Source organism: Thermobia domestica, chromosome 1 (genome assembly GCF_964235325.1).
Source record: "Thermobia domestica chromosome 1, izTheDome1.hap1.1, whole genome shotgun sequence".
In the NCBI taxonomy this organism is placed as follows: Eukaryota; Metazoa; Arthropoda; class Insecta; order Zygentoma; family Lepismatidae; genus Thermobia; species Thermobia domestica.
This window is the reverse complement of record NC_137454.1, coordinates 169,972,379-170,502,663: the sequence shown is the minus strand read 5'-3', so window position 1 is coordinate 170,502,663 and position 530,285 is coordinate 169,972,379. Positions and strand designations below refer to the sequence as shown.

Genomic DNA, 530,285 nt, shown 5'->3' with positions numbered 1-530,285 from the left:
AATGGGTATATTTAGCTAGTATTATAATAAATCTAGACAAACCTCTACACATGTTAGCCAAGGTAGCAAACTTAGTCCAGTACTCTTTAAGATATAAATCTTAGAATTAATTAACAAACTCAAAACTCAACTAAATGAATTTGTTTATGCGAATGACATATTAAATCTACTCACAATCCTCTAATTTAAAAAATAGTATAACAATAATAAAGCTATATATCTACGGTGTACCAATAGTGGTTCGGATAAGACTAATTTTATGGCCTTTAGTAAGAAAAAAAGAAATACCAGCCATTAATATTAAAGTAGATAATAGAGTAATAAGGCAAAATACAACTATAAAATACTTAGGAATTATTTTAAATTGTCGATTAAAGTGGTCCGTGCATATTAACATCTTACGCATTAAAATCATGCAAATTATAAATATTATTAAAAGTTTGAGATACAAACAATGGCATGCAAACCCAGCATCACTATATAATGTCTACAATGTCTAAAATCTAAATTGTTATATGGTAGCATTTTTGTCTTCTGCTCCTCAAAAGCATATTAATGCCCTAGTAAAAATTCAGTGATTATCGGAAAATAATTTTCTTACAACCTTATAGTAGTACACGTAAGAAACGAACACCTTATCCTTTCACTTATAGTTTATGAATTAGCCGTAAAATTTTTATTATCACACTTCGCGGTTAGCATCGCTACAATCTGTTCTAGTTTAAACAAGCTAGATAGTGGAAAATAAGGGTCATGTAACAGAAAAAGATATTGGATCAACTATTCTAGATAATTTCCTTCAACAGGACTGACTATCCCTTAGGTGCATATATTTACCCAACACATCATCACTAACAAATACAAACTACCTGCTAACACCTCAATATTTGTAGAAGAAGCTTTCGCTATTAAGTAGGCCTTAGCACTGGTTTAAAAAAAAAAAAATCCATCATATATATATATATTTACGGTCTTTTTGAGTTTACTTAAACAGGGTGTCTACTAGTCTGGAAAATCCGGGAATTTTCTGTATATTCTGGAAATTTTTGGTAAAGTTAAGTTTATTTCATTGCTTTTATATTTTATCTGCACACTGTTTGGAAAATAACTTTTCGTTACAGCAGAAGTCATCATACAGAAGGATTTCTGAAAGGAGTTGGCAACCCTTTCGTCTGGAGCTCGTGGTTTCTGATCTTCACGTTAAAAAATGATCTTCATGTCCAGGAGTGTAGCTAGGCTATTGCAATTGGTGACTCCCAATGAAATTGTAAATAACACTTGTTCTGGTCTTGTTGATTTTAATGTAGTGATAAATTAAAGCCTAACTATGTTTGGTTAACTCTAATTTATAATATAATACGTACCTACATTAGTTAGATTTAAAATTTATATTCCATTTTCAGTGCAGTTTGACGTTTTGCGTGTCTTGTGATTTTTATTATTGTTTTGCAGGTAGTTTTTGTGAATATTTTTAGTTGCTTGCAACTTTTTAATAAGGTCAATTTTTCTAGCAAGTACTCATATTCTTATAGAAAACATGAATGTAATGGACAGAGCTCAGTGATTATTACCACACTTGAAGAAGTATGTCGATTCAGTTTCAGGTACTAATCGAGAACCATCTTGTGATAGCTACAAAATTGTTAAATCATGTCTGAAAGATTTTTTGCTTGGAGCTAAATTAGATTTCTTTAATATCGTTGCTGCAGACATTCAACCTTTTCTTACGGAATTTCAGTCAGACTCACCAGTAATCTTTTGTTTATGATGAAATACTTAAACTTCTGAAGTTCCTTATGATTAGACTTATTTGAAAATCCATTGTAATTGAAGCAGCAAGTTCTGAAGACCCGATGAAAGTTTGCCTAGAAGATGGCAGTAAGGATCTGTGTTCGGCCAAGCAAATTGATGTCGGATTTGCAGCACGTACAGCATTAAAATCAGAGAAGTTATCTGAACTGGATATCCTTCGTATTCGGAGGGATTGTTTGCATATTTCGACAGGTTTTTGTAAGAACAGTCTATGTAAATTGCCATTGAAATACAGACTTATTTGTGGTGCTACCTGTCTCTCTCCCGATTAAGTTTTAAACAGGAGAGACTTTGGGAGGAACAATAACCATGGCATTGGAAGTGCTTGTAGACAATCATCATTTGTCTGGCCCTGCTACTGATAAAGTACAACGACTCGATAGTGAAATTTGTACTCAAGACTCAGTTATCACAAGAATGAAGAATTTTGACTTGACTAAAGGATTGTTTAGATCACTTGTGATTCTTCATTCTTGACAACACAAATCCAGCAACTACTTTTCATCGTTCGCTAAGAAAATTTTAGTGTTATCACACGGGAGCGCTTCCGTTGAATGCAATTTCTCATTAAATAAGGAGTTTCTTGTGGATAATCTACACGAACATTCTTTAGTTTCTCAGAGAGTAGTACCTGACCCTGTCACGTTCCACGGAGGTGTTCAGGAAATGCCAATCTCAAAACAATTCATTTAGCAAGAAATGCAAATGCCAAATGGAAAGAGGCTCTTGGAAGGAAGCAGACAACTGAGGCAGAGAAAAATATTGCGAAAGAAAGAGAGCAACTGCAGAGTTGGAAGAACTGAAGGAGGAAAAACTCCTTGAGAAGGCAGCGAAAGAAATCAACGAAGTTGATGAACATATGAAAAATCTTAAGAGAAAATCCAGTAACGTGATCATAATTGAAAATCTCGTGTAGATTTTAGTATTCTAGATTATAAAAATATTCTGTATTTAGTATCCTACATAGAAATATTAAATATGGAATACTTTTATAATCTAGAATACTAAAATCCACAATGTTTGTCAGTATTTGTATCTCGCAACGATATTCTTGTTAGTATCCATATATCTGTGAGTATTATTGTGTATGTATTAGCCCTACTTTATGTCCTGGAATAATAATAATAAAAAAATAAAAAAATCTAATAGAAGTAAATCACTTGAATAGTCCAATATGTAACTGAGTGTAGCCTACCTCACAAATACGTGGTATGAAATATAAAATCTTTATACGCATTTTTGTGTATTACTATGTATGTTTTGTCATTCACACTTTTTGTATTTGATATATATTAGTTGTATTGAAACAAGGAGTGGAGAGAGGAGGATATAAGGGGAGATGGGAGGCCATCAAAAATACATTGTATTTAACAATATTGTTCTTGCTAGGAATAAATAGGTACTTATCCTGTATTTAAGTGTTGTTCATATTTTTATAACAGCTGTCGCAACTAAGAGAATATATTATAAAACTACAAGTGTTTAGAGAATAGTGGTTACTTAACCTCACTAAAATATAATCCGGAAAATTTTGTTTTGGTCTGGAAAAGTCAGGAAATTTTATTTGTCTGAAATAGTAGACACCCTGTTAAATCATTAGAATGAGGGAAACAAGTAACCTGGAACCTCATTAATATCAAATCTCACTTAGGACAAACACAGCAAATAAAATCACAAATTTTACACAACATATGCAACGAAAAAGTAAAAGAATCTTGTATCGATGGACAAAAATTAAAATTCCGTATCATAATTCCTACCCGCTTATATAAACTCAGATGGATGCATTATACTTAAACGCAGAGAAAATTATCGTCAAGGTCCTGGAAAATACTATTGGGATATAAGCGAACTTTCATCACCAAGCATCTTCTCTATATTTGTAAAATGGAACAGAAGAGATATCAGACAATGAATCCGACTCTTACTAAATACCGCCTTAACACCCACAAAGTTGCTTTTAATGAAAAGGTCTGATTCCCCTTTATGCGCATGGAACCTAGAAGATCGAACATCGTAATATATTCCAAATGTCACTTTATCCCATTTTTAGAGAATCTATGTTAAAATTATTTTCCTTACATTCCTCTTATTTCAGCTTTATCATAGCGAGCAATAACTTAGACATCTATAAAATTCTATTATTTCACTCAAAACACAACCACCTAAAATTTAAAAAAAAAAATGAACAAAAATGTATTACATTTGAAAAAGGATTTGGAATTTTTTGATTTGATTAGAGTTTAGCGTATATTTCTGCAGCGAAGCTATATGAGACGTGGACCTACAGTACATGCACTGAACCCGAGTCTCCCACGCCTACATTTGGAAAACGAAAAACTATACACTAAAAGGGAGAAGCATGTCCCATCTTGATTTCTTGATTTCGTGCATGTATTTGACGTAATGACAGTCACTAAGATAAATCAAATTAAGTATAATCTTAGTGATAATAGTAAATCAAATACCAGCAATCTCCTCTTTCATTAAGAAAACCAAATAGAAAATAAAATGTCTTTAAATAAACAAGGTGGATTAGGCTATTACCCACACCATACACTTCTCATAGAAGACTGAACTAAACTGAATTATGCTGTTTGTATATCATTATGTGAGACGGACTTACCTGTTACATTTGATATCGAGTATCTACACTGGTTATATGTACTATCATACAACCATTGTGTGTTTTCGAGTTCTGTTCATACAAGTATTAAAATATATTTTGACTGTCATGACTATTAGGATTATGGATGCAACTTTCATGGTAAGGTCATTGTAGTTTGTTTGGGATAACTGAAACCACTATATAATAAGGAAATATTTAATTCAACAATTAATAACACTTTCTAAACATTTATTTACATTGAATGTTAAAAATATACATGTAACTGAATGAACTAAACATTACAGATCTTATGGCAATTTTGGGACACATATAAGGAACGGTTATGTACACTCATGTCCAAAATTATTGTCGCATGTTTATAAATTTGTTCTTGTAGGAGTATAATTTGATAATGAATTCGCCCAGTATTTCTTATGTTACTCTGTGTATAATCAGTAAAGACATTACGAGGCAAATTTCATGTGAAAAGAGCAGTAAATAAGAACAATAACACGAAAATAAAACTTTCTTGTCCATTTAACAACATTTTGTTTTACTCATTCTAATTTTCGTATTTATAATTCTTTTCCTATGAGATTTACCACAAATATACATTTTCCGATTATACACATAGTATCAGTATTAAAAGTATCCTGCAAAATGATTATCAAATTATATTCTTACAAGAAGACAGTTATAGATATGCGACAATCATTTTGGACATGAGTGTACACACACAGTAAGGTTATTAGTTCATACCAGGCCGTTTTAAACTCTCCACATATTGCACAGTCTTGAAACAAAAACATGGCTATCAAACCGCATGAGTTGAATTTAACGGTATTATTTCGACCTTCCAAACCATACCGTATTTCCAACCCAAAGATTGTCACCGTAAAATGTTCCATTTTTTATTCACGTTGGAAATGTACACCAGAAAATAATATGTTGTTTGCTCTAAATGTAATGGAAAAACAGCTTCATATGTAGGACATTACTCTTCCACCCTTTTAAAGCTACAGAAAATGTTTTGTTAGAAAGTATTAAGTGATGCAGTTCTTTGATAACCAAGCCCTGACAGCTTTATTAAATGGTGGAATTTTCAACTTTCACAACAGATCAGAAGTTGATATATCATATAAATAAAATGTGATATTAATTTTGATTAGACTTCGGAATCTGCACAAGAAATAATTAAAAAAAAAAAAAAACTTTTGTTTCTCTTTTTCTGTGTTTCCCTTATAAAATGACAATGAAAGTGAGTTCTTTATATTCTAAAGTTTATATCTTCTTATGTACACTCATGTCCAAAATTATTGTCACATATCTATAACTGTCTTCTTGTAAGAATATAATTTGATAATGATTTTGCAGGGTACTTTTAATACTGATACTATTTGTATAATCCGGAAATGTATATTTGTGGTAAATTTCATACGAAAAGAATTATAAATACGAAAATTAGAATGAATAAAACAAAATGTTGCTAAATGGACAAGAAAGTTTTGTTTTCGTTTTATTGTTCTTATTTACTGCTTTTTTGACATGAAATTTGCCACATACATGTCTTTGCCGATTATACACATACTAACGTTATAAGAAATACCGGGCGAATTCGTTATCAAATTATATTCCTAGAACAACATATTTACAGACATGCGACAATAATTTTGGACATGAGTGTACATTCTATATATGATCAAAAATGACCAAACTCAGTTTCAAAAGCCCTTCTGCTGGTCTAGTGGTTAGCACGCCAGTCTTTGGTGTGCGGGATCCTGGTTTCGATTCACAGTGGAAGAGTTATTTGAACGCATTATAATGATTCGGATTCGAGGTCCACATCTCGTGTAACCTTGGTGCTGAAAAGGGATGATAAACCTGGACGAACAACAAAAAAATTTTAAAAAATCAACTTTCGATCTTAAAAGACACTCCTGTTTTGTTGTGCTGGAAACATCATCTGGAGCATCTAGAACCTAGTTACCATAGTACCAAATACTTTTATCAACTTAATTTTACTGAACTTTAAAAGAGGTGAGCGTGTAGCGTCTTATGTACGAAGTTTAAATGCTGACTCATATCCTTAACCCCACAGTGAATTCAAACATTATAACCTAATAACTATACAGGGTGGCCCAAAAGTAGATATACACCTCTGTACAGATCAAGCATAATATTCTAGTTTATGGGTTTATTTGCTTCGGCTCTTCTGAACTTAAGCTGTAAGTAAAAACATATTAAGAACAAAGAATAACGAAACTAAGTTTTCCTGATGGATAACAATAAGAAGTGATATAAAATGCAATGAGCTGATCAGCACGGTAGTGTATCCCTACTTTAAGCCACCCTGTATAACCAGAAAACAAGTCTATTATATATCTACTTATTGAACTATACAGCATATATTCATAAGAAAGGTGACTTCCCTTGTGCCTCAATCATGTTTCTTTCAAAGTACAGTCAAAAAGTGTGTGACCAATTATTTGCCAAGGAAATTTGTGCGGTCAATGACAATAATTTTTGAACTTGATTTCTTAAAATGAATCTTAACATCCCTTTTTCTATTTCTTCCTTATAATTTTATACTTCTGGTTCCTGAAGGGACAAAGTTGCACAGTTACTGCGAAGTTACGAACAATGAGTAATTCAAAAAGTGTATTTTTAAAGCCAGGAAGTCCATTCAAGTTCTGTTCATTACACTGATATCCGATGTTTGCATCACATGCACAAATCAAATTGATGCATTAGTTTCTTCCAGCTAGTTAGTTCGCAGAGAAGCTTTAGAGTGACCACCCTGCACGTCGTTGTATGCATGAAATAGTTGCAACCAGTTGGTAATTTTGTCAAGTGTATAAGAACCGAGTAATATCGCATCATACTGAGTCAAAGTTAGTTAGAAAATGAAGAGAATTATTTTATGATACTTGTTTAATCAGCGCAATTTTTCTATGAAAAGTGAATTTCGAAAGAAAGACAAGTGTGAAATGTGCGGCTCGTACACTCAATAGCGTTCTAAGTGTTGGATTTACCATTGAGTGAATATTGAAGTTACTCTAATGTGCAAGGTACATCTTGCGATATTGCTGAAATAAATTATAAATATCAAGTGGTTAATTAATGGTATTGGTTACTCAATATCATTATTTATGTTTAATTACAAGGTAGCTATCCAGGCCTGGAGGATATTTATTCATATACTGCATATTTATCTGTATATTGGTGTACGTCATATTTACTTTATGTTGTATTTTAATGTATACATATTAGAGAATTTCACACATACTTAAGGAAATTTAACGCGTTTTTTACATAATAATCTTTGCTCCCAAAGGCCTGAAAAAAAATCGTAAAGTTGGGGAATTATGCCAATTTAGCATATTTCAATGTCCAATATTTCCAATGGGCCTGAATAGAAAAATCTGAAATTTTGGGAATAGTTAGTCCTTTAGTATACCATAACACACAACAAAGCGCATTTTGTATTTTTGAGCAGAAGGGGGTCAAAGTACTAAGTAATGACGTCATACTCTAGGTGGTGTTTTGTTCATAAAATTTACTGGAAATTTGTCAGTGATCACAGCAAGTAAGTGTTCACTGACTTGAGAGTGTAGATCAAAGAAAAAGATAGCAGTCTCCTGCATGAGTTGACAGTTAAAGCAAGAATAAACATCACTGAGTATCATTGATATAGCAAGCAGCAAGAGCAAGAAATACTTACGAACTTTTTTGTCAAGGGTGCATTTTGACTTTCCTCGCCTTCTGCTGATAGCGGCATTCTTCACCAGTGCTGCTGTGGGTCTAATAAGACAGTGTTACAACTAGAGGAAAGAAACGAGCTTGAGAGCCTTGACTAGACTAAACATTCATACTACTTTATTTTACTTCACAACAAATTTCCAGTAGATTTTATGAACAAACAGCTCCTAGAGTATGACGTCATCACTTAATACTTTGACTCCCTTCTGCTCAAAAACACAAAACGCGCTTTGTTGTGTTATGGTATACTACAGGATTAACTACTCCCAAAATATCAGATGTTTTTATCCAGACCCATTGGAAATATCGGACAGTGAAATATGCTAAATTGGCATAAATCTCCAAATTTACGATTTTTTCAGGCCTTTGGGAGCAGATGGAGGTCTGTAAATTTTTGTGTATTAACTTATGACCCCGGACTACATGCACTCACAAATTCAGACCTCTACGTAAGTTGTTTTTTCTTTCCAAACATGTTTTCAATATCCAAAAAAGATTTTATGAACAAAACACCCTCTAGAGTATGACGTCCTTACTTAATACTTTGACCCCCTTCTGCTCAAAACACAAAACGCACTTTCTTGTGTGTTATGGTATACTAAAGGACTAACTATTCCCAAAATTTCAGATTTTTATATCCAGGCCCATTGGAGATATTGGGCAGTGAAATATGCTAAATTGGGATAATTCCCCAACTACGATTTTTCCCAGACCTTTGAGAGCAGCTACAGGTTTGTAAATTTCTGTATATTAACTTATGACCCCGGACTACATACACACAAATTCAGACCTCTACATCGGTTGTTTCCTCTTCCCAAACACGTTTTCAATGTTCAAAAATGTTGCTACTGTAGGCCATGATCTCACCCGCTTCAAATGGTTTTAGGCAAAAATGTTAAGAGATCAAAGTTTTACCTCTACACAAGTTACATCGGCCTAGCAATTTTCAATTTGCTACGACAAATACATGCTGAGATATTCAAAACAACGTAAACGCCTAAAATCGGAAAAACGCGAAATGGCTGCAGCCGTTGCGTCGCCATGGGATGTTAAAAATAATAATAATAATAATTAATTGTGGTTTTAAAGTACCCTGATATAGGATAAACATTCATGAAAAGATCGAGCGGCAATATTTCTTTCTCGATCATTTTGCATGGATTGAGCCTATGATCAAATTAAAATGAAAGAAATCATTTGCTAAGAAATAATGTATGATATTTCTTTGCTACAAAGGTACGACACGAGATATTTTGCTGTTATTTCTAATCTTCGTTGCTGGACCAGTGAGTGGCACAATATATACATGTTCCACTGGATAGCAGCCATCAACTTTTAAAAGACATTATCACGTGTAGGTATTTGATTCCCTTATCCACCAACATGAGCACCGGAAACCGTGAATAATAAGTCATTTTCTCTGCCTATTCGTACGCCGTAAAGAACGAAAGAAAGAAAGAAGGAAAAAAGATTTGGAGTTTGTGATGCTTAATAAATAAAAGTAAAGATCAAAATACAGCATATTAAAAGGTCGCCAAAAGTATGAATTGTGCTAAAATGATTAAAAAATCACATAAAAAGGAAAATTTATTTAATACACGTAATTACAATTCATTTAAGTCAGCTGCAGAAAGATTTTGCTTAATACATTTTTATACAGTTATTTCATGGAAATTGCTTCAATTTTTGAGATCTTTCGATAATTTCTTCAGCATATTAGTATGTTAACTTGATGTAAAGGAACCTCTTACAGAAAGGTTACAATAATAAGTTTTGGTTTCACAGTAATTTTCTATCTTTTTACATACATGATAATTGTTTATGCTTGTAGTTACTTTTAATGCTGTCTTATATATACGGTGCAATATATATATCACCCATTAACGATGGTAGTAGGCTAACTCAAGACGTGTTAATACAGTCCATGTTCTGGGTATGTTAAACGTAAAGTTTATAATTCTATTTTATTTCTTTTTCATTTCAGCTCATTTTTATTTACAAAGTTAGCATAAGTGTACCGATTACGTGGCGTGCCTTGGGTGCGTAGTAGTTGTTAAGAAGACTTTAAAAAAAGAAAAAAAGAAAAGTGAAATTATCAATCGGTGAATTACCAGTATTTTAATACATTATTTACTAGGGTTCCTGAACATTGTCTCATTTATGAAATAAAGTCTAACACAAACAGAATTCAGAACGAGCATCTCACCATGTTGCATTACGAAGTTTTGTGCCTAATTAGCGATATCTCCAACAGTCTTGAAGATTCAAGACAAGAAAGAAGACAGAAAATGTCATCTAATAAGCTTGTAATAAACAATGAATTATAGTTAACGACGGTAAAGGGTACTTCATACCAGGCAAAAAGAAGAGAAATACCAGGTGCAAGAACAACTGAGATTTTACAGGATGATTCGGGATAGATTAAAAAAACAAAAACTCATTCTCTATAAGGTATCAGTTTCCACACATTTTTCCGAGCTGCAACAGTGGCTTCAATGATGACTGGCTCCACTCATACGATGTAGAATATTCAGGGCAACAACGTACTGACATTGGCCCCACTCTTCTAGTTCAGCTCCAATTTCCAAGAAACTGAGGCTTGATTACTCCCGGAAGACAACTTCTTTCACAATTGTTCATGAAGAATACAGTGAGACGTGTTGGACAAAGAATGTCAGCAACCTACGTCATCATGCATCCATCAGTTTCTCAAGAGACACATGTGCAGAGAATTACTCAGGCTAGGGAATGGAAAAAAAGGGTACTGAAGACGTCTCCATGTCTGCCATACTTTGTAAATGTACGGATTATATACTGACAAGTCATAATGTTGTCAATAAATGTTATAATGAACAAAGAATGATACATCTGTTTTGAAAGGCGAGTGGAAAAAAAAAAAAAAAAAAAAAAAAAAAAAAAAAACTTGGACAGGAGTCCTTCCTTCAATTTCTAGTCGGGGAATTCCTTAATCGTCAACATTTCTGTTTGGGAGGTTTAAACTATCGGCATGTATATCATGCTTTCAAGACTGCATACGATATGAGCTGATTTAAAGCCTGCTACGAATTTACAGTCACTTTTATTCGAGTCAAGTCTTCATTATATGTCTTTAAAACAACAGTCTTCTGTTAATAAGTTGGGATTAAAAGAAGATGATTGTGCTGTTTAAAAATGGAAATAAACTGTTACGTCGCACAGGGTTTGTGCGTGATACAATACATTGTACTTTTATTAGGGAAATACACGTAACATTAAAAACATGCCAAATATGGTGATTATTTATTGTTTTCTGTGTTCCTTCCTCTATTGGTGAATGCAGTCTTGTCCCAAAACTTTGTTCTTAATAGAAGTCCTTTTCAAATTCCTGACAGGTCGTTTGTCAATCTTTCGCTCCGAGCTTCTTGGGTTTATATTTTATTCTAACACTGTCGTTCAAGCCTTCCTTGTTCCTAGCCAATTCTATGGCGTAAAATTGTATCCTAGTCACCAGAATACTGTTTTCCTCTGAATATTCACCACTGCAATCAATTCGCAGTAGAGTTCCAAAGCTGTAGTCTTCTACAACATCTTTGAATTTTTCACAAAATGGTCGCCATTTCTGAAATAATAGAAATGCAAGAAAAAAATATTACCTAATACGTAAAAAGCAATACATTATCTACAACAAGTATTACTTATGTTTATCTATTCGCAACTATTTTGCTCGGTTTACATAAGTGGGATTTGGCAGGAATTAAGAAAGAAGCTGTATTAAAGTACGAACATAAAATGTATGGTGGCATTGCTAAACACGTTTGGCATATAAGGAAGAGTCATATGTCTTGGCAATATTTCCACAATTCAAACAGCAGCGTATGCATACGCCGTGATAGATCGTAAATATAATGCCAAACTGGCCCAAGAGGTAGTGTGACAAGCGGACTATTTAGCACAGAGGCCGCCATTCCGTCAGTATCTTCAGTCAGCTTTTAATGGGAGCTACGATGAGTGCTCAACAACGTCTGGTAAGTGAACTGATACTGTATGATATATTAATGAAAGTAGGAAACAACCGATTTAAACTTATTTTACACACCACAACCCTTTGTAAGTGCGAATTTAAAAACTTAAAAAGAGTGATCTGACTGGACCGAGACTCAAACCCGGGACCTCCGGCATACCGTGCCGATGTGTTAACCACTACGCCACCCAGTCCGCTTCCCAGAACAGTCAAGTAATCTTTTACTTCTGCATTCGGTGCTCTCTACTCAGACCACTTGGCTTGTACCACAGCCGAGCTGCTGTGCTTAGGCAATTTAGTGTCCATATATTGAGAACACCTTTTGACTGTTGAGCTCCTTCCTGGCTAAGCGGTTAGCGTACGCGCCTTTGGCGTGGGAGACCCGGGTTCGATTTCCAGTGGGAGCTCATGTGGTTCGGATTCCACGTTAATCAGTAGGTCCACGTCTCATATAGCCTCGCTGCTGAACTGGACGTTAAACTCAAAATAAACTCAACCTTTTGACTGCTGTGATTTCATATATTAATTACAGGAAGAAACAACTGATTTAAACCTATTTTGTTTCTTTCATTAATATATGAAATCACAACCGTCAAAAGATGTTCTCAATATATGGACACTAAACTGCCTAAGCACAGCAGCTCGGCTGTGGTACAAGCCAAGTGGTCTGAGTAGAGAGCACTGAATGCAGAAGTAAAAGATTACTTGAATGTTCTGGGAAGCGGACTGGGTGGCGTAGTGGTTAGCGCATCGGCACGGTATGCCGAAGATCTCGGGTTTGAGTCCCGGTCCGGTCATATCACTTTTTCACTCTTTGTAAGTTATTAGTACTGTATGAGTTCGAACTTGGGCATAACACTGTGGCAGCAACCCAAAACATTTTTTATGCGAAAGCGGAAGGTGCAGTGAACCACAGCACAGCAACTCATTGGTTCTAGAAATTTTATGCAGGTTGTAAAAATGTCGAACATCAATCAAGGTCTGGCCATCTCATGGTAACACGATCTGGGGTCATACTATACGTCAACTGAGAAAAATCCACGCAACAGAAGATGACGACAATTGTCAAACGAACTTGGCATGTCTCAGTCCTTCACGAACCCGAGAAAACCATCAGGAGCTGCTCCATTGTGCTACATAAGCTGAATCCAGCTCAGCCTAAGAGGACAGTGGTTGTGTACCGACAACTGCTGCAAAATATGTATCACATGCAACGAAAAGCTGGTGCTTTTTCCGAAATTCAAATGTGCAAAAACAGTGGTTGAGCAAAGGCCAACTTTCAAAAATGATCGTCAAACAGGCTGTTTCGAGCATAAAATCATGTTCTGTGTGTGGTGGAACTAGAGGGGATAATTCTATTCGAGTTCGTCCCTAACGGTCGCAACATTAATGCTTATCTTTAAATTGAACAGATGGAGCGGATGTATCTGCACTACGTCAAAAATATTTTGCATTGTTGAACCAAAAGAGTGCCCTACTGCAACAAGATATCGCAAAACAACAGTCGGCTCGAAAGACGCAACGAAGAATGCAGGAACTTTATAGCATCCAATTGATACCACAACCGGCATTTAGTCCTGACCTTGCTCCTTCGGATTACTACCTGTTTCGGTACATGGTGCACTTCCTGAAAACAGGATGCTTTACCTACCTGCAGGAGATGGAAACAGCACTGATTGACTTGAGATACGTGATAACAGACCCACCAAACTTACTCCTACACACTCCACAAGTTCTGGGAATTATGAAGTGTCAATTTGCACTGGTGCACTGCGAACTTATGTCTACCAGCTGGAATATTCAGTTGATCTGCCGCACTTAAGCCAAATTCAATCGGCGCTTTGGAACAATGGAAATGAGGTTTTGGGAACGATGAGTCAAAATTCACACTTTTTCGCTCCGGTAGACTCTGTGAGTATCAGTTTTCCCGCGAGATTTCCTGGTGTTAGAATGTATTGTACCGATTACAAAAAATTATGATGGTGGAATTGTATTCTATTGTTTTCCTGATATAGTGTCAGTTCATTAGTTGTTGATTCTATTACAAAGACCTACTGTAACATTCAGGATAACGAAATACTGCATGTTATGTTACTTCCAAGACAAAATGCCGCGTGTCAAATTGCAGCGGTTACTATAAATTGTATATGGATAATCGTTAGCTGTCTAACTTGGCCCGCTCTAGCAAATACAAGACGACAATCGTCATATTACAGTAGCCATTAGGCAGTGATATCTGGACAATATATGAGTTGAATTAATTGGCCCGCTCTAATCAAAATAAAAGGCAAGGTGTTGCATGGATAAAGATGTTAGATGTCCGGATTAGCCCGTACCAGCTCTCAACCATATGGAACACCTGTGATTATGAACTGGCAAACTGAGTCAGGACCACGTTGATAGTTTACCTGATGTGTATTTACTAACTCGTTTTAGAGCTGTTTTAACTAGTATTTATGGAGTAATATTTTATTATTATTATCATCTGGTTTAACTATTGGCCCAAGTAGCTGAGATACTACACGAATAGAGAATTGTGAAAGGTTTATCTACAAAGTAGTTGTTCAGATAACGAAATGTGGTGGATTCACGAAGTGTGATATTGCTGGGCAACGGCGTACGCAAAGAGGGTTTTCAGATTTTAACCTCCTTTCTTTTAACAAAATATTATGAAACAATTAACATTAAACATATTAAGGTATATACAAAAAAAAAAAAATCTGAACGATATAGACAAGGTGCTTAAGCGCCTCGCAATAAAATTCTGCGCACGCTACTGTTGATAGGGCTTTCCGAGACTGTATCAGAATAAGTGGCAAATTATTTCTTAGTAAGTAGTGCATTAGCTGTATCTTACTACTATTAAGTTTTCTAGGCTACATATAAAACCTGTTTAAAAAAAAAAAAAAAAGCCACAGTATTAAAATTTCCTAAGTACGATTGCGAGAATAAAACCTTTTTAAAGAGACGTGAGTGGTCAAGTCATACAATGAATTTTCATCTGTAAATCCCAAGAAATTTTTAACTACGACCTACATGGCTAGTACTTTCATACAACGAATTACTCACCTACTTGTATTCCTATATTAATTGTTTTATCTAATATTTCGAATGTTGCATTTGGAAAAGGAATGAGTACTCCTCTTCAGTAACGGACACAGGCTTAAATCATATTATAGAAGTTCTTCGTAATGTTTCGTTGTACCAACACAGAGGACATTATGGTTTCCTTATTAATTACAATTCAATTATAAATTACACAACTAAACATGAGAAGAGTTTATTCTATAATATGACTGAAGTCTGTGTTCGTCCCTGAAGAGGAATGCCCGAATGTAGCATTCACAATACTGGATATAACAACTGATATAGAAACACAAGTAGGTATAATTTGTTGTATTATATTGTATTCCATACGTTTCATAAGTAATTATTTTCATACGCTCAAATAAGTACCTTTTTCGCCTCGTCACTCTTCAACTCCTCTTCATCAACCTTGTCTACTTTGAAGTCAGGAAACTCTTCTCTAAATGCACTATAGATGGCAGCGTCATGAGGTGTCAGTTTCAAGATCTTTGCATCCACAGAACACAATATCTTCAAAAATAAAATAAATAAATAAATAAATAAAAATAAAAAAAGAATAAAAACACTATAATGTTAAGTTATTTCCAAAGAAGCTTCATACATATTGAGTCCTATCTTTTTATCCATATAGGACAGTTTATTATGAATCTGAAATTAAAAATGGAAGAGAAAGCGAAACTCACTTCCATAATTGAAGAATTTACGAAACATAAATAAATGGACACAGCTTCTTGTAACATTTAACAGATGATGCTACAAATCTCTTAATATCAACCTGAAACAGATTACAATCCCACTATAATATGAACGAATCATGTGAACCATCCATTAAAAAAAAAAAAAAAGTTTTTTGTGACTGTGATATTTTCCTTGAAGTTTTCAATTCTTTTACGGATGACCTCCCAAAGGTTGTAATGGAAGAGATGTAGTCCACGACTTTTGCCTGAAAAAGCTGACGCGTAGAAAACACTTTCTATGCGCAATATTTCAATAACCAAACAGAGCACAAAAATTATCACATAACTTAATTACTCAATCCATTCTTTACGTGATTTATCACACACCATACACATCTCTGATAAATATGTACCTCGTGTAGCTTAGTCGTTAACGATATTTATATGGCAATAATTAAATTGTACACTCATATTCCTACGAATATAAAAATTCCATATAAGCTTTTATCTGAAAATACATAACTGAAAATCTGTTTGAGCAAAGGGAAATTTAAGATAGACTGAGTCCATGAAAATTTTACAGGGACATTTCTGGCGTTCCAGACCTCAAGTCATGAAAAATTAAAGATTACAAAAGAAATCATATTATACAACTTCTAAGACTGAGACTTCATTGAGACATGTTCCCGGCGACGCTTTACAAAATTCACTTGCGAGATACCCCGCTATGCTGTAATGAGACAACTGTCGATATGAATCACGTCATCTTTCAATGTAAATTAATTACGAAATTCAGGGCTCCCACCACATGCTAACCACAAGAATAAAGAAAAAAGGACCAATTCTTGAAGAAAGAAAGAAAAAAAAAATAAAAGGGACTACAATTTTTATTATTATTATTATTATTATTATTATTATTATTATTATTATTATTATTATTTTAAAGGGACTAAATACGGACCCGAAGTCATGAAAAAGTTAATTCTTGTTTAAATAAAATCCCCTACCGAAAGCCGGTTGGGCAGAATTCAACTTTCTCACAAAACTACTTATGGAAGATAAAGTTTGCTTGAATAGCGTATGGCCACTTTCATCACGTATCATATTACAAAATCATGTGGACATAATTGAAACTGCCTAAAAATATACATCAATGCAAAATAAGTGCATATTGCACAAAATAAAATATATGTACAGACAGACAATGTCTAAACAGAGTAAACACTGAACAATTATTGATTTGGATTGTTTTTTTTTTTTTTCAAAATAATTCGTAATAACAGTATGTTTCCTCTTTTTAAGCTTCTTATGAATATTGTCAACGTTTCTTCATATCGTTGGCTTCTTCTTTTGACTTCATGGCTCCTTAAATCATTGAATTTGCAAGTTCAGCCTCTTCCAATCGTTTTTCATCAGATCTTTCTTCAAACGCGTATTGGCTTATCAAGAAGTTTGTATGTGACAGAAGAATGCATTTCCATTTCACTTTTGGCTTCTTCCAGTTTACTACTCAAATTAATATCACCTTTCTCTTTTTTTACACATCTTGCTTTTTTCTTCTCTTCTGCTTCTATTTGCTCCAACTCTTCCTGTTTCTTTTGGGCCTCTTCCTTTACTTGCCTCTCCTTTTCAAGATGGTTCTGATATTCTGCGTAAGCTGTCCGTGCTAAGGCTGACAATCGTTTTGTAATAGTAACTAGTTCGAGTTTCTTGTTGTACTGCTTCAAAGCATCAGCAACTATCAATCTTGTATTTAAAGTTCTCAGTTTCATTGCTGTCTTGTCTTGTGTCATAGTTCTGCCTGAGAGCGAGAAACCATATTCGACGTCTGCACTGCCGCGTGACAGTGCCCGAAGTGCTTTTACAACATTGCTAATCATTGAATACTTGAGTTCACCAATCGCAGACTTCTTATGAATAAAGAAAGACCAGTACTTATCAATTCTACGCACTATGACAGATTTCATGTTCATCCTCCAATTGAATGTCTCCATTCATTAGTTACTGCATCCAGTTCAACCTTTATAGGCAAGGCTCCAACTACTTTACAGATGTTTGTTATAATTAGAATACGATCTCTTACCATTTCATACTAAGAAAAAGGACTTTAAGGACCAATTTCATGAAATAGGAACTTTTAAGGACCAAGTTAAAAAAAAAAAAAAATTATGGAGAAAAAATGATCGTTTGGGAGTCCTGGAAATTGATAACTTTTTTGGACCATATTACATAATATACCAGCATAGGGTCCTTAGTCAATAAAAATATATTAGCACTAAACAATGAAAAAATAAACAAAACTTAGTTATGTATTTGAAGTAATTTTATGAGGAAGGAAAAAATAAAAATAAAAAATAAAATAACATTACCAAAAGAAAGAAGTTTGTTTCTTGTTATATACACCCCTCCACCTGCACAAATTCAACACTGTGTACGCAGGTAAGAGAGAAGCTTTTCTTTACCTCTGGACAGAGAGATGACTCTGAATTTGGAAGTTTCGGAACTCTCGTGATAGCGAACTACCTTTAATAAATTTCTCGAGGCAGATTCAAATAATAATAATAATAATAATAATAATAATAATAATAATAATAATAATAATAATAATAATAATAATAATAATAATAATAATAATAATAATGACAACAGCAGCAGCAGCAGGCCGTTGGTGTGACCGTTGTGAAAGCTTGTCTACATCCACTAATAGAGATTTCTACATGTAAACTTTCAAGTTCAGTAGAATGCGAGGCTGTTGGTGGTGGTATCCACTACACGAAATGAAAACTTGTAAACATTTATTCTTGAAGTTGTCATAACTAATACATCTACCATGAATTGTGATCTCTTTTATTAATAATTTACATATAAACAGCACAAAGTTTCCTCCTTCGGAGCGGTCATCACACGATGAAAATCTCTTCCAAAGAGATAGTAGGAATTGCATCTTAAGATTTGTTGTGCGAGAATAAAGCTTGGAGCAACTCTTTTTCGAATATAAATGTACTCCAGCAACAAACAAGTAATGTAACTATCACCTCTACTGGCTAGTATTTAAATTACAAGAGACAGGATGCAGTTACCACTAGTTATCTATTGAAATTTACAATAATTATTTAGTACAGATTAGGAAGCTTTTGTTATATTTTTAATTCCAAATGACAGTTCCGCAGTGAAAAGCATGCAAATTATAATAACCTTTTTTTTTTTTTGACACTATTTTAGAAAATCCTGAACTCTTCTAACACCTCCTTAGATCTAACACTTCGACTTTTCCGGAACTGAACACGCTGAATAAGATGTCTTCATTCAACGGAAATTTTGACAGGAACCTCTCTACCTAGTCTCTAACATATCTTCTCAAAGAAGTGTACTGTGTTCCACTAGTGGAAGAAAAGGAGCTTTTATTATCTTCGTACCAAGATTATCACAAGGAGCTAACTATTATGCGACAGAAAATTGAAATCTTCGCACTTTTTTTTTTTTTTTTTTTTTTTTTTTTTGACCGTGTAATACATTTTAGTACAAAACCGGATATACAAGCGAAGTGGTAGGTTTATCTTGGAACCCTTGTGTAGCTTCCGATTTCTTCCACCGCACGGCACTGTCGTCAATTGCTAACGATAGCCGGAGTGCTCAGGACGTCCACGACACATGAACAGCGAAGTGTTATTCGTTTTCTGTGGTGCAAGGAACACACAACCACAGATATCCACAGAGAAATGGAGCCAGCGTATGGGGACAAGTATTTAGCAGCATGAGGTTTACAGTGGCAGTGGAGGAATGTTGAAAATGGACAAGAATATGTCCAGGACAATGAGCGATCGGGCCGACCTCGTTCCTCGCTCAAAAGCGGAAACCACTACGCGTGTTACCGAAATGGTGAAAGCGGATCTGAAGAAGATTGCCAGAGAGCTTGACATTTTCTATGGTAGTGTTTATGACATTGTCCACGATTCGTTAGGATACCGCAAGTATCATGTCGCTGGGTTCCTAAGTTCTTAGAGATTAGAAATTAAATTTCTGGGCTTTCGGCAGCTATGGCAATGCTAGTCCGTTACGTATGAGGGATGACGTCCCTCGGCGACCACACTGCTCGAGGAATTGGAGAAAGGAAGCGACCTGGAAACATACGAGATACCATCCCGGTATTTGCCTGGTGTGAATGAGAAAAACTTCACTCAGGATGACTGGTCTGAAAAAAACTGTTACTTTTTTGTAACGAGTATTCCTACTGGGAATCGAACCCGGGACCGCTCGCACCAAAGGCGAGAGCGTTAGCGACTACGCTACGCGGGGTTTCTAAGTTTCTTAATGACGTCAGAAAGAACAAGCAAATGGTCATGTGAGTGAACCATTTGAAGTGTTACGCCAAGGAGGCAAGTTTCCTGAATCTCATTGTCACTGTCATGAAACATGGACTGCATTACACTTGTGATTAAAAACAACAAAAGGATAGTGTGAAAATATCCCAGCTGAACAGTAACGAAGAAATTTCGAACAAGACCACTGACTCTTAAATCTGATGCTCACAGTGTTTTGGGATAATCGGAGACCCCTCCTACTGAATTTCCTGTAAGAGGTGAAATCATTAATGCAGAACGCAGCTATTGCATACTCTCCCATCTCCGTGCAGCCATTAGGAAAAAGCGTAAGGGTATTCGGTACTTTAACAGTGTGGTTTTCCTCCAAGACAACACAAAACCGCACGTGGTGAATAAAACAATAGCCAAACTTCACTCTTGGGGGTGGAAGATTATGGTGCATTCCTCTTACAGACCAGACCTTGCCCACAGTGACTACCAACTTCTTTTCATGTATTGAAGAAGTCCACGGAAGGAAAGAGGAGTCAGAAACCACACCGAAGCGTAGAAAGTTAATGGTTGTTGGTTTCATGATTAGCCGGTCGTCTTCTACGTAGCGAGTATCGAGTAATTGTGGTATGATGGGGTATATGCCTGAACACATGTAACACATCTTTGTTTATGGTTTGTAGTCTGAAAAAAAAAATCAGTAGGCGCAAAGACTTTTTGATTTTATCGTAAATGCTTTTAAATCTCATTCGTACGCGAAATGCTCAGCACAAAGACCAATTTTGTCACAATTTACAAGAAGCCAACAGACAGGTTAGAGTACAAAGAAAAGTAGACTTGTAAACATATTAAAAAAAAAAAGTATTATACATACGTTGAAATATATTTCAGCATGTTCATATGCCTTCATGGCCCACATAGCTTCAACGCGCGGCTGGAATGAGAAGAAAAACATTTATAAAGTTTCTCCTTATATATATATATACTACAGCTAAATATAATAAATGCACTACAAATTACGGCAATAAGTACAAATTATATCTGTAATAGAATTCCAAAAGTTAAGTCTCTTCCTTTTTTAAAAATTACCATCACTTTTTTTTTTTTTTTTTTTTTTTTTTTTTTTTTTTTTTTTTTTTTTTGTTCGCATTGTTTTACTAGCTCATGACATTGTCAAGACTGTGTAAGACTTGGACATACAGCTTAAGATGAATCGCAACACGTATTCTCTTACAGGAAACCGAATCAGGTTGTCCGCACTTAAAGTGAGACAACTTGCCACTGCAAAAGAGCATATTGGCTTAGTAGTACAGACTCATGCGAACGATCCTTGGTTAGATATGTTTCGATCCCGTAATGAATTTTTAATGAACATTGTAACTATGGGTTCTGTTATTTCTTTTCCGCTCTCTTTATCATCATCTCCGTATTCTTTAACTTATACAATAGAACCGCAGAACTCTGACGGTTTTATTTTCACTTAGTTACAAGGGAGTTCATATACGTAATATATCATGATATTATATTTTCTATTGACACATAAATATGTGTCGCAGATATGAAACACCAATCAATTATTCGAGTGAATCGAGTTTACGCAAAGTAAGTTAATTTTCACAATGAAGCTGTACGTTTAATTTTGCAAACAAAATAAGCCTACAACTGAAAACTATGCCATATTAGGAAAATACAACCACTACAAATATTTGTAAATTTTCCAGCGATTCACAAATTGGCTACAAAACTGTTAAACTTATTGATACAACATACACTGTTTTAAAGTTAGATATTTTACCTTACTGAACGGTATTTTTGTTAATTTATTTTATAAAGTGAAAGATAAATGCTACCGCATTGTGTCACTATAAATTTCAAAGTATTTTGTAACTAATATTGCGATATTTATTACGTTTAACGTATGTGCATTTGTCTGCCAACGCCCAAGCTGCACTGGAATACCACTTTTCATGAGATCAAAGAAGTCAAGCAATGCTAGGTCTGGTCAGAGGGAAGATGGGTGACCGTTTGTGCTCACCACATGGTGCTGGTATTGCGGCGTTAACCCAGGAGGACAACTGGAAAGCTACTTCAAAGAAAAACGTATGGTTCTTGATGTAGAAAGTCAGCATTAAAACCGGGGGGAGCAGTTGCTGACTATAACCATCCCAAAGACATGTGTGCCACAAGCTGGCTGGTACACCTTGTCTCAAAAAGGTTGAGCGCATTCCTTATTGGTGTTTTGAGGCAAAAATTTTCAAAGTCCAACTTCGGGTATCTTCGGGAAATAGTAGACCAGGTTCGAACCTCCAAGCCAGCCTTTGCAATCGGGAAAAAGTTTGCAGATGTGTTTTTCTTCTTTTAAATATAATAAGACTTGTTACCAAGTGTACAAAAAAAGCAACATTGATTGAAATACTTAATGACACAATATTTCGAAACTTTGTATTAATGTCAGCTCATGTTTGTTTGTCATTTAGCTCTCCATACGTAATGGAACATTTAGATATGTAAACGAACCTTTCCATATGTAAAAGAATGCTCAAAGTTAAGACATAAAACATAATTATCGCCTGAGTACTAAAATAATAGTCAAAGTAGAACAAAAACAGCGTTTCTAGTGGGTATGAATGTCATAATTTGCTTGAGAACCGTTATACATCGCTAAAAGTACCTTAGCAGAAATCCTTGTGTTAGCTCACTGGTAAGCTGTCGGGTTTCAAATCATAAGGTTGTGAGTTCGAATCCCATCTGGGTCAATGTTTTTTTAAAAATTATATTTTCCGCAATGCATGAAAAATTATATAAAATAATGACAATAAATACATCAGTTGTATATATATAACATAATCATTGCAGAATGTAGTAATTATTATGTTTAAAATATAACATCTGAAATAGGTAGGTGTTCACAGTAGGTCTGTATTATATATATGAGAATGTTAAATACAAGTTAAGAAACTCGTTCACTAGCAATAAATAAATCATGTAGTGTATTTATTTGCAGCTATTTGTCATATAGAGGGTAATTCTCGTCATAATACAGCATGTCATTTATGTTCTTGAAAACTTATTCGATGCATAAACCGAGGGTTTAAACAGAGAATCTGAAGTCGCAACGCTCGCAAGAAATTCATGAACCCCAAAGGTCACGTGAGCAGACTGGAATTGTCCTTATGAAGCACGCCACAGCAGAAAGTCTTTACATAGATTTTCAATTCAATTCCTGATATATGCTTTTGCAATGTGGAAGTGGTGATGCCTTTAGTCGCTCTCTCTCGCTCGGTCGCTCACTCTCTATTTATACAGAATATAAAAGTGGATGTATGTGTGTGTTTCAACATAATTCTGATATATCTAGCGCAATTATAACTATATTTCTTACAGTCTGGAAAAGAGTACTGTCGGGATACATATCAAAAATGCTAGAAACGGGTCGATATTAGTATCGAATCCATAGCTTCGTGGTCGCTTAGGTGAATAGTTATACTTTCAATTCAAGTCCAATTAAGCTCCCATTAGCACCCAGGGTGGTTACGTAGCGACATAAAAATATCGAAATCAACCGATATTAGAATCGAATCGTAAGTTTTCAGCGCCGCTTCAGCGCCGCAATTCACATTAGTCCACATTAGTCCACATTTCACATTAGTCCCACTGCCTAGAGGGCAATATATTTGCAGAGTGCAAAATTTAAAACTTGAATAATATTTTAATTTTTTCCGTATGAAAAAGTTAAAAATCAAGAGCAAATATACTATTTCATGAACAATCCTCTTTTACTGTTCTAATATGTATAATAATAGCGTAAGAAATCTAAAAATAATTCAGAACACGTTTCACATTTGTTATTTTTTGTTACGTAGTTCTAGCTGTTGCATGTAGTGAGTGGTATTTAAATGTAATAAATTCACTAACTAAGCATATTTGAATTAAGTTTTATTTTTAAGTTAGGGATGAAGGGGCGGAGAAATATGTAGTTATTGGGGGCGCCGAGAGCAAAAGTGCGTAGGGGCGCCGAGCTTTTAAATGCAACACTGGTCGCTAAATTAATTGGTAGAAATTTTAATGTCATTTAAGACCAAATTTAGTCCTAACGGTGGCAGTATCTGTTTGCTCTCCTAGGAGAAATGAAAGGGACTGACATCAAAATTATATATATATATATATATATATATATATATATATATATATATATATATATATATATATATATATAAGACCGACATTAGTGTCGAATCCATAATTTTCGAGGTGGATTAGATAAAGAGTGGCACTCCAGGTGCTTAATGATATAGAAAATTAGTTTTTCTTTCTTTTTTTACGTTGGTCTACTTTTCCTTGATTTGAGACTTTCAAATTTCATCCTATTTTCTACTGAAATGTGTCTGTAAGGCAACAAAGAAATAATTATATATGATAAATTTAAATTCATTTTAATTCGGAAGTTGAGAAACACTTTGCCATTATATATCGTAAAGGTCAGATCCACCAGTATTGTAACAGAGAGGTGCTTGAGCCATTGACGGTAGAAATTCAAACTCCGATAAGTGATAATTTCACAGTCTTGTTTTATTACAAGTGTAGCCTTTTTAGTCAACGGAGAAGAGGACGTGGATCATGGGTCAGAGTTGATGTCGATGGGTGTTGGTGGGTCGGAGTTGGTCGCAATGGTTCAGAGTGGTTCATAGTTGGTGGTGAGTCAGAGTGGATCACGATGGATGATGGGTCAGAGTGGGCCAATGGGTCATTTGGGTGGTGGGTGATACTGGATCATGGTGGTTCGTGGATCAAATTTTCATTGACCCACACCATCTCTGGTTAAAATTGTACTAAAGATAAGAGGCACCGAAGATGCATGTCGGCTATTATACTCAAATTTTGCACATAGATAGTACCCCACCAGAAAGCAATAAATCTGAAACGGTTCACAGTATCACCTCCTAGAACTCGAGATGTAGTGGTTTGTCTGATAGGCTAAATTAAGACGTCAATGATTTATCCATCAACAAGCAAGCTTTTTATGATCGTTTTCGTGGGGAAATCAGAAGAACACGTGCCTAGTAATCGTAATATTGATAGTTCGCGTCCACCCCGGGGTATTTGTTTTGTTTTTTTGACTCACCTAAATATAAACAAATCACACATATAGGCATTTTAACATATTTTGGGAGAGTAATTTTGTGGTTCGTTGTCGTTTCATCGCGTCTCTGCCGCTGGTAGTAATGTTTTCAAAATGGAACTGGGGCCACCGCGGATTGTCGCTGCGGGGCCACCAATTTTTGGCGAGAGGTCAATAGTTGACCATCTGTAGTACACCGACGCTTACAGCTTAGGGTAATGAACGATGTCTTTGCTTTGTAGACGTCATGACTACCGACGTCGGCAGTCAACTAGCTTTTAGTCGTGAAATGATATGAATATATATATTCAACTGATATATACAGCTGATGAATTGTAATGTAACTATTTTACATAATTTTCATGCATTGAGGAAAGTAGAATATCATAAAAGAATCTCACCTGAACGGGTATCGAACTCACGATTTAAACGCTCGGGGGTGTACCACTGAGCTAACATGACCGCTTTTCGGAAGCTGCTTCTGAAATATAACTGAGCTCATACGTAAATTATTTTTTTCGTATGGAAATCACAATGACGAAACGAAAGTGTGAATATATAGTTTCGAAATATTGTATCATTAAGTATTTCAATCAACTTTACTTTTTTTTCTACACTTAATACCATTTCAACATGTCTTATTATATTTAACAGAAGGAAAAACATACCTGTACATTTTTTCCCGATTGCTAAGGTTGGCTTGGAGGTTCGAACCAGCAGCTTTAGTTTACTGTTTTCAGAAGATACCCGAAGTTGGACTTCGAAAGTGTTCGTCTCAATACAGCTATCATCATATCGCTCAATCTGTTTGGTATATGGTATATGTTTTTATACGTGTAAAGTCAGTATAAAAATTCATTCTTTAAACAGCTTTTCGTATGTATTAATATTCCTTTATAAAAACTGTTTTTAATATTATTATTACGGCGCACCATTTTCAGATTTCTTTCGCGAGTCGTTGACCAAGTCGTTCCCCACAATAGGCGTGTCATGCAATCAACCAACCACACGTCAGGTACTAGCTTTTACCTATTGCTTCCTGCTCACAGCTCAGAACATTGGTAACTATGGATAGACGTACAGCAGTAATTACTTTATGGGAGTTGGAAGGCTATTCTGCAACTGCAGCTAGCAGGCGAGTAGGTGTCCCGGCCTCTAAGGAAGGCGATGGATTCGGAAATATGGTCCTACACGTCAAACTGGTAATTTACGATCTTCTGGTTGTCCGCATGTGTCAACCGAAGCAGAAGATGCGAGATTAGTAAACGAAGCCCGGTTAGACCCACTACGGACGTCTAGACAGCTAAGGGAAGCTTCTCTCTTTCCTGGTAGTAAGCATACAGCTCTGCGAAGGCTTCGTCATGTTGGGTTACGTGGCTGTGTTGCTGCCGTGAAGGAAAAACTCTCAGACGACCACAAAATTTGCCGTCTCGCGTTTGCACAGGCGAATGTGGGTCGCAATTGGGAAAACGTAGTTTTCTCAGATGAATCCATATTCACAACATCAAATGAGGGACGCCGTTTTGTGTATCGCCCGAAAGGCACCCGATATGACCCTGGATGTGTTGCTGCTTGAAATCGCAGTGGCCATGTATCTATTTCATGTTGGGGTTGGATTTTCAGGCGCGGAGCAGAACAGCTTCACAGAATTGAAGGACACCTGGACAGTGCTCAGTACTTAGATATTATGAGTAATATCATGGTGCCATCTGTACGAGTATTTCCGCCTGATGATGTAATTCAGTTCCAGCAAGACCAGTCGCCAATACATACTTCCCGTGTGGTTCAGGAATGGTTCGCAGGGCAGCCTGAGATTGATTTAATTGACTGGCCGCCTCGTGGAGCAGACCTCAATCTCACGGAAAATATGTGGGCAGAAGTGAAGCGTACTCTAAGGGATAGTTGGCCTGAGGCAGATCCACCAAGAACCCAGGATGACCTGTGGCATCTTGTTTCCGAAGCATAGCTGGAGGTAGGGGAAGGAGATAAATTTGTCACCCATTTAATAGATTCCATGCCCAGAAGAATGGGGCTTGTAATAAATTCAGAAGGGTATTGGACACAACATTAATGTCCCCGCCTTAACTCCCGAAAACAGTCATTTTCAGGGCCACCTAAACGCTTCTGAAAATATTTCTAGAAGTAAACCACTCCTTGAATCCGATTTCTGTGCAATTCTACTAACAAAAAAAAAAAAAAAAAAAAAAAAAAAAAAAAAATTCTGCAGGCTTTGAGCTCAAGACGACCTTATTAACAAGCCCGTACTCTACCAGTGAGCTAACATGAACACGCAAATCCAACCTGAAGAAACACGACTTTCAATTTCCGGTATTCCATGACACTGATGGTCATATACTTTGCAAATGTTGTATTCAACTTGGGATATTCCGCAACACATAAACAAAGCGAAAGAGAGAGAGAGAGAGAAATGAATATACAAAAGCATATTCAACGTATTCGAATGAGACTCTAAGTAACGATATTCCGTTCTAAAGAGAATTTATGTTTCTTCCCGTGACGTTAAGGGGATCGGGAAAAGTTATGTGTCTTGAAGCAGGATCCGACTTTGGATACTCTGTTTACACACTTTCTATATCCGTAGGAATATACTGTATTTCACGAATGTAAATGACATGCTGTATTGAGAATATTGAGAAGTTACATCTGTATAACAAATAGCTGCAAATAAATACACTACATGATTTATTTATTGCTAGTGAACGAGTTTCTTAACTTGTATTTAACATTCTCATATATATAATACAGACCTACTGTGAACACCTACCTATTTCAGATGTTATATTTTAAACATAATAATTACTACATTCTGCAATGATTATGCAACTGATGTATTTAATGTCATTATTTTATATAATTTTTCATGCATTGCGGAAAATATAATTTTTAAAAGAGCATTGACCCAGATGGGATTCGAACTCACAACCTTATAATTTGAAACCCGACAGCTTACCAGTGAGCTAACACAAGGACTTCTGCTAAGGTACTTTTAACGATGTATAACGGTTCTCAAGAAAATTGTGACATTCACACACAACTAACTACTACAAACGCTGTTTTTTTTCTACTTTGACTTTTATTTTAGTATTCAGGTGATAATTATATTCTATGTCTTAACTTTGAGCATTCTTTTACATATGGAAAGATTCGTTTACGTATCTAAATGTCCCATCACGTATGGAGAGCTAAATGACAAACAAACATGAGCTGACATTAATACAAAGTTTCGAAATATTGTATCATTAAATATTTCAATCAATGTTGCTTTTTTTGTACACTTGGTAACAAGTCTTATTATATTTAAAAGAAGAAAAACACATCTGCAAACTTTTTCCCGATTGCAAAGGCTGGCTTGGAGGTTCGAACCTGGTTTACTATTTCCCGAAGGTACCCGAAGTTGGACTTTGAAAATTTTTGCCTCAAAACACCAATAAAGAATGCGCTCAACCTTTTTGAGACAAGGTGTACATTGAGTTTCCTTAGCGCTATCGCACCAGAAGTTCTGTTTAGTGTTATAAGCAGTTGTGTAAACTAAATTTTTAGTGTTATTCTGGAATAAATAACAAAATAAATTGAACGAAGAACCAACCATTGCCCCATTAAATACATAACTGTTCTCTGACCAAAAGCACATAGTTATATTATCGTTGTAAATTTTATTTCAAAACCAAAACTATTACAATTAAAAAAAAAAAAATATTGGCGATAGTTACTTAAACTATGCTCTTGAATACATAGTGAACATAGGGACACGGTAAGATTTAGATTTATTCGCAATCCAGTTTTGAAAATCTCCCCTTGCAAAATTCATTTCAATATACTAAATTTTAATAATTACTTACTGATGCTAGGAGATGCATATTTATCTATTAAACCATAAAAAGAATTCTCGTGGTTGAAGCATCCGGTAACAGCAAATTCTTATTTTGAACTTCACAGCATTCCTCGCTCCAACCGTGGCGCACCATAAGAAAACTTGATGCTACATAAAGAACATGATGTATGAATTTGTCTACTTATCCATAAATTCTTATCACATACGAAGTACAATTTAAGTGTATAATTGTTTTAAAGGTAGTATATCTATGTATATCTTAGTGTTATCAGTTGTTCAGCATATGACAATTTGAGAACGTTAATTGAGAGTGAGTTCTTTTTCACCCAACAGAAGAAGAACATATCAAAAGGTCTAGGCTAGTATCACAAATGTTCGAAAGAAAGAAAAGTTAGTTGCTCTATCTCAATCGGTCCACAGGATGTTGAGAGAAATACATATAACGCGTTATTTACGTAGCAGTAAGTTATATTTTAGCACGGGGCAAAACACAACACGGAATACAATCTGCCTTGCTTTCCTGGAGAAGAACAAGCGGAGTGTTATGTCATACGAATAAGAAAGGAAGTTGCAGGTTAAACTGCCATGTATATGAAACGGTAATAAGACCGTTAATAATTGTACAGTAGTGAAACCTAGGCAATCACAAAAGTCTAGGAAAAGAAGATGGAAGTGGCGGAGATGAGAATGTTAAGACTGATGTGTAGTGTGACGAGGAAGAATAGAATAAGAAACGATAAATAAAAAAGCACTGTTAAGATTGGACCTCTTAGTAAAAAGTTTCAATAATGGGGCTAATGACGAAATAACTGGTTTAATGAGAATGTGGGAAGAAACGGGAGTACCCCAAGAAATCCACAGACACGATGATGTTCACCACAAACTTAATTGGCTGGGAATCAAACCAGGGACCCCACGAAGAAGTAAGTGCTCTACCAAATGATTGGACAATAGAAGACGCTCCGGGAATAGAGTAAAGGAAGAGAATTAAAGACGGGAACGCCGACCTCACATAAACATGGGAAGCAGCGGAGATGAAGGGCAAAGAATGCTCCGTAACTGTACAAAGAAATTTGCTTTCACCGGATGCTTCCGGCATCATAATTCCTTTTATAATTTAAATTCGCTTTCTCCTAGCTGAAAGTCTGAAAACATCCTATTAATCAACATACAGCATTTATCCTTTACCTTTTATAATACGTATATTTACAAATAAATACTTACATCATTACCAAATTCTTCCGCCGGACGAGACAGAAGACTGGCACCTGTTTGTAATCCACCAACATCCTGTAATTAAAAGAAAAAAATAAATAAGCATAAACTTTAACCAAAAGGGGAAAAACATGTAATACAAGTAGTAATTTGACAACTGAGGAGTTCGATGTAATGAGGGCGTAAGCGAGTTTACGCCCTTTTTGCATCAAACGCACTTGTGGTTTTTGCCATGCTTGTTTAGCCTCATGGTAACATTTCAATTCAATATCGGAATAAAATGCTGTATATTACATTGTTTTATGTAAGAAAAAACACTACTTAAATTTTCAACATCGCTTTTCTTCAACTGCATGTTTCAGACTTACGCCCTTACTGCATCAAACTCCTCAATTGAGCAATAGTGAGTATGATAAATATGCACTAGCGAATTCGGGAGAGTGGAGATAACTAAAACTTAAGCAGTACTGCAGGATAAAGTCTTCACTCGGTCATTAATAGTTTTTCACAGATGATGTATGCTTTGTTCAAAAATGTATACATACTATCCTGCTAACTTTGGGACGTTTCCTGGCACTATTCACGTCGCTGACTTCCTTTCTCCCTGCGAACAAACTCCGTGCGGGCCCTTCGCGCTGCATTCTCGTCCTGACTAGGTTAGATAGCATTCTTGCTTTTAGTGGCCATGTAGCACAAGTGGTAATAGTATACATGAGACCGCCCTTGTTTCCGGTGCTCCAGGATACTTCTTACTCGTGCATTACGTAGGGAAATGATGTTATTTCATGTGCAAGTGGTAACAGAACACATAGGAAACCCAGATCATCTTGTATTCACACTCCAATATAAAGTGTCAATACACCCTGATCTGCGTTTCTTCTGTGTTCTATTACCACTTCCACATGAAATACCATTTCCCTACGTAATGCAAGAGTAAGAAGTATCCTGCAGCGCAAGACATGCGATATGCGTTAAATCCCCCTCCCCCACACATACACACGCTCATAAAGTACAAGGGCACTACACATGCACATAGAAAGTACAAGGGCAAATGTGAGGAATAAAATTAAAAAGACAAAAAGGAGCAGAAGGAGCGCAAGACATGCGATATGCGTTAAATCCCCCCCCCCCACACACATACACACGCTCATAGATAAAGTACAAGGGCACTACACATGCACATATAAAGTCAAGGGCAAATGTGAGGAATGAAAGTAAAAAGACATAAGGAGCACAAAGCATCATATCGAATCACAATCAAATACTAGGAGGATATATTCGAGCTACTTCCAAGAGAAAGTTATGAAACCGCGTTTGTAGGGGATACTTTTTCTTCAAAAGAAAGGAAGCCACGTGTGCTACATTATCACGTATCCCTACCACATACCTAACAAATTACCAAATGCATGTTACTCGAACGTCCTCCTTTTTCGGGAACTCATCCAGCTTCATGTATTATTTATAATTACTCATGCTTCTTCTATAAAGTAGAATATTTTGCACATCGAACTACGTCTTCACCACTTCAGCTGCCATTCTTCTCCTATTTTCGATCGGCATTTTTATAAATGTTGCCAGGTTCATGTAAAAATGCCATCGCGCGTAGTCGGAACCTCCGCCTACAGCTGCAAGGACGTTATACGGCCCGCAAGAAAATTCCCGAAAATGCAAATTAGCAGTAAGTGAAAGTAAACAAGAAAAAAACATAAAAACGAACTTCCCGTTGCGTTCAGCTCACAAAAACCTCTACACAGTGACGCAAACCTGTACGGAAAAAGCCTCAACCTAATACGAAAAGAACGGATTGTTTGCACAAAAACCGCAAAGCAATCACGCTAGACCTGCTACTACTGCATACATCTCTCAAACATTTGCACATCACTAAACGCCTAGTGTCAATATAAGGCAGAAGAACAACAAACAGGTACGTTCTTTTTTATTTTCGTATCACTCGCGAAGTAAATGAAAGTGGGTTTGTTACCCCCTTTTTAAGTTCGTAGATACTCAATGAATAATCCCTAAAAGTATGAGCGTCCAGCTCCTTCTGGAACTGCTCCTGTCTTACGTATACTATATCCGCACAAGTTGGTGTTTTTTGCTCAATCGAATTTATAGCATACGTTCGAACGCATAATACCTATAAGGAGAAGTCCTCGTAAACTGACTCTGACCCATAAATGCAATTCCTACCGTTAAGAAACGATTTCTAAGACACTGTAAATGAATTAGTAATGAAGTAATTGCATATAATAAAATAATAAGTACTACATACTGATCACAAACTTCCGTTCCTCCAATGTATACATAGATGTTAATGAATTGCTGTTTCTTATTGTTGCAGGTGCCGATGTACGTCTAAATCATAGCTGATGAGTCCAGTTACACCATGGAGGAATGGATCGTAATGAGCAAGTGGGCTCACGAACGACCTTATACAGGAAAATCAATGAGGAATATTCAGCATGACTGCAATGTAAGGTTTCAGGAACATTCCTCTCCAAAACCAACAATTTTACGGTGGTAGAAAAAATCTTTGCAGTTGCAGCCGGCTGCGTCCCTTCGTAAGCGATTACAGGAATTGGGTGTTCCATACTCGACATTACAAAAACATATGAACAAGGAATTGAAGTTAAAGGCATTTAAACCTTCGTTTGTAAACGAATTGAGTGATAGTGACATGCAAAAACGTCAGCACGCTTGTGGGCGAATGCTCGATATCTTTACAACTCTTGCTTCAAAGGGAAAAGTGTTTTTCTCCGACGAGTGTGCAATATATCGCAGTGCAAAAGCAAGAAACGTTTATTTCTGGAGTAAAGAAAGCCCACATTTTTATGAAGAACTTGAACACGACCCACCACATGCCATGATCTGGGTCTGCAACTCTCTTGATAGGTCCATATTTCTTTGATGGTGCTGTCAATCTCATTGCGGATCTCACCATGTTACGTGATTGGTTCATTCCTTATCTGCAAAGTCGGAAACTGCTCGGTCTTGTATGATTCCAACAGGATGGAGCACCAGCCCATTATGCTACTGCCGTTAGAGAATATCTCAATGAGGTATTGCCTAATAAATGGATTGGACGTGGTTCTGTCTATTTGCCTGCATCTTTGGAGTCGCCACCCTGAAGTCCTGATCTATCATCTTGGGCCAACGCATTATGGGGATTCATAAAACAAAAGGTTGCTGCAACACGTTACGAGGCAGTTGTGACCTTATGGATGCTGTTCGACGTGCATTTACTGCCATCACGCTAGCAATGTTAAGGAGAATATCACACTGTACATGGAGAATCATACTCGGTTATGAAAACGATGGTGTACACACAAACACACTGAAATAAATAGTACAGAACAGTCACAATACCTCAAGGTTTTCCTTTCCCATGATCCAACATTAATACAATGCGACTATCTATGGATATGTGGACATGCGAGGAGTAACGGGAATAGCACAGTCATTTCTGAGAAGGTTCTAGAATGCTGGTGCGCACGTATAGGTGAAGGTCGATTAGTAGCCAGGTTTGTTCCTTTCTTTATCAAAGCTGGGGCCGCGGTGGCTCAGTGGTAGAGCGTTAACCTCTGGTGCATGGGGTCTCGGGTTCGATCCCAGCCCCCGCCAAGTGAACTTTGTGGTGGACAAACACCGTGTGCGTGGATTTTCTCGGGGTTCTCCCGTTTCCTCCCACTTTCTTCATTTCACAATTTCATTCATTACTCATCATTACCGTCTCCTTTAGCCTAACCGGCATAACTGTGGGACGTAAAACTCAAAGATTTCATTTCATTTCATTTCTTTTTCAAAGCTCACTTCCGGGCATTACATGAGCAGACGGTGCTACCAAATATTTTTTTTTTACAGATTTCTTATATTTCCAGGTTAGGTTAGTTTCTAAAATACACGTCCTGAGGGGCTCTAACCCGCCATCACTCGTTAACGCTCGCTCCGCATACTCTGTGAATTAAATATTAAACTTTGGTACAAAAAGGAATTAATTACGGTTTTAGCCAAGACAAGGCGAATGACCAACTTCGGAATAAATGCCTTCAGGTATATGTCCGCATCAGCATTCTAGAACTTTCCCTGCGTAGTATGCCTAAATTTGACCTGCACGTATTACATTTTTATTTTTTTAACCAACTATACGCTTTCATAATCTGAAATTGAAAAAAAAAATACATATAATAACCACTTACTACGTCTCCTGAAATATTGATCGCCATTTCTCAATACAAATCAGAGTACTCTATTATTTTAATTCACATTTAAATGTCTTGTCTTGTCTTATCCTCTATCGAGGAATTTTGGTTTTAAGGCAATTTTGTAAAAATTACTTCAGCATAGTTTATAATTCACTTACGAATACAATACGAAACACACGTGTTTCTTCTTCTTCTTCTTCTTCTTCTTCATCTTAAGAAAACATTATCATTCTTCTTTAGGTCACAACTTTCAAGCCATGTCGACCATATCACTGAAATCGTTGTTGTGTGTAAAGAAAAGTAAGAAAAATGAATGTCATCGACGAATCGATTGTTTGTTTAAGAACAGGGGGTATGTTTAGTACAAGGGGTCCAGAAGCACGTACAAAACACAAAATTTACAGGAGAAATGGGTGATGCAAGTTCTTAGACGTAACATAACATAACCAAATCTAACCTAACCTAACATAAACTAACGTAAGCAAACCTGAACTAACGTAATATTAGTAGAAATAAGCGAAATTCTATGATTTTTTGGAAAATTATGCGGGACTCCTACACTAATATAACGTAAACTAAACTAACCTAACGTAACCTAAACTAGCCTAACCTAACTTAAACTAACCAATCCTATCCTAAACTAACCGAATCTGAACAGAAATTACCAAAATTTGCAACATTTTTTAGAGAAAAGAGCTGGACCCCTTCTGCTAAACATAGGCCAAGAACAGAATGTCACAACTATAAAATGTTGATTAAATACTGATGTGTTGCGGGCAAGGGTAAAAGTAGATATACAAGATAGGGGGATGGTAGGTAGTAGCATGACATCGCGCCGTCCGTCTGCCTATCTTTACCGACTGTATTTTTTTAGAAACTGGGGGAACGCTGTACATATTTTTGGAGTTGGAGGTTCGGTGTTGCCCCGCATTCCTCGCACTTTTACCCCTGGTTGCTGGAGAAAGATGAATTGTTATAAATTACACGAAAAGGATTGCAAAAGTAAAAGAATTGTCAAATGCAGATGAAGACTTTGTTCTGTTCTGTTCTTGCTTTCTTGCCTCGGCTCCTAACATTTTGGGCACTTAAGTTTTGCATAGGTACGGTCAGGGCCGGATTTAGGGGGGTGCAAAGGTGCATGTGCACCTCCCCTTCGTTGTAACTATACACTATCTAAAATGAGAAGCTAGTAGCAGTGAAAATAGCAACACATTCTGAAACTTTCTACCATCATGTATCTGTTTGGGGCTTAAAAGAAAGCAAACCTTTGCAAAAGCAAGTTTAAGTTGATTTACTTGAAGCAAAATGATTCACCAAGCAAAACAATATCATATTTTTAAACAGGAAAGAAAACAGAAGGCAGGAGCAGAGAAGGACATTTTTGTCCTCCATTCCACTTGCTATCATCTTTACCCCCCTTTTTTTATATGTATCAGCGTTGTCCATGGTAAAGACTGAGGCTGTTACTACAGATGCCAAAACATTGATATTTATGCTCTATGACATGTCTTAAGCCAGTGCGATTAGCCCATAGTTCCGCATGAAAAATAGACATATGATCCGGGACTCTGTATCACAAATTGAGATGTGTGGATATATTTTGTAATATCCCATGTGATAATGTAAACAAACAATTCCACATGTCAGTGTTTACAAACACCACCACGTGGTTCAGCAAGAAGACGTCACACCAGATGGATCTACAACCAGTTGCAGAAGACGGCTTCTAGCCCCTCCCACGGAGCAGAAGACGACATCGGAGCAGCAGCGCCATCGCCACCCAAGAAACCCTATAAATTGGATGGACAAAGGCAATTCAGTACCAGTGTTCTGGTGACCCTACTCTAGTCTGCTTCTGGACTTTTGGAGTAACCTAACCCCAGGGCCTCTAGTTTGCTTCGGGACTACGTCTATCCTCTCTCCTTTCTTAGCCTGCTTGGGGCTCTGACTGGGAATCCCAACCTCAGCCGCTTAGCCTGTTTCTGGGCTCTGTTGGCCAACTAACCTACCCACTGCTTGCTCGGAGCTTTGGGTACTTAATACCACTCTGCCTAGCCTGCTTCGGGGCTCTGCAGAGATCCTGTCTGCGACCTTACGGTCAAAGACTACCTATAATTAACCTTTGATATTAGAGAGATTGATCTGTACAGTATTTTGTGAAAATACTTTTATAGAGAAATTTTATAAAAAATTGGTAGTGGGATATCGATTCCGGGCACTCTTTTTATTAACGCTCTACCTATACCTATATGGGACAAAGTTTTACATTGTTGAGTCTTTGATCGGCTCAGCATTGATATGAATACTCCCCTACCGGACAGTATTTTTATTAACTTGACAGTGAACTCTTTTTTAAGGTATGTGATTTTCTTAAGCGTACAATTAGTGCATGCCTCATACTAGAACAGGAAAAAACACTTTCCCGGAGGACGGTGCAAATATGGATCAGAGTTCGCGCCCTTCTTTGAATATACCGCACCTCACTAAATATTCGGGACACGTTACGGATAACCCCGATAGATTTTTTATGCTTTTCGACCATCTTGGGTTATTACATTCTTGGAGTGCTGAGAAAAAGGAAGAACTGTTACCGATGTATTTACAAGATATAGCGCTCTATTTAGTACTACAATTAAAGGCCCAGAACCAATTAGATTCACTTAATTTCGAACAAATAAAGGATAAATTAATTGACTTGAGTAGACCAAAAATACCGGCATATCGGGGGAATTTTAAATTTTTCAGGTCCAACAGGGCGAAAATGAGCCAATAGATGCGTATTTTCTTAGGAAACTGAGAATTATTTGGCAAGTTTTGCCACAAGCCACTGAAGAACAGAAAATAAATTATTTATCACTAGGGCTATAGAAAAACTTTTTATAAAAGATAGCGTTAGAAATATCTACAACTGTTCAGGCCTTACAAACACATTTACATAATTTGGAGAAAGCAAATGACCTAATGAAGAAGCGTGATTACATGGAGTTACAACAGGCAATATATTCACTCTGTGATCATAATTCACCAGTCAGCAATTTAAACTCATCAGCAATCGCTAGCACTTCCTTCCCTGTGTATCAACAACTGACTTATCCATTCTGTAACCCAACACCTAATTGGAATCACTACCAACATCCGACCCCAGTCTTTCCTACACCTTCAACACCACAGCTACAATGTGCATCACAAAATCAGTTACCTCGAAATCCCCCTCCCAAGCTACCAATCCAAATCCACCGCCACCCAAGGAACCCTATAAATTGGATGGACAAATGTAATTCAGTACCAGTTTTCTGGTGATCCTCCTCTAGTCTGCTTCTGGAATTTATTAGTATCCTAACCCCAAGGCCTCTAGTCTGCTTCGGGATTACACCTATCCTCTCTCCTGGTTTAGCCTGCTCGGGGCTCTGACTGGGAATCCCAACCTCAGCCGCTTAGCCTGCTTCTGGGCTCTGTTGACCAACTAACCTACCCACTGCTTGCTCGGAGCTTTGGGTACTTAATACCACTCTGCCTAGCCTGCTTCGGGGCTTTGCAGAGATCCTGTCTGCGGCCTTACGGTCAAAGACCACCTATAATTAACCTTTGATATTAGAGAGAATAATTTCTACAGTATTTTGTGAAAATACTTTTATAGAGAAATTTTATAATAAAATTTTAGTGGCAGATCGATTCCGGGCATTCTTTTTTATTAACGTTCTACCTATACCTATATGGGACAAAGTTTTAGAATTTATACCCGCTCCTGTATATTCCAAGCCTTCATGCGTTTGTTTAGAGCATCTGTATAGATTAGGATGCGGTAGGGATGATGTAGAGACATGTAGTGTTCCCATCTCGGTGCTACACTTTCGGAATTTAATAGATTTCTTCTTTTTTTGGTGCTGATCGGGGATTCCTGTTCTACAGATTGAAATGTAGTACGGTAAAGGCGAGGGTTCTGGTATATGACGTGGGTCCAACCTCGCAGGTTCACATATACATGATACAGCCAGGGAAGTCTCTGGCGGTTGTGTGGAGAACCGTTTCTTTTTTGCTTGTATAATAGTTCCAATTTAGGAATAACTGTGGAGGATGTAGAACCTAATAATCGCATGATGTAACGAGAAGCAATGTGTTCTGTTTGTACTGGGAAAGGAATTGTGCCTGCTGCTTCTAATAGAGGGTTGATTGACGCAGATTGAGACAACGAAAAAATTGTAAAGTGTGTCAGAGCTTGAAGACGAAGAGATAAATTACTAAGTCTAGCAGGAGATCGAGCAAAGAGATAACCTCCAAAGTAGAATATGGCTTCGATACATTGTTGTGATATTCTTAGAAGTGGTCCAATGTTCGTTTCCCATTTTTTTGTTGCTGACACTGCTTATGATATTGATGTATGGTTGGATCTTCACCTGAAGGGATGCTAGTTGTGGCTTTCAGGATGGGCGGGAGTCAAAAAGAATTTCCAAGTAAGAAAGCTGTGACTGATGGTCCAGTGCGTGATTGTTAATGTGAAGGCGAATATTTCCCAACTGTAGTTTCCTTGTGATAATGGTACATGTTTTTTTCAGTTGATGTGCATGCCATTTATCAAGTTCCATTGTTGGGTATATTTCAGGGCAGCTTCAAGTCTACTTTTGGCGTCAAATAATGAGGACCTATGTAGGTGATCATCAAACTAGCTAAGGATTCGTGCATGTAGTGGCAATGCAAGGTGGAATTCTAACGTAAATATTGAGTAACAGGATTCTTGGGGTAGTCCTTGAAAAGTAATGCGAAAATCTAATATTTTCCCTTGGTATTTGATACTAATACGTCAGTTCACTAGACAGTTATGGGTATATCTAATACATTAACACGGCAATCTAGCATTAGTGAGGTGATGCACCAATCTGTCTAGCACCATATGGTCGTAGGCTCTATCAAAGTCTAATTTGAGTGTCACAACATATTGTTGATGTTGAAATGCTTGCCAGATATCCAAGAGAAACGTAGAGAGCGTGTGGTGTGTAGCCTTGTATTTACGGGCTCCAGTGATTGTGGATGGAAAGATGTGGTATTCCGTGTTCCATTCCACTTTTCTTGAGATTATTATTTTCTAGAACCTTGCAAGGCAACGCAGAAGCGTAATATGTCTGTAGCCGTTAGCATGGCCCAGTAGTTTGTGAAGTTTCAATATAGCTGCTACCAAGTGATGTTTCCATCTCTGCGGGATGTGTCCGATAGACCAAACATATTGTGAGCCTTGTAGTAATAGTTGATGACTTATAGATGGGAGGTCATTGAGGTGGTGAAAGGTTATTTGTTCTGCGCCCGGGCTCGTGTGACATCCTGTTGATAAATAGGGGGGGCCGAGAATTTTTTTGGTGGGAATTTCGATTGGCCGGGTTGCAGAAAAGTTGCCTTGTGTTACTGGTAGTCAACACAGAAAATTTGGATTTTTGGTTAACCCCTTCCTTTGCCTCATGGGACTTAAATATTTTTATAGCTGCGGCTATGAAATCCGCACGGCACGACGAAGAAAATTGTGTTGCATAGCTATAGCCTTTGCTTCTTTTTACACTGAAGCATTCTGAGGCTGAGAACAAAACGGAAGAGAAAAGTGAGATGCAACATTGCCCCTATGTGGTTAAAATTATAATCATTTAGAAGAAAAACTGTATTTTTATGTTTCAATTCATGTTTTTCATATACTGTATAGCGTGAAAAATATGTTTTCAACCTTACATTGCTTCTTGTATCAAGTATATCGTGAACAATTAATTATAGATCCATTTATATTTTTAAAAAAATAATTAAGTGCTCTGATACCAAATAATTTTGAAATCGGCTGTGGAATAATAGAATATACAGTATACATTTATCTACAACATTGTACACGGCAATAATAATAATACGTAAAGCATTGTCTCATAAGAAGTTGAAAACATTGTAATTTTATACACAGTCCAGTAACGATCAGCAATACCTTTTGGACATTTCCCTAGGGCACCGATTTCTCTGTAACTTAAGGGGGGCCCATTCCGATGTGTGTTTGGTTGCAGAAGGCATATATAAAGATTTTAAGATAAATTGAAATCAAATTATGCCAATTCCACCGATTTAGCTTTGGGGGTTCCTGGCTCTCCGGCCCTCCAGAATCGGCGCCCTTGCATTTGCCAAACCGTTTCAGAAGGTTTGTGTCCGCCAGACCTTCTGAAGAAAAAGCCTGAACCAATTGTCATGTTCCGATGGTTGACGACTGCTTCTCGCATTCTCCGATTACATATTAGCACCGAAAATCCTGAAGATGCATTTCGTGGGTTACACATTATGTCACGAATGTAGTTTGCTTTGAAATAAAGCGAAATTCTTCTCTCACCAATCGGACGCGACACTTGTGCTACTCGCTCGATGATGTGCATCCATTATTCAAGAGGAATTAAGAAGAATAGTGTATACAGTAATTAGTTCCAACGTCTACTTTCCCCATCCTGGAAAACTTGTTGTTGGTAATGATCACCGACAGGAGCCAGGACATTCGAGTTTTAGGATGGAGAAGAATAAAGAAGTGTCGGTAGAGAAAGAGATTAAGTCTACGTAATTTCGTTGTTCCGAAAGTAAACTTAGACGTAAGTCAATATCATGAAATGATCGATTGTTCTCAACGGGCGTCACCGAGCCAACATTAACAAGAGAACTTTCTTCGAGCCGAAAATATTAGAACGACGGTTACAGCTTCTGAGGAAATTCGATGTTTTCCTTGCCATATGCAAGCGATGGAGAGGATGATAAAAGTCAGCAACGTCAGCACCAGTGTATGGAGCGGATCGAAGAGACGAACCGAAAAAATGAAAAAGTTTTACATTTGATATTCCTTCTTGAATCAACGAGCAAGAAACGGAAGTAAGTAGGTGGGCGGATGAAACTGTAATCGCCCGGGTGACGGGTCACTGTTCGGGCTTCCATTTATTTGTAACCGGCAGGAGTTGATGTCGCTGTTCGGGCGAACATTTATTTGTAACCACTCCGTTTAATCTGGTCGCTGTCCGTGGCTCGTGGTACTACCAATAAGTATCTTCCTGATACTTTAACTTACCTGGACAGGACGATAAAGAACCTCTCCAAGAAAAGGTTACAAACTGTTTCCAAATCGCTCGTCGGTCTCAATAATGAGATGAGCATTAGGCGCCGAGAGGTTCGGGTGTCTCGTCTCGAAAACCTCACGGACAATCAGACAGTCATCCAGACCATAACGCACACAAACATCACTCATACAAACAACGAAAACACACTGGATTAAATGACACTGTACATATTTATTGCAACAGCGCTTAAAGTTTCTGAATGTAAAAAGTATTATGTAAGTGTAACAAATGAAACATTATAAATGGACCTTGTAGATATGCAAAATATTGCAAGTATAATAATAATTACAAATACATATTATGTTGTATTGATATTTTTTACGTTATGCATATTGTGTTCCTTTAAAAACAAAGAAAGGTCCTGAAATGGTAAAAGCAATAAGAAAAAAATAAAAATTTCAAGTTATCCATGTTTAACCTGCTAAAAGGTTTAAGTGGTGAATTTTATAATCGTCATGTAAAATAATTGTTAAAGGAATATGAAATTAATCATTATAGTGTTCTTTCCCAAATCAAATGTCCTTTAGCAGAAAGGTTTATACGTATATTAAAAGAAAGTTTCTATCGTTATTTTACTGTGAAGAACACATATCGTTATATTCATGTTTTAGATCAAATTGTAAATAATTATAATCATTCGTATCATTCAAGTATTAAAATGACATCCTCACAAGTAAATGATTCCAATGAGAATCAAATATGAGTAATAATATACGGAAATACAATGAATAAAAAGAACTTAAATTGTAAATTTAGTCCGGGTGATTATGTTCATGTTAATAAGTATAAACATAAATTAGAAAAACGATATTTACTTAAATGGTCATAAGAAATATTTACTGTTGATAAATGTATGAAATGAAACCCTATCAGTTATAAATTAAAATATTGGAGTGGTGAAGAAATTAAAGGAATATTTTATGCACAAGGTTTACAAAAAGTAATAATAAATTCAAAGAAAACTTTTTAATTGAAAAAGAACTTAAGCGTAAAAATGGTTGAATGTATGTAAAATGGTTAGGAAATCCGTAAACCATGATTTCGTGAATTACATCAGATTCTATTCAGTCTCCAAAATGAATTCGAAGTTTACACACGACTTTCACGTTACTCTTCCTTCAAATGCAAGTAGTAAAATTTTTGATAATAATACGGCATTATTTGTAGTTAAATTAGCACAACCTATTGATTTAACTGCTGGAGAATGGGTGATGTATTACCACAAATTAATATTCCGTTCAGCTTTTATAATGTAGGGGAAAATGAAGAAATTATAGTAACTACTGTTATCGATAATAAACTTGAACGTCATCATGTAAAAATAACACCAGGATATTATTCACCTATTGAACCCATTCTGCATATGATTCCTGAGAAAGTTCATATGTTATAATATTTACAAAATAAACATTAAATTGTCATAAATTATTCTTTAAGTTTAAAAGGTCAACATATGAGTGTTATTTTACCAAGATTACAATACTTTTTTGGATTTATTCATGAAAATAGAAGAGAAATTTAAAATGTTGTATACACAAAAGTTAGAAATGTTGAGGAGTTAATATCAACACGTGGAAAATTTCCATATAATTTAGATTATAATATTCCAAAAATAATTAATGTATGCATTACTATTATAAAACAACAACAAAATATAGTACAGATAGTTCGAGAACTTAGTGTGTATAATGTAAAGCACGAACATTTAAATTTTTTGTTTCACACACCACATTATGTTAAAGTTGAAAAGAAATATTTTGATAGGATAGAAGTAAACTTAAAAGACCAACACGGGTTAAAATTACCATTTCGTTTTGGAAATTCGACCTTGACATTTCACTTTAAACGAAAATGATTTCTAAAAGTATCGGTGATAGTTTTTCATTACATTGTTTTCAAACTCTAGTGCAGATGTTTATCTTACAAATACATTTTATTGATCAATTAAAAATACTATACGGTTATCAGAATCCGATTGATACGTAGAGTTAAGTGAAGTACATGTTCCATTAACATGTTATATTGTTACCGAAGGTGAAAATGTTGTGGAAGAAATTTGCAAATGAAGACCTTATGAAAAGTAAACTTGTTATTGGATATTATCCATACATTAATCATTTATTAGAACAATTAAATAACGCATCAAGATTAATAAGATTTAGTTTTTGAAATATTGTACATGTTAAATGTGATGAAAGTGTAAAATCGGTTACATTCTCACCTACAATAGCTTTACAATTAGATTTTTCTGAAAAGATTCTTTTTGTACCTCGAGCATTCAAACAATCATACGTAGATATTGAATATCCACATTAAATTTTTCTTTATACGGATATTATACAATATCAATTTTTAGATGATACAAAAGCACTTTTATTATGTGTAACAGCAATTTTAGATATTAAATAAGGAAAAGTTCAAAGAATTACATTTCAAGGTATTCTTTATGTGTCGCTCGTAAAATTTTGTTTTAACATTATCGAATTACTATTAAAAGATCATGCAGGGTGAAATCTGTCATTTCGTTCTAGGACACCGACTGTAACCTTTCATTTTAAACGCTTTCCTGCATCTGTTAAATAATAATAATAATAATAATAAAGGTGAAATCAAAACACGTTTGTTATCAACGTGAACGTGGGTTACCATATTTTTCAGGACCTATATATTATAGAGGAAAAGGTACAGGCAGTTTCTCTAAAAGCTTATTTCGCTTTGCATCACCGTTTCTTAAACAAAGTGCAAAAACTGTAGGGCGTCAAGCATTACAAACAGGTATACAAGGTGCGCGTGACGTATTAAAAAATCGTATATTTAAAGAATCTGTTCGTGCGCATGTAAAGGAAGCTGGTGATAGTTCAAAGACAAAAGCTATTAATAAAGTCGGAGTGTTACTAACAGTAGGAAACGGTCACGGAAAAAGAAGGTTCCTGTGATTGTAAAGTTTCGACCTCCAGCAAAGCGTAAACATACAAAAGATATATGTTCATAATGACATTCATAATTTTCAATAGTTCCAAATGTTCTACCAACGAATTTGATTTCTTTTCTACACCAATGACACATCTGTTCTTACCAATGACACAAGCATCTATTGAAGAAAATACAGATGTTGAATATCGTCCTATTTCTACATCAACCTCAGAAGGACTTATTGAATTTGTTATTCCTGGAGAAACGGTAAATTTATTCATCCTGCATATCTCTACCTTTATATACGTTGTAAAATTACAAAACCTGATTTTACAAATTAAACTGCTGATAATAATAATGCATCCGTTAATAATTTCTTACATTCATTATTTAGTCCAATTGATATTTCGTTAAATGATAAATTAATTAGTTCTTCATCAGGATCTTATCCTTATGGTGCAAACATTGAAACATTATTAAAGTATTATTATGATGGTTCTCAAACACATTTAGCATGTGCTATGTGGCACAAAGATACTGTAAAGCATTTTAATAAATTAGATGATTCAACTGCTGATTTTGAAAACGTGCTGATAGGGTGAAAAATAGAAAACCTTTCGAAATGTACGAACGTCTTCCCAATAAAGTAAATTTCCGGGTAAAATTACACTGTAGTAAAGATATTTTTGCTTAATGTCTGCTAAAATACAAATTATAAAGTTGAGGAAGTAATTCTTCATGTAGGTCGCATTGATGTAGCTGTAGATTTAGCTGTAAGCAATTAAATACGCAAACGGTTTCGAAAACCAAGTTACCTCAGACAAGAGTAGAGACATGATATTATACTAAACCCGCACAAGGAAATTCTTACAAACTTGAAAATTTCTTTTTCGGTAATGTCCCTAAACGTTTTGTTATTGGTTTTTATTTCCAACGCAGCCTTCAATGGGAAATCACATCTTAATCCCTACGAATTTCAAAACTTTAACGTTAATAAACTGCAGTTACAAGTTGGGTCAAAATCATTTCCTCTCAATCCCCTCACACAGGATTTTAAAAGTGATTTATATATTCTAAGTTATATTATATATTATAATATATAATATATAATATATAATATATAATTATATAATATATAATATATATTATATATTCTAAGTTATATTTTGATTTCAGGTACCGGTGTATATTATCGAAATCATTCATATAGTAATACTCTTGATGAATATCCAAACGGTTATACTCTGTATGCTTTTATTCTGTCTCTAACTGGGATCTTAAGTGATAATACATGGGACGTCGTACATGATTCCCCTGTAAATGTAAAAGTAAAAAGGCAAACTTCAAGTAACGGTCGAACTCCTGTTGGACTTATTATTAATTTGGACAAATCTGATTCAAGTGGATCGAATTGGGTTGTATTGCACATTAATGAAAAACAACAAGGCAATTACTTTTATAGTTTTGCTATGGGCTTTCCTAAGGAAATAAAAAAACTTTTATCAAAAATACCTGAATACACTTTACAAATAGTAAACCGTATCAGCACGATGATTCCGATTATTCTGTGTTTCTGCGGTTTTTGTTTTACTCTTTTTGCATCATACTATTCGTACTTAGTCATTTGAAAAATGTTTAAGAATATTTAACAAGAAAAAATTGAAATAGAATGATGAAGTAGTTTATAAACATGTAAACATTTTTTTAAAAATTAAAACACAAATCATTTTTCTATATTTCTTATTTTATATTTATTTTTTATTTTTATTATCTGTACAATTTTTTATTTTAATATTTTTTTAAAATGAGATTCCTGCATTTTATTTAGAATTCTTAAGAAAAATAATTACAATCTCGATATTGCAGTAGTTGATGCTGTTGATCTTTCGTATTTAAACCAATAACTTAACTATTGTGCGTTACGATATGCACGTCGTTATTTCTTTAGAATCTTTTTGTGAAAAGAACAATATTCGTTAAATGTGTTTCTATATAATTCATTTATTAAAGGGCAATGTTTTTTTTGTAAATCAATGACAATATCTAATGCAAATATTCTCTGAATCCAAAGAAATTTCTCTAAACCTTTACAATAAAAGCTTGAATTGTTTACACATAATTCATATACAAGATTTCTTATGATGTGTGATACAGTATATCCAGTTCTTCTATTCCACTTTAAAAGGTGTAAATTCCATGTTAACCAATCAGTTTGTTTTTGGCAAACTAACGATAATAAATTATATTCTATTGGTGATTTTACCAAGCAATGGAAATTTACTATATCATCGCATGTGGTTACAAAATTCACGAGTGATAAACTCGTTATCAGACTTTTAAAACCTTTAATATCAATAATGTACTGATTTACACATTTTGAAATTTCATTTGCGTGCTAAATGAAAAAGGGTATAATTTGTCCAACAAATACTGTATTTTTTTAAGTCACAAGTTTTACGCATAAAACATATAAATGAGATTTCATTATGTTTTTCATGATTTCAATCATGAAGAATATTTAATTTGCATTCCTCCCATTCAATTGGATTATTACGTAAATACACATTATGTTTGTAATACACAACTCACATTATTGTGTTCACCAGTACATAACACACATGAAACACTAGTAGTATTCGAATATTTTTTCAAACAGAATGTGCGATTTCTGTCTGTCTTTTCTTAATAAAACTCCTACTAATTCCCGGTGATAGTCTATGTCGTTTAATAGTTGGACATATACTTCATAAATGTTTTTCTTGTTAATATTTCAGTAATGTGTGTGTATATTTGCTTACAAGTAAAAGGCTGGGACTTGCAATAATACCCCAAGCACGAGTTTCCAATGACTTTAGGGATACACATTTATAATCATGGGCATAATCATGACAACAACCCTCTCTACAGCCGTCACATATTAATGTATGTTTGAAATCCCATTTTTCAATAGCCTTCTTTATACATTCATGATTCACGTTTCGACCACTGCAACAACAGTCTAAACTACAAAATCTCGATGTTCGTGATAATACAGGCGGAGATGACGGTGGTGTTGGTGAAACTATTAGCTCTGATGATTCTAATTCATCAATATCAAATTCTTCATCTGACGATGATTCGTATCTCTGTTTCAGCATCAGATATTGCTTCTGTCTTAATATTCCAAGGTTCCTTTTTCTCAAAAGATTGCGTGATGTATCTATATATAAAATTTTCCTCTGTCCTTTATTTAAGTAATTTTCATACCGCATGGTAATCACATGTTCACAAGTAATATTCTATTAACACTACCCTTCATCACATGTCGCCGCCATTCTTCTTTTCAATTAGCGTTCAGCACCACGTAATGTTATACACCTAGCGTAAGGTCATTATCCTAAGTTTTAACAATAACAACTTTTACTCCAGCCCTTCCACGCAACCAGTTTTAAAGCGCTTGAAAACTCAGTTCCTTGAGTCCAGCAGAAACAGACGTTTTAACACAGCGCTCCGTAAAAGAACAAGTTCTTAATATGTTTACACTTAAACTTTTATTACTACGAATTATTTACATGATCGCAACTATGTTCCTTAAGAGCTTCCAAAAGAAAAAAACGAATAAATAACCAGTTTTCATTAATGAAAACGAAACTGTTAATAATACGAGTAATATTTTAAATATTACGAATAAATAAAAAGAAATGTCATGCATGAATAAGATTTTCCCAATTAATTTTAAAATACCTTCATTCTGATGGATCGAACTAAAATAATACGAAACAAATAAATAAAAACTTCCTTGTTCGAGACTAACTTTTCTTCTTCTATAGGGACGATTCTTTTTCTACAGGAGCAATAGGAATTTTTTATCTAAATCTTCTTCTTCTTCGTCTTCTACAATGGTAATACCGAACATTCATCTTTTTCCTCAGGGACTATACTTTTTTCTATAAGAGCAAAAGGAAATATTCTTCTTCTTCTTCTTCCTCAGGGGCAACAAGGGTCATTTTCCCTCTTCCACAGGGGCCATTCTTCTTCTTCTGCTTCTCCCTCCAATTTTTAACATGTATTATTATAGATAATACGAAAGAAACAAAAAATTACGTCATTCTGATTTTACGAATGCTGCCATATTGACCAAGAGTATTATTATTATAAATAAATAAAATCACGTGATACATGTATGGACGTTATTCACCTCAAAAGCAATTAGGAAAATCATTTGCATCATTCTCACCCACTTTCCCCAACTGCACATCATGTAACTACAAGTTAAAGCTGCAAATATACTACTCTGTCGGCTTTCTTTGTTGACGTCTTTCAACGTCATAACTACTTAGTATTGGGCTCCTTATCTACACCTACATTCTCTTATAATGAGAGAAATGAACTGAATTGAAAGGCAAAGAGTTAAACCCTCCTCTCTGGTCTAGTGGTTAGTAGATGTCCCTTTGGTGCACATGGTTCCAGGGTCAATTTCCAATGGGAAAGCACAAACATTCAATGCCATTTTTATTTATTTTCAGTAATCATCCGTCTCCGTTTTAAATGTAATAATAGCAGATGAGTCCTTTGCAGCGACCGACATAGTGATGTCAACCGGCGCGGCTCGAGCCCTGAGCCATCGGCTGAACTCGAGCTCCGGCTCGGTTCAACTAAGCCATCGGCTCGGTTCGACTCAGCTCAGGTGAGCCATCGGCACGAGCCGGCTCGGTTTCGATAAGCCACCCGTTGAGTTCAGCTCGCTTGCGATGAGCCATCGTATCGGTTCGGATCGGCTCAAGTGAGCCATCAGCTCGGTACGGCACAGCTCAGGTGAGTCATTGGCTCGAGCCGGCTCGGTTGGGTTGAGAAATCGTCTCGGCTGGGTTCGGCCCAAATGAGCCGAAGTCTCGAGCCGGCTCGGTTTCGTGAGCTGTTGGTTCAGCTTACTTCTCGGCTCGGCTCGGTGGTGACTGAGCCGTGAGCCGAGTCGCTAGAGCTGTTGACAACACTAGATTAAAGTTACTAACTACGTGCTACGAAGTGTTAAAACAAAAGCCCAATTTTCGAAGTTGGATTACTGAAGACAAACAAAATGTTGTATATTTGAGTTTGTAGTAACTGATTTGTTAATCAATCTCTTAAATCAGTGGGCACTAGTTGGATCTCTGTTGTAAATATCATTCAAGAAACTAATTAAATAATTGTAGAAATATGTGAAAGTTCGAGTACGCCTACAACTATTATTGTTAAGGTAGTGTAACAGCATCTATGTAGTTTTTTTTTTAAAGCCATCCTTTGTGTTTATCTGGACTTGTTTTGTTTTATTACTTTCATCTATTTATCAATAAGTGAAAAAATTTTTCTAAGAGAACTTGTATTTTTTCTTTGTTGTTAATCAGGATGATGCTGCGCCCAAACGGCTCGGCTCGAGCCCTGAGCTACTGGCTCAGCTCGAGCTCCGGCTCGAGTCGGTTCAGTTGCGATGAGCCATCGGCTCGGTTCGGCTCGGCTCAGGTGAGCCATTGGCTCGAGTCGGCTCGGTTGGGTTGAGAAATAGGCTCGCCTTGATTCGGCCCAAATGAGACGAGGGCTCGAGCCATCTCGGTTTGGTGAGCTGTTGGCTCGGCTCGGTGGTGACTAAGCCGTGAACCGAGCCGCTCGTGCCATTGACAACACTAGGCCGACATTTAAAAATCAAGAAATGAAAATATTTTCTTATTATAACTAATTTGGTTATAATCACTGTCACAGTACTCACAGAAAAAATAGTTGTCTTTCATTGTATGAAACATACATAAAGAGTAAAATTCCTTATTAATATGGAAGTTTTATGTCTTAAGACGTATATACCTAACTGTGCAGAATTTCTCTGCTCTAAATGTTTGAAACGCTCATGTAAAGGCGAATTATAAGAAAACTGACGAGAAACTATTCGATAGACACGAATTTATCTTACAAGTAAAATATTTTTTAACGTAAACCTTTTTTTTCGGAATGACTGTCTCTTTTTGAAATCGCAGAGCTCACATGGCCCTTTAAGAACAAAGGACCCTCCTTAGAAAAGTAAAATAAAAACAGTTACTCTGTTTCCCATTTCGAAAACTGCGTCCAGCATTTTTGGATAATCATCTGACCAAAATCTATATGGATTTTGTATGAGTGCTACTTGTTAACGCAAAGTATTCTCCATATGGACATGAGACCCACTCTCTCTTAATATAAATGTAGTGTGCTACTTCGAGGGCTTTTTCTGATGAATACGAGGACAATGACAGTGGTTGCCTCATCTATAGACAATTGTAAATCTATATCCCGTCTCTTGGAATCTGCTGATAAGTTTGGCCCCATCATTCTGGAAAATGGGCTCTCTATTGGGATGTAGCACATTGAACTCTGTAGGTACCACACAAAATCTACGATTTTCACACATCAGGATTATCTCTATACGTTTCTCAGTCCTCAGTGACATTGTTCCCTCAGAAACGTCTCCAAGGATGAAACAAGTCGTAATAAGTGAACGGTTAGTGATAGGACGAAACGGTCATAAGCATTTCACTGCTTTAAAGAAGCGCAGTTGAAAGATGGATTGCATTCCGACCTTAAAAACAATAAAGCGATATTTAAGATGGGTGTCACCAACATGCCTGATTGTTCGCTTATGTTTCTGAGATTGCCAAATCCCCCAAACATAATCTATGAGCAATGTGGTGGACGCCAACTCAACAATGGGGACCACGGTGGCTCAGTAGTAGAGCCTTTAAGTCTGGTGCGTGGGGTCCCTGGGTCAATCCCCGGCAAGGTAAGCTTGTGATGGACAACATCGTGTCCTTCGATTTTCTTATGATACTCCTGTTTACTCCCACATTATTATTTCACTAATGCTTCCATCATCATTTACTAAACTTAATCGTTAGTCTCCCTTAGCTTAAAGGCCAGATTCATGGGACGTTAAATTGAAAGATTTAACATCCTTTTTTTCTCTCAGCCCAACAGCCTTTTATGTGTTTGTATTGTCATCTGACTTTTGGTGCACCCTATGCAACTCATTTTCAATGTCGATGGTGAAAGCGTTAAAATTTGAAGATGATTTTGTCGGAAGTAGTTTGTTGAAAATCCATTCAACTTTGGTGGTCGATTAAATACTGATTGCTAATTTATATTTTATATTCAGAATGATTCATATTGGCCTCATTTGTCAGTTTAACGGTGATTTCCTCGAAAACACGTACATAAAAAGTTTAGCTTTTTGGATCTGATAATATGATCAGGGCTATCTAACAAGCTAATTGACCTCTCGGTATCTTATTGACCTCTCGTGAGGTTCTGTGTTAGATATTCTGCAATTCAGTAACAAATTGGTTCATGAGCCGTGTGCATTATAGCCGTTTCGGTAAATATGTTTTTCTGACAAAATCACTGGTCATAAGTCAAAATCATATCTTCGAGTTACGCTACTTCGCCCCTTCAGCAACGATATAATATAGATAGTGATCACCATTATCTATTATTGTGTTTTGACGAGTATAGAAAATAGAGCATTCATAGATGCATGTATTGATAATGAATACGGAATAGAGTCCAGGGCACTAGCGTTGCCACGAGACGAGACTTCAGGCTGTCTCGTCTCGTGTCGTGCAAAGCATGTCTCGTCTCGTGTCTCGTCTCGAAAAAATGTGCTCGTCCCATCTCGTGTTTTGTCTCGACAGGTTCTGTCCCGTCTCGTCTCGTTTTGTCTCGTCTTGTCGTAAAAAATATAGCAGCATACCATGGAAACGAAAGTAAAATGTAGCAGGCTGCACCATGCTAATCAAGATACAACTAACAAGTAGACCTCTCCAATTCGCCGTTGCGTTAGCAAAAGAAAACAACTACTGTCCTAATGTAGGGTTGAATATAAGACACTGACAAAAATTTTAGCTGCTAATGAGCACTAGAAATATGGGAAAAACAAAATAGAAACATGAATGTGGGAAAGACAAGTACAATATAATTTGATAGTTGCAAGACCGATATTTTTTCGAAATAGGTGGAGGAACAATAGTTATGACTTCAACTATGTAAATCAAGTTAGGAGGGATGTTTCTATGGCATTCCGGATCATGACCGCCATCTTGAAATCCGCCATATTGGATCGACGTCAACTTTTTCAAATAGAAAGAGGGCCATGTGAGGTATCAAACAACAATGATTTTTTCCACCCAATCTTATACACTAATTAGTTTGTCCATATCTAGAACGGTTTACAACTTACAGTTCTTTGAATGTTGAAAAATTCGTTATTTGTAGCAGATAACAGATAACTACAATGGCAATGAACATAGCTCCAGAGACAACATTCTTACAGAACAAAATCACGGCAATGCAAGAAATGAAAGTCCTCAGCATTCATAAACTGGTTCTGACCTCGCCACTTCGTGTGTGCGTTTATACATTCAAACTGAAACTATAAGCAATAGGGGCAGCACGATGAAGAGAATAGAAATATTGGTTGCCAATGGTATTTCTGGTCGTAGCAGCTACGGTATAAGGTAGGAGCTTACGTGCATCGTGTACCATTCTATAGCGACAAACTCTTTGTAAGGAGACAAGTGCAGGAAATATATTATTCTCACTGTCAGTTCTATCCGTGAACTTGGAAGTGTTTGAGAAATAGTTATTTCGTTTATTGCATTGTGCCTGTAATTCTGTAAGGTGCGTGCGTGTGTGTGTGTTAGGGAGAGTGTGTGCCGGGAACAAATATACACTGAAAAACGACACACCATGGCGTTAAATAAGGCAAACATTATCATGCACTGTACCTCTTGCAGCAGTTGCAGACATTACGGTTCAAGCACAAAGCAACAAATATTTCAGAACAGGAAAGAGTAATCGCAGATGACATAATTGGATTCCTAGCGGATGAAGAACTGGAATTCGAAATGGAATACACTCTGGATATTCTAGAGGAGGCACATCATGAGATAAACAATCAAGAAGCTAGTGTGGAAGCTATGTTCATTGTCACTATAGTTATCTGTTATCTGCTACAAATAACGAATTTTTCAACATTCAAAGAACTGTAAGTTGTAAACCGTTCTAGATATGGACAAAGTAATTAGTGTATGAGATTGGGTGGAAAAAATCATTGTTGTTTGATACCTCACATGGCCCTCTTTCTATTTGAAAAAGTTGACGTCGATCCAATATGGCGGATTTCAAGATGGCGGCCATGATGTGGAATGCCATAAAAACATCCCTCCTAATTCGATTTATATAGTTGAAGTCATAACTATTGTTCCTCCATCTATTTCGAAAAAATATCGGTCTTGCAACTATCAAACTATATTGTACTTGTCTTTCCCACATTCATGTTTCTGTTTCGCTTTCCCGTATTTCTAGTGCTCATTAGCAGCTAAAATTTTTGTCAATATCTTATATTCAACCCTACTCTAGGAGAGTAGTTGCTTCCTTTTGCTAACGCAACGGCGAAGTGGTGAGGTCTACTTGTAAGTTACAAGTGTTACCCAGAACACAGAAGACAAGAAATGTCACGGTACCTACACCGCGAAGCCACTCTAGTGTATGTGGTAGTCGGTTCGATCTCGGTTAGTGCTATGTGAGCTTTGTGATGGACAAACATTGAAGTGTGTGGGGACTCAGTGGTAGAGCGTTCACCTCTGGTGCTTGGGGTCTCGGGTTCGATCCCAGCCCCGCCAAGTGAACTTTGTGGTGGACAAAGACCGTGTGCGTGGGTTTTCTCGGGATTCTCCCGTTTCCTTCCACTTTCTTCATTCCACCATTTCATTCATTACTCATCATCGCGGTCTCCTTTAGCCAAACAGGCATAACCGTGGGACGTAAAACTCAAATATTTCATTTCATTTCATTTTTCGTGTTTTCTCGAAGTTGTCTTGTATCCTACCAGTTTCTTCATTCCACTAATTTTCCCATCATCATCCATTCGGCCAAAGTTGCCTAAAGGTCTTAAAAATAAATTCAAATAAGCTCACAAGGCAAGGACAAATAGTTTACAAGATAATATATCTCTGCTGTTAGTTGTCTGAGGCTTCTCGACCCTGGCTTTTTTTTTTAACATTCTGAAACATTGAAATTTGTTCCACCAGTTTCAATTAGTGCTCTCAAACGGGTCGGGTTACGAGTCGGGTCAGTCGGGTCAGCTCGGGTCGGGTTGTCGGGTCAGGCTACTCAGGTCGGGTTGTCGGGTCAGGTCAATCAGATTGGATCACGGTTCGGGTCATCGGGTCGGGTCAGTCAATTCGAGTCACGGGTCGGGTCGGGTCGGTCTTCAACCCGACTCGACCCGACCCGTTGAGACCACTAGTTTCAATACACGAATATACAGCAAATTGCTCATAGGTACGTCGAAGATGAAGACACTAATGTCAAATAATGTTTACACGACAAGCAAAGTTCGATGTAAAGGTGTCACCATCCCCGACACTATCGTATATTATCAGCCCACTTGCTTTATAGTGTCTGTATATATATATATATATATATATATATATATATATATATATATATAGAGAGAGAGAGAGAGAGAGAGAGAGAGAGAGAGAAATGGAAAGATATATAGATAAATAGAGATAGATATGTGTGTACACTTTTTATTTTATATATTCCAGCCTTTAGGTTTCATAGTATTAACCTATAACAATCCAAAAACTACTTTCCATTTTAGCATGTTTAGATTTGTTGCAATTATTTTTTTAAAAGCTCGGAACCAAATAATTTTATTGAGTAAGGGAAAGTATTTGATTGAAATTTTATATGTTACTGCACAGTAAGCTCCACTTAAAGTGCCATAGTAATGGGAGCTGAACGACACATCGGACGAAAGAATGCTTGGGGCCAGTCTTCACCTCCATGGTTCAAATCTGTTCCCATAACCGCGGGGTGTGTGCTACTATGTGGTGCTTGCCTCGTTTGTGTAACAAACTCATGACAGTACACCCAGATTAGCAAGTGGCTAAAAAAAAGTTGATTTTTGGTTGGCCATTTTGGATTAAAGTTTCTTATATTGTCGTGATCTATTCGCGATCATATAACGTACATCTTCATACCAAGCCGAGCGGTCTGCGGCGATAGACCATGGCTTGAAGGCCCCGGGTTGTGTCCTGGAAGGGTCATGTGTATGGATTTTAACAACATTTGTTTTTTCGTATTGTGTCAGGGGGGAAATCGTACGGGATAAAAGGATTTTAGTTTGAAAAAAATTGGAGAGAATATCCTCCCCAGGATACTTTCATGGGAGTAAAGAATTAATAAAAATATAGGATATACATTTTATAGCAGGTTTAAAAATATGGTTTGGGTATCCTATTTCTTTCCTGTTAATTATGTTCTCCAATGTTCGAATTTTGATCATTCTCATGATATTTTCTGCTTTCAACGGAGTTCCATGAATATTATACCAAATGTTCTTTAAACGTATCAAGTTCGAGAGGTTTTATATGCCTGTAAGAAAAAATTTCTGAAGATAATTCAGGTCCTAATGAATATTATTCACTAGGAAAGGGAAGTATTCCCCTCCTCTCAACATGGAAGCAGAAGGCAATTTCGTACTCTGGTCAGATCAAACATTTCCGCGTAACAAAACGAGGGTCCCCTTGTAAAACCTCTTCACCTAAAGTGTTATTGTTAGTATCATAAATTTGCTGAAAGCAAACAATTTGAAGGGTTCATCGATAATATCTTTGCTTTCTTTGTCCTTCGCTCGCCTTCCAAACGAAGAGGTGAATTTTACAACATGACTGCTGTATAATAAGCGAGCGATTGGTAAAATGGTAAAAGTCTGTTTTTATGTGTATGTATGTGTGTGTGAGAGAGAGAGAAAGAGAGAGAGAGAGAGAAGACAAAATTTTAGTTGCAAGATGACATACTTCAATTGCCGTTTTCGGTTCATATAGCAAAAATAATACCGCCACCAGAGAATAAAGACAAGTGTAGTCTGTTCTGTTCTCTTCCGCCATCTCAGCCAGAACTTTGAACTACAGCCTGTAGTGAGTGTATACCTTACCCAGTTTTCAAATTTAATAGATGGTGTGGTGGTGGTAGTTCGGTTTCTTGTCCTTGTAAAAATCTTCCCTGTCTTTGATTTTGTTTGTCATCATTCCAGCCAGAAATAAAAATAATGAGAATTCCTCAGTTTACAGCAAGGAGAACTGGGGACAAGACATTAAGGATGATATTCCTGGAAGCTCATGTATCACGATTGTTTCATTCAATAGACAGAGGACACTTTTCTATGAATGCTTTTCAACATGTTTTCTCACAAAGGGGATTTTCCTTTTGCAATCTATATGACCACTGGCAATTTCAATCTTGGCCATTCCCGCCAGCGTTTTCATTTTCGAGACACGAGACGAGACGACACATTTCACGAGACGTCCCGTCTCGTCTCATGTCTCGTCTCGTTTCTGAGACGGTACAAGTAGTCTGTCTCGTCTCGTGTCTCGTGTAAAAGGGTTCTGTCCCGTCTCGTGTCTCGTTTCGTTTACGAGACGAAACACGAGAAATGTCTCGTCTCATGGCAACACTACAGGGCACAGAAATTGTTTGTTGCCAGTTACACCATTGCCTCTAGGAAGTTTCTCTTTTTGACACAGAACTCTTGAAATTAATCTCAAAGATATACTAGTACTGACAAGGGAAGGTCCACAAGTTGTCGCTCAAATCTGGTTGCCACATAACGCATCTGATAGGGCATCAGGAGATAAGAAAATGAGCAAAATTTAAGATGCTATGAACCATAAGGTTACAATCTACGGGGCTTCAAAGTTTGAATATCCAAACAATTACATCATGGTATATACATTTTAAGTAAATATCTTGAAAACCGTTAAAGCAATCAAAAAGAAAGATGCACAATATAATGAGAACAAAATGCGGTATCGAAAATCACAACCAGTGTTGCCATAGCTAAAGCAGTGTTGCCCACTCAGCATGAAAATATTTTGTTTGAAATAGCAACATATACAAATGTGCACAGAGGGCGGTATTAGTGTTAAATTCATAGTTTTCGCGGTCGATGAGATTAATGGTGAAGCCCCGATCGCATTAAATTCCAAATTCACCCCATTCGACTGCGGGCTGGGGTCAACGGTTCGGAGGATAGGAGACATGTAAAAATAATCCAAACTTACCGATATTAGTGTCAAATCGATAGTTTTCGCGGTTTCTGAGATGAATGGTGATACTACCATAGGCGTTGACCTCCAACTACAGCCCCATCGGCTTGGGGTCAGAGGCTATTTTTTAAAATTCGAACCAGGGGGTTTCACTGCTGGGATATGTAAAAGTAGTAGAAAATGACCGATAGTTTTTTCTTTTGTTGTTCAGTTTGTTTACATAGATATTTTATCTTACCCATGCAAAAAAATAGGCATTTCAGCTAGGTTATATATAAGGCTAAAGATGATTGATTATAAAAATGCTGTTAATGATAAAATAACTAGTGAAATGAAAGTAATGGTAAAAACAAAATAGAAGAGTTTAGAAAAATCTGCGGTTATGATATTCATTAAATGCTCGCATGGCTTGGAATCAACGTATATTGAAATTTTAATAATTTATCTTACGCATAAACAAAGACCATGTTTCCATATAATTTGTGAATTAACTAACATTGAATCTAACAAAATTAAAGAAGCTTATGAGAAATTGGTTGATAATATCAATAATAAATATTTATAAACTACAGTTGGATTTTTCACATAGTTTAAAATGAAGAGATTTTGGAGATTCATCCATTAATATCGTTGTTTTGGAGACTATCACATTAAAAGTTGATTTTGAAAATTTTTCTTTTTCCCACTCCAATACATTCACTAATGATTTTTTTTCTTGAACATCCTTCTTCCTTGAAAGATCCTGTAGGCTCTGCAATTTCAAAAGGAGACAGTCAAGGAAAATTGTTTAGCACTAAAATAATAATAATAATAGTTTTCTTGGTGAGATCAATTATTGGGTCTATTAAATTGTAACTTAGTTTTGTTATAGTTCGCCATTATATAAACGTTTCCAACAATAAGAGTACACACTGTTAAAAATGGTTTCTTAAATTCGAGAAAAATTTCCTCGTAATTGAGAACATCCGTTTCTTATTTATGCACCGAGTAATACATTCTTAAAAGTGAGATTTCGATCTTCTTAAATTATTTTGAGAAATAATGACTCAAATGCGAGGAATTATATCTTATTATGAGGGTACAAATGCTTGCTCAAATTTGAGAAAAAATGTTTTTTTTTTTATTTCTTAAAATTGAGAAAGTAACATCTGAGGAAACGAGGCATACAATTCTAATTTTGAGAAACATGTTTCTTAAATAAATAAATAAATAAATAAGAGAGAGAGTTGTTTTTCTCAAAAGTGACAAACGGTGCACTGAAACAGGGTTTTCAAATACGAGAGGGAGAAGGGATTTGGTATAAAGAAGATATAAACACGCAAAAAAACAAACAAACAAACAAACAAACAAACTAGTGGTACATAGATAATATATATTAAATTAACATCTTCAGATATATTGTTTAAAATTTAACACATTTAAACCTTCATTTTAACGCAATGAGGTCAAATTAAAAAAAAAAATCTTTGAATTTTACGTCTCACAGTTGTGTCGGGTAGGTTAAATGAGACAATGAGGATGAGAATCAATGACATAGTGGAATGAAGAAAGTGGAAAGAAACGGGGGAACCCTGAGAAAACTCACGCACACTATGTTTATCTACCACAAAGGGAAGTCCACTTGCCGCAAGACAGGATCGAACCAAGGGCCTCAGGCACCAGAAGTGAACACTCTACCACTGAGCTACCGCGGACCTAACGTAAAATCGAGAACAAATACGTACAGTACTATATGGAGTATGCGAATTGACGGGAGAGATGCCAGGGATTTTCCCCCCTTTGAGAAAAATTTATTCCCTCTGTAGAAGAAAATTTTCATCCTTGTCAGGGATAAGTTTTCAAATTCTCTCTACATAGTATACGTGTGTGATGACTGTGTGCGAATATAGGTGAAATTCATCCCTCCCCCTGGGAAAAATATTCAATTCGCACACTGATTATATGCCACAAATAACCTGCAAACGTATGTCATTAAAACGATTACTGGTGAGGAAAAAGGACGCGCCAATCTATCCTAGGTGATCAGTACAAAGTACCTCTGAATTACAATTCCATAATAACAAATCACACCTTTTTAATATTGTTTCTAACTACACAGATGAGTTATGTGTTTTTTGTTTCCGTATATAAGCTATTTGGCATCTCATAACGAGTGGGAAAGTATGTAAAACATTGACATGCCTCCCCATTCAATTGTAATACTGTATATCATAGAAAACAACGTGCCCTAAGGGGCTCTATCTCGCCTTCACTTGTTATTGCTGCATTCGTTATTCTGTGAATTGAGCATTGAGCTTTGATACATGAAGGAGCCAACCTGACTACTAACCTATATGGGGGGGGGGGGGAGAGTCAGCGTTCTACACCCTAACGAATGCATTACAATATCACTTAATCTATAGTAGTGCAGTAGAGTACCGATTATCCGAGCTAATATGGACCGGATCTACCTCGGATAAGCAAAAACTCGGTTAACATGGCTGGATATATAGATAACTTTGTACAGTATTTATTATTGTTGTTCATTGATTTTTCTGTTTATTACATGATTTGTTATTACTGTATTTCTTACTTTATTGGACATACAGTACAGTACTTATAATTATACATACATTCATAAGGAATTAGCTATAACATAGTAAATGAAATGCGGCCTGATATTGATAGGTACATAAGTAAAACATAATAGAAATAAGGTACTGTTTATCATACACACATTTTTTAAAAGCCTTTCATAGTCTTCTACTTCATATTAAGCTGGCTCGTTTTTGGCCGCTATATTGCGCAGACGTCATAATGTCAGCTGGTGTCATGTCGTCTTGCTGTTCGATGTAGAGCAGTTTGATGTGAAACAGTTTTAAAGTTCTCTCGCTTAAGTATGGCAACGTCGCCGGCAGGGTCGTTATCTTTACGCGAGCTTTACTTTTGCTGAAACAAATATTTGCAGATTGCTTGTCATTTTGACCGGACTAGTTTTTTTTTTTAATTTGTGTTTATTTGTTTGGATTAAGCTCTGATAACACGGAACCTCGGTTAATCGAAACTCGGATAATTCGGACTCCACTGTATGTTTACAATTCTCCCAAACTTACGTTCGAAAGCTGATATATATGCTGCTCCTCACCGCTGTCACATGATGTGTATATATCTATACACCTCAGTCACATCACCGTACTGCGTACTTCGCACTTTGTTACAACTGAAATTGTTTATATCGTTTCCTGAATAGTAATTAAGCCCTAGTAATATTTCACCCTAGTAAAACATAGTAGATAATAATATTTCGGTAAGATTGTTACCGTTTTTTTTTAATCATCTATGATATTGCAAATCACACACTATCCCATTCTCATTTTTAAGAAATGAGAAAATCTCATAATGTGACGATGTGCAGATCTCTTTCTGTTTACTTAGCTCTTTTTATTCCACCATAAAGTAGAGATCTGCTCGCGCTATAAGTTAGCGGGTGTTACAAAAGTATTGTAATTAAATTACACCATGATTTTCATGGGAAAAGTGGATTAACCTAGGGGAAATGACAACATAAATTTTAAAATATTTACGTTTATTACATAACTAAATTTGAATTATACAACAACATTTAGTTGAATTATTCAACAAAGATGATCTGATATTTGCTAGTTCATTGATAATTAAGTACATTAATATAGATTGATCAACAGATTAGACATTCAAGTATTTAAGTTATTAGAGATGGAAGATGAAATACGAATATGCGACTTCAGTTCTTAATCTTGAAAGTTGTACGATACGCTGATAAATCATTTTATAGTACTGCATGACATCTCTTTACTTGAAATTAATATTGCAACAAGTGCTTGTACATACCTTGTATTAGAAGTCTTCTAACACTTTGCAACTTGGCGTCCCGAATTTCTGGATCTCGATGCTCCTAATCTCTGCGTCTCTGGGTGTCCGAATCCGAATCAATCATTGAGGCCTTGAGGTCAATTTTTATTATTTTACGAGGGACACCCAAACCTCATATCAGTCAGCATATCCCGTTCGTCAGATCCACAAATATGGAAACTAATTGCTCTTTTGCATTTTGATTGGCTATTAGCAAGGAACCGCACCCAGTATACATGGCGTGATTCAGTACACACGTGACTGTTACCGCCGGAAGATTTCAATGACAGGATTTCTAGACTTATCCACAGCTATCTATCTATGACTTATCCATAGATTCTTAAGTATTAACCAAATTTCCGCATTTAATGCGGGGTCACGTTGTCAAAATCGCGATGGTTTATCCTGTTAGTAACCAAGCATAACCTTCAACAAGTAAACATCCTACGAATTTTTGCGCAGTAAAACAACCACAGTCACCTTCGAGGTTTTGCGTATTTCCTTTCTCTGTTGCTAGCTTGTGACAAGCTAAAAGAGCAACTGTCTTGTAAAATGCACATTAAAGCAAAAATAGCCTTTTTCAATTCCTTCAATAAAGAGCAATGTAACCATATTTTTGAATCCAGCGTCACAATAAATGGGAACCTGAAAATTTGTCTTGAGCTCACAAATGAAACCACGTTTGATTTTTCTCAAGTATGAGTGAAAATTACTTATTTTGTTTTGAACATCCATTTTTCTCATTTCTGAGCAAGAAAATTCTTAAGGGTGCACCGTTAAAGACAAAACTTCCACATCAATTGTGAATTTTACAGCTGATGTATATTCCACACAATGGAAGAAACTTTTTTCTATTGTGACAGTGATTATTATAGTAAAATTAGTTATATTAATGAAAGTTGTGCATCTGTTGAGTTTTATGTATGGCTCGCTTGAAAGGCATCATCAGTGGCGGATCTAGAAGGTAAAAACTGGGGGCCTGCCAGAATCCAGTCTATGATAGGTATATCATGAGTTTACTATAAACTTTCAAAAAATATATAGTAGCTTAAATTAGTTTCAGTACTCAGAAACTGGGTGGCCTAGGCCCCCCGGGCCCGGGCTAGATGCGCCACTGGGCCTCATCTGCTTTTATTGCATTTAAGTCCAGAACATTATAAATTGAAATTGTGTCTGAGGTTTTAAATCGAAGTTGAGGAAACTATTCTCTCTTTTTGGGTAAATAACAATCTGTTGACTGGCAAAGTTTTGTTCACGAAACATAACATATCATTACGATCCGTTTATAAGTAGTATTTGTGTCATTGTTACTATTATGTGTGTGTGTCACTGTTAGGAGACGACGTGCAATGATAGACACAACCTACTTATTACTTAAACAGTGTACATATTTACATATACAATAAATAAATAGATAAATAAATAATGGAGTATGCTTAGCAGATGGGGTCCAGAAGCACGTTAAAAACACAAAATTTACAGGAGAAATGGATGATGCAAGTACTTTGATGTAATAACCAAATCTAACGTAACCAAATCTAACCTAACCTAACTAAACTAACCTAATATTAGTAGAAATAAGTGAAATTCTATCTTTATTTTTTAGAATTATGCTGGACCCCTACACTAACATAATATAACATAAACTAACCTAATCTAACCTAATATAAACAGAAATTACCAAAATTGTAACATTTTTTAGAAAATGGAGCTGGACCTCTTCTGCTAAACATAGGCCTAAATAATATATTCCAGCAGCATTACTGCTGTATCGCCGGACCAAATTGGAAATCGAAAAAAGTACCAAATGTACTGCATTCGGTTATATTTGGTTGGATTACATTACGGTACGTTATATTACGTTACTAGGCGTGTAGTTTTACTATACGGATTCATAATATAAGTAGTAGTAGTAGTAGTAGTAGTAGTAGTAGTAATAGTAGTAGTAGGAACGGGTTAGAAGCCCCGCAGGGTTTGTTGGATTCTGTTCTCGACATGAAATGGGCAAATTAAAGACTTGCCCAAATTGTTCTTGCCTTTTTACAATCTATGAATCTGTATAGTAAAACAAGTGTACCTCTCCGCTAAATAGTTCATCCGCCTCCACATACAGTGCCGCTTATAATATCAAAAACAACCAAAAAATACAACCATTTTCTTAACTTTTACTATTCCCCTTACCTGACTTTCAATCATTCTTCCTCACAAACTTAAATAAATTCTCCAATTGATCCTGTAAATTTCCTAAAATTGGTCCGGCGATACAGCCATTAGCCCATTCCAGCAGAAATCTATCAATAATTATCAGTGAGCATTTTAGTGCCACAAAATTCATTTTTATCTCGAAAACTACAAAGGAGAATTCACTCTCAAGCCCCTATTTTTTTTCTGTTCGATTTGATATCTGTCTCATCTTTGACAATATTACAGAAAACAGAAATTAAAATTGGAGTTATAACACCAAAACTAAATATCGCTACTACAGTTCGATTAAGCTGACTTTAGTTCCCACTAAAATTTACTACGATAATTGTTTCAAGAAATTAGACTATTTCTTGTTCCGTTAATATACTATATTTACTAGAGTATTGTCTATTGTCTTGAACAATATACCAGACTATTGTCTTTCACAAGAAAATTAACATTGACATCTATCTGCTGTAAATATTTAAAAAAAAAAAAAAAATCTATAAATAAAAATTATTCGTATTTCATTTTATTCTTCTTGAATTTTGTAAGTATACTCAAGCTACATAAAAATAATTCTTCTCGGAATGAATAAATAAATAAAATTAAATTAAATTAAACATACACATTATCGTTGCAAAGTTAATCATTATTTTGTCATATCTCATTAACTGTTGTATACTGTAATCTTACTAATGTTATATGTAATGAGCGTATATCTCCGTACCATTTTCTTTTTAGACTTAACTAGCAGCGTTCACCCCGCTTCGCTGCGGTCACCCCGGAACGCAATAAACTTTGTTACTTAGATAATTTTTACTTTTTCGCTTTCAAGTGATATGATAAAAACCATAGAAGATTGCAGTAAATGTTAACATTATATCGCCTGTCATTTATGTTAACCCGCCCCGCTTCGCTGCGGTCACCCCGGAACGCAATAAACTTTGTTACTTAGATAATTTTTACTTTTTCGCTTTCAAATTGCAGTAAATGTTAAAATTATAGCGCCTGTCATTTATGTTAACCCGCCGAGTCACATGGTCATGCGGGTTGCATATAAATACGTTTATTTTTACCTATGATGAACTAATAACAAAGGATTTGTACGTATGGACACTTGAATGGTCAATTATCTCAAGACACTGGTAATTAAAAATTAAAGTGATATGATAAAAACCATCTAGGGTCCAAATCCTAATAACCCCCCAAAAATGAAAGAAATTGGTTCAGCCGTATTAGCGTGATGAGTTCACAAAGGATTTGTGCGTTCTCTTTTATATATATAGATAAATTTAATTATATTCTCGATTTTCTCTAAATCTGTGCGTGAGAATTTACACTAACTCATATCATTTTATTGAGTATAAATGTGCTCTATCGAGATTGGTAAATATCTCATCTTTGCACACTTTTTCTCGTTATACGCTAATGATATTTTCTAGATTTCGTGTGTATTGATTACGTAATTCTTCTACGTAAATCACTGCAACGCACATAAAGTAAACTTGGAATGAGAATAACATGGATAAAGTATTGTCTTTGCCGCAGACCCGTCTGACACAGTAATTAATCATGTAAACGAACTAGCACATTAGCCATTTGTCCACAATCGATTTTGGGTGATAACAACTGAGACTGAGTGCAGTCCCAACTCTTGTATTATTCAATGTTTCAGTGTATGGACAACAGTATGTCTACGTTCAAACACATTCTCTTACGAATATTTCATGCTTAGAGTGCTCGGTGCTGTAAGAAAGGGCGTATTGTTGTCTCTAGCTCTCTTTATAACAGAATACACATCTCTTTCCTGAAAATACTGCTATGTATATACAGTAAAACTAAGAACAATTCTTAGCATTACAAAATGAATAAATACAGCACTATACTCTATTTAAAAAAGTCATTACTTACTCTTCGTAATTTAAAACTTAGGCCTACTTATCACGCTTTATTTATTCTATGTATTAAAATTGTATATAAGTATAATTTATAATACGGTATATAATCCTCTGAAATTACATATTTCTCGTTAGATCTATACCTCACAACAGCTCTTAACGGAACACTCGGCTTGTCCAAGTAGCTAGCGAGCGCGCTTTTGTTGCACAGGGACCCGGTTTCAATTCCTGGTGGGTTAGCATTGAGATTTGAATGCATTGTGGTGGTTCAGATTCCACTTTAAAATACAGATTTCCGTCTCATGAAGTTTCGGTACTCAAAGGAACTCTAAACTTCAAGCAACCATACTATTGAAGGGACAGATTATAGAGGAGTGTATTATTTTTGTGCTGCATGTCTGAAATTAGCAAAATGATGGGTGATATTTAGTAATTCAGCCACAATGAGTTCAATAGCGGCATCCATTTCTCCTAATCAACTAATGTTTCTTCATAATCATCATCACTATATACATATACCGTAAAGTATTATGAAATTGGCCATAAGGTTACTTTCAATAAATAAAAGTGACTTTTACTCTTGTAAAACAGTAAATATGCCAGAAACTCATCGGGGAGGGGGAAGGGAGCGCACATGCACTCATGCACATAACCATGCATATACAGGCTGTTAATGAACTATACCGGAAAACTGTAAGAGATCATTCCTCACATCAAAATAAGATAAAAAGTTTATATGGACTAATGGTGGAAAGTGCATAGTTTCAGAGCTAGGGCTGTCCAAAATCGCGAAAAAGACATATTTCAGCAGGCTTTATTTTGAATTGCAGAAACTGTGGATGATGGTAATTATCGGTGTAAAGGAAGCCACGCATACACAATCCAAAAGTGCATATTTCATCAATTTTCAATAAGTGAACAGGATATTTCTTTAAATGAAAATGAAATGAAATCTTAAAGTTTTGCGTCCCACAGTTATGCCGGTTAGGCTAAAGGAGACGGTGAAGATGAGAAATGTATGAAATGGTGGAATGAAGAAAGTGGGAGGAAACAGGAGAACCCCGAGAAAACACACGAGCACGATGTTTGTCCACCACAAAGTCCACATGGCGCGAGCTGGAATCGAACCAGGGACCCCATGTACCGGAGGTGAACGCTCTACCACTTAGCCACCGCACCCCCCAGGGTATTCCTTACAGGGTGTAATTCTCAGATATGCTCTCAATAGAATTTTCAGATATACCCTGATTTCAAGGAAGGTCCAAAGTAGGCAGGAGGTAAGCCTTGAGAACAATGGACATCCAGTGCTTCGGAAGGGAGTCGGAAGTGTTAAGAACTGACAGCTCCATGTTTTTGTGTGTGTGTGTGTGTGTGTGTGTGTTCGCAATAACGTGTGATGCGATGTATTTCGCCATGGTATAATTCACGTTTTCTGCGTTGCCGTGTCATGACAAAACGCTGTAATTTTGGCGGAGAAGTTTTGCGAAAATGAGCCGTAATGTTTTCATCAGAAAATGTGGTCTGTATCGTGTAGAACCAGTGTATCTTGACTTTGGAAACACGTGGTTACATGTAATGTTACGTAAATGCATGTTGTGTGATTAAATTTGGTGAAAATTGATTGGTTGACCATTATTGCCTAGTTACACTGGTTCTACACGATACAGATCACATTTTCGGATGAAAACTTTACGGCTCATTTTCGCAAAACTTCTCCGCTAAAGTTACAGCGTTTTGTCACGACACGGCAGTGCGTTTTCCCAGTACGTAAGACCGTGCTGCTGCTGATCCTTAACACTTCCGACGTTGCGCCAAATAATTTCGTGTTCACTGCTATCAAGGCTTATCATTTGCCTACTTTGGACCAATCATAAAGTCAGAACATATCTCGAAATTCGGTTGATGGCATGTCTGAGAATTTCACCCTGCAGGGAATACTCTGTGCACCAATTGAGCATTAATGAAATATGCATTTTTGGATTGCGTATGTGTGACTTCCTTTGCGCTGATAAGGACCACAATCCACAGTCTCTGGAATTCGAAGTAAGACCTCTTGAAATTTGGCTTTTTCGCGATTTTAGACAGATTTAGCTGTGAAACTATGCACTTTTCCCCACAGGTCCATATTAACTTTTTCTCTTATTTTGATGTAAGGAATCAGCCCTTACAATTTGTCGGTATAGTTCATTAACACCCTGTATATTAGGGTTTTCCTTATTTTTCAACTTCTGAGCTTTCTTGGAGACTCATCCCCTAAAATGATTCGATATTAGACCAAAGTAACCAGGAGAAAAGTTAGCTCAATTAAATAATATTAAATGGTACCCCAAGTTACCTCAAGTTTTGAATGCATTTAAAGTTACAATGTACGTATATCTTGTAAGGGATAACATATTCACTTATGTTAAAACTTATATATATATATATATATATATATATATATATATATATATATATATATATATATATATATATATATATATATATATACTTAAAATGTATAACCGTTGTAAATTCCCCTTGAAATACTGTGTAGCCCTCATATGTTGTTAATTTGAGAAACTATAAAAGATATCACGATTCCAATTTATAATAATTTTCAAATGTTAATAGTGTGTTCACAACCACATTTGAACTTGAAATTTGTATTTTATGATCAAAATAGCGAATAAGTCTAAATATATATATATATATATATATATATATATATATATATATATATATATATATATATATATATATATATATATATATATATATATATACATACATATTTAAATTTAAGTACATGCACTGCATTTTATTTCAGAATACAATGAGATCAAGACCATACACGTATTAGTTATACACTTCTTACAGAGGCGAAATTGTATTGATTTCCGTTCTTTATCAACCACTGAAACTATTAAAGAAACTAGGCCTAATTCGTTTTAAAACTTACAACTAGAAACAAACTCAAGACCTCATACATCAAAGATGCGTGCAGTGAATCAGTAAAGAATGTATACCTAAAGATATTTTTTTTTTCAGCAGACAAAAATAATCTACAGCTAACAAACGTTATGCAAATTAAAGTAATGATGGTATCATAAATTTGTTTTATTTGCTAAATATATGCTATCATCTTTAATAACCTTTAAACCTTTTAACCTTTTAAACATAATTTAAACCTTGCTAAACATAATCTATCGTCTTTAATAACCTTTAAACCTTTTAAACTTTTTTCCTAAATTTAATTATAGACTCCTGCTTAGGAAGCTATTGAACATATTTGTACGTCATTGTCTTTAGATTGAATTCAATTGATATCATTCACATTTGAATATACAAATACAACATTCAAAAATACGAATGTATATTTTGTATATATAAAAACAATCTGAATTAGCGGTAAATAAGAAACATTTTGAGTTGTTACATAATTTCCCTTTGGCGAACAAATGGAGCAATTAGTTTTTCTTTTATTTCAACAAACGTAATATTTTTATTTGGCACCATTCTGGTTAGTGAAGAACACCGAATAACGGATCTGCTTTTATGAAATGAGGTCTCTCACCTCTTCTAGCCTTAGTTCTACTTCGCCTTCTCCTAGTGGTGCTATCAACTCTGCTGGAGACAGGGTATGAAACCCTTGTGGAAGGTGAGAGGTCAAAAGAAGTGGACCTGGTTTTCCAGGTTGGGGTTGAGCGATAGGCCAACAACCTATCCTCGTAGAAAGAGCAATGTTCAGAAACCTAACAACAAACCTCGGAATTGGGCGAAAAACAAGGAACAACAGACAATGCGAAGTAGAAAGGACAACGACATTCGTTTGGCAACTTAGAATGTAAAATCAATACCTCAACCTAGTAAAATGCAGGAGATCGCAAATGAAATATAGAAATATAACATTGAAATACAAGCAGTCAGGAATTAAGATGGGCAGGTTACGGAAGAATCGATAAATCAAATTATACGCTTGTTTACAGTGGGGGAGAGAAAAGAGGAGCTAAGGGTACCGGACTTATAATTAGTAAAAGAAGCAGAAAATCGTTGCTAACGTTTACTCCAATAAACGAAAGGATATGCAAGGTTAGATTATAAAAGGAAATTTCAGAACATATCGATAGTTTCAGTGTACGTTCCCACAGAAGATGACGATGACAAAGAAAAATAATTTTACGAACAATTACAAACTGTTAGGGAAAGAATTAGCAAACATGATATCTCAATAATAGCAGGAGATCTCAACGCAAAAATCGGCAAAGAATCGCAAATACCTCATATCACTGGCAAGAGCTCACTTCATAATACAACTAGTAAGAATGGATGGAGACTCGTACAGTTCTGCGAAATAAACAAAATGAACATCCATAGTGCATTCTTCGAAAGAAAAAAAATACATAAAGGAACATGGAAATTACCGGACAATAATACTGTTAACTAAATTGATCATATAATAATAGACAATAGGCATGCAACTTCAACAATTGGCGTACGGATACTTCAAGAGGCAAACTGTGACAGCGACCAATTATTTGGTGAGAGCAATAATATGACAAAGATTAGGTAATATAGCAATGAGCAAAGGAAGAAAGAGAACTAAGTGGAACACTGATAAACTAAAAGAAAGTGGCAATAGAGAAACATACGAGAAAACCATGAACGAGAAACTTAAAAGCACTCAAAACACAGAAAATATTGATAAAATGTGGAACAGAGTGGAGAAATGCGTTGTAGATGTAGCAAAAGAAATACTCTGGGAAAAGAAATACGAAAAAAGAAAAGAGTGGTTCAATGAAGAATGCAAAGAAGCCATAAAGAAAAAGAACGAAGCTAGAAGGAAAATACTACAACAAGACACGATAATGCAGAAATATGAAGAGGAAAGTGAAGAAGCATCAAAAATGTGCAGAAGGAAAAAGAAGGAGTGGATGAAGAACAAAGTGAAAGAAATAGAGGAGGTGCAGGGTAGAACAACACACAAGGAAAACGTACAAAGCTATAAAGGAAAAAGCAAGTGGTTTTGCAGCAAGAATGCAGATGTGTAAAGACAAAAGGGGCAAGATAATAGAATCAAGAGAGATATGCATGGACAGATGGGTCGAATACTTTAGAAAACTACTGAATGTGGAGGGGCAAAAAGTCGTAGAAAACGAAGAACTCAGTGAAATCAGTGACATATAAAGAGCAATGCTAAGGAACCCACCAAGGAGGAAATAAAGAAAGCCACCAACATGCTGAAGAGAAACAAAGCACAGGATAAGACACAATAGTAAGTGCAATGATTAAAGCAGGAGGAGAAGAACTAAAAGTAAAATCTACATTCTAATTGGAGAAATCTAGAGAAAGGAGCAAATACCGGAAAAATGGGAATGCGGAGTTATCTACCCTATTCATACGAAAGGCGATAAGCTTAACTGTCACAATTATAGAGGGATCACCTTACTCAATACAGCATATGAAATAATCTCTAATGCACTCTTCTATAGAATTAAGAAAGTGGCTGAAGAAAAAATTGAAGAGTATCAGTCTGGATTCAGTCCTGGAAGAAATACAATAGACAAAATATTTGAGGCTTCTAGTATCAAAATCCGCCACATCCATTTCGCTTAGTTTCAAGTAATATCGCAAAACGTGCAGTGAAGCTCCATTTACATGCGTACAAAGTCTCATATTTGAACTAGTTTTTTTAAGGATGAGATATTAAGCTTTTAAACAAATTTTGATACTAGGCGCCTCATTTGCAATGACACATATCTTGGAAAAAATCCATGAGTACAATATTGACTTACATTTACTCTTCATAGATTACAGAAAGGCATTCGATAGTCTTACAGAAAGGCATTCGAAGTAACATTTACAAAGCTTTGAGTGGGATTGGCATATCAAGAAAGATGGTAAGACTAATAAAACTCACACTGGATAGAACAACAGCAAGGGTATTAATCGAAGAAGAAATGTTGACAAAATTTGGAATTAAAACAAGAGTAAGGCAAGGAGATGAGTTGTCTGCATTAATTTTCAACATAGTACTTCAGGACATTGTTGGACAAATAACAGAACAGGGTAATATTTTACATAAATTAGTGCAACTACTAGCATGTGCTGATGACATACTGATCATAGCCCGAACCGTACAAAGTCTAAAAGAAACTTTTGATCAATTGGATCAAGGAACTCCAAATTAATGAAGAAAAAACGAAATATATGAGAATTTCCCCTACAGAAAATACACCAATGAACATGAACTACAGATAAATAATTACAGTTTTGAGAGTGTCAAACACTTCAACTATTCAGGATACTTAATAACGAGTGACCATGATGTAATGAAGACTATAAGACACAGAATATAGACTGGCAACAAATATTATTGCAAATACGAAAAACTATTCAGAAGCAAGTTACTATTTAGGGAAACAAAAGTGAGAATGTATATATAAAACTCTAATAAGACCGGTGGTGACTTATGGGAGCGAAGCGTGGAAATTCACATGCAGATCTGCCAGGACAATTAAGAATGATGACACGTGTAGAGAAAGATGTGATCAAGAAATAGACCAGCTGATCAACAATGAAAACATAGTACGCACAGCAAAGTCTCACAGAATCAGGTGGATAGGGCATGCCATACGAAAGAACAATATGAGGATCCCAAAGCAGATGATCAACCAAAATATAATCGGAAGAAAGACAGCGAAGACCCAGAAGAAGATGGTTAGAAGACGTCGGGGAAGACCCACTAGCGGATCCAGAAGGATCGTTTGGAGGGGGCGGTTCACTTCCTGGAAAATGATCGTAGCCTTGAGGTGACCAGACTTTTAATTTTCAAGAATGGGATGCATAAGGTTTACACCCCCCGAGCTGGAAGGGGAGTGTAAACCTGGTTCCCAGATTCCATTTTGGGACCTGAATTTATATTATTATTATTATTATTATTATTATTATTATTATTATTATTATTATTATTATTATTATTATTATTATTATTATTATTATTATTATTATTATTAATCTACTACTACTACTACTACTACTACTAATAATAATAATAATAATAATAATAATATTAATGAAAGTATATTCTTTCTGCAAATTTAAATGAAATACGCACTTCCGTTTCGGAGGCATGGAGGTGTTACCGCGATATATCAGACGCGCTGTTTTGACAATACTTACACAAAAGAAAATACAGTATTGACAATGGCATTCATTTTAACGAAAGAGTGTACAATTTCCTCTAATCATTTATATTTTGAATAACAATTACGGGACAGCAATTGAGATAAAAGGCTTGGTCTACGTAAAAATAGGCAACTAAAGTATACATACATAAAGAATAATACAAACTGTCAACATATAACAAAACACATTATGATATTTCTACGTGCATTTCTTCGTAGCTTAAAAATTAATTGTAAAGTGATATTTTATAGTAGCCTATATGGCACACAGCGTTCCAAGTGCGCCAAAATATAGGGGAGCGATCTTTACATATTGCTTAAATTTCTCTTTATGTAAGGATATAATTCAGCAAATTAAAAACTGATATATATATATATATATATATATATATATATATATATATATATATATATATATATATATATATATATATATATATATATATATATATTCACACTTAATTCCAAGGATGTTTTTAATGGCTCCATGATTATTCTCCGTTGTAGGATTGCCCGAACATGAATTTCGTGGCTTTCCCCGAAATAAGAATTCTATGATATTTCCCTTAAAAGAACTGCCCTGCTCACTCAAGGGCACAGATCAATTGCAGAAGAATGAAATGGATACACTTTCTAATACATAATACTAATCATTACTGAATTTAAACCTTGTACTCTCCTTCTAACAGGAACACAGATTGACGGTTTGAAATTAAACTACAGCAGTAACATATAAAGAAATGAATTGCAAATATAAATCCTTATAAATTTAATACATTGCAGTACTCCTTAATCATATAAAACCCTACGAAGGTAAATGCACAATTTATTCAATAAAATACTGCAAATAATGTAATAACAAAAATATCAATACTAAACTTTCTCTTACACAAACTCGACAGAAATTTTCTCAGATCTAGCAGGAAATGTGTATAAATTTTACATGAATTAAAATATGAATTAAAATTATATAGAATCACGATATAATCCATTATAATGCATAAATAGAAAAAAAATAAAAAAAATAAAACACACTGAAAGATTAGCAAAGCCTACAATAAAATCAACGAAAGATCAAAAATGTATAACGAAAGTGATGTTTCCGTTCATTACCGCATAGATATACAAGCTATATTTCGTTTAACATACCGACTGGCGATATTATTTGACAATGCCGGATAATTGAAAAAAAAAGAAAATACAAATAATGAAACTTAATTTTGAAAAATTCTCACCTTTAAGCGAAATTACCAATAGAGAATAAAGAACGTATAACTTGTATTTCTTTCATCTCAGATATACACGTAATATGGACTCCGTTTGCCTAATAACTAACATGCTTGCCTCTGGTGCGCGTGGTCCCGGGTTTGATTCCCGGCGGGGTACAACTGAACGAAAAAAAATAGTTCGAATTGCACTATAATCAGTAGGTTCACGTCTCTTTAGCCGTCCAGAAACAATCGTGGGACGTTAAATAAATCAAATAGCATATGTAGAATATATAATTGTTTACTAAAAATATAATATATACACATTTTTTTTACTATTGTAGTTGTGCCCTTTTGTTTCAGTTCAAGATTTAAAAAAGATCTATTTCAAAAACTTTTTCGAGTTCGTTCATCTTTCTTGATTTTGTTTGCCATTCAGATACATGCAAGGAGTTCATACAGTCAGACTCACAACTTTCGGGGAATATCCACGAGTTGAAAATAATTACGGGTAAAAACTACGATGGGCGGAAACCACACAACGGCCTTAGTCACCTTGCAGTCCATTTCTGTGAAAGTTACAGCACAGGCTCAAATCTACGTCCTTTCTTGTTCCTAGAAAATCTGCCGATGACACGATCGTAATCTACGTTTATGTTTCGGTGCGTATATAGTAGTAAAGTATCAAAGTAACAAAACACATTGGAAGCGTGTCAAATTATTTTAAATGAGAAATCCAAGTACCAATCTCAAGTCCCTAACCTTAAGGGATTCGGAGAGATGCCACTTTATTAAAATAATTTTCTTCCCATGCCCCTTTCCTTTCTTCGCGTTTTCAAAAAATCCTTCCTTAGTAATACCCTACATCAGAAATCTTATCTATTGTCCGAATTTCAAGTTTCTAGCTTGAGCGGTTTGGCCTGTGCGAAGATCAGTTATTCACTCAGAACTTCGTCTTTTATATACGAATTTCGTACAATAATAGCTTGCGTTATTCCCCAAGAAAAGATAAAATGCCATTAAAAGTCACAATGAATCCCTGGTCCCTTCCTAATGCTTTCGTGTTGAAGCCAAAAGTCACGGCTCTCTTTGTTGTTCTAGTAGCTAGCGAACGTACATTTGATCTCCGATACATGAGGTTCTGTGGTTTGACTCTCGGTGAGTGAGCATCGAACGCACTACAGTGGTTCAAATCCAACTTTAAATTCTATTTCTGTAAATTATAATTTTGTAAAGCATCGCTTTTGACAAACGACTTAAATATATATCAATCAATAAACCAACCGAAAATTTTTAACTTAGATTCAGAGAGCTTTTCGGTAAGGAACGCTGAAGATTCTATATTGCTCTTTATTTAAGGTAAAGGTAATTGAAGCTTCGAGACCTGAATTCCATTTCGTATTCTTTTTCTAGGACAAAATTTTAAAATATACATTTTTGTTTCAAACAGTGAGCCGTCTTATCCTCCTTCCTCGTTCGTACAGCTGTTCGTACAACGATCGTTACTCTCAGAATTGTATTTCTGAATTCCATTCAGACCAACTCATAACACACATCATTCTCATTTAGTACGACCTAGACTGTCAGTAGTTCAACACTCTCTATTCTACAGGCTTCCTAAGTTATACAATGAAATATCACATACACCCGTTGATTTATTTAATTCTGAAACTACTAATCATATAACTCTGTACTACGACGTCGTTTTAATGAATAAATTCTAGTCAGGTATTGCCAACCTTTCTTGTTATTACTTGATGTTGCTATTTATTACTATTATTATTATTATTGTCTTATGTTTTCATCTCTTAGGTTTGTCAGATATTCCAGTGTAAATTGGCGTTCAGCTGTATCTGGAATTATGTTTGTAAATAAATCAATCTAATATAAATAACTCCTTTCGGGTATGTTGTACCGCCTCAAGGTAACAGGGAAAGAAGTATTCACAATTCAAACTGTGCTAGGCTTGTCACACAGATTGGATCGGCCAGGAAAAGACCATATTTGAATGTCCCAACAATAAATGCTGCTAGTAAAAAGAAAGATCTTTGGAGGGGGCGGTCGCCCCCTCCGCCCTCCCCTTGGATCCGCCAGTGGGAAGCCCCCCACAATGGGCTGTAGAAGAAGGAAAAGAAGAATACTGTTTATTTATTAGCTACTACGTATAAATTATAATTATTATTTATTTATTTTTCCTCCCTCCTTAAGTGATAATTTACAACTCTCTTAAGTGTGATTGACTGATTTATATTTGATACATTCTAAATCAAAGATTTATGAAAGAAATAGACTAATAAATTATTTGCCATTATAATCTTATCTTTCTCGAGAAAAGCGAATCTTTATCCAATTCAATAAGTAATTATTTATATAAGTATAAGGTCTTATCATATTCTTTATCGATAGAATTTGTTTTAAAAATCACTGATGATTACTGACAGATCTTCTTTCTCTGTTCGATAATCTATATTAAACAATTCTTAAGAAGAATGGTTTATCAAAATTCCCTTCTATTTATTATCTGTTTGTGTCTGGGTATCCGCCGAAAAAAAAAATCTCAAAGATTACTGGATGGTTCACCGTCATTTTTAGCCAGGGTGTAGAGGGCCAACAGTTAGGAATACACTTCGTTGATGGAGGTGATATTCAAACCGGAAGTGGTATAAATACCGGTTAACCATTTCCGGTTTTATCATCGATCAGTGTAGAGCAAAAACGGTAATACATACCGAGAAACTGTTAACTTCATCCTTAACTCTCTACTAAAATCAAAAGTGATGGAAATCCGTTATAATTTCCGCTTTCAATGTTGATCTACATATAAAGGAGAAATGTTATAAGAAATGGCAAGAAGCGTATTTTTTAAACGATTTAGCATTTTAAGAATAGGTATCATCTCTCTTAACCCCGTTTTCAAACCACAAGTACCGGAACGTTGATCGTTATAGATTAAAAACTGTAAAAGATAGAGAGAAGCTTTTCTTTCTGCGTTGAGTTGAGTTCAGTTGATTTTAGTTTAGCGTCCCTTTCAGCAGCGAGGCTATATGAGACGTAGACCTACTGATTAACGTGGAATCTGAACCTCATAAGCTGCGGCCGTTTTTTTCTGCGTCCCAAAAATCTGGTCCATCTCCATCCATTCTAACTGCTACCTTTTTATTTTATTGTTTGTAATTTTGAATTTTATGTCCCATGGTCCGGCCCTGGAGGCTAGAATAGGCGATGATAATGAATTGAATGGTGAATGGCAAATAACATCGATGTCCTGAACGGGATTCGAATTAGTGACAAACACATCTTCTAATGCCTTAAGAGGAATTAGAAGCGGGTAGAGTTATATTTTAAGAGCGACATGAGCCATAAACACTTTTTATTATAGTTCTCGGCTATATGTTAACTAGTTCGAAAAAAAAATGCCACAACAGTTCAACGAAAACAGACATATACACTAGTGCAGCTCTGTCGATATAAGTTTTATAGCCATATTAAAATGGTAAATTTATTATGATAAATTACAACTTGAATATGCCCATGAAGGTTCCTTTGGTACGGCTGCATTAGAATAGCTCTTTTCATTTAACTGCTGTTCCATTTCTAATAATAATAATAACAATAATAATAATAATAATAATAACACCAATAATAAAAATAATAATAATAAAATTCTTCATAGACCCGAGATATAGATATATAATGAAAAGAATTTACGGCCAATATTAAATAGAAGGTCTTAATCTATACCAGCTGTTCTCGCTCCTGCTCCCTCTTAAACCGATTCACCACGTCAATCGTGCTATATACCGGTACTTAATTCTAGTAATAACATGAATTCATAATGTCACATAAAATGAAATATTATATTCAGTATTATTATTTCACTTCAAAGTTTCTCCCGACCTCTTTTCTTTAGAAGATTAAATATTCTCTACTGCAATCTTTCTTCTCGTTAGATAAACAAACTAAGGAATAATTTTAAATAATATTCCATATCGGTACTTCATTATCCTGTTCTCGGCATGCTTCCTTTTACGTTTTCCTTATATTACAACTTCAATGGTGGGGGCACAGTGGCTCAATGGCAGAGCGCTGAGCTCTAGTGTGAGGGGTTTCCGGTTCGATCTCAGGCCATGCAAGTTTGTGATGGACAACATTGTGTCCGTGGGTTTTCTCTGAATTTCACCCGTTTCCTCCCACATACTCATTCCACCAAATCATTCACTTTCATTAATCATTCATTTATTTTAGCCCAAAGCATTAGACCGCTCAACTATAGTACACCGGTTACTGAACCACTGTTTCTCTTACCATAGAATAAAATAATAATAATAATAATAATAATAATAATAATAATAATAATAATAATAATAATAATAATAATAATAATAATAATAATAATAATAATAATAGTAATAATAATAATAATAATGGCAGGTCACTTGCAGCAACTGAGAAGCTTCCATGCTCCATGGTCTTCCACTATCCTCTTCATATTCACGTACGATTTTTCTGTTTCGATATCGTCTATCAATCGTAGACTTCTTCGCCCCCTCCCTCAATTTCCTGCCACCATATTCTCTAGCACCCTCCATGATAGAGTTCCTTCTTACAAGGGAACCTTCCGAAAATGATAGTTGCAGTGAAAGATGCGACCTATGCCAATTGAAAGAACTGTAACAGAGATGAGCATTCCCAAAAAATTAGCTGCCCATACCAATAGGCTCAAGAAATATAAGGGATCGAAGTTCGGGAAACAGCAAGGTTGGACAAGGGGGAAAAGTGCAAATTTCGCAAAAAAGAGGGACATGGCAAAATACAATGCTGACAAGTGATGTATAGAAAGAGACTTGCCACAACAGGGAACAAATGAAGGCCACCAGTGGGATTAACAGTGTTTCCAACTGCAATGAAAAGTACATGGTTTGCAAAGAGCACTATATGAAGTGACTGCAATATTCAGTGTCAACCTGTTATGTAGGACATAAGATATGACGTGTATAATCAGTGGTACAATCTAACAAATGAAAATAGAAAAACAGAAGTACGAAAAATACGGAAAAGATGGAGTTGGCCATAATGAGCCACATTTGATCATGAGCTGTGCATATTAGAATGAACAAAACAAGAAAGCACCAACTATGCAGGAAACCGACGTCGAAAAGAAAAACGAGTTCCAAAGTTGGCAACACTGGCCATGAAAATCCAGACAATTCTAATATAGTTAGGCCACTCGCTTCACAAAAGGAAAATTCCGGCAACAGGCATTAGCCTTCGCATCATTTGTGCATGCCCGTCAACATTGTACTTGCAATTGTTCGATGAGACAATGGTCCAAGCAGATGATACATTTGCAGTGAGCACAGCGGAATACTGCCAATCCGTCACACATGGTACAATGATCGCCTGTGAATGTCTCGAAACAGTACTCAAGAGGTGTCGGAACCTTTGGTGGTCTTTCTATCACATATCCACACCTGTAGAAAGCAAACATAATCAAAGGCTTGAATAAACATACCGTAAACTGGTAATGGGTTAAGGCCTGAAGTTTCAGAAAATTCTCGCGGGACCAAATGTTAAAGTGGGTATCTGATAACACAAGCTCTATAACGTAGCTCACAGTTCTTGTATGGTCTAAAAACATAAACATAAAGTGGTTGGATCAGGAGGGATTAGCTCAACTTTGAAATTCACTCCGGATGGTACATGCAAGAGCAAGTTGTTGTCTTTGTTCGCTGTCCAAAAACCAACAAGTTGCACAACATCAGTTAGGTTTCTTTCTGCCAAACTTGACCAAAACACGTTGGCATAAAACACGCTTAAATCAATCTTCCGCATGTTTGCGGTTGTGTTTGGGAAGGCCTTAATATTCGGAAGAGATGACAAAAAGTCTTTGGTCTTCTGGGGTAATGTTCCTTTGCCTTCTGCCACTTGCACATACATTGGTGACAAGAGAGTTCCATCAGCAGAGATGACAGGCATTATCATATACGAATGTGATGAAGACGTGATGACAAAAAGAAACCTAACTGATGCTGTGCAACTTGTTGATTCTTGGACAGCGAATAAAGACAACAACTTGCTCTCCGAGCATGTACCATCCGGAGTGAATTTCAAAGTTGAGCTGATCCCTCCTAGGTCAGATACAACCACTTGAACTTTATGTTTTTAGACCATACAAGAACTTTGTGTGCTACGTTACAGAGCTTGTGTTATCAGATACCCACTTTAACATTTGGTCCCGCGAGAATTTTCTGAAACTTCAGGCCTTAACCCATCACCAGTTTACGGCATGTTTATTCAAGCCTTTGATTATGTTTGCTTTCTACAGGTGTGGATATGTGATAGAAAGACCACCAAAGGTTCCGACACCTCTAGAGTACTGTTTCGAGACATTCACATTCGATCATTGTACCATGTGTGACGGATTGGCAGTATTCCGCTGTGCTCACTGCATATGTATCATCTGTTTGGACCATAGTCTCATCGAACAATTGCAAGTACAATGTTGACGAGCATGCACAAATGATGCGAAGGCTAATGCCTGTTGCCGGAATTTTCCTTTTGTGAAGCGAGTGGCCTAACTATATTAGAATTGTCTGGATTTTCATGGCCAGTGCTGCCAACTTTGGAACTCGTTTTTCTTTTCGACACTAGGTACGTCGGTTTCCTGCATAGTTGGTGCTTTCTTGTTTTGTTCATTCTAATATGCACAGCTCGTGATCAAATGTGGCACATTATGGCCAACTCCATCTTTTCCGTATTTTTAGTATTTCTGTTTTTCTATTTTCTTTTGTTAGAGTGTACCACTGATTATACACGTAATATCTTATGTTCTACATGACAGGTTGACACTGAATATTGCAGTCACTTCATATAGTGCTCTTTGCAAACCATGGTGGACAAACACCGTGTGCGTGGGTTTTCTCAGGGTTCTCCCGTTTCCTCCCACTTTCTTCATTCCACCATTTCATTCATTACTCATTATCACCGTCTCCTTTAGCCTAACCGGCATAACTGTGGGACGTAAAACTCAAAATTTCATTTCATTTTCATTTTTCTTTGCAAACCATGTACTTTTCATTGCAGTTGGAAACACTGTTAATCCCACTGGTGGCCTTCATTTGTTCCCTATTGTGGCAAGTCTCTTTCTATACATCACTTGTCAGCATTGTATTTTGCCATGTCCCCCTTTTTTGCGGAATTTGCACTTTTTCCCCCTTGTCCAACCTTGCTGTTTCCCGAACTTCCATCCCTTATATTTCTTGAACCTATTGGTATGGGCAGCTAATTTTTTGGGAATGATCATCTCTGTTACAGCTCTTTTAATTGGCATATGTCACATCTTTCACTGCAAGTATCATTTTCGGAAGGTTCCCTTGTTAGACAATGCTCCAACCAGTTTCTCTTCCTCTTGGCAATAATATCTGTAATATGAAGGGGTGGATCCCAAAAGAGCCTAAGTCATTTTTTGTCAATTTTGAGATATTGATTCTATTAAGTTCCATTTCAGCAACCCCGTACATTAAACTGGATTTCATGTCAAAACTCCATAAATCAAATTAATTGTAGGCAAAAGAAAACAGTGTTGTTTTCCAAAATGTCCTTAGTCAACAGTATTCTCTGAAGTTATTTTCTCACTCATGCCTAAAAACACTTATATAAGTCTTGCTATAGATGATAATTTCACCGTTATCTTACGAAAAGTAGGCAATTACAATTTTCTTTTATGTAATTACTTTTCTTTCACAGAAATAGAATGATGAAAACACACAAATTGAAAAATTGACTTTTTTGACAGGCTCGTTTGGAATTGATCTCTTCAAATTGTTCTTTTCTCCCCCATCATTTCAAACACTCTCTCATTCGTTTTCCTCTCCACCCAGGTAATTCTTTCCATCCTTTTATACACCCACATTTCGAAAACTTCTAACACTTAAAGGTCTACTACTTTCTCTCTTACACGAAAATTACATTTGAAAACTAAAAGTAGTTAATCAATAGATTTACAATGCTAAACTAACTGGTTCTCGTAATTCACTCCAGTCACAATACTTAAATTCAAGTTCACTAAAGAAGGGGACGATTCAGTCCACTTACTAAATAGATTTAATGTTAGAATATCATTTCTATACTGATTTTCCATCGCGACTTCCGTCAAATGTATGTTTTCCGATATTTTAATGCATTTGTTTATATTTGTCTTTTATAATTTAAATTAGACGATTTAATTGCAATTACTATTGTTATTATTAGCAATTATACTTTGATAAGTTCACATTAATTATTTTGTGATAGAATTATTTTGAACTTAATAGAATTATTTTGAACTTAATAGAATTATTTTGAACTTCTTTACAAGTATTTTCGTTGTCTATAGCCTCGTGAAACCTTTCCGTAGTTTCTTCAATTTCTTTATTTACTCGTTCATTTCACATGGACAGCTTCATTCTGCAGTAGCTCCATATTCTAGCTAATTTTTCCTCCAAGTTTATTTAAATGATCTTTAGAAATATTTGCTATTATTTTTTTTAGGTAATTATGCCCTTTCATGATTTTTTGATCGTAAATTATTTAATTTCTATTATTATTATTATTATTAGCACATAATATTTACTATATTTAATAAAATTAATATTTAATTTTATTATTATCATGTTAATAATTCTCATCAATGCTCTTTGACGTCGAAGTCAGCATTCATTTGCCAAATTCAGTATGCTCTGATCGTATATTATGGATATGCTAACTCTGAACCTCAGACTCATACATTTGAATAAACTTGTATCCCACAATATTATTAACATTTGACGGGAAAATGTCCAAATATTTTATACCTCTCTTTACTTCCCTTAGTATACCTGGTACACTAGTTGAAATGCCCTCCCCCCCCCTTTTTTTGCACTGGTAGAATAGGTTGATGGAAAATATTTGAACCTTTTCCTCGCTTAGGATACACATTTTAATGAAAGTGTAATTATAAAAACGAATAAAATGCTATATTTTTTGGGATAAATTTTGAATTTCTCTTAGGACAAGCTCATTAATCAATGTTACATGTTAGAAACCCTGAGGCAGGAACTATGTCTTAGGATTCATCTCAAATAATGGGTGAGCCTGGTGATGCGGTCACAAACAACAGCCAATGTCTATTCCAATGTATCAAATAAATAGAAATTGTATTTCCCCCTTAAAATCGGAATTCTGGAAAATTCGGGGTCACGTTTCCACTTACTGTATTTGTAATGAAGAGTTTATATGTAAAATTTCATCTTTCTAACTTAAGAGGCACATAAGATAGTCTATTTCTCGCATTAACTTTGAACTCCATACTCTTTTAGGATACGCCTTTTAATCAAAGTAGTGACTGAAACCTAGCTCGAGGTAGATTTTTACCTGTGTTCCAAAATTCATTTCAAAATTCTTGGCCATTTTCCGCCTTTCAATGCGGCGGAAAAACATAAAGAATAGTCCTTTCCACTTAAAATGTTTTTTTTTTCTTTTTTGAAATGCGACACATGTCCGCTCATTTTTAAAGAGTTTATATGCCGAATTTAATTTCCCAATTTCAGATATTTATGTGGTGCTCTATTCTGGGTAAAATATTTGAATTCCCTTTACTTCATTTAGCATACGCATTTAAAAAAAAAAAAATCCTTACTTGTTCATTGCCCTCGTAATAAAAGGAGTGTTCTGTCCAAAACTCACGTTTCTAAATATATTAATTTGACCTGAATTTTCAGTAAATCATTTTCACTCTTCTATATAGTTATACATATTGCCCCCTTTACCTTCCAGAAGAGGAATTTTTGAAAACGATGAGTTTCCCTTATTTTTAATTAAAAGTTTGATCTAGCCTTTTAATTTAATTTGATTTTTTACTAAAAGAATAGAAGTGAGTGAGGCCATGCTACTATTGATATTAATGTTTAATATGGAGAGTATACTTCTTTTGTCAGGAAGGTAAGGGATAAGGATGGATTTTTGGAAATACTCATCCTAAGGGGCGTAAAGGTGATTTCAAAATTTCCCCCAAAGAATGGTGTATCTCACGAATCACTAGCGTTAGAAAGATGAAACGGACACATGAAATCTTCATTCAAAATAAAGAAATACATGTTTCGGCGTTTTCGAAACTTCCGCTCCATAAGGGAGGAAAGAGGGATATTTAGAAAACACTCAAATTTCCCTTTGTCTAATCAGAAAGTGCCAAAAATTCACTTAAGTTGGAGATCTGAAATTCGGAATATGATATTTCAATTAAAAATAAAACAAAAAAAAAATGCATTTCAATGTTTCTGATAATTCATCTACAAACGGGAAAAAGAGGGCAATTTCTATTATATTGAAGTTTCCCTTTTTTTATTCACAAAGTGCCGAATGTGGAGATTTGGTTGAGTTAAAGATGGGAAATTTAGTAGGTTTCGAAAAATTGAAGACAACGATTTTCTTTTGTAAACCTACAAATTGGTATTGTAGGAGAACTATACCATCAGTTAAGATGAAACTGATATTATATCTTTACCTAGCTCTTCATTGTGACAGTAGCAAAGCACAGTATGGTTAATGAAAAATAGCCCAAAAGTACATTCATTCTTAATTTCTGTTTATCTTGCGTGTAAATATTGACCAAAAATGAGACATAGGCCTATCTCATTGCGTAGATTACACCAATCTGGAGAAAATGACGTGTTTGAGAATGAATTCCTAGGAGTAATTTTGAGAAAATCAGAAACGAACTTCTATAGCTTAAATAAAATATTCGTTTGATGTTAATAATGATTGACAGTTTTTATTCCGTTTTACTTTTTTGTATATGTAATAGTGTTGTTAACTAGCACTTTGTATCTATTCTTGCTTGTTTTAATAGCGGTGACACACACACACACACATTTAATATTGACACATATATCCTTCTAGCAGTTATACATATACTACTTGTAAAAGAAGGTGTGAAAAAAGTACAAAACTACATAGAGAAACAAAAGCCTACATCAACTGTAGCGAGAAGATATTTTTCGGGCTTATAGCAGTGGTGGCTTTAGCGGGTAGGCCAAATAGGCACAAGCCTACCCAAAAATGTTGAAAAAATATATAAACGCTAAGACATACAATAAAGAGTAAACATATTTTCCAGTATTTATATTAATGATACATAATTATTTAACAAATAGCATCAACTACCACTGTCAAAGTAATTACCTACCGTCAGTAATTAATCAAATATATATGTGTGTCCATAAGCGAGGGAGCAGGCCTATCCAAAATCAAAATTCTAAAGCCACCCCTGACTTATAGAATAACTGTGAAATGAACTAAACAAATGAATATGTACTTGAAGCTAACACAGTTTCTCTTCAATTCTGAGGCAATGTGAGAATTTCATCTACAGCTTAATGTAGGATAGGAACCACATGTTCTTCCGCAGTTAATCGAACCCTAGTGTTCCATTATAAAGGCTAGAACGGTGTCTTTTAGCCACCAAGGAGTTCCTAAGTGAAGAATATAAACGTAATAACATAATATAAAAGAGAACCCTGTCTTTTCTATTTAAGCGTAAGGACTGAACCGCATAAACAATACGCAACTGTTGCAAAAAAAAAAAAAAAAAAAAAACCTTAGTTTTGATACGCCTAGTAATGTAGATTATTTAAAATGTTGGTTCATCCACATGGAATGTGGTTAAAAATGACATATTGTGCTCTGAAATGACTAGAACAACTCGAAACTTTTTCTTTCTTTCTTTCTTTCTTTCTTTAAGGATCGACTTTGAAATTATGTTTGCGTGCAGTAGCAAGGGAGAATGGCGGATGAAAACGTTAAAATAAATGTCCAGTAGACATGCAAAATTACACAAGATAAATAAATGGAAGAACTTGAGTTAGTTTCCAAAACTAACACCCATAAAAAGCAAAGAAAGACAATATCCTCTGCATTTCGAATTAGGAGCTTTCGTCATTTCATGATTCTTTATGGAGAAGAAGAAAACGAGAATAGATGAGAAGCAATAAAAACCTAAATTTACTCCGTGCCTTGTCTTATCGATATATTGGATATTGGAGTCTCATCGTGACTAAAGTCTATTTGTTTCCTGAAGAACATCCTTTACTTAACTTGAGAAAATGAGGTTGTTTTTATTGAAAAGTCTTTTACTTCTTTCTCAAAATACTTTTTCTTCATCTGTCGCTTGAGTTCTCTCTCTCTCTCTCTCTCTCTCTCTCTTTCTTACTCGTTCGCCAATTATTCATTTTTATTCTTTTGTTTGTTTGATTTCCTCTCATCCGTAATGAGCTTCCCAGTGACATAGAGTTCATTTCTGAAAGTTCAGGGGGAACGAATTCGATCTGGATGGACTTTCAGCTGAACTAACATTCAGGATTTTCCCGTTTCGTTCGATTTTTACCAATGCAACACTGATAATTATTTTTGGTAATAATTTAAGTTAATTAATAATCTAGTGATAGAGCGGATCACAAACTTCGAGACACATATTCCGAATAAGTCTGATCCATAACCCGTGTCCCATATACAGTCAGACAAGTGACCCACCGTGGGCCTATTTATCAAAACTACTATAATACTAGTGTAAAATTTTTCTAAATCATATATTTTATACCATGAAATCATGAAAAATTAGAGGATAAGCATTAATATTTAGAAATAACTTATACTATTATTCTAGAATTTCTACTTTAAGACATTTTACGACTCGTGAAACACATGTTACAAGAGTTGTTGCATTGAGAAAGAGACCCCAGATTATGATCCAGTGACCCGTGAACCGGAAACAGCAAAACTTCGTCACACATGGAGGATATCTATGAGGCTGCTGAGTAGTTCTCTTTCTTTTCCCAGTAAATCTATTATTTTCTTTCCCTCTTGTTAGAGCTCCGTCGCGACTGTATGGTTAGCATAGGTGTCGTTGGCACGAGAGATTCGGTTCGATTTCCAATGGGACATCATTGTGATTGGAATTTCACGTTTAGCTGTAGGTCCACGTCTAATATAGCTTCGCTGCAGAACAGAAAGCTAAATTCTAATCAACCAAGTTTCCCTTTCTTTTTTGTGTACGTCAATGTGTATCAACATTGGACTGAAAGATAACTGCAAGATCTATCAGAGTATAAGCGAGTGAGAATCACAGCGAAGAAAATATATATGATTTTGTTATGAAAGATCATCAAATTTTAGTTGTGCAAGCCCGTAAAACTTGCGTAGAATATAATAGATTGCGCCGAGACCAAAGTGTTTCGTTAAATCTTTTTGTATAATCCGTGTTCAAAATCATTGAATTTTTCAATATGGAAGACGAATAAACATGAAATTAAATTTGAAATAGCCAAAACATTGTACCGTTGATTAAGAAATGTCACACCAGGAACAAAATAAGTGAATAATCGAGCTTCCGTTGTGGACATCATTGAAATAATGCTGCAGAGCAGATACTTCGGTTGCTTTCGGATCATCAGATCTGTCCGATTTACCGGGTCACAGAGTCATACGGGTGTGAGAAGCATTACTGAAGCCTAAGTGACCCGGAACTTAGGTGATCCGATAACCCGTGAAATCACTGTTATAATCATCCTTCTTGCTCTTAAAATGAGTTTTTTTCTTTTTCTTTCTTTTCTTTTCTTTTCTTTTCTTTCTTTTTTTGCTTCGTAGATTAGTCAGATGCATTATATAAAGTTCCTGATTGCCCCCGATTTTCGAAGACAGAGTCAAAATTTAATTCGTATCGTATTCCCCGAACCTTTAGAACTAGTTCATACTTTTCATAGTTGAACACTTACCAGTTTCAAAAGTGTTTACTAAATTAGCTAAATCATTGTTTAACTAATAAATCTATAATATCACAAAGAATAGTTAAAATAATGTGTAGTCCCATTATGATAAATGTTAACATGTGAAACTGCCAATGTCCTTATAAGACGATGAATATTTGAGTAGGCTAGAATCAAAACTCATATGTTCCAAAATGTTAAATTTTGGGAAATCGCAAAAAAACGCATATTCCGTTTTGCCCATCTATTCCTTTGGGGGACAATGCTTGTTTTGACGGAAATTAGGCTCACAAACTAATTTTTACTCTCAAAATGTATGAGTGAATACTAAAGTCTGTTCCAGGCAACCTGATAGGAAACTCCCCTACCTCCCACCGCTGTAGGAGGGGAAAGCAAGTCGTTGACCTTCACAGGGAGTTAAGCTTCTCTAATACACAGAATCGTATAAACTCTAAATTCGTACGTCAATTCGCTCGAACTTGATGTTGAGAAAGCACTGCTGTTTCTTTTAGGTATCAAGCCCGAGTAACAAAAACAATTACTGTTTTTAAGCTTTGTCTTGTTGAAAAGTATTGCATATTATTTATGTACTAAAGTTTACCCTTCTGTAAAACATTTTATTGGTGTAACAAATACCGAAAACATTAAAATCAATGAGTTTAATTTGCCCAATTTTGTATGAAAGTGGAAGTTGATCCCTAACACGAATACAAGAACGGGAACTGTGGGGTTTCGAAAATAAAATGTCGATAAAAATGTTTGGAGCAAAACAGGTGAATTAAAACGCTATACAAGCTTTTATTTCACAACAACTACAAGTCACCGAGTATTATAGAAATAGTGAAGTTAATACGTATAAAATAAGCATGACACGTTGCTTGTATGGGAAAAACACACCAAGTGATTAAGCCCTATTCAAAAATCCTAGGAAAAAGAGACTATTAGGTGCGCGAAAGAGAAGGCTTCCGGACAATGTAAGGCAGGATCTTTGAAGGATGGTTGATAACAAACATGGTAGCTTGACTTTTCGCAGCTTAAAATCTTATGGAAATGTTTGTTTTTGCTACGATGAGCCTTTGAGCTCTTTAAGCCAAAGCGTTCATTATTTTCGTATAATTGAACGAATTCATATTTGTCGTTACTCTTTCTTTCTTATACAATACTGAACTCTTGTTACAAAATTAGACTATCCTGCATGCCTGGGGCCGCGGTGGCTCAGTGGTAGAGCTTTCACCTGTGGTGCATGGGGTTCCTGGTTCGATCCTAATTCGCGCCAAGTGAACTTTATGGTGGACAAACACCACGTGCGTTGGTTTCCTCGGGGATCTTCTGTTTCCTCCCACTTTCTTCATTCCACATTTCTTTCATTTCTTACGATCACCGTCTCCTTTAGCCTAGCCGGCATAATCGTGGGACGTAGAACTTATAAAGACTTCAGTTTCGGTTTTCGATTTTATATTATGAAATTATTGTATTAATAAGTAAATACCCATTCAATTACCAACCCTGCCATCACTTGCTATTCCAACATTGTATCATAACCCTGACTGCCAAAGGAAGAAAAGTAAACAATACAACTGTTCAATAAAATTTTCATTATAACAATACGTATTACTTACCTCACTAATACAGGCAAATGTAACTGTTTCAAAATACGTAGTGTTATTATGAAATAAAGTTGTAATTATTTAGACATATTTGGGTACACTCTATATTTCCGTGTGCGGGGGCTTGGTGGAAGACGGAACACCAACATTCACCAGTACTTGAGCGTGGTAGGGGGAAAAACTTCTTCTTTTTCCTATCAGGTTACGTGAAACAGATTATAGTTCTAGTTTTATTCACGCATAAAATCTGAAATTTGTGAGTTTTGATTCTAATGCAAGAAACATGCGAGTTTTGATACTAAACATGAGTTAACTTCAAACTGTTTGGGTTCGAAAGCAAGACAATCTGTGTTAGAAATGAAGTAGAAGGTTCGACATTCATTCATGCTTTATTCTGAATAAAATAAACTGAAATTGTATTGTATGTTCATGTGAAACACGTGATGCTGAGAAAGTATACCGAGTTTAAACTACGTCGGAATTATCTCCTTCAACAGGCTAACATACCTCCTGAACGTCTTGGATGAATACTTCTGGTTTAGATCGGAGGTTCGCGTAAAACTGTAGGTCTGGCTGTTGCCTTCAATCCACACCAAAATGAGCTGCTATCACATTCTCCACATCCTTCAGCTTTTGCTCGGATAGATTGTTCTTCGGAGCTACTGTTTCAGGATTTTGTGTTGGCACACTTTTCTTCGCTTTCAGTACAGATTTATACATTCCTGTATCCATTTTTGGTATGCTGGTTCCTCTCTTGTGAAGAATTTTTGGCATAAGGTTCTTTTCTTTATGTAAACACGCTTGCTCTTGGAAATCTGAAAATGCCAAGCGCCAGGATTTTTCATAAGATCCGCTGCTAATCCCTTAAAGTCAAGCACCTTCACATCCTTCCCTACACGTTTTACTGTAGAAACTGTGAAATGATCTCATACACATCTTCTGGTTTTGTGATAACCTCAAATCGTTTCATCTTTTTTTTCTATAATCCCAAACACGCGATCTGGGGGAATGAAACTGTGTCCTGTTATTGGATAAAGTATTTCGATTTCCTTGATATGTGGTGGCGCTCGTCGTACAAACCAATAGTGGCACATGGCTACAAGTGCTGAATTTTTATTTTGTCTTGTACATCCATCAGATAACCTAATATGAACAAGTCTACGGAACTCAGAAAGTGAAATACACACGAGGAAACTAAATTTGAATCCTGATTGTACTCGTTTTCAGTCCAGCAATAAGACGTTGAAGTGGATTTACTGATCTCCGATTTACTGTGTCCCTGTACGATGTTAAAATTTAGTACATACACTTGACGACTATAATAAGTTTTCTGATCTGGTACTTGAGGTAAGGGAAGATTCTTCTGGCAATTGTACGAAAGAAGCAGTGTTTCTGGATACTCGTCCTTCAAATGTTCATAAAAGACTTGCTAACGAAGTCGATGAAGTGCATTTTCGTTCTGTAACGCCTCTTTCTTCTTGTCATCTTTCTCGTGTTCCAATCGTTCGTTGAACAAACATTTTTGGACGGCGTCTTAAAGCTAATGTTGTATCGCGTGTTGAATATATCACGGAAAAAGGCCAGCTTGACAGATGGGTTTTCTGGTTGTGATAAATAACACTCCTACAATTTTTTAAAACGTTCAAATGGCTTGTAAGATACACCCGTTTTACTTTACCACGACAATAATGAGATTCCACACATTGCAGTTTGTTTATAAAGTTCATGACATACTCTCTCTTCGGTTTGTAGATAGCTTTTTGTTTGAAACCTCCTTTCTCTTTTCGGTAATAAAGCCCGTAACATGAAATTCTTTTGTGATCCTGTTCACTCTGAAACGGGAAATTCCTAGAATACCCATGAAAGATTCCATACACATAGGTGTTCTCTCTCTATGCGTGTTCCTCACAAAGTACTTTGTCACTCTCAGCAACACATCTTTCGCAGTCACACCAAGTTTCTCCTTCCTAGTTCGACGCCGACTAACATTGCGTATTTCAACATTTTTCAGAATAAATTGATCCTGGTACATTTTCTCAGGCTTCTTATGGAATAGAGCATGAAAGTCTCTGATGTTGTTCATATTTAGTGTTCTACATCTGAAGGTCCCTTTTTGTGATTGCACTTCGGGTATTGGAGCAGATCTAAAGATCGGGTATTGGTACCTGTGAAACAGAGAAAACATTCTTGAGAACAATGAAATGTAGTCCAACAAGCATTGTTATCTTCTGCTTCATTTTTGACAGAGATCACCCAATCGTATTCAACTTATACACGGAGAAAAATGCATAATCCAGTCGGCATGTAAATGCTGTTTTTACCAGGTTACGCGCGTCACCACATTAAGTAATGTTGTTTCATCCGTAGTACGATCTACACCACCGTCCAGCGAAAATTTTGTATTGTGGGACCACCATTTTAAATCTAGAATTAACGCCATACGCATTCCGACGGTGGTAACTTATGTAATATAATGTTGTTACCACCTTTCTACGGCTGTCCCCTCTTGGTTCTTTCTAAATCTGTGACTCCCTACCTTACGAGAGTAATAGTCTTTAACACGAAATCAATCATGTGAATAAAATTATCCAATCACAGCGAGTCTAGTTCGACACCGAACTCCAGACTTGGCATGGTGTTCCCACCTGCTGTACTTTTATACATGAAATTACATTACTTAAGGAGCGCACCCGCGTAAATATGATGTATCCACACAGAAATCCTAGTCCTTTTTTTCTCAGTGTACGTAAGATAAGAATTTATACAAATGTAAGAGAACACTCCATCTCCCGTTTAATGATAATAAAGCTTAGTATACGTCCTTATCTTGTCTGCTTTTCTTTGTTCTTCTTCGAGGTCGAGGGATCACATTTCTGTTTTCTTGCCTGTTCACCAGGACTAACAAGCGATACAGCTACGTTCATGATACACGTTTTCATTCACAGACTGTCTTTATCTCTATTTTACACTGAGATGATTGTTATTCAGTAACTCTCCGCAAATCACAGTAGCAACAAAACAACACTGAACTGAATTACACAACAGCCCCCTTTCATACAAAGAGAAACATGGCGGCTGCGCACCACCAATGAAGCTCTCTTATTGGGTGACACGAATTCAGAATCAAAACTCTCATGATCCGGTGAAACATGTCACTTTTGACATGCACCACCAACTTTGCACTCGATTTTGAAACTGAATTTGTGTGTTTAAAGACGAACTGATTTCATATTTAAATTGCTCGCATTTAGTACTACAAGAATCCACTGTTATCACGATTTGTCATTTTTTGGAACTTGTGAGTTTTGATTCTAGCCTACTCATGATTTGAACCATTACTAAGATCAAACCAGCGGTTAGTGTTACTATACTTACCATCTAAATAAGAGATTAACTATTAAAATCTCTAGGTGCTGTTGGTGTAAGCTTAATAAACTAATGTTGAACTCATAATTTGTCTCTTAAGGGAGTAGATATCTGCTAAGATTTAAGATAATCTATACTGTTACTATCAAAAGGTACATAAATTTCTTCCCTTTTAAGGAAATCAAAACATCAAAACCCTTCCTAATTATGTTTGAATTGACAAACTTCCTTGCGTGCTGTCATAGATAATTCCTGTGTAATTTGCATCTCATCTCTCTGTATCTCTGCCAATATTGAATTTGTGCAAGTGAACAATAAATTCGTATTCCGTGGAGCAAAATGCCTCACCAAATTTCATCAGATATAGCCTAATATTTCAAAAGAAACATAACACAAAGGCTAGTCAATATCAGTAAAACCAACTAGTCAGTCTTTTCAAATGTAGCTTTTGGAGTAAGTAGTATATTGTTTTAACACCAAAATAAAACATGACAGACGTCTTTTAACTGCGTGCATGATCAAGTTCCTCCTGAAAAGTGGGCAAGACAAAGCTATGGTGTTCTCTTTTTTTAATTGGTTTGAATTAAAAATGATGAGACTTTCGTTAATTTTAGTGGTTCTTTCTATACTAAATGAGGTATTGCCAGGATTTGCCTCCATTAAAATAATATCTTATCTTCTCAGATGAACTGGTAATTCGTGATTCTTTTTGTTTGTTTGTTTGGGGTAAATTTGGAAAAAAACAAAAATTGAATTGCTTCGTTGATCACGATAAGCTAGGTTCTGCTGGTCCGGACCCCTCCCCCCTCCCCTGAAATTTTGACTTAGACCCCGTAAATTTAGTCTAATTTTGGGGTGATTTTATACATTTTAATATAATTTCTCACGTATTGAATTTGGATCCCCCAGTGGCGGATCCAGCCCGGGGCCGGGGAAACGTAGCTCCCCAGTTTTCCGAGTAACAAGAGTAACTTAAGCTATTATTAATATATTTTTGGAAGTTTATAGTAAACTCATTATATATCTACCATAGTCTGGGTTCTGGCTAGTCCTCCAGCTTTTACCTTCTAGATCCGCTACTGAATCCCCCAAAAGCTTTTGACCTTTCCCGAAATTAATTCCTGCGTACGTGATTGACTAACAAACGTCATCATTTCCGTCTCGCACATAGACAAAATTACAGGTATCGATTTGACAAATAGAACTTGCTTCTCTACACAATCTCGGTATTACCACTTCGGATTTTTTGTTGTTTGGACATCTGAAGAGGCATCTTCTAGCAAGAGTTTCACAATACCTTTATTTTTGATAGTCAAAGTATAACGTTAGTTTTTTGCTCATTATATATCGTATTCTTTTTGTAGATTACTTTCAGGCTTGCAAAAAAAAGTAATGGGAATGCACATATAAAAATGATGATAGCCTGCAGATGATAGCTGGGCTCCACTCATTTCTGGAATGATATCTAATGTTTGGCACTAGGGATGGAGCCGAGACGAGACCTCTATAAATCTCGGTCTAGTTCCAGCATGGCCGTCTTGCTCGTCTTGTTTCGTCTCGAATACATTATGTAAAATTAAAAACGTATGAGTAATATAATTTTTGCAACCTCCTATTTCCTCTTATTTTCTTCACTTTATTCTTTGATTACAATTACCATAGCATATGTGCCCTTTGTAGTTAAACGGATAATGTGATAGTCCAAGCGTAGATATTTGGTGAGCTTCAGCAAGACTATAATGAGTATAATTTTACATCCAAAGTTTCGCGTTTATTGTCCATTGCATCCGGGTTTCCATTTTCTTCAATACATTTCTATTATTATTATTAGAGTATGTTTATTGGGAGAAACAACGTCTTTCAGATGGCAAGCAGAAATTAATTTCTACAGGCGTCGATGATTCTAGGAATTTGATTGATTAAACTTTGTTTAGATGTTCAGTCATCATAGGCGTACTATTTTATGTGGAAAAATGTAGAATAAAAATGGATCTATTACGTAACAATAATTTTACTTTTCTTAATGCGTTAATTGACATCTCTTCTTCATTATTTAACAGATTATGGAGAATATTCACGTACTCAATAGTCTTTTCACTAGCGTAATCAGTAACAAGCGGATCAAATCTCCTCCCAAACCTAAATGATAATATGTATTCTGGAGTACGTACTGATTAAAGTAAATTACGGTTTAAAAAGGAGCCTCATTCATCAGCTTCTCCCTAAACCATGTCTCATTATTTACTTTTATACAGATTATGATTTTACCATGTTCTTAATAAATCACATTTTATTACTGTACTCCAATTCTATAATATTTTTGCCCTGGTTTTCTTTCATTAATTTTGGCTCCTCTTCAACAATAAATAGCATCCGAATTGTTACGATAGAACAACACTACAAATGTCATTAGGTGTAATATTTTGTTAAGTTTGAATTACTATATGTTTCATTCTTTGAGCATAAATATCCTGACATTGTTGCCTTCAGACTTGTGTTACTTATACACTTACATTTCTGCATTTTGAGCATTTTATTCGTGTGGGGTGCATATCATCATCTTGTGGTTCTCCTTCATCACGCAATAATTCAGCTTCTTTCTTCGCGATCTCCTATGATGGTTATTTCGCTCTAACATTTTAAAATTTGCTCTTGTATCAGTTTGTGCTATTCTTAGACTCATAATCTTCCACTGCAGCACTAATATAGAAAATGAGGTTTCTGGGCCACCAATATGTTTTTCCATTTTCTTTCTTTTTTTGTAATTTTCTTTATTTTAACAAAAAAGTTACCTAAAGTGAAGGCTAACTTAAATTTGAGGTTTTTAAGCGTCAATCACATATTATTGATCTATACTAGCAAGTTTTTAATATATGCTTCTGGTTTTCCGAGATATAAACCTCCTTTTTCTTCGTACTGGAGCCAGAGGTAAAGATAAAACAAAACTTAAAAACAAATGGAACCGGAACCAAACACTGAAATTGAAAGTGTCATAGGTGAGTATTGTTACCTAATAGAAATACTCAGTGAAACAGAAATAGGAAAAAACACATATTTTATTTTAAAAAAAAAGTCTAGAAAACGCTGAGAAATAATAAAAAAAATTAAAAATTCTCATTTGAAAATGTCTCTATTAGATCTCGCATCATGGAGCAGACCCTACTTATACATTAGTTTCATCTGTTTGGTTTCGAAAATAGAATAGTTCTTTCTTTTGGTAAATTGGATAATGGCTGAGTTTCAAGTAATTTGATTCAACGGAATTGATTTTTTTAAAAAAAAAATCCAAATGAGCACAGCATCACCATGCAACATTATGAAATAAAAAAAAAGTTTGCACAGTACTAGAAGATCATGACATTGATTTGATTTGACTTCCAGTTTAGCGCCATTTTCAACAGCGAGGCTATATGAAACGTGGACCTATAATCAAAACATGGGATCCAAACCAGATAAGTTCTCGCCGGGAACCGAATCCGGGTCTCCTACGCGAAGAGCGAGTACGCTAAATCATGACATTGTATACAAGAAAGGGGATTAGTATATATTCAAAAGTAGACTGAGGCATTAGAAAGAACGTGGGTATTATATGATCTGTGCTATTACTCAGTAAGAAATTATTACTTTTTGCTAACAGAAATACTATCATACTTGTATAAACATATTTCATATATTTTATGAAAAAAATATAACAAAATACATTACACATGAGTGTTTCTATATAAAACGATCCTTGTCCAATTTGTAAAAAACTTATTTCAAGATTTAATGTTATTAAACACAAAAACATGAGAGAAAATAGACGAAGCACTTCAAAACACAATAGTTTAATAAAGAAATATCAATATGAAATTGATCGAAGAAATATATCTTCAGCTGTAAATAAAAAGATTATACTATCCATATAGGAAATCAGCTTTAGATAGTAATTTATATTTATAATGAAAATTTAACATGTCACATATTTTTTAGTTGAAATTACACCAAGTTACTGATGATTTAAAATAACTACCATCAAAACCAGCATAAAGCAAATTTTAAATGATCAACAAGCTTTTAAAACCCCAAGAGTAGCGAAGTAATGAGGATTTTATGTTAGTTCAGGCAGTACATATATACAGAAGGAACTATTTTGAATGTTCGTAACCTACTTGTACATAACTTTGAAATAATTTTTTTTTTTCGATAAGTAAGAGCTTGCAACAAAAGATCTGGGATAGTTAGTACTTGAGACACCAGAATATAGATTGGATATTTTATGTAGCGACTTCCTTCCTTTAGTTGGAAATCGATTTATATATCTTCTGAATAAGTAAAATAACAATGAACTTGTTCTTAATACAAGAATCATGAGTATAATAAATGCTGCGTGAGGAGTATATTAGCTCGTCTTCAATCAGTTCCATGCAAGAATTATTCAAATCGTATCTAGAAATATTATGATTATTATGTAATGTGGTTTTCACTTATAGATATTAATTTTTTAGATATGTCTGTATTTGAAAATCAATATAGAAAACTATATTGAAACAAAACACCTATATTTGCTAATGTTTATGATTATGACAATAAAACATATCTTGTTTTCCACTTAGAACTAGAGATAACAAAATTGACTTCAATAACATAAATTATTAGTATTACTCTTTAAAGATTTGAAAATTTAATATGAATGTTCCGTACATTATCTGATATTGTAATTGCAAACTTCTCTTCACTAGTTAAGTAAAACTGCTTTTTGCATGTATGATGTAATGATGTAAATATTTGTCATAATTATTAAACGGTTACTGCATTTTCTGACGAACGTAAAGAAACATATAATTTTATGAAAATTATATGTGTACTTCATGGAAATTATATGTGTACATCAAAATGTTAAATCCTAGTGAAAATTATAAATTTAAAAATAAATATCCACATTACTAACTGCAGTTATGATTATCGCTGATTTTGAAGATTTTTGAAGCCAATCTTTACGTGTATGTCTGACAAAAGAGAATCGTACATATTACAAATACAACTACATGAGTTAAATAGTTTCAAATATCTCATTGTTTGGAGAGAAATTATTAGACGTTATATATAAATCAAGAATAATTGTTATATGGAGTTCAAAAGTTCTAAACTTATCTAGAAACGAACAAATTTTGCCAAATGTTATAATACTTTTAACGCTGGGTGGACTTCGAAAATTGGCAAGTACCAACCGGGAAATTGAACCCAGGACCACGCAGACGGACTACTGTATCCCTTGGTTTACCATATACCTAGGTAAATTACAAGTAGTCGCATAATCTCAAATCATGCAAGATCACGATTATAATTATATATATATTTCCGTTTGTGGTAGATTACCTGCTGCACAAATTGAGAAGCTTCTGTGTTACACGATTCTCCATCAACCTCTTTGTCTAGACGTTAGAATAATCCTCTTTGATATTAAGTGGATTATGGAACCATGAACTGCCTAGCGTCAATTTTCTCCCGCGGAGAATACACTTACTACCTGGTGTTATATGAGAGAACTCCACATCAAAAATAAAACACTTACCAAATCGCTTTTATGAGTAATTACGCTGAACACCAAACTATACTTCCTGCCATTACAGCCATGAGCATCTGTTGCTAGGTTCTTCGACATTTCGATACATCAAAAGACAGACCAATTGATATATTCAAATATATCCAACATACATACCTACATATACAAGGAACGTTCAGTATGTCTTGCACATATGATTATTAGTTGCAATATAATGATGAAATCTCATGTGAGCAAACTGTGGTACTTCGGCTACAAGACCATGACACTCAACGTAGCCTCCATCTGCTGTAACGCATCTCGTTCAACGTTTTTTACATGCCTTGAATGCATTTCGGTAAAATTCAAGTTGAATTTTACACCATTGTTTCACCCAATTAACGAGAGCCTTGTCACTGTAGAATGTTTTTCCTAGCAGACAACTAAACAGGAAGAAATACGAAGGGAACAGCATACGTACCATAGGATGCGATCTTATTACCTAAAATACCATACTGGCAGTAGCCCTTTAACGGTAATAATAGAATCAACGGAATATCGTGAAATTGTGGCCTACAAAACATATTCACTGATACATTTAATGGTATTAATTAATGCGCCTTTTTAAGCATCTGTCGATCTGTAAATACTACTTCTTATTTGAAACAAGGAGAAACATGATTCACGAGTTTCTTTAGTAATACTCTCGGCCAACCATGGAGGTCCATCTTTTATGGTCTTGGCACTGTAACTTCAGCGCTATCGCAATTTCGGTGATGATTGAAGGTTTTGAAGTCGCAATTCGACCGCGGATTTTGAGGCTACACAACTTTCATCGGAATGTGTTTGTAGAAAGAAGTCGTTCCAGATGCTGATGGAATTTTTTTTAGATAATTTTGCAGTATTAGCTCTACGTGACAGTGATTTCTGTCATCTAGTCTTAATCTTCATCCACTATTCTTCTTCTCTGGTGATACGTTGCTATAATTATGCAGGCTTATGTCATCATTCTTCAATATCATTACCATAGATATACATACAATATCATATTGGCAGTATTAGATACACTTCCTTCAGACAGACTCTGTTCTCTTTCAAAATTGGAGAGATCTTCCATTTTGCACTACCAATGTCTAACTTATCAAACACAGGAATCCGACTACATCGCTTAGCATACTACTACCAATCAACACAACACTGGTTCATTCACTTCTGGTATTACAAAGACTGGTTTGTCATCAAATATAAAATCAAACATCTTAATCGCACCGATCCAATACATTTCAAAATATTGCCCTTAAACCCACAAATCCAATGCTAATTGGAATTTTTTAATACCTTATTCTTGACTTATTTCAATTCTAATAAGAGTAATTCGTAAATTTTCACGTAAACACGCATCGTGTTTAATTAAAGTAAGATATTTTACGAAAGTTACTTTGAAATATATATTTACACTAAAGTTGTAGGTAGATTGACCATTTGGCTCCGGACATATCTTAATCACAAGATAAAGAGCTCATTAATAAACCTCAAGTAACGCACACTTCATGGTGATTGAAAATCAAGTACTTTATCAGCCCAAGCCCAATCTAGCCCGAATGTACCTAGGCACAGACCAGCTCGGGCCCGGAAATGTTTGGAGGTTTTTGGTCCGGCCCGGCCGCCGCTAAGCAACACCGATTGCAAATATTGCATTGTTTGTAATATTTTTTACTCCACCTCCATATACCCAGACTTCAACACTTGGCTTTATTCTAATTATCGTTTAACGGAAGTCAATGATTATTGAAGAACTGTAATTAATCGGCTCAAAGAAATAGTGGAACTGGGCCGTCAAAGTTTAGGCCGTTCAGGTCACTAGTTTGGACCCGAGTATACAGTAATTCTTAAGTGTTAAACATACGCTTTGTTTGAAAAAATAGGAGAAATTTTACGAAATTAATTGCTAAACATATTTGTTTTTTTTTTTTAATTGAAGGTAAATTCATCCTTGTTCTTAATCGATTTAACTCCAACCAGCGTGCATCCGCATCAAGTTCGCGAGCACATGCGAGATTCCCCCAAGGTGAACGTTTGGTGTGCAGTGAGCAAATTTGGAGTGATTGGACCCTTTTTTTGAAAAAAAGAAGACCGTCAGAGGAAAAAATTACCTTGCCATGCTCAGCACATTTATGGAGGAGAACGTACCACTTGTCATTCTCCAGCGAGAGTACTTTCAGGTCACTAGTTTGGACCCGAGAATAGGGGTAATTCTTAAATGCTGAACATACGCTTTGTTTGAAAAGTAGAAGAAATTTTACGAAATTAATTGCTAAACACACACATACACACACACTCACACACACACACACACACACACACACATATATATATATATATATATATATATATATATATATATATATATATATATATATATATATATATATATATATATTAAAAAATTGAAGTTAAATTCATCCTTGTTCTTAATTGATTTCAACTCCAACCAGCGAGGAGGTGTTTTGAAGACAGAAGTAAAATAAACTCTACATTGCATCAAATAGAATAATTTCTACAAAAGTTTAATGAAAAATCTGGTCATTTCTAGAACTGGGTCACTTAGTACGCTATATGTTTAGAGTACCGGTGTTCTTGTAAGTAAATATGTTGAATGTCGTACCTGAGAATTTCAAGTCATTCAATACCTAACGAGTATTGGCTCAAAAAGTAGAGCATTAGTTTTTTTCTTACATGCACTGTCTCATAGTAGAATCTGTAACGTTTTACATCATAGGTTATATGTAGCAGTGGCGGCGGTTGGACGTTAAAAGTGAGGGGGCAAGACATGATCTGAATATTTGTATATAATTGTTAGTTTTCCTGGTTGTTTCTAACATTTTGTTTGATGAAAGGTTGCATAACTAATAGGATACTATATTTTCAGTTAAAATCCCGTATATCGTACATAATAGTTTATTAAGTAAATTGAGAAGAACAATGCAAGTAGATACTATACTGTTTTGGTGTTCCGGATCATAGTGGATCGGCTGTTCTCGGAAAACAACAACGAAATGAGCCGAGGAAGCATGCTTCTTTCAGCCAGTGTATCCAAATACTCTTATATGTACGGAAATGGTAGTGTAGTCGAATTGCTGAGGGAGTTTCACACTTTCATCTTTGCTTTTTCATCGGCCACCATGAATCTTCGAATTTTCAATAAAACATTTGTCGGTGTAGGCAACGGCTGACAAGCTAGTACGCGTCGATTCGCCGTCTGTGAAATTTAATTATTATGTATTGACAATGCCCAAATGTACCGAATTGAACGGCAGTATATTTTTTTAAAAATGTAATCTTGCAATAAGGAAGTACAATTGTACGAATATCTATGAAATGTTGTTCTAATCCAAATGCACTTATCAACATACCCTCGTTATAGGATTAATTTATTGGGAAATGACACTTATACATTCACTGACATAATAATAATAATAATAATAATAATAATAATAATAATAATAATAATAAATAAAACATTGGTGGTTCAGCAGCCCTTAGGGGCATTTGTCTACCATTGAACTGATATATCACGTGGTGACCTACGGTGTCACGACTCCCTTCACTTTCTTGTACCCCTTATTCGACACATTAATTGCTTCCCTGTAGCCTCATCGCTAGAGCGCTCGCCTTGGGCGCGCGTGGTCGCGGATTCGTTTCCCGCAGTCACCTCAATAGTTGGGATTCAAAAACAGAAGTGGTTCGGATCCCAATTTAAACTCTGGGTCCCGTTTTTTCATAACTCCTAGCCCCTGGAAATGAAACTAAAAGATGAAGATTGACAGTCGGTCACTCTACCGACTGAGCTATATGGCAACCCATTATTATTATTATTATTATTATTATTATTATTATTATTATTATTATTATTATTATTATTATTATTATTATTATTATTATTATTATTATGTGACTTGAGAGCTTCTGGTTTTTAGGTAGCTTCTGATGGTCTCACAATTAACTCGCTTCACTCTCTAAATCTGGTTTATGCAGTGTGCGAACTAAGGGACATTGTACTGGGGGAGATACACTGTACTTCAAAGAAGATAACATGGGGACATCCAAAACTTATCATCCAGCACAACAAGGGGAGAAATCCTCCTGATCCACCCGTTAATTCGCACACTGGGTTTATGTGAGCAAACTTCGCTACTATTTCCTTCACGTATAGGCTTCGTATCTTTGGTGAAAAAGGTACCGAAACACTTCGCTTTGGTGCAAAAAATTAAATTGGTGTGGGTGTAACGTCCCTTTTTAGCAGCTCAGGCCATATCAGAGACAGGAGCACAGTGTTGCCCACCACAAACTCTCATGGCGAGGCCGGGAAGTGAACCCGGGACCCTTGAACCAGAGTGAGTACCACTGAGCTACCGTGCCCCCTCGCTTTGGTGCAGAAATCGGGCCTAATTAAAATATCAAATTCGAATAAATAAAGAGTACGTTTGTTATTAAGCACAAGCTCAGTAATTAACTTTCTATTAAACCTATACAATTGTAATCTTTCATCAGTTCTGAAATTTTTTCTTAACTTCCCCTATGATATTTTCTCAACACATCCATTATACCATAAGGCCATGATACCTTCTTCAATGATCAAGCTATCTTCATGTTTGACACTTATTTCACAATGTTCTCTTAGATCTTGTCGGAAAAATGATATTTTTGCGTATTTCTTGTGGAATGCGATTTGGCTTTCCTTTTTGGGTAGCCACCCCACCCCCACACACACTCATTAACAAACAGAAGGAGGTTATTTACCTGACAGCAAACTGTTTTGTTTTTAGGAGGTAGCAACACTTGCAGTGAAACTCGTGAGGGGTGTTGTGTTGCCAATTTTATACAAACAAACCCTTGGCTTTCTATTTTTCTTTTTGTTGTTATTTTGAAGTGTGGTGACATTTTGTTTGAGGTGCTGCTCTCGTTTCAACCATATTCCTCCTTTTTTTCTTGTGTTCTTTAAAAGATAATTCGTATGTAATTCACGTCATATACCTACGTAGATGAAAATCTGTGCATTATGTATTCTTTTTAGTGATGCGTGTGCGTGTGCGTGTGAGTGTTGTGTAAATAGGTAAATAGAATTTTAGTTATAGAATTAATAGTACTATTTTCTAAGTGGTATATTTACAAGGTTATTACCACATTTATATTTAAACGCTGCTTTTAGTTCTGGGCTAACTTGATATAATATCAAAATGGAAAATCACAACAGACTTGTTTCTCCCCAGTGTTATAAGAAACAGTCTAAACATATTTTGACAAGTGGCGAAAGACAACTTGTTCTTAACGTATATTCGTATTTTCGGGATGGACCCAACAACCGCATTTCAGTTTCCGAGGCAGTAAGACGTACACACGATGCGACTGGTATTGCATGCAATGTCGACTTTTTATGACATAAGACAGGAATTTATTAAAGGGGGTGGTAAACTACAAACACCGAGGAAAAAGCGTCCAAATGACACACGAAGAACCCGGCTACAAATTTATGACGACTTTACCAGAAAAGCTATCAGAAGACACGTTCATAGTTTTTTCAGAGAAAACGAACTACCCACTATTGCAAAAATTTGTGAACGATTAAATCAAGTTGGTGGACTTCCCAAAATCGAACCATGGACTTTGCGCAAGCTTCTGAAGGAGATGGGGTTTAAATTCATGAGACAAAAGAAGAACTCCTTGTTGATTGATAACAGAGACGATATTGTATCTTGGAGACACCGATATTTGAGGGCAATCAAGAAAGCCAGAGAAGACGGAAGGCCCATAATTTATACTGACGAGACATGGGCGAATTTGGGTCACACAAAATCCAAAAGATGGGTTGACACGACAATCAAATCAGCCTCTCAAGCGCAGCGCGAAGGACTTACTACAGGTCTAAAAGAACCACGGGGGAAGGGGGAAAGAATTATTCTGGTCCATGCAGGATCTGAAGATGGATTTGTGCCTGGAGCGCAGCTGTTGTTTCGGGGGAAGAAAAAGAGTGGGGATTACCATGGGGAAATGAACGCTGAAGTTTATGAAAAATATTTTAGAGAGCAGCTTTTACCGAACGTGCCCCCAAATTCAGTTTTGTTATTTGATATTGCAAGTTATCATTCACGCAAAGCTGAAAAAGTTCCTAGTAAAAGAAGCACCAAAAAGGAAATCCAGATTTGGTTAACAAACAAATCCATCTCTTGGGACCCTTCAATGACCAAAGTAGAGCTTCAACAAATTTTAGAAAAACACAAAGCAAAATAATGTGAAAAATTTGTATTAGATGAGATGGCTAAAGCTGCTGGACATGAAGTTGCACGTTTACCACCTTTTCACTGTGAGCTGAATCCCATAGAAATGGTTTGGGGTGCAGTGAAAGAACACATTGCCAGTGGAAACAAGCATTTTGGAGCGAATGAGGTGCTGCATCTCATGGAAGAAGGCATTAATAAAATAGGGGGGAGCAATGGAAAAACTGTGTTGAACACGTGAAAAGGTTAGAAAATTGCATGTGGGAGATTGAAGGATTAATTGATCATGATCATGACCCCGTTATCATCAACTTGGAAAGCGATAGTGACACCGATGAAAGTGACGATTTAGGTGTGGGTGTGTTGGAAGATTCTCACAGTGATAGTGACATTGAAATGGTAGATAGAAATGACGATGTAGTATATTATTCTGCTAATTCGAAAAGTAGTAGTGAAACGGACACTGCAGATGAAACTGATGAATTAGAAATAGGTACTTTGCGAAATCCCAGGGCCAATCAGGAAAGTAACAGCGACACGGACACTGCAGATGAAACGATTGAATTTGGAATGGGTGTTTTGCGAGATGCCTGAACTGGTGAGTACACTAATTTTACTTGCTTGCGTTATACTTAATTTTGAAGTTAGGTCTACTAAATTGCTCTCTGTCACCAATAACACCAATATTAAAAATAAAAGTAGACTGAGATCGGACCCTGTGGAACCCTGAGAGCATTATTATTATTATTATTATTATTATTATTATTATTATTATTATTATTATTATTATTATTATTATTATTATTTCATCAGTAGTTAGTTATGGTTACACTACGAGAAAAAATAGGGAGGGAAACTGCAATGAATGACCATGTGGCAACGTTGCACTCTATCGCTGGATGAGCGGGAAACACGATTCAGAAGGGTCGTACAGTGCAGCCGGGTATAGCCCTTTGTACTCTTAAACAACGAAAGTGTAAGAAGAGATTTGATTCCTTGCTCATGAACATCTTAAAATTCTGTCTGGAAAATTGTGTGATCAGATTATTTAATAAATTTGCAAAACGAATAAATAGAAAGGATAATATTAATCATAGTAATGAATAATGATGCTTGTTTTGCTAAAGTTATATTGAAACTGAGGATTAATGAAAAACGTAATATTTAATTCCACACATGCTATTAAATGTATGTTATTACTCTTAGAAAATGAAAGACAGTAAATACTACAAGCATATGCTACGACATTTAAAGAAATATTTGCTTTTGCAACTTCTTGAAATATGTTCGTTGCCATTAGGTGCAGATTTCACTTTCTTGGAACACATCAAAACACAACAATACTTACAATCCACACTTCAGTTATACAAAATAAACTTAAAACCTAGAATTATGTTCAATTTACTAAATTTTATTGCATATACACTCGTACATCCTTAAACACAACACTTCACTCGTATATTACACTACAAAACAATGGAAAAGGTAGAAGTTGTTTCTTATCACGCTCTTTTTAATCGATATTCCTTACTTTAGAAAGAAGAAAAGACATTTTAGGAACTGTCAATTTTTGCGCAATTAAAGAATAACTTGTGAAATAGGCCCTACTTTTTTGCATAATGTTCTTTCGATTAGCTTCAAAGCGGCTCACTAACATATCGAGCCCTTGTAAGAAGAAATGAAAGTATGCTGAAATTGTGCTCCAATAGGTTATTTTTGGGGGTTATTTTCTGTGGCGATTAAAACGCAATTACTGTAGCTTTCTTTACTCCACGGGAAGACAACCAATACGTATTCACGCAACAGCAAATATTATATGGCAGCATTTTTTTCCTATTAATCAGAAACACATACAAAATCGTTACATTTCCAAATGAAACTATATACATTAATTGGTTACTTAAAAAAAGTGCGGGGGCAACTGCCCCCCTTTGCCCCCCCTAATCGTCGCCCATGATATGTAGTAATGGGCTTTGGCTCTTGTTCTCCATTAATGTAGTTCTGATGTTTTTTTGATTCTCTTCGAAAACTTCAATGTGATACTGGCGAGCTAGTTTCTTGTTCACTAGTGAAATAAATTCATTTTTGTTTCTTGGGATAATGGCAGAGGTGTTCTTCACTTTATACTCAGGAATAACATATGCACACTTTCCATACTTTTGTATATGCAATCGGGAAAGAAAACCTTCAAAATCACGATCAAGTTATGGACTGGAACCATATCAACATCAGGAGATAAAATTTATTTCTTTTGGACAATCTTGTCGAGCTGTATTTCTTTAAAAATTTTGAGGATACGGAAATGCTTCTCTCCAGGATAACATTGATTTAGACCTTTTTGATAACAAGTTTTTTAACACTGTCTTATGATCTCTACAAGAAATTATATCAACATTTAAATTTCTAGGACTAGCAAGAAATTTAGGTGGATACCCTACAGGATATGAAAAGTGGAAACTAACTTTCTTCTTCACACGGGAAGGTCCCACAAGTTGGGGCTCAAATCTGATTGCCACATAGCACATCTGATAGAGCATGAAAATGAGCAAAATTTAAGGTGCTATGGACCAGAAGGATAGGAGCTACGGGGCTTCAAAATTTGAATATCCAAAAAATTATATCATAGAATTATGTATGTTTAAAGTAAATATCTGGAAAGCCGTTAAAGAAATCAAACCAAAAGTTGCACAATATAATGAGAACAAAATGCCCTATCGAAAACCACAGTGTTGCCATAGGTGAAGCAGTGTTGCTAACTATACATAAACATATTTAGTTTGAAATAGAACCATATACAAGTGTGCACAGATTTAAAATGCACTATTATCACTAAATATAACAGTGAAGTGTAGTGGTACAGTGTGGCACACTGTTGGAGCTACATGTGCTGAAAATGTACAATTGAGAAGTCTGATATGTGGCAACAGATGGTAATAAAGGAATCTGGGTCGCATACTATGAATTTAGTTCAAATGCATAACACCGATAGCATAACATAGCAAAATGTCAACAGTGTCACAAAATATTGATGCATTTGAAAAACGAAATTGAGTGATGCCATTTTTACGTTCATCGGTCAGCTCCGGAGCTATATAGGACGGGACCTATAGTGTAAAGTGGGATCCGAAACACTACGAAAGAGAAAGATAACAATGAAATGTAAGGTGGAAAGTACAACAAAAGTATGTCCGAGGCGGGATTGGAACCCCCGATCCCTAATATATCTGTTGTCTAGCACATGGCAATCCGGGCCGACTAAAACGAAATGATATAGTAATAAAATAATTGTATTTCCAATGTGAATATTCTAATATTACAGTGTTCAAACATAGTCATGTAGTATATAGTAGAGGAAGTAAAAGAATATGTCACTTAACACGAAAGACATAAATCAAGAAAATACTCTTCCAAATATTGATAAGATAATCTGGAGAACCAGTTTACAAAATTAGAAAACACGTGTTTCTTTCCTTGCATGTATCATTTTCTTTTCGCGAGTTGTCTGCTTATTCACCGGGGCGACGGAAGTATAATGCAAAACCCTTACTTTTTTCTAATGCATTCCTTTATTACCATCTGTCGCCACATATCAGACTTCCCTATTGAACATTTTCAGCACACGTAGTTCCAACAGTGTGCAACACTGTACCACTACACTTCACTGTTATGTTTAGTGATAATAGTGCATTTTAAATCTGTGCACACTTGTATATGGTTCTATTTCAAACTAAATATTTTTATGCTGAGTTGGCAGCACTGCTTCGCCTGTGGCAACACTATTTGTGGTTTTCGATAGGACATTTTGTTTTCATTATATGGTGCAACTTTTGGTTTGATTTCTTTAACGGTTTTCTAGATATTTACTTTAAGCGTAAATAATTCCATGATATAATTTTTTGGACATTGAAATTTTGAAGCCCCGTAGTTCCTACCCTTCTTTTCCATAGCACCTTAAATTTTGCTCATTTTCATTTCGCATTATGCTCTATCAGATGTGCTATGTGGCAATCAAATTTCACCGACAACTTGTGGGACCTTCCCGTGTCAGTAATGGATAACACTTTTTCAAATAGGTAATATAGCGAACAGCAAGATCAAATTCAATGTCTGAAGTGAATAGAGAGATGTTGGTCCATTGCAACTGGACGAAATCTTTCTTAACCAATGAGAGTGGTCCAAAGATGTGTTTGTTGCTAGACATACTTTTCTTGTAGATATGGAGTTCCAATCATCACTTACCACGAGAAAAAGATGTATTTTAAATTTATGAGCTGGACCATATTGTCCCTGCATATCATCAAAGCGTAAAGCGTTTATGTTGTTCTTTCGTCCATGAAATGCATTATTTATTGATTCTTCATGCTCGTAAGAGGTATCTTTATGAACTGAAAAGTCTGCTGCCTTTCAAACACTGACATCCGCACCTTTTTCTACTTTTAAGGGTTGAAAATCTCTCTTCCGTACGCTTTAGCATTGTCATGGTAGATGGTACCATAGTGCCAAGAACACTGGAAGATTTGTGGTTGAAATATGTATACAGCCTACTTCGAGGAAAGCAACACGTATCCAAACGGAAATTGAAGAATAGAATAGTAATAATCAAGTTGTATACTACCAAAACGAAGAGTATGAGAATAGATAGAGAAGCTACCATGGTAATAACCAAACAGAAAGAGGATAACCTGAAAAAGAAGATAAACTATAACAATAAATGAACATCAAAGCGGTAAGGTGGAGTAATTAAATTATTAACATTGAAGTATGTATTCTGCAACAACTGTGTTTTAAAATCGAAGTTTTAGAAGGTTTAATACATAGAAACGTTTTACGAACCAAGTAAAATAATATTGGCAACAATCGAAGATTTAATCCCTTATCTTTGTTTCGAGAATTAGTTTTAATGTAGGTTATTGATAATTCTCCAATGATCGTCTTCAAGGTTGTGAAGTTTTGTATGTTTCTTCCGTTTCATTTTCTTCTCTGAAGATTTCCAATTGTTCCACAGTTAAATCAACCTGTCCAATGGCAGGTAACCGTTTCATTATGATGTTTTGAATGTTGTATGAATATCATGAAATAAATATAGTTTCCTGATCAGTTGAAAACGTACTGAAGACACTGTATTATTTTTCAGCTGCACAATTGCTCCAAAGATAAAGTATGAAAAAATAAATTGAAGATGAATTGCAAATGATCATTTTCGCTCCTCAAAATGAAGGTTATTGTGTGAATAAATATAGTAGGATGTACGAGGTTTCTGATCAGGCGACATGACCTTCAGAAATATGTTAAAAGATTTAAAGCGTTAGGAAGAGAGGCTACTTCCAACCCAAACATGGAGAACATTCTTGATGAACATTTTATGTTGTTAGAAGAGTGATTTTTCGAACTGACAATTAAAGTTCGCAGGTTGACATTTGATGTAGCAGAAAGATATGGTTGGCGTTTCACACACGTTAATAGAGAGTACAGTTTTTTGTTTTGTTTTAATCCTTCCTACTATGTAAGAAATCTGTTTGTTTCGCAACATTAATTCTTGTTCTAAAAATATTGTTTTTTCCCATTACTAAATATTTCATTTAGGATATCAAGTCCAAATAGGCCATATTTGTTTCAGTGGCAATTTTTGTGTCACTACATTTACCACCAATAAACAAATAATTAAAGCATAACTTAATATCAGAATTCCTCAAAATAATCTTTAAAATGCCCCTCTGGCTTATACAGTGTCCTCTGTGTTTCAGTAAAAGACAGAAAACATCAACATCTTCGAGAAAAAATAAAAATCATTCAAGTATATCGCTACAGCACTGCGAGCAACCATCCTATACGTATCAACGCTAAAGTCGTGGAAGAGCATTGAGGTGAGGCAACACGTCTTAAATAGCAGGCAAGTTGACCGCTAAGTTCTGCGAAGCTCTTCAAGCTTTCTTCTCAATCTGCGGGGGGAGAAGTAGTTTTAGTGATCACCTAGCAAACATTTGAAACTATGACGCAAAAGCTATTAGCAGATGACGTAAAAGCTATTGCTAGGGATGCGCACAAGTCGAGTGGAGTCGAGATTTAAGCCTGTCTCAACCTGTCTCTAGAAAGTGTTGTCTGGACTCGTGTCTCGACTCGAAAATATGTTTCTGTCTTGTCTCGACAGTTTCTGTCTTGACTCGACTAGAATTCCAGACGAGACGTCTCGAAATTCGAGTCGAGACAAAATATACGGGTTAAAATATACGCACACATCAGCCAGAACATTATGACTACCTATCTAATTGTCAGTATGTCCACCTTTGGCACTGATAACAACGGCGACACGTCTTAGCATGTATGCAATGATTCTTGGTTGGTCGCTGGAGAAAGTTGGCATCACATGTGCACACAGAGGTCACCTAATTCTCGTAAATTCCGGAAAGGGAGGCAATGCGCTCTGACGTCACATTCAATCACATCGCAGATATTTTCGATTGAGTTCAGGTCTGGCGAGTTGAGGGGACAGCACATGATTGGAACTCGCCTCTGTGTTCCTCGAACCACTCCATCACACTTCTGGCTTTGTGACATGGTGCATTATCTTGTCGTAAATTGTCACTACCGTTGGGAAACATGGTCGTCACGAAGGGATGTACGAAGTCTGCAAGCAGTGTGCGATACGCCTCGGCCGTCATGGTGCTTTCCTCGAGCTCCACTAGACACATGGATGCTCACGTGAATGTTCCCCAGAGCATAATTAAGCAGCCGCCAGCTTGTCTGCATCCCGCAGTACAGGTGTCAAGGAGCTGTTTCCTTGGAACACGATAGATTCCCACCCTCCCATCGTCATGATTAAGAAGGTATCGGGATTCTTCAGACAACCCAACGTTGTGCCACTGCGCCTAGGCGCAGTGGTGATGGTCACGTGTTCATTTCACTTGTGGTTGTCGATGTTGTAGTGTTAACATTCGCACATGGATGGGTCGTCGGCTGCGGAGGCCCATTGTTAGGAATGTTCGATGCACTGTGTGTTCAGACACACTTTGCTTTGTCCAGTATTAAAGTATGATATTAGTTCCGCCACAGTTCGCTGCCTGTCCTGTTTCACCAGTCTGCCAAGCCTCGACGTTCGACGTTCGACACGAGGTGGGGAGCACCCAACCCCTCGACGTTTGGACGTCGTTATCCCTTGATTTCACCACTTGTTGAAGACACTCACCACAGCACTCCTCTTACACCCGACAAGTCCTGCAGTTTCGAAATTATCTTGCCGAATTCCCAGGCCATTACAACCTGCCCTCGGTCAAACTCAGATAGATCGCGCGCCTTCCCCATGCTATATACGTCCAGCACTTCACTAATTAACTGAACTGAGCTGAAAATTAAACCTTGATCTCACAAGATTAGCTATTAAGTTTAGGCGTTCTGTATCTTTCTAAAGTAATAAATGCTGGAATTTGTTTAAAGGCTGTTCCTGAGTGAATACTTTCTTCAAAATAATATTAAAAATTATAGAAAGATTTTCGAAACATTCGAGTCGAGTCGAGATTTTTACTAGCAATCTCGACTCAAAAATTCGAGCCAAGAAATAAGTTTGTCTCGACTTGTTTCGTATTTTACAAAGTGTGTCTCATTCTCGAATCTGGAATCGAATTCGAGTAGAGTCGAGTCGAGATTCGAGACATGTCTCGACTCGTGCGCATCCCCAGCTATTGCTGTTTTCATCACAATATTAATTGTCTTTATAGTGTTTTGTCATAAGCAGCAGTTAATTTTTTCCGTTATCTGTTTCCAAAAATGTGAATGAAAGAATATAATACTTAAATTGCTATATTTTATGTTTTCCATGTGCTGTTTTAATATTACATTGCTCTTTCTTGGATATTACCCTGTAAAATAGAACAGCTAAGATGCAGTGGAGCGAAACTAAACAAATGATTTCATAGATTTGTATTTAAGTTCTGTATCAATAACGAAGTTATGAAAGATAGGATGCAGTTCAAAGTGGAATGTGACTGCATTCGATCAGGGACTCGATGAACCAACAGTAAGCGCTCTGGCCAATAGACTGAGAAATAAAAGAAATATAGTAGTATTTGCGATTGTAAACTTGTGTTAATAATACAATGTGGTGGTAGAGCTCCTTTTCATTCGTATGTTCAAGTTTCGATGCGGAATTCAAGCGTTTCTGCGTCAGCGTATCTCTCCAAAACGTAACGTTAGTTATGCTATTCAGTAGATGAGAGGAGAGAAAAGTTTAGAGTATTCAAGGCTCATCCAGAGAGGATGTTAAAAGAGAACTGTCTCAAATATATATACATATATATACAGGGTGAGTCAAAAGTCCTTGGACACCTGCATAAGTTTGAAAATCGACGGGAAAAGTAAAAAGTGATGATGGAAACAGAGGTTTGATGAGGGGCCGCAACCTTTGGAGTGTATGTCATTCATGGCCGCCATCTTGAAATCCGCCATTTTGGATTCAAGTCAATTTTTTTAAATGGGAAGGGTGTGTATGACACATCAAATAACCCTAGCTTGAGCTCAGGAATTTAGTGGTGTAATTTGTTTTTTTATCTTGTACAGTTTAGAAGTTATTAATGTTCAAATGTGGGAAATTACCTTGATACAGGCCCGTAGCCAGCCCAAAAATTTAGGGGGGGGCCGGTAGACGTTAGGGGGGGCCCGACCCAATCATATTATACTTCATCACCATATTATAGTTCATTTGCAAGCCTACCGCGAAACTTTTAGGCGGCCAGCCAAAGTTTAGGGGGCCCCGGCCCCCCTAGCCCCCCCGTGGATACGGACCTGCCTTGATACTGAATGCTATAACACATGTTCTACGTGTTGTCCATCCCGTGCAATGCACAACTGTGTCGCCGCAAACACTCTGACTGCACACGGAGGAGAATGTCTCCTGAAATTTGGTCACAGGCTTGTTGGATGTGTTCCTCCAGGTGTCTCAAATCACTGATTGTCTTAGTATACACTATCTGCTTAAGATGTTCCCATAGATAAAAATCAAGGGGCGTTAAGTCAGGGGATCTGAGCGGCCACTCCACTTCCCTGTCAGTTGTTCATCCAACCATTCACGGACACCAAGTCCATAGTGTGGAGCGTCTCCATCGTGTTCATCGGGAAAATGCCGTCAGCGTTCAGTGTGGCAGGGAACACAAGGTCCGGCAGCAGCATCAGATACTGTGGTACAGTTAAGTTGTTGTAAATGAAAAATGTCCCAATGATGCGGGTGTCCCATATGCCACACCACACCATCACCTTCGCTGGACTATGTTCTCGACTCGGGTCAACCCAGTTCGGATTTGCGTCACACCAGTATCACAATTATGTCGATTAACCTCCCCGTTCAAAGTGAAATACGCCTCGTCGCTGAACAGTATGCCCTTGGCAAACGCAGGATCCAAACCAGTTCTTGTTGTTCAGTAGCCCACATGCAGAACTCCAACCGGCGATCAGGGTCATCCTCGTTCAGTTTATGTTGCATGTGCAGCTTGTAAGGATGCCACTGATTGGCGTGCAATATCCGGACAACAAAGGATTGGCTTATTGCACATGCTAGGGACACACGACGAGTACTTCGTTTAGGACTTTTCACAAACGACGCAACAACCGCCGTTGCAGTTTCCTCATTGGTGGCAGTCTTTGGTCGCCCACTACGTGTCCTATCTTGAACAGAGCCCGTCTCCCGGAATTTGATGATCACGTAAGCCACCGTGCTGTGCGATACCGGTTCTCTGTCTGGGTGCCGTCTGTTGTAGTCAGCTCTATTGTTCGGTAGCTGCGTTCCCCTGATATAAGGATGATTTCGAACTTCTGTTCACGTGTCAAACCTATTTTAGATCACCTGGAACAAAGAGAGAACTGGGTCAGTATCAAGGTAATTTCCCACATTTGAACATTAATAACTTCTAAACTGTACAAGATAGAAAAAACAAATTACACCACTAAATTCCTGAGCTCAAGCTAGTGTTATTTGATGTGTGATACACCCTCCTTCCCATTTAAAAAAAATGATTTGAATCCAAAATGGCGGATTTCAAGTTGGCGGCCATGGATGACATACACTCCAAAAGTTGCGGCCCCTCATCAAACCTCTGTTCCCATCATCACTTTTTATTTTCCCATCGATTTTCAAACTTATGCAGGTGTCCAAGGACTTTTGACTCACCCTGTATAACTTACACTGTATAAAACTGCATTCTAGGATAGTTTCAAGATGCTTGTTTTAAAATTCCTTCGATATTTATTTTCTCAGTTTTGCCTTATAAGTTTCAGATAAAACGCTTAATTTACAACTTACAGTAGGTAGATACATGTTAATTGCGAAGACAACGTTTATGTAATTATGTGTAATAAAATATCAAAATATGATATGTCGGCTAACGAGAATTGCTATCACATTGTAAACATTTTATCCTATTTAATAAGCTACGGCAAATACGTTCAGATTTTCAGAATAACCACTCTTCGTTTGATTTTGAAAATGGTCTATCCTAAGTTTCGTTACCAACTTACGGAACTAACTAATTAACTAACTCTATGGCCTATGGAACCCGGAGGTTCAATGCCGCGTTCACAAAAGCTCTCCACTGACTTCTATCTTTAGCTAATTGTGTCTAGTTTCTACTTTGTATTCCTAAAACTTAAGGAACTAGTTTCCTTAAATGGGGTGATGGCATTAATTTTATTTTTCTGTTCTGGTTAAAGTTTCCATTAAGATAAATATTTGCCACAAATGTTAATATAATTGGCTTCTTATTTCTCATCCACATCTCATTGTCAACTCTGTTTTAATAACATAAATTGCTTTGTGATGAGGAAAACAGAATTAATTTTTAAAATGAGATTCTCAAAAGTTAATGAGAGACGTTGATCAAACAAAAGGCAGTACATTTAATTTTAAACATTTCTTAGAAATAAAAATTCATACATAACAGAAGTCGGATGTTTTTGTTTAATAGTAATAAGCAAACTAGAAACAATGGTGACTTAGATGAGAAAACCTCCCTTTCTGAATGTAAGTTCCTTTAAACTAGTTTCCTGTTTTGCGGAAGAGGGACGACTATCCAAGTGTGTAATGAGATAGAGCTCTTCCAGAGAAGCAAATATATTCTTCGAGACGCTACAGCACTTTCAGAATATCTTTCCGAGAAGAAGCAGCCGCAAATCTTGTCTCACGGGCAACATTACTAGCAAAAATTCAAAAAGACCTAATACATCAGGGAATGATAAATTGTGGATAGAAATAAATAAAAAGAAAAGGAAGTAAAAGAGAATTGCGATATCACACATACACACACAGTATATATATATATATATATATATATATATATATATATATATATATATATATATATATATATATTGTAAGAGGGAGAAAGAAAATATATAAAACATGCAATATTACCAAAATATAGCTCGAAGAACGGTTTACAATAAAGTCACCAGTGGTGGTTTGTACTGCTCCCTTTTGTTCACGCAACAGTTTGATTGAGTTTGTAAACCCACGCTATCGATAGTGATCATTATGACAGTCGATAGGTGACACTTACTAACACCCTTTGAGTCGCCACTAGAAACATTGTTCTAGAAAAATATACTTCAATGCATCCAGATTTGTTGAATGAGTTGCCTTACACCAGAGAGCAGACATAAGAATGTACGGACCTTTGTGTATGAGGGGAGTTGGTTTAAAGGATTATGACATAAAACATGAACTTTCTATATACAAACATACTTAACTACTGAAAACAAGCAACTACTAGTTTCAAATTTTATGGTTTATATTTTGTTCCCAAAATAGTAAGGTCCAATAATGATCAATTACAATAACTAAAACATTTCTTGAGCTGACAAACGTATTTTAAACTATGTCATAATTTCATTATTTTCCATCATCATCACTAATCTTCAACTTTAGATGTTGGTCATGATCATAAATAGTTGGTTAGATTTCTTTCTTCGATGACTTTTCAGTTGTATGGACTTCAGTTAATTAGCTTACATGAATTATAAATTAGAATTGTGTTTTTTAGCTTTATATATATATATATATATATATATATATATATATATATATATATATATATATATATATATATATATATATATATATATATATATATATATATATATATATATATATATATATATAAACAATTATGTGTTATTTAGATTCCTAAATTATTTTATCATTTCACTTATTTATACATTCATTTCTTCGTACGTAGCTTCATTATTTATTTATAAATTAGTTATTATTTATTTATTATTTTCTTATCTTATTCTTCATATTTATTCGTTAACCTAACTTTTCATATTACTTATTTTTATTCACCGCTACAGATTACAATTACACAATTAGACTTGCACTTCCTTTCATGAAAATTCATAAAATCCATTTCCATTCCATCTGCGTCTGTAAAATGCCGTGTAGTTTGGCCCAAACTTAGATTCAAATGGTCTGTTCCCTATAATATGTAATGTTCCGCTATTGTACATCTACACCATCGCATTATAGGATATTCGGAAGAAGGGTAGTAAACATTCTGGGCCGCATCATATGATGTTAAAATTAAAATGTAAAAAAACTTTTTTCGAATCGTTATTAGAAAATAGTCGAATTGAGGAGATACGTGAAATGAAACCAATACGACTACTATCAAACCTATTTTTCCACCTTATGTTGATACTAAAAATAAACAGCTCTCTCAAAATTTAAATAAAAATATCTGGTATAGTGTTATAGATCGGTTTTCATCGAATATTGTTTTTCTCTACACAGATGCATCAAAAGTCGAACATAAACCTGTTGGTGTAGCAGTTTTTATTCCACAACTCAAAATTACTAATCCACTGAAACTTCCAGTTTCAACAATCATTTTCAAGGGCGAAGCCTTCGGTGTACGGCATGCATTATTACTAATACAACGTCATACTATCCAGCAAGCATGTATATGTACGGATTCTTGTAGTGCCTTCAAGGCACTTTCTTCTATTCATTGGAATGTCAAATCTACTTGGACTTTACTTAACATCAAATCTATGTATCGCAAATTACTAGGCATGGGCCATACAATAGAGTTCATTCACGTCCTCAGTCATATCAACATAAAATCAAATGAAATTGTTGATAACCTATCTAAAAAAAAGCAAGAGAGACAGGAATTATCGCCAATATCAAACTTCCCTCTTTAAATTTTAAATATTACATTGATCAGATGATTTCTAAGCAATCTGACATATGGAAAAACAAAAACCGAACAGGTCCTGGAACTTATTATTGGGAAATTAATCCCGTTCGCTCTACCACGTGGAATGACCTGCGTTCTTGATCTAGATCCAAAATTATTCTATATTATAGACTCAGGTTCAATACAGCAATCACACCTTACCTTTTGTACAAAATTCGCAAGAATACTTCACCTTTATGTTGGTGTAATGAACAAGTAGGCACTTTGGATCATCTTCTCTTTCACTGCTCTCTCTTATCTAAACATAGGACAATAGTTATGAAAGTTTTACATCAACGCTATAGCTACGGCCCATTCTCAATTAAACAACTTTTGACAATAAATGATTTAGATATTTTACACCACATTATTACCTTTCTTCAAGATAATGGTCTTGCACTCTGAAAAACTGTAGCATGCTTATCCGGAATCTAATAGTAAATATTATAATTTAGCATATATAAATTTTTAAGCATCTTTTCTTCCGGTGAAAAAAAAAATCGCTTAATTACACTTTACATAGACTTATATTCTTACAAACATAATAGCAGAATTTTATTACCAAACTGAACTGTTACTCAAACTCATTTTATCAATTTCACCGGAAAAGGCCTAAGAACACACCTTGCAACTAACAATCATAATTTTACATCGTTTTCTATATTAAGGACGTGGGTGAAACAGACTTAAGTCTGCACTCTTCAATTTTTAATTCCTACTGTTAGGTGAAGTGGAAGTGGATACGTGAAAATTAGAGTTTTGTGCTGAATAATTTAGATTAAATATGCAGCTCTAAATTAATCAAAGCCTCGGATCGACATGTACATTGCAAAGTCCAACTGTATCGTAATATTATGTTGCCTCTGGTACCGTATGCAGTTAAGAAGATATCTAGGTGAGAAACAATATTTTATGATTTTAATTTATGAGTATTTCGAATATCTGATGTTATCTTTTTAAACAGCTCGATGGAATCTAATGTTAAGTAATGTTGATGGAATTGAATTATTTTAATGTAATGAAAAGTATTCGACGATTATAAATGTATAATGAATATTAATGATAATAATACTTGAAATGTTTTAATGTAAAATATAATGTAGAAAAAGCTGTTCAAAAGTTAGAAAGAATTCGATTAAAATCAAGTAATCATATGTTATTTTGTCTGAAACTATACTGCGTGATCAGTATGATAAATCATGTGGCTTTATGCATAGATTGACTATCTATTTGCCAATTATCAGACGGTATGTATCAAATGGTGTAATCCTGTACTATACTGTTGGAGTTTCTCATCAGCACACCGAACCACCAAATTTCTTTTACAAGGAAAACACGTACCAGTGAGAGTAGGTGCATTTCAAATAGTCCAAAATAAAGTTGTATTAATGGTAATTTATAACATTTGAATTATAGTGGAAAAACTGGGAGTTTTAAATGTTGAGTTTTTTTTCCTTTCGTTGAAATGCAGATATTAGTTCTTCAACTTCTCATGATCATGCTGTTACAAGTGAATTATAGTGGCAATAGTTATTTCCCAGACTTTCCAAATATTTGATGTGAGTTAAATATATCTATGTAACAAATTGTTCGTCATGTCATTTTTTAATTATTTTTAAGTTATTATCCTGTATATACTATAAGAGTCTTTTAATAAGCATCCAATTTCCTGAAGTGATTATCATTTCAACTGTAATTGTGAATTTATAAAAGTTATTCAATAAATGTGTTATAAACTCTTTTGTTTTGTAATATTTCACAATAGATTATTAAATGATTTAGATTACCGATTTCTTTTCCGCACCAACAAATATTTGTATCTTTTTTCCTTATACAGAACAGTTTTCTTGGTGTTAATAGCACAATTTTCAATCTGGACCACATTCTTAATACTTCCCAATTGTTAACTTCCAAATTATCCGCTAAACTCCAGTAATGCTTGCCAGGACCTTCTCTATTTTTCTTTTTCCATTGGGTAATTAATATTTCTGTTTTATTTTTGATGATATATTTGAAATTATAGTAAGGAATTTGTATATTAGTTTTGATGCCTGTATTAGCTGCAGCTTTACTTAATTGGTAAACTAATTCATTAAATTCTATGTTTACATGTGCTTTTGTGTAAATTAAAATAGTATTGAAGTTATTAGATTGTAATGACTGATATAATTTTTTAATTAATAAAATATCCCAAGAAGTTTGAATAGTCCATCTCGTATTGTTCAGAGCTGTTATAACACTCAAAGCATCCGTACATATACAGGTATGTTTAAGATTGAGGGTTTTTTTTTTTTTTTTTTTTTTTTGTAAGTAAAAATGCTTGTCTTATGGCGAAGGCTTCGTTTCAAACACAGACATATTACAAGGTAGTTTGTATACAAAATTGTAAATGATGACTTTTTCCAATTAATATCCAATCCATTTTTAGAACTCCATTGATTTATATTTTGCATATTGTGTTGAATTTTCTCCACTCCAATTTTTAAATTTTCCACTATTTCGTATGTGATAAGGTCATCCGCATATAGATAGGTATTTGTTGTTTTATTCAACAAATTAATAAGATCTAACATGAAAAGGTTAAAAAGAGTTGGACTTAGTTTACTACCTTGTAGCAGACCAGTAGAAGTTCGTCTAGATTTTGAATAAGAATCGTTCAACTTAATATGTACGTGTCTATCATATAATAAATTGTAAATAAGTAATATGAACTGTTGAGAGATATGTAGTTTAAATAATTTGGAAATTAATATATTTAGATATATAGAGTCATAGACTTTTTGAAAGTCACCACTAATCAAAATGAGATATTTCTTTTGTTGGAAAGCTCTCCATATATATCAATAATTTAGGGGACCAATAGAATCAAGAGTCGAGCTATTTTTATGAAAACCTGTGATATTGTCTGGTAACAAGTGATTATACTCTATGTACCATTGTAAACGATTTAACATTAATTGTTCAAAAATTTTTAGACTACATGAGAGCAGAGCTATTGGTCTATAGTTTGTGGCAATATGACTTGGTTTATTAGGTTTAAGAATTGGTACGATGATCGATTTTTTCCATATTTCAGGTACATTGCCTGTTTTCCAAACTGAATTTAAGTAATTTAGGAATATTCTTTTCGCTTCTAAAGGTAAGTTTATGTAATGGACGTATTGAAATCCATCTACGCCTGGTGAGGTATTCTTCTTGATAGTTTTGAACACCACTTCTAATTCTTCTAATTTAGAAAGCTCATCCTTATTAAGTTCTTGCTTATTTTGTAAGTTAGCTATTATGAGATTATTTGAATTTACAAAATCAGGAGTTAACATAGTGTGAAATTGGTGTATACAATCGCTGTTTATTGAATTCCAAGAACTTGATGCAGATTTTATAGTTTTTTTAATAAGTTGAGAATGTAAAAATTTCCAAATTTTCATTCTAGGAGTTTGGAATGATAAATTGTCACAAAATTCTTTCCAGTGCTTTCGCTTAATTTTATTTAAGATAATTTTTTTTAGTGCCTTACTATTGATGTACAGTCTAAAGTCTTGAGGAGTTTTCGTACGAATAAATTGCAAAAAAGCCGCTTTTCTTTTATTAATTGCTTGTTGTGCTTCCCGGTTCCACCAAACAGGTTTAGCTTGTGGTGTAGACTGAAAGGAATTTTTCAGTTTATGGCTCTGTACCAATTCTGTGTGTTTTGATCTCGCTACAGCTTGCGTTAATATTTGGCTTAGTTTAGATAGAGAGCAATTAGAATTGTTAGATTTATTTAAGCTTTCTGAAATAAAATGTTGATACTTATTCCAATTAATTTCCTTATTAATTTTATTTATTTTGGATGTGAAGTCATTGCTAATTGAATTCAGATGAGGAGATACTTTATCTAAAAAAGGATGAGTGAGCGTTAAAATAGAACGATGGTCACTTCTTAATGGATCAAAGTAGACAGACCAATGTGTTAAAATGTAGTATTGAATTTTACAAATAGTTATGTCAGGAATGCTATTACCTTCTATAGTAATTCGAGTTGCAGTACCATCATTTAGACATAGATAAGGATATTCAGTTAGGGCTTGATTAAGTATTTTACCAGCAGTATTCCCTTTGGATGCTCCCCATACTGGAGATTGAGTGTTACAATCGCCCATTAAATAATGAATCTTATTATTTACTAAGTGGTGTAATATCAGGCGGTATATAAATGTTAACAAATTTAGTATTATTTATTTCAAAACCAGTTATTTGTATTTCATTATATGTATTACTTAATGCTAAATTGAGCGTACGAAAAGGAATATTCTTCTTGATACATGTAGCTAAACCACCATATCCATCATCCCTTAAATGTTCAACAATATTGTAATTATGTAATTTTAAAGAAAATTTAGGTTATGCCCAAATTTCCTGTAAAAGTAAGATGTCCGGAGGAAAGTATTTTATTAAATGTAGAATTGCATATTTTTTATTGTAAATACTCTGACAGTTCACCTGCAAAATTTTAAGACTTTGTTTATGCTCCATGTTTAAGTCGAAGAACCTAATTCGGCACGTGAATTAACTTGAATGTATTGAATTGAATAGCAGATAAAATTGCTGCGATAATTGTTCCATATGCTTAGTTGTTACGTTACCATTTAAGGACATTAGTATGCTACCTAGTAACTGTTTAGTAGCAAATATTGTTTCTGAGTTTGCTGAATCTATATCAGTTTTCTTTTTCGAATTTTCCGTAGATTTTTGAAAAATATGTTTACTTGTTTTTTGAATTGGATTATCTGTTGTGTGCAAAGATTGCTCTGAGGCTGAAGCATTGCATTGGTTTTGAACTACATACAACGGGAATTTTTCTTGGAAACGTGGGTTATTGTCGTTAGTAATACATTTCAGGTCGTACAATTGTTGTGGATTTTGGTCCATCATTGTATGTCTGTTTCTATAAGAAGTTACCACTGATACCAATTGTCCGCTCGTACTAGCTGAAGTAAAATCATAACCCTTGCGTTCAAAGTTTTACCCATTATTAACATTAAATTTACCATTATTTTCTTCAGTACTTTTCCTTCTTTTCCAGGGAGGTGTTTCTTGTTTAGTCAGCTTGGGTTTTTTCCTGTAGTTTGAAATGTTTACATTTGTATTTTTATTTTGTGATGTTTGTACGGTACCTCTGTTCTGAAAGTGACTGATCACATTCTCCGATGATTTAATAGTGCTATTACTTGAATTCCATTTCCTTGATTCTGAATTTAATTTACCAACTTGCATATTTGCTTCATTAAATGAAATATGTTCTGTAGCCATTATAGACCAAAAAGGGACAAAACGTCGTAACAACTCGAATATTTGCAAGAAATTTCCTTTATTTAAACTGCTGTCATCTTCATCTTTACCTTGGAAAGGCAATTCCTGTCGACCTAAATGGATCACAATCGCCATTGTACTGTACACTTTAAGCACTCACGAATTTATTCTCTACATCCGTGGTTTTGCAGATCCATGACACCTCCAGTTTCTTTGGACCTCTGAATACAGTCATCTATATGAATGTTTTGCTATGAATTGCTAGCAACTTCCTTAGCTTCTTCTGTATCAATGGTGTCCGAATGAATATTTTTCTCAGCAACAACATGCACCTAATCAGTTTCGCTGCAGATACTCACCAACTGGTTATCACTTTTTCCTTGTGTAATAAAATATCCAGATTTTATCTCTCCATATTTAACTTAATTTCAAGAACATATACCTAGCAAATTTAACACTGCGCAGGGGCCGCGGAGGCTCAGTGGTAGAGAGTTTACTCTTATGCATGGGTCCTATTTTTGATCCCAGCTCGCGCCAAGTGAACCTTGTGGTGGACAAACACCGTGTGGGGGTTTCCTTGGGGTTCTTCCGTTTCCTCCCACTTTCTTCATTCCACCATTTCATTCATTTCTCATCATTACCGTTTCCATTAGCCTAGCCTGCACAATCGTGGGACGTAAAACTTAAAGATTTCATTTCATTTACCACTGCGCACTCTACGTTCAGGAAGAAAATAGACTTTACCGCTCAGTCGCAGTGTTGCCAGCGCCAGCAGATAAGGGACTAAATAGTTTTCGTATTCCATCCTTCTCTGTTTTGCCAGAATCGTCATTAAAATATAATAAAAATAAGAAAGTAAATATACACTCAACACCTTCTCGTAAAACAATTAAAATATAAGGTACTTTGTTTCAAAACCCAACAATGGGAGGGTATACTCCTAACCTCTGAGTCGAATCGACCTTTCAGTTTTATCTTAGTCGGTTACAAAAAGTGCATTCACATAGATTTTTAGCTCTTAGTACCTTAAGGCGACTGTAAGGCTGGAATCACTAAGGACTGGAAGAACCTTGCAATGTTAACAAAGAAGACGCCCGGCCCCCAAAGTTATTAATCTTATATACTCTTACTACCGTTCACTTAACGTTTGAGAAATAGCCTATAAATGGATTTAAAAAGTAACCTTTTCTTAGAAGTATGAATAATTTCAATTTACTTTGGATATTTTTTTCAATTATTGCAGGATAAAAACAATTTGTAACATATAATTTTAAATAAATATTTGGGGGGGGGGCAAACCAAGGTTTGGGAAGGCCCGTGCCCCCTCCTTAGCTACGTCCCTGGACATAGCCATTCTATAAGACCTCTTACATAAGCATAATAGCATAATTAGTTTGGAAATCTAACAAATTAATAAGTTAATACGTTAAGACCTGACTGGTTGCACTTTCCTTGTGCAGTAAAACTGAAAAAGGATGTTGTGCAGTTATCATTATAATGTATTTGTTGTTTGAAATGTCAAATAGTGTACCTTTTATAGCTTAGCTACTGGAGCTATGATGTTATCTATATCTCAGTCAACGTCAAGGAAACTTCCGGACTGCGAGTTTTATCGCTTCCGTCAGCTGAAACAACAGCAATTTGCTTATAATCCTAGGTTTAAAAAATAGCAGTGAATACGTATAATCTTTCCAAACACTCCATATTCGTTCTGTAGCACAACGTTGTAAATCTTGGTCACTAACTGGATTGAGCAACAAACTCAATTAAAAATTAGAGTAATCATTATAATTGGGCAGTAACGAAAAGCAGAAATATCAAGCCATACACACCTTCTTCTATGGGGAATAAGAGAGGAATAAATACGTGTGCATATTGATATACGGTTATCTAAAAAAATAATCATTAGCCATAATTAGAAAGGTAAATCATTTTTCAATGTTCTTGATGCGCGCTGTCATAAATCAGTAGAGTAGTGCATTATGAGGTGCGTACAGATTTTATACTAACTACAGTGTTAAACAAAGTTTTATTAAGTTTGTGAATACCACAAAATGTTTCTTCTTTTCTTTACATTTATGTTTAATATAATTAAACATAATTCTTATAATAAAGTATTGTGGATAATGACGTGAAATATGGCGCGAGTTTGATGAAAATATGCGTAGAAGCACAGCATATACTACAATGTGACATTATATTCGTCAATACTCTGACAAGTGAGGGCAAATGCGTAGCACATAATCATAGAGGAGGGGGCGAGTAAGCAGCAGGCCTGTAGCCAGCCCAAAAATATAGGGGGGGCGGCTGAAGTTAGGGGGGCCCGATCCATCCATATTATAGTTCATCTCCATATTATAGTTCATTTGCCAGCCTACCGTGAAAAGTTTAGGGAAGCAGCCAAAATTTAGGCCCCCCTAGACCCCCCTGGATACGGGCCTGGTAAACACAAGTAGAAATTGTCATATAATTGAGGAAAACGGAGAAACAAGACGTCAGGGGAATTACATAGTAATAATACATAGTCAAGTAATCAATCACAAACTATAGGCAGTCTGTAGACGACACCGTGAAGCAGAAATGGAAGAAAGAGAGCTATGGAGGGGATTGTCCGTAGGGTCTAGACCTCCTTCCCTCGTAACGTCCGATGTGTATAGACTGTTGTATATTTGTAATATTTGTAGGCATTCATTTTCATATGCTTATGATGATGATAATGATGATGATGATGACATAAAAGTAAGACGACGATACACGCACCTGTGTGAGTGCACTGCAAAGTCCAATACACCACTATACATTGAAAGATCAGTTCAAGAATGTGGGTTCCGTTGCCCCCTTTCCTTTCTACTCTGCCCGGCTCGTATGTGTTCTTACCTTCTATGGAACTTTTCCCCTACGCTATACTCCACACTACCAACCCCCCTCCTCTGTTGTTACGTGTTACGCCTCTGCCCTCATTTGTCAAAGTATTGTCGAGTCGAATGGAATGTCACATTTTAGTATATGTTTAACTGGGCTTCTATGCATATTCATCAAACTCGCGCCATATTTCGTCTCATTATCCTCAACGTGTTGTGTTGGCAGTGCCCCCACTCTTACCCCCATAAGTAAGGAACGGTTGCGATCGAGGGTTTTTCCTTCTTATGTATTTTCGTTTCACTAACACAAATCGATTGGCCACACTCTCGTTCCACATTTCGTGGGACACCAGAAAATGTTCCCTTGTAAGACGAGGGATGTTTAAAACTTTAAAATTAATTACAAAGAATCGAACACACCAATACGATTCAGACATAGTTTTATAACATGTATACTGATAAGGATGTGCTTATTTCTTAGATTATCGAATGTATATAACTATTAATGACTGACCAACAATAATCTGTTAAAACAGCTGGACCCCACTTTTTTCATATATTTTTTCTACACCTTGGTACTCAATTTTGCTCAACATTGTTTCATTTCAGAGATAGCACACCTGGAGAAGGTAAGAACTTCAGATCTTGCTTCGTATTATTTGTGATGATCTGGAATGCAAACGAGAAACAAACACACAGAGAAAAGTTGGCTAATAAAGTGGGAGAAAACAAGGAAACTCGAGTAAATCCACGCATACGGTGTTTATCCACCACAAAACCCATTTGTTGCGAGCTTAGATCGAACCAAGGATCCCACGCATCAGAGCTAAATTGAGAAAGTAGGTAGAAGAAACAGGAGCAGACGAAAAAGTATGTTTTATTCATTGCTAAATAAAGAGTTAACAAGAATAATTAATGTTTCTTTTCAGGTGTTATGGTATACAAAGAACAAGTGTGCGAGAAACTGAAAATCTTTGGAATGAAATTGTGAAGAAGGTTGGAGAAAATTCGCTAGGTCTAACGGGAAACAAATGAGGAAACATTAGAAATAATATGGGAGAAATTAGCAATATAGATGTAAAAGAAAAAATTGTTTGAAAAGAAATTATATCCTAAAGGAGGCGATGAAGATGTAGATACGAAGAAAGAAACACGAGAGAAGAGAAAAGACTACAACAGAAATTATGAGGATATTAAAATCAAAAGGTAAACTGAATAACACTCTCAGTTTGTAGCTGTCAGTAGTGAAAACATATGTAAAAGAAAACAGAAAGGACTTGAATGAGAGTATAGATCTTCTAGATCAGTTCTAGATCTTGAAGAGGATAATAAAGTAAGTGAGAACCGTAACGAGTTTAAGATACTTAGTGACAAGCTTAAGAAACCGATATCCTAGATGTTAAGTAGGAAGACAACTGTGGTAGATACAGGACCGGCTCTCCATATGTGCAATACGTGCATTTGTACGGGCTGGCAAGTTTTCGGGAGCGGTAAAAACTGGCATAAAATATTCAAAATTGCAATATATGTCAAAAGAAGGATATGATCTCCATTTCGAGAAACATATGAATAGTTTCAAAGTAATAACTGAGAGATTAAAACATTTACCAAATCACATAGCTTATTTTCTTCTCAAAAATTGCTTCGGCATTCCAAAGCTAACGTACTTTTTAAGAACTGTTCCAACATGGAAAAGACCATCTAAAGTTTTTTTTGAAAAAGGCATTACAACTAATAATCAACTATTCCCTAAACGAAACCCAATGGACACAAGCAAGCCTTCCAGTCCGCCTAGGAGGTCTAAATATGCGAAAAGCATCGGACTTGAGCCTATCAGCAGTCATTTCCTCTTGCCATGGGGTGCGTCCACTTGTCTCCAATATTTTAAATAGTTCAGCTGACAACGTGGATATACATCACATGGATGAGGCTTTGGAAATTTGGAAGGGGATCTACAACAGTAAAATTCCTGAGACAAAAGAATTACAAAAAAGTTGAGATGCAATATTATTACAGGAAGTAATAGATAATGAAGTAATTCCTGAAAGTATAATTGACAGTGTGCGTATGAAAGCTTTACAAAAAAAAAAAAAAAAAAAAAGACCGGTGCTTGGTTGCAAGCCACGCCATCTAAAACAATTGTGTAGCTTTGCGTCTGGGGGTAAATATCTGACATACATTTACTTGTACATGCCAAAGCAGAATGGATGAAAAAGGATTACACGCACTAAGTTGTACTAAAAGTGGAGGAAGATTAGTACGCCATGGTGAATTGAACAACATAATGAAACGAACACTGGCGAGCATAGATTTTCCAAGCATTTTGGAACCACCAGGAATGTTTCGAGAAGATGGAAAGTGGCCAGATGGAATTACCCTAACTCCATGGAAAATGGGTCAACGGTTGATATGGGATGTCACATGCGTGGATACCTTTGCACCATCTTATTTGCCATCAACACAAAACGAAGCAGGTAGTGGAGCTGAAGTGGCCTGCAAGAGAAAACACTCCAAATATTCTAAACTGAAAGAAGAGCATCTTTTCGTTGCTTTTGCAACTGAAACTATGGGGGTTTTCAGCAAAGAAGTTCACAAATTTTTGAAAGAACTGGGTTCCAATTTGATTACTAAATCAGGCGGCGCCAGAAGCCAACAATTTTTAGTACAACGCATTAGCCTAGCTATACAAAGAGGCAATGCGATTAGTATCTTAAGCTCCTTCCCTTCACACAAGTTAGAAGAAATCTTTTATCTTAATTAAATATAAATTTTCCCTTATAAATTTTCAAAAATAGTTCATTTTAGCGGCTCATTCTTGAAAAATATTTGATGTATAGAATATCCATTATTTAACGGATTCATAAGATCATAATGCATAAATAGCTTATGTTTTTCATATCTGTAATTTCTTGCTCTGTATCTTCATAATATCATTGTGGCATTGGGGTTTTATATTTCCCATCTAAATGTACTAAAAGTCTTTCACCTGTACTCTAAAACTTTTTCTGTGATAAGAATATGAAGGTTACAATTGTTCAATAATATTAGTAATGTAATCAATTTTATTTTTTGTTACCATGTTAATTTTTATGCCTGAAAATAAGCAAAATTACTTTTGTAAAAAATTTTAATGTAAATTGCAATCATATTCCTATAGTTACGTACAATAAAATATTATTTAAAAGAAATATTGTATTTCTTGTTTGAACCAGTTTTCATGACGTTAATTAAATTTACTTATTCTTCTCTCTATTTTCATTTTACATCCATAAATCATGTTTATGTTGTATTAGTTTAAGGTTGTGTGGACAGTGTTCAAGCACATGGTTCGTGATTGTCAACTACATAATTTAAGCAAGAACTCAATTCTCGAACTGCAACGAACATGTGTTCCATTTAATGATTTATCACAGTTTGGATATGGAAAATAGTCATACCTCTATCATAAGTAAGTTTCTTATCGTTGAAGGTAAAAACAAGTCCTTTTTTAATTTCGGAGGAAAAACCAAGAAAGAAAAGGTTTATTATCCTACAAATAGTAATAAGAATACTATATTTTCTTTGCACTTAAAATTAATATAGTTTATTCAGACCTATTGTAACGGTGTTCGAGTCCTAGTTCGGGGGCGGAATTTGTAATGCTGGGGGAATCAAATTTATGACAAGATAAATTTGATTTCCAGTCTTAGTTGTGAAATTTTATTTGAATAATTACGTTAAAATTGTGTTCGGGTTCGCCAAATATTATTTATGAATATGCAAATTGTTTTTGCATATTTACTCGCCGCCCTGGTAAGTTATAACATGCCTAAAAAGCAGGAAACTGAAGATACGTGCGTTGATCCATGAAAGCCTGATTTACACCGCACGAGGCTCGATTTTTATAATCCTATTTTCCCCATACGGTACTCCAGAGTGCTAGGAAAATAGGTGCGTAGTTAATCAGAACAAATTTACAAAGAATATTCACTTGCTGCATGGCTGAAATAAAATCACTGTTGTAGTTTTATTGGGAAACAGCTGTACTGGCCGTCACTTCGCTAAGCAATAAAATTGTTGCATAAATTAATTTAATCATCAGACTAAAAGAATTTATGCAAATGTAGAATGGAAAAATTTACTATAAATACTAATAACTGTATCTGTGAGGGTCAGCTCAGCTAGGTTCCCAATTGTTTCGACATAATATACGAAAATTCTCTAATTGGCCTAGAATAGGTTGGGAAATCTGAATTGTTTTTGTAATGACAATTTAACAAAATTTAGGTAACAGTAATAAAATTTTAATTATCCAAACTTGCAATAAAAATTCAAATTGAACAACAATTAAAAAAAATGAAATGGCATGATCATTTTAAGTTGAAATAAATTGAGACAAAGTCACTAAAATAATAATAATAAAAAAAAAATGACATATGGAATACCTTGACTGAAGAATCTGAAGGATTCTTATTTTTGTTGTTGTTGTTGTCTAAAAATAAATCTTCGGCAATACTTTCAAATAACAAAAGTTTGAATTTAGTGAGAAGTTTACCTTTCTTTTATAACTGCTTATTATATAAATTGTTTCCACTTTTTAAAGATGAATATTCTAGATATTCCAAAAAAAATTAAATGTACATGGCATCATTGTTTCATCTTTCTGATATAACCTTTTGTGTGTGATTTATTTAGTCCAGAAGACAATATTTTATTCAGCAAGCACAGAAGGAGAAAGTAGGGAAATGCCTATGCTTGAGAAATAGATAGTTGACGAAGGTGGGAAAAATTAGATGATTTTGAATGCTAGCAAGACATGACTATTATTTAGATTAATTAAAGATGAAAAGATAGTGAAAGCTTTGATTTGAGCAGTGCACTGATTTGACTTTAACTGTCTACTTTAAATTGAAAATTCTCAACACATATGTATAGATCTAAGATAATAATAATATCCAATAATAAGAAAAATACATTGTAATATAAAAACAAACAATCATATATACTTGGACACATATACTAGATAGTCATATGATATATACACAATGATTACTAGAACACATATATAGATATCAGAGTTTATGCTTAACTTGGCCAATATTTCTTTCTAAATGTCGGTACCTTATATTTGTTTATTTTACTTTGCGCAATATTTTACTTCATAATTATGAAGATCTGTCTGTGCGGCGTTTGCGCAGACAGATATCTTTTTTTTAATGTTTAGTTGCTTATTTACGAGTTAATTTTGTCCTAATGATATTTTTCTTTATTTACATGCTCAGGGCAAGAATTATACTCTATGCCTTTCAATTTAGGTACACCCTGTCAATACAAATGAAAATACCTATATCTAGCAAACAGATTACACTCGTCTTCTAACTGACAATTACGAGCTTTCTGTTTATGTACTTGGTAAATAAAAAAATCTTTTGATAGAAATACATGAAAACATAAAGATCATTCATCCAATTAATACTTGAATAGTAATGCTTTTCTGACACATTAATCTCGTCGTGTAATAACCTAACTTTTTATACTGTCACAAAATTTTCTACAAATAATATCTTTAAATGAGCAAACAACACTAACATTTAGAATATAAGGAGATAATTTTCAGAATCTAACACTAATTAGCTGTGTGAATATAAATGGTTAAAATGACAGAAGTTAATCACAAATAAATTTTAAAATATCGATTTCAGTTATAGTTTCTTTAAAAAAAATAATAATAATAAAAGATAACTGTTCAGTCCGTCAAGGCCGGATTACCATGATTCAATTCTCGTCTTGATACATTGTTGAATTTGGCCAAGGTAAGAGGATGCGATCGCCCACGGTAATGTGGCAACAAATTCCAAATTGAAAATTTAATAAAAAGGTTTTGTCCTACCTTCCAGTGGATTCCCATTTGAAGCTTATTTTTCGATAGTCTCTACCACTTTTATTCACCACGAAATGACCACTTACAACACTCAAGTTCCTGTGTTCATGTGACTGCGGCATCCCGTTCGACTCCCGAGATGTGTATGGTCACCCGCCGATCTCTGACTCTCTCCTCCTTAGGCCTTTGGCTCTCTCTGGATGTTTAGGACGTCATCATCGAACTGAAGCATCCAAATTCCTCCTCATATCTAGGCGTCTCGGCGTCTCTTCATAGGTTGTCTCGGTCAAAATGATTATAGAAGTCCAATATTGGTGAATCCAACTGATACACTGATTAACAAATTATGTATCCGTAAACTGATTAACAAATAATGTATCCGTAAACTGATTAACAAATAATGTATCCGTATATATGTTGATCACAATTATCACAATTGGTCACAGTCACAAATCAAACTTTAGTTGCACTCTGTTATAAGTCGATATAAATGCAAAATAGATTATAGTTGGGAGAGCGTCCGGAATTTGATTTAACTGTATCAGTGTTTTTATGAGTGAACTCGTTGCGGCCTCACGAGTGTGTTAGCACTTCATTGTCTATAGTTGCTCAACACAATAAAAATAATTAATAAAGTGTGTGTGTGAGCTCTGTATACGTGTTGTCGGTGTCACTTCTCAAACTTAACTGCCCTTTCTTTTAGTATCTTGCAACCGTCTTTCTATTTTTTTTAAAAAAAGTAACGTATGTTCTCCCAATTCCAGTTTTAAAATTTTAAAATTTGCCAAAATAGGTTGTTGTTTGTGCGTTGTCCTTTCTTTCTTCCTAAAATGTTAAAATGTGCTAATGGACTTCTAGCTTGCAATATCGTGCCGGTGTGGTTCCTTCGGTTTTATCATGCGCTTGCGAATATACCTCTTTTCTACGATAGCTATTGTGAAGATTCTCTTTCTAGACAAACTGTCTAGCTTTACAATGGAACTTGAGTGTGTCTCCTGGCTGTGGGTGGTCGTGGTGAATAAAGACTTTTAAAGACTTCCGTTACTCAGGTGTCTCATTTACCGCTGAAAGGGTGGATACCGTTGGAAAGCGAATAAAAAAATACGCGTTTGAAGGAAAACAGAAATACAGATTCTTCATTTTAAAAGAAAAATGATGTTTCAATATATGCACTAAAGCATATACTAATAAATGATTTACTAATTAATTGGGTCACAGTAGCAACTGTCACACTATTGTAATCTCTATATGCAATTTTGTATAATGAGGAAATTTGTCCAGTTTGAAAAAATAGTTTTGTTCCGTTTGAACAAGTTTTACTGTATAAAAATTTAGGAAGAGTGAATAAAGTGATTATGTAAAACACGGGCGTCTCTGGCGGGGGACAGGAGGACGCGCCCCCCAAATATTTTGAGTACGAGATAAATGGATCAATGCTGAAAGTATTTAGATCTATATGGAAGAAGTGAAAACATAGGCAGAACAAATTAATATTATGTCTGTTCTTAAACATTAGGTTAATGTGATTAGAATGTCCGCTTGACGTGTGTCACTTTCAAAGAAGATTTTTTTTTTTTAAAAAAAAGTTACTTTTTTTTGGTTAGTCAAAGTAGTCTCGGCTGCTGGCACACAATTTTTTCATTGCTGAACCAGCAACAATTGGTTTCCATGACGAAGGGAGACTGGAGAAGGGAAGGAAAAGATGTATAGAAAGTTTATCTGCGAATTAAGAAGGAAAATCTACAAAGACAGGGAAATATACAATAGAAGCGAAGGTGACAAGAGGAATTTAAAAAGATAGAGAAATTTGAATAATATATGAGAGTAAATTTCATGCAAATACTGTAGAAGGGCAGCAAGGGACTATGACAATGTAGAATTGAGGAAGATAGAAAGAATACATTGAGGAGCCGGATGACAGCAAGAATAAACTGTACATTTTAGACATTAAAACGGAAAACGAAGTAAACGAGGATGGTTCAGTGGGCAAGTTCAAAAATATACAGCGAAATGAAGAACAAAAAGGTAGATAATATACCTTTTGAGTTTATTAGGAATGCAGAAGAAGAATGAAGACCAAAAATTCGAAATTCACAATCAAATCAAGTGTCATTGTAAGACTTCTTTCAGAAAGTTAAGATTTTGTTAGCTAAAAGAACGAAATATATGAGGACTTACACTGCTGCCAATGTATTTAAGAACATGCAAGGTACGTCTTGCGACCTTGCTAATATTAGATTCAAATATAAATGATATAATTTTAATATTGCTCTATTTAACAATTGTGTTTATTTATAAATTAGAAATCCAGGCCTGGAGTATATTAATTTATTGGTATATATCTATTCATTTAATTTATTATTATTAGTGTAAGGAAATATTTAATCAATTTATGTTGTATATTTATGTATATATATATTAGAGCATCATCCCCTATTATTTAAGAATTAACCATATTATTATTTACAGTTTAGCTAGTGCTATCGTTGCTTTTTCCATGCTAACTTTTTCTTTTAGAAGCCTGTCGAGGAGGCTAGCTGCGAAATCCATTGTATTTCAGTCTCCCTTACTGGGAATTTTCCATTTGAGAAGTTGGCGCTAAAAAACTTTCTAAAGAATTTTTTGTTGCTATTTTTTTTAACAGGTCAAAACGTATAAAAAGGCTGCCTCCCTTATCTTCGTTTCTGTGCGTTTTGAGGATTCCTGAATGTAGGATCTTGGCCAGCCAGTCCGCTGCACTGGAAGTGAATAGTGCAGTTTGGAGAGAGTCCCCTCTAGTTATTTACTGTATGTAGACAGAATAGTGATTCTACTACATTACAGATGCCCGCTTAAGCAATTGAGCTTTGGCCGTGAGATAGGATATACAAATGATAGGGAGTTAGGAAATAAGTTGTTAATTTAGATGCTTGATCCTACGCCTATAACAGAGGCTATTGGATCACTATTGCTTGTTTAGAATGGGAGTATTTAAGCTTCCTAACGGTCTATGGCGGAGGTGAGTGATGCACGTATAGACTCGAGGGTTTTGGTTCCGTCCTAGTGGTGGAGGAACATTTAATTTGAAATCCAAATGCGTTTGGGTTCAATCCCTTGTTTATGTAACTATATCATATTTAGGTGCTGTAAGAGTTTAAAGATTTTCTTACTGCAACTTTCATTTAGGAGAGTGTTAGAGTGAGTAACTAACCAAATTCCTTTATTTCCTTGAGTGTAAGGAAAAATTAGTTAGAGCCATGAATAAAGGCTGACATCCTATCCCTAATACCAACCTATCCTATATAATTATTTGCTTAAGCTAGATAGAATCCTTTTGTGGACTTAACTTGGAGTCCCAGAGACAGGTTTAGGCCAGACAGTGACCTTTGAGTCAAGGTCCCGTCTTTAAAAGCAAGGAGTACGGTCCAGGAGTAACTGAATTCTGTAAACCGTATTTTCCACAGATCCCTGCTATAATAGAGAGTAATTTGATTAATAAGGAAATTAGGATTTCTAGAGTTTAGATTAAAATACTTCCTTTCTCCATTAGTTATTGGGGAAGGGCAAGAAGGAAGATAGAGTGCATATAGGGCGGAGTGGCGTCCTGAGTTAAAGTTAGTAACCTACCTTTAAATTAGAGTATTCTATTTGTAAATAAACGATTAATCTCCTATCTAATTTCTCGAAATTTCATATAATATTCTTTGATATGAGCCAAAAACCCTAGACATTACGAGCAAGTACTTTGTAAGGACGTAGATAGGAAGTTATGAACATATATAGAGCTGTTAGTTGTTTTCACTAATTATACGGAATTGATATTCATATTAGGAAGAGAAATCGAATACGCGACAAAACGTACTAGCGACAAAACGTACCACCGACAAAACGTACCACTTACCCTGAGGGATGCTTGTGAAAGGTTTTCTAAAAACACTTCAAATAATGACAGGCGACAAAACGTACCACTTGCCTGGAGGGCTACTTGTGAAGAGTCTTCTAATTAGTCATCAAATAATGACAGGCGACAAAACGTACCACTTGATAGGACGGTATATAAGTATATACATACCAGCCAAAATAAAGTTAAAAGTTGAACAGATTGCTAGTGAGAAAAGCAGCTATGCAAGACCAAGACTAAGACTAAGACCATGCCTGCAAGATTCTCGCAACACCAAGACAATACCTGCAAGATTCTCGCCAGACCAAGACCAGCAAGAATCTTGCATATGCAATATTTGAATATTTGCTGATTTTCATCCCACTTTACCCAGGCTTTGGACCAGAGAGGGATAGGCATTATTAGAGGGACGCGGGCGCTTTCTCCCACAAGGGCCACCAGCATCTCAATGTCACAAATCAATTGCAGTTTTCTTTCAACAGTAAGTCAATAGTATTAAGAATTGACAATTAAAACCTGATATTCTTTCATCAGTATATTATTCTGAATTGTTCAAAATATTATATGAAGTTCAAGGAGAACGTATACTATATTACAAAATTAGCAGATGTTATAGTGTATTAGTTTTTGAAGCTACTGTATCTATCACTTTTGTATTCGAAATATTTATTAATAAATCTTTTTCAATAGACATCAACATAAATGTTTTCAAATGTTCCTGAGACATGGTACTCGTTATCCTATTTTTAATGTATTTCAGTTTATTTAAGTTTTGAAAAATTTCTTTTACATCTTACCTGAGTTACGGGCAAAGTCAATAAAAATTTGTATGCTGGAAACCTGGATAAGTATTACTGCTAAATTTACAATTCTGCAAAATTAAAAAGCAGCTCATTGGACAATTTTGCAACACGTTTTGCATTCGCTTTCCTTGTAAACAAATGTATTTTATCCTGCACCATCAGGACAGTAATTTTTTCTCCGTTGTGCTCGTCATCAAGACCGACTTTCAAGGATATCCACGTCCTTCAAAAGTCCAAGAGAATACATTTATAGTATCCTTGGGAACTTCTGGAAGTTCTGTTACTTGGTTGAAGTGGCTAGGGTCCAAATAATCCATAAAGTACATTGCTTCTTGAATCTTGAAGAAATACTCGAAACTACCATGTCCAATATTGTATTGAATGCTTCGATGCAATTCCTGGTCATTGGATAGAAGCAGCTTCATCTTCATATTTACAAGAATTTTTTTGTCCATCTCTGAAGGCGAATTGTCGACAGGTCAATAGAAAAAAAAAAAAAAAAGAAATCACGTTCTAAGTCTTCAAATTTGTTATTGGTCCATTCTGCAAAGCTTAATGCTACATTCTTAACGGATTCAAAATCATCTCTCTACTCTTTCACTTGGAACAGAGTAGTCTGCACCATCCGATAGGACTACACTAGCAGCACCCTCTATTTGCAGATAGGTTGACAGAGAGGTCGTCACTTGAAATATCTTAAGGAACATTTGTGCTGTCCGAGTTGTTTTGAACTTGAGAAGATCTTTTATATATCCTTCCGCTTTACACCTAGCCTTTGGTTTGATATTTTCTGTAGAAGCAATTTTCTTAATTATTATGGTCAACTCTATATACAAAGCACTTTCTGAGTTCGAAAAATGACCAAACTTTTTTTCTGAAAAACAGTGTGTTTTCTACCATGTTGTTTCCGCAATAACTGTAAGACGCCTTTGTTAACATTTGATCTTCTAAATGTCCATTCGCTGATAAGATTCACGCATAAATATTGCACAGTCATTCAGCAGAACAATGACACAGAATCAATGCAAGTTTTTGTCAGATCACATATGACATGATTGAGTATATGAGCATAACACCACACGTGTAACTGAGTTTCTTAGTGGTTAAGCAGTTAGCGTATGCGCCTTTGTCGTGGGAGACCTGGGTTCGATTCCTGGCAGGAATTCATGTGCTTCGGATTTCCCGTAAATCAGTATGTCCCGTCTCATATAGCCTCACTGCTAAAAGGGCCGTTAAACTCAAAATCAACTGAATCACAGTGTAGCTGGATCATAGGTGAATTGAAAAAATCCGAATATTGTCCTTCCATGTTACTTGAGCCATCGGTTGAATTTCCAATACACTTCTTAATATCAAGGTTCAACTTCTACAGAATTTCCTGCAGTAAACCGCAAGGACACTGGCCTGTGGTAGATATGCATTTTACAATGACAACAATACTTTGTTTAACAACCATTTTAAGAACATACCGTAAAACAACAGAGCACTGTCCTGAAACTACTATATCTTGAGCAGTGTCTAATAGAACAGAAAATATTGAAGCTTGAGAGACTTCTTTCGAAATATCTTCTCTGATAACTGTGTTGATAGCATTCAAAACAAAATTCACCGTGTTTAGTAAAAGTTATGCGACAACTATCCTGCTTACTTCCTCGTATATGACTCTTCTCGGTGACCTTATCTAAATTACTCTTAAGCGGAAGATCAAATTTGCTTAAGAAAGGAATAATACCCAAAAAGTTTCTATGATCTATAGCTGTGTCTTTCAGTTTATAGGCTGCTACATTTCCTCTGTAAATGAGCCCTCTTTTACCAATGAGTTTCTACACTTTGACAACTCGATACATTACCTGTCTGTTCTTGTCAACCTTATACTGCCGTTGTTTTACCTGTTCATGAGGAAGTAGTTTCTTAACATTATGTTCTCTTTTGTTAGGTATGTAAGCACCCACATTGGTCTAATGTATTTTGGAAGACTCGTGTTCTCTTACTCGCTGATAAACGTGTTTAATGTTACGTTTATCACGTACAGAACCTTTAAGAGAAGTTTGTTCGATCTGGAGAATAATCTGTGAACACGCTGAAAAAAAAAAAAAAGCTTGAAGTGGTACGTTTTGTCGCGGATTAAATATCCGAAATATTTTAATTAGTCCAAGACAGGTTGTAATTTATATAAGTGGTACGTTTTGTCGTGGAATAAATATCAGAAATGCTTTAATTAATCCATGACAGGTTGTCATTTATGACAGGTCGTCAAAAGTGGTACGTTTTGTCGCGAAAATTCAAGTGGTACGTTTTGTCGGGACACCGAGAAATCGAGTATACGGAAATACGGAAAATTCTAATTTTTTTTTCCTTCCAAACACTGAGTAGGAATTCACCAGTAGGAATGTCAAGGTGAAGGAATTACCTAAGAACGATATTGTATATAAACTTAATTTTTGTTTTCGGCAAGTAGTCTACCAGTGATGGAAAAAAAATATGATGAATTGTGTTGCTAAAGATCAGTGGCGTATTTACAATTTTGTTTCGGGGAGGGCTTTGTTAACTTTCGGGAGGTGGGCTTTGCCTAAAATGTTAAAATTCTGCAAGATATTTCATATACTTTACTATAGTAAGTAAGATATCGGGGAGGGCTTAAGCCCTGAAGCCCCCCCTAAATACGCCACTGCTAAAGATAGAAAGAGCGGATGCCATTAGTAAAGTAGGTTCCAGTTTACTCATAATTTTGACGTAACTTTAGTTGCGGTCTACTAGCATTCTAGTCTCCCCGTCCCCCCAATGTTAACATACCAGCGACGTCCATGATGTAAATCCTCATCACTAGAACGAGACTTCAAATCTACAAAAGACTGTGTTTTTATACAAATTATATTGTCTTGTTGTGTGGTTTGGGTAAGATCCCGCCATCTTGAAAGTGAGTTTTATGCTCATTTTAGACTTTTGTTGGTTATTCTGATATTCATGGACTGATGTCGTCAGGTACGATTATTCCAAATATTATCAAACAAAAGATACTCCATCAATTTTGTAAACTCCGTAAGAAGAGTGTGTAGTTTTCCAATGATACAGAGGTGTACAGAAGAAACCTGGAAAATTTAGACTCAAAATGTATTTCTACCATCACCCTCTTTACACCTGGTTGCTGCATATAGATAACATTCATCCATTTGTCTTAAACAGTCTTTTTTCTACGCGAACAGGATATATATGTTTCACTTCCCGTGAGATATTTTATTTGTAAATATGGCAATGCTCAAGTGTAAAAAGTCGTTTTAATAATTTAGACTATTCTCGTTTCACAGGAGACCCCACAGTATAATTAAGTTCTCTGTATCAACAAGAAGTTCTCTGTATTTACTCTATATATTTAATTAACTACTTTGTTTTACTCTATACCTTTAGTTAACACGAAATTTCAGGCATCAACTTTTCTGTTTGCACAGGTTTTCGCTTCCCCTCCGTTTTTGTTACTGAATATAATTTTCAGTGCTGATGAAATATTGGCTTTCACATCTCCCATTTTGGTGTTTACCTTATCTATTAACTACGTAAAATTAGTAGTAATTTTAACTTAATCTATTTGATACTTTCGTAAGCAGAATTCCCTTTTACAGTGACATTATGCAGTGTTCTCTCATGGTCGCTTTCCTTACTTGTAATTCATTATTAACGTTACGTTCTGTATTGTATACTTATTATGTACCTTCTGTTGGCAGTTATGTGATTCAGGGTGCACAAGTGTGCTTTTAGTGTAGAGTGTCAACATTATTATGTTTTGTATGTGTGGGTGCAAATGAATTCACCTGTAATTCACGTATGTGTTACATCTAATAAGTGCATGATGAAACTACAGTAGGTAATTGAAGCTCAGTATATTGTTTATTTTAGAGGAATATGTTATTATAATAGAGTTACAATTTAACTATAGAAGCACAATTAGGGCTGCAAACCTGTTGTTCTTTCAATCTCACTGGTGTATGGCAAAAGCGTGTTTGCTATGTTCATTATGAATGACGTTTGTTTGGAAGAATAAACTTTCAGTTTCATGTGCGGCTCATCGCTGTATAGAGAAATTGAAAAGAGAAAATGATTCACTATTTCACGCTTAAGTTACAGATATCTTAGATATTGGAAAATTATTTATCTGCGAAAGTATGTATGTAATTGCTGTGGCTCACTTACTGGTTCCTCGACCTTGTTTAATTGCCTCAAGAGCTAAAATTCGTTATTATTTTATATACATATGAGAAGAGGTTTACAATTCTCTTGAAAATTTTAAAGCAATTGATAACGTATCTACTGAAGATTACTGACAGTCAGGGATGCATAAAGGGGTTTTGGACTTTCCGAAATCCCGACTTTTCTGTAAATTTAGTTTAATTTCAAGGATATTATAAATTTTAATATAATTTATCCTGGTATTGAACTAGATTTTCTGTAAACCATTGGACTCCCCGAAATAAATTACTGTGTACCCCCCAGGTAACTAGCAACAAACTGACGGGAAATGTGAGAAAACTCGTCAAGTTGAATGTATGGTTGCAGAAACAAATAGATACGTTTAATACAAGACCATTGTTTACTATTAATTAAAGCATTTAGTGTATTTTAATACTTGCACGACATCATAAAGCGATTGAAACCATAATATGACGCATCGACGTGCTACAGTTTAATATTTGCAGCCACTTTCTATTTTACTTCAATGGACCTAAATAAAACCAAGAAGTAGCAAAGTTTTGTTAAAGTGTATGAATGGAGTATGTTTATGCATTAATCATACTGCACTGCATAAGAATTTCCTCCAAGATAGATACTATTGAAGTAACTTAAATATAATACTTAAGTTACTTCAATAGTATTTGTCTTGAAGGAAATTCTTCGTTGGCGTCAATCGTGCCAGAGATTCGTGACTATACGTGTTCCTTGTAGTCAGTTTCTCAAGTGAAACGATAATTTCTTAAATATAATCGTTACTTTTCCCAGTTCGCCAATATAATGACTATATGATATCCCGTACTATAAAATCACACATCATCAATCACTTACTATTTTAAAATAATACACAGTGGTTTTAGAAAACGTTAACTTTCATTATTTATATACTCTCTTAGCATCACAATCAATCAGCAACTACTGGTTGTCATAGCAACCGCGAAAAACGACGAATCTGGTGTTACAATAACAGCGGTAAAATATTATATATCTTCTTCGCCATTACAGTCTGTACACTTTTAAACAACACCTTTTGCCCGCAATAATTAAGATTACAAGAAAATGGAAGTGTTACAAATATACCATATCGTTGTATATATGGCTCCCGAACAGGACTTCTTAAATTGTCCACAATTAAAGAAAGAATCCTGGACCGATATTTCACATATACAATAGTTACATTACTTTTCGAATAACCCTCATATATATATATATATATATATATATATATATATATATATATATATATATATATATATATATATATATATATATTAACTTCATTTCATCTCAATACTATTTTTATATTTATTACATAACTCATTTTATTTTAATTCTATCAAATTATCGATAGAAAGGACATATTCAAAATATGACCAGTTTGTTAATTATTCAGGTCTTAAATATCCTCTTTAATTCAATGTCATTTATACTCGTTAACAATAAAGTTGGTCTAAGCTGAAATACAACATAACCTATTCCATTTATTCGGATATAGTTAGCATAACTTTGATAGATAATATTTGTATCGATGCATAGATGTAATTGCATAGAATTCAGAAGAAGTACGAATTACAAAGAAATTACAACAATATTCAAAGTGAAACAAAACAAAAACTAATAGAATATGTTTTGTCGGACGCCATAACTTTAGCTCAAGTTACATTTAAAAAAGATTCGATTAAGTTGCATTGAATAGCACAATCTTGAGTACAGTCCTGCGTGTTAGTTACTTCACTAATTCTTTGGTTTCTATTTGGAAATTTCTGTCACCTAGGTAATTATTACGAAATCTGGGATTACGTAGATAATTGGATCGACTATTTCCATTATTCTTAAAAGTTCTAGAATTACCATTTCTGTTCCTTCTAAAATTAGATTCGGTCATATTTCCATTACAATTAGGTTCAGTTATATTACCGGTACGAGAAAATCCAGAATTACCCTTTACATTATAATTACGATTTTCCTTAACATTAATATTGTGGATAGGTAAGTGATTGACTTGATTTCGATTAGAATTACTTTGCTACTTCGTCTGACTTTCAAAATTTTGAACTATTGCAAGTAAATGATTAAAATGAATACACAGGGATGATATTAAGATTTGCTGTAGCCTAAAAGGTAACAACATTCGTATTGATGCGATAACGCTTGATTCAGGTTGATAAGGATTGATCAATTTCAATTCATTATATACCGTGGTTACAAAATCAGTGAGATTTTTATCTACTTTAGGATTATGGTGTCTGTTTTTAATAAGCGCCTCCCGATTTGCCATCAAAAAGTCATTTTCAAAGTTGGTTAACAGAGTAATTTTGAAATCTGAGTAGGTACGTAAATTACTTCTAACAACGTTAAACCATGCTGAACAGGGTTGCAATAAAACATGTGGTAAAATTTTAAGAAAACTATGCTTACCTACGCCGATTAATTCACATTCTTGTTCAAATCTTTCTAAAAAATATATTGGCCGGGATATCCTCGGATCTATCACTGAACTTGGTCAACGACTTAATTTCACTAATTTTGAAATGTATACTAGAATATCTTATATTTTTAAATTTTACGTGATTATCAGTATTCTGTCGTAATCTTCTTTCCTGGTTCTCAGAATTGGAAGCTACATCCTCTTCTTCGGAATGACATTCTGGTGAAATATTGCCCTCTTCACGTAATCTGGTTCCGTCAGCATTTTGGGCTACACAAGTCATGTTGATGACTGGGTCAATGAATCTCTCTGCTGTCCCCAATCTTTCCTTGATGTTTTGCACTTCTTCTTGTAGCTTCATTATCTGGTTCTGATGATTATTAACTCGGGTTTCAACTGCTTCGACTGAACTTTGTGCTATGGCAAAACTGTGAATAATCTGTTCTATTCTACTATCGGTTAGTTCCAGTTTGGTATCAATTTGTTTGGATATTTGTTCGATCTTGGTATCTGAACGTTGTATCAATTGTTCCATCCAGGCATCCACTTGTTCCTTATTGTTATTCAACTGCTGGGTTACTTGTTCGATTTTAGCATCCAACTACTGCGTAACTTGTTCGTTGTTGAGATTCATCTTTGCAATTGTTACGTAATTTGTTCGTTGTTGAGATTCATCTGTTGCGTAACTTGTTCCATTTTAGCATTCAATTGTTGTCCTAACTGTCTTATCAGCTCGGTCATATTCATTGACGAATGGACATCTTCAATTCCACTACTGGTGCCTTAATCACCGTGAATATTCATTTTTGGATTGCGATATATCTTCCTTTGGATTGAGTATAGCCCGCTCCCCCCAGTGATTTTTAACGAATCATAGTGATTCTAACGATTCATACTAGTTCATAATGAATCGGAATCGCATGTTATAAAGATTTAAGATGTACATCTTGTGGTAAGGAAGTTTTAGTATAAGTAGTAGTAGTAGTAGCGGTAGTAGTAGTAGCAGTATCAGTAGTAGTAGTAGTTAGTAGCAATAGTAGTAGTAGTAGTGGTAGTTAGTAGCAATAGAAGTAGTAGTAGTAGGAACAGGTTAGAAGCCCCGCAGGGGTTGGTTGGGTTCTGTTCTCGATATAAGTAGTAATTGTGACTCTTCCAGTTCCGGTGACAAAGAACTGGGGGGAGCGGGCTATACACAAGCCCTTCCTTTTGTTTCTTAATAAAATATAATCCGTGATGATCAACAAATATGAGACTGTTTACTCAGAACTTCAAACTAATCTCAAACTCCTGGCAGGATAACACCATTTAAATATGCAACGATAATTTCTTAAATATAATCGTTATTTTACCCAGTTCGCCAATATAATAACTATATGATATCACATACTATAAAATCACACATCATCATCATCAATTACTTACTATTTTGAAATAATACACAGTGGTTTTAGACAACGTTAACTTTCATTATTTATGTTCTGTCTTAGTATCACAATCAATCAACAACTACTGGTTGTCATAGCAACCCCGAAAAACGACGAATCTGGTATTACAATAACAACGGTTAAATATTAACTGTGCACTTTTAAGCAACACCTTTTGCCTGGAATAATTAAGATTACAAGAAAATGGAAGTGTTACAAATATACCATACCGTTGTACAAGTTCATGAAATATATAATGCTGTGTATGAGGTGCCCAGGGTTTTTTCTGGTCACCAACCCTACAGTCAAGTACAGTTAATAAATTATTTTAAATAAAGACGCAGGACTACATTTTTATTCTTAAATGTAGTTCACAAACTACATGTGGGTGTATATAACAAAATACACCAGGTTTATTTTTCACCTACAGGATATTATACGAGATAATGTCAAAAAGTTTCGAGACTAGTTCTGTGACACGAAGAGCGGAAGGACTTCAGTGGATGACGACGAGAGACTAGGACGATCTTCAACGAGCGCAATACCCGAAAATGCCCGAAAATGTTGAACCGATTTGTGTATAAGGATCGTCGGAGAACAATCCTTAACATTGCTGCCATTGTCGACGTTATACGGAACAGTATAAGCAATCCTCATGTATGATTATAACATGTACAGTGTTGCTGTCGGGTTCTTTCCTAAGCTGCTGACCCAGAAGCAAAAGGAACACCGCGTCTAAATCTATCAAGAACTTTCTCAACTTACCGTGGATGACCCGTCCTTCACGTCGAGAATCATTAGGTCTACCGGTGACGAAACTTGCAAATAGAAGTTTTTCATTAAAAAAATATGAAAGCGTGGAGAACATTCTCCTCTTAAAAGTAGGTTAAGGTCAAATACAACCTCAATTGTACACTGTTTTTCTTATACACTGTTACATGGTGTGAGACTAGATCTGCTTTGTTTCCACAGAAGAAAGAGGCCTAATCTATATTATAACTGCTTGCGGACTTGCAGACAGTAGTATCCGTACTGAACGGCCATGGAGTTTCAAATGACACCATTTCAAAACCAGTGGAACAGTTCTCTATGCCCATATTCTCTATATATATTCTCTATATAAACCATATTCTCTATGCCCTGATGACGACATTGTCAATCTGAACACAGATAACCGAACATTTCATGAGATGGATGAAATATCAAATTTATTGTGAGAAAAATGCCAAGTGCAATTTACCTGTCCAAGAAGTATAATTCCAAGGAGTTTTACAATGTAGTCAAATTAGAACATTTCGAGGCTAAAAAAAAAAAAAAAAAAAAAATACCCTAAATGCTCTATATGATAACTTGTTAATCTACATAAAATAATATTCTTTCCATCTTGTTTAAAACGACAACAAAACTATTTTTTTATGCTCAGTCGTGGTGGAAATATCACTCTTTTATCAGTGGAGCTCCTCCTGAATTAGTCTACTTCATTGGCACGTTCGACTGCAAACTGTTGGATATAAAATTGAATTACTCGCTTAGTTTATTAGATACAGTAAGTTAAGAGGCACGGTCAAAAAGCATAATGCTCTAGGTCTATGTCAAGTCAAATTTTCGTATTCGTAATCATTTATGAGAAATAAGAAGTTGAAAATTGAATTTTAAAAAGTATTTTTTTTTCTGAATTTTAAAATTTAGACTATATATATCTCTAAATGTGTATTTTATGAAAAATTGCGTCTCTAAGTAAAATACTATCTTGTTTATATTCATTAAAATGACACCAAAGTTACTTCTATATGTTGAACCGCAACGAAGATATTATTTTATCTGGGTAGCTCTTTTGGCAGAGAAATTTCTGGAAATTTTTACTACATCACGAGACCCTTTTCTGAGCATTTTAATTTTAGTTTTAACTATTTCTATTCTCAGCCCCAAAAAGTGCTAATTTGCCAAAAGTGGTAGCATTTAAAAAAAAAAACAACTTTATTTACTTGCTTCACATTCTTATAGCTTAAAGATCGTGACTAAATCCTTATAGTTGTATTATACTGACAGTTTTACCTTTGCATGTAGGGAAGTTTATAATGCACAGTAATTCGTTTCATCCTGTAATTTTCACAGTTGAAATGCCCTTCTTCCTTGATGTTCGATTTCCTTTTCGTTGTTCATCTTGGGATATCTTGCTTCTAGTACTTTAACATTTACTTTCGCATCATTTTGTGTCACTCTTAGATTTCTTATCGTTCACTGTTAATTTTATGACTCGATTTAATTTACGACTGTATTTCTCAAGCAGATTTAACGGATCTTTATCGTATTTGACAGATATTTCACGAAGATAATCACGAAACAGTTTATAATTTTTACTCATTTGCTTACTTCTCCAGGGAGGTCTACTGGACATAGTCTGAAAGCCCCAGTGGATTAAAAAGGCATTATTTAACACTTGAAATTTGTAGTCTGCTAAAAACATCTCATACATCTGAAAAGAAAGAAAAGGATAAATATCAAATTCAAAGCAAGAAGATACGGTTATATACAAATTGCAGATGAAACGCTCGGAAACAAAGTGTTTCAAACAATTAAGTACTAACTGTTGCTGTGCATATTTGTTTATAGATTAATAATAAGTCTTGATGTAAGGTTATACGTATCAAGTGCAGAGGAAGAAGATATTGAAAGTCAGAGGAATTGAGTAAAGCAGGTTATGTGCAGAATGGACCATGTTAGAAGTTAGTGGCGGCTCTTGAGGAAAGTAACGTCGACAAGAAAATTAACCCTTTACTACAACAAGTTATGGGAAGAAAACTTTTATCTTTCTATGTATACAAGAGTTAAGACATTAGTTTTCTTCCCTCTGCTTGTAGCGATAGAAGTTTAACTTTTACCGATGTTATTTCCCATCAAAGACAGCCACTGAAAGAATTTAGATTGTCAGCGACACAAGAGTTGACGCTGTCTCGGCTTTGAAACTGTATCTGTTTGTATATTAAAAGAGCTTTGTTCAGTCAAGCAAAATTTTGTCTTTTTCCGTGTGCAATCCTGGAGAGAATTGGCACTTCTAACTTACATACATATCATTATGAATCATTACTTTTCTTTTTCGAGCAATATGTGCTTTTGAAAGAAATTATCTTATATACAACGTATTTCTGTAATTTTCCGAATTCTGTTTAGATTATCAGAAATCGCAAGGTACGAACACACTGTTATAATTAACCAATTTCGAAGTTAATAATTGTTTGGTTCCCGGTGGGAGCTCATGTGGTTCGGGACCCACGTTAAATGTAGACCCACCTCTAATATTCCCTAGGTACTGAACGGAACATTAACCTCCAAATTAATCCTCTACCAATTTTCTTTTCATTTCTAAATTCCATCATTTCTACAGGTAAAAATGAAAGTGTTTCGTTTGAGATTCCATCACGAGAAAACGACTGAACTGGTCGAAATAAATTTTTGAACACAGCACTTGGATTGACCAAGGCTTTTATCCTTACACTTTAATTCAAATGTATATTTTAGGGGGGCAGAGGAAGCAAAGAGTAGCAGCTGCAATGTTTAAAATTAATTTTTGAACACAATTAATATTTTAACCCAGCTGCATTTTTATCATATTATTTGGATTCGAATATGTATTCTAATGGGAAAAAGGTGTTAAATATTTTCTGTAAACCTATCCTTATCATGCAAAGGACGGTCCTACCCTTGAGTGAGCATGATGTCGAAATAATATGTGAGGTCGAGTGAGCGTGATGTCGAATGGATATACTGTATGAGCATGAGTTTGAGTACTCGTAATTCGAAACGATGTTCTGAGTGTGATGTCGAGTGAGTATGAGGTTGTGTGAGGTTAGACCAAAGTAGGCACCTTTGCCTAGATACAACGATTGCGATTGCAAGTTGCTTTTTTTTTTATCTTAACTTCGCTTATCTATGTAACTAAACTCATGGTCAATACAAGCTTTCAGTGACGTAGTTTCAGTAGCTCCAAATCACTAACTATAAGTAAATCCAAGTAGTGTTGAAACTGCACCATTATGAAAGAGTTTCCTACTACAGAATCTGACTTTTAACATTTACCCGGACATATTGAAATTATTTGTACTTTGAAGTAGCAAATAGTTCATATATACATAATGCATGTTCAAAAATACGCAATGATCTTAAGTTATAGAAACGAACAGAGGGCTGTAACATTTTCTGTAACAAGCAATGCGGTTTATTGATGCGCGCAAGCAAATAATTCCACATTTTAAAGATTAAAAGTATGTAGTTATGATTTCATCAAAGAACTACAATATGTCTGTGAAGTACAATAATATATATATATATATATATAAAGTAGATTGTTTTCTGCTGTACATGTGCAATATGGCGTTCTGTGCGAGGAAAATTCAGTCTGTTCACCTGCATGTTATTTTCGATTACATAGGTAGCAGTCCATTAAATAGCCAAGCAAGGCAATTTGTTGTAAGCGTATATCCATACTTACGATTTTAAGATCCCTGTAAGAGTGTGAGTGATGTTCTTAGCCTTACCGCTGATATGACGCGTCATGAGCGTTAAAAAACAATTCTTGAAAAAAGGGGAAGTGTCAACATTCGCAAACACAAGAGACGGGTTGAAAAATAAAGGTACACGATTGGAAGAATGAAGTATTACAAATCGTCATTTGTCAGAAAGTGCATAAATTTTGGTGCTTTGGAAAGCAACAAGGCTCCCACGATTAAAGAAATTACGGTTGAAATGAACAGTGATTCTGATTTACTTAAAACGACTTTTAAGCTTTAGAATACAATTTGTAGGCCCTATCGCCTCTTTCCACAAACTCCAATGTGAACGGCAGAAATAATATTAGTTCTTGCTCTTGAGCTTCCTTGGTTATGTGGTTAGCGTATACGCTTTTATTGTGGGAGACCAAACTTCGATTCCCTCTGGGAACCCATGTTAAGCTATAGGTCCACGCATAATTTACCCTTACTGCCGAAAGGAACTCAGATCTAACCAAGCAACTATGCATGTTTAAATAAACACATAGCAGAAGCACAAGGAACAGCACAATGTACTTTATTGAGTTCTAATTTTCTATTATAATTCGATTCTTTAAATTCCATTATTTACCACGAGGTTTCTCATAAATGTATTAAAGACAGAGGCTTTTATCGTACAATTGGCTGATCGCAACGCAACGTTAAAAAAAAAAAAAAAAAAAAAAACAGCAATTATAACTGCTATGCTTATTATCGCAAATTAAGATGCAATTGTTGCGTTGCTTTGACGAAAACTCTACTGAATACGGCCTATAGAAACAAAGAAGATATTTTTTCTTTTTCAAGATCTGCGATTTGTAAGCACTTTTGTTCTCTTCCGTTCTAATGGGGGCATGGTGTATCAGTAGTGGAGCGCTTATTTCTGATTGGGGTCAGAGAGTGTATAAATTTTGATGTAATGGAAGGAACAAGGATCCCATTTCACACACTGGCTGTCAACTGTACGCGCGGATAAATACAATACTTTCCTGCTGATTGTGAGTGGGCCAGTGCTTACGTCACTGCAAACTTAGGTCGGTAACGAGTTGATTAAGATAGTTAAAAACCAATACTATGGAGACAATTCCCTACAATATATACCTTTAACAGTATGTGTTGTAGGAAATCTACTAAGATTGTTGATTTCTCTCTTCCAGTATTCTTTTAGAAATTTGAAATATTGTACATCATACCTGCGTGTTCCTGGTCATTCCAAAACCAACGAATCTTTCGTCGAATGGTGGCACATCAGCTTTGGCTACATACACTGGTTCGTAGAAGAAGCTATAGTTTTTTACGTCATAGGCTACGTTCAGTAACGCACTTTGTTCCATCTTCTCCCATAAACCTAGATTTGACCGTTTTTGATTCTGTTGGAAAATTTGAATGTGAAATCGACGAGCAAGTTTCTTATTGACAAGTGAAATAAGTTCATTCTTGTTTTTCGGGATAATGGTAGAAGTGTTCTTTACTTCATATACAGGAACAACAAATGCACACTTTCTACACTCTTGTATATCCAAACGAGACAGGAAATCTTCTAGATCACGATCAAGATTATAAACTGGTACCATATCAACGTCGGAACATAAAATGTATTCAGTTTGACAGTTCCGCCGAGCAGTATTTCTTAAAAGATTTTGAGGATACGGAAAGGATTCTCTCCAAGATAACATTGATTTAGGCCTTTTGGATAACAAGTCCTTCAATATCGTCTTATGATTTTCACAAGAAACTTGATCTCCACTGAAATTTGTATGGTCAGGAAGAAATTTAGGTGGATACTGTACAGGATATGAAAAATGAAAACTCATTTTCTTCCTGAGAACTGGATTACACTGTCGTAAATAGTTAACATAACGCACAGCAAGATCAAATTCAATGTCTGGAGTGAAAAGAGAGACGGAAATTGGTCCACTCCAACTTGATGTAAGATTTCTCAACCAATGAGAGTGATCCAAAGACGTTTGCGTTGCTAAACATACTTTTCTGGTAGATATTGAACTCCAATCTTCACCAACCATAACAAAATTGTGTGTTTTAAATTTATAAGATGGATCATATTCTCCCTGCATCTCATCAAAATGTATACCATTTATACTTTTTTGTTCATAATAGACACTAACTGTCGATTCTTTAGGTGTGGAGGACATATCTTCGTACACTAATGAATTCATTTGCCTCTCAGACACAGATGCATGACGTAGAGAAGCATTATAACCGTACAACGTATAATTTGTATTCAGTAAAAGATTAACTGAGTCCAAGCGCGTCTTGAAGAAGTAAATAGTAAATATCAAGTAGAATATGACTAGCACCGCCAGGAAAATTCGAATGTGTAAAGAAACTACCATGGTCGCAGCCAACTGGAAAGGCCCAGCTAATCTGAAAAAAAAAAAAAAAAAATACAAATTAAGTCACATCAATGCTACGAGTATGTATCAAATAATTAGTAATCAGAAACAGAAATAACACTGAAAAATGAGTTATGTGACCATTGCATTAGAAAGCGAAGTTAAGCATAAAATAAATTGAATAACATGCAGAAAGAAGGTTTGTTGGTATATTTTGTCATCCTTTGTTTGCTCATATCTATCAAAGTCATTTTATGTATGGGGCCGCGGTGGCTCAGTGATAGAACTTTCGCCTCTGGTATATAGGGTCCGTTTCAAACCCTGCTCCCGCCAAGTGAACCTTGTGGTGGACAAACACCGTGTGCGTGGGTTTTCTCAGGGTTCTCCCGCTTCCTCCCACTTTCTTCATTCCATCATTTCATTCATTTCTCATGATCACCGTCTCCTTTAGCCTAACCGGCATAATCGTGGGACTTAAAACTCAAAGATTTCATTTTATGTATTTTTGAAGTATGTTAACTTCATACTTAAAGATTTTATACATTTTATTGTTTCTAAATTATGTGTAGTATATACACATCACTGTTAGGTTTATGTGCGTCATTGTTCGAAGTAGCGTATCACTGTATGAATATATACTCGTGCATCTCTGTTTGGAGTTGAGTTGAGTTGATTTTGAATTTAACGTCTCTTTCAGGAGTGAGGCTATATGAGACCGGACCTACTGATTAACGTGAAATACGAAGCACATGAACTCCGGCCGGGAATCGAAACCGGGTCTACCACGCCAAAGACGTGCACGCTAACCGTTTGGCCACGAAGGAGCCCATCTCTGTTTTTTGTAGTTTGCGTGTCACTTTTAAAGACTAAAAACAATAGATATGATCCGCTGGTTAGCAGTGATTTTTTTTCTTTTTTTCTTTCTTTTCTTTTCTTTTCTTTCTTTTTTTCTTTTCTTTTCTTTTCTTTCTTTTTTCTTTTTTCTTTTCTTTTTCTTTTTTTTTTTTACATATGTAGGACAATCAACCTATTCCAACAGAATGAAGACTATCAATTATTATTGGTAATGAACGACATAGCACATAAATTTTTGCACCATAAAAATTCGATCTTCCCGATTTTCTGAAAAGCTAAGTATGAGAGTTACATATTTTATATATAGATAGTGTAATGTGATAGTATAGAGTCAAACAAAATTAAAATTTAAAAGTTAATTATAATTTTAGACTATATCTCATTAACCATATTATGTACCGACATCTTACAAGTGTTATAATGAAAAGTTTGACGAGGCATCAGCATCAGTTTCATCTTTTATAGTTCAGTAGTTTTATCTTAATAAAATAGAGTCGTCACCATACAGAATTAATTTTAAGGTTTACTAAAAAAAAATCATTTTTGTCTATCTTTTCGCAACCTGTCCATCGAGACTTACACTGATCTATATAATGTTATTCAATTCAACGAGGTCTATCAATGGTGATATGTTTTGTATTCGAGCACTTTATTTTTTCGTTAAACACTAATAATATTGTACATTCTTTCCTGTTCTTGCATACTATTCATTTACAAATATTCCAAAAATTTAATTTGTTTACTAGCTTTTCGAAAACTTGCAAGTGATCAACAGCTTATTCAAATAACAGGAAAAAAACAATCATATTACTTCACTTTCCAGAATGTGCGCGAGGTACGATTTCGTTTCTTCTTATATAATACACGAAAAAGAAATTTCCAATTAGACACACATGAACAGTTATTTTTCTCGCTTTGCAATGTAAGGTGTTAGGTTCAGACCCTGTGGTCTCACATCCTGACTGACACATTTTTTAGTTTTTTTCTCAAGTTCCAACAAGCAAGTGTAGCGTAGTGCCTATATGAAAAAAAAAAAAATGGACCATGGTCTGCCGTACCTGTAACTCCATCTTCTCGCCTATCATCAAATTTCATGTAGGAATTAGGCGCGTGAAGTTGAATTTTTGTGTAATTTTTCTGCTGGAGCGTAGATTATGGGGAAATTAGATTTTGTTAAACTTAACATTTAGGAAGGTGGAAACGGGGTTTAAAATGTGTTCCCTTTGTACAAGATTTTTGAAACGTTTGGACTGGGAAAGCGACAGTTCATAAAAGATTCTTCTTATACTCTACACGAGAAGCATCTATTCATTTATGATGCACTGCGGGCGAAGTCAAAACAAAATTCATGTTTGGGAGCCATTCTTTTAGCCTTACACTGAGGCGATGGTTTGCTGAATGTGCGTAAGTCATATATTTTCGGATTGTTTCTCCTATTCTGCATATCCTGCTTCTTGTTTCAGACGTTTAGGCTAATTAGAGCATGAGCTAAGAAAATTCGAAAATATCTCTATAAAATCTGGATGAGTCTAGAAATGAACTCTACAACGGCATTATCTAGCAGAATGAGCTTAGTAAAAAAATGGATAAAGAAAATGTTTTTACAATAAAAGTCAAGTTTCAATTCAGTTATGTTATGATGGTCAACTACACTCTTTTTGTTAAGCATGGAGTTAAGAGAATGAACAAATCTTCAATTTTTTCTCATTCGTCACTTTGTTTATCACTGCTCCACATTAAATGGAGTTTTCAAAAAATCTTCCATGGGTAGATAGAATGATTAAAATGTTGTCCACTATTATTACTGTTATTAATAATAATAATAATAGTGTACAAATGTACATGTTTATTTTGAGATATTGTGCAGATGGCCCTAAAATTAATTTATCTGTGTGCAAAAGAGCAAACTCACTCCTTGACTCGTTCATCACTAGTAAACTGCTGGGCATAGGAGCATGAAATTTCGTTAAATGTTCTTGAACTTTAGGCTGTGTATGACACGGAGTTAGCGTAATTTCATTCCTAAGGGAAGAGGAAAGTAGTTGAACGAATTATCGCTGTTTAGCAGATTTCCGAAACTGTTGAACATAAGAACTTGAAATTTCATTTAAAATGCTCTTCTTGAAACGGGGCTATGGATAAGATAAAGTTTTTGCAAAATTCCATTTCTAAGTGAGAATGAGAAAGTGGGGTTGAATGAATTTTCTCCGTTCACCAGGTTTCAAAACTTCTCGGCGTAAGGACTTTAAATTTTGCACAAGTATTTCTTTCGAAACTAAGCTGTAAATAAGACAGCGTTCTGTGAAACTGATCATAAACAGGAAGGAAAGGAGAGTTGAAATAATTTTCACCGTTCACCAGATCTCAGAAAGTGCTGGACGAAGGAACTCAAACCATTGTAGTATAACGCTAGTCTGTGATGTTTCGGAATTGAGTAGACACGAGTGCACTGTCCTATTCTTGTTGTCGGTAACAAGAAAAGTAATTCTGAAAATCTCTAGTGCAAGCAATGTGTCTCTAGACATTAGGAAGCAGGTTGCAGAAAATTATACCAGGTGTCGGCAATGAAACAATAAATATTCATCTACTACACTGATTCCTTTATGTTCCTTCTATATTTTAAAGGATTACAGTATTAGGTATATTTTATGTATCTACTCTCTTTCTAATTACCAAATTTCACAGAAGTAAATCCCCACGTTAAGCGGGTTTGCACATCCAGGCTCTCAACTATGAAAACATTTACGATCACTCCAACCCCAATCATTTCACAGATTCAACCTGCTGTATATAAGTTATTAGAACGTAAAATTGAATGTAGTTTATACGAAAAAGACTTTTATGTATTGCAAGACCTGTAACGCCCAAATATTCACCACAAACTTATAGTCGTATCGACATAAACAAAAAAAAAAAAAAAGTATGGAGCAGGAAACCACTTTACACAAAAGTCTAAAGGAGCTCCGTGAAGACGTACGGACTGGTCGAGCGGTTTGGGTCAATAATCTATCAATCATCAGTTTATGTGTTCAAATCCTATAGGAAGTATTCGTTTTTTTTTCTTTCTTAAAAGTGTGTTCCTATTTTCATCAGAGGACTGAGAACGTTACTTTGAATAAATCTTTGGCAACTACTTTTCTCTCAAATTCGATTAGAAGGAAACTTTATATGAATTGCAAATCTAAAACCCACAGCTGAAAACAAAATACTAACCAGTAAGTATGTTCAATATTTCATTATTATCCTTTGATTTGTAATGAAAAACTAATTATAAGCATTGGTGATTTCAGGAGATTCTCCCCGGGTAATGGTCAATACATGAATGAGAGAAAACTGATAAAACATTATTAGTCCACTTTGAGCATGATCGAAGATATGGCCACGAAGGGGGAAATTTATGTCGACAGGGTCTCAAATTCTTCCACAGGTCATGCCCTGAAATCACCACTGTTTGAAAGGTTTCCTTAAGAAATACCTAGGTAGAATATTACATTTATTTCTCGCTCTACCTTTTGAAGTAACAAAATCATAATTTTAAACAGACTTATAATACGATAAGCATAAAGATTTATAAAACTAATGAAGTAAATATTATTGTGTAAGTTATCGATTTCTAATCGGATTAAAACTAGAATATTCGTTTGCATCGCACCTTAAAGTAAATCCTCTCTCTATATAATTCATACTGGAAAGCATGTTTAACTCCAATTACTTAATCAATATTTTTAATATGTTTTTATTGTAATATTTTTACTATTCAATGTCGTATACATTTCCCAAAGCAAAACCTCACAAATGTACAGTGGGTTAGTGAATATTATCAAATAAATTATCATTTAGTTTACGTAAATACTGCATCGCTTGATTTGAAACTTCGCACTTTAACTAATAATAATAATAATAATAATAATAATAATAATAATAATAATAATAATAATAATAATAAAATCATAGCCATATCTTACAAGAATTTCAGGCTTAATCAATAAATGAATTTAACGTGGTCTCTATTCGAAGTTCTATTTATTCGAATCCGATAGAAATACAAAGGAAAACTTCGAGAACAGGTAAAAGAAAAATGTTACTTTGGTGGGACTGGAACTAACCTTTAAGAGTTCCTTACAATTTACAGACAAATGCCTTAGACACTTTGTTTCTTTTCTTCAAGTTAACTGATTCACTGAACGTATCTGAGTAACTTGTCTCTATTTTCTATTCGGTTATACACGTTTTACAATCATTTCCTTTAAGCTCGAACGACAGGAACATGAATACAAAAAGATCTAGAACAATTAAAATTCCAAAGTTCCCCCACCGGGAATCGAACGCGGGACCCAGTACACCAACGGCAACAGCACAGTAGAACAGCGGTAAGAGCGAATGAAGAGTATTTTGTAGTGGCTGAAGTTTATACCTATTTCACCCTGATGTAATATGTCTATCACCGCGTCTATCACGCACCCCGATTTCGATGGGTTAAATTAAAGAAAAATAGTAATATGTTCCCTTTTTACTATTACTAAAGCGCTCTTTGATATTGGTCATTTTCGGTGATTTTTATATATCTCTCTCCCCTCTCCAAGTTGCGAGGCACGGCATGATAAAAATTATCCCAGGCCCGAATGTCATGTATGTTGAAAATTTCATCGAGATCGGTTGGGTGGTTCAAGAGTTAAGTTCTATTTATTTTTATATATTAATCTCCGCTTCCCCTCCCCCTAGATTGTACCGTTAATGCTTGCCCATATATCGTGCAAAGGACGGTGTGGCTCTCCATGAATTGCAGTGTGAAACCCTTCCTCGCTTACCGTATTTCCCCGATATCTGTCCCACCGCTTACCACATTTCCAGGTATCTGGATTACTTCTTGAAAAGAAATACGTTTCCTGATGATCGTATTGTGCAACGTGCGGTTGAGGAATTCTTAGCATGTAGATTCCAGACTTCTTTCGCCACGGAATTAAATCGTTGGCTTAACGACGTCCAAAGTGTGTGGTTACAGACGGTTAATATTTTAATTACCCAGGTATTGTATTTTTTTTTTTTTTTTTTTTTTTAGTATTTGGAAATGATGCATCTGAGGCGAACATTTCATTTGCACCAACCTAATATGTTGCTTTACGAATTTGAAATCTATCAAAATCCATTTCGTCAGTACCGCTCATGATGTCGGAGCAACAGGTGCACCCCTCCAATGCGCAATGCATAATTATAAAATTTCTTGCTCGCGAAGGAGTTACAGCGGCAGAAATTTGCCAGAAATTGACTGCACAGTTCGTTGATCAAACAGTCAAGGACGCGTGTGCCTGGCATAAAAAGTTCAAGGAAGGACGAGAACGTGAGGAAAATCACCAACACGATCGCCGTCCTCGGACCAGCATTACGGACGAAACCATTCGTGCGGTTAAAGGCATTATTGACGACGATAGACGAGTAACAGTATCAGAAAGTGCAGAACAAGTCGGAATCAGCTATGGGAGTTGTCAAGCAATCATCGAAAACGACAAACAGTTCCGTAAAGTGTGTTCTAGATGGGTCTATCACCTTTTAACCGAAAATCTGAAGTTGAGACGTTTGGAGGTCTGTCATAGGCTTAAAGCAAGGTTTGCGGAAAAAGGTGATGCATTTTTGAGTCGGATTGTCACCTGCGACGAAACATGGGTTCACCACTACACTCCTAAATCCAAACAAGCCAGTAAGGAGTGGCGGAGGAAAGGGGAAGCAGCACCAGTGAAAGCCAAGACTCGACTGTCCGCTGGCAAGGTTCTTTCAACCGTTTTTTTTTTTTCGATCGGCGAGGCATTTTGCTGATTGACTTTTTATATGAGCGACGCACAATAAATGCTGAATACTACTATGGGCTGTTGAACAAGGCGAGAGTTGCATATCGTCGCAAAAGACGAGACAAAGCGATTCGACAGATCGTCCTCCTGCACGACAATGCGTGGCCCCATACTGCAGCTCGAACTGTCTTGAAGCTACAGGAAATGCACTGGATTACACTTGAACATCCTCCTTACAGCTCGGACTTATCGCCCTGCGATTTACATTTGTTCGGACAGCTTAAACGGAGGGCAACGATTTGAAGATGACGAGAGTGTGGAAGAGTTCGTGCGTAACTGGCTGGTGACACGACCCTGTTGTTTTTACGATGAGGGAATCAAAAAGCTGCCCATACGCTGGGACAAAAGTATTTCCAAAGGAGGAAACGATGTGGAAAAATAAATTGTAAGTGCCTTGTGGTATTCAATAAGTGAATTTAAATAAAAAAATAAAATCCCGTTTATATTTGATCCTCCTTTGTATATACAGTGTATATATATATATATATATATATATATATATATATATATATATATATATATATATATATATATATATATATATATATATATATATATATATATATATATATAGATATAGATATAGATATATAGATATAGATAGATAGATAGATAGATAGATAGATAGATAGATAGATAGATAGATAGATAGATAGATAGATAGATAGATAGATAGATAGATAGATAGATATAGATATATATAACTTCTCATAGCTCTAAACATGAAGTTCCTTATCTTAATTAATGAAGTGCGCTTTGTTCAGTATTGTTTCTACTTTTATTATTTTTATTGGGAATTTGTTTGATATCTCAAATTCGGCGCCAGATCATACTTTAATATTCCTTGTAACCTAATATATTTTTTATCAATATGACTCCACATCTATTTGATAAAAAAAAATGAAATGAAATGTTTCAATTTAACGTCCCAGGCTAAGGGCTTAAAATTACATGTTTAATTATTTTTGTTTAGGAGTTTATATACCTACTTTCATATCTCCAATGCCACAATGAACATGTTCTTAATAAATAAAGGGTAATTTGGATATTATAGTAATGACCCCTTCATCTTTCCCTCTAAGGAGCGAAATTTACCAAAATGCTGAAATATGTGTTCTATTAATTGTATTTAAAGAGTTTATATACTGAATTTCACGTCTGTGACTTACGCAAATTTCCACATATGCTACTTTGTAAATAAATAAAGGGAATTTTCAATATTATTGAAATAATTTATCTTTCCCCCTTTGGAGTGTAATTTTCAAAACTGCTGAAACATGTATTCTAATATTTCTAGTTGAGTTTATAAGCCGAATTTCACACCCAGAACTTAAACAAATCATCAATTGAGTATTTTTCTTTTAAATAAGTAAATCACGATACTATAGAATTGATCTAGTTTTTTTTCCCTTTAAGATCTGAATTTTCGAAAATGCTGAAATATGTTTTTCCTTATTTGTATATGAGTTTACATATAATAAATTTCTCATCTCCAATTCTCCCCACATTCGGCATCTTGTGAAAAAATAAAAAGAAAATTTCAATATTATTGGAATTAGCCCTTCTCCTGCCCCGTCAGGAGTAGAATTTTCGGAAGTACAAGGAATCCTCTATTTCTTAATAAAGATTTTATAAACCGAATTTTCCATTTTAAGCTTAAGTAAATCTCATCATTCGTCACCTTGTGAATAAATAAAGAGAAATTTCCATATTAAAGAAATTAGCCTATTCTCCCGTAGGAACGACATTTGTGAAAAGAATGATAAACGGATTCCCTTAATTTTATTGGAGTTTATATATACCGAATCCTACATTTCCAACTTACGAGCATCCTCACATTACGCACTAGGTGAATAAATAAAAGAAAATTTCAATATCATTGAAATTGCCCTATTTTCCCCCTTAGAAAAGAAATTTTCAGAAACGCTGAAATATATGCTTCTTTATTTTTAACTAAAAGTATATATAGCGAACTTCAGATCTCCAGCTTAAGCGAATCCTCACATTCGGCACTTTCTGATCTACAAGCTGAAATGTGAGTATTTTATAGGTGTTCCTGTTTTCTCCCTTTGGAGTAGTATTTTAGAAAACACTTTAATACGTTTTCCCTTACTCTTATGAAAACCTCATATATTGAGTTTCATCTTTCTAACGCCAGGGATTTCTTCACTATTCATGGAGCGAATTTCTAACCTTCACTTTACCCCCTTAGAATGGGTATTTCCAAAAATTCTTCCTTATCCCTTACTTTCGTGGTGAAAGGATTAATCTCTCCAAATTTTACGTTAGTTTCTATAATAGTGTGGCATGGCCGATAATGAGTAATCTACATACTCCTTTAAATAATAGTATAGATAGCATTTCAATAAATAATTTATTGCATTCTGTTCTAGAGAAATTTATAACTTTTAATAAATGCGTCTGGTTGTGCGAGATTTAATCAATATGTTTAAGTAAAATAGCAACTTGAACATTATATAGGGAATCATGGAAGTTATGTCCAGAAATCTTTATAAAAGCTTTCTGGCCCAAAGAAAGAAAACATCTTTTTATAAATACCATCAGCTCGGAAACTATTATATAACGATAATTATGAGCTAAGAACGCCTATTTTATTAATGTTATATGCTAGTTATGCTCAGATGCTCAGGGGTTTATCACCAAATATATACAGGGTGTTTCAAAACAACACCGACAACGTTTGGGAGGTGATTGATTCCTGACACCATAAGACAAAAAGTATAGGCCAACTTGGGTGCAGAAATGCTTAATTTCGGAGCTATAGGCTGCCGAAAACTTGAAAAAAATTATCTTTAAAGGTCCATAGCTCCAAAACTATGGTTCCTACCGTAGTCGGGTCAAAACTTTACTAAGGAACTGGTATGTGATCTATCAAAAAATACATGCTTCAGAATCCTGCAGTACTTCCGCAACAGTTTTTTATAGAGGTAGTTAGTGAGTACTGCAAAATTGCGAAAAAGCCAAATTCCAAGAGGCCTTATTTCAAATTCGAGATACTGCGGATGGTGGCCCTTCTCAGCGTAAAGGAGGTCACGCATACATAATCCAAAAGTGCATAATTCATTAATGTTCAATGGGTATCCAGATTATTCTCTGCAGTGTGAAATTCTCAGACATGCCATCAACAGAATTTTGAGCTATGCTCTGACTTTATGATTGGTCCAAAACAGGCAAACGATAAGCCTTGATAGCGATGAATACTGAATCATTTGGTGCAATGTCGGAAGTGTTAAAGATCAGCAGCAGCACAGTCTCTCGTACTCGGGAAAACGCATGGTGCGATGTTTTCTTTCATGCTTATAAGTGAAGAAAACGTGAAATATACCGTGACGAAATATATATCATGACCTATTGACAATTGATAAAATATGCACAATTGGATTGTTTATTCGTGGCTTCCTTTACGCTGATAAGAACCACCATCCACAGTTTCTGGTGTTCGAAATAGGGCCTATTGAAATTTAGCTTTTTCGCGATTTTGGACAGCTCTAGCTCTGAAACTATGCACTTTTCGCCATAGGTCCATGTGAACCTTTTCTCTTATTTTGATGTGAAGAATCACCTCTTACAGATTGTCGGTATAGTTTATTAACACCCTGTATATATATATATGGTGATCAGAAAAATGGAAACACCTGTAGTTGGCAACACGTCAGATGTATGGGTTGGCAGTGGTGTCGTGGCGCCCGCAGCGCCGAACCGCTGGTGGTGGTGTGTTAGGTCGGTCTCCATACTACGTCAGGCGCAGTGGAACAGCAGTGTCCAGTGGCTGCACCAGACGGAGGTAGTGTAAAATGGCAGACCCCCCCAGATTTTCAAAGAGGGCGAATTGTTGGTGCGCGGTTATGTGAAGTGAGTGTGACGGCAGTGTCGAAGTGTGACGGCTACTGTGTTAGGTGTGTCGCGTGGGACAGTGTCGAAGGTGATGACGGGCTACACAACACACGGGAAAACCACATCGGGGAAACGTACAGTGGGCGGAAGAAAATCATGAGCGACAGGTCAAGCCGGGTATTAAAGCGCATTGTCACGCAGAACCGTCGTGCCACTGCGGAGCAAGTGACGGAGGAACTCAATCAGCACCTCCCCCACCCTGTTTCGACAATCACAGTCCGCCACGAATTACATGACATGAACTTACGGGGTCGTGTTGCACGGGTCAAACCGCTCATCAGGGACCATAACACTTTCGCACGCCGCAAATGGTGCTGCGACCATGCAACTTGGACCGTTGAGGACTGGAAACGTGTGATATGGTCGGATGAGTCATCCTTCACCCTATTCCCAACCACGGGCCGTGTTTATGTGTGGAGAACGCCCAAAGAAGCTTATGATCTGCAGTGTCTCCACCCAACTGTGAAACATGGCGGAGGCTCGGTGATGCTGTGGGCCGCAATATCATGGTTTTCATTGGGTTCTGTGGTCACACTTAGCGGACGAATCACTTCCAACGATTATGTCGCAATTTTAGGAGACCACTTACATCCTATGGTCCGGATGTTGTTCCCGGACAATGACGCCATCTTCCAGTATGATAATGCACCCATTCATGCCTCTATTCCACGTCGCCTCCATCCCACGTCGCATCAAGGCTGTTCTGAAGGCGAAAGGTGGCCCGACACCATATTAATCTGGTAAGTTGCAATTTCGTTTAGGTGTTTCCATTTTTCTGATCGCCATCTGTATATCTGCGATTAGGTGCGAACATTAGGAAGGCAAAAATGAAAAGAAGATTCATTAGTAAGGGAGCATATGATTGGTTAAAGATGTGGAGGAGCCATTCCCTCCATGTCCCCCTAATCGCTGCACTGTTTCTAATTACTCTTATCTAGATTTGGCCTGGGGCAACGAACGTGCAAACTGGAAGATAGAAGACTGGGGAAAAGGTCTGATGATTCAAGATTATTACCTCGATATTTGGATTGATGTGTATGTGTTAAGCAGAATACCCATGTATGGTGTCAAAAATACTGTACATGTCGGTGGTGGCGTAGGGCATGTTTACATGCCAAGTTCTAGGTTTTCTGGTAGTTGTATATGAGCGCTTAACAGGTATCCAGTATTGCGACTTCCTTAACAGACTAAGTACATCCCATAATGTGCATTTCTCTATAAGGTAACTCTATCTCCGAATACAATAATGCACCTCGGAACACGATATGTACAGGAATGATTCAAGGAACACGTTGCGGTCTTCCAACACGTTCCGTACATTTCTAACTTCTCAGGATCTCAATCCCAATAAGTACATCCCAGTCTTTCGATCCCTTCCCAACTGTCTCTTGCCATTGAAGGCTGGATTACATACAATTTGGTTGGGCATACTTACTTACGACTACCGATATTTCATTACATCCCTACCAAGTTGGATCGCTGTTGTATGGAAGAGAAAAAGAAGACTAAGGGTAAAACATCGCGTGATCGGTCGATGTGTATATAAAGATGTCTTGAAAAGAGCACAATGTTTAGACTGCGTCGTACTTAATGTGGCGTACTTAAAAAGGTAGGTTATATGCGTAATTCATATAGATTTCGGACTTAACGTACAGCAGACTTATAACTGAAAACGCATGTTTTATAATACTTTCCCAATAAGTGTTCCATCTATACGTACATTCCGTATGAAACAATATAGGCGGTCAGGATCTCACATACAAATGGACGTCGCATGTAATATAGGGAAAACTGTTAGATGTCAGACATTCTGCAACTGCATGATGTAACATCTAAGGGCAGTGTCTATGTAGCAAACGGATAACGTATGCTCCATACTGATTTCTGTAGTAAGCAAGAGGATTCCGTATATTTGTTCAATATACCGCTGTCCGGAGAACGGATTTTTCTCAGTACATGCTTTCTGTGTGCCATGTTCAGGTTCTTGGCTAGGTTAACTCAGAATTTTTGTCTTCGGTATGTTACCGATTAGTGAAATTGTTCTCACTTTAAAAAATAGTTCCCATTTCTATATAGTTTTGGCGTTGAAAAGTGGCTTAAATTTAGATAATTAATGAAGATTTCATTTCTCTTCCACTATCTCCGTTAAATATGAGAAGTTCAGAATACAAGGAAATCAACTCCAATTACCAAAGTAGTGGGAAAGTAAACATAAAAAAAAAAAACATTATGAGTGTTATTTAAAATTATCTTAACATTGTTCTATTAGCTCTGAGAGGAGCTTCCGACGTTGATATATATATGATTCCATGGGACATTAGTCATGGAGAGAAGACTGTTTATGACAGAGAGACGTGCTTCGTTCTTTTTCCGATGGTCTTTCTGAGTGTTCCTTAAGGCAGGATATAGCTTACCGTGGCCTGTAAGACCACAAAGTCTTTGGTGCAGATGCAGAAATAGGAAACTAGTTCTTTTCCCCATGGAATTCGTGGTAAATTGAGAATTAAAATTAAAGTTACAAGATATTCAGGAACTTAGTACTTATAACTATACTACACATATATTAACTTGCACACATCAATTAAAGTTCTTCGCACGCAAAAAGGCACTCTGACTACTTACGGCAGCGTTTCCCAACCGGTGTGCCGCGGCACAGTGGTGTGCCGCGAATGGGTCGCTGGTGTGCCGCGAGGAAATCGGAACAAAATTATTAATTCTATAGCAATCAAATTGCAAGACATACAGAAAAAGGTATATTTGTATTTCAAATTACTACTATGAATCTAAAATTTAAAGTTTCATACTGTGTTACTTTTCTGTAGAACATTTTTCTGTACATTTCTAATTTTGAAAAAAAAAGTATTTGTTATCATTGTTATGACCATTATTGCTTCTTTATTGTTGCAGACTATTTCGTAACTTGAAATTTTAAAATATTATTCAATCCTTCCGGCAAAGTAAACATGCATACGAATTACCTATATTTGTGTTTTAAAAGTAAAAGAGATTCGTTTGTTCGTTCGTTATTTAGTGATCCTCCTTCTTAATGAAAGGTCGGATACAGTTTTCGAAAAAAAAAATGTATTTTTAACAACTTGAGCCCTATATCTGATTGTAATTGTTTTCTATTTTTAAATTAAAATGAAAAATAAGCATAATGATTTACCACGGGGAAAAAACAGTGGTCTAGCTTTCTTCTCTGTGAGAAGGATGTCAGTAATCAGAAAAAAAAATACTACAGTATTTTATATTTTCAAATAATAATAATAATAATAATAATAATAATAATAATAATATGTGTGCCGCGAGAATTCAAGTTACCCTGAAGTGTGCCGCAAGTTGAAAAAGGTTGGGAAACGCTGACTTACGGTGACATGAATCCAGAAGAGCACATAAAATAGCATACGCATAAGGCATTTTGTCACGATTTGGCACCTCAGAAAACTGTATTTTATCGGATTGGAAAGCCATTTGTGGGGCTTTCGAAAACTTAATCAAACAAGTAGTAATGTCACAGTGGAGTATTTAGGATTTTATTTCGGGGGCTTTGGTATTATTGACGATTGCCGACTTGAATCAGAACTAAGACGGTCGAAAGTATGATAGGAGAAACGAAAAAAACAACCAAAAAAAGGAACAGAAGAATAGGATGGACGAAAGAAATAACGCGGTTCTTACATGGAATGAAATTTGACAAATACAGTATTATTTCTGAAAAAAGAGCATAAGAAAATGGAAAGTCAATGTAATTCTTAGAAATGATAAAAAGGATTATTGTTGTACGTAGAATGCGAAAAACTAATAAATTAATTTCCGAGAGGGAGAGAGGTTTGAGCCCGATATCCCCCTAAATACGCCACTCGTCACAGTGTAGACTATGTGATGGAGTTTGGTTTAAACTTTGATAAACCGAACTACTTAAAAAGCTAAATTTAACTAAGCGTAGGCTGAAATATAGTATTTTAACACAAATGAAGTATATTTTAAGATGAATAAATATTTCAGAATAGAAAATATTCAAGTCTTTAGATCTGGGACGTTCATCGTATGAAGAATTAAGTCTAATTACCAAAGCCGTTAAAAAAGGAGACATACAGTAAATGGAAAACTGAACACTGATTTTTGTATTAAAGAGTTATTTACAATATCTGGATGCGAATCTTTTAAACACTCTGGAAGGAATTTCAGATAGAGATCTTAAAGATGAAATATGTCCAAGATGACAAAAATGGACTTGATTCAGTTACGCACTGAACTCCACTATTTATCGAATAGAGAGTTTTTTAGTTTCATTTTAGCATGTATTAAACAGACATATTAGTATTTTGTATACTGAACATTATACTAGCCCGCTAATCTAAACAGCACTGCGGGTAATCGATCCATAAGTACTCTCATAGGAATACATGGAGAACTGAATTTTCATTGTTCATATCTTTGGATCAACTGGATGGATCACTTGCACTACCGAACTCAACTTCTAACTTTTTATTGTGTACTCCCTGGCCAAAATCGATGGTGATCCATCGAGTAATTCTTGATATTTTGTGACTCCTGGACACTGGCGTCTCTGGCATGTAAAATTTGGGGGGGGGGGGACATCAAAGAAAATGATTTAAATGGTACTACCTAGCCCAACCTGTTTATTAACTTCGATTTCATTTGTTACCTTTCTGCTTACCTCCACGGACCCCCTAAGGTACTATATCAAGAACTCGATTACAATCGTTTCACAGCCTGAATATTATATTCCAAATAAATATAATTATTATTTTTTATATGATATTCTGTCGTTAGTAAATAAATTAAATTAGAATAAAATATTGAATAGTTTGTACTTCAAAATATTCGGGGGGAACGCGTCCCCCTCGTCCCCCCCCCCGCCAGAGATGCCCGTGCTCCTGAATGGGCAAACGGACAGAGTAAACGTGTAAAGGAGTCGTTCATATAACCAAACTTTTTGATAAACTGATTTTCAAACTACCATTGTAAAACTACCAATTTCAAACTACCTTGATAAACTGATTATTTTATTTTATTTTATTTTATTTTATTTTATTTTATTTTTTTTTTTTTTTTAGGTTTAGATTTCTGGGCTTTCGGCATCTAAGGCCATTTAGCCCATCACGTTTTGAGGAATGACATCCCTCGGCGAGCACACTATCCGGGGAAAAGGAAGGAAGAAAGGACTGGGGAAGGAAGGAAGCAGCCTGGGACCTATAAGTTAGGTACCACCCCGGCATTTGCCTGGTGTAAATGAGGAAAACTCAGGAAAACCTCATTCAGGGTGGCTGGCCTGAAAAAGCGTTTAACACTTTTTCGACCGAGTGCCCCCACCGGAAATCGAACCCGGGACCGCTCGCACCGAAAGCGAGAGCGTCAGCCTTGATAAACTGAATTTCAAACTTTTTATTGCCTTCCATTGACAAAAATAATCTAAATTTTGTTGTAGATTTAAGAAATATAAAACAGACATTGTATAGTGATAAAGCTTGTTTTAATGCATAGCATAATCAGAAATAATACATGATAATAAAAATAAAAGTTCTTATCACAGATTGTCATTGGTAATAGATAGATAATATTTTGATAAAATTCATTCATATTTTTAAGCACACAAATTAGTAGAATTTTAACTTATTATTTTAAATGACGTGATCTCGACTTCTCGTAAATTAATATCATACTGTTACAAATATTTTTTTAAGAAAAATATTTTGCATATATTCTACAGTAGCATTAAGGACAATCTGGATGCCTAAAAATTTCCTCTTTATAATAATAACTATCTAAAATATTTATATAATAATTGTTGTTTATTGTTGACACCGATTTGGAATCCAAAAGTGTTCTCTGTGTGGTTTCTGTCCTAACATGAGGAAATATTTTCGATTGAATAGTTTGAGTCGTATATGAGTGTGCATGATGTCTTTGAGGTGAAAGTGGCGAAATCCGCATTAAAATTGGTTTTGTGGTTATTTTATTATAAGGAAATAAAAATAGGCCTAATGAACGTTAAAATTCCGTAATTTTAACAATGAAATCTTGTGCAACGGAAAAACGAAAAGTGCATTTTTATCAGTTACTATTCGTTAAAAGTGTATGTTTGAAATTTTCAGCAATAACAATGAGTGAAACAAAACAATTTTAATAACGTATAACCATAATATGGATACATCAAACATTTCAAACGATGTGCAATGTGCTCATTGTAATAAACATTTTCTTAGCCAAAGAGGCTTATCCATTCACACAGGGAAATGTCATCACGCGACACGCAAGAGTAAGGGCAGTAACGTGAAACTTCAACAGCCTACCAACTATATTTCGGATTTATTAACCTTAGATTTCAGTGACAATTCTTCTGAACTTTTAACCAAAATGAATGATCTTATGTCTCATTTGAAGGCTAATGTTCCAGTTCATCGTCGTGTCCCGCGCGGTGCTCGTTCATCGGTAGCTGATTCTCTATGTGATATTATTCGTAATATCAACAACACCAATAATGTTGATTCTTGGATCGACCTTTTAGTTTTCCCTTACGCAGTGCTTTGCATTCCACCGCGTTCTGAGAAAGTAAGTAATCTCACCACTTGGATGAAGCTAAGAGTCAGAAACTGGAGGGAACATCAGCGTGAAGTATTAACAAAGCAGCATCGAGGGACCAACGAACCTCGCAAACCACAAAAATCCGGTTCAATCAATAACAAAAGCATCGAACAAAAATTAGCAGATGGTGATATACGTGGCGCTATCAGACTACTGATATCCGATGACACTGTGGCTACGCCAGATACGTCAGTACTACATGCTCTCAGAGAAAAACATCCAGCCCACGTTCACTCATTCATCAATCCCGAACCACCTGAGGCTCGACTACAGTAACTAAAGTCTCTTCCATCGAATTATTAAAGGCTATAAAATCCTTCCCCTCTGGTTCGGCAGGCGGAATGGATAATCTCCGTCCCTCAATCTTAAAAGATCTACTTATAAATCAAGACTTTGATTCAAGGGAACGGTTAACCACATCCATTTGTGAATTTATGCACTTAATTATATCTGGGAAAGTGCCGACCATTTTACGACCAATTTTTTTTGGTGCTTCACTTATAGCACTGAAGAAGAAAAGCGGTGGAATTCGCCCAATAGCTGTTGGCAATGTTTGGAGACGCTTATCAGCAAAAATTATCTGCTTCCGGATACGAAATTCATTAATTAATATACTATCACCACACCAACTAGGGGTCTGTATACCATTCGGAGCAAAATCAGCCGTACATGCTGCCAGAATGTACTACTCATCTTCCCATACTGAAGTGAAAGCATTTTTGAAAATTGACTTCCGCAACGCCTTCAATGAACTCAACCGCGACTCAATGTTACAATCTGTTAAAACTAACTTTCCAACTTACTATCCATACATCTACCAATGCTACTCCAAACCAAGCAATCTTTTTATAAGGGATAACATAATTCACTCACAACGTGGAGTACAGCAAGGCGACCCACTTGGACCAGCACTGTTCGCCCTAACAATCCATCACATTATTAAGGATATTAACACAGATTTAAATATCTGGTACTTAGATGACGGTACCATAGCTGGAAATATCGACGTAGTACTACGCGCTTTTAATAAAATTCGTCTAGAAGCTTCTGCCAAATGTGAAGTGAGTTTTCTGAGCGCCAGAGCTGATGAAGTCCATGACCTTTATGAAAAGTTTAACGAAGTAGCACCTGGTATCAAACTCTTATCACCTACCAATGCGGAACTTTTAGGGGCTGCCATCTCTACCGAATCAAGGAGCAAAATTTTATTGGACAAGATATCAAAATTAGAATTCTTCTTTTCTCAATTATCAAAACTTTCTGCACACTCCGCTTATTATTTACTACGAGCTTCACTCTCACTTCCAAGATTACTGTATTTCCTCCGTTGCTCCCCTTCTTGGCAGGATGATAAATTACTTGACAAATTCGACCACACTCTTAGAACAGGACTGGAATCCATTCTAAACTGTTCTTTGAAAGACAGTTCATGGTTACAAGCTTCCTTACCAGTTGAGAATGGAGGCCTTGGGATTCGTCGAGCCATGGATATCGCCATACCTTCTTTCCTCGCATCATTCTATGGCTCACGAGAACTAATTGGATCTCTTCTTCAACAGGAGGTTGACTTAGACTCGATTCGAGATGTACAAGAATGCACCGATAAATGGACTAGTCTGGTTGGAATGGATCCCCCACCTATCGACAAAAGACATGTTCAGTCTGTTTGGGATGAACCTATAGTCAAGCTTCGTTTATCGTCACTCCTATCATCAACTAATAACCCAGATGACAAAGCCAGGCTGTTAGCCGTCTCTTCCTCCAAAAACGGAGCATGGCTTCAAGCCCTACCTTCTCACACACTCGGCCTACACCTTTCTAATGAGAGCTTTCGTATTGCTACAGCTCTGCGCTTAGGTGCTAATATTTGTGAGCCTCACTTTTGTCCTGCTTGCAACGCATATGTTGATAATAAAGGATTACATGGCCTTTCATGTAAAAAAAAGTGCGGGAAGACAATCTCGACATCATATTGTAAACGACATTATTTGTAGAGCCCTCGTTTCAGCGGGAGTTCCTTCAATAAAAGAACCAAATGGTTGTTGCCGCTCTGATGGTAAAAGGCCTGATGGCATGACCTTGGTACCGTGGAAAAATGGAAAAGCACTAGTCTGGGATTTCACATGTTCCGATACGTTTGCTCCTTCCAACTTACCCCATTCTTCAATTCAGGCAAGTCTCGTCGCCGCTCACAGAGAATCAGACAAAAGACTAAAATACTCAAACCTATTGGACAAATATTGGTTTGTAACAGTAGCAATAGAAACCAGTGGGTCTTGGGGTCACGAAGTATCTAATTTCATTAATGAAGTTGGTCATCGAATAGCAATCAAAACTGGTGACCCCCGAGCTACTGCGTTCCTTTTCCAACGTATCAGCATCGCCATCCAGCGCGGGAATGTGTCATCGATCTTAGGCACATTACCTCCTGGTAAAGAACTGGACGAGATTTTTCTTCTATAACACACAATAAGACGGAAGGAGACATATCCGAGAAGGCTGACAACCACTTTGACTATGTTCATGAAGAATGTTTTGAATCCAGTTTGGATAAATATACATTCTTGGAAGTCATGGCTAATACCGGTAAATTTGGGAGTGGTAGCAACATTATCTACAGATTTTACCTTGTTACTCAAAATCGTTAAAGACCCGAATGATATTGTTTATTTGTCCGATGTTTATTTTGGAACAAATATGACAGCTACAGATAATTATGTATTCTTAGATGTGCTTATAAGGAAGAAATCAAAAATTTAATGTTTATATTTTAAATTTATACAAGTAATGGACAATTTGTATTACATGTTTGTTGTAACTATCTAAAATCAATATAATTGAAAAGTAATAAAAAATATGTTCACATAGGGAAACACTTTTCTTATCCCATCTAAATCTATGCGAAGTAATTCTCTTTTGTTCGTCATTTTTATACAACCAATAAAGCAAGAAAATATTACCTCCGTTTCACATTGCGGAACTATTTTGGAAGCTGAATTCGTATATTAAAAAAAAAAGAATTGATGTAGCCTACATAAAACACTTTTTTTCTCGCTGTCTCTCATCGATGTTGCTTTGATACCTTCAGACACCTAGACAGATATTTCATTTTAGGTAATAGAAGAATGACGTTTTGGTGAGTTTCTTTTTCAACCTCACAAAATAATTTATTTTGTAATATCCTTATTAAATATTAACTTATTTTAAATAGAAACCGTTACTGTTGAAAATATAATAAAGTGTATTTCATCTCCTTTTCCTGGATGAGATAATAAGCATATTCCTATCCCTATTATATACAATATATTTTTGTTTTTTCGAAATACAGCGTCGCTTTGTTGCAATACTAAACGAAACATGTGTTGATGTTTCTAATCATTTGAAGTTCCGCCGTAAATTGTGTTAGCTCTCCAATTTTGCACCCAACCAAATTAGATTTCCATTTTGAATGCGCACAGCGTGGAATTCTTGTATGAGTACGCACAAAGACCTTACAATTCACAATCTCATCAACGATTCCCCATCTAGCAGGCATACGTTACCATTCCAATACTATCTCACTACACCAGACTACGAAATGAATTAGCAATGTTCAATTAAATTTATAATTTTGCGTGCAAAAATGTGTTACCAAACTCACTAAGATATTTTAATGAAATGGAGTTCTTTTACAAATAATGTGTCATTGTGAAATTTATCATTATTATCCATCTGAAGATGCATTCCTTGTGTACAGAACGACCCATACGGGAGGAAGCCTTGACAAATGTAAAAATAAAAATAATAAATAAATATGTAAAATTCCAGAATTTCTTTATTGAATTGTGATTTTTCCAAGTTTGAAATTCCCGACAACACAATCAAACCTTCCTTGAGAATAAATTAAATTAAAGAAACATGATGTAGCGACTTTCTAAACCCTCTTTCGTGGCAAGAATGAAGTTTAATTCGTTGATAATGCAGGAATTTAACGATTTTTCGATTCTTATTTGTCTATTTTCAGAAAAAAGAGTTAGTAAGATTCCAATAACCATTGGCTTTGGGAGCTTTCACAGAAAGTTGGGAGGGGGAGTCATTAAAATTAGTCTCTCGGGCTCGTGAAATTTATAGATGGCCCTGGTTGTGAAGACTCGCTACTGTTGCATTTACGTAGAGTTAGGAAGAGAGCAGGGAGTTGCAAGGGCAGACACAAGTGGCATTTTCCATTATCTGTCAGGGTTGCCAGACCAGAGAAACGATAAACATCAGTTGTGTTCTCGTGTTCTAATTTGTATTGTGTAAGATTGGGGAAATACGTAATTATTGTGATTTTAAGAGGAAAAATATATATAGAACGCCACTCCTAGTTTTCAAGGGCGCTCATGTTGTGGTTTCCAAGAAGGGGGGTGGCAAATATAAGCGAGGTTTCAAATATACTTTCAAATTTTGCTATAACTAATGTAAAAATTCTATTGGGCTTTCGATATTCACAAGTACGATTTCCTCTTGGAGGGGGGCAATTGCCTCACCTTGCCCCCCTGATGGGCGCCCTTGCGTAGTTTTTCAATCCGATACTACACAGTAGAAAAATTGTTGTGTTAATTCAATACAATGACTCTGTTACTCGAATTGTATTCAATTTTAACACATGCCTGGTGTTGCTGCAACTACCTCACATGAGTACTTGGAGTACGGAGTCATTTTAGTAACACATTATTTGTGTTGTTTGTGTACTGTTGCCAAGCAACCAAGTTTCCAAAATACAATCTTTCGTTAAACAAAAATAACTATTATGATGCATTGAGGGTGTGTGGCATCACTTATTTACACAACGTAGTTATAAATAACGATATATAGTCGGCGAGAAAGACGAAAATCGTAGACCTTAATGTTGCAATTTGGCAACCACGCTTCCTGAAGAGCAGCGGGACTTTTTTGTAATTATCACGTGCTTATACCCTTATAGATCTTGTAGTTATCTATCAGTCCAATGTTTTGACAACCACAGACCTACAGATCAAGAGACAAACACAATTACAGATTTAGTGAGAAGAGAGGGCAGAATTGTGTTAGAATTACATTTTAATATGAAATCAACTTTAATGAAAAATTAGTTTAACGTCCCACGTTTATGCTTTGTAGACTAATGGACACGGATGATTAATGAAAATAAACGTTGGAGGAAGTAAAATTTTAGTGATTTAAAAACAATATCTATATATAACAACAAACATTCTGTAAAATCTCCAGAGAAATATTCAAAAACCTGTTTTAAAAATGATTGATGTTGGGGCTTCCACCAAAAAATAGGCTATTGTAGGCATTATTAAATTTGATAAGTTGCTACGTTTACTGATAACGTTACTTTTTTCCCCTTAAATATATGCAAAGGAAATATGTTTCGACATAAAATTCGACATGTAGTGATAATGTAGTTAATTGTGTTGATTTATAAATAAACGGAAAACAGGGGTGGATCAGTGAGTCACTCTCTGGATCCTTTAGTCAGTTCGTAACAACAATATTATTTTCACGGAGCGTCAAACTTCTGCTGAGTTTTTAAAGGCTTAAAGTTCTTAACATATTTCAGATTCTGTTGAGAATCGAATTCAAGATATATATATATATATATATATATATATTTCAAAGTGAAGTGTGCCGTATCTGTTCAAGAAACTTGTGTTTCAGCATATAAGGAAAATAATTTTGCTAACTTTCAATATCTTGCACTTCATTGTAGTTTATTTTAGTATAAACCGTTGTTTAATTTATCACAGAATTATTCATTTATAATGTTTGTCACATTATCTTCAGCATTTTCAAATATAAATCTATTCACTTTTTCCACTCATTTATGTAACAAAATGTAATAGCATAGTGGCATTTTGAACTACGCTTTCTGTTTTGTATAGAACTAAATATGACTATTTTATTTCTAAAGAAAAATAATTTTACTTATATTTAGTTCCAGAAATGAAGATGATGGAAGCCAATATGCACAAAGGAACTGGAATCCATCTCGTTGTTTATGTAGTATAATTGAAAAGAACATAATTTAGTTTTCAGCTGTAAACCTATTCCTAGTTTTTATTAATAGGAAAATCTAGAACAATTTTTATACTTGTAAATTTCTACTTCATCCTCTTCATTTGACCAAAAGAACTGCATAATGTCAAATTACATTTCGAATTGTAGTCATATTTTGCCTATTTATTACCTGATCAAGGAGCGAAAACACAAAAGCAAGGCGCAAAAAAAAATAAATAAATAAATAAATAAATAAATAAATAAATAAAAAAATCGAACACTAGTCGTATGGGTGGGATTCCTGTATGGATTGAATGAGCCACGGAGCAATATATAGCAGAGCTCGGGTACTCTGCAAATATGTGGCTAATAGCTGTAAGTATCAAGTTGTAAATAAATGTAGTTTTATTTTCTTCTTTTTATTAAGATTTGTGATATTTCTATAGTGTCTTGTATGAATAGTAAAGAGAAAGATAATATATTTATCGATTTTGATAGGGGTTGAGCCTTTAAAAACTTTTAAAATAATTAATTAAATCACGAGGTGGTAGACAAATACGCGTTCCAAATTCATTGTCATATTAAGGGGAAAAAAGGTTACTATCCCGCGAGGAATATACATTTTCTATTGTGACAGATCGCACAGTGTAAATGTACTTTGGTAAGCCAAAAATAAATAAAAGCATTTAATTAGCTGTATGCGTAGACTTTTGCCTTAACTGATAACTATTTTCATACGCATTAAAATTCTGAGAGGAGAGGGAGTAACTGACAACTTCTGGAGGCCAAGATTACAATCCACCCCGGGTACGGATAAACCAAACTAAGCCGCCGATTCTTATGCTGAAATAAGACTTGACTTCAGTTTTAATATGACCTTCATTTTTCTGTTCAGCTTAATAATTCAATTTACTTCTGTATTATAATAATATTAATTCTTTTCAGTTAAACACAAAAGATAGTTATAACTCAATGCAATAGCTAAAGTAAATATTATAAATTTAAATACCTGAAGAAAATGCGGATCTTTCCACGTGGAGCTTTGTAGCTGTTATAAATTTTTAATCTTGCGAAAAACTTATCTTTGTAGTGACGTAATATCAGTATCTATTCACTTGAAAAGTTAAGAGAATGGTTGAAACTACCAAAAACTATTTATATTTGAAACTTTTAAAGCTGTATTTACTTTTCAAAAACGAATACCTTTATGTTTATACTTTTATTAGTACATTTGTAACCTAATTACAGAAGTAAATAGGCCTACTGAAGACGTATATAACACTTCTATACGGAATTGTTACCTTATGGAAACTATGAGAGATGCGAAGAACATGATAACAAATTGCAAGTTGTAATCTCGACTGATAATTTATTTCCATTTCCATATTTCTAATCTTGTAATCAACTTATATTGTCGTCCTACAATTTAAAGAGTGTAATGAGTACGTTTACTCAAATCTCAAGGAAACCCTGACCCTTTTGAAATAAAACCTAAATACGCTTTGATGTTCCTTTCATTTTTCAGTTCAGTTTCGCTCCATTTAGCCCCTTTTTGTCAGATGTGCTAGAATCATTTTACAGAGTAAAGGTCCAGCAACAATAAAGATACTAAATATAAAGTTCATGAAATGTATTCTCAGAGTTCAGCCAATGACCTTAATAAAAAAAAAATCGTTACTTTGAGTGCTTAAAAATTAATTTCAAGTGTCCATGATGACAGAGTGTGCGCTAACAAACTTCCTGTATCACATTGTAATGCTTCATTTTGGTTGTATTCAAGACTTAGGCGGTGTCCAAAAGTGCGAAGTGCACTCTTCGAGAATGCACACTCGAAGACTACAAACAGAGTACACACTAGATAATGTACACTTCATCAAATTAGCTTTCGATCCGCAGTTGGTCTCAGCGTTTCATTGTGGTAAACAACAGTGGCGGCTGGTACTATATGTTGCATGGTTGTGCAACCGGATATTTTTTTAATACTAAAGATATTTTTAAGTATTAAAGTAGTGTATCAGTAAAAAATAAACCTTGCTTTTGAGCGCAAAACAGTATTGATGCATTTCTTAAAAAAATAAATTTAAAAAAACTGAAAGAAAGAGAGTGATTTAGAGTAAAAGAGAGTACTCTAAATCAACCAATCAACTTCGGCGTCGTAGAAACTTATTTTTCGCCCCTTCAGTATTAGAAAACTGTGAATTACTTCGTTATCCATGACACGACTAACAATATTTTAGAATTATAAATCGGATCTGCTCCGGGTCTTAATACGCTATTTATGCTTTTTTTTTAATTAAAAAAATAACATATAGACCAATAGTTCTCAGCCTTATTACCATTCTCTTTCTGCTAGTTCTGGACGACAGCTTCTTCCTTACAGATAATAATAATGATAATAAAATGTTTTATAAATCATCTCAACGGTTATTCTCAAGGGTTATTCAATGTATCGGCGACACCTGGAGGGACGCGGTCCATTAATTGAGAATAACTGGACTAGAAGACGTACTTACGTTCCTAAACGAAGAAACATCTACAATTTCCACATTTTTACCCCCTTCTTATACATTGGTTTACCACCCATAATATTTACACGACAGATACATCTATCGAAATCATAGTTCTTCCTCTCAAGTAGGAACACGGTGGCTCAGTGACAGAGTACTCATAATTAGTGGATGGGATCCCTCGTTCGATCCAAATGTACGAAGGTTTACGGCGGACAATATCGTGTCCGTGGATTTTCTCGAGGCTCCGTTTCCTCCCTCACTCCCATTTCACTAATTCTTTCGTATCTGTCATTTGTCATCCGTTTCCATTAGCCTAAAACGCATAACCGTGAGATGTCAAGGACTTCGTTTCATTTCATTTCTTCCTCCAAAAATATATTATCTACTGAGACAGAATAGATCAATCAAACACATAGGGTCCTATCTCTCTTTATATCTCTGTTTTTTTCTCTCTTACTCTCCCTCTTTTTCGAAAAGTGTGTGTTCTAACTTGAATGATGTACGAGTATTGTGATTATTGTTCGTTGAAATATTTGGACTTGATTGTTGTATATTTTCCTTCATTCGAATTTTAATAAAATACCCCAGGAATTCTACAGTTTCTTTGATGATTAACCTTGTACCGCCCCTGCACCACATCCAATTATGCATTCACAAAATCTGGGCCTAAAAAAGGGAAAAAATAGGCATCCCGACTTCGATCCATCCGACATTTTGTTCTCGATTTTTTTTTTCATTTTTTTCCCGACAAATTTTAGGCTGGTTTATAGCGTCCAAGAGAAGTGTTTCCACACCCAGATTGGTCTTATCTTGTTGTCAGGAATAACTTTCCAGTCGTTGCCGGTATTATATTGAAATACCCTGTATATCAAACTCAGGAGGGGTGCAATTACTTATCCCTTTCCTCTTGATTGATACCCCTCGTATGACCACATAGTTACTAGACAACTAAGTGGCAACCTCACACTCGTAGAAGAAATAGCATTCTCTCCTCTCCAGGAACCAGGGGCGGATCCAGGACGGACTTCTGTGGGGGCAGTGGGTTGTAATACTGCTACTTAGAGTTACTTTTAAGAGCTCCAAACTCTGGGATGGGTTTTATTTGTATATAAAATAAGAAAGTTTCCTCTTCCTGAGGGGGGAGGCGATCTGGATCCGCCCCTACCAGGGACCATTTGCTAAATTGCGTGACGTCAAATGGATAAGTATGGATAAGCATTGGAATTGTATGTATACGAGTATTTACATCGCAATTGTAAGAGAAAAACGGAAAGAAAACTCCGGCAATTATTATTCAGTTACGAACAATTTTTTATTTGCTTGCAAATGCAGCCAGAAAACACATATACATGCAGTGTTAAAACTCTGATCTTCCATTTCATTTATATGCATCCCAGAAAATTATTATTATTCAGAGCGCAAAGCAAATGGGAAAATAAACCTCCGGAGGTGATACCTTCTAGTAAACAGAACGAACGAAAAAGATTTAATCAGAGTGGAAAAACTATTAGACAGAAAAGTTGGAAATGTTGGTGAGAATTTTAAAAAGCTACAATACAACTTCAAAACGGTAAGATGCATGCAATGTTTTTTTTTTCTCTCCTTTAAATGTTCGTTTAGTTTAGAACTAAAGGCACAGGAAGTGAGTTCTTATATACGGTAATTCTATTTATCTTATCAACAGTTTGTTTCTAGTCATTGACAAGAGGATGACAAGGGAATGAATAAGGAATCCCTTGCAACAATTATGAATACTCTGTTAATGAGCCACTGTGTAATTACTTCGGAGGAAGAAATATGATTTCAATAGGTGTATCGATCGAGTAAATATTATGGGTGATAAACCAATGTACAGGAAGTACTGATGCTAAAAATGTAAAAATCGCGGGACTTTCTTTATTTGGGAACGATCGTACGTCTTCTTAATCCAGTTCACAACGATAATATGTATGTGCTATAAAGTAGAATGGTCCGATACGTAAGATACCCTTTTTATTGAAAGACAGAGCTGTACATTTATGCTGTTAAATGTTGTGGCCATACTTGTATGTACATTTAGCCTGTTAAGATATAATAAGTGAGAACGCTATCTTAGAAGGATGTATATACAGCTTTGGAGTTACAGTTAATAAATTGTAAGTATTAAATAAATTCTGTGCCTTAACAGAAAAAAAATTAATTTCTTGAACCAATTATCGTAGAAAGTTTTGGTGTTAAATAAAGTAAGTTTAATTGAGCAGGGACAGCAATAAATTTTAAAATGTTTATTGCAAGTTATTTTCAATTGATGGAAAGCGTTACTCCAGGTATCGCCGACACATTGTCGGTGGGCATCCATTATTTGTAAGGAAAGTGTCGTACAGGACTAGCACAAAAGGGTCCATTTAGTTGTAATGTGACATCTTCAAATTTGAATTTTAAGCAGCTCAGAATTTTGTCCAATTTTTGTACATTTTTGTCCACCCAAGAAAAACATTTGTACCATTCAAATAAACGAGGGGGTGCCATTTCAAAATTTGGGACACTTCGATCACCTGTAGTGTGACATATTCAAATTCAAATTTTACCTAGCTCAGAATTTTGTCCAATTTTTGTCCATTTTTGTCCACCTGAGAAAAAAAATGTACTATTCAAATAAACGAGGGACAACCATTTCAAAATTTGAGACACTTCGATCAATTGTAGTGCAACATCTTGAAATTGGAATTTTAACTAGCTCAGAATTTTGTCCAATTTCTGTCCATTTCTGTACACCGAAAAAATATTTTGTACCATTCAAATGAACGAGGGAGAACCATTTCAAAGTTTGACCAAACCATTTAGTTGTAGTGCGACATCCTCAAATTCGAATTTTAACTAGCTCAGAATTTTTTCCAATTTTTGTCCATTTTTGTCCACCCAAGAAAATATTTTGTACCATTCAAATAAACGAAGGACGGCCATTTCAAAATTTGGCCAAACCATTTAGTTGTAGTGCGACGACCTCAAATTCGAATTTTAACTCGCACAGATTTTTGTCCACCACAGCAAAATTTTGTACCATTCAAATAAACAAAGGAGGGCCATTTCAAAATTTGACCAAACCATTTAGTTGTAGTGCGACATCCTCAAATTCGAATTTTAACTAGCTCAGAATTTTTTCCAATTTTTGTCCATTTTTGTCCACCCAAGAAAATATTTTGTAACATTTAAATAAACGAGGAAGGGCCATTTCATTATTTGGGACATTTCGATCACCTGTAGTGCAACATCTTCAAATTCGAATCTTACTTTTTAGAATTTTGTCCAATATTTGTTTATTTTGTCCACCCCACAAAACATTTTGTACCATTCAAATAAACGAGGGAGGGCCATTTAAAATTTGGAACACTTCGATCACCTCTAGTGCGACATCTCAAATTCGAATTTTAACTAGCTCAGAATTTTGTCCAATTTTTGTCAATTTTTGTCCGCCCAAGATTTTTTTTGTATTATTCAAATAAACTAGGGAGTTCCATTTCGAAATTTGGGACATTTCAGTCACGTGTAGTGCGGCATCTTCAAATTCGAATTTTAACTAGCTCAGAAATTTGGCCAATTTTTTTCATTTTTGTCCACCCAAGAAACAGTTTTGTACCATTTACATAAACGGGGGAGGGCCATTTCAAAATTTTGCCACTTGCATCACTTGTAGTGCGAATCTTCAAATTCTAATTTTCATTATTAAAAATTTAGTCTTCATTTTTGTACTACCATCTGTCAAGGCGGATGCACTTCCATGCACAGACACTGTTGCAGTTACTTGTCGCGTACCATTTATCGTGGGGTCTTGCCCTATTATTCTGCCCTTCGAATACACGTTTGTTTTGCCCGAGTCTTCTACACTTCGTCCCGTCCATATCATACACATATGTTTTTCGCAGTTACATCATTGGTTTTCCTTTTGCATTTTACTTCACATTGATATATCATACACCCCGCTTCTCATTTCAATACCTTACGCTATATCCAAGATGGCAGCTTTCAAGATGGCCGCCAAGTCAGTGTTATAGCATATCAAATATCTTGATATCCTGGTGCTGCCCATCCTTTCCGTTTCCGACATAAACGGGTATCTTGCGATGTTTACTTTATATCATATTGTCGCGTGGTGCGTTATGTTGCGGGGCATATCTCCGGTGTTTCTGGATGGGGCAGCTCTAATTTGGCATTTTTTCTTCTTTTCTATTATATGTTCTCTGGGCGAAGTTTGAGTCGGATCTGATCGTGCCTTGTTCTGTACGTTGCTTGTGAGCTAGTTAAAATTCGAATTTGAAGATGTCGCACTACAGGTGACCGAAGTGTCCCAAATTTTGAAATGTCCCTCCCTCGTTTATTATAACGATACTATTTTTTTTTCGTGGGTGGACGAAAATGGACAAAAATTGAACAAAATTCTGAGCTAGTTAAAATTCGAATTTGAAGACGAGGACTATAGGTAATCGAAGTGTCCTAAATTTTGGAATGGCCCTCCCTAGTTTATTTGAATGGTACAAAATTTTGCCTTGGGTGGACAAAAATGGACAAAATTTGAACAAAATTCTGAGGTGGTCAAAATTCGAATTTGAAGATGTCGTACTACAGGTGATCGAAGTGCCCCAAATTTTGAAATGGCTCTTCCTCGTTTATTGAATGGTATAATCTTTTTTCATGGGTGGACAAAAATGGACAAAAATTGGACAAAATTCTGACTACTTAAAATTCAAATTTGAAGATGTCGCACTAGAACTAAATGGACCCAGCAGAAAGAGAGTCGTAATAGCTGAGAACTATTGTTCTAGGGTAATTGTAAAAAAAAAAGTGTAAATTGCATGAATAGCATATAAAGACATCGACTAAATTCGATTTATAATTAAGTATTATAAGTGATATCATGGATAACGAGGCAATTCGTAGTTTATTAATGCTAGATGGGCTGTTAAATAGATTTCTAGGATAGGGAAGTTGATTGGTTGATTTAGAATTTAGGGACCCTTTCAACACAGAGACTGTTTGAGACATGGACCTACAGTTTAACATGGGATCCGAATCACATGATCTACTATCAGATCTCCCGCATGCTAACCATATAGACAAGAGAGAACTAACGATCCCGCATAGCCAGATGGCAGGATCATGTTGTAGGGATAGGCCGGACTGCGTCGAGAAATAGTATTATACAAGTAATTTCAACTCTTATCTGATATAGATCAGTTTTCCCCAGTCTGTGGACCTCCAGGCGTCGTGAGAGACTGAAAGGGAATCCAAGGAACGTTTTATTTTCATTGAAATTGAGTTTATTATAGCTGATTTGCTTTCAACCAACTGAGGAGAATACTTTAAAAAATGAAGGAATAGCTAAATTACTAACCTAGCTAAATTACTATGCATAACTCATTATATTAGATGAACACTGAGTTAATAATATTAGGCCTAACTGATATGTCCTTTTTTTTTTTTTTTTTTTTTTTTTTTAAAGAATACATCGATTAACTTCGAACTTATAACAGTATTATGTTGTCGTAAATGACCTATTTAGTGTTCCAAAATTGTGATTTATTAATTTATATGATATGTAAAATATACATTAGAATCCTTTTTTATTTCATGGAGGGCGGCTTAGAATGAACAGTAGCTACAAGGGGTCCGCGACGACCGAAATACTGGGAAATGCTGGTGCTGATGTAGACATTAATATATGAAGATATTTACTGGGCACATTTCGTAGTAGCATATATATAACATTACAACGTACATCATTTTAGAAGGTGTTTTAGGACGAGTTCTACAAGACCACCGTATCAACAATAGTGAATGATGGGCTACTTCATAGTCACAATAGTTATTTATTAATTTGTAAAACAATTAGAGGTAAAAAAAAATTAAATTCAAAAGAAATTGATATAGGAATTCACTGAAGGATTTTAAAAGTGATGACCCCCGTTTTTGATTATGGAGCGTTAGGAAGGGGGGGGGGACAGAAATGTTTTGCATATTGAGAAACATTGAAAAGGTGAAAATGTATTACTTGACCTACGTATATTACAATCTTGTGTCCCTGTTTCGCAGAGTCCTGTTTCGAAGAAACGGGTTCAAACTGGTTTTTCACGCTCAGCGTTGCCATGTTTCGAAGAACAGAAAAATAGTCCAATACTTGTGTTCCTGTTTCGCAGAATGAGAGATTTATACATAAGTTTGTGGAAATCCTGTACTGCACCAGAAGTACGCCAACATTTGTATTACATGTTGAGAAACTGATTCCATCGTAATCAATGTAATCACTTACGTAAATTGTACATAATAAACAAATTATTTCATAAACTAGTATATTGAGAAAGTCAAGATGGCAAGCATATCAGCACACCATAAAGTGAACGGGAATTTCTGTAAAGTGAAAGGAACGAAAAAATAGTCATGAATGGAACATTTAAAATTTGTCTTCATTTCGTAGTTATATACATTACAAGGACATTTTCCCCCACTTCCCTTCTGCTTATTGCAAAGTAAAAGTCAGTCTTTATACACACCCATGTTACGGCAAATCAAGAAAGAGGCTGAAGATTGTTGCTTCTAGTTTCGTGTGCAAAAATTTATGACTGATTATAAACAAGCGGCAATAAACACTAGAACGCAGCATTCCAGCAAGAGATATGACGCATTTCTTTGTTTCATTTTACCCAATCTATATGGAGAAAGGTATAAGATATTGGGTTGGCTCAACTTTACAAAGCTGATAATGATATGAGGAAATGGGTTAGAAGAGTGATGCGTCCGACATCCCAGAGGCACAGGACCTAGACTACAGGGAGTCCATAAAGTCCTGCAGGAAAGTAAAACTCTGTAACTTGGAAACCGTTACGTTTAAGTGTATAAATTTTTGAGGTTGGAAGAAGAGGAAGTTTAGTCTTGTTCTGGCCACAATGCTCAATGCTAGCCACAATGCTCGATGACGTTTGCGCTGGTAATCACGTGACTTAAGATGGCGTCTATTAAAGAAAAGGCACAATGTGTTTTGTGGTTTGCGGAATTAAAATCTTGTGTTTCAGTGCGGAGAAAGTTAAAAACAACATATGGGAAAACAAGTATCAAGAGTTGGTACGAGAAGTTCCAAGAAACGGGAAGTATGTCAGATTTACCACGCAGTGGAAGGCCAGGAACAAGTGACGATGTGATTCACACGTTGCAGGACAGTGTAGCCAGGAGTCCAATGAAGTCGCTTAAACGTAGGTCATTGGAACTGGGAATACCGAAGTCAACGTTGCACAAGATCGTACGCAAAAATTTGAAGGTCCGGCCATATAAGTTAAAATTTGTGCACAAGCTGATAAAGAAAGACTGTGACATGAGAATGGAATCTGTGAGTCAATGCTTACCCGCTTACAAGAAGATGGTGACCTTCTGTCTCGAATTTTGTTTTCAGATGAAGCCACATTTCATGTGTCGGGAAAAGTGAACAGGCACAACTGCCGAATTTGGGGGGTGGAAAATCCACGTGAATTCGAGGAGCACAAGTGGGGTAGTCCCAAAGTCAATGTGTGGTGTGCTATTTCAATGGACCACATTATCGGCCCTTTTTTCTTCGAAGAAGAGACGGTAGGTAACAATTATCTGAACATGCTACAGATATTCCTTTCGCCAGAACTTACTAGGTAAGGCATTCTTAATGAGGTCCACATGCAACAGGATGGGGCACCGCCGCACTATGCCCTTCAAGTGCGACAGTTTCTTAACCAAGAATTTAAAAAGAGATGAATTGGCCGAAGAGGACCCACACCTTGGCCTGCAAGATCACCAGATTTGACGCCTTGTGATTACTGGCTGTGGGGACACGTGAAGACCAAGGTGTGTTCGCAGAAGCCAGCTAATCTGCACGATCTCAAGAATAAAATAACTGATGTGATTTTGAATATTCCAGACGAGCACCGCCAACATGCAATTCTTGGCTTCCCAAAAAGATTGCAAGAGTGTTTGGACGTGAATGGTGCACAATGGAGGTTTGGCGATCAACCTTAACTAGCTGAAACAAAACTTTGAACCTTTCTGTAAGTACATCATCAAGTATTTGTTAATACATTACGTAGTTTCCAAGTTGTAGAGATTTACTTTCCTGCAGGACTTTATGGACTCCCTGTACTTGGGGAACATCTATGTTGATGAACTGAATGCAACCTTCCATCCGTAAATACAGATATACAGGGCATTTCAAAACAACACCGACAACGTGTGGGAGGTGATTCCTGACATCAAAATAAGACGAAAAGTATAGACCAACCTGGGTGCACAAATGCTTCCTTTCGGAGCTATATGCTGCCGAAAACTTGAAAAAATAACTTGAAAGATCCATAGTTCCAATACTATGGGACCTACCGTAGTTGGGTCAAGATTTTATTTAGAAACTAGTATGTTCTCCATCCAAATATCCATGTTTCAGAATCCTGTGATACTTCAGCAACAATTTTTATAGAGGTAGTTGGTGAGTACTTTAAATTATATGCCCGTAGCCAAAGTGCTACTATAAACTTATTGCGTGAGTACCTCAGGATTCTGAAACATGTATTTTTGGATAGCGCACATATTAGTTCCTAAGTGAAGACTTGACCCAATTAAGGTAGATCCCATAGTTTTGGAACTGTGGACCTTTAAAGTTCATTTTTTCATGTTTTCGGCAGCCCATAACTCCGAAAGGAAGCATTTGTGCACCCAGGTTTGTCTATACTTTTCGTCTTATCTTGGTGTCAGGAATCACCTCCCAAACGTTGTCGGTGTTGTTTTGAAACACCCTGTATTTGAAAGTTTAATTTTTATTGGATTGTTATTTGACACCTTACGTTGTAGTAATTATATTTTTTATTAATGTTTCAAGGCAATAGGAAACAACAAATTTCATAACAACATCGAAAAAAGCACGAACAATACCGAGGTTTAACATTTCAAGTTTAATAGGAAGTAGACTTAAATCATTCCTATATATACAGATTCATTCTACTTTTGAAGCAAGAACAGTCCGAGAACGCGGTTGCTGGAAGGAGGCAATTTAACTTCGCTGAGAAGATTGTGGAGACGTTTAGACAGTCATACTTGGGTTCTTATGAGTAGGTTTAGGTGTGGCGAGGTTGGCCTTATCCAGTACTTTAGTGCAGTATCTCATTGTATTTGAATTTCAATTCGATGAAGTTGCATCTGTATACTAAATCTACTAATTTTTATGCCATTATTCTTCAATGCAAATGATTATTTTTATTTATGTGTCGGAGTGTTTGTAATTTGTTCTTCTTGCAGCAAATCATGATTGCACTTCTGCGACAAGGCTGTATTGCGAGCCGCACCTCTAGATTTATGTTGGCGTTTTGTTCCTTTCGCCAAATATCTCTGATAATGAGGTGTTACTAAAACTTTTCATGCGATTCTGCGAAACAGGAATTGATAAACTTGGCAATGTTGCACACTGATATGGTATTCTGCGAAACAGGAAGTGACCGATTACAATATGTCCGAGGGCGTGAATCAATTTTACCGGGGCAAACGCTCGCCTTCCACTCCTCCCTCTAGAGGTGTCCCTGATTTTTAACTTTTACATAATCCAGAGAATCGGAAACACATTAAGGGCATAGAAAGTAGAAGAGCACCGCGAAGGAGCCATGGCTATGATAATTCAACTAGGAGAACTGCAAGAGTGAGAAGGAAAAGGACAACCAGAAAGAATAAAAGTGGTCATGGTAAAAGAGGATAATAGGAAGTTCAGTAGTGCATTCACCAATGTAAACACACCAAAGATAAATTCTACAATTTTAAAAAAGTAAGAAGAGAGGAATTAAAGTGCAAATTTGTTAAGTAGAAGATATAATTAATAATTACCCTTACAAAGGCTTCGAACTCCCACGCCAGGCCCACGCCTTATTTTCTCCTAAATGATAAGTCACAAATTCAATGGGTGCGTCGATCTGAAAGACAATTCTTCTTTCGAGTGTTATTCTCAACTAGATCGATGAAATATGTGTATTTCTCGTTTTGGAGTCTTCTCAGTTCTCTCCTGCACTCTCATTCCAAAAATACTTTCGCAATAATTAACTTTTTATTTATTATTTGTCTCCATTAGTCTAAATGGCATAACCATGAGACGTTGAGACTTCGTATTATTTCAATTCTTCTTCCGAGAGTTTATTCTCTACTGAGACAAAATATGTAGATCAATCAAACATGTGAACCTCTCTTTTCGAATTTTAACAATGTTCTAACCTGAATGATGTACTATGATTTTTGTTCGTTGAAATATTCAACTTGATTTTTGTTTTATTTTCCTCTTTCAACTTCTAATAATTCTCTAATTTTAATAATTCTTTCGGAAATTCTCCAGTTTCATTGAGGGTCACCTTTGTGCTGTCCCTGCACCACATCCAATTATGCTACGACTAAAAATAATAGGCATTACGTTTTTCTCGACTTCGATCTGTTCAACATTTTGTTCTTGACTTGTCTGTTTTCCATTTTTCCGACAAATTTTCGGCTGGTCATAGTGCCCAAAGAAAGCATTTCTACACCCAGATAGGTCAATACTTTTTTATCTCTTATCTTGCGTCAGGAATCACCAGCCAAACGTTATAGACGTTGTTTTGAAACACCATTTATACCCACGTGGCCAATACACACACACACACACACACATATATATATATATATATATATATATATATATATATATATATATATATATATATATATGTGTGTGTGTGTGTGTGTGTGTGTGTGTGGGTGTGTGGGTGTGTGTGTGTAGAGCATTTAGCTTTGGCCACGTAAATTTGTTGTGCATACAGACTGTGTGCGTGGGTTTCCTCATGGGACAGGGTAAACGTTTAAACTAATCAATAAAATTCGATGAAATTTTGTAACATGCAAATATTGACAGGGAAATATTGTTTGACATACCCTACAATACCCTCCGATTAACAATGTTGCCAACCTAACATAAACTTTCAATGGTTACTACGTTACGTTATTAAATATTTCAAATCTTCATATTAAACGAAAATTGACAATATCTCATATCAATCAGCGTTACATAATAAGGACACTATAACATCACATATTTCAAGTAAACATCCGAATTTTGGAGGACTCTACAACAGTAATAACCCAAGTAAAACAGATGTGTCAATGTATAATACATCGAAAGTACCTTACTGTCGAATACTGTGACCATGACATGAAGTATTTCTAATAGGTATTAACAAACTTACATGTGATTGAAAATTTTACTTTCTTAAAAAACTTTTATTTCGAAAATGTGCTTATTTAAGTATAGTTTACAATAAACGTACAGATTATAGTGCCGTTTACAGCAATTTTATATATAGTAATTAAGGGGAAGTGAACATAGTAAGCATGAAAATGAAAATATCTTACACAGAAATGGTAACACGGCTCATTGACAATTATATATGAATAGGACAGCCCTTCTGCATTCTGAAAATACAAGTATGGTTCATATCATGTCTCAAGTAACGTGCACAGAAAGAAATTAATCATACAAGATAAATTATTCACTTCATTCCACATGTGGGGGTGAAGTGAATATACGTATGAGGTGAAGTGGTGAGAAGAAGAGTCCTTGACATAATGTAAATAACAATATATATATATATATATAATGAGTACAACTAACGAAGAACACTCACACGATGTAAAGGTACATAAGTTTGTTGTAGAAATGCTTAAGAAGCAAATAGACATATCAACCCGAGATCGTGTCCAAAGTACCGTCTCGGGGCATTGAGTTAGTTGTCTGACCTTACAAGGAAGAACACAATATTTGAGTTCCCAATAGGACTTGAACCCAGGTTTCTCCTATACGAGACTGTGGTTTGGAGGACAGACAAGAAATAGATGCAAATATGTTCTTTGGTCCATATTGTATACATGGAATGATTAATTATATATGGAATGATTAATTATATATGGAATGATTAACAGGACTATTCACATCACCCCAAAATACGGTATTCACTTCACCCCATCTCGTCGTCTTTTTTCAAACCATGTTTTGTATCTTTATGTTCGCAATACATTGAGGCATATCTATATACGTACGTACATAATACTCGCCTTATGCTGCAGTGGAAGTAATGGGTACAACACAATTAGTTCAGGAAAGAATTGCCTTAGTTTCTTATTGTTCCATATTACAATAGCAACAAAAAAGACTACAAATCTACTCAACTTCCCTGCTGTCCGTGCTCGTATTTGCTCTGTACACTACTTCTTCGTAAGTCCCAGACTCAATACGGTACTGCACACACACACAGAGGCTTTGCAAGATCAGCGTCGATAATACTTTGTTGCCACATATCATTAACTTTAACTCTATTCACTTCACCCCTATGGTCACTTCCCTCCGAGTTACTCTATCAACCAGTTCCGAAGATAGATTAACAAGTTATTAAAATGTGAGAATCTGTTGTAATTACTACTAGGTACCAACATTTATTGCTGATGTGGTATAAGAGAAGATGAAAGCAACATTTTTTTCAAATCAATCTTCCAAACCTGCACCATTTTAAGCTCTGTGTCAGTCTTCACCCTTCAGCAGCAATGATTTGTATAATCAAGTGAAGAAAGGGAAAACAAGATAATTTCGAGAATGCGGATAAGAGTAGAAAATAACAAGCAGCATAATCATCATTTCTTGATAAAATTTATTTTCATAACATCTTATTTACATTGGATTCTAACCAACGTTTTATTTTCTGTTATTTCTTGTCAAATAATTTTAATAACAACGAGCAGTTTCTACATTCTTTTTTGTGAAATATTTAGAGAAAACTATATTAGATATGTGAACTACCTAGGTAGTTCTGCCAGAGGATGTTCAAGTACATTTTAGGAGAAGTTTCTAATTCAACTGTATAATAATGATGGTAGTTCACGGATTGTGTTTTAAAAAGCCTTCTATTATTCAGTCAGAAGGCTTCTATTAAAGTTTGCAACCTAACTAATCAATATATTTTAATTGCCATATTTGTTTCATTCTGCATATCTTTTGTGTTTCTCTCTTTATGTTCAATGTTTCTATCCTCTCTTTGCAGTTAAAAAAACTGAATAGTAAGATAGGATTAGCTTTATTGCGTGATTGTATTACATGGTTTGTAATTAACAGAAATTTATGTGGCCTATGTCACATACGGAAAATAACTATTTCTGTTAGTAAATTCATATGAGTTCTGTATTATTTTTTATTCGTTCTTTCTCTGTCAATACACGGCGCAATTATTGGAAAATCGAACTACGTGGGAAGGGAGCGTTTAATTGTGAACATATTGTAAATTAACTTTTATTTATTCAAACTACTCCCCTATTCCAATCATTCATTTTTTCACATTTTCACATCAGTTAGATGCCACAATTTCTCGAAATTAGAAAAAAAACAAAAGATTTTGCTTGAATATGGTTTTCACTTTTAAGGACAGTTATAATTCCTTATCACCATTAATATTGTGCAACTATTTGCAGGTCTCTTGACAAGTTCAGAGCAATTTATCTTCTACAGTATTCAAATACGTTTTCGGTGTTGGGAGAGGGAGCATAGTGACTCAGTGGTAAAGCGCTCATCTCTGGTGCTAGGGAATTCTAGTTCGATCCCCGGCCAAATGACTTTGTTGTGGACAATAGCGAGTTCGTGGATTTTCTCGAGATACTTCCGTCCTCCCACTTTCTTGTTTCACTAACTCTTTCATTATCATTTACATTCATTAATCATCTGTCTCTTTTAGCATATATGGCATAACCTGGCACTTTAAACTAGAGATTTCATTTCAACGAACTTTTGAGTCATGACTTAAGGGTTATTTGTTTCAATACTACCCGATAATCACGGTATTTTCTAAGCCTCCCGTATTTTTCTTTCGTCATATTATCTATTACCTCTCCCCACTAGCATACAGAGGAGAGCCATTTGGAGGGCGAGAATTGCCTTCTGGACGATTAATTTAGACTAGAAATACGGCTTTTATATCAACACAAATGAGGTACTGCAATATAAATTATAAAACACATTTTCGACACATAGTTGTTGTTCATCTTGTGATTCGCTACGGAGAACTTAACTATCAGCAAATGATCCAGGCCTACATGATTTGTTGGTAGTTATTATATATGATGATATAATAATTGTACCTAGGTAATGTGTTGCTAAATAGATAAGCTTAGAAAAAAGAGGTCGGCTTTGAGGGGAGGGTGCAAGTGAATCCGTCACTTTCTCTCCCAGGATATAATATTTGCTTCCTGACTATTTTCTATTTTAAATTATCATATTTCCTCCCTTGTTATTCTTACATACTTCTTCATTGGTTTCTCTCGCGACCTAGAAAATTTTCCACATTCTGTGCCAAACCAACCTTTTGATAGTTGCTAGCTGTTTGTTATTGTCTTTTCATAATATCTACATTTCTATTTCGTCCAATCTAATACTTCACACAAAACTTTTCATCAGGCTTTCTAGGGGTAAGGAAATACTTACATCGACTTTGGAGCTCGAGAATATAATTGAAACTTTGCTCCTAAGATTTCATTCTAAATTTTTTCATTTCAATTCATTCTAAACGTACCAAGATCTGATAACTAACCTCCATGTGGAAAGGGTGGTAACGGAAAATAAAAATTTCGGCAAATAGTATCAGTGTGTGCTCAAATTGATATCGCAAGCTGATCTTGAGGAATTTCACTTGTCCCGGGCCCCACTTGGACTAACGCTGTCTCTGACATGAACAGTTCTTGCCAAGTGAAATAGTGAACGTATTGTTTCCTAGCACTGTTATTCTGGTTTTCTAGAAAACAATATGTCACTTTTATTTTGAAGTAATTAACCAACTGCTTCACGATAAATATCGAAAAATCTGTATCCCATCGTCAATGAAAACCAAAATATTTCGCCTGAAATCCACACTAGAGATTAATTTGCTTAAGTTCTAAAAATTCCTTCTAATGACAAATAATTTATTGTGATGTTTTGGGAAGTTCCATTTTATTATTTCGGAAAGTCTGAAGGTTTTTGGAAAAGTAAATGAAAGAAAATATTTTTTTTTTTTACTTTTTTTCAACAACTACAACAACATCTATTTATTACAAATTGTTAGGTTTCCAACTAACGATTTATGGATTGATTAATTTGTACTACCAATACCTGATTGGTAATCAGAGAATGAGAGCAATAAAGTTAAATGGGAATCCGAAACCTCTGTCGAACTAGGAAACTCAGGTCTAGAGAGACTACTTGGAAGTTATTATTATTTCTGTTAGTCATTTAGTTACGTCCGACTTTGGTTCTGACTGTCTGGTTGTAAATCGGCCAGAGTAGTCTACTATACAGTATAGTATAAAATAGCATTTTGATAAATCGTCAACTATCGTTAACAGTTAATTACTAGTTTATTGTTTTTAATTATACAGATCTATTTAATTGTATGTTTGTGTGTGTGTATGCATGGCTCAATAGTCTTATCATCATACCAATTAAATTTAGTCGCTACACGGACTAAAATGGATATTGTCCCAAACTAGACTGGTCGGAATGCATGTTTCTCGATCTGCTTAATAACGCCTAGATTTTTTTTCTAGTAATCATTTCTACTATATCTTGAGGTTATCAAACCCTACTGAAATACTCACACTCAGCATATTGACCAGTGTTGCCAATTACGGACTCATAGTAATGCGCATTGTTTCAGTATACGAATTTTCTTCGTAAATGCTCTAAATAGTGAAGCAAAGTCATAATCGAAAAGAAGTATTGTGGATAAGAACCTCCTCGGCAAACTTTCAGTGGAATAAGGTGACGCACAATCCACTTTAGGTTGGTAATGGTAAACAATAGAGAAATGAGATTTTCTAGGCGCAAGCATTGGTCCTTTGGAAATTCACGAAATCCAAAATTATCGTTATGCAACTTGATGTTCCTTACATGTGACTTTGATATCTTAATTCCTAAGATTCACTGCAACTTGTTAAAGGATGAACAATATCGTTCTTTGGTGATGGTGGTTCCACGTTCAATAAAGTATATGTAAAACCTCCCTCCTTCTTCGTGATAGCAAAAGAACGTCGCTATCAATTTGTTGTGCGACCTCGCGTCTCGTGATTTCTTTCAACACAGAGATCCTGAATGCATCCATTCCATCAACTGTCTTAAGCTCTCAGGAAATAAATGAAACAGACAGGTTTCGTCACACGTGTTGATTTCATCAAAGCATTCTGGACAATACTTAAAGTAAATTTGCAGATAATCACATACTTTCTTCCTAATTTGCAACATCTCCATTGGCTCTATAGGAGAGGGCAATTGGCTCCCTTAGTCGTCATATATCGAGTGGTTTAGTTCCCTATGACACGTGATTTACCACAACTGCTGCACAGAATCACAGAAGTATTCATTGATATCGACCTAACAAATTGCAACGTATGCCACAAGAATTTCAATACAGGATTGGTATCTGTCAAGTTAGCAGGGCTGTCCATATTAAGTACTTGTCAGTAGTGATAGGTAAATTCCCGGGAAGATATTTTTCGGGAATATTCCCTGGGAATATTTCCGGGAAGATTCCCAAAATGGGAATTTTTCCGGGAATTTATATGTAATCACAAAGAAAATTGCATTCTATTACTATATTATGATCTCAAAGTTAAATTCGTTTTTTATCACAGTATATCTATTGCAGTTGTCTCCAGAGGATTCTTTAAAATGTATATTCTGAACGGTACTATGTTACTATATTAGTATTTTATTATATTTAGAGAGTACGCATAAATGTATATTTACTTACAATATGTTCTATGAAAGTAAATATGTGGAAAAAATGGTATAACAGTTTAAATTTATAAGTAAGTGGATTTTCTAAACTTAACTCTACTACTGATATCATAAACATATTAAATTTTTAAATGTTATAAACAAATTAAATTGGGTTACTGCCAGAAGATACATGTCTCACAAATTTATCAGCATTTGCGCATACATATTTATATTCACAAAATTTGCAAGAGACTGACATATTTATAATTTAGCACGTAACATTCCCACACACGACCTTTCTTCCTACCTATTTCTTGAAATTTCATGCGTTAATTCACATGTAAAAGAAGTCCAAGTACCTCTTCAGAAATTCGAGTCAGAGACGGGAAACAGACGGACGTCTATTAGTAACGATGTTTCGGGGTGTATTAATCGTACTTCATCTCTATTTCTACATAATTTCTGCATTACTTTACAAACTGGTTCCTTTTTATCAATTGTAAATTAGTACTTTGCTACTTTTTACTGCAAATGGAAATGGAACTAATAAATCATATGATTAGTTATATAAAGTACAGTCAACGAATTCTATTTTTTTAAACCCTTAACCGGTATGGTATGGATCAGATTGCTGTAGGACATATTTCTGGTTTAAAAAACATTTAAAATATTTTGTGTAATAATATCTTTTTCAATGTTTAGTACAGATTATAAAGAATGAGAAAATGTATTGTGGGTCTCGTTTATTACTCTGGGATTATAGAAAATTAATAAAATATCTCTGTCTTTCGGACCCGTACCACATCAGTTATGCGACACGAAATCACCATACCAGTTAAGGATTAACCTCCAAATTATTTAAAGCCTAGAAGTAAATCTAGAACTGGTTCCTTTTTATCATTTGTAAATTAGTACTTTGCTACTTTTTACTGCAATTGGAAATGGAACTAATAAATCTTATGATTAGTTATATAAAGTACAGTCAACGAATTTTATTTTTTTAAACCCTTAACCGGTATGGCATGGATCAGATTGCTGTAGGACATATTTCTGGTTTAAAAAACATTTAAAATATTTTGTGTAATAATATCTTTTTCAATGTTTAGTACAGATTATAAAGAATGAGAAAATGTATTGTGGGTCTCGTTTATTACTCTGGGATTATAGAAAATTAACAAAATATCTCTGTCTTTCGGACCCGTACCACATCAGTTATGCGACACGAAATCACCATACCAGTTAAGGATTAACCTCCAAATTATTTAAAGCTTAGAAGTAAATCATAATAAATGAAAATAAAGTAATTAGTCATATGGTTCTTATAATTTGAAAGATAAAATAAAGAAATGGAAAAAAATCCTTCCCGGGAATTTATAAGCCAGGGGAAAAAACCGGGAATATTCCCATTTTTTATTTTCCTTCCCACCGGGAATATTCCCACTGCCCATCACTACTTGTAAGGCATGTAATTATCCTGGAGAGATTCTGCAAATTTCTATACGAATAAATTTGATTGTATGTGTTATGGCTGTTTCAATACTATTGTCCGAAACTCCGGAGAGAATTATGAACAACTCTGTAGATATATAGTGTTTTGTTTTCGACTATGTAATGTCGTTTTGTTTCAGTTGAAGATTAAGAAAAAAACAAACACAAAACATTTTCGAGTTAGTTCATCTTGGGCCTCATTTTATAAGCCTTCGCATTTGCAGAGCGGAAGACAACGCAATTATAACTGTTATACCTATTACGTAAATTAAAACGCAAAGTATGCGTTGCATTCAAACAAACCTTTGCAGAATGAGCCATCTTTTTTTTAAAGATGCCTTCTTTTTTTTAAAAAAAAAAAAAAGTCCAAGTCGGACAAAGTGAAAGAGTTCGTCTTTAGACTATGACTCATTTCTTTGGGGAATACGCACAAGTAGAAGTTATTAGGGGAAGTCACGGTGCAAAGATCACGCAACAATCTACATTTGAGATACATTAATTGACGTGGAAGTAAATATCTGTATATTGAAGTCAGTTCCGGTCTGGCTAGGTCGGCTGCTCGGCAATCGCCGAGGGCCCGAGAGCCTTTGGGAGGGCCCGGACGCATAGGAAAATAAATATTTAAAACTTAAAAAATAACTTAATTATCAGATGTTTAGAATACAAAAACAGAATTAACTACTGATAATTTTAAAACACAACAACATAGTTTAATGTAATGCTTGAAAATCGGTTAAAAAACAACCAGTACCAGATTTACACATAACAAGCTATAGCCTAAGACGCCACTCTTGTAGGGGCCCCCAAAATATTAAAAAAGTAAGTTGGATATAATGACATTTTTTCCTATCTAACTTTAATTTTCAGTTCATAGTTCATAAGGTATCTTCTCTAATAACATTACCTAGATACAGTACCGAAAACTATTTATCTGTTATACTATTTCCCTTCGGACTTTATAGTTGCAGCATTTTCCTTTGTGACAGTTTTCATAGATTTATTGTTCCTTTCTTTTCGTATTTTTTACAGGTTTTCCTAAAATTCTCTAACATTAACATTGTATTAATTCCCGACAAAAACGAGTGAAATAGTTTACTAAACATTTTTTTTAATTCCAAGATATTTTCCTATGTGTGTTCTCTGCATGTATAACTTCCTTAAAACAGTCATTTAATCACTAGAAACAAGATTGAAGTGGTAGCTTAGTCTATTATTGGATGTTTACAGTGGGGTGAGGTCAGCGTTAGCTTGTCACCCTCGTACAGATTCTACTGTAAAGTGCCTCCAAGCAGAACATTTATTCGGGCTTGTGGAAGAACCCGCTTGCTTTTTAAGCAATTCATACAAGAAAATGATCATGAGGGAGAAATTTAGAAAGAAACATCATTCTGTGTGGGCAAAGCTACATCGATTAAAAAAAAAAAATAGGTACTACTAGGTGGTGGAGCAAACACAAAGCTCTATCATCCATAATAGATTTACATTATGATAAGTTGATTCTTCTAAATTCGTTACATTTTTGCCAGTATTATTAGATATGTCAACAGGCAATTTCGATTGCAAAACAAAATTTTCAGTGCGTTCCCTTTTAGGACAGTGGTGCAAATTCGAAAATTTGTTTCTAGCTGTAGTCATGCTAGACATGTTTTCAGTTACTTCTCCTGTGTCCAGCTTTCTCCAAAGCAAGTCTTTAGACTATGCAAAGACTTTAGACTATGGCAGTCGGTAGATGATTTATTAGACGAAATTAGAAGATAAAGAAGTGACAAAAATTTTAGAAGATAGCATGACAAATAAAAATCCCTGGTTAAAGACGTCAAAGCTTATTTTAGGAATGGGGGAAATTGATATAGAAGGTGATTTTCCAGAAAAAAGGATTCCCAAGGTGAAGAAAATGCCTTGTGAAAAAGTTTCTGACGAGGCTAGAAATTTGTCACATGACCAGAAACACAAAGCACTATACTTTAACGTTCTCGATTATACGAGTAAAAGTATAGAAGAACGGTTTGTATCCAACAAGACTCTACTGCTTGATTGTTCCTGGTTAGACTCAAAAAGGTACGAGGATATAGTTGCAATGGAGGTAGAAGATTTTCCAGATGATTGCTTGCAAACTGTTTCTCAATTAGCAAACATGAATAGAAGTGAGTTGTTGTTAGAACTGAAGCAGTTTGCAAGCCAGTATCGTAATTTGAGTGCAGATTTTAGTGACAAGTCTGAAGAACCAGAAGAGAAAGAAGTGTGTAAATTTGTGAGAATTACAAGTATTGATGGTGATGGTGATTCAGATGAAAGTGTGACATCTGAAGATAAAAAGAAAAAGTCTGAAACTCAATGTGGTACTAAAAGGAAATGTTTCAGATGTCTCTCATGTGCATTTCCTATTCTCTATGAACTATCGTCACAGTCTGGATTATTTAGTAATTTATATACTGTGTTTAAATATATAATGACCATTCCACCCAGGTGACTTGTGAACGAGTTTTTTTCCAAATTGAAAATTGTAAAAAACAGACTCAGATATTCTTTAAGCGAGAACTTACTATCTTCTTTAATGTTGATGAATATTGAGAGAGACTTGTTTATACCTGTAAATTTGGACAAAAATAAAGCCATTGATGAAATTGCGGTGACAAGCGAAGTTTTGAAAAGAAAATTAATGTATTGATATTTTCCTGATACTTTGTAATTCCTGTGTGTGTCTGAGTCATTTCCAATTTTACAATTATGTGCTTTACGATATTGTAACATTTATTAGTAGTAATCAATAATTTGCCTGTTTGTATTAATATAAATCTAGAATAAGCTTCAATTTGTTAGTGCATATCAATATTTTCGTCTTTTTACGGTTATGTGGTCATATAAATGTTATAATACACGTTAAATATTTTTCATTAGTTCTCATAGAATGAAAAATGTTTATAACTAGATGGGTTTCGCATAATTTTGCCATACCAACCCATTTCTCTTTATTTCACTTATAGCCTCATTACATCATATAGTACAATGCTGAACTGACGCCGAAACCTATATTATAATTTATATCTACGTTATATTGCTTAAGTATGTTTTACCTTGTCATTTATTGTAATTTAGATAGATTTAAAATACTTCGGAAACTTTTTTTGTCATAAACAAACCTTTAATCATTGTTGTAAGTACCGAAGATAAGCTGTGAAAAGTTTCTCGATCAGGGGCCCCACAACCAACTTTAGCCGAGGGCTCGTGATTGCTCCAGACCAGCACTGATTGAAGTTGGAAGCGTCATAGAAATTCACTTAGGGGAAAGGCTTGAACTAAAGATGATTCTAGGTTAGTTTTCTCCTTTTTTTTTTCTTTGTAATTACTGGCTACATTTTTAAATAACATAGGAACATTACGTAAAATAATTATTAGTAATAAATTTTACAGTCCAACAGTATTAATAATAAACATTTCTGTCTTTTGTGAAAATAATAAGTATGGCATCTTGTTATATTACATTTATTGGGAGTTGAGATGTTCATAAGCTATACAGATTTATTTTTCAATTATCTTTAAATCAGAAGTGTCCTGTAAATACAGGTAAAATTATTTATTTTGAAAGTAAGTAACAATTATGACATTACAAATGAAAATAAATTTTTATCCCATTTTATGTGTACACTGTATGTTCAATAAATAGCATACATGTTTTACTAGTTGTCAATTAGTTGAATTTCAAGTATATTTTTTAAGGTGCCAGACTTACGGCATGAATTAAGTCATAATAACATAGTTATTATATAATTTACCTGATATACTTAATATTAATTCTTAATCTATCCTCTTTTAAGTAGTTTACAGTTTTGTTACACACTTTAGAACTACAGAGGAAACAAGCTGACAACCCTAATCCTGCTCCATTGTTTAAGTGTTAGCCTTGCCATATTACGTAGATATAAATTGGTAATAATCAACCTTTTGGAAGAATACTTACAAGAGGTAAGATAATATTTTCAAATAATTAAAAATTCTCCTAAATAAACAGTGTTGCTGTTCATGAGATAGAATCAAGACATTTAAATGAAAAAAGGTACTCAAATGTCGGAAAATTACAAATGTATCTCTCGCATTTTTTTCTGTTTCTGAAATAAGCAAACGTGTAGGCCTATATGAAAATAAAATTTATATTAGAATATGTATCTATTTTACGGAAGAAATACACTTTTGTGCTAATTGGCCTACGGCAAAATAGGTTTGGGTCTTCTCACTTGTCGGCTGCTGAATTCAGATAAGTACCAATTTAAAAGAGATTTATTATTAAAGGTGAATTATTGAGTTCATGGCTTACCCCATATATGCATACACACACCTTATTTTATTAAATATATATTTGTTACTTATATGTCCGCAGCTAAGAATAGGTTAATCGATTCTGCTAGCTTCCTACATCTGATGGAATCAATACATCTTCCAGTTCGTATGATAGTAAAATGTCTCTGTATTTGTGATGAAACTGTAGCATGAGTATAATCATTCTACAGTAATATTTCTTTTCTATACTGCTGTAAGTACTTTTCTATACTGCTCAATGTAGTGCATCTGATGTGAGAAATGTTTACCGAAAGTAAAGCTGACACAGAAGCGTGTATTACTTGCCCGTACTCACTACCCCACTATTCTTCTTAAGAAGTCTCAATGAATCCTCATTGATTGAACAATATGTATATTAAATATGCTATTTTCTTTTCTCTGACATTTGAAGTACGATACATAAAATTATCTCGTCATTAATTTGTTTGTTGAAAATACAATTATTAGAGCTAGGGTTTTTAGGTGTTGCACCTTATTTTTGTGTTCTATTAAGCGCATAAATTAGTTTGTCTTGCAAAGAAATAAACACTCTTAAACGTGCTTTTGTTGGGCTTTCTTGTAGTTTTTTATTCAATGTATTCAAGCACTGTACCTTTTCTCAGTGCCATCACCCTTTTGCACTTTCTAAAACTTATTTGTCTCTTTATCAGCATTTTATTTCTATAATAATTAAAGATGGAACACAGTACGTGCGCGTTGAATAGGAACTAAAGGGGAATGGCAACATCTAACTCACCAATCACTACTATCACTAATCGATATTGTTGAGTGCTGAAACAAATTCCATTTTTTTTTAAATGTTCACTAGATGAAGTACTTGGTTAAAGGCTACATTGCTTATTTGTATCCATCTTAAGGCTATATGCAATTTATTAGATGCTATATAAATAATTCTTCAGATATAAAAATCCAAAGTACTAGCTGGTAAACAGGAGTTACAAGCTGCATTTATATTGCGCTCAGTTATTCATCCCTGACAATTATTATCACAACAATAGAGAAGCAGTATCCTGAGAAAGATGTACAATGGGCATTTTGATTAGTGTGAAGGAAGCTTTAGATAATATTAGAAAATAGAAGCTAGAACAGAGCTTAGCCAAACACACTGATGTTGAAGATGTATCACTGGCGGATCTAGGCCAGGGTCAGAGGGCCTAGGCTCCCCCGGTTTTTTGGATGGCAAAAATATTTAAGCTTTTATTTATATATTTTTTGAAAGTTTATAGTAAATTCATGATACACCTATCATAGTCAGGGCTTGCCCTCCCTCAGTCTTTACCTTCTAGATCCGCCACTGAGGATGCTGCAACAAACCAGAATTTAAATTACTGACTACAAACAAATATATATTTATCATTTGTATCTGTTGACGCTGAACACTCCTTTTCTACATACAAATATTTGTTTAGTGACCGGAGATGCTAGAAGAAAAAAACATTGAAATGTTAGTGTTATATGTTTCAACAGTTTTCTCAACTTATGACCCTGGAACATGCATTCTGTTCTGGAACATGTTTTGAGCAGGATATTTAATAAATGAACGAATTTTGAGTCCTGATATATATATGATGTAATTAGCCTTGATACTGTTTGTATGACTATTTGTATTTGAAATTTACACCTTTTTATCCAAAACTTTGTACAATTTTTTTGAAATTTTGCACGTTTTTAGGATAATTTAAACCAACTTCCATTAACAAAAATTTTACATCTAAAATTCCTACATCTAACAATGATATCCTAAACTTGTCACACCTGTACAGTATGATATGTCATATTATTATTATATTGTATTTTCCACATACATATAGTATGCTAACTGAGTATAGAACAGATGTATTGGTTTCATGTCACCTACGCTGTTTTAAACAGATTGCATTGTTTAAGACGTGATTTTTCCTTATCTTCCGAATAGAACTTCACCATTAGCCTATTATATTTCACTTCTTTTAGCATAGAAATTGAAATTCACACAAAATTGAAAGTCAATCAAGGTAACATAATGAACCATGACACGAAATTCTGCTTTGTGCATACAAGTATTCTCCCATCACTCATAATCTAAAAAGATTTTAGCAAGGAATTAAAGTCTTCGGAGGCATTTGCTATTCGTTCTCTGTTAGGAATCAAGATTCCTTTCCATCTTTTTCTAGATTAAACAGGACAGATTTTACATGATTGTTGAGAAACGCTATTTAACACAGCTAGGTAATTAGTTTCTCTTTGGCACTGTAAGCGCTTCAGCTTTCTCTCAACATTCGTTCATTAATATTCCACTTCCATCAAAGATTCTACTGTGAACCTAGTTTGAGGGTAATCTGCTATTTTAATATCATATTTTACAAATGTATAAAATACATTACACTAATTTGAAATTGTAGATTGCATTAAGATACTGTGATTTTATCACTAACATTCAATTTTACAGCCTTGTTGATTTAACTACTACCTAATACATTAGTTAATGCAGTTCGATCTAAGCTTCAACTTTTACAATGTAGTTAAATGCGCAAAAAAAAAAAAAAAAAAAAAAACTTCAAATAGATATGCTATTACCTTACTTTTTTATTTTTAGTGTTTTCTGTACCTTAATACAAAGTACGAATTGTACGCTTCATGATCCATCAAACAACTCATCCTGAATGTTGTTCTAAATACTTCAAAGTTAACATTGTTTTATTTAAAAACTCACAATGCACCCTGTATAATCTTTTAAGTATACACGCACATACTATTTATTACCTGCGATGTGCGTCCTGCTTTCTAATACAACACTCTTTTAACACTGCTTTTAAACCTCCAAGGCCGAAGTGGTCCTTTCAGCATTATTGTAACATACATTATCTTATTTTCATCTCACGAAATACATTATAAAATATAAAAAAGGACGTGTATTTTAAATTGTTCTTTATCCTAATTCATACCCGTCTATTCAAGATCTCGTGAAGATGAGCTATACTTGCTGTCTTTCTTTTATCCATTGTACTATTTTTTTTTAAAAAAAAATCTGTTTCTGTCATTGTTTATAATGTATTTCAAATTATTCAAGCATTCTATGTAATTATTTTCATTTACACACTTAAGTTTTATCAATTGTCAGTAAATAATTTCTATTATTTCAAATTCTGCGATATTTTTCTTTTCTCTGTCCTGATTGACTTCCACTATCTTCTTAGACCTCTTTAAAGCACATAGTTAATCGATTTTCGTTGTCATTATAGAATAACACATACCAAAGATTACTTCAGGACGTAACACCTATCTTCTCAGTTTTCATTTGTTGTACATTCGTTGAACACAAGCATCCTGACCTATGACTATGCCTCAGTCAAACTTGTGTTACGTCTACACTAATATTTTTGCATATAGAGTATTTCAATTGCATAACGCACACCAATTGATGTCATCTTGAGATCTTCTCTTTTATAATTTGAAGTTCAGCTTCTTTCTTCTTATTCTCCTTTGTTGTTTTATCTCGCTCTTGTATTTTCACATTTCCTCTCGCATCGTTCTTCGTGCCAATCTTCGATTGTTTGTCACTCACTGTTAAATTAATGAGACGCTTTAAAGTTTTAGTGTGTTTATGTAGCAAATCCAAAGGGTCTTTATCGTATTTCACTGAAATTTCGCGAAGATAATCTCGAAAGCGTTTATAGTTATTACTTATTTGTCTATTTCTCCAGGGAGGTCTACCGGCCACGGACTGGAAGCCCCAGTGTATCAAAAAGGCGTTATTTAACACTTGAAATTTGTAGTCCGCCAGGAACATTTCGTACACCTGAAAAGAAACGAAAGCATAAATATAATCTACAAAATACCTGTATCATTACACAATATCATATAACTTTAGGTAGTTTGGGGACGGTGCGCTATAGTGTGATCTAATTCCACTATCTTAATATGCAGTAACTTGAAACACCAACGTATCAGATGAACTGGTTAGACGTTTTCGAATTTAATAAAAGAAAAAAAGAAACATTGTTTAACATTTTTTATTTAACTGCTTCTGCACAAGGAGCATAGACGAAGGAGCTGTGATTTGGGGCACCGATATGTATCAAAATGCTCTTTACTGTGAAAAGCAAAAAGATACGTTGTCAGGTTAGTTCTGATTTTTATAAACAAAACAAAGAATTATGCATTGAAACTTGTTGAAATGAAACGAGAAAATACACTGGCGAATCAATTGACGCACTACTGAACTATTAAAATGTTCTATTATCAATACGTACAGTTTTTCGTATCACCTCAATAAATATTTGTTTATTTTATATAAGTTCGTAAGTTACTTGTATAAACTAAAATCTAGCCGAAATATGATTTCATTCATAGAAGTGCCATTTTCCTATACCGACTTTATTTTCTACTTTAATATCTAACGATGATATCATGTAGTTTTGACTCCCTCTTGTTAACTTACCGGAACTAAGCATAAGAAATTGTTCAAATTGAAGCATTTCAAATAGCTAACATATAATCTTCGAAAATACTGAATGTCTGATGAAGACAATAATATATTGCCGAAATTGTAACACAGACTAGTAACATGTACTTTCCTTTGATCAGGCTTTTATTTTTTATTTGAATGACACGTTTATTTCAAAGCTATAATAAAGTGATTGATACACAAATAAAAATAAACTGTATTACCCTGACGGAGCTAAACTTTCTCGCGTGCTTTCCTCCCCAAAACTCAAAGTAGCGTACTTTGTTTAAAAGATCAGTATTTTTTTAAATCTAAAACTCTAAACATTTAGGCGATCTCATTTAAAGTTCAGTGTATCAAAATATATATTATTTAAGTAGGCTGTATATCTGAAGGCTTCCAGAATTGTTGGGTGTATATATATACTGGTTGGATTAGTTTTGCCTTCGTTTCAACACTAAGCCTATATGAGATGTGGATTTACAGCTTAACGTAGGATACGGACCACATGAGTAGCCACCAGAAATCGAACCCGGGCTGTTATATGTATGTTTATGATTTGATCAGATTTTCATTTGATGGCTAGTTTTCTCATTGTGTACGTAATGCGTTATCATGCTTTATAAATAAATATATTTATTAAAAGACTTAAAAATAAAATATTTGAAATTATTTCGTAATCTATGTAAAATAGGATGGTCTTACATCATGCGATAAATTATCATAAAAGTATATTGATCTTACAAATCACATTAATAATCAGAACGGATAGAAATGAGTTAGAAAATTAATATTTCACTATCGAATAACAAAACAAGTTCAAAATGGAAGAAGCGGGGAAGAACTTTCCCTGATGTAACTTTAATTTTTTTTTTTTTTTTGCCACATCTGCCACATGATTGTGTTATTCGAAGTTATCAACTGCAATTGAGACAAAATATCTTACATTAATTTTATATTTCTCTTAAAAACTATCATTCGCGCATCATACTATTACTCATATATAAATATAAGATAATTACTTTATGCGTTTTCAGATTATTCAATATGTTCCTCTAACTCACAGTTCTCATTACCAATATCCACACTACATGATCAAGAAAGACAATTCGGCCTTTTCCGATTTTAATATCGCCAAATCTACATATTGTTTAGTTTATATTTATATTCTTATTTTCTAACGTAAAACACAGAACTCAGTACTCTAATACGATAAATCTGTCATTGACATCCGCAAGAAGTGATAGATTTCAGTGTAGTTTCCAACAACTGCAAATTCTTTGAAAAACTCAAAAATAATTTTTAAAAAGTGATCAACTTAAACCTAATGAAGAATATAAACAACGTAAAACGTGATCCAGGTAGAATTCACAAACTAGTATTAACTATAAGCCAGAAATTTGAGTACGCAATTGCAGACACCCAAATTCTTGGGCACCCAAATGTATACATTATACGAAATGTCTTGAAAACCTATTACTTCCGAGTACAAGAGAATAGAGGAAAATATGGTAATCATTAGAAAGTTGAATTTGAGATTTCAACGAATTTACACGTTTCATTGATCCTACATACTGAAAAAGTTATTTCTCGACATTTTCCATTCGTTCTCTTGGTTCATGTATGCTCTTGCCTAGAGTTACAACTGGTGCAAATCTTAAGTTTTTTATAACATTCTCCGTGTTTGTTTTCTTTTCGAATTTTATTTCTCAAAGATAAATAAAAATAAAGATAGTTATCTGAAAGGGAAAGTAAAATATTGTGATTTTCTCAAAACCAACTTTAACTTACGATTTCAAAATTGGGATTTTGTTTATTTTTCATGAATCAATATTTCATTATCAGCCTTAAAATATGCCTAGGTAGTATAATTTGCTTGTTTAACTAGAGAAAATCCAGAAGGACTAATTTTCTTTTGGGAGTGAGTGTTTTTAAGGACAAGGTTCTCAAAAATAACTCAAACAGTTTGTTCATATTTCTTAAACAAATGTTGTATGTATAGTATTGTATAAATAAAACTCTGTAGTATTGTATAATCCATTTTTCATTTTAAAAAATCACATGAGGTAGTTTATTTTTTGGGATGAAGTTTGGACGATTTTTTGGGTGATTTTATTTATATTTCTTAAATAAGCTTTTCATTAACAATTGTATAATATTGCATAATTCTTTAAACAAAATGTCAACACGGGGTAATATTTTCTTGAGGGTGAAATTTTCAAGACATTTTCTCAAAAGCGATTCAGACCAATTTGTTTATATTTCAAAAATAAATACTTCATTAAAATCCCACATATGGCATACAGATATATCTTTGCAAGAAAAAAATGTCACCAAGGGGTAGTTTACTCTTGGGAATGACGATTTTCTCAAAAACTGCTCAGTTGATTTTGTTCATATTTCATATATAAATACATCATTAACAACCCTATATTATGACTTAAATATGCCTCATTAAATAACCACAAGGACTAGTTTACTCATGGGGTATGAGTTCATTCTCGAAAATTGTTCAATTGCCTTTGCTCACATTACATAAATCTACAATACAGCATAAATAATTTCTCATTTTAAAAAATCCACAATGAATAGTTTACTCTTCGGGATGAATTCTCTTCCGGAAACACTCACAATTTCGTTCATATTTCGTAAATAAATGATTCCGTAATAACTGCAGTATGACATATTCAATTTAGAAAGAGAAAGCGAGAAAGTTTGGTGTAGTGGTCCTTACTTTTTATTAGTTCATGCAATATTTTTTTACAGATACTGCGTAGGTGATTTATTTTCTAAATTTTTTATGCTCTTCATTGATTTTGAGTTACTAGTGAAAATTAAAAAAAAAATAGAGCTGAACCTAGCAAAGAGCCTTAGAAGTGATGTATACAGACACCTACTTTTTTGACCCAGAGCTATTAGCTTAATAAGACAGATTTAAATATTAATTTCTTCTACTTAGTTCTGGAAAGTTAAATAAACATTGTCCAGTTAAATCCAATCTGAGCAAGTGTTGACGAACCCTAATTTAAGTTCTTAATACTGATAATGAGTTATAAAAACTATTATTTCACAAAAAGTTAAATTAAGCTAATAAATAGTCTGCCATACCTGAGTGTTCCTGGTCATTCCAAAACCAACGAATCTTTCATCGAATGGTGGCACATCAGCCTTGGCTACATACACTGGCTCGTAGAAGAAGCTGTAATTTTTTACATCGTAGGCTACGTCCAATAATGGACCTTGACCCTTCTTCTCCCATAAACCTAGATTTGACCGTTTTTGATTCTGGTCGAAAACTTGAATATGAAATCGACGAGCAAGTTTCTTTTTCACTAGTGAAATAAGTTCATTTTTATTTTTGGGGATAATGGTAGAAGTGTTCTTTATCTCATAAACAGGAATAACATACGCGCACTTTCTACACTCTTGTATGTCCAAGCGAGATAGAAAATCTTCTAGATCACGGTCCAGATTATAAACTGGCACCATATCAACATCGGGGCATAAAATATATTCAGTTGGACAATTCTGCCGAGCTGTATTTCTTAAAAGGTTTTGAGGATAAGCAAATGATTCTCTCCAAGATAACATTGATTTAGGCCTTTTGGATAACAAGTCCTTCAATATCGTCTTATGATCTTCACAAGATATTTGATCACTACTGTAATTTTTATGGTCAGGAAGAAATTTAGGTGGATACTGTACAGGATATGAAAAGTGGAAACTCATTTTCTTCCTCAGTACTGGGTAACACTCCCTCAAATAGGTAATGTAACGCACAGCAAGATCAAATTCAATGTCTGGAGTAAATAGAGAGACGGATATTGGTCCACTCCAACTTGACGAAAGGTTTCTTAACCAATGAGAGCGGTCCAAAGATGTTTGTGTTGCTAGACATGCTTTTCTTGTGGATATTGAGTTCCAATCATCAGCAACCACAACAAAAGGGTGTGTTTTAAATTTATGAGGTGGATCATATTGACCTTGCATCTCATCAAAGTGTAAAACATTTACATTGTTCTTTTGTTCATGAAAGACACTAATTGTTGATTCTTCAGATGTAGAGAATATATCTTGCTGTACTGACGAACTCTGTTGCCTCTCAGAGACAGATACACGCACCTTTTGTCTACTTTCAGAAATCGAAACACTCTTTTCCGTACGCACTACCATTGCCATGGTAGATGGTCCCATGGTACCAAGAACATCTGAACCATTGTAATTGAAATAGGCAACATCTGTATACTTCCTACTCTGAAGAGAGCTGCTTGTATTCAAATGGGTCTTGAAGATTAAAATGGTAAAGATGAAATTGAATGCCAACATCGCCAAAAACAGGCGAATACGTGGAGAAGCCACCATGGTCGCAGCCAAATGGAGAGGCTGGGACAACCTGTGAAAAGAAAGAAAGGACAAATTATAATCAATCTATATCAACAATATTGTAAAATAAATTAGTTAAAAATAATATCGACATTGAAATATTCCTTATGCTACTATTTGATTTGATTTAGAGTTTTGTGTCCTATTCAGAACGAGGCTATATGAGACGTGGTCTTAGATTTAAAGTGGTATCCGAGCCACATGAGCTACCACCTGAAATCGAAAACGAGTCTCCTAGTCCAAAGGCGTATACGCTAACGATATTGCCACAGGGAGTTTGCCTTATGCTACTGTTACACGAAAGAATCGATATTCAGAAATGTTTGCGTAGATAGAAATATTTTATGAAATAAGAGAAATAACTACGGAGACTTTCGGAGATATTTATTGACACTCTCTGATTGTTTAGACTTTTCAAGGTCACTTAATGTATTTTTAGAATGTTTGGCTTCAAGTTCGCAAGGCTTCTTATGTATTACAGCTTCTGAATTATTTCCCTTTCTATTGCTGCACGCTATCCAATGACAAAAATTCCAGAAATTTATTTTCTGAAGACTTCCAAACGCTCGACAGTTACGTCAAATAAGCGGAGAAGAAACGTTTTCTTTCCTTCACTTTCTAGAAAACATCCTCGTATTGATTTAATTCATTCTCATATACAACTAACAGCAAGGATATCGAACAAGAGTAGATCAACGGCTACCTTTCTTGCCTTGCAAATGAGCAGGGCTTGAATAGAGTTCTGTATAAAGTCTCAATCACTCTAACTGAGATTTCTCCTACGTTCTTCCTTAGTCCTAACCAGATGAGTAATGGAATAGTACATTTTAGTATAAGCTCGTCCTTTTCTCAATATTTCTTTCCATTTGTCAATACTAGCTATTACTACCTATAAAAGTGACTCCACACTTCTACCCAAAATTTTCGTTATTAAATAAAGACATAAGTTACATTTTAAAACAAACTAAAATAGCTAATTAAATTATGTTCAATATTGCACAATCTTTGTTCATTAGTCCATTGATTTGTATGAAGAATTATTTTCCTGTTTTCCTTGAAATTAACTAAAATTTTATTGCTTTTTTCTTCAAATCTACAGGGTGGCCAGGCCATAAAGCCCCGTTACCTCTTAATAAATACTAATGTAGGTTTTCCCGTTAACTCTTGATAAACGCTAGTGCAAGATTCCCGTTATCCCTTTATAAATGCTAATTGTAAGATTTTCCATTGTTTTAGATTGTGTGAATGATGACTAACACTTCCAGTTAGAGCATTGAAGAACGTGTTATTGCAAGTTGTTGGGTGCATGAGAGAAACCACACAGATAAGACACTAGCAGAAGTGCGTGCAGACTTTCGGACAAAGTTTCAACGAGATCCTTACCCGAAACAAACACTTTTATGATGGGAACAGAAACTATTTGCCACAGCAAGTACAAAGGATAAATAAAGAAGTGGCAGACCCTTTCACACGAGCAGAAACATGTCATTTCGTCGCCGCGTTCGTTGAGATCGCCACAGAAATCGACGCGTAAGTGATCAGTTGAACTGGGTACAAAACCGTTACGACACTACTACCGAACCGACAGAAGCTGTGAAACAAGCTTTTACTCAAGATAAACCTGAAATGCTCCGTAAAATGTCGCTCAGAACCTGGTTATCCTTTGTTATGAGAATGACGGTCGACAGACTGGTCTTTTGGACCACTTAATGTTTCCCATCCTAATAAAACTTCTCGAAAGCATTATTGTTCATGTCATTCAGTCAGGCCCGCAACTAGAGTTTCTGTCACCCGAGGCAAACACACAATTCGCCCCCCCCCCCCAAGGTTTAGTCGAAAAGTATCACTTATGGATTGCAACTGTAAATAACATTCTTAATGAAACCAGTTACATCGATTTTTAAGTACTTTAACCCTCCAATACGCGCGCGGGCTACCATCTTAGCCCAGCGTTTTTATTTTCCTTGCCGCAAAGTAATTCGAGATGATAACTCAAAGGGTGTCTGTGTACCTTTCTATCAACTATCATTCTGCGTGTTTAGGGTGTGGTCAAACGTAAAATCGAAAGGATCTCATTGTTATTCTGCTTGAAAGTTTCATGGGCTACATCTGTAGCCCGCGCGATTATTGATGTCACGGGTGTTCCAAAGCGTCAAAGTTTTTTTCATTATAGTTTGAGTGTTGATCAGATGGTCAATGAGTTTGCAAAATGCCAATTCTGATGAGAAATGTTTTTAAAACCAATATTTACGATCCAAAATCATTGAGAACATAACAATGCAACAATGAAAAGCTTATTTTTATTTCTGTAAATTTTTCGGTGTAATCCTTTGATGTGGAGAAAAGAAGAAAACTTTCCATCAACAATGAAGCACACAAGAACTCCACACTATATTGTTATGTGTACCTCTCGAACTTTAGCACTTTCTGTACCTTTTGGGTACCTTTCTGTATACTTTCTCTTTCTGTATATATGCACCTCTAAGGTGCACACAAGTGATAGAAACAACTGATTCGAGCAAAGCATCTCTCTTTACAGTGCATTAACTAGAAAGTTCATTAAATATGAAAGAAATTGCTTCATAAAATATTAATAAATAGATCAAGATATTTAGATTATTTAATGTATAGTAAATATTATACATTATACACGATTAATGTAAAAAAATGATTGAAATTAACAATAAAGCATAAGTTGGACTGATAGATAACAATTCAAAATGCCTCGAAAAGCTCTCAAGCAAAACTAATAGATAAACCTTCATACAGCCTTCACTCGCAAAATCTCTTGGTAGGCGTACAAGAAACAATTAAATACACTGAGGCGTGTAAATTATCTTTTCCGCCACAAAACTGCCCTCTAGTTTAAAAACATTACAGCAATTGCGTAACATTACAGGGGGCGCGTCTGAGCTAAACTCTTCAACCACCAGCAAGCAACAAGAATCGGGAACTTTTCGCCCCCGCCCCTATTGATAACAGCGTTTTAAACTTCAGAGCTGTTCTCAATGGAATTATACAAACAAACAGCTCCTTGTGTTAGGAAAAGGAAAGGGGGCGGATTCTCTGTGGTCGCCCAAGGGAACAAATGCATGCAATATTAGGTTTTTAATGTATGACATTACACCTATTTAGATGAGACTCTCTCTCTCTCTCTCGCTATATATATATATATATATATATATATATATATATATATATATATATATATATATTGCATGCTTTGATTTCTTTTAACCTCTAGAATAAGTTCCTCAAGGGAAAGGGTGCGATTTTTAAAACAATTGATATATCTTCTTTCCGGCGCCCCCTCCAACCACGCGCCCGGGGCACGTGCCCCCTCTGCCCCCCCTAGTTGCGGCCCTGCATTCAGTTCTTTCCGTGTAGTTATTTACGTATGTTTAATAGTTTACGTTAGATCTACTTATTTGCAGGAGTAATAGGACTTTGTGGCCACCCTGTATTTAGATGTTGCTTACTTCGTGAAAACTAAATATTGTTACATGTAAATTATTTTAAAAATTTAATAATGAATTTTAATTTAAGTATTATAACTAAATTTATACACGACACAAATTCATTTTGATAAAAAAGCAGACGACTTCTGTATACGACTCATTACATTCATGTATGTTCGTAATTATGTCAATTAATTATAGGATGATGTCGCATTACGTCAAATTATGAAACAATCTAAAAATAAGTTAGAATCACACAGAGCTTTCCGTAATATGTTTGTTCTCTTTGATTGCCTCGTTCCAACAGTCATGCAATTCCCAAATCTCAAACCATGTATTCATGACTAATCATGTTGAGAATTGGGAATCACATAATGTAATTCTTATTTATTCATGACAATTCTCTTGTTATTTCTGACTTTGTCTCTACACTCTTATGAAATATAGCAGACATTAGAGAGTTTATACAAGGGAACAATTCGTACAAGACAACAAACACAATGAATCTGAGTAACACAATACTTGATTAGCTCTCTTTGGTAACAAACCTTCAAAAACCTTGGGAATGAATCTGTTACACACAAGAGGATCATTATCACCTGCTGATATCCACAGTAATTAACTGTTAGTTTTGTGCATTATAGCGTGAGAAATTTCAAGACAGCTAAGTTACAGTGTCAATAATTAAATATACGCAGTAACCTTGGACGTAATACACCAAACACACCACTTGTTGTTGTTGTACCAATTCAACCTGATATTCTTTAAAACTAAAAGAATTTTCTCCACTTTTACTATATACTGTAGGTATGTTTCGTTTTCCACGCTGTCTACAGTTACATGGTGGGGAAAGTGGAACATCCAAGTTGTTTATGCTTTAAAAAGTATTTTCCTTTCCTTTATTATTTTTTTCTGAGTTTTCTGGAGGCCTTTGCATCAGATAATTATCACTTATGCTTACACAAGACACGTTTTAACTCTTCCAATTACAAGAAATTATATTTTATATATATGCATCCTTTAGTTTCTTTCTATTATTACTATTATTATACTTTCTGGAACTACCTCGGTAATATCATAATAACAAGATACAAAAATTTTCAAGCTGTAGACATAAAGCACCAAATACACTTCCAGTAGTATTTCAAACCAAAAAGAGATTTTTTTAAAAATCTTAATCTACTTTCGTCTGGAATTTGTTCAAATAGGAGTAGATATAGTTCTTTAAAATTAGCAGAATAAAATGGCTTACTAGTAAGAGTGGCAACTGTGTTGCAAAGGATTTCTTATTGGATTCCAGGCCACGTGAGTTTGTTTATTGCTTAGTTGGTGAATTTTGAGTTTAGTGTCTCATCAGTACTTAGGTTATATGAGACGTGAAACTGCTGTTTAATGCGATATCCAAACCTATAAGCTCCCACTGAAAGTCGATCCCGGATCTTCAGCGCCAAAGATGCATATGCTAACCATATAGCCACAAGGGATTTTGTAAGTTTGTTTGTGGTAGTGACGACCTTCCAATTTCATATTACAGATGTTTCTCCCATCTTCATTCACTTTTATTTATCAGTAGCCTTCTCTAGCCTAAATAGTTCGGCCAACGAAGGCCAAAACCCGCTGATTAGACAAGATAAACGTATAGTTTTGGAATTTGTCACAGTAATGGGGAATTTGCCCTAAACGACATATCAAAAGTCTCCGAGGGTGCGGCATCGGTGGGTGGTGCAGAGGATGTTTAAAGGTAGGTTTTTACTTTTTTCTGAAATGTTAAAAAAAACTATAGGGTCTAGCAAAAAAAAAATCAAGTACAAAATTAAATTAAATTAAATTTCTTACGAAAATAGTTCCACGCATTTTATTTTATTTTATTTTATTTTATTTTTATTTATTTATTTTTTTTGTAGGATCAAGAGTTTAGAAGATAGAGGGAGATAAAAAGAACATACTTAAAAAATTATTCTTGAAGCTAAAAGTGTTCAGATAATCCTCAGCAAAACAAAACTCCTGAATATTATATATATATATATATATATATATATATATATATATATATATATATATATATATATATATATATATATATATATATATACAAAATCTTTCTTCATGAAATTTTGAGTGCTACACATTCAAATTTCGAAGCAAAGCTGTGAGAATTAAAGGTAAAGAATTCCATTGGATATGTCAAAATTAACCCTGGGAATCCTAAGAGGAGGATCCCTCGAACCAACCTAGTAATATTTTGATATAAGTAAAAGTGAAGGAGTTAATTTTATTTCTTTAGCCGATAAGTGTACCTGCTGCATAAATTCATTTATTTCTTTTTTTCTATAGGAAGCTACAGTATACTTTGTTACCTACTATGATTCATGAAAAAAAAAAAAGAAAAGAAAAGAAAGATTCAGCTGACGCTAATAGTACAAAACGGTTGCCTGGTTAGTCAGTGTGGCAATATACATACTTTATTTAATTCGGAGACATGAGAGATAAGATTACTTTTGATATTCTGGCCAGATAGTAGTCTGATACGTAATTTATTTTACTATCGCCTTCAAATGAAATGGTTCTAGGTAATTCCAAGGAAGGAGGAAGACATCCTCGGACCCACTACCTATTTTCTAAGATACTTATGAATTATAGCTGTTGTTCTTTCTTTCTATCTATCTATATCTATCTATCTATCTATCTATCTATCTATATATATATATATATATATATATATATATATATATATATATATATATATATATATATATATATATATATATATATATATATAAAGAGAGGGAGAGAGAGAGAGAGAGAGAGAGAACAACTGACCGATAACATTTTGTTGAAATTTTTAAATGAAAACTATCAAAACTATTTTGTGAGTTCCAGGAGCGAGTTGTGATTCTTAGGATAATTGTAAATGCTCGCTGTAAGAAATCCAAATATTTCTTTACAGGTTACCGCAGCAGTAACTTTAGTAACGTGCCGATAACTTCAACATCTTTATAATATGCAAACCATAATTATGTGTTTGACGTTTCATTGACACAGTTGTGTAAGATGTAAACGCAAGTACTTTCATCACAACAATTAAGGTAAATTAAAAATACATTTAAGATGTACAGCCATCCTCAAATACTATTGCTTAATTCTTTTCTAATCTTTCTCTTCTCACAAGTACGTAATTCATAAAATAGTAAAAAGCATTAAAAAAAAAAATAAGCACATTCTGTTTGCCACTTGTATACGGTATGGTGTTAATGTCATACGAATAATTAATCATTTATTTTAATATAAGTATTCGATAATAATCAATCAGCTTAGTTTCCCCGAACAAATGGTTTCAAACCATTGTTAAAACAATAATTTTGTTAGAATTTTTGAACAGCTAATATTCGAATATGGAATCATCCATATGTTAATAACAGTAGTAGCCTATAAAGTATCTGAAAGATGATTACTCAAAACTTTCTGCTGTACATGTACAATCGAAAAAGTCACATATTTTCGCACAGCTAGCTTCTTGTCAGAAAATGTTAAACTCTCCGAATTACGAACATCACTCATTCACACAAATATATTGCTGGTAATACTAATCAATTTATTTTCATATTTTAGAAAAAATATTTATATTTATTTTCCATAGGATTTTTCACTATACGTACCACAACTAAACATGAAACAATCAAGTCAGACTGTGAAAGTGGCCCGCGTACTTTAAGTGTATTTTTAAAAATCAATGACATCTCTTCTGGGTAATTATAGACGGTGAAAGTCACGGGTGAGGTAAGAATTTTAGCCTTGGTTAGCATAGAGAAAGCAAGAATCATTAAAACTGGAATGAATTGCCTGAAGATTAGTAGTATTTTCATCAGAAAAAGGACATTTTATTATTGGCCTTCAGTAGTCTGTGTTCTCTCTCTACTGGTTCGCTGTTGTAATCATAATTGCACTGGAAATATGATTAACAAGTCCTTCATTAGGTCTCATCTACGCCACAGGAAAATGTGAAAACATTGACTGCAAATTCTTCAAGTATATTAACTTCTTTTTAACATAGTGCGTACACCAGATAATTTACAGACATAAAATAGCGAAATGAAATCAAATGAAATCTATAGTTTTACGTCCCTCGATTATGCCGGTTAGGCTAAAGGAGACGGTGATGATGAGAAATGATGAAATTGTGGAATGGAGAAAATGGGAGGAAACGGGAGAACCCCAGGAAAACCCACGAGCACGGTATTTGTCCACCACAAAGTCCACACGGCGCGAGCTGGGATCGAACCAGGGAGCCCAAGCACCGGAGGTGAACGCTCTACCACTGAGCCACCGCGCCCCTCAGACATAAAATAGCATACAAGATATAATAGCAATAGCAGATAATTGTAGGTTATATGCATCTTACGTTTCAATCATACAAACAAAACACACTGAACGCGATCGTCTTCACCTCTGGAGTAAGGGATTGTTGATTCGATCTTAGTTTGTGGTGGACATCATTATGTTCGTGGGTTTTCTCCAGGTTGTCCGTTTACTTCCACATTCTGAATTTAATTGGTCTTACATACTTATTCATTTGCAATCATAATTCGTTGATTTCAGCCTACAAGGCATAACCGCAGGACACTAAGCTGAATATTTAAGTCAATACTTGGTGGAGGCACTTGCTTCGGATAAGGACGGGCGCAAATTGACCAGATAAAAGACAGCCAAACCGAGGCAGAGGGAGGCAGGAGAGGATGAGGAAGAGAGAAAAGTCTAAGCGTCTCAGTCAAAATGTTGGAGAGACCCTTGTGAGGCACGTCCTAGAATGAATATGCAGTAGATTTTTTTTGTTACATCGCTCACAGTACTCTGTGCCTCTCATCTTCTGATCAATATACGGCCAGCCCAAAACTCAGAGTTACAGATTGGATCCCAGTATATTCCGTTTCGTATAGCCTCGGTTCTGCAAAAGGGCATTAAACTCGATTCAATCACGTAATTTCATTATGTTGTTTATTTTATTCATTTATTTATTTACTACAGAGTGCTGAAACGAAGATTTGAAGCACTGGTACAATCATGTTATACATTCTCTGTGTATATATATGTCAGTCAAATACAAGCTTCTGATGTTTGATAAGACTAACATGGTTGAGGAACTCTGAAATCATATATACATATATCTATTCGTTTTGTATCGAGTTCGATCTCTAGTAGAAGAATGTGTGGTTCAGATATCGTGCTAAACTGTATTTTTAACCTCCCACATATCTATGGTGTCAAAAACTAAATTTTAAGTAACTTTATTTTCGTACAGTACCAGCGAAATTAACGAAGCGAACTCGATCGCTAAACTGGCGTGCCTACTTGTTCGGAGAATAGGCCTACTGTCAGTTCATCAACACAATCAATTTTCTATCTTTGTCCTTATAAAATCCAACTAAACATCTGACTATAATTTTGTATAGTTGCTATTCACTATTTTTATTTGGAATTTTTACTCTTTTAAGTGTGCAATACACATACCACACACACACACACACACACACACACACACACACATATATATATATATATATATATATTAATATCAATATTTTTAGTTTCACACAACTCAGCGCGTATAATACAACGTTTGACTAGCATAGAAAAACCGATTGTTACTAGGATTGCTAGACGTCCTCTGTATAGAGGATTGTTCTGTATTTTGTAATCGTATTTTCTTGTAATATTAAGGTTATACCGAACGCACATTTGTCCTGTCTTTGCAATGTTAAGTGAATTCGAAGATGACGTGCAATGAAATGCCAAAATAACATACATATTTAATGCATGTTTAGAAATCTGCCCTTTTCCCCACAACGTGCATACAGTGGAGAAATATGGTAACCTTAGTCGTAGTTCAACTGATACAGCATCCGCCCAGCAAACGGGAGATTTGGAGTTCGAGTCATTATCAGTCTAGCGATCACTTTCTTGTCTATTGAAACAATTTTCAGACTCCAATATTGGATTTGGATACCAATGAAGACTGAATTTTCTAACTGTGATATAAATATGGAGAAATCAATGAAATTAGCAAATTTATTTCATTAAATACTGCGATTGAAACTATCGTAAGCAATATAATTTCATACAATTCGAATTATTATAGTTATTTCAACTATATATTATGTGTTTCATGATATGCTGTAAGTACATATATTCGTGGTTTTATGCATGTTACACGTAAGTGTCATTGAGGTCGAAAATGTGTCTGGACTTACAGTATTGAAAGATTTTCATATCGTTAACTGCTTATATACAGGGTAATATATAAACAATGATTACCAGCAGTAGCATATTGTTCAATGATGCCTTTGTAATCCTATCAAAAGTCAACATCTACCTATCATACAACATTAATGTCGTTTGTTTCCGCAAAACAATATCGTATTGAGAAAATATAAAGCCACTTCAAGCGCTATGAGTGAGGGAAAAGAGAACGATAGAAAGATTAGAGGCATTAGCTAGATGTGTCAGAATATCAACTTTTATGAATAATTGTTCAATTGCCAGTGATAACTCCACACAGTTCTTTGGCCACAGTGTTGTCGGATGCATGGTCCTGACTCAGTAACGTAACAATAACCATGGGATTGGCCTGTAAAAATAAATTTCACCTCCTCTAAAACCATAATAAAAACTTACAGTAACTAAATAAATTATGATTAAGTATGGCATTTTGCAGCAAACAAAAATACAAGTCAATGGATAAAACTCCAGTGACAACATTTCATTGTTACAAACTATTTCCTGAAGTAGATTACAAATCAGCAGAGAAAAATACTAACTAAAGATTGATCGCAAATATCTTAATTGGATTATTTGGAAAGAAATTTTTGTTTGCTTGGATTATGAACATAATTCTGAAAGCCCCACTTTGTGTTATTTGAGTGTTACTGAAGTTGATTTTGTCACTGACTTGTCTGCTATGCAATTAGGTGTTTACCATCTTGTTAAAGCAACATTCTTTTAAAATCTTTTAGAAAAAAATCTTTTTTCCAACCTCTCGTGTAAGCCCACGAAAATGGAGTTATGTTCCTCTGGTTCTCATACGACAAATACAAGCATTTTTGTATTGGAATCTCCTGATTTCATGCCTGGTATATATGACAGCACTGAGAAAAGAAAGCAGTATACACGCGGTCGAGAAAATATAGACTATGGACGATATTGGTCAATTATTTAGACAGTGAGAACTCTTAACGACTGCACCGATCTCAGCACAAAACTAAAAATATGGAATTGTTTGATATTTAATAATTTCTCTTATCTACTCATAATGAACACTTAAAACTTTTTTTTTTAGTATAAATACGGAATCTGCCTTTTCCATACTTTAGATACGGGCTCCTTGACACCATTTACGGCCTTCCTGAAATTTTGTGCCAAAATTTTCTTTTTAACCAGAAATATGTCATCTTTTCTATATTCTTCCAATAACTACTGGTTTACATTTCGTCTTTCAGTAAAATAAATGTAATAAATATGAAATACTGAAATAAGCTTATTACCTTGACACTGAATACTGCATTTTAGCCAGTCAATTTATGCAATATCATGGATCCACATGTGACAGTTTAACTCCTGAATTACACTGCTTGAGTTGTCTTCTGCATAGTTCGTGCAGAAAGTTGCATTCAACACGACCAGGTGACGCCCCTTTCGAGGTTGAAAATGATAATTTCAGTTTGGATGAACGACAAATCAGTGTTTATTTACTTTCTCTATTGGTGCAAACTATATACCATTAATATTACGTTTTAATTGTGCAAAATTTCAAAGCAAAATAATAAACAGGTTGGAATATAGTAAAATGTAACGCATGTTTAAAAACAAAGTCAGTTGCTTTCATAAGAAATTTTACTGTACGGTCCTTCGGAGGATGGTCCATTCTTGTCTTGCATACAGTTGTCGTATTTCGTGAGATTGGCAACGTTGCTTGGTCGAAAATTTTAAAGACAAATTGATCGACTTTAATGCTGTATCTGTAACATACCACATACGTATACAAATATATGTTATTCGTGTATGAACTATGTTATAACTTTCATTGAAGACTATACCATACATCCGAATTGATAATATTCAATATTTATTTATTTTATTTTATTTTATTTTATTTTACCATGGCGCAATTCACATTCCCTGCCAGTTTATTCGCATTCTCCATACAGGCCTTAGTTCTGCCCAGTTTCCTTTGAAATATTTCTATCATATTGTTTGACATACAAAGATGCAGTACACAGAGAAAATCCGTTCTACGGACAGCGGTATATTGTACAAATATACGGTATCTTCTTGCTTATTATAGAAATCAGTACAGAGCATATGTTATCCGTATGCTACATAGGCACTGCCCTTAGATGTTACATCATGCCATTGCAGGATGTCTGACATCTAACAGTTTTCCGCATATCACATGTATATACTTATGTTACCTTCGTCAGCTATATGCTATATACGTCCATTTGTATGTGAGATCCTGACCGCCTACATTGTTTCATACGGAAAGTACGTACAGATGGAATACTTATACAGAAAGTATTATATAACATGCGTTTTCAGTTATACATCTGCTGTACATTAAGTCCAAAAACTACAGGAATTACGCATATAACCTATCTTAAGTACGCCACCTACATTTTTTTTTTTTTTTGTCTCAATGTATAAATCTATTTTGTGAATACAGAATATCGCTAAATTTAAAGTTACTGTAAACAGGCGTAGAATGTTTATGTTCTTTAGTTCATAACCAAGTATACAATTACAAAACTTACAAAGCATTCTCTCTCCCATTTGAAACAATTCTTTCATAAGTTTCCTTGTTTTGATCATACGTTGTTGGAGAATTTTCGCATAATGCATAAATTGTATTAAAGCAATTCTTACAATCAAGAATGTAACAAATCATGCCAAGGGTTGAACTTGCTAGTCGACACCTACCCACAAATAGCCAAAGTTGGGTGGAGGGTGGTGTAGTTTAGTGTCTCTTTTCAGCACCGAGGCTACATAAAACGTATACCCACAGTTTAAGTTGGAATCCGAACCACCGGATGCGTTCAAATTTCAATCCTCTCCCACCAGGAATCGAACAAGGGACCATATGAACCAGAGGTGTGCTGTTAGCCATTAAACCTGAGGGAATAGCTTGATATAGGCTAATAGCAAAGGAATGAAGGCAATAGTGAAAAAAATTAATTGAGGTTTATGCCTATTCATCGGTGTAGTCTGCAAATATTCCTAGGAAGGCCCTATAACTTTTTCATCAAGGGCAGGCTTTTACAAACTAAAAAAAATGTATTGTTTTAGAAGACAAAATACTTAATAACTCACCCTACGTACTTTGCATATTAGAATTGCGCGAAACGTACCTTTATGAATAATTGGGATATGGATAAGCGACGTTAACGTCACCGTTACCCATAACGATGTTAACGGATAGACTCCATTAATGGATTCGACCAACATAACCGTTCTAGCTATCTATTTCAATAAACAGAATTCAAAAATCTGATTTAATTCAAGAGTTATTGTGTGAAGTAACGGACGGACGTATTAACATTACAATCTCATAATAAAATTAAAGTGAATTGGATATCGCACACTATAGTTGAGAATCTCAAATAGGTTATACTGATTTAATAAGTTAAATATTACATAATCTGTAACAGCTAATATAGATATAGCTGTTATTATTATTATTATTATTATTATTATTATTATTATTATTATTATTATTATTATTATTATTATTATTATTATTATTATTATTATTATTATTATTAAATATTCCTGATAATCTTAACTATTTAAAAAAGCTAGTACATATTTTCTTCTATTATCAACATAAAATTAATAGAATTTTAGACATAATTAATAATATTTTTATATCATATGCTCAAAACTTCTTTTTAAATTATAAATTAACTTGTGAAAGAACAGCTTGAGTAATAAAAGTTCTCACTCTTTAAGAAAAAAAAAAAAGATTGCGAAACACTCCCCTAGACGGTCCTAGTTTGGATTCCTTTAATCTGTTAGACGAGCCCTTTCCGTGATGTGGGGCCACAGTGGCGAGTGGTAAATCCTGTTTGGTGTACGTGGCCCCGGGTTCGATTTCCGGTGGGAGAGCCTTTGGAATTTTAACTGTCCTCGATGTTATTGTGTTCGTGACCCTGTTTTTAAAAAGAGAAAAGAGTTAATGGACAATAGCAAAACTGAAGTAAAAATAGTTGTCATTAGGAAAATTAACTTACTGAGGAACGTTCGATAAATCAGTTAACTTTAAAAAATAAAAGTGGTAGAGCATGGGTGGTAGACCCCTTTGGTGCATGGGGTCCTTGGTTCGATCCAAGTTCGGGCCAAGTGAACTTTGTGGTGTACAAACACCAAGCTTTGTAGTAGACAAATACCGTCAGGGGTGTAGCCAGCAGGTTTGTGTAGGGGGGGCCGTCGTTTTTGAGGGGGGGCCAGCTATAATGTACAAATCCAAAACAAAAATGTGTTGCTGCTAGTGTTTTTGAGTCCTGAAAGAAAGGAAAATTTTGGTTTCTTTCTGGAAAACTAAAATCACTATTCTAGCTTATTATTATTATTATTATTATTATTATTATTATTATTATTATTATTATTATTATTATTATTATTATTATTATTATTATTATTATTATTATTATTTTCTCCATAAATTATATTCAAGATAGTTTTTATTATGAGTTGAGTTTAGTTGATTTTGAGTTTAACGTCCCGTTCAGCAGAGAGGCTATATGAGACGTGGACCTACTGATTAACGTGGAATCCGAACCACATAAGCTCCCGCCGGGAATCGAACCCGTGTCTCTCATAGTTTTTATTATGTTTAATCAAGAACTACTGTTCGGGACCAAACGCTATACTTTTGTGCATAACTATAAAGGTAACCAAGAAAGATCTGTCACTTTTCGTGGAGGTCTGTGTTCGATTGGACCTCACACCGTGAGTTGAATGCGAGTGAAGATAAGGTGAAGGTCAGTTGTTGGTGTGGGTATATCCAACATACTACCTGGTTGTGGCAATTCAGATACACCGTGAACTTGCGTAAAGACAGAGGGAACATGGGACATCCACAGAGCGTCATAAGAGCATGTATGCTGAACGAGTTCAAATGGAGGTCAAACGCCGCTGTAGCGGGACAGAAGATATGCCAGGCCTTTGGTGAGAGTGTCGTGACGACGCGGACAGTGCAGCAATGGTTTAACAAGTTTAAGGACGATGACGAAATACCCGAAAACACCACGTGCCGGAAGACCAACACATGTACAAAGTGGAACTGGGACTACAATTCAGTGTGTGGAGAAACCATTCGGCAGCACATCCATCAACTTGGGAAGCACTACAAGTTGGGTCGATGGGTCTGACATGTTTTGACTCCGGGCCAGAACAGGGTATTTCTGGACAGGGTGTTGACATGTGATAAAAAGTGGGTCCTATACGAAGCTCCATAGCGCCGTCATCATTGGTTAGCATCCCATGAAGCGATTTCAAAACAGCCGAAACCAGCATTGTACCAGAAGAAGGTCCGTCTGTGTGTTTGGTGCATCATGCATCGGGAACTGCTACCAGCTGGTCAGAGTATCAATGCAACTGTGTAGTGTCAGCAGTCGAGCTGTGCTCAACAAAAGCTCAAAACTCTGGAGCCATCACTTCTGAATTGCAAATGGGTCCTCGTTTACGGAACAACGCTAAGTCCCACGTGGCTAGGATGACTCAGGACACCATTCTCCGCCTTGGATCGGAAACAATATTGCAACCACTATTTTCCCCGGGTATTGCACCGTCCGATTATAACCTGTTCCATTCTTTGGACAATCACCTTAGAGGACGCCAGTTCAAATCCCTAGTAAAAGTCCAAAATGCACTTGATACCTTCTTCGTAGGGATGCGCACGAGTCGAGACATGTCTCGAATCTCGACTCGACTCGACTCGAATTCGAGTCGAGATTCGAGTCGAGACACACTTTGTAAAATTCGAGACGAGTCGAGACAAACGTGTTTCTCGACTCGAATTTTCGAGTCGAGACACGAGTCGAGTCGAGACAGCTCATAAAAATCTCGACTCGACTCGAATGTCTCGAAAATTTTTCTAAAACTTTTAATATTATTATGAAGAAAATATTCATTCAGGAACAGCCTTGAAACCAATTCCAGCATTTATTACTTTAGAAAGGTACAGAACTCATACATTTAATAGTTAATCTTTCGAGATTAAGATTTAATTTTCTGCTCAATTCAGTTAATTAAAACTAGTAATTAATGTCGTGATATTTGATTGTACTTCAAATATAATAATAATAATAATAATAATAATAATAATAATAATAATAATAATAATAATAATAATAATAATAATAATAATAATAATAATAATAATAATAATTGATTATCTAGTTTGTATAAAACTATTATCCGTAGCCTATATCTAGTCTGTATAAGAACATTGCAATAAAGTGAACATCATAAATTCTCTTAATGAGCAATTGGCAGTCTATAGTAATTTAGCATAGTTATAACTATTGTGTTTTTATTTCCATGAACGCCATAGGGTTACATAACTTCTGGACAGGCACGCTACCCCCCTTTGTTGTAAATATACCTATCTAAAATGAGAAGCTAGCAGTGAAAATACCGCGACACTGGTGTGTCGTGAATGGGCCACTGGTGTACCGCGAGGATATCAAAACAAAATTATTAATTCTATAGCAATCAAATTGCAAAACGTAGGGGAAAATGAATATTTGTATTGCACATTACTATGAACCTCTACTATGAATCTACAATTTTAAGTTTCATGCCGTGTTACTTTTCTGTACATTTCTAATGTTGAAAAAGTATTTGTTATTGTTATGACCATTATTGCTTCTTTATCGTTACAGACTATTTCGTAACTTGAAAATTTAAAATATCATTCAATCCTTTCGATAAATTATTCACATTTGTGTTTTAAAAGTAAAATAGATTTATTTGTTCGTTCGTTATTTAATGATTTTCATTCTTAGTAAAAGGTTGGATACAGTTTTCGAAAGAGTAAGCGTATTTTTAATAACCTGAGTCCAACATTTCATTGCAGTTATTTTCTCCTTTTAAATTATAATGAAAAATAAGCATAGTGATTTACCACGAGGAAAACCCAGTGATCGAGCTTTCTTCTTTGTGCGAAGGAAATCAGTAATCAAAGAAAAAAATACCAGTGTGTTTTATATTTACAAATAATAATATCTATAAGTGTGCCGCGAGAATCCATGTTACACCCGTAGTGTGCTGCAAGTTGAAAAAGGTTGGGAAACGCTGGTTTAGAGGAAAGAATAATTGGTACACTCCCTCCTCCCAGCTCTCTCTCTGCTTAGTATATTTTCTTTATTTTATTGTCTCCGAAACACCATTCCAGACAAATGCTTTTCGGTAGAAAAGCTAGAAACAAACCATGCCGCTCTTGGACAAAGTGGACAACATGCGGTAGTCAGGTCAATGAACCTGCTTTGAAAATTTTCGTGCAATTTAGGTTACTGAGAGGGTGTAGTTTCTTCAACTATGCCGCCTTCTACTATGGCTCGTGCCATAAATAAATCATCGTTTGATCGTATGGGAAACACCGCTAGTTGTCCTTGCCTGACATCTGTTTCATACGTATTCATATTAGCCAGTGACAGCAATAAAGAGCGCGCATACCCTGGGGTGCGGGGGAGCATACTTGAGGGAGCCTCTACTAGGTACGCTTAGCAAGGCACCCTTTACTTGTCATTTATAATTTTAATGCATTTTGAAAGCGTTTCTACACAGCTTATAATTAATTCTAACAGTTTCACAGAATAAAACCAGTTGAGAATGTTCCATGAGCACTGCCAGAACGAACTTAAAAAGAATGGAGATATGGAGCGGGAAGGAAAACTGTCATTGTTCCTACCTCGCAAAAATTAGTAATTAGTAGAGACCGGATGTTTAGGCACTAAAAACCTGGAAAATAGGCAGGCAAATAGGCACTTAAAATTTAAAAAATAAGCAGTAAAATAGGCACTAAAAATTTAAAAAATAGGCAGTAAAATAGGCACTAAAATGTAACTCTAAATAATGAAGATAAATATTCAATATCATTAAAAAATAGATTCAAGTCATAGATAATGTTCAAAGAATATAGAAACATACTTGTTTGTTAAATAATATTTTCTTTTACTGTATACACAAAAACGAGGCATGTTATGCATTGCACATACTGGGTGAATCTGAAAGATGTGCACATACTTCGGGAGGTGATTCGTGACATGAAAAGAAGACAAAAAGTGCTGTTGCATGTTGTCGAATTCTGCGTCGTGTTCGAGTGACAGGTGTGCTAAATTGGAATCGAAATCGAATCCTGACAATTGGAACGGGACATAAAGATGCGCACATACTTCAAATGATGATTCGTAAAATTCAAGAGGACTTTTATCTTCTTTTCATGTCACGAATCGCCTCCCGAAGTATGTGAACATCTTTGTTCATCCTGTATATATATTGTAACGTACCACGAGCTTGTGTTTACAAACACATAATATAAGTAAATGTGTGTGTATTATGTTACGTAAATTATGTATTTTCCCAATGAAGGCTTATTTTGAAGAAAATGCATAGAATAGGCAATATTAGGCAATAAAGCAATTATTTAGGCAGTAAAGGTCAAAATAGGCAAAATAGGCAAAATAAAATTGGCTTAAATCGAAACTATAATCCCCCATATAAACTTTAAAACGTTATTTTTGATCATATCTTTAATATTAAAGAATAGGCATTTTGCCTAACATCCGGTCTCTAGTAATTAGTAAAATATTATCTCTCTATGACTTACAGTTCTCGAGATATGGCTGCTTAAATATCTAGAAATTTGAACTTTTTGGCCAGTATTTGGAGAACGGTGGCCAGTTGGCCAGTAGACATTTAATCAGTGGACACTGGTTATTATTTGGTATTAAAATGTTCACCACCCTCTTAGGTATTGATCAACACCAATATGATCTCTCTACAACTTACGGCTCCCAAGCTATTGCTCCTTAAATATCTAGAAATTGGCCATTTTTGGCCAACATCACGGGAACGGTAAGTCATAGAGAGATGATATTGGTGTTAATCAATACCTAAGAGAAAGATAAACAATTTGGTACCGATATTAATTAGTGGCCACTGGCCATTGGCCAAACCAGTGGCCAGTTGAACAGTGGCCACCGGTTACTATTTGGTACCAAAAAGTTTACCATCTTCTTAGGTATTGATCAACATCAATGTCATCTCTCTACAACTTATGGTGCCTGAGCTATGGCTCCTTAAATAGCTAGAAATTGGCCATGTTTTTGGCCAATATCACGGGAACGGTAAGTCATAGAGAGATGATATTGGTGTTAGTCAATACCTAAGAGGATGGTATGCATTTTAGTACCGATATTAATTGGTAACCACTATACAACTGGCCATTGGCCAAACTAGTGGCCAATTGGCCAGTGTTAATCGGTTACTATTTGGTACCAAAATGTTCACCATCCTCTTAGGTAATGAACAACATCAATGTCATCTCTCTGTGACTTATGGTTCCCGAGATATGGCTCCTTAAATCTCTGGAAGTCGGCTAATTTTTGGCCAATATCTTGGGAACGGTAAGAGTGACGCGAAAAATTTAATCACTTTTTCTGATAGTTTTTGAAGCTCTATCAAATACACGGTTCAAAATTGAAAAATCGCAAATAACAGACAGACGGACAGACAGACACACAGACATAAAGAATTCAGTATCGAACTTTTTAAGTTCGTTGATAATGAAGTAATAATTAAAATCAAATAATGAGGAATGACTGTGAACATGAATGTCAGGTTCCTCTTTGCGATTTTCCAAAGATTTTATTTTCCAGTGTAACACTTGAATATTATTATGTTAGTCTATAATGACATATTTTCGATATCGTGTATCTTAGACTAGAATTACAGTGTATTACAATAAATTATCGTATTTACCAGAAATATCTTCCAAGAAAATAATTCGAGATATAACAACTTGTTATTTGAAGAAGACAGTTGCTTACTGACAAGGGAGTGGCTCCACTGAGATCCGAACGAGACAATTGTGTTCGCATTGGATATGTTATAACTAGACGAATCCCGAAGTTATACGTGTCACCGGGCGGGATATCGTGAGTTACAACATATTCAACGAACTTAAAAAGTTCGTTACTGAATTCTCTATGTCTGTGTGTCTATCTGTCCGTCTGTCTGTTATTTGCAATTTTTTTCAATTTTGTACACTGCATTATATAGAGCATCAAAAACTATCAGACAAAATGATTAAATTTTTCGCGTCAATCTAACCGTTCGCAAGATAGTGGCCAAAAAATGACCGATTTACAGAAATTTAAGTAGCCATATATCGGGAACCGTAACTCATAGAGAGATCATATTGGTGTTGATCAATATCTAAAAGGATGGTAAACATTTTGGTACCAAATAGGAACCGGTAGTCACTGTCCAACTGGCCAGTAGTTTGGACAATGGCCAGTTGGCCAGTGGCCACAAATTAATATCAGGACAAAAATGTTTAACATTCTATTAGGGATTGATTACCACCAATATCATATCTCTATGGCTTACCGTTCCCGTGATATTGGCCAAAAACATGGCCAATTTCTAGATATTTAAAAAGCCATAAGTAGGAAATTACCTGCTAGAATATTTTGAACCGAGTCATTTGTTCGGAAACGATTGGGTAAATGGAAAACTCGGTGAACATGTATCCCATCATTTTCAAGGCCACACTTTTTTGGGGTAAAAACTTTTTACTAAAAAGTTTGCCCCAGGGTTCCCCGCAGGGCCCCAGACGGGATCCAACTAAAACGTTTCAAATGGCAAGGGGGGTTAAGTAGCACATCGTTTGAAATCTGTTGTAAAATGAAGGAAAATGGAGCAAGTCTCGACTCTCTACGACAACCCTGTGCAAAATGGCGGCGGGTCAAAATGAAAACAAAAACTTAATTGAAAAGTCCACGCCATCCGTATAAATCGAAAATGGTGAGACAAATGTAAAAACAAGAAAGGACGTGTGGCATTACGAGATCGAGCTAAAGAGAATTTCACAGTAAATATCAAGCTCAAGCTCGAATTAGTGAGAAACTTGACTAGTGTGATCCTCATTGAGATTAGCGAACGCGAGCTCCATTGAGGATAGAGAGCATGAGCCCGAGTGAGTCACGGTTGCAAAATTACCAATTTTACTTCTTTCTTTCTTTCTTTCTTTCTTTTCTTTTTTTTCCTACTCCAATGCGTAAGGTTTATGAACAACAGAAGTGCTTGCTAGAAAGACCTTAATTAGCATTGCTTGAATTATCCATAGACTAGGAACTGCTTAGATATCTAATGCAACTTACGTTCGCATTTTAACAATTCAGGTTGTAATTAAAACCTTGAATACTGAGCAGATGAGCACGCAGAATGTTTTGTTGGGGTGTATTTCTAATACACAATTAATTCTTCATAAACAAATACAACTCTATAGTATCTGAAGCGGCTTGAGTTGGATTGAATGAAAACGTGAACATGTATTCGAACTGCGCAATGTATTGTTAATTATCATGAACTGGAACAATTAGGAAAAAAAAATGGAAGAGCGACTGATGAGCACCAAACATCAAAATTTCAAAAGGCATGGTCAAAGCTCACCCCTCAAAGACCAGAAAAAAAGATTGCCCCATCAACTAACCGTTGTCTTGTCCAAGTCAGATGCTTCTTTTTATTGTGAAATTTCCTGCAAGTTAATCAGAATGTTGAAAATTTCCTACATTTTAAATTTATTTAGTATGTACTGATCAGTCAGAACATTATGACTACCAACCTACTATCGATATAATTTCCGTCCAGGCGATATCTGTGTCACCTGCCGACGAATGCCTGCTAGTCATTCACGCGTACGGTGCATGTAGTATCAGTGAGAGTGCTGGCCGTGTGTAGAATGGGGAAGGCGCGCGATCTGAGTTTGACCGAGGGCAGGTTGTAATGGCCCGCAGACTCGGCAGGAGAATTTCGGAAACTGCAGGACTTGTCGGATGTTCGAGGAGTGCTGTGGTGAGTGTCTTCAACAAGTCACGAAACCAAGGGAAAACGACGTCCAAACGTCGAGGTGTTGGGCGCTCCCACCTCATTACAGATGTCGGACGTCATAGGCTGGTCAGACTGGTAAAACAAGACAGGCAGCAAACTGTGGCAGAGCTAACATCATACTTTATTACTGGGCAAAGTACAAGTGCGTTTGAACACACAGTGCACCGAACACCCCTAACGATGGGCCTCCGAAGCCCATGTCCCATCTGTGTGCGAATGTTAACACCACGACATCGGCAACTACGACTGAAATGAACACATGACCATCGTCATTAAACCTTGGCACAGTGGCAGAGCGTTGCATTGTCTGATGAATCCCGATACCTTCTTCATCATGACGATGGGAGGGTGCGAATCCGTCGTGTTTCAAGAGAACAGTTCTTTGACACCTGTACTGCGGGACGGAGGCAAGCTGGCGGTGGCTTAATTATGCTCCGGAAAACATTCACGTGAGCATCCATGTGTCTAGTGAAGCTCGAGCAAGGCACCATGACGGTCAAGGCGTATCACACACTGCTTGCAGACGACGACCATGTTTCCCAACGGGAGTGGCATTTTTCGAAAAGATAATGCACCATATCACAAGACCAGGATTGTGATGGAGTGGTTCGAGGAACACAGAGGCAAGTTCCAAGTGATGTGCTGGCCGCCCAACTCACCTGATCTGACCTAATCGAACACAAATGGGATGTGATTGAACATGACTTCAGAGCGCATCGCCCCTCCCCGGAATTTACGGGAATTAGATGACCTGTGTGCAAGAGCGCCGATCCTGGGGGGCCGAGGGGGCTCCCCCAAAACTCAAAAACTCATTGTATTTATGAATATACAGTACTAGCAGCGTTCACCCCGCTTCGCTGGGGTCACCCCGGAACGCAATAAACCTTGTTAATTAGATAATTTTTACTTTTTCGCTTTCAAGTGATATGATAAAAACCATAGTAGATTGCAGTAAATGTTAACATTATATCGCCTGTCATTTATGTTAACCCGCCGAGTGACACGGTCATGCGGGTTGCATATAAATACGTTTATTTTTACCTATGATGAACTAACAAAAGATTTGTACGTTATGGACACTTGAATGGTCAATTATCTCAAGACACTGGTAATTAAAAATTAAAGTGATATGATAAAAACCATCTAGGGTCCAAATCCTAATAACCCCCCAAAAATGAAAGAAATTGGTTCAGCCGTATTAGCGTGATGAGGGAACAAAGGATTTGTGCGTTCTCTTTTATATATAAGACTAGCAGCGTTCACCCCGCTTCGCTGCGGTCACCCCGGAACGCAATAAACTTTGTTACTTAGATAATTTTTACTTTTTCGCTTTCAAATTGCAGTAAATGTTAAAATTATAGCGCCTGTCATTTATGTTAACCCGCCGAGTCACATGGTCATGCGGGTTGCATATAAATACGTTTATTTTTACCTATGATGAACTAATAACAAAGGATTTGTACGTATGGACATTTGAATGGTCAATTATCTCAAGACACTGGTAATTAAAAATTAAAGTGATATGATAAAAACCATCTAGGGTCCAAATCCTAATAACCCCCCAAAAATGAAAGAAATTGGTTCAGCCGTATTAGCGTGATGAGTTCACAAAGGATTTGTGCGTTCTCTTTTATATATATAGATTTGGCATAATTTGAATACAATTTGAATTAAAATCCTCATATATATGCCTTCTGCATCTGAATTCCCCCCCACATTTACAGAAAAATCGGCGCCCTTGCCTATGTGTACCAATCAACTCTCTCCAGTGACTTTCAAGGATCATTGCGTCCATGCCAAAACGCGTCGCCATTGTTATCCTTGCCAAAGTTGGACACACTGACAATAAGGTAGGTAGTCATAATATTCTGGCTGATGTGTGCGTATATTTTAACTCGTATATTTTGTCTCGACTCGAATTTCGAGACGTCTCGACTCGAATTCGAGTCGAGTCGAGACAGAGACTGTCGAGTCGAGACACGAGTCGAGACAGAAACATATTTTCGAGTCGAGACACGAGTCGAGACAACATTTTCTCGAGACGAGTCGAGACAGGCTTAAATCTCGACTCGACTCGACTCGAATGCATCCCTACTTCTTCGTTTCACGGCCCACCAAGTTCTACCGCGATGGATCGCATGGCCTCCTAGAACGTTTTCAGAAGGTCGTCGTGGGGACTATTTTTGATCTTCCAGGTTAGGTGACATATTGATGTTCGAAGGTGGTGGGTGAAAAAGCAACAAAACTTTTCTTAGTTACCTTTATATTTAAATTTAATACCTTGTATACAGAACCTATCTACACAAGATTGATTTTCTTTGAAATTTCACATAATTTCTTTACGGTTTCCTGACAAAAATATTTATTTATTATTCGTGACTTTAAAAAAAAACAATTATTTTATTACACTGAGTAGAAATAAAAGAGAGAGCGAATGAAATCCAAATTGAATAAAATTTCTCACAAAATTTTCCATCCTCTATGTCTTTTAAAACACTTGTTAAAGCATATAAAAATATATTGTACTTACAAATCAGTTTAGTACCTTTGTTTTATGGCTGTATTTATAGTACCTTGTTAAAATGTTTGTCTTCAAACTGTCAAATATAAATCTGTAAATTGTGTAATCTGCTGTCACAAAAAGTACCCTATTTTCCGATCGGTATAAGGAAGAGATACTTTACTATTTTTCCATCGGTATAAGGAAGAGATACTATACTATTTTTCGATCGGTATGGAAAAACAATATTTCTCCATACTATTTTACCGTAAATTATTAATTGTCAATAAACTTTGTTACTTTTAAATGAATGAAGCGAGATAATTTTACTATGATGTTTTAAAAGCTGGTCATTTGGGGGGGGGCAGGAAACCATTTGGGGTTCCTGGCCCCGACGGGCCCCCCTTGGCTACACCCCTGAATACCGTGTGCGTTTTTTGGCATTCTCCCGTTTCCTCCCACTTTCTACATTCCACCATTTAATTCATTCTCATCATCACCGTCTCCTTTAACCTAGCCGACATAGCCATGGGATGGGACGTAAAACTTAAATATTTCATTTTTATTTCTGTGACGCCTAAGTTCCTGGTTTTGTGCTAACGTACTTGAACGGAAAATTATCTTATTTACGTATTTTTATCTAACTAAAGGAATACACTGTACATTTATCACTAATTATTTTTTAAAAAATGATAAAATTTAACGTTACTGTATAAAACCATCGTTATATAGCGAGAATATAATAGATGAAATGAATATGAATGAGCTGTAAGACAATAAATTTATTAGAATGCAATAAAAGAAAAATGTTACTGGAAGTTTAAAACATTTTATTATGGGAGATAAACATTCCCTTATTTTAATTTACTTTTGTTTATGGGGACATGGTGGCTCAGTAGTGAAGCGCTTACCTCTGGTTCGTGGAGTCCTTCATTCGAGCTCTGGCCAAATAAGTTTATGGTCGACAACATAGTGTTCTTGGGTTTTCTTGGAGTATTCCCTTTTAATACTCCTAAATTTAGTCACTATAATATAATATTAATCTATTTAAACTCCTATATACTGCTATAAATAACAATCACACTATCATTCCACCAATTCTTCCATCATCATTCATTTCCTTCAGTCATCGTCTTTCCCTTAATCTAGTGGACTTAATCGGGGACGTTAAACTGAAGGTTTTCATTTCCATTTACTTTATTTATTTATTTTAATTTTGGAAGTCATGTCATAAAAATGTTAATTAAACGTATTTTCCTTTGCTTTTTTGAATAGAATAATAATCTCTAAATAACAGAAAGGAAAATTGAGGGGGTCAGCGCAACAGTGGTCTAACCCACATTTTTTTTTAAATGGAGAAAAATCAAATTAAAGTTAAACACATGTGCTTTTCGTACAATATACCAAAAGCAACCACAAGTGGTTGAATGTGTCATACATTGTACATATATATATATATATTGTACAAAAAACCACATGTGTTTAACTTGATTTTTCTCCATTTTTAAAAATGTGGGTTAGACCACTGTTGCGCTTACCTCCTCAATTACAAAAACATTTCAACGTTTTTAATGATTTCGTCAATAAACATTATATTTATTTATCGAAGATTTATATTTGAGAGTTAATTGTATATACAGTATAGTATGTATCTACTATCACTTCGATTTTTTTTTATCAGGATGTAAAATGAAATGAAATTTTTTGAGTTTTACGTCGTACGATTAGGCCGGCTAGGCTAAAGGAGACGGTGATGAAGAGAAATGAATGAGATGGTGGAATGAAGAAAGTGGGAGAACCCTGAGGATACCCACGCACACGGTGTTTGGGTCCACCACAAAGTTCACTTGGCGGGAGTTTTTATCAGGATGTATTGCAGACTACCTTGGTGAAAGAAGTAATTACACTATTTGTATCTGAAAATGATTTCCATAATTGAAGTTAGTTTGATTTTCCCTTATTACTGCACTTGGCAATGGCAGTTTTATATACTTCCTTATCATCAACTTAACGTTCAATTTACTTGATTAAATAAGTAGATAGCACATATTTAGTTATATGTACGTGCATGAGTGAACGAAGATACAGAATTCACATTACCTTAATGAAATTTATTGTCACACAACTGGTAATGCACGCAATACATTTCCTAGATCGACTTTCCTTATGACGATGCATTCCTTCCATTCGAGGTAACGTGTGAATGTTATTATTTATTTATTCAACTCTATTTTTTCAAGTAAAGTAATTAACTTAGAGTACCATCATGCAGTGGCGGCGATTGGACGTTAAAAGTGGAGGGGGCAAGACATGATCTGAATATTTGTATATCAATGTTAGTTTCCCTGGTTGTTTCTCACATTTTTTTTTGATGAAAGGTTGTATAATTAATAGGACACTCTCTTTTTCTGTTAAAATACCGTATATCGTATTTTATATTTTATTAAGTAAGTCGACAAGAGTAACGCAAGTAGCTACTAGCCCTTTGTACTCTTAAGCAACGAAAGTGCAAGAAAGATTTGATTTTTTGCGCATGAATATCTTAAAATTCTGTCTGGAAAATTGTGTGATCAGATTATTTAATAACAAATTTGCAGAACAAATAAATAGGAAGGATAATGTTAATCATAATAGTGAATAATGAGGCTTCTTTTGTAGAAGTTATATTGAAACTAGGGATTAATTAACAACTTATATTTTTAATTCGAGGTATGCTATTAAATGTATATTATTACTCTTAGAAAAGGAAAGACAGTAAATACTACAAGTATTACTACGACATTTAAAAAAATACGCAATCGCAATATTAATTGCTTTGAATTGCAATTAAAACACAATTTCTCTAGCTATCTTAACTCCACGGAAGACAAATAACCAATACGTACTTACGCAACGGCAAATATTATATAGCACCATTTTTTCTATGAACCAGTTATACATACCCCTTCTTGCTCCCCCCTAATCGCCGCCCTTGCCATCATGCACTGGTGGAAATTCACGTGTTTTAAACAACGTTCCATTTATGAAAATAAAGTCTGTTAAGTTCATACCCTTAAAAATTGGACGAATATAAAACATATCTTATTGCGGGTTGCGGTGACTCAGCGGTAGTGCGCTCAGCTTTGATGTGTGGGGTCCCTGGTTTGATCTCAACTCAAATCAAGTGGACTTCGTGTTGGACCTACACCGTGTGCATGAGTTGTCTCGGGGGTTTGCCGTTTTCTAACACTTTATTCATTCCACAATTGCCTTTATTTCTCATCATTACCGTCTCCTTTAGCCTAGCCGGCATAACCGTGGTAGGTAAAACTGAAAGATACTATTTCATATGTTTTATAGAGACTAGGATTTAAAATTACTTTTAATCTAATGTTATCTTGTGTAAGCTCCCATATCACCCTTCAGTACGACCTAGTTGTTATTCTAAAAACAACTCTCAGTAAACGAACAACTAAAAGCAATTGATTTCTAATGACATAAAGAGAAGACATGCTTCCCAAACTAAATAGACATTATAAATTCTTATTCTCTTTCAATCGAAAGATGTATTTATATACTCCTCGTCAACAAAAGCTCCCTGAAAGAGAGAAAACATTTTAAAAGATGTATAAATACGGGAGTTACAGCTCATTTAAGGCTATGGCTGGCCAGATGGCTTTGAGTGATGAATGGTTAGCCCACGGACTTCTCTACTACTACTGGCTTTCTAATTACGCACGGAAATACTAAAAGAAAACAGCGTTCATAGGAAATATTACCTCTAAACCATGAGTACGAAAACTTCTTTGCCTTATCAAACGGAAATTTAAATTTTGCTATCCATTTGTATATACAGTACATGCAAATTAATATATCGAGGAAATTTTAAATAACATATCCAGAAATACCACCTCCTAACGCACCAGTTTGTTAGTGTATATTTGTTCCAAATATTTGTTTTCACAGTCACTCCGAAGCTAAATGGTTAGTGATCCCTTTTTTTGTGTGTAGAAGACCGAAGATCGATCTCTGATGGGAACATATATTTCGAATTCACATCTCATACGCCTCAATGCTAAAAAGAACACGTTAAATTCAAATAAACAAGTAAGACTTTGTTTTCAAAGACCATCGTATTTCCTCTCTATATCACAATTTCCAAATTATAGCTATTTGTTACTTCACTAAAAATAATAATTCTACAGTATTATTAGCATTTAACAAAAGAAAAATTATCCAAAAATGAGACGTATACCAATCGATAGGTCATGCGTAATTTTAGAGAAAATAGAGAAAAAGTAATTTATAATAATAATAATAATAATAATAATAATAATAATAATAATAATAATAATAATAATAATAATAATAATAATAATGAACGGGAACCATGCAACGTATTAAGGTGGAACTTACGTTGAAATATGTCCTTATTAGGCTCTTTATTATGACGCTAGCTGAATGTCAGTACACACTATATGGCTAATGAGATATACCGTATTTTACGGCCTATAAGACGCACTTTTTTTCTTCGAAAAATTCCCTTCAAAATTCAAGTGCGTCTTATATTCGAAATTAATATAAAAATATCCAGTGTTTGATTTAAAATTTCCGCCAGTCTTAAAAATGGCCATATATTCTATGCCGCGAGAAACCTATCTCTATCTGGCAACATTGGATTCAACTGGCAGCAGCAGTGCACAGATGCGACGAACATGAATTGCGGAGATTCACAAGCTTGCTAACACTGTCTCCCTGCCGCCCCGCAATAAAAATGGTAAAACTGTTACGATATTTTTCTTTTTAAAAAAAATTGCTTACAAATTAAGGTGCGTCTAATAAACCGTAAAATACAGTAGGCTAAAAATATAATTAAGTCTTAAATTTTAATTTCTGTTTAACTAAAGTGTTCTCCAAATATAACACATAAGTCAATCGATAGTTCACATCGAGGTGAACAAAGTAACATGATTGTAGGGTAGATTCTCATGTGTAGTTTTTGTAAAAACGAGAAAAACTAACTTTTGTGATGTTTATAGGTATGTCATTCGTTGTAAAAAAAAAATGACAGTTTTTATTTTGCTGGAAAAATTTATTTATTTGTGTACTGTATATGCAGCAAAATACTGTTACCTGGCACATTGTCATTTCGTAACGGTGACGCACATATTCTTTATCATATACTTAATAGCGTTAATATACCGTATACACTATACTGTATATATTATACGTTATATCATATACCGTAGGGTTAATATACCGTATACCGTATACGGTAACGCACATAGTGTTTACCATATAATAGCTTTAGTATACCGTATACCATATACAGAGACTCACATACTGTTTACCATATACTTAAGTGGTTTGGAGTCCACGTTAATCAGTAGGTCCACGTCTCATATAGCTTCGCTGCTTAACGGGACGTTAAACTCAATCAACTCAACTCAACGTATATGCTGTACTATATGCATTATACGTTATGCCGTACATCGTAGAGTTAATATACCGTATGTGGTGATACAGATGTTGTTTACCATATACAGTACTTAATAGCGTTAATATACGGTTAATAATATTTCCACATACATAATAGCGTTAACACAGTGTCTTTAGCTATTGTAATTCTTTCTTTCTCTGCAGAACCAAATAATTGTTGACGATCTTAAATTAGTGCCTTGTTGTATACTGTACATGCGATTTTGTGAATGCATGAATCTATAGATGCGTTGTTATTGATTCCATATATCAATAGTAAAATATTATCTCTTTATAATGTACATAAACTACGTCGTTACTACCTTTCTCAACTTTATAGCTTACGCCATAAGTAACGCCTTTCCTTTTATTTTGAAAACATGCAACAGGACTGATTTAGTGTAATCAATGTCTTAACGTTGTCATTATGGTTGTTATTGTGCTTCTATAACAAACATGTTTCTCATGAGCATTTACGGAAAGAAACAAGACGCTTTACGAGGAACATAATGAAATTTAATGAAGTTCTATATTGACATTTGAAGTACATTAATGACACATCTGTTACATAACTTAAGTCAATAAAATGCATGCAATGATGAAAGAAATCAATATACTTTATCAAAGTGAATTTTATGAAAACAAAGAATGATACAAACGTACCTACACACTGTATCTTAGGGGAACAAATACTTCTCAAGAATCGAGAGGCTTTAAAGTATTTGAAAATGTTATGGGTTTCAAATAGAGAGTCCCATAAACGAATTTAGGTTTCAAATTTACTTTTAATGATTACGTACAGTTGTTCAATGCTAAACCTCTAACTGTTCCATCAATTCTCACACTACCTTTCAGTAGTTTTTGTAATCTCAAAATTGCATATTGACTATGTTTATTTGGAAAATACTAAATAACCATACGCATTTTCTGCTTTTTAACACAAATATACACACACAACTACAAATAATATGCTCAAATCAGGATATCCTAAAAGTCAAGAAGTGATTTCCTTGTGAGAATCCTTTCATACTACTGCAGACATAACACAACAGGAAATCAGCAATTTGGTTTGCATTTGAATGTAATACATAGGTTATTAAGAATAGAATCTACAATTACGACCTACTCCGGTACAATTGGCCGGCCTAAAACGTATAGTCATCTCGCATTGAATAGGCCTTTTTCATTACACTATCTTGTGCTCAAGAAAGCAGGATTTAAAAATTACAGAAGAAGTAATGATATTCGAGTAATATGCCTACTTAGGAAAAGACATGAAGAAGAAACAGCACGCGTAGGCTAGTAGTAAGCGTTTTACACCACAACAGCGAAATGCCGGGTTCGGATCTTATGACTATCTACCAACAACTATGTTTAAGGTTTTTCTTCAGTCTACCAGTTAAATGTTAAGATGGTATATAAAGTATACGACCTGTCCTACTTACTTCATTTTCCCTTCCCGTTGTTATTGCTGATTGCTAATGAATCCTTGCAACCCATATCCAGAAGTTCGTTAAATATATCAATATTCTAGGGCATCTTTAAACTGCACCATCCTGGCATAAGTAAGTAACAAATCAGTACAATCACACTCGGATTTTTAAAAATTGGTACTGGAATCAATTTCTTACGGAAAATGTATATAAAGACAAAGAATTAAACCTAATGATACGTTTATCTGCGTGAAATCAATACAATATGCATTGAAACATCAAGCATCAAAATATTTTTAATACGTTCGTTTTGCTCGAAATGTGTTACATAATAACATTTAATAAAGGAGAATTTCATTAGCGTATTTTTCTCACTTAATCAACGTGTTATTACGGCTGAAACAAAAATAAAATTCGCAATTTTATAAAGAAGAATGTATTACCGTTTCCAAATCTCCATTTCCTGCGCTTTATATCCTGTGTTAAACCAACAACGTGCTAGTTCAGCTTTCACGAGGGTGGATCAACGTTACAATTTGGTGTCCTCAAAGGTAATCAACTTGGCCACAGACACAAGAAATGAGCGCACTAACATTCCGTTACTACTCGGGAACTCGCAGGAGAATTAACGGCTCCGGAATGTGAGATCGTGACCTAATATTAGCAGAAAAGCACCTCGTAAACAAATGCTATTTCAGCCTCCTCACACCATATTCCACTCTTCTTTATTTATTTATTCAATTACGCGGATTGGATGGAGACAAATTAATAGATTATATACCTAAAATCAGACTCCTAAATCAGTGAGATATCTTCATGTATACATAAAAAATGTATAAATTAAAAATAGAATAACGAATTGCTGCGCATTAAAACGTACAGTGGAGAAAGATAAACAAAGCGAGAGAAAATAGCTAAACATTATTTGCACTCATAAACATTCGGGTCGAACCAAATGTTACGAAGAGTGCTGATTACCCTTTAACCTCCCAAACACACACCTTATCATATTTTCCAGAGTAATGGAGGAAACCAACACGAGAGAAACTAGTTCTCAGTATGTAGCTTTTACAACCTTCGAATATCCGTCCTACGCATTTTGGCTCCCACAGTAGTTTGTCTGTGTAATATAATTTAATATGAAGCATTAAAATGCATGAAGGTACCATCAAAATTAGAAGTCGAATATACCTAGGTAGATTATTCAGCTTCTGATACAAGGAAAATATTTTGAGTTGCTCATATATTTCATCTTGACACAGCTCAGAGAAATCTCCTTAATTTTATTTAAATCAACATGTTAGTACAATGTAAACTATGGTGTTGCAGCCTATTAAAAGATCTAAGCAACGAGGAACCACTTTCTGCGGGTTGATGCGAGGTACGCGTGTCTATTTTGAAATGAAATGAAATCTTCCAGTTTTACGTCCGACGGTTATGTTGTGTAGGCTAAAGGAGACGGTGATGATGAGAAATGAATGAAATGGTGGAATGAAGAAAGTGGGAAGAAATGGGAGAACCCCAAGGAAACCGACGAACACGGTGTTTATCCACTACAAAGTTCACTTGGCGTGAGCGGGGATCAAACCAGGGAACACTCTACCACTGAATCACCGCAGCCCTTGAGTTTCTATTTTGTTTAACATATGTCTCTTTCTGGAATATATTCACTCATTTATTAGCTCATGTGTTTGTATGTGTTTGCGGTACTTTATTTCTCGGTAACTACTGGTTGGATCTAAACCAAATTTGGTGGGCAAAAACCCCTTGACCAAATGAATGAAAAATGCTATATTTGGTGGCCGAATTCGGTCAGGGACAAGCTCGACTCGTCTTACATACGATATTTCGGTGGGCGAATAGTCCATTGACTAAGAAATAAAGACCGCTGTATTTGGTAGCCGGACTCGGTCAGGGACTGGCTCAGTTGGGCTCTGCTTGCCTTGTATGTGGTACTTTATTTCTCGCTGACTATTGGCCAGATCTAAACCAAATTTGGTGGGCAAAAAGCCTATGGCCAATTAAATAAAAATGCTATATTTGGTGACCAGGCTTGGATCGACAACACAGGATGTGTTTCACAGCTTTACACACCCGGAAGTTTCTGGGTTCGGTTGACCTCGGCTTGAGAATTTTATGAAACGAGAATCATGTTTAACATAAAAAGCATTTTATGTAACGCATAATAAATTATTAGCATTCTGAAAGATATTCATCATGTTGTTTCTTACTCTATCTCCAAGTACGATACTAATACAACTAATATATTGATATTCTTCTTAGTTACGAGTACTTCAAATTCACAGTGTTGAAACGTCAAAGGAAAATAGACATATTGCTCTATATACACAACTTTTTTCAAGAAAGCAGCCACTATGACTCAATGGTAAAATGCTAAATTCTTTTGCGAGAGGGACCCTGGTTCGATACCAGCTGTGATATGATGCACTGAATAATATGATGTCCATGGGTTTTCTATGTGTTATCCCGTTTGCTCTCACACTCTCAGTCCACTATTTATTATGTAATCGTCCATTTTCATTCCTCATTCGTGCCTGTTGGCCTAAAGAGCATAGTCGTGGGACGTTCGATCAGGAACATTTTGTAGATGATTTATCTGCTAACAGGATAAGTTTTTGCTTCTTTTCTGGCCATTTTAGAGTTATCACAAGGACACGAATGATCATAATCATCTTTCTTCAAAGCCATCTACCCTGTGGCCATTACCATCAACCAACAAGGTTTGGTCGTTCTACCTCGAATCGCCTTGAAGAAATCAATGTTATATATATATATATATATATATATATATATATATATATATATATATATATATATATATATATATATGGAATCGTTTCTCCATTACCATTTCTCAACGAAATTATCGATTATATCATTTTCCTTTATAGCCATCTTTCTTCACGATGACCACTACCAACATATAACGTTTTGCTACTCTGACTGAAATAGTTTTGAAAAAGAAAGAAAGAACTATGCGCATACGAGAAGTTTCGCTCGAACTGTTCAATTAAAAAGAATTTAAGCAAAAGGTGAGGAGAGGTTATTCTCGGAGATTTTCATTACATAACTGCATCCAATATTACAGCTATTTGTGAATAATTTAGGCCAAGTTCATTAACGGAGGTCAATCTATGTAGATCTTAACGAGTCATGGTAACTTTCGTCTGTTCGTTACTCCACACTATAAATCAATTCTGCTTCTTGCAAAAGATAACTACAACAATTATCTTGTTCCAGTTCGTTATTGAAGTCTGCCCATTATTATGTTAACGGGTAACGGTTACTTACGTTCATCCATTAGTCTTCAATGAACGTGAATTTTTGAATTTGATAGCTAGAGCGATTATCTGAATCAAATTCGTTAACGGAGTCAATCCGTTAATAGGTAACGGCGACCTTAACGGTAACTTTCAATATCCTATTTTATATTTATGAAACACAGGAAGTATAAGTTACGGATTTTGCCACTAGATGGCAGCAAATATTCTTCAATAGTTGACATCTACCGGACGAAATCGAAACTTCCAGTGTGTGGTTCTTTTTACTGTATATACACCTAAGTTTATTGTTAAAATTCTTTGGAAGCTAATGGAAAGAAATTAAAGCTAAATACATTCTACTAAGTAAAACTAAAGGGTATTCTATAACGGCAAACTTAATACTATGATCGACAAGGTTGCTTAAGTTATGTGGACGTCACATCGTCTTAATTGCGGTTACATCCGGCTTCCTGGCAGTGGCGGATCTAGAAGGTAAAAACTGGGGGGGGGGCAGCCAGTACCCAGACTATGATAGGTATATATAAACTTTCAAAAATATATAAATAATAGCTTAAATTATTTTGTCACGGAAAAAACTGGGTGGGCCTAGGCCCCCCGGCCTTTACCTAGATCCGCTACTGTTTCGTGGAATAAACTTTGCTGCCTAGTGCGAAATCCTGGAGTGATAGGTGAAGTCTCCTCATTTAGTGAGTTACTTAGGCTGAATAAAGTAACATTGTAAAATGAATGAATATAGAAATAACATATTTATCTGATTCCATGATAACCTTTAGCCATTAGTCGAGCAGACGGTTCTATCAAATGTTGACAGATTTCTTACATTTTCATGCTAGATTACGTTAGGTTTGTTACGACATTACTCGAACAGACGGATCTTTAAATTTTCAATTTGGTAGAACCAGAGACGGATTCAAGTTTGATGAGGCCGTAAGCTATTGAAGGTAATATGCTCTTTGTATGTCCAACTGTGCAACCAATCCATATACGACGTAGGTACTCTATATACAGAAATGAGCAAACGAGTGATATTTTAGGGAACAAGCTAACAGAAGGGAGCCCCATTACTTGCATCATAGGAGCCTACACAGCACAAATTACTCTTGCTGCTTATAGGTATTATTTCTTTTTTCTTTTTTTTTTATCTTCACTATATTTTGTAATTGTACATCCAGTTCTCTTTTCCTTTAATTTTTTGTGGCCCCCTTCTGCTAGCTTGTTTAGCTTCTACTCGAGTGAACCCAACCTTTCTAAATTAACCATGTACCCAAAAAGTATCTAGTATGTTCTATGGTTATCATTTCAGTACATTTTTTCTGTACTACGCGCCAATTTCTATGACATATGTTAGCCATATCCTTAATTCCACATAGTATAATACGCGTAATCACGGAAGTTCAATTTCAAATCTCTCTATAGACCTCGGGTGTAGAAGGTGATAACCCACATATCAGGAAAATTTTAGTTCTGTGAATGAACTGCAGATTGTCACCTTATAGGTACGTGCGTAAAATTCGCCAGTGGCATGACACTGTGCCCTTCCCTGCCATCTATATATGAAAATCAAAAATGTTTCACCTTGAACAGACGGGGAAGAGGCTTGTCGCCTTGTTCATTCACAGAACTAAAATTTTTGTGATGTGTGGGTTATCACCTTTTACAGTTGAGGTCTAGCTATGTCAAAGCATTCCAATGCGAAAACTTCTTCTTTCACATTCTTGTCTTTCTCCTACTATTACCTCAACTGTGATGATTTTGCACTGTGAAGTTGTCCCCTAGTTGCCCTACAATATTGAATTAACTCCCTGAATCAACTGCTCTTACCAAGACTCAAACCCACTACCACGCACAACAAAGCCACATACCCTAACCACATGGAAGTACGATAAAAATTGAATAAGTAAAACCATTTTAAACATGAAGCAGTTTTAATGTCCGTTTAAGAAAAAGAGCTAGAACTAATTATCGTCATTTTCCAAAGATAAAGACATTCTTGCCTTACATAGAAACATTACAATTCTGTTTAACTTAGAAACAGGGAGAGTCGCAAAATTTAATAATTGCTAGGTAAGCATCTTATCGTGCGCAAGGCCGCTGTTAAGATCAATATCATCTGCCCCGTCGTCGGAAGCTCATTCACATCTTTTCGTTTCCTTTACTTCTTCCTTTACAAGCAACTTTTTTGCATACAGACTGTTTCTTTCTCTCATTTTTTTCCTTTTTTTTTTAAAAAAAAACATAAAACTATGCACTTCCACATACATAATGAAAGGAAAATTAAATTGAAAAGTTTTAAAGGGAAGATACTGAATAATTTGAATATTTTCTAAACGGAATTCAAAGTATTAGCACATACACACACGCAACAGATCGAAGAGAATAGTAATGAAAAATCTGAAAGAAAAAGTTACTTAATTTACATTTTGTATTAATTATTATTCCTTCGCACTCACGGGTACAAGGGAACGAATTAAGTAAATGAGTTTGTTAATGTTTTAACTAATGCGAAATAGCAAAAATAGTTAAAGGAATTCTTTAAATTTAATAATAATAATAATAATAATAATAATAATAATAATAATAATAATAATAATAATAATAATAATAATAATAATAATAATAATAATAATAATAATAATAATAAGTTCAAAAATATTTCCCAGGCATTATTATAATTAGTTTATTGTTTACTAATTTAAGTTTAGCGTCACTTTTCAACACCGAGGCTAAGAGAAGCAAGAAAATTTTAGCTAATGCTCTCCCACCGGAATTCAATTTGTTTACTATTGAAGAAGTTATATGCAATTATCTGCTTCCTATTTATTATTATTATTATTATTATTATTATTATTATTATTATTATTATTATTTATAATAAAACTATCAAGCAAGTGCGTCGCAATGTCCTGGACGTTCAATAAAGTGTATTGTCAGTCACAAAAGGTTGAGAATCACATATTAAACCACAGACATTTGAATAATAATAATAATAATAATAATAATAATAATAATAATAATAATAATAATAATAATAATAATAATAATAATAATAATAATAATAATAATAAATCAGCATACAATTCAACCTGTTTCAATCAACAAAGACTTGGGTGTTATGATGGATTCTAAGTTACTATTTGATCATCATGTTTCTACCATGGTTTCCAAGGCTAGAAGGAATCTGGGACTCATCAAATGGGTTGCTAGAGATTTTAAAGACATTGCAACATGTAAAATCTTATATCGTGCATATGTTCGATCCCATTTGGAATTTGCTAGTTTAATCTGGAATCGCAATCTTACTAGTATCACTCAAGTTCTGGAGTCAGTCCAGATTTCTTTCTTGGCTTGGTTAAAATATAAATTTAAATTATACGATATGACTAATAGGGAGATTCTTGCTAAACTGGATTTACTAGTTCTTGAAGTTCGGCGAAATTTAAGGCAAATCAAATTTATTCATGATATAATACATGCTAGAGTTAATTTAATTCAATATTTATATATCAAAGTTCCCCTGTATAAGTCTAGGGTTTACCGTTCCATATTATATACTAATCAATTGGTTGGTTCTCCACTATTTACTAGTGTTGACAATATAAATTAAAAAAATCTCTTAAAATTGATTTCTTTGATCCGAATTTTACAATACTCAAAAAACAATATTTGGAATGTTTTATTTAATAAATATACAAAATTCACCATGGTTTGGTATATTGTCTATTGAATTTTCATTGTTTTTCTTTTACCTACATTGTTTATATTTGTCCATGTGTATTATTATAAATCTTTTTTCTAATTTGTTTATTTTTACTACGTTCAATATATTTAAGTTCTTAATAATACATCCTGTTTAATTTAATAGTTATTGAATCGAGGTTATGTTGTAATTTTATTTTATAATTTAGTTTGTATCAAACTTATGTGTAAAATTTTTATTTACTTTTTTTTTTTTTTTGTATTTGGTCGTGACGACTTGATGTATTTTTAATTTCTTTTGTTTTGTTTATGTTTTTCTCGTAATATTTTATTGTATATTATTGTATATATGACCATTTTGGCCTCAGCTATGGTCTTTATCATCTACAATAAATAAATAAATTTATTATTATTATTATTATTATTATTATTATTATTATTATTATTATTATTATTATTATTATAGTTTTTATAATGACTCTATATAACACTGAGCATCATTGCTACTGCTGGAGGTGTTGACTGGTACAGACAGTCTGTCTAGATTCTAACTATAAATTCTTCATGATTTTTACATTCTAAAATTTCGCGACACACCTTATGGAATTGTGTGACACATGTGTGTCGTGATCCGGCCCACTGTTCCGGCCCATCAGTTGAGAACCACTGAGCATATAACACCTTTGTTGCTGATGATTCCGTGTGGAATTTCCACTAAGGCTCGATGTTGACTTAAAAGAGTCGTGAAGAAAATAGGAGCTTATTCTTCCGATCCGCACCACAAACAATAGCGTATGGAGAATCGTTATGCAGGCAAACATATTTTAGTGGAATGGATTCACTGCATCTATTTTTCACTGCAAATGAGCGTAATATTTGGAACGGTTATTGTATAGTTGTTTGTTATTGTTGGTTTGCATCAACTAGCTTAGTTTCAATCCACAAGTTTTGAAATTTTACTTTGATTATCAATCCCTAATTGTAATTGCAGGTGATACAATTTTCTGGAAAAGTATATATTTAAAATACATGCAAGGCCGGATTTAGGGAGGGGTGCTAAGGTGCACGTACGCCCCTCTTCGTTGTAAATATACACTATCTAAAATGAGAAGCTAGCAGTGAAAATAGCAACACATTCCGAAACTTTCTGCCATCATGTTTCAATTTGGGGCTTAAAAGAAAGCAGAACTTTGCAAAAGCAACAGTTTAAGTTGATTTTCTGACGGTTGAAGGAAAGGGATTCACCAAGCAAAATAATGTAACATTCGTCAAGTAGGGACGAAAACAGAAGGCAGGAGGAGAGGACATTTTTGTCCTGCATTCAACTTGCGTTCCACTTTAAAATACTTTTCTCCATTCTCTCCATTCTATGCGTCAGTGTTGTCAGGGGTAAAGAATATTGTCACATGTCACTTTGAAGAGTTTCAGTATGATTGGTTATTTTGGTAGTTATAGGTATACCTCCCTCCCCTCAGACAATCCTGGATCCGGCCCTGAATACATGAATTCTTGATTTCACTAGATAAGCTACTCATACATTTTTTTTTTTTTTTTTTAATCCACGAACCTTGACTTTCTTGTAGTTGGGGATGTAGCAAGCAGTTGACAATTAGCTGCTCTGTGTGTTATGTTCATATGTCACGTAAGATTGCGCACTTTAGCAGTCTTTTCAACATAACACAGCCTCAGTAGTGTACACATAGAACATATTTAATATTATATGTATCATACTATAATGCTATAGCATGTGTGTGTGAGAGAGTGAATGTCCTTAATATGCATGTGAAGAATGGTTCACCCATTACTTTACAACATAGAATATATTCATAATTATATGATTTCATTTTCTGACTATAAACTTATATTGCCTTAAAATTTTGAATCAAATTTGAGTGGTAAAGAAGGCTTTTTACAGCCTTAACCTCGACATGTAAAATAATACAGGATGTATCAAAAGCCCCTTACCACCTTTTTAAAAATCTATACGGATGTAGTTTCAGTGAATGTGAGACGAATGATACTCATTAAGGTACATTTTTTGGGACTATGTCATGCCGCATTGTTTCCGCCATCATTAATTCGATTTTTTTTTATTGTGAATAGTAGATGGTAGTGTGATATATGACAATGGGCTAGAATGTTCTCACGACGTCAAATTTGCAATCAGATTTCATGTAGCTTAAGTTAGCCCACAACGACCAATCCGTGTCCCACGCAACTGTTAATCTAAGTAGTGATGCACTACGACGGAAGTGGGTTCAGTACTGCAGGAATGTTTCATCTCTGACATTATCCCTTTATTGCAACCGGAAGTACTAGACGTCAACTACCACTTCCGTTTTTACTATCAATCTTAACTTGCGTTACGTTACTTCCCAAGACTGGGTAACTGCAAGGGTTGCCAGAGCCCCGCAAAGTCAATATTTTCATATTTTTAATGGCTTTTTATGTCTGTTCTTTTCTCTACGAATACAGCGGGAATTTCAAGAATCTTACCTCGTTGGAGTCTATGTTCTATAAGCTTTCCAACGGTGTATAAACCATGACTCTGTGATAATTAGGGGGGTCACCAGAGCTCCAAACGTGAGAGTCTACCATTTTGTTAAAATCCCTGGTGGGCGTCTAAAGGTTACCTGTGCTGTTTTGCCGTAGACACTAATCATTGTTAGCTAACCATGTTGCAGATAGAGATGTATCTTGAAAACTGTTTAGTTAAAATATTTCATTTGCTCCTTGTAGGCTAGTCACTGCTCTTTTCTATGAATTGTATTGTATTTGTCAGAGTATATCTTCTAGCTTATGATGTGAGAACTGTTCATTATTATGGAAATGATACTGACGAAAAAATACTCAAGTTTTGAATTTGTGAATTTGGATCTTAGGATAGTGTATACTGTGTTTAACCTTCGTTATTCTTGGAAATTAAGAAATGTTCAAACATTTCACTTGAATTTCTGTAGTTATACGCACATTATGTGCAGAATTTCGTTCAGTAATTGCTGTTATAATAAGAATATAAGTCTGCTTATAATTTACTCCATGCACAAATCCTGCGGAGGATGGGTTGTTTGTTAGAAAATTAAATTGGCTTCTTCAATGTGATATTTTTAGTTGTTTTAAACATGTCCAACCACAATGGAAAAAAAAACACACGTTTAAAACAATTTGTTTAAAACGTTTAAAATAAACAATAAAACAACAACCGTCGTTTTAAACATGTTTTAAACACTTGTTTTAAACATTTTGTTTTAAATATATCAACCCTGTTGCTAGGTGCATTCGCACTAATTGTCAACAGTACAGTTTTGAGTCTGTCGTTCTGCCTGACGCGGCAGCAGCAGCTCGTGATGCACGATGCCCTTCCAATCTCACCAAACACACAGCACAACCTTTCTGAGCGTCCTGCAGGCTTTGCCAACGATTCTGAAGCTTTTCTTCTCTTCAATCATGATCTTTTTCACATCACTTACGTCGATAACTCGAAGCTATAGCTCTATACTTTTAGGTAACTGCCATTGTTGCTAATGTGTACTATAATTGTGTTTTACTTATGTCTAGTATTTTACTTTTACAGCTCATCTTATTTAATTGAAGGAAGTTTTACAACTTCGAGTTATAGAGTTGAATGAATAAAACTTCGAGTTATAGAGGTTATATAGTCACTTTTCATGAAAAACCTTGGCATCTGGAATTCTTGGTGTGGCCACCTTAATAACTCGAACCTTAATTACTAGAAAAATTCGATAACTTGAATTTTCATCTATTCTCTTCAGTTTCGAGTTATCGATGTCCCGCTGTATTAGTAAATAAATACGAATATTACACTTGCATTTTTTGCAAACAATTATTTCAAATTTTAGTCTATATTATTGGATTAATTGTCTTCGATATCCACGAAGATTGGCTTCCACCTCATCCATTTAAATATTCTACAAAACTTTCTAATACCGTAACATCTCTAGTTACCTTCTAATTTTTTTTTAAGGAGAGGAATGAAAGTCCTTTAGAGACAAAAATAGAAAAAAAAAATCTTGGTCTAGAACTCAAAGTTGACAACATTTTCATCAAGGTCAACAGCGATTTTTTTTTTTTTTTTTTACCTCTCTTCTAGAAAGAGCTACTTCTTAATAAGTATAATTATGAAAGTGATAATCACCAATTAAAAGGAGAGAAAAAACTTAAAAAATGACGTCAAATGTTTTGGCATTAACATTTTACTTTTTATTTTTAATTCAAGCCAAATCAACAACAAGTAGTGCTGTTTACAGAAATCTTGAGAGGGAGAGAATTCTCATAGATGTTAAGTATTTGTTGTGGGATTCCACTGTTTCGTCACCTGTGACCTTTTCCGTTGTCGTGCATGCACACAGAGATAGAAAGAGAGAATAATAATAATAATGATAAAAGGATATGACAAAGCTAATACTTAAAAGAAAAAAGGTGATGCGATATGGTCTCTGGAATTAAAGTGTATTTTCTTCGTTCGTGAGCAACGGAAGGAAGAAAAACAACGAACGGATATTCCTGCATGAAAAATACAATTCCTTCTTTTATTTCTGTAAAACTACGTGGCTCATGCGACGGCCATCTCAAATCACATCCATCTTGTTTTATCGTCATCCGTCATCTTGATGATTTTCCTGTCATTTTTTAAACGAGATTTTTGTCATTGGTAATGCGTGCTTTTATTCTTTTCTCCCCTGATTCCTAATAGTACAAGAAACTACTTTTTTTTAACTCTTTTGTCTACATAGGTTATCAACATGTCAATCTGAACAGTCTGCTTCTTTCGAGGCAAGGACAATCTAAGTTCCTCGTCGTCATCTTTTATAGTAGTTTTTTTTTTTTTTAATTCATAAACAAAATTATTTTCGTATAGTGTTTGGCTATTTAACGGTGATGAATACCTGCACCAACTTTTTCTTTTTTTTTTTTTTTTTAGCCCCTTGATTCATTTGGGAATTTTTGTTGTTGTTTTGTTTGAAATGAAGTGGAATTTCAATGGTTCAGTTTTACTCATTTACGTTTCAAATTGTTTAAATGTTCCTTACTTCATGAAAATTAACGGAAATACTTAAGGGGCGCAAGATGACTCAGAGGTTCACCTCTGATGCGTGGGGTCCCTGATTCGATCCCAGCTCGAGTCCACTTGGCTAGTGGTGGAATGTGCCAAGTGAGGCTTGTGGTGGACAGGCACTGTGTGCGTGGGTTTTCTAGAGGTTCTCCCACTTTCTTCATTCCACCATTTCATTCATTTCTCATCATCATTTCTGCTGTGTCAGGGCTTTAAACCTCAATGGCTCATTCCCTAATTAAGATAGGAATACGGTTTTTGTACAAATTCATTCTTGAAGGGTGCATATTTCCGCCGGTGTGCATTTTATGTATGTGGGGGTACCACGTGGTGGTGGGAGGAGGGTGTTTTTTTCAACAGTTTTTTGAGGGCCATTCCCTCTCTTCAGAGATAGATTCATAAAAATTGGTACGTGAAGCAATAAAGTAGGCCACTACATGTTAACATCATGTATTTTTACTTCTGGTTTATATGGCGGAGCATGGAGGGGGCAAAGTTAGCCAATTTTTGGAGTTCCAGATTTTTTATGTAAATTACATTTATTTTTACACCAAACATCAATAACTCAGACCCTAATTATGCTAGAAGATTATTTGGTACCAAAGTATTCCCAAGGGAAGAAGATTTCCGCCAGTATGCATTTTATGTATGTAGAGGGTGGCACGGCCGAGTGAGGGAGGGTGAAGTTCGTTTTTTAAATTTTTCAACAGATTTTGGGGGGCCATTCCTCCACTTTTGAGGTACATCCATAAAAATTGGTATGTGAAGCAATGAAGTAGTCCCCTACATGATAGTATCCTGTATATGAACTTGTTGCTTATAGAGGAAGGGGGGATCAAATTTGGCTAATTTACATTTATTTTCAGGACGGTTCCATATAAGACAAGATATATTTCACTGAAGTGGTCTAGAAGCATAATTCTTGTTCGTACACATGATGTGTGCAGCAAAAATGATTTGTATATGGACGTGGTACTATGGTGGGGGAGGGTAGAGAATGTCTAATTTAATGAATGTTTTTCTGCGCATATTTTTTATTTAAATATTTCCTACATAAAATGAATTCATTACGCAATGACTGCCATTTCTTATATTATTGTCACAGGTATGTGGCCTACACATTAGCATCATTCTGTCAGCGTAGGGTGGCTGCAAGGGTTGTCAGGGCCCCGCAAAGTCAAAATTTCATATTTTTAATGATTTTTTTATGTCTGTTCTTTTTTTCTACGAATACAGCGGTAGTTTCACGAATCTAATCTCGTTGGAACCTATGGTCTATAAGCTTTCCAACGGTGTATAAACCATAACTTTGTGATAATTGGGGGGGGGGGGTCACCAGAGCCCCAAACGTGAGAGTCTACCATTTTGTTAAAATCCCTGGCGGGCGTCTAAAAGTTAATTGTGTTGTTTATTCCAATCTCACCAAACACACAGCACAACCTTTCTGAGCGTCCTGTAGGCTTTGCCAACGACTCTGAAGCTTTTCTTCTCTTCAATCATGATCTTTTTTACATCACTGCTGTAGGCTATCCACTTTTTCTTCACTCGTTAGTAACCGCTTCAGAAATAGTCCGAATTCGTTACGTTTCAGTAGAGATTCGCAGATAGAAATCCGATCGAGTAAATGTTTCTGAGTCAGATCATGTGGTAGACAGTTTTCTTCGAATGATTTAACATTGTTTGGGGAGGGATCTTTCATTGGTGATACCATGACTGCTTACATCCCGATCTTGTTCGACTTTTGCCAGAATATCATGCAATTTTGCTGTGATTTGTCGCACAGCAACGAAAGCGACTGCTTGCCCATAAACAGCACAAATTTATTGAAGGACCTGCGCAGCATTTGCGCCATTATCGAAATAAATTTATAAAATGTAGCGCAGTTTTCAGAAAGTTCACTCATCTTCACACGGCGCAATACCTTAGGTTTGATTATAAGAATTGCAACACATTTTGCACTTTTACTAACTTCAATTTTGAGTATTCTATTGTCCTCATAAAATAACATTATATTATCCAGATTAAAGAAATAATTATTGTCTATAGATATAATGGAGAAAGCAGGCACAGACATTTCATCGTCAGCAAATAACAGTGAAAGTGAAAAAAATACCATACATAGAGATCACTTTACAAAGTAAATTAACTGTTATGTTTGGTACGAATTAAAAATTAAGAACTTACTCTAATATATTTGGAAAATTGAAATTAAGAGTTTTAAAGAAGTAGTTCATTAGTATTTAGCCTAATAGTTTCATGAGTATTTATCCTGGTAGTTTCATGGTTCAGAAGTATCAAAACTACCAACTTATCACATTTCTTATTTAAGCTAAATATGATTTGAAATACGAAACTAAAATGTCTCTTGGAAACCACATTTTGCTCCTATATCTTTATCCATTACCTATCATATTATTCCCTCTGTCTTATTTTAGACTAGCTGAATATACCCACTCTTCGCATGAGGGTTGTATTTGGAAGTCAACGAATGTAGAGTATCACCATTTATTTCAGCAACCGCGAAAACTATTGATTTGACACTAATATCGGTCATTTTGGGCTATTTTTATATGTCTCGGTATCCCCCACCCGGTTACCCCGAACCCGCAGCCGAATAGGATGAATTTGTAAGTTAATGCAATCAGAGTTTCACCATCGATCTCAGCGACAGTGAAAACTATAAATTCGACACTAATGTCGGTCATTTTCTACTACTTTTACATGTCCCGGTTAACGCGCCCCTGATACCCCCCTGATTCGAATTTTGAAAAACAAAAATGTTTTGCCTTGGTCTGGGGCCTGGACCAATGTAGCCAAGACCAAATTTTGGAACTCTCGGGTCCACTCGTCTGGTCCCCAGGCCGCACACAGACAGACAGACAAACACACAAACTCTTTATTTTATTTATATTAGATGTTACTGATTAATGTTAGTTTCAAATTGGCATATATCACAAAATTTATAAGATCAACTTATCTTTAAAAAGAAAACGGACTTCTTTTTCAACCATGTTCATATACTGTATTTGTTAGTATCATGAATTAATAAAGAATTTTGTATCCGGATCACCATATGCGTTAGTGAAAAAGGCAATAAAGAACTTTCTTAACCCTTTCAGACCTGGTGGTCACATTTGTGTACATTAAGTTTTAAGCTTAATATAATTACTCTGGAGGATTCTAAATGGCTGGGTTTTTATGTCAGAATTCTTTGAACTTTTCTAAATCACTTTCCACTATTTCTGTGGTGTTTTAATCTGTTGTCAGGAAGCAATGCACATTTCTTGTAGACTACTTGCAAAAGCTATCACAATGGACAAAGCTCACCCACGTAGGCTGTTTTATTCTTGGCGAAACAAGCTATTTGCAATAAATTCTCCTTTTGTTTTAGTGATGTATTTTGAGTTTCTAAACTATATAGATCAAAATGATGTGTTCGATTAATCCCATTTTTTATTTTACATACGTATTTCAACCCTAATGCACGCAAAATGTTTCGTCCATAATTCTCTAAATATGACATCCGCAAACGAATTGACGGTTGTATTTCATTTGTTAAGTCATAAAGAATAATAATTCAAAATAACAATAACACCGGAGAGTAAACAAAAAATCAGGTCTGAAAGGGTTAAATTTATCGATTCTTTCATGATCTAATAGTTTGAATGGAATATTTTGCATTGGATAAAATAGAAGAAAAGATTACATCAAATATTTCAAAATTGTCATGAAAAATACTGACCTTTAAATCTCGCACACATTGGTCTTTCAGAGAAACGTGAGTGACTAGTTATATTTTTCAAAACTAGATTGTGCATAGAAGCTTCAGTAAGTTATACTAAATTTACGTTCTTAAGCTCTCAAGACATCGCATGCTTTGTTTCAAGAAAATCAATTTATTTTATTTTTTATTTATTTTTTATATACCCTAAAGGAAAGAACCCTCAAAGATGATCTTAAAGCTGGAGTGAGTTTGCCTCTTTGCTCTTGAGTGATTTCAATTGAAAGCAGAAACCCCGTTGGGAAACCTGAGAAACAGTAGCCTATACGAAATGTTTCTTGAAAATTGGCTCTTGAGGAAAGTTGTGGGTAACATGCTTTCGTACGATAGAGTTATTTTATCCTCATCGTTTGACTAATTTCAACCCCAAACAACAGATATCAGAAATCCCAAGCAAGATATATATATATATATATATATATATATATATATATATATATATATATATATATATATATATATATATATATATATATATATATATATAATAGTTCATAAAATTATTTCATTTTTACGAAATACTTTAGGAATATTTTTTTAATCGAATGGGATGAGTTCATTCCTTCATTATTGACCGATTTCAAACCCAAAGAGAAGGGAATTATTGGGAAGCCTCAGAAAAAGTATTTCCCATATTACACCAAAATCGAATACTGTTTTTACGAAAGTTATTATTGAATTAAATAGGAGTCATTAAAATCATCATAGTATACTGATTTCAAGTAGTGGAGATTGCGGGAAGGATTCAAAGAATAGATTGTATCAAACTCAAATAAATTTTATTATAGTTATCATTCAACTTTTTTAAAAATTAGTTAGAGAATAATTCATTCCCAAATTCTTAACAGATTTTAATCGCAAGCAGCGAGGATAATTGGGAAATCCACATTGCATCAAGATCGAATAATTTCGGCAAAAGTTATCGGTGGATTGTTTTTTTTAAAAATACATCATTTAAAAATGTGGAAGTTAATTCCCTTAACTTCGCTTATGATTGATCAATTTCAATCACAACTAGTAGGAATTATTGGGAAAAGACCTTAAGAAGATTTATATTTTTGAAGATCAACATCAAATAATTTTTACGTAAGCTAAAATGACAAGAATTTTAGGAATGATCCTGAAAAATGGATCAAAAGATTGCGATCTTGGCCAATAATTAGTTTTTGGGTCAGGACCCCTAAATCGAGTTTTCGCATTTTTTTGGAATAAGCACATCATACTGAGTTATGTGATAGTTTGGGTTTGGCTACACTGTATGTAGTTCTCCAGATATAAGGCCTACAAGAAAATTTTTGACTGAAATATATTGGATCTTTTGAGCCAAAAAAATAAAATAAAATAAAATAAAATAAGTAGGCTATACTGTGCATTTATCACATAAGCTTAGACATTTTTTGCAAGCTACTGTACATTTTTTGCAAGCTTACAACATTGAGTAAAAATTTACTCATATTATGTATTAATGGATGTACACTCTCCATCACTCAGATTTATAGGTTAGAAACTATAAAGTAAGTAAGTATATTTGTATGTATGTATTATTTCTCATTGTATACATTATAACGAAGGACAAGAAGAAACACGTGAGAAAAGTCACAAAGTATGTTCATACTTTCCACTTCATTCCAGCTCATTTCACATTCAAACTGTAATACAGTCCTGAGTATCATAGTAGACTATTGTAGTAGTAAGATGTTTAGCTAAACGACCCGGCAAGTGAATGGCGTATCTTACATGATAACAGATCACGATTATGTTTGTCTTTGCGTGAGAGGTCATTCAATTGTTTTTCAATGAATCCTCAACACAGTTGAAGTTGTATGCAATCAAGGTCAATAACACAAGGCGTCCTTTGATGTGATGGATGGATGTGTGCATGATAAACATTCATAAAACTAATATAAAATACTGAAAGAAGAATTTTCTCGTACTGACGGATATAGCCAAAAATTATTTGTAATGCTTTGCAAAAATTCCACCTTTTATGTTCTTTCTCCGAAATTTTAAGCTGCATAATGTTGCAATTATGTTGTAAATTGCATCCGGAAAACATACACATGGTCGTGCTTATTCAAGAGAAGTACCGCTTACAGCTTATATGTTCCGCCATGTTATTCTCGCAATATTTCTTTCAATGAAACGAGTTGTCTTTTCTCATCAATTACAAATTATAACCTATACACAGCAAATAGAACTTATTAAATCTACATATTTCAAAAACTGGGAAAATGAAACATACTTGAATCAATGTTCTTAGATTTATCTATGTGACTAGAGTTTTGCGAATATATTGATGTCCTAGAAGGATATCGACACAGTACATTTACAGAATACAACAACAGGAATGCGCACAGGTGGATTATAGGACGCATGTTACGCCCATTGAAAACGGTACAATCAAACTAAGAATGGTAAATTTGGGAGGATGAAAATATATATTTGAAGGAAAAAATAGTAAATTTGGTCAGAAAAATGGTAAATTTCGGAGTGTTTTGCGCAATCCCTCGACGGGAAGGGGGGGGGACAATGTGCTTCCCTGCATAATAGTGTTATAAAATGTCATGTAACTGAAGAATGAAAGTTCAGTGTTAGTAATTTAATTACAATTTTCGCAAGTAGCTTTTGCCAGACGCGGAATAAACTACCTTGCAGTGGCGATCCCTCAGGGAAGTCACATTAGTAAAAATTACAACTTTGTCCGTACAAGCCAAGAGAAGGAAACTTACCTACTGTGCTAACTTTTTCTACGTGTACAGATGTATGTTATGTAAGGTTTCTCCCCTCAGCTTGTACAGATAAAATTGTAGAAGTCACTACTGTTCGTGATTATTTTATATGTTCTCGATTCTAGTCTTTTGTGTATATGTGCGGCTCGGGTGGACATAATGGTATGTCGTACCTTCTAACTTTCGAGTAAACTGGAAAAGAGATTGACCATTGCCATCCAATTCAATACAATGACATATACCAAACAGGTTTCTCCTGTCAGCTGCAGGTACATTTTCAAAATTAAACTACCTACATACTCTTCTGTGGTTCGATCACCACACACACACACCTAATAACTCAACTTTATCGGAAGTGGCGCTCAGCATTATATTGCTCTATACGCTCATATATATATATTATCATGTAACTTCAGGACATTTCCTCAAATTTGTAGCTTGACTGTAACTTCATGAGATATTAATAGACTAAATAAACAAATTTACAGATCTTAAAAATAAAAAAAAAAAAAACATTTATGTCATTTTTAAGTTTCTGGATAGGCCGAAAGCCCAGAAACAATGCATGTACTACATATTCTAATTTATATTCCTAAACTTCCAAGCAAGCATTAACTGCTTCACTTCAGGCAAATTAACGAAAATAAGTTACATATCGGTTAAATAAAACGAAATGTAAGTTTATTTTTAAACAATGCAATACAAATACTACACAGGTATACAGAAGTCAAACAGTCCATCAAATATCCAATACAAATTTTGACACACATACGTGTATCGTACCTTACCCTACACACTTCTTGTTCCAATGATACATTAATTTACGCAAACAACTTACAACTTACGTCCAGCTCCTTCTCCGTCTGGAGCTAAAATACATTAAATTGCTATTATATGTAAATCTTGTGCAGGACACATCCTTTACTAAATAGGGTCCCAGTACCGAAACAGACAGCGCTTCCAATTTCTGTAGGACCTCGGGAGGTAGTGTTTTATCCAGACATGTTAAGAGAAAATCCCCCAAAGTTCTAGAATTCCTCCCTGAAAATGTTTTCAAGATATAGATGTAGCATATAGGAGATGAATATACTCTCCTTCTAGATCTTTATATCCCCCTCCTCCCCGAAATCGAGAAGACTGGAGGATAAAACATTGTTGGGAAAACGTTCAGGTAGTATGTTTCGTTGTCACATATACAAGCAAATATCCAGGCGAAAACCTCCAAATCCTGGAGAGCCCAATCAAATTTTCGGACGCCCTGCCCTTCTCAATCTCCAGGATTGAGGCCCGTGATTTCAACCTCCTCACATTTTGATCCTCCCTGGACAAAATTTTCGAAAGAAAAACCTGTTCACATTAGGATATATATTATTGATTCTCTATTTTATTTCTTCATTTCGCGAACGTGTTTTCCCAACGCAAAATACATCATCATATCTTATTTTGCAAGGTCAGAAAATATAATGGCGTCCTTTGCTCGGTGCTTTTCTCATAAATGCAATTATTTTCTTTCACCTGTTCCAGTTTTATAAAACAGCTTTACGTTCTAAAATTTTAACATTAGCTATAAAAGTGTTGTAAGCGTAACCTTGCATGTTCTCCATGTGAAAATAAATTTAGTAAAAGTTTCATCTGGAGCAAACAGCAAACATTTTTGTCGCACTCTAAAGCAGCTTTTACGATCTATGTACGTAAAATGTTGACTCTTCTGTTCATAACGGTGAAGAGGGTCACGAAATATCGTCCGTCCTTGCACTCGGAAGTCATTCGATGTTACCTCTTCATATCAGTGTTGCCAGAAGAAGCAAGTGGATTAAGTAAAGAATGCTTAGGGTATGTGTAAATATGGTATGTGTTTGAAAGACTAAAGATAGTTCTTTGAAGCAATTTCTCAGCTATCTAAAACTGTGATACAGTATTATTTCTTATATGTATTTACATTAAAGTAATAATAATAATAATAATAATAATAATAATAATAATAATAATAATAATAATAATAATAATAATAATAATAATAATAATAATAATAAAGAGGATCACGCGATTTCATATAATTTCATTTGAAACAACCTACATTTCTTTGATATTACGCAGGTTGCATAGAAACTAGGGAATGATATAGGGTTTAAACCAGATATGGATAACAATCATTAACGTCACCGTTACCCATACAGATGTTAACGAATTGAATCCATAAACGACCCTGGCCGAGATAATCGCTCTGTCTGTTGCGAGAAACAAAATTCAAAACATTCGCTTTCGTTTAAGAGTTATCGTATGGAAGAATAGACGGACGGACGGAGTCTGCGTGATCCTAATAATAATAATAATATTTTCTTCAATAGAAATTTCTATTGCACAACCGTAGTTTGAAATAATAATAATAATAATAATCACGTATTTAATAATCACAGTGCTTGGAGGACTTGGCGAACGTTGCTATTTTTATATAGAAATCAGAGATGGAGTGGGTCAGTGGGTCAAGTGGGTCAAGTTTTCTGAGTGGGTCAGTGGGTCGTGGGTCAACAGCATGTGACCCACTGTGACCCACCACCCACCATGACCCACTGTGACCCACCACCCACCATGACCCACTGCGACCCACCACCCACCGTGACCCACTGCGACCCACCGACTCAGTATAATCTACCGACCCTCTCTGCTCACTGCATTGTAGACAGTATCTTCTGAAGACTGGTAAATTTGTCTGCGTTTTACTTTCAAGATCTTCATTTCCCTTCCTTTTCCACTTATTTCTGTCTACTTACCTGAGGTGAGTATATCTAACCGAGTGAAAAAAGAACTTCAGGCACTTTTGGATATTGATATTTTTAATAGTAATAATAGCAATAGGACTTACACTACAACTTGGCTTTCGAGACCTGTGAGTTTTTAGAGCTAACTACTGGAAAAAATACATTTTTGAATCTCTGTAATATATAAATTATTATATAAAAAATTGAATGTAACTATGTGTGCCTGATCATCACGGTCAAATTGCAAAGTCAAATGAAATTACTTTTGGTATATAGTTAGGCCTTAATCCAAATTGGGATGTTATATTGCTTTTATTATAATGCATAATATCCTAAGGAGGTAGTGAGTATCCGAATTTTTGCGAAAAAAAAAAATAGTATCTCGCAAGCCATTAAACTTACGGAGCTGAAATTCAGTGTATTAACTCTTTATTGAAAATAAACAGAATGTGTCCTAGCATTTTTTAAATTCTCCTTTATGTGGGGGAGGGCACTTTCTATATATGGAAATTGGTAGTGAGTTGGTTTGTAAAAATGATCGAAAACGATCGATGTTATTTAAGAAAAAAAATCAGAAACAAAAAATACAGTGCTTGGCTTCATATATCCATTGCCTTCTGCTATAATAATTGCTGAAGCTTATGTTTATTATATGGAGCGCTCAGAGCACAAGGCAATCAACCCATAAAGTTGTGAGAAAAATAGGCATAAAATTTGTACTGTGAGCTAAATTACACGGAAATTTGAAGTTTGGATTGTACGCATAATTGTATTGAAAATTTTACACTTTTTTCCCTTTACGTTGGTCTACTTACTTCGATTTGGAACTTTGAAATTTCATCCTTTTTTCCACTGAAAATTATTGATAATTCAACAAGGAAATAATTATACTGTGATAATTTAATTGAAGTTCATCGTAATTTGGCACATGGCAAACAGCAGTGTGATAATTGAAGTTGAAGAAGGAGGGAAATTTCCTTTCACCTCTGAACACTTTCCAGGAACCACGTTCTCTTTCGCTTTCTAGACGGGGGAGTGAACTTGGTAATGGTATCAAATCTTCATGTGTAATTACAAAAATTAAATTTATAAACAAATAAGAAATCATCAGTTTATCAGGCTTTAATTGATAATTTATTCACAAGATTCCCTATCAAAGGCGTGGTAGATGAAGTTTCTGTTTCTGTTCTACATGGGTCGACATTGCCAAGTGTCATAGTTGATATGGAAAAGATGTTGTATGGTGATAGAGAGATGATGCTTAAGTATTTCAAACCTGACCAAGAAAAATCGTTATCAGACTTAAGTCCAACAAGTAGATTGTCGATGAGAAGTTGCAGAAATCGGGTAGAAGTATTATCAATTTCCACGACAGAGTGCGAACGGGGATTCCCCCTTATGAATTTACAGATGACTGATATTAGAAATAGACTAAGTGCTCAAACATTGTCTAACTTGTTGCTCATCAATGTTAATGGCCCACCGCTACACATGCTCAAAGTAGACGAGCTAGTTATTTCTTGGCTGAAGGATGGACATCATTCCACTGCGGATGATTTACCGCCAAAAAGTTACCAACAGGAAATAAATCCGATTTCAGATTTGTTTTAAGGTGGAAAATTACAAGTTACGGAAAATGTAGACTTGTATTACTAATGGCTTATTTGTGTTATTCAACTTTGTACCTAATTTTTAGTAAGTCTCTTCTTTGCTTTAGGTAAACTACTTTGAATGAATATTCATAATAATTGCAATTATGCATATTTGTAACTTAAATTTAACGTGGTGTTTTAGTGATTATACAAATTACAATTATGAGCATACTTTATGGAAATGCTTTCACATAGGGTACCCGAGCACCTTTATACTCTATGAACAACTGATTTTTCAAGTCTTTTGTGAGAAAAATACTGTGAACTGAGAAACCATAACCTTTTCCATATTGTACAGGGGTATTTTCCTGCGAATAGAAGTTTGTTTTGGAATGCGTTCAGAAATTAACACTTGCAAGAATACTCTCTTAGTACAAGTATATTTTAGGCACACACTAATTTCCCCCACCTCGAATTGTTTCAATTTCCTCACTGACAAACACTTTACCATTTTATATCGTAAAGGTCAGATCCACCGTTATTGTAACAGTGGTGCTTGAGCGATTGACTAGAAATTCAAACTCCGATTAGTGACAATTTCACAGTCTTGTTTTATTACAAGTGTAAACTCTTTAGTCAGTTCAGAAGAGGCTCTGGATCGTATTCAGAGTTGATGATGGATTTTGGTGAGTCAGAGTAGGTCAAAGTGGATGACAGTGGTTCATGGTGGGTGGTTGGTCAGAGTGGGTCACGGTGGGTGGTGGGTCAGAGTGGGTCATCGTGGGTGGTGGGTCATGGTGGGTCATGGTGGGTCACCGTGGGTGGTGGGACACGGTGGGTGGTGGGTCACAGTGGGTCACGGTAAGTGGTGGATCGTGGGTCAGAGTGGGTCATGTGGGTGGTGGGTCAGTGGGTCGTGGGTCACGGTGGGTGGTGGGTCAGTGGGTCGTGGGTCAAGTTTTCATTGACCCACGCCAACTCTGATAGAAATACGAATTGTAAAAAACGTGGTGATATTACTGGTGACTGCACCGCTAAGAGATTGTTTTTATATTAGAAGCTCCAGTGGAAGACAGTGTTTTGCACAACGGAAAAAGGAAAAAGTGAGAATAGGTCTTTAACTGCTTGAAAATCCAAACAAGAATGGATTTTTATGTGAAAATAAGCAAAATGCTGCACTTTGTGATAAATTTAGAATTTCAGTTATAAATGATCCATTTAATCTTTACATTTTGAACCAATCATGAAGGCAATTTGTAAAAGCAAAGAAATTGGATGTAAGTATGATGAGGCACAGCAGGATAAAAAAAAACATTAATAACTAAATCAGGTTTCTAAATGAGTAGGTAAGGAAGGCCGGCAAGATTCTTTAGCATGGCAAGTTTCGAGGGTATTATTACTATTTACACATTTTATTTTTAAATTAAAAAGTAACGTTAATGCTAGTAATTGCGCATGTATTTTTTTTTTTAATTGTGTATGTTGAATTCAGACAGTCTATAACAACAGGTTTTATCCGCACTACTTGCTTTAAAAAGAAAACACAGAACAACATCGCATGATCAGTTACAACCAAGCATGCTTATTAAACAAACCTGAAGAAGTTGAAAAGATGCTGTCTCGTAATCGACGTGAATTTGAATTCTGTTGAAATTTCTACAACATTTCAAGAATAAAATAAGTTCATCCTCACAGTTACTTTCCATCTGTGATTTTCCTGATGATAGGAACAATAGCAATTTAAGTTTCAACTCTAGAAAAATTTATTTAGGAACGACTTTGGGAAAATCTAATAAAATTTTATTCTGCCTCTCTGAAGAAAGATCAGTCTTCCGAATATTGTTCAATTTATATTAAAAGGAAAACCTGAACTCAGCATTAAAATGTAACATGTATTTGAAGGCACTGTTTATTATCGATCCAATCGTCTATAATTAAAAAGGGTAAATCTTAAGAAACATGTTTCTTTAATGTTGTTCAGTTCCAGTCCCAGTTCAAACCTCTTCTAATCAGTGGCGTAGCTACTATGGCGCAAAAGGGGGCCCATCACCCGAGCCTCCTAATAGGTCGAATCAACATGCTTTTCAGTTTTGTATTAGTCGGCAATGTTCTTCCACCCTCCTCTTTTTCCGGTTATCTTTAGGAGGATTGACCTGTAAGTCAAGCACCACGAACAAAAAAGAGGGAAAGTCGGTTGGGTCGGCTTTTAAAGGCTATATATTTTCCTTCGGCGTGAAATACTGAATCAAACTTTAGAATTAACATCTATATCAAACTATTTGACATACTAAATTCACAGTTCCATTGTCGTTTCACATCTCTACGTGATACAGTATCCAAATTTTTCTTTTTGTTTTCTGCCAATATATACTAATTCATCTCACTGATGATGAAATTCTAAGAAGGGCTAAGATACTTCAAACAACTTACAGTTGTAATATTGGTTCGTCGTTTCCGAGGGAAGTAACTTGCTTCGTGAAACAGTTAAAATCTGAAATAAGTGTTCAGAATTTTGTATTTGACCTAGCAAGGCTTTTGATTGTGAAATATGTCGTTGGTGTCTAGGTTTTCAGAACTTATTACCGCGTTGTTGATTTTGACGCACCCTGTCTGTCAGTTCCGCGGAGAGGTCGTTCTCAAAATTAATTAAAAAAAAATATCTGAAAAACACAATGTTCTAAAATATATTAAGTAATCTAGCATTGATCTCAATAAATGCGGACGAAGCTGAAAAAATGAATGTACGGGAGTTAAAGGATTCTGCTGACAGGAAAGCAAGAAGGAAACAATTCAATTAATTCCTGTTACTTATATGTATAACAAAGTGTTTTCCATTTATGAATATTTAAGCCTAGTAGTTAGTTAGTTACATGCATTTAACTCATTATTCACAGATACAGGGAAATATGGTTATTTATTATGTTATCTATCATTCCACAAGAAATGTTGTTAAGGCGAGGGCCCTGGGTATTCTCTTGCGGGGGGGCATAAAACGTAGTTACGCCACTGCTTCTAATGAGAGGTTCGTGATGTAGCACATGCTTTTCCTTCTGTGCTGCTTCACTTTTTTTTTTTCGATAGGAAAAGGACAAATTGTGTTGAAAAGCATCGAAGATAAGATTTGAGGTTGAAGGTATTTTTATTCTTCATTTACATAAACAATAAAACTAATTCGTTAGCTATAAAAATACTACAAGAACAGGAAATGATCTAGGTATTTTGAAATAGTATATATATATATATAGCCGGAAGGACATTTCACACTGAAACCACTAAAACACTAATAGAACAAGGAAAGAAATTGATGGAAGTCAGCCAGGACATAGAGAAGATACCATCCGGATGTTCAGCTAGTGGCACTGAGATAAAGGTTGGAGAAATTCAGCTTGGTCAAATTCGAACCTGTGAACTCGCGAATACTGAGCGAGAAAGCATACTTCATGAATATTCATTATTGCATATTCTCAAACTAAAATACATAGAAGGATCACGGTTTGCATTTGGGATTTAAAAATGCAAAACGAAAAAGTAAATAAATAAAACAAACACAAACGTATATACGAGTAATGACCGAAAATATTAAAGCTACTACGAATACAAAATTAAACAGGCCTTTTCAGGACTTAAATCAGTGGCAGGCAACTTGGGAAGCACACCTACAGTATAGTAAAAGAGGGCGCAAACTACTGAATGAATGAAAAAGAAACTAAAATTTAGTGCATCCCCATTTGAAATAAAATCCAGGATCACATACAACACAAACGTGTATGGTACTAGACCAGTAAGAAGCACAGATTTTGCGAAATTTACACCAGAATGACAGTTGAATGTACAAACTTCCGAAATTGAGCTATTTAGGCTCGCCTATTACAATCTTCGTAGGTGTTAATACACAACAACTGCTATTTATGAAAGACATTAATTATGCTGTTTAGGTTTCTTGTTCATATAAATCCTATAGCAGCTTTTCACATTGTTAGATGTTTTGTGGTGTAAAATTACATCTAATAAGTGACAAACCTGTTAGCATCACATTACTGTTAAATTACAGTTATAAATATTTATGATTATTGACTGCTAATTTAGTATCAGTCATTATTATTTGAATGTAAAGCTATTTCCCCTTGTAACGAATTGTAATTGAAAACAATAGTAAAACAGAGCCCCACATTTACCGGTAACTTGCTTTAATTTTACTGAAAGCCTTACAGTAGGAGTAGAGAGTTAGTCTACGAGGCATAATACGGTTTCATTTCATTCCCTACAGCAGACTACAAACTACTTATTATACTTCCCTAGTAGCAAGAAAGCTTTCGGCCACTTGGCAGGTGTGCTGGACTTTTGGCTTTCTACGCTTGCACTTGAAACGCATGCTTTCATGCAATCTGCCTTTTGTTATACTTGCAAGCAATACTTTAGATCCTTTGCAGAGCGTCACAGCGTTACTGGCCGTGACTTAACTTGACTTGTAAAACGCTTGCGTCAAGCTTGAATGGAACACTAAATGCAAGGTTACCCCCAGCTTGCGGCATGCTTGCACGTTTTCCAATCAAGCTGGATTCAAGCTTGGCCAATTTGCAATTCAAGCTTACAGCAAGCGGTTTGCAAGTTGTCTCTGCTACTAGGGTTAAGTGTTACAGCAGGTAGCATTTTGACTTGCTTCAACCCTTCCATCCTTTTCCGCAAAAATGAAGCGATACAAAGCTTTCGAAGCTGAAAGGCTAACTTGTGCAAACAATTATAAGAATTAGTCGAGATTTGCGCCACATCATTCGTGGGACCAAAGTGAATGAACATGAACCTGGTAGGAGACCCAGATGGGAAGGTCATGTATCCAGGATGAAAGAAAGTAGGAATGCTTCCAAAGTTTTAACTGGAAATCCAATCGGCAAATGACCATTAGGAAGACCTAGGCGCAGATGGGAGGACAATATTAAAATGGATCTCACAGAAATAGGAATACAAAGTAGAAACTGGATCCAGTTGGCTAAGGATACAAGTTTGTGGAGAGCTTTTGTGAACGCGGCATTGGACCTTCGGGTTCCATATGCCATAGATATAGTTAGTTAATTCAAAATTGATTATTTTATGCAAAAATTTTTAAATTGTGCGCGAAGTAATCTTGTTTACTGTACTAGCTGTAGAACAGAATATAAGACAGTAAGTTATGAAGAAAACATGCCATTTTTTTCAGTCACCTCCTTTAAAAATGTCTGGCACTTCTGCTGTTTCCGCAGGGACACTTAGCTAAAAGCATTTCGTGCATGCAGATGAAAAATTTGTTTCTCTCGTTCCTTTTTCCTGTATAGAACAGGAGTTAGGAGAGAGCAAGAAACAACAAGATCCATGTGAAATACACATACTCCATTTTTTCCCGATGCTGAACAAAAGTAGAAATTATTTTCTTTCCGTTTCTTAACTTTCTCAACAACATTTCTGCAATTTTGGAAACTTGACGCTACAATCTATTCACTACGTAGTGCAGAGTTGCATCAACTGGTGTTCGAGCATCCAAGCTTATATTGTTTTACGACATGCGCGATTTTTGCATACATACTTAATATGGTAAATGTTTATTATTGATAATACCTTGTTGAAGGAGGGTGGAAGTTAAAACCCAGATAGTTTCTCTTATGTAGGCCAATGGCGTAGTATATTCAAAATGGTTTTCGTTTCAGGGTATAACGAAACTAACCATGACTGTTAATACATGATCACATAAAAAAGACCAAACAAACGGATTTATTATTATTTAGAAATTTTGAGGATACTAGAATTTTGAAAGTGCATATCCTAAATTGAACTTAGCAGCATATAGACAAATATAACGTTCAAAATATCTCAGATTTATTTTCAGATCTACACACCCCGCTCAAGAAAATCCTGAGTACAACCTACCCTATACACTAACATTAGGTTTGAATTTTAACTTTAATGTCTGATATTTTATTCAAGAAAGTACGAATTTCATGCCAAATTATATCTTTTCTGGCTTCGGATTGCAGCATTGTACTGCATTTCAATACAAAAACATTAGCGCGTGCATTTAAAACTTACGAAAAATGTATTGGGATATGTTCCGAATTTCAGAGAGAGAATTATAGTGGTGTCGCCAGATAATATTGCAGAAAGCGTAAGCTCCACTGGCACGCCTTTCCAGCTAGCAACAACGGGTTTTGCCTCAACTTTTATCTAGGTGTTGAAACCGGAATTGGTGAAAATCTACGTTTATTCGATTACAACATTGATCGCATAATGGATGAAATGGAAATAGCGACAAGCAGATTTTTGATATGGATTCAGTTTCAAAAACATGTTTCATGTCCGGTTTTATTATTATTTTTTTTTATTGCATCCAAAAATGATAAACAATCAAACACCACTTCTGGCTTTTAATGTGAATCTTTATAGAGCAAAAACAGTAAGAGATAGTAAGTTATGGCTTCCTCTATTTCAACCAATAGTTATAGACGTACTACTTCAAGTTGGACGTATTGAATTTAACGTAGTTTGAAAGTAAGTATACCGCAGTTTGGTTTACCAAAACTCCTTTATATATTTAACCTGTCTGTTCCTCCGTCCGTCCGGGAGACAAAATTCTCAAGAACTACTTGATGGATGACCATTAATTTTGGTCAGAATGTAGAAAGGTCAGAAGTTAGAATCTAGTTCGTTGATGAAGGCAACAGTGCTTCTTCCAGACATGTTTCCCCCCCCCAGAATGCCCCCGGACCAACAAAATACGTCTATAATATAATAATTATTATATTATAATAATTATATATAATGTATATATATATATATATATATATATATATATATTATAATAAATAGAATACTACCATGTGAAAATAATATGTGCCACTCTGAATACTAAGTGTGCCCTCGGAACATTTTTTTTTTTCTGAAAGATACACTGGAAGGCGATATTCCAACCGGAAGTGGTAGAAACCAATCACTTCCACTTTCTACATTTAGCCTGCCATTATAGAGCAAAAACTGTAACTGACAGTGAGAAATGGTTTCCTGTAACCGATTAACCGTCCCAAGTATACACTTCAGCTCTATCCTTCCAGCTCTCTACTAAAACTGGAAGTGATGAAAATCCACTATAACTTCCGATTTCAACTTTGATCTAAGAACGAATAGAGCAAAAACGGCAAGAGATATACTGAGAAGTGGTGTTTTGGAATCGATTTCTCGTTCTAAGGACAGGTACCACCTTTTCTTTTAACTAGGGATGGCCACATTTTTTCGAAAAATACTTTCTCGAAAAATGGATTTTTCGAAAACGAAAAACGAAAAACGAAAAATTTTTCGAAAAACGAAAAACGAAAAATTTTTCGAAAAACGAAAAACGAAAATTTTTCGAAAAACGAAAAACGAAAAATTTTTCGAAAAACGAAAAACGAAAAATTTTTCGAAAAAACGAAAAATTTTTCGAAAAAGCGAAAAACGAAAAAACGAAAAATGAAATTTCCGAAAATCGAAAAACAGATTTTTCGAAAAAGGCCATCCCTACTTTTAACCATATGCATTCAATCTCCACTCTAATCTCTTTACTAAAACGGAAAGTGGTAGAAAACTACTAGCACTTCCGGTTTCAATATTAATTGAAAAAATAACACGCGATATAAACCAAACTTCTTCATATAGTGTACACAAGCCATTGTTACTTGTTTTGTAATGTAGAAAACTGAAACATGTAGGCGAGGGTCTATATGAGTTCATAAAATTTCATCGTATATACAAAGAATTATGTTGCTATTTTCACGGCAGATTCCAATGTATTATCCAGGAACATATGCGCACTGAAGATCAAATTTCTTGCATGAACACCTAAGAGTTTCACAGTTTACATGCTAATTATAATTAATCATATCCCAGTTGTAACCAAGAGCAGATTCCTTATCCGTCATAATTGGAACAATATTCCTTTCACCATTCGTCATTCTCATTCCTGTGGCCGCATTCGGTTAAGTAAGACCTTTCCACTTCATTATTTGAAAGCAAGTTATTTGAAATATCAATGAGCAGCATTTCATTACAGAAGTAGAAAAGAGACATTCCGATCGAAGACAATCAGTTAATGTGCAAAGTTTGCTTTGTAACTACTTTCAATGTTAAAAGCTTAAATGGCTTTTCAAAAGACATAATTCTCTCTTTGCAACCCGACAGGTCTCCCAATACCAAAGAATCGAGATATTTTATTGCAACTCAGAGATTCGGAGATGTTATAAAGACCCGATTTAACAGATTTTATGCCCTTTACCAGTTATTAGAAAAAGTGATTGAGTTATGTGCAAGTGGCTGGATCAGAAGAACATGCAAATTAGGATCACTCTCAACTACGAAAATATCTTTGCGTGTTCTTTATGGCTGTTACAATAAGTGTATGCATCATTCTCAGAACACAGCAAATAAAATGCAGTTGCTATAAGTTCCAATTTTAAACCTTGAATTTATTTTTCTGTCTTCTTAATGTACACTTCTTGCTCCGTTGAAAGAATCATTTCTGGTGAAATACGAACATCAGAGACTGAGATGAGTGCTATTCTTCCTTGAAGGATCAGCGATGTAGATCAACAATAACAATGAATGGTCTTTTAAATTGTGTTTGAAAGTAGAAAATACACAAATAAAAATTAATATTGAAATAATCGCTGACTATTCATTTCAGTTAGAAAAGCAACTACCAATCATCAATTGCCTTCACAATAATTAGTTCGTTTGGTGATGGCTTAAATATTTCGCACAAAGTCCTAACGACGGAATCGTTATTTACTGATCGAAGTATCTTCTTATCTTCAAACAAAGTTAAGAGAACCAAAGAGCTCATACACCCTCCATTCCAAAAGAAACCGAACGTTTTAAAAAAACAAAAAAGCAATGTACATTTTGGAACAAATCATTTTTATTAATCAATGTATTCCCCTTCTGCATCGATACACATATTTGCACGCTCCAACAAGTTGTCAAACGACTTCTCCATGTCCTTTATTGGAATGGTCTTTAGAACGGCGGTCGTCGCCTTCTCAATGGCATCAATCGATGCGTGCCACTTTCCTTTCATCGCCAAATGCAGTTTCGGGAACAGATAGAAATCGCACGGAGCGAGATCTGGTGAATAGGGCGGATGATGCAACCGGATAATGTGATTTTTGACCAAAAATTCAGTTACGAGTCGCGAACGGTGTGATGGTGCACTATCGTCCAAAAGAGTCCAACTGCCGATTTCGCGATATTCGGGCCGAATACGACGAATTCTTGCCAGCAAACGCTTCATGACGCCCAAGTAAAACTCTCCAGTGACTGTCTGGCCGGGCTGAACAAATTCTTTGTGGATAATTCCTTTTGAATCGTAAAAACAAATCAGCATCACCTTAACTTTTGACTTCACCAAGCGACTTTTTTTTGGGTGTCTCTCATCCGGCGCTCTCCATTCAGCTCTTTGCCGCTTTGTTTCGGGCTCATATTCAAAACACCACGTCTCGTCACCAGTTACAATCGATTTCAAGAAGTGTCGATCCTGCCGAGTACTTTTAACGGTGTCTTTGCAATGCGCAATTTGATCAACTTTTTGGTCTTCGGTGAGTTTATGTGGTACAAACCGCGAATTAACCTTCTTAAGGCCCAAAACTTCGGTCAAAATGCGGTATGCGGTTGTTTGAGGAATGCCTAATTCCATTTCAATAACTTTCACCGACGATTTTTTGTTATGTTTGATGAATTCACGCACTTTTTCGATGTTTTCTTCCGATAATCCGGTTCTGGGACGGCCTGATCTTTCGTCATCATCTAGCGTCTCTCTACCCGATTTGAATCGCCTGAACCACTTGTAAACTTGCGTACGGGATAGACACTCATCACCATATGCATTTTGTAGCATTTGGTGCGTTTCACTAAAAGTTTTACTCAGTTTAACACAAAACTCAATTGCAGCTCGTTGTTTGAAACTCATTTTCCGACCGATGTACACAACACACTGACAGTTGAAACGCAATAACTTTGTTGCCGTGCATCCAAATGTCATGACATTTATACCAGTTGTCAATGAGGGACTACGCCATCTACCGGTAAAATATTACAACAGATGGCACTAGTGGTACTATTTGCTTTCAAAAGTTCGGTTTCTTTCGGAATGGAGGGTGTATTCCATGACGTCTTCGAAGTTCATACCTCGGTTCACGGCGATAACCGTTAGTCTCTGAAACGATTGATTGTTATCCACACTGAAAGAGTCTTTAACAACGTGAACAATTTTCCTCTAATCAATTTTGTTCTTTCCTTTTGTAACACTGAAAGTATCTGAAGAACTTCCATCCATCTTTAGAAGAATTCTTTTAGTCAGATTCTTAGCCTTATTAACGTTGATGAAATCAGAAGCTGTTACACCGTTTACTACCGTACATTAGTTAACTTTCTATCTATTCGAAATTACTAATAACATTCCGAGAAATCAATGTTTTTTATTCTATTAGAAGCGTTTCTTTTCTTGTGGTTCCTTGTCACGTCTTTATGTTGCTCACCTGTAGTATACGGTAGCCTTATGATATTTTTTCATTGAAGCACTTACTGATAGTACAAACGCATCATAGTATACCAAGATTCCAGAATTGCTTATCCCGCCTTACAACAAATTTGACTTCATACGACTCAAAGACCACATCAAGATGTTTATTTTCCATTGCCTTCATTTGCTGCAAATACATGTAAAAGAGGATTTAGCATAATCTTCAGCTGTAAGACATGACACTATTCTTGCTAGCCATTTCAAATGCAAACCAAAATCACTTATTTATTCAGCTAGCAAGAATTTCTTAGATTGAGAACTTTCCATACACTGGGAGTGAGAATATGCAATTTTACTATCCAGAATCAGACATCGGTTCCATTTTTCTACAAAGTTTTACTCTGCTCTGAAGAGAATATGATAAAGTAACACGTTCATTTGATGTACTTTTCTTCATTACTTCGTAAAGTTCTTCGATTTTTAAAAATTTGTTTTCATTAATGATGGCATACGTCTCACACACAGGCATCATATTCAAATCTAAGTCACCCACATGTATATTGTGAGTGCGAAAAGTCCTACCGATTGTTACTTTATCATTCAAAATGTGTCTTACATTCTCTGGATAAACTATTGTCAGAATTTCTTATTTTTGGATCAAAAGATCCAATATATTTCAGGCAAAAATTTTCTTGTAGGCCTTATATCTCGAGAACTACATATAGTGTAGCCAAACCAAAACTATCACTTAACTCAGTATGATCTGCTTATTCCGTAAAAAATACGAAAACTAGACTTAGGGGCCGTTCAAAAATTTTGTGGCCCCTGATTTTTTTTTTAAAAAAAATCAATATATTTCATTGAATCAAACATTTTCTTGTACGCCTTATATGTGGAGTGTAGCCAAACCAAAACTAACAATTTACTGAATATGATGTGCTTATTCAGTAAAAAATATGAAAACTCGAATTAGGCTCCGCTCAAAAATTTTGTGGCTCCTGATACAAAAGAAATTCAATATATTTCATTCAATCAAACATTTTCTTGAATGCCCCATATTTTGAGAACTACGTATACTGTAGCCAAATCAAAACTAACAATTTACTCAATATGATGTACTTATTCAGTAAAAAATATGAAAACTTGATTTAGGGGCCGTTCAAAAATTTTGAGGCTCCTGATCCTCAAAATTCAATATATTTCATTCAATCAAACATTTTCTTGTACGCCTCATATTTTGAGAACTATATATAGTGTAGTCAAACCGAAACTAGCCATTTACTCAGTATGATGTGCTTATTCCGTTACAAATACGAAAGCTCGATTTAGGGGCGGGCCGTTCAAAAATCCACAAAATTTAATATATTTCATTAAATCAAACATTTTCTTGTATGTCATATATTTTGAAAACTATATATAGCGTAGCCAATATGATGTGCTTATTCAGTAAAAAATACGAAAATTAGATTTAGGAGCCTTCAAAAATTTTGTGGTTCCTGATCCAAAAAATTCAATATATTTCATTGAATCAAACATTTTTTTGTACGTCCCATATTTTGAAAACTATATATATTGTAGCCAAACCCAAACTATCAGTTAACTCAGTATGATGTGCGTATTTCGTTAAAAAAAAAAAGAAAAAGAAAGAAAGAAAAGAAAAAAGAAAAAACCGAAACGAAAATTCGATTTAGGAGCCGTTTCAAACTTTTGTGGCCCCTGATCGAAAAACTAATTCTTTGACAAGATCGCAATATTTTGATGCATTTTTTTTATCATTCATAAAATTCTTGGCCAAGATCGCAATCTTTTGATCCATTCTTTGGGTCATTCCTAAAATTCTTGTTAATAAATAATTTCTATAATATCGTCCATGCAGCCATTCTTAAATGAGAACCTCCAAGTAAAAGTAACAGGTTTTAGAGAATCATCTGTGTTTATGATATTCTGACTCTTCTAAAATAATAAATAACTACCTCTATGGCCTATGGAACTCGAAGGTTCAATGTCGCGTTCACAAAAGCTCTCCATTGACTTCTATCCTTAGCCAACTGGATCCAGTTTCTACTTTTTATTCATATTCCTGCGAGATTCATCTTAATATTGTCCTTCCACCTGCGTCTAGATCTTCCTAAAGGACGTTTTCCGATTGGATTTCGAGTAAAAATTTTGAGTCTTCCTATCTTTTTCATTCTGGCTATGAACTTCCCATCTGAGTCTCAAAGTTTTCGCCATTCTCCATTCCCATTTTGCTTGGGGCCGAATATTCGTCTCCGGATTTTATTCTCAAATATTTTAAGCTGCTTTCATTCCTCAGAGTAAGTGACCATGTTTCTCAACCATTCAGCACAACGGACAATATTATAATTTTATATATTTTAAGCTTTACATTCTTCGACAGAATTCGCGACGACAAAAGTTTTTGAACTCAATAATTACACGAATTACCTGCTTTCAGTTGACATTTAATTTCTTCGTGGATATGGTTTTGATCTGTTAATATTGATCCTAAATATTTGAAACTATCCGAAAGTATTATTGTCGACAGTATTATTTGATATTTTGACACATCCATAATTTGCAGTATTACGATCCCGATGAACTTCTATGTATTTAGTTTTCTTTGCATTTACTTCTAAACCCATGTCTATGCAAATATTTAATGAGACCTCTACATTTCTTTCTACTCCTGTCAGATTTATCTTTCAATATAATGAGTAATCAAAATTGCTCTCTTGATCTTCCCACTAATCTAGTGATCTTGCTTTTTCGGTGTGCGTTGTCGCGGGTTCGATTCCCGGTGGAAGGATATTGAAATTTGAACCCATTACGGTGGTTTGGATTCCACCTTAAACTGTAAGATCTACTTCTCATATAGTTCGGTGTTGAAAAATCACGCTAAACTTATTTTTTTTAGAAACAACAATAGCTTTCTTATTAAAGAACTAACGCTCATGCGAGTGGAAAAAAAAAGTGTCCACGCTTGGATAAATTTCTAATTACACTTTTTATACTGATTTGAGGTTGCTGACTCCAATGGAACTTTTAAAAAAAGAATATGTCGGTCCGTGGAGTCACGAGAAAATATCTCAGAGTTGTGATGTTTATATTTAGTTATATCTGAACTTTGAGGTCACTTTTCTCGCGATCCCATGGACGTGTATGTTTCAAAATGAGTCCATTTAGTTCAGCACCCTCAAATTAGTATAAAAAGTGCAATTAAAAATTTATCCAAGCGTGGACACTTTTTACCAGTGACATGAACGTCATTTCTTTGAAAGCTTCTAAACTAACAAAAAGAAATTTTGAGTAAAATGAATGGTAAATCAATAGGATAACTGTCAATCATAGGAAAGAAAGATAACACCGACTTTTCTTGAATGTCTCTTTTCAGCATAAATGGATTGCATAGCACCTGACCACGTCGAACGAAGATTATGAACAAATACCACAACATGCATAATTCAGTGTCTACTTCACTCGTTCTGGTCGCGTCGTAGGGATCTGTGTTCAGGTAGGCCTTATCAGTTTGGACAGCCCGTAAAAAGTATTTCAGAAGAAAGTGAAATTGAAATATTTCAGTCTAACGTCCTACGATTATGTCTATTAGTCTAAGGGAGACAGATGATTTAGGGAAGTGGATGATGATGATGATGATGGAAGAATTGATGGAATGAGAATGTGGGCGGAAATGGAAATACATGCACGTAGCCAGAATTTCATTTTGGGGAGGGACAAAAACATAAAAATCTTTCGAAGTTTCTGGTTCAGGAACTTCTTTTATAGTCTATAAAAGTCTGCACGTTGCAACTGGAAAGCACACACACTTACTGAAAAAAAAAATATCTTCTCTAAACCACAATGAAAAGAGTTGCATATTACCAAAAGCGTTTCAGAGAGTGAAAAGCTCGTACCACCTGAAAACTACGCCCTCGTCTTATTTAAACTATCGACGCTACTAGCGCATGAAATTCGTTTTTAAATATAGATATACAGGGTGTTTCAAAACAACACCGGCAACGTTTGGGAAGTAGTTCTTGACACTAAAATAAGACAAAAAGTATAGACCAATCTGGGTGCACAAATGCTTCCTTTCGGAGTTATAGGCTGCCGAAAACATGAAAAAAATTAACTTTAAAGGTCCAAAGGTCCTATACAATGGGACCTACCTTAGTCGGATCAAGACTTCACTTAGGAACTAGTTTGTGCCCTATCCAAAAATCCATTTTCAGAATCCAGTGGTACTTCTGCAACAATTTTTATAGGAGTTTTGCTACGGGGATATAATTTGAAGTACTCACCTACTACCTCTATAAAAATTGTTACAGAAGTGCCGCAGGATTCTGAAACATGTTCATTTGGATAGGGCACATACTAGTTCCTAAGTGAAGCCTTGACCCGACTACGGTAGGTCCCATAGTTTTGGAGCTACGGATATTTAAAGTTCAGTTTTTCTTGTTTTCGGCAGCCTATAACTCCGAAACGAAGCATTTGTTCACCCAGGTTGGCCTATATTTTTTGTCTTATCTTGGTGTCGGGAATCATCTCCCAAATGTTGTCGGTGTTGTTGTGAAACACCCTGTATAAATAATAAGGAGTTCGTCTCTCGTTTAGTACAGCGCACCGCTTGTCACCCGAAAACACTTTCTGAACAAAGTCTGAACCTTCAATATTCAGTGTGAGTTCGTGATGTTGGATTTTATTATTTACTGTGTTTTTACTTCCAAGTATTAAATTTGGTAATAACTTAGGAGAGGGACTGCTTAGCAAAGCACTTCACGCTGAGATCGTCCTTGTACTCAGTTTTTAAAACTCAAATATGTACATATGTACCTACCGTTCAAAGTATTCAACATTAAGTACAACCTCATCTTTTACAGCTTTTAAAAGTTGAGTATAAGTGTCCTTCTCCTTAAGTATCATCATATCTAATATTTGGAAGTGAATAACTCAGTAACTAATAAAAATCAAAGTTCACTCACTCACATTCGACATTCAAGAATCAAACTTAAATACAGTATATAGGCCAGACAAAAAATTGTCGAACTATATATGTATTTCGTGATACTGCAAGAAATAAATAAATTGTGTTAGAGTAAAATTCTCATTTGCGCTGAATGGTGCTGAGTAGGTACAAGTTCTATCTTTATTTAACCGAAAATATTACAAATTCAGCATCATTGTAATCCTGAAACAAATTTGCTGTTTCTCTGATTCATATTGCTAGTCAAATTCCACCATAAACATCATCTTCTCTCGAACCATTAGCAAACATTAACTGTCTCAATTTCCCAACCATTGTCCTGTTTTGCAGAATTCACACTTTAGTCCGGATTTTGAATTTACTCGAGGAGTAAATGTTATCACTAGAGTATGAAACTTAAAGGAAGCAATTGGCAGACGGAAATAAATAAACATAAAGAATCAGAACATAAACGCATATATTTTGACATCATGAACAAAACTTACTGACTCTAGTGTCAGAAAACAAACCGCGCCAATTTAGCCTAATTACTGGTTGAATCTTTTGGAAAGCAATAGGATTATATATGTATGTGACGCAAATTTCTGAGGGAAATTCCCAGATTTCTGCTTACGTATTCTGCAAAATAACAAAACTCTTAGTTATATTTGAATGAAATGTATTATAGAATATCTTCAATCATTTTAAAGCTGTTGCAACCACAAGAACAGTGTTATCAGAGCGCTACTATTTAGTCAAAAATTAGTTTTAGAATTTTGAAATGTTTTACTTGTGTCGTCGCTTTCTTCTACACTTGTCAAGTGAGATTGCTACATATATTACATACTCGTATATTTTAAATATAAGGTCCAAAGCTTTAAAACGAGGCAGAACACTTTATCATGCGAAAATATTTTTTAAAATTTCCTTCCGACATAAGATTCCTGCCAGAAATTCAAAATGGTGGCATTTTCACACACATTCAAGTGGTGGATTTTAGATATGTTCCTCTCTATACTTAAGTGCATAATTTGACACTAAAATCGTTCGTGTTACAGTTAGTTCCAAATCAAGTCAATATTTGATCTTCATTGGCTCAACTATTTTTTATAATAATAAATAACATAAATACATCAAAATGTCATAAACAATATGCTCCAAGAGAATAAATAAATATCAATTATTTTTTGTAACGTACGACCTGCGCTACACAAAAAATTGTTTCTCTCAATTCGGAAACTACCCACGAGAATTTGCTTTTAAACGTATCATTTTGTTTAGCTCGATTAGATCTATCGATTATTATACAGGGTGACCCAAAAGTAGGTATACAGTCCCGTCTCGTATTTTATATCATTTCTTATTGTTATCAAACAGGTAGACCTAGTTTCTTTATTATTTGTTCTTAACGTCTTTTTACTTATAACTTAAGCCCGGAACAGTCGAAGCAAATAAATCCATAAACTAGAATATTGTGCTTGATCAATGCAGGAGTGTATACCTACTTTTGGGCCACTCTATATGTCTCTTCTTTCAGCAATATTACAGTTAAGCAAAAATATTAAATTTTTAATCATAATGTTAGGCTATCTCTTTATTATCCGTACTGTATACTATCATCTTGCTAGTGGTGGGTTGCAGATAAGCAAGAAAATTTTACTAGCCCAAGGAAAAAGCTACTAGCCAACATTCTAGTCTTTACTGTTTGAAATAAATAATAGTGATATCAAAAACTCGATCACACCGATGAACCACTCGCCATGGGCGAATGGTTATTTACATGCCTGTGCTAGTGTTATAATGAAAAGTTTGATGAGTACATATTTCAAGGCAGGGGCGGATCCAGGGCCGACTTCTGGGAGGGGCGGTGGGTTGTCGTACTGCTACTTTTAAGGGCTCCGAACTTTGGGATGGGTTTTATTTATATATATAAAATAAGAAAGTTTCCTCTTCTGGGGGGGCGATCGCCTTGATCGCCCCCCCCCCGGATCCGCCCCTGTTTCAAGGTCAGTTTCATTGTAGTAGGAGGTGTGGCCATCCTACAGCATAAAATTTTAGGTTTACAAAAAATTTCGATTTGCAAGAAAATTACGTATAAGGATTTACACTCACCCATATCAGTTTGTTTAGCATAATAAAATGTATTGATTAGAAGTGACAGCAACTGTCTCATTTTTTTCGTTATGAGCTAATGATGTTGTACAACTATTTAAACATGAAGCATATTCCTCGTTACACGAAATTAGAACTGAAAATAATGGTAATATATATATATATCCGCACAATATATCAATACAATTTTACTGAAATCCTTACAGTGGAAAGCTAGCAACTCTTCTTTCCTTTTACTGTATTATTTAATGCGTTTTTATTGTCATGATCATTTTCTTCCATTTCTCATCGTCTACAAGGCGTAACTGCGGAACGTCAAGGTTTCATTTCATTAATTCGTTATAATCCACATCAAATTTGAATTATAATGTTATTTCCTAATAGTTTATTCAAAGAAGTATGGATTTCAGTGCCAAACAAATATCTTCTAACTTCCTACATATTGCAGTATTGCATTGTGTTTCGACACAAAGATATTATCGCATGCAGAAACGCCCGCAGGAAGGGGGTCAAAAACCCACTATAGTATTAAACCATAGTATTTAATATAAATATACTAGCAGATTGCCCGTTCTTCGCATGGGAAGAATAGTTTCATTTTGGACATAATAGGGCTGAATTTGGATTTAAATGGGATCGGAAGTGTCACTGTTGGTCTTAGCGATCCCGCAAATTATGTAATCATCGATCATTTTCGATCATTTTTATATATTTCCCCCTCCCCCAAGTTGCAGGACTGAATTTGGATTTAAACGGCATCGGAAGTGTTACTGTTCATTTTAACGACCCCGAAAACTGTGGATTTGGCACCAATATCGGTCATTTTCGATCATTTTTAAAATCTTCCTCTCCCCCTCCCCTAAGTTGCACCGTCAAAGTGAAATGATAATTACCATCCCAGGCCCGAACCTCTTCTATGATGAAAATGTGATTGAGATCAGTCAGGTGATTCAAGATTTATGAAGTCACAAACATAGTTACTTCCAATTTTATAAAGACTATTAGATTAAGTACTATAATAAGTGAGAACAAATTAGTATGTTTCGACAGGTATTTCTAAGAACTTAAACACCTATCGAAAATCAGGGGGAACAACTGTTCGCCTTGCCTCGCTTTGCCGTGATCGCATGGATTTAATATATTTACGAAAAATTAATTCTAATATGTTCACAACTTAATTGAGAGATTGTGGTGTCGGCAGACAACATTAGAGACAGCTGAAGTTCCGACGAAAAGATGTAAATAACCTTTCTGGTTATCAAGAAGAAAGGTAATGTCTATATAATTAAACTAAGTACATACTCTACACATACAGGAGAATGTTCTTGTTATATTGTAGGGTCTAATGTCCGAAGTATTAACTATAATGAAAGACTTAACAACTTTACTACTTCTGAATTGATATCATAAAATTGCAGTTTGCTGACATTATCTTTTTAAACAAATCTTTGTTTAGCTGTGATAAAATTTATTATAAATATTATCACGTTTGTAGCAAGTAGGTAGTCACGGGGGCACAACTTCCTCTTGCGATCTACTTCAGTTCTTTGTTGGTATATAGACTATGATAAACTCAAATTAATCCCCACAAAATTTGTCTCGGTCCCAGTCTTTTAGTGTTCTTGCTACGGGTCTGACTAATATAAATATTATTATTGAAGATCATTAAAATTAAAATATCGGTTTGAAGTGAATCGGAAATAATGTTTCTCATTCACCAAACTTAGAAAAACTATAAATCATATCTTCTCATAAACAAATTCTTGAGACGCTACCGAGAGCTACATAAAAATCTATATTTTGTTATGCTTCACGGATGTAGTAGGGATCGATTCATGTAAAAAGCCACGTCGAACATGATTGCACAGTACATAATTCAAAAAGCAACAATAAAAAAGTAGAATTACACATAATAGGAAAACAATCTACTTACATCTTTTCCGTTACACATCTCATTCTGCAGAATATGAATGACACATTATTCACGGAGTGATGTCGATTCCTTGTGTTCCTTCAATTCTGATTACATCTGTATCCGTTGTTTCTTTCGGATTATTTCCTTCAGACTTTTTTCATAGTTGTACGAGTTTGAATAGAATGTATGACATATGTCACTTTATTCCTGTCCTGTCTCAAAACGTGATAAAATACATTGTGTTCTCTATAGCCTACTGTTGTAAGGCACGTTTCTCTGTTTCGCGAACAATGCATTTGCTTGCATTTCGCCAAAAGAAGTATTTAGTTGCTTGTGCAATATATCGCTTACTCCCACCGAGAAACAATCTCTCTATGTTCGTATTCGTATTATGTTATGTGTATGCTATGCTGACTTTATTTTTTTCGCGTTGTTAAACAACTACTACCAACATGAAAACGCGTTAAGTTTTTTCTTCAATTGTGATCGAACTCTAGCTAGAAAAATTATGAGTCATGTTTGTTGTGTTTGCATGTTTAGCTTCCCTATATAATCGTTCGATGATGCACTTTTATCGAGTAAAGAAGAAGTAGGGTTGTAACGTGAATGGTGTTAACATAATCATGCGCAGACTTCCGGATTAGGGAAAGTGGGGTAGGAAGAAGACGAAGGTCAAAGCCCTATAGAAACACTATTTCATGTCATATATACGTATATACAGGGTCTTCATAAAAGAATTACGAGATTCTAAATTACGAAATATTTCCCCCCCAATTTCACGAATTGAGACGAGAAAACCTTATTTTTCGTATCGTTCCGACTCGTAAGCAACATTATATGGAGTCGATTGTAGAGGTAGCTACAGGAAGGGGCATGACGTAACGCGCGTAACTGATACTTTAAGGATTCGGCAGGGGGGAAGGAAGCTCGTATTCACGTTACTGAATACAACTGTCAACCAATTACCAATTCAACGTTTGTATTTAAAAAAGTACTACTTACGGAGTTGTAGCTTATTGAAAAGAAAGGAACCGTTAACTAAGTTAAAGGTGCCTATAACCAGGTCTCGAAAAATCCTGGGCGTCGAGTAACAATGGCGACTAGAAATACGAGTCTGGCACCTGGAAAGGCCAAAATACGTAGACCTATGTTTCAAAACTGGATTTTGTTATTATAGCGACTAGCTTTGGAAACTGGTACCTAGGTCAGTCAACAGATGTGAGAAGTGTCAGAGACTATGGGGAGGTTGGACACCCTGAACTAATGGATGTAATGGTTTGTGGTTACAGATAAAACGAAACTATAGCATTGACAAACGGGCGACCGTATGGAGATATTTCTCCTTGTGAATGAGAGGGATAGACGCAGAGAAGTGACAGACAATTAATTAGTAACATATGACCAGAGCCGTAGCTAGAGATTTCGGCGCCCGGGGCGAAAAAGAATTCGGCGCCCCTCTACACTCACCTTACAAGCTTTTTATTTTTTAATTTTTTTTATTTATTTATTTTTTTATTTATTTATTTTTGTTTACAAGTAAGAGAAGCAGCTTTTGTTGTTATGCTAAATTTTTATCAAGCTTCTTGGACAGACCATTGCAACAGCCAAAAGCGATCATTATGTATCCTTTTAGAAATAAGAGCTGCTTTCAAGATGCTTATTTTGTACTTTCTGTTTAACTTGACAAAACTACTTTTGGTTGTATACAAATCCATTAGCAGAACAGTTATGGAAAGATCATGGAGACAATTCTCCTACGCCAGGGAAACCGTGTTAGACATTTAGCTGGTGGACGCGGGTAGTGGCGTTGGAAATATCCTGTTTCCCTGAGCATAGCAGCAATGTCAGAAATCGAGCCCAGGCCTGGAGGTCTCAGAAATGGCCAGGTTTTGGGCTCGGATATCTTTTATTCGAATGTTAAACACGGAGTTCTTGGACGCGGGTAATGGCGTTGGAAAGATCTCTGTCCCCTTAGCACATCTGTTATATCAGAAATGGAATCAGGCACTCAAGTCCCCTGAAGCTTTTGCCTTGGGTCCCTTCTATTCCCTATTAAACATGAAGTTGTTGGACGGAGTTAATAGCATTCGAAAGGTCTTGGTCCCTTGAGCATAGTGGTGATATCAGAAATCTAATCCGGATCCCGAATACATAAAGATAGGTCCTGAAATTTTGGGCTCGCGTTCATTCTATTCGACTAAAAAACTGTGGGATCCTTGGGCGCGGGTGGTGCCGATGGAAAGGTCTGGATTTCATTAGCACATTGGTGATGTCAGAAATGGAACCCGAAGCCCGAAAAATGAGGTTCCGAAATTTTGGATTCGGGTCAATTCTATTTGCCTATTAAACATGGAGTTGTTGAACGAGGGTAGTAGCGTTGGAAAGGTTTTGGTCCCTTGAACACAGTTGTGACGTCAGAAATCGGACCCTGGCCTCGAAGTCTCAGAAATGGGATCTAGAAGTTTTGGACCCAGGTCTCTTCTATTCCTCATTTAAACATGAAGTTGTTGGACATGGGTGGTGGCATTGGAAAGGTCCTAGACGTCTGGGTACAGTGTAACATCAGAAATCGGGCCCTGGTCTCAAAGCTTCAGAAGTGGGGTTCCCGAAATTTTGGATTCGGGTCCATTCTATTTGCCTATTAAACGTGGAGTTGTTGGACGAGAATGGATCTGAATTTTCTGAGTAGGAAAGGTCTGGATCTTCTGAGCATTGCAGTGATGTCAGAAACCGGGCATCGGGCCCTGAAGCCTCAGAAATGGGGTCCCGAAGTCTTTGGCTCGGGTTCCTTTTATTTGCCTATTAAACATGGAATTGTAGGATGAAAGTGATGGCGTTGGAAGTCTTTGTCCCTTGAACACAACGTTGATGAGAAATTGGTTACGGGCCCCAATTTTTTTATTTATGTCGTAAACCTTTTGTCTAATTTGATCTCAATACCTGATTGTGCAAGATAAAAGCATATTAATAGCTGAATTTTGTCTCTCGCAATCAAGTATTGAGATTGAGCCATTGCAAAAGTTTACAACACAACCCAAACTTCGGGACCCGTACCTAATTTCTGACATCACCGGACTGCTCAAGGTGCCAAGACCTTTCCAACGCCACCACCTGCCTCCAAAAACACATTGTTTAATAGCCGAATGTAAGAAACCCGAAAGCCATATTTCGGTACCTCATTTCCGGGACCTTGAATCCAGGGCCCAATTTCTGACATTACCTCTGACAGATGATCCGAACCTTTCCAACGCCATCACCCTCATACAACAATTCATGTTTAATAGGCGTATAGAAGGGGCTCATGCCCAAAACATCGGGACCTCATGGTGGGGGCCCGGTTCCTGACTACCACTGTGCTTAGTGGAACCGGATCTTTCCAACGTCACCATCTGCATGCAACAACTCCATGCTTAAATGAGAAATAGAGTGGACTCGAGCCCAACATTTCGGAACCTCATTTCTGGGGCTTTGAGGCCAGGGCCCAATTTCTGACATTACCGCTTTTGTTAATCGACCCCGACCTTTCAAACGCCAACACCCTACTACAACACCATGTTAAATAGGCAAATGAAAGAGACGCGAACCCAAACTTTTGGGACCTCATTTCTGGGGCCTCAGGTCCTGGAGCTTTCCAACACCACAATCTGTATCCAATAAGTTCATGCTTAAAAGAAAAATAGAATGAAGCCGTGCCCAAAACTTCGGGACCCCATTTTTCTGGAGCCTCACAGCTGGAGCCCGGTTTCTGATATCACCACTGTGCTCAGGAGACCCGGACTTTTCCAACGCCACCATCTGCATTTACTAACTCCATGTATAACACGGCTTCCCTATTGTAGGAGGATTTTAATGGAATTTTCTTCAGGCTCTTTACAACTAATTACACCGTTTCAAACTATCCATAAGAAATAAAATTTTAATACATTAGAAACTATGTTCTTTTAAAATGTTCAAAATGGGTGACAGCATTGATTTCCAGTAATAATTGTAAACTTTCGTAATTTTATTCTCTATTTGAATAGTATTTTAATTTCGAATCTTTTACAGTAAAAAATATTTTTGTGAAATGTAACGGAATACATACGGATATATAATGTGTGTATATTTTGTATGTATGTAGATAGGTAAAAATATCACACAACTAGATACATACGCAGAAAAAATACCATGGAGAAATGATTCCAATAAAAACATTGGAAGCAGTTCGTATGTCAATTGAATTTTTAAAAATCACTGGTAGTGATCAGTCTTTGGAAAAGACAAAATCGTTGGTTAAGTTCTGACCTCCAAGCCCCTATTTTACAACTTCTTCAAGTTCGAAAATATTATTATTCTTGTTTACTTTCATTTTTAATATTCTCGCGCAAACAACAGCTTGCATGTTCTCTTCACTCCTCTACTTTTCATACCTTCATTCTCACCATCGCGATTAACCCGATTGGGTAGAAAGGCGTGATTAACTGAGCAAATTCATCAACAGCAAAACACATTTCAGATTCTGACCGTTTGATTTTGAAAGTGCTCCTGTGTAATCTATAAGACATCTCTGCACCTTAATATCACATCGTCATTAACAAATCATATATGACAACTTTCTTTAATAAGTGAAAAACTTGTGACTATTATTGAAACGTTTGAGTTACGAGCGAAGCGAGCAAGAAAATTTTTAATAAATCCATTTCTTTGCTAACCGACAATATTGATTTAATAGGGCGCCAGAACTTTTATGGGGCGCCGCGTCGTTTATTCACTTTCAACACTTTTCCTTTCTTCTTGCTCGTTCGGCGCCCCCTTGTTACCAGCGCCCGGGGCGAGCGCCCCGCTGGCCCCCCTCTAGCTACGGCTCTGCATATGACACATACTTTTATTGCTACTACCCGAAGTTATTTGTTCTCAATAGGTTCCAAAAGGAAAGTACAACACACATAGTTTAGAATGAATATGTGCAAAACCAGATTGACACATGAAACACTAATTTTTCGTTTAAAATTCTAAAAGTAAAAACCTTAACGAATAAACGAATCTACTTCATTTCGAGGAAGGAAAGCAATACATGAAAAGAAATGTGAAACATTCGGCGCACTATGTTTTCTTCCTGTAGCAATCAAGTTGCTCGCATCCTCTGATAGACAATTTGGGATACTTCATTTTTGCTAACACGGAAAGTAACGAAATTACTTGATTCATTCATAGAAGACATCCAAGTAGATCAATAATTCATGCTGCAGTTGGAATTTTTTTAATCGCAAAGTAGAATGGGGGGGGGGAATCTCGTACGTAAGTAGAGACCACAATACTACAGTATCTGCCAAAATCCATACCACGAGTGTTTGCCAGGGTCCTACGAAAGTAGTGAGGCATACAAGCACCAACAGCCGCATTTCCTTTTATTCAATAATTTCACCGGTTTAGGTTTTACAAGCATCTGATTACTGTGGATTGCAGAAGAATATAAATTGCATTTGAAAATAATCTGAATATATAAAATACTAATAACTAACAAAAATACAGCAGAAAAAAAAACATCATTTAAAATGTTGCTAATTGTAGTGGTTATACTTTTTTTAATGTAACATTCCACGATTATACACTGAAAGGGGGCACGGTGGCTCAGTGGTAAAGCGTTTACCTCTGATGTGTGGGGTCCGTGGTTCCATTCCCGACCAAGTAAGTTTGTGGTGGACAACATCGTGCTCGTGGGTTTTCTCAGGTACTCCCGTTTCCTTCCACTTTCTTATTCTACCAATTCTTCCATCATTCACTTGCTTTAATCACCGTCTCCCTTAGCCTAACAGGCATAATTGTGGGACTTTAAACTCAAAGATTTCATTTAATTTCATTTCATTATGCACTGAGGCTAAGGAACACTATGATGTGATTAATCATAATGACGAAATTACGAAAGTGTGAGGAAAAGGGAAAACACCAAGAAAACCCACACATATGATGTTTGTCTTCCACAAATCCTACCTGGCAGGAGGTGGGATTAAACTAGGTAACCCCTGCAACAGAGATGAGTGTTCTAGTACTTAGCAACCTTGATCCCGGGTATTTTAGTACACTTCCATATGTCATATTTAAAGATTTCATTGAATATTTTGTAAATATTATGTCATTTACTATAGTTTGGACTCCAATCCAAAAAGGTAACTTTATAAATATTACTTTCTAAAACTTATTCATTACTATTATTAATATTATTAATAATAAGAATAAGAAGTATATTTAATAAGAAGAGAACAGAAAATCTTTTGATTGTATTACGTGCAAATGGGAAAGTACACAAATATTATTATTATTATTATTATTACTATTATTATTATTATTATTATTATTATTATTATTATTATTATTATTATTATTATTATTATTATTATTTAAATAACTGTTTCTAAGTCGTTGAAATATAATAAAACAATAACATTTTATAACATCAATTTATTGTTATTGCCAATTTTAGGAAAACGTGCTAAATAATCTTATAACAATTTCCCACTTTATAGGCTTTTAAAATTTTCTATGTGGTCCTTTTCCCTGTACCTTATTGTATTCTGTTGATTGCTTTCAGAGGAGGTTTCTGTAAAATCTACTTTCACCTTTTTTCCCCTTTTCCCTCAATTTTCAAAGTAACAGAAAACAAAGGATAGTAGAAAGATTTAATACTGTTGCATAAGGTACTCGATAATTGTTATTTATTCTTGGATTAGATAGAGTCTGCTATTCATCCTGGTGTAATTTGACCGCTAGGTGTATGGGTTCATGATTAACAGGCGGTCAAAATATGAAAGAAATAAACATGTTTTAAGCTTACTGTAAGTTAGTAGATTCTTTTGTAGCACTTTCTTAACTTTCTCGCTGATCGTCAAATTTTTAATATTATCGATTGCTTTTATTTTTTCCCTCGTACATCCTAAAAATTTGTAAGAAACCCGCGGATGCACAGACCCTCCTCCTAGCGAAATATGGAGAGGGATTGTCGAGGTGCTATGTACTAATTATATTGATTGCAGTAATCTTGTTTTTTTTTTTTTTTTTTAATTTCGTCCAGGTACACATTCAAGAGAATTCCCCTTCACCAAAATGACTACAAGCACTTCATCTGTGCCTAGTTAGCTATACTATCCAAGAACGAAGTTTCGTACGAAATGAACAAACACACACACCCTTGTGTAGGTAAAGGACCTATTCGTGACTTGCATTTGAAATAGCATCGAATTATCCCCTTGGAGCCTCTAAGGAAAGCCCTGGATAATTTTGTTCGACTTCAACAAAAGCAATTTTGGTGCAGCAATGATAACCACTGTTGGCAATCGGTGCCTTCAGAAAGCAGCTAAAAGGCTTATATAACGTAGCTAAAAAAAAAATGCTAAACTTATCTAAAATTATAGATAAATTTATGGCTAAGGAATTTAACAACAAAGTAAGCAAAATATTTCCTAATATTAGTGTACTAACTTAAAATATACCCTAATACTCTCCTTACTAGTCTCAAATCAAATACCTCATCATTCATACATAAAATATTTACTGAACTTTTTGATCCTTCATTGAGTAAAAGTACTAAAATCTTTATTTATTTTATACTATTTATTTATTTATTTTTATTTTTCTTACTGTAATGTTGACTATATTTTGTTGGCATTATTAATCGAACACAACACGAGAAGTGACCAAAATACAACCGAAACAAACCATACATCAATTAAATATGCTTTGAAATAAAAGAAAGTTTCCAGACTCTAGGTTTGTCGTGAGGTGTAGGCGCGAATTATAGGAGTTAGATGCTGAGGAGTTTTGAAAAATAAGCTTCGCCTCAATTTACTATATTTTTTTTTTTTAGCATAGATTTTGGTTGTAAAAGACATTTTAACTGTGTTTAAAGCATGCTCTTAAGATTAATGACTACAAATGGACAATTTTGGAGAAAGAATTGGCCAAATTTATAGCTAATAACCAAATCATATTTTATCTAGCTAATCAGCATATGAAACTCACTATATTTTGCCATAATTGAGTGAACACAGGAGCACATGAGCCTACCTGCCTCAAATCAAATTGTTATTTGCAATGAAGTCACTTTGTTTATAGTTTTATCATTATTGGACATGTGTGAAAGTATGATTGTTGACTGATACTACTTATACTATTCTATGAAATAGAAATGGTTTATGTTTATCCGTTAATGCATTTTACTGTATATACAGTTTATAACGTAAACATATTCGAATTTTTCGTTGCTTTTATTCCAATTAACAAATCAATCACTGAGGTCAGAGGAAAGAAATTACATTTTTTAATATATTCACAAAACTGCAAATATTTGTACATAATCTCGCAACATTTATGATATGACTAACATAAGTAGTCTATTTGAAAACTGAATTTTAACTCACATTGTATTCTCTATCTAACTTGTACTGTTATAAATTGTTCAAATAAATACTCAAATATTCGTTACTAAAATAGTTATTCTATCAATTGTTTGTTTTTTCGAATTACAAGGGCTGCTGGCTCCATGATATTGTGATTAAGTCTGGTGTGATGGTTTCATGATTCGATTCCATCCCATGTAAGTATGTGTTGATGGTTTCTTCCGGTGTAACATCCATATTTTTCAGTCTGCAGTTCAAGCAAATTGCAGGGCCCAAGATGTAGGTAAGAATCTCATATCGAGCACAAATAAATTATGAAACGCAAAAAGTTTGAATTGTTTTTATATTAGTGATCACGATAACCCACAATGCGACACCAATAGTATACATTTCTAAAAATGTAATAAAACATCATGGAAATATTTTGAATTCCAAGAATTAATTAGAAATAATAAACTTATTACTTTTCATAACGGCCTTGAGTGCGAGGATTGGGCAATGTTCCATTTGCCTCACCCATAGGATGGTCCTGGCCCGCAAAACATAACCATGGGATATTAAACAAAATACTTCATTTCATCTTGTAGTAGAAATTTCAGAGAAAATATGTATCATTAAAAAAAAAAAGTACATGCCATATGAGAAAATTTTAAAAAGTACAGCAGAACACAATGAATGAATGAATTAGTTAACTTATTAACAAGTATGATTAGCAACTCGAAAGCGAGAAATTCTTAGTCCGTGAAATGAAAGGCTGGAAATGCGAATTGATGCACTCCATCAAGCAGAAACTTTTACATATTTCATTCGGTTATTATGCAATGATTGGTGGAAGGGGAGAAATGGAATACAGAATGGCAGAGGAGGAATTCGTAAGGTCAGTTGAAGTAAATTCCTTTAAAAAAAATAACAAGAAAGAAAAAGGCAAATTCCAAAAATTAAAAAAAAAAAATCTAAATCCACTGAGCTAATATAGATGGAAATGGTAATATTGCTAATGAGGTCAGGAAGTGAGAGCGGCAGACACAGAGAATACATTAATAACCATCAATTTTGAACTGGAATCAGCGGATATGACAACTTTAATCACACACACAAGAGTTTGACTGCAGCGAACAGAACATCAATCGAAGTTTCATGCCTGAGTGTACGAGATCACATATGAATCAACACATATTTTTGTCAATATGTGTTTTAGATTCGGACCAATGACACATTAGTACACAGACTGTGTTTAATTCATGAAATATTGAGATAATAAAATATTCACCAAAAAGCATATAGCTTTACGTTACATTATGATAAATCACTGGCAGGAGTTGTGTTGTGGCATCTTTGTTAAATTACAATGATTCGAAACAGGAAGAATAAAGTTATGCTCCCTACAGATTTCCATAGTAAAAATAAGGATTCCATGTGTTTGTACAATAAACTGCTATTCGGATAACGGATTTTTCTCAGCGTTACATTGCTACTTGTTCTTATTGAGGACAGATTCATATCTTGAAATCATTGATGTGAAAATACAAAAACTATAACATTTTGTATATCCTAATTTCTGAAACTAAATGTTGATGAATGTAGTATAAAAGACATTTCTAGACACCCTGCTCCAAACAAAGGCAAACCTTGTGAAACGAGAAAAACTGATAGTCTTTCGTGGATTATTGTTACAGTAAATTTGTGGATATGCAATTGATGCAATTGTAGCGAATGCCTGTGGAGTATTGACGAAGTGTGGGCGGAGTGAAAAGAAATGACGTAAAAATAATCGGAAACGAGTGTTCTTAGTGTCGGAGAAGCACTTTTGTAGAGCAAAGAAAATAACATGAAATGTTCGAACACGCCTCTCTGCTGACACAGTTGAAACGCAAATGTTGATATCAAAAGTAGTGAAATCAAGCGTTTTGTACTAATTACGTATTGGTATAAAAAATTACGAATGGTTTGAAAAGATTTTTTAAAACCAAGTCTTTAACCCTCTACCGGCCATTGTGTATTTGAAGTCACAAACTACGTCATAACACTTGACGTGATATTAGTGGTGGATTTGCTGCGTTTCTTCGTAAATTCTTGAACGTACAGACTTCCTTTCAAGAGTCAGCACTTCTGCATTCATTTATTCCAAAATGATTATTTTTTAGTTTCTAGGGACAAAATTATATAGTATAAACACAAAAAGATTTTTTTTGGATGTTGTTAAATGATTCGGCAGGTAAAGGGTTAAAGTGAAAAAAATCGAGAATACTGTTTTTACATTCTCATGTACGTTGAAATGCAATTAAATATATTTTGTCTTTTATATCCAGTGCTTTCTACTATTAAGGGGACACGGGGGCTCAGTGGTAGAGCGCCTATCTCTGGTGAGTGAGGTCCCTGATTCGATTCCAGGCCAATAATTTTAAGTTGGACATCGTGTCCGTGGTTTTTTGGGGGGAGTACTCCGGTTGCTTCCCACATTCTCATTCCACCGATGTTTCAATCATCATTCGTTTGCCTTAATCATCCGTCTCAATGAGCCTAAAGGGCTAGTGATGAGCGCAAGAGTCTTGGTCTTGCAGTTTTTGCAAGAGTCTTGCATGCAAGACCAAAACCAAGACCAAGACCAAGACTTGCGCAAGAGTCTTACACAAGTACCGGCTCAGTGGTAGAGCGTTCACCTCTGGTGCTGAAGTCTCTGGTTTGATCCCAGCATACACCATGCGAGTTTTTTTGGTGGATAGAAACCTTGTGCGTAGGTTTTCTCGATGTTTTTCCGTTTCCTCCTACTTTCTTCATTCCACCATTTCATTCATTTTTCATCATTACCATCTCTCTTAGCCTTGGTGCATAATCGTGGCACGTAAAACTAGATATTACATCATTTCAAAACATATTGGTGCTGTTTTTCTTCTAAAACTAAAGAGAAATGTAGTGTTGAACATCGGTAATTCTGTATACCATAGGTGCCGACTACATGCGCATGGCTTTGGCTCTAAGGATCAAGTATCCGTCAGAATTTTTTAATGTGTGCTCAATAAATTAATATCGAAATAACATTTTCATGACATTGACAGAACTTACTGCATGTGACCGTAAGTTTGATTTCATGGGCTGGTGCTTATACGTTGAATAATTGTTCATCAATGTAACTTTTAGCCTCCTGGGGTATATGGCCCCCGAAGATTGAGCGATATAACATTATACAACAATAAATAATCCATATTCACAAGTGAGAGTGATTTTGTACAGTTATTTCAAATAACTTGGAGTTTGATGCTGTGTTTTTGTATTTGTATTTCTAATATAGGACAAAAGTATTTGTATAAATTGAGTTCACACAAAAGACATGGACAGTTGAGTCGTTTTCGGTTTTTACTCAAATTATACTAAAATAATAAGAGGTTTGATTACAATCATTATTATTTTAATTTCTCTCTCTCTTTTTTGGTTAATATTGCTAACATATTATCATCATCATCATAGCTATTCTGCCATTATTGGCAGGTCACTTGTTGCAACTCAGAAGCCTCGATATACGGTGGTCTTCAGCTAGTGTCTTCGTCTTGACGTAGCAATTTTCTGTTTTAATACCTTCCTCCAACTACAGTCTCCTTTGTCCCCTCCCTCTCTTTCCTTCCACCATATCCTCTAGCATGTCCCTCATAATAAAGTTCCTCCTCAGCCAATGTCCCAACCAGTTCCTTTTCCTGCTCTTAATTACATCTAAAATTCTTATTTTCTTCCCTACTGCTACAATTTCTAACACCTTCTCATTCGTTTTCCGTTCAACCCAGCTAATTCTCTCCTTTCTTCGAAAGCCTCAAACAATTTTTTCATTGCTTTTGCGTAATGTCCATGTTCTGTTCCATAGAGTACATATTGGAATCAGTAAAATAAAATCTCAATATTTAATTGAAAGTTTGTTCAATACAAAGATTAGCTAATCTTGGTTGAAAATTAAAAAAATATATACAGTATATATATATCTGACGCCTTTGGAGTGTAAAAATAATATAGCAATTCATGATATTTCAGTAATCTGTTCCGTTTTGATTTTCTTGCAAAACCAACTCCCCAACTTCGGAACCAGTGGAGTATTGAATCTGTTAAAATATATATATAAAGATTACGAAACGTTGTGATTTATCTTATAAGAAGTGAAGTGTGGGGACCCATTTGAAAAAGTAAAGGTTGTACACACCTTTATGTTGTACACTATCGTCATACTTACACGAAGGTAAACTATATTACATTTAAAAACATACATTGTATTTCCATTACTATTGGCGCATTGTAGAATTTATTATCCCTTATATCCAGAGTAAAATTTAGATACGAAAAGCATAAGATTTCTTAAAAGCAAGACTTGCAAGACTCTTGAAGCAAGACCAAGACCAAGACTGGGTGTGCAAGACCAAGACCAAATGTTCCAGTGCAAGACCAAGACCAAGACCACCCGGGCCTTGGTCTTGGTCTTGAATTTGCTCATCACTATAAAGGGCATAAACATGGGACGTTAAAGATTTCATTTTTTAAACTTTCTACTATTATAATTGATAAAACTTGTGTTCATACTATGCTAGCAGCTTATACGGACAGTGTTCTGATAATAGCAAATTAAGTAAGATTTGGCTACAAATCCTCGCAGCCAGGACCTCGCGGGCCACAATTTTGCCTGACCAAATCTTCACGGGCCATAATCTCGTCTAGCCAAAATCTCACGTGGCCAAAATCTCGCGGAACTAAACATACATACATAAACATACATAACATACATAAACATACTAAACATACATAAACATATAAAATATTATTATATTCATCATTATATACCAAGATCATCCAGAAGTTTTGAAGACTGTCATTTACGACCTGAAGAATGAAATAACATTTTCTAGTTTTACGTCCCATATCTCTGTATGTATGTTAGCCTAAAGAAACAGATGGTTAATGAAAATCAATAATTATGACAAGAATTAATGGATTGAAAACTGTAGAACCCTCAAAAAAGCCACAGGCATAATATTGTCCATCACAAACTAGCATGGCCTAGGATCAAACCAGGTACTCCTTGCACCTGAGGTGAGCGCTCTATCACTGAGCCACTGTGCCCCGCCTGAAGAATGAAGCAGCCCACTGTAAGCGACAACAGAACGTTACACAAGCCCCCCATGAATAGTCCTGGAACACTGCTTTGAAGTGCAGGAAAAATTAGCTTCAATGGATCCTGTATAGCGAAACTAACTCATCCAGAGGTCAAGGAGTTGGCATTCTGTAATACTCTAGATGGAAAGTGTTTCTTCATTAAAGGGGAGCGTTGGGGTTTCACTTACAACAAAACAAAACGGTGGTGCAATCAGATGGCACGCTAAATAGTAGTAGTATTTCATCTGCTTTCTTTAGGGTTCCAAGATTTTTCAAGCTGAAAATCCGGAACACTGTATGAAATTTACAACAGGACTCCCATATTTCTTGACTAATATGCCAACACATCATATGATAAATATTCATATAACATATTCATAATTATGCACTATATTTTTAGAGTAAGCATCTATTTAACAGTGAACTTTGAGTCTATTCTTCTCAGCGTCAAATGGGAATTTATAAGTGAAAAACTCCCTCTATCGAGGCATTTGAACCTGGTAGGATAAGACAAAAGCTGACAAGAAGTTCAGTTTCTTTACAACAGATATTTTCTTCCTTGAAGTAAATGTTTCACTACATCTGTCAGTTATGCTTTTGTTTAAGATGTTCCATTCTCTCTTTTGTTTTCACCTGCATACATTTTAATGGAACATTGTTATGAAGGAATAGTGTACGGGGAGAAAGTCGATGGAATCTGGCCCCACGAATTTTTCGCTTTAACAGCAACGTCAAAGACACACTTCTAGCTTTCTCAGGTTAAAAGTAGCATGTGTAGACCTAAAAATTAGAAAACAAAATTAGAAATTCCGAATTAGATACACCCTGGGGGTGCTAAGTGTTAAGAGAGCACTGGATAGGACACGGGAGGGTGGAATTTCGAAAAAACGTTTTGTTTTTATATCATTTCTCTCAATATAATTACATCACTTTTAACAATTAAGTAATGTTAGAATTTTCGGAGGTATACGCTCGATCATTTTCCAAATTAAAGCGTATACACAACCCCAAATATGCATGCTCTTCCTTAAACGTGAGGTGAGTATACGCTGGACTAAAAAGATAGGTCTACTAGGTTAGTATACGTTATACTCTTGTATACACGCCATTACATCCATGCCTTTAATGAACTCAAAATTTTAATATTTCCTGCTTTAAATATGACTACTATGATGGATGCAATGCTCCTAACCAATAGTAACGGAATTGAATGAAGAAAGAATGATCTTGATTCAACTTTCAGATATATTACTAAATCTGCTGACTCACTTATTACTATATTCCCAAACTTATAAGGAGCAGAGCCTCAAAATTTCGTAGAAATAAACTTCCTGTACTCTAGATCGCAGATAAAATGGGAGTTTGCGAGATTCAGCCCTTAAAAGAAGACAAGGTAGTGTTGCTGTTATTTTTCAGATCTCCAAACCTATTTGAACTGTAAAAGTTTGTAGAAATATTCCGCATGTATACCCAAGGCTGACGATAGGATGAAGTTTTACAAAACTTAACCACTAAAAGAGAAACGGAAGGAGAGTTTACGTTACTTCAGTGAAACTGGATTTCCCAACAAGATTTTGAAAACACAAAAAATTTTCATGCATTTTGGAATTATTTTTATAAACCTTATTCTTCTTGTATAAGGAACGGGCACTCTGTTAATTGTTTTATGATACGAAGGTCATTATGAACATACGGACTGTTCATCCTAAATCAAAATACTTTCATTATTTACCATACTCTATATGACGAATAATCTGTACTTTAGAGCCTTCTGAATTACAATTGTAACTACTCCAGTCCTTCATTTGATTTTTTTTTTAAATATATAAATTAATCTCAAGGACAGTGTGTATATCGTGTGCCAAGGCTCGAAAATTCCTGTGCGCCAAATCACTATGGCATGTGGAAACATGGGTCTAGTGCCTAGCTAATTTAAGGCCAAAGAATCTAGACCTATGTGTCAAACTAGACTTTTATTATTGTGGTATCTGATCTCCAGAACTGAAGTCTACGTTAGGAGAAAGTTTTTTTTTTTTTTTCATGCAATCTACAGAACTAATTCGATTTGGCCCAAGCTAGGCATGAAAGTAGACATTGGCTTGCATAGTAAGCTGTGAAATATAATGAGTGGGTCAGATTCAATTGGGCAGTTTTTGATCGTTAACCAATTAATTCAACAATACACGGAAAAATGAGGAAGTTCCTTTTGTTGTCAATAGATGGTACAGTAAGAGACACTTCTGGATGGTACACCCATATGGCAAAAGTGTACCATCCAGAAGTGCCCCTTACTGTACCATCATCATATGGTATGCTGGGAACGAGGACAATACTCTGCTTACTTAGTGCGGCGAGGACAATACTCTGCTTAACGAAAACAACAGGGTCGGAAGACAATTGTCTATCGAGCAGTGTGTAAATTGTGTACGTCTTTTTTCTGTTAACAACAATGTATCAGAAGTCCAGCGTATGATGTTGGAAAAGCTTGAACCGCTAGCAATCCATAGGGACACAATCGCTCGAATAAACAAGTAGTTTGATGAAATTGCCAGTGTTTTGAATCCCAAGCACCCTGGTCAACCGAGAACTCTGGGAACTGCAAAGACAGAAGCACGTGTTTCTGCAAAACAGGCATCATCTCCTCACAAATCGAAGTCTACCAGTCGTTTGTCTGCCCTGCTGGACATTTCGAGGACAAGTTTACGTAGAGTTTCGAGTGACATGAAGCTGACGCCACACCATCCACGGCTTATCCATATTCTTAACCAGGACGACTTCCACAGAAGAGTTGAATTTTGCAGAGTTTGTGCTGACCAAATTTGAGGAGAGCACTGACCTTATCCGGAATATTTTGTGGACTGAGGAAGAAAATTTTCACACGTCGAGATCGGTTAACAGACACAACTGCGTATTTTGGAGGCCAGAGAAGCCAAGTGTCACCATTAAACACGATTTCCAGTAACTGGGAGTGATGGTGTGGGGAAGCATGATGTACGAAGAACTGATTAACTGGAAGGTGGTGTCACAAGAGAAAGCTACCTACGGTTACTGAGGGAAACTGTCATCCCAGAACTTGATAGGTGACAGAATTTCGAAGAATTATGATGGCGGCAAGATGGAGCCCCACCACACTAAACTAAAATGTTTGGACGTTCTTGCAAGAAATTTCTCCCCAACGCTGGATTGGCCGTAGAGGGTCTGTGGAGTGGCCAGCCAGATCACCCGACATAACTTCATCTGACTTTTTTTCTTTGGGGTTACCTTAAAAACAAAGTATACACTAATCCTATTGACAGTGAGCAACATTTTGCGGAAGTAATTGTTCAGGATTTCAACAATGTTTCGGTGGGTATGCACAGGAAGGCATATGAAGATGTTCCTGTGCATCTGCAAGACTTAGAAAGTGCCCAGGTCAATCACTATGTTGAAAATCGATGACTTATATGTATGTGATTCCAGTTTTGTAATGTGATCTAACCAGCTTGTAACCACTTCTATAACCACTGGAATACGTTATACATTTTGCAATAAATAAATTAACATTATTCAAAACTGTCCGATTGGCTCTGCCCTACCCTGTATTTGTATTTACCATTATTATTACTGTGTAAATCTTTGGTTCCCAAGTTATTTCGAAAAAAGTTTCACTAATTCTATTGAGAACACGAATTAACGAGAAATATATGGAATAAATTTGTTAAATGTTAAATAAAATGCAATGTATACTTAACATGTTACAACAAGAATTTGTTACAATAACATCATTGGAGAGTGAACTTTCCTGCAATCGGGAAACAAAAACGACAAATGGAAGGCTAAAATTTAAAAATAAAAACTACGTACTATAACTATTTCTTAGTCACACACTTGATGAAAGAAAAGCAGATGGAATAAATTATGTACAGCTCCCAGCTAGAGAGTTTCATGTATAATTTGGCATTTCAGTGTGTGCCAGCCGGAAATAATTAATTTATAGTTATTATTCGAAGTTAAAACTTTGTCAGGTAACTTATTTTCTATACTTAAGATATATTCAATATACATTTCAATATATAAAGGAGAACAGGGTTCGATTTCCTTCCGGAGCTCATATGGTTCGGATTCCTCGTTAAGATGTAGGTCAACGTTTCACATAGCCCTGGTGTTGGAAGGGACGCTAAACTTAATCCAAACAAATTAACTCATTACTTTTAATGTAACCAGAATCGTACCAAGCGATAACAGAGGATTCGGCTTGCACAGTTCCAAAGCGTATAGGTGGGAGATCTTACGAAATCACGCATTGTTTGGATAAATGAAAAGGATATTATGTATAATCTTCTTTAAAAGAACCTGATCAAACAATTCTCTTAAAAAAAAAAAAAAAAAAAAAAAAAAAAAAAAAAAAAAAGCTCAGATAGTATGCGAATTATTATAATATTTTAGTTTGAAATAAAGATAAAAGTCTTGTTCAGAAAATCCTACTCACCCACCTCAGATAAGGCTTTTAAAGAAATGTTGGTAGCTAAGATTTATTAAAGTTTACTACATTTCTAAAGTTATGTAATTCTAGTTGCTACAGACTTAAATAATATAGGCCTAGTAATGTTGTTTACAAAATATTACTATCTGATATAACTTGCAAATGTCTGAACGAAATTGAATTACTATTGCGTCCTATTATAGATCATTCATTCATCTATAAGATATATATATATATAAAATCATTCAATCCTCTTAAAGTATACTGAATTGTCGATATAATGCTTCTAACTGTAAACAATTCATAACGAGGAACTGCATAATTTATACCGTTTACCTAACATTATTAGAGTCATAAAGTCTAGGACGCTCAAGTAGGCAGGTTATGTAAACAGATTGGAATAAAGGAACAATGCTTTCAAGATTTTTAACTGGAAACTCAATTGAAAAAAAAAAAAAAGAAGCTAGGAACACAGGCGGAGATAGGAGGACAATATTAAGATGCCGCAGAAATAGGGATAAAAAGTAGAAACTAGATTTGGTTGGCTAAGAAGAGCTTTTGTGAATGGGGCATTGAACCTTCAGGTTCCACAGGCCATAAAGTTATTAAAGCATTATAATGCGAAAAGGCAATATGTGCTCTAAACTATAAGTATTGATGAATATATATTTGCATCCAAGATAACATTTTTCTTTTCTTTGAGTATATTTGCTTGTATCTACAGCTAAAAAATTAAAAGTAACAGATTTTTTTTAAAAAATTTTCCTTTTCTTTCCTGGCCTTGGTACAAAGTAAAAAAAAAAAAAACTGATTATTCCCAAAATTCCCTACTTTCTTAGACCTTTTACAAACTACGCCTACCAGTAACAGGCATATTACCAGTCTCTACTGCATGTACTACCTCCTACCTTGGGATTCGATTTTAAACCTCTACAGAAGATGTCGCGAATGGATTTGAACTCCGTCGTAGGTTAACCTTTACCTACACATAGAGAAGCAGGAGCTAGAAAAGTAGAAATGGCAATGAATGTCTAAATACATGCAACTAACTGCATTAATTCTGTTTCCGTTTGAAATGAAAAATAACTTAAATATATTCATTCATTCATATATATATATAAGCTGCTTTCTAAATATTCTTATTTCATGCTGAGATTTCAACTTCTTCAGCTCGATGCTATTTTTTTTTTAATCCTTAGAAAGAAAATAATGTTTCTACAAAATCATTCGCGGAAATTCTTTCAAATAATGACCTTGACCTCATACTACTGAAACATTTGAAGCTTATTTAATTACAGAAATAATAATAATAATAATAATAATAATAATAATAATAATAATAATAATAATAATAATAATAATAATAATAATAATAATAATAATAATAATAATATGTCTCAAGCTGTGCGTCGCGCTACTTCATAATAATAAAGTCACATTAACAGATGTCACTATCTGCGCTATCACTTAAATTAACACAACGTTGTGCATAACTACATCTTAAGGGAATATCTTAAGGTTGGAACATGAAATTCCATATTTGGACTTCTCATTTTAAAATAAACAGACATCGTTTATTGATATTTGCCCTAGAAAATAAGAAAAAAGGCAGGAAGAAGGGTGGGCTTACAACTGTTATAATTAGATGGAGAATATCTCGAAATTCGTTAAGGTTAGAGACATGGAATTTTGACTTTTCATTTAAAATAATTAAAGACATGTTTCAGCATTTTTTTTTTTTTTAATGTTTACCTTAGAGGAGAAGAAAAATGTGTGGGATGTAATTATTAAAATAACATGGCCATATCTCGAAATCCCGTAAGAATAGACACATCTTAATAAAAGACGTGTTTAAGCATTTATTTAATATTTCCCTTACAGATAGAAGGAAAGAAATTGGCGGTAAGAAAATAGGGTGGAGGTTGCAGCTGTTATAATAGGATGGTCATATTTTGAAATCATTTAAGATTAGAGATATGAGAGGTGCAAAGCGCAAGCCGAGTAAGTGCGGGGGTCTGGAGGCGAAGTTCCCAGGTAGCCATAGGTTATATAGGTATATATATACGGTACCTTACAAGACAAGGGCACATCTTTTTACAATATTCAGTTCGGAAGTTTCTCATGATTTAATGAAGTAATTGAGACTTTTATCTAGTTTCCTCATGTAGAATCACCTCCTGAAGTTTGTTCTCAAAGTTCTGAAACACCCTGTATAAGCAGTAACAAAAGTTGCCTTGATATTACACTAGTTATGTATAATAGTTATTGTTTATCACCGTCTTACAATTTACCTATGTGAGATTGATACAATAAATGCAACATTAATTCAGTAATATTTTAACTTTCATCGATATTTCAACTACAAAATCAAAAGTATAAATTATTTGTAAATTATTTTTAACCCCTTTCTGCATGATTTTTTTCTTTTAGCGAACAATACCAGTATTGGAAATTCTCATATGGAAACTTGAAAAATGAATTAAAACTTGAATTTTAGATTTTTCACTTAATTCCGACGAGAAATAAGTAAGTGCCATATATGACACACTTACAACTCACAAAGAACATGCCAGATGACACCAAAATCTCTTAGGCCCTATTCATACACGTCAATATCTCACACAGCAGACGAAACAGTCATTTGGTGCCTTTGATAAATCACAAAAAAGCTAAAGTGAAAAAAGGGTATGTGCCATAATATGGCACGGCATGCGGTAAGAGGTTAATACATTTTTGCTTCATAGATTTCTTATATAAACCTTGATTTTGTGTTAGAGCATTACTGTAACCTCATTTCACAACTACCTGCCTATATAATGAGATGAGCAGATTCCTCGTATTGGCTAACATCCTGCTACTTGTCCGTTGTCCATAACTCCTGTTAATAATTCATGAGAAATGGGGTTGAAAAGTCTTTAAAACAAACACATCGTATTTCCAATTTTACCTAAAACGAAATCCATGTTCTGCTAAATACTTTAAGTGACTGTTGAACTGTTTCTCTTCTATGAGAGACGACTGAATTGGGAGCATACCTCTCATTAGCATTCCATAAATAATCAGTTTGTTTTCTCTTTTCATGCAGGAAATATAACTAAATATTTAAACATTGCCTGAGGTCTGTGATTTCAGTTCTTCGGTTCACTAAATAAATAATATTTGTATCTATGCTGGAAGAAGAAAAATGATATAGAAAATTAAAACCACAAATCTAAATTTCTAGGACTGACGAAGAATCAAAGCCAGCTAACTACACACATATGCTGTACATACACGCGGAATACGTAAGGGCAGATCTATTTTAATGAGATCTCTTGCGTCTAATTGGTTACTGTTTCCACGTTCTATGTGGGAGACCTAAATTTCTCCACTCGTTTCGATTCTTGTCTCGAACTGAACAACACTACTTTATCCAAGTGTTGGATCTCAAACACCGTTTTAGTGTTATGTGGTTGATAGTATTTCCGATGATAAATATGATTTAAATATTGTTGTATCGCCCTCTTCGTGGATGACGCATAATTTTTACATAAAATTAAGGGGGGAATCAGGGCATAAATTTTGTTCATAAATTTACAAAACGAGACGAGTAAAGCTTTCCGAGAATCGAAACGAGACGAGAAAGACGCAATCAAGAATCGACGACATAGGGAGTTCTACATAATGTTAACGAGACGAGAAGAGAAAACTCTATATCTCGTTTCATAGGCAACACTGCCTACATTTTAGGAATTAGCAATTAAATTTCTGGGCTTCAGTCATCTTATGGCCATTTTAGCCCGTCACGAAGGAGGAATAACGTCCTTCGGCGATCACACTATACGAGGAAAAGGAAGGGAGGAAGCGGCTTGGGACCTATATGTTAGGTATCATCCCGGCATTCGCCTGGTGTGAATTAGGAAAACCTCACTCAGGATGGCTGATCTGAAAAAGCTTTTACACTTTTTTTGACCTAATGTTCCCACCGGGTATCGCTCGCACCAAAGACGAGAGCGGTAGCGACTACGCTACCTGGGGTTACTACTACCAACATCTGATTCAGGTCTTGTGTTAAACTATAAATACAAGTCTCACATAGCTTCAGTGCAATAATGTATCTTGTATCATACTTGCATGACCGAAAACGATATGTTCCATATAAAGGATTTGTTACTGAAAAATTCAATACTCTATCGGAAGTCCCTCAAGGATCTAATCTAGGCCCTTTGTTGTTTCTTCTTGTTATTAATGATATTGCTGTGTATTAAAACTTCTCAAGTTATTTTTGCCAACGATCCCAAATTATACTCCAAAGTAAGTTCGATTCATGACTGCGTGAAACTTCAAGAGGATATACAGAGAATTCAGATATGGTGTGATAAGAATCAATTAGTCATGAATGTATCCAAATGTAAATCTGTATATTTCACAGGAAAAGAATATCCTATTAATTTTACCTTTACAATAAGTGGCACTTCCTTGTCTACCCTAAATACTATCAACGATCTAGGATTTACATTTGATAGCAAACTAATCTTTGCTCAACAACTTAACGAGTCGTGCATATAGAAACCTTGGTTTAATTTATAGGTAGAACAGGATTTCTATACAGAATCAACACTTATAAGGTTATATTTTTCGTATGTGTAGTCAAAATTAGAATACTGTTGTACTGTTTGGGTACCAAATGTCACTAAATACTCTGATGCAATAGAAAATATGCAGTAAAAACTTTTTAAAACTGTTTGCATACAAGTAAACCGGTTTCTACCCAAAGTATGTCCCCTACGAAGACTTAGTAAAGAATTTTAGTTTTCAAATATTAGAAAAAAGGAGATGTGTTTTTGATTTGTTGTTCTTACATAAATTATTAAACGGTAAAATTGATTGTCCAGACTTAGTTTCATAAATGTTATTACATGTCCCAACAGGTAAGATTAGAACAGGAAACACTGAAATATTCTATTGTACAAAAGCAAGAACTAACATATTACATAAGTCTCCTCTGTGGAAAATGAGTGCTTCATATAACGAAATGATTAGATTTCATGTAGTAGATGTATTTAGTATATCCGAAAACAAGTTCAAAACAATTGTCAGGCATAAATCTCTGCTTAATTAAACGACATATATATTTGTGTATCTATAATAATGTGTGTATAATAGTGTATGTTAGTTAATTATGTACACAATACTATAACTGGGCATCAAGCCTGTTGTGTTGTCCTTATGAAATAAACAAATAATCATGCTGAATACTTGTGCCAAGATTGTTTATAGGCCACTTATTTATGTGGGGAAATTATTTTTTCTATTTTCTTCGAAATGAATTTATATTATTTCCATGACGTGATTTTATATCTTCTTCGAGTCTAGTTAAACGTCGCTTTTGCTCTTTTTAGAATGAATTTGCATTACTTATAAATTTGTTATCACTTGAAATATATATATGATTATTAAGTAACCAAATTTAGTTTCCAAGAAGCAAAGGATATTTAAATAGATTGGAAGGAGAAATCAGTAAAATCAAACAATTAAAAATTCACGTCATTTGCAATAAAACAGAAAAAAAAAATTCACATAAATCAATGGACTAAAGAAACAAAGATCAGCACCGTTAAAGGAGACAATAAATTCTAAGCAATCAATGAAGTTCATTTTACACTGATTGAATATGGATTTATATAGGAGATTAACTTTAAAACGTAAGCGTAATCAGCACCTTACATCTGAAAAAATATCAGGCAAGGAAACAACAAGTTGGTAGATTCCGTGCCATTACCAGCGCCGTAACAGATTTTTTCTGGGGGGGGCATTAATACGCGTATTTGCGCCCCCTAGAAAAAGGCGTTTTTCTAATTCTTGGTCCCCTCTTTCTATTTTTCTCTTACTCTTTCAGCCTGTGGGCCCTCCCGCACGGCAAGGTCTGTGGGGCCGTTAGTTACGCCCCTGGGCCAGTCCTATGCATGACAAATTAATTAAGGGAACAATATTGACAAACCTCAAAGTCATACGAATAAATATTATTTCTAGGGCCCTTAACAGTAGACATTTTTTACTGAAATGGGCCCACAACTTAATTTTATTTTATTTACTTTTTGTGTGCTGTTTTGTTTATGTGTTGTAGTGAATTTGTTTGATACTTCATTTATAATTTCATGTTCGTATCGTATCGTGTATGGCCAGTTGTCTTAAAATGGACCTCCCTCGAATGGCAAGCAGCTTTCCTGGGGGCAGTTGCCCCCTGCTCCCCATTAGTTACGGCCCTGTGCATTACATCACAACTGATATCATTTACGTCTTCCTTTGGCATCCGTAGCAAAGCAACAGCAGTTTGATGCTGTAATGTGACAACATCTCAGTTCAAAATACAAATACCAAGTACTATTAACTGCAGACATTGCCATCAGACACATTAATGTTGTTTGAGAAAACATACGAACCATGTCAAGGTAAATGAAAAGATTATAAATCCGTTGAGTAGCACAGGTGTTACAGAAAATACAGAAATCGTTACCAACGCGACGAAGCAGCTGAATACGACTTGGTTGCAGGGAAATTTTCAACGACTCATGAACAAAGGCAAAAGGGTTAATTGCCAAAGGGAGCTTACTCTGACGGAAAAATATTTGTAGTATTACACATTTTCCGAGATTTCTTTCAAGTGGTCTCGTATTTAAACTCACTACAGATTTTAGCTACTAAGTTGAAGTTGGGCTTTTGAATCATTTAATATGTTTTGGAGTTACGATTTTCGATTAGCAAGAACTTACAATAAAGTTCAGTAAAAAGAAAAATACATTATGATCTAGAAAAAAATATTTAATAAAAATTGTCATAACCAACGATTTCAGTTTTGATGTCATTTAGTACTTACGATATTAAACAATTTTAATTCTATTAAAATTGATGTTATTATAATTTCTCAACTCAAAAGGTAATTTGAAATATTTTACGCTGTTTAGTTTCTTTTTGATTACTTAGTCTGAAAGATGCATTAACTAAATGAGAGCGGTCCAGTCAGAAATTTACATTTAATCATATATTCAGAATTGCGTGATATTTTCCCTTCATTAGGGACACGCAAGGGGTAAGCACCGGAAACTATTGTTATGAAACTGTACATTTTATAAATCAGAATAATCACACAATTTTAACATGTACGCATAGAGACCGCACGCATAGTTATGAACCAAAATGGACTTACGCACCCAATGTAATATTTAATCAATAACTTCCTTGAATGATTTCACGAAATATACTTCAGCTTTTCTTGATGTAGAGATAATAGAGCTCTAAACTGCATTCCAATTGATTAATCCGTTTGAAAAGTATTCACAAAAGAACCTGTAGGATGTGCATGTTCAGATTGAGAAAACTCAAACAGAAGCTGAAATAGTTCCAGTAAGTTACAAACTAATTCAGAAATACGCTTTTGAAATCGAAAGTCGGGGTAAAACTTCTAAAAATCCCATTGAAGTTTCGCTACTGCGTGTTTGACCAATAAATAAATTTTTCATGGCCACATCATCATCATAGCCCACCACTGTCAATCCACTGCAGGATGAAGATCTTTCCAATTCTTCTCCGAATCATCATGTTGAGCAACTCTTATACAGACTATTTCGGAATGCTTCTTGATTTTGTCAGTCCATCTTGTATGAGGACGTTTCCTAGGTTGTTTCTTGTGTCCTGGTATCTACTCAAGAACTGCTTTTGTTCATCGATCCTATTTTTTTTCCTTCAATACATCCAGCCCACTGCAACTTCGATGCCTTTATTTTCATGACAGCATCCATATGACTCTTTTTCTATCTTCGCGGATGATGCCAACATACAATTGCTGTTCATTTTACTTCTGAACTGATATTGTAAAGAGTTAAAAACGACTTATCACCTATTTGTCTTTGTCCCCCTCAAAGTATCTTACTGTTGCATCTACACACCGATTCCGACGTTGTTATCATCGCTGAAAATAATCCTTGAACGCTTGTTGTGAAATGTGCCTGAGTTCCCTCGTCGTGTTATCCTGAATGTCTTGGATGGTACCATATTGTTCTTCCTCTAAGGTGGATTTCAGTGTAGGTAACAAGAAAAAGTAACACGGAGATAGATCTGACCAGTAGGGAGAATGATGAAAGATGGGGATGTTTTAAACCAAGAAGCCGAACACCATTCCTGAAGGTGATGAGGTGATGTGGAGCACTTCAGGTGCGAACACCACTGTTCAGATGACAACTTCTCAGGCCTTTACGATGAACGGAGTCGCGAGTCCATAGTGACACAGTTGTGTAGATCTCATGAGTTTCTTCGTAGTCAATGTTCTAATCAGTTTCTCCTGCTCTTCTTAATAATGTCTAAAATTGTTCTTTTCTCCCCAACCATTTCTAACACCCTCTCATTCGTTTTCCGCTCGATCCAGCTAATCCAGTCAATTCTTCTCCACACCCACATTTCGAAACTTGAAAGCTTCTAGTCGTTTTTCATAATTTTTGCGTAATGCCCATGTTTCTGAACCATACAGAACAATACTCCACACGAACCATTTTATGAGTCTTTCTCTCAACTCTTTATTCAAGGTCCCAGAAAATAATATTTTCTTCCTCTTAAAGGCTTATTTCGACATTCCTATCCTTGCTTTTATTTCACGTTCACATTTCATATCACTACTAATAATACTGCCCAAGTATCGGAAACTAGTCACCTGTCTCTCCATCTACTTCTATATTTGACAATGATCCCTTTGTTCCAATCTCCATGGCTTTTGTCTTTCTAAGATTATATTTTCATTAGATATTCTTCACAGCCCAACTTCAAGTTTTCTAATATCTAATTAATTTTCTCTTCAGATTCCGCAACAAGCGCCATATCATCTGCAAACTGTATGCACCTAATCATTCTACCTCCTGCTAAAATGCCGTCTTCATTTTTAGACTTTTTTTTTCACTATCTCTTCTAGATGTTTCAAAAGTAAACTATTCAAAATAGAAAGCGGCTATATTATGAGTAAAAAATTGTGATTTAAGCTCAAATCACCTTAGAATGGCATAACTATCATTCAGAACTGCAAAATCCAGTTAAACATTATAAAAATTGAAAATATAGCAGAAAAGAAAATTCCTATTGCTGAAAAATAAGCAAGCAGAGAAGTGAGAGTTCATTCTTTCATTCATTCATTCACACATCAACATCAAAGTTCTTTCAATATTACAGTCGCTGCAGTTTGGCCAAATCGACTATTACCTATTTTTTGTCCCGAAGTAAAATTATATTAAATTACGTTGCACTAAATATTCTTTAATAATGGCATAAGTCGCAGCGAAAATGGCGCGGGTATAACTCCGCACTGAATAACAAATTGTTACAAGAAAATCTTATTTTTCCAAAGAATTAATTCTACCTATTTTTGACATATGTACTGAAGATTTGGACAATAACAAGTTCACACATTCCTACTCTACAAAGAAGGGTAAAGAGGTCTTTGTTAGGAATATCCCGCAAACATAAGAAAATAAAATATAATTAACTTATATTTGCCTAACTGCTTTTATTTACCACATGTGTTAATAAATAGTGTAAAAATATAAGTTTGAATGCAATTGTATGACTCTTTATACAACTCCTTCCGTTTCGTCTCATATTAACTTCCTCTTCCCTTCCTAAACAATGTACCTAGTGGCGTATTTACGGGGTGGCTATCGGGCTCAATTCCCCCAAAATAAATTTTATATATGCAAAATTTCATTAAAATTTGTCGCCATACTAAAGGAAAAACCTAAGTGCTTATTCACGTGTTGCGCATACCCCCCTTCCCTCCGAAACAAAATCCTAAATACGTCACTGAATGTGCCTATTAGGGATACTATCGAGACACGACCTAACACAGTCTCGGTTGATAAGTAGAGGCCTCATTCTTTGTCTCGTCTCGAGTTGATAATCAACGTACGGTCTCGTCTCAATCAACGTATACTTGTCTCGATCTCGAGGTTCAAGTCTCAAATTAAATATGTGAAATTAAAAATCGATAAGTCATGTCATACTACAGCACAACATTTTATATATATATATATATATATATATATATATATATATATATATATATAAGTTCATTTTTGACTATAGCACTATTGTAGGCCGAATACTCCTTAGTATCTAAGTTGCCAACGGTCGTACTTTCTGTGCATGTGTTCCCAGGTTCAATCCTCATTAGTTATGGATGAAACCCAAATAATGATTCAGATCCCAGTAGATAGATTTTATAGTTTATCTTTAGTATCGAAAAGGGACATTAAACTTGAATTACTGAACTCCAGTGCTTTACATTGCTTCATGGTCTACTAGTTACAGCATGCCCCTTAGGAGTATAGTGTCCCGACTTCGATTCCCGGTAAGAGAGCATCGTCTCGAAATACAAGTGTCTGTCTCGGTCTCGTCTCGATTTTTAAAAGCCTGTCTCTAACTCCGTCTCGCTACCATACCTACTACATATAAATTACTTCAGTTTCCAGATTCCAGAGCTACATAGCTTCCCTTATCTAAATCCTATCTACACAACTGATTAGAAATATAAAGTGTGTGTTGGTAGCCATATTATTTTGAGCTAATATTGAAAGTCTTATAGTAACGGAACGACCTCAATCCTTCGCCGAGTCCATCCAAATGACTATATTGTCGAGAGATGAGTAAAAGTTGTTCCAGCAAATGCATCAACAGCAATAAATAAAAGAAAGTAGTATTTTGATGTCAAAACAAAATCTCAAGGTCATGTGATTACCGTAGAAGATCAGATTGCATGCACGAAAGATTCATGCACATTAGAGAGAAGAATTAAATACTGGAATTTTTAGCAGCAACGGAGAAAACGACCGACAATAGACAGACAGAAAATCGGAAATGATACAGTGCACTGCATCTACTATTGAAAGAGAAACAACGCGGTGTTATAAATCTCTTGTTTTGCTGTCAAGGTACAGAATTTAAAAAAAGAAAGAAAGAAAAGAAAAGAAAAGAAAAGAAAAGAAAAGAAAAGAAAAGAAAAAAGAAAAAACTCGAGGAGAGTTCTATCACTGCAAATACAAAACAGAAATAACACATAAATTAGGAACAGTAAATGATAAAAGTTGTTCTGGAGTTAATACATAATAACACGCCATTATTATTGTTATTATTATTATTATTATTCTGCACAACGTTACTTTCCGCACACTGAGACGCTCCGCAGCTAATATCTTGATCTTGAAGAGTGGGGTCTCTTGAGGAAGGTCACATCAGTATTATTATTATTATTATTATTATTATTATTATTATTATTATTATTATTATTATTATTATTATTATTATTATTATTTCGCTACAAGCTTAAGGGGAGAAACTATCCTCACGTACTAATTCCTTTCCTTAGCATGTAGCGGCTTTAAGTTGCACCTCAAGAGCCACCGCTGGTCTTAAGGTAGAGTTATCTGCCTTAATATCTCCATTAGTTTTACTCTTATCTTGCGCTTTTTCTTCCAGCATACAATCTATCGTTTCCGCCAGAACGATTTGCTTCTCAAGCAACATCAGAATTACTTTGTTCCTCTTTTCAGTTACCTCCAATACTCTCTTTTCTCACCTATTATTCGTAGTACCTCCTCATTACTCCTCCAATAAGCGTTTTCCATTCTTCTTTATCAACACATTTCAAAAGCATTTATTTGTTTATTTGTCGCTTTTACGAAATTTTCATGTTTCTAGTCTGTACAGTGATGAATCTTCTTATAACTCCTCGTTCGTTTTTATTATTTACGTATTTATTTACTAAAATTAAGTTTTGAAAGACACGATGAACGGAGTCATGTATCGGCCATAAATCCAATATGCACATTTAAACTTATATGTAAAATATTATCAATTGCAGTAAATGATTTTTTTTTTTTTAATTAAGATTTTGTTAAACGTTCTCCTTGTAGAAATACTTGTCATAATAGTGTATAATGGAACGTGACAAAATTAAATGTATTGTATTTAGTTAAGTCACTATTGGTATATCGTATGTGTAATAAAAATCGAACAAAAGTCTAATAAAGTTTTGATTTCAATTAAACATGCTCATATATTTAATGAATGATTTATTTAGATTCGAGATTATCATATCATGAGTATCATATTAAATTCCATTATTTCCCATTTCATGTTTCTGTTAAGATTTTTAATAATAATAATAATAATAATAATAATAATAATAATAATAATAATAATAATAATAATAATAATAATAATAATAATAATAATAATAATAATAATAAATCTGAAAACAAAAATAGTATAATAACAGCACGTTCATTGTACTATCTACCATCTACCAAGCAGTTTCATATTTACTTTATCAGACACAGTACAGAATAACTTTAAACCAGGAAACATAATCGAATTTTTAGTCAGGAAAGAGCGAAATCAAATACACAAAATACAAAATAAATACAGCCGTACAATATATCTAAAATATCTAATTTCACATTTTTGTAAAAAAAAAAATGCTGAAGATAATTTTATTATCTCTTTTCCAGGATTCTATATATTTGCTGAGAGACTTCGTTCTACAAATCTTGAGCACTAAATCAACGGATCTATACCGCAGCTTTGATGTGTACGTTACAACTCAAAAGTAAACAAACGTAAATAGAAAGATGAGAACATCGTTGTTGCAGCATAGATAGAAGTTGAAGCGAAACCATGATGTAGTTTGGAAAATAATTATAGAACGAAACTCGACTAGAATAGTAAACTAGGCTATGACGTAGATAAACGGTGTGTTTGTGGATTTTATGGAGCATGGTCGAGCGTTCTAATAAACACTAGGATATCACAAGATTTGCATGTTGTGTATTTGAATTCCGCTAAAGGAATGGATGTTGGTATTATTAATTTGTTATTTCAGCATTCATTTTATTATTTTGCATCGTCTCCTTTATATTAGCCTTACTGGCAAAACGTAGGACATCCAACTCAAATATACACAGTGTGTTCTAAAACAACACCGACAAGTTTGGGAGGTGATTCCTGACACCAAGATGAGACAAAAAGTATCGACCAACCTGGATGCACAAATGCTTCCTTTCGGAGCTATAGGCTGCCGAAAACGAAAAAACAAACTTTAAAGGTCCATAGCTCCTAAAAAACTATGGGACTTACAATAGTCGGGTCAAGACTTCACTTAGGAACTAATATGTACCCTATCCAAATATCCGTGTTTCAGAACCCTAAGGTACTCACACAACATTTTTTATAGAGGAGTTTGGCTACGGGCATATAATCTGAAGTACTCACCAACCACCTCTATAAAAATTGTTGTGGAACTGCTGCACGATTCTGAAACATGGATATTTGGATTGGGTACATACTAGTTCCTAAGTGGTATTGGACCGACTACGGTATATCCCATAGTTTTGGAACTATAGACCTTTAAAAATAGTTTTTTCGTGTTTTCGGCAGCCTATAACTCCAAAAGGAAGCATTTGTGCACCCAGATTGGTCTGTACTTTTTGTCTTGTCTTGGTGTCAGAAATCATTTCCCAAACGTTGTCGGTGTTGTTTTGAAACACCTTGTGGATCGACCAAATTGTGGATGAGAGGGGTTGAGTGTCGAATCCATAGTTTTCGAGGTCGCTGACCATGAATAATGACACACCCGATGTTCAAGTTAAGCCCCCATCGGCATGGGGGTGTGAAAAGATGAAAGTAATATGCCTCAATTCGACATTATCTTTGGTTTGTGACTGCATCATGAGAAAACATTTGATCAGTTTGAAATGAATTTTGGAACATAGCACCTAACTCAAGCTGGATTCTTATCACATTTCTTTGAAGGGTAATCCTAAGTGGTTAGGAAAGTTCGAACATATATGAAAAAAAAAAACTCATGTACTCTTATCATTACACTTCCACTTCCACTGAAATGCATATATTAAGGGTGATGGGTTTAAATATTTTTTCCATAAATCTATCCTCCTCGTGCAAAGAATGAGTATTTCAACTTACGCGTACGGGTCATTCCATGTCAAATCACCTAGAGCACTGTGCTTCAATGTCTCAGATTCTCTTCAAAATTTTTTTCATACATTAATACCAATAAAATTATGCTAAATGAATTTATTCCGATTTGTTGGATGAGAAATGGGCCGGGGAGAAATTTTTGAAATATGTGAATTTTGCTTCAATTTTACTTTTTGGCACTCAGTATCCTGGAATTAAATTACCATAACTTCCTTATTTTTGAAGTTATTGGGATCATCCAGGTGTCAAATGAAAGCTTAATTTTTATTCTTTCAGTAAATAAATCCTAAGTAACCTTGCAAAATGTTACACTGTTAAACATTAATGAGCATACAAAGCAAATTTTAGGGTTTTTACAAATTGTGCAATTGCTCAAAAGTTACAACTATGAAACTTTTGAAACTTTTTTGTACATTCATCTTAATACGTACATTGTATGGTTAAAAAATAAAGAGGGTATTTTTTTTTTTTGTATTTTTGCAATTATTACTTTTTATATACGGAAATATACAGTTTTAAGTTTTGTTACAAATTGTGTCATTCCTCGTAAGTTGCAACTATGAAACTTTTGAAACTTTTTAAATAGAATCATCTTAGCACATACATGATATGGTTGAAAAATAAAAAGTGTGCTTTTGGTATTTTTGTAACTATTATTTTTGTACATCAGAGTGCAATTCATGAATCGCTCTGTGCCTTCTATATTCTACTGGCCAGAAAATGAAGACTTTTGTTGGATACTTTTTGAAAATATCATCTGGGAAGTTCCTGTTCCATCTCTTACAAGCCGACCAACCCGGACTTACGCAACTGAAAGCAAGATTAAAAGAAGACATCATATCATCAATGAAAAGAATGAGCTGTGAAATTTAGGACACAACATTTTGTATGTAAATCTATGTAATTCTAAGAAGTATTACTGGTATGTATGTTTATTGTTTTCATCTATGTACATTAGTCTATTATTTCTTATTTCTGTTGACAGAGTTTGTAATAATCACTCAGCCTCTTACATTGCTAGGCCTATATATTCCATTCACAAAACCGCAAGATTATTACAAAAAAAAGGTATAACTTTTTGTTATTTAATCATACCTAGGAAATGCAAACTAATTCTATAAAAAGTTACAAAACTTTGATAGTTGTAAGCGATGGTACAATTGGGAAAAAGGTTGAAAGTCATTGCTAAAGTACAAAAATGTAATAATATGGTAATACCAAAACTACACATTATACCAGTTCTATTTTCAAGCATACCTAATATTTACTAAGATGATTATCTGAAAAAGTTTTAGTGTGTGACAGTTATCACTTCAGAGTAGGGATGGCCAAAATTTTCCGAAATCGGAAATTTTACTTTCCGGAGTTTTTCCGAATTCTGAAACGTTTTCGATTTTACTTTCCAGAATTCGGAAAGTAAAACTTCCAGAATTAGCCATCACTACTTCAGGGGAAAGGCATAATCTGATAATAACAGTAAATCTGTATATTTCTGTACATTTAAAACACAAATAATAATAATAATTGCAAAAATACCAAAAACACGCTTTTTATTTTTTAACCATATCATGTATGTGCTAAAATGATTCTATAAAAAGAGGCTTCAAGTGTCATAGTTGTAACTTATGAGCAATGACACAATTTATAACAAAACTTAAAACTGTATATTTCCGTACATGAAAAATACCAAAAAATAATAATTACAAATATACCAAAAGCACATTTTTTATTTTTTAACCGTATCATTTATGTGCTAAGATAATTCAACTTAAAAAGTTTCATAGTTGTAACTTACGAGCAATGAAACAATTTCTAACAAAACTTAAACCTGTATATTTCCATACATGTAAAATACCAAAACAATAATAATTACAAAAATACCTAAAGCATCCTTTTTATTTTTTAACCATATCATGTATGTGCTAAGATAATTCTACTTAAAAAGTTTCAAAAGTTTCATAGTTGTAACTTATGAGCAATGACACAATTTGTAACAAAACTTAAAACTGTATATTTCCGTACATAAAATGTAATAATTGCAAAAATACAAAAAACACCCTCTTTACTTTTTAGCCATACCATGTACGTATTAAGATGAATGTACAAAAAAGTTTCAAAAGTTTCATAGTAGGAACTTTTGAGCAATGGCACAATTTGTAAAAATCCTAAAATTTGCTTTGTATGCCCATTAATGTTAGACAGTGTAACATTTTGCAAGGTTACTTAAGATCTACTGAAAGAGCAAAAATTAAGCTTCCATTTGACACCTGGATGATCCCAATAACTTCAAAAATAAGGAAGTTATGGTAACTTAGTTCCAGAATGCTGAGTGCCGGAAAGTGAAATTGAAGCAAAATTCACATTTTTCAAAAATTTCTCCCCGGTCCCCCATTTCTCATCCCAAAATCGGGAAAATTTATTTAGCACAATTTCATTGGTATTAATGTATGAAAAAATTTTGAAAAGAATCTGAGACATCGAAGCATGGTCATGTTTTAAAATTAGGTGATTTGATACATTGATATTTACATGGATATTTACACTGGTCTCACTTTATAATTCATTATTATTATTATTATTATTATTATTATTATTATTATTATTATTATTATTATTATTATTATTATTATTATTATTATTATCCAGTAAGCGTAAACCAACTTCTACAGAACTCCATATGACACAAATTTGTAAATTTATACAATATATAAATACAGTACAGTACTGTAGCGCAACGTGTAGAGAAACTTAGAAAACGGTTGATAAAGATACCAAAGGTACTTGTATTGCAGATGTCTGGGAAAATTCTTGAAAAAAAAGTCTTGACATATATAACTTCAAAGTCCTATTAGTGTAAAACAGCAACTAAAACTAATTTAACACAGTCAATCCACCTTTTGGTTTCAGTTGTTTCTTATGTACATTTTTTTATCAATCAACAAAAATATACCTCACATTTATTTACTCTATATTTTGATTAAGTAGTTCATTTGGAGTTTAACGTAGTATATTTTCATCACCATGGCTATATGGGAGGTGAGCCTACAGCATAAGTAGAATCCGGCAGATTTCCACCGGAAATCGAATCCCGATCTTCCAGGCTCCTACATTAGTTACCGGTACCCAAAAGACACGAAGAAGCTGGGAAGACACGTTCATGGAAGCTGGGTGAGGAAAGAGGTTCAGAAAATTTAGAAATAGAGAAGTCCCATATTAGGTAATCTATTCAACCATTAATCAAATATAGACCTCTTCGCTGGTCTAGTGGTTAGCGCGCTTGTTGTTCCTCAAAATCTCTTGGCTTTGATTGCTAGCGGGAAAGCATCGAACTCACCACACTGGTCCATATTCCACTTTAAACTGTAAATTTCATTCTATACATCCTTACTGCTGACAAAGAATGTAAATAATCTAATCAATCACTCATATATATAATTGTAAAAATAAACCAGTGTCGGCTCTTAAGGGAGGTTACATTGGTAAATATTTAAATCTTATTGCTAAAATCTAAAGGAAGAAAGCTATCCTAATAAACTAATTCTTGTATACATCTTTCTGAAACTCTAAGAAGCTTTCCACCCTTAACTTGTAGCAATAAAATTTATTTATTTATTTTACGGACATGACTTCCCTCAAGAGCCACCACTAAATAGTGACCATCATCGTTCTTGTCATTTTATTGGTATTTTTCGAAAGTTCACATAGAACCGTATGAAAATAAACCTAGGCTAAGAACAATTAACGCCCATGTACGAATCGCAACCTATAAGCGTGTTATCGACTTTCTCACTATATGACTACTGTCAAGGGTAATAATAATAATAATAATAATAATAATAATAATAATAATAATAATAATAATAATAATAATAATAATAAGCTTCAAACAAAACTTTACTAACTAGATTATATCCAGAACTTCGGATATTTTTTCTTTGGAAAGCATAAGGAAAAGATAGTACGTCGAACGATGATTGACAAACAAAGACAGAGAAAATACGAGAAAAAAGACAGAAAATTTAGTTTTCTGTTTCTCGTATATGTGAATATCTTTCGCGTTTAGCTGAGCCGACTGACGTCAGTATCATATATTAACGTGATGCCCAATGCTTAATAAATATGAAAAAAGAGTTTTCGTCTCTCGGAAACAAGATTTGATATTTGCAAGTAGAATAAGCTCTAGAAAAGGAAGTCGGTAAAATATAACGACTTATAGTGGGAAAAAGAGGCAAGAATGTGAGTTCTTGAAGATTTCAGAATGAATATAAAAGTTCCCATTTCCAAAATATTTCAATTCCTTATCAATCAACAAGAACGAGTATGAAATCAAATTGGACTCACTCCGTTTCCTACTCTTACCAACAGAAAATGAAATAAAATCTTTAAGCTTTACGTCTTATGGTTGCCGGCCAGGCTAAAGGAAACGGTGATGATGAGAAATAATGAAATGGTGGAATGAAGAACGTGGAAGGAAACGGGAGAACACCGAGAAAAGCCACGCACACGGTGTTTGTCCACCACAAAGTTCACTTGGCGGAGCTGGGATCGAACCAAGGACACTACGTACTAGAGGTGAACGCTCTACCACTGAGTCACCGACTCTTACCAACAGAATAAAACTCCTGTAGTTGCGAGATTGGAGTAAGATAGGTTAGTGTGTACGAGATTGTTTGTGTAACAGAATAGGAACAGGTTATCGTTGACTAAGGAAAACCAGGGTAAAAGAAGGGGAACGATTGTTCATTGGTAAGTCGCTCATCTCTGATACTAATTGACTTCGTTTTCTTTTGCGTAAATGATTAGCATATATGCCTTCGGCATGGAAGACCCGTGTTTCATTACAGGGGCGCAGCTCATGTGGTTTGGATCAATCTCAGTTCTGATAGGGACGCTAAATTCTAAACTAATTAAGCTAAGTGCCTCTGGTTCATTTCTAGATAATGTGATTATGTGATTATACAGCATTGTATCCATGAGCTTCCTTGCTTCTCCCCACTTTCTTACTACGTTAATTCTTCCACCATCACTGGTCTCCCTTGATCATTCGTTTCTTTCCCTCTATAAGGTATAACAGTTTTATTTCATTTCAGAATAAAAAGGTAATATTGATATCTTTAAATTTACAGTGTTTTGCATAAACAGGATAAAAATATAATTCACCTCCACTGTGTTACAAATGAGAATGTATAAAACATAATATATCATTTAACACGAGAATAGTTTATCCTCATTTTGCTATCTAATAAAATTAATTACATTGTTGTTGAGGTTTAGTGTCCCTTTTGAGCACCGAGACTACGTGAGACATGGACTCACAGTTTAAGATAGAATCCGAACCACCGTAATGCGTTCAATTTTCAATCCTCTCCCAGAGGGAATCAGAGACAAACTATGCTAGTTGTCGACTGGGGGGACAATTCGCCTTAGTGTCCCCTGACCAACCAAACCAAAACGCTCCCCCAAATATTTGTCGAATTTGTCGAGTCCCGGGCCACAAGCCCCGTTTGCCCCTTTTAGTTACGTGACTGGAGGGAATGGAACCCGGGACTCCATGCAGCAAAGGTGCGCTTACTATAACCATTGAAACAGCGGAGGCTCAAATTACTTAGAGAGGTCAGAAAATTATTGACAGTCAAGTAAAGAAAAGTGTTTAAGTATGATGCTTAATCCAGGATGCTGAAAGGAAAAGTTGAAGTTAAAAAAAAAAAAAAATCAGTAAGAATAGATAAGAAATGAACAAATTCTCGTCTTCAAATTTAACTTTTAAACTTGTATACATTTCATACCTTTCTACTAGCGAAAACAATAAGAGCGACTTGAATAATAATCACAAAATACTTGATAGACTCCAAAAATTCTTCAATGTCCATCATATATGAATAAGATTAAGGTAAAAACAAAACATTTAGCGAAAAGGAAATTAAATTAGCGTCCACCAATTTACTTGGATGAAAAACATTATGATTCATGGAAATTAATAATTAAATGAAAAGAAATTTCTTTTAGAAATCTGTGTAACTATGATTAGCTTGTATGGCTATTGTGTACATGGTTGCTGGTTCGATTTTCGACGGCCGTAGAATTTTAGATGACCTAGCATTGTGAAGCACTTGGGAGTTACTTGAATTAGAAGTAATCTCCTTTGGTCTGGAAAACCGAAAATAGAGACGATGGGGACCTATGTGCAAACCACACATTTCAATTTTAAAAAAAATGTTCTTTGGTTGTCCATAATCCTTCATAAGCTGTGATACCAAGGTGTTTATTTAATAGAGATCAAAATAACAGTTCCTATCCCAAATCATAAATACAAATAATAATTAAATTAAACACACTAACCTTGTGAGAGAAACACCATTGAACTGATTCTTTCCCTCTTTATTTTTTATGGAGCCATGGTTACTGTTTTTTCCTCATTGCCGATAATAATAACAATATAAAATATGTAAACAAAAAAAAGCACGCACGCTCCAAGTCGCGTCAAGCACTCTGAGCCACGAGTAGCAATCGACTGATATACGGTCTCCCCGAGCCCCACACAAGCAGGCAAAACTCGTGCGGCTTCCGATGCGACCACATTCCCCAAAGAGCGCGCGGTAGCAGCATTGCATGGGAAGGAACTGCGGAAGGGAGCAAGAAGCACCGGCGGATCTGACGTCACGCGCGAGAGGCAGAGACAGGAAGAGTCAGGAAAACGAAATAAAGCAACAGAAACGGCAGTGAGCCAGTGTGGTAGTGGAAATGATTCTCTATCTCTTCTCTCCCTCTCCTGGTGCCCCAGTTTCTTTTCTTCATCTTTTACTTTCAGTGGCCCCGTTAGTACGTGTGGCGGCCTTTCCGATGGTCGTTGGGTCGACCGAGTGGATTGGATTGAAGAGAAAGATGTCCTCCACCTCTAGAAAACTTGATAAAAAGAAACAAATGGAGTCAATGTGAAAGCGGAGAAAGGTTCGGTCGCCGGAAGAAAGTGGATAGCTTAGTCACTGTCAATTTCAATCAAGAATTGGCCAAGCATCTCGGATCTCAAACTTATTGATTGAAGCTTTCGTGTGCGATCCTTTCATTTCACACTTTGAGGTTTTTCTTTTTCTTTCTCTTTTGTTGTCCTTTGTTGTTGGGCGTTCAGCGAAGCCTGATTTTGTTACATAAAAGGTCATGCATTCTGTATACAAGCACACAACAAGTAACAAAGCTTTTCTTCAAGATTTTCTTTTTCTTTAAAGAAATGAAATGGGACTTTGCTCTTTCATAGAAATTGCGCCCTACCGATAAAAGAAGTTTTCCCAATAACTTCGACTAGAAAAAAAAAAAAGCAATACTTTTCTTATTATTTTAGTTCTATAGCCACAATAGCTGATACTCTGGAGTAAATGTCAGAGGGAATGCGGGGTCGCCCTTCCCCCAATTCCAAAAGTATCTACGGTACCCCTCCACTTCCTAAAAATTATAATGAGCAGATAGACACGGGGGGACGGTGTGACGTCATGCGTCTCCCTACCTTTTCAGATTCACTTTTACCCCTGCTCATACTGATAAAAGGACAGTAGTTTAGTTTCTTTCTTAAAATGAAATGAATTTTCTACTTTTACGTCCCATTATTATGTTCTTTAGGCTAAAGGTGATGGCCCTCCCCGCTGGCTTAGTGACTAGTACGTGTGCCGTTGGTGGACGTGGTCCGAGGTTCGATTTCCGGTGGGGGATCATAAAAAGATAATTTCACAATTATTCACTTTTATTAACCATCCGTCTCCTTTTGCGAAAAAGGTTCCTAATCGTTGGGCGTTAAACAAGAAAGGTAACAAATAAGGAGACAGGTGAATGATTATGAAATAGCTGGGGAAATGATAGTATATGAGAAAACGGGACAGACAACTTCGAAAAAAAAAAAAAAAGACTACGGATATGAATTTGTCCAGCACAAATTCACTAGGCCTGGGATCAAACCAGCGACCCCCACCCCTTGTACGAGAAGTGAGCTCTCATTCTTTCTTACTATTGTTTCACCAATTATATTTCATTAAGCGTGCATGCATGAGTTAGTACATTGTAAATTTAGTATTATAAGTGGATTCGAAACCGTGCTACCATCTCTCTGATTGACGATTTTCCAGGATTTTTAGGTAAAGTGAAGGAGTTTCGCTATAATAGATCTAAGGTCTAAGACGATCGTTGCATTTACTTTATTTAAACAAAAAGAAAATACTTTTCAACAGAAAAGAAAAAAATGTATAGATACATGAAAGATTATAACGAAAATTACACCCCAGGCCCATTGCAGTAAACGATTTTTTAAACATTTCTGACCAGAGTATATACACTTGTTTATTAAAAACTAAAGTACAGTGTATATACTCTGGTCAGAGGTGTTTAATTAAACCAACACTGTAATTTAGTTTTTAATAAACAAGTGTATATACTCTGATCAGAAGTGTTTATTATTTCTTTAGTGAGTTCCAGAGTCGGGATGGATAGAGTTGCAAACGATTTTTCTTTTCTAGTGGTCAACTGAAAGTCCGCACTTTACAGATTATCCTTAGTTGCAACTGTGTTGAAAACTAGGATTTGAATGTTTGATAGCACAATATCGACAAGTACTACGTTTTCAATATTTCAGTTAGTAGCAACAAACTCCTACTCAATAGGACCATTTAGGGGGCGAGATTACGAGTAGAAGGACTTGGCCCCCTAGTCTCTTCTGCTGCTCCGCCAACGTTCTCGCAGGACTAGTGGCTCCAGGATAGTGCGGACGGTTGTTACTCTATGTTTTCTAACCAGATATCACCCTCCTCCCATAATTTTGAACCAACATGAAAACAAAAATGACACTTACTACTAATTCCCTATCCCTTTTCTTTCGTAGATCATTGACTGTGACTTACCTAACCCTGTTGTGACTGGTATCACTAACCAAAGAACTATGTCATAAGTTTAGTTCTATTTAAAGTACATCTAGACTACTACTATATAAATTTCCACTTTCTCACTTGTAACTTTCCTTTATGTGCTACAAATGGTTCTCAAAACAATGGAAACACTTATAGTAGTTCGCAAGACGCAATAACGTATGTGAGGTGGTAATACTGACGATGCATGTACAGTGCCTGGTTGTTGTTGTGTGGTCTCCTATAGTGTCAAGTTAGATAGAATGGTGGTGTGAAGCAGGGAGACGGTTGTGGTGCAAAATGAAGGACTTCTCTGAGTTTCAAAGAAGTCAAAATGTGGTTCCCACGGTTACTTGAAGGAAGTATAAGGTCAATGTGTTAGATGTGTTACGAGGAACAGTGCTCAAGGTAATGAATTACAGAGCTCATGGCTAAACAACATCGCTGATGACTAATGCAGGTACTAAACAGAGAGAAGCTTCAGCAACAAGGGTAACCTAACATTGAAGAGGGTTGTCACCCAGGACTGTAGAGCGAAGGCAGCAAAAGTGATTGCAGAACTCAATCAATACTTGGAACAATTTATTGTGAGAATCATAACATCCGCAATCTAGGCGCAGTTTCCGAAGCACTCATCACTGCCAACAACACATGAATGCGAAGAAAGTGGTGCCAAGAACATGCAAAATGGATCATCGATGACTTCAAATGCGTGGTGTGATCCAGAGAGTTCTCATTCACCATACTTCCGTGTTTATATATGGCAGACACACAACAAAGTTAGGCTGCAAATTGTCTCCTTCTTACCGTGAAACATGGCGAGGCACTGTGATTCTGTGGGCCGCAATTTCCTGGTAATCCATAGATCCTATGATTACGCTCATAGGACGCATTTGTCAGTGATTTTGTGGATATTTTAGGGAACATGTCCAGATGTCTCCAGACAATGACGAAATTTTCCAAAATGAAAATGCACCAATTTACACTGCTGGAGTTGTTGAGGCTTAATTTTATGAGCATCAGGATAAACATTTTTTCCTTCCTTGGCTCTCCCAGACCTAAACATTATTAAACATTTGTAGGCAGTTCTGGAACACAGATTCCGGAGCAGATATTCTTCCCTATTCTCGCCGACGGAACTGATTTGCACCGCATGAAAAATTGTACAATATTTCTCTTAAAACTGTTAATGACTTATATGCCTCAATTCCACAACGAATCAGAGCTGTTCTCAGACTAACGTCAGTCCCATGCAGTATTAAACAGGAAAGTTGTTTTTTCTTAAAGTGTTTCCATTATTTTGATAACCATCTGTATTGCTTGTATCAGTAAAAAACGTGTAGCTTGTTTAAATTGCCTTTTATTATTATTATTATTATTATTATTATTATTATTATTATTATTATTATTATTATTATTATTATTATTATTATTATTATTAGGCTATATTATTATACAACTTTATATTCCTTTTTCTTGAAAATGACGGAGGAGAAATCTTTCGCAATTCTATGAAAACTTTTTTTTCTTTACAAATTCAGATTATTTACGTGTATGTAATATATCATCTACCTAGTCATTCCAAATTTAATCTGAGACAAGTTTTTTTTTAAAAAACTTATCTTCTGAATTAAATTTTTCAACATCGCATCTTTTTATCTAAAACTCTTGTGCTCTTTTCATTAAATATTTATGAGTGTGCCTTGTGGTTGTTCTAAATAGAGAACGGCGATTACAAAATATATATTTATGAGATGGGTTGATGGAGAATGTTCAGTTACAAAATTCAAATAGTTGGTGAAAACTCTACTTCATAAATACTCCTACAATTACTCCCCTCCCCTCTCCCCAAAAAAGAAGAAAAAAGAAAACATAAAGGAAAGTTTTCGACACGTTTAACTTTTTAAGAGGTTTATTTACATGTGTTTGTAGCCAGTATTCTGCCTTCTGTGAAGGGCGAAATGCAGTTGAGGAAGTCTTAAAAATAAATGGCGAAAACCATAACGCTCAGAATAAACCGTTATGTGTAAGCTTTCTCCGATCGTCACGTTCTATTGCAGGGCACATTCTATCTAATGCATTATTTAGTATTGGACACACACACACACACACACATACCTAAAAAAAAAAAAATGGCTTTCAAGGGAACAACCTTTCAAACACACAATTTTAAAAATATCTTCCCCTTCTGTACATTTTTTGCCCGTAAGTGCAAACTGCACTTTGTATAAAGGCTTTCTCGGAACTTCTCTACATCATTTGCAATGCATTGTCAAACAGGGTCAGACACATTAGTCTAAGATAACTAATGAGCCTTTTAAACTTATTCAACACAGCTGCTTCCTCATTGATGGATACATTTCTTAGAATAGAACAACTATAATCATGTTAATTCTTTTCTAAATACAATAAAAATATATCTATTATTAAGATAAAATCAACGTATTTTCAGTAAGAAAAATCAAGCGGTAACATTATAATTGAAAAGAAAATGTTCATTTTCGTCCGCCATTTGACTCTTTAAAAAAAAAATCAATCACAAAGATGTCTAGTAGATAGATAGATAAAGGATGGTCGAAAAAATCCAGAATCCAGAGATTTTATTATATGAAGCTGATTTTTTAATTTCCAGGTTTCTGAGAAAATCCAGGTTTCGGAAATAATGGCGGAATTTGGAGAAAATTTGGATTGTGTTGCGGAAAATATCGGGTTTCGGAACTATTCCGATTTTATCAACAATTCGCATACAAAATCATAAAATTACCGTTCAATGTAGCTGGGAGAAAGGTAACTCAAGAACACTATGAACAGATCAACGAAGGAATTTTAGACCAACTATATTGCCAATGGCACTGCCACGTCTCGATCCAATACGAGTTTGCTTTTATAAATTTCAGGGATTTTCGGAAATTCTTATTGGAGGTTCAGCCAAATGACTGTGTTAAGTCTGGTTAAAAGTTGGATACTCTATAATTTGGTAAAATTTGTTCCAGTTTGTTCACTATGTTCCATCCTTTGTTCTCGTTTGTTTAAGGAGAGATCAAAACAAGATGGGGTTAACTTCACCTTGGTCCCCCACAGTCAAAATTAAAAAAAAAAAAAAACTATCAATATTTAGGTCAAAATTTGTTCACTATGTTCTATAATTTGTTTACACTTGTGTAAGCAGAGAGAGACGAAAATGTCACAGAATCAATCCAAACCAGTACCAATATAATTAGGTCACACTTTGTTACGATCTGTTCACCATCAATTACGGAGACAGAAACCAAATCAAAACAAGGTGGTGGGACCAACTTCATAGATGTATACTCAATGTCATAGAATCAATTCATTCCACCACCAATAATTATTAATAGCTCACAATTTGTTCCAATTCGTTAAATATGTCCCAAGGAGTGCCATATTATGCTGTAGTTAAATCACTCCAGATATCCCTTATTGAGGTTGGAGACATTGCTTGAACTTTGGTTGGAGGCATTGTCAAGAACAACCACTTTGAACACTTTCTGTGAACTGCACATTCCACAGAACTGCACGTTCCATACTTACGAAGCGCCATACAAAAGATAACAGAATATAACACTATTGAAAGTGTATAGTTAAATAATAGCAAAAAGAAAATAGATTAAGGACTAATGATGAATCACTGCCTATCCTCCGCGCCAGTCTAGTCGCTAGCGCATGTCCTTGTGGTACAGAGTCCCGTGTTCGATTTCTGTTGGAACAGCCTTGAAATTAGTTTATTCTACCAGAAACTGAAAAACAATGTTGTACAGACCGCGGCAAAAAAAACCTGTAACATGAGCATGTAAGTTTATTGTGAAACAACAAAGTCTTTTGCTCCAAAATAAGTGTGCAAGGGAGGACGCCGAGGTTTCTCCTAGCGTGATTCGTGCCACTTAGACGTTGTGTTGATTCCCTGCGCTGTTAGGCGTAGTTTTACATGCTCATGTTGCAGGTTTTTTTGCTGCGGACTGTACCATGGACAGAATTTATGGACTTGAATCCATTTGCAACCATATGTAAGTACTATTTGGGACAGCATTCTAACCAAGCATAGCTTTTTTTTTTTCTTTTCAATAAGGCATTCTACACAATCTTTAATGTCCAATAAAATACAACTGGATCAGATGTTCTCTGAACACAGAAAATAATAAAACTGCACATATTGCTATATGTAGTGGTTTCTAAGCAAATATAGTATATGTTGGAACAAAGCTTTGAAGAGTATTGCCATTGTAGAAACCTATAAATGGTGATACATTTGATTTCCAAGTCGGTTTTCATGTAAATTAACAATAGTGAAAATAATATTTCTTTTTAATTGCGTTTGAATTGAATTATGACATTAATGAAAAAAATGAAATTAATTCTTTCAGCAAAAAATAACGAGATGAGAATTCTTTTGATGCGAAGAATAACGAGAATAACACAAAACCATGTTAATATTTGTTTTTAATAGTTCTTTCTACGTAATTCCAGTTTAAATAGGTTTGACAGAATACAGTAAACTGTTTGTAGTTCTCTTTGTTCTTATGATTATAGATTTAGAAATAACTTGCTATTCGAGAATAATTTATGAACCGATGAGTTTTTACAATATATATATATTACCTTTATTTCTCTATAGTGCCTTTGCATCTATGAATGAACAATTACTAGTATAAATATGATATAGTACGAGGTTGAAACAAAGCTCATTGTACGTTACGGTTCTTTCAATGTTAGGTCATGTTAATTGTAGTTGATAGTATGCTAAATGTTAGCAATTTTCTAGCGCGTTTCAATTGTTTTATTCGAAGTTAATATGCTGGTGTAACACCTCATTACATTTCTCCTGGAGAGTGGGTAATGACCTCTAAAATATGTTTTTACGACAGCCTGAAGTGTATTCAATAGAACAGGGGTGTCCAAAGGGTAGGTGACAAGTCATGAGCCCGCGGTGGTTTACGTCATACTGTATATTTTGATCACTGTTACTGTTTTATGATTGTCTTTAGCGGATTACTCAACAGATTAGTAGGCAGTATGTTTGTGATTTTTGAAATGAAAAGTAGCCCTCAATATTAAAAGAGCATATTTTGAGTAATCTGTCTTTAAGCATCAAATGTTCATTAAAAAAAAAATCCTCATATTAGTAGGAAGTCGAACAAGGAAGGGCTTTGCAGAAACCACCACTGTACAGGAGTGCAAGGATGCCGATCCTGGAGGGTCAAGGGGCCCGTGCTCCGCTCCTCAGTATCTGGATATCTTTATTGGATCTTTGGTTGGATATCTAACAGATCTAACATACCTAAACATACCCACCACCACCAGAGATATACAGAAATCGGCGTCGTTGCAGGAATGCAGCTAGAGTTTTGTTTTTGAGGGGAAGAGCACCCCCTCCAAAAAAAAAAAAGAGCTATTCGCATCAATTAGCAAGCGCTTCATATAATTTGTACATCTGCTTTTTCGTAATTTGTGAAATGAAAATTAGTATTACAATATGAAAGTTTACTATAAATTACAACTGTAGTAAGCACAATTATAAAATATAGAAAATGAGGACAATTTAATTTAATGTAATATTATTATTATTATTATTATTATTATTATTATTATTATTATTATTATTATTATTATTATTATTATTATTATTATTATTATTATTATTATTATTATTATGTATATTTTATTATTTTGTATCCATGATAAAGTACTGAATATTCTGTCTCAGAAATTCAGAATACAGCACAATAAATCATCATGTCGCTGCACTAGCAAAAGTTGATCGTTTTCATCCGCAATTTGATTATACCTGGAATATAATAAAAAGAGCAATAATGACTCTAAGAAGAATATATATTAATACCATTAATTATAAATTTTAAAAGGCTGACTTCTCTCAGGTATATTACGAAATAAAAGCAATATATGAAATTAAGTATCATTCAAACAAAATTAAGTACCGACGAAATGACAAGAAACTTATAATGATAAAATCTGTGGCTCGGGTCTAAAAGGACCAATGTCACTTTTTGGCAGAAATGAGATGTTCGTCAAATTTTAACTAATATAAATGGATATTTTCTTGTGCAAGAAGAGCAAATGTTAATATGAGTGGTATATATTCCAAAGTATTTCGTGTTGACATTTGCTCTTCTTGTACAAGAAAACATCCATTTATAGATGTTAAAATTGAAGAGTATCTCATTTTTGCCAAAAAGTGACATTGGTCCTTTTAGACCCAAGCCGCAGAAATACATGTAGTGTTTGACGCTCACATTCCTAAGAAATTGTATAATAACACAAAATATAAGGATCCGTTGATGAGCAGAAGATTTAGTGAGTTCAATATTATTATATATGAACTTAAGTCATTGTTTTATAATAATAATAATAATAATAATAATAATAATAATAATAATAATAATAATAATAATAATAATAATAATAATAATAATAATAATAATAATAATAATAATAATAATAATAATAAGGTATTCCGAGTTGAGAAAGATTGTTTAAAAAATATCTTGAGTAGAGATGCAAGGGCTCGGAAAAAAACCGGCTTTTTTGGAAAAAAACTCGGTTTTTTCTGCTTTGCTTTTTTGCTTGGGAAATTTTGGGCTTTTTTCAAAATACTGCTTTAAATTGATAAAACAGACTTTGTATCGCTTCTCTATAACACAAAAAATCATTTAATTAGTGGTTGATGCTGATAATAATATAAAACATCGAAAATAAACTATGAATTTCGAAAAAATATTTCAAACAATTTTTCTTCAACATATTTACATTATGAATTCCACAGGATTAACCAATGTATATAATAAGAATTTTTTAACCTCCTATATACAAAAGTAAGCAGAGTTGGCAAGAACCGTGGTTGTTTTTGAAAATGCCAAAAACCCGTTTTTTGGGGGATGTTTAAACCAGGCTTTTTTGGTTTAAACCAGGCTTTTTTGACTTAGATTTTTTGCTTTATGTATTTATATTACATATTCACAGAAATAAGTTTGTTTCGCCTTGATGTTATTATGCAACAGCGGGGTTATGCCGGAAGAACTCCCATAAGCTTAAAGAAGTGCGGTCAGTAAATTTCTTAAGTTGAGAATCTCCCGCCCTAGCCATTGGGAAAATCCCGTCATTGCTTGAAATGTAAGACAATAATGGGAAAATCCTGTTATTGCTTTGCATGTAAAATTTAAAGGTCAACGTACCATAATCAGTACGCTAAAACTGAGGTCTAAATTACAAATTTAGTACCGGTACGTAGATATCATTGAAAGTCCAATCCAAGCTAATGTTGGAAGCTACGTAGGCAATCGATAAATTTTGCCAATTTCTATCAATATATTTAAGCAATATTGGCTTCTTTATAAAACAACAGGCATTTAGGCATGCAGAAATATACAATTTGGTTTGTTTCGTATATTTTGGCTTAACATCCTTACGAAATACCGAGGTTATCAAGGAGAAGACTTTCGCTTAAACTGACATCCGAACCGCTACTTGGGTTACGCATGAAAGAAGGTTTGTGGTTCGACCGAGAATTGAACATGGGACACCTTGATTAAAAGGTGAAAGGGAAATAAAACTATTGCAGGTGGTTTGATATCTGGAAACGTCACCATGAAGTTCACACGATTCGCATTTTTCATTCTTTTTATTTTTGTGGTTTAAACCAGTTATTAAAAAAAAAAGTTGGTGTAAACCAGCCAACCCTAAAAGTAAACACTTCTTTTTAAAGAATACACAAATAACTAGCAAAATAGTATGTAGTATTTTTACTTCAAAATATTCCATACCCTCTTTTTGAAACAAAATAAAATTAAAATAAAACATAAGAGAAATACTTAGATTTATATGATACACTTAAAGGCTGCACATCTAGAGCTTTTGGTTCTGTATATTCTTGAAATTCTACAGTTAAGTTTTATAGAACCACCATCACAGTTTACCCAATCCTCAAGTTTTCTGAATTTTTAACAAGAGGGATTCAACATATCATTACGGAACCCCACCCCCCCCAAAAAAAAGACTACGGAATATATTTAAGTTAAGCTAAATACAACTCACAACAAACATGACTGAGTGATTAGCTTTTGCGCTTCTATCGGGAAGTCCGGGATTCAACTAGCATTCGACCATTCTGACAAAGCTTTTCTTCATTCCATCTGTGAATGTAGAAATAGTGCGTGTACTGTGAGTTGGGCGACTTCCTTTTTTATTGTTTTTAAATCGTTATTATTACTAATTACCAGCAGTGACGGTTTTGCGAAGGTTAGGGGGGCGGTCTTTCGGACTGAAGCCCGTTCCCCAAAGTTACGGAATGTCTGCAACAAACGAAATATCTATTATTTATGCCTTTACTCATAAACTTTAAGCTCCCGTCAAATAAAAATTACGAATGTTTAAAAAAACTAAACATTAGTAAGAAACCCTTCCCAAAATACTTTTCTAAATCCGCCACTGATTCTCAGTATAAAATGATTTTTAAGGTTGTATCCGGAAGATTATTGCTAAACATATAAACGAAACGAAATATTAGTTATGCCTGTACTCATAAACTTCAAGCACTTCCCAAATAAAATTAGGACTTTTTAGGAAACGAAACAATCAGAAAAAACCCTTCTAAAGTACTTTTCTAAATCCGCTACTGATTATTTGTATAAATTGGTATTCAAGGTTGTGTCCGGAAAATTATTGTTAAATCACTTCACAGCTACAGTATAACAGAAATGTGGAAGTACGGTTTGACGGATATATTGAAAAACGTACGCTTTGACGGATAAATAGAAAAACGGGCAAGTTTAACTTTTGCGCTAGAAGCTAGAGTACTAAAAGCTCTTAGAAATGAAACACGGATGACAGACTAGAAAAGAAAAAAGATGTCGATAACTCAAAAGTTAAAATAAAGTTAAATAGCCTCTAAAATTACCCTCAAATACTACATTCTTGATGTTAGCTTTAATTCGTAAAACATGTGCTCCATCCATCTTGATGGTGAATTTCAGAGCGAAATATCACATTCAGGTCATGAAATTCTTATCTAACTATAGAATATACTATAAGAAAGCTATTTAGATAGAAAAATCATGAAGTTGAAAAAAGCCAAAATTTCCAAAATTCTCGTTTTTTTTCCAAAAAAGCCGGCTTTTTATGTGAAAAAAACCATCGATTCAAAAAAGCCGGCTTTTTTGCATCTCTAATCTAGGCAAGAAATTTATATTTTTCAACTTTGGAGAAGAGTATTACTAAGGACAATATATATTTCTGGAGAACGTTTAAAAACTTGAGTAACAAACAAATTCCAAACGGATAAAATATGTTGATGTATCAGTGACTGAGACAATTGACATTGCAGAATCTTTCAAAGAGTTTTATATAGAGAGTAACTTGGGTAAACATGCCCCACTTTTTCATTATTACCAATTTCTACTCCTGCAATTGAGGTGAGGTTGTAGAATTTATGATTATTTAGAAGGTTGATGTCTTGTTTGCAATATCTCCGAAGACAATTTTATTTAAGTAAATTTGAGAACTTAAAATAAACCATTTACAAAAACCTTCAAGTGAGGCATCTTTGGCATGCATGTTGAGGAAAGATGCCCCAGTTTCACAATTTTTTTTTAAAGCGTGTTCATAAACATCATGGAAACATGCAATTACGCTTTCGTACCACTAATATTACTAACTTCAATTTCTACTAACTGTCTACTATAAAGAAAATTTTCAAAAAAATGGCAAATATTCTTCATGTATATTTTCCAAATCCGTTTGTAAACAATGAATAAAAATAAAAGAGAAAAAAGAATTGTGGGCCTTACACACTATTATCATTTATTCATTTTTCCAAACTTGAATTCTTGCGACCACAACTAATGCAGTGACATGCAGTGAACCTATAGTTTAAATCCAAACCACCGTAATCGTTCAAATTTTCCAAGGCGTTCACACCAGGAATCGAACTCAGGATTTCGTGCACCAAAAATACACGTACTAGCTACTAGACGAGAGCGGAGGATGGCTTTCTCTTCATATCTAAAAACCTGCTCCCTAAAAAAGTAATGCATTCCTAATAAAAACTTTTTGCTACAACACTGGTACACCTATGATGATATTTGATGAATTAGTGCAAATGCTCCTCGTTTTGCAATGAAAGAATAGTTGATTCATCCAGAGTTTTGCCTTTTCACAATAATTCAACCAAATAAAGAAAGTTGTGCCAAATCAAGTGTGTCACAGGACCCCTCCTCCAAGGATATTTTTTTTTAGTATTTTGAACAACCCTCATACATATTCAGCTCGCGAAAATAGCTTGATTCAGCTTGCTAGCCAACTAGTGTCATATACATTATGTGGAGTTTGTTCAGTCCAGTATTGATCACATAAGGAGCGAAAAGAAAGAAAAGTTTATAAATAGAATGTTACACCATTGAAAGCAGCAACCCTGTCAGGATACCAAGCCCTTGCTTCAAACGGGAATTGCCCATTTGCTTTTGAGTGAACAATTAATTACAGGTTATTGGTGAACAATTAATGTTTCATATTCAAATCAAACATCGTTTAAAACATAAAAAACGTACAAATTCTTGCAACACGTCATAAACTGGTTGTCCCGAACAGAAATCTTAAACCTTTTACTGGGCATCTTTGCTTCGATTTCACTGGGGCTACTTTCCCAATTTTGAAGCAAAGACGCCCCAGTCGATCACGTAACATACTCATGGACAGAAACACAACAAAGACATTAGCGTTTGTAAAAGACTGAAGTTCTTAAACAATTATGTTTTATTCTTGTACTTCTATTTAACTACCGTCAAGAGCATTACTACGTTTCATTCTCTAAAAATAGACACTGAAATAAGAGTAACTTAGCTTTGTGAACAGACCTGAAGAAAAACAGCTTCTTTCTCCGATGCAACTTCCACATATATTTACTCAAGATTGTGTACCCTTTCCGTGCATTGCAAGTGCTGTGACCACCACGAGTCACAGGCCTTGAGCAAGTCGAGTAGGGGCGTCTTCACTCAGTGTGGCATCTTTACCCAAGATACTATATATATATATATATATATATATATATATATATATATATATATATATATATATATATATATATATAGAATAAAAGGGGGAAATTGGGAGGTATGTTTTTGTCAACATTTTTTTTATTCACAGGTTATAGGTGTTTTTCTAGTTTTTAAGAACTGATTGTATGTCGAAGATTCTTCTGCACCTACTGTGGTAGTGATAAGCTTACGGCATTTTTATTTTTGATGCTGCAACATTTTTATTTTTGTGGTGTGATTTCCAGGGTGCAAAATGATTAAAGCAATTACCGATGCACATAAACCCGTGGGAGTGATTGGGTGTAAATGAAGAAAACTTTAAGCTTTCATTAGGTGTATATAACTTGTTGAGTTAAATTGAGTGATTTTGAGTTTAACGTCCCTTTCAGCAGCGAGGCTATATGAGACTTTATTCCACTTAAAAACTAATAGTTTTATGTGGCATAGAAAAAAAATATACCTTTGTTTACGCAAAATAAGGAGTAATTTATTTCTAAATTTCAAAAATATTAGAAAGCCTTTTCAAGCCTTCCAGTTATTGTTTATAGCACAGTATATTGACCTGTAAACTCAATCAATATATCACATACGTAGAAGACTATAAGTAGTCAAAGCTTTGGACGAAAACGTAAAAAAATAGAGAAATCAATAGAATAGGCCCTGATATTCAAACAAACATAGGAAAAGGTAATAAGACTAACCCTAAATAACTATAAACTATTACAATAGAACATGTGTTGAAACTCTGGATCGATAGACAGGTCCTATTTACAGCATCAGCACTATTGGCATACGCAACGGCCAGTGGAGGCTTAAGTTGAACAAAATAGCCTTCGGTGCGAGCGGTCCCGGGTTCGATTCCTGGTGGTGGCACTCGGTCGAAAAAGTGTAAAAAGCTTTTCAGGTCAGCCATCCTGAATGAGGTTTTCCCGGGTTTTCCTCATTCATACCAGGTAAATGCCGGGGTAGTACCTAACTTACAGGTCCCAGACCGCTTCTTTCCCTTTCCGGATAGTGTACTCGCCGAGGGACGTCATCTCTCAAATGTGTCGGGCTAAATGACCTTAAATGCCGAAAGCGCAGAAATCTAAATCCTGAATCCTAAAAATAGCTTTAATAAGCAGAACGCACTATGAAACGAAAGTGTACACCACAAAAGACAAAGATAACACAGCATTTAAATAAGTTATATGCAAAAATGTTCGCTTAACCTTTTCCGGATCCTGGCTTTTTGGGCTATTTTTTAGACTTTCAGTCAAGCAGCTACTGTATCGTCACTATTTATCCTAGGATCATGGTTCATACCTCATTCTCTTCGGAATAGAGCTGGCTTTCGAATGGTACCACTTGCATGCTCATATCATATACCAGAAGCGGGAAAAAATGTCAAAGTGAAAATTTCGGAGGGAAAATTTTTTTTCTCGAAATTTGGCCTCCCCCCTGGACCCCCCCTGTGTGATCGTAGCCATCTAAAAAAATCTGATAAATAGTACTTGGTATACTGAATGTGTGTGCCAAATTTCAAGTTTCTATCTTGAATAGTAAGGGCGAGAGAATTTTTCCCACAATGCCCCAAAGTACCATAAAACATTATGATCTCAGGGAAAAAAATTCTAAGACATCCCTAATTACCCTAGGACTATAATCCGCCAATCATTCTCTTCAGAATAGAACTGTCTTTCAGGCGGTACCATTCACATGTCTCCATCATGCATCTAAGGCGGGAAATTCCTGAGAAAAGGGATTTTTTGGTGCAAATTTTCCCTTTTTTCAACTTTTGCCCCTCTGGATCCCCCTGTTATTACGCAGAAATCGGAAAAAAACTTCTGGTAAATACTACTCGGTGGACTGAATGTTTGTGCAAAATTTCAATCTTCTACGTGAAAAAATAGGCCCACCAGAAAAAATTTCCCTACCATGCCCCACTTTTACCCTATACAGAAGTATATTTGGATAAAAATTCCCTGAGACATCCCTAATTATCCTAGGATAATAATTCGACCGTCGTTCTCTTCAGAATGGAGCTGCCTTTCAGACGGTATGACTCACGTGGTCCTATCATGTATGTAAGGCGGGAAAATGACGAAAAACGGGATTTTTGGGGTAAAAAATCCCTGTTTTTACCCCTTTGCCCCTCTGGTTCCCCCCCCCCCTGTTTTAGCACTGACATCGGAACAAAAAATCTGGTACATACTACTCCGTGGACTGAATGTTTGTGCAAAATTTCAATCTTCTACGTAGAAAAATAAGTCCGTCAAAAAATATTGAACATACGCTTAGAAAATGAGAAAAGAAATTTTTTACTTATGACGTCATCACCTCCTATGTCTGGACGCAGGACGGTTTGAAACCATACGTAATGTCTTCTGCAAGGCCTCTGGACTTGGAAAACAAAAAAACAACAAAAAAAAACCGGACGAAAAAGCTCAAATAGAAGAGAAATAACGCAATGTACCATGAAAAGTGCATATGGTACAAATTGTACCATAGGATCCCGAAGGGGTTAAGGCATTCCAACCATTTACCCCCACATCATGCGCCCAATTACCCCGTGGGAGTAATTGGGAGGTATGAATTTGAACAAAATTTTAACTGCCTCACAGTGAGGATTCAAGATTGCTGCTCTTCACGGTATTATCCTTATGATATTATTAAGCAACAGTAAAAAATCTGGCTCAAAACATTAATATATGAGCGATTTATTGTGACTCAAACCAAAACACACACGTAAGTTATATATGTGTGACTCTTATATATATCTTTTAATTTAGGTTATTGATGGATATTAATTTAGGGTATTGAAGGTTATTAATTTAGGCTATATGAGGTTATGAAATTGAGGAAATTTAATAGCAGCTTACAGAAGTCAATTCGTATTCCAAACATCATGGAAAGTTATGCAATTCAAACAATTAGAAAAGTTAAAGAAAATACTACACTGGATCCAATAATATTCCGTGTTACATAATTAAAGCTTGTTGTAATGATGTAGCAACAAATTTATCGAACATTCTTAATATTTCATTAAAAACAGAAGTTTTCCTTCGAACAGAAGTTTAAAGTACGTATATGTTGTATCGGTTTAGAAATCAGGTGATCGTGAAAACATTAACAACTATAGAGCTGTAAGTTTAGTGAATGTGTTTACTAAAATTTTTTGAATTAATTATACATGAACATTTATATTTTAATGTGAAAAATATTTTAACTGAAGTACAACATGTATTCTACAAAGGCACATCGATTGTAACTAATCTTATTCAGTTTCATACATTGTATTAAAAAGCAATTTACGGGTTGACGTTATAGACGTATATCCATATGGCAAAGGTTTTCGACTCCTTCATCGTAAATTACTTCTTAATAAGTTACCAAATATTGAATTATCTTTAGCATATATTACATGGTTTGAAAGCTGCCCGTCAAATAGAACTTTTAAGGTTAAAATTGGCCATGCATCATCTAGTGAAGGTCAAGTAGGAAAGGGAATATCCCAAGCTTCTCCCTTAGGATCTCTTGTTTTCTCCTTATTATTATAAATGATTTAACCGAAAAAAATCAAATATTCAAAAATATTACCGTAAGCAGATGACATAAAACTTTAGAATAGTTAACATCGAATACGATAATTATTTATTACAAGAAGATTTAGATAAGTAATAAATAACTAGTACAAAAGTAATTTATCATAAATCAACTGTGAAGAAACTAAACATTTACGAACAAGATTCAATATTTTGTTAGTACATATACAATACATAGAATTACAGTAAACAAGGAAAAACAAATGAAAGATTTTAAGTATTTTAAGACAGGCAAATGAAATTTGACAGTCATATAAATAATATGGTACAAGGAGTAAGAAAAGTTATAAGATTTATATTAAACCAATGGCCTGATTTTAAAGATGGTAGTTTATATGTTTATTTATACAAGACACTAGTTAAACCTAAACTAGAGTTTGGTTCAGTCATCTGGAACAGTATCTGAAACATGCTAATAAACAAAATAGGAGCTGTTCAGAAATGTGTTGTCACACTACTTTGTTACAAAATGAAAACATAATTATTACTTTCATGATTATGAATATTGGCTCAACTATTGGGGACTACAAACTCTGTTCGAGACAAGAAAATTCATCGACAAATCATTTATTCAAATGGTGTTAGAAAGTAAGAAGTGTAGCAAATATTGTCTAAAATAATATAGGTATAAGAGTATTAAATTATAGAATGTGGAATCATCAATTATCCTCCCGTTAAATTCGAAACCTGAGATACTAAATGATTTAAGCGATCATAATCATATACAGTATTTTAGAAACCTTATAAAGTATCTGTCACATCGAATAACAAATAAATTAAATTTATGACAAGAATTATTTCAGCCCTCCTCGCTAGTTTTTCTTTAAGTTTAACGTCCTGCGTTTAAGTATTGAGGCTAAGGATGACAGTGTAAATGATATGAATGAATGTGATGGAATAAAAAAAAATGCAAGGAAACGAGGGGAATCTCGAGAAAATCCACGCACACAGTCCACTACAAAGCTCATTTGGCGGAAGTTGGGATCGAACCAAGAACCCCAAACACCAGAGCTAAGTCCTCTACCATTGAGTCACTACGCTTTCTTATACGGTGGCTAGTTCGTATGTCTTTAGTGCTCGGGTCTTGGGTTCGATTCCCGTTGATAAAATCTTGAAAAATGAAGGCATTATTGTGGTTCGGGTTCCACCTTTTAAACTTTAGGTCTTCGTCTCATATGTCCTCGGTGCTAAAAAGGAACACTAAACTTCAAGCATTCAATCTTTTCGTTATTTTAAAAATAACAGGAAAATGACGAAAAGTACCGTAGGCATAACATTGTCTTATGAAGTTAAGAATGATCGATCTCCTAATGCATTATCACATTAGTACTTCACAGACGAAAAAACAAAGAAGTGAATAAAAGCAGAACAGCTTTGAAAGTAGCAGAACAGCTTTAATAAAAATAAATAAATAAATAATAATAATAAATTTGAAGTTTCCAGACGCATCTTACAAATATGTTCCCGTCAAGATATACTGTTGACTTCCCACCGTAATAAAAAATATATTGAGAAAGCGAACACCAAAAAAATATTGTTTTGACTTTCACAGTGAAATGGATCTCACAATTGAAACATCCAAAAACACAATGTAGTATTTGTCGTTATTCTTTGATGAGAGAAAGAAACACTTATACAAGTTGATATTCTCTTTTATTCTATTACGGCTTTATGTATTGTGCCGTGAAACTACACACCCTTCTGGTATTTATTATATATAAAGATTAACAAACATGTTTCTCATGGGAGTACAGTACTAGTATGTCAAAATTAAAAGTAGCGTAACTTTTAAAAAGATTTTTCTTTTAAAAAAATACAGTTGAAATTTCATAAAGTAGTCTATAGCGTATCATATTGCCAGAAAAATGTTTTGCGAAATGTCCACTCCAAACACTAGAGTATCCATAAGGATCGTTTGGGGGGAGGGGGTGGTTCGCTTCCTGGAAGATGAGCGTAGCCTCGAGGTGACCAGAATTTTACTTTGCAAAATTCGGACGCATATGAATGTGGGACTACACCTGATTCCCAGATTCCATATTGAGACCCGAATTTGTATTTCTTTTTTTAATGAAAGCATATTCTTTCTGTAGATTTAAATTAAATACGCACTTTCATTTCGGAGACATGGCGGTGTCAAAATTCACTAGTCACCGCAATATATCAGATGCGCTGTCTTGCACAGTACTTGCACAAAAGAAAATACTGTATTGACGATGGCATTCATTTTAACGAAAAAGTGTACAATTTGCTCTAATCATTTATATTTTGAATAACAATTGCGGGACAGCAGTTGAAAAAAACCGACAGATTCGGTGTACGTAAAAATAAATAACAAAAGTATACATGCATAAAGAATAATACAAAATGTCAACAAATAACAAAATGCATTATGATATTTCTGTATATATTTCTTGGTAGCTTAAAACAATACAATAATTAATTATAAAGTGATGCTTAATAGTATATGGCACACAGTGTTCCAAATGGGCCAAAATACAGGGAGCAATCTTTACATATTGCTTCTATTTCTGTTTATATCAGATATAATGCAGCAAATTGAAAATTGAAAAGAAAAAATATAATATTGAAACTGAACTCCAAGGATGTTTAGTGGCTCCGTGATTATTCCCCGTTGTGGTGATTGCCCGAACACGAATTTCGTGGTTTTCCCCCGGCCCCCGGAATAAATGTTATGGTTTTTGCCTTAAAAGAACTATGGCCTGCGCATTCAAGGGCACAGATCAAGTACAGGAGAATTAAATGGATACACTTTCTAATACATAATACTAATTATTGCTACATTTAAGCATTGTACTGTACTACTAACAAGAACCCAGAGAGACGATTTGAAGTAAACCTACAGCATTAACATACAAAGAAATGAATTGTGAGGATAAATCCTAATAAATATAATCTATTGCAATACTCCTTAACCATATAAATCACTACGAAGGTAAATGCACACAATTTATTCAGTAAAATACTGCAAATAATGTAATAGCAAAAATATCAATACTAAACTTTCTCTTACACAAACTCAACAGAAATTTTGTCGAATCTAGCACGAAATGTGTATAAATGTTACATGAATTAAAATTTTATAGAATCACAATATAAGCTATTATATTGTATAACTAATAAAAAAAAAAAACTCTGAAACATTAGCAAAGTCTATAACAAAATGAACGAAAGATCAGAAATGTAACACCAAAGTGATGTTTCCATTCATTACAGCACACAAACTAGATTTCCTAAAACATACCGACTGGCGATATTATTTGACATTATCAGATATTTTTTTTAATGCAAATTAAAATTTAATTTTGAAAAAAAATTATCACCTTTAAACGAAATTACAATAGAGAATAAAGTACGTATAACTTGTTTATCTTTCATCTCAGATATAATATGGACCCCGTTTTTTCTAATGGCTAACACGCTTCCCTTTGGTGCGCGTGATCCTGGATTCGATTCCCGGTCGGGGTACAGTTGAACGGAAACATGTGGTTCGGATTTCACTATAAGCAGTAGGTCCACATCTCCTTTAATCGTTCTGGCACAAACGTGGGGCGTTAAACAAACAAATATCATGTGTATAATATATAATTGTTTATTAAAAATATAATATAGCCTATATACCGGTACACATCTTTTACGATTATGGTTGTGCTCTTTTGTTTCAGTTAAAGATTTTTAAAAAGTAATTTCAAAAACTCTTTTGAGTTCGCTCATCTTTCTTGATTTTGTTTGCGATTCAGATACACCCAAGGAGTTTAACTTAGGCTCATGACTTTTGTGGAGTATCCACGAGTTGAAAACAATTACAAGCAAACACCACGACGGGCGGAAACCATACAACGGCCTTAGTCAACTTGCAGTTCATCTCTGTGAAAGTTACAGCACAGACTCAAATCTACGCCCTGTCTTGTTCCTGGCAAATCTGTCGATGACACGATCGTAATCTATGTTTGTCTCGTTTCGTATATAGTAGTGCCAGGTCACTAAGTCAATCTGCACCCATCCGGGACCGTAGCCATGTCTTCAACCTTTTTAGTGTTGAAATGTTCTTCCGGCTGATGCTTTGTATAGGGTATTTTGTACGAATACACCTCTTTTGCAGTGGTATAATTATGTAAAAAAAAAAAAAAAAAAAAAAAAAAAAAAGACCAGACTAGCAATACGAGGTTGAAAATTGGCTCTATTAGGTAATTTCTTAAATGCAGTTGTTAGAAACATAATATAATTATAGCTATGCTTACAACAACAATAAAATTATATTATAATAGCCTTCGATTAGGTAGAGCTTCGTTCCCAGTCCCCCAATTTGCACTGCATACGGCCTTACACAGTATAGCAAATGCTCCTACGTGCTACCGTGGCACAATTTTTGCGTTCTTCCTCCTGCGTATCTCTTTCATATAGCATTGGATTGAGCTAAAACTCTGTCACGAAATTCAAACACCTCGTAAGGCATTTTAGTGAACCACCTCCACATCTTTTCCTTCCCTTCTACGTTAAGTAGCAGAAAACGCTCAAATATATGTTTAATTATTTTAAATGAAAAATTAAACTACAAACTTTCATGTCTCTAACCGTAAAGGATCCCTAGATATGAACATCTTATAATAATAATAATAATAATAATAATAATAATAATAATAATAATAATAATAATAATAATAATAATAATAATAATAATAATAATAATAATAATAATAATAATTCCGTTCCTTTTCTTTCCTTCTAGGTAAAATATCAAAAACGCTTAAATACGTATTGAATTATTTTGAGTGAGAACTCCATACACCAAATTTCATGTTTCTAACCTTTCAAAAATTCTTAGATATTGATATCTTATTTTAATAATTGCAATCCCCGTCCCCTTTTCTTCCCCTCCCTTTTTCCCCATTTTACTAAAGTATCAAAAAAACATTGAAACGTGTGTCAAACTATTTAAAATGAGAAATCCAAATACCAAATTTCAAGTCTTCATCCTTAAGGGATTCGGAGAGATTGCCACCCCTTCCCTTCTTCGAATTTCCAAGAAATCCTTCCTAAGTGATTCCGTACGCCAGAAATCTTATCTACTGTACGAATTCCAAGTTTCTAACTTGAGCGGTTTGGCCTGTGCGGTCAGTTATTCACTCAGGACTTCGTCTTTTATATAACAGCTTGTGTTACATTCCGAAGAAAAGATAAAATGCCATTAAAAGTCACAATAAATACTTGGTCCCTTTCTAATGTTTCCGTGTTTGAACCCCAAAAGTCACGGCTCTGTTTATTGATCTAGTAGCATGTATCGTTGATGCATGAGGTTCTGTGATTTGATTCCCGGTGAATGAGCATAGAACACACTATAGTGGTTCAGATCCAACTTTAAACTCTAGTTCTCGTTCTGTAAAGCATCGCATTTGACAAACGACGTAAATACATATCAATCAATCAACCAACCGATGTTTTAAATTTGCTTTAGGGTTCAGATATCGACGATTCAGATAATGATAGAGATTTTATGGATGATCACTCCAATAACTCTAGCAGTGAAGATAGCGAAGGCAGTGTTGCAAGAGTCGAAAATGGTAAACAATAAACTGTACTCGTTATCTATTCTAAAGAATTGAATTATCTACACAAAGTTATTTGGGCAATCACAAGTTTGTTTATTTAGAAGATGCCGCACTATATATAATTGAAGTGGCCACATTTTGAAATGGCCCTCTGTCGTTTATTTGGATTGTACAAAATGTTTTCATGGTTGAACAAAATTCTGAGGTAGTTAAAATTCAAATTTGAACGTGTCGCTCTACAACTAAATGGACCCTCCTCTGATTGGACAAATAACTTCGTGTATGTAATTCAGTTTTTTAGAACAGATAACGAGTACAACAATTTATTGCATGCCATTTTCGCCTGTTGCAACACCGCCATCGCTATCTTCACTGCTAGAGTTACTGGAGTCATTATCCATAAAATCTGTATACTTATCTGGATCGTCGATATCTGAACCCTAAAGCAAATCTAAAACATCTTCTGTGGTTAGCTCTCCTAAGAATGAAAAGAACGAAACCATTGACTATATGCTTGCAATATTTGTTACAACTATGATTAGCACAAATATTAGAAATTATTATAATTGCAAATTTTCCTATCTATGTAGACCTTATATAAAATTGAAAATCACTATGTTTGTGACTAAATCTTCTGAACCGTCCGACCGATCTCGATTAAATTTGTAACATGAATGAGGTTCAAGGCTGGGCTGGTTTTAGGCTATTCACTATGATGATAGAACTGAGAGGATGGGGATGGGGTATAAAAAAATAAAACTTAAAAACTCCTGAACCACTCGACCGATCTTGATCAAATTTTCAAGGTAGAGGAGGTTTAGGCCTGGAATCGTTCTTATGATTTAAATTTGACGGAGCAACGTAGGGGAGGAGAAGGAGGGGGAAATATATAAAATCAATTTATATAACATGAAAGTGACTATTTTTGAAACTTAATAACTCTTGAATCACTTAATAACTTTTCAACATACATGAGTTTAGGGGTAGGGATTACTTTAAGCTATTCACTTTGACGATGCAACGTAGGGGTAAGAAAGGAGGAGATAAATTTAAAAATGATGAAAAATGAAAGATATTATTGTTGAATCCATAGTTTTCGGGGTCGAAGAGAAACAGTAACACTTCTGATGGTGTTTCGATCCAAGTTCAGCCCTGCTAGTTGGGGAAGGGGGAATACAACGTAGGGGAGGGGGATAAACATTTAAAAATGATCGAAAATGATTAATATTAGTGTCGAATCCATAGTTTCTGATGCCGTGCGTCGCAGCACTGAGGAGGGGGAGGGAGAGCTATACATAATAATCATCGAAAATGACCAATATTAGTGTCTAATCCATAGTTTTCGGGACCATTCAGATGAACAGTGATATTTCCGATCCGGTTTAAATTCAAAATCAGTCTAGCCACTTGGGGGATGGATATATATATATATATATATATATATATATATATATATATATATATATATATATATATATATATATATATATATATATATGGCCGGATTTAGGGAGTTCAAAGGTGCACGTGCACCCCACCTCCGTTGTAAATATACACTACCTAAAGTGAGAAGCTAGCAGTGAGTTTTGCAAAATCAAAAATTTAAGTCAATTTTCTGAAGATTGAATGAAAAGAATTCATCGAGAGCAGACACTCAGCATTTCCAAAGGAATTCCTCATTCACATCACAGATGCATAAAGACATTTGAAAAAACTCAAATTTAATTCAAATGTACTGACAGTTATTAGTGCACCCCCCTCAGAGAATCCTGGATCCGGCCCTGTATATATATATAAATGATCGAAAGTGGCCGCTATCAGTGTCGAATTTTTAGTTTTCTGGGTCGCTTAGATGAACAATGATACTTTCGATTCCGTTTAAATTCAAATTGAAGTCCGCAACTTGGGGAAGGGGGAGGAAGAGATATTATACAATGATCGAAAATGACCGATATTAGTGCTGAATTCACATTTTTGGGGTATCTGAGATGAACGGTGACATTTCCGATGCCATAGCCCACAACATGGGTATATATATATAAATATGGTCTAAAATGACCGATATTAGTGTTGAATGTATAGTTCTTGGGATCGCCGAGATGAACAGTGACACTTCCGATACTGTTTAAGGTTAGTGTAAAGCGACAAGTTTTGCTGATAGATGTCACTACAATCTTCGTACAACTCCCATGTATTTTTTACTTTTCACGAAAATTTATAATTTATCTTACAAATTTCATACTAGAGACTTCAAATTTTTAGAAAAGGAACTTCATAACCAATGAAAGGGAACAATCCGTGTCGATTTTTTATTTAGAATTTTCTTTATTGTTGAAACAGATCCATTGTTAAAGATTTAGATAACCATTTCAACAATCATGCCATTTCAACAATGAAGAAAATTCTAAATAAAAAATCGGTACGGATTATTGCCTTCGATAGATTATAAAATTCCTTTTCTAAAAATTTGAAATCTCTAGGTTGAAATTTGTAAGAGAAATCATGAATTTTCGTGAAAGGTAAAAAATACATGGGATAGATACGAAGACTGTAGTACCATCTATCGGCAAAACTTCTCCCTTTAAACCAACCTTAAATCCAAATTCATCCCTGCATCTTGGGGAAGGGAAAGGGAAATACATAAAACTGATCAAAAATAACCCATTATAGTGTCGAATCCATAGTTTCCGGGGTCACTGAGATGACCGATGAACGGTGACCGGTGACACTGTGCCCCGCAACATGGAATACGAGGAGGGGAGATAAATAATAATGATCAAAAATGTCCGATATTAGTGTCTGATCCGTAGTTTTTAGGGTCGCTGAGATGAAGAGTGACACTTCCGATCCCGTTTAAAACAAAATTCAGCCCCGCAACTTGGGAGAGGGGGAGATAGTAAAATGATCGAAAATGACCAATATTAGTGTCGAATTCATGGTTTTCGGGATCGCCGAGATGATCAATGATCTTTCCGATGCCGTTTAAATCGATACCATTAAAAACGAAAACAGCATATTTCAAGGGTACTAAACAAATTAGAAACGTAGTTGTGCATTTAAATTTTCATTTCAACCCAGCGAAATGGGTAATATATGCTAGTGCTTACTAATAATGAAAATGAAATATTGCTATCGTTAAAAATAGATATTTTACTTCTTTCAATGCATTTATATCATGTTTCGTTTCTAACATGTATAATTTTGGAGAAAACAAACCTTAAAAAGTATACGAAAGAATATAGAGAAACAATTATCTCATATAAAACCAGTGTACACTCCGCATCAAAAAAATGCGACAGCTAACGCCGTGCAGTTAGGCCACCCAATATACACCTTTTTATCCCATGGGCCATAACCGTATCAGGTAAAGAGACCTCTCTCTCTCCTCCTTTCTCCTCTCCATACTAAAATTAGCTAACAACATGAGCGCAATTCTAATTTCAAACTATACATGTATTAGTTTCGATAAAATGAAATAACAAAACGAAGACGAAAGAAGTCAAAGTTCAAAGTTGATGTAGGGAGAAACTGAAACACACACAAAGAAAAGTTGAAACCAATGGATGTGTATTATACAGAGATTCAAAAATGAAGCAGAGAGAGAGAAAAAAAGAAGAAGAAAAAAGAAAAGGAGAACAGATAAAACTATGGAATTCAAACGTAGTTAGAAAAGAACCTAACAATATAAAGTTCCGTTTCCAGAAATCCAACAGTAATATAGAAATAACGTTCGTTTTCACATATTTTTTCAGAACTATTCGAATATATAGGGAATGATTCAAACATTCATTATGTCTCTTTCATAATGGATAGCATACTCAATTTCCAGCAGAACTGTATAACTCCGAGATACATCTAGGATAATGTCAAAAGCTTAACACACATGCTTTGTTTCCGCGTGGTTCGATTGCAAATTCGGTACTGTTCATTGGACGTACTGATTTAAAAACACATTCTAATATATCCAGTTGATAACGTTGGTCATATCCTTCATTCCAGTCTACTAATGCAAACTGAACAAAAACAAAAAAAAAAAAAAAAACGAAAAGAAAAGAAAAAGGAAGAAAGAAAGAGAAAATTGAAGAATGCTATTTTACTGCTAAATTTCTATCAGAAATACCCTATATTAAAAGTCCAAACTGTATCGTAATGAAAAGTTACATATGTTGGAGAGTAAAAGTTTGAAAATGAAATGAAATCTTTGAGTTTTACGTCCCACGGTTATGCCGGTTAGGCTAAAGGAGACGGTGATGATGAGAAATGAATGAAATGGTGGAATGAAGAAAGTGGGAGGAAACGGGAGAACCCCGAGAAAACCCACGCCCACGGTGTTTGTCCACCACAAATTTCACTTGGCGGGGGCTGGGATCGAACCCGGAACCCCAAGCACCAGAGGTGAACGCTCTACCACTGAGCCACCGCGGCCCCTGAGCAAAAGTTTATGTTTTGCTTAGATGTAGCATGTTTCAAATTTCAACGTGAATAAAACACATTGAATTGTAGGATGGAAATAAATTTTGTGTCGAACTAGTATAAACAAAATTCTGTTTTCAAATAACCAAAGAGGTTACCATTTTCTACTTTTTTCCAAAGATTTATCCGTTCAGAACATCCAGCATTGATTTCATCTCTTCCGGATATAACGTAATTTACACAGATAAAATGAACACGTTAATAGTTCAAATGTATCATCGTGTCAGTCGGATGATGTAGAGCACCACTGGGTCGAAGATTCAAATCCGTAGTGACCCGGTAATTCGACTAAGACTCGATAACCCAGAGGATAAAAAAAAGATTTTACTTATTTCCGTGCGTTTAAACAGTATTTCTGTCAGAGATGACCAGGACTGGAAATGTTATCCCCAGAGCACGAAAAACACGACGCCGAAGTTCCCAGTTAATTAGATTCTCCAGACCAGGTATATCGAGCTCTTGCTTAGTTTTAACTTTGGAATATGAAGTGCATGTGTGCGTGAAAGATAGCGGGGGAAGAAGTGAAAGATGCAAAGACAAGATAGGAAAACGTCAATAAAGAGAGAGACGGAGGGGGACAATATAAATATGAAACATACTTATCATCGCAGTTTATGATGTAGAACGTACACACTGTTTACTCAAGTTATCGCCAGTGATGCTTTGTACGTTCTCCATCAGAAGATAAATCTCTGTTTGCAGTCATTATTTTATGCGAAAAAATCATTCTACCTGACTTGGAATCGAACCAAGATTTCCCAATTGGAAGTCTAGCACGCTACCACTACACCACCGATTACTTTAGCCAAACTTTGTTTAACAAATGGAGTAGTGTTTCTTTCTGAGAACGATAACACGAAAAGTGTATACTGCACATCAATGATGTCTTTGGAATGTCCTGGTAATTCCCTTGCCCTTTCACAACCTACATTCTTAAACCGTCTCTATCATGATACAGGTGTTTGCGTCCACATTCTTACGTATTGCTTGTCCAGTATGATAAGTCGATTCCTCACAATCATTTTGTAAAAAGTTAACTTTGACGTGAACAGGATTTGAACCTATGTTAGATAGCTGTATTATTCATAAGGCCATTACGTTACCCCTACACTATTTTTTTTAACTGACTCACCTTTACCTAAACTACATATTACTTAATTTTACTTGTTTACTCGACTTTTTTCCAATCACCTAGAACGACAGGGACATGAACACAAACACCGAGGACAGCTAAAATCACAAAGGTTCTTCCACCGGGAATTGAACCCGGGATCCCGTGCACCAAAGGCACACGTGCTAGCCACTAAACTAGCGGGAGGGCAACAATATTGATGGGAATCGAACCCCGGGCTCCTGCTCTCTAATCCCACGTGCTTCTACTACACTACTGAATTCCTTAAACACTATCGGGCCACCTGAAATTACATGCCAAATATTACTTAGTTTAGCCCTGATTTTTGGAACGAAACGGCTTCTTTCTGTAACGTTATTTGCACCAAAGTGCACAACGAAATTCATTTATTCGACGGCCTAGAGAGAAACTAGTGTCCACTAATAAAAAATATACAATCCAGGAAAAAATAGAGAAATAAAACATATTTTGCAGTAAATTCGTCGCGCCAGCATCGAGGTTTCGACGTGACACTTTAGTTTATGAAATTCAATCAGAAACATCCTCATCATCAAGGTCGTTGATCCTGGAGGGTCGGGGGGCCCGGGCCGCCAAAGCTCATGTGGGCCTCATGTATTTTTATTAATATGTATTTTTGTATGTATTTTTATTGTTATATGTATTGTTGTATGTATTTTTTATGAATGGACCCCCCAAAGTTACAGAGAAATCGAAGCCGTTGCTCATCATCGGAAACATTTTTAATGCGAAGAGAAACGTTGAACAATCGATGACCAGGCTTAACAAACTCATGGTTGTAGCCACAAGAGAAGTACCAAACAACGGTGGCCACGCGAGAACAACATCCTACTGTACGTGCTCCAGACTCGCTCCAAGATAGAAACAACTAGCTTGATCAATGAGTTTAATACGATACGGAGTTATGTCTGTGACCACTATAAAGTGTTAGCTTCACACTTTATACAAATACCCTCGAGACGTTAAGAGTGATCTCGCAGCTGCAGCTTGATACTGGCGTCATCTTGTGCCATCCCACACCTTTGGAATGCGATATCGCAGGAACGGTGCACCTGACCACTCTGGTTCCTTTACAGGCGTGTTCTACGTATCGGGAGCTATGATTGCATTCAAGTTCGGGGAAATTCATGTGGAGATGAAATTGGGGCTCCAGGCTAATGCTTTGTTAGCCGCACTCTTTTATGAAATTCCATAAGGATTTACCCAGAATATTTTCTAACTTTGACGGGAACAATGTGTGCTTACAGTTTACTTGTGTATCATCTGATATGGCATGTTCAGTATTATTATTATCAAAAATAATAGTAATGTAAATAGTTCAACTGAATGCTAAACTGACGCTTTTCTAATGCGTTTTCTCCGGAGTGGTGTTAGCCCTAAATAATGTTTGTATCACTTTCGTGTTCTCCTCAAAAGGTAAAAAAAAAATAAAATAAAATAAAAATTAAAAAAATAAAAAGAGAGAGAGAGAGAGAGATTAAGAAACTCAATTAGGGCAGAATCAAAGGATATTATCTATTTTATCGTAAGCACAGCTAGACATAATAGAATTCCGAAATTTATTTACTGTATTTAAGTACTATATTTGTTTCAGTAAATTTTCTTTTAAAGTTTTGACCAATGATCAATACTTGCAGCATTTCAACAGCAGAAAGTTGTTTACATATTGTCCAACAAACATTAGCAAATTATTTTAGCGTATGAGAAATATAATTAAAGCATTCATTTAAGAAAATAAGGTTTTGCACGTATAGACAAATAGTAAATACAGTATACCGAAGGTAAATACTATTATTGTAATTGAATCCAAACACAGAAAATTACCTATAATTTCTCTTCTACGTAGACAACGTTTCGTACACCAATATGTACGTTGAAATAACATTACGTACTCTCTATTATTACTCTGTTATTATTATTATTATTATTATTATTATTATTATTATTATTATTATTATTATTATTATTATTATTATTATTATTATTATTATTATTATTATTATCGATCTGCTGTTTACACAATTGACTACAAGCACTATCCTTATAAGGAACTTGTAGACACTCTCTCTATTTCAGAAGTTCCAAATCACTTCAAAGTTGCGAATTTATTTTATTTTTAAAGCAAGGTACGCACCCCACACCTTTAATTTTTGGTTTCTGCGTACTAGTAATAGTTAAGCGGTACTTAGCAATATTAATAATTAAATTACTAACCTTTATTTGAGTTATAATTTTACAACATATAGTAGAGTCTACATACATACAGGGAGTCCATGGTATTATTTATATATTTTATAAATTATAAGATATAAATATGGTCACAGACCATCTAAATTTGTTTCATGGGTCCCCTAGGGGTCCACTGGACCGATTAAGAAAGACTACTCTGTTCTTATTTATGTCATGTGGAAACCCACTTAAAATTCTTTCTAACGGAACCAATGATAAATCTATATTTCAATTTTATTTATTAAATTTTAATGTTAAAAAAGGTTTTGAAACCATAGTAAAAGACTATTTGTGCCATATTTATTAATTCTTAACATATAAAAGATAAAAATCTACGAAATAGCACTATATGAGACCTAAATCTTAAAAGATCAAATTAATTTGGATATGAAATGAAACAAATTTTGGAGTGCTGGGATCATCATAAACATAGAATAAACTAACTAACTAACTCTATGGCCTATGGAGCCCGGAGGTTCAATGCCGCGTTCACAAAAACTCTCCATTGACTTCTATCCTTAGCCAACTGGATCCAGTTTTAACTTTGTAATCCTATTTCTATGAGATCCATCTCAATGCTTTCCCATGTGCGCCTAGGTCTTCCTAATTGTCGTTTTCCGATTAGATTTCCAGTTAAAACTTTGAAAGCGTTCCTACTTTCTTCCATTCTGGGCACATGACCTGTCCACCTGGGCCTCCTAGACCTGATGACCCTAACAATGTTTGGTGAACGGTATAAATTTTGCAGTTCCTCGTTATGAAGTTTCCGTCATTCTCCATTCCCGTCCCTCTTGGGTCCGAATATTCGTCTTAGGATTTTGTTCTCAAATACTTTCAGAATAAGCTAGTTAGTAAAACAAAATGGAGAGAAATAGAATACAAAGACAGATCAACTACAATCTTGTTCAACAAAATCTGAGCATCCACATTCTTCGAACAACATTGTACCTTTATTCATACTTAAAATTAAACCATTTAAGTTGAAGTATTAAATTTTCTACATATGGCTAAGACAATGTAACCTTTTAAAGAGCGGTGGGTGCCAGATATTTTTGAACAAGACTGTACGTGGTATTTGTCTGTTATATTATTCAAGTGACACTTTCTGGAATTAAACTACGAATTCTCGACACTATAGACGCTCTATCGCCGAGTCACTGGTAGATCTAAATTTGCTTTACAACGATTCATATTTGCATTTATATTGAGTGTTATCCAAAAATGTGAAGAAAGAAAAAAAGGATGAAAACTGATTTGATTTAGTCCTTGAATTATGCTTACAGCAAATGCAGAAATACAGCAATTTTCCTTCGAAGAGAAATTTATCGTCTGAGAAAAGTGCTGATCTTAAACTTAGGCAATACTAAAATATTTACTTCTTCTTCCATTCTTTTTTTTAAAGTAGTGATCATTTGAATAAAATATCACAGTTTACTGTTGGTGCGATAAGCGTATTTTAACGGATTTGCCGAAGAGTACTGTCAAAAACGTTAGTACAAGCTGAACACTCCGTTATCATTCACGAAATCAATGACTGATGCCCTTATGCTGTCACGCGAAATCGTTTTTAAATACATTTCTGTAACAGCATACTTTCCAAAAATATTGGCTGACTAAAGCAGTTACATAACTAACTTTTTTCATTCAGATTTTTCTTTTGAGAATCAAGTGGCATTGGTGAATTTATGTTATTTCATTTTAAGTTACTGCTTATGATTGTTTCGATCACGAAGATACAATAAGAACCGAGAATAAAGAAATGTGATAATCAATAAAACGGTAAAATAGCAAGTATATTAGGCTTGTTCTTCATTTTCTTCTTACACACATTTCGTAGGTTCTAAGCAGACATCACACCAATAAGTTATTATTATCGAAAACAGGAAAAAGAAAGTACAGTATATTTCATAGTTCCAAAGAGTATTTTTGTGGTATAAGATTTGAATTGGAATAATGCCCAAAAACATAGTTAAGAATAACTCTAACTTTACCTCAGTATTTGTCAACCTGTTGAAGTCAGGGACCGTTTTTATGTTCTTGCTACAATATAAAATACTTATATGACCTTCCAAAATAGAAACAAAATATACAGATTTAGGCCTACTTTTATAGTAGAATATACGTATGAAAGGACTGAACCAATAGAGGACGAGAAAAGTCGGAAAGTCACCGGAACTATGGTATATATTGGAACGATGGAACAAGACAACACTTTTAATCAACTTACAATTAGAATATTTGTACGCCATTTGTTTCAGTCCGCGGTGGCTCCGTGGTAGAGCGCTCACTTCTGATGCGTGGGTTTTCTGATTTTATCCCAGCTTCCTTCAAGTGGGACGTTGAACGAAAAAGAAAACACTTGTTTTATAGACTCTAGACTCTGTTATTGTCGCAAGCATCTGCGGATTGATTCTTTGTGTATATCTACTGTTGCCAGTGGCGTACTAACGATTTTGTTTCGGGGGGCTTTGCTAACTTTCGGGAAGGGCTTTACCTGAATATGTAAAAATTCTGCAAGATATTTCATATACTTTACTATAGTAAGTAAGATTTCGGGGGGCTTAAGCCCGGAAGCTCCCCTAAATACGACACTGACTGTTGCAATCTAATTCTGAAACTAAATATTTGTCCTTTTGTCTTACCATGCGAAGAACTGACACTATGTTCATTGTTTATAGCAGTAGGGGTCAAAGGACGGCCCTCGAGAATATTCCATCCAGCCCGCAAATAATAAAGAAAGTGGTCCATGGCAGAATGGTAACTGGCTATAATGACACACCTGAATCGATACTTTTCTTTCAACTATAAAAATATTTCCCTTAACCTGTTGGTTATCAAACCTATTTTGCAATGTAAGGCCGTTGGTACCGAACTGACTTTTATTTATAGAAAAATGTAGATATAATACAGTTAGTTTCGGATATTATTTGACATAAACTTAATTGACGCACACACATGAAACAAGAATCAGGATAGACGCACAATAGAACACAGACCCACAGAACAAATTCCTAAATTATTATGTTTGTTTTCGTTTATGCACTTATTTGTAATTTGCCTGATCTCTAAATATGGCTCATTAGGATCACGCAAGTGGCACTTATAACATTGAAATATTAGTACGACGTTCGTTACTAAACACAATAACTCGTAAATTAAATCGAAGCTTTGAATTCTAATTTTCGCAATAGATAGCTACAGCCATTATCTCAGCTGAATTCGTTAATCATCTTGGGTAACGACGACTTTAATAGTAACTGTATCATATCTCATTTTCTACTATTGAAACAAAGGTGATAGAAGTTACATATAGCGGTGTAGAAAGGCACACTGAGAAAAGTTCGCATTTGGCGTACGTATTGCATGTTACATTTGTAAATCCTGTAGTTTTTGGACTTAACGTACAACAAACGTATAACTGAAAACGCATGTTTTATAATATTTTCTGTATAAGTGTTCCATTTATACGTACTTTCCGTATGAAACAATATAGACGGTCAGGATCTCACATACACATGGACGTATATAGCATAAAGCTGACGAAGATAACATACACATACTGTATGTATGTAATATAAGAAAAACTGTTAGATATCAGACATCCTGCAACGGCATGATGTAACATCTAAGGGCAGTGCCTATGTAGCATACGAATAACGTACGCTCCGTACTGATTTCTGTAGTAAGCAAGAGGATTCCGTATATTTGTATAATATACCGCTGTCCGGATAACGGATTTTTCTTAGTGCAGTAAGCATCCTTTACTAGTTGCATCTACCGGACGAAATTAAAACTTGTAGTGCGTGATCCTTTTTACTGTCTACCAGGGTTTACATTGTCCAGATCCGTAATGCATTACAAATTGAGAATCACTGCTTTAGCAAATCGTTAGACATAGAGTGCCGACAAATCCCAAAGGCTCGCCTCTTTATTATTCATGCAAGTCGCCGAGCCTCGGGGTCTTGCACCGTAGGATGTCTGGGTTTGCCTCTGGTTTAAACAGATTTGAAACAAATCAATAAATTCAGAAACAAAATTTGCATTCCTTTTGAAAAAAAATATATATATGTTCCCAAGTAAATTGTTCAGTTAAAAAAATCGAGATGGCACAGGTGAGAAACAACTTTAATATGCCGGACAAGCATTGGAGTACACAAACTTTCTTCAGCGAGATGTTTCAAACACCCAACTGCACATCGCTGATGTTTTAAAAATAAGGTTAGCAATAATATGTATTGTTCTAAATTTGGAACAGAAACCCTTCTTGCCCTGTTCATATTCTAATTTATTTATTTATTTTTTTTAATTATTTTTGTTCATATCTTGTAGAAGCAAAATAAACAAATTAGTAATCTCTTTCCCTTGTGTATGCAACAGCTACCAAATATATATTTTGTATAATGAAAAAGAAAGAAATTTAACATCAATGGTTTATTATTTGATCAAAACATAGAATACTATTTTATTTAAGTTTTCTGCAGAAAAAAAGTGGATACAGTATTTTGTGACTGAGAAGGATAAGAGTCTATAATTTCAAATTATAAGAGATTGTTGGGGCAACACAAGAGAAAAAGATTTACCTGGAAATCCTCAATAGATGACCGAAGATAGATAGATTATGTTATGATTCAGGACGGTATAGGAATAGCTTGAAGAACGCGAAGACATTACCTGGGGCCGAGATTTTCTCTTATCATACCTTGTGCTGGCCGAAGTGGATATTCAACTGAAAAATGTAGGCAGAAGAAAAGTAGGCAACAAGATGTTGCATACTGAAAAGTTGAAAAACGAGGACACTAAGAAATCTTTTAGTTGAGAAATTCGAAGAAAAGCACTCAAACGAGAAAGGGATGGATGCGGGTAGTAACAGACGGTGGAAGCATATTAAGCTTGGTATACAGCAGGCTGAGAAGAAGTAGTGGGTTACCACGAACATAAAACGGCTAAGAAACCATGGGTTGCAGAACAGATGCTGAAGAATGTTGATTTGATTTGATTTTTAGTTTAGCATCCCTTTCAGCAGCAAGGCTATATGAGATGTTGGCCTTTAACTTAACGCGGAATCCGAACCACACGAGCGTCAACCCAGGATTGCCAGTTGTTGCAGAAAATGAGGAAAAGAAAGATGTAGAAACAGGTTGATACAGAAGAGGGCAGAGAGATATACAGAAAGTTAAACAACGACGTAAGAAGGGAAACAGACAAAACCAGGGAAAGTTTTACAAAAAAAAAAAAAAAAAAAAAAAAAAACAATGGGAGGACATAGAAGAATTAGAAAGAGTGAGAAATATGAGGAAATGTACAAGGAGGTGAAATCTATGGAATTTCAAAGGAAACAAAGGGGTATTGCAATGGCAGTAGAAAATAAGAATGGGAAGGCATTCAGCGATAGAAGTGAAATCTTAGGAAGATGGAAAGAATATATTGAGGACTTATATGAGGGATAGACCGTGGGGCCTAGATGTTGAAGTAGAAGACAAAGTACGCGAGGATGATAAAGGAGTATTACATATGGTAACTACGTCTTGAAAATCATGTCAGTGAGGTGTGCACCATGATTATTCAAGCAGATCTCTGCACGTCGCCTCACAGCACTCACAGCTCGTTGAACCATGTCAAACGGGGTTTGGTGGATTGCATGTTGAATGGATTCACGCAAATCCTGTAATGTTGCAGGTTTTGTTGCATACACTTGTTGTTTCAAGTAACCCCACAGGAATAAGTCACATGTCGATAGGTCGGGCGAGAGTGCAGGCCAAGGAACATTGCCACATCAAGAGATAACCCGTCCTGGAAGCATCCTCCCAAGAATGTTGATCGATGCGATTGCTCTGTGTGACGTGGCCCTGTCCTGTTGGAACCACATATGTCTAAGGCACGCCGTCGCAGTTCTGGGAGTAAAAAGTTTTCGAGCATGTCCACATATCGAGCACGTGACAGTTATAGTGTTACCATCCTCGTCGTTGAAAAAGTATAGTCCAATAATCCCATCAAAATAAGCACCACACCTACTGTTATTTTAGGGCTATGAAGGGGCACTTCTGGGTGCCCAATAACGGAAATTCTGCTTATTTACACACCCATCAATGTGAAAATAAGCCTCGTCGGACATGATTAACCTCTGTAGAAAGTTTGGGTTCTCATTACTCATTTGCAACAGTGTATTATCTATCGGGTTACGTTTTCTATGTTCATTTTATATCGTCTAACTATTTCTGCCGCACCCTTTACAAGAATAGAACTTTACCAGATCTAATCGCCTACAAAACTTTTTTTCGGCTCAGGAGAATTTTCCAGGAGGGGTGAAAATGTATTCACATTTTGGATCTTTTCTAAGAATACCTGATCTGTATGCAACCAACATTAAGTTTTGGTGCTGCGGGCTTACGTAACAACAGAGAATAAACACCCGAGTAGTGGAATGGTTAGGGAATTTTTTTTTCTTCCTCTCATTCATAGAGGTTTTGAGTTAAGACCAGGCAACGACGGATGCTTACTCTTTTTATCTAGGATCTCAATTAAGACTCCTCAACGACGGGTGCTTACATCTAATTTTAAACAAGAAGTCCTCATGTCAAATTTCGTATCTCTAACCTGAGGAGATTTCGAGATATGGACATGTTATTATAATAATTCCAATCCCCGCTCCACTTTCCCTTCCCATTTCTCTACTCTTCTAGGTCAAACATCGGAAAAAGCTGGATTACGAGTCTAGTGGAAATATCAAATTTCATGTCTCTAATCTTAAGAGATTCCGACATATGGGCCTTTTAATAATTGTCACCCCATTTTAATCCTCTCCCCGTTGCATTTCCAAGAATACTTCCTTAGTGGCACCTTACATTACATATGCTATGCACTGTCCAAACTCCAAATTTCTAGGTTAAGTAGTTTGGCCTGGCGTTGATCAGTCAGTCTTCTTTTGTTTAGAGAGATAATATAAGGCGAAAGGACAATAAAATTAGTGATTTTTATTTCAGAAGCATCGACGTCCGCAAGAGAGGAAGAAGTCAAATTACCTTTGGGCCCTCCCATGGTTTAAAGAGAACCAATAATCTGAATTGTTTCCGAGCGTGAGCAATATTTTCTAAATTTACTTCTTCAATATTTTCTTTATCTCATTACGTTTCCAACGTCTGTTGTAAAAATACCCGTTATATGATACTGGGTACTAAGTAAAATCCAAAAGCATTTGTCTTCTTGCTGAAACTACCAGGATAGTACCAAAAGTCAGGCCGTGGAAGCCTTGTTCAACGTCCTTTCTTTTCACATATCCAGAATTGACTTTATTTTCCAAGAAAAATTTTTAAAAAATAAGAAGAAGAAATTTTCTTCCTCCTGCGAAAAATCGAATAGATGTCCATGTTCAGAAGATTTAGATTTCATGTCGTCCGCTAATTTTCAATAAATGGGCATTTTATAATTTTCAAAAAAAAAAAAAAAAAAGTCACCCATAAAATTTATTTTATATTAAATTTTTAATGGACATTTCAAATCTTTATTTAATACATCGCATTGTCTAGTTCTGTTGGAATAATATTATGATTGAAACTCAATTCCCATTCTATTGGGAAATAACTTAGTACCTACTGTTGTCAAATGCATTTCCACGCATTCAATTTCTCAACTTGCAATTTCAATTCCTCTAATCACTGATTTCAAAGTAGTTTTCTGTTATTTATAAAACTGTATGCGATCTTCAGCAACTCTCCACAAGAGCAGAGTGAGAGAATAACCAGGTAACTAAGCTGTGACTATCTCAAAATCTACAACTCAACCATGTGATGATTATCAACATTGAAGAAAAAACAAACCCCACGTTTCCTGTTGCGAATCTAATGAAAAAAAGAAAGAAAGAAATAATAAACAAAAACTACAGCGACCATAGCTTCAGCAGGATGCGGTACTTTACTTGAATTGATTCTGAAACGAATTGTGGGCATATAGTTCTCCGTATGGTAACTAACCGCGTAATGGTTTCCATGAAATCTAACGGAAGTAGAAAAGCAGAAGAGAGCTTTTTTTTTTTTTTGTTTAGACACATTTTCTTTTTTAAAAAAAAAAGAATAGAAAAGAAACGTAGTAATGAATCAACTATTTCCATCGTTGTGTTGATTCCGAATTAGAATCAAGGCCAGAGCAATCCATTGCTGATTTACTACGAAGACGCAGGAAGAGACGAAGGTCACATGCAAGGATTGTCTTTTTGTGTGTGACAAAAAAAGCTTTAAGAAAGTAAAATATTTTCTATACTAGTTCTACATTCGTCGCCAATGGCAAAACTACTTGTATTACGTTGACTTCAAGTACGTTTTTTTTTTTAAAAAAAAAAAAACTTTCATGCACCTGCAGTCTTTAATGATAAGTTAATTTACTTCGCAAATTGTGTCTTATACATTTAAATACTGGATCAAGAACAAAAAGGTTATGGAGATAATTCTTTAGAAATCCAAATATTAGAATAAATTAAGTTTCGCTTCTTAATTTCTATGCTTCATTCGATTTCTTTTCTTTCTTTCTTTCTTTCTTTCTTTTTTTTTTTTTTTTAAGTTTCATAAGGGACGCAATTGCTGAAGCTCATCCAATCTTGACTAAACTTGCCAAGGTGGTACGACTTGAACTTAATATTGATGTAAGATGTACAGTTCTTTGGTTCCCGTGTTATGGGTCATGAAAATTTGGGGGTTTGAGCTCAGTTAAATTTTCGAGAAAAAACTAATTGTTGTTTAAAACAAAAATACATGGAACAAATCTGCTATTGCAAGTTAATTTGATGCATAGAAAAGTAAGCGATGAGACGATTAACTATGTTGAAAAGGTAGGGTGTTCTTGTAATAAAGATGTGTTTATATCATCAATGAAGGACATCATTCTTCCGCAATAGAGATATTTACTAGTGACGAATGTGCTGGGTGTAAACAGGAAGTCACAGTAAATTCATAATTTGCCTTTTTACAATGTTCAAACTAACAGGGAAAAGAGGGAGGAAAATACCAGTCTAAGCTTTGTAGCGGAGGCGATGTAAGTAGTTGGAAAATACTAAGAAATAAAGTGAGCATTGATTATCACTAGGGTCGGGATTTTTATGTACTAGAAAAAAAATATTTTTTACGTGCTAAAAATAAAAAAAAAATATTTGCTAAAATGAAAAAATATTTGCTAATAATGAAAAAGTATTTAACAAAAATAACAAGGAAAAGTATGGGAAAATGTTCAACATGGGAAAAATAAATACTGACCCACCAATAGCTCCTATTCATCAGATGTCAAAATTCCATAGGCATTGCAGTGAATAACTAACGTCTTTTTCCAAATTGTTCATCGCAAAGCTATGCCTATTGTCACGGTATAATGCCTTATACTGAGAAAAGGAACGTTCTACATCACACGATGTTAACCTCATGTATTTGAAAAGGGGCATATCACGAATATTCACACCATCAACTTCACTTGTGTTTTGACCTTCCAATACTTCAGATATTTTACATAGGGTTTTTCTCAAACAAATCCTTAAATTTTTTTCTTACAACTTTAGCTTTCGAAGCTGAAAGACCAGCTTTCTTTCAACGCACTGCACTTCCTTAAACCGAAGTACTAATAAATCTTCTGTAGTTTCTAGTTTCTTTATAGTGTAAGTCAAGAAACCGAAATTGGCAGATATGAAAGCCAAGTCACATTTCATGCCACTGTCACTTGCTAAATTTTGAACAATTTCATCGTCCCGGTTTAGTTTAGTTACTACAGATACAAATACTTCGAGGTGTTGGAAGAAGTGAAAGATCGAGATTTGTTTCTTTAAAGTTAAATTCTAGTTGGCGATTTTACGGAAAAAAAAATCTCATTTGACACTGTATCTGTACCACTTTAGGATAAAAGGTTCCGATTTTTTTTTTTCACACAATCGATGTAGGTCATGTACGACGCATATCACGTGAATCATATTAGGATAGCATACAGAAAGAGCTTCACCAGCTTTCCTCATATAAGGAGCACCATCAATCAGAAAAAAGCAAAGCATTATCATATTTAAAACCATTCGTCCACAAAATGTGCAAAGATTCATTGAAAGTCTGGAAATTGTTACATGATTCGTAACTGGAATTTCTTTAAAGGCTAGCAAGAAATGTCATTTGGAATTATATCATTTTTCAGTACACCTATATAACATTTTCTACTTTTCTAACACTAACAGAATCACTAGTTTCATCAAGTGCTCACCTATTTTTTTTTTTCGTTTTCACATACAGACCTAATGTGTATTAATGTTTATTGATATCCCTTAAATAGTTTTTCCGAAGCGTTGACTCATCTAGAGAACTTAAGTTTGTATATTTGGTAAGAACTAGAGATGCAAGGGCTCGGGAAAAAACCGGCTTTTTTGGAAAAAAAAAAACTCGGTTTTTTCTGCTTCGCTTTTTTGCTTGGGAAATTTTGGGCTTTTTTTCAAAATTCTGCTTTAAATTGATAAAGCAGACTTTGTTTCGCTTCTCTATAACACAAAAAGTCATTTAATTAGTGGTTGATGCCGATAATAATATAAAACCTCGAAAATAAACCATGAATTTCGAAAAGATATTTCAAACAATTTTACTTCAACATATTTACATTATGAATTCCTAAGGATTAACCCATGTATATAATAAAATTTTTTTAACCTCCTATATACAAAAGTAAGCAGAGTTGACAAGAAACATGGTTGCTTTTGAGAATGCCTAAAACCCGTTTTTTGGGGGAGTTTAAACCAGGTTTTTTGGGGTTTAAACCAGGTTTTTTTGACTTAGATATTTTGCTTTATGTATTTATATTACATATTCACAGAAATAAGTTTGTTTCGCCTTGGTGTTATTATGCAACAACGGGGTTATGCTGGAAGAGGTCCCATAAGCTTAAACAAGTCCGGTCAGTAAATTTCTTAAATTGAGAAACTCCAGACCTAGCCATCGGGAAAATCCCGTCATTACTTTAAATGTAAAACAATAACGGGAAAATCCTGTTATTGCTTTGCATGTAAAATTTAAAGGTCAACGTATCATAATCAGTACGCTAAAACTGAGGTATTAAATTACAAATTTAGTATGTAGATATTGAAAGTCCAATCCAAGCTGATGTTGGAAGCTACGTAGGGAATCGATAAATTTTTCCAATTTCTATCAATATATTTAAGCAACCTTGGCTTCTTTATAAAACAACAGGCATTCAGGCATGCAGAAATATATAATTTGATTTCGTTTCGTATGTTTAGGCTTAACATCCTTACGTAATACCAAGGTTATCAAGGAGAAGACTTTCGCTTAAAGTGACATCCGAACCGCTACTTTGTTGTAGTTCGACTGAGGGTTGTGGTACAACAAAGAAGGGTTGTGGTTCGACCGAGAATTGAACATGGGACACCTTGATTAAAATGTGAAAAGGAAATAAAACTAATGCAGATGGTCTGATATGTGGAAACGTCACCATGAAGTTCACACGATTCGCATTTTTCTTTCTTTTTAATTTTTTGGTTTAAACCATTTATTAAAAAAAACAGCTGGTGTAAACGAGCCAACCCTAAAAGTAAACACTTCTTTTTTAAAAAAAATATACAAATAACTAGCAAAATTGTATGTAATATTTTTACTTCAAAGTATTCCATGTCCTCTTTATGAAACAAAATATTAAAATAAACATAAGAGAAATACTTAGATTTATGTGATACACTTAAAGGCTGCACATCTAGAACTTTTGGTTATGTATATTCTTGAAGTTCTACAGTTTTTTATAACCACCATCACGATTTACCCAATCCTCAAGTTTTCAGAATTCTTAACAAGAGGGATTCAACATGTCATTACGCCCCCTCCCCCCAAAAGGACTACGGAATATATTTAAGTTAAGCTAAATACAACTGCACAACAAACATGACTGAGTGGTTAGCTTTTGCGCTTCTATCGGGAAGTCCGGGATTCAACCCAGCATTCGATCATTCTAACAAAGCTTTTCTTCATTCCATCTGTGAATATAGAAATAGTGCGTGTACTGTTGGCCGACTTCCTTTCTTATTGTTTTTAAATCGTTATTGTTACTAATTACCAGCAGTGACGGTTTTGGGAAGGTCAGGGGGTCGGTCTTTCTGACTGAAGCCTGTTCCTCAAAGTTGCGGAATGTCTAAAACAAACGAAATATCTATTAGTTATGCCTTTACTCATAAACTTTAAGCTCCTGCCAAATAAAAATTACGAATGTAAACTAAACATTAGTAAGAAAAACTCTTCCCAAAATACTTTTCTAAATTCGGCACTGATTCTCATGTAAAATGATCTTCAAGGTTGTATCCGGAAGATTATCGCTAAATATATAAACGAAACGAAATACTGTAATAGTTATGCCTGTACTTATAAATTTCAAGTTCCTCCCAAATAAAATTAGGACTTTTTAGAAAACGAAACAATCTGAGAAAACCCTCCCAAAGTACTTTTCTAAATCCGCTACTGATTATTTGTATAAATTGGTATTCAATATTGTATCCGGAAAATTATTGCTAAATCATTGCACTATTACAATATAACAGAAATGTGGAAGTACGGTTTGACGGACATATTGAAAAACGTACGCTTTGACGGATATATAGAAAAACGTAAGTTTAACTTTTGTGCTAGAAACTAGAGTACTAAGCTCTTAGAAATGAAACACGGATGACAAACAAAAATGATCTAGAGAAGAAAAAATCGATAACTCAAAAGTTTAAAATAAAGTTAAATAGCCTGTAAAATTCCCCTCAAATACTACATTCTTCATGTTAGCTTTAATTCGTAAAACATGTGCTCCATCCATCTTGATGGTGAATTTCAGACCGAAATATGGCATTTAGGTTATGGAATTCTTATCTAACTATAGAATATACTATAAGAAAGCTATTTAGATAGAAAAATCACGAAAATGAAAAAAGCCAAAATTTCCAAAATTCTCGTTTTTTTCCCAAAAAAAAGCCGGCTTTTTATGTGAAAAAAAACATCGATTCAAAGTTTTATCTTCTGTGCTATTTTTTTTTTAATTGCAGTACGTAGTTTTCTAAACGTTCACGCACACTGAATTTCACTTTGGGCATCGTTAATTCACGGATCCAAAAATGTGAACTTCTCCACTGTACGACAATGACTCAATTAATAAGAGTCCCACAGCTTGGTTCTGTATAATATAAAGCACTGGCGTGAAATATGTAGGCTGAAACGAAATAATGTTACAAAGAAAAGAGACGTTTGGCACCAAAAAGCTTCAGGTAAAAGAGCAACAATTATAGTAGAAGAAACAAACGAGAAAAAATGGCCTAACCCGGAAATAATTGCAACACAAATGCTTTTTTTGTCTATCACTTCCAAATAGCGTTGCTAATAATATATTCAAAATCCGCTTTCGTAATGCTTGGGGAAAGTCCGCCATCTTGGATTCAATATGGCGGCCACACCGAGACATCGACTCACACTTAAATGACAATATCTACTCACAGACTTAAGCTGAAAACTTCGTTCCTGCGCCATTTTCAAGATAATAGCATACCTTAAGGGATGCAAGTTTGCATGCCTCTATGTACCACCGCCATATTGAAAAATGGCGGCGATTATTAAAAATATAGTTTCTTTTTAAATTGGCAATAATGTTTTATTGGCAGATAACTCAGAAACTAACAGAGATATGCAGAAATTTCTTGAAATAAACGTAAAAGCTCATGATCTTAGCTTTCCAACGAGGGTACTTATGTTCGTTTATCTTACAAAGTAACGGAGCTAGTCGAATTTATGTGGCACTGGGTGTGCGATTTTCGATAATATGACTTTTTTCTCAGGTTCCTGCTAGAAGCTAAGTAGACGCAGTATACGGATTGACCAGTAAATAATTGCAACACAAATAATTTTTGAACCAGGATGTGTATCAAGGTGTATTTAACTACATATTAAAAATCTTCTACTCACCTCCTTGGGGAAAGTCCTCCGAAATTTCGTTGAAATATGACTTCTGAGATTTCGTTCAGATGTCGCTACACATCGCAATAATCCATCATTGAAATGAAAGAAGATGTGAAAAATTGCTCAAAATTACGATATTTCTTCAGTCCTTGTTATGGTTAACGCTACATGTCTATTTGAAAGGCAAGAATTAAAACAGTGTAGCAACCTCTTCACTGAAAAAAATGTCCTCGTCTTTACAAAGTTTACACCGTTTTCCACATTATCACAAGTTTCTTCCAGGCAATTGTCACTAATTTATATTAGTAATAGATCACGTTTCTGGCATGAATACTTCATGTCTCTATTGTTTTCATGTATGTGTATATATAATGGATAACAATTAAAACAGTGTAGCTATCTAATCATTAAAATGAATGATCATCTTCATAAAATTCTAGAATTTCTGTACACATTGCACAAGATGACTAAACCATTGCTGCCTGTGGTTTAGTCATCTTCCCTACAGTCCGTACATGGTCCCTAGTGACTATTTCCTCTTCCGAGACCTGAAGAAACGCATGCGGGGACAATGTTTTTCGTCGGACAACGAGGTCCAACAGACTGTTTCCAAGTTGTTTGCAGGCCGTGGCAAAGACTATTTTTTCTCTGGAATTTCTTCGCTGCCCACTAAGTGGCGACAGTGCATAGACCTCCACAGGAACTACATTCATAAACAGTAATGACCAGGTGAGCCTATGTGCATTGTTCCCTGACTAGTAGATAACTTATTGGACACTCCTCGTATATAGTATATCTACAGGGTGAGCACAGAAACAGTTCCAGGTTTCAAATTAGTGTAAATTTAATATGCGAAGGAATATTTTGCTGAAATTTTGAACAGTGATTCATAAACTGAAAAAGTTTTTGTAGCAATAATTGAAATCACAAACACTCGATGTGCGCGCCACCTGTAACGCGGGAAATATCGAGGCGGTAATCTAGCTCCAACCACACGTTGTGAAGCATATCCGAAGTGATGGAGTTGACAGCATCACTGATGCGTTCTTGGAGATCGTTCAGAGTTGCAGGTAGTGGAGGTGAATACACTTTGTCCTTCACAAATTCCCACAGAAAGAAGTCACAAACAGTGAGGTCAGGTGATCTTGGAGGCTGTTTGCAAAGAACTTGATCATTGACTCCAGAGCGCCCTATCCATCGGCTTGGGAGGTTCTCGTTTAGAAACCTGCGTACAGCACGATGCCAGTGTGGCGGCGCTCCATCTTGTTGTAGAACGAAGTCATCTATCTCTGCATTACTAAGTTGCGGAATCAACCAGTTACGTAGCAATGCTAAGGCAATATTCAATGTAACTTTACCTGTAATTGTTTGTTCCTAAAAGAAGAACGGACCGTGCACCCGACGCTGTGATACAGCACAAAAAACATTGATTTTCGGTGAGTCACATTCCACATTTACAGTTGCATGAGAATTCTGGGTTCTCCATATCCTTACACTATGTCTATTCACCTTTCCACTTAAGTGAAATGTCGCCCCATCGCTGAAAATGATCTTCGTCAGAAAGTTTTCGTCGTTCTCCATGAAATTTTGCAGAATCTAACAGAACTCACGGCGCTTTACCTTGTCTTGTGGACCATCTGCAGACGGTACGGTTAATACCGCAAACGCTCGCGTAAGATCTTGCTTACTGTTGTTTGTGGCATCTGCAACTCTCTGCTAGCTTTACGTGTAGACTTCTGTGGGCTGTGTACGAAGGCTGCTCTTATGCGCTCCACAGTTTCCTCGGAGACTGGATGTCGCCCTGAATGTCCTTTTCTTTGATCACAAATGCACCCCGTCTCAATAAACGTTCTATGTTACTTCACAATGGATTTGTGTGTGGGTGGATCAGCATTAAATTGTCGTTTGAAATCACGCTGCACTCTCACAAAACTGCTTGTTTTTGCACATTGTAAAACGCACCAGCTTCGTTGCTGTGGGGTGAACGCCATTTTCGATGTTACTGTCCTCTAGCTGCCCTGGTCAGATCTAGGATTCTGAAAAGATAGATGGGAAAATACTTTGAGTTTACTGAGCTCTGTACAAAATTTCATGTAAATATTCAATTAAATATTAATTATATGGCACTTTAAAATCAGGTACTGTTTCTGTGCTCACCCTGTATTATAGTAATAATGATAAGTTAATAACATGTCAAAGTCATACAAGGTACATAAAATATAATCTTCAATAATGATGATTTCTGATGATTTCCTCGTTAATAGGTCTATGAGTCCATGATCTAGACTTGAAGTAAAGTTGGGGCCACTTTGGGAAAAAAAACCTGCATTAACTATCTTCTGTAGTATAATCATATGTGAAGCTTTTTAAATAAGCCACAAAAAATGCTAGCAGATTATCGATTTTCGAGAAAAATAAAGATTAATTTTTAATCGTTATGATCTAACGATTATCAATTAAGAATTAAATTTTGTAAAATGTAATTGAATAAATTAAAAATTAAGATATTTTTAATTGGTTAGTTTCATCTTTAATTTTTTTTAATGACCTAAATATAAGCCTGTCAAAATGTTTAAAAAAAAAACTTTATTCATATAACGTTAGTTTTACTATAGTGAAGCATGTAGCTAGGAAAAAAGGAATTTTTGTGTTTATGTTTTGAATATCGCCTTCACATCTACCAATACAATTACCTGGAACTTCATAACCGGTACGTATATTATTATTATTATTATTATTATTATTATTGAACGTTATAAACTGCGACGCAATCCTCTCTTTCTTATCGAGGGCCAAAGAAGGTTCAGTCCTGATATTGATTGTTTAATTTCATAATTCTTTTTAAGTGAATTATTAGACCACTTGAGAAAGTCCAAATTATGATAGCATATTTTGTTTTATTTTCCATTAATTTGAAAAATGTAAAAAAAAAAAAAAAAAAAAGAGCTAAACAACGAATGTACTGCAAATTTATATTAATGTCTTCTTATTCAACCGCGGTGACTCAGTGGTAGAGCGTTCACCTCTGGTGCATGTGGTTCCTGGTTCGATCCCAGCTCGCGCCAAGTGAACTTTGTGGTGGACAAGTACCGTTTGCGTGGGTTTCCTCGAGGTTCTCGCGTTTCCTCCCACTTTTTTCATTCCACCATTTCATTCATTTCTCATCATCATCGTCTCCTTTAGCATAGCCGGCATAAACGTGGGATGTAAAAGTAAAGATTTCATTTCATTTTTGTCTTCTTATTCAAGCTAGGCCTACTTTCGCTAGTATTATCATAACGCAGATATGCAGCAACCATTGTTTGTTCACGGAAAAATGTTTTCCAATCCACACCAACTTGTTTCATTCGATCTCCTGTGTTCCTTCTCTATACAGAACACTCATATTGTGTTATATAAAGAGGATATGGAGACTCAGTGGCGCCTATGTGGTGCAGTCGAGTGGTTTCAGGGGTTAAACTGACGATTGTGAGGCCAAACCTAGTATTTTAAACTACCCTTGAGATTTCTGTGTTCGTGTCCACATCGTGTTGGAAACGAAATATATAATTTAAGATATCAAGGTTATGCCCTACAGGCTAAAGGAGATCGATAATTATTGAAAGTGAATATGTGGGAAGAAACAGAAGAATCCCGAGAAAACTCACAGATGCAATGTTAGCAACCACAAACTCCCGTGGTCGAGGATCGAGGAGCCGCGGTGACTCAGTGGTAAAGCGTTCACTTCTGGTGCATGGGGTTCTTGGTTTGATTCCAGCTCGCGCCAATCGAACTTTGTGGTGGACAAACACCGTACGTGTGGGTTTTCTCGGGTTTCTCCTGTTTCCTTCCACTTTCTTTATTCCACCATTTCATTCATTTCTCATCATTACCGTCTTCGAACGTAAACTTAAAGATTTTATTTCATTTTCGGAGATCGAACCAAGACCCCTTGCACCAGAGGTCTACTACAGAACAATCTACCATCGAACCATCGTGCACTAATCCTTCGTAGTGGATTAAGTAGAAAAGTTAAAAAAAAAACTACTTAGAAGCCCATAGAGACCAGTGTTTCAGTTAGGGGCGAATTTTAAAAAATAGTGGTAGAGCGTTCACCTCTGCTTCGATTCCTGGATATATGAGTTTGTGCTGGAATCATAATATCCACGGGTTTTCTCGAGACTCTCTCGTTTAATCTCACATTCTCACTTTAGCAATCTCTTTCATAATCATTCGAAAACCAAACTACATGGCGTAACAGGCCTTTTTTTTTCAGAGCCTGAGCCGTTCCAACGCCATCTGTTAGCGACCAGCTGAACTACAACCAGCCTAGCAACGAACATGTGGTCAGTGTGCTACGTCGCCCCTGACTTTAACCTAGTGGCCGTCACGTTCTTTTATTCACGTGACTCCTCAGTTTGCCTCACGGCGAAACTGGGTGGACGGCGAAAATTGGGAAGCACCAGCCAGGAATCGAACCCGGGACCACATGCCACCCGTCGGCATGAGTCGAACGCTCTAACCACTAGACTACCTTTTCCCCTTAATAATCATTCACTTTTATTAATAAATAGCCTGTGTCCTTTAGCCATCATAACATGCAAAACTGAAGCTTCACAGATGGGCTGAACTGAAGTTTCTTTGTAGTCAGAATGGTTACATTTAAGTTTAGCGTCCCGTTAAGCAACAAAGCTATATGAGACGTGCACCTACAGCTTAACTTCGAAACCCGTACCACATGAGACCCCACCGGGAACCGAGCCCGGATCTCCTACACTAAAGGCGCGTACGCTATCCACATAGTCAAGAAGAGCTCAACTTTTGTTATAGATGGTGTAATCATAAAATAAATGAAAGGCGCTCTCAAAGACGGAAAGGTTTTATGCTCTGATTTTGAGTTATATGCAAGTTGGAAAGCAGGTTAAGAGGACTATAATGAGTATTGTTCTTTATTCGCATAGAATAAGGGGTAAAATTTAGTAAGAGTGCGGTTGGAGAATCAAAGATTTTGCAAAGAACCTACGTATATAATCAGTCAGATTTTTTTCTTTTTTCCTCCTTTTTGTACCTCGCAGGAGAATGAGGTGGAAAAAAAAAAAGTAATAAACTTATCTGCTCTGCCTCACTGCATCTGGCGTTTCAGCCAGAAAGCATCACGATGACACGGTTCATTGAGTTTATTCCATTTCTTTCACAATAGCCTCTCTCTCTCTCTCTTCTCTGTTTCTCTATCCAATTTATATTCGCTGCCATTGTGGTAGAAATGGAATTTCCTTCAACCTGAAGGCCGTACATCTCTGACGCAAAACTTGGTCTACGTTTCTGTTTCCACAATAGCAAATTCAATTAAAGCCACGAAAACATTAACAGGAAGTTATTTCTTATTAAGAAGCGAAACAAGAAATGATAAATTATTCACACACTTTAGTTACACACATTACTTAATAGATTGCAAGAAGTTTGTTTATTTCTTAGTCTTTCTTTTTATCATCTTTAGCTGCCATAATAGCGAAACATTAATTAATCCTTTTGAATATATCAAGAAAGATTATAAAGAGTTTCAACGAATATTCTTGTTTATTTAATGTCATACAGTATCTTCTACAGTATACTCGCATGTGGCTATATTTCTTTTCATTTTATTATATGTGAACAGAAGTTTAATTTACTTAAGGGTGCTGAAGGAACTTGTTAGCATATAGTTCCGAGTTCGATCTCACGGTAGGGGCAGAGTAATTTGATTTGCATATTAAACTGTAGGTCCACGTCTTACACAGTTTCTGTGTTGATAAAAATGTTAAACTAACATCCTAAAAGTACAAAATATCCTGTCTAAATGTCCAAGGCAATATTTTTCAAACTGTGGTCTTCATGAATTGCTTTTTCCGTCCTCTTAGATTGAATATTTTTAGTAAAAACATGTTTAAAAAGTAATAAAAATAAAATTCAAGTGAACTCTGTATCATACACTATATCTGAGCATTTCAAACAGAATTAGATCATACCAGGTCCTCTCAACCTATCATGACCCCCCCTCCTTTTATGACATCATCTTGCTAGTGACCCTATAGATAATTTACACTTCGTAATAAGCTTTTTTGATTATTGCTGCTTATCGTTTATTACAGGCTCAGATTGACGGCCATCCCGGGAAATCACACCAAACTCAAGCTTTATTTTGAATTGTTTTTCAGTCTGCAGTTTCTTAGCAGTTTCATTCCTTCTTTATTTCAGTTGTTTTAAAACAATTCTTTATATTGTTTACAGGGGCGGATCCAGGATATGATCAAGGGAGGGGCTAAACCATATTTTGCCGTTTTATCCAGTGTAAAGCACGATTGAAGCCCATTTTATCCAGTGTATACCTGAGCGTCAAGGGGGGGCTATAGCCCCTATAGCCCCCCCTTAGATCCGCCACTGATTGTTTATATTCATTGCTGTATTTGAAAATAAGCATGGAAATAAAAAATATGTCTATCAAAATAAAAGGGTCAAAATAAACTTTAAAAATAGTCTTTATGCTGCTAGATCCGAATTCCGTTTATCTTTACCCCTCCCTTCGTGACTCTTAGGAGTCCCGATTCTAGGTTAGAGATCCCAGATTATACAATTTAATAAGGCAACGATTGTGGATATTCTATTAGCTGTAGGTGTATTATTATAATAAGCCTTTAATAATTAAAAAAGAAAAGCTGACATGTACGGTTCTTCTATTAATATCAATATAATGTTAAAAAATACTAATTATTACTACTTTAATAATAAAAATAAGATTATAAGTATTCGAGTATATATTTTTAAGAAAATGGTAGATTTGATTTCAAACTGGACAAGAGTAGGTCGGTAGAACATTCTGACTAATAGAAATGGTCCCAGTTAAAAAAAAAAAGAAAAAGAAAAAAGAGAGTTTGAGAAATGGTAGTCGAAGGAATCTCATTTACGACAAACAAATATATTTTGTAGAATTGAAAACAGGTATTCGCTTAAGAGGAATTTTGAAATACTAACCGTTAAGTAAAGACGAACATTAGATAACATGCTGATATTATATAAAATACTTAATAATTATTAACTAAGCTGTTAGAAACGTCTTTCGAGCTTTTCAAAGAAATGTACCGACTAGAAAAACACAATCGTTTATCAAAACATCATTTATATATTTACCCTACCTGTTCGTATGTGTGTCCTTCCGTCCGAGAGACAAAAAAAAATCTAAAAAACTACTCATTGGATCACTATCAATTTTGCGTAGAGGATCAAATGATAGGAATAAAGTTTGTTGATGGATAGTGCTATTCAAACCGGAAGCAGTAGAAATCAATCATTTGCGGTTTTGACATTAACCACTAGAGCAAAAACGGCAATAGATAACGATGCGGTTTCCTGCAAAGAATGTATTTCATGTTCACTTTAAACTCTTTACTAAAACTGGAAGTAATATAAATCCTCTACAACTTCCGGTTTTAATATTGATCTACACAGGTCAAAAAACGGTAAGAAATAGGAAAAAGCTGCTTTTTGTAATCGATTTAGCGTTCTAAGAATATGTACCACCACTTCTCTTAACAATCTATTCATACCAGAAATGGCAAACATCAACCATTTCTGGTCTTATGGTTGATCAGTATAGAGTAAAAACAGCGAGAAGCAGTTTCGTCCAACCGATTAAGCGTCCCAAGAATACACTCGATGTCTATCCAAAACCAGAAGTAATAGCAATCCACTACAACTTCCGGTTTCAGTATTGAGAAAATATCACACCATATAAAGTAAACTCTTTCTCGTGATGTACAGGTGAAACTGCTACTTGTTTTATTGTATATACAAAAGCACGGGCAAAGATGTTTTGTAAGTCATGAATGATGAGTACAAGCTACAATAAATTCACAAAACGGACGATTAAGAGCATTAATACAAAATTTACCATTTTTCTTTTGCTTGGTTTTCATAAGTGAAAGAAGATAATCAAATGCAACTTACCACAATTATAGATAAGTTATTCTATAACAGAAAATATGAACCTAAAGAATTTTCAGTGTTGTCATCCATAGAAATTACAGTATTACCAGAATAACAATTTCCCCAAAAATTAAAAAAATGAAATGAAATCTTTGAGTTTTACGTCCCGCGGTTATGCCGGTTAGGCTAAAGGAGACGGTGATGATGAGTAATGAATGAAATGGTGGAATGAAGAAAGTGGGAGGAAACGGGAGAACCCCAAGAAAACCCACGCACACGGTGTTTGTCCACCACAAAGTTCACTTGGCGGAGGCTGGGATCGAACCCGGGACCCCAAGCACCAGAGGTGAACGCTCTACCATTGAGCCCCAAAATTTAAGTTAAGGCAGCGACTAGAGGAACAAACTCAACTGCATTTGATAACCTATCATGTTGTTTTGGTATCGTATGAACTACTTTGTAAATAACATTATTATTTAATTTTAATAACTTTATATAAAACTATTTTGTTTATTAAAAACTAAATACAACTATTATTTAAAAAGCAGTTCACAAGATACCAAAATAACATGATACGTAATCAAATGCAATTTACTGTCACTGGTCACTGCCTTAACTTAGATTTCTGAGAAATCGTTAATCTGTTAACAATGTAATTTCTATGGATGACAACACTGAAAATTCTTCAGGTTCATATTTTCTGTTGTAGAATAACTTTATGTATGATTGTGGTAAGTTTCATTTCATTATCTCCTTTTACTTATGAAAAACAAGCAAAAGAAAAATGGTAAGTTTTGTATTATTTTTATTATGTCAGGCTCTTAATATCGATATTTATACTGAGTGCCTTACAAGATTTAAAAGTGATATATTATATAGGGAAATTACAAACTAAACCAACATTTTTATTTTTAAGAGCTGTAAATTGAAGACCTGAATTGCATAACATTCCAAGTCCACTCTTTTTCTTCGCATTTTGCGTTTTTTTTTTTTTTTTTTTTAAATGTTAGCATCTATGTTTTAAGGGCTATTCACTTGCATAATACGTAAATCCAAATCAAAACTTTAAAAAAAAAAATACAAAATAATGTCAGTTAATCAGAATAGCATACCAAGTGTAATCTTTTTGTCTTTCTTCTAAAATCACAAAAGTACTCCGGTGGACGGGATGTTCTGCAATTCAGGTCTTGTAGAAAGAGCACATTAGCTAACTTTAAGGAACTATTAATGACTCTAATGTTGCTTCCATTACAAAGAGGTTACTGTTTTATTTCTGTGCGTACTGTATCAGGAAAGGTGAGTATTATATTTTATTACAACGCTGTTGTGTTTTTCATTTCACTAAATTAAATAATACAGTATTAGAAGCGAGGAAATGTCCAAAGATAAGACATATACCAGTTGATAGACCTTGTAACCCTGAACAAAATGATATATGTGAGCGTAAAAGCTCATGCATAGCTATCGAGAAGATAGAGAGAAACCAATCAATTTGTAAACCTAAAATTGATACAGTACGAAAAATACGTCACTTGTTAAAATGAAACTAAATACTGAATATACTCGATCATTAAGCTTTTCATTATGACAGTACATGATATGGTTAATAAAGTATACCCTAAAATTATCATTAACTTTTAATTTCTCTGTAACTAAAATACTATCAAAATATAAGACATAAGCAGGGTCGGATCCAGGATTTTCTGGGATGGGGGGGGGGTGCACCGAGACCAAAATAACCAATCACACTGAAACTCTTCAAAATGACATGTAACAATATTCTTTACCTCTGATAACGCTGATACCGGTACACTCATGTCCAAAATTATTGTCGCATGTCTATAAATATGTTGTTGTAGGAATATAATTTGATAACGAATTCGCCAGGTATTTCTTACAATGTTAGTATCTGCATAATTGGCAAAGACATGTATGTGGCAAATTTCATGTCAAAAGAGTAGTAAATAAGAACAATGAAACGAAAATAAAACTTTCTTGTCCATTTAGCAACATTACGTTTAACTCAATCTAATTTTCGTATTTATAATTATTTTCCTATGAAATTTATCACAAATATCCTGCAAAATCATTATCAAATTATATTCTTACAAGAAGACATAGATATGCGACAATCATTTTGGACATGAGTGTACATAGAACGGAGTAAAGTACTTTTTAAAGAGGGTGTTATGCACCCCCCCCAAAAAAAAATCTCTTCTCCTGCCTTCTGTTTTTTCCGTACTTGATAAATGTTATATTATTTTGCTTATTATTAAACAGGATTATAATTCGTAACTACGTAAAAACGTACCGTTAACTCAGCTTTGTGAAATGCATATAAACTTCCATATTGTAATTTTTTTGCCTACTTATTATTAAACGTGTTCATCTCCTACTTCATCTCATATTTATTTTCAGGGCAGATGTGGGCAGTTTCTCTTGTTATATGCCAAGAATCGATCCTCATGACTGACACCAAGACTTCCCAACCTACAATTCTTTTTTATAGACTCGATGAGTAGGATATTCATAGTGTTGACGTTACTCAAATTGTAAGATGCTTGTAGGAAATGTCACTTTATAAAAATATGATAGAAGAGAAAGATGATATATATGATGCTTATGTGTGTGTGGTACAAAACATCCGAACAACAAGTCATCAATCTGGGTGTAGAGTAGCGTTCTTCTCAGCAGGATGACAATATTGATTATTATGTGCCAATTACACGCACATAAAACAGGGTGTGAAATCTTCTCTTAATGGCGAATTAGTTTTAACAAGGAGGTGTCTTTCGAAATATAATTTTTAAGACCACACATATAGATATCTGTTTGTGTGCTTTTCAGGATATTAAACTTTGAATATTTAAGACGTTAACGTCTTTAAAAGAGGGCAATTTCCTACATAAATGAAAAGTATCATTGCGGTACTAGGTCACATCTACGTTGATTTTTAACAAAAAAATTGACAGGTCAAGAGTTCTCCTACTATCAAGGTTACAGAAACAACGGGAAACTGTTCATTTACCTATTTCTTTATGTATGATTCGATTCCATGTAAATTTTATTACAATGATTCTGTGACCGTACAATGAAGACATAATTTTCTTCATAGTAAGGCAACAGGAATTATTATGCCATTAGCTGCTTAAAAAAAAAAAAAATCTAATCTAACAAATGTTCTTTCTCCTACTTAAACCCTAGTGTTTTTCTTTTCTTTTTTCTTTCTTTTTTTTAAAGGTTAGAAATAAATGTTTTGTTTTACTTGAGAGCTACAATAGAAATAAATTCCTGTGATCATTTTTTAAAAAAATGACATTTCAACAGATTTCTGATATTTCATGGTTTCTACATGCTGAAGAAATTATTTATGGATGTCTGTTCGTCTGCTCGCCTGGATATGTGCACAGAGTTAGAATGTATTGATAGAGATTCATTCTCCAAAGATAATTTCCGAAAAAGAAAATTCTACAATTTTATTAGCGTTGATCGAAAAGATCCAAAAATGAAATGAAAAAATGAAATCTTTAAGTTTAACGTCCCACGGTTATGCCCATGGGCGGCGATTAGAGGGGGCAAAGGGGGGCAGTTGCCCCCCACTTTTTTGAAGCAACCCATTAATGTATATACCGTAGTTTCATGTGGAAATATAAAGTTTATGTATGTATTACTGTTTCATAAGATAAATGGTACTATGTAACATTTGCCGTTGCGTGAGTACGTATTGATTGCCTTCCCGTTAAAATAAGAAAGCTACAGGAATTGCGTTTTAAGTGCGACGGAAAATAACCCAAAAATTAACCTATTGGAGCACAACAATTCCAGCATATTTTCAATCCAGAGGTATAGAAGCCAAACCTGCTAAATCCATTTTCAGTTTTGTCAGAAAACGAAGAAGTGATGTCCTTATGTTTCAGAATTGTTTAACAATTTTCTTGTTTAGAGGCCCCTACTTAATACAAATGAGTGAAATCAACCATAAAAAAAAAAAAAAAGTTTAACAATTCTGAAAACATGAGGGCGCCACTTTTTCTTCGTTCCCAGACAAAATTCAAAAATGGATTTAGCAGGTTTTGCTTCTATACCCCCTTCTTACAAGGGCTCGATATGTTAGCCAGCCGCTTTGAAACTAATTGAGAGAATATTTAAAAAAAAAAAAGTATTTCACAAGTTATTCTTTAATTGCACAAAAATTGACAATTCGTAAAATGTCTTCTCTTCTTTCTAAAGTAAGGAATATTGATTAAAAAGAGCGTAATAAGAAACAACTTCTACCTTTTCCATTGTTTTGTAATGTAATATACGAGTGAAGTGGTGTGTGTTTAGGGGTGTAACTGTATATACAATTAAATTTAGTGAATTCAACATAATTCTACGTTTTAGGATTATTTTGTATAGCTGGAGTGTAGAGTGATTCTAAGTATTGTTGTCTTTTGATGTGTTCCAGGAAAGTGAAAACTGCACCTAGTGGCAACGAACATATTTTGGGAAATATTGCTTTAAATGTCGTAGCATATGCTTGTAGTATTCACTGTCTTTCATTTTCTAAGAGTAATAACATGCATTTGATAGCACGTGTGGAATTAAAAATTAAGTTGTTCAATCATCCCCAGTTTCAGTATAGCATCTACAAAACAAGACTCCTTCAATTTATTTGGTTTTCAAATTATTAAATAATCTGATTACACAATTTTCCAGACAGAATTTTAAGATGTTCATGAGCAAGGAATCAAATCCCTTCTTACATTTTCGTTATTTCAGAGTACAAAGGTCTAGTACTTGGCGTTGGTTTTGTCAATTTACTTAATAAAATATGAAATACGATACAGTATTTTAACTTAAAAATATAGTATCCTATTAGTTATACAACCTTTCGTGAAACAAAGTGTTAGAAACAACCAGGAAAACTGAGATTGATGTACAAATATTCAGATCATATCTTGCCCCCCCCCCTCACTTTTAACGTCCAATCGCCTCCACTGGTTATGCCGGTTAGGCTAAAGGAGACGGTGATAATGATAAATGAGTGAAATGGTGGAATGGAGAAAGTGGGAGGAAACGGGAGAACCTCGAGAAAACCCACGAGCACGGTGTTTGTCCACCACAAAGTCCACACGGCGCGAGGTGGGATCGAACCAGGGACCCCAAGCGCCGGAGGTGAACGCTCTACCACTGAGCCACCGCGCCACCAAAATGAAATGAAATTAAATGTTTCAGTTTAACGTTCCACAACTCTACCCTTTAGGTTAAGGGACACATTTTTTCAAAAGCTAACAATTTTTCTTTTGCCCGTTTTTCGGCAAAAGAAAAGAGATAATGAAATGTAACTTACCACAGTAATAGACGATGTTATTCTACACCCGAAAATTTGAATCTGACGAATGTTCAGTGTTTCCATCCATAGAAATTACAGTGTGACCAGAATTTGAATTACCCAAAAATCTAGGTTAAGGCAGCGACTAGAAAAATGAACTCAATAGTAATTGATGACTTATCATGCTGTCTTTGCTCCTTGTTAACTACTTTTTAAATATTTGTATTTAATTTATAATAATTTATTTATTTTGTAAAAACCTATGTAAGTTACTACAACATAAATACAAATATTATTTAAAAAGTAGTTAACAAGGAACAAAGACAGCATGATAAGTCATCAATTATTATTGACTTCATTTTTCTAGTCGTTGCCCTAATCTAGATTTTTGGGTAATTCAAATTCTAATCACACTGTTTCTATGGATGAAAACACTGAACATTCTTCAGATTCCAATTTGCTGGCGTAGAATAACATTGTCTATTACTGTGGTAAGTTACATTTCATTATCTCTTTTCAGTTACGAAAAACGGACAAAAGAAAAATTGTTAGCTTTTGAAAAATTTTTAGTAGTCTGCCTCCTTAAGGCAAGTGAATAATGGTTGGAATAATTATAGTGGATTAAGAATGTGGGAGGAAACAGGAGTATCGCGAGAAAACGCACGGATACGATGTTGTCCACCACAAACTTACTTTGGCGGGGATCGAACCAGAGATTCCACGCACCACAGCTAAACGCTCTATCACTGAGCCATTGTGCCCCCCCCCAAAAAAAAAATTTCAAAGATGAGATAAATGTCATTAGATATATCTCATTGAGGTTAACAAAGTAATATGCATCAGTGTAAATCCTTATGTGTAGGTTTGGAGAAAATGAATATATATATATATATATATATATATATATATATATATATATATATATATATATATATATATATATATATATATATATATATAAATTGAAGCTATACGATAATCATACCAATTATTAAGATAAGGCTGATTCTGAACTACTGTATGTCATCATTAAGCTTTCCCTCACTACATTAGTTAGATGGTAGTACACAATATAGCTCTTGAGGCATAACCGAAAATTATAATTAACACTAACATTTTAATTTTCGTTTAACTATAACATTGTACAAAGATGAGACATGTATCAATCAATTTATGTATCACGTCGAACTGAACAAAATGACAAGATTTGAGATCAAATTTTGATGCGTACTTATCGAGGAAATCGAGAAACTCGATTTTGATGGCGCTGAACACTATGTCGTTCGTTGCCAATACTAAGTTTTTATTCTGTTGGATCAGATTATTTTCGTTTAAATGTATCTCTTGTTGTCTGTCTTCTCTTAACAGTGACACACAGAGTCCTAACACTGACGCCATTTAATTCTAATTAATTGATCGAATAAGTATTTCAATAATCATTATGTTCGTATATTAGAGTATTATAATTTTTTTAATTACTCCGTTAGTAGTGCTGCATGACTTGTGCAACGAAATTTTCTTTGCTAATGACAATTTTAGTCACGTGGAGACTTGCGCGCAAGGGAGCTATGGACTAAAAAGTATTTTTTTTTTTAAAGTTATTCTATAATATACAACTATGTATTTTTTTTTTTAATTTTTACCAAAGTTCTTTTACAGTTACTCCGAAACATCCTTTCACAAACATATAGTAGGAAACCTAATAGGACTGTGTACCCAAATTATTTTGTTGCCACGCTTCAAAGAAGTAGGGAACGCTTGTTATTCTACCAATCAATAGATTCTGTCTTCCGTGTGTTGCATACTGTGGAGACTACAACGTGACTAGGGAATTTCTTGGGTTTCCTTTCTCGCATTTGGTGCTCTTCTGTTATCTCCGGTCAGAGAAGAACTTCTAATACTTGAACTAAATGCAATGTAATTGATGAAAATGCTTCTTTTCTTCTTTCTTTCTTTCTTTCTTTCTTTCTTTCTTTGCTTCTTAGTTTAAAAGTTATTGAACTTCCTTGCTGCGGAATGGTTACCGTTCGTAGTGGATATAGAAGTTGGATTCCCAATGGAATAGATATGTATATATATATATAATCAAGATTCCATGCTGAACTACTTACACGTATGTAGTTTCGACAGAAATGGTTATTTTGCAATTAAGGCTCACTCGGGCTCAGGCTCACTATCATCAATGAGGCTCGTGCTCAATAACCTCAATGAAGATCAAGATAGCTTAGGTTCGCATTCGCTCGAGTTTAGACTTGTTATCCTTAATAAGACTCGTTCTGGACTCAATTCTGCGCTATTTAACCTTATTGAACTCGCGCTGACTAAGGGCCCATATTCGCTATTCTCAATGGGGCTTGCATTCGCTCGTGGTTGCTCTCACTAACCATATTAGGCTCGAGATCGCTGTCAATTTACACATACTTAGATGTTAAGCCCTGAGATATTGAGCTCAAGGTCGACTGAGTCCAAGAGCAGGACTCCCGATTATGGGTATTTCTGACTGTCGGTGCTGAAAAGGACTGTTGATCCTAAATAAATAAATAAACAAACCAGAAGCAACAGTTACTGCGAAAATTACAAGGGAAGAATTGAATGATGAAATAGTTGTTCAATATTATCTGCGTGTTGACCTAGGTATTTGATTTGTTCATATGGTCATTCGTCATTTTTTCAATATTTCATTCTTGGTCCTTCACATCCGTTTCTCCTTCAACTTTTTCTTCCAGTACATAGTAATTCACTCTGAATTTCAAAGTATTGCTATCCCCAAGCTTTCTGCTCTTGTACCAAAAAAAAAAAAAAAAAAAGCACAATGCGAATGAAGTACTGCATTTTACAAGTTAGCGACATTTCTTAGCGTCAGGTAGGAGGCAGCGCAGCTAGCGACAACTATTAACCTGACATTGGCATATTTGAAATTAGCGTAACTGACAAACGGAGATATTTTGCTTTTATAAAATATGGATTAAGAATATGTAAATATTTCCCCCTAGATGTTTATGCAACTCGTAACTCTTAAATACTTTGAAGTTTGATTATAATGTTACTCATAGAATGAAGTGTCTTGCTTTTATAGTAAGGATTACAGTAACCTCTATGCCAATATAAGTAATACGTTCCGTGAACTTTTAAGGTACCTGAAATTTATATACTCTAAATACTCTAGCTGAATACTCTAAATACTCTAAATACTCTCAAAGAAATACTCTAACTGAGGAATATGTCGTAGACTCTGGTGTGCCTCAGGGATCGAACTTAGGACCTCTATTATTTATATTATTTGTTAATGATTTACCACCTGTAATAACATCATCCCACAAACTATTGTTTGCTGACGATTTAAAAATCTATCGTAGTATCTCCACGGAGTTAGACGCTATTTCTTTGCAAAGCGACATAAATTCTATTTTCCAATGGTGTGAATCAAACAAATTGCGGTTAAATATTTAAAAATGTAAAGTAGTATCATACACCAGGAAAATGAGCTATGTCCGCAATGTGTATACTATTAATCAAACACCAATTGAAAGAGTGGATTATATAACTGATCTTGGAGTCACTCTGCAGTCAAAGCTATCATTTGATATTCATGTCAACAGAGTAGTTGGTGAGGCCTTTAGGAACCTTGGCTTTGTGATGAGATTAGGAAGTTATTTTTCTAACACCGATGCCCTCAAAACATTATACATTGCCTATGTAAGGTCTAAGGTGGAATATGCAGCGATAATATGGGGTTCTGATAGTAAGAAATATACAAGTAAAATCGAAAACATTCAAAATAAATTTGTGCGCTTTTTAACATATAAAGAAACAAGGATATATCCGAAATTTGAGAAGTATGAAGATCTTCGAAGCAAATATTCATTACAATCACTTGAAAGCAGGAGGACTCACTTCATTTTATCTTTCTTACATAAAATAATTCATAGTACAGTAGATTCAGAATATTTACTATCAGAAATCAAACTTCACGTCCCACATAGAGCAACCAGACCCCATAATAGCATATTCCATCTCTCAGCGCAAAGGACTAATGCATTGGATGTATCGCCTGTCGTAAAAATGTGTTTATTGTATAATAAGATGTCAGAAAAGCACCCAGAGGTAGACACTTTTAGCTATAGACAGAATTTTACTCTACATAAATAAGGTGTAGATCATGTTATATGTATTTTAAAGTATTTTGCTATCGTATTATTTTGTTATCATATGTGTATTTTAAATTTATTATCATGATGGAAAAGTGTAATTAGGCATCCGCCTGTTGTTTTCTGAAATAAATAAATAAATAAATATAACATTTTTCTCTAATATATATATATATATATATTTAGAGAAAAATATGTATATTGTACGTATGTCGTTGTATGCTGCAATGAATTCCAAAGACGCAAAGGCTGATACATGTTCATATGCGCTAGTAATGATACTTTCCGAGACTAGAAATTGTCTCATTGTCGCATGTTAACCAAATCGACGGTTACTATAAATGGGATATTCTTTTGCCTACTTGGCCAAAATGAAGAATTTTATTTTCTCTTCTAATACGTCTAGTTATTCTAGTTTTTATCCATACTGCAAAACTACAAGTCAGCGAAGCATGTATTTTAAGTTTTGAGGTAAATTCAACCCTTATCTACGCGAACGAATTTCAAACTCTAGTTATGGGGTTTAATCTGAAGGCTCAAATAAAGTGTCATGCTTCACGAAAATAGCATATTTTTCTATTACGAAAGTTACCATCAAACGTTATTTTATTTTTCAAATATTGAAAAATATTTCAAACATTGATATTGTCCAAATAATTTCACAATCAAAATGTTCGAACCCGATTATTAGAATAATTGTTCGAAAAAATAATACAAGTTCATATATTCAAACGAGTTTTAAGGCCATATTCGAGCCGTTCTTGTTCGAATAATAAGCAAGTTTTCGCGTAATTGAAGTTTGGGCATGTTAAATTCACCTTCTTGTTTGTTTGTGTTTAGCATCCCTTTAAAGTACCGAGGCTATATGAGACATGAATCTGCATTTTAAAGTGGAATTCCATCCACCGTTATGCGTTCAAATTTCAATGTTCTCCATTAGGAATCGAACCCATGACTATGTGCACAAAATGTGCACGCGCTAGTCAACAGCGTTGATTTCTGTGTAACTTTTGTGTGTAGAGCCCTATGTAGGGGAGGAGACGTTTAGGTATGTGTGTTTCGTTGTTAGATATCCAAGGAATGATTGAAGCAAATATACAGGGTAGCCCAAAAATAGGTACACAGTCCCATACTGGCTGGTTCATGCTATTTTTATATAATTTACTTATTGTTATCCATACAGGTAGTGACTCAGTTTCTTTGTTATTTCTTCTTTTCTCTTTTCACTCATACTTCACGCTTGGAACAGAACTTATTATCTTAACAAACTAAAATGTCAAACTTGATCAATGCATGACTGTATAGCTACTTTTGGGCCACTCGGTATATGCGCGCATGACTAGCCATTATAACAGGTTAATTCATCTTAACTGGTTATGAGGGTTAATTCATCTTCTTGTTGTTGACCGAGTTCAATCTGAAGTAATAAAATTTATAATGTTTCTGAAGAAATTGTGAAACAGATAGCACATATATACAGTGTGTTTCAAAACAACACCGACAACGTTTGAGATGTGATTCCTGACACCAAGATAAGGCGAAAAGTATATACCAACCTGGGTGCACAAATACTTCCTTTCGGAGTTATAGGTTACCGAAGACATGGAAAAAATAACTTTTAAGGCCCATACCTCCAAAACTATGGAACCTACCATAGTTGGGTCAAGACCTCACTTAGGAACTAATATGTGCTCTATCCAAAAATACATGTTTCAGAATCCTAAGATGCTCACGCAACAATTTTTACAGAGACAGTTTGGCTACGGACATATAATTTGAAGTACTCACCAACTACCTCTATAAAATTGTTGCGGAGGTACCGCAGAATTCTGGAACATGGATATTTGGATAGGGAACATATTAGTTCCTAAGTGAAGTCTTGATCCGACTACGGAAAGTCCCATAGTTTTCGAGCTATGGACCTTTAAACTTCTTTTTTTCATGTTTTCGGCAGCCTATAACTCCGAAAGAAAGCATTTGTGCACCCAGGTTGGTTTATACTTTTCGCCTTATCTTGGTGTCAGGAATCACCTCAAAAACGTTGTCGGTGTTGTTTTGAAACACCCTGTATAGAATAAACCTCCACATGAGGATTCACTTGACGTTTCGTCTCTGTAGTTGCAGTACTCTATTAAATTTAAGAATTCAACGAATGATGTCGAACTTTTAGTCAAATTAAAATCTATGTTTGTTCAAGCCTTACTATGAACATGTGATCTGAGAGTAGTAAAACAGGAAAACTCCTGGAGAATTTGCTACAGATGTTTATTTTATCTTCAGCACCAGCCATGGCGGCTAGCAGCTTGGGGAAGGGGAGCAGTTCTCCCCTTTTTGGATTTTCGAATGGTGTTCAGTTCGTGGAAATACATACCGAAACATGCTAATTTGCTCTCATATTTACTTAATTAAATTCTATAATAGTATAGTACTGTAGTGAATATGAATATGTCCATAAAAAATTGTTGTTTTGTATGATGTGTTACGTGCACACATGCATTAAAGTGTGCATGTGTGTGTGTGTGTGTGTGTGTGTGTGTGTGTACGCGGCTGTGCTAATGCGTCGGACTTTCGATCCTCCTGGAATCGATCTTTGGCGACCCCCTTGGAAAAGATCTTGTGGCCACTTTCCCTCTGACAAGGGTTTGGTTTTTTGGAACTATAATAAGACAGATTGCCTTCAATATCAGAAAAAAATAATTGTTATGTCCAAGTGACAATCTGAATAATGAAACCATAACTATTTAATTCTTGTATATGTACGGTACGTGGTATTTCTAATCCCAACTCCCATTCTTTCTCTTCTATTAACCTTTTAATCTCCAGTCTTCCACATAGTTTTTTCAATCATAGGGTAAAGAAATTGGCCATTCTACTGCTGCTCTTCTGATTTAATGGCTTCACCTAACTACATTAGAATTAATACGCTAGAACCATTGGCGTAACCAGTGTTTTATTTCAGGAGGGACCAAGACTACCAAGCGATAATGATTTTTTTTTTCTTGGGAATTTCACCAAAATTTGTCTGCAGCTCTGCTGTATTAGTCCAGGTGCCAATACAGAAAACCTTTATTTGTGGTATGGCAAAGGTTTTATGATTGATTTTGATAGTTTATTATGGCAAACTTAAATATTTACGATTGCAATAATATGGCGGATCAAATATGCATATTGTAAATATAAAGCGATTTCAGTAAACAAGGTGTAATTTTCTATGTTTTTAGGGACGAGAATTAAAAATGAAGTCTATTCAGTGTTAAAATGTAACTTTATTTTCCAAATATTTCTTAAATGCTTCTTTTCAATGAATAATTTTACGGTAGTCACGTAACAGTAAAGGAAAGTTGAAATTTATAACTTGAATAGGCTATTATTCTATTCTTCTATCATATCAGCAGTAATTTTAACATGTCCTGAACAATAACTAATTACTCCTTGATCACTAAATCATCTTTACGATCATTCATCCTTTCTTGTTCTCCCAAAGTATGCGGATTACAACAATTATTTCTTGAGTGTACGCAGTGACAAAGAATGCTGATATACTTGACCTACAGTAGCATCTGATTGTTAAGCAGGGTTTATTTGACCAACAGGAACATTTCGTCATGTCCAAATGTCTTGGGGAGCTATAGCAGTGCTCAGTGGCGTAGCACACTTTTGCGCCCCCTTCCCCCCGCAAAGTATAGAGAAGGGGCCCTAGTTGTAAAGCCGATAGAAATAAGATTGAAGTTCTACTTCTTTAAATCTTTATTCATCGCAAGACTTCGGGGCCCCCTATACCTCGGGGCCCCCCGCACTGCGGGGGTTGCGGGGGCAGCTGCTACGCCACTGGCAGTGCTTTTTGGAATGGAAATGGGAATCAGCTGCTTGTCTTCTTCGTTTTCAAACCATCCAAAACAAACGGGGTCTGATAAAGTCGCGTCACTTACTGACAGCTACAAACTTACTTGAAATTAAGCCCGTTTAACATTTTTTACAAAATTTTCAGTTGATGGAATAGATGAGAAGGCTGTGCATGGAGAGGAATGAAGCTGTGCCTGGCTAGTTTTTCTCGCAAACAAAACTATTCTGCGTTCTGCCACGTATTATTATTATTATTATTATTATTATTATTATTATTATTATTATTATTAAAGATTTATGAATCCATGCTGCATCTGAAATTGCAGAGATAGTAAAGAAAATACACATGAGCTAGGCTTGACATACGTCCGGTCAGTGCAGTGAAGCCGTTCTGCTCAGAGCTTGTAACGTGCATAGCGTAATGCTTTTTACCTATAATAACAATGTCTTGGGGGTCCCACATGGAGCTAAATATATAATGCTGTCATAGAAAAAAAAAAAAAGGACTTCACATATGCTAGTTAATTATATACTATATCTAGCTCCATGTTCGTCCAGTAGCAAAACGATAGGGAATTTACGTCTGCTACGCTGCATGCAGTTACTCCTGTGCATATTTAACTCCATGACTTTGGCCCAATCCAAAAAAGGAAGAAGAGGAGGGGGCATTTGTTGTTTGTGTTCAGTGTTCTGCTGATGGCTGTGATAATGTGAAAGTCATGCTGCTACAGTAGTTAAGATTTGTGTTGTATTTTCATGTGTCTGTACATTTTATATGCAAGAATGCCAAAAAGATCGTGTAAGTTTTCCGAGAGCTTGCAAAGTGAATTCCCTTTTCTAAAGAAGGTGCGTGCAACAGATGATAAAGTTAAATGTGAAAAGTGTGGATTGGAATTTTTTGTAAGTCATGGTGGTCGTTCTGACATAACCGCCCATAGGCAAAAAGACACAAAGATAATTTATTATCTGCTGCTGGGTCCTCACAATTAACTTTTTTTTTTTTTTTCAAGAGTAGCAATTCTGTGGGCAATGAATTGAACATAAACGCAAAAGAAGCCACCTTTGCGTATCATACGGCAAACCATAGTCTGAGTTTTAACTCAAATGCATGTTCTTGAAAGTTAATTTCAGTTTTCTGAACCTAAATTTTCCTTAGGAAAAACAAAATGTGAAGCAGTTGTGGTAAATGGAATAGCACCTATGGCAATGGAGGAGCTACATGAAGATTTGAAGAAAGCAAGCTTTGTTGCACTAAGTATGGATGCTTCAAACAGGAAAGAAATTTTTAAAAATGAGTATTACTGAACGGTATTTCAAACACGAATTTGGGATCCAGGTTAAGCTGTTGGATTTTAAATCCGTTGCAGGTGAAAATGCAGCGATATTGTTAAATCATCCTCTCTCAGTCATCAGGAAAATAACTGAAATACAAAATAGTTGGGTTTTGTGACGACAATTGCAATACAACTTTGAGGGAGTGAAGAGAGGAGGAAGAAATAACGTATTCACTCTTATCAAGAACAAGCTTGCTAGATCCATTAATGGTATTGGTTGCAGTGCCCATATTGTACATAATTCTATTCAAACAGCTGTTGATGTCCTTCCTATTGAATTGGAAGCATTATTAGTTAAAATTTATAAACACTTTCATATCTACACTATACATGTGGCACAGCTGAAAGAGTTCTGTGAATATGCTGAAATAGAATATCGTAAGGTTTTGCAGCATGGAAATACAAGATTTCTTTCACTGATGCTAGCAAATGAAATAATTTTGAAAATTTTTGAAGGGTTGAAAGAGTATTTTTAACTCACAAGAAATGTGTCCAGCTCTAATAACAAACTTTTTTGACCATGAACGAGGTGAGCTGTACCTATGATTTGTTCACGGCCAACTATCTTGATTTAACGAAACTGTTTTAGACATGGAGAGAGACACATCAAGTGCCATTGATGTTGTTGAAAGAAAATTTGGAAGAAAGAAGAAACTGTAATTTTGTTCCTGTTGGTGCAAAAAATCTTTTGAAAAAATGCAAGAAAAAGTCAGCTAGATTATATCACCATACAAAATGACTCCAAGGCATTCTATGATCGGTGTATATCTTACATAGAACTTTGGGAGAACAGTTTTGGTGATGTCAATGACTTTGCTTGGATAAACAAAAATATTATCTGTTGGGATAATATAGAAAAAAGCGCGGAAAAGATGAACAAAAATGTTGGTAAAGCTATAATAAATATAGATGAACTTGTCGTTACTAAAAAAAAAGAAAAAAATGGACTTCTAAAGTGGGAACCTGAGAAAAAGAAGAGAAAGAAAACGACAGAAAGTTATCGAGTGAAGAAAAATGGATGCATCTCTTCAGCTATGCTAGGCAAAATGATATCCCAATGTGCAGTCTTCAGCTGATAGTTGAGTACATCTTTTGCCTTCACGGAACATCAGCTCCAGTAGAGAGAGCTTTCTCGTTGATGAATAACGCTTGGGCAGATGACAGAAATTTAATGCATGAGTCAACAGTACGTGCACTTATGCTGTGTAAAGTAAACTTTGAACTGACTTGCAGTAGATTTTATAACAAAATAAAAACAAAAAAATGACATATTGAGAAAGGTACAGTTAAGTAAAAATATGAGTGGTTTTAAAAATATATCTTAATAGTACTGCTTTATTGCATGTCTATAGCCAACAGACAGATAGTCTGCTGAAAGCTTGCTTGAATTTGGCCAAATGGCTGGCAAGCTCTTTGGAATTAGCTTTAATTGGAGATCAGATTATATAGACCTACCTATTACTGTAATAGAAAAAACAAGTAACAATGTAATAAACATTATAGTGTATTTTAATCCCCCTCTTTTAGTGTCCCAGTTAATAACAAAAAATTATGTCAAGCCTACCGAAGCGAGTAGTACTTCTACTAAAAGAATGTTTAAAGGAAGCGAAACAGCACCATAGAAATTAGTTAAAACTAATTATTCTGCTACTAAGGAAAGATCAGAAAATATTAACAGGAAAGAAACATACATATTGTAAGCACTTCTTCCGTGTACATAAACCACTAACCTAAAGATTAGTTGATGTAATTGCCCTTGCGTTATGAGATTATTCTTAAATCATGTTTAATGTCAGAAAGTTAAAAGGAAGTTGTATGAAGTTCTTGTGAAAAATATAGTAAGTTAGGTCGAAACACGAGTTAATGAGCAATATACATGCTCAAAAAACAATCATATTATAAGACATGTTCACACAACACTGAAATTAATAAAGCCGTTACCTTCGTTGCTTCTTAGTGCATAATGATATGTGAAAGAAGATACAGATTATATCATGATAAATGGGATATACAACATTAAAAGTGCCGTATTAGGTATAGAGAACATGTGAAAGCAAAATGAAAACATATGCACGTACTGTGCATTGTGAAGTCAGGTAGATTTGAGGACACGATGGCTTAGTGATAGCACTCGTCTCTGGTGCGAAGGATCCCTGGTTCGATCCCGGGTTATGTGCGTTTATGGTGGACAATATCCGCAGGTTTTCTCGGAATTCTCAGTTTCTCATTTCATTTAATTTTTCACCAATCCTTCATTTTTGTTAATAATTCGTCTCCTCTAGCCTACATTCATAACTAAGGGATGTAAAACTGAAAGATTTCATTTCTTTTCATAAGCAGAAAATTTCTCCCTTTAATGGTATTTAAAAGATCACATCTCATTGCAGGATGATGGCTCTTTATAAAAAAATAGAGTGGATTGTAAATCAGTCAGGACGAAATTTACCAAATAACTACACGATAGTAAGCAAGAGAGCTCGTTCGTGTCTAAGCAGTTAGCGTACGCGCCTTTGTCGTGGGAGACCCGGGTTCGATTCCCGGCGGGAGCTCATGTGCTTCGGATTCCACGTTAATTGGTAGGTCCGCGTCTCACATGCCTCGCTACTGAATGGGACGTTAAATTCAACTCAATAAACGACAGTAACGAAGAAATTCCTATAGGTCTGTTTGTACTCTATTGTTAGTAATGATAAAATTATTGATACCGTTCCATCTCATAAATATGTGCTAATTATTGACCGCATTCATTATGCGTCATTACCAGTAGCACTAGAATATCAACATCTATGTGTGTAGCCCAACATATTGCAGAGCCAGATCGTTTCATGTTTAGTACCGGATGGGAAAAATAAAGAGTAAGAGGGATGGGAATTAATTTAAACAATGCACGAAGGCCAAGCAAAGATAAGTCTCCTTTCAGTTAACACCTTTATTTTACAACTCCTATATTTTTGTATTCACAGAAAATAAACTGTCGTTGACAAAGAAAATTGTTATACAGTGTAGTACAATTTTATGCTAATAAGTAAATCGACGAATTATTTTCAAAACCAAGGCGACAGTACTGTACCACTTCACACTCCACCACTTTCGAATTTTTATAGAAGCATTACCCTGTTCCGTTCAGCTACTATTATTTATGCTATATCGATAAAAAAAAAAAAAAAAAAAAGTTGAAAAAGATGTAAACAAGTTATTGTCATTTTTTAAAATTTGAAAGCTATCTTATGGGCTTTCGGTTACTATCAAGAAGGAATATAATATTGATTAATTAGCTTTCGTCTCTTATTAGACTGACTGGCATTATGCTCAGTTGTGACTAATAAACCCTTTTGATTTTGATGATAGCTTATGTAGATACAAACTCACAAGAAAGTAATTATAAATTTTGCAACAAGAAGATAAAAGAAGGAACGTTAAACGAATTTACTAGTTGGTAAAATATAATCATGATGAAATATGAATTTAAGTGAAGAGTAATATTGTATTTGCAGCTGTAGTAATGTGTTATAATGTTGTCGTACTCGCATGTGTAATAACGTTACGGGTGTGAGCAAATAATAGGTGCCAGACGAAACGAAGTAACCCTACTTCAACTACTCCGGTCTCATGTCGAATATTTCCTAGTAATACCTAAATTGCAGAATCTCAACTTCATCTTTGTAAGCAAATACTGTCCGCTATCCTGTGCGGATTTCCTTTACAGGATATCATGTATTATCAATTAATTATTTGGCGCGTTAAGCAGACAACAGAATAAGTCCTCTTTTGGTCATTTTGTTTGGATATCTAACACGTCAAAGCTTAACCCTTTTAAATTCTGGCCTTTTTTTTTTTTTTTTTTTTTTTGCGTTTTTCTTGAGTCTCAGATAAGCAGACAGTATCATCCCTATTTACCCTAGAATCATGGTTCATAGTTTTTTTTTTTTTTTTTTTGAGAATGGAACAGCCTTTCAAGCAGTACCACTTACATGTCCCTATGTTGTACCGGAGGGGAAATATTTGAGGGAAATCGGGATTTTTGGGATTTAAAAAAAAAAGATGTTTGGGGCCCTCTGGCCCCCCCCCAAAAAATACTACTTAGTGTACTAAACAACTGTACCAAATTTTGTTCTCATACGTTGAATAGTAAGGGAGGGAAAACTTTTTTAACTCTGTAGGAAAACATCAAAAGTGCACCCAAAATAGGCCTAAAAAAACAAAATGTAACATTAAATTTCTTGACACGTCCCTTTTTACCCTAGGATCATGGTTTATAGCTCGTTCTCTTCAGAATAGAGCTGCCTTTCCAAAAGTACTATTCAAATGTCTCTATAATGCAGCTAAAAAAAATGTGGTAAATACTAGGGTATACACGGAATGTTTGTACAAAATTTCAATTTTCTACCTGCAAAACTAAGCCCGCCAAAAAATAATGAACTTAGGTGTAACAAAAAAATATATTTTCCCCTTATGACCTCATTCCCCGATATGCAAAAACCCCACGAAACACGTTCTACAATGCTTCTATGCTTCAGAAAACAAAAAAATCCAAGGTAAAAAGCTTTATTAGTTCATTTTTAGCCCCAAAAGAAGACACTGCTCCATGGGAACTACAGTTCCCATAAAGTTTAAAAGTATTAAAAGATTCATGTCCAAATATTGTAAATAACTCATGATGGAAACAAACAAACAAAAAACGTTTCAATATATTTAAGGGTACTGTACAAACTTTCTCTCTCTTTTTCTCACACCTTTGGTAGGGTAATTGAACTTCATTTCTTTGTGTTTTGAACACTCTCATTCGTATTTCTTACCGTCTTAATATGCTACAGGATTAGTGATGGGCAAATTCTCGGGAAGATATTTTTCGGGAATATTCCCCAAAATGGGGATATTCCGGGAATTTATGTACAAACGCAATGAAAATTGTATATTGTATTGTAATCTATATATATAAAAGAGAACGCACAAATCCTTTGTTCCCTCATCACGCTAATACGGCTGAACCAATTTCTTTCATTTTTGGGGGGTTATTAGGATTTGGACCCTAGATGGTTTTTATCATATCACTTTAATTTTTAATTACCAGTGTCTTGAGATAATTGACCATTCAAGTGTCCATAACGTACAAATCCTTTGTTAGTTCATCATAGGTAAAAATAAACGTATTTATATGCAACCCGCATGACCGTGTCACTCGGCGGGTTAACATAAATGACAGGCGATATAATGTTAACATTTACTGCAATCTACTATGGTTTTTATCATATCACTTGAAAGCGAAAAAGTAAAAATTATCTAAGTAACAAAGTTTATTGCGTTCCGGGGTGACCGCAGCGAAGCGGGGCGGGTTAACATAAATGACAGGCGATATAATGTTAACATTTACTGCAATCTTCTATGGTTTTTATCATATCACTTGAAAGCGAAAAAGTAAAAATTATCTAAGTAACAAAGTTTATTGCGTTCCGGGGTGACCGCAGCGAAGCGGGGTGAACGCTGCTAGTATTACTATATTATGATTTCAAACTTAAATTCATTTTTTTCATCACAGTATGCTCATTACTGTTCTCTCCAAAAGATTATTTTTAAAATGTATATTTTGAACTATTATGTTATTTTGTTAATATTTTATTATATTTAGAGAGTACGCGTAAATGTATATTTAATTTCAATATGTTTTATGCGAGTAAATATCTTGCAAAAAAAAGGAAGAAAAACATTTAGCATTGGAAGTCCACGTACTTTTACACCGCTAAACGGTTTAAATATACATGTAAGTGGATTTTCTAACCTTGACTCTACTATTGATATTACAAACATATTCAATTTTTTAAATGTTATAAACAAATTAGGTTGGGTAACTGCCAGAAAACGCATGTCTCACCATTTTATTAATATTTGCGCATACATATATATATCCAAAATATTTGCAAGATACTGACTTATTTCTAGTCTTGCACGTAACACTGCCACGCAAGACCTTTCTTCCTACACATTTCTCGAATTTCATGCGTTAATTCACATGTAACAGAAGTCTGAGTACCTATTCAGAAATTTGAGTCAGAGACAGCAGACAGACCGACGTCTATTACTAACGATGGATCGGGGTGTACTGATAGTATGTCATCTCTATTCCTACAGAATTTCTACATTACTTAACAAACTTGTTTCTTTTTATCATTTGTAAATTAGTACTTTGCTACTTTCTAGTACAAATGGAAATGGAACTTAAAAATCATATTAAGTAGTTATATAAAGTAATTAACGAATTTTAATTTTTTAACCTCCAAATTATTTAAAACTTAGGAGTAAATGATAATAAATTAAAATAAAATAATTAGTAAGATGGTTGTTATAATTTCGAAAATAAAATAAATGGAAATAAATTCCCTCTCGGGAATTTATATGCCAAGGGAAGAAATCGGAATATTCCCACTTTTTATTTTCCTTCCCACTTGGAATATTCCCACTACTCATTACTACTCATCACAGTATATAACAAAAATATCGTTAAATTGACTTTGTATTTTATTTCAGCAGCGATAGTATATACATAAAATATAGACTAAAATTTAATTTTGAACCATAACCACATACTTTCCCGTCGGAATTCGAAATCATGGACTCCAGCACTAAAAGTAAGAACACTAACCATTTAGCCAATTAAATATTTTTGAAGGACGTAGTTTCTCAGATTTTGATAGGCTGAGACAAACTCAACATTCAAAGTTTTATTTTATTTTATTTTATTTTATTTAAAGTTTCTTCCCCGAAGTAGGACTATTTGATTTTGAACTGAATGTGAGATCTATTTGCTACAAGAATTTGCACATTGCTTGCCAATTCATTAAGATACCTAAACGCTAGTGAGACAGTATGTACAAGTGTTTAACCAAATGAAAGTTGATATCAATATTATGAGTAGTGCTCTCAACGGGTCGGGTCGGGTCGGGTTGAAGACCGACCCGACCCGACCCGTGACCCGAATTGACTGACCCGACCCGATGACCCGACCCGACCCGACTGACCCGAACCGTGATCCGATCTGATTGACCTGACCCGATAACCCGACCCGAGCTGACCCGGTTGACCCGACCCGACAACCCGACCCGAATAACCCGACCCGACAACCCGACCCGAGCTGACCCGATTGACCCGACCCGACAACCCGACCCGAGCTGACCCGACAACCCGACCCGACAACCCGACCCGAGTTGACCCGACCCGACAACCCGACCCGAGTTGACCCGACTGACCCGACCCGACAACCCGACCCGACTGACCCGACCCGACAACCCGACCCGAGTTGACCCGACCCGACCCGATCCGAGTCGGGTCGGGTCACGGGTCGGGTCGGGTCAACCCGACCCGTTTGAGAGCACTATGATCACGACACTGGGTGAACGCCAAAATGCACTCACATTGGGAAACTAGTTTTAAAAGCATAATTTTAGAAAATAAAGCATAAAGCATAATTTAAAATATATAGCACAATTCTTGGAAAATTCTCTTTAACTGAAAGTTTAACATACTGTGTTAATATTTTTAAAGCCAATATTTACAATGCAAAATCATTGAGAACATAACAATGCAACAATGAAAATCTTATTTTCATTTCTGTAAACTTTTCGGTGAAATCCTTTGATGTGGAGAAAAGAAAAAATTTTTCTGCCAACAATGAATAGTATGCAAGAACTCCATACTATATTGTTACAGTGACGACGCCAGCTTTAAGTTCTTAGGGGGGCAAAGGAGGAGCAGATACATTTTCGGGAGGGGGGCTATTTGCCATACCAAAAATGACATATTTATTACGTTTGACTTATTTTACATTACATTGTGTATTTCGTTGCTGTTTTTATGTTAGATCTATATGATTATAAATTAAACTTATTTCAAATAAAATTTGTAACTAACAAATAAGTAACGTCTGAACATGAAATATTTTTCAATGAAAATTTTGAAGCCTAAACATAAATTGAATTACTTTCGCGTATGCTACAAGTAACACATTCGTCTATATGCTACGTCTCTCTCTCTCTCTCTCTCTCTCTCTCTCTCTCTCTCTCTATATATATATATATATATATATATATATATATATATATATATATATATATATATATATATATATATATATATATATATATAGCCAGGGAGAGAATTTACGAGGAGCTGCTGAAAATGTCGTAGTCCAATCCAGAAGGAGTGTAGGTACTAGGTAGAAAAATGAAATCGTAGTTTAGAAAAACATATCTCTGTATATACAAATATAAAGTTTCATATTAATAATGACATTCTTATTGTTTCTCAGGCCTCTGAAGTGATTATGTGTGCCCAAACAGATAATTTCACGAACATCCAGATCCTTACTGTTATAACATTTTTGTTCCACCAAGGAAAGTCACCGAAGTAAATTAATTAGGAAATCAGTGAAACACCACGGGACTCTCCTCCGTTATATATGGTGGTGAAGAAGTAAGTGGCTTATTATAAACGTAGCAATTTCTCATCAAATTATGCTTTACATCCAGGATGATTAAAAGCAATGACTCTTCCTGGAATCATGGATGCGATTTGTGACATTATTCTTGAAAATTGCAGCATTTCAGCCAATGGTGGATATAGCCCGGGGCCGGAGGGCCTAGGCCACCCCAGTTTTTGTGTGACAAAAATAATTTAAGCTATTATTTATATAGTTTTTAAAGTGTATAGTAAACTCACGATATATTTATTATAGTCTGAGGTCTGCACCCCGCTTTCTCAGTTTTTACCTTCTCAGCAAAACTTGTGTCAGAGATTCTGGGCATTTCTTTGGAACTCGTCGGTAGCATAATTCAGAATGGCTTGGGTATGCGCAAGTTCTAGGCATAATGGGTTCCCAAAATATATGTCAGGAGAATAAAAGGGTAACGGCATTAAGAGAAGTCTTCTCCCAGTTTGACCGTAATGCTGATCAATTTCGCTGACGAATAGTAACCATAGATGAAATATGGTTGTACCACTATGATCCTGAATCGGAACAACAGTCAATGGAGTAATAGCACTCATTTCTCCATCGCCCCAAAAAGTTCAAGACACAGAAGTAGGTTGAGAAACTGTTTGGAACATTCTTCTGGTATAAGTATGGAGTGGTAGACTACCTCCTCAATGGTCAGATATTTAATCCAGAATCTATACATTACTTACAAAACTGAAAGAAAAATTCAAAGTTCAACGCTGCGGAAAATGAAAAGAAAGGAATTCTGTTCCTTCAGGAGAATACACCTGTCCATCAAGCCCCTGCGAACATAACTGACATTGCATAATCTAGGATTTCAATGTCTAGATCATCATTCTTATTCCGCAGATTTAGCTCCGTCTAACTATTACGTGTACTTATTTCTCAAACTTAAATAACACTTGAAAGACGCCATTTTAGATCTGATAGGGGTAGTGCTACGAACAGTGCTGCGAGGAAATCTAGATTTTTTTAAACTTTTCTGCAAAAGCTGGAGCACTGTACAAGGTAGTATATTGACTCTCGGGGGAAGAGAAGAAGAAGTAAAACTTCACCAATCCACGTGCATTCCTGGGTTGGGCTACGAATTTTTCAGCAGTTCCTAGTCAATATGGTAGACGTCACGTCAGTACTTTGAAACAAAATAAGTAAAGGAGCACTAGTATAAACCAATTACTAACTAAAGATCAGCACTCTGACAATACATTTTATTGGGAATCAATTTCTTCCATAACTTTATTATTATCATTTGCAGGAAGGGAAAACACAACTCTTTTTATCTCCTTCAAAAAATTAAGCCCTGGTAGTTGCAAACTAAGCTGTTATAAGCACATCCTCTGAATATTGGAAGCCGAGAATAATGTTTCAGAAAAAAGAAGTTTTAAATAAAACAAAATATGAAACTGAAAACTTCAAACCTGGATAAATACAAACAAGTTACGTAACTGATTTTACCTTTCTTTTGTTTCCAATCGAAGCTGATCCAATGAGAAGAAAACAAGTCGACCAAATCTACTATTGTTCGCTAGGCACAATTATTAAAAATCATAAGAAAGAAGTATAACTAAAATTTACCTCAAAAGGGGCTAAATTAGAAAACAGAAATATGCGTGCATACCCAGACGCTCAAAGAAGAAAGCTTGAGGATTAATCTGCCACATAGTAAATTCATGGAAAGTAGACTACAATTTGTCAATGAGATTGGTTATGATACTGATATAAAATACTACGTGAAGAATGTTTAAAGATTGTACGAGTCTGGAGGGGCAGTCTAAGTGGCAGTCAGGGGGGCAAAAGTAGCTACTATGGGGGCGCTCGCCCCCCTTGCCCCCTTCTGGCGTCGTCACTGTATTGTTATGTTTACTTTTTGAACTTAAGCACTTTCTGTACTTTTTGGTGGCATCTTTTACTTTCCCTTTCTGTATATATGTACCTGTAAGGCGCACACAAATGATAGAAAAAATTTATTCGAGCAAAGCACATCTCTTTACAATGAATTAAGTAGAAAGTTCATTAAATATGAGAGAAACTAGTTGCAAAAAAATATCAATAAATAGATCAAGATATTTAGAATATTTAATGTATAATAAATATACATTATACACGATTAATGTAAAATAATCATTGAAATTAACAATAAAGCATAATTTAAAAAAAGCATAATTAAACAAGAAATAAAGCATAATGTGGGTTGCTCTAACAATTAAGTTGTATGAAGACGAGAAGAAAACGAAAGCTGGTTCCTTAACGAATTTCGTTGATCTTCTTTGTGTCTACAAAAACGCATTCCTAGAAACCTACAAGCTAGGTGTCATCTGTGATTATATCAGTTTCTAGTGCTACATGTGAAAGATCATTCTCTTCTTTGAAAAGATTAAAGACTTGTATACGCAATTCAATGACTCATGATAGGTTGAAAAACTTAGTGTTACTTTATTTTGAGAAGAAAATTGCTAAATCGTTAGGTCTTTAACAAGTTGTGGATATGTTTGCTGCTGCCCACACGAATAGAAAGATCCTCTTCAAGTAGAGGCATGAACCTATAAGTTATTTTCTTTACCTGTAAAAGTGTATTTGCTTCCACTTAAGTCAACCAGCTACACATATTTTAAACGCCATGATTAAATAACTATTTACTTATATTAGAAATCAATTGCATTAATGAATCCTAGTTGTTTGAGGTACTAAATTCTTATATTTTCACTGTTTTTCAAAGAGTAAAATCATGAACAATAAAGATGGAAACATTCACCTTAAATACACACACACACACACACACACACATATATATATATATATATATATATATATATATATATATATATATATATATATATATATATATATATATATATATATATATATATATATATATATTGGAGATGTCCCCCTCAAAATCCTCTTGGGCCCTTCATTGCCCCCCCCTGAAAAAAACTCTAGCTACGCTACTGGACACCATGCACCAGAGATGAATTCTCTACCACTGAGCCACCGCGGCCCTGCTTGGGCTTGGTCATCCATATCCAATATCTCTTTTGGCGTTGCTTAAACAACTTCTAGTTTTCTTCTAAATCCAGACTCCATATTGGCGTAGATATTAATATTACAGTCGATTGGTAAAATCAATCTTCCACATTTAAAAATTAAAGTACACACAAGTAGAAAAATAAGCATTTATCATAAAAACACTAGCTGCAAGTGTTCAAAATAGATTTATGGCTTCTATAAAATCAATTGAAAATTGCTATTTTTAATTAGGCAGCTAGTGAAAAACAGCAGCTTTCGACTCCAGCCGAGTTTAAACTCAACCTAAACTCAGTTGACCAAAGTGAACTGACCCGACTAACCCGACCCGACAACCCGACCCGATAACCCGACCCGACAACCCGACCCGATAACCCGACCCGACAACCCGACCCGATAACCCGACCCGACAACCCGACCCGACCTGACCCGATTGACCCGACCCGACAACCCGACCCGAATAACCCGACCCGACAACCCGACCCGACCTGACCCGATTGACCCGACCCGACAACCCGACCCGAATAACCCGACCCGACAACCCGACCCGAGCTGACCCGATTGACCCGACCCGACAACCCGACCCGAATAACCCGACCCGACAACCCGACCCGAGCTGACCCGACTGACCCGACCCGACAACCCGACCCGAGTAGCCTGACCCGACAACCCGACCCGAACTGACCCGACTGACCCGACCCGATAACCCGACCCGATAACCCGACCCGAGTTGACCTGACCCGACCCGACCCGTAACCCGACCCGAGCTGACCCGTTTGAGAGCACTAATTATGAGGTATGTACTATTGCTTTCCCTGCCTGTTCTACATGTAAGCTCTCTTACTAGCATTTGTTACAAATAAAAATCCTTGGCTGTAAAAAAATGCAAGTCAGGTATTTCTAACACACCATGAAACTAGAACATATCCTCCCCTGTCTTTAACATAACAATGCCTTAGCTGACAAGGAAGTGCATAGATGAGAATCTTCAAGTGAACAGTCTTACAAAGAGAAACACATACATTTATGTTAAGTTTGCAACATAAATTCATGAAAGATTGTTTCTGAAAACAAAGAACTAAATTTCAACATGAACAAACACTCTGCTGAACAAGAAATATTTCTTGTAGCTGAATTTTAATCATCATCTCAGTTTTAAGTCAGTAGGGTTCCCAGATCTCTGGGCGCTGCCCGGAGTGCCCTGGTTCGAAATATATTTGTAATCAGTAACGATATTAGGGGAAGGGGCAAGGCAGCGCCACCAGATCAGATCCGTAGCCAGGATTATTTCATTGGGGGCACGCCTACTTGCTGGGGACGTGCTAAAAATTATATTCATATATAATATGTAGGGTGTTTCAAAACAACACCGACAATGTTTGGGAGGTGATTCCTGACATCAAGATAAGACAAAAACTATAGATCAACCTGGGTGCACAAGTGCTTCATTTCGGAGTTATTATATATGCATTTTACTGTTTTGCGTGGGCGTTAAATAAAAAATATAAACAAGTTTGTATGTAAGAAACATATGTTCTCATCCTACAGATTGCCTAACATGATAGCTGGTTTAGAATATGTTCATATGGATTTTTTTTTTCGAATCCCTAATATCGACAAGAAACGGAGAGTTGGCATTACATAGCCTACAAAGTGAACCTTCAGTTTTATAGGCAAAAATACAATAACTTAATTCACATCTATATATTAATAGCGGTGTCTGTGAACAAAAAAAACTTTAGATCCAAATTGAAAGTGATCATGTTTGTGACTCTTAATCTCTTGAACCACCCGACCGATCTCGATCAAATTTTTGACATAGATGCAGTTCTGGTCTGGGAGTGTTTTTAGCTATTCACTTTGACGGTAGAAATTAGGGGGGGGGATTATTTAAAAAATAAAACTCTTTAACCAAACGACCAATCTCGATTAAATTTTCAACATAGATCAAGTTCGAACCTGGGAAGTTTTTTTCTTATTACATTTGTATTTCATTTTGATGATAGAACTTAGGGGAGGGGAGGGGAAGAGGGTAAATATATGAAAATAAATAAAATTTAATAACTCTTGAACCATTCGACCGATCTCGATCAAACTTTCAACATAGATAAGATTCAGACCTGGGATGTTTTCATTTTACTTTGACGGTACAATGTCAAGGAGGGGAAGGGGACATATGTAAAAAAAAACAAAAAAAAATAGAAATAGAAGTGGTTGTCTTTGAGACTTCAGGGCTATATGCCTCAAATTTTTAGGAGATAGTAGGTACCTCAATAGAAGAATATTGAAATCAAAATAAAATTTGTAGGTCACCCCTGAACTGAGGTGAGGGATACCGACTTCAGAAATTTCAAGTGTGTAACGTTCCATTTTAAAAAATCTCCCATAGGAAATATATTGTAAATAAAATCGAATATTGTGGAAAAATAAATAAAAACTAAAAAAAAATATAAAATAGATTTGCGGTTATAGGATGGAAAGATATTTAAATTTTTTAAAAAATAATTTTTAAAATCGGTTGAACACTTTAGAAGGAATAGTGCTTACAAGAACCTCAAAATGGATGACCTTTATAAGAGAGTGACCAACTTCTGAGTAGTGTCACCCTATAACAATTTTTAAAATTTCGTGACATTTCTTTTCACTGTAAATTTCTTTCTCGTTTTTGCTTTTGAGTGTCCTGCGCTTGCGTAGGACGTTTGCACGGGTTTGCTATTAAGCGTTAATTTCCTAACTTATATTGCAGACAAATGCTAGCCGAGTCAAGTTCATTCTCTCATTTTTTTAGAGTTTGTAAACCGAATACTTGCCATTTCAATGAAAAACAAGACGAAGTAATAAAAGTACACTTGTGGATGAACATTATGAAATAATTATGTAGATGTGTCATTTATGAATTACTTACCAGAACTTGCAACAACTGAGAAGAGAAAAGAAGTACTGCTCAAATGACCTGTTTTTGCTGGTTATCTAATTTCCAAAATAATAAGCTGAGGTCTTGCATTTAGAAAGACTATTGAAGCGTTTTAATTCCATTATACAGGGTGAGTCAAAAGTCCTTGGACACCTGCATAAGTTTGAAAATTGACGGGAAAAGTAAAAAGTGACGATGGAACAGAGGTTTGATGAGGGGCCGCAACCTTTGGAGTGTATATCATTCATGGCTGCCATCTTGAAATTCGCCTTTTTGGATTCAAGTCAATTTTTTTAATAGGAAGGGGGTGTATGACATCAAATAACACTAGTTTGAACCCAGGAATTTAGTGGGGTAATTTGTTTTTTTCTATCTTGTACAGTTTAAAAGTTATTAGTGTTTAAAGGTGAGAAATTACCTTAATACTGACCCAGTTCTCTCTTTGTTCCAGGTGATCTAAAATGGATCTGACACGTGAACAGAAGATTGAAATCATCCTTATATCAGGGGAACGCAGCTACCGAACAATAGCAGCTGACTACAACAGACGGAACCCAGACAGAGAACCGGTATCGCACAGCACGGTGGCTCACGTGATCACCAAATTCCGAGAGACAGGCTCTGTTCAAGATAGGGCACGTAGTGGGCGACCAAAGACTGCCACCAATGAGGAAACTGCAACGGCGGTTGTTGCGTCGTTTGTGAAAAGTCCTAAACGAAGTACCCGTCGTGTGTCCCTAGCATGTGCAATAAGCCAATCCTCCGTTGGATGACCCTGATCGCCGGTTGGAGTTTTGCATGTGGGCTACTGAACAACACGAACTGGATCCTGCGTTTGCCAAGGACATACTGCTCAGCGACATGGCGTATTTCACTTTGAACGAGGAGGTTAATCGACATAATTGTCGATACTGGTGTGACGGAAATCCGAACTGGGTTGACCCGAGTAGAGAAGCTAGTCCAGCGAAGGTGATGGTGTGGTGTGGCATATGGGACACCCGCATCGTTGGGACAACACCTTAGCTGCACCACAGTATCTGATGCTGCTGCAGGACCACGTGTTCCCTGCCACACTGAACGCTGATGGCATTTTCCCATCTTATTTTCAGCACGATGGAGTCCCTCCACACTATGGACTTGGTGTCCGTGAATGGTTAGATGAACAACTGCCAGGAAAGTGGATTGGTCGCCGTGGTCCCGTGGAGTGCCCGCCCAAATCCCCTGACTTAACGCCCCTTGATTTTTATCTATGGGGACATCTTAAGCAGATAGTGTATGCTGAGACAATCCGTGATTTGAGACACCTGGAGGAACGCATCCAACAAACCTGCGACCAAATTTGAGGAGGCATTCTCCTCCGTGTGCAGTGAGAGTGGTTGCGGCGTCTAAAGTTGTGCATTGCACGGGATGGACAACACGTAGAACATGTGTTGTAGCATTCAGTATCAAGGTAATTTCCCACCTTTGAACATTAATAACTTCTAAATTGAACAAGATAGAAAAAAATTACACCACCCCCTTTCCATTTAAAAAATTGACTTGAATCCAAAATGGCGGATTTCAAGATGGCGGCCATGAATGACATACACTCCAAAAGTTGCGGCCCCTCATCAAACCTCTGTTCCCATCATCACTTTTTACTTTTCCTGTCGATTTTCAAACTTATGCAGGTGTCCAAGGACTTTTGAGTCACCCTGTATTATAAAATGTCGAAGTGCATATTGTTTCTTTGTTGTCAGTCTCAAGCAATACAGTCCATAACCCATAACGCGTTGGTAGGTGTTAGTGAGAACGAAAGAGGAATCTAAAGAGAAACGTAGCATTTTCTAGGAAATAATTGTCGCAACTTTATGTGATAATGAAAAAAGAAACGTTTTCTCTTGGAACCTGTATTATTTTAACCTGTTTAACCCTGGATTATTTTGATACCTGAAGAAATACAGTTCACGGTTGATCACAATGTGACACTATCACACTAATCACCAGTCGTTCGTTCAGAAAGTGTTCCGGGGGGGCACTGCTGGTACTATTCTATTTATTATTATATTATAGATGTATTATTTTGGTCTCCTCCGGGGGGGACACTCAGAGCTCCGGGGGTCAGTGCCACCAAAAAAACACTGCTAGTCTCACACTTCAAGAATGTATGAAGCATACACCATAACCATTTCAGAACAAGATGCATACGGGTCAATCCATGCAAAGTGATCGAGAAAAAAGAAAAATTGCCGCTCGACCTTTTCAAAAAATCTAATTTTTTCATGAATGTTTATCCTATATCAGGGTACTTCAAAACCACAATTAATTTTTTTTTTTTTACAACATCCCATGGCGACGCAACGGCTGCCGCCATTTTGCGTTTTTTTCGATTTTAGGCGTTTACGTTGTTTTGAATATCTCAGCATGTTGCTGGACGTCTCCAACTCGTGCAGAGCAAAACTTTGATCTCGTAACATTGTTGCCTAAAACCATTTGAAGGGGGTGAAATCAGGGCCTACAGTAGCAACATTTTTGGACATTGAAAACATGTTTGGGAAGAGGAAACAACTGTTGTGGAGGTCTGAATTTGTGTATGCATGTAGTCCGAGGACAAGTTAATATACAAAAATTTACAAACCTATAGCTGCTCCCCAACGTCTGAAAAAAATCGTAAAGTTGGGGAATTATGCCAATTTAGCATATTTCACTGTCCAATATTTCCAATGGGTTTATATAGAAAAATCTGAAATTTTGAGAATAGTTTGTCCTCTAGTATACCATAACACACAACAAAGCGCGTTTTGTGTTTTTGAGCAGAAGGGGGTCAAAGTATTATGTAACGACGTCATATCTATGAGGTGTTTTGTTCATAAAATCTTTTCTGGAATTGAAAACATGTTTGGGAAGAAAAAACAACTTACGTAGAGGTCTGGATTTGTGAGTGCATGTAGTCCGGGGCAGAGTTGGTGTGGGTCAATGAAAACTTGACTCACCACCCACCATGACCCACTCTGACCCACCACCCACCATGACCCACCACCCACCGTGACCCACCACACACCATGAACCACTCTCATCCACTGTGACCTACTCTGACTCACCAAAATCCATCGTCATCAACTCTAAATACGTTCCACGGCCTCTTCTGTACTGATTAAACGAGTTTACACTTGTAATAAAACAAGACTGTGAAATTGTCACTAATCGGAGTGTTAATTTCTAATCGGAGTCAGTCGCTCAAGCACCATTCTGTTACAATAACGATGGGTCTGACGTTTACAATATCAAATGGTAAAGTGTTTGTCAGTGAGGAAATTGAAGCACTTCGAGGTGGGGGGAAATAAGTGTGTGCCTAAAATATACTTGTACTAAGAGAGTATTTTTGCAAGTGTTAATTTCTGAACGCATTCCAAAAGAAACTACTATTCGCAAGAAAATACCCCTGTACAATATGGAAAAGGTTATTGTTTCTCAGTTCACAGTATTTTTTTCTCACAAAAGACTTGAAAAATCAGTTTTTCATAGTGTATAAAGGTGCTCGGGTACCCTATGTGAGAGCATCTCCATAAAGTATGCTCATAATTGTAATTTGTGTAATCACTAAAACGCCACGTTAAATTTTAGTTACAAATATGCATAATTACAATTATTATGAATATTTATTCAAAGTAGTTTACCTAAAGCAAAGAAAAGACACTAAAAATTAGTACAAAGTTGAATAACACAAATAAGCCATTAGTAATAAAAGTATACATTTTCCATAACTCGTAATTTGCCATCTTAAAACAAATCTGAAATCGGGTTTATTTCCTGTTGGCCTCCAGAACTTTTTCGTGGTAAATCATCCGCAGCGGAATGATGTCCATCCTTCAGCCAAGAAATAACTAGCTCGTCTACTTTGAGCTTGTCTAGCAGTGGGCCATTAACATTGATGAACAACAAGTTAGACAATGTTTGAGCACTTAGTCTATTTCTAATATCAGTCATCTGTAAATTCATAAGAGGAAATCCCCGTTCGCACTCTGTCGTGGAAATTGATAATACTTCTACCCGATTTCTGCAACTCCTCATCGACAATCTGCTTGCAAGACTTAAGAACATTAGGAATATTTCATTAAAATGTATTATTTAAAAAAAAGTATTGAATATAGAGGATAGGGATGCGCACGAGACAAGATTTACGGCTGTCTCGTCTCGAAAATGTGCTGTAAAAGTGATGTCTTGACTCGAAAAATGTATATTTCTCTATTGGAAGAGCCGTGTCTCGACTCGAATTTTGTCAGGAAAATCCTGTCTCGACTCGTCTCGTGCGCATCCCTAATAGAGGAGGAGTTTTCAAATTTTCTTCCGGGAGGGGCGAAATTTCTAGGTCCGGTACTGATATAACCGTAACATTGTCATCTTAGTAGAGTGTTTCTGACGTTTGAGAACTCCAGGCATCGGCAATGCACTTTTGTTCTCCATATTGAATCCGTCATATTGCATTTTCCACTTTTACCATTGGATTCGTACTCCGCGACCACGAAAACCCCTACCTACCCGCTTTCAGTTCATAGCAGTGTTCTGCATTTTGTTCGCCATTTTGAATTTTACACTCTTGACATCAGATTCATACATAGCAACGTCGAATACTTCAATATACTCCATTTCAGATCCATAGCTTTTTTTTTTTTTTTTTTTTTTTTTGTAATTTGTGTCAGCCATGTTGGATCCGCAATTTTCACTTCTAAACATTTGATGTCAGATTCATATTTAGCTACCTTTTAAACCTATATATACCACGTCTCAAAACAATTACATCATGGCTTCCTATTTTGTCCACGTTTTCTGGTGTTTCGGAGCGTGCCTTGTTCTGATCTTCAAATGGTAGCCACGCTCCCTACAGGATCTATTCAAGTGAGATATTTCACATGTGTGGTGTGCTCGCTGTCTCCTTTCCAACGATATATAACATATGCAGATCCCCGCGTACCACTTCTAGTACTTCCCTTGTCAGTCTGACTTTTCATAAGAAATTATATAACATTGAGTTGTTAATGAAATAACGAAAAAATCGGCTAAACAATTTTTGAAAGAATGATCATGAAATAATTTACTGCAAGAGTGAATCACCACTTGTTGACTTCTTTGGGGGAAATCAATCCTTTTAGTTGAGAGGTTGCTCTTCGTATATAATATGGATGTAATTGAACTTAAACAATAAGATCTAGGAAACTATTTTGTCGTTTTCACCATTGTGTGGTTTCAGTGAGTGCAATAAAAAATTTTGTGCGCCTACACTTTCTTTAAATTTTGTGTTTAGTCTGTTGTCAAGTTTTAGCAACTATAGTTCAAGACAAGATAGCATAGAACGCTTTTAAGTAACATTCGAATTCGCAGTAAAACGCTCATCAAAGGCGGATTTAGCCCGGGGCCAGGAGGACCTAGCCCCAGTAACAAAAATAATTTAAGCTATTATTTATATATTTTTGTAAGTTTATAGTGTTGGCCTTTTATTCCTTATTGGACAAGTCTAGGATAACATTGATAGTCGTGAGTTATATCTATATGCAACATTTATTTTCTCCGACAGTTTCTAACTGAAATGTTAATTATAATTTTTTTTTTTTTTTTTTTTTTTTTGCATCTAATCCAAATGTCTTGTGATTAGGGTATAATACGTATAGCTACCCTACCTGTAAATATCTACAACTTATTAATTGCTAACTCGTCTTCATGTCTAACTGTAACTGGGGAAAGGAATGATTCATTTGTTTATTCCTAGTTCCTGTTAATGAGGTGCGTAAACGGATTTCAAATTAAAATAGGGTTGCCAGACGTCTCGGTTTTCAATGAAAAAACTGTCCCGAAAAAGACTTTTGGAATGCGTATTTGTCCCAGTTTTCGTTCTTCAGATTGAAAAAAATCAACCCACAAGAACTAGTATGTCTCACCTAAAAGAAAAAAAAAGTAGGTAGTATTTCTGACTCAAATGAAGACGCAACAAAGAAAAAAGTCTCTCTTCAATTATAAATGGAAGAGTGTGTCGTAATTGGCGCAATATTTAGGATCTGCTAAACACAAAAAATCGGAATTCGGAATAAGGGACATCAGGTAGTTCTCCTTATGTTACCTTTTCACATTCTTTATACATCCTTTGTGGGGCTTCATTTGTGTTAATTGTATATACGATGAACTGGAAAATTCTGAGTACTCACCTGGAAAGACAGGTAATTAATTGATTCTGACCAAACGAATAGGAACCGTGATGTTATATATAGCCTGAGATTGGTGTCCCGGGTTTTCACTTACAAAATCTGCAAACCTAAATTAAAATAATTTGCGTAAACTCATGATATACTTATCACAGTCTGGGTTTTGACTGGTCCCCCTCAGGCCGGTAGCCAGCCCAAAAATGTAGGAGGGGCCCGGCTGAAGTTAGGGGGGGCGATCCAACCATACTATAGTTTATCATCTTATTATATTTCATTTCAAGCCTACCTTAAAAATTTTAGGGGAGACCAGCGAAATTTTGGGGGGCGCCCCCCCTAGACCCCCTGGATACGGGCCTGGTCCCCCTAACTATTGCCTTCTAGATCCGCCACAGCTACTTCTCTTAAATATTTTCAAAGTAGTAAGCTATATTTGGAACTACTTCACATGTGTGCACAATGATGATAAATAAATAAAACATTAAAAAAAAAAGCGTAACTCCCCGACACTGCAATCCACGAATACCTATAGCTGACCTTGTTGGCTTCCAATTTGCGTTGACCATTTTATTGAATGGCTTACATACCAGTTTTTTTTTCTTTTTAATTACTTAAGTTCCTGAAGAATTTGCTGTCAACAATGAATATTTTTTATACACAGTATATAAAATAGTAAATAATCTATTATAGCGAGTGTGAACTAGGTCAGACTGGCAATGAACGACGTACTTTTTAATGCCATAAAAATTAATATTTTTCTCGAATTTCTCGAAAACTACGCATGATAATTTATCCTCAAGCATTTCACTTATTAACCTTAATACGATATCTTATTATCTTGAGATTATATTAGTATAGTTAAAAATTAAATTTTAAGAGTTATTAACAATTTTTGGGTTATATCTAATTAACATTGTTAGTGTTATATTGAAAAGCTTGATAATTCAATTGTATATTGTAGTATAAGTTCCATCTTAATAGATGCGCCGTTATCGTACAACATCAATATTTATGATTAGCAAAATGACCTGCCACCAAGTACGGAAATTCAACATCGCCATATCTACGGAAGACTAGTGCACACTATTACCAAACGTTTCAATGTATTGTTAATAACTGTATAACACTTACCTTCTACGTATATCCGAATATAAATTCACCATGGCAATCTCAAAATAATAAATATCCACTTCACTAATAGCGATTATAATAATTAATTAACAAATAAATAAAGCACTATCAAAGCCAGCTTCCAAACAAAACCGCTCTGTTTCTTACACAACAAGGATGGTAATGTTCATTGTGTACAGGAAAAGGATAAAAAAAACAGAAGAAAAAAACACTTCCTGACTGCTGATAGATCTCTTTTTAGGAGACAATAGGAAACGCTGAAGTTTTTATCTACAATACAGACAGCATGTAGTTCTTCAAGCATATGTATATTCTCACATAAATTCTATATTCGTATATGTTATAAATTGGAACGCTCAACGTCATATAATATTAACATAATTCCTATCATAAATTACCGAAGAAGACGAAGTAATGAACAGCTAGGAAGATTAGTAAGCAGAGGTTCAATCGAAATATCTGTTTTATTGTGGGAATGGTTCATAGATGTTATTTCAGGGTGTGGCGAATAAACCCACTCACACATCTCTCATTGTAACAGTTTATCTTATCAACCCTTGAGACTGGAGTGGGTTGGGTTTACATTTATTAAGCTATACACCTATATGCAAGTATGCTTCCAGTTAGGACAACAGTTATTCAAACACTATATAATTTCCGAGAAATAAAAAAAAAAACTGCACAAGCGACCATCAAAATCGTATCCATCATTTAATGAGGCTAATTGACAAGGAGAATTTAATATACCGGGTGTATCAAAAGTCCGGGTCATTAGGTCAATTCCGTTATGAGTAAAGATACGAAAAAATGGACAGAGAGGAAAGTTGTTGGAAATACGTGATCTTTCAACCTAAACTGGTAGCATTTTTCCAATCGCACCAGCCGTTTGAGTTCCACGCCAATTAAGACGCCCTTGTTAAATGGAAAAGCAATGTTGCCAATTCAGCAGACTGTTCCCTTGGACCTTCACCATACTAACAATACAGCATTGTTAGTATGAGGAAATAGATTTACAGTGTTCTAGGTCCCTTCACACAACAATGTGTACTTCCCCTAAGCAATTTTGAAGTGTCTTACGTTCCGTTTGAATAGCCTAATGAAGTTGAAATCTTCTTTAACATTTAATAGTGTGTGACTTACCAACGACGGGTACGATTGCAAAAAATCCACTATTTAAGATTGAAAATAACCTCTTTTCAACAGCTTTATTCTCTTTCCATTTTCTCGAGTAGGCCCATGGACAGTGACGACGCCAGTTTTAATTTCTTCGGGGGGGGGGGGTATAGACAAGCACAGAAGCAGAGGCATTTCGTGGAATCAGCTATTCTTTTGTTTACCTAAAATTATGTTTCAAAAAGAATATAAGTATTTCGAATGCATATATTTATTGAACTTTAAGACATACGAATATGAAATTTTACACACATATTTGTGAACCTCTCAAGTTCAAATTACAGTTCAAAGTTCAAATTACAGATGTTCAATATGTCCTCCATCAACGACACGAACAATATCACATCGATACTCAAATTCCTCCTATACTCGGACAAGCATGTCTTGCGTCACTGATGTTACGGCAGTACGAATCCGGTTCTTCAACTCTTCCAGGTTCTGTGGGAGTGGTGGAACATAAATGTCTTTAACGAAACCCCACAGGAAGAAGTCACAGGTGTCAAATCCGGTGACCGTGGAGGCCAGCTGAGTCATGCATAAGTCGCCAGCTCCTTGACGACCAATCCAACGGTTCCGTAGAGTTTCATTCAGATATTCACGCACTTGGCGACTCCACTGAAGGGGTGCCCCGTCTTGTTGAAAAATGAAGTTGTCTTCATGCAGCCTCGGAAACAACCAGTTTTGTAATATAGCGAGATACTGCTGACTGTTAACCGTGTTTCCATTAAAGAAGAATAGACCTAAACAGATGATCGGCATATCGCACAAAACACATTGACTTTGGGCGAATCTCGTACATGTTCAATGACTGCATGCGGGTTCTGCAGACCCCAAATTCGAACATTTTGCTTGTTTACCTGACCACTAACACGGAAAGTCGCTTCATCACTGAACACGATGAGTTGTGCAAAAGTGTTATCATTGTCAATAGCATCCAGAATCTCCTTACAAAATGCCACACGTTTGCGTTTGTCATCAGGACGCAGAACTTGTAACAGCTGTAACTTGTACGGCTTCATAGCCAACCGACGTCTCAAAACATGCCAAATTGTTGTTGTCGGCACTTGTAACTCGCGACTGGCACGACGAGTTGATTTTGAAGGAAAGCAGTTTCATTTTGAAGGACTACGTTGGAAAGCAGTTTAAATTCGTGCGACATTTTCTTCAGAAACACGAGAGCGGCCAGGACTTTTTCCTTTACATACACATCCTGTATCTACAAACTATCTTTACCATCTGCGAATGTTCCACTTATTCGGAGGATCAATTTGGTACCTCAACCTGAAACGTCTTTGCACTGCAATCACGGAATTGCACTTCGCAAACTCGAGAACACAAAATGATTTCTGCTGCGGAGTAGCCATTTTAAACATATGACGGTTACCAAGCAAAACAGAAGACAACTGACATCTAGCGGCTATTATTATAAACTAGATTATGTATTCTTTAATCCAATAGCCGAGCCGAGGCGCAGCGATCGATAGTTTGGACAAAATAAATCTTGGTAATACATATATTCTTTTTTAAAACAGGGTGTATATATATACAGGCGCGGATCCAAGAGGGGAGCTATAGCCCACCCCCTGACGCACAGGTATATACTGGATAAAATGGGCTCTTCAATCCTGTTTTATACTGGATAAAGCGGCAAACAATGGTTTAACCCCTCCCTTGATCATATCCTGGATCCGCCGCTATATATATAGGGTGTTTTACAGTAGCGTAGCCAGGATGTGTGTTTGGGGGGGGGGCAAGTGCTGTTATAGGCACATATAGAAAAATTACAAACAAAAAATATATAAACATAAAAATATATAAAAAATTACAAACATCAAAGTACCAAAGTACATTGTCGGACCTCTTTGGGGGGCGGCCCCTCCGGGCCCCCGTTCGATACGCCACTGGTGTTTTAAAAATGGCGCCCACGGACCACAGAGCATTATTCTACAAGTCAAAATAAAGCAAACAATATATATATTTGTATACCTTTCGAGTCCTCGTCTGGAGACGCAAATTGCACTATGTGGCAACGTCGCAAATAAAGAACCATAGATTAGATCTACCAATGTGTCAATTAGTTATATGAATTCTTTCCAGATGGCAGCTAAAGTCGATATTGATTGACACTAGCATCACTTAGTGTAGCAATCAATTCAATTGCTTATTGTATTCGTACAGCAATGCTAATGGCTCCAAGTTAATCTGCGACGTTGCCACATTGTGAAATTTTGATTCGCCATAGCAGCTGAAGGAGGCCCCGGAGGGCATTTCATCATATAACATTTTCGCTTTATTTTGACCTGTAGAATAGTACTCTGTGGCCCGTGGGCGCCATTTTTAGAATACCCGACACACACACACACACGCACACACACACACACACACACACACACACACACACACACATATATATATATATATATATATATATATATATATATATATATATATATATATATATATATATATATATAAGTGACTATGTGACTTAATCTCTTGAATCACCCAACCGATCTCGATCAAATTTTCAACATAAATGAGGATCGGGGTCCAGCCTGGGATGGTTTTTATCATTTCACTTTGACGGTGCAACTTAGGGGAGGGGAAGATACATAAAAATGATCGAAAATGACCGCTATTAGAGTCGAATCCATAGTTTTCGGGATCGCTGAGACGAACAGTGACATTTCCGATGCCGTTTAAGTCCAAATTCAGTACTCCTAAACGGGGTTGGTGACATGTAAAAATAATAGAAAATGACATATATTAGTGTCAAATTCATAATTTTTGGGGTCTCTAAGCAAGGGCGCCGATTTCTCTGTGAATTTGGGGGGCGCATTCAGATGCAAAAAGCATATATAAGGATTTTAAAACAAATTGCATTCAAATTAAGCCAAATATTGTAAATTTACAAATACAGTCAGGGGGCCCACATGAGCTTTGGGGGGCTCGGGCCCCCTCGGGATCGGCGCCCTTGTCTCTAAGTTGATAGATGACAGTTTTAGTGTCAAATTAAACGTACTCTCCCCGTACGAAGTACGGATGGGCACGAATCGCGCTAAAACTCGACTCGCATTCGAGTCAAAGGTAATTTTTCTCGAGCCGAGTCACTGTTTTTGAGGTCGAGTTTCCAGTTGAGTGGAGTTGGATAAATGGCCTCTCATTCAGCTCGTTTTAGAATATTGGCGTGATTAGATTGGAAAGCGAAAGCCATGAGAAATGTAAGCAGTAATTTATTTATTTATTTATTTGCATATGCATATATGCGTATTGCTCATATGCATATATCCATGATTCTCACCTGTTAGAATCTTATGTCTTTTGAAGCACCACCATTGTATTTATTGAGCATTTGTGTGCACCAATCTACATGAGCTTATTTTTGAGTTTTTGTCAAATTATATGGTATCCAACGAGAACAAACCTTTCTCACAGCTAAATGATCATGCAATATATATGCTGGTGGAACTACTGCCTATAGTTGCCTCAATCTCACGGTATGTCACATGACAATCTTGCAGTATTAGGTTTTGCACAGCATCAATGTTTTCTTGAATAACAACTGATTTTGGACGTTCTTCGCGAATTTCGTCAGTGAGCGAATGGCGGCTACGAGTAAAATCATTACACCAGCGTTTCACAGTGGCAAGAGATGGGGCTTCATCACCAAATGTGGAAGTAAGTTGATCGATGCACTCTTGTCTTGATAATCCACGTCGAAAATCGTAATAAATCATCGTATGAAAATTTTCACGCGTTAATTCCATTTTCCTGTTGTCACGCAATCTTCAAGTCAACGTCAACAACACAAAAAAAGCTATTGACAAAACATTTGAAGTACACAATATCAACAATGTCAAACATTTCTATGCAAACAAAAAATAGCGCCTAACTAGTGTTGCTAAGACTCAAAATATAAATAGTGGCCCTCGTATTAAACTTCTGAGGAAAAAACTAGTTTTTATGTAAATAAGTCGTTCGTTGCCAATCTGATGCAGTTGGTTGGTTTTATTCTGCTCGAATAGATTATTTATTTTTTTACGTACTAGCTGAAATTACGCCCCCAACCTGCTTGACGGTGAGGGTTGAAGTTGGACTTGAACGAAGACCGGTGTTCTACTGTGCATCGTAACGACCGACAAAACTATGAATCTGACACTAATATTGGTCACTTTGACATGTTATTTTTCACGCCTTTCCAACATCTCATGACGATGCGGTTAAAGTTAAACTTGAACGGCGTCGAGATGATCCCAAGAGCGTCATGGGTATTCATTTTAGTGATCTCGAGAATTAAAATTTGACACTGATATCGGTCATTTCGGTCATATGTTATTTTCCACGCCCACTAATATTCATTGAGCATTACCATTCATCTCAGTGATTCCGGAAACTATGAATTTGATAGTAATGTCTGGCGTCCCAGGTTTATCATCTCTCTTTATGCATAAATTTGGGCCCCCATATAAGTTCCCCCTCGAGCTGAAATTGGAAAAAAGGGTTTCGCACAGAATTAGATCCGGTGAGGATCTATTCACTGTTTAACGTGGGTTCCTGTAACCAAAAGGGTTTCGCACAGAATTAGATCCGGTGAGGATCTATTCACCGTTTAACGTGGGTTCCTGTCACCACGGCATAGCATAACCTCGGGATGCGAATCTTGTAGGTCTTTAGATATAGAGCTTAGTTTCAAATATATTGAATAACCAGTCGCGGACAATAGACAACAAAGAGTGGTCTTCCAGCTTAGGGGGTTGGCGTGAGGCTAACAATCTCATCCTGTAAAATAAGACACTTATTTAGAAAGATTTACAGAAGTCTCGAACCAGGACTGATAGCTTAGCACCTCAGCAAAATAAAATGGACATGATATTTGAAACATGGAATATGAGAAGTCTTTATAGAGTAGGCGCGTTAAAATTCTGAACAAGTGAGTTAAAGGAATATAGAATGGTCCTAATAGGAGTTCAGGAAGTTAGATGGAAAGGAAAGGGAGTAGTGAAGCCCAGAAATTTTACGGTTTTTTTTTACGGGAAAGAAAATAAAAATCACCAACTAGGAACATGGTTTTTCGTTCACACTCCCTCGTTAATGATAAACTTTCTTTTATTGCCCTTAATTGCTGTTAAACTGGATCTAGAACATGCATATGATTCAATCATTCTCGATAAACTCATCACTCACATGGCACACTTCCAAATTTCTTCACTTTTTCTCCACTTACTCATAACCGGTTGGTACAGCGTCGCATCTGCATCAAATACAACAACAGTTATTCTCCTTACCGTTCAGCATTATTCCTCAAGGATCTAGTCTCTGTCCAACATTATTTAATATATACACACTCTCTCTCCACCAACGACTTAGGAAAATGGTTCCTGATGACATGTTGCTATAAGTCAAAACCAATAACCTAGTAGAACGGCAACGCATCCTGCACGACGCTCTCCTAGAACTTCATTCCTGAACCTCTAAAAACGGCATGTCAGTCAATTGGACGAAATCTTCTTGCACACTCTTCACCCGGAAACATATTCAATCTCTAATCCATCTCACGGTAAATATCACCCAGTTACAGGTTACACCTATCTTGCAATATCTTGGATTCCATCTCGACTCCAAACTAAATTGGAAACATCATCTTAAAACACTCAAAGCCCAACCATACTTCAAGTTGATGTCCTGAATGAGCCACAAGGTTGGGGAACAGACATACCCTCCCTCCAACAAGTCTGTATTCAATGTGTGGATGCAAAACTTTACTATGGCGAAATTTTGTTCTCTCCGGTACCTAAACGGATCAGCGAACATCACATCTGTCTTCAAGCCACACCACTACGAATTATATTTCAACAACCAAAGAAGGCATCTTCTTCAGCACTCTTAGAAAAAGCTGGAATAATTCCTTTCCCAGTGAAAACATATTTTGTGGCCAAAAAAATCCTTCTTCAACGCATATGCTGCACCTCCTCTCTATTATAACCGAAATTACAACTCTTGTACAATAACAATCTCCATACCAGACGCCCATATCATAAACAGTTACCTTTGCTTTATCGAGCATTTGTTAGTATTCATAGTTGGCTAAATCAATTATATCGAGGACCGAAACTACTATGTTGTACCGCGCAATATGCAACTCTTATGCACACCTCCACCCTTGAGCAACCAATAGTCTCCTTCAAACGTCTTCGCTCCACTTAGCCTCAGATATTGCCCCATCTCTGGGAACACCACATCCAATCTTATCACTCAAATACTACTTTTATCTACGTGGATGCTTACGAAAAACAGTATACTGAACACGTATCTGTGGTTGGAGCAGGAATATCTCTGGGATTGCCTGCGCTCAACTACGCTGAAACTCACAGATCCGTCAAGAAACTTGGGCAATTCGCACGGGATTGAAAGGCGCCTACAACGAAAACTAAGTCTTAGTTCTCTACAAAGAATATGTAGAACCCCATGGACGCCTGCAAATACATGGCTACACATTAATATTCATCAACAGCTTTGAACACTAGTCAACAATAATCAAGTTGTTATGCTAATTTGTACGCCTTCCCACTGCGACATCCCAGGGAACGAAGTCACTTATATCCTTGGCACATATGCAACCCAACATGGCACGTCTATTGATCTCCGTCTTCCAGAATCCGCCTTGTCCAAGCTGTAGCTACAGAAACGGCAAACCGAATGGTGCACCTACCAACAACAACGATCAGGACCTGGGATTTATTACTAAATAGACCCTCTTCTCACCACGAGGAAATGGGAAGCTTCTCATAATTGAACAAGAAAACATCATTGTTTATAGTCTCGTCTCCGTTTTCATACTGCTCACACTCCTATCCAGCAATATAAACAACAGCAGCGTCCCTCTCGTTTGTGTTATTGTGGAGAAGGTTCTATAGAGCACTTGACCTTTCTGTACTCTTTAACGCCTGGTTATTGTCTGATACTCAACGCATTCATTTATTTTGTTTATTTCACTAATTCAGTAGCAGCAGCCTCCTTACTAGCTAACACAAACCACCTCGTTCTTTATCATGTTATAATATTACATAGTGAACAACTACGATTTATAATGTGGTCAGTGTACAACAGTGTACTGCTCTCTTTATTCATAGCAGCATGTGGTATATAGTCAGGGTGCGAATTACCGGGGGGATTTCCCTTCTCAATCACATTTTTTCCCCCCAAAGAAATCAACTGAAGTATCCCCACCGGGGATGCTGGCTTCCCCCCCCCAAACCATGCTTAGTATAACGGCAAATTTCACTGATTTTTGTCATTTCTTGTAAGTTTAATCTGCTAGCCGTATTTCGAAATGACTGTTGTAAACTATTCTCTTTTGCTCATTTTTAATTTCCCCACTATTTTCACCGTTGCTTAGTTGAACTATATTATTATGACTACAGTTGTTACTTGCAACGGTATTCTCATACCCTTCAGTTCGTCGTCGTTCGTGAATGTGCATGTACTAATTGCGCGTAACGAAGTAGCATATGGATTTATAAATGCTCTTAGCGTTTGGCCAAGAAGTAAACAAATAGCTTCTTCCATCATACTCGGGCATGTCATACCCTTCCTCTATATTTGTACCGATTATCGTCTTGTTTTAATTTTTGTTATATTTCATTTTAGTTTGCAAGTTTTCATAATATTTGTAATATCAAATAAATAGAATAAGTGGACTTATTAGAACATAAGTAGACTATTATTCCCTGAACATCACTGCCTTTTGCAGTTTACGGAAATGAACTTTTGAAACTGTACTCAAAATCTGAGTTACATATTCTCTCGTGGCTATATGTTAACGTACATGCTGACGATACTTTCGTAGTGAGCAGACACGTTAGTGAAGCGCATAAGATTTGTTTCAGCATTTGTTAGTACGACTGATTCTCCGTGTCATTCATTGTCAGTGTCTGTATAAGCACTTCAACTGGAGCGGGCTTTTTAAAGTTAACCCTTCACTTTCCATCTTTCTTTTCACTGTACAGCTTGCTGTTCACGCCAATAATACTGTCTGGAAAACTTCAATGTAATGTCTATACTTCATTTGATAACCTAGCACATAGTGAATCAACTCAGCTGTAACCTAACACTAAAGTATTTGGTCTAGGAATTAATTCGTGCGGTTGGTACGCACACATTGAAGCTGTAGTACAAACACAAAATACTTAAATACCTTAAGAAAAATATTGTCCATCGCTAGCCACCACTTTCGCCCATCTGTCAGGCAATGTACGGATTCCGTGGCGAAAGAAGTCCTCATCCTTGGAAGCGATCCAGTCAGAGACCCATGTTTCGATATCTTCTGAAGAAGTAAACCGCTGTCCAATCAAATCGTTGTTAATGCAATCGAACAAGTAGTAGTCCGAAGGAGCAACGTCTGGTGAATACGGCGGGTGGGGTAAAACTTCCCATCCGACATTTTCTAAATAGGTTTTGACCGGTTTTGCGACATGTGGGCGAGCGTTATCATGTTGAACAATAAGTTTATCATGTCTGTTCTCCCATTCTGGTCGTGTTCTGGCCAGAGCTTGCTTCAAACGCATTAATTGTCGTCGATAACGTTCTCCATTCATAGTTTCACCCGGTTGCAGCAGCTCATAGTACACCACACCTTTCATATCCCACCATATGCACAGCATAACCTTTGCACAGTGAATATCTCGTTTTGGTTGTGATGGACCTGGTTCACCTGGTTTCACCAAGGCCTTTTTTCGTTTAGGGTTCTCGTAATGGATCCACTTCTCATCACCCGTAATAATTCGATGCAGAAACTCCTTTCTGCTCTGTCGTTGAAGCAGCAATTCGCAAATGGTTTTTCGTCTTTCAACGTTTCTGTCTTTCAATTCATGTGGAACCCAATGTGACATCTTTTGAATCATTCCCATGGTTTTCAAGCGTTTGGAGACTGTTGTTTGATCAACGCCTAATGCTGCTGCAAGTTGTTCCTGCGTTTGACACGAATCCTGCTCGAGCAATGCTGTCAATTCTTCGTCTTGAAATTTTTTTGGCTGTCCAGCTCGCTCTTGGTCTGCCAAGCCGAAATCACCACTTCTAAACCGTGCAAACCACTTCTGACACGTTCGCTCAGCTAGAGCATGGTCACCATACACTTCCACCAAAATACGATGACTTTCAGTCGCACTTTTCTGCATGTTAAAGTAATGCAGCAGGACACCCCGCAAAAACACTTTATCAGGCACAAATTGCGCCATGTTCACTTAACTACAAACTGGTGTTGTTGACGCTTTAATCCACTGCCCTATACTACGAACGATACGCGATGACAGGGGCTTGCAACACATGTGTGGATACACGGAACTGTGGGACGCTCCGTTCGTTGCGCCATCTCTTGTCCACCCGCACGAATTAATTCCTAGACCAAATAATTATAAGTGTTTATTTCCTTAGCTCATGGAATCGATATTTGAAAAATAAAAACATGGAGGGCACAGCATTACCAAGAAGTAGAAGCGCAAGCTCGAAATTTGAATTGACTTTCGATTTGACCTTGATGCACGAAATCGGGATCCAACAACAATCCGTTTTTCGTATGATAGGCTAATACGTAGATATTTTTAAAAGTAAATCTGGTTTAACCAGGGGTGCCCACAAGGGGGACTATGACGCAAACAGCGTCATTGAAATATTTGGGGGGGTTAAAAATCTATATAAATATGTTTGAGGGGGTGTAAAAATTAAATCGAAAAGATTTTTTTTTTCATGGAAGAACACCTACGGATAGACAATTTAGGGAGGGTGCGAAATGGACATGAGAGGGGTGGGCACCACTGGGTTTAACTGATAATTTTAGTGGTTTTTGCAACACTGAAGCAGGTTTTCTTTCGCAAGGCTGTGTGTAATAACGCAAAATGGAAGATTTCAATTTGAGCGGAAAAATTAACATATGCTTGTAATCATGGCTATCACTCGGGCCGAATTATTAAGTAAATACAATATTTAAACACGTTCAGAAAGGTTAGGTGTGTTGTACGCATGTCAAACAATATATACATAGTTATTATCGGTATATTTGTTGAAGTAATAAATCAATTATTTATTACAGATGTCATATCATATTTATGTGTGTTTGTATGGAGAGGGTAAGGCATTTTTTCTCATTTTGAATTATTGCACCTTCAGACTCTACTTCAAGTTGGCCTAATTTTATTCCCCCAATATAAATTGTCTAATTCGCACACTGTATTTAGTGTCTCCATCATAGTTAATGCTCATTTAAAGTTATTGATTCTATTGTGTGTTCTCATTAAGTTTTCGGAATCATCCTGGACGATACTTCTTTATAGATCCTCATTTTACCCGATTGGATTGTTCAATGGACTTTTTCCTGGAGCATCAAAACCAGTGGCGTAGGGAAGGGGGGCCCAGAGGGGCCGCCCCCCCCCCCAAAGAGGTCCGACAATGTACTTTGATGTTTGTAATTTTTTATATATTTTTATGTTTATATATTTTTTTGTTTGTAATTTTTCTATGTGTACCTATAACAGCATTTGCCCCCCCCCCCCAAACACACATCCTGGCTACGCTACTGATCAAAACACATAGACAGACACATAGATAGAGAGAGACCTGATTCTCGCGGGAGACGAGAGCAGTCGGCAGTACATTTTCGAAGGATTGTTTTCTAAGCTACTCTCACATACAAGATAATGTTAAGGAAAAAATAAAATATTTTATTAATTCACTTTACAATTTATAACACCTGAAGTATATTAACCTTTTTTGTCAAGAGTTTAGGGAACAAATAAATACTCTTTACCTACATTGTAAAATTGAAATATAACTGAAAGAAATCATACGAAGCTACATAAAATTTGTAAGTCTTACATTTGTAGTTCAAATAAATAATTATAAAATGCCAATAAGTAGAGAATAATCAATTGTCAAGTCATGTAGGGTGGGTTTAAGGCGGAGAAAGTTCATGGGGAACTTAGTAAATTCGATCCCACCAGACTTGCGCAACTTTGTGCATATTTCAGTGTTTCCTCGTGAATGTATGGTTTGAAAACACTTCGCCGACATAGTATACCAGGGTTTGATTTCACTGTGTTATTCAGACTCTACATTAAACAGTAGGTCCACGTTTTAGTGCTTTAAGTGAATGATTGAATTAAATCTCATTTGCTTAAAAAATAAATAAATAAAAAATAAATGTACTGTATGCTTTGAATTTCAATGCATCATGAAAATATAATCGTCTTCCTATTTTACAACTTAATAAATGTTATAAAAATACCAGAAATTGGTATATATGAAATTATTTAAACCAAACGGATCCTTCTTTGTCTTTTGGATGCATACCACTGAAGAGTATGGATTAAACATTCTTCGCTTGGAACATATCATCCTTCAAAATATATCCTAGTGCAGTGATTCACTGATGAATCTCCGAGTCGATTCCTTAGTGGTGTAATTTTTCGATTCATTGTGCTGAAAGATCTTGCAACGGTAACAGTTGACACAGTTATTATTTTGACGCATGCGCTTTTTAGTGCACCATTATCTAGAGTTGAACTCAAAATATATGTTCACACTTTTTGCCAAGAATTTGAAGGATTTTTCATCTGTTTGTAATGATCTGCATTTGTTATCAATAAATTGATAAAAGATTTCTGACTCTTTCATCAGTTGAATACGATATAAAAAGCTTAAACCTTCTAATTCAGCTATTGGTAAATTTTCTATTCTATTTATTGAACTCTTGCGGGTATTACATCATTAGAGTTGCGACTATAGAGTCATGTCGACTTTATTATTGATATTGTTCTTGAATGGACGTTTCCACTGATTTTATTATTATTATTGTGCTATAAAATATTGTAGAGCTAGCTGATTATGTAAAACACTTCTTTCTGCCCATGCGTTGATTCGCGTCTGTTACTCATGCGCTTAAAACAATGATCGCCATCTGTCAGTTCAGGAAAAACTATCTGCGCTACTCAGTAGGAAAACGACTTACTGTTAGAGAGGGACATGATGTATTCTTCAAATGTCTACGACGTTGCTAATAAAACGAAGAATAAAAAAAAGTAACAGAACATGAGGCGTTTGTCTATTTTTATAATCAATTATTTGAATATACTCGAATATCTACGGACAAGGTTATAGTGTATATTAACTTGCAAGATTATATAGCAAAACATCTAACATATATTACTAAAGTATTACTCAGTAATTAACGCACTGAATTTACTAAACCACTTAAATATGAAACTAGTATTACTTTCCTTAGTAGTACAACACAATGAATACCTACGCACATGAGTACTCATTCAAGTTCTTTTAAAAGCTGTAGTATAACCTACATTTATAAGCACATGAAGGCTGTTGTGATAGTATTTTTATTTAGTAACTTTACGTGAATGGACATTGTTTGGAGCCTGAGTTAATACATTAATTGAATTCCTCATATTTGGGTCATCAACCGATCTTACGAAGCGATTTTGATTCATACCTAAGAAAATTTAACGAAATAAAAGTATGGTGATTTGATAGTAGAGTGCTAATTTCTGGAATGCAAGTTGGTAATTCACCGTAGTTTCGGCAAGGAATGTGTTCTGGGGAAAACTCAAGGAAATTTACCCTAAACTAATTATTACCTGTGCACTAAGTTTAAACGCCTGTAGTTCTTGAGTGTGTTTTCATTCTAACTGAATAGCAATCACTTATTTATCATACTTTTTAAACTATATTAATTGATTCGAACACAGATATTCTAACACCAGTTCATTACATTTTTCTTCTTAAAGCACTATGGAAAAAAAATATTAATTCTGTTTCAAAATTTCAGAAATTTATTTGTTTGTATTAAAAAATGCTATGCTCTGCGAACATCGAAATCAAAATTATTTGGAATCTCTCACTGGAATCTCTAAGAAATCCTAATAGAAACCTCAAAATTGTGCAGTATCTATTAACATTCTAGGGATTCACAAATAAGAAACTGAACATTTGAAATATATTTATTTACAGATAATTAATGGTTTAACTTGGATTGCATTCTACATCTCCATCTTTTGAGGCTTTCTGCTTTCTTATTTCATCAAGCACGGCCTTCTCGAGATTCAGTACTTCTGGAGGCTTCTTATACTAGAAGTGAAGAAACAAGTTTTGATAAGTTACAATATTAAATAACATTACTTAAATTATTACACTAAGTTTACTTATATTACTAAAAACATCGATAAATATATAACAGAGAAATCTGGCACTTGACTGGCAGGGACCCCGAGCCCTTATCAGCAGGGATTTGATAAATCAGTCAAAAAAAAAAAAAAAAGTTTCGTTGGTTGTTTAATTGATGGAGCAACTGTTCAGTAGGCAAAGATTAGGGTTCGTGTCCTTACTAGTTAAGCGGCAAGGCTTTACTATTATACCATAGTTGTTGTTGTAGCATCTGTATCTAATAGTGTATTACATAAACATTATCTACAATTAGTGATATGAGGTGGAAAATTTTCCATTTCAGAAAATTTTCCCCTATATTTTACCGGAAAATTCTTTGTTCTAAGCAAATATTAGTAATCAAGTAATAATTCCTCATTAATCATAACTTTGATTGACTTCATGAAGAGAAATCTTACAAAGTGGAGCTATAAATTTTCATGACTCAGAAAATTCCGGTGCTATGTAGGAACAAGAGAATTTTTCGTGAATCGAAAAATTTTCTGTCGTGTATGGGAAAATGATAATTTTTTCTACTATAGGTAGGAAAATTTTCATCATTTTGAAGCAAAAAGCAAAACAACTTTTTATGAATCGGAAAGTTTTATTTTTCTGTAGAAACAAGTGAAAGGAATTCTCATGGATCGGAAAATGTTCATTATTCTGTAGAAGCAAGTGGAAAAAATTTTCATAACCCGGGCAATTTTGAATATTATGTATAGTGATGTTAGGTGGAAAATTTTCCATTATATTTAACTACACATTGTTATAAAATTGAATTCCTGTAGAGGAAAATTAGACAGGAACAAAATTTTTTTCTAATTAGCTTTCGGGAACTGGAAAATTTTCTAATATTTTGAATTTGCAAGAAAAACTTACATAGTATTTCTCTCTCTCTCTCTCTCTCTCTCTCTCTCTGTGTGTGTGTGTGTGTGTGTGTAAAGTGCAGAGAACATAAATCCAGTCGTAGAGTACAAATATTCCACCCCATTGTTTAAAATGTAACAAGAAAGTTAAAAAAAAATCTGTGAATTTATCAGTAATTTCAAAAGAGAAAATTCCACTATTTCTTTACATATACGCCTGCCTATGTAATGAAATAACTACATAAAAGTTCCAGTTCCTTATGAAGATTATTTTTGTAACAGAAAATAAGAAGAAATGCTTTGATTTTATTGTGTTTAAAGCTATGAGAAAACTTCGTCTTATGCGTATTAAATTAACGAAATATGATTTTGTAAGATTAAAGGTGAATTTTGAGGGAAGAATACATTGAAATTTTTGCAGAAATAAAGAATCGTTAGATGTTTGCTTCATGAAACATTTTTCAGACAATATTTATTACAAATAAATTTTAAGGCTAAACAACGATGTAGGAAAAAGTGGAGTATGTTTTCATGAAACGGAAAATTTACATCACTGTCTACAATACACTTTTGGCACTGACAGATAAACAGCAAATAATTCTTCATCATAGCATCCCTGAATTTTTTTTTCGCAAAAGAAATACAATTAGGAAATCACCTTATGCGTGGAGTTTTCTGTTTCCTTCTACTTTTTCCTTGGTTCGACCCCCGGCCATATAAGTTTGTGATAGGCAATATCGTGTCTATGGGTTTCCTCGGGTACTCTCGTTTTCTCCATATTCTCATTCCACCAAATTCTTCCTTATCATTCACTGCCTTCATTATTGTCTCCTTTAGCCTAAAGGGCATAATCATGGCACGTTAAACCGAAAAATGTAATTTTATTTATTTTTTCCTCCCACTTCGTTTATTCCTCTATTTCGTTCATTATTTATTTATTAAGTTTTAAGTGACGCTGTTAAGGCTCTTTGCCTTGTCTTACTCTTAACAATTTGGCACACATGAAAGAATAGCAAAATGTATTAAAGTTAAAATGTACAAAATACTCGTACATAGAAAGAACGTTATAATAATAATAATAATAATAATAATAATAATAATAATAATAATAATAATAATTATTATTATTATTATTATTATTATTATTATTATTATTATTATTATTATTATTTGAAAAAAAGAGAGAAATCTTAAAAATATAAAAGAAAACCTACAGAAGAGTACTGGTAATCTGCGTCAAGATAATGTTTTGATTTCCTTTTAGATAGGAAAATAGTTGGTGGGATTTTAATTGTATCAGGAGTTGAATTCCGTAGTCGTATAATGCCTACTATAAAAGATTTCGAATAAAATTTATTTTTTGCGGTGAAATGTTAATAGACTCACGGGGGAACGTGTCTGTATAAAGTGAGAGACTTCTAAGACTTGAAACTGATACAAGTATTCAGGTTGACCACCCTTAAGAACTTTGTATAGCACAAATAAACTCCGGTAAGAATAAAAAGTTGCCAGATTAAGCCACTGTAATTGTTTCCTGTAAGGAATTGCATGATGATATAGCTTCAGGTTAAATAAAAATCTATGAGCTGTCTTGTAATCTTTAGTAAAGCTGAGACAATATTAGTGAGTAAATTAGTATAATTTTTGTCTTGGGGAAGCATTTTTTAAGGCTCTGTAACGAATGTACGGCTAAATATATCTTTATGTACATTTTTCTTATACGAGTAGCGTACTATAATGATTTACACTTTCTTTTCTCGTTCCAAGTGCAATGGACCACTGAAGTTGGGAAGGCAGTCACAGGTATCTAGGACCTTCATCCAGCAATTAGGAGCGTCTGGCAACGGGAATGACAGCAGCATCTTGCGCAGGCTATTTCTTGAATCCATGAGTGTTACTAACGGACAACATGGAAAGTGATTATGGAAGATAGCGTTGGACGTCGTGGTTCCTGTGGAAAGAGGGCGTGGCCGCTGAAGAATCCACAGGCGATTTGTGACAGTGTGTGGAGAACATGTACCGTCACGGAAACCACTGTACAACTGGGTAGAAGGTTGGAAACTGTGTAGCACCTCGACGAAAAAAGTAGTAGTTCTTGAAGGCAAGTAACAGTGACAACACAGCCATCCTTGTCGTGGTAGAGAGGAACATTCAACAGAAAAAATATATTACAGGGTGGCGCACGAAATGATCCACCATTCTCTTTAAACTTTATTCACAATCAGAACAGAAAGAAATGCATGTCACAAGAAAGAGTGTACTGTGGAGAAATGTTCTAATTAAAAACATGTTCAATGTGGGCGACATTGTTGATATGAACTGCATTTAATCGAACACTGAGGTTATTCACTACTCGACGACACATGTTTTCATCAATTTCACTGCAAGCCTGAACAAGAAGTCGTCTGAGTACCAAATTGTTGGGATTTTCGGAAAAATATTTTCCTTCAAATACCTCCACAGAAAGTAATCACATGGGTTAAGATCAGGACTATGAGGTGGCCAAGATTGTCCAGCATGAAACCGGTCTGGAAACCGATCAGAAATAACGCGGATGTGAAAAATTTCGTGTAAAAAATCCAAGACAAAATTCACAGTCTGCGGTTTGGCTCCATCTTGCATGAACCACTGTGTGTTGGTGGGCAAAGCAGTAGCAAGCAACTGCGGGACAAAGTTATTCCGAGCATAGTCAAGTACCGCTCACTGTTTACTGTTTCTTCGAAGACGAATGGCCCAATCAGTCCATGGCTGGAAGTTGCAACCCACACTGTAATCCTGGGAGTGTGGTGTTGTTTTTGATGAATCAACCGTGGATTTTCATTGGCCACAAACGTACATTTTGTTTGCTGACCACTCCGTCCAAATGGAAATGCGCCACGTCAGAAAACCAAACGTTGTGAAGGACTTGTTGCTTGCCCTCTGCCCATTGCGCGAACACTAATCTCTGCTGCTTGTGATCATTTGTGAGTCGTTGAACAACGGTCATCTTGTATGGATAAAAATGGAGTCTACTCTTCAGAATTCGTTGAACCGAACGTCTTGATATGCCAAGTTACACTGCTGCCTCTGTCGGGACTCTTCCCGGGACTCCTTTGCATTGTAACTCTAACAGCTTCAATATTCTGAGGCGAACACACAGACTTCTGTCGAGGACGCTTCGGCTCCAATATTGTTCCTTCCCTCTGACAGTTTTCATACAGTCTGTGGATGGTTTTGTTGGAGGGAGCCCATCGGGTATTAAACCTCTCTCGAAACCGTCTTTGAGAAACAAGAACACTTCTTGATTCATGGAACAAAAGCACGATTGTTGAGCGCTGCTCTGTGGTCAGTCTGCTTTTGTCAGCCATCTTGAAAACTAGCCCTCTAGCGGCAGCAGGGTGAGTTAGGTGTCAATTTCTTCTTCAACTTTTTCTCCAAACTGTACTGCTACTGCTGTAAAAGTGTACAATGCGATTTCCTATTTCCCTAAAACGATAAAAGAAAAACAAATGGTGGATCATTTCGTGCGCCACCCTGTACATTCTCTGAATGGAGGCTGCCACAGGACTAGCTAGGAACACCCTGTAGCACATCGTGAACAACTACTTCAGTTGGGGAAGGTAAGTGCAAGATGGGTTCCAAAACTCTTATCTGCAGAGCAAAAACAATGTCATGTGGACGTGTACAGTGATGCCATCATCATGGTTCCTAAGATTTCATGTCTCGACTTGTGGACTGGTGATGAGATCTGGCTCCATTACCATAAGCCGACGACGAAGCACCAATCAATGCAGTGGAAACATCACGACAGTCCACCTCCAAAGGAATTTCGAACAACACCTTTAGCTGGGAAGCGTATGGCTACAGTATTCTGGGACACGAAAGGCATTATCCTAATCAAGTGGCTGGAAAGTAGAACGACAATTAACAGTGCAGGGTATGTGGAGACCATCAGATTCTTACGTCGTGCCATTCAAAGGAAGCGGCCAGGAAAATGAGCCGAAGAAGTGCTTCTCCAACATGATAACGCACGTCCTCACACCATCCGGGAAACCCTGCTCCCATTAATTAACTAGAGTTTACAGTGCTGCCACACTCCCTACTCTCCAGACTTTGCTCCCAACGATTAACATCTGTTCGGGGTAACGAAAAAACCTCTGAGTGGTCGTCGGTTTCCAGATACTCATGAACTTGAACAAGTTCTCCAAACATGGATACGTGGGGCTCAAAACAATTGGTTGCAGGAGAATCTATTGAAGCTGACACTGCTGGAAAAAGTGCGTAAAGATAGAGAGAAGGTTATTTCAGTTGATATGTAACCTATATGAATATGTCGGAAAAAATAAAACGGTAAATCATTATAGTACGCCCCTCGTATGATATGACCAGCTAAGATTGTGTTAATAACGATTCCCAGATTGCAAGGGGTACGCCTAAAATTGAAGTTCGTAATAACGCTTCATCAATGTTATTTAGCATTGATCTCGCACCTATAATAATTTCATTTTGTTTGGATTTATTTTGAAGTCATTTCCAATGCACCACCGTCAAATGTTATTTAAATTGTCATTTAATTTTTCAATCGATTCATTCAACTTAGCCGCTGAAGATGCGTGATAGCATTGTAAATCATCAGTATACAAGTGGTAATTCACACTTTTCATTTTCATTAGTGACGTCATTAGGGCATAATGAGAAAAGAAGGGGGCCAACACGCTTCCTTGAGGTACGCCACTTGTTTTATTTTTAACCAATGAGATCTCTCATTTGGAGTAACAGTACACTGTCTCCTTCCTACTAAGTATGATATCATTCACCAAACTGGTGATTCTGAAAATGATAGTAGCATTTTAATTTTAGTAATAAAATATCATGATCAATTGTTTAAATGCTTTGCTGGTCTAACAACACCAAACTAGTTAGTTTTTCCTTATCCATGGCATCTCTTACATCATCTGTTATTTTACTAATGCATTCGTTATACTATAATTAAGGAAACCGAATTCAAGATTGTTTAGAAAATAGTGAGTCATCAGAAATTTTGAATTTGTTACTTTACAATGATTTCTGGTATCTTAAACAAATCAGGGGATGGGGTATATTAATTGAACGAAACTTGTCTTCTGTTGAAGTCGAAGATTTGGGCAAAGAATGTATAAATGTCTTTCACGAAACAAAAAAAAGCGAGAAATTTATAATTTCAGCTAGTATGTTTAAGACATAAGAAAGAATGCTTCAAATCAATATTACTGGAATATCATCTGCTCCAGTAGCATTCGATTTTATGTTGTTAATGCTCCAGTTACTTCTGTTATTGTTACGACAGACACACTAAATAGATCACTGGACACTCCTTGTTTTGACACGTTTTGTATATTTTTTTCTTGTTTACTGGTCATTGGCTTAACATTAGATGCCGCTCATCAAGAGAAGTGCTGAAATATTCGACATGCATGTTTACTGAATGGTTAATTCCCAGCATTTTCAAATTGCTCTGTAACTTACTTGGTTCAACTTAATATTCAACAGATCTCTAAAAACGTAAATTTGGCATTCCTAATAGCCTGAGTAACGAGGTTTCGTAATTTTATATATATATATATATATACATATATATATATATATATATATATATATATATATATATATATATATATATATATATATATATATATATATATATATATATATATATATATCAAACGCCCCACTCCTGTTTGCATGATCGGAAAGCTGAGTCTCTTTCGGCTATTAAAGAAATTATTTCTGGCGTAATCCAAGGATTTGACAGTCTACGGATATGTATTCGTTTCAATGGAGCACATTTATTGTATAGGACTACCACGAATGCAGTGAACAGAGATACTTTGTGATTAATTGTATCAAGATTACGAATACAATGCCATGGAAATGAGGCTGCATCCGAGAGTAGCGCAGCAGCAATACTTTTTACGTATTTCCTTAATGTTATGTTTGGTCTATATTTGAGCACTTTTACAGAATATGTTAATTAAATTAAATAATGTCGAGACAAGTGAGGATCCGTGGCTTTCCAAAATTTATGACTTTTGTTAAGTTTGATGTTATCAAATCTAATAAGGTTGAAGAAGTATCAGTGTGGTATATAACAGTGAGTGGATAAATATTTAAATTCATTAATGTCATATCTTTGAATTTTTGTGATTCCATTTTTGACGACAGTAAATTTTGATTAAAGTCTCAAAAAAAAACTACATGTACGCAATTTGGGAGAAACCTTGAAACTGTGCCTTCAAAATCCCCCCCTCCAAAAAAAAAAAAAAAATGGGTGGCCAGTACGCTACTGATATTAGAATTGGTTGATTATTTACACGGTGAGTCGTAAGAATTACAATATTTACACAATTTCGATTTGCAACTGTAGATAAACTTAGCATTTTTTGCGGGTTCTGTAAATAGCAGTATACCAAAAGCAGATAGATGAATTATAGTAAAGTTATCACATGCAAAATCATATTGTTTAGTTCACTACGTATTTGCTTTTTGAAGATGTTACAGAAAAACTCTAAAATCAGCGGTAGTTTAATTTCTCTGTACTAAAGACCCTTAAACAGCAGGCGGGTATATGGCCGTGACCGACCATAAGTACAAGGTCAAACTGGCTTAAACTGACCCTAGAGGTGTAGCAAGCGGACTATTTAACACGGAGGCCGCAATTCCGTCAGTTATTTTCAGTGAGCCATCAGTAGCAGTGACGATGAATACTCAATGACATCTGATACGTGAACTGTTACTATATGAGCTCGAACTGTGTGAACTCGGGCATAACGGTGCAGCAGCAGACTAAAACACTTGTCATGAGAAAGGAACGTACAGTAAACCACAACACAGCAACTTGGTTCCAGAAACTTCGTGCAGGTTATAAAATTGTTGAAGATCAGCCAATGTCCGGTCGCTCCAGTATAACAGATTCTGAGTTCATACGACATGCCATTGAAGGAAATCCATTCACAAGCGCAAGAGGATTCACATATTATCTCGGTATGTCCCAGTCCACTGTAGTGCGTCACCTTTACGAACTCGGGAAAACCATCAGGAGTTGCGACATTATGCCACATGAGTTGACCCCAACTCAGACCCAGAGGAGAGCATATGTGTGCCGACAACTGCTGCAAAGTCTGTTGATGTGCGTTTCCTGAAAGAAATTATCACATGCGAAGAAAAAAAGTTGTTCTTCTGAAATGCGAATGTGAAATCCGAAATAGTGGCTGAGGAAGAGTCAATTTGCAGAACCGGTCGTCAAACAGGGTCATTTCAAGCATACAGACGCTGTATGTATGGTGGAACTACGAGGATTAATTCACTTCTGAGTTCGTTCTTTACGGTTGTACCATCAATGCCGATCTTTGTTCCAAACAGTTGAAATCGATGTATGCTGTACTACGCCGAAAATATTCTGCGTTAGAGAACTGAAAACGCGCCATGTTGCAACAGGATAATGCGAAAACACACTCACCTCAAATAACGCAACAAAAATGCAGGAATCTCATTAAATCGAACTGAATCCACACCTGAGTCTCCTGATGGCGCCCTTTCGAATTACTACCTGTTCCGATTCATGGCACACTTCCTGAAATCACGATACTTCACCAACCAGCAGGAGGTGAAAACAGCAGTTTCTGATTTTTTGTATCTAAGGACAAGACATGACATCGACGTGGAATCGAGGAACTGGCAGAAAGGTGGCTGTAGACAGTCCAACAAGAACCTACTTTGAATACTAACCTACTTTGATTGTACTGTAATAAATACAGGTATATTCTGTACCAGAATATTGCAACACTTATGACTTTGCCTTGTATCTTGACTTCCAGGGTAATATATTCGATACTCTAAATATTTGCTTAGTGACTGATCTAAGATACTGCCTCGAATATTGTTCCTTAAATATATTGCTATCCTACCCCTCTGATGCCAGTTCTATCGCATCCATACAATTTATAAGCTTTGATGTCAACAACTGAAATAGCCAACGATGGCTTTAGCCATGTTTCAGAAAGAAGAATTCCATAGAGATTCAGCAAAGAGAAAATAGCTTGAAGTTCCAGGAAGTGGGCAACAAATTAAATGTACCAATTGGACTGACTGTGGGTGACAAAACAAAGCATTCCTTAGCACGGTATAGCTAAGGATAATGAATTATATGCAGAGCGAGAGGGGGAGTTACAAGAAAGGGAGGTTACAACCAGAAGGCGACAAGTTTTTCTACGAAGGATGGTAGCTAGAAGTGTCCTCTTCTCTCCTATCCGTTTTTAAACGTCTTCGTTTGTTATTCTTTCTTTCCATTTTATCTTCTCCATCTTCCTCCAATACCACATTTCGAAGCTCTCTAAGTATTTCTTCTCTAACTTCTGTAATGTTCAAGTCTCTGAACCATAAAGTCCAATGCTCCATATATAGCAGTTGACGAATTCCTTCTTTAGTCTAATATTAAGACTGTTAATTAAGAGTGACCTTTCCTTGATGAATCCTTCTCTGGCTATGGCAATTCTCGACCTGATCTCTTTGGTGCAGTACGCGTCTTTCGTCAAAATACTTCCCAGATATTTGAAATAGTAAGCCTCTTCAAATACTCTTTGTTCTACTCTGGCGCATTTACACGGGATATTCTCATGACTTTCGATTTTTCGATGTGGATTTCCATTTCATATAGTTTCCCAGTGTCAGCTATTTTGTCAATTATCTTTTGTAGTCCTTTTTCGGTTCTAGCTATAATAACCATATCATCTGCATACTTGATCTTGTTGATGATCTGCCCTCCAATCTTGAAATCCCTAATTTTTATTAATACTTCCTTCATTAACCATTCACTGTAAATGTTGAATAATTGAGGCGACATACTACATTCTTGTCTGATTCCTCTTCCAGTCTCCACACTGTTGGTTCCTCTTTCTTTCAAGCGCATCTTGACTCATCCTATGTATAAGTTTCGAATGAGCCGTCTCCAGTTGACACCAATTTCTTTAAGCATTAGCAAAAGTTTCGTCCAATTGACCCTGTCGAAAGATTTTTGCCAATCTATGAAGTACAAACACAACTCTTCCTTTACTACGGAACTCGTTCTGATATAATTCCCATCAACCCAATAGCATCTATGGTGCCTTTTCCTTTCCGGAATCCGAACTGATCTTCGTCCAATATCTCTTCTATCTTATTTTCCAACCGTCTGTTCAGTATGCGCGCAATTATCTTTCCAGTGTGGGAAATAAGGCTAATAGTTCTGTGATCGCTGCATTTCTTTGCTTCATTTTTCTTGGGTAATGCTATCATTGTAACATCAAGAAAATCCTTTGTCCATTCTCCATTCAGGAAGATCTTGTTAATAAATGAAGTCAGTACTTTCACTGCATTATCTCCTAATCCCTTAAGCAAATCTGCTGGTATGTCATCATCTCCAGTGGCCTTCCTCCTGGGCATGTCCTTGATGGCTTGTACTACTTCACTTTTCAATATACTGGGTCCTTTTTCTTCATCATCTACCTCTTCCTCTGCTTCGATCTCAATATCTTTTTGCGACGGTTCTTCTGGTCATACAGATCTTTTATGTACTCTTCCCAAACTAACAATTCTTTGATGGTCAGTAACCACACGGCCTTGTTGATCTTCGATTTCAAATGTGCGTATGCACTTGTTAGCTTTTCCTACTCATTCTTGTGCTTTCTGATACATCAGATCATATCTGCCGCGCCGTTGAAGTTCCATTATTTCTTCATATATTTGTTCCATGTACTTTTCTTTAGCTTTGTCCGTCTCTCTCCTCAATTCATCATTCAGCCTTCTGTATACTTTCATGTCCGTGCTTTTTGTCCTTCTGTGTTCTTCCATCTTCTTAAGCATCGCTTCAGTTACCCACGGTTTTCTCGGTGCTTTTTCCATTTTGCCAATGTTGTTGTGGAGTGTGTCAAGTAGAATCTGTTTAACTTTTCCCCAACTATTTTCTACATTGTCTACCATATCGCCAATCACACAGAATTTTTCCTTAATCTCTGCTTTCACATCATTGTCCATACTTCTTAGTCACTCTAAGTTCCATTCTCGATTCCTTCTCCCATTTTTCTTGATTGTCTTTAACCAGGTTTGTACTTCCGCCACTAGAAGGTTGTGATACGAATCGATATCCGCTCCCGTAGTGTTGTACGTCTCGTACACTATTCCTGAAACGCCGCTTTGCAAGAATGTAATCGATTTGGTACCGTTTCTTATCTCCTGGACTCTTCCATGTGTTTTTCTTGTCTTAAACGACGTGTTCGTCACTACCATATCATGTTCCCTACAGAAGTCGATAAGCATTTGGGCCCGTTCGTTTCTTCTACCTAGTCCAAATGGTCCCACCACCTTATTCGTGGCTCCTTTTCCTACTACGCTGTTAAAGTCTCCCATTACTATGGCGTTAACCTTATCTCACGTAACCTTATCACGCCGAAAATCATAACTACAATACCTCTTCACTTTCGATTTTTTTTCTTTCTTTCTTTTGCCATGTACACCCTTGGATCCACTGCATCAAATCAACTTGCATTTGTTACTTCTTTTCCTTTTTGGCACAGTCAGGTTTTGTGAATAGTCTAAGTATTTAAGCATTGTCACATTTCTAAGATAAGAAATGAAAATAATGAATTAAAGCACGTTAACAATGAAATACAATCATGCTCTTAATACATGATAACAAAGCACCTTCATTACTATTTATTAGCTATTAGTTTCGCACATTTGGGTATTCACAAATTTCATTTTCAGCAATGAATACTATCGCGAAAATAAACTAAATTTCCACGCCAGACAGCGAGCAGAGAACAGCTAATTCCCGAGAAAAATAAAATCTTGTCTCAAAACATCATTTCGGTGGCTTTACAATTTCGAAGACGCCTTACAGATATCGACAGGCGAAAACGCGTTGCTTAAAATTTATACTTCACATTAAATTATTAGTCTAACGACGCACACACGAGATGAATGGTAATTACTGAGTTAACGTAAGAACGAAAGAAATGTGAATAGGGGAAGAAACGGAAGAACCTCGAGAAAGCACGCTCACTTAGTGTTTATTTACCATGAACCCATGTCTCGCACTAATGATTTGAGCGCAGGAACTTTAGCGCAAAAAGTGAACGCCTTATTTAATACGCCACCGAATATGTGTTTAAGGCAGCATCAACATACAAAAATATTTTAAACCCGCGTAACATCTGAAGCATGATCGATACCTTGGAACACTTCTGTTTATTCAATGTGCACATGAAATGAACCGTCACCAGGAAAGAACTTGTTTGTTTCCTTGGTTCCAAAACCCTTGGGTTTTGAAGAAAAAGAAAATAGAGCACACAGAACCCATTTAGATTTTTTTTTTTACCCATAGTAAAGATATGAATATGTCGACATTAAAACAGGAACCATCATTACTTCCAAAGCATACTCGAAACAAATGAATATTTTACGATTGTTTAAATCGCGAATTCTAACGATCTCTTTTTCTTTTCTCTCATTTCACTGCGAATTGGTACATAAAGAAATCCAGTCTTTGTTATGTATTTTTAGAGAGGGGTGCTAGCAGGGATCCTCCATGTTGGCATTGAAAAGAGGCATATAAAATTTTGGCTTAAAGAATGATTAAAGAGGGAGAGTGTAAAACTTTATTTGAACTCATGTACCATAAATATTGTTCGAAAACTGTCACATCATTTTTAATGTCAGAATTATTTTAAAACGTGAATAATGAATATATATATACATATTTAACTTATAAACGTATCATCATTCATAAGTTACAAATATGTAACTATTGATGGAGAACAATTAAGTATATACTACAAATCTATAACAATTAATATTATATTATAAGCACAAAGTTTGTTATTTGTAGATGTTTTCCATATTCAAGGATTCCAGTATACACGCTGATGTGTAACTTTATCAGCAATTTTCGTAAACTCATTAGATTTTCGAAGTAAATCTCTTTGCGAATAAAAATACATTACAATGAAAAAGCATACAGGAGCTCAAATACGTAAACAAGGAAAACTTCGATAAAATCGAAACTAATGAGAACGAGAAAGAAAAAAACTTGGAATTATCCATGAGTTGAATTGCACCATTGCATCGTTTATCCAAATGCATTTTCTGGATTAGGATTAGGAATTATATTTCTGGGCTTTCGGCATCTATGTACATGTCAGCCCATCATGTATGAGAGATGACGTCTCTCGGCGATCACACTATCCGAGGAAAGGGAAGGAAGAAAGCAGCCTGGGAACTATATATTAGGTACTATCTCGGCATTCGCCTGCTGTGAATGAGAAAATACAGGAAAACCTCACTTGGGATGGCTGGTCTGAAAAACCTTTTACTCGTTTTCGACCGAGTGTCCCCCCCGGGGACATTTTATGGACGATTCACTAATATGACATTCCACTGTATAAGCAAAAAACAAAAGATAATGCGCAGAGCTGCAAAACGTAAGTTTGTTGCACATCATTAATGGAAAAAACAGATAAATTTCTACGTTTGAAGATGCCATTTAAATATCAAGCACTAAATTACATCTGAAATCGTCTTAAAATTTCCCTTTTTAAAATGTTTTATAAATTTCATTCTTAGCAAATCAAAATTCCCTGACCTTTTTCCTGTTTTCTCAAATTCCATGACATTTTCCAGATTTATCACCACTATAGTTATAGTACTACAGTTAATTGGGGGAAATTAGTGAGCATGTTCCAATACTCTAATGTCTTTTATTACATTACATTCATCAAACTTCTACCTAACATACCTTACAGTGGTTTTACCTACTAGCATACCTAACATACCATAAATTAGTATAGTAGTCTATTAATACTTACCGTAATAATAAGAGTATTGTATTTATGTGTAAATTCTATTCTGTCTTGTTCTACTGGAACTTCCACTCGCTCTAAATCTGGTACTGGAATCTTCTTGTAATATTTTTTGTTTGTGGTCTTTACAACAATACAATTTTCTTTTGGACTGGCACTGACTGAGTATGTGCTCAAAGGATACGGCAAGTTTCTTATTCTCCATTCAAACTGAGTTTTCGTAACTCTCATTGATACTACAGGCTAAGAGAAAATATACATTGGTTACTAAATCATACCCAATTTGACCAAAAAGTATACCTACACATTGATATAATAATAATAATAATAAATTAAAAGATTAAAAGAAAATAGATAGTTAACGAATAAATATAAACAACCATGCAAATATATGCATAAAGCATCCTGTAACGTAAAAAAAAAAAAAAAAAAATGCATACTAAGTTGTTTCTACTCACGAACTTATAAGGGAAAGTCGTGGCTAAAGGTTAAGAAAGAAAGAAAGTACAGCGACTTTGTACGAATTTGAGGGGAAATAAAACCTCTTGCACTCTACAATGAAGGATTCAACTAGTAATGATTTTCCTCTGTAGCGTATTAAAAATATATAACGATGTTTTTGATTTACGAAATATCGTTTACTCCGTAGTTTCCGCGAAACTGGGTAAACTACACATTCTTCTTCATGACCTAAATTATTGCATTTGAGAACCAACATTATAATTAACCAAGTAAACCAGTAGGGATACTTCAGTTGGATTTTTGGAGTGCCATTAAAATGTGATTGAGAGGAGAAATCCTCCAGTAATTTGCACCATATGCAATTGAATTGAAAATAATATTTATTTACCAATTTGACAATTTAAAAAATTACTGCGCCAGGCTAAAATACAAGCTTTTTCCGAGTTCTTACATGCCCCGCAAATGGTACAAACTAAGTTTTAAGTTAACAATGCAACGGAGGTTTTTTGAAAATATGAAAGCAATTCCACCTTGCTCAAGAGGTTAATTATTGTATTGAAGTGCACATTGACTTGATGGAAGCAGACAGGCGCACCCAAAATTTTTTGATAGAGAGTCCAACATCGTATAATTGAGGAGATTGGGCCGGATAGATCCACGTTAGTGAGGCCCATGTTGCACACAAAACACAAATATATTATTTAAAAAGAAATACGAAGTTATTTTGGGAGGAGCGATTCTGACCGGCGGACCTTCCACGTGGGTAAGTTCCTGGAGGGAGATACGACCCTTGATATGCTATTGTCCATAAATTATCTTAATGTTTCAAAAGTCGTATAAATCCAGTTAGTATTGTCGCAAAGTATCACACAATACGTAAAATAGATTAGTATTTCTGACCGTCATTTGTCAATTATGTTAATAGTTTTTTCACATCTTCGATGTTCATAATTATTGAAGTACTAATATTCATATATTAAAATGTCACGTTATAACTGTTTTATAAAGTTGATAAAGTCTTCCTAACCCATGTTTTAGTATTTTCCAACTTGTTCCTCAGTTTTCCACAAGGTCCTTCTACTTTCTTAGATAGTCAATTACTACTATAATTATACTTTAATTGTACTAATATTGATTGTTAAAGAGATTATTTATGTTAAGATTAGATGAGAAGACAAAGTAAAAATAGTAAAAACAGCGGTACACTGCATAAACACAACCTTTACACCATTTTGTAATCTCTAACCTCCGAAACAGAGTTCTATCAATAACTTATTGCCATAGAAGAATAAAATATAGGTTAGTTAAAAAACGTAGATCGCAAAATGCCGCTATTGTTGATAGAAAAGCAAAAGTCCTAACTTTCTACTCTCGTTCTATTTCATGAAGACTTGCCGCATGCTTGCCCAACCAGAGTTCTCTTTCCAATGTGTTAGATCTCATTAAACACTAAGTGCCAGAGCAGCAACTTGCCACATGTAAAATCTGCCACATGCTTTGTATGTTTTGTTCCATTTATTAACATGGTACGATATGACGGACTGGTAATCTCCAAGCATTTAACCGTGCCATGTGTGATCGCGCTAACTCAAACACGGAACAAAATGAGGTCCTTCATATATTTTTACTCTGTCCGTGTGTCCGTTCGCTCGGCAGACGAATAAATAAATAAATAAATAAATAAAACCTTGGGGGGGGGATCACCATCAAATCTGATAAGGATGTAGCGGATCAAAAGTTAGGAACCCAGTTAGTTTTTAGAGGTGGTATTCAAACTGGAAGTAGTAGAAATTAACCACTTACTACTTTTTACGTTGATCACTTTAGAGCATAAATGGTAATAGATGGCGAGAATCGGTTTTCTGCGATCGATTAAGCATTCAAAGAGAATATAATCTATGAGTATTATAATCTCGCTACTACAACAATCACTTACGGTTTTAACGTTGATCCTTATAGAGTAAAAACGATAATAGATAGGGAAGAGCGATTTTCTGCAATCAACTAAATGTTTCAAGAACACATTCCATCTGTATTCTAAACTCTATTCTAAACCAGTTTTTACGTTGATCGGCATGTAATAAGAACTGTAACAGAACGCGAAGTGTATTTTGTAATTAATTAAAAGTTCCAAGAATAGATTCCATCTCCATATTAATCTATATATTAAATTGGACGAGATAGGAATCTACTGCCACTTCCAGTTTCAATAATAATTAAGAACGTATTACGGCATACAAATCACATCTTTCAAGTGGCGTACAAGCGACATTGCTACTTGTTGCCTTTGCATCCTTAATGTACAGTCTTACTTTAAAAAATCTTGGTCACTCATCTGCTTTAGAAAGTTATATTCTGGCAACCGTACGAGGGAAATTGTAATATATTTGCTCTAATGAAAATCTCAATTGGCGAAAGAAAATTCACATTTGTTTGATTTAATTCCAAATGTGGGTTAGAGTACAGGAATTTTCAAGGAGGTGCATGGCCAGGATTTTTTTTGAATAGGATTGTACATAACAAAAACATACATACACGTACATATGTGACCCTGCGTTCCAACGTGGCGGTCAACTGGCGTCTTTTTTAGTTTTTTTCCTGTTCTTTTCCCACCACGTCTTTCCCTTCCTATCTCATAACCGCTTTAACGAATGCACTCAATGTACTTTTTCAGTGTGTGTGTGATTTTTGTTATTGTTGTTGTTGTTGTAGTAGAGTAACGAGATTACTAAACATAAAATATCAATATCTTTAAAAATGAAATGAACCTCTCACCTTTGCAATCAATTATAACTGGATAGAAAAATGAGGTTCTTTTCATTTTTCATTATGTAACCCTTAATATCTTAAAGTAAATATCAACATATATATAGTTACATTACTGCTATTTTCCTGAATGCCAACTGTATCCAGGACATTGAGTGGAATCTCTGGGTCTCCGACTTCAATTTCCCATGAACTCTCTTTACCAATGGCAGATTTTCTCTTCCACGCTCTCCTCTGAAGAACTTCTGTTTGCATACTATAATCCTCTACCATTTCCTGGCCATCAGGAAAACGATAGTGAATTTTTCGTAATCCTGAAAACAGTAATATCTGAGAAGTTAATTATGTCAACATAAAATTAAACTAAACCTGTAGTGCTTAATGTTGCGGCTAATAATTGCGACTATTTTCTATTGTAATCTATTGTGAAACCTTTAGCAAGGACGACTTAGGAACATTTATGCGTTAGAAAGGCTAAATAAATAAGTACGGACAAATCCTACCTTTGAATAATTTACCTTCTGAAATAATTTCACTTCAAGATAAAATCCAAGTAATAGTTAAACTCTTATATTTCTTTAATTCGGATCTTGGAAACAAATATAGAATAATATATAGATCTATTAGTTATTTTTATTAGAAAAGCTATTTATAATGGCAAACTACTCACTATTATATTTCCTCTACCTGGATCCTTAATGCGGTGAGTGATTCGTTATTTTTTTTTCAATATGTGATCGATGATTTATGTAAAATGTGAATGTTATTCATGTTACGCTTTGTGCTGAAATAAATGATTAAATGGGTATGAAATGGGTGATCTTTTATTCCTAAAACTTTTATGTGTTATCTAATACCAGTTCTGATATTGCCTTTGTCATGCTTATTGAAACTGCCCCAAGCCTTATTACTGTAATATATATATATATATATATATATATATATATATATATGATCCCTCTAGAGACAACCTATTCTATAGAAGAGAATTGTATTTCTGAACAAATAGCTTTATACGCGGAAATAAGCAAGTCACTTCTCGCCTATGCTAAAGCTCTTATTTGGACTTCCTCATTTTCACCTTTTTTAAAATTATAGTTCGAATCCGAACCTTTAGACTAATTGCTATTTGTGATGTTCTACTTAATTCTCATTCGAACTTTTCCAGTCACCACTTTGACTGGTTCCTAATAGCCTAAACAGCCCTCACTCGGACTTTTCCGGTCATCATTTCGACTGGTCGCTAACAATTTCATTAAATCATCACTTGATTTTTCTATCAGGAGCCCTATCAACAGGTTAAAGTATTTTGAGTAGCCATCACTTTTGACTTATACCAATCAAAAGCTCAAAAGAGTTGAAAGAGTTGCATCCTGAGACCTGTTTTGAGGTCTGACTAAACAGGGCGCAACTGTCCTTTTTATACTTGCCTGGAAAGCAGCTCAGAACCAACAGAAAACCTGTCAGTGACTTAAACACCTTCAAGCGGAAACAAAATTTATTAGTGAAACAAAATAAACAGCTCTCTACGCGGAACAAGATCTTTTACTTGTGATTCATATTTTATTTACAAAAATATCTAGCCCTAACTATTATTTTCCAAGAAGAATATACTCACTATTGTTATAACAAAGTTCATTCTTATTTAATCCTTTACCTTTTCTCTTTTGGACAATTGCCCATTAAAGCGTACATTGTATGTAACACCATGGTTCAATCGATGTTCTGTGTAATAGCCCGGATTTCCGTGGCGTCACAAGTCTTATATTTTGGGCCTTGAATGCTATAATATATACATTTTAGTGTACTGTCAATGTTTCTGTAGGCATAGATAGGCATAAATATTTAATTCAAAACATAATGTTTCATTTATTCGATTTATCTACAAGTTGATACTTTATTTCTGTTTCTCCTTTAGCCTAACCGGCATAACCGTGGGACGTAAAACTCAACTTTATTTCTGTTTCTGATCCATGCACTGTATATTTTTTTATATACTGTGACTGTGGATTTTGAGGAAGAATTTACGATTATGTATATCTATAGTTAATTATCATTACCTACAGAACATTCCAATATGGCAAGTTTTAAACGTTTTTGACTGGCATGAAATCAATCCACGTCTTTATAAATGGATTTTTCTTCTTCTCTTGTTCAAACAATTTAAATCACATGTAAGTTTTAAAACGAAACCTAATGGAAATCTACTGAAAGTGATACGTTTGTACATCTCTTTAATTAAATATTATTCAACCGTGGATTTAATTTATGAAAACTTGGAAAATATTAGTTAGTAAGAATTTGTTTAATTTCAGCTCAATTATCATGTTTCCTATGTAATTCTAAGAAACTATTCCTCTCATGTAGCCTTAATTTTCTGTGTTTGATGATAACTTAATCGAAATTGATGTCAGGTATGTTGTAATTCTTTCCTAGTATTTAAAAAAAAGGTCACTCGTCTAGGCTTTGTTAAACCGAACAATTGATAAATATAAATTTCGTAGTATGGTCCACGATACTACGTACGTCCTTACTGTAAGATTAGTCTTATCCTCCTCCTCCTCCAACCAAACTTAAGCTTTGTCTTAAAGGAAAAGCTTTCGGTTGTAGGATGTAAGTTTACGTTATTTCTTAAATACTAAGATTGGAATAGGGTTAACAAATCATTTATTTATTTATTTTAAAAAAGGTTGATTCAAAGAAATTGCAGTTGTGTGAAAAGGTATCTATAGAGCTCCTTCACTTCGGTGCCCTATTCCTTAACGTCCGTTAGGCATCACTTAGTACAACAGACCTCTGTCAAATTCCTTTAGTATGAACTTCAATATTTATCACTCTGAAACACTTTCAACAGACGTCTACTCTCATCAAGAAATTCTTACTACAATTATTCGTCTTTAAAATAAATAAATAATCTTAATATTTAAGGTCAGCACTCAGCCGAAAGACAATCAGATGTATCCCTGGCTAATTTGCTTAACCAGAAATTCACATCATAGTATCTTGGTCACCACTCTGACCGGAAGGAAATCATTCATTCCTTACTTCCAGGCTCAATAAGGCTAGTTCCTGATAACATAACAGAAGAAAAGGAAAAAGTCTACAGCAACCACTCAGGTACCAGAGAAATAATTTCTTCTCTGTCTTCGATCATCACTCTGATCGATCCCTCAATAAGATAGACAGTTGAAGAAGAAAGTAAAATCTCCGAATTCTGTCATTTTGCCATAACCAACGTCTCTATTTCTGAGTTGCAATTAAAATTAAAATGCTCTTGTAAGAAACTATGGTTGAACGCAGCGTAGTTCTCAAACATTTGTGGAATTTAAACCACTTTGAAGTAAAACTTTCGGAAGGACTTCTTCTAATATGTCTTTTTCTGATATCTTTTTCTGTTTTGCTACGTCTTTTTCTGAATCTAAAAATTCAAATAAGCGTCCATTTTGCCGCCCATAAACTTGGCGTACGCAATTTAATATCTATCATACTTTGTGCCTTTTCACAATTACAATGTGTTTCACTTTCACTCGCCTCATTGTTTGCGTTTCTCAACCTCCTGATTTCTTCTAATAAAATACATTAGATTGTCTCTGTACGCTGCTCTAATTCTAGAGCGGTTTTAAGCTCTTCCTAGCATATTTTATTTGACATGTTTTCTCTCTTAACCATTCCTGATGTTAACAACATAAACTTAATAAAGTTTTCTGACTTTCAATGTATCATGGCGATGATCTTCTGTGTTCAGTGAATAAGCCCCCAGATTTGTTGGTTCTTTCCTTCTATATGGTGTTGTTATGACGATTTTTTTTATTATTTATATATTTACAAATGTTTCAGATACAGACCAATGTCCATTTCACACTGAAACAATGTATACAAGAAATAATAAAAAAGAAAGAAAAAATTACAAAATAAAAATAAATTACAAAAATATATTTATATAATATATATAATATTCTAATATATAATATTCTATATAATATATAGAATATATTATATAATATATTTATACATATTTATATATACATAGAATATGAACCACATTTACAGTAACTTTAACTTGTTTTTAAAATGATTTCCAGAGTCAAAACTATCAACATCTGACAATAAACTATTATACAGTGATGCCAGCCTGAAGTATAAGGAACATTGTATATTTGATAATCTTGTATATGAAGTAATGTATGACTGTGAGCAAGGCGAGAAGGTACGTGAAAATTGAGACCGGAGACCAACAATTCGGAGTTAATTTTTCCATTGATAATTTTATGAAGAAACAGCAAATCCGTCACCATACATCGAATAAGTGGAGTCTGAATATTGAATTTGTTTAGGAGCTCTGTTTTATTAGGACTACACACTAAAAGAACTCTTCGTTTGACAATGGCAAGAAAAAAGTTAAGAACAGAATCAAAACGGGATAAGTTTGAAGCACAGGCCATATTCCATATCGGTGAGCAATACTCTATTTTAGGAGATACAAAAGCTTTGAAGAAAATACTGAGTGATTTGAGACTCCGAATTTCAGTAAATCTGCAAAGCATACCTAATATTCTCATAGCACTCTTAACAGTAAATGTGATGTGATCAGCAAATGTAAGTTTCTCATCAAACAATACTCCGAGATCTTAATGTGCAGCGACTCTTTCGATAAGACTGTTATTAATACAATATTTGTGATAAATTTTATTTTTCTTCAAAGAAATACTAAGAGTACAATATTTTTGAGGATTTAGTTTTAAATTCCAAGTCGTACACCAGTCCGTAAGTTTAGTAAGAATTTGTTGAAGTAGTAGGGCATCATCTATGGTAGAAATTTTATGGAAAATTTTACAATCATCAGCAAAGAGAAGAATGTTCGTAAATGGTAAAGACAGGAAGAAAGGGAGAACATCCATGTAAAGAAGAAATAGCAGTGGTCCTAGAACACTACCCTGGGGAACTCCAGAGAGAACTGGGACAAATTTGGATGAAGCATGTTGCATAACAACACGTTGCATACGATTAGTAAAATAATCCTTTAGTAAAGACAGGAATTTGCCATGAAGATTAAATCTGTTGGATAGCTTGTAAAGAAGCATATGGGTGTCAATTTTGTCGAAAGCTTTGGAGAAATCTAAGTACATTACATCCAGTTGAGAGGTTTCTGAATACAGTTTATAGCATAAGAAATTCTGATAGGTTGGTGAGGCATGATTTCTCTTGCAGGAAGCCATGCTGTGCAATGTTCAAATAAGGGGCTGTGAACTTGTAAAGTCTGTCCTTAATGATTTTCTCGCGAAGAACTGACAACGGAGAGAGAAGAGAAATGGGTCTATAGGAACATATATCAGTTTTAGTGCTAGATTTATAGATTGGAATAATGTTAGCCTGTTTCCAAAGTTAGGGAAAAAGAGCCTTCTCTAAAACATCTATTAAATAAATAAATAAAAGCCACGGGACAAGCAATTGACGCGGCTGTATTGTGAAGGAAGATTGTACAAATATTGTCGGGTCCAAGAGCACGATGGTCATATAGAGGTGACAAGAGTGACTTGACTTCAGCGGGCGTAGTAGAAATCAAGGATAGGGAATGCGAACATACAGCTTCAAGAGCAGGAAGAGGATTTGGTACCGTCTGGGTGGAGAAATTCCTGCAAAAACAGTCATTGAATGATTCAGATCTGTGTTCTCCAGGAACAGTGCTCCCAGCATAGTTGACGTTCATGAGTATACTAATTTTATTTCTCCTTGAATTAATGAGAGACCAGAAGCTGTTAGGTCTCGAACAAAACGAAGTCGCAACGTGGAGACGTAACTATTGTATATTTTTTTTCTAAGTAGGAACTTGGCATATCGACGACTTTGCGAGAAACTATTGTAAGTAAACTGGTTGGGATGTTGTTTCCAGAGTGACCACGCGAGCTTCTTGTTTTTCAGAGCACACCGAATCTCAGCATCAAGGTGGGGCCGCGGTGGCTCAGTGGTAGAGCGTTCACCTCTGGTGCATGAGGTCCTGGGTTCAAACTCTGCTCCCGCCAAGTGAACTTTGTGGTGGATAAACACCGTGTGCGTGGGTTTCCTTGGGGTTATCCCGTTTCCTCCCACTTTCTTCATACCACCATTTCATTAATTTCTCATCATCACCGTCTCCTTTAGCCTAGCCGGCATAAGTGTGGGACGTAAAACTCAAACATTTCATTGCATTTTTTTTTTTTTTTCATTTTTCAAACCAAGAAGGAAACTTAGATGTGTTTTGTGGTTTTTGAGGAACAAAGTCTTCGACAGCAGCTACAAAGGTATCAGTAAGGAGCGCTGTAGCATCATCGATGGTATCATTTTCCAACAAACACCATGGAAAAAGATCTAAGGCACGGCAGATATCACCCCAAGGTGCCTTCTTTTATAGTCTATTAACATGTTTCGCAGGACTAGAATTTCTGTTAGAAGTTGGTATATTAGGAAAAATATAATATCCAATGAATCATGGTCAGCAGAAAAAAAAAAGTTCATATGTGGAGTTATGTCAATCTAGGTTACTATCCCCGCGTGTATCGAACATATTATATTGACGTAAGGACAGACCATGAATAAATGTATCCAAAAACCAGTCATCATTTCCATACTTACCAACCCCCATATCAGGTGATACGCAATCAATGGACAAATTAAATTCACCCATTAAAACCACATCACCTAGAGAGAGGGCTGCTAATACAGAATCTCTGCAAGCTTCTAAGATGGTTAAGGGTGAGTTTTTGTGTGGCCTATAGTAAGAACCAAGGTACTACACTTTCTTACTTTTAGCAACATTAACTTGAAACCAATAATAATAATAATAATAATAATAATAATAATAATAATAATAATAATAATAATAATAATAATAATAATAATAATAATAATAATAATAATGACGAAGAAGAAGAAGAAGATGATGATGTTGTTGTTGTTGTTGTTTAAATATTTCAATGTTTATTCGGCAGCAAACAGCATACAGCCACAAGTGCGCCAAAAGAAAAAAGGAAAAACAGCGCCTACAATACTAATTACATCATGAGATTACACATAGGGTTATACATCTTAATTATATATATAAAACTACATGAACTGACGTAAATTAAAGGAATAATTCCGGTTGACGTGGAAAGTTGAAATTCGGTATGATTGTAGCTTTCCGAGACTAACCGACAGGAAAATTGCCAAAAGTAAATATTTTTAATTTTTAGGGGGTCTAAAGGATGGATGAAGATTTTCCCCATGTTATTTAAATGAGTGTTTTTTTGGAACTATAATCTCATGTTTTAGGTACTTGAAATTCGAATAACTTGAAATTCGATATGCTTGTACGTTTTCGTTAGCGTTAACTAAGTAAATAAGTAAACATAAAAATTTCCATCTTTAGAGTGGTTTTATGGGGAAATGAAAAATCTTTCCCATGTTATTTATATGAGACACATTTTACACCCCCAAATTATTGGGCACTTCCTGTAAGGCTACAATGATTATATTTGACATGATTGTAGCTTTTCGGGACTAACCGACAGAAAAATTGACAAAAGTGAATATTTTTAATTTTTAGGGGGTATAAAGGGGAAATGAAGAAATTCCCCATGTTATTTAAATGGGCCTTTTTTTTTTTAAGCTATAATCTATTTTAGGTACTTGGAATTCGGTATGCTAATACGTTTTCGTTAGCGTTAACTAAGTAAATCGCTAAACATGAAGATTTCCAACTGTAGAGTGATTTTATGGGGAACTGAAAACTCTTTCCCATGTTATTTATATGGGACATCTTCTACGCCCCAAAATGTTTAGGCATTTTCGGCAGGATTAGAATGATGAAATTTTGCATGTTTGTAGCCTTCCGGGACTAACCTACAGAAAATTGCCAAAAGTGAATATTTTTAGTTTTTAAGGGGGTCTAAAGGGAGGATAAAGAAGTTCCCATGTAATTTAAATGGGCGTTTTCTTGGGATATAAAATCTTATCTTCTAGATAGTTGAAATAGGAAAAGGAACTTGAAATTCGGCAGAATTGTGGTTGTAAGAGGTGCGAGGTTGTAGGCCGAGCAACGGCGCGGGTGTGGGAGCGAAGTTCCCAGCTGGGCAAATTCAGGAAATATGAAGAGCAAATGCAAGAAATTCAGTGTCAATGCAAAGGCTGACACATAAGAGATGCGAGGCCGTAGGGTGAGCAAAAGTGGGGGTCGGGGGGCGGAGCCCCCAGTTAGCCAAAGGCTAGTTGTAATATAAAGATACAAAATGAAGCAAAAATATTAAAAATAGAAAAAAGAATAACAATATACAAATAAGAAAACAGATAATTACTGGATATGAAGTTGAAGGTTAAAAAAAAAAAAAAGACAAATGAGTGTTCCATAACACACATAAAAAACAAAACTCGGGAAGTAATACTTCACAAAAATGACCTACTGAAATACCAAAAAAATAAGAAACAAACATGTGTATCTATTCAGAATTAAAAAAGAATCCTACAATTTGATTAAAAAAATACAATATATATAAAAAAAACAAATCCATACAGTATTTAGTGAAAATACAAAACAAAATGAAGACAATCAGTAGTTGCAAACCTAAAAATACTGAGAAATGTCATACTTTATTTAAAAAATTAAAAAAATAATTTACGCACCTTCTTGAAACTCTTATAAAACAAATCAAGTACAGGGTAAAAGTTATTGGCTGTTTCTATACTTCTATATATTGAAGAAATAATAAGATATTTACTAATAAACGGAACAAAACTCCTAATGTTTCTGTGAGGATTTTTTATAGAGAAAAAAATCTCCAGAACAAAATCTCCATGCAGAATCATATGAAAGAATTTCAAGTCAAAGAACCGACGCATGTCAGACAGAAGGGTATGATTAAGATCCGCCCTTATGTCTGACAAGCTCGCCCCTTCTATTTCTTTAAATTTCCATTTTAACCAGGCTAGGAATGAATTTGAACTGATTCAATCGAGAAACTAAAATATTTTGCTTCACTATTCCAAATTACCATACAATATTCAAAATGAGACCTAACATTGCACATATAGAGCATTTTGAAAGTGTTAATATTAGTAAAGTTTCAACATAACCATTTCAGCATTGTTAAATTCCTTCTAGCTTTGGAGACTGCAACCTGAAGATTTTTCTGAAAAAGCAATTTTTCATCTAATATTAACCCTAAATCTCTAACATGCTTAACGAATTGGATATGTTGATTTCCTATCCTGTATTTGTAAATTAAAGGTTAAATTTCCTCGAAAACGTTATTCCTTGCGTTTTATTAAATTTCAGGGGTAGGGAATTCTGTTCGGACCACTTCACTATGATATCTATATTTTTTTTTGCAAGGTATCTTGATTTTGTTTGGAATTATTTGACTGGAAAATTTTAATATCATCGGCATATAACAGATATTTACAAGTTAAATCAACACAAATATCATTAATATTAGCAAAAACAATAGAGGACCAAGATTAGAACCCTGGGATACCCCGGAGGTATTACTATGAATGACAGACAGTTTTCCTTTATATTTTACCTCAAATTTCCTTTTATTTAAATATGAAGTCAACCAATTAAAATACAGTTAGGCAAATTATATCTTTTCAATTTTTAATCAATAAATGATGTGGTAATTTAAGAAATGCCTTAGGAAAGTCCAAGTAAATAGCGTCAATTTGACCACTAGCCCAAATAATTGGAAGCATATAATGCATAAGACTTGCTAACTTAATTATTACAGTTTTACCAGCCATAAATCCATGCTGGTTTATATTAATTTCATCCTTTACTTTATTATAAACAGATTTATAGATTATTTTCTCAAAGATTTTCGGAATTACCTTCATTACAGAGATTGGTCGAAAATCAATAATAGACTTTCCATTAGTTTTAAGTATGGGTGTAATATAAACAATTTTCCATACATCAGGATAACTACAAGTGGATAAACTCCAATTAGACAAAGAAGACAATATTGGTGCAATTATTTCACCTATTCCCTTAATAATGAAAGCTGGAATACCGTCTATCCCACTAGACGATTTAATCTTTAAAGTTCTGATATTTTCCAATACATGTTGAGTAGTAATTTCTGGGGGTTTAACTTGACCAAATTCTATAGATAAAATTTGATTTTTAGTAGCACTAATCGAGAAGGTTTGAAAGACCGATGAAAAATAGTTAGCAAACTTTTCAGCCAACATATTGCCATCAGTCAACAAAACATCATTGTCAATAATACCAGATATTACCTTATTTTTTGAACCATTTACATATTTCCAAAATTTTTCAGGAGCAGTTGTAAGATCATTTTCTATTTCACTAAAATAAATTTGCCTGTCCACATTTAATTGAGTTTTGAAAGTTCTTCTACAATTAGAAAAGACTATGTAATCATTTTCACATTGATAATAATAATAATAATAATAATAATAATAATAATAATAATAATAATAATAATAATAATAATAATAAGAAGAAGAAGAAGAAGAAGAAGAAGAAGTTCACTCGTCTTGAGATGAGCTTTGTTACACTGAGCAATCAACAAATACAAATTTCGTAATACAGTTCACCTTACTACGTCCTTATCGTACGATTCGTTTTATCCTCCCCTCCTATAACCAAAGTTCAGTCCTGTCTTAAAATAAAAAACTTTTTCCTGTGGAATATAAGTTTAAGTTCCTTCTCAATTAAATATCTCAAATTCGAAATAGGGATACCATAAATCTTTATTTATAAAATAAATAAAAAAAAAAGTTTATTTGATGAAATTCCACTTGTGTTAACAAGTATCTAGAGCTCTTTCACTTCGGAGGCATATCCCTTAATGTCTGTTAGGCATCACTTAGTCTAACAGTTACCCTATCAAGCCTTTTAGTCTCAATCAGTTTCGACAGACGCCTACTCTCATCGGGATAGCCTGACTCTAAAGGGAAGCACTCAGCCCAAAGACGGTTGTTCTTTCTCTAAAGACCGTGTGCGTGGGTTTTCTCGGGGTTCTCCCGTTCCCTCCCACTTTCTTCATTCCACCATTTCATTCATTACTCATCATCACCGTCTCCTTTAGCCTAACCGGCATAACCGTGGGACGTAAAACTCAAAGATTTCATTTCATTTCATTTTTTTCTCTAAAGAGAGGACTGCCATTCTCGCTTCTCTGGCCTATCGCTTTTGCTCTCATTTGAATAGAAAATTTTTTAAACATCTAATCCGTTAGCAGCAGAAAAAAAGTAAAAGAAATTTTAGTTAAGTATACACAGATACATACATGAAAATATAAATCTAAATGTAATTTAATCCAGGAATATAATTTACGGGTATATGAATAAATAAACATATAAATATGTCTGACCAGACCTCTTACTACACACATTTAAATATTTATAACACCAATTCACTAGTATCTACACAATTTATTTTTAAAAAATCAATAAAGGCGAAACTCATCCTTACAAGTAAATAATTTTATTGCACTGACTGTGAGGTTAATAATCGCAATGTAATATCAGGGGTACAAAATCAAAACTACTGTTATGTTTACATATTTTGATGGTTACGTTGTACGCAACAGATAATAAAAGTCACAACTAGCTTAATACAGAATTAAAATCAAGGACTTGTGATAAATAATATAATTACAAATAATAATGATTAATGACAATGAATTTATGAGTAATGATAATAAAATGATTTAACAGAAATGAAATAATGTAACAATGAATAATAGAATGATTGTTTGTAACGAAATACAAAACTAAGAATTAATATGTGCTCGAGAGTTGATTATTATTTAATCCGAATCTTTTATGCTACTATTTCTGAAATAATAATTACGTGACTCTAAATTCGATGGGATCGAGAAGCATTTTTGATATGTATTAGGTTGTCACCGCTTCGTAACGTTTCTAGCTATTCACGTATGTTCTGAGAAATCATCAGTGACTGCAAATTCCAAACGAATTTCTTGACAATTGTATAAATCTTTGAGAGCTAATTTATTTCAAATGTTAAGTTATACAATAGTCGAAAGAAAACTCAACCATTTCAGGCCTATTTACGAATTTAGTCTAGCACAAAAAGAAGTAACAATTATATTTACATAAGTCATTGAGCATATTCGAAACGTTTTACACGTATACACTATATTGATAAACATTACAAGGAAGTAGGTCACATATTTTTGGAATATCCGACTCCAAATAATAAACACCAGACTTTCCATTAAGCAGCAAGTACAACATCGCTACTCGATTCTGACTGTTAATGTACTTATTATTAACTTCGCAATCACTCTCGAATATACGTTATAGAATGCAGGTCGCGCACGATGAATATATCTATCAAGAAAGAAGAAAAGTAAAACAGAGATTACGAGGATTTAAGCTATATAACCAGAAACTTTTGCAACCCTATTAACTGTTACAAAGTCGAAGTTGGGTTATACAATAACAATCTCAATTGTGCTTGTTTCGCACAACGAATTCTCTTCTGCATTACCATGCATTTTCACAGTATGCCTTACTGTTGCAGCAGCACCATATGAAATTTTCATCCTTCGCGCGTCATTTATAATAAACCGCATTAAAATTGGACAATTTCTACAGATGTTATGACCAAATAACATCCAACCATTAAAAAAAAAAATCCACGCATATTATAGTTTCTATTTACTTTAACACCCCACATTATGCACCTAGGTAAACGAGACGATGATGATGAGACGGATCAGGGAACTACGCAGGAGCGGTTCCTGATGGTCTGACACTCCTTTCGAAATCACGACTCTCCTTTAAATTTAGTCTAATTGTAAGGAGATTTTACAAGTTTTAATATAAATTATCCTCATACTGAATTTGAACATCCCCAAAGATTTTGGACCTCCTGTGTACATACAGGTCGATGATAATGGTAGAAGGTAGTGAGAGGAAACGGAAGAACCTAAGAAATCCCACGCACAAAGTGTTTGTCGACCACTTGGCGCGGGCTGGGACCAAACCAGGGTGTCTACTATTTCAGAATAAATAAAACTCCCTGACCTTTCCAGGTTTTCCAGACCAAAACAGAAAATTTTCCATAGACTATATTTTAGTGAAGTTAAGTAACCGCTATTCTCTAAACACTTGTTTTATAATGTCTTTTCCCTTAGTTGCAACAGCTGTTATAAAAATATGAACAACGGTTAAATAAGTACCTGTTTATTCCTTGAAAAAACAATATTGTTTAAGGGGGTGTCTACCCATCATCAGAGGCTTCAGAATCTCCATAAGGTAACATGTAAAATTTAATTCGTAAATATCTTACAAAATACTGCACTTAGAAACTTGCAATTTTCTATACGGATACCAAAGAGCAATACAAAGGAGGTGGTTATCTCAATTTTAAAGAACTTAGATTAATTGTAATAATTACTTCCGTAATTAGGTAATCACTATTGCAGGTAAAGGATCAAAATACCACTTTCATACTTCACAAATTACTACAGGTGACATTCTTTGAAGAACACATGCTGGGGAAGGATGCATTGTGGCAATTTGAACAGCGAAACTCATGTCTATCCCTCCATTTTCATAATCATTTACGCCTTGAGCAGTTTCCCTTACCACTCCCCGCCCCAGACGGCAACTACCTGAATTTGCCTTTTCGATGGAAACTGGAGTGACTCAAGTGTCAACAAAATACTTGGTAGAACAAAGATAATGATCTTTGAAACCTCAGTATCGAACATATGTTTCCGATTGCTTTTCTACATCTTTTTTTTTTCTTTTCTTTTTTTTTTTTTCTTGAAACGGATGGATTCTTCTTCCAAGCAGTAGCTTTCACTTCTCTGCCACTCAAAACTATACAACGAAGAAAAGTCTAAATGTTTCTTATTTACCTACCTTTTGTTTTCTGGAAGGATAGGTTTCATTTCATTTTATATTATTTATCATAGAAAACAGACAGTGCGACGTTTCTGTGGTTAGAATGGATTAATTGTATGCAGGGGTGGCAAAAACCAAGTTTTCCTTGTTTGGTTTTTGAATATCTAGTATTTGGTTTACCTACTCCTTTATATATTTACCATACTCGTATAAAAAAAAAGAAAAGAAAAAGTAAAAGAAAAAACTAAAGAACTGCTTGATGGATCATCACCAAATTTGGTCAAAATATAGTCAAGAGTAAGGAATTTTATTTGTCATTAAAACCACCTACCCAAACCGGAAGTGATTTAAATAAACCATTTCTGGTTTGACCTTTGATCACCATAGATCGAAAACGGCAATATGTAGTGAGATCCGGTTTTCTGCTTCGTAAGAATATATTTAATCTCTATTATTAACTCTACTACAACCTACAATGGTTCAAATCAACTATAATTTCTGTTTTCAATAAATATTGATCTATATATAGCAAAAACGGTAAAAAACAGATGAAAACTGTTTCTTCCAATCGAGCAGCTCTCAAGCGTCTCAGGTGTACCTTTCATCTCCTTTTGTGATCTTCAATTGAAAGCTCGGTTTCAATAGTGATCTCCATAGAACAGGAATGAAGCGGGTTTTTGCTTTCTATTCAGCTTTCTAAAAATAATTACTATATTCTGTCTTCCAAAAGATGTGGAAATCAACTACTTCCGATTTTAACTTTGATGGCTATAGAATAAAAACTGTAATAGATAAGAAGCGGTTTTCTGCAATTAATTAGGCGTCCCAAGAATATATTTCGTCTCTAGTCTAATCTATCTAGTAAAACCGGAAGTAGTAGAAATCTACTACAATTTCCAGTTTCAATATTAATTGTGAAAATATCGTACCACAGACACCAAACTCCTTTGCGTGTTATACACTTGGCACTGCTACTTGTTTTTGAACCATTTTCTTTATCTTTGGATAATCGTGGCCTCTATTTTTTAAATAATAAAATAAGTCAAACTCGAGGTCATATGTAAACTAGTTTTACAAATAATTTACCAGTAGAGCACAAATTTTTACTAGTCTGCCCATTCATTACTGTTCGAGATTGAATAAGCCAAACCGAGTAGCGTGTCTGAACAAAGGAGTGAGTTAGGGAAACTAATACATAAGATTATTTGCATGAATAAAACCTACTTTAGATTTGTAATAAGGGATAAGAAATTTTAAACATCTGAGAGGTTATTTGGTTCACACAGTTACAGTTAAGAAATTGATAAGAGAATAAGATAGATTGGGCTAGAGCCTAAGTTGGGATAAAGCGGGAAGTATAAAACACATTTTTGTAATGAAAGTCTTGATTCTGAGCGAAAACAGCTAGTTGACCTTTGACCACGAGTTAGACCGGTTTGCGGTCACTTCTTAAGATTGAGACCGAGATCAGTCGAATTAGCATCCTCAAGTTGCAGTTATTCATTTTTTTTTTTTTTTTTTTTTTTTTAAAGAAGGGGCCATGGCTACAAAACTTTTAATTTATTTAGATTACATATGGATAGAAATAAGTTTTTTCTAGCCCGTTCTTATGTAACAGGGGGGTTATGAAGCACGGGACCTACAGTTTAAAGTGGGTTACAAACCATTACTCGGTTTGAATCGGAGAGAAATTGTCCTCTAGCTGGGCTCAAACCTGGGACCCCTGCCTGATTACAAAAGTGACAATTCTACAGACTCATCCACGGAGAACACCTGATAAAGATATATTGTACTGATCTTGCATGTACTGTACTTGTGAATATTTTAAGAATCACTTTACAAGAAGAGAAAAAAAAAACAAAAAAAACTGCACAAGTGAAATCAGTACAAAGTACAGAAGATATACATTTTTCCTCCAAGTTAGTTCACAGAGTCAAAAATTTAGCGACCTAATTTAATTTGCATATAAATATAAGAAGTGAATAAAGATATGAATCAATTGAGTTCACTCTGGTTCTGAACCATTTATATTATTTTATTGGTTTAAATCAATTGTTTGTTTAACATACACATACAAATTCTATGAACTTCAATAGGAAAATAATTTTGGATCTTTGGATAATTTTAGCACCAGTCGAGCTAAAACTCGACTTGACTCGAAACTCGAGTCAAGTTTAGAGTCGAGTCAAAGGTAATTTTCTCGACTGGAGTTCCGAGCCGAGTCACTGTTTTTGACGTCGAGTTTGATAAATGGCTCGCTCGTTCAGCTCGTTTTGAAATAATGGTCTGATTAGACTGGAAAGCGAAAGCCATGAGAAATGTAAGCAGTAGTGTGGAATACTTTTAGTGTTGCTCACGACAAGGAACACTACTCGCATCTCGTCTCGTCTCGATAACGAGACGACAATAATATTTATTTTTTATAACGAGGCAGCCTCTAGTGTCATGAGCATCAATATAAGTATATACTGTAGCTCTTACTATCAAAGCTGAGATCTGCAAGTTCGAATTTTTGAGCTCAAGCAGAAGCCCAACCCGAGTGGTGATGTCAATCGGCTCGGTACTCGGTTCAACTGAGCGAGCAACTCGAGTCGGCTTGTTTCAGATGAGCCATCGGCTCGGCCCAATTGAGCCAACGGCTTGAGCCAACTCGGTTGAGACGAGCCGTCGACTGGCACAATTGAGCTTTTGGCCCGAGCTTGCTCGGTTGGGACGAGCCACCGACTCGGCTCAGATGAGTCACCAACTCAGCTGAGATGAGCCATCGATGAGTCTCAGCTCCGTTGAAACGAGTTCATCGCCTCGGTTCGACTCGGCTCAACTGAGCCGATTGCTCGAGTTGGCTCGGTTGGATGAGCTGTTGGCTTGGCTCACTTCTCGGTTCGGCTCGATAGTGAATGAGCTATGAACCAAGCCGCTCGAGCCACTGACAACCCTAGACCCGAGCCGAGCAGTTTTGAACATGTTTGACCGGTGCCCTATAACTTTTAACAACTTTTGGCTCGAGCCTAAATACTTGCTTCTCCGGAACTCAAACCCAGATCCTCGTGAACAATGTCCTTGCCTCCTGAAGACTTCTCGGCGACCGAGATCGGAAGTCAACTAGTTTTTAGTATACAGGTACACCCCGCCTACTTTCTTGGTTATACATGATGTTATAATAATAATAATAATAATAATAATAATAATAATAATAATAATAATAATAATAATAATAATAATAATAATAATAATAATAATATAAAATAATAATAATAATAATAATAATAATAATAATAATAATAATAATAATAATAATAATATAAGTAGTAGTAGTATCATTGACCTATTATCTATGTTGGATACTTAAAAATAGTAATTGAAACTACACACAACTCGACTCGACTCGAAACTCGACCTGAATTCGAGTCGAGTTGGAGGAAATTTTTCGAGCCGAGCTCAAAAATGTCTGCTTCAAGTCGAGTCGAGTTTCAAAGAAAACTCACTCGTATCCATCCCTACAATGGAATAGGTATAAAGTTCGTGACCCGAGGTCTCGCTATGTATGTTCACAGGGTGTTCGAAAACCACATCAAATTACTTAAGGAAATTCATCCTTACACGAGAACATAAAATGAAAGTTACGGGTCACCGTACTAAAAACATTCTCGCTTAAATTTCTTAGGTTAAATCATATTATGTTGCTGTCAAATACAACAAAACTTTAAGGCGTTTTCGGAAAACTCCAAAATATTGCTCGAGTTGTTGCTTTCTTGTACCGTTACGACCAATTTTCTGTGGACAATATATCTGAAATAACGCAACTGTGCACCAAGGTTGGTCTATAGGCTTTTTCATGTTTTCGTCCGAGGATTCACATCCCGAAGTTATTTCCTGACACCATGTGTATATATTATATTTGCTTATTTTCGAGTAACAAGATCTAGAAATGTTCGAGGCCCTAGTCCCACTTATATTTATTACCATAATGAAAACTTTAAAAAATCGTTCACGTAGTCTAAATTATAGTGGCATTACTATGTCCGTTCTTCATTAGCTTGGTTGGTTTGGTGGGTTTAGAGTTTAGTGTCCCTTTCTGTACCGATGTTATAAGGGACGTGAGCCTTCAGTGGAATCCGAGTCCTTAGTGATCTGTTGATATTTCAAGGCTCTTCCGCCGGGTATCGAACCCGAGATCTGTGATCCAAAGGTGCGCGAGCTGGCCACTAGACAGACGAACGGGAAGGGTTATTGTATTTTTTAGAATGTTACCTATGTATGTTTATTCACGGGAAAGTTGGTTCATCGGGTTCAATCCATCGTTTCAATCTGTAGAATTTAGCTTGAAGTAAAGTTGATTTTTTTTATTACATCCAGAAAAATATGTGTTGAATAGCTAATGTTGCCAGAAAATAGAAGTAACTACCTGTCACGAATTTCAAATCCCAGTTACTAGAGGGAATTCTGTAGTTTGTATCCATGCAAACGTCTCATACAAACTTAGTGCTGCAAAGGAAAGCTAAATTTCAACCATGATCTGTATCAAATTGTTGATCCTCCTCTTCAAAGTATATACTCTCCCCTATTTTCTACTGTTGAGGCAGTGTTATTACAAAGAGTTGGAACGTACTAATATGAAAGTAGTGGTTAGCAATAATTATCTAACTAGAGTTACTAGTAATGAAGAAATTGGCGTTCTCTACCTGATCTTTGTTTTCGCAGTATACATCATACAGCATGAAATCGCAAGAAGCAAATATTTCAAATTGTCTTGGAAGCAAATATTCTTTCTTTGTAACATTTACAGAAACTTATCCGCTCTGCAGAAACGGAGGAAAGAAATGGGATGAGGGTGGCACCCCGCGGTGTTCTACCACACCCATTGGAAAAGGACTTAAGAGGGGGAGGGAAATACCTGCCTGTCAGCAGGACATCTGTTCGCGAAGATCACATTGGAACACACAACCTTCAATATATAGTCCATTACAATGTTACTTTAAAAAGTTCATTACTCTTGATCTACGTCATTAAGCGTGAAATTGAAACAATCATTTCATTTCTATTGCTTTTCTGTATTCATATGAAAAATTTTAAGTTGTTACGTACCATATTTCGTTAGATATTCATGAAATAAAGTTTACATGTTATCTTATGGGGACTGAGAAACCAGTGGCAAAAGGTATAACATCCCCTTAAATACACGACTTTTTGATGGCCTCCCATCTCTCCTTATAGCCATCCATCTTCGCGCTTATTTTTTTCCAATACAAAAAGTGTGAATGACAAAACATACAGGTATATAATAATACACAAAAATGCGTACGTATAAAGTTTTTACATTTCATATCACGTACTTGTGAGGTAAACGCAGTTACATAAACTGGACTATTCAAGTGATTTACTTCTATTAGACTTTTTATTATTCCAGGACATGAAGTAGGGCTAATACATACACGATAAGACACACAATGGATACTAACTAAATGTGTTGCGAGATACAAATACTGGCAAACATTGTGGATGGATTTTAGTATTCTACATTATAAAAGTATTTTATTTTTAGTATTTCTATGTAGAATACTAAATACAGGATATTTTATAATCTATATTTCTATACTAAATATAGAATATTTTTATAATTAAAAAGTTACAAGCATACCAAAAATATTCACAGAAATTACCTGCAAAATAATAATAAATATTACAAAAGACATGCAGAACACCAAACTGCGCTGAAAATGAAATAGGAGTTTTAAATCTAATGTAGGTACGCATGATATTATAAATTAGAGTTAACCATACATAGTTAGGCTCTAACTTATCGCTACATTAAAATCAACAAGATCAGAAGAAGTGACCTTTAGGACTTTATTGGGAGTCATCAGTTGCAATAGCCTAGCTACATCCGTGGACATGAGCCTTCGGCGTGGAAGACCCGGGTTATATTCCCGGCGGGATATCATCTGGCTCGGATTCAGCAGGCCTCGTCTCATATAGCCTCGCTACTAAAAGGGACGCTAAACTAAAATCAACTCAACTCAACCCCTGGACATGAGGATAATTTTTTAACGTGGAGATCAGAATCCACGAGCTCCAGATGCAAGGGTTGCCAACTCCTTTCAGAAGTCCTTCATTGAATGATGACTTCTGCTGTAGAAAGAAGCTGTTTTCCAAACATTATGCACATAAAATGCAAAAGCAATTAAATAAAACTAACTTTATCAAACATTTCCAGAATACACACAAAATTCCCTGACTTTTCCAGGTTTTCCAGACTAGTAGACCCTGCAAGCCAAGGACACCACACACCTCAAATGAAAGCTCTCTTCAGCTACCATGTAGGCATATTATAGTGCAACGGAAATCAATGAAGTGGTCACTGACGTCGTTAAGTCTCTACAAACGGAATATATATTCCTTAATCGGGAGCAAAATTATATTTATTCTGACAGAAGCGTAGTATTGCAGAAAATTAAAATTATTTCTTTCCAGTTTAAAAGTAAGTGGTGGTATGTTGTTACCGCTTTCTGAGAATCTTAAAAGAGACGAACTTTTACGCGTAAAACTTAAATTGTATCTTTAAATGAGATACGCTGATGTAATTCACATTATCAGGTTTTTAGATTCAGTGTAGGCAGTTAATTTCGCAGCTTGTATTTGCAATCGTATTCGGGTGCAATGAAGGGACGGCCTTATATAGGAATGGGCATTTATTCCGTACTTAACCGTCCGCCTGGTTCTTGACAAAAAGAGTAGAATACATTAAATTAATTTATTCGAGAGATAATTTCCGAAGTTGGTCGTCCTCCTGGTTTTCGACAAAAAACTTAAAGTTACCCCAGACATAAATGAGCATGCTCAAAAAATGTTCCTTTCGTTGCTGCCTCCCGCCAGTTACAACTTTCACCATGCGACTTACCGTTACATTAAAAAGTATAACTTTTTCCACTTGCAATTTCGTGTTGGATTAATTAATCTATGTCTTTCACACAGTTTCAAAAGATTTTCCTCATTATCACCGTATAGTTTCACAAACTGTATTACTGTTAGCTCACGTGCAGGGTGTGTCACGTCTGTGAACACCATGTTCAGAATAATACTCGTTACTTTTTCTACAATAAAACCATACGGTAATCTTGCACCAAGTTGTCTCCCCGTTTATCAAATAGTTCCATGTGTATAGACTTAAACAATAAAATAAAAAAAATAAATAAATAAACGCAACTTCCGCTCTCTTTTCATATTATAAAGAACACAAAGCATTTCTTCCGGTAATTTCAAAATTTTGATAGAAATGGACGACCAACTTTGGAATTGACGTGCAGGTGTAGTTTTGGCGTACCACACTTTAGAAGGTATAGAGTTAAAATTCAATACTCCAATTTTGCATGAAAAGACATGTTTATAAGGAACAAATTTCATTAGACGACAGAATTAAATGTAAAGCGATACAGATGTATTTTGTGTTTACAAGTGTAGAGTTCAGGGTTGGCAAAAACCATGTTTTTTTTTTTTTTTTTTAAAGGTTATTTTGGTTTAAGCCCGTTTTTTTGGGGTTTTAAATAATTTGTTCATGCATTTATATCACATATGGACAGAAATAAGTTTGTTTCGCCTTGGTGTTATTATGCAACAACCAAGTTATGTTGGAAGGGTCACATAACGATTAAAGCAAAATCCAACCGCTTCTCGGCTTACATCCGAGGGAAATTGTCCTTCATTGGACTCGAAACCGGGACTAATTGGCGTGAACTGTGATACGTCTCGCGACTCACTCACGAAGGACTCCTGATAAAAATACGTTGTACTGATCTTTACATACTTGTTAATATAATTGTCAAGAGTAATTTCAGAAGGACAAAAAGATAAATAGTTGAACAAGTGAAACCATTATACAGACTTACATATGGACAATTTCAAAATACTGCAAAGTACAGAAGAACTAATTTAGTCCAAGTTAGTTCACTACGACTTTTATTAGTCCAAGTTAAAGAAATACAATGACTTAATTTGCGTATCAGTACGAAAAGTGAATGAAGATACGAATTATTTGAGTTCATTTCGACCCATTTATACATAAATAGATACCAAAGATACTTCTGATCTCAATAAATGCCTCTCGTGCGGTTTGTATGCCCCCCCAAAGTACGGCATTTCGATGTATTTTATCAATAGTAAACATTATTAGAACGAAACAATATTTAGAATTTTTCTTTGATTGCAACTGCATAATAATAATGATAAACTATAAAAAAATCACATAAGAAACATTCATAAACTTATACAAAAAATAAAAGTTGCTTTTGTAGTAATTTGAGTAATGAATTGGGAATTTAGGTCTGAATATAATACGAATAATATACAGGAGTGAAACGTGATAATCCACAAATGTGTGTCCATCAAGATTTTACGAACACTTACACTTTTAAGAACATTTTTCGCTTTTTGGTTTAAACCAGCCAACCCTGGTAGAGTTACAAGTGTAAAATCATTACAAGTGCTTTAGGACGGATAAAATAAGCGAGTGCATATGAAAGATGGAGCTAATAGATGCTATTTTCTATCGGCGGCATATTTCTCCACAGTGTACAGATAGAACCTACGCTGTTTTATGTTTAGAAGTGGAGCGTTACTATCTAGTATGAAACTATGACAAGTGCTATTGAAACTCGTATTATTGCCAAAAAGAACTTCTTTCCACGTAACTTGCATGCATACAAACCATCGCTGAGGTGCCTGCTTCATTCGGACGCACCCCTCTCTACAGCGCGAGCCCAGCAGTTTTGCCCTGCGTTGATTCGGTTTGATGGTATTCGTGCTTTATAATGGGCACCTAGCACAGGTTGATTTATGTGTTTTGTACTGTAGTTATTATGCTAAACATCCGAAAGCCGTATTTATTCGCAAATCGTAAGAGAATTGTAATTTTTCAGCAATAACTTCTGGTGACCCTCCTTGAACTTTATCTATAACAAGTGAGATATTTTCATGTCGCCCAGCAGAAACATTTTAGGGGACAATAAGAAGGAAATCAATGAAAGGATTTCAATTTTTAAATAATTCTTAACGGGCTGGTGCGCCACAAGTAAACACGTATGGGATTTAACCCTACACTTTGAATTTTTAACTTTTTATTTTCTTGCTATCTGCAGGAACTTAAGCAATATTGTGTCGGAGAGTAAACCCAGAAATAGGAAACCTAACCTAACCTGCGCACTAACATCTTCGATCTACTCTACGGTAATAAGCCCTCTTCCTTTTTGAAGTAACAGATTTTACCTGTACATATTTTTAAAAATGTCTCAGAATTCTTAACCCACGCCATCAATTTCGTTAAATTTCTACTCCACACTATTATTGGACAATGTTTAGCAGAAGAGGTCCATATATTTCTTCTAAAAACTGTTATAATTTTGGTAGTTCAAGCTACTTTAGGTTAGGTTAGGTTACTTTATGTTAGATTAGGATTGAGTATAGCCCGCTCCCCCCAGTGATTTTTAACGAATCATAGTGATTTAACGATTCATATTAGTTCATAATAAATCGGAATCGCATCTTATAAAGAAAAAATCATTATTGAATTGTTTTGTTTTATTTTTAATTCGAAATAAGTCAATTACTATAATGATTTATGAATGCGGTAATACATTTCTAGTTAGGAAATGCGGCAGTCATTTATTTTTTCGTGTTAATTTATTTATCGATTGTCACATTTTAAATAAACAAAATGGATATTGTAGAGTTAAAGAAGGCTTTTGAGTTAAAACAAATCAAAAATTATAATTTGTTCACATTATCGACGCAAATTCTACAAGATGAATGCACAACATATAGATTTTGTGCATCAACTAGATTACTTAAATTTGAAAAGGTATGTAAAAGCTGGGGAAGGTTCTAGAACACAGGTCCCCCTATATAGGTTAATAGCTAGATTGTTTTTTTCTGTACCAAATTTAATATTTAATTCAGATAGTATTGCCGAGCGAGCGTCGACGAGTGAAGGCGGGTTAGAGCCGCAGGGCACGTTGTTTTCTGTCTTTACTACAGTTAAGTGGGAAGGGGGACCTGTGTTCTAGAACCTTGCCTAAAAGCTGTCAAAACGAATTAAATTTAAAAGCTCACAAGGAGACGAGTGGAAGATTTACAATACATTTAATTTGTTATCATCGTTCGTGTTCATATTATAAGAAAATGGTATCTATTAGAAGAAATTCTTTTTTTGGAGTACATCTAAATCTTGAAATAAGGTAGGTGTTATTACTTGCATATTGCTATATAGCACAAATCCATAGATATGATAATATTACTCAAGAATGTTCGTTTCTAGATAAATTATCGCATAATACTGTTAGTGACTGGCTCACATTTTGTAGAGAAGTACGCTTGGAAATTATTGTGCGACACTCGTCTAAAGTAATTGGTGGAGAAGGGTACACTGCTGAGATAGATGAAGGTTTGTTTGGTCGTAGAAAATACAACGTCGGCAGAATGAGATAGCAAACCTGGATTGTAGGTGGAATCTGTCGAGAAACAGATGAAATTTTTCTGTGTGTATGTCCCAATAATAGCCGAAATGCGATTAACTTTGTCGATATTATATCAAGACACGTAAACAAAACATCGACAGTTATTACCGATTGCTGGAAGGGATACAGCTCCCTCAGTAAAGAAGGTTGGCAACATCTCACAGTTAATCATTCAATGAACTTTGTAGATCCTAGCACAGGAGCGTACACACAAAATATAGAGAATTTATGGTTTCAGCTAAAAAGAAGTCTTCTCTCTACTTACAAAAGCGACAATCTCATGTTGCATTTCAGCTGTTATTTGTGAAGGAGAAAATTTTGCAAACATATGGGAGTTCGTGATCAGTTTTTGCTTTTCCTGCAACATGCCGGAGAGATTTATTCTGAGAATGATCAACTACTGGAAGATTTTTTGTCAGATAAAGTTTCTTGTACGGTACCTTATTTAATGCATATGTGATGTTTATGAAAAAATTTGCATGCAAAATTTTTGTTTCATTTCTTCATAGAATAAATTAATGAAAGTATTAGTATTTGAGTTAAATATCGTTAGGTTAGGTAATTCTTTATTTGATCATTTTAGATATAGCAATAGCTATTAGCTTAAAGTAAGTTTACGGTTAGGTAATGCTTTCTTTGATCACATTAGAAGTAGTTAATTAGTTTTCGTAAAATTTGCTAAAACGATCTCAAAAATGCACTCATTGCACTTTTCAGTAAGTTTAGCTCATAGGTATTATTATACAGTAAAACATGTGAACTTGGCCACCTCTCTAAGTTGGCCACCTGCTTATCTTGGCCTGGTTCGTCTTGAACCTGCATTTTCTCATATGACATTTATTACTTATTACTCTGTAAGTTGGCCACCTGTCTATCTTGGAAGTTGCCTACATTGAAGCAATGTTTACCCTATGATGATACTAATAAATTTACCTGCGTGTCTTGTCCACGCAAAATACCGGTTTTTTAATTAATGCTTTCGTATTCCTATACGAGAGGCAGATGTTCTGTATTAGTGACTGGAGACAAGAAGCATGAATTCTCACGATTTGTTCTTGGAGGTCAATGGCCAGAACACTACCCTGATAAAGGGGTGGTGAAGGATGATGTAAATAAGAAAAAGCATGTACAGGAATTCAGGAAATGACTGTACGTATTTGTTTACCCTGTCTGTTTTGGTGAAACTATTGGCTATATCGGCTCTTTTCATCAGTGGGGAGCTTTAGTAATTCTGGAAAATTCTCAAGGTTAAAGCTAACCATGTCAATTGTCAACTATTGGCACCTGACGGCTTGTTAAAAGGTATCGGTGGTTTTCCATAACATTCTTCTCAAAAGATCTTTCGCTCCGAGGAAAACACTTGTAGCTCATTAACAAGAGTTAGTTAACTATAAAATTAGAATGTGCATACATGCCAAAAAGAATAAAAGAAATAGGTTTAGAAAGAACCACCATGAATAAGTGTATAACAAATGATTTGCTATTTTTTCGAAAGGTTTCTACAAAAAATATTTGTCCCTGTCAAAAAATAAAATAAAATAAAATAAATAAAATAAAATAAAATAATAAAAAAAATAAACTGCATATAAATTGTTCAATTTATAATTTTGCTATTATGTAGGGGATATAAATATCAATATTTTACAATATACACATGCAAAAGCAATGCTTTGTAATGTCCTTAGGACTCATAATTTCTACTATATTAATGACGAACCTATAAGGGAATTAGCATGTTTAGATAATATTATCACCAATGAAAAAAAGAAAAGCGTATCATGTGGCACTGTACAGCCTTTACTGTCTGACCATGAAGGAGCATGGCATTTGTTTCCAGTGAAATCACAAAAGACTCGAAACTACTGCGTTACCAAGAAAATTAGATTATTAGGTGAGACTAATGTAAAAAATCTAAGGTCTAGGTTAAGAGAAACTGACTGGAATAAACTTCTTGTAGAAAGTAGCGACATCACAGAAGCCTTTAAAAACTTCCTGGGTACATTAAAAGGATATTTAAATGAGTGCTGTCCAGAAAAGACAAAAAAAGATTACTGTTTGTTTAAATAAACCTACTAAGAGAACTCCAAAGTGGTATACGCGAGAGCTTGAAACATATAGGAATAGAGTAATTACTGTATACGACATACCTAAAACGACAAGATCAACAAGAGATCAAGAAAAGTTTAAAGCTGCTAAAAGAATGTACAGAAAAGAAATCAAGGCTGCAAAGATTGCAGCAAATGACAAATTGATTAATAATTCAAAAAATAAATGCTCTGCAGCTTGGTCAATAATAAACAAAGAAATTGGAAACAATGTTACAAAAGATAGAATATCTATACCTCCAAGTGAATTTAATAAATATTTTATAAATATTATGAGTAACTTTGAGCTTAATGGCGATTCCACGGAAAATACAGGTAACAAAATAGATTTTAGTAGTATGCTACCATTACAATATAAAAACAAAATTAGGTCTCACTTTCAGTGGAACTTCGTAAATGCCAGAACTGTTTACTCAGTTGTCAATAAATTGAAAGTGTCCAGTAGCGAAGACTGGTATGGACTTTCTAATAACTTATTAAAAAAAATATTAATAATAGAATCCCTGGTTTACCTACTAAATTGGATGCTCTTTGAGGGAATTTTTCCAGATTGCCTAAAATATACTATAACTGTACCAGTACATACGAAGGATGATAAAAATGAGGTTAAAAACTATCGTCCAATCTCTTTAGTACCGATAGTTTCGAAAGTTTTTGAACAATGCATCAAAGATCAACTATCAATCTTCTTTGAAGAGAATGAGCTTTTTCATTCCTCGCAATTTGGATTTAGAAAAAGTCGTTCCACAGTTAAAGCTGTTGAAAATATAGTATCACAAGTATTAAACTGTTTTGAAAATAATATGAATGTTTGTGCAACAGTATTAGATTTAACTAAAGCTTTCGATACAGTGTCACATGATATACTTCTTTCAAAACTGCATTATTATGGGGTTAGAGAAAAAGAACTGTCTCTGATTAAATCTTATCTTAGTAACAGAAAACAGGCTGTTTGCGTTGGTCATTCAACTTCAGAATTTTTGAATGTAACAACTGGTGTAAAACAGGGAAGTGTCCTGGGACCATTTCTTTTTCTAGTTTACGTTATTGATTTTCCAAGTTTTCTTCCTTTTAACAGTATTTTGTATGCTGATGATACAACTGTCTTAACCATGGATAAAAATTTTAAAAAATTTCAAACTAAAAACACTCAAATGTTAGAAACGTGTTCAGTACGGCTAAATTGTAATAGGCTGCTATTAAATGAATCAAAGACGGATGTTTTGTATTTTCATCCTAATAACAACATAAATGATTTGAATGACTGTCATTCTGCAAAATTGTTAGGAATCCACTTGGATCCAAAGTTAAACTGGAACATACATACTGAAAATCTATGTAGAAGACTATCTAGAGTTTTATATTTATTACGTAAACTAAAAACTGTTGTTAGTAAAAAAATACTTCAGTCAGCATATTATGCTTTCTTTCATTCTCTATTGTTCTACGGTATATTATTATGGGGTAATTCAAGTGGTGCTCAAACCGTCTTTAAATGGCAAAAAAGGCAATAAGAGTGTTAAAGGGACCACGTTATAATGACTCTTGCAGACCTTTCTTTAAAGAGATGCAAATCATGGCAGTGCCCTCAATGTATATCTATAGCTGTCTCATGTATATTAAAGAAAACTTTGAAAATATCAGTAACCGAAATAAAATTCATTGCTATAACATAAGATACGGAGACGACCTCGATACATCATATTTCAGGTTAAGTAAAACACAAAAGAATTATAAATACACTGCGATGAAGATGTATAATCTTCTACCTACAGAAATTCGTGGTATGTGTAATAGAAACTTTGAGAAACACTGTAAATCTTGGCTCATTGAAACAGCTGTGTATAGCGTTTTAGAATTTGAGAAAAAATTAAAAAAGAAAAAATGACTAGTTATGTACCTATATATGCAATGTACCGGTATATATTTTGTATACTCTCTTGACGTTGTGTATTGCAACAAATGTTTTTTAACGACAATAAAAATATTATATTCTATTATTTTCAATCTGAATAACTCAGTGTGCTACAATATCGATTTCAATAAACTGCATTCAGTTTCTATTTTATGGATGTGTTAATGTGTTTTCAATACGAATAATTCAGTATACTAGACTAGTACATATATTAATCATACTGTATTAATTTATTCTAGTACTGTATATTGTTATGATTACTTTATATACTTATTTAAAAGTAGCTCTTGTGCTATTGCTCATTAAAATATTACAATCAAATATTACTAGAAATTCTATTCTAAAAATTCAACAACCACACTTATTTTCTGTAAGTTGGCCACTTTTCAATGGAACCGATGGTGGCCAACATAAGCAGGTTTCACTGTATAGGTAGGTATATTAAAAATGAAATTCTCTTTACAGTTCACTTGTTACCGGACCTGGAATAGTCACAGGTCGGAACAGGCACTGTATACCAATTCATTGTGAATTCGACAAAAATCACAGTGAAATGGTATATAGTACCTGTTCCGACCTGTGACTCTTCCAGTTCCGGTGACAAATAACTGGGGGGAGCTGGCTATACACAAGCCTTAGATCATATTAGTGTAGAAGTCCGGTATAATTTTCGAAAAAAATGACAGAATTTTGCTTATTAGCACGGCCAACAAGAGATGGTCTCTGACGTTTCTTACCACATGAGGTGGGACATTGCAGCCCCTACTTTGATACCAGTGTTACCAACCACGATCACTCTGTCTTATACCATTAATTAAATTGCCACTACAGTTGCACCGAAAAAAAAAAAACCTTGAGACGCGAGTAGTGGCAATGTCACTGCGAGCTGTCAGAGACGTTCTCTTGCTGGACGCACTTTTTTTTTTTTTTTTTTTAGTTCAGATTAGTTTAAGTTAGTTCAGTTTAGTTTATGTTAGATTTGGTTAGGTTAATTAGTTTAGGTTAGATTTGATTAGGTTATGTTAGGTTTAAGTACTTGCATCTTTCATTTCTCCCATAAATTTTGTATTTTTGACGTGCTTCTGGACCCCGTTTGCTAAACATTTATTAGATGGGAATTGTTTAACTTCCACTTTTTAAGTACAAAATACATATTAATAATATATTTAAATATTATGAACTGTGTAGGTGAAAAGAGAAACAATTTTACAATAAACACTTCTGCTAGTTAGTAAGTAAAAATATTGCATTACCATCTTGCACCAAACAAGTTTTTTCAGCTTCTTTTAACCTCTCTAGCCATCCTTTAGTCGCCATCTTGTAAACAGTTGTTTGCTTGCTGCTGGTTGGCATGGTAACGAACAGAAGAAAAGACAAATGAGTAGCGTTATTAAACACTATTTTCAATTTTCCTTTTGGTATAGAAACTATTTATTTTGTCGAAAATACACATAAAATAATTTTTGTTTCATAGACACTATCAGGCATAAGTTTTCCTTTTACACAACAGCTCAAATTTAATAATAATTGCGCATCTCATTGCACAACTGTTCATATGTTTCACAGAAAATAACAAGAAAAAACAAATGAAGCAGGAAAGTGAAGTGTGGAATTCACGTATATGTGATCTGTGACGTAAATAAGTAACATTTATTATGTTGAGATATATCTAATTCATATAAAATCTGTGATTCAGGAAACTTCCGTGTATATAAGAAGTCTCAATATGTAGCAGATTGTTGAGTGTAGTTTTGTATGAAGCTATTGATACTCTTAATTAAATGGTGAAGATTACGAACACTAATGGAGCGAAAGGAGAAAAAGGTAAATTAATATTGTTGGAAACTTTATTCATAATTTGTAATAGATAACAGGAATCTGATTAAATTTCGCGTGCAAATTGACTGTAAGGATCCATGCATATGTTAATGAAATATTACTTCATTTACTGTGCGTCCACTTTTTGTACCTTCAGCAATCCTTCACTCTAAGAGATCTTGTGCAAAGACACAACCAACCTGTGCTAGATGGCTATTAAAAACCAGAATGCTATCTGACACAGGGCAGCAGCGTATCAGTGGGCCCGAGCGGTAGCCAGGAGGTGCGTCCGTAGAAGCAGGCGCATCAGCGATGGTGAGCATACGCGTAAACGAAAAATGTGGAAAACGCATGCTTTCACGATGCAAACATATGTGATTGGTCTCTTCATTTACAGTTGCACTTGGAATGAAAAAAATAAAAAAATAAAAACTCCTACTATTCTGCACATCTCTATATCTTAGCACTCTTTCTTGATGACGATTTGTAACAACTTCGGAAATTTGTAAAAACTTTACAAACACTTCAATGATTCAGCTTCTTTACTCACCTTCCTTCACTTTGTACGCTGTGATTAATTGCTATATGTAGAAGAATGTGTGCAATATGTTACATTTCGATTTCTGTTTATGTATGTACAAATCCGTGTCGGACGTAAGAACACCCGTTCATAGATTATTCATATACTGGTTATTACAATATTATTACTAATTTATTCTGAAAATTTTAGAAATTGTGCACCCGTCACTACTTGTATTATGGCCAAATACGTGTATAACAAGTTCGACTTTCCTCACAGGTAAGCAGTGGCGTGCCGTGACTTTTCTCACAGGGGACTAGGTTCGAAGAGAATGTGTGCTGTAGAGTGGAGGTCCTGAGTAGTATTGTTGACACCAAATAACACAATTTATATGTTTCTGTAAACGCTTCTTCTACCAAGCCTCTTTCTGTCAAGAAATGGATAATTTCAGTCATAGTTTTATTTGAAAAATCTAAGAGTCTGTAAACCTATATTAATTCACTCCGCAAATTGTTAAAATTAAAAAGAAAACTCCCGTAGATTGATTTAAGGGTCAAAAACAAGCAATCAGGAAATCGAGATTTCAAGCACTGAAAATTCTTTAAATCTAACAACTCAAGAAATTGTAACTCACTGAGATCTTGAAATCACAGTATCAATAATGTCATTGAAGATCCGCACATATTTAATTTCTGAATCTGTTGAGTCATCTACTTTACGTCTTTTATTAGAAGGTTCCCGTTGTCATCCAATTCTACTTTTCTATAAGTCTTCAAAATCATTTCTTGCATTTCTAAGTTGAGATACCATCTTTTGTACTTTTTGGATGCAATATTTCACATCCAAGGTTTTACTTTAAAGAATGTTGAATAGTATATCCGTGCGGAGAAATGCAAAATCAAAATCCTTCAATGATAACTCACACATTGTTTCTTTTTTTCTTTTTTGTAGTCATGAAAGCTTCGGTGTCGCAATTATCTGAATCTTCTACAATGTTCTCAGAACACCGTAAGAGTTCTATTTGATTTACACTTACTGCATTCACAATTTTGAAATTGTAATTCCATCTTATAGTGGCAACCGTTGGAAATCGCTTAGTTACTTCTGATTCAGCAAGCGCGTTACAGCGTTTCGATGAATATGAAAAGAAATTTAGAATGCCATTTATTCTAAAAAATATTTTACATTCCTTGATGTGATTAACATACTGTGGAACAACGAGATTGAGTCTGTGATGATAGCAGTGTATGGTGAGTGCGCTCAAACACTTTTTCACAAAAGATTGTAAACCGTTCAAATGTCCAGAAAATGTGGCAGCTCCATCCATAGCCTAGTGCTACAAGCTTTTGCTTACAATTAAAATGAGAGAGAATTTGGAAAGCATGCTCACTTAGAGCAGTCGCAGTGCAATCACTAGTAACATCTGCAAACCAAATGTCTTTCATGAATTGCCGTCTTTCACGTATCGATTGAATGTTGAGCAGGGTTGGCTGGTTTAAACCAAGGGGGTTTAAACCATGGTTTAAACCAGCTGGTTTTTTTCAAAAAAACCAACTGGTTTAAACCAAAAAACAAAAAATGTTCGCAAAAGTGTAAGTGTTTGTAAAATCTTGATGAACACACATTTGTGGGTTATCACGTTTCACTTCCGTATATTATTCGTATTATATTCAGACCTAAATTCCCCATTCATTACTCAAAAAGATTATACTACAAAAGCAACTTTTTTTTAAAAAAAAAAAAAAAGTTTATAAATGTTTATTTTGTGATTTTTTGTAGTTGTTATTATTGTTATGTAATTGCAATCGAAGAAAAATTCTAAATATTGTTTCGTTTCAATGTTTACTATTGATAAAATACATCGAAAATGCCGTACTTTTTGTGTGTGTGGAGGGGGGGGGGGATCATACAGACCCCACGAGAGGCATTTAGTGAAATAAGTATCTTTGGTATCTATTTATGTATAAATGAGTCTGAGCCAAAGTGGACTCAAATAATTCGTATCTTTATTCACTTTTCTTATTGATATGCAGATTAAGTCGGTGTATTTCTTTAATTTGGACCAATAAAAGTCGTTGTTAACTAACTTGAACTAAATTAGTTCTTCTGTACTCCATAGTACTTTGAAATTGTTCGTATGTAATTCTGTGTAATGGTTTCACTTGTGCAAATGTTTATCTTTTTGTCCTTCTGAAATTACTCTTGACAGTTATATTAAAAAGCATGTAAAAATCAGTACAACGTATTTTTATCAGAATTCCTTCGTGAGTGAGTCGGCAGACGTATCGCATTTGTGGCCAATGAGTCCTGGTTCCGAGTTCAAATGGAGGACAATTTCTCTCGGATGTAACTCGAGCTTATTCCGCTTTAAGCTTATGTGACCCCTTCCAGCATAACCCAGTTGTTGCATAATAACATCAAGGCGAAACAAACTTATTTCTGTCCATATATGATATGAATATATAGAGCAAATTATTTAAACCATAAAAACCTGGTTTAAACCAAAAAAACCTGGTTTAAACCAAAAAAACGGTTTTTTTGTTTTTTTTAATAAAAACCATGGTTTTTGCCAACCCTGATGTTGAGAGATCTTTGCAATGTCCGTAGTTTTGTCCAACATTATTGCTGTAAGAAGTGTATTGTTTATTTCTGACTTAATTTTATCCAGAGTTACTCACCAAACACATTTAATAATATAATTCTGAATTCTGTTTGACGTTCCTTTAAACATTCCCATGCTGTGAAGATGACAAGTCAACATGGGCGCCCGAACGAGAGGGTAGGGTGGGGCCCGGACCTTCCTCTGGCTCACGAAAATGTATACGTAATATAGCAAACCACGTATATTAAATACCAGAAATACCAGACGCAACATAGCAACCATGGAGATGGGACCCTCCCTAGAAAATTTTCTTCAGGCGCCCCTGCAAGTCCTTTTAGTGTCGTACTTAGAAAGTAACTGAATTACTTCAATATAATTTCCCTAATTGACAGAATCTTCCTGTTTGTTATGACTTCTAAATGATAGCTCTTGCTTAGCCATAAAACAAGAGGAATAAATCAATCGGTTCATTAGTTCTCGGTTTGAATCATGTTACCTTATGCTCAGCATAATGTAACATGGCCCGATGCTTTTGAGCACCTTGTATGTTGGTAGAAAATTTTAAAATTTATTTAGAATGTTAATAGTAACTTTTATTTTATAGTAGAGCAAACCGTAGGTTGAGAATTTTGCGCAATTTTGTAAAACAAAACTTTTCAATAGATGTTAGATGAAGATTACATGATTATTAATTATCTTATATATATTTTACGCATTTATCCATGAATATATCATTATTTTAGACAAATAAGTGTATATTTCGGCTTTTTCAATGGTTTTCAGTTCATTTCTATTCATATTTCGGCGTAGGGAATCTTCACAAGAAAGCTAAAAATTTTATTTCGTAAAATCTTCTTCAAAATTCCAAATTAATAAAGTCAGCCATAATTTCTTCTTGGTGCATCTCTTTGTTTCGAAGAAAAATTATCTGATTGGCTAATACACAATCACAGCTGCGGCTGAGATTTCGGTTCTCTTTGATCTTCACTCAGAAGCCTATCATCCTATGATTACGTCATCATTATCTTCCAATTGGGGATCATCTTCTCGTAACTCTTTGTCTTACGGCGTCAGCCATTTCAAGAGTCAGACGTGCAGTGTTTAGCGTCTGCGAAAAAGTGGAATAAATTTGTAATCACGTGAAAATTGTGTCAAATTCTTCGTTTTGGCGAATATTGGAAGAGATAACTGTACAACATTTGGTGTTTCAACAAATTGTTAATCCGGAAATAAGACAATTGTGAAGTAATTTCGCATAACATAACGGATACTAGCCTGTAGCTATCCAGTGGTATGGAATGAGCTCCTTAGCAAATTTTGCGTTCTCGGTCAACCAGAGAACCTAAGAGAAGAAAGAGGAGACGGTGGAAGAGAGAGAAAGAATATTGAGTAGTGGTGCAGACCCGAGGAAGAAGAAGTCAAGCCACACTCGATGGCTTTTCTGGAAAGGTGCTGAAGGAGTTTCCAAAAAAAAAAAAACTATTTTTGAGACCACGTATCACGAGTTTCCCAGGAACCTCGGGTGGAAGTTATCAGGAATTTTCTTTTGTTGTTTAACATATCCGTTTAATCTCGGTGTAAGAAGAGGATGTCAAGTAAGTAAGGAACAGTGAAAGTGAAACTCAGGTATTTGGCTTCAAAATTTTCCTTGTTCTGGCAAACTATCATGAGTGAATATATTTTCTGGTGTTTGTGTAATTCTCGTAATATGAAGCACTAAATTCGTAAAGTTTCCCTCAACGCCGCACGCATGTGGGTTCAGGCAATGTGACATCGTGTTTTTATTCGATGGGGGGGAAGAAAGCTAGAATCTCAGCACAGAGCGATTGTCGTAATCTCAAGAAAATGTGTGTACCACACACACATTTTCCCCAGTGATGAAAGATGTTTTAGATTCCCCAAAAATCTAGAAATTATTTATTTCGGTAATTCTGCTCAAAATTCAACCTTTATTTATTTTGGCATGTTTTCTTTGGTTGACGTAGAATGATTGTGAATGTTAAATATGTAAACAAGTGTCAGTTTCACGGCTATTTGTCTAGTGCGAGGGTACATGCATCTTGCGTACCGATAATCGAAAACGTTCATCAATAGGTTAAACCTACGTACTATTTTAGAAATCTGATACCCATCAAGTTAGAAATGCAATGTTGATAATTACTAGTAAATATTTTCCTTCTTTTTAAGAAATTGAATATATTCTGAACGACACTAATGCAAAACTAACCACTGCGTCTTCGGCAGAAATGTGTTAGCGAAAATAAAATATAAATGCAAGTTAAGTATGGTGCTTTAGGAAATGTATGTGTGATTTTTTTTTTTTAAATATATATACTTGTTTAGGTTAAGTTAGTTTAGTTAGATTAGGGCTTTAGATTTAAGTATGTCGATTTTTTATATGCATGTCTTGCCTGTGCTAGATTGTCATGTGGGTCCGAGCTGACAAGAGGTCGCGAAGAGCGTAAATCCTCTACGCCGGCCACGAAATCGATGCACAGAAGAGTGTAAGCACCAAGGAATATATGTAAACAAAAGGTAAATTAAGCTAACCACAATCTGTAGGCAGTGAATTTATTATTTTCAGTAGTGTTTTGTATTTTTATTGTACTCTTTTGTTTGTTTTGCGTGTCGATACCATGGAAATGCTCTAGAAGGCAAAAATATTCAATGAATATCAAGGAATATGAATATTTCGAGAATATAAACAAAAGTAAATAATGTTTTTGGCTTTGAAAGTATAGAAATCGATTTTATTAAGTTTTATTCAGATGGGTATGTCAGTGCAATGTAAATATTTTCCTGTTAACGAATATTTTGTGCTACATTCATGAATATTTTGAAAGAAAATAAAACATACTAGCCGTGAATGCATCTTTCCTTTCGAATACGAAATTTGATTAGCTTGTAATTTTGAGAAATAGTAGAAATACGTAATCGATGTTTTTGGTATGCATGCGAAGCATGATAAAAACAAGAGCAGTATGTACAGAATAAGTTTACTGGGGAAATGAAATAGCTGTGAAATTCAGGGAAGAGACTTTCCTTAGTGTGACCGAGTTGAAAACAACCGAATCTGTAGAAATTTCTCATTTTATCAGTTTCGATTGTAATCAAAATCTCAGTTTGGATTTTTTTTTTTTTATTACAAAATTCTGTTTCAAAAGATTTTTTTTTTTAAATTCAGATAGGACTTTCACAAACAACATCAAGATCTTCTTTGTGCTCAGTGCCAGCTCCACTCGGGGGACGGTGTCCTGTGTCTGTAGTCGTGGTTCACAACCTATTTCCGGATGGGATGTGAATGATGAACTGCAGGCCTGGATATCGGGCTGCGGGTTGAGATGGAACAGAGTTTGGAAGCTTTATATCTCGGGCCAAATTTGAGTTCTATTTTCCGTAGATGATCGGCTTGGTGAGTGTATCGGTGACTGCTGATGACGAGCCCATACGGGCCCAGTAGGTTCGGTGTCACTAGTCAGTGATGCATTCAGCATAGCATGTAATCTCAAGGAAAGGGAACATCATACAAAGATACATAACATATCATCATTATTATTATTATTTTTTATTTTTATTTAAAGTAAAAATGGCGACCCTTATCCAGGATTTCTGTTGTTTCAATCCTACGCGAGCGCTAAGGAAAACAAACAATCACAGCAGAGTATTTGTAATGGGGATAATTACGACAATCGCTACATTGAATGAAACATGGTCACTTCTGAATCTATATGTGCGTGATGTTGTGGGAAACAATCTTCAATGAAAGTGGAAATGTCTGTGGGTAGCAGATCAAGTAACGAATCTCGTCATCCGAGTGAATATATATGCTGTTCAGACGAAATTGCTGGGTTTAGTGTTTATTGTGACAGCTGTTTCAGATGGGTACATGCCCAATGTTATGGTTTGTCCGAGGAACAAGTACAGGAGTTAGACAAAAGTAGTGAGCCGTGGCTATGTAAGCCCTGCCTGGCGAAACAGGCGACAGTGTTGCCACTGCCGAAATCTTCAGAAACTGAAAGTGATGAAGGCGAACGTGGAACGCGTGGTAGTCCGAACAATTCTGAGAAAGAGGAAGGAAGTCGAGGAAACGTAGCTTCCGGTTCAAATGTGCAACTAACGGACTTCGCGGCCATGATGGAACGCTTCAGTCAAACTCTAACATTAACGCTGAATGAAAAGTTCGAAAAGGTCGATAGTAAATTCCAGGCGATGAATGAGAAATTCGATAATGTAAAATTTGAATTGTTACAAACGATAAATGAAAAAGTAGCCCATGTGAACGAAGACGTAGAGGCGGTTAGGTCGGAAGTTCGCGACTTATATACCTCTGTTGGGAATTATCAGAATAAAATAGACGCGCGGGTAGATGCCGTTGAGGAAGGTCTCCGGTTATCGGTTGAAGCGCAGAATCGACGATGTGACGACTTGACAAAGGAGTTCTCACATCTCGAACTCAGTACCCAAAGGTCGTGTCAGGCACTTGAAGCCAGGATTAAGACGTTGGAGGGAAAAACAAACCAAAGAAAAGATAAACGGTGTGGTCGTAAGCGAGCGCGAGACTTTGTTGTCGGTGATGGAATCGAGTCTGACGGGACCGAGTCAGACATCCAAGTGGATGTACCGGTCTCTTCAGTTGGGGAGACTCGTACTATTCCCACGGTGACTGTCTCTGTCTGTCAGCCGACCAACATTCACGGCACAAATGTCTTTCCCTTTGAATTATCTTCACGTACGTTGAATTTAAACAAGTCACATATGTCCGGTGTTGAGACAATAGGTAGTCAGGCGTTGTCCAGGAGGTCGAATCCATTGTTAGTTTCGCCTCAGGTGTCAGGATTTTCTAATCCTAGTTGTCGGTTGAACCATGTGGTGTCCTCTAGTAGTGTAGCAGACATGACTCCTTCGTGTGCTGGAGTTCAGGAGGGAATATGTGGTCACGCGGTGGTATCAATGCCAGACAACTTAATTTCTGGACAAAATTACCAACACTATTCCATTTTCGGTCAAAATCAATTGGGAGCAAAGAGCCCCGTGGTTGGCCACAATTCTCCCGTGAACCCCAGTAGAAGCGAGGAAGGCATTGGTAAGCGAACTCTAAATTTAAGACTCTCTGAATTAAATCACTTACCTACATTTTCTGGTGAATATGGTTTGGCTAGAACATTTCTAGAAAATTTGGAACAAACTTTCAAGGTAATTTCGGCATCTGAACACGAACGTCTAACCTTGGTACCTTGTTGCTTAACAGCTGGGGCCAAGACATGGTTCCAGACTGTATGTCAAGACATAAATAGTTACGCGGATTTTGTGCGCCTGTTCCGAGAACACTATTTTTCGGCGAGAATGGAAAGGTTGCAAAAGAAGTTCATTCAGGGAATGAAATACGATCGAGCAAAGTACAGCCGATTAACGGACTTTGCGTGGAAAATAGTGGCAGAATATTATGCTGTGGCACAACACCCGGATGAAAGTGAACTGATAGAGATAGTTTTGGATTGCTTACCAGCTGGTGACGCCAAGTTGTTGAGAGCTGTTGAGCCAAAGAACATTCAACACCTTATGGTGAAAATAGCTGAAATAGAGGGACATCCAGAGCCTAGTGAACCGGTCACGGACAAGAAGTTTAGACGCTTTCAGGTACGTCAGGCGAAAGTCGTCAAAAAGACAGAAAAGTCAGGGAAACAAACCACCAAAGATACTTCGTCTCAGACGGAGGAAGACGAAAGCAAGAGGAAGGAAGGAAATTCCAATGGCAAAGGAGATGACCGATTTTCCGGAAACCGGGGACGAAGAAGGAACTTCCAGTCTCGAAGACCATGGCCCAATCAAGGAAGACCGAATTGGGTAAGAGAGAGTAATGGAAATCGGAATGCTCCGTATGGGTACAACCAACGCTACTATCCAGCAGCGATGAGTTATGGGTATCCGCGGGGTACATCTCAGACATGCGCGCCAAACGCGATGACCTCAGCAGGAGCGCAAGCCTATCCGGGATACGCGCCGAATTTACTTCCTGGAGGGGGAGTGGCGGCTCCCACGTCCACTTCTTCCCCAGGAGTGAACATGGCGATGTCCACTGGATGGCCTCCGCAATACACGTCATTCGTACCGACGATGGCTCAGCCACCAGAAACGAACGGGAATAGTTTGGGAAATGCATATCGCAGCCCTCATTAGGGGAGAGTGTGGACTGCGATGTGGATTCCTCGACTCCCCAGAAAGAACAAGATCGGTTAGCGAGTAGTCAAAATTCCAATTTGGTAACAACCTCGTTCGATTTTGATACTAACCTTCTAAATTCGAAATTCAATGTTTTGGCAGATTCCGAAAATCGGGAAACAAAATTGGGCACGCCTCTGTTCTCGATTCGTTTCGTGATCGACGAGAAGGAGTGTGACTCCAGTGCGGGAAAAGGTATCCTTTTAACTTATCCTTCGCCCACGTTAAGTTGTTCAGTTGGAAGTTTAACTCTAGTTTGCGTTCTGGATTCTGGAGCGGATACGAATTTGTTGTCTGGAGACGTTTGGAGGAGGATCAAGGAGATTTATCCGTCAGATAAACTTCGTCCAAAATCCAACATTTCATTACGAGGTTTCGCAGGAGACGAATCTTTTCAAGTCAAGGGTTTTCAGATTCTAAATTTCACAATTCAAGATTACGTTTTCGAGGTTCCAGTATATGTGATTCAGAAATTGAAAACAGATTGCATTCTAGGTTTCCCCTTTTTCATTCGTTATAATGTTCTTCTAAATTGTAAGACGAAAGAAGTCTCTCTTGAGACTGATTCTGGTCAGACCATCTCCATCAACATGGAAAAGCAGCATTGTTGTCGAGTCACAGTTGCGGAAGTATCATCAGATGAAGAGGAAGACTCTTTGTACCAACCAGCTATTTCGAAAGAAGACATTCAAAATTTTGTTTCGCAGAGAACTGATTTGGATTCGGATTCTAGGAATCGTTTATTTTCTTTGTTGATCAGGTTTCGTTGTCTTTTTACAGAGAATCCCAGAGTCGTGAAGGTTGAACCGTATAGAATACAGCTTTCAGACGACGTTCCCGTGGTAGGAAAGTTGTATCCTGTACCTGTTCACCTCCAGAAAGAATTCGAGCAAGTGCTGGACAAATGGTTGAAACTCGGAATCATCATAGAAGGTCCTTCACCTTACAGATGTCCGGTACATATTGTGCGTAAGGCGTCTGGAGAGCTAAGGCCTGTAGTCGATTTGCGTGGTATCAATGAGCGTGTGATTGCACCAAAGATTCAAGTCGAACCGATCTCTGATCTAATCGCACGAGTCAGTGGTGCAACCATTTTTACCTCATTGGACTGTACGCAGTCCTATCACAGTGTCCCGATCCATCCGGACTCTTACAAATACGTCAGTTTCATTTACAAAGGTCGTCAGTATCAAATGACACGTCTAACCATGGGTTTGAAATCATCTCCAGCAGTTTTCCAATCAATCATGCATACTTTTTTCGGCTTAGAACCTTTCAAAAACTTTCTCATTGTGTACCTCGATGACGTCCTTTGTTTTTCATCATCTATTGACGAACACTTTCAGCATTTGGAAAAGGTCTTTGAAACTCTTCGTTCGGCAAATCTTTCGCTCTATTTTCAAAAGTGTAATTTCCTTCAATCACAAATTCCTTTTCTTGGCCACATAATTTCAGGATCTTCAGTCAAAATTAATCCCAAAAGTAACGAGGCCATCCGTCACTTTCCTCTGCCGCGAACTAAGAAAGCTTTACGAAGATTTCTTGGTCTCGTGGGATGGCGAAAGCGACATTTTCCTGACTTTGCGGGGTTAACAGCTCCATTTTATGATCTTCTGAAAAAGGACCGAAAGATTGAATACTCTCCGGAGTTACTGGAAAAATTCGATCAGTTGAGAGAACTTTTAAGTAGTCCTCCCGCACTTGCTCAACCGGACTTCAATCTTGATTTTCATTTGTACAGCGATGCATCTGCGGAGTCGTTGGCCGGCTATGTGGCGCAATATCCCCCGGGACAGGATGATCCGGAGGTTATTGCGTATGCGAGTCGGCGAATAAAACCGCATGAGGCCTCGTTGTCAGTGTTCCAGTTGGAATTAGCTGCAGTTCTTTTCCTCTGCGAAAAATTTTCGTACTTCATATTAGGTCGTCGGACTACGGTCCACTGTGACAATGCTGCAGTCACATATGCTTTCAGTTTAAAGAACCTAGATACTCGAACAACTCGTCTTCTGCTTAAACTGCAACGCTTTGATCTTCAGTTCATTCACATAAAAGGTACGGACAATGAAATTGCAGACCTGTTGAGTCGCTATCCTCCAGAGATTCCTCAGGCAGAAGAGGATCATTTTGTAAATTTCTTGACCGCGGAGGACACGGACTTCTTGAATGTCACGGAACTGAAGCGAGAACAGCGGAAAGATCCGTATTGTAGAAAATTACATGCCATTTGGAAGGGTGGTCAAAACAATACTAGGGTACGTGTGGAGAATAATTTAGTTTACGTCAGAAATTCTCAAAATTCTGTTTGGTTGCTGGTCATTCCTTCCAGCTCAGTGAAAAATATTGTTTCGGCAATTCACAACAAAGGCCATTTTGGAGTGAAGCGATGTTTGTCGTTCGCTAAGGCCATGTTCCATTGGAGAGGTATGCGTGAGACTTTTACAAAGTATGTCCAAGAGTGCCTTCTTTGTGCACGAACCAAGTACTCCTACAGGGTGATTAGAAAGGAGCCCTGTCATGTTGAGGCGTCTTCTTCTTTTGAGAAACAATGCCTCGACCTGGTCGGGCCTCTTCCTAAGAGCCAGGGATATAAATATATCTTGTCCATCCTGGACGTCTACAGTCGTTTTGTGTGTTTCTTCCCTCTTCGGACGGCACACACAAGAGAGATTGTGGCGGTCCTTGAAAAGAGATATTATTATCAGCTACCATACCCGAAGTATTTGGTGAGTGACCAAGGTCCGCAGTTCTTGTCGCGCTTCTGGAAAGAGTTTTGTCAAAAACACCGGATAAAACATATACTTACCACGCCATACCATCCGGCTTCACATGGCATTATCGAACGCAGACATCGTGACCTTCATCGCATTCTCCGCCTGTATTGCAGTGACAACCAGTCCAAATGGAGTAAATTTCTAAAAGCAGCCCAGGATTTGTGTAATCACTCTTGGTGTGATGCTCTCGGATGTACTCCAGCGGAGCGTTTCTTAACGTATTCAGCATCCAAGAGCTTCAAAGAAAACTTCATTTGGCCCAAAGAGACGGTGCAGGTAAATGAAGACAAGAAATTTGTAGTTTCTGTTCCGGCAGCAGAACCGAAGAAGGAGAGAAAGCTGCGGAAACAGCAAGACATCGTCACAGAAGGTTCTTTGGTGATGGTGAAAACTCATCATATATCGTCAATACCCAAAAAGGTATTTGCAAAATTTATGCACACATACGTCGGACCTTACCAAGTGGTATCTCTATCTCGAAATTCAGCGAGATTGCAGACTCTGCAGGGAGAAAATATAGGAGTTCAGAGTTTTGACAATCTGAAACTGTTTCGCTGTTCAGAAGAGAAAAGAAAGGAACTATTAGAAGGATAAAAAAAAAAAAAAAAAAAAAAAACTTAGTTTATAGGTTAAGGTTAGGTTAGGTTTGATTAGAATGTATAGTTGTAATTAGAATTGAGAAAAAAAAAAAAAAAAAAAGATGTTTTATCTTGTATAGTCTCTAGTAATTTAGTAGTAACAAAAAAAAAAAAAAAAAAAAAAAACAACTTAAGAAGAACTCATAAGTTCAGATTTTTTTTTTTTTTTCTCCGAAGCTCCCGGAGGATGTTACCTTATGCTCAGCATAATGTAACATGGCCCGATGCTTTTGAGCACCTTGTATGTTGGTAGAAAATTTTAAAATTTATTTAGAATGTTAATAGTAACTTTTATTTTATAGTAGAGCAAACCGTAGGTTGAGAATTTTGCGCAATTTTGTAAAACAAAACTTTTCAATAGATGTTAGATGAAGATTACATGATTATTAATTATCTTATATATATTTTACGCATTTATCCATGAATATATCATTATTTTAGACAAATAAGTGTATATTTCGGCTTTTTCAATGGTTTTCAGTTCATTTCTATTCATATTTCGGCGTAGGGAATCTTCACAAGAAAGCTAAAAATTTTATTTCGTAAAATCTTCTTCAAAATTCCAAATTAATAAAGTCAGCCATAATTTCTTCTTGGTGCATCTCTTTGTTTCGAAGAAAAATTATCTGATTGGCTAATACACAATCACAGCTGCGGCTGAGATTTCGGTTCTCTTTGATCTTCACTCAGAAGCCTATCATCCTATGATTACGTCATCATTATCTTCCAATTGGGGATCATCTTCTCGTAACTCTTTGTCTTACGGCGTCAGCCATTTCAAGAGTCAGACGTGCAGTGTTTAGCGTCTGCGAAAAAGTGGAATAAATTTGTAATCACGTGAAAATTGTGTCAAATTCTTCGTTTTGGCGAATATTGGAAGAGATAACTGTACGACATTTGGTGTTTCAACAAATTGTTAATCCGGAAATAAGACAATTGTGAAGTAATTTCGCATAACATAACGGATACTAGCCTGTAGCTATCCAGTGGTATGGAATGAGCTCCTTAGCAAATTTTGCGTTCTCGGTCAACCAGAGAACCTAAGAGAAGAAAGAGGAGACGGTGGAAGAGAGAGAAAGAATATTGAGTAGTGGTGCAGACCCGAGGAAGAAGAAGTCAAGCCACACTCGATGGCTTTTCTGGAAAGGTGCTGAAGGAGTTTCCAAAAAAAAAAAACTATTTTTGAGACCACGTATCACGAGTTTCCCAGGAACCTCGGGTGGAAGTTATCAGGAATTTTCTTTTGTTGTTTAACATATCCGTTTAATCTCGGTGTAAGAAGAGGATGTCAAGTAAGTAAGGAACAGTGAAAGTGAAACTCAGGTATTTGGCTTCAAAATTTTCCTTGTTCTGGCAAACTATCATGAGTGAATATATTTTCTGGTGTTTGTGTAATTCTCGTAATATGAAGCACTAAATTCGTAAAGTTTCCCTCAACGCCGCACGCATGTGGGTTCAGGCAATGTGACATCGTGTTTTTATTCGATGGGGGGGAAGAAAGCTAGAATCTCAGCACAGAGCGATTGTCGTAATCTCAAGAAAATGTGTGTACCACACACACATTTTCCCCAGTGATGAAAGATGTTTTAGATTCCCCAAAAATCTAGAAATTATTTATTTCGGTAATTCTGCTCAAAATTCAACCTTTATTTATTTTGGCATGTTTTCTTTGGTTGACGTAGAATGATTGTGAATGTTAAATATGTAAACAAGTGTCAGTTTCACGGCTATTTGTCTAGTGCGAGGGTACATGCATCTTGCGTACCGATAATCGAAAACGTTCATCAATAGGTTAAACCTACGTACTATTTTAGAAATCTGATACCCATCAAGTTAGAAATGCAATGTTGATAATTACTAGTAAATATTTTCCTTCTTTTTAAGAAATTGAATATATTCTGAACGACACTAATGCAAAACTAACCACTGCGTCTTCGGCAGAAATGTGTTAGCGAAAATAAAATATAAATGCAAGTTAAGTATGGTGCTTTAGGAAATGTATGTGTGATTTTTTTTTTTTTAAATATATATACTTGTTTAGGTTAAGTTAGTTTAGTTAGATTAGGGCTTTAGATTTAAGTATGTCGATTTTTTATATGCATGTCTTGCCTGTGCTAGATTGTCATGTGGGTCCGAGCTGACAAGAGGTCGCGAAGAGCGTAAATCCTCTACGCCGGCCACGAAATCGATGCACAGAAGAGTGTAAGCACCAAGGAATATATGTAAACAAAAGGTAAATTAAGCTAACCACAATCTGTAGGCAGTGAATTTATTATTTTCAGTAGTGTTTTGTATTTTTATTGTACTCTTTTGTTTGTTTTGCGTGTCGATACCATGGAAATGCTCTAGAAGGCAAAAATATTCAATGAATATCAAGGAATATGAATATTTCGAGAATATAAACAAAAGTAAATAATGTTTTTGGCTTTGAAAGTATAGAAATCGATTTTATTAAGTTTTATTCAGATGGGTATGTCAGTGCAATGTAAATATTTTCCTGTTAACGAATATTTTGTGCTACATTCATGAATATTTTGAAAGAAAATAAAACATACTAGCCGTGAATGCATCTTTCCTTTCGAATACGAAATTTGATTAGCTTGTAATTTTGAGAAATAGTAGAAATACGTAATCGATGTTTTTGGTATGCATGCGAAGCATGATAAAAACAAGAGCAGTATGTACAGAATAAGTTTACTGGGGAAATGAAATAGCTGTGAAATTCAGGGAAGAGACTTTCCTTAGTGTGACCGAGTTGAAAACAACCGAATCTGTAGAAATTTCTCATTTTATCAGTTTCGATTGTAATCAAAATCTCAGTTTGGATTTTTTTTTTTTTATTACAAAATTCTGTTTCAAAAGATTTTTTTTTTTAAATTCAGATAGGACTTTCACAAACAACATCAAGATCTTCTTTGTGCTCAGTGCCAGCTCCACTCGGGGGACGGTGTCCTGTGTCTGTAGTCGTGGTTCACAACCTATTTCCGGATGGGATGTGAATGATGAACTGCAGGCCTGGATATCGGGCTGCGGGTTGAGATGGAACAGAGTTTGGAAGCTTTATATCTCGGGCCAAATTTGAGTTCTATTTTCCGTAGATGATCGGCTTGGTGAGTGTATCGGTGACTGCTGATGACGAGCCCATACGGGCCCAGTAGGTTCGGTGTCACTAGTCAGTGATGCATTCAGCATAGCATGTAATCTCAAGGAAAGGGAACATCATACAAAGATACATAACATATCATCATTATTATTATTATTTTTTATTTTTATTTAAAGTAAAAATCAACTTCTGCATTGCTTGCTCAATTAAAAATCAATTCTGGTTTCCCGAAAGTTTTCAATTTAGTTATTGTGGACAGGTGTGAATAACATTTTTCTTGGCGCAACTTGGGTTTGTGAAAATTGTTCATGTCACAAAAGCCATCATTATTCCACACGTCCTTTTCTATGTGGAACATAGTACTAGGCCAGCAATACATTTGTTTCTTGTCTTACATGCAGTTAACTATTTTGAAGATGCAAAATAATCCGTTTTGATATAATGTAGATAATCTTTAATTTTTGTCTAAATGGAAATGCTTGGAGTTGTTCTACTACTGGTTATTATTTGTTGCATTTCTTGAAAATTAAGGAATTCAATGGTCCCCTACTGTCCCCTATACCAATTGAAGTAATATCACTCCGTACACTGATGAGGATCTTGGCTAGAAGATCGAAACGTCACGTGTAAATGTGTTTTTATATTAAATAAGTGCAGTCTTGTTCAGCAGTGTGTTTATTTTTCTGATTTTCTTTGCAAGACGTATGACTATGTGTGTCTATATTTTCAAAAATACTTTCCGTGAATAGTGTGCTTCCTGACTCGGCGCCGCCGAGGGACGTTATCCCTCATACGTTGACAGGTTTCAGATCATAGGTGCCAGTACCAACAGTAAATATGTAAATACATCACTAAAACTATTAGTATTATTTCTTACATTTCACGGTAACAAAAGTATTCAGTAAAATTTGGTTTTCCAACAACAGTTCAGTCATTTGTTGCTACCCTTCAAATAAGCATTCTGTAGAATCAACACCAGCAATAACGTAAAAATTCTTGTCAAAATTTAGAAGCTTGATGCTCGGAGCTCCCAAGACTACGTAACGCTTACTATTTTAACTGCTGAATTCAAACTTCAGTATTAATGGAAGTTTCGATGTACAGCAAAGCAAGCTGCATTTTCAAGGAAAACCCGTCGTGAAAGAAGTGTTCGGGAAATTCCCGCAATTGAACCCATAAGGCATCGGAAGTGAATACTTCAACAATAAAACTATTTATTTTATACTGGAAGAAATTTAATTTCATTTATTACATTTTGAAACATTTACTTTAATAAAATATGAATTATAGGCCTATCTTTGTTAATTGTTTTAAATTAACCTCTTAACTTAAAACCACAAATTATTACTTTTTTTTTTCCTAAAATTATGATCACGAATATATTCGTGGAAAGAAAAAAGATCTGAACATAAATTTAATCGGCGATTCCTTACGTTCGCCATACGCAGCTGAGTATATGGGTGTCCGCTATGTGGGTAAGAGCAAGGGCACCGATTTCTCTGTAAATTTTGGAGGGGGGAACTCAGACGCAGAAGGTGTATATATGAGGATGTTAAGGCAAATTGTAAAATTAATTTTGTTCTTACGCCATGACTTAAAGGTAGAATGTTTCTAAAACTAATTTCATAGCTATTGAAACTCGTTTACTTTGCTTTTAATATATTAAAATAAATCATGTATTTTTTTTGTATGGCTGCAAATTGAACTTCAGAAATGTTAATTGTTAAGATACCATTGTCGGTAAGCTTTAAGTATGTCTCTATCATGACTTAGTATCTGATACTGTGTGCTCATAATTAACAGAAATAATCAGTCTAGTAATTGAGGGTAATGTACATTAATACTTTTTATGGAGAGGGAGGAGGTCGTATCCAGTTTTTATGTACAGTGATTTTGTTTGTTAAAAGTGTGACGTCACTTTTCTGACCGATGTTATGTTAAAAGAGACTTCCTAAAGTAGTATCTGAATCTGTGTGTATCCATCAGAAATCGATCGAGAGCCAGGCAGATGGAAAGACTACTCATGGTAGTTATCCAGAAGTTAACTGGTTTTGCACGATTTTAATCTTTAATTTAGTCATTGATCTAAGTGAACTTTTTTTGCAGCCTTTTCCACCTACCGGAGATTATATTCCTTTGACTACTGAAAAGGAGAGGCGTAAACCAAAACATGTTATTTTGGAAAAGAAGAAGACTGAGAAACCAAAACCAAAACCATCTCTGAAAGGTATGCATATCCGCATAAAAGTAGATTTTAAGGAATAAACAATCAAGGTGTACTTATTTAAAGAAAGTAATTGACACATTTTGCAAATATATTTTAAATGTAATAAGTGATACATTTCCTGGGGGTGATTTACCTGATGAAAAAAGCAACAAAGTAAGTGACTGAAATTGTTTAGAAAAAAAAAAAAAAAAAAACCTTATAGGTAAACCTAAAATGTTAAAATCAAGGTATAATTAATACTATAATTGCAGAGAGTGCGTATACAAGATGTAATATATATGGTTATTTTTGTCTTTCTTTTCTGTTCACATGCATATTTCCCTAATGGGAGTACATTGAACGAGAGAGCTGATTACAAGTAATTGGTGTGGACACTTTCAAGTTAACTTTTCACAAGATTTGCTCAATTCAAGTAATTGGTGCAGTTAAATTATTTTCTCTCTTTTGATTAAACTAACAACCTAGATACTTTTTTTTTTTTTTTTTTTTTTTTTTTTTTTTATGGTTTGTGTGAACCTACTGAAAACTGTCCTGAAACCACATTTGTGTAACAGAACACGGATGTCGTTAATAGAGGACCTTATTCTTCAAGTTCCTTCTATTATTTTTGGAGCTAATTTTCAGCCACCTGTGTGGCGTTCGTCAGCTTTGTCTCAACAAAAATTGAAGGAGAAAGTTGGTAATTTGAAATGGGCTAGCTAGTTCATTCAACTGTTTTGGGGGAAAATAAATAATAGGTAGAACGTTCATTAACTAGGTAAAACTTCATTAACACACATATATTTGTATCAAAATAGAAAAATTTATTAACTTCATCTAATTTGCGTATCTTTAAAATCTTGCATACAGGTATATTTCCATGTGTTATTGTTCTTATTCCTTAAATTTGATATTTTCTATTGAACAAAGATAACGAACTTACACATTTTCACTGTATTTTTTCTTGATTGATCGAATAATATTTGAGGAAACTTCCACGTCAATTCAAGGGGGAGGGGAATTGTACCATCATCATCTCCAATTTTGTTCAGTTCGGAAGATTTGACATAGGATCTTAGCTGGAAATTATGGAACGAAACACAGAAATTGGATTTTAAATTGACTTATTTCAATATTCCTCTGAAACAGCTTCATTGAATATCATTCACATTGAAGCAATCATTTATTTGCTTAGTATCATTTTCACTAATAGCATGTAACCGTGTAGATATTCGGTTAGGTGTAGGTGCACTGACAACTCGTGTGACATCGCTGATATTCGCAAGAAGAAGAAGAAGAAGAAGAAGAAGAAAAGAAGATTATTATTATTATTATTATTATTATTATTATTATTATTATTATTATTATTATTATTATTATTATTTTAAATGCTCTTGGGGAAATCCGTGTCCTGTTGAAAGTCCGAATGGAAGCATGAACAGAACTTCACGTAATTCATGATATATTGATATTATTTCTGCTACTCACGTGTATCTTGTCGTGGATTCAGAAAGATACGGTATATCATGTTATAATTTAAGATATTTTGGTGGTTTATGTATTGTATTCTCATCTGGGTTAACAGTTGAAAGATTGAAAAGAACCTTGAATTTTAAGTGATTTTTTTAAAAATAATAATAATAATTTAAAAATATTTTTTTTTCAAAATTGTTGGATATAGGTGCAAAAGAAACATTTAGAGTCGAAGAAGACAAAGATGAGGCCAGGAGACAGAGGTTCCATTTCCTATCGATGACTGCATACGATCGCCATAAAAGGTTGATTAATGAATATCTTCTAAACAGGAAAGGAGCCACAGGTTTATTAAAACGAGACACGTACGTAAAGGTATCACATATTATAATAATGTATATTATATATTCTGATCAACTTTGTAGTTAATAAGTAGAATACATTGTAGAGTAGTTGCTCTAATTCTCCTCATAAATATGGTAATTATAGCAGGCTAGTAGGAAGCAATATCCGAATGCAGGTAAGGTATTAAAAGCTTACGCGTTCTGTACATTTCTAGTTTGTATGAATAAAGTGTAAAGCATCGTTAGATTTCCCGATTTCGTTTTTCATTTTATAACTAATCTCGATATTGAAATTTCCATATAACGATGTTATTTACTTGTAAAAATAAATAATAAAAAAACTATAGTGTAGATAGCGAATTGATAAAAAAAACTATAGTGTAGATAGCGAATTGTTTTTTCTTCTACCCATTCGACTTTTTCTTGTTATGATTTGCAAATCTGGTAATTCTGTACAATAGATACCCTTTAAGATTCATGTTGATATATGTGTAACGACATGGAGTTTGTACGTTGTGAAAATATTAAACTGTGAATATTCTATATAGCCGGACGATTAAAACGTTTATTTTACTTGTTTAATCTTGAGTTTAATTTGTGGTGAAACGAGATCTCAGGTAGCCTACAGGGATAATCGCGGGATTTTAACTTATAACAGATAAACTTTTCAGTATGTGTATAGCATTCTGCAAGCAGTTAAAATTGCAGTGTGTCTAATCATGAATTAATCCATAACTCTCTTTCAGATCACGTGACAAACGAGACATTGATGTGATACGAGAAAACATTTGTTTTCTTTGGGATGAGGACGATGTCCCAGATACATGGGAGGCCAGATTGGCGAAGAAGTACTACGACAAGTTGTTTAAGGAATATTGCATTTGTGATTTGAGTAGATATAAAGAAAACAAGGTAAAATGTTGTTTCCTTTTAAACTAATATTATAAGGATCTTGTCATTGATAAATCTATAAATAGTATAAGTGTTTCACTTACCCTTTTAATAATTTCATTAAAACTGCGTGTACATGATAAATATTGATGAAAGTATATACATCAGACAAAAAATTCCCCAAGGCTAATTTTAAAACTGAGTTTGTAAGTGCTTTTTAATTATGTTTTAGAAACTCACTTGATATTGATGAGATTAACCTATTATTTTTAAAATAAATTTTAACTGGATACTTACGAACTCGTAAAGAATTTGTTAGAAAATAATATAATAATAATTAATAATACATATTTTATAACTGATTGATTGTTCATTGTATTGTATTTTATTTGTCTCAAATAGCCCAGTATTTACTACTACCAACCAGGCCCGTGCTGAGGTACTAATGAGGGCGGTGGAAACCTCTTTACTAGAAAAAAATCTTTTTAGTTCCTGTAATAACATTTGTGTCAAATAAAAAGAAGCTAAATATATCAACAACTTAATATAGTTCTATGGCCTATGGACACAGGAGGTTCAGTGCCGCGTTTACAATTGCTCTTCATTGATTTCTGTCCTTTGCCAACTGAACCCAGTTTCTACTTTATATTCTAATCTTTGCGAGAACCATTTTAATATTATCCTCCCATCTGCACTTCGGTCTTCCTAATGGTCGTTTTCCTATTTGGATTTCCAGTTAGAACTTTGTAAGCGTTCCTAATTTCTTCCATTTTGGCTACATGACCTGCCCATTTGAGCCTCCTAGACATTCGCCATTCCCCATTCCCGTTCCTCTTGAAGACTGAATATTGTTCTAAGGATCTTGTTTTCAAATACTTTCAGTCTGGGATTTTCCTTCAGAGTCAGTAATCACGTTTCGCAACCATACAGCGCAACAGGCATGATTATCGTTTTGTCTTTTAAGCTGCAAATTCCTCAACAGAATTCGCGACAACAAAAGATTTTTAACTGGATAAAAACATGAAATCTCTGCTTTCAGTTGACATCAAATTTCGTAGTGATTATGGTTTTAATCTGTTAATAATGATCCTAGATATTTGAAAATATCCACTTTGTCGAAAGTAAATATTATTTGGTATTTTAACGCATCCATAAAATGCAGTATTATGATCCCGACAAACTTCCATGTACTTAGTTTTCTCTGCATTTACTTCTAAGCCCACATCCCTGCAAGCGTTAATAAAGATTTCTGCATTCCTTTCTATTGTTCTATCACCCCTATTAAATTTACATCATCAGCATACGACATAACCTGGTAAATACAATTCAGCTCTAGGACCTGATTGCTGTCTTTGATTTTCCTTATAGTGTTCTCCAGAACAAAGTTAAATAATAATGACGACAACGCATCTCCTTGTTTCAGGCTATTCTCAACGTGAAAGCTCGTGAACAAGAATTTCTTTACTCGAACCTTACTTTGGGATTCATTTAAACATATCTTAATCTACCTTTTTCGGTATTGCAAATTCTGTAAGCATGTTGCACAATGTTTCCCTCCTACCCGAGTCTAAAGTCAATAATTGATGTGCCAGCATATTGTATTCCCATTTCTTTTCAAGTATTAGTTGAATGGTAAATATCTTGTCGATAGTTGATCGATTTTACCGAAATCCGCTCTGATAATTTTCAATAATTTCATCTGCGTATGGAGTCAATCTTGCTAATAGAATGTTGATTGGATGTTGACAGAAAAGAAATGCCTCAATTATTATTACAGTCAATTTTGTTGCTTTTCCTCTGAACTGAAAAAAATGATTGATTCTTTTCACTCTTGCAATAATTCCTCCTTGTTCCAGATAAGGAGAATAAATTTGTGTATCTTGCTCTACAACTTTTCCCCTCCAGCTAAAATTACTTTCGTCTAGATCCAGAGATGTGTGTTTTTTTAATTTTTTAATAGTGATTTCTATTTCTATCTGGTTAGGTTCTGAAATATACGGTTATGCTGTATGTATTTCACTTTCTCCACGAACATTAGTTTTTGGGTATGTGTTAAGCAAATCGTCAAAGAAATTTTTCCATCTATTTACGATGCTATCCTGATCAGTGAGAACTGTTCTGTGAGTGAGAACTCTTTCTTAAATATATAAGCACGAGGTTGATAGCCTTTCTTAAGTTCGTTGATGCATTAATACACATACCGAATGCTTTTGTTTTTACTACTATCTTCAAGTTAATTAATTTTAGCTTTCAAAAATCCCGTTTCTTTGCTCTAAAAGTTTTGGAAGTTTTCTGCCAGGTGACAATGAAATTTTATGTAGTTATTTCGTTCGGGTTTTGTAGTCAACGCTGTTCAGCTCAATTCCTAAACGAAAAGCTCAGTTCCTAGTTGGTAATTTTTAATTCGTTCCCCGTAAAAGAACGTAAAATTTCCCGGACTTGACTCTTCCATTTCTTTCTCATCTAACTTCCTGATATCCCACGAGATTAATCCTCTATTTCTAAACTCATTAGTTACAAATTTTAACGCGCCTGCCCTATAGAGACTTCTTATATTCTATGTTCCAAATCTCATGTCGATTTTACTTTGCTGAGTTCGTGCCAAGTTTTTTTTTTTTTTTTTTTCCTGAATGAGGTAGTTAGCTCCCCACTAAATCCCCAAGCTGGAGGATCACCCCTTGTCGTCTGTCCGCGACTGCTTATTCAGTATAGTATATTCGCAGTTAACGTCTATGTCTAGAGGCCTTCTCCTCGATCCACAACCTGAGGACGCGCCATGCCGTAGCGACAGGAAGACTAGATTTCATGGAAATTAATATAGCTATATTTTGAGAAGTACAATAGGTACTGATTATCCGAACACTGCTTTAAAACACACAGGACCAATCAATATGCTCGGATATATGGATGCATATTAAGACCGTGAAAGCTTCGATACCGTAAAAATCGTAAATTAGAGACTAGTGTCAGTGTAGTATTTTATGAATGCATCGTACGTTTGACTATCCGAACTATTCTTGATGTATCACATTGTTTCGTTTTATAGCTACATAACTTTATAATATTTTTGTAAGTGATTATACTTTTTACCTGTTCTCTGCCAATAGCAACTGTATGAATTTATAATACAAAACTGAAATACAGAAGAATAAAATAAAAGAAATATAATGTGATATTTCGCAGGGCATCTTATGTAAAGGGCGCCTTTTGTCCTTCACAGGTTCTTTATTAACAGTCACTATTTGAATTCATTATACAAAGTTGGTATACACCATAACTAAAACCACTTATCTATAATGTGATGTTTCTTAGGGCGCCTAATGTAAAGGGCGCACTGTACCTTTCACGGGTTCTTTACCAACAGTAACAACTGTATGTATTTATTGTACAGAACTGTGGTATACAGAAGAGTGAATAAAATCGTTCATCTTTGATGTGGTTTCGCAAGGACGCCTAATGTAAAGGGCGCACTGCACCTTTCACGGGTCCTTTACCAAGATAATATACATACTATATACCCGCGGTTGACTTTTGATGACTCTTAATGATAAACTTGCATTATGCCGCGATTCAAATAGTTAATATATATAGTTATTCTAAGGCCATCGTAACCTGAGCTCTGACAGATCTAACATCATGTAAGTTGACGACAGTGTTGCGAACTGTCATAGCAAGAAGAATCAAAGCGACTACTTGAGGATGATGGAGCTGGGGCGCCCATTTGCTGTACGTGATTTCTAAATTGCTCCCCAAAATATCCTGTCTCTGATCTTGCTCTGAAAACGAAAAAAATGCCATAATATCTGAGTTAAATAGCGTTGTTCGAAATCGACTGCGCCAATGTTAAAACTATTAGAAAATATACACACGACTATTACTGAATTATTCTATACCTTTATTCTTAATCTGTAACAACCGCAACTCTGTTAATTATCTTCATAATATTCCACATACATCTAGATTTCACTCAATCCATTCGAATCTATTTCCATTATATAAACTAAGTGTTTACACAATTTATTCTCTAGCAACCAATTCATATGCATGTGTCATTACCTCAAACACTTAACAGCCTGTAGCCTCATTCCACACCTACCAACAGATAGATAGATAGATAGATAGATAGATCTATATCTATATATATAGATATATATATATTGATATATAGATATATATATTAGAGTAAGGCCGCGCTAAGAAGAGCTCTGACAACTCTCACGTGCGATCAAGCGCGGTTGCCACATTTATCTTCTGTAAAATACAATATAACAAGGGGCAAATTTTATGGAAAAAGAATCACCTATGTATTACAACAAAAATATTATTTAACATTATGTCTGACGAAAGTATTAGACAAAAGAAAGAAACAAATTAGTATTGCGTTAAGATAGTTTACAAAATCGGAAAGAAAACAACCAACACATAGGGCCTTATGCAGAGTCGTTTAGACGTATGATTAGCGACTGCCTGAGTACTGCATGAAAACATGTTAGTCGAACTCTAGTATGACATCGAGCTTCGTGGCTAAGCGGTTAGCATACGCCTTTCGCATGGGAGACCCAGGTTCGATTCCGACGGGAGCACATGTGGTTCGGATTCCACGTTAATCAGTAGGTCCACGTCTCACATAACCTCGCTGCTGAAAGAGACGTTAAACTGTAAATCAACTCAACTCTTTAGTATGACACAAAACACGGGTCAGAACGACTCTGCGTAAGACCCATATTGTTATATCTTTTTTTTTTTTTTTTTTTTTTTTTTAAATTGAAAACTACTTACGTTAGAGAATGGCTTTTAATTATAGACAATTTAATTCCGTTTACTGTAGAAATCCTACGCTTTTTTTCCTAGGGTGGATAAAGTTTCCATCGGTTCAGCGAGGTCTTTTGGGTACTTCTCTTTTGTGATTATTTTCACAGTTGTAGGGCTAATATATAAAGCTGAATCTACTCTTTCAATCACTTTATTCAATGGCAATAAAGAACCGTCGTTACGTTCTTTTTGGAAATATTCTCTAAGATTAAACACAAATTCCCGTGCCTGACTTGTCAAGGGCACCCCCTTTCCGCACTTCTTACGCACTTCAGGCATTGTGTTCATAAACATGAACACACAAATACTCATGCTAAATTTATATTTTAGGTCTATGTGAATAATACGAATACAAACTATGTTCTACTGATGAATAAAAATAACAAGGATTACACCACAATATTCACACCAATGCACTGAGATGATAGCACAAAAAATCAAAACAACCTGACAACACAAAAACTTTCACAGTAATGTGTAGGTATAAAGGTGACAACACTGTTCTTTTACCATGGAAACAACCTAGTGTTTCCAAATGTGTTTTTGTGGGTCTAAACCTATCGTCCCCTTCACATATTGGTGAAAAAATGTCCTACGAAAATACAAACATAGCTGGATCATGTTCATTACTTTCCAACTACTCAATTTCTAAATCAGTCCTTGTGAAAAGCTCATTATAACAGTCTCTGTAATATATAGACTACGTACATTTTTTTCGATGTCAACAAATTTCCTACAAAGACCATTAGAAATTCTACTAATTTCAGCCTGACATTCCAAATCACGGTTCATTGCCCTTGAACTTTAGAAGAACCGTACAGACACGCTACCCTCTTCGCTTTCAATTCCACGAAAACCTACTCCCTGCGGCGACAGGGAGGTGGACCGGTTGTTGTTCCATGTAACCCCACTTCTATTTACGTAGCAAACTTGTCAAAAGGACAGAGTTCTGTCAATAAGTGGAAAAAGAAAAAAAAAGAAAAAATCACTATTGTGGCAATAACGTTAGGCCTAGTGAAACTACGTTGTGCTGGAATGTTGAGGAGTAAAGTGAAGTACGATTATTTTTTTTAAATGTCTAGTTTGTAAATATTTCAACTTATAATCTGATTCAATCAGTGATAAAGTAACTCGATTCGCTTCCTCCATCATCCTCAAGTAGTCGCTTTGATTCTTCTTGCTATGACAGTTCGCAACACTGTCGTCAACTTACATGATGTTACATCTGTCAGAGCTCAGGTTACGATGGCCTTAGAATAACTATATATATTAACTATTTGAATCGCGGCATAATGCAAGTTTATCATTAAGAGTCATCAAAAGTCAACCGCGGGTACATAGTATGTATATTCTCTATAGATCCGCACATTCATCAGTTATTAAATAAAAAATGAGGAGAAACTTCTGGTTTTTCTGCTGCGAGCTTGAAGTCTTTTTCTTGTTGAAATCATATTGAAGAAAAGAGATTGATTTTATTTATTAAAGATTGATAACCTCAATGGATATCTTATATCCACTGAGATTAAATCAATATAATCAGAGAAGGAGAAATTTAATTGCCAGACCTCAAATTCAGACAGTTGAGAAGAAATAGGTTGGTTACCTCTATTCTCCAGATTAACGAGTGCATTGAACAAGGTATTTTAACAGTACAGATTCGTGTGCCATTAAAACCTCTCACAACTTTGGACAAAATATTACCCAGTTTAAGACATATTATACGGATCCAACGGAAAAGTCCGCCTGGATGCATTGGCCAGGAGGATTATATAAGTTTGACCGGTGATGTGAGGTGCAAAATTTTCCTCTATATTTTTTCTGATAATTTCCGTTCTAAAAGAAATATCCGTAATTTTCCAATTACAACTGGAGACTGAAAAACTGGAAAATTTTCAGATTATATCGTATTTGATAATGAAAAATTTACGTGTTGTTTCTATGTGCGTAAGGTTCTTGGGTTTTCTTTCAGGATTCCTGCCAACAAAATATCCATTATGAATACTATTTCAGTTATATATAACATTTTAATACATTGTTCGATTGTAGAAATATTTCTGGGTTGCCATACTCCTCAACCCTTATAAATATATAAAATGACTTTTTTTTTTTTTTTTTTTTTGCTAGTAGTATGCTTTAATGCTTGTTTTCTGTGGTTCATGATAGGTGGCAATGCGTTGGAGAATAGAGAATGAAGTCATAGAGGGAACAGGACAATTCAGCTGTGGAGAAAAGAGATGTAAAGCAACAGAAGGTTTGAGAACGTGGGAAGTGAACTTTGGATATGTAGAACGCGGTGTTAAGAAGAATGCTCTTGTTAAGCTAAGTAAGTACGAAAATCAGTATAAAAATATTTTGTTTGAATATTTTTGTTTAAACTTATAAACGAACATATGTTCACCAGTATGTTGCATAGAAACGTTCATTTTTACTACTTGTTAACAATTGTCAGGTACAGTTTTTTTTATTTATTTTTATTTTATTTTATGTCATAAAGTGAAGATAGAAAATGAGTCTTTAAAACTCGCATGAGTCACCTCTCTGATTTTCTAATTTATAACGGTTATAATTTCTGTTGTGTATTGTGTATACCAAGGTACTTATATATAGGTACTGTTGCAAGAAAATTAAAATACAGACTTAGCAGACACAACTGTTTTGGTGTGTAAAAGAGTTCTAGAGGACAATTTCATGACCAGTGCAGAAACGGTTTTGTGCATGTTTTGGAAAAGACCCTCCGACCATCTGTCAATGGTGAAAGTTATTTGAGAAGGATGCCTGTGCGAAGGCTACGTATATGCCTTCGAGGGGGATGTTGATTGAATCTGTATGTCCCGGTGTACGTGGTCATGATATAAATTTTCAAGAGTATTTCTTTCCACTGAGGTATACAGTACGTTCATCTTTTTGTGTTCTCCTTTCGCCTTCCATACAGCAGCGATCTGATGGCTGGGATAATGGTAGTCGTCCGTTCGTATGAACAACCAAGCTGCGTGTAATGTGACCTTCAGTACTGAGGTGGAGGTTGACAGACTAGATGTGCCGTTCAATGGCGTCCCACAGTGTTTAATGGCACAAAGATTTGGAGAGTTTGGGGGCCATGCAATATGCTGGAAGTCTGCTCTGTGTTCCCCGAACCATTATTACATAGGACGTTCGTAATGACTAGGTGTGTTATTGTCATGGATACCATTATTATGGGAGAAAACAGTGAACATAATAGAGTTCCCAGTGTACCTGGAGATCGCGGTACCGATACTAGGTCTGGGTCCTTGTCATGTAAACATGCCCCATACCATACACTCGCCACTTGCGGAGTTGATACTGATCTTGATGAGCCACAGACAAAACACATCCCATTGGCCGCTGTTGAACATCCTTCTAGTGCATGTTACGCAATTGAGACGTTAGCTCTTTAAAGACCATACAATCTCCTACACCAAATACGATAAATTATGGCGTTAACCTATCATTGCGAATCTGACTTGGACTATGAACTATGCACTAACGGGATGCGTGTTTATTCATCAGATGGTAATACGGTCAACTGTCTATTCGGAAGATTGGTTATACAGGGTATCTATCGGTCACGAAAGTTCCGAAGAAGTTACGAAATCAGAAAACGGTCATGAAAGTTTTTTAAAAAATCACGAAATTTAAGTTTTGGGTCACGATTTTTCTTAATCTGTACAAATATAAGTACAGATTGGAAAATTTTGTTCTATAAAGCGTCAAAATTCACCACCAAAAATGTCTTTTGTCGGTTTTAGACGCTACCAAAACGCAAACAAAGCACGCTTCTATCTCATGCATGAAAATTTGGCCTAATTCGCATGCAAATTTGCTGTTGAGAATGTTACGAAATTTGATGGTTTGGTAAAGAAAAGGTCACGAAAAAGTCACGAAATTTCATCTTGGAATTTTACTAGACACCCGGTTATTGTTGCATGATCAGTCAATATAGATTTAGAGGAATGCAGTAAACAGTATGTTGAAAGGAAAACAGAGAATATGAAGAATATTATTAAAGCAAATGTTTCCTACATAAAGACAAAGAAATTAGTTTTAATAGTGGTGGATGAAACTTATTTGCAACAATCTATCTGCCAGTAATGCTAGAATTTGTACCGTGATGATAAGAAGATGGATATGTGTTAGATTATTAGCTTCAAATTGGCGGTTCCTTGTTCTGTTTTTCAATTAATAGATTTTTCATAAACTTCAATGTTGTTCATCGATAATAATTTATTCATGATCTCAGCGGCATATTTTTACATTGCAGAGCAAATCAAATTATTGTGCTTTGCTTGATTCATTTCAGAATAGTGGCTTGGCAATGCACTTTTGTATTTCATTTAACATTTCAATTTTCAGGGAAAATCTGTCTGTTTTGTAAATTTAACACACCATACGTCATACAATTTAACAGTCTTTAAAAAAAAATCTTAATATTTTTGTAAATTTGAGAATATGTAATATGTTAAGGTTTTTATTTTCGTATAGTACGCTCTTATATAAAATAATAAGCAAATTACAGTAACATACCTTAGCGTATTTCAGTTATGGCAATAATTTCGATGTCTTGGTGATCCTCTGGCATTTTTATCCAGGTAAACGGTACCTTGAAGCTTTTGAGTAGCTAAATTTTTATATATTCAGTCTTCTAATTTCTTCGCCAAATTAATAAACTTGACTTTCTTGAAAACTAAATAACTTCCAAAGTTATTCAATCACTGAAAATACAAGCCTTCCTCAACTGGTCTGGTGGCTAGCGCGTGTTCCCTGGTTCGATTGCTGATGGAAGAGCGCAAAAAAATTAATTTCACAATCAGCAACTTTCTTTAATCATCCGTCTGCTTAAAGTGCGGGACATTAAATGGTGCAAAATAATTGTGGGACAAACTTTAAAAAAAAAAAAAAAAAGTAATGTAATTTTCTTGTTATTTTGAGAATATACATTTACTACATATTCTGCTGATATAATGCGGCGTAATATAGTCTCTTCTCTACTAATCTATTTTCTGAAGGTTTCTTCAGTTATAAAGGGTGATCCAAAACAACCTTCTACATTTGAAAGGCGAATAAAACAATAAATATTGCAGATAGAAACTTGTTTATTTGAAAAATATAAAATGGTATTGACAACAGTGTGTAATTAGTACTGTGTTATGAGTTGAATTACTTTGTGTTACTCTGTAACAGTGACACAATTTACAATACGATTATTGTTACTAAAACCTCCCACGTTTTGATCAGCTGTAGTGTTGACATTGGCTGAGGGAGGTGAGTGGAGGGACAAGAGAATTGGTATTCAACACGTTCGCTCACCACTGTCCTGCCACTGTGTTCAGTTCTTATTATGTTTTGGTCAGGAGCTCATTACGTTTACGCAGTTGTAATGTTTTTCATAAGCATCAGTTCTGTGATTACAGTGCAGAGAGCTTTTCGCGGAAGGTTTGCTATTCCACGTAATAAAAATGTTCCTGATTGGAAGACTGTCTTACAGTAAGTGGAGAAGTTCAGAACAGCAGATTCAACATTGAAACAAAAAATCATCTGGCCGACCTAAAAGTGCTCGTACTCTTGAAAATGTTGAGACTGTGAGACATCTGTTTTGCATTTCCCAAAACGTTCTGCAGGGAAGCATACTGCAGCTGTTGATCTTTTGCAGGAGAGTGTAAGAAGAATTTTGTACAAAGACCTGAACTTTAACTGCGTATAAACTTATGCTTGTCCAAAAGCTTAAACCAGCAGATTTTGTTCGCCGTCAACAGTCATGTAAAAACATTCTGCAAAGTGTTCCAGAAGATGCTGTGCTTTTGTGTAGTGATGAAGCACATGTCTACTTAAGTGGTTGTGTAAACAAACAAAATTTTCGCTATTGGTCTAATCTGCACAAAAGACCTTTGCACTCTGATAAAGGGACTGTGTTTTGCTCAATTTACAGAGATGGCATTACTTGACCTCTTTTTTCGAGGAGGATGGTATAACAGTTACGGTCACGTTCAACCGTTACGTTGTCATACTTAAGAACTTCTTACGGATTCAACTTCAAAAGTTAGGACTGGATAACCGTGATGTGTAGTTCTAACAAGATGGCGCTACAGTGCACACTATTGCGGTATCAAGAGAGTGCTCAGAGACCCTGTTTCCTGGAAAACTGATCTCATTACGCGGGATGTTTGGCCGCCCCATTCACCAGACCTCGCCCCATTTTTTTTCCTTTGGGGTCACCTTAAAGCTAAGGTTTACACACATGTTCCCTACACTCTTGCCGACCTCAAGACAGTAATTCAAACGGAGGTAGCAGCTACTCCACAAGACATGACACGTCGGGTGACGATAGATTTCAGACATCTTGAAATATGTATTGCTCACAATGGGCAACATTTACCATGCATCATTTTCAAAACATAGTCATTACAAATTGTAGTCATACCCATTGTATATTTTGGAAAAACAAGTTTCTTTCTGCAGTCCTTTTGTTTTATTATCCTTTCAAATGTAATATTTTTTTCGGGGTTACCCTGTATTTAAAATGTTTTATGCATATTTGAAACGTGGTGAAATTTTCGTTTCACTTACGTTTTCGTTCGTAGTTTGTTACTGTTAATTTATCATATTCTCTTTTCGTCACATCCGATTCACTAACCTAACTACGCATTATTAACTTGTACTCAAGCTTGTACTCAAGAGTCCTGCTTTAGACCGAGAAATTTATGTTAACGTTATTCCAGTATATACTACGATACATATTATTACTGTAGAAATCCTCGAGTGTTGTAGTTTTTTCATATTATGATGCTACTGTAGCTGTTTTTTTTTTTTTAAAAAAAAAAAAGGGCAGAACATGTTTTGTTTGTTTAGTATTTATCTTAGAATTTGAAACATCGATTGTAAAAAAAAATGAAATCTTTAAGTTTTACGTCCCACGGTTATGCCGGTTAGGCTAAAGGAGACGGTGATAATGAGATATGAGTGAAATGGTGGAATGAAGAAAGTGGGAGGAAACGGGAGAACCCCGAGAAAACCCACGAGCACGGTGTTTGTCCACCACAAAGTTCACTTGGCGGGGGCTGGGATCGAACCCGGAACCCCAAGCACCAGAGGTGAACGCTCTACCACTGAGCCACCGCGCCCCCTAAATATCGATTGTAGTTCTGCAGTGCGGGAAGAAAGTGAAACAAAAAGATGATGATTTAAGGGAATCACTGTATACAACCTTGTAGGTTTCTTTCTTTATCTTATCTTTTCTTTTCTTTTTTCTTTTTCAATCAGTAACTTATTTCAACAAAAATATTCAAAGAATGAAGTTGTGGGCAATAGTTATATTCCTAAATCATGACTATTTACAAAAGACTGTGATTTTTAAGATCTTAAATATTTCTATACTACGATGGCGTAACAAATATGGTGTCTACGAAAAGCTATTCAAAGGTGCAACATACTTTGTTAGCATTTTTCTCGGGCTATGTGATAATAGATGTAATAGCATAAATGGTTTCACGTTAGTAATACTGTGTGTAATACAATTAACGTGTATTACTCTATTTGTAGGATTGTGGACAAACACGACGTGCGTATCGGGGTTCTCCCGTTTCCTCCCACTCTCTTCATTTCAGCATTTCATTCATTTCTCATCATCACCGTCTCCTTTAGCCTAGCCGATATAAACGTGGGACATAAAACTTAAAAGATTTCATTTCGTTTCATTTCTATTTGTAGGATTGTGTCCGGACTGTTCGTTCAGATTAAACTACCACCATCAGAAGAAAGAGGTGACCAAGAAACGCAGAAAAAGTGAAGAAAACAGTATGGAAACAAAGAGACAAAAACGAAACAGTGACAGTGAAGCGTCTGTTTCACAGAACGAAAATGAAGCGGACACTTGTGTGGAAGCTGACAGTGATAGTGGCAATGTGACTATTAAACAAGAGGGAGAAGATGAAGAGAGACGATTATGGCGCCAAACAGGCCAAGCAGAAGAGAAGACTCGAGAGGATGAATTTGAAGAATATCTTGAAGATCTTTTCTTATAATCATAATTGTTTTCCATCGAATATTGTTTTGCTTCCATTTGAAAAAAAAATTGTTGTAAATAAAAAACATTGTTTTAAACATAATCTCTGTTGTTTTGTACAGTGTTCTATTAGTCAGAAGATACTGTGAGTTGTCTCAATATTCATATTTTGTACCATTTTTACATTTTAAACGCAATCCCAGTATGAATACATACCGAAAATACTTTTTAAAATAATTCATTGTAAGTAGATGTGATAAATAAATATACGCCTCTATTGTTTCTCTTACGTAATTAGCTCAGGCCCGTATTTAGGTAAGTGCTATTCTGTGCTCGAGCACAGGGCGGCAAAATTTTGGATTTTTAAAATATTATTCGCAATAAAGTAATATTTAGAACTGAAACACGCAGATTCCCGCGCAAACGCGAGAAACTATGTTAATGTTAATGTGTTTAATTTACTGTAATTACAGTAGTTACTAATTAGCTAGCTTATCTGATTATTTTTAAAAAAGCCATCCTCTCCCACCACAACTCGAAGAGATGGGGGTGAATTTGAACATCATGAAAACTGATGCTGTTAAACTCAGTAACCTCCAAAACTATGAATTCAACATTAATATATATGTGATTTTCAATTGTTTTGGCAGGGGCAGGTAAGGCAAGGCGTGGGATAATTCCTGTGTGGCAGAAACAGGCCAATCCTTAGCCTCCCACTAACAAAATTCGGGAAGTCGGGGTCTGGTCACCAGGGAGAAGCCACCCACACAGAGGAGTATCGTGAACCGGCTACGGACATAACTGAAGATAATGCACACCATGATTCACCTCGATCTAAGGTTGGTAAAGCAACGGAAGGGGCGTGTTCATAAGCTCTTGCCAAAACTTTTCCAGAAAGTCACACCAATTGTTGAAATCTGTGTAAGCGGTGCTAGACCTGTGAAAAATGGAAGTTTGTTGTAACACTGGACGAGGCATATGTTTATCTGGATGACTGTCACAAGCCACGTGCAATTTTTTATCGATCGACAGGTGCAAGGAACTTTCAAAGATGGTTTAGTGAATGCAAGGAAAGTTTTGGCACAAGCTTCATGATCACTGCTGGATACTCGTATCAGGACATGCTGGCCATACATCGTGTAGCCAAAAATACGAAGGTGAATTCGGAATATTATCAGGCTAACGTCTTGACACCCGTTTCTCGCCATGACATTTCCAATCTCTACGGGAGGGACAATAATCGTGTGTGGGTGCAGCAAGACAAGGCGTCAAGTTACACATCTCGCTCAACCCGCATCGAGCCTTGTTTCACAGGAGATCCCACACCGTTGAAGGGCTATGGAAAGCCTGTTAGGAGAAGTGGGTGCGGCTTTACATTACTACACTGCGTGCCAGTTTCCTACAGTGGAAACTTCGCTGTCGGGCAATTGCCCAGATGAAGGGCTTCCAAATAGAGCAGTCTCAATGGTGACGACATGGTTTCCCTTAAGCTAAGTGCAGTTTGAAATCGTCACCATAGATCGGAAACATCCTATGTATTTGCAAAATCACGGCTTGTTTCCTTGTTTGAGACATAAGTTTGTGCGGAAGGGGGTGGCAAATTATTTAGAGCACAGGGGCGCACAATATATAAATACGGGCCTGAATTAGCCTGTTGATAATCCTTCATAATGTGCACTATCAATATAGCTTAATTATATATTTTCTTCTTCATATGACTATGTGATATTCAGCAATGACAGAAGAGTTAATATTTCTTAACATCTCTATCAAGAACAGTCTTAAGACTTACTCCAAATATGGTACCACACAGGGTAAATCAAGTTGTAATGAATTTCGTATGGTTAATTTATATTTTTTCTTATATTCTGAAATACTTAAGCTGCTGTTATTGAGGAATAACAAATACATTGTAAATATTGTGATAAAATATTATATATACTCTGCAAGTTTGGTTGTGGTGGACAAACACCGTGTGCGTGGGTTTTCTCGGGGTTCTCCCGTTTCCTCCCACTTTCTTCATTCCACCATTTCATTCATCACTCATCATCACCGTCTCCTTTAGCCTAACCGGCATAATCGTGGGACGTAAAACTCAAAGATTTCATTTCATTTCTGCAAGTTTGGATAGTCAAAATATATTGACATCACTGAGTATGTAAAAATGTGTAAAAATAAAATAGTACAATTTGGAACCATTTTAATCATTTCACTTTTGCAAAGGTGAAGTATGTCTGTTGTGTATTCCTGTTACTATGTACTTGATAGAATCGGAATGTGGATTTTTAGGATTACAAGGAAAGGAAGACCGACAGTCATATTGTGAGAACTTAAATCTTTCTTGCCATGGCCATAGTAACAGACTCGGAAAGTTTTGCCGTAATTGAACCAGGTAAATACGAAGATGCGTGTTCACATCTGGTGCAAGAGCTCCACTGTTCAATCCCAGACAATGTGACTTTGTTGTGGAAAACATCTTGTCCACGGGTTTTTTCAGGGTTCTTTCGTTTCTTTCCGCATTCTCATTCCACCAATTCTTTTATAATCTTAACTTTCATTAATCATCCGTCGTCTTTTGTTTTAAGGGGATAACCATGAAAAGTAAAAGATTTTTCAAATTTTCTGAAACTGTACAATTTGATTCACTGTTAGAAAAAAAATATGCAGTTCTAGTTCATGGATTTTTGATACTAAAAGATTAATTTAAAACTAGAATAGAATAATGAGAAGTAATTTATTCACATTATTATGGATACTAAATGAAAATATTTTTTTTAACAAACAAAATAAAAACGTTTTTAGAGAACTTCAACTAAAGCACTAAGAAGCAGAAAATAATAATAATAATAATAATAAAGCTTTTGAAAGCAGAAAATAATTCATTACTATTGTGTATAGAAAATTTGAAGTTTGTGCGAAGCCAAACAAATAATACCTAATATAAAATAAGTTTGGATGATAATTTTATGAGGCATTATCCTTTTATAGATAATACCAATGAATTATTTTCTACTTTTAAGCTTTAATATTGTTATTGACTTTTTAGCTTTTCTGTTGAAGTCGGTTAATATGTTTTTCGAAAAAAGCGTACTTATTTAGTACCTAAAATACAGTTCATTTTTTCCGCCATATAACTCAAATCCTATCCTTTCCATCTACTGTATCTAGAGCTGCATTTTGCTCGTTAAAGACACATTTCAACCTTTAATTTCTACATTATTGTAGTAGTTTTTCCTTGGTACCTTTCTCTATCCATTTGAATTCCTTTGGTCAGATTTGTATTGTATATTTCCCTGTCTGTCAATATCCTTTCTTAACTCGGAGTTAAAATTTCTATCGAAACTTTGTCTCTTCATACTTATATATATAAAAGGAAAATCAATGTAATTTGCAGCAGGGAATTGGGTCAAGGATTGGAACAGAATGTTGCATTTCTTGGCTCAAAATTAGTATATTTCCTGTCAAACGAATATATTTTCTTGTGTAATATAGATTTCTTACGCAGATATCCGCACAGAACAGACAGTCCTCTCGAAACTCAAAGCTACGCGCTTCCAGAATATCTAAATCTATAATAGTACAAAGCAGTTTGTATCAGCGAAGTCCCTGTGAATGAGGGTGTGAGCGACGGCGTAGAAAACCACACTATTTTGACCCCGGACTGAATCCCAATTCCTTTTTCCTATTTCACCTTTTTGTTGTAGAACTAGCCTTTGGCTAGCTGGGGGCTCCGCCCCCAGTCCGCCGAATCTGCTCAGCTTAAGGCCTCGCATTTCTTATCTATCGGCCTTTGCGTCAAGAATGAATTAGTGTTTAGTGATGTATGCAACATACTTGGTCATCAAAGTTACTACGTACTCTGAATGCGAATTGAAACAAAAGAATGACGAATGAATGAACAAGTAAAGCATATTCTGGAGGTTGTTAAATAAAGAGTTAAGGAAATATTTTACTTATCAAATGTTCCATGAGGAGTATTGTACAGCATAGAAAAAGAGCATTACGAAAGCTAAAAAGGAGCGACTGGAACAATACAAAGTGTGATTGTTGAGAAAAGTGTCTGTGAATCAGCAAATGTTAACAAAATCGAACGGGGGGAGGAGCAATAGCGAAGATAGAAGGAAAAGAAACCGATTAAAATAATATTTTAGAAGTAGTAGTATCCTAAAGAAGTAATGAAAGATAGAGTGAAACACAAAAGAGGGATTGAAATATGATCAAAATTAATAGAGAATATTAAATAATGAATTTCTTGCGTGAAAGCGAATAGATAGCGGCAAATCGTCAGGCATAGAAGCTTCTGGTTTTGCCACAGGTAACCTGCAAACTGACAGCGGAAGCTGATAGCGGAGTTTTGAAAGGTACAGTCGTAGGCTAAATTTATCAAATTAGCGTATGAAAGAGACATTTCTGCCACATTTAGTCATAAAAAAATATAAAGTAGACTCCATGTTCTCAGTACTCCATGTGTGTGTTAAAAGGTACAGACACTGGGATTAAAAAGAGAAGCCTTAGGGAGCGTTAACTATTTCAATCGCACGGATAAGAGCGAGAATTCGGACATCAAAATTAGCGTTTTTGTTCGAAACTAAACAAAGATCATTAGCTAGTCCCAAACGTTCTTTGAAATCTATGCGTTTTGGACATTCTACTACAATGTACCATACACTAAAAGGAACGATACAATCTTCATAATAGAGACGGCTAAAGTCACATACTGAATACAAATAAATATATGAGATGAAAGTACTTAAACGACCTGTGATCACTTCATGATAACATCTCACGGAAATGTCTTGTACGATGGCGTACTTACTAAAGATATTCTGCAGGCTTATAATAACTCCTCGCGAATCCATGGAGATAAGCACATGATGTAGCGAAATCTGAAACGTATGGCTCAGAAAAAGCTTAACTGCTGTAGTTTTAGCCGTGAATACTGAACACAGACTATTCAAGTGATTCAGACTGTTCTGAGCTGTTCTCTTCCGTGGCGAAGACACAGCTAACAAAATTCTCTACATTATAACCTGGGGTAAAATATGATGGTGCTCCAAGGTAATTGCGTGCTGTTTACCTGTGACGACAACCTATGATCGAACCTTGGCGAAGGCATCAGCCATGAAAAAAAAAATAAATAAAACACTAACCCGTATTAAGTGGAGAGATGACCACACAAATTCGTTTACAATGAGAAATTTTAGGCACGAAACAACAATGGGCATGTAGTTCGAGGACGCGCTAGATATCGGTCGTAGGTCTCGCCCCCAACGCAGAGGAAAGTAATAAAACATACATGGAGTTATAATTTTGGAGAAGTTTCCCCCGACATTAGATTGAGGGTGGGTCGTTCGATTTAACATATAGCCTATCAATAGAACTAGTGCGGAAAATACAGATCTGTAACTAGCCGAATTCCGTGGTGATGTGTAGTATGAAGTTGCTTCAGCAAAGAGGAATGAGCAAATGAGTACAAAATACAACCGTAGTTTAAGTTGGACAGAATTAGACTATGGCATAATCGTGACGGAAGAACACGATCATCACCATTGGTGCGGTAGAAAAGCACTCGAGGGAAATTCAAAATTTGGAAAAAGAATATTTAACATTACGAATGTACGGTAATAATGTTAAGTAGCGATCAAAAGTCATACCCAGAAATCGGCACTTGTAAACAAACGACCCAATACAATTACCACTGAGATACAGGTCAGGTTGAAGAAGGTAAATTCATTGGCTGTAGGAGTTTACACATTGAGTTTTCTCAGCAGAAAACCTAAAACCTGTTTTTTTTTTCGACCTTCGAACAATTGAAGATATCGCACAGATGTCAAGAACGACAAAATTATGATCGTCTACGTAAAATAATAGACAGAAATCTTTTTTATCGCGACAGAACACTTTTTCCACTAATCAGAATATTGCCTTGAAAGATAGTATTTCTTGTAGAAATTACTACGAGAAAATAGAACCTACATGCATCTATTCATCGAAGTTAGTTACGAACTCAACATTGTAGCTACGAAAACTCAAGTTTAAGTCCCCACTAATATACGGGATGTTAATGAAATATGCCGATAAACTGTAAGAGGTGATTCTTCACATCAAAATAAGTCAAAAAGTTCCTATGGACCTGTGGGGAAAAGTGCATAGTTTCAGAGCTAGGGCTGTCCAAAGTCGCTAAAAAGCCAAATTTCAAGAGGCTCTATTTCGAATTCGATAAATCGTGGAGTGGCGGTCCTTATAAGCATAAGGAAGTCACGCATACCTAATCCAAAACTGCATATTTCAGTATTGTTCAATGGGTGTGAAGAGTATTCCCTGCAGGGTGAAATTCCCAGACATGTCATGAACCGAATTCTGAGATATGCTTAGATTTTATGATTGGTCCGAAGTAGGGAAACGATAAACCTTGGGAGCCGTGAATACGGAATCCTTTGGCGCGATGTCAGAAGTGTTAAGAATCGTCAACAGCATGGTCTCTCGTACTCGGGAAAAAAGCATGCTGCGATGTTTTCTTTCACGCTTATAAGTGAAGAAAACGTGAAATATACCATAACGAAATACATCGCATCACACGTTATTCCGAACACACATAAAAAAAGAACATGGAGCTGCCGGTTCCTAACACTTCCGACTTCCTTCCGAAGCACTAGATGTCGATTGTTGTCAAGGTTTACCTTCTGCCTACGTTGCGCCCTCCGTGAAATCAAAGTATATCTGAAAACTATTGAAAGGATATTTGAGAATTATACCCTGCACAGAATACTCTGCACACCCATTAAAAATTGATGTAATATGCATTTTTAGATTGTTCATGCGTGACTTCTTTTACGCTGATAAGGACCACCATCAAGTTTCTGGAATTCAAAATAAGGCCTGTTGAAATTTAGCTTCTTCGTGATTTTGGACAGCCCTAGCTCTAAAACTGCACTTTTCGCCATAGGTCCATATGAACTTTTTTCCTATTTTGATGTGAGGAATCACCTCTTACAGTTTGTCGGTATAGTTCATCAACACCCTGTATATATATATATATATATATATATATATATATATATATATATATATATATATATATATATATATATATATAAGAACCATTCTTGGTATATGCAACTAAAGCAAAGATCTGAAGAAACATGCACAATTAAAAAGCAAAGAATAATCTATAAAAATAAGACACAACACACACATTAAAGATAAAAAGAATTAGTTGAAGTTCACAATTATCTGATGAGTGATTCCTATGGGTTAATGATCACCAAAATTACGATAGGCCTTCAGTGCCTCCTTGAGCTGTTCATTCCACGGTGAGACACGTGGCAGTTGGAACGTGTAACGAAGAATGGGGCAACTACAAGAATCGTGTTGCAGTCATAGCGCTACACAAGGTAGGCATGCCGCTACCACGGATCTTGGCCATCCTGAAACGCCTGCAAATCAGTGAATGATTTTTTTAGTGCACCATCCAGCATTACAATGAAACAGAAGTGGCAATAACAGGCGGCGTAGTGGTAGACCGCGCACAGCGAAGGCACCACAGGCAGTTAAACCGATATTTGGCGAAATCTCGCCAGGACTCGATCAATGATGTCCATTTCGAGACCAGCAATGTCACGAGTGCTCAATCATGGCCTGGTAGTCAGAGCCTACAAACAACGTACAGCTTACTTCCTGATTGATGCGTTACGCCAGCAGGGAATGACGAAAACCAAACGTTTCTTCAGCGTTATGGAAGATGGTCACAAGACAATAGGAAAATTCTCTCTCATCGGGACGCTGTTCACAGTTGAGCAATCCTTTAAAGCTTAAAATGACCGTGTGCACGCATCATCATTATCATTGCAAGCTGCTGAGCGTGTTTCTAAGATGCAAATGTCCCATCTCTCTGCATCAGTCATGGTGTGATAGGGTGTGGGTTTCAAGGAGTAAAGACATCGTCTTCCGTGTAGCAAACCACAATGTTTCCCAACCAACAGTGGATCTTCCAACAAGATTCTATTTTCGCATACAAGGCACGATCAACACAGGAGTGGCTACGAGCCAATGTCCCAGATTTCTTCTCTACATGAAACTGGCATTTATCAGCCCGGATCTGAACATGCTCGATTACAAACTATGGTCTGCACGAAGAAACATTCTAATGTGGACTCCCCAAAGCGCGCTCTGGTCAAAGCAGCCTGCAACTTCCCCATCGACACTGTTCGTAATTCTATTGACGAGTAGCCCACCAGACTCTGGGATAGGCTCAAGGTGGATATTTTCAAAACTGGTTAGTGCGCTTCATGCTCCACATTTTCATGTATCATCTTTCAAAAGAATATCAATGTATCATCAACACTATATTTGTGTTTTATTCAAACCTCTGACAGTATTTATTAAAAATATATGTTTATGTACATACGAGGCGCATGTTAAAAAAAGGAGGATTGCCGACAGTGATGAAATTGAGCATATCATAATATTCTTTCTGTGCTTGCAATGGAGATAGAATCTCCGAATGGAGTTACGCACAGGTAGCAGTAAGATGAAATGGTTGCCGTAACATAAAATCCCGGCAAATGTGAAGCGAGATCTGCCTACGATTTCTGAACGCCAAAGGACAGAATGCAGCTTGACAACCATCGGGAACTGGTGCCATTCACGGGGTGACAGTAATGAGTAAAGGGAAGGTAAGAGTTTCGGGTAGGGCGTTCAAATATTCATGACGGTGAGCGTAGCGAAAGATCTAGAGTAGTGTAAAAATTCTTGATCTGGGCCATATTAGAACATAGTAGAACAATCCAGGCCACGCCTGAACCAACGTACTCCAGTGTCGCACGTCGCCATGACCCACGTACTTACAACCATGGAAAATCGAACACACCGAAAACTCGTTCTCTTTTATGACCACTTTTTAGGGTGAAATGGTTCCCTTTCATAAGTACTTTTTGGGGACGTATTCGTTCTCTTGTACGACCACATTTTCCAACTCCTATGTAACATAGCAGAAATTACTTAAGACAAAGAACACATAATCCAATTAGAAATTTCACAGAGACTACGAACGCATATTTTAGCAGCACTCCTATGTAACCTAGGAAAGACTACTAGAATAATGGGGGTGTATTCGTTCTCTTTTGTGACCACTTTTTTCAACCCCTATTTTAACATAGCAGAAATTACTTAATACAATGAAAACATGCTCCAATCAGAAATTACAGAGACTACGAACACAAGTATGTAACATAGCAGAGCTAATAAAAGATTATGATCACATTTTCCAACCCTATTTAACATAGCAGAAATTACATAAGACCACGAACAAGTAGCAGAACTAATAAAAGAGTATGACATTTTCCACCCTAATTTATCATAGCAAAAATTACATAAAACTATGAGCACCGCAACCACGAACGCATATTTTAGCAGGACTCCTATACTAACATAGCAAAAAATAATGGCGGTGTACTCGTTCCCTTTTATGAGCACATTTTCCAACCCCTAATTAACACAGCAGAGATTACATAAGACTATTAACATATATTACAATCCCTTTTAACACAGCATAGAAAGAACCAAAAGCAGGGGTGTACTCGCTCTCTTTTTCAACCCCTATTTTAACGTAGCAAAATTACTTAAGACTACGTACACATAGCAGAGCTAATAAAAAAAGTATGGCACCTTTTTTAACCTTGTCCAACATACCAAAGGCTACTAACATAATAGAGGTGTACTCGTTCCCTTTTATCAATTCCTATGTAACATAGCAGAAATTACTTAAGACAATGAGCACATAATCCAATCAGAAATTACAGAGACCACGAACACCTATTTTCGCAACCCTCTATATATAAAAGAGTACGGCCTATTTTTAACCACTATTTAACATAGCATAGATTACAACCATTATTTAATACAGCAGAGAATATGAACTAATAGCAGGAGTGTACTCGTTCCTTTTTATCAAACCCTATGTAACAGCAGAAATTACACAATCATTCATCAACTACTACGTGGCCCAAAAGTACTGACCATCGAGGTCAAAGGTCAAATATTTAAACCCGAATAACTCTTAAACTGAACAACGTACTGAGTTGCTGTTTCCACATTTAGTAATAGGTGATCAAGTAATACAAGCCCCAAATTACTGACCACGGAAGGTCAAAGTTCAAATATTTAAACGCGAATAACTCTTAAACAGAGCGACGGATAAATTTGGGTGAGCTATTCAATTTTGTACCAAAGAGAAATGCCATTTTAACTAGCTCAATATTTTATACCTCTTGTACTACACAAATAAACAGAGGAATAAATTTGCACCAACCAGAAAAAACGAAGAAGAGCCATTTTAACTAGCTGAGAATTTTATAACTTTTGTACTACTCAAATAAACGAAGGAATAAATTTGAGTGGCGTATTTACTTTTGTACCAACGAGAAGAGAAACCGAAGAAGGGCCACTTTAACTAGCTGAGTATTTTATATAATTTTGCAATATTTAGATAAACAAAGGAATAAATTTGTACTAACCAGAAAAGGTAAAGAAAGACCATTTTAAGTAACTAAGCATTTTATACCTTTTTGTGCTATTCAAATAAACGAAGGGTTAAATTTGAGTGAGCTATTCAATTTTGTAAATTGAATGAATAAATTTTGGCTTTTTTACCTTTGTATTAACGATTAAAAAGGCGAAGAAAGTCCATTTTAAATAGCTCAGTATTTATGTACATTTTGTACTACTCAAATAAACAAGGGAATAAATTTGGATGTTCTATTTTTGTACCAACCAGAAAAAACGAAGGACCATTTTAACTAGCTGAGTATTTTATACCATATTCTACTAAAATAAACGAAGGAATAAATTTGAATGACCTATTCAATTTTGTACCAACGAGAAATGCCATTTTTAACTAGCTCAGCATTTTATACTTTTTGTGCTATTCAAATAAACGAATGAAGAAGTTTTTACTAACCAGAAAAAGCGAAGGAGGACCATTTGAACTAACTCAGAATTTTATATCGTTTTGTATAGCTCAAATAAACGAAGGAATAAATTTGTGTGATCTATTCAGTTTTGCAGCAAGCAGAAAAAGGAAGGAAGTACTATTTTGTACTAATAAAATAAACTAAGGAATAATTTGGGTGGCCCATTTAGTTTTGTACCAACCACGAAAAAAAGCGAAGAAGGTCCATTTTAACTAGCTCAATATTTCTGTACCATTTTGTGCTACTCAAATAAACGAAGGAATAAATTTGGATGTTCTATTATTGTACCAACAAGAAAAAACGGACCATTTTAACTAGCTGATTATTTTATACCATATTCTACTACTCACATAAACGAAGGAATAAATTTGAGTGACCTATTCTATTTTGTACCAACGAGAAATGCCATTTTAACTAACTCAGCATTTTATACTTTTTGTGCTATTCAAATAAACGAAGGAATAAATTTGGGTGGTCTATTTTATATTGTACCAATCAGAAGAAAAGCAAAGAAGGTCCATTTTAACTAGCTCAGCATTTTATAACTCTGGGGGATTCAAATAAACGAAAGAATAAATTTGAATGTATACTTTTGTGTCACCCAGAGAAAGGGCCACTTTAGTGTAGCATTGCTAAATAAATTTTAATTGCCTCTCGCGTCACTAAGCAAGGCTCATAGTTATATTGTTAATGGATCTGCCTTTAGCGAATTAAGTCTTACATTCAGTATAGGTTGACAAAATACTAACTCCGACGCTAAAGCCGAAAGTTTCCCGGTCATTAACTACATATTTGAACTGAAGATTTAACCAACCAGAGCTGCCATTGGTTACAGAATAAAAATATTCAAGTAGAAGAGAATAGCGTCATACATTGAATTTTAATTTAATTCTGTAGAACAGACTCCATTGGAATTATCATTATTAAGGGATGAAGACGTACTAAATAAAACTAATGAAGGACGACGAATCATGACAATAATAAAAAAAGAAGAAACAGCATGCTTGGCCATTTTGGATCACCATGCTGATAGAGGAAAAGGTAGAAGGAAAATCAGGATAGAATAATTAGATGCAGTTTCGAAGAAGAGATAATATCAAAGTAAAAATCAGCTCACCAAGGAAGAGAAAACTTTTCAAAGTTCTATGTTGCCCACCATCTATAAAAAGTGCTGAGTTATTAGCTGTGAACAGTTTTATTCAACTCTCAAAACTATTATTCTTTCTGTTGCTGCAGATATTTAAGCTTCTCAATATTAATGTACTTTAAATAAAATAAAAAAGGAACGTTACGAATGCGTTACCTAACATTTTATTGCTAATATAGTAAGAGTCCTAAGCTGAAGTCTATTGAGCGCAAACTTGTTTTTTTATATATATAACATAGGGCACCTTACAAGTGTGGAAGGCGAACGGGTGTTAACATTTTTTTACTTCTTTGCTTTAGTGTAATTTTATTAGGCATTTCTTTTACATGACGGTAAACACAACTAAAATTTATTTAGCAATACAATTTATTTAAAATGGGAATATTTTTTCTAGTGGTACAAGACATTCGAATTTAAAAATTGACCCATCTTCGTTTATTTAGAATGGTATAGAAAAAGTGCAAAAACATAGTAATATAGCTCTCCTCCTTGTACAAAAATTGGACTGGAAAACTTTAAAATGTCCCTTTCTCTGGGTTGCACATAAATATACGAAATAGTACAAAATCGAGCACCACAAATAAATAGGCCACTCAAATCTATTCCTTCGTTTAATTCAATAGTACAAAATGATATAAAATTCTCAGTTATTTAAAATGGACCTTCTTTGGTTTTTCCTAGTTGGTACAAAATCGAATCCACTCAAATTCCTTCGTTTATTTAAATAGTACAAAGAGGTACAGAAATTCTGACAGTAGTAATGGCGCCGCCCTATCGCGTTTTTGATTATCCTCAATGAGGGGTCCCAAGGCCAAGGGTCAATGACCTAGGGCTATTTAGGATCACCCCCTCTAGATTTTCGGAGGGGTAGCTTGCCCAACCCCTAAATTTTGGGAGGGGTACATGGGACCACCCCCTTAAATTTTTGGAAATTGCCAAATCTAAAAAATTGGTATGGTAGCCTATGACCATGGTATGTACTTCTATCAGTATTGGGTGTCTATCTCGTTCCCTTTTATGGGTAAAAAATTGTTAAAAAGTCAAATTTCGGGGGTTTATGACCTAATTTATCTCCTTTGATGGGGTCCTATTGCCTTATATAGTAATATGGCCATATACAGAGGTCCATTCCCTTTCATAAGACATGGGTACATTGATGCACCCCAATATTTTGGAAATTGCCCAATTTAAACATTTGGTATAATAGTATAGAACCCTAATATGCATCACTATTAATTAAGGTGGTCCACCTCGTCCCCTTTCATGGGTAAAAAATGACAAAATATAAACCTAAGCAATGCGTTGTACCACGTGTTCGGTTTTTGACCCAATTTATCCCTTTGATGAGGTCCTATTACCTTATATGGTTATACGGGCGTGTATAGGGGTTCATTCTCTTTTATTAGACATGTGTCTATTGGTGCACCCTTTAAAATTTAGGAAGGGTACCTTGGCTCACCCCTAAAATTTTGGAAATTGCTAAATTTAAAAATTGGGTATGGTAGCCTAGGACCATGGTATGTACCTCGCTCAGTATTGGGAGTCTATCTCGTTCCCTTTTATGGGTAAATAATTGTCAAAAAGTCAAATTTCGGGGGAGTTGATCTAATTTATCTCCTTTGCTGAGATCTTATTACCTTTTATGGTTATAAGGGCATGTAGAGGGGTCAATTCCCTTACATAACACATGGGTACATTGATGTACCCCTTTAAAAATTTGGGAGGGGTACCTCGACACCCCTTAAATTTTGGAAATTTTTTAATTTAAGCATTTGGTATAATAGTACTGGACCCTAATATGTATCACTATTAATTAAAGTGGTTCACCTCGTTCCCTTTCATGGGTAAAAAATTTGACAAAATATATACGTAAGCAATACGTTGTACCACTGTTAGGTTTTTGCCCAATTTATCTCTTTGATGAGGTCCTATTACCTTACATGGTTATATGGGCATGTATAGGGGTTCATTCTCTTACATAAGACATAAGTACATTGATGTATCCTTCTTAAAATTTGGAAGGAGTACCTTGGCCCACATCTTAAATTTTGGAAATTGTCCAATTTAAACATTTGGTATCAGTACAGGACCTCAATATGAACCACTATAAGTTTGGGTGGTTCACCTCGTTTCTTTTCATGGGTAAAGAATTACCAGTCAATAACAATCAAATTTCAGAAGTTATTGACTCCCCTTTGATGAGGTTTAATTACCTTATATTTTGGATATTGCCCTATTTAAACATTTAATATAGTACGTTCTCTAGGTCCCATTGTAAATGTCGGTGTCTATCATGTTCCCTCTTATGGCCAAATATTCAAATTTCGAAGGTTATTGACCTATTTTACCTTATTTGATATGACTTTATTACCTTATATGTGTACAAGATTTATTACTTGTTTCATAAGACACATGTGCATTTGTGCGCCAATCTTAAATTTTTGGAGGGGTACATTTCTTATTATCAAATCAATAATTGGTAATTGTTCTTAAAATTGGGTGGTATCCGAGGTTACTGAAATCATTGAGAGCTAACTACAACATATAAATATATGGTTACTTTTAAGACTTAGGTATATCGAGAGAGGTACGTAGGACCATTCTTTAAATTTGGGAATTTTGATAAACAAAATTTTAGTATGAGGCGCGAAGTTTGAATGTTCAATACCTGATTAATATGAGACAATACTTTGAACTTTAGTCACAGCTCATAGTTTAAGATCATTGGTGGTGGTTGATTTTTTTTACCTTGAGCTTTAGAAATCTGATAGGTAACCTTATTGAATCTTATGACTCACTAGCAGCGTTCACCCCGCTTCGCTGCGGTCACCCCGGAACGCAATAAACTTTGTTACTTAGATAATTTTTACTTTTTCGCTTTCAAGTGATATGATAAAAACCATAGAAGATTGCAGTAAATGTTAACATTATATCGCCTGTCATTTATGTTAACCCGCCCCGCTTCGCTGCGGTCACCCCGGAACGCAATAAACTTTGTTACTTAGATAATTTTTACTTTTTCGCTTTCAAGTGATATGATAAAAACCATAGTAGATTGCAGTAAATGTTAACATTATATCGCCTGTCATTTATGTTAACCCGCCGAGTGACACGGTCATGCGGGTTGCATATAAATACGTTTATTTTTACCTATGATGAACTAACAAAGGATTTGTACGTTATGGACACTTGAATGGTCAATTATCTCAAGACACTGGTAATTGAAAATTAAAGTGATATGATAAAAACCATCTAGGGTCCAAATCCTAATAACCCCCCAAAAATGAAAGAAATTGGTTCAGCCGTATTAGCGTGATGAGGGAACAAAGGATTTGTGCGTTCTCTTTTATATATAAGACTAGCAGCGTTCACCCCGCTTCGCTGGGGTCACCCCGGAACGCAATAAACTTTGTTACTTAGATAATTTTTACTTTTTCGCTTTCAAGTGATATGATAAAAACCATAGAAGATTGCAGTAAATGTTAACATTATATCGCCTGTCATTTATGTTAACCCGCCGAGTGACACGGTCATGCGGGTTGCATATAAATACGTTTATTTTTACCTATGATGAACTAACAAAGGATTTGTACGTTATGGACACTTGAATGGTCAATTATCTCAAGACACTGGTAATTGAAAATTAAAGTGATATGATAAAAACCATCTAGGGTCCAAATCCTAATAACCCCCCAAAAATGAAAGAAATTGGTTCAGCCGTATTAGCGTGATGAGGGAACAAAGGATTTGTGCGTTCTCTTTTATATATAAGATAGTCTAAAGTCAATATGATATCTGATATGCTACAACACTTTGAAATTTAGTCGCAAGGTGATGCAATCCGATCACTGACAAAGTTATTGTGACGCAATTTGATTGGTTGATCACTCTCTTTCATGCAATCTGATTGGTTGATGACTTTCAAATCTTTGTGATCAGTTGATCACTATCTTTTTTGTAATCTGATTGGTTGATGATTTTCAAATCTTTGCTGCATTCAGTTTTGTTTTGTTTAACATTTACCGATCACTCTTTAAAAATCTTGGTTTGAACATTTTCGTTCAACATATTGCACTCACTGATAAATATGATCAAAACCTTTTATTTGTTAATCGAATAGTTAAAAACCGGACAAAGTTTGACGTTTAACCGTGAAAATTTTAGTTTGAAAAAAATTGAAAAATTTTTGTTTGAAAATTTTTCGTTTGATTTTTTGAAAATTTTATTTGAAAATTTTTTGTTTGGAAATTTTGATTGAAATTTTTTAAAAATTTTTTGTTTCAAAATTTTGGTTTGATTTTTTTTAAGTTTGTGCACTCATTGGTAAAGAACCGGAACTGTTTAGAACAAAAACATCTGGCAACACTGTTTATCATGATGCAATAGTACACGTCAGAACATGGGGTTGTACTTGAAATGAAAAACACAAATCATTGAAATTGATTATTTTATTACACTGCACTGGTCAATCACATACATCCATACCAGATAAAGGATCTGGATATTGTTGATACAATGTATTTTGTACTTCTTGCACTAGTTTGTCTTTAGCGTATAATTTTAATTCCAATTGAGGTCCCTTAAGGTCTATTGCAATATCGATAGGTGGAAACTCAATGTCCACGTGATCACAAATAAACTGTTTATCAATACAGGTATGCTCCCATAAACGGTGTTTACAACCATCACACCATTTATACATATGTTGTAAACACAGCAACAAAAGTATCTACCCCCTAAGGGCTCTAATTTCATTATTTGGGGTCCAGGTAGTTTGCAGTTGTGAGAACGCCTAGACATATGGTATCAAGGTGCAGGTGCTTTGGATTACAAGGAGACTAGGTCGCGTGCCCAGCATCACTGACGGGGCCATAACACTACCATAGTGGCCTCTCTTATCCATATTCTCATAAAGATATGGATTAAAGCCTCTCTTATCCATAGTCTCATAAAGAAACTTCTGAGGAGCACAAAAGACAAAACTAATACCGGATAGATGCAGAGAGAGACCAATGTACCTTTGCACTGTGCTACACTGAATGTACTAGACCTGACATAATAAAATATTAAATCATGCATGCAAGATATGATAATACTTATCCCGTTACACAATAAAAAAAAATAACAGAAGAAAATGTACACAATAACATTATTTGCTCGTTGTTGCTTGATTTAAAATAAGCACACCGGATGAATAGGTTTAGTACATATGTTTTGATCTTTAGGTAATTAAAAACACATTCGTACAACACAAATAAAATAGATTTTGTTACAAAAAATAGTGGCCCAAGTATACGATTTAGACGCGCACGAACGATCTCGGTGAAGACGCACGAATATCGCGGTTTTAGAGATTCAAAAGATTACGCGACAATTCTTGAAAACAAGATATATTCTTCTTTCCATAACCACTTGGAAAATTAGTTTCTTCGAAAGGGTTTTCAGGTGCTTTTTCCTAATTTCATTGTTTTCGGTGTTACAGAAGAGTTATCTTGATAAATTTTAACTCACAATGATATATGCACAGGTTATCTGAATAATTACACATTACTAAAGTTGTCAATTTTCAAGTTCAATAAATATTAATCGTTTTATTGGATGATGGAGGATCAACGCCTAATACGACGCGCATACAAAGTAAAACTCCTGGCGCCTTTTCTGCGCATTGCGCCTTGTCGCTCTGACGGCGTATAGGTACACTGGTAAAATAAAAGATAGTTCCCAGACAACACTTAACTTCTAAATAATCTCTGTGCTAATAAAAGTTGGTTAATTGAGTAACATCTTATTGGGAATGTATTAATCACATTTAGGCACATAATTACATACTGTAGCATTCCAGCTACATGGAAATAGAGATTTGTATTGACTGAAATTTAAAAAAAAATGTAAACCTTGATTGAATGCAAAATTTGTATTAATAATATCTAGTCAAATATTATTGATATTTAAGGTAATTAAATTCAATTATGAAGTATCTGCGTTATATATGGACCTATAGTAACGTTTATCTAACTTTTATGTGGTATCAGAGATTTGATAGAAAATGTTTCTTTTTTAAAAAAAATGAGAGAGAAAAAAAGATGTAACGAGCGATAATAACGTGAGAGAGAATTTCCAATCCTGTATGGCGAGTCTTGCTTTCGAAGCAGCTGCCTCCTGAGGCTGATTTGCTGTTTTGTCCTCCGCTGGTGGAGTTGGTTTAGGATTCTTTTTTTTTTTTAGTTTTCAACCTCTGACTCCTGGGGAATGGGGCGTTACAAAGACAAAACAGCAAATCAAAATAATTTTTAATTTGTTATTTTCCTGATTACGTTAAAATTTAGAAAATTTTCACTTGTTAATTATATATATACTGTGTTTTCATAAATATTTGTGACCTCCACCTCCGGTTAAATAATTGATGGTTGTGTTTTGTAGTAATATTATTGGAAATTTGAACAGTATTAATCATTAGTTATATTTAAAAAAAAGTTTCTTGAATTAAATTTTGAAATTTCGATTGGATTAGTAGTTCTTGTATGGGTTGTTTCCATTTGGTCACTGGTAGCTTGTAGATTTTAGTGGTAACTTGGTTGTATGTTAATTATAAGCGAAATCATTTTGTTTATTTTGGTATTGATATTATCTTATCAGCATTGTATCTCAAGGATGGATAATCGAAATTATGAAAGAGAATACGTTAGTATTGATATGCCTATTGATATCTCAGGATTTGTAACCATGGATAGGACTGGCCAGGTAGATTTAGATCAGCATTCGAGTCTTGGTTATGCTAATATGTCTTTTACACCTCCGACTCAAGGAAGCTTTTATATTCGTCATAGGCCTTCACTAGTTCAGAATAATGAGGGAATGCCTAGTACAAATGATTCGACTTTTGGATTTAGTAGGCAAGCGAATCCCAGTTTAAGTAATGATGGACGGGATTTTCGGCAGGTGACTTTTTCGGAAAGTTTGAATGGACCACCTTTAGGAAATCATATAGGGTGTCCAGAAAGTAATATCGAGGCTCAGAATCCTGAACCTAGTAATAGGTATTTGAATTTGGGTCAATACTATCAAAGAGTTTCAAGGATCAGGAATTCAACTCCTAGGGTAGTTAATACTAGGAATGAGCAACAACCTTATGTCAACTATGCTAATTTGAATTACCCCGAATGTTATAATCGTGATTCAGGAAATGCATCAGCAAATTTTGTTTCTCAGGTAGAGAATAAGCTCATGATTAAACATACTTTTAGTAAAACCTCTGAATATTTAGAGAATAAATTTAGAAATTTTAAGAAATTAGATGGAAATGATAGTATTCAGATGTTTGAGGTTATGGTTAGCATCGAAGAAATCTTATTAGATACTAGTTATTCTTTGGGAATGATACTGACAGCTTTGATTTCGCGATGTGAAGGTACAGTTTTGAAAATAATTTTGTCTGCCTTACATGATAACATTGGTTGGGAAGAGTTACGATATTCTTTGTTGACAAAGTTTGTGACACCAGTATGTATTCATACGCTAATATCTGAACGTGTTTATAGGAGGCAGAAATTGAATGAATTAATTAATAATTATGTTCGATCAGTCATGGTTGCTATGAATGTGTTAGGAATGAGGGCACCTGAGATTGAATTAGTTAATATAATCCTGAGCGGAATGAATCCGAATCAGAGACATAGAATGTTAAATGCGTATATTCCTGTTGATAGAAGAGAACTTTTGGAAATAGCTGACCAGTTCGTCCTGATTAATAAAAATCAAATTGATTATAATAAACAATCGGGTTATATCAAAAATAAATCAAATGTTGTTCTTTCTAGTAGTAATGCTAGAACTAATCGATTGTATGGTAATGGGAAAGATAATTTTAAGGAACATCCTAATAAAAATAATTCGAAATCGAATCAAAAGGGGTTCGGGTCTCGAAATTCGATATCTTCAGAGACTCGTTCGAATAAGCCGAATTATTTCACAGGAGAGAAACCCAGTCCCAGGGGAAATATTCCATCAGAACTAAATGGCACTATAGCATCCTTTGTTGTTGGGAAAGTTAATAGTCAATTGACTGATATTTGCGTAGACGGCGGATCAAGTTTCAATTTGGTGACTGAAGATCTTGTGCGTCGTTGTGGGGCTGAACATTTTGTGAAGGAAGTAGATGAAAGAACGGTGAATGCTCCGTCTGGGTTGACTTTTTCAACTAATAGGGAAGTGTTACTTAATATCAACCTGTCCGGACATTTCGAGCGAGTTAATTTTCGTGTAGTGAAACAACTCCCATGTGACTGTTTGTTGGGCACTCCTTTCCTGCGTGAAACCAAATCAGTTATCGATTATGTGAACAATCGAATAATGTTGAATAATGGAAAGAAGGTAATTCGCTTGAACTATCGGCGTATGTTAAACGATAAAAGAAAGTGGTTGCGATCAGTTGATCATGGTGACCAGTCCGAAACTCGGAACGATAGTGCTTCGAACTTAGTCTGGTTTTCTGGGCAAAACTCCGGTATGGCTTCGATATTTGTTAAGGAGGATGTAAATTATTTGGGAATTGCTAGCAAGGGAATACAGTGTGAATTGGAATGTGAACAACTAGAAACTGAGTTATTAAAAATTGAACATCCTTCAGCCTCTCAGTTGTTGAATTTGAGGACAGTGGTTGAGTGTGAACTTGGTAGAAGAGGTGTTCAGGGTCCTGATTTGTTACCTCGGTCAGTGGATACTGGGTTTAAGGATATTGGTTTCGGAGATATTTCGTCGCATCAAGAACTACCTTGGACTTTGATAGAAAATTTAAACAGAAATAGGGAACAAAGTGGTTCTGGAAAGATTCCTGTTGATTTGGCATTTATCACAGGCAAAATTGATACTAAAAATTTTGTTTTGAATTCGGATGAAATGGCAGTTCCTGAAAGTCATGTGGAATGTCCTGTTGGAGGAAATAGTAGTTCTTTGGTGGCAACGACTAATTTGCAGAATGAAGTATCGGTGGAAGAGTGTCGAGCGGATTCTGGTTTCCCTGGTGTTCCCAAAGGACAACGTAGAAGAAAGCGAAAGAAGAAACAGAGTGATTCCAGAGTTGAATCTATGACACATGAAGATAATAGCAAACCAGCTGTTGAAATTTCTGTTAAAGATGGATCCATGAAGACTGTTGGAAACTCTTCAGATGCTGAAATGCATGTATTGTCATCAAAAGGGGAAATGGATAGAAAACTTCAGATTACCGATTCAGAAGCATCAGATGTGGATATGGAACAGTCAGAGAACTTTAAAAAATTAATAAGCCAGAATAGGAAATATTTGCCTCCGGATAACTCATGTTTTAATAAAAAATTGAAATCGGCAATACAGGTGAAAAACCTTGATAACACACAGGTGGAAAAACCGGTGATTCCTAATGAGTCCTGGAGATGTCGGGATTCGGAGACCTTAGCTTTTATTGATTCGTTAAAGGAGAAATACTCCGATGTAATATCGGATAGAATTGGCTGTATTAAGGATTTTGTAGGTAGGCTATATTTAAGTGAAAATAAGCCATTTAAGCAAACACCATTTCCCATCCCACGAAATAAAGAAAAAGAATTTGATTAGCAAATTCAAACTTTGATCCAACAAGGCATATTGGTGGAAGTTGACCACAGCAATTATGCTAGTAGTTGTTTTTTAGTAAAAAACAAGAATAATACGTTTAGAATTGTGGGGAATTATGTAAGGGCCAACGAGTTAATTGTGAATGATGGTTATCCGTCTCCACATTTAGAATCTTGTTTAGCAGGCCTTGCCGATAAAGCAATTCACAGCAAACTGGACCTCCGTAAAGCTTATAACCAAATATATTTGGATGAAAAATCACGTGAAATAACAACCATCGTTACCCCCAAAGGGTGTTACCAGTATACTCGAGTTCCAGTCGGAATAAAGACTGGTAGTAACATTCTGGCTAGGGCAATGAATAAAGTATTGGGAGATCTAGAGTCAGAAGGAGTAAGAGTTTTTTTTGATGACGTCCTAATTTCTTCAAGGTCACTTGAAGAACATAGGAGGGTCTTGGAAAAGGTCTTTGAAAGATTTAGAAAATATAATATAACGATATCTCCTGATAAATGCTTGTTGTTTTATAACAAAATTAATTACCTTGGATATGTTATAAGTGGTGATCAAATGGAGATAGATCCTGCAAGGGTTTCTGCTATTCGTAATATTCCATCTCCGAGAAATAGAAGAGGGCTGATGAAAATCCTAGGACTTTTTAGTTATTATTCGAAGTTCGCCCCTGAGATGCAAGAGATTATGGGACCCTTGAGTTCTCTTAAATCTGTTAATAACAAATTTGTTTGGACAACCGAACATCAGTGCATTTTGGAGAAATTGAAAAATACACTTATTGAAAATGTAGTTTTGAAAATACCAGACTTGAATAAGCGTTTTATTGTTAACATCGATGGGTCTGGGAAGAGCATCGCGGGATGCATTTCACAAGAAAACAGCAACGGGGAAATCCAACCGATCGCGTTTTATAGTAAGAAACTCTCAGAAGCCGATAAACACAGATCTATTTATGAGATCGAGTTTATAAGCTTGGTAAAAACTATATCCAGGTTTAGGCATTATTTAGTCAAGGAATTTGATATTCTTACTGACAATAAAGCCTTGACATGGATCTTAAATAATTCAAAGCGTCTCATGAAATATGGACCGTTTGTTGAAACATTATGTCAATTTGATTTTAAGATCAAGCACATTAGATCAGGGGAAAATTTAGTTGCAGACATACTTACACGGGTCTATGATCCTTACGAATTTAACATCATGGATAGTCCAGTTGGTTTGGCTACATTTTCCAACAATATGAAGCTTGCCAACCTGTGGCGGTTACCTTTGGTGAAAGAACCTATAGAAGCTCTTCAGAGAGAAGATCCAGAGTTAAATGAAATAATTGACAAGTTGGAGAAAGGTGAAGCTTGCCCAGGATATGTTTTAAATAAGAAGATCTTAATGAAGCGGACAAATTCAGCCATAAATCCTTTTAAGATTGTTATTCCTAGAGATTTGAGAAGACTCCTGATTGAATATCATCATGACGATCAGTTGGTCGGTGGACATTCGGGATCTTACAAAACATTGAAGAAGTTGATGAAAAGATTTACTTGGAATAATATGGTAAGAGATGTGAATGAATACGTGAGATCGTGTCAGAATTGTCAATTATCGAAGGAGGATAACAGGAAGAAAATGGGTCATCTAATGTCAGAATTCAGCAAGCGTGTTAATTCACATTGGATGTTCGATATCATTGGGGCCTTGCCAACTTCAAGATATAAATTTATATTAATTGGAGTCGATAACGCTAGTCGTTTCGTCATTCTTGAGAAATTGAGGACAATTAGTTCCAGGATCATAGCCAATAAGTTGCAAGATGTTTTCACCAGATTTGGTTTCCCAGAAGCAATTTCTACCGATAACGGATCAGTATTCGTATCGGAGTACTTTAGTAAGTTTTTGTTTGGGCTCGGGATTAAGCACATCCGATTAAGTCCATATCACCCAGAAGGGAATCCGGCTGAGATTCATAAAAACCCTAAAATCGTCGCTTCGTTGTTATTTTTCGAGTAAACAACATCTTTGGTCATCCTTGGTCCCGGATCTGCAATATACTCTTAACATCAGTGAACATGCTGGTTTGAAGATGTGTCCCATCGAGCTTTTTTATGGACGTCCTAATTATACACCTCTTGAAATACGATGGAACATCGCAGAATCAGATTATGGTGGTAAATCTTCGGTTGACTTGTGGACTGCAGCCATAAGCAACATGGAGAAAAGCTGGGAGAGAAGACGGAAGCTAATGATGCAACAAAGACGAGTAGTTACTTTGAAGGTTGGTGACAAGGTATTGATAAAGACCCATATTAAGTCATCTCTGAGAGATAAAATCACCAAATCCCTGAGTCTGAAGTGGAATGGTCCTTTCGTAATTAGAAGATTTTTAAACCCAAATACGTTGCTGGTTTCTAACGAAGAGGATACTCAAGATTCATATCGTAAGTCTCACGTTTCTGAGGTTAAGTTGTTCCGGGAGCGTAGAAATTAAAATTTCTCTCTGTAAAAATTGATAATCCAATCGAAACATCAAAATTAAAAATAAGTACTATATTAGAGAATTTATAAATTAATATTTCTAATTAAATTTGTGTTGGTTCTAAAAATTGAATTAGATTATTGAAAATTCTATATTTATTAAGATTCGTTCATTTTAACGATTGCTATGGCCATGGTAATTCAAATTCTCTTTTAATTCTTAAACTTGGGTAATTAAATGGAAATATTATTGTAAAAATATTTATAAAGTTAAAATTGAATACTTTAGATTACAGATCTTATTTACTATGTTTAGGTTTATCTATATTATTGTTCTAAAATTGTATTGTTTAACTAATTGTGATTCTTTGTGTTTTTAGGCAAAAAAATCCTTGCTCTGGATTTTTTTTTGTTGGACGGTGGAGGATGTAGCATTCCAGCTACATGGAAATAGAGATTTGTATTGACTGAAATTTAAAAAAAAATGTAAACCTTGATTGAATGCAAAATTTGTATTAATAATATCTAGTCAAATATTATTGATATTTAAGGTAATTAAATTCAATTATGAAGTATCTGCGTTATATATGGACCTATAGTAACGTTTATCTAACTTTTATGTGGTATCAGAGATTTGATAGAAAATGTTTCTTTTTTAAAAAAAATGAGAGAGAGAAAAAGATGTAACGAGCGATAATAACGTGAGAGAGAATTTCCAATCCTGTATGGCGAGTCTTGCTTTCGAAGCAGCTGCCTCCTGAGGCTGATTTGCTGTTTTGTCCTCCGCTGGTGGAGTTGGTTTAGGATTCTTTTTTTTTTAGTTTTCAACCTCTGACTCCTGGGGAATGGGGCGTTACAATACGTAATAATTATTTATTATAAAATATGCACATTATAACGTATAATCCAACTCCGTCTTCTGGCTTCGAAATTCAACTTTAGGTAGGGGGAGAAGAATGTTATGCTAAGTTGAATTTTTTGTCCGTATTTCGTCGCACGAAGGAAAGAGTAGGTGGGTGGATGCACACACACACACATAGAAATATATGAACAAAGAAGTTCGCATCATCTCGGTTTCCAATAATGTTTCATCTAGTGCACCACAATTTCAAGTAATCCTAATCAAATACGAGGGTTGATTAAAAGGTATATAACAATAATGTTATAGATTGGTGTTCGAGGGGAATGTCCATTAATGGTATTCACGTAATGGATAAGAATCCTGGTAATTCATTTCTTCAACACTCACATCCTTTTGTAGTAACACACTCACAGCACTATCGGGTTGCTTATTCCTGTGGTCCACAAAGGGTTAAAGTTATTTTAAACTTATATTCACTGAAGTATAACAATTCATATGTTCATTCGAAAACACGAACTTACGAAACTTTAAACGACGGTGGACGCGTTGGCCATTTACGATAACGCGAGGGCCATTTCATCAATGTTTTTGACTCTCATTATACGTCATAATGTGCATTATTTTTTATTATTCATATTTTTCTTGTTTATTTTAATTATTTCATAATATGAGTATGTAAACACAATTATTAATATTCACATGTAAACTATTTGTTATATTTAAAACAACATATTATTCGGCACACAAGAATATTTAACGTAAACATTATATTCAATATTATAATTCAACACTTGCTTTAAATTGGGTAAGTACATAAGCATATTCAATATAAAGTTATATTCAATAGACACATTATAT

The 530,285-nt window shown here is 35.3% G+C and overlaps 7 protein-coding genes across 10 annotated transcripts; 3 read left to right on the top strand and 4 right to left on the bottom strand.

Annotated features, from left to right (window-relative positions):
- Positions 1 to 9,753: 9,753 nt before the first annotated feature.
- Positions 9,754 to 34,845, bottom strand: LOC145691049 (protein PBDC1). 2 transcript variants are annotated; one of them, XM_081766673.1, is made up of 5 exons: positions 34,637 to 34,845; positions 30,450 to 30,515; positions 21,128 to 21,187; positions 15,636 to 15,776; positions 9,754 to 11,777 (listed from the first exon to the last, which is right to left on the bottom strand). In XM_081766673.1, the coding sequence occupies exons 1-5, from the start codon at positions 34,661 to 34,663 to the stop codon at positions 11,559 to 11,561; spliced, it is 513 nt and encodes a 170-aa protein (XP_081622799.1). In that variant the 5' UTR covers positions 34,664 to 34,845; the 3' UTR covers positions 9,754 to 11,558. The 2 variants fall into 2 exon arrangements, with proteins under 2 accessions (XP_081622799.1, XP_081622809.1); XM_081766683.1 differs by lacking the exon at positions 34,637 to 34,845 and adding an exon at positions 33,807 to 33,842.
- A 68,935-nt stretch (positions 34,846 to 103,780) lies between these two features.
- LOC145672423 (uncharacterized) lies at positions 103,781 to 104,647 on the top strand. Its single transcript, XM_081741584.1, has one exon. It carries the CDS (start codon positions 103,781 to 103,783, stop codon positions 104,645 to 104,647), a length of 867 nt encoding a protein of 288 aa, XP_081597710.1.
- Positions 104,648 to 146,826: 42,179 nt separating this feature from the next.
- Positions 146,827 to 157,286, bottom strand: LOC145672313 (beta-1,4-glucuronyltransferase 1-like). The gene is made up of 3 exons (XM_081741547.1): positions 157,189 to 157,286; positions 150,340 to 151,531; positions 146,827 to 147,096 (listed from the first exon to the last, which is right to left on the bottom strand). Exons 1-3 carry the CDS (start codon positions 157,284 to 157,286, stop codon positions 146,827 to 146,829), a joined length of 1,560 nt encoding a protein of 519 aa, XP_081597673.1.
- Positions 157,287 to 157,521: 235 nt separating this feature from the next.
- Positions 157,522 to 158,166, top strand: LOC145672167 (histone-lysine N-methyltransferase SETMAR-like). Its single transcript, XM_081741534.1, has one exon. The coding sequence runs from the start codon at positions 157,522 to 157,524 to the stop codon at positions 158,164 to 158,166; it is 645 nt and encodes a 214-aa protein (XP_081597660.1).
- A 42,246-nt stretch (positions 158,167 to 200,412) lies between these two features.
- Positions 200,413 to 409,390, bottom strand: LOC145691043 (beta-1,4-glucuronyltransferase 1-like). Of its 2 annotated transcripts, none has more exons than XM_081766648.1 (3): positions 409,254 to 409,390; positions 207,370 to 208,654; positions 200,413 to 203,613 (listed from the first exon to the last, which is right to left on the bottom strand). In XM_081766648.1, exons 1-3 carry the CDS (start codon positions 409,283 to 409,285, stop codon positions 203,239 to 203,241), a joined length of 1,692 nt encoding a protein of 563 aa, XP_081622774.1. In that variant the 5' UTR covers positions 409,286 to 409,390; the 3' UTR covers positions 200,413 to 203,238. The 2 variants fall into 2 exon arrangements, with proteins under 2 accessions (XP_081622774.1, XP_081622785.1); XM_081766659.1 differs by lacking the exon at positions 409,254 to 409,390 and adding an exon at positions 320,404 to 320,794.
- Positions 409,391 to 423,413: 14,023 nt separating this feature from the next.
- On the bottom strand, positions 423,414 to 470,457 carry LOC145691035 (protein DPCD). 2 transcript variants are annotated; one of them, XM_081766625.1, is made up of 4 exons: positions 470,207 to 470,457; positions 440,683 to 440,885; positions 437,350 to 437,586; positions 423,414 to 423,554 (listed from the first exon to the last, which is right to left on the bottom strand). In XM_081766625.1, the coding sequence occupies exons 1-4, from the start codon at positions 470,304 to 470,306 to the stop codon at positions 423,450 to 423,452; spliced, it is 645 nt and encodes a 214-aa protein (XP_081622751.1). In that variant the 5' UTR covers positions 470,307 to 470,457; the 3' UTR covers positions 423,414 to 423,449. The 2 variants fall into 2 exon arrangements, with proteins under 2 accessions (XP_081622751.1, XP_081622760.1); XM_081766634.1 differs by lacking the exon at positions 470,207 to 470,457 and adding an exon at positions 455,027 to 455,051.
- Positions 470,458 to 470,519: 62 nt separating this feature from the next.
- LOC145691034 (protein FRA10AC1 homolog) lies at positions 470,520 to 504,473 on the top strand. The gene is made up of 6 exons (XM_081766609.1): positions 470,520 to 470,777; positions 488,734 to 488,854; positions 490,515 to 490,671; positions 491,397 to 491,562; positions 498,517 to 498,676; positions 504,076 to 504,473. Exons 1-6 carry the CDS (start codon positions 470,757 to 470,759, stop codon positions 504,387 to 504,389), a joined length of 939 nt encoding a protein of 312 aa, XP_081622735.1. The 5' UTR covers positions 470,520 to 470,756; the 3' UTR covers positions 504,390 to 504,473.
- Positions 504,474 to 530,285: the final 25,812 nt, after the last annotated feature.

Excerpts from the sequence above, each read along its gene's own strand:
- LOC145672167 (XM_081741534.1), top strand. The coding sequence starts at position 157,522 with ATGTCGGAGCAACAGGTGCACCCCTCCAATGCGCAATGCATAATTATA.
- LOC145672313 (XM_081741547.1), bottom strand. The coding sequence starts at position 157,286 with ATGCTAAGAATTCCTCAACCGCACGTTGCACAATACGATCATCAGGAA. Across the intron at positions 151,532-157,188 it reads ACCTGGAAATGTGGTAAGCG|ATTAGCTGGGCCTTTCCAGT; the intron begins GTGGGACAGATA and ends TTTTTTTTTCAG. Across the intron at positions 147,097-150,339 it reads GAATGACCAGGAACACGCAG|ATGTATGAGATGTTTTTAGC; the intron begins GTATGATGTACA and ends CTTTCTTTTCAG.
- LOC145672423 (XM_081741584.1), top strand. The coding sequence starts at position 103,781 with ATGTCGACTTTTTATGACATAAGACAGGAATTTATTAAAGGGGGTGGT.
- LOC145691049 (XM_081766673.1), bottom strand. The coding sequence starts at position 34,663 with ATGGCGATCAATATTTCAGGAGACGTA. Across the intron at positions 15,777-21,127 it reads ATGCTGAAATATATTTCAAC|ATATTGTGTTCTGTGGATGC; the intron begins GTATGTATAATA and ends TTATTTTTGAAG. Across the intron at positions 11,778-15,635 it reads AGAGTGACGAGGCGAAAAAG|AAATGGCGACCATTTTGTGA; the intron begins GTACTTATTTGA and ends CTATTATTTCAG.
- LOC145691035 (XM_081766625.1), bottom strand. The coding sequence starts at position 470,306 with ATGCCAACCAGCAGCAAGCAAACAACTGTTTACAAGATGGCGACTAAA. Across the intron at positions 440,886-470,206 it reads AACTTGTTTGGTGCAAGATG|GATTACGAAAAATTCACTAT; the intron begins GTAATGCAATAT and ends TACTGTTTTCAG. Across the intron at positions 437,587-440,682 it reads TTCAGGAAAATAGCAGTAAT|CCTGTAGTATCAATGAGAGT; the intron begins GTAACTATATAT and ends ATTTTCTCTTAG.
- LOC145691043 (XM_081766648.1), bottom strand. The coding sequence starts at position 409,285 with ATGGTGAATTTATATTCGGATATACGTAGAAG. Across the intron at positions 208,655-409,253 it reads TATTCGGATATACGTAGAAG|GTTGTCCCAGCCTCTCCATT; the intron begins GTAAGTGTTATA and ends TTCTTTTCACAG. Across the intron at positions 203,614-207,369 it reads GAATGACCAGGAACACTCAG|GTGTACGAAATGTTCCTGGC; the intron begins GTATGGCAGACT and ends GTTTCTTTTCAG.
- LOC145691034 (XM_081766609.1), top strand. The coding sequence starts at position 470,757 with ATGGAGCGAAAGGAGAAAAAG. Across the intron at positions 470,778-488,733 it reads TGGAGCGAAAGGAGAAAAAG|CCTTTTCCACCTACCGGAGA; the intron begins GTAAATTAATAT and ends CTTTTTTTGCAG. Across the intron at positions 490,672-491,396 it reads GGTTTATTAAAACGAGACAC|ATCACGTGACAAACGAGACA; the intron begins GTACGTAAAGGT and ends ACTCTCTTTCAG.